The sequence below is a fragment of the Haemorhous mexicanus genome, chromosome 1 (assembly GCF_027477595.1).
Source record: "Haemorhous mexicanus isolate bHaeMex1 chromosome 1, bHaeMex1.pri, whole genome shotgun sequence".
Lineage (NCBI taxonomy): Eukaryota > Metazoa > Chordata > Aves > Passeriformes > Fringillidae > Haemorhous > Haemorhous mexicanus.
The window spans coordinates 24,827,769-25,404,484 of NC_082341.1; the positions used below are offsets into that span (position 1 = coordinate 24,827,769).

The 576,716-nt window shown below is 40.7% G+C and overlaps 5 protein-coding genes across 6 annotated transcripts; 2 read left to right on the forward strand and 3 right to left on the reverse strand.

Annotated features, from left to right (window-relative positions):
• Positions 1–11,499: 11,499 nt before the first annotated feature.
• On the forward strand, positions 11,500–21,159 carry ASB4 (ankyrin repeat and SOCS box containing 4). The gene is made up of 5 exons (XM_059841837.1): positions 11,500–11,775; positions 15,160–15,459; positions 17,610–18,100; positions 19,557–19,670; positions 20,275–21,159. Exons 1-5 carry the CDS (start codon positions 11,562–11,564, stop codon positions 20,461–20,463), a joined length of 1,308 nt encoding a protein of 435 aa, XP_059697820.1. The 5' UTR covers positions 11,500–11,561; the 3' UTR covers positions 20,464–21,159.
• Positions 21,160–34,883: 13,724 nt separating this feature from the next.
• PDK4 (pyruvate dehydrogenase kinase 4) lies at positions 34,884–45,182 on the reverse strand. Its single transcript, XM_059843453.1, has 11 exons — positions 44,940–45,182; positions 43,919–44,060; positions 42,857–42,928; positions 42,107–42,291; positions 41,580–41,669; positions 40,974–41,051; positions 40,275–40,351; positions 39,648–39,746; positions 39,242–39,352; positions 38,424–38,537; positions 34,884–37,478 (listed from the first exon to the last, which is right to left on the reverse strand). The coding sequence occupies exons 1-11, from the start codon at positions 45,076–45,078 to the stop codon at positions 37,335–37,337; spliced, it is 1,251 nt and encodes a 416-aa protein (XP_059699436.1). The 5' UTR covers positions 45,079–45,182; the 3' UTR covers positions 34,884–37,334.
• Positions 45,183–73,047: 27,865 nt separating this feature from the next.
• DYNC1I1 (dynein cytoplasmic 1 intermediate chain 1) lies at positions 73,048–257,300 on the forward strand. 2 transcript variants are annotated; one of them, XM_059843469.1, is made up of 17 exons: positions 73,048–73,294; positions 90,303–90,420; positions 92,553–92,667; positions 95,333–95,423; positions 112,492–112,551; positions 116,543–116,658; positions 175,304–175,393; positions 184,213–184,375; positions 185,520–185,619; positions 190,336–190,461; positions 210,162–210,308; positions 214,482–214,595; positions 217,383–217,516; positions 219,867–220,011; positions 233,566–233,706; positions 239,858–239,983; positions 256,640–257,300. In XM_059843469.1, exons 2-17 carry the CDS (start codon positions 90,313–90,315, stop codon positions 256,748–256,750), a joined length of 1,887 nt encoding a protein of 628 aa, XP_059699452.1. In that variant the 5' UTR covers positions 73,048–73,294; positions 90,303–90,312; the 3' UTR covers positions 256,751–257,300. The 2 variants fall into 2 exon arrangements, with proteins under 2 accessions (XP_059699452.1, XP_059699461.1); XM_059843478.1 differs by having other exon boundaries at positions 95,366–95,423.
• Positions 257,301–262,824: 5,524 nt separating this feature from the next.
• On the reverse strand, positions 262,825–362,160 carry SLC25A13 (solute carrier family 25 member 13). The gene is made up of 18 exons (XM_059843456.1): positions 362,015–362,160; positions 338,390–338,443; positions 333,640–333,782; positions 325,833–325,948; positions 311,992–312,131; positions 305,364–305,510; positions 303,683–303,821; positions 302,764–302,857; positions 302,316–302,400; positions 300,086–300,170; positions 299,476–299,634; positions 292,785–292,837; positions 291,749–291,829; positions 279,332–279,472; positions 268,909–269,047; positions 265,002–265,160; positions 264,831–264,921; positions 262,825–263,963 (listed from the first exon to the last, which is right to left on the reverse strand). Exons 1-18 carry the CDS (start codon positions 362,024–362,026, stop codon positions 263,774–263,776), a joined length of 2,028 nt encoding a protein of 675 aa, XP_059699439.1. The 5' UTR covers positions 362,027–362,160; the 3' UTR covers positions 262,825–263,773.
• A 102,976-nt stretch (positions 362,161–465,136) lies between these two features.
• Positions 465,137–471,257, reverse strand: SEM1 (SEM1 26S proteasome subunit). Its single transcript, XM_059843488.1, has 3 exons — positions 471,069–471,257; positions 467,222–467,315; positions 465,137–465,324 (listed from the first exon to the last, which is right to left on the reverse strand). Exons 1-3 carry the CDS (start codon positions 471,253–471,255, stop codon positions 465,282–465,284), a joined length of 324 nt encoding a protein of 107 aa, XP_059699471.1. The 5' UTR covers positions 471,256–471,257; the 3' UTR covers positions 465,137–465,281.
• Positions 471,258–576,716: the final 105,459 nt, after the last annotated feature.

The window sequence follows — 576,716 nt, forward strand, 5'->3', positions numbered from 1 at the left end:
GAGCAAGGCAAAGTCTCTACTCACATCCTACCACTGCACAGAGTGTCACCAACCAGCTAGAAAACAGGAGTTCATTACTATCACCTAATGAAAAGATTGGTACCTCAAGGCATTCAGGAAGACAAGTGCATAGCACCTTTTACAATGAAAAAGGTGAAAACCTTCCTGCAGTGACACCAAGGTACATTGATTTTCTCAATGCTGGGAAAAATGCCTGTCACAATGACATCAGCAGATGTATGGGTGAGGGTGTTGAAATGGCTTTTGCAGATACAGTCTGACTTCTAGCCCTGTCCTGCTTCAAAGCCAGCAAAAGTCCCTACCTGGCCTTTGCAGAGCTGGGTGAAGATTCCAGCACCGTCAGCCATGAGCAGCCCAGAGGCATTTGCATAAATTTGGGTATCCAAATAAGTTTCTGAGTATATTTTGGTTCTTTCATGGTGATGTGAGGTAATGAAAAGGTTCTTAGTGATGACAAGACGTCAGAACATGTCACTGTCAAAAACAGCCTCAAGCAAGGCTATGTCCTAGCCCAGCTCTTGTTTACTGCCTTTCTGCAGCAGTTTTTGTTGCTGCATCTGGAAGCAGTGGCAAAGCAAGCTGCTTCAATTATTTTATAGGTGGCAGAATTGCTAAACTGGAGAGACGCCAGGCTAGATCGAAAGTCAGAGAGGTCCTCTCAGGCCATCTGCCCTTTGGTGCTGACAGGGTGCTGGGTGTGCAGGATAATACTGGTGGTTTTTCACTGCACTGCCACAGTTTAGCCCTGTCACAAGCATAAAGAAAATAATGCTGGGGTATTTTTTTCAGCCAGAAGCATGCTGAGTCAGTAGTGTGCCTTGGCAGTACAATCCTTCTGTCTTGCAGGTGACATTCTGCTATCAGGGCAGCAAGCTCCTCGAACACTGTGACTGATAATTCAGCTGAGGGAGAGGGCCATGTGGCTTTTGAAAGATTAAAGCTGTGTATAAAAGCAAGGAGGCTCCTGACTTCAAAGACAAGTAAAGGAGAACATGTTCCTGTCATTATCACTCCTCTTTACAGTAGGACTCTCAGGCAATACACAATTTCTTTGACTCTCAACCCACTCTATGTGCACTACTTTCATGCACTTGCAAATAAAAAAAACAAAAATTCAATGTCCTGAATGCTGAGACTTGATCCATTGTCAAATATTATCCACTGCCAAAGACTCTTGCAGTCTTAGGTACACTGGTGTGAGGGTTGGTGTATACATCACATATATGTGTTGGGGCAGAAAGTGAAATACAGTCTGACACAACAATACAAAGATATAATGGAACCATAGGCTATTTAACTTTTGTTTTAAGCATAAACTATGAACAGATAATGTGAAAAAGACTGTAGGACCTAATCCAACATGTACTGAAATCCTTGAGAGCTGCTACATCATAGCTTCTCCTCTGTAAACATGTGCCAAAGAGCAAAGAAGGTGGCCTTGGTAGCACCAGAGCCTTTGTAGCATCCAAAACCAACACCCTGCACCCACACTTCTTCACTCTGTTTTTGTGGAGGAGGTGTCACATGAGTGGCCAGGAGAGAAGGCACCCACGGGATGTTACAGAGCACTGTCAGATGTAGACATCTATCTCACTCTCAACCTAAAGCAGCTCGAGAACAGGTGGTACATGAATCTCAGTAGGCTCTGAGATACCTTCTAGAAGAAGGCAGGCTTTGTGTTTTCTGCCTAATATCATCACAAGGAAAGCAAAGTGGAGCTAGAGGGTACACAGCATGGAGTATTGTACGCTTGGCACCCAGAAACGCTGTATTTCTCCTCATCTCCTTGGAGTTCCTGGGTGACTGCCCCCAGCAGCCCTCCAGCAGGTAGACAGCTTGAGTATGTGGTACCAAACCCACTAGAATTTGGCTGAGAACAGCTTTTAGGAGACACTACACACATTTTTTCTGTGGTTCGCCTTTTGTTCTAATATGAGCAGAACTTTGAAATTTAAAAGTGAACAGATGATTTCTATTGTGTGATAAGAAAGCAGCAATGATTGTATTTTAAACCCTTGATTAGCAACTTTGAGAGAAGCTCAACATTTCTGATCCAAGTGTGGAGGTATCACATAGTGCTAACCATGTTCTTATTTTTGACCGCATTAATTTGACTTATAAATACCAGAATCATGAACAAGAAATAAAGTCATGTACATTCATCTTTCAGCAATCCCACATACAGTGGTCAGAAGGCTGTAGAGCACTTCAGTACCACCTGTTAAAACATTCTTATGATCTATCTCAATATATATACTTTCTGATTTTTTTTTATCTATCTCAATATATAAACTTTCTGATTTTTTCCTGGTTCTACATCCATATAGATGGGTTTGGTGATTAGGTTTAGTGGCTGGGTTTGATGACTGGATTTGGGTTTTTTCCCATTAGCAGCTTCAAAACTTGTTGAATTCATGCTTTCTTATAATGTAGTGGCGCAAGTCTACAATTCAATAATATTTCACATAGTTGAAACTTTCAGCATTTTCCTTTAAAGCCCAGGTGGGGCTTCAACTGTTGTGTAAATTGTCTTCCCTGACACACCTAAGTGCTGTGCAAAGCTCTAAAGAAAATATAGACAGATGAGTCTGCTGACCCCAGGCTGGCCTAGGGGCTTCTCTGCACAGCAGCTCAGATGAAGCCATGGAACTTGAGCATCACCAGAGAGCACAGAAAGGGAGACCTGCTAACCCTGATATCCTCAGCTGGACACACACCGCTGCCTCTGGCTTGCAGCTTCCTCAGAGTTTTGTACCAAGAGTCTAGTCCTAAAATGCCTGAAGTCTCTGGTGTTTTATGGAGCTGGATCAGAGATTGGTCTCCAATTCCTACTCTTTTCCTTCCCCTAGGAGTACACTGGACATTTTAAGGTGCAGATGCCTAGAATACCAACACAGTGCCATGGATGTCTCCCAGGGTGTTGATCACAAGCAGCCTTTGGATGTTGGGAGGGAATGGTTTGGGCAAGAAGTTCATTACTGGGAGCCACAACCTTCCTTCCATCCCTCACATGCCCTGGGGATCACAGCCATCAATGGCCAGACTGGGGAAAAACCAAATGTTTCGACCTCTTCATCCTGGGGCAGTTTTCTCTCTTTGAACAACTCTGCTTTGGATCCCAAACAGCAGTCACAGAACTGCACATCACCACCACACAAATCTTCCTCTGAGTGTTTCCTCAGAGACTCACTGCAAGCACTTCAGATTGCAAGCACTTTGGGTACTTACAGTCACTTTTTGCAGTACCAACTTTCTCTGAGTTTTCATGTGAACAATGCGCATCACTTGTAAGAAAATAAGTCAGAATAAACTAACAATGGTTTGGGGAGATTTGTCTTTTAGTGAGTCACTTTAGGTAAGACCAGAATATCCTTAGAAGGAAAAGCTGGATTTTTTTTCTAGAGGGAATTCTCTGACTTCTTCTGTGGACTCCTCTCCAGGGATCAGCCATATCTGTATGATGATCAGTGCACTTCCCATTGAATCAGAGGTGAGAAATTAGATGGATTAAGAGAAAAAAAAGTAGTTTGCTGAATAGCACAATGGATTTTGTATCACAATTTGATTTCACTGTTAAGTAAGCAAAAATTTTAATTAATAAAAGAAAACCAGTAATGTTCTATTTCTGCATAGTATTTGAAAGCAGTTTCTAACATTACCATGGCACATACCTTATTTGTTATTAACTTTTATTTATGCATACTATTACTCAACATGTTCTAAAAATCAACTCACTTATCTAAATATTGATTAAATTACTGCCTTTGACAAACATCTGTACTTTACTATTAAAAATACTCTCCTACAGAAGGTTATTTGTAGCCCTCTTTTATTTGACTTACTTTACAATTAAATTTATAGCACTGGTTGTATTTGTTTTACTTTACACTTAATGTTTCTGGAGTATGTCTGACCTGGTTTTGATTTCCATCTTCAGACAAGTGAAATTGCACCCTGCAAGTGTTTCCACAGACTCTTGCAGGAGACTATGTGACAAACTCAAGACTCAGATATTTGTGCTGTAGGTATTGATGTTTGGGCACAAGAGGTAAAATATTTTCTCATCTGAGCTGAGCACTGGCATGCTGTAAGAGTCACATAATCCTCCAAACTATGTCACTCTGGCTTGTGTCTGTCTTTCAGTGGTTTTATTTTCTTTCCTGTGCCTACCGAGGAAACAAGTCTTACCTTGAGAAAGGTGGTGGCAAAAGTGGGTAACTACATCCCCTCTCTACACTTATCCTTACTTCAGAAATGTTCTTGTGCCTCTTCCCATGTAAAAGAATCTTCCACCACCCTTAGGTGGAGAGGATACAGCCATGTGAAAGCTCTTTAGCCTATTCTTCTCTTGGAGAAGTTTTATATTTCAACCAGGAACAAAAGCACCACTCCGAGTTACCATTTCTCAGAAGGAAGTACATTCTTGACAAGATTTGTGCTGCAACAGAATGATAAGTGGGTTGATTTTTTTAAAGGTTTAATTATAAAGAATCTTCTTGAAATATCTTGAAATTGAAGAGTTTCCTCCAAGTGCTTTTCGGTTTTAGATGCAATTCACCAGGTCTTTGACACGACTATATTGATACTAAAAGGTGTCAGACTCCTGGGGCTTTTGATATTTCAGGACTTCTTATGTTAGGTCTGGCTAATCTGTTGATGACAAAGAAAGCCCACAGTGCACAGCACTGAAATTTCCTGTTTCTTACATAATGATTTGAAAGGGAGAGACAAGTGGTGATCTTTATTTTAAACTTAGTTGAAATGATTTAATTGAGAATATGGTTGGAAAAGGACAGACTATAAAAAGAGTAAAAAATGAGTTAAATGAGGACTTGGCCCAGAGAATGCAGGAGAAAAAAATTAAATGAAGCAAAAAAAAGCCTACATCCAATGCCTAGACAAAGCTACTGAGAAAGTTGTGATTGGTCACTATGGCAACAGATTTTTAAATGGAAATAAAATGCTTTTAATACTGCAGGCAGATTTTTCTATACAGATCTAGTAAATTAACTCAGACTCATTAAAGTGAACATAATTTTACAATATATATTCTATATAATGTTGGAAACAGCAGTACACAGAAAATCAAAATATAAATAGCTATAAGATGTTGATGCTTTTACCATATTACTGGTTCAGACATTCAGAGGCTCAGGAGGTAAATGGTAACATTGCTTATTTTCTTTCCTCAGGGAACATTTTAATAACTGGTGTAAATCAAGGCTACTGTAAGCTTAAATGAGAAATATTTTCTTTTATTTTCTTGGCTTTTATACTAATGGTCTTGGGGTGGTGAATAAACATATTAAGCTCCATTCCATGATGTAAGAGTTTGCTCATACACCATCTACTTCACACTGATGAAGATAATTCACTTCTCATCCCCTTTGCTCCACATCCCACACAACACCATCAAAGCCAAGCCAGCCTTGCATCACTCATGCTCATTTTGGATGTCTGTCAACAAGAGCTGGAATTCCTGCCCTTGGAGCAGGATTTATCCTGTCCACTACCAATAAAACCAGCATCTAAGATGATGTGCATATCCTATTTAGACTAACACAGCTATATTGTCACTTCTGCATCTTCACACTGGATCTGCTGTGCTCGGGGAAGGTAGAGGTCAATTCCCCAAATGAGCACAATTAACAGCTTACATTGCTTGGAAATGCAGCAAGCAGCCACTGTGTACGAGGGACTGATTTATCAGCAATGGTTGGGAAACACAGGCAACAGCAGAGATTGAAAACATTAATCAAAAACCCTGGCACAATCCTGTGGGCATGGGACGATTATGAAGCCACATCAGACCTGCACTGTCCCTGCCTCTCTGCTGCCTCCAGCCTGTTTCTGGTGCACTGCTTGATCTGTGATACCTCCTCTTCCCTCTCCACACACTCACCCTTTCAGCAGATTCTTCCATGTGATTTATTTCGGCATTGCTTCAGATTCAGTCTTTCTGAGCAAGAATAGTTAGATTCCCAGGCCAGCAAAGAGCCGGCTCTTTGGTGTTTTTTTAAAGAACACCAGTACTGCTTCTGCTGAAAGTGTTTGTATTTTCATATATCAGCATTTTGATCCAAGAAAACTGGCATTATAGAGCAGTTTCAGAGCTGGAGATCCTTTCACACTTCTGCTGTTTGCCTGTTCTAAAACTCCTGTCACTTTATTCAATATAGATTTAATATCAAGGAAATAAAATATAGGAACCATCTCATAAACACCATCTCAGCTCTACACAGGTCTCACTTTGAGAGGCAAGGCAAAAGTTGTTGGGAAGAGCCTGATGATCATCTCTCATCTTCAGCCAGCTGCTGCCACGGTTCAGCCCCAGCAGGGAGCCCGGCCAAGGAACAGCAAACTCACATCAGAGTGGGTAGGGAAGATGCAGCTGCCTGCAAGGCACTTTCTCTGGGCAATTAATTCTTTTTGCCCTGAAGGAATACTTTAAAGAACTGCTTTCCAAAGGCTTCGTTGAAACCATAGTCCATGCCTCACTGCATCAGGAGGAAAGAAGAGGTGAAGATTCACATTCATATTTAAGGTTGATTGCAAAGTCCTACTGTTTTACATACATACTGAGACATCAAACTGCAAAAAATATGAGGAGAACGTTCCACTAAGCATAGATAGGCAAGACTTGTCTTCTTCATGTCTTAGAAATACTATCCACTCGATTTTAAATTCTGTGTACATGCTTCGTGTTTACAACACTCATGCCCTTTGAATCAAAGAGAGCCTTCAAGCATTCTGGCTTGGTATCTATGGTATTTCTTTCAGTGGTTTTGTAGAACAAATGCATTTTGCACATACTTTTTATAGGTCAATAAACTAATAATTATCTTGGTATCAATTTTTGAAGGACTATTCTTTAATGTAAAATACCCTAATTTTAACAGCTAACACCCCAATATCGATAGCTAATCCAACCCTGAGCTTCTGAGCATACTAATAAAATACACTGATAGCAGGAACTGGGACAATGTGCAGGAATAAAGGAAAATGGATCCCTGGGGCTGAAGATGGAAGGAGCAGGCATAAAAGCCAAAACAAAATCCATGGAAGAATGGGCTAAGCTTTGACCATGAAGACAAGAACCTCCATGAGAACAAAATTCTGGATTGTTATCATCAACTTTTGATTTTGTAACATGTGTGTACCTTAAGGCTTAAGCATGTTACTTGCTCCATATTTCTAAATTACTCCTGCTTTATGGAAACAAAGCTCCAAGGCCCAACTCTCCTAGGAGCATAGGTTCCCAGCTCCTAGGAACTGTACTTCACTGACTTGGGAAGTTTATGTCTAAATGCCTTTCAGTATCTGAGACTGTTTCTATCCCTTACAAATGAGAACAAAAGTGAAATAATATAACAAAGAACAAGCAGGAGATTCAAAAACCAATGATACCAAGAAGGTTTCAGGTTAACCAGTCACAGGGATTAATTTAAAGAGATGACTTTTCTCAAAGATGATTTACAGCTGAGCACCTGGAGAAGACAGTTTGTTTACACCTTGAAGAGCTAAATAGCTTTTTTCATAATAAGAAATAAAGCAAGAAGCATGGGGATGATTTATGTAATCTTCAGACTCAGAGTCGGCATCCTGGAAAAAGAAAATCAGATAAAATATAATGATGGCTAAGGCTGGCAGAAAGATGTGCAGCAGTGGAAAAAAATCAATATTAATATTAGCAAAAAAATGTGCAAAACTAATAAGAGAGCCGTGCTTAATCCAGTTTGGGAAGGGAGAGCTAAAATTGCACCCTGCAAGTGTTTCCACAGACTCATGCAGGAAACAATGTGACAAACTCAAGACTCAGATATTTGTGCTGTAGGTATTGATGTTTGGGCACAAGAGAATAAATATTTTCTTGTCTGAGCTGAGCACTGGCATGCTATAAGAGTCACATAATCCTCCAAACTATGTCACTCTGGCTTGTGTCTGTCTTTCAATACTTTTATTTGATTTCCTGTGCCTACTGAGGAAACAAGTCTTACCTTGAGAAAGGTGCAAGAAATGCAAAAGTGGGTAACTTGGAGCAGCCCCACGGCTCTGCTTGCATCACCACCTTTCTTTGGGAGCATTTCTCCTTCTGCTGGCTTCCTGACTGCCCCAGTATAGAGTTCAGGATGTTGGTTTTCACCTCCAAATTCCATTCAAGCTGTTCCCAGCGCTGCTGTGAGTTATGTGTCTGCCAATAGATTACTGCTATATCTCAGCAAGTGCCAAGGAAGGGGCGCTGGCTCCTCAGGAATCACACTCTGCACAGCCTGCCTGAGTATGTCTTTTCTCACTCTCTGCTTAAGTCTGTCTTTGTCTTCCTATGAGCAGTCCCAGCTCTGATTTTCATTCATACCCCTGTGCCACCTATCATCCTTCTCATAACACCACCCCAGTGGTGCTCAAGGGCTCACCTCCAGCCATCTGTCCCCACTCAGCTCAGCTGCTTGGTGCTCAGCCTAATAAAGGACGTAACCCACTGAAAGCAGTGGAAATGCTTCCCTTGGCTTCAGTGGGCTTTAGAATAAGTCTGTGATAATGCTGATGGAGAGGGTCCCCAGCAACCCAACTAAAGCCAGGGACAGAGGTCCCATTGCCTGAACGGGAAAGCAGAGTGCACCTCAAGAGGTTGTCTGCCCTTCTCTTGTTTGTTGTGTAACCTTCACACCTGCTTCTTATGACCTGCTGTGGCCACTTCTGAGGGGCAGACACAGCCTGTCCCCGAGGTGCAGGTGATTGTGTGCCTGTGGTTCGTCCTGTGCTGTGTGGCACTGCGTGGAGCAGAAGGAAGGCTTGGGGGCAGGAGCTGTCTCCCTGGAAAAAACGTGCCTTCTCATTAGCTCTGTCATTTAGACAATTGGTCCTAAATGTGGAAACCACGATTTTTCTTACTGGATATGGTATAGGAATGCACAGAACCCATGACAGTGACATCGAGTTTGACTTACAAATATTGTAAATAATGTAAATGCCATTTATATTAACCAAAGGATGAGCTTTTGTTTCACGCTACAACGTTCAGAATATTTGGCAGACCTGGGGATTGGATGACATCCGTGTTGACTTTCAACATCAAACTGCCACCTTGTGGTACGGTGAAGGAGAGGCCTGCAGGAAATTGTACAGACAACAAAAATACAGATGTATAGTAAAAACTGGTCCCTTTTGTTCCCCCCATGTCTTACAGCATTTATGTATTCTTAAATATGTTTTGACTATACTTCAGGCAAATTAATAAAATTTTCATGTCCTTCTTTACAAAGACTATCTAACTTTTTGGGATTGTTTGTCAGTTCAAAACATAGAAACATTTCCTTATTCTTGTGTGTAATTGCACTGAAACCACACACAGGAGTAGATTTTTTTCAAGATTAGACCCAAGCCCTGCTTACAGGAAAACACTGACTACTAAGGCCATAGGCAATATACCTATCTATAACTGCTTCCTTTCTCTCTTTTAAACTTAATAATAAGAAAAATTTCTGTGAGAGTCAGAGCAAGGTCACACAAACTGATGAAGGTGAGCAAGTCATAATCTGGTCTGAGGTGCTGTTCCTTCCTCACTTGCTCTTGGACCATGACAAATGTAAGGTAATTTTGATCAGCTTTCTCTTTCACTGTGGGCCAAACCAGCAAATTACTTCATCTGGCTTGTCAGCCAAGAGCAAGCACGATGGATCAGCAGATGTGCAGTAATCTGTTACAGCAACATGCTGGTGCATGTCAACCTTTGGGCAGCAGAGAGACAGAGATGTCCCAGCACAAGTCTTTCAGCCAGATTGAACATCCTCATGACATATAATAGCATTTATGAAAGATAAAAGGTTAATCAACTCCAAATCAAAAGTGTAGTTGAGGTGGACAATTGATTGCAGCCCCATATCAGTGCTTTGTGCATCCACAGCATTCCTGGAATATAGTGGTTTAAAAATAAAGTTGCAGGTAACAAGAAGCCTTTAAGATCTGGAGTTCACATCCTGCTCCTCTCCTCACACCAGGGAAGAAACATCAACACTTTTTTAAAGCCTGAAGTCATTCACTACTGAAAGTAACAAAGTAGGCAGGAGGTGGTTCTGTGGGAGGGAATGTAAAGGTATAAAGAACCCAATAGTGACTCTGCTCTTAAAAGACACAAATGAGCTGCTTGGGACCCATAGCACCAGGGCAAGCCATTTTCCTTCCCCTTGTGTTTATTAAAATGTACATTACCTCGGGGAATTTGTTTTTGTAAAGCATTTTTCATTCAAAAGTTCATGGGTAGAAGGAACTCACAAATATGACCTGCTGTCTGGTACCACCTTTGCTGAGCACAGGCTGTAGGAGAGAGCTGGTGAGCAGTCCCATGGACAGGGGTCCTGCAGGTGCTGATGGGGCTGCCTGAGGAATCTCTGGAAACCCTTCAAGCAGAGAGGCTGCTCTGACTTCCACTGTCACCTGGCTCATGTCTCTCCATCAACCCACTTGGCAGCCAAACTCACAGGAAGGAGAAATATGAAGACTTCTTTATAATGGCAGTTGTGGTGATGTCTACTTTGCTGGGCAATTTAAATCAAGGGTAAATTGTGTCCTTCTAGCTATGGTCTCATCCAGCAGCCCAAGTGGGTGCAGGTGTGAGCCACTTCCAAGTGATGCATGGCAGCAGCACATGCTAGCTGCATGTGGGTCCTCATCCTCTAACTGCTGTCAGTACAGGGATGGGGCTGGCAAAGACTGCAGGAAAAAGCAGGGAGGGGGCAGTGTTTAGTGGCTGATGGGCTTGTGAGAGAGAATTTCTGAATTTAGATGAAGGGCAAGCAGGGGAAGGAGAAGAGCCTATGGACCCAAGCAGCCTCCTGTGCATGCAGCTGAGTTAATTCACACACAAACCCATTGTAGTGTATGAGATCCCCCACCCCATAATGTGGCTATACAGCCCTGCAGCCCACTTGTCCCAGCATTTTTCCTTCCAAGGAGCACTGCTTATTGCCCCTGAGCTCAGCACCAGCAAGCAGAATGCTGTCCTGGAGAAGAGTGGGTTACCTCCCACATGAAGAGATTTTTTAGGGTTTTTTGGTTTTTTTCCCTGGAGATTTTTTAGGGTTTTTTTTTTTTCCTGAATTGCAGTAGTTAAAAGGCATCTGTGGGCAGAGCATCTCATCCCATTGCAACCAATAAATCAGCCATGCCCTGTCTGAAAGGAAGTGTGGGTGCTTCTCCAGCTGAGAAACAATGTCCAGGACTAGTTCTTATAATATAAAGCATATGGGCAGCACCAGAAGTTAATCAGTGGTTAATGAAGCTGAATGTGTATGAAGCCCATGAAAGTAACTCTTATTTTGTTTTAATTGCTGGTGTGTCTGTCCCCACTTTCATCAAAAGAGCGTGGTGATATCCAAGAGCGGCATTTCGACGCCCGAAATGCTCCTCATATAAATAGAACAAGCAGATCAGCATGACTGAGTGATAAAATTACCTTCTGGTCTTCAGAAACTTCAGCATGCTACTGTGCTATAGGCACCTCAGCGTGCCCCTCTTCACAGCACAAACAGATCCCTTGGGAAATGGATTTGGAGGAGACATACAAAGAGGGAGAGAACACAGAGGGGAAAATTACTCGAGCTGCAGCTGCAAAGTTGGTGAAAAAAACTTTTCTTGAAGCCCTGAAGTCCAATGACTTTGAAACACTGGAAGAGCTGTTGAGCCAAAAGAAAATAGACGTGGACACAGTGTTTGAAGTGGAGGATGAAAACCTGATTCTGGCATCCTACAAACAAGGTAAATGTGGCAGCATTCACGAAAGAGGAAGTAGAGGGTTTTGTGTGATTTTCAAGGAACTGTGGTCTTTTATCTCTCCTGAAGCTTCAGCATAAGCTGATCCACAGGCAGGACTGTCTCAGCAGGCTCACATGGTCAGGGCCACTGTAGCTGGGGAGCTTATCAGCTGTGTGGGCTTGGTGAAGGGCAGGCCAGAGCCCAGCCTGAGCCTCCATGCTGCAGCTGCAGGAGAATCCAGAAACAGGAGTCCTTTGCCATTTCCTCTCAGAGAACTCGGGTGCAAAGCCCAGAATAGACACATGCAGGTGTATAAATGGGGTATATGCATTTCTTGCATTAACCCATTCACATGTACAGACTATTCAGAAACATAAAATATCCCCTGTCTTCCATTTTGAATGGAAGTAAAGTGGATTCTCCCTAGCTGAGGGGAACTAAGGAAATCCTGTGGGCCTTGGATGTTGCTGGATGGGAGAAGGTTTATTTTTCCGAATGACAGAAAGTGAGGATGTGGTCGTTTATCAAAACAGAAAAATAATCTGGAAAAAACAACCAGAACAATCAACACAACATCTGTTTTAGAGTGTAGAAAACTCAAACAATTTCCCAGCCAGACACTGAAAGAGCTTCCAAAACCTTACAACTTAAAGCAATAAACCAAGTTTGCTCTTTTCTAAAATCAACAGACTTCATGACCTACTTGCTAACAGACTCTACTTGTGTATTTAGAAAGCAGTAATGGTCAGTCTCTGCCAGAAGTAAATAATATGTGGAGATAAACACCTCCAGCAGCAGCAGCAGCAGCACAGCAAATGCACTTTCTCTTCTGTGGCAAAAAGAAGGGACTAGTTCACCTCTTCTCCTTTTCTGTGTTTACCCCTTATTTAATGGTTGGTTCCTGCTCTTTTGATTTCTTAAGGGCGAGGATGGTACAGTCATGATGTACTTCCCCCAGGGACAGTGTATGAACTAAGCCACACTGTGCTGAATTTATCTTAAAATACATCTTCTTCTGTCCTCAGCAGGCTAAAACACAATCTGGTTGTGGTTTGAGACTACAGGATTCATAAATAGCTTTTTAATCACAGATCATTTGTCTGCAATCAGTGACTAGTCTCTTTTGAAGAATTCTCTTTGTTTTCCAAAAAGTAGAGAGAGAGGAAAATGCATCTTTATGGCCTAAATCATGGTATTGTATTCACTTTGTCTGAGAGGCAGGAAGCACTTCTATCAACTCTTATGCAAATTTTACTTTTGTTCTTAATGATAGATAACTGTGATATGAAAGGCAGATTTCCTCAAGGATGAAGAGGGGAGAAAAATTCACCACCCCACCATTCTGGCAGTCTGATCTTTGCCATAGCCCTTAGTGATGAAGTGGAAAAGAGATGTCATGGGTGACAGAGTGACTTTTCTTCCTCTCTTCCAAAGAGGCTGAGAGCTTTCAAAGATGCTGATCTTGTTTGCAGCATGGCTTCTTTATGTTACTAGCCAAAGAAACAGGTGAGCTGAATGAGGTCTCCCATGGAGGCCACATCTGCTTCCTGCTCAGTGTCTGCCCCTGTCCCTCTGAGCTCAGAGATCTTGGCAAGTTTGAGCAGAGGACATGGGAGATGCTCCCTGGGGATGTCTGAGCACAACTCACCTGCAAGCAGCACAGCCAACAGAAATATATTGTGTACTCAGGCAGGAAAATTGTGGTTATAAAAAGTGATAACTTGGCTTTTAAGTATCACTTTCCTGCTGATAATGTACAATTTATGGCTTGTATCTGGCCATAAATGAAAGACCCAGCCCTGTTGGGATAAGCCTGAAGTGTATCACAGTTCACAGTAACAAGGGCACGAGCAGCTGGATAGGGAGGGGATTTAAGAAGTTTGCTCTGCTATATGCAGGGACTTTGGGATATAGGCCACTTTCCCTGTGTCTGGTTTGAGGGGATATGATGAGGAGGTTGCCCTAACAGAGTTGCCAGTGTAACCTGCACAGTCAGCAGGTTGAGTGTCCTCAGGGGAGGCTGTCACCCTGCTTGGGCACTCCAGGGCTGCTGCTCCTGCTTTTTACAGCGTGGGTTCCTTCAGGACTGCATTTGGCAGTCCCAAAAATTTGGTCCTAGAGTAGATGACATGGTCTGCAGTTTCTTGCCCCCTATCTGAAAATATACTTGTAATTTATCTAGGAGGGAAGAAAAATTTTAATCCATTTCTCCTTGCCACCAGCAGTTTGTTTCCTTCCTCCTTGTACCTCATGAACTGCATATATATGACATTAGTGTTGAGAAATTGCATAAAATCAGAGACTAAAAGGGAAGATTCAAATTAATTTGACCTCACTATACATCTCTAATATTTTTTCTGTGTTTTTTACATGATAACATATTTCAGCTAGGCAGTTGTCCAAGGAGAAATAGATAAACCCCAAGAATTTTATAGTCACATTCTAGCTAAGATGCAGGCATTGTGTATATATATATATATATATATATATATATATATATATATATATATATATATATATAAAATTAGACTTCTCTTGCCCTTCTGCACATTATTATGATGCTTTACTTTTCTTAAGCAAGTGATTATAGTAATCACTTCTGAGACTATATCTGTGCACTCATTAAGCATATAGTCCTAATTTGGGAACAAGTATTTATGTGTTATTTGGCCTTACACCTGTTTGTAAATTAAAAAGAAAAAAAATCACTCTGACATTTTCTGAGAAAAATACAAACATTTTGCAGCCAAATTTCATTCTAAAGTGTCACTGCTTCTGTTTGGCTCTTCAGCCTAATTTATATCAGTATCCCATCTCCTCTCTCTGTGCTCCTCAGGGCAGTAGTTGGGGTATATTGCCAGGAGCTCTCTATGTGTAATGCATCCCTGGAGGTCGGGACTCAGCCACTGACATGCAAGATCCTGCAATCTCCCACACAGAAACAGTAGGATGAGCTGTCTGTTGAGTCACAGTCCTAAGTCAATGCTGTCATTTTATTCCAGTGCCACCTTTGTTCAGCTATTGGCAGGCTGGAGATCCCACTTCCCCCATGATTTTTAGCTGTTGACGTTTAAACCCTCAAAGCATTTTTCCTTATTGTTTTGTTTAACCTATACCAGTCACAAAAAAGTCTAACAGCTTCTTTCAGAGTTCATCTACACGGGAATTATCTCTCCAAAAGGCAGGCTATTCAGCACACATAGTAACAGTGCTTAATGAAAATGAAGTTATGCTTGAGAGAACTTTGTGTGTACTATGCTGGTGAAATTACAGTAAATTACATTTAAACTCCAACCCTTTCTTCCCCTTCAATTATTCTCAGTAGGTGGATAGTCCTAGGAAAAGTCTTTGCCAAGGCTGGTAATAACACATTCTCACTCTGTACAGGGTACTGGCTTCCCAGCTACAAATTAAAAATATCCTGGGCAACTGGACTTCATATAGCTGTCATGTACGGCCATCTGGAGAGCCTGTTGGTCCTCCTCAATCACAAAGCTACAATCAACTGCCGGCCCAATGGGAAAGCTGCCATCCACATAGCCTGTGAAATGGCAAATGTTGAGTGTCTCAAGATCCTTTGCAACCACGGGGCTAAGCTGAACTGCTTTTCAATGAGCGGGCAGGCGCCCTTGCACTTCTGTACCACACGAACCTCCATGCCTTGTGCCCAGCAGCTGCTTTGGAGAGGTAAGGTAAAGCTCTGGAGCATCGCTCATGGCATGGGCAAAGGGGGTGAGCATGGTCTGGGCTTCCTGTGAGGAGGCAATTTCCCAAAGTAGATGTGAATTTATCCCTTCTATCCACAGGTGTCTCATGTCTTCATCTCAGGCTCCTTGTCCTCACCTCTTTGATCAGAGGAAGTTTCTCCTATTCTGTTTCCTCACCTCATCCAACTTTCCCTTTCCCTGGCCACTGGTCCTTACTCCAAGATTGTTTCCCATTTCAGTGTCCCCACTCCACCGCCCAGCCACTCCACCAGCAGCAGACCTCCTCTGAATCAGGGAGTTTTCTATATCTTTTGGGGGATTTTCCCTTTTTTTTTTTTCATCTATGTTTACTTTAGAGCTACTTTCATATGCACCCCTCATCTTCTTTCTTTTTCAAATTTTCTGGACCTGAGTAAAATTTTTCAAACTGCTTGATTTTTGAGATCTGGCCTTAAAAATTGGATGCACTTTTTCATACCATCTTTTCATTTGTCATGAATGCAGCCAAACTCATGCCAGGAGGGAAAAAAGGGTATTATATAAGATTTTTGTTTTCCCAAAGTAAGGTACATTATGCTTCTGGTCATCTGCAACAAACGAGGCTAGGAATAGATGTAATTCTTCCATAAATATATTTGTCTCACACTATTTCCTGAACAGAAGGGGACTGACCCAGGACAGAGTGAAAGAAACACAGTTCAAGTCCTTAGTTACAGAGAGACTCCCCTGTTTATCACACTGTGCCATGGCAATACAAATGATTTTGGGTTGGTTTTGTTACATGTATTGTTATTGAAAGCTTTTCCTGAGATGCAGAGCCTGAGTGCAAAGTCCATGCTTTGTGGGCAAGGCAATCTGCAGTCATAAATGAATACCAACATTGCTTTTCTTCTTCTGGAAAGATACATATTATTTTGTTTGGTAGAAAGGAAAATAAATGCTGCCAGTTGTATCCTGCCCAAAGCAAACAGTCCTGACAGCAGGAGTTGAATTTGCTAGCATAGAAAAGCTTAGAAGTCAAATGTGCTCTTATGAAACACAGCAGAGGATGAATGCAAGTGAAAGGATGTATTCTGCAGGCTTTCTCCACCCACCCATCAACAGCATAATCGTACTTTAAAAGCCACCCTTCCTCCCAAAGCACTCTTTAAACTCTGAATTCTGTATGAGCTGAATGCTGAGACTCCAAATAGAATGGGATGGGTCCGGAGCAAACCCTGTAAGGTGTGCACATTCACAGAGCAGCACCCTCCAAGAGCTGAAGCCAGGGTGTCAGTTAATATCCCTGCTCCAAAGTTTCCAAGATGCATCTTTCACCTGCCATCTCCACTCAGTGGTGTCCCTCGGGATCCATCCAGATCATCGCAGTTCATCCCCCTCTGGCTGGGCTGCAGCACAAGCAGCGCTGATCCCATGTTTGGTTACCACCTCCAAACCTGGATTGCCGATGCCGTGTCAGGGACATCGAACACGACTAACACTCGACACGGCTTAACAGCATTAGCGCTCGGGTTTTCCAGCCCAGAGGCAGTTTCTGCCCCCCCGGCCCTGCCCCTCGCTCCCGGCTCTCCGCTCGGCAGATGGTGCTGTTGCTCCAGCTGCGGCCGCCGCTCCGCACGAACGGACCCGCTCCGCAGCACTCTGGAACCGGGATCCGGGCCCCCCGCCAGGGACCCTGGCAATGGGTTCTTTAATAGCATCCAGGGATCTGTCGTAAAATGTCCTTTCATCCAGGCTCGCGTTAACGAGGTGCTGCAGGGAGTGTTTTCAGGGAGCAGAGCAGGGCTGCTCGGAGTAGGAGTAATGATCTCCTTCCTCCACCACTTCTCAATTCATAGGAAAAAGCATTTTACACAGAAATTTGGGCTTGCATGCTGCTCTGAAATAGAATGTTCAGATAAGGTCTGCCTTGGGGCCAGCATAGAAGCTGGATCCAAGAACCTTAAGTTTCTAAGAGTTTCCCTGAAGACTGAAGCAATGCAGGATCAATCCATGCTATTTGCATTTACTTGTTTCTTTCATACCAGCTGCCCACCATGAGCTTTTCCTTGGGAAGAAGGGCCCATATAGAGAGATGATCAAACAAGTGTTTCATTGCCTTCATCTTCCCCCATCATCTTTCTTTGGCAGGAGCAAATGTGAACATAAGAACAAACAACAAAGACGAGGAGACTCCTCTGCATGTGGTTGCACGTTTGGGTGTCCCAGAGCTCGTGGCCTTTTACGTGGAGCAGGGAGCACAGGTAGATGCTCTCAATGCCTACATGGAGACCCCCCTGGCTTGTGCAGCCTACTGGGCCCTTCACTACAAGGATCAGATATACAGCCAGGACCACCACCTCATCTGTCGGATGCTCCTAGACTATAAAGCTGAAGTGAATGCTCGTGATGAGGATTTCAAATCACCACTCCACAAAGCTGCCTGGAACTGTGATCACGTCCTGCTGCACATGCTGCTGGAGGCAGGAGCAGAAGCAAACATCATGGATGTCAATGGCTGTGCACCCTTACAGTATATCATAAAAGTGACATCTGTGCGGCCAGCTGCTCAGCCAGACATCTGCTACCAGCTGCTACTGAACCATGGAGCAGCTAGGATATACCCTCTGCAATTCCACAAGGTTAAGGATGTCTTCGTACAGTAGGGGCTTGGAGAGGGGTGGTGTCTTGAACAGGAATGGGATGAGAGATCCAAACTATCTGGATTTTCTGGAGTCCTGTCAGTCTGGGCCCAGAATGCCCAAAGCATTGTGAGATGACCTACTGTAAGATGGTATCATATAACTGAAGTGAAATTACAGTTGCCTGTACCAGAAACCAGACACAGATCTAATTTTTGCTCTAAATCAACCTGAAATGCCAAACTTTTAATGCTGGTTGAAGCCTAATTTTTCAGAGCAGATTCATTTCTCATTTCAGAGAACCCCCATCCCTTTGTCAAACCTGGCTTCATACAGGTTTCACTGAGTTATATGAAATGCCTACTTCATGGTCTCCACCAAGATTTAAGATGAGACCACTTGATTCAGTTTATTACATCTGACATCTAAAAATCTATTCAAATCTACTAGAAATGAAATGCATCTTAATAAAGCATTGGATTATTCCCAGGAAAGGTGAGAATTAAGAAGTGCTGGGCCTGGGCTCACAGCTGATGACCAAAAAAGAGAAAAAATGTCGTAGGATCTCTCCTGAAAAGTTCTTAAACACCTGCAAAGCCCAAGACACTGACAGAAGTACCTAAGAGTATTGTTATATCAGAAAACTAAGTAAGCTTGCTGAAGTCAGGACTTATTCTCTCTCATCCAGTCCCCTAAGCAACAGTTTGCAGTTGCCTGACTGTATATGTAAAGCAAGGTCTGAAGTCTCCTCTTCCTGCATCCTATTGCATGGAGTGGGTCTCTCTTCCAAACTACCACTTGCCCATCTGTAAAAATGCAGGATATTTATCCCAGACGGATGTTCTGCAGTTTTGTTTGTGAAACCTGGAGACTGCATGGGACAAAATTGGGTGAATGCAATGTTATCCCCCATATATGAGTGACAATAAACTGGGTTTTTTTTCTGTTGAGCTTAAATTACTGGGCAAAACAGTTGTGTTGGGGTCCTCATGTGGCTTGAAAGCCTTACTTTTGAACTGTCTCTTCTTCTGGTCATATTTTAAATTTTTGTCTAACAATGCATTTTTGATTCATATAATGGGAATTTTTTCTGTTCCTGAGCTGCATGTGGTGAAGCAAGAATTTTTTGTGCACGGCTTTGCGTGGTGTTTAGTCACTCAACCCAGCTATGAACAAGCTATCTCTAGATTTGGGTGATAAATCCCACCTCATCTGGACTGCTGTGGAGATCTAAGCCAGCATTTCTGTGTGGTCTTAAACTGGGGATGGGCCTGGGGCTTCTTACTGTGCTTACCAGAGTGGTGTGGAGGGGCCTTGTGTCTTTTGCATCTCCAGCCTGATCCTCTCACCAGTGTTAGGCTGTGTCTGTCCCAGTTTGCTGCTGCGCAGTGCTGAGCACCCAGGCTAGCCCTGGCTTCCTGGTGCTACTCATGTTCTCCATGCATCCTGCCTGCAGGTGCTGCAAGCCTGTCATTCCCACCCCAGAGCTGTGGAGGTAGTTGTCAACTCCTATGAACACATCAAATCGACATCTAAGTGGAAAGCAGCCATACCTGAGGATGTCTTGGAGGTAAGCTCTCAATGAGTTATAACTGAGTAAAATCCAGGCTTATTATTTGAATAACCCATACCAAACCATTAGAAAGAGCACTTTTGAAAGAAAAGAACATCTCAGAGGATGAGGACTTTCCCGCTTAATATCTCTCATATGACAAAAGCATATCACTTGCTGAAAAATACATATTTTTGATATTTTAATTGAAACATTATCCTTTGGAGCACCTCCTGTCAGTGGTACAGCAGGAGCTCAGCTGCCTCTGTACTCAGCCAGTGAAAAGATTCTGGCTGTGATTGGTGTTTCTTCAGATTTTTCAATATGTATATTTATATTTCTTTTAAGTCTGAAAATATATTTAAAGAGCCATATTACATAGGTGTGACTATGTACCTCTAGGTCCTGTTGCATGGGTCAGATTTCTGTGAACAGGATGAGTTCGCTGCAAATGCGAGGGAGAATTTAAATGAAAAGTAAGAGATTAAACAGGAAAATATGTGGTCAAAAGGCAAAACTGTGGGACAAATTACATGCTTTGACACAGTTATCCCTTTAATTCAAAAATCCCTACTCCAAATATTCTGCTTGCCCTAAAACACACTTGTGGTTTATTTTACAGCGGCACCAGGATTTCTATGACTCTTTGTTCACTGTGTGCAGCAATTCCCCACGGTCACTGATGCACTTATGCAGATGTGCTATTCGGGCAGTATTGTCAGAAAAGTGCCATCGAGAAGTCCCCTTGCTCTCCATCCCTCTGTCCATGAAGAAGTACTTGCTGCTGGAACCAGAAGGAATCATCTACTGAGCCACCACAGAGCAGGCACTGGCATCTCCCTTCCCGGATCCGTGAGCCTCTATGGGGTGCCAGAGAGCCAGGCACAATCCTGGATCCTGACACAGCCCTGTGTGTGTGTCCATTGCTGGCCAGCCTGCAAGCTGGGCTGGCATTTACTGGCTCTCCTTGGAGCTGCTCTCTTTCCCTACATTGAGAAACCACGGCTGCAGGCTGCAGTTTGCACTGGGGAGGCAGAGCTGGAAAAGCCCCTGCTCCAAACACACCCAGGACACACACTGCTTTGTTCAGCCTAGCTTAAACAATGCTGCTCTTCCTGCAGTACTTATACCACTGCCTGCCAGATAGCATTAGATTAAATCTGAGCAACCCTTGATATTGTTTCACTATGACTTTCTTCAACTGTCCTTTTGGGAGTAAAAGAAAGGACACTGTCAAAAAATAAGTCACAGAAATGCCTTCCCAGAATGAAATAGGCAAACTGCATTGGTTTGTGACCACAGACAGGCCTTCAGCAGTTTCTGTATTTTCCTGTGCACTGACTCTCAAAACAAGGTTTGTTCACTCTTCATTACCTGTCTGATTCTTATAAAGCTTTGTCATAATGACCTTTTTTAATTGTAAGAGTTTTTTTCCTTTATCAACCACAGTACATAAACTAGATAGAAACATGCAGCCCTGAAATTTTTGTATGTTGATACTGAGCAGCTTTGAGCATATGCTGTCTCTGTTTCTGCTCCCACTGTGACTAATGATAAATTATTATCCCGGTGTCAAGAAAGGAAGGTAAAAAAACTTTCCCCCAAAACCTGCACAGCTGTACTTGTACCCATCCCTAATATCTCTCAGAATGATGTTGGATATGAACTGGGAAGTATAACAACCTTCTCTTCATTGACTATAAAACGAACCTAGCCTGCTAGCATGCATTATTCATCTCACTTTTGGTAGCTAGGTGCAGGTGACAGGAATCCCACATTAACCAAAAGGTGTTTGCAAGATAAAGATGTGTTGCCTGTGCTGTTACAGACCTGCCAGGCTCCCTGATTTGCAGTTCCTGTGCTTTTGGACCTGCTAGCACTGATTTCCTTTACTTGACCAAGCTACTTTCTCCAGTCCAGGAGGATGAAATGCAGAGCAGTGGCAGTTCACACAGCAAGTATCCCACAGAAAGCACAAGTGTGTGATCTGACCTACAGGTAAACCCTAATTTTCTTCCCCTTTTTAGTTTGATGCAACCCATCTGGGCTGCTCCACTTTTTTTAGATTCTGAGCGTTCTGGGCTCTCTGAAGAGAGAGGTAAGCCAGGCCCACCACTGGGAGCCAGTAACTTCTCATTGCATCTCTGACTGTGAAGCTGTCAGTCCCAATCATTATTGTTACCTCTTTGCAAGGCAGCCCACAGCACACTGGGCTCTTCCCAGACAAACCAGAGCAGCCAAGCTGTTCAAGTGTCTCTGCATCTCACACAGTGGCAGCAACAGCATGTGAAGAAACGTGCAGATTATTTAGGGTTACCAATCACTTCCCTTCCCTTTCCTCTCAGTTTTCATCAATTAAATCTTCTACACTGTGTACAAGAATCCAGTTCATGGGTCTGTTTAAGTTTAACCAGACAGCAATGAGGATTGCTATTTAACAGTTTCCCATTCCAATAAGGAATTTCAAAGTGAACACAGACCATGAGTAAATGTTTTCTTATGTGAATGAAGTTTTAATATAGGTCCCTGTAATTCACTAAGTCAATGAGAGATTTCCATACAGCTGTAGAGATGTCTCTATCAGAGATACTACAGTAATTTACTGGGGAGAATAATCAGCATCTGAGACAGATTTTCCATAGAAAAATCTGCTTGAGACATTTCCTGATCAATGGGATCCACTGGATTCTAATCTGCAGAAAAAGAGTGAATTTGGAAAGATGAAAAAGCATAGGTTATCTAAACCCACTGCTTTTCTAGGTGATGCATCTCTAAGTCAGGCATGAGGAAGAAGATTTGCCAGCTGGTCAAGTCAAGAAATATTTGTTGCTTTCTGAACAGTCTGACAATGGGGCAAGGTTGGCAGTCCAGAAGAGACAGATGGAGGTAGCTGATATTATTGGAAACACATCCCCACACTGGCTCCTTCTGAGATTCCACATCTGGAAAAGGGAGGTTTAAGGCAGAACAATAGCAGTGTTTTCTGACCTGTTGTAGCCAGGGCTCTCTTGCTGAGAGAGAAGAATAAAGGCTGTCACCAGTGTTCCTAAATTCCCTCTGATCCTCTCCCTCAGCAGTGAACACGCTTAATTTTTATTCTGTGGGCACCCAGGCTCACTTCCAAGCTTTGTACCGAGCAGGTGCCAGATTATAGCCATTGTGGTATCTGACAGGGAGCACAGTGGGATCAGGCTGATTATAGTCATAGGAATTTGCAAGCTGTTAAAACACTAGAGAACATCACTATCACAGAAAAAAGACCTGATTGATGCGCTTTAATTGCTTTTGTTGTTGAAGTTAGAAAGACCAAGAGTAAGCAAACCTTAGTATTTGTTCCTTTTTAGCACTTTTTTCCTCTATTGCTGTACTCTATTCCCACACACTAGATGGAGTTGATCATGTGAGGCATGGGAATACCTGATAATAAGATCTAGATTTATTAAATTCATGGGATGCACAAAGGAGTCACAGAGCAAGGATCTCTTTTCTGTGGTCACCAGTGACAGGACCCAAGGGAATGGCCTGAAGTGTCGGAGATTTTTTATTAGAAAAATGTTCTTGCCCCAGGGGGTGGTTGGGCACTGGAACAGGCTCCCCAGGGAAGTGGACACAACAGCAAGACTCACAGAGTCCAAGAAGTGTTTGGACAATGCCCTCAGGCTCTTGTTGTGGCTCTTGGAAATGGTCCAGTGAAGGGATAGGAGTTGGACTCAAAGATCCTTGTGGGTCCCTTCCAACTCAGCAGATTCTGTGATTTTGTGATTCTGGGATTCTGTGAGATGCCTTGAAATTTCACACCGCCATATAATTGCTGATCATGCTTCTGTATTTTCAAAGCCGCATCAGATTGGATGACTCCACCTGGAAGGAGACCTCTACAAGTTTGAGCACAGTCATGACCTAAAATGACAGAAAATTGTTTTCAAGGTTGTTTGGTGTCCTCTGGGAAATAAATTGCTTTTTGTCTTTTGGCTTCTTACTAGAGATATAGACATGTTTGAAATATTTCCACTGCATTCCATGGCCTATTAGAATACTTAAAGCACAAATGGGTGCAAAGAATGAACCATCCATTCCCATTCCCATTGGCATCCCTTTCTCAGAGCTCCCTTAATGACTTCTCAATGGATAACAGTGAGATTCTAGGTTTTTTGGATTCTAGGTTTCAGGTCTTTGTGGTTTTGAGAAGCTGTATATAAAGAGATGGTCTTAAGCCACATGCATTGTGGACAAAAGAAGTTACCCATTCTGTGACCATAGGGGCACTCTGCATGTATTTGGGGACCCACACAGCTGTCCATGGAAATATGGGCATCCTCTTTTTAAAGTGCTCTTGCAGTAATTTTAAACTTAGCCCCTGATGAGGGTTGACCCAAAACTCCAATAATTTAACCATGGAGAGTGTGTAGGTGAAACTGAAGTCTAACAGTGTTCAGGACTGTATTTCCCTGCAAAATCTTTATAAGTCTGTTCAAACTTGGTCAGCTTCTAGATACTAGGACAAGGAGTCTAAAAGAACCTGGATGGTTTATCTTTCCAGCATTGCTGCCTGTCCTGATGACATTAGGCCTGTAAGTGTTTTGCCATCAATGACATTTTATTTATTCAAAATCACAACCACTAAACATCTTTAAAAGAAAAATTTCTCATCTTTCTATTGGGCAATATCTTACAGCCTATAAACCAGTTTTGACAGAATAAAATTAACTGCTGTGGTCATGAATTTATTGAAATCTCCCAGGCTGAGCAAGACTGACTATTTTTGTAAAATGTCAGGAATACAAATATTAGGTAGCAGGGGAAAAGGTCTGGTCTGCCATGAAAGGTGGCAGCTTTACTTTTAGCTGCAAGCACTGCTGGATCAATTAGGGTGATCACAGGGGCTCAGCTCATTCATATTTAAGGAACGTCCTTTGAAAAACCACTAATGCTTCTGGCAGCAGATTTTGCTCATGGGACAAATACCTTTAAATTAAACATACAAGAGTTCAGTCTTTGAGATGAAAGGGAAGATTGAAACAGTCTGGGGTGGTCTATGCTCTTATATATCTTTATTAAACTCTCAGAGGACAAAGAGGCATGCCAGGTTTTCAGTGCTGGAAGGTTTTCAGGGGTCTTGAAGGGCTGCTGTTTTTTTCTGTAACACCTTAAGATACACATGGGTCAGACACAGAAATATTTCCATTTACTTTCAGGATATGCCAGTAGAATTTCCCTGTAATTCCTAGGGTTTGCTCTTCTACTAAATGACAGTGCAGAACATACTGTTAGCAGAGATGCCAAAGCCTAGCTAGTGCCTGACATCTTAACCTCCCCAAGACTTATATTAAAGCAGTGGAAAGATCAACCAGTCTCTCTTTGTAGAAAGGCAGGGACATCTGGCACAGCAGATGAGTGGTCAGAAAACATTGCTGTGTGCAGCAGCTGTCAGATGAAATCTGTTGGCTGCTCAGAAAATTGTTTCTAACTCTTTCTCCAAATACATCTTGAGCTTCATGGAACACGAAGTGTAGAAGTGACAATGGACATCATGCATTCCAATGACCTGTTTGATTTTAATACACAGTTAACTTTTTTTTTAACCTGTAACAGCTGTGTGTTGCCCTTCACCTTGCAGAGGCACCCTATGGAGTGCTGCTAAATTACAATTAAGGCATTTGAAATGAGAACAGTGGGCACATGATGATTTTTATACCACTGAAAAACCATCCAGTTCTGCTCTTTCAGGCTGGGGCTGACTGGAGATGCTGGTATCAGCTTTCTGCCTAGTGCCTGAGTCGACCATGCTTAACTTTGTAGCAGTGCAATTGATGTGGCTGCTCAGGCTGCTGGTGCTGCAATCAGCACTGAATTATTTTATGTCGATAGTAACTGTCAGTGGGGAGTTGCATTGCCTCAGTATAGCCATGAGCTTGCTGGCTGTTTGTGGGAAGGAAGGGGGTTGAATCCAGACAGCTCTGGTCAAGGATAGGGATTTTTACTTATTCCTGGTCACTTAACAAAAATTGTTAGTTGGGTATAAAGTTAGGATAAATAACTGCTAAGGTCTGAGGAAGAAAGTGCAGGAAGAAAAGAGCAGGAATACTCAAAGAAATTCTACTTTATAACATGCTATAAAAGAAGGGACAGAGCTGTGTGCCTTATTAATATGTGGCCATTGGTTCATACAGTATGAAAACACAGGCATTGCTGAAGGGCAGTGTCTGAGCTGGCTACGCACACACAGCATGCTGGAAAGTGCAGGCAATGTGACATCACTGCAGTCAGGGCAAAGCCATTTCATGGCAAAAAGTAATGTAGGTATTTTAACATTCATGCAGAGTAAAGCTGGCCCAAAAGTTGCCCAGTGGCAACAGAGTTCCCTGAATTACACCTACCTCCCAATGGCTGAGCCAGCTCTCAGATGAGTCTGTCCTGCTGTTTCCAACTTCCCTTCTGGGGAAAGGTGCATGGCTGTCCTGAACTCAAGGGCATGCTGTCAGCCTGTATCCATGGTGAGCACACCTTGTAGAGGCAGTAGCAGCTCTGAAGTATACCTTGCTGGAAATTCAGATTTCAGTTTGTCATAGCTCTGTCCTTTCCTTCACCATAAATCTACAGAATTTCACTGATCTTCTCTTCCCCTTCCTGGCTATATAGCCTCTGGCATATGACATAGAGCCTGACTCCTACTGCAATTCCTTCGCCACACCATTTCTAACAAGGGCAGCAGAGCCACTGCCCCTCTACACCCCCGTGGTTCTGCAGGTCTGTGCCATCCTCCACCACATCTGGATTTCCTACCCACAGCAACTTACTCATCTCTCAGTCTGCTTGAACAAATCTTTTCTCAAATGCCCCTCCTTCCTGTGGTGGGTGGATGAAACCCAAATGTTGGATGGATTTTGTGGGGCAGGCTATGGGCTTTGCCTTGCTGAGTTGAGCTGTGCTCACACATTTCACCTGCCAGCATAGTAGTAGGTTTCTACTCTGCAATCAGAAACATGGCAGAGACTCCTTATTCTGCCAGTTTTTTCTGAAACCAAATTCTGCATCCTCCAGTGATGTGGGAGGAAATACAGACCACTGACCTTGGCTTCTAGTGACACCAAGATGCTCTAAAGGTCTGAAGTCTATCAGCAAAGCCTCTGTTCACAAAGCCATTTATTTCTGGCAACTTCTTTTTGCGCCGCTCGAGCAGTGGTTGCATCCTTCCCTGGCCAAGACAGCTCAGCCTGGTGGATGGAAATGGGCAGACGTGTCAGGGAGCTGTGCAGAGGAGAGGTAAGAGCTCAGTCTATCCACATGGTGTGGGGGGAAGAACTGAGAAAGGGGAGAACTGGCATTAGAATTAGAACAGATATTGTTGATTTTCACATGGCGAATAGTGAGTGTCTCAATAAACCTGGGAGAGTTGCCATGCACATTTGGAGGTGAAGTTCAACTGCCAATGAGAAAAACAAAATAAGAAATCTAATGTTAAATGAGAGGATTAAACATTGTTTTCTTAACAACTTGAATCTGCATTTCGAGGGCTGTGAACTATGACTCATGGTACTTGAAGCTGACAGTGTTATTTTGAACACAAGACTCCCTTTGGTCACCATGTTCCTGTGTGCTCTTCCCCCTCAGGCACACCCAAAGGCCTGTTCCTGGCACCAAGGACTCACAAGCCACCAGTGTGGGCTGCAGCCCCTCTGTGCAGAGCAGCTTTCCACTGCAGGGACTGCAAGTTCAAGGCAAACCCAAACATTTTCTCCTGCACTTTAGGGAACCTCAACAGTGGGCAAAGAAACGTGTGCCCATCCCCTTCCCAGGCAGACAGGTGGCATTAGCAAGCCTGAATAGAGGCATCCAAGAGACTGTGACACTGCTGCAGAGAGCTGAATGCTGGAGGTCTCCATATCCCAACTCTCTCCTGCTTTAATTTCCAGCTGATTGAAACTCCACCAAGTACTTGACATGCTGTGCTACAGCTGCCACGGTCCCCCCTTGCAGGGCCCTCCACACAGCCCCTCCATGCTTCAGAGATGTACTTCAGTCATGCACTTGGTGTCCCTTTAAGCCTTTGACAGGGGGTGCATCCTGCCTGGGGAAGATCAAGGGGAATGACTCCTTTTTCAGCTGACAAGGACACACTATCTGCTCTTGCCTGGCCGTGCTGTGAGTTTGGAAGGGTTTGATATCAAATGGCACTGAGTTCTGCCCAGTTGCTGGAACTAACTTGAGCACAGGGAGAGCTGCCCTTTCTGCCACAGAGCAGGGAGAAGGGCAGAGAGGCAGCCCTGTCTGCCCTTCACTTTCAGGTGACGTGGGTGCATTGGTGAGATGGTGGGTGACTCTGGGCAGGCAGGAGCCAACTGCAAGTAACACCTGGAACAGACTTAAATGTGGGCTTGGACTTTGACACAGCTCCTTTCAGCAGCCTGGAAAGGGAGAGAGAGCACTGGCATGACCAATCTGGGCGGTTCTTGCTGACTTGACATAAACATGTTTTGAAGCTTCCAGCGCAGCCAGCAGGGAACACGCTGTCCCCGTGGGTTCCCTGCCCCTGGCTCAGGAGGCTGCCAGAACAGCAGCCAGAGGCACCACTGCTTCCCATGGCCTCCAGTCCTGGCTGTAGCAGGCTATGCTGTATATGCAGCCAGGGTTTGTCCTCAAACAAAAAAAAAAGAGGAAATAAAAGGATGAAAATCTGTAAGCGGAACAAAAGATCCAGCAGCTAGCAGCAGACAGCAGCCATTAGTTTCCTGAAGGGTATTTTAAAGGTTTATAATTGTTCATTTCTTATTTACAGTGCTGTTTTGTATCCTTTTATCTGGCACTAGCTACCAGTCTGCCCTCTGCTTAAACCAAGTTATTCATGTCCAAGTGTCTGGAGCTCCTCTAACTATGGGAGGCAAGCTCTGCTTTTTTAGGTGCCTGGCCCCAAACAGCTGGAATAATCTTCCAGGCGTATTGAAGCAGGCCCTCACATTGTTTGGGGTTTGGACACTCTTAATCCTTTTCTAAAAAAGCCTCAGCTGTGTGAAATGAGCACAAGCTGTGGCTAGTCACTGTCATGTGCTGTTACAGAGTTCTGTCCCTCTCTCTCTCCAGGCACAGGCAAAACCCCTTTATCTCAGTGGGGCTCTTGGTGGCTGGGGATGCAAGGACAAACTGCTCACTCTGTAAAACAGGGACACACTTATACCTCAGACACAATGGTGTCTCTGCACCCAGACTTCTGCAGTGTGCATCAGGGCTTTTGGTCTCACCTGGCTTGAACAGAGAGGCTGAGAACTGACCTCCCTCTGCTCAGGGGTGTTTGCATCTCAAGCTTCTCCAGTATAAGGGCTGTACTGCATTAAGTAAGGAGGATGAGCTGAAGCCAGAGCTGTCAGCCTCTTCAGTATATTTAAATTGGCCATATGTGCATACACACATTTATGCTCAACATATCTTGAAGGTCTAAAGGTCAGTCATATACTTATCTTCCTCTCCTAGCTGTGGCTCTTGATTTTAAATTCCTCCTGCACAATGAGTGGCATGTTGCAGATCTCATGGCAGATAACAGAGTGAGGCCAACCTCTTGTCTGCTCTTGCACCCTGAAAGACTTAAAAATTAGTTTGCTTGCTGTTTTTTAGAGACCTTTAAGGATGTGTGTGTCTCTTCTACAGATCAGCAACTCAAACCATTTTGGCTTTGTCCACCATTCACTGGTGTCAACAGGAAGCTTGTCACACATTTCAGTGGATATGGTGTGAAGTCTAAAGGTGGATTATTACTACTACCATATTGTTTAATATATTCATCCCACACTATATCACACTCTTTTATCAATTGAAAAAGAGTTAGAATATGTTAGAAACATCTCAGAAAAGAGCAGGGAATTCAATCAAATTTGATTTACAGTTCTCAGACATGCTTATAGACAACCTATTGGTGCATCATCTATATTTTGTATTCCATACTGACACACTATCAAAATAAGATCAAATGAATAACTGCTTCTGAATCTATTATTCTATTATTTTTTACTAACCTGCAGTAAAAAACTACTTCTATAAGTAAAAGTTTACTGTAATTTACACCAATATACTGTTGTTCTCCTAGAATTGTTTACATTATTTAAAACCCCCAAACTTTCCAGTGTAAATATACTTTAAAGTAATGCTGAAGAACATTTATTTTACTCTTTCATTGTCAACAGCTTTGCAGGAATCTTCTTCTGCTCTTATGAAAAGAAACTGCCCTCTTCTGAAACTGCCCCCTGATAAGGGTAGAGCTTTTCCCTCCAAAACCCTCATTTCCTAAGGAAGTGGATATGTTTATTCCTGGGAATAACTGGGAGGATCCTCAGTTCTTCTCTGCTTTTTTTGTCTACAACAGTTCAGATTAAAAGTCAAGACAGATCCTCTGCCTTAAGATCAATACACAGAGGTGAGGAATATCATTCTGCTGCAAAGGAAAAGGCAAGAACAATCCATTGGAGAAGGATGGTAACATCTCTTTCAGGAAGCCCTGAGTACTGTAATATAATTTCCAAGGTCTGTCTGTATCACTTTTTGGCACTCCAGTGAATAATTCTGCCATTGTTTCAGCAGTTCTTACATAGATGTTGCCATTCAAAACGACATCTATGTAAGATGTTGTTCTTCTTAGCCTGGGAATATGCAGAAGGTGTCACAATTTGATTTTTTTCTTCAAGTGAACTGACCATTCAGTGGCCTTGAAAAAATCATCAAAAGCTTTTGGAAGTGTGACATGTCTCCAAAAGACTGTTCCCATCCTTTGGCTACAGAAGATAGGCTCAGACCGTGCAAAGCCAGGCATCAGTAGGAGGAGTAGGAAGAACACAGGAACAAGAGGGCAAGGCCATGGAGGAGAAGCACATGAACGAATTTGTACCAGCAGAAGACTTCTGGGCATCTCCATTAATAACATGAATAATGACAACTTCAGCTGTCCCTGGCTAGAGCTTGAAAATGAAGCTTTTTTCATTGTGTATTTCTATAAAATCTGAGGTGAAGCTGATTAGAAGCAGGGGAAAGTTGTGAGATCAGAAGGTTTTATAACAGGCCCTAACTAAGCAGAAACAAGTGTCAACACAAACATAGTTTTATGCCTGAGCAAACAGCTTCCTGTGATCTGTGAGGCAATGACACAAGCCTGGTAACACTGAGTGGTCCAAACTATCTGATCCACCCCTGTGTGAAGGTTGAATTCCACCTGTAATGCCCTTCATGAGTAGGGGAGTAACCCTGGGCACCAATAGTCTTTGCAATGCATGTTACCAACTCTGCTGCATGCCACAGTGATTGGAGGAGACAGCAAGTAGCCCTGGCAGGTATTCAAACCTGTTTTCCAGTTAATTTGTTAAAAATCAACCCAGGGTGTTGTGGGCAGTAAAGCTGCTATGAAGAGAAAACCACTCCAAGGAATAAACACTACAAAAAAGAGCTTTCAGTGCATCTGATTTATCTGTATGCCTCATGGCATTCAACTATCAGCATCAGCTACAGTTAGCTCCTAAGTTTCTGTGAAAGGTCTGCTCAGCAACTGATATTTGGTTGTCCCAGAAGTAGTAAGCATGGCTCAGAGCTGTCTGGCAGCACTGCTGCCCTGTGGGGTGCAGAGTGAAGAGCCTCATGCTGTCTCCTGCGATCATGTGGCCCTAGGACCAGTCCCAAACCCAGACAGATCAGCAGTGTCAGTGATGACAAGCTGCACAGAGGCAGCTCCAGGCTGACACAGTTTGTGCCAGCAGCCAGCTCATCTGCAGTGATCCCACTGGCACTTGCTGCAGAATAAATATTGTCTGGGATTTTCCATTATATATCCACCCTGGCCAGCAATGACACAGCAGCAGTGTCACTGATCAATTTTGAGCTCTGTATTTCCAGTTTCCCACAACCACACTGAACTAGGAAGAGGACTTGAGTCATTTACCTAAACATAAATATTCACTGATACTTTAGAAAGCCAGGATTGCCCATATAAAGTATTTGCATGGGACTAGCAGGCATGACAAAGGACTTGTGGAAGACCTCTGTCTTCCAGAGTGACAGATGAGAGACAGGAAGAGTACTCCAGCCTGCCTCATATAGGACTGGGTGTCTATTTTTAGGTAACTGAATGAGCTGGGAGCCAGCTCACAGCTGAAGCCATCTAAATACAGGTGTATAGAGGTGCCCCCGTGTCTGGGGTTCCATTACAGTCAGTTGAACTCTGCCACTGCAGACAGGATCACTATTCAGGCATCAGAAGTAGGTGTCTGCTTCAGAAGAGCTTTCTGGAGTTTTCTGGGTACACTGACACTGGTCATGAGAGGCAGCTGAGATATCCAGCTCACACCTCAGCACACACAGGGACATGTACACAGTGCCATGATAAGGTGTCGTACTTGCTGTGCCCAATCCCATGCCAAGGTTCTCAGCTTTCAGGCCCAGTCCAGTGATGTGACAAAGTACAGAAAGCCCAGACTATAACAGCAATGTAAACAAGTGTCTTTTTTTTTTTTTTTTTTTTTTGATTTTCTTATTTGAGGCTTGCAGACAGGGCTGTATCACATTAATGTAACTCAAAGCATACCTGTTCTAAACTAGAAACTCTCTGTCACATTCCAGGAGAATGTCCAGCAGCTCAGAATAGTGGGATTGGTGGTCACTCCTCTTGCTGTGTTTCCTGCATCACAGTTCTGTCTGCATTTTCAATTGGCCATGACTCCCAGGAAGGCAGTGAGACTCATTCCTCAAGGCTGTGCCCCTCACACAGCAGGAAATCAGACAGAAGCTTTCCTTTCTTTCCTCTTCCCGTTAGGAACTGCAAAGCAAATGTGACACAGGGAAGTTGTGCTAATTTTACACAGGCCAATTTGTTGCACTCTGCATTGATTTTCTTTCATAGCTGCTGAAGGAATATTGAAAATTGAGGACAGCTGATGAGGAGCAGCTCCTGATCATACATATACATACGTACCTCCCATACATATTTTTCTGTTTATATAAAAATCTTACATTATTAAGAGCCCTCAGGATCTTCCAAAGACCCAGGACTGTGTTCCAGCTACTTGCTTTGACACCCAACATTTGAGATTGCGAGGAAGAATTAAGACTGCCTGGGGGTATTTCTGCCCATTCTTCCCTGTCAGGTGGGTGGAGAGAAGCAGGACTGACTGAAGGTGCCTACCAACAGGTCCTTTCTCCTTGCTGACTGTGAGGAGTAGCAGCATCTAGCCAGGTACTGAGTCAGCATTCTGTCCAAACGTGTACAACAGCACAGATGTGCAAAGCTGCCTTAGGGCCTGTAATACAGGGTCAGGACGTAGGCATGTAAAACCGTGTTGTCAGTTTTTGGGAAATACAAACCCAAGGATGTTAATGCAGAAGTGTGCCCCTTGTTCTTCACCATCCCCACCTCCAAAAATTAGCTGAGCTGAGGGATCACAAACTACCATGTTCTACCTCCTGTTTGCCAAAAGAACTGAAAGAACTTAAAGGCAGAAAATTCCTTGGTGTTATACCTGATCCTCTAAAGTCACCATTGTTGCCATGAGGAGGGAAAAGACCCAACTATTTTTCCAGTCCAGTAGTGTAACTCATCAAAGGTAGCAAAGCTTGTTTTGTAATACTTCTTTGAGAAGGACATTATTGCATGTAAAGGGCAAAGTCTGGTGGATTTAAAATCTTGGTTAAGTGATAGGGAAATGAATGATAATGAACAACTGTGTATCAAGGCTCCAGGGAGATTAATCTGGATTTGTGCCCAAGGCACCAGTAACACTAACCAGCAATCAGTGTACACTTTTTAGCTAATGATCTGGAAGAGAAAACACAGGGTGCTTTGGCGTGGTTTCTGTTGACATCAGGAACCTGGCTGTGCAAGGTCCCAGTCAGAGAGCAAAGGGTGAAAGTGCAACACCTGCTTATCTCCTGTGAAACCAGAACACCCTTCAGCTGTGGGTAAATGTGCTGATGTCAGTGCCCCCCTGACATGGCAGCAACAAGCCAGACCCACATGGTGACCAAGAGCTGGTGCATGGCCTCTTACCCACTGGACTTGTGCAGGGGACGGAAAAAAACACATTTTGCCTTCTAGACTGCAGGAGCTTGGCTGGGACAGATGGTCTGTGCACAGTGTGCTGCAGAGAGTCCTGGGTCTGCTGGGGCCATGTGCTCAACAGGGAGTTGCACAGACAGCAGCTTGGGTCCATCCTGCTGCACTTGGGCACCCCTGCTCCCAAGCCATAGGCAAGGTATAGAAAGCATATGTTTGTATTTCTGCTTTGAAAAACCTGACAGGAAATATGCAAGTCCTGTCTATAGAGACTGCAGCATGGTAAAAATGATGGGAAAACACAATGGGATTTTTTTTTTTGTTGGTTTCCTTTTGTTTGCTGTAGTAGTTTATTGAAGTCCCTGGTGTATTTTAGTTTGGGGTTGTTTCTCCCAACACACCTGGCATGCTGGTACAAGTCAGAGTAGTACATTTCTGTAACTGTAAAATGCAAAAACGGGATACCATGTAATCTGCTTCCCTGGTATTGCAAGTCAAAACCCGTAAGAAGGTGAAACCCTTGTTAAGGAGGGTAAACTCAGTACACAAGGCTGTCACTTTTAGACTTGCTCCTCGACACCTGGAGTCAGGCTGGTTTCCACCTCTCCTCTTTCACGTGAAGCATCTACACATATTTTTACTCTATCTTTTTAAAAATGAGGGAGATGCAAGATGGCCCCAGGCCAACAGAAGTCTGCTAAAGCACAAGTTGTACAGGACTTTTGGGTCATGACACCATCTGATCACTACCATTTTCTTATACACCAGCTATGAAAAGCCAGCTGCCCCATTCCATCAGAGCTGAAAGACAGCCATCCCTTTAGTCTGTGGGAAAACTTTTTTGTTAGATGTAAACCTGGTGATGGATATCTTTTTTCTTAGTCATTTTTCACACTCTTTAAAACTGAACAAAAGACAACTATTTTAGAGCATAGAACACACACTGATGGAAGATTCCTAATTTTTGTCTCAAAATGAATACCCTTCTAATTAAAAAGAGTAAGGAAATGGCTAAGGTGATGCACTGATTTTAGGTACTGTGTAACCTCTCAACCACTGCAACATTAAGCATAAGCAGATCATGCTTCCAGTGTTTCTCCCTCCTGCTGAACCTAACATGGTATGAATGTTGTTTTTCTCAACTCCATTTCTTAAAATTTAAAATAAAAAGCCCTTTCTTGCATCAGACTTCTTAAAAAACAAAGACACAGACAAGTATTTAAAACATTTTATTATAAAACTATTTCAACCTCTACGTCCAAGTAAAAGACATAAAACTACAGCTCTGCTTTCATAATAAAAAGTCAGTGAATGCTGGAAAAGGTGCTGTATTTTCTAGGTAGATAGCCTAGACACTACACAGATTTCATGTGTGTTCCTTAAGTGCTTCACAACCTCTGCCTGCACCATGAATGTTCCACAGCTTTGCTCTGCAAGCAGCATCACAAACATTTTTGCAGCACATATGTGCCTCTGCTGCTTTGAAACAAAAATTGCTAACTGAAGCAGCTGCAGCTCTGTTACAAGTGTACCATCAGATCATAACTCAGGTTCAAGCATTACTGGATGCAGACAGAAAGGTATAAATTGTGTGTACTTGACAACAATGACTATTTTGGTATGTGTTTATGACCTTGTATTCCATTCAAAAATCAACAAATACTCAATTACTTTATGATGGCAAAAGCAGCTTTTTTACACCTGTATATTCTAGACAAAGGTATTTCCTTTTCATTAGCCATATCATTTACTGAGCTGAGCTCAGATGCATGATCTGGTGACTTTTGGTGACTGCAGCTTATTCACCAGGATAAAAACAGCCTCGATGCAGTACTAAGATCATAATGCTCAGCAGTTATCATTAATATATCTAACATTAATTTTTTAAATAAATGAGGCATATCAAAATATATTTTATTTTCAATGAGAAATATATCTCAACAGGACTTCAAAAATGCAAAGGTAGTTTCCTATTAAAAACCATTTTAGATTCACAGTGGAATATGGAGTCATTTTCTGCCCTACAAATAAAAATCTCTAATAGACAACTGTCATACTGAGCAGGATGTTTTACTGTATTTGTAATTTTTTGCAAAGGATCACATAGGCAGAAGATAATATGATAATTAGTAAAAAAGAAAAATTCAAGTAATATTCTACAGCCCTGATGAACTTTTGACTGGCCAGCTGGGCAACATCCAATAGTTTAGCATCTGTTAAAGTCTACCTTGCTTACAAAAGTGAAAATACAAAGAAGATGGGCAAGGAAGCAGCTTACTGAGAATAAAACCTTTTCTGAACAACTCTCTCCCACTGGCAGTTTTCCTGCAGGAATTCCCCCTATTTTCCTCTTCATAAAAGCTTTCCTGTAGTTTTCAAGTGCTGTTTACATTTTGAAACATTTCCTAAGCCCTTTCCATTGCAATGAACAGTTCTTAGAATAAATTTTTACAGCTCCAACACCACTCCTGAAAACCTTTCTACAGACCTTCAGTACTAAGCCACAGCTTTCGGGGTACAGATTTCCCATGGACATCTTTAAGCTGACATGGTCCAATATAAATTTGAAAAAGACAATGGGCAAGTTTGACAAATTGAAGTGGTGTTGTGACAGTTTGAAATTGACAATTTGACAATCTGAAAAATACAATTTTGGCTTAGCGTATTGAGCCACTAATCTACCAGCACAACAGAAACAAACCACAAGACTGTGTTTTAAACATGCTGTTCTTCACAACATGCTTATACAACACATATCACCAAAAACTTTCTGTTGAACTTGCAATGTCGGACTTCAGCTCTTGGAAAATCCTAACTGACTTGGCACACAATCTCCAGAATACAGGGACAGAGGCCAGATGCACCCTAACATTACAGCTATTACAACCAAGTAGCTTTCCATTTATTTCCAGTAGTTCTTAAAAATATCCTGATTTTCTTCTTCATTACCTTATGCATAGAAGCCCTATTTGGCTGATTTCCCATGAACAGTTTAACATAAAATATCTAGCAGTGTGACTCACAGAGCAAGGCATCACTTAAGATGAAGATCACTTAAGAATTATTCCTGAAATAGCTTTTTTTTTTTTAAATGGGACTTCCTTATATATGGCAAACACTTTCTCCCTACCTCCCAGGCTCCCTCTCTTCCAGTCAGGTTGTACTTGAATGCTGTTTGTATCTTGCTACAAGACTGCCATGTTAAGTAGATATTTTCCAAATATTATAAATACAACTTAAAAGTATGGATGTTTTCTATCTACCTGAGAAGTTCTGTAATAAGATAAACTGCTGATAACTATTCTAACAGAAAAATATGCATCAGCATAACTCGTTTATCAGTCAGTATTAAGAATTCAAGCATTAAACAGGATTTCAAAATTGCACACCCCTACCACACCAAGTCTTTGATCATAGTAAAAAAATAGCTTGATTTTTCTCTATACACAGCTCGTCTTTAAAGACATATGTGCTTCTATTTTCCTCATCCTGAAGTCCACAGCAAGGTTTCAGATTCAGTGCATACAGCCTAGATTTATGATACTCTTATCTTCTTTTTCTTCTGCTAGTCCTGAAACTTGCTTGTTTGAAGGTAGATGAATACTTCCAAATGCTGTTGTTGAAGCCAGCTTGATCCCCTGGGATGTCTCGATATCAACTTCTCTTCAGGAAGCTGCACTCTGCTTTGCCATATTCTTTGGGCCTTTACTTGGGACACACCAGTCATCCGCCTCTGAGCTAGCCTGGTAATGCTTGGAAGCTGATTTGTTAAAAACTGGGAGTTTTTCTATTGATTCTGTTGATAAGGCCTAAAAGTCAAGAAGGAACAGGTTAATATCTCTCAATAATGTCACTCAGCAAAAATTCATTCAGCATGCCTAAAGTGTTAAGCCAGTGACACTACAAAATGAAGTTATTCGCACAGATGTTTCTGCAATAGATGTGGTAGTTTATGTGCTTCAGTATCTATGATTGGTTTGGGTAATTTGGTAGGACAACTGGAGTAACAACTCATCCTATTTATGCATTTTTCATAAGCCTTAAGCATTAGCCTCTAACATGTTTTCAAGACAGTCCAGGAAGGTGTGGAAAAGGAATTTGATTTGCAAAATTCAAGTGAAGATTTTCAATAGAAGTGTTACATATATATATATAGCTGAACTGTCTCTTACTTTCCTACCTCTGCTCTGATTGTGCTTCAGTGTTTTCAGTTTAGCAAGAGGAATTCAAAGCAAGTTTTTCCCATGATTAGGCACAGAAAATAGAAAAGAATATGTAGTGTTGTTTGCAGGTTTCTTATAGAAACAGCAGTGCACGTTATATGCCTGGTGTTCAAAATGACTGGTATGTGAATCCCACAGAGGGGCTATGTGGCAGATGTTGAGTAGCACCTTGACTCCTTAAGGATTTCATTTATACAGACTTTCTGGTTTTCAGAGTAAACAAACCAGATCTGTTGCTCACACCTTTACTTCACTCTCTTCGAGTACTTGGTATTTCATGAACAAGCAGATAACACCTTAACACAATCTGAAACCCAACAGGGCTCTCACTAGTAGTTGTTCAAGTAGACTGGTCAAAGCCAAGTGACTTTTTTGATACCAGTAAAAACCAGCTACTAAATCTGTCATTTCTCAAGAAAAAACAAGAGCTACTCATGAGCAGAGAATCTGTTTACCTTAAAATGGTAGCAAGTAGTTATCCCACTGCATTAATGGTAGTAATCTTTCATTTAACTAAATTTAAATACATACCTTCAAGTAGATGATAGCATCCGTTCCATAGCCACATATGGAGTAAAGATTTAGATCTCCTTGAAAGTACTTAGCATACAGACGAGAAATTGGCAAGCCATACCCAAAGCCAGCCTAAAAATAAAGTGCAATATAAAATGAATTATTTTTTACTAGCACTAATAGCTTCAAGTTAAATAGCTGGAAAGTCTTTAGAGATTTTTAAACTGTTAAAAAAATCTTTGAATTTCCTCTTCTCTTAGAAGAAAACCTAAATCTCTAATCAGTTTCACAGAGAATGCCGAAGCTGACCATTAAAAACCCAAAGTCACAAGAAAAAAGGATCTCCATGGAAGAGGGAGGGTCTATATATATGTCTCACTTTTGCACATTAAATTTCAGTATTTTTCTCTCCCTTGTTATTGCTAGCACAGCTTGATTAGTAAAAGAAACTTTCTACTGGGAGATAAACATAATAATCTAAAAGACTGTTCCAGTTGTGCTTCCCTCCAGAAAGACTCCATGATCTACTGCAAATTTGAGGACTGACTGGAGAGTGAAGACGAAGTAAATAAGTGTCATTGGAATGCAGGAAGAAAAAAAAAAAAAGAGGGGGTTAGATACAGGTTGTAATGTTCTTCCATATGCCTTTAAAAGTATGTTTTTGTCCACTAAGCTAAATACTAAAATTCTATTTCAGAAAGTGTAAATTCATACTTATGGGGCACAGTAAATCTTTGAATACCCCACAGAACAGCAGGATGGACACAGTGCTTCATTATTAACCCACCAAAACTTGCAACAACAAAATTGCAACATGAGTATTGAAAGTAGCTTACAAGAGGGGTATTTCGAGAATCATCCACATTTGGCCTTGGTGCAGTGGAATACATGTAGCTAAACAGCCGCTCAATTTTCCTCACAGGAACACCACCGCCTCGGTCTGAGATCTGATTTGAGAGAGAACAAAGTTAATAACAAGCATGCACTAAGAATGGTATTTAAAATGCTGTTATTTGAACACACCTTTCCAACAGTCATAAATGCAAAGACTAGTTTTGCAGCACATTATTTTCCAACTAGATAATTGTGCTACATGGAGGCTCATATCATAAAGAGAATGCTCTTGTGCTCATGCACAGTGTCTTCCACCCATTCTCAGAGGCCAGATCTTTTAACAGAACAGCTATGCATGTATAATAACAAACATTACAGTAAGTCCATTGTAGTAGGCCAACAAAATACCTTGATTGCCAGGTCTTCTTTCCCTAGAACAACTATCACTTCAACTGGAGAAAGGGTAGGACTGTTTTCTTGGAATTCAACAGTTGCTCTCATTGAATTCTAAGGAAAAGAAGGTTACCATGATCAGAGGTTGTTGAATCCATGCACTTCAAACCATATCCTTTTTACACAGAGGCAAAATTATCCTCTACTCCTATCAATGCCTGGTTTCCAAGGGACACACTTAGCATTTTGGCATAATGGGAGCAGATTTATCATCACTTAAGGTACGAGACAAGGTCTCACAATTTAAAGCATCTAAGCATAGCTGAGACTCTTCTGAGTGAAAGATTACAACATTCTTGCCCAACATTAACTCAGGCACTGTAAATTAAATAATATAACTCCCTTAAAGTCAACAGGTTTCTGGAGAAGAGCAAAGTTCACCAGTTGCTAAAGGTTGCCAGATTTCTGTATGTCATGTTGGCAGCACTGAAGTTCAGCTGCACTCACTACTCCTTAAACACCTTGTCCACTCCACAGAAAAGGCAGCAGGGCAAACCTGCAGATGTAATCTCTAAAAGCAGAAGGCTACTGGTGGCCACAATCCCACATCCCACTTTACTCTCTCAGTCTATACTAACATACCTTAAAGAGCTCAAAAAGCATGTGAAAAAGATGAGATGGAACATATACAATGCTAATTGGTTCTCCTGGAGCTTTTCCTAAAGGAAAGGAAAAATAAAAAACACTTAAAAAGGTGATGACATTTTTCTATATGGTACCCAAATTTTACAATGAGCAAGTTGCCAAAACAAACAAAAAACAAATCAAGTTTCATTTTTGGTCTTCCCCTCTCCAAAATTGGCAAACAGCTTTATGCATTCATAACAGTGTTTACATTACAATTGCGACTTGTTTAATAAGTTTCTTTTCAAATAAACAAATTAAAAAATCAAGTATTTATTCCCCTTTATAAATAAAGGATTTCAAACATTAAGCAGACTGCTGTCATCAGACACATGCAGGCAGCTCAGACCAGACCCAGCATTTCAGTCAGCAGCCCCAGTTCTTCACTCCAGATATGGAGGTCCTCTCTAGCAACTTCTCATATTACTTTAGGTACAGGTTTGTCTGACTTTTCTCAAATTTATAAATAGTACCTCAACAATGTTGTGATTAAGATAGACCAACATTTGAATTCTAACATGGGAGGTTAAATGAGGTGCCTATAATAGAAAATGGAAGAGGAACTAGCCCAAGCCAGATCAACTGGTATGTGCACTAAGGTTAAAGAATTAGGAGACTTTTTACTCAGTTTGGGATACCGACAGGCTCTTATCTTACCGTTCACTTGAGTAAGTTTCAGTTCTGGAGATGTCAAGTAATACTGGTCACACAACATCTTGGCACTTTCATAAGCATCTGAAATAATTATTTAAATAAATTATATAAAGCAGAATATCAAAAAATGTAAAAATTCATTCTAATGCATGGTAGAATACAGCTTTTAATCACCTTAGCTGCTAAGGTGTTAGACAGTCTAAGACTGGAACGTGTCTCAAGGGAATGATAAAATTGCATCCACTGTGTACAGTAAAAATTGAGAACAATGGGCAATTACAGAAGCATGAACAAATCTTTGTACAGTTTAATAATTGCATGGAACTCATACATCTGTTATCTACCAATTGGTAAAGCCATTCTCAACACCTCAGACAACTTCTACTTCATCTGGCACTTGCTAGGACTTACTCCTACATGTTTTTTTCCCGCTACTTTGTATTTTAAGTTCTATCCTCTAAAAGCTCATGCTTTGATAAGACTGCTTTCAGCTATTTCAATTAAAGCCAGTCAGCATCCTCTACAACTGAAGCTGGTTATCCAAATCTCTTGCAATCAGACACAGATACTGATCAGGAAAAGAAACATTAAAGCTCTGAGAATACGCACCATTCACTACTTCAACCACATCACAGCAAGGATCAATACTTCCAATGTGCCTTGGGTGCCCCGAGCCAGATTTATCATCAAAAAGAAGAGCTGTTTGACATGAGAACAATACAACATTTAATCCCAAATACTGTGTTATTAAAAAAAAAAGCCCCAAAATTGAGACTAATGCAGTGTGATCACAACATATTATTACATAAGATACTGAATGCTGCTTATGCCTCTTATAAGTTAAAATGCTATCTACTGTCAGCAAACTATGGTGGCTTTTCTGTAGCTCACATCTAAAGGTTTTTCAGACATAAAGAACAATATCCCTACATATTCCACAAATGAGTTAATTCAATTGTTCTGTAGTCTAGAAAACAAGTTTTCCCATTACTTTCTTAAGTGATAGATTCAGTTTCTAACTTTTCAGTGTCACACAAAATCATGTAAAGCAGTTCCCCAGCAGTTTTAAGAAGTGTTTACATTAACACATTACTCATTAGGTTGAAGTTTCTTCTCAGGTAAAAATTTCTACTTACTGTGCTGGTTCATTAGCATCCGAGTGGAAATACGGCTCATGTAAAAACGATCCAAAAAATACTGGATGTTTTGATTGGTGACAGGATCTACTTTAAAAGTGTCTTTGTATTCAATTACTCCTTGTGCCATTGTAGGAACCACATCATGATGTCTGTTTCGGACTCTAATTAGAGTATCTATAAAGCTAGGTTAAAAAAAAAATCTTTTTAGAACATTATTCTCAGACTACATAGAAGCAAGCTTTGTATAATGTAATTATCTAATCTAGCACCAGCACAGATAAGTGCTTAACAGCCTTAATACTAAAATACTGTGTGTTTTTTTTTACTCTTTCAAAAGTAATTCCTCCTTGACCTAACACAGAAGTATTTGGCATTTTTAAAACAAAAGGTATAATGTGCCATATCAAATTCACCCCATTTACTCATTTATTTGAGCAGAGGAAAATGCAAGGGAAGGAAAAAGATCCCAAGCTGACATCTTGGAAGAGAGCAGAGATATGACTGCACAGATAATGTTTTTCTGTATTTCTCTGTCATGACAGTACAAGGGGCAATATGACCTTGAAATTAGGCAGTGATAGGTCATATTTATTTGCAGTACTGCTAGACGTGGTCAGCATGTTCTATGTTCAGCTCTTCCCGCTAGATTATCAAATTCAGCTCATCATGGCTGTTAGTCTAAAGTGAATATACTGTGAAGAGTAGAATGTGAACTAAAAAGTTCAAAGAAAAACATGAAAAGCTTACTCAGATAAGACTTTTTGGTCATCTGGGCTTTTCTGATGGAATTCAATCAACTCCTTTAGGCTTTGGATGTACCTATTGAAAAAGAAGAAAAATATATGCTATTGATTTGATTTTTATTAATCTAGCAATATCAAAAATACTTTGTTTTGTGCACATCATTAGTCCTAACAAGTCATCAAGGAGCTTTAAGTGCCTTTGAAATATTCAAGTTACAACCAACAATGAAATGACAGATGGACATTTCTTGGCTGCCTGAACTCCAGAAGTTTTCAGTCCTTTCTTGTGCCTGCCACCAGAAAGGAATCTAAGCCCTCACTTAAGGTACATAGGATCCCCTTGTAATTCTTTAGAAGAGATGTATTTCAGAAGAAGATCCAGATGACAATGCCATTTAGGAATCCACTTAAGCAAAATTTTTCCAAATCTGATCAGCTTTGGCAGAAGCTAAGTAGCTGAGCCGCTTGCACTAACATCTGACAGCCTTGACGCATACAGCAAAGGCACAACAGTTTGCTATATTAAGAAGAGTTTCTAGATCTGACTCTAATATTTCTGCTCTTTATGTCAGCCATCCTGGCAAATGCTGCAACTGTGCCAGTAAGCAAGGTTAAATCAGATTTAACCACTGTGTCAACTGCAGAGATTATGTTAATTGAATTTCAAACACTTGCTGCACAGGTCAAGACAACAGACTTTGGCATAGAAGCTCTGATAATAACTCTCTCAAAACAAGTACATAGCCTGCTTTCCCCTTTCGTGTGGGTCTCAAGGTCTGTAATACTGTGCGGAAACAGAACATGTTTTCTTTTCTCCCTTCTCTATTAGCTATTTCAAACTGTCAACACCCCACCCCCCACACCTATTTAAAGGCAACAATATAATCATATGGGTTTTCAATTAATTTTAGTATGCTGGAAAAGGAAAGTGTGTAACAGCTTGCAACTCAGATTTCATGAAGGACCTGTATTTCGTTATACTTTCTACTATTCAAGAAAGTTTGTAACAACAAAACTCTGAAAGCTGTGTGACTTTGCATGCTGAATTCAAGCAGTTCATACTTACCAGCTTCTTACTAATTTTACTGATGGAGTGCTTAGTAATTTATCAGGAAGAAGATCAATTTCTTTCAAGATGTTTGCAAACCTCACAGGAAGTTCTTGTCGCAAAAATGCAAAAGAAGTTCTCTCACATCCATTAGTCGAGCCTATGAATTAATCCAAAACACAGTTTTTGTTTAAGGAAGTTTCAAGACACAAATACAGATTGCTGACTTCCCATAAACTTCAGGACTCTATTTCTCTGCAATCATTAGGCTTATACTGGCCGGCTCACCTAAGTGTTAGGCGTTATATGTTTATACAGAACGCTGTTTACATGACAGTAAGACACAGCGTGTTCCAGGACGGAATACTTGTACAGCTCCCATTTAGACATGAGACTTAATTGTAATCCCCTGAGAAGCACTCGGGTCTCTGTAAACAGGAGGTTGTTCGGGGTGACGTCGTGTAGTATCGTGTGCGCGCAGCCGCCAGCGCTGCCAGAGCGATAATGGAATCTGGGAACTGCGCGTTCGCTCCGCCTGACGGCTCCTCCCGCTCCGTGTGCGCGGAGCGCCAACACGCCCCGCAGCCCATGTCCCTCTCAGCGCCCGCACCCTAAACACCGCCGAATTAGGGTTGTAGCGCATCTTCAGCTCTGATGGCGGCACCCACAGGTCTCCAGCCCCTGGCACCTGGCCGGCGAGTAACTGCGGCCGGGGGTTCCCCCCCGAGACGACCTCTCCGTTGCCGCCACCACCCCGGGGCTGGGAATAGCCGGCGGGCCCGCCCCCATCCTCCGCCCGGTGCTTGGCAGCCGAGCCGGGGGCTGGCAGCGACTTCAGCGCTGGCTGAGCGCGGATCCCTCCGGGCGGGGATCGCCGCCTCCTCTGTCCCGCAGAACGCCGCTCCCGCACCCACCCCCCCCCCCCCCCCCCCCCGCGGCAGCCCCCGGGCTCGCTCCTCCATGCGGAAACGAGCCTCCGAGCCTCGGACCTGGGCTACCCCCCCAGCCCCAACCTTCTCCCGCTGCTCCCGGCTCTCACCGAAGTCCAACAACTGCTTGATGGAGAGCGGGGAGGGGGAGAAACGGGAAAACTGCTCCACCTCCTGTGGCAACCGGCTGCCGGCGCTGGCCCCTGCCAGCGGGGCGGCGCTGCGGAGGGCGATCCGGGCGGCCTTCATCGCTGCCGGGCCGGCGGGTGCGCGGCAGGTAAGCGATCGCGGAGAGAGCGAGTGATCCGCGGGCTCCGGGACTGTCACCGTCCCCTCGCCACTGGCGGGCGGCCTCACGTGGCGCCTCTATTTACAATCGCGGGGAGGCGGGGCTCCGGCAGGCCGCGCCCCCTCCCCGGGCCCCGCGTGACAGCGCTGGCGGCGTTCCCCGCGCCCGGCCCGGCCCGGTGGGCGCCTCGCCAGCGGCACGGGAAGCGCCAGGGGTGCTGGGCCGGGGGGCAGCCTCGGGGGCAGGGCACACGGAGCGGCGGGTGTTGCTGCTGCGCCGCCCGCGGTGACCTTGTGCACCGGGCAGGGGCCGGGCGAGGCTGGCAGGGTGCCTTGCCCAGCTGCGGGGGCGCCGTGCTGCTGCCGCCCCTCAGGGGCCGCGGGGGCTCCGGCCCTGTGCGGGCTGTACACAGGCACCCGGTGGGCAAGCGGGGGCAAGCGGTGGCAAGCGGTGCACGGCGCCATGGCCCGGCCTGAGGGGCGCAGTGGTGCCCGGGTCAGTTGTGTGTTCGGACTCATACGGGGGATGCTGGCAGGGCTGACACTGACGGGGTAGCTCCAGGGTCGGCGCAGAGGCTGGCCGACTGCGTGAAAGGCAAAGGGAGCAAAATCAGATCCCAGCCGCAGGCTGTCGACATGTAGGTCATGGCTGTGACCTGGTTAATAGTGACCAAATAGCCGAGGACAGCTGTGCTGGTGACGCACTGGCCCCAGATCAGCGTGTGGCCTCTATTTACTGTCACTAGAGCTGACCTAAGGAGGGGCTGACGCAGGGCCCTCGGGGACCGCTCATCTCCCAGGCTCACAGTCGAGCTGGGAAAAGCCCCCGCACCTTTCCTCTTTGCTGGGGCAGGAGCTTGGATCTCCAGTGCTGCCTGGCCTTTTCCCAGCACGCCCAGTCCACTTCACCTAGGGCAGGGTTTGCATAAGGCATTGAAGAATGGAATTAATGTCAGCGGAGGGCTCTCTGACATGCAAAAACCTTGTCTGTGACAGCAGGAGCATGTGGCAGTAAAATAATACAAAATAATTGTGCACTAATATTTGCATATAACTCTCCAGTCGAATTTTATATGCATATATTTACACACACAAACATGTAAACTCTTTTTTGAAGGGAAGGAAGATCAAATTCCTCACAAGAAAGCTGTGCACATAGTTTAATTGACAGAGGAAAATACTTTAGCTTGTCATTAGACTGTTTTTTTTAACCTTATCTCATTTTTGTCTTCCTAGTGTATCTGTTTTCCCTACTTATGGTTCTACTCCTGCTGTACTTTATGTTTTATTATTTTATTGCTCCCTGTTTTATTATTTTATTGGGAGAGTTATTCTGTTATTTTTCCATGAGATATATATTCTAGTTTACCACAGTGATCGAATGTTGGCTTATGAAATGTGAAATGAAGCAAAATTTAGACATCAAATAGCAGCAAATGTAATGACTTTGATTTTTCCTGTTCTTTCCAGAAGTTAAAAATTCAAGAATTTGAGATTTGCTTTTGACTGTTTAAACTTGGTTTGACTGCAAGTTGCAGATGAGTCACAGAAATGAAAATATCATACAAATTTGTTTAAACCATGAAACACGTAGGATAACTTTTGTTTAGTTCCACTTTCTTCCTTGAGCCAAAGATCGGTGACAAGCAGGAACCTCAAAATTAACTCTTTGCAATAAAATCTGGATCAGGAAGTTCTCCGTAGTAGGCAAATATTGCAGTTTATAAAGTCATTATTTCTATTCCTATGAGATGCTTTATTTAATCTGTTGGTGTGCTGAGCCTGCTTAATATAAGTAACTCGAGTATCCTTTGTGAGCATTCTGAATAGGGAAATAGTCTACTAAGAACAATTTCTGTTGTTTGCATTAATTTTCTTTACAGCAACTTGCTTTCTTATTGTTTTCCTGGTAGTTATATGCAGTAAGGTATGAACAAATATCTTACGTACTCAATTTAGCTGTGAACAAAGGTAAAATTGTAGCTGCAGGAAATACAGGAAATGTGCTGCCTTCCCCATTTGTTAAAAGCACAAGGCTCCAGTAACTCAAAATCTCGGTGTTTTTCAAATCAAAACAAGTGTCTACAAGAATTTTACACACCAGCAGCACAACAACTGAGGGTTTTTTTTACTCAGATGATCTTCTAAAAGAAGCAGCTCTCCTTCATAATTCTGATTTGCTTCTGTCTCCTTCATAATTCAGATTTGCTTCTCGTTCTTTGTATGATAGTTATATATTACAGGAGGTTCTGAACAACATATATTTCTATTCTTGCATATATAAACTATATATCTGTCATGTAACTGTTGTAGATGTCCTGAATGTTGAGCAAGACAGCTAAGTTTTAGGCACACAAATGCAACAATATATGAGGATTCATCATCAGCCAAGATGCAGGTGAACTAGGCTGTGAAAATTGTAACCACTTCATATAATGCCTCCACCTCTCCTATCTTTAGCAGTATTCTCACTTTATTTCCTCTTCAACCACCACTTCACCCTCCTTCTGAAACACGAGACAGTTTTACGTGCAGGTGTCAGAGAACAATGGCTATGAAGGACAGTGCCAAATTCTGATCTGGAGTATTCATCAGAGGGGGGTCTCATTTCTGCTGATTAGATACTTTAACTTTCCTCTTCTGAACTGCCCTGGGGCAAGTTTTGAAAAGGCAGTAACAACACTTGCAGTTGCTTGGTCACAGTAATGTTTTGCTGACTATGCTTAAGAAAATGGAGCTGCATTAACATTCTGCTTTTTTCCACAACAGATGGGTCCAGAAGAGTGGAATGAATGAAGCCTGGATTCCTGTCCATTTGTGTGCTAATAGCTCTCCATTGCAATCAGCTGTCTCTCACCTCCTGTTTCTTATGTTGCTGCCCCTGCCAGAGACACAGCGTGCTGTACTGAGGTCAGAGCTGTGTTCCTGGTCAGGCAGCCTGTGTAATAACTGACCATGTTGCTGATGTCTAATAGAAAGTATCATGGTTGCTTTTGCCCTTCCTTTTTCTCTGTGGGGACAGACAAAAATGTAAAGATCTTTTCCTAACACAGAAAGTGCTGGAGACATAATAGGATGTGCTGGGATGAGTGCCCTCTCCTGACCAGCCAGAATATGTGGGTTGACTACTGATGTGGTTGCTACTGTCTAGTAGAATGAGTCTGGTTGACTTTCCCCTCCCTTTTATCTAGTGTGTAGCAAAATTCTAATCTCTCCTCCCTAAACCACCTGCTAGTTTGTACACAGTTTGTAGGGAGTTGATTATCTATTCAAATTTGGTTAAAATGCTTAGGAGGGACGGTTTGGCAAACAGGTGGACAGGCAATATCATCATTTTTTTCTCTTATGGAACCAGACTAAGGCAACTTCTAATTCAGCTTCTGTAAGGAAGGGTAAATGATAACCCAGGAGGAGTAGTGGAAATTAATGGTAGCACTAGGAAGTTTTGAAAGTAAGTGGAGCAGTCTGGTGACAAGTGTGTGTCATATTTACAGCACCTAATGAAATTTCCAGCAGTACCAAGGGCAAATCTCTCACCCTCTGCCTGCAGATGGATCTGCATTTATGGAATTGGATTCATACTTTGACCTACTAATACATTTGTTTTCTAAATATTTATGTGGCCCTTTACATGGAAAAAAGGACAGAAATAGCATTAAAAACAAAGGTCATATCTTTCCGGTTTCATCTTTCTGTCACCCGACGCTGTGGCTGCAGAAGCTGTCAAGTTGCTGGGGGCTCCCAGTAGGGCCAAAACAGCCAAAGTAGGTGAAAGGTTGTGGAGGAGCACACAAACAAGCTGGCATGCCTCCTCAGTAGTTCAGTGAGGGAAAGGTTCTGCAGCTGCTCCAGCACTTACACAATCTCCTGTGGCTTCTCATAACTTGCAAAAGTCAAGAGTACAGTAGCTGGATCATTTTACAGATGGGGCTGTGGCTGGTCAGCAGCCTACTTGGAGCTGTAAACATGGCAACTCCGCAGCCCTGAACAGGAGACACCCTTTTTCCTCATTCTCTGCCTTTGTTACCCATGTCTGAAATTATCTGTTACCTCCTTTAAAATCATGGAAAATGAGACTGGATTGCTGGTTTGAAAATTGCTTTTCCAAAAAATAGCTGGAGGCTTGCACGAGATTACCTGTGGGTGTTTAAACTAGGAGTGTAGAGATAGCTGAGGGGAAAAAACTGTTTTGGAGTATAGCTGTATCATTCAGGAAATAAAGCTAGGACTCAAACTGTGATAAAAGTAGGACTCAAAACCATTTATCTTGAAATGCTTGTCACAATTCAGGAGGTTGCTTACTAAGTAGGGGAATAGTAGTCTTCAGCCAAATACACCATTGCAGAGGAAATAAAGGTACGCTTTCAGAGGAGGCTGGCACTGACCTAAAGTACATAGCTAGACAAAAAATAATGTCCTTTTCCAGCCTCAGCTGACTACCATCGCAGTTCTTGTGGAAGACCATGTGGCATCATCCATGAGAGCTGCAGATGCAGAGGAAAATAAAGAGGAAAGGTATCATCAGGACAGCTGCTACTTTGGGCCATGGCTGCCTTTGCTGTGAACAGCCCTGCTCTGGAGAAAATCACCTGGGAAAAAGTGGACACCTTGTGAAAAGTCAGGGAAAAAGTTCATGTTACCAAAAGAATATATCTTTTAAGGTCTGAATATGTTTCATCTCAACAGCTATGTTTTTCCTTTAGGAATATGGAAATGGGGTTAGTGGAACAGGATATTTCAAATTAAACGCTTTGGATTAGATATCTTAGGAGACACCCACCTCACCCTGAGAATAAGGAGTTCTAGCTTCAACCATAACCCTTACATGGGTCAGGGGCTTTGAACGGGTACACATAGCAAGTTTTTTTCAGATTAGATCACACCGGGTGAAGAGGAGATGTTTTTGCTAAGTTTTCTATCAGATGCACTTGATACTGTTGACTGTAGCAGGACAGTTGGTAAAGCGGATGTGGTGGCTTGAGTTTCGGCTCTGAACTGGAGCCTGAAACTTACTCCAGGTTGTGTTGTCTGAGGCTGATGTTAGAAAGCATTACCGGTTGTTCCCTCTCAGCATTTCCTTCATCAGATTTGAAAGAGCTGATTTTTTTTCTAGAGTCCACATCATATGAACTTGAATGAGAAGTTTAGTCTAGGAAATAGTAAGCCAAGATATCTAGAAAAGGGCTCTCTGTGGTGTTATCTGGCCACTCTTTCAAAGGGCTCAGGGTATATCTGGAATGCCACCTCTCCTTAGTGCTTAAGATTACCCAAGGGAAGTTTGTTTTTTGTTTGCAACATCCTGACTATTATCCCTGAAGTGTGAATTCACAGATACTAATCAGTTGTTCTCTAAAGACTGAGTTTCCATAACATACTCTACAGGACTTGTCAACACAGTAGGTCTATGGGAGTTTTCTTACTTGATTAAATCCATAGCCACAGGCTAGGGTGTGATAACTGCAATTAAATATGGAAATGTAGCTTGTGTATTGAAATATTCCTGATAAAGAGCCAGTACAATAAAAATGTTGCACTGTTCAATTAAAATGCTTTGCCTTTGGGTCTGAGGAAGTGGAAGATATTTTTGTGTCGTGACTAACAGATAATGGGTAAATTGTCAATACAACATTGCTGGAACATTTACAACAGTTTAAACAAGGGAGCTCTCCCTTTCTCCATTTATTGTGGCAAAATCTTGTTGTATATTGGACAAAATCTGCAGTTCTGCTATGCAGCATTAAGTATGTTTTCTTATTACTGTAGTTCTTTTAATATTATTTATTACTCTATCCACTTTGGTATTTTCAAACTCAGTTTTCAATTTAGTTCTTATCTAATAGTCATTGAAATGAAAAAACAAAATCATCAGAGCTATGGTGGTACTTGATTTCCAAGATTTCTGTCTACCTAGAGTGACATGAAACCCCACACTAGTTTAATATTTCTTCGTTTCATTTACTGAAATGACACCAATATTCTAAATTTACTGTGGTGGTTATATTTATATGCAGGCATTCATGAACATACATTTTATTTGGTTTCTATATGGGTAAAGACCCCTAGACATCAAAAAATACTGAAGGAAGAAATTACTTAAATATTTACCTATTTAAAAGTTAAGAATATGTGCAAATACAAGTCTTGATTCCCTGTTATCTGGGGCATAATATCTGGATACAAATAAGCAGCAATAAGTTTGCAGGCATTGGGTTCAAAAGCCCCCTTTGAAAGAAAATGTTTTAACATACTCACAGGAGGATACAGTCTGAAACAGGGATGAAAAATATCTTTGTCTGTTGTGAGACTAATTGAATTAAAAATTAAGTTTGAAAAAAATAGATGAAGAAAAAAAAATTTAAAAAATAAATGATTTTCACTGCTGAAAACCAGATCCACCAAGATGTGTAAGATCCCTTACACCATCTAAGAAGCAGTGTAATTTCTTACACACTCACACAACTACTGTTGAAGTGAGAGTTGTTAAGCCTTCTGTTTTGTGGATATTCATCATGAATATGTATTTGAGTAAAGTTGAATATTTAGGCATTTCCTCAATCCCAGAAAGAAATACAAGCTTCTTATTCTCTGTTTCAACAGTACTGGAGAAATGTTTTGAAATTTCAATATTCAGATCAAAAAATAAATCCAAGGTGAACAACCTTGAAGATACTCTAGACTATACAAAGCTTGGTAATCCAGCACAAGAGCCCTTGCTAGCTTTCAGCAGGTGCTTAGAGGGAGGACAGTGCTTTCCCCTGGGTTGGGTGTTGGACAACCAGTTTTCCTTCTGCTTTTTGTTCCAGATATGCTACATGGAATCCTGAAAAACAGTTCCTTATTTGCAACTGCCTATATGCTGAAGCTTAGGAAAGAGAGATAAGAATATTGTTAAAGAAGCAATGTGGGATTTAATTGGTGTAAGATACTGCAACGGATATTGCATAGGAGTGATGCCATGCTGAAGTAAACAAGTGTATCTGTGTTTATTGGTATTTTATGCTTACAGCATGCACATCAAATGATGTACATGCTTATCACCTCTCATGTATGGAAATAGTTTTTAAATTCTAAGCATTTCAGTTAAAAGAAGTCAAATCAAATCAATGCCAATAATCCTAGGTAGGATGTAATTTTTGCTGAGAATTACCTTCTTCAAGGTCTTGGAGGAAAAAACAGCAATTTAGTAAAATTGAACAAATAAAGACATTTCTTAGTCAAACCTTCATTGCATTTCCCCTCTTTTTGTGAAATACAGTAAGTGGATATGGTATTATTTGCCCTTTCCATGAGAAAGACTCAAAAAAGTGTTGGACTGCATTTTGAGAAGCAGTCTGTAGTTTTGTGTGAGCACTTCTGGCTGCTTAATAAAGGCTGCAAAACCTTGCAGGTTTGAGGGATTTCAGTCAGAGTTAGAAACCCATAGCACCTTGAGAACTTAGGTGCCAGGTCTGACCAACATGCTGAATTAAACTGCACTGTTGAAAATATGGGATAAATTTCCATCTGAAGTCACTCAAAGAGCATTTTGACTCCAAGAATTTTCTCTTTCAAATAAAAAGGGTGTCTCTATTTAACCATTCCTGGAGGAAAATATCTAATATTGTACTTTTGAAGCATCCAGATAATTCCGGTCCTTTACAATCAGTTCATGTTTCAAATCTTGTGCCAAATGCTCAAATCCTTGGACTAGAGAAGACCCAGGGGGAACTCATAAAATTATATAGGAAAGGCACCAATTCACTCTCGCTGAGAAGTAATTTGGTTTGGTTTAGTAACCTGTGAAATAGTTCCGTAAAATTATGAACTTTAAGGAAACTGTAAAGAGTGTGATTATTGACATCTGCTGTAGGTGACCTTTATGTGCTGAAAAGATCACAAGGTAGTAAAGACAAAAAAATTACAACCTCCTTTCCTTCTTCTCTCTAATGGTCTGAAATTGAAAAATTGGATCTATTGAACCCCAGTTAAAGTCAGGACAGCCAAATAAAACAAGGCTACAACCTGCAACTTGTAGTTTCCCAAGTATGTAATTTATATTCTTTAGAGACTAAATGCTGCTGCTCGAGGGAGTTGTGAGTTGCCACTCTCACCTGAACATAAATCACTTCATGTTATTTCCATCCATTCACTGTCTCTTCCATTAACTTCCCCCTCTATGGTAAAGAAACATATCACAGCATTTCAAAGGAATAGATGTACACGTGCAGATCATTCAAAGCTGTTTGTCCTGATTCTTTTCTCAGGGCTGTCATAAGGGCCATGTGACTTGCTATCTTTCCTACTTCTCAGTATCTTTTCTAGCTGTTCTTTCTTTGCTGTTTGTGTTAATGTAATCTAAGCTCCTGTCAGCTTTATGAAATTTGTACTGGTATTGATCAGCTTGCAGGATATGGCGAATGCCTTAACATCACAGTTGCTGGCATTACAGCACTACCAGCACTACATAGCAGCTAACATTTCTAGTGCATGAGCTGTGCAAATGACCTTTTAGCTCTCCTTAAGAGCAGCTCACAGTTGTTCTGACTCAGCGTGCCAGTTACCACAGTAGTCTGAGGGTGGTATTTTAAGTGCCCCTTGTCATCTTGATAAGGGACCAAAAAGGCAGTAGCATGACACTGGGTATGCCCTATGACACAGATATTTTTCCTGAGTGTGCTGGATGCTAAGAAATGCTGAAGGGGGCCCAGACCAGAGCCAGAATAGCATTACTTTCCTCAATGTAAATATCCCCTAACAATTTCCCTGTAATCATGTCAGCTGAATTATTTTATCCATAGCTCCCTTTAGAAAGGGACCCTGTCTGGTCCTGTCCTGTCTCACTCTTTTCATTTTAATGAACATGTTTTCCAGAAGTGCATTGAGCAACACAACTAGCATTGAGATATGCAATTGCATTATTCTTCCTTTTTTTTCACTAAGAAAGTTATTAACATTTGCATTTTTTAGAATCTAATTTTATGTCTGATACACTGTTTACTGTTTGCATGGTCAAAAAGATGTATTTCCCTGTTCTAGTAGAAGAGGATGGACTGTCTGATCCCAAGTGCTGTGTGTATTTGTACATAACCTTGATTTGTCCTAAGAGAAAGCCTTTATGCTTGCAGAACAGGTTTGTTCTGTGTCATGACTGGGAATCTGGGCTGTCTCCAGTAGGGTGCAACCCAGATTTTCAAATGCTTTTTAAAGTATTTGGGCATGGGACAGCTGTGTCTGAAAATACATTAAGGAGAAGTTGTTTACAAAAAAGGACAGGCTTGTTACGCTCACTAACTACTGCACTGCTGAGGAGCTGGCTGTAGCTTTCTGTACTCAGAGTTCAGATAGTAACTCATGAGTTGTTGCATGAGTTAAATGGATAATTTTCAGCAGGATGGTGGGAAATCTTATTGCCAGCTGCACATATTAAGTACTATGCATCACTACTGCAGTGTGAGATACTAGAGGGGATTGCTGGGACATCCTTGAAGTGATGGGTTAACTTCTCAGCCAGAGGGAAGTTGTACATGTGTTATTTCCGGTTACTGGATAGTGTGTGAATTACTGTGAATGAAGTCCTAATCTAATGCTCACTGCATTCAGTTAAATGTTTCCAGTCATTTCAGCTGTAGTTTTAAGTGGCAACTGGATCAAACCTCTCTCTGTAAGACTGGAGATAACAAAAGGCACACTGAAAAGAAAAAGTCAGGTTTAGGGTTCCTATTTTAATTTTTCAATAATTTCTAAAGACTTCTAGGGAAGTATTTTTTAAAGTCTGGTTTGCCCTTTGTTCAGTTTCCTACATTAATCATAGGTTAATTCTATGAGTTGAATTTTTTTTCTTATGACTGTCTAACTTGAGGAAGTCAGTGACCAGGACACCTTTTTAGCAAGAAAAAAGAAACCAGACATTCATATTCTTGTTTTGAAATACTTTTCTCTGTGTGCTTTGTTCTTTCTGGATAAAATAAGCAATACTGCTGTTTTAAAAGTGCTCTGCCAATGTCATGTCCATCATTGCTCATGGACTGTTAGAGGAAACAGGTGAGAGGCAGGATCGTAGCAAAGGCAAAGAAAGACTTTATTCAAAAGAACGGCACAGTTTTTGTAGAATGATACGATAGATTCTGTTCTATTGGCTAACTAACACAAGCATCTTTCTCACACACTGTCCTTGAGAGGAACAGAAAAACAAAGTAGAAAAACAAAGTAGAAGAACAGCACCTGCAAATTGTTTATAGTCAACAGGTTATCACATCTTTCCAGCTCCCTAAAATTTCTCACAAGCCGCTGTGAGAAACACTTGAAGTTTCTCTCTCCCTGTCCCATGGCATCCACAGATGAACAGTGTTTTGGGTTTTTCCATGACTCAGTGACATATATATGTTTAGAAACTCCCTAGGTGTTTTACATGTGTTTTACATGTGTAACTGTGTTATCTACATTAGCCTAAATTCTGAAACTGGGTACTCAGCAGTGAGTCAGATACAGGCCACTGCTTCAATCCAGACAGTAAAACTTCATGAAACATGGAAACCATCCCTAAGGCCCTTCAAGGAATTGCATAAATTATGTGTTCTGTGGCAAGTCTCTAGCTCTCAGCTAAACAAAATTATTAGAAAGGTTTTCACACCCCACCCTGGCTTTTGTGTTAGCTCCCAGATCAAGACTGTCAGCTTTCTGCCCATTTAGTAAGCATCTGGAGGGAGCAGTACACAGATACTCTTTGCTGCTGACTGGAGACATCAAGTCTGAAGATCCAAGTCAGTGAAGGCATCTCTCGCTGTAAAGTTGTATCCAAAATAAGCAGAAGCTGAAAATTTTTTAGAAGAAAAAGTAGTAGAGCAAATAATCACAAAGGAATGAGTCTAAGATGGCTTTACTGCCTCTTTGAAACGATTAGTGGAGAGGACCCAGGCATAGCTGACGTCCCTCTTTGCACTAACTTAGGAATGGTCCCTGGGATACTGTGAGGCATCCATGCAGGCCAACACCCACACCCTGAGTTTGAGGTTTGGCACCTCTCTGCACTCCTGAGAAGAGTATGGAAGAGGGTTGATTTGGGGAAGAGGTTGATGGTATCTGAATGGAAGGCCTTGTGCCCTATCCTTTAGGAAAGTCATTTTTCAGTCAGCTGCACAGAAGCTTCCCATTTGGCACAGGAGTTACTATTGAGGGATGGGAGAGCTCTGCCCAGCTGTGAAGAGACAACAGTAGACATAGCTGGAGTAAGGGCTGGACTTGGAAGGCACTGAAGGCATGCTTTTGTGTGAACCCCTGTGTCAAGGGCTTTACAGATTGGAATGGGGTTGGATTGAGTGTGGAAGGCTGGTGGGTCTCAGGTGGGCACTAAATTCTCAGTCCCAGCTCTCATGGCTCTTGGGCAATGTTCAGCACTGGGTTGAGAAGCAATATCCTATGCTTTATATTAGGATGGATAGTGGTGTTAGAATTAGGGTAAGAGTTACAGTTCAGGAGAGGAACAAGAAAATTGAAAGAAGCGAAATACCATCATGTCCTGTGGGATCTGTTTGGTCATGGGCAGTCTGCTGTTGACAGTGCACTTAGAAAACATTTCCATCAATGTACTCAGGTCATGCATTTTCTTGTGGCCACTAGTCACTTTGCTATTTTTACTTCAAGGATTATTTCAGATTTATGTGTAGAGACAGAAAGAAATTGAGGGGTTTTATACTACATATATAATTTAGAGTTCAAATGAGGTTTGATATCCATACAGGGCAATGGTTTGGTAATGATTTCTGTGAAAACTTTAGTCCCTAAGTGAACAGTAAGATTTTTGAGGATATCAATTTTCCATAAGTATATGCCTCACATGCCTTTTTTTCCCTGGCAAGATACTGGTGATAAATGATCCTAGTTCTGCAAGAAACTTCAGTACAATTCTGCACTAAAGACACAAAATGTGTAGAACAATGAACAAGATAGTATATTGGTATATTATTGTAATCTATTTCCAAGGAAACAGGTTGTGAGCATTTGAACTAAGTCTAGACATAATTAGAGCCTGGATTACATCTGCTGCATGACATAAAGTCAAAGCTACTAGCTCACATAAATAGAAATTTGTTAGTTTAAGGAAGATATGAAAGAGATATAAACATAGCTAGGGCAACTTAGTTTCTGGGAGAACCATGGCAGTTGTAGTTATGGTACTTTAGAAACAGCTTGTTTATGAAAGCTAGGCAGCCATGCAACAGCATGACATTCCCCTTTTACTCTGTACTTAAATATCATCTCGCAACTTAGCACAATAAAATGAGAAATATTTACTATTGCATAGACCTTTTCTCCTCTTTATAACTGAATTCATTGAAGACATTATTTTTCTCATTTGGGAAGTGTCAATGTTTCCGTAACGCATAATTTTCCCCCCATTGTGGAAAGAAGCAATTCCTCATTCACTGGCATTTGTCTGAGAGGTTGGCATGCCAACATGTGACCAAGTATCCACATGCAGCAGGGTTTGTATTTTGTTTCTGAGCAGAGATGGTAAGGGAAAACATGATATAGGTGTACAGAAATAGACTGGGTATTTAGGGTTGTAATCAAGTTGTCAGATCTAATCTCAGCCTCTGGTAGGGCTAAACCTATTTTCTCTTTCAACAAAGCATTCTGTGATATTCTGGAGGCAAATGCTACAGAGTTGAAAGTTAAAATTTTCATTGGAATTGAAAAGAATTCTTCTGATATTATTCTATAGATTCAAGTTTTCTGGGAAATTATTTTAGAGCTGAAAAATGCCTTTTACATGCCCAGGTTTCTGGTAGTTGAGCTCAAAACATCTTAAATATACAACTAGTTGTTCTTTCAGAAAGTTGACTTCCAGACTGACATTAAACAGACAAACACTACTGTATCCCATCTTTGGTATTGTGAAAATAAAATATCTGCTAGGAAAGCTGTTGCAAAACAGAAAGGCTTGTTCTTACTGGCCCCAAAAAAGTAAGTTTCTGCTAAGTGCTTTTAACTAGAGTTTGCTCCTGAAATCTTGCTGTGCAAACATAATGCATGTAGCTGTTAAAATAAATGTGTGTTGAAGAAAGCAAAATTTTGTAAAACCAGAGTTATTTTGTCTAGGAAGCAAACGGTTTTGAAATGGGCAGTAGACATTATTGGCTGATCAATTCTGTCTGTGTTCCTTGAGACATTGCACCCCAGCAGATTTCTGTGGCAATGCAGGATGTCATGACAGCTAACCCAGCGTAGGTTAGATTTGCCTGTGTGGCACTGTCTAAGCTCAAGGATGTTGCCTGCTGAGATCCTGAAATGTTTTCTTCTTTTAATGCTGATCCTTTCTTTTGCCTGGTTGTAAACTCCTACTTAAGACTCTTATTTATTTCTATTAATTTTTATTTTTATTTGTTTTCAGTGTGTGTAGTTGGGAATTTGAATGTATTTGGAGTTAGCTAAAGAGTTATTTGAATCATAATTGAAGATTTTTGAGAAAAAATAACAATTTTCCAAGAAAAGTCTTCAGGCTTCTACTACCAAAACCAGCCTGTCACAGTATTATTATATATATCCAACAGAAAGTTCTACAGGGTGTAGTAAATCTGTAAGTATTTGGCAGTTACCTTATTGCAGATTCCAGAAAAATAATCTTTCTTTTTTCCTGAACATTTTCCCCACTGTTTTCTGTATTATTTGCAGGCTATCTCATGTTTCTGATGGTTAAAAATGAATCAGGAATCTTATCTACAGCACACATAATAAAACATAATAGAAAGGGTCCAGTCCCAAGTTCAGTCCCTACACACAAAGAGATTCTCAGATGGCATGACAAAGGGAATCTTGGGTAGTTGTGTGGATCCTGCACAAAGGACTGCCAAAGCCATGGAAGTCAGTTCATGTCATTAGAGTTGAATGTATTGCATAACAAGTTCAATACACAGGACAGATTTAGATAGTATTACCTGCAGAACAACGGTGATAACAACACTGTAGAACTTGCCAAGCCAGGAAGTTCCTGGAAGGCATTTATGATAACTTCTTCCTCCAAGCCTCCAAGTGATAGAGAAGCCAGTTAGGAGAAATGCATCGCTGGACCACATCCTCGCCAATGAGGGGCTTGTTGGGAATGGGAAGATCAAAGACATCCTTGTGTGCAGGTCAGCCTGCAGTGGCCATGAGGTGGTGGAATTCAGGATCCCAAGGGCAGGGAGGGTGGAAAAACAAGTTCAGAACCCTGGACGTCAGGAAAGCAGACTTTGGCCTCTTCAGAGCTCTTGGAAAAAATGCTGTGTGATGAGGCCCTGGAGGAAAGGTGGAGCTAAGAAAGATGATTTATATTAAAATCTTACCTCCTACACACTGAAGATTGTTCCATCCCAATGAGTAAAAACTCAGACAAAAATTTCAAGAGGGCCATGTGAATAAACAAGTTGTTCCTGGCCATACTCAAACACAAAAAGGATGCAAGGATGGGTAACCCGTGAGGAATACCTGTGAGAATCATTGTCTGAACATTGAGAGATGAAGTTTGGAAACCTAAAACCCAGCTGGATTTGAATCAGAACAAGGGCTGATGGAGACAACAAGAAGAGCTTCTATAAGTACATAGGTGATAAAAGGAAGACTAAGGAAAATGTGGGTACCTTGGGGCATCTGGCTACACAGGGCATGGAAAAGGTTGAGATACTGAATGCCTTCTTTGCTTCCATCTTTACTAGCCTTCAGGAGTCCCAGATCCCGGAGACCAGGAGGAAAGACTGGATCAAGGAACATGTACCCTTGGTGAAAGAGGGTCAGATCACGTAATACTTAAGTAAACTGACATACATAAGTTCATGGGTCCTGACAGGATGCTGAGGGAGCTGGCAGATGTCATTGTGAGGCCCCTTTCAATAATCATTCAATGATCTTTGTTTGTTCATGGTGGCTGGGAGAAGTACCTAATGACTGGAGGAAGGTAAATGTCACTTCTATCATTCAGAAGAGCAAGAAGGAAGACCCAGGGAACTATAGGCTGGTCAGCCTCGCCCTGATCCCTGGGAGGGTGATGGAACAGCTAATCCTGGAAACCAGTCCCATGAACAATCAAAAAAAAAAAAAAAAAAAAAAAAAAAATCACCAGGAGTAATCAGCATGGCTCGCCTAAGGGGAAGGTCTTGAGCAACTTGAGAAACATGTGATGAAGTGACTGGCCTGGTAGATGAGGGGAGAGCTTTGAATATTGTTTACCTGGACTTCAGTAAGGACTTTGGCACTGTCTCCCATAAGATCCTTATAAACAAGCTGTTGGTATATGAGCTGGATGAGCAGTAAGGTGGGTTGAAAAACAGCTGAATGGCTGACCCAGGGGTTGGTGATCAGACATATGAAACCTTTGCTAGACTTCCTTCAGTATGTCCATGTCTGTCTTCTACTGGGCCTCAGAACTGGACATAGTACTCCAGGTGTGGCCTCAGCAGTGGTGAGTAGAGTGAAAGGATTACTTGACCTCATGGCACCACTCCTCCTAATGCAGCCCAGGATCCCTTCAGCCTTCCTTGCTACACAGGCACATCACTGGCCTATGTTCAATTCTGCATCTACCAGGACTCAGATCTACTGTGAAGACGCTTATATGCTGGGTGTCCCCTGGCATATACTGGTGAATAGGGCTGTTCCTCCCTGGACTCAGGACTTGCCCTTTCCTTTACTGAACCTCATAAGCTTCCTGCTCACCCATTCCTGTCATGGTCCCTCTGGATGGCAGCACAACCCTCTGGTATACCAGCCACTCTGTCCAGCTCCCAGATTTGTGTCAGCTGCACAGTGGCAGGGGGTACATGCTGCCCTGTCATCCAGGCCATTTATGAAGACTTTGAACAGAATTAGACCCAGCCCTGACCCCTGAGGTACATTGCTGGCTCCTGGCCTCCGGCTAGACTCTGTGCCTCAGATGTTCAGACAGTTTTCAGTGTACCTCACTGTGTATGTCTGTCCAGGCCATGCTTCATTGGGTTCTCTGTGAGTTTCTTATGAGAGACAGTGTCAAAGGCCTCACAGCAGTCCAGGCAGACAATGTCTGCCACTCCGCCCTTGTCTTGTACTTTCTTTATACTTTGCCTCTAATTTATATTTGTGACTCCCTTACTATGGCTACCGGGGTGGCAGAGCTAAGTGCACCAGTACACAGAGTTTTCACAACAGTGATCTTCTCAAAGAGAGGACCAGCTCCACTGCCGTTTTAAAGCCTTTAACTGAGAGTTGTAAGAGCGTAGACAAATTTATTCCTCAATCCTTGGGGGACGTGAGCCATAGCTAAGCAAGCCTGCGGTTCTGCTGCCCGAGCAGAGTGAATTGTGTCCCTGACACCTAGTGGCAACATGGTGCTGTGTAGCAGTAGTTGAGTCTCATACTCGCTTTGTTATGATGCTCACACTTTAAGGAGGTGCTTTATTTTCCTTTCCTATGTATTAACCCCCTTTGTACTAATGGAAGATCAAGCATCAATCAATGTTTAAAGTCTTAATGGAAGTTCTGATATATAATGAGAAGCCTGAATTAATAGGAAGATTGAACAAATTCAAAATACAGGGTTGAGTAAGGAAACAAAAGTGGTGTTCTTGTAATAATTAATGACTTATTAGGGCTGATTTTCTTATCTCCTATAATTTAGACACAAAACTTAGTTATTAAATAAAAATTTAAATGGGAAAAAATTAAAAATGAATGGTGGCTGTACCAAATACTCTGTTATATCATGTATATGTTCTGCCATGGAATATACCCATACCCTTTCATTCACCCATCAAATCTTCCTGAAAACTTGATGGTTAATAAAGCAGTGTATTATGTGAAATTATTTTTGCAATAAGAAATAAAGGGATGGTTTCATGGACTAAGGACATAATCTTAAGTATACAGGAGCAGAGTCTGTGGTTTGTGTGATGGAGAGCAGAATCATCAAGTGGATGAGATGCTGGCTTTTCAGGCACTGGTGCTGTAGAGCAGCTCACTCTTCTGAAATACCTCAGCCACTTCATCTGGAGACTGAACATCCAAGTGCTTCCTATCAACCAGCTTGATTGACCCTGACTTATCGAAAATGAATATGAAAATGTACTATTTAAACAGAGTTCTATTTAAACAGAGGTAGGAAAAGCACTTACAGTGGGAGACTTAGCACCTCTGTGGGGAGAGATCACAAAACATGAAAGAGGCTGCAGTTTTGAGTAGCAGAACATGGGACTGATATCAATGGCACAAACCTAAGGATCCGTTTATGAGGTTCCCAAATGCAGGCCTCTCTCACTGTGTCAATGGCCAGGACAGACTGATCTCATACCTCAAGAGTGACTTTGTATATAACTCAACTTGTTTTGAAGGAGGATGGTGATCTGAAATAATTGCAGGGGCATGGCAGTGGTATGTAATGCAAAAGTTTCTCCTTCAACATGACACCAGATGGTGATTCTGCGTATCTGTTCAGTGTTAAGTTTTGCACAGTGCACGTTACATGTACTCTGAGCAAGGGGGATTTTGGCAATGACTTCCATGTAGTCATCATTGGCTCCTGTGAAAAGACAGAAGCCTGGGGCTTGTCACTGGAATGTTGCATACTTACATGTTTCATACAGCTCACTGAAACTTTTTGCACAATTTGTTTCACAGCTGATGTGCATGTCAGAGGTTTGGGAATGAGGATAGAATATTCCCAAATATTAATAAGACCCACAAAACCCAAAATACATAGAATTAAATAATAGAACTATCTCAGCATGCAATGAAATTCATTGAAATGAACTGTTCTGTTATACACAGGAAAACATTATTCAGATGAAATGGGAAGATAAAATCTTTATTAAAAAGTAGAATATTAGCTGTGTTTAGGATAGTAATTTTTAAAAAGTGTCTATATAGGATGATCAGTGGAAAGTGGAGTATCTGGTCATGCTGCAAAAAAATATTTTTGTGTACTGGAGAGAGTAGTGTGTATATTGTTTAGACACAAACACAGAACTATTTTTATTTTTATTATAGTCCTGGTGAGAAAACCATGCTGAGGTGAGGATACATTCATTTTCCTAGTGTAGAGTGTGACATAGGTAATGATTCCTCTGGTTCAGTTTGACATTTTTCACAGATACTTACTTTTCTATTAACTCTGTAACATCTTTATAGTAATACCACAAGGGTTGTGTTTTAGGGGATGTGTTGAAAAGCAGTATGCCTTTATAAATTCACCCACTCTGATTAGTGGTTACAAACACAAAACTCCATCATCATACTAATGTAGTGTAAAGTTTGCAGTGCCCTTTTAGATCTTTATGAGATCTGCAGTGTTTTCTTTTCCTGTGTAACCCTGGAACAGGATTTTTAGGATGTGTAATACAGTGGGGGGACAATTGCAGCACCTCTGTAAACTTTTTACTCCTAAGCTGCTTATAATGCTTTCAACAAAATTTAATGTAATCATCCTTTTGCCTTGCTACAGTTGTATTTATAGCACATTTATAAAAGCTGCTAGTGGCGAGGAGGATTTTACATCTGTACTGTACTGCAAAGCCTGACAGTTAATTTTCAAAAACTAAATCCTGCTAATGTGTTACTACTCCTGGATGGTTTTGGAGAGGCATTAGCAATATGTGCCAGACCTGACAGCTGTGCTGCTGGGAAATGGTGAGATGCAGGAAGCAAATATAGACTGCAGGCAGTTGTCAGGCAATTATGTGAAGGAAGGTATTAACGAAAACACTGCACAGCAGGTGCAGCCCAGAGAAAAAGGACCAGCCTGGCCACTGACATAGAAATGGGAAGGGTGGCTGAAATACAAGCTGGTGGCACACCATGTGAAATACACAGTCCCAAGGCTGCAGCAAAGCCTCTGCCTTGCCATTAGCTGTGACTGTGCAGGAGCAGGCTGTGACAAAAACTGAATCTCTCACAACGTGCACTTACATGATATTTTACAATGGATGGCTACACTTGATGTGTAGTTCATCTGACTAAAAGGTGTCACCCCCATTTAGGCTACAGGCATCTCCCAAAGCTGTGGCCTGCGTTCAGTCATGTAGCAAGTCCCTCCCTCCCCTGCTCATTCAGAGGGAAGCCTGGAGGCATTGAAGGCTGCAGGTGGAGCTGTTCAGTGCTCCAGCATCTCTGAGCTGCTTGCCAAGGTGGCTTCAGGGCAGCTGCTGAGAGACTCCTCTCCCACGTAGCATACATTGCTCTCCTGAAGCAAAAAGACCTTGGAAGCCCGTGTTCTTTCCCAACAGTGAGACCCTCCCTTGTAACACAAGGTCCCAGAAATGCCAGCTGGGGCTAGGGGGCAGCAGCACTACTAGGGACAGCGGATCTCCAGCCTCAAGTGGAGGATGCCCACACCTCAGCCAATCACTACCTTCTGCCAATTCCACAAATTTCAAGAAGAAATACCTTATTTCAGGAATAGCTGGGGTAGGACAGACTTGCAGCAAGGCATGAGTTGCACTGCTTGTGCAATTTTTTGCCCAAGCAGTTCCTTGGGCAAATCCTGCACAAGAGTCAAGACAACACTGACAGATTTGTCTGATGAAAGACAAGTTTTCACGGGAAAAATGTGATCTTAAGTTTGTGTTGAGGTCCTTCTTTCATGCTTTCCTCAGACCCTTGGCACCATACAGCCAATTAGACTCATGGCAGCTCTACATCAGCCCTGATGGATGATGTTAAACAGCCCTGCTGTAAGCAGGTCAAACAGTGTGCATGTATGAAATCAGTGCCTGTCTTAGCTACTGCAAAGCATGGCTTCTGCCTCCACCACAAGGAAACAACTCTTTCCAGGGGGCCAGCAGTGTCAAGTGAGGCCTCTGAGATGACATAACTCTGGCAAGAGCTCCCTTTTCTCCTTCACACCGGGCATCATGAACAAACAGACGGTTTGAGGACTGTCACATGCCCTGCACTGTGCTCAGATGGTCCCATAGGGAATGTGAGTCCATGGGTTTTCAGGTGGCATCTGACTGATGCCTCGCTCTGCAGCTGCCTGCACACAGATGAATCTAGGATATGACACTGTTGCTGCAGGGAGGGAGTAAGTTCATAGGGCAAGAAACAAATCGCTTAACACAACTCTTTGCATCCAGCTTGACAGGCAGTAAGATATCAATGCAGACACAAGGTATCTACTAATGACACTACTGATCACTCTTCACTGAGACACCACCAAGCCAATGCACAGTAATTATCTTCTGACCAGATTATAGGTTTTTCCTTTCTTTCTGCAGACCATTGCCAGATGCCTCACAGGCAACGTGGGATATAGTCTGTGGATGAGCATTTAGATGATCTGGCCGCCACTGTGTCTGACTACTTTTAACAACCCAGGAGGTAAGAGAGACTTAGGAACACCACCTCTTACCTCCCTTTGACACTGCATACTCTCCCTAGTCTCCCCTATAGCTCATCACTTCCAGCATACAGCTTTCCAGAAAAATAAGTGTTCTCCTAGCATGACCTTGATCTTATCTTCTCAATCAAATGTTTCATATTTTGGGCTGTTTTCTAAAGATGTCCAGTGTACTCCAGAAAACAGAGGGCAGCAACTATTCCACAGTAAAATGCTGAGGCTCTTTGTCACTGCAGAGCACTGTTGTAACTGTGTAATTCATCATGGATATATTTCCCACTGTTAGTTACTATCCCAGCCCTCCAAATAATGAGCTCTGTCAAGGTGATGTGCAGAAGGAAAGCCAGCACTCAAGTGAGGCCCTGCTGTATTTGATGATCACATCCCAGAGGCAACACAGGTTGCCACTGCTTGGGACCATGAATTTCAGGCAGATACCTTCTTTTTTTGGGTGGAAGTACAGACATAGCATTTTTTTCTCCTTCCATTCCTGTCTCAGAATCATCTGGGCTGTACTAGATTGACATCTAAATTTGACAGCACAACTGCAACATCTTTGACCTTCACAATCTCTCCCTTTACCACTCTGGGAATGACTGTGCTGTGACTGCTCTCATTTATTCACAGAGAACCAACCCTGGAGCTACTGTCACCTTAGCCTCTGCAGCAGCTGCCAGGCCTTTCCTCCTCAAAAGGCTTAGGGGTAAGTTCCTCTACTACAATCCAAGTAAACAAGGCAGGTGCCACAATCACTTTCACAGACCCTCCCAGTTCTTCAGGCCTATAGCTTTTGGACCCTTGCCTATATCTTGCAGAGCTGCTTGTTCTGACCCTGTCCAGACCTAAGGTTTATCCCAGGCCCTACTTCTCCCTAATCCCTGTTCATTCTAATTGTCATTGGCTTTATAACCATCTAGTATACAATTTCCTAACTGAGCCTTCTGTCTCCATCTCTTCTGCAGTCTTCACTAACCTCCAAGTTAAGAAGAGTGGGGCAGAAGATTTTATTCTCGGTGGATAAGATTCAGTCTTATCCCCGGCACATCATTCTAGAGATGCCTTTTGGTGCAGACATAGTTCTGTCACACCTTGAGAGAGCAGGCAGGCAGTCCTTGAGAATGGCACAGGGCATGAAAAGTCCACATAACAAGGTTTACTGGAGATGTGTTATCTGTATGTACATGAGAGTGACAAAAGCATCCCTCAAAGCAAAATGTTGGAATTGTGTTGCCTACCAAGCACAGACATTCCATTCAGGACATGAGTGTGTTAAAAATTGTGGGCAAGTCAAGGTGAATCGTTGTCATGCACCACAATGCCTAAACTGACACTGGATGCTTGCCTACTCTGAGTTCCAAGTCGTAATCTCAGTGTCCTGTGAGCTGAGGGATTCCAAATCACCTTACCTGCTATGTGCCACACATGCAGCACTCTGTTCCACTGTGGAGTGAGGACAGATAGCTCTGTTCATGTCATGCTAAGCAGTCCTATTCATTTTGTCTGTGTGGAAGCAGCCTCCTTCCTCTGGACTGAAATATATAATTGATTTGACTTTCTAAAAGCCTGGGTATGAAGGCCACTTGTCTGCTGAATTTTAATTTGCCTTGTCTTGCTGGAACAATCTGTGCTGCCATATCTTTTCCCTTAGGCTTCCGTGATACGATGGTTGCCATGTCTGAAAGCTCATAGCATTCAGTAGAAATTTTCCCCAACTCCTCTAATATTTATTTTTAGATTTCAATGAGAAAAATACATACCCATCTATGACTCTAGGTAATGATAGCTATTTGGGATCAGAAGCAATGCTGAAATGATCATGCTCACACAGTGCAACAATAAATTCCCTTAACCAAACAGCACTTTGAAGCAGTGGAACAAGCCCACCCCAGAACTGCTTTATCAGCTATCCACTTTTAAGAAGATTAAACTGTTTTATTTCTCTGCTGCTGCTTTCATCTTCCCTCTGTGAGTGTCATCCAGGCCTCCAGGCAAGCATAACTTCTTATCCTCATCTGGAGACTCTAAGTCAGGAAAAATGAGGGTGAGAGAAAAGAAAAATTACAGACATATTTGTCAATAAGCAGTGGATATGTATGAGAAAAGCATGGTTAAAAAATGGAAGCCAAGGCAAGGGCTGGATGCCTCAGGCCCCAGGTGAATGGCTTGCTAACACTGCAACATAAACTCAGAGCTGGGACGCTGCTTGAAAACTTTCATTATGCACTGACACATTGATAGCCACTTCCACAAAGATCCAGATCATTACTGTAATTAGCACCTACTGTTGTTGTGTCTGTAGATGGGACATTAAAGCCAGAATTTTTTATTAATTCACACCAATTATTCCATCCAGTTCATGGTTAAGGCATAATGAAAAGGCAAGCAAAGATGACTGTCTTGGGCAGAACAAAGTATGAAAAATAAGGGACATTTCAAAGAGACATTTTAGATAAATCTTCTCTACATAATGCACTTCTGCTTTCAATTGTATTAATAGTTTGCCATAAGGTTCAATTTGTTGTCAAAAATAGCACTTATCTGCTTTCATACACTAATACATTTTCATGATGTATTAAATTCATGCATCACCTTGTATGTACCACTGATTTTAATTTCAGTAAAACTAAGCTTCAAGTTAATATTTGGGAGGTCTCAGGAATCCTATAAAGGAGTAGCATCCTTTGGTGTTTGCAAAAATGCAAATTGTTGTTGTTTTAAATCAAACAAAAAAGTGTGGACATCAACCCAAAGGTGGTGTGGAGAAATGAGACAACCTTTTATGAAAAGAGCACAATAATTGTAAAGACAGCTGGGTGCTGCTGGTAATTCTGTAAACTCAGACATTTCTTTTGTTCCCTTCAACAAAACTATTGAGTTCTCAGGAACTCAAAACAGAGCTGGGTGGAGACAACTGTGTAGTTTGGTTTTTAGGAGAGCTTTTCAGAGTCTATGTTCCCTAAACTGTCCAGTTCTGCCTGAAGCCCATTTCACTTCCAGGCACTGCCACTCAAGCTGTGGAGGTCTCCTTTTGCAGCTTCCTCAGTAATTCAGAACATGAGCACAGTAAAACCCTTCAAGCCTGAAGTCCTCTTCATGCTGCTGAGTCTGCATGACCATTGCCAGGAAGTGTCTCCCAGAATGTTCCACTTCCTTCCCAAGCCAGCTACTTTGCTGACATGTTTCCAAACCCTTCCCAGTATCTTTTCAAATAAAAGGAATTGCTTGCATTACATGGCAAGCCCCTGCTATTTACAAAGGCAGTAACAAAATTTCTATAGTCTTTCTTTCTTGCAGCCCATTTCTGTGCCTTGGTTACAAGCACAACATCCGAAGCCTGGGCAATTACATGTTTTAACAGACAGAGTCTCAGATGTGAAGTCAAGTTAATGATTCCTGCTTCAGATGTACAGAACTGTTGAATTTTAGAACAACAACTTTTTGGTGACAATGTTGTAGGAAAATGAGGAACAAAGCAAGAAAAGAGGCTTAGAAAAGAGCCTGTCACTAGAATAATTGTTTCTAGGAGCACACAGTTGGAACATGTTTGGAGAGTAACCCAAATCCAGAACAGCACGGAACTCACCCACCTGCCACAGATCTCCCTTTACCTTCTACTTGTATACATCATCTCTTATTACTGAGGTTTTTTCTGAGAAAGAATTTATCCTTTTTAAGACTTGAGAGTTTTTTGGCTTTGTACATGTTTTGGCAAAGATCATGGAGATGGCAATCTACCAATAGGAAATCAGTTGATGGAGGAATTATTAGTGACTGTGCACCAGATAAATTTAAAATCTTCCTTTTTAGTCTTGAGCGTATTGTGGATATTCAGACTTGCAGAAATTTCAGCTCAGTGATTGGCTTGGAGACCTAACTGATTTCAGCAAACAGTAAAGCAAGCTCTCCAATATTTTCCTATTAACTTCTTTCCTTTTTAACTGAGCAACCACCCATTCATTTCCTTCATGAGTAACTAACTAGTTCACTTGTGAAGGAAAGATTTCTGAAGCCATGCGGAATGGTGCCCTGTAGTGACTTTATTGCTGTAGCAGTAAACCTGACTTCAGAAGTGATATTCCTCACTTTCCCTAAAACTTTCATTCTGCCTTTTTGATCCTTTGTTTAAATCATTGATTTTGAAAAGCTGGAAGGCATTTTGTAACATCCTCTGTTATTTGCCAAGCTTAGGTTATGCCTACCATGCAAAGCGTCTGAAATGTGCTGCCATTTCCACTAAGCCTTAGAAATGTCTGCTTTGAAATTAATTTTTAACGTTCAAGTGGCAAAAACTTCCTAGAGGGTTTGCTCATTTATTAACGCCCGCTGTGATGTAAGAGTTGCTGGTGCCTGAGGCAGGGAAAGGCAATGTACTACTAATTATTACTAATTATTTGTCTTGTGCTGCATCATAAACAGTTATTCGTTTGCCAGAGGAACTTATACCCATCTTCATTAATAACTTAAATGTGAGCAACTTTATATAAAGTAACTTCAAAAGAAAACATGTCAAATTATTTTCCCTTGAACTTTTCTAATCTAGCAATTAGCCACACATTGCACTTTTTAATGTGCAAGGAAACCTCTACATTTTACATGTGTGTTAGCTAGAAGAGGGGAGACAGGCAAACAATGAGTTTTTTTTTTTTTTGTAATTTTAACAATAGCCTTTATCTACACAATCCATAGTCTGTGATGTACCTCAAACTTTCCCTTAATCTTTGATTTATCCTCAGATGACAGCGCGGTGGCTGTGTGTCCATGTACAACTGACCTCTGCTGCAGGGAAGGCAGCTTGTCAGGCGTCTGTAATTGCTGACCAGTTTGCCCTCTGTTGTTCTCATAAAGCAATCTGAGGCTACAATAACCATCTTCTGATCTCACAGAATGAGAGCGCATGAGTTTTGAAAATGCTCTTAACTCTGTGCTCCTGCACTTTCACCTGATGACTAAGAATACGTAATCAGAAAATGCTACTAGCAGAATATATTGAGTTTGATAATATTATGGATTTGTGTTTAATGGAAAAATATAAAATTAGTGGGGTATACTGAAATGACTGGATGTTTTTCATTAAAAGGAGTTATAAATACATTATTGATCATAACTATTTTGTTTCGAAAAGGGAACATAATCATATCTTCTTGGTGTATGAAGATTTTATCCCTGCCTTGTAAAATTAGTGACAACAGAACTTGCATGCCTAGAGGAAGAAATCCACAAAAATGGTAAGACCTTTTGCTGTGGATGATTAGAGAAGATAATGGTGAGATTGAGGTCAAAGAGGACAGAGCACCACTTCTAGGGAAATTTGTTATTCCTTTAGAGAGCTCCTTAACTGGGCTGCTCATAAATTTTTCTTGAGTTCCTGGAGGTTGTTACTTGTAGGAACACCTAGCCTATACTATCGAGGATTGCTTCTCTCCAAATTTCCTTACAACAGTTTATTTTGAGGAGAAATTCGTGGGTTTGATAGTATACTACCCTGGCCGCTGAAGTTATTTTTGAACTCCTCTGTATACAATTCCCCATTTTTATATAATAATTTTACTAAATCTCTCATTATCTTTGAAGAGGATTTTTAAACAATTTTTCCTTGACACATACATTGCCATCCTTTATTTTTATACTTTCAAAAGACTGAATCACCTCTGGCAAATGTGAATATAACAGATATCAAAATTGTGTCCCATTGAACTTGGGTTTACAGGATTTTTTAAAGAAATATCTCATGTAGTCATTACTAGAACACAAAATGCCATTACTCTGTAATAAAAAAATCTAGAGCTTAACAAGCTCTGGAAACCCATTTATGACATACATTAGTATGCCTGATATCACCATACAATCTGATGTCATGATATGTGTGTGATACCATGGCATCATGGTTATATGGATAGGACAGCATCTTAACAATAGCAGGGTCTCATCAGGCCCCATGGACAACCAGTCTCATCTGTCATTTCAGGAATATGAAATGACTCCAAGGCTCTCTTAAGTCAGGAATAATTTAAAGCAATCCACTAAGTTTGCAGGGAATTTTCAAGTGACATGCAATTAAAAAGAACCTAAACAAACCCCTATGGCATTTATATTAAAGCTAAGGCAAACACTCCAACACTTTCAAAAGCAAAAATCACTTTCTGAAGTTCAATTTTGGGTGTCTGATATTGAAAGGGCCCTTTTTAAATAAAGAGCTGCAAACCAAATGCGCCAAACTCAAAACTTTTCAAAATGTGCATTTAAAACCACAGGGTTTTTTTCCCACATGCTCCAACCTGCAGAAGCAGAAGATGTTGCTCTTTAAGTCCTTCACAGGAAAGAAAAATATGAATCGTTCCTGATTCAACTCCAATTAAATTGAGAAACTGTTATTTCATTACTGTATCTGCACCAGCAATGGAGGCTCTTGCTCCTCTTCAGGATTCTTTGTCTCCTGGCCAGGTGCAGTCTGTCTAGGTCTGGCAGGAGCTGGAGGTGATGTGAATCCTTCATGGCTTTTCAGTGGGCTGAGTAGACCTCACTCTTCCTAGGACAGGCCCTGGACCTCGAATGACAGTAGCTGCAATTAGTGTTTCCCACCAAAAGAAAACAAGAGATGAGGCTCCAGGGACAGGGTTCTGGAAGGCACCTCTTGGACCAGAGGGATGAACAACAGTATGTCCAGGACATCAGGTTTTAAAGAACAAACCATGGTACCAAAAGGTACATGTTTTCGTGTTTTCCTCATGTGTGGGGCAACATACCTGTGTGCAATAAGGGAGTGGGAAGCTGGGTTATCTACACTGGAGATGGGTGCTATTTTGCAGCAACATGGACTATCCCCAACAGCTCTGCTTGGCACCTCTCCCCTAGGAGATGGATATGTCAGTGTGTGGAGAGAAGCAGGGGCAATACTAGAAGTCTGGCCCTCCTGTCTGGTACCTGTCCCCACAAATGGTATGAGGAAACACGGGCAAAACAAAACCCCTGCCTTTGGGCAGTCTTGTCCTTATTTAACCATGAAAGCATCTGTTCTGGAGCTCTCCCTGTTCTTCCAGAAAGGGACAGGACTAAGCAGGAGCCTGGCACCATGAGAGTTGACGAGGCTGCTACGGGGCTGATGGCCAGGCTGCCGTAGGTGTGGTGCTGAGGCTGGCCTGGGAGGATATCCTAGGCAGCTTACAGGGTGATGGCTAAGCCTGTGTGGGGGCTGCCAGCTGCTGCCGTGAGGATGGTGGTGGGGATGCTGCCTCGGCTGTGGTGGGGCTGACGGCTGCTGCCATGCGATGGTGTCAGGATGCTGTGGAGATGGCGGTGGATGCTGCCTGGGCTGTCGTGGGGCTGGCGATGAAGCCGGTGTTGTGATGACAGCCGGGCAGCCGCGCAGCTGCCGGCTCGGCTGCTCCTGGAGCGAAGCCTGCGCCACTGTGGGGGTGACATCGCGGATCCGAGCGAGCGCACTTCAGGCCGGAGTTGCTGGGGGGCCGGGCGGGGACACTGAGCCAGCCCCTCCGCCGCCACCTGCCCCGCGCTCCCCGCGGCCCCGCCCCGGTCCCACGGGCGGCGGCGGGGGTGTCTCTATCGGGGGCGCGCGGGCGGAGGAGGAGGAGGAGGAGGAGGGAGGAGGAAAGCGGCAGCAGCAGCTCTCGGGAGGAGCCTGTCCACCGTGAGACAGCATATTCAGCCGGCGGCGGCGGTCCTGCCGCAGCGGCGGGCGGCACGGCTCAGCTCGGCTCGGCTCGGCTCGGCTTAGCTCGGCAGGGCGCAGCTACTGGCAGCAGCCCTTCAGTCAGCGAAGCATCCCTCTGCTCCCCCGGCGGCGAGGGCTCGGTGAGGGCTGCAAGGCGCCGGGAGCCTCTCCGCATCTCCCGGGCGCCGGCGGAGGTGAGGCACCCGCGGGGCGGCGGGCCCGGAGGGGCGGATGGGGGCTGCCCTTGGGCCCGGCGCTGGCGGCGGAGGAGCGGGGCGGGAGTCACTCCGCGGGATGCGCAGCGGCCGCGGAGCCTGGGGCTGCCGCCGGAGGCGCTCCCCGGGCAGGCGGTCCGGCCGGGCGAGCGGGCATCCCCGGCTGCCCGCGGGAGCCGGCCGGCCCTCGCCGCCGGTGGGCTCTGGCGGCTCGTCGGCGGGAGGGCTGCGGTGAGCGAGCCTCGCCGGCTTCGGCACCTGCTCCCGTCCCTGGGGCGCCTCTCGGCCCCGGCTGCGAGTGGCGGCCGCAGGCTCCCAGCTGGTGCCTGAGCGCCGAACAGCTTAAAGCAAAAGGGGGTGGTAAAAGTTTTTCATCTCTAATTCTTCACACTGCGTAAGCGGTAGCGGATTTGCTCAAGTCCAGGACGACAGCGGACAGTAAATAGGTCTTTCCCTAAAAGGGTGAGAGAAGGAGGGAGTCAGCCAGAGGCCTTTTTTCACTGGTAGTCCAGTGAAATAGATTTTCAAAAGGATGTTATCGCAGTTACATCATCCTGGGAATCCCCCACGGTCAGCAGAGAACATAAAGCACCAGATTTCATAGACAAAGCCCCTGTTTTATGGACTGAAACAAAGTTTGTTTTTCTGTCAATTGCCATTGACAGACAGTACAGATTGGAACTATAAATGCATATAACATAAGAGTTCTTGGCAGATCAAGCAATCTAGCCTGCTAATATAGAGGGTGTGAGATGGAAGGACCTGACATGAAGTTGGCACGTGACTTTGGTACCTGAAAATTTATCTTGACATACTGGTTTTTGTCAGGGCTTTGCTTCTGCATGAGGACTTTAAGTAACATTGGAAATTGCACTAAATATCATGAAGCACGGGACTGCAAAACCTGTTTCAGAATGGAAATCCCAGGTCCTAGGGCTGCCTGTCTCCTGATAGATAGTGTTATCAGAGCAATCAGGGAATTTAATTTCTGGTACTACCAATGGGCTTTGTTGAAGTGCCTCATTTGTTCTTGCCAAGTTAATGGGGAAAAGTTACGTGTTTACTATTCTGACTCTTTTAAGGTCGTTTTTTGTTTGTTTGTTTTTATTTTCATTTGAGGTGGCATCTCTAGTAACATTCTCCATATTTAGTGAGAGCAGACAAAATTCCTTTTATAATTTCTCTGCAGCATTTTTCTGCAAGAATGGGTTTCTTCAATACAAACCTTGGGGCTGCATCTGGATCTTGTCCCAATGGGAGTGCTCACTGTGACACCAGTGCATCCTCTGCTTTGTTTTCTTTTCCCAAAATCATCCATTTATAGTTCGTAAAAATACAAAATGTGTTGTCCCTTCTGTACCTTCTCTGTGAACAGACTGTTTTGAAGTTTGGGTCTTACCATCATCCTCCCTGTTGAGCAGGACTTCTGAGGGCCAGGTATGTGAAGATCCAAAAGACGGTTTAGAGTTAGATTGGCTAGATTTCTCTCAGCTCTAAGCACTTTTGCCTCTAAGTAATCTACCATAAAAATTCACTAACTGTAGTGCCGCCTTATCCACAGTTTAAGAGAGGAATATTTAAAGGAGTAGCAATAAACCACACCTTACACATGCAGTGATTACTGGAAGTTTGTACCCAGCAGATCTTAAATTAAGAATCTGACCTTCTAGCTCTTTCTGTAGAAGGAAGGGCAGTGAGCTGCCCTCCTTTGTGATGCCTTTCAGTGGCTTATTTTCATTATTGAAATGTGTTTGTATTTCAGTGTATTTTTCCAACTTCAGGTTTCTGGTTCCTGTTATGCCTCCCATAGATAAAAGCCTTGCTTTAGCAGCTGTCTTCAGGGTAGGTACTCTAAACTATGCCACAAGTTGCCTTACCTGCCTTATTATCAAATAAATTAACATATTCAGTCCCTTGGTCTTCTTTTTTTTTTTGTAAGACAGGTTTCAAAAAGCATTCCTTGCTGCCCTCTGTTTTCCAGCATGCAAGAAGAGAGAGGGGGAATACTAAATAGAGCTGGTTGCTCCATCTGATGGGCTGTGTTAGAGGCACCACCATTGCAGGATATTGGACAATGATGTGAAATGGGCTGGAAGGGAAAAAGATAAGGGATTGAAATAGAAAAAACATAAGGGTATAGAAAGGCAGTATTGTTCTTGAAAGCTTTATTTACTCCTGCTGGTGAATCAGTTAATCATGTGGTATCTTTCAGCTCCTCAAACTTAACTTATTGCAGAGATTTTAAACATATTTTTGGTCGCTCTCTTGGACTACTCAGGCTTATTAACCAGGGCTATGCCTCAAGTGTCCTGTTGAGCTTCTTTGGCTTGGTTTGACCAGCAGCAGGAGTAGTAATTTGGAATCTTTCAGAGTTACCAACACCTAGTGCCAAAATGAGTTGCTGCTTGGAGTTGGTGGTGGGATGTTAACAGAATGATCCTCCTTATCGTTTCCCTGGGCTTTAATTTTCAGAGAAGTTGAGGAAAGTAACACTGAAATCCTCACTGAGGTGCTCAGGATAATTCATATGAGCAGAGATAAAGTCTCAGGCCTTCTGCAGCCATAGTCAGACATAATGACCTCTCAGTGCAATACTCATCTGATACTTCCCTATTTTATTTTAAAAACCTTAAATGAAACAAACCATAATGATTCTAGATGTAATCTGTGTTCAAAAGGGACATTTTCCAGCCAAAATACTGATGGCAAAATGCCCTTAGTACAGATGCAACATGTGTTAGTAAAACTGTGCTTTTGCCAGTGCAGCTTTATTTCTGTTCCTCAGAGCAACACAAGTCCTGCAGGTGAGTACACATTTATGTGTCCATATGGGGGCTTGCATATCAGATGAGGGCTCGAATGGTCTTCCCCTCAGCTGTTTGTAAGCAGGCAGAAATGGTAATGCAGGAAGGATGCTGCTTAACAAAAAGACACCGACTCCGTCTAAATCTTAGATTGATGCAATATGTCCCTTTGCTAGTTGCTAATAATCCATCTAAAAGTGTGCTAGCTCTTTTTAGTTAGAGATGACACTGGGAGCTGTTGTTCACTTGGCCATCTGCAAGCCTCAAAATAAGACAGTATACATGAGCTTGCTCCCCCAATACTGTTCATTTTACGTGGCGTCATCTTGCCAACTTTTCTGGGAAAATGGCTACTTCCAGGCAGATGGCAGGAGCTGCAGGAGGCTGTGAAGCAGACTAATGTGTGAGCCACTAGATCTTACAGATACAAGACACCTCTGATAATCTGTGACAGGTGACGTACCAACTCCACTGAGCTTAAAACTATACCCCTTCTTTTTTTTACTGTGCGTTTTCAGCCCTTTTTGTTGTACCTTTTGAGGCAAAAGCGTGCTGATGAGTGTCTGGGAGTGCAGTGCAGCATGGAGAAGGCACGGGGCAGGAGTGATGGTTTCTTGAAGCCTTTTGTGGGCAGCACACTCTAACTCCATGCTCAGTTTAAGGACTCCCATTACTGCTGACAGTAATAGGAGTTTCTCTCCGACTTCTCTGGTGGTGAACTGAGCCTATAGAGTGATGGCAGAAGTCAGCTGCCCTCATTGTTTGAAAGCCATGATACTTCTCCAAACACTATTGAAGGAAATGAGAGCTTTGCATTGACTTAACAGAGTTTTTATGAGTCCCTGTCTAACTGCTGCATTGACCTGTGTGCAGATGTCTGTGTTACCTGATGAATAATAGCTGCTTAGATGTCTCTTGTGATCCTTGGCTTTTAATTGAACCTGTATAAGTACATGGTTTATATTTAACACAGCTCCCATGCATGTGAATCAGCTGATCTGGAGAGACAAGTTACATCAACCCGAGGAACAGGCCTCTGGGAGTCCTTCTGGAGCAGTGCAGTTCTACCCTGTGTGTTCCCCAGATGATGGCTGACTGTCCCTGCTTGGCCCTACAATAATTAATCAATAATTTGATTAAAGGAGAAGGCTCATTTATTGCCTCTCAGCAGAAAACCATTACGGAAGGAATCTTTTAAGGACCTAACTTTTTGTTTGTGAAGTGATATCTTTTCTTCACATTTCCTTTCCCTCTTGCTGTCATTCTTTGAGGCTTATGCTTTTCTCTTTTACTCAATACTTGTCTTAACGTCATATTCCCTTCTTGCTGGCCTTCCCTTCCCCTGCCCTTTGTTTTCTCTCCCTAGCATAGAAATTATATTAGTTCCTTGGTCTTTTCTCCCTCCAGCCATGAAGTGGTACAAATAATTCCAAATCCTGCTCCTAAGTTATTAATTTTTCACCTCAGCCCAGCAGAAAGATGCTGTGTGTTTTGTGTTCAAACAATGGGGAGTTGTAGTAAGGCGAAGACTCAAGACTGCCTAGTATGATTAAATATAAATAAGTATAATAGAGGATCTATTTCTTATCTATTTATATCACTTTATATCAAGCCTTCCTTGATTCTAATATTTTCAGGCTGAATTTGAGAGAAAAAGCTATGCTATGTTAGTACTGACACTATGCCGTGTTAGTATTGAAAGTTAATCATTGTAGGTCTCAGACCACATGCTGGGAAAATATGGATTTATCTTGCCTTAAACTATTCACCCCTTCCATTTTGTACCCATTAAAACAGATCTTAGGTTTTAAAGGGCATAGGGAGTCCTATTAAATCCTTACTATTCAAGGCATGCCCTTGTTTCATGTTTTGCACATTAGGCAACCACTGTTAGGATCAGAGTGGTTACCAGGTCACTTGGTAATTGGGGCAAAGACATTTCAAATGATTGCTATTATATATTTCCAGAAATTAAAATATGTAATAAAGCGGGGTTACAGGGAAAAAAAACAACCAAACAAAAAACAACAAAACAACCAACCAACCCAGGCTGTCTCTAATATTTTCTTATATTTGAACCTGTCTGTCCTGCTTAAAGACTATTCCACTGACACTGAGCTTTTAAAAGAATTTCTTCTCAGATTCTCACAGCAAAAGTTGGGGGACGATCTAAACTCATGTGACTTATTTCTTAATACGTGTTTATCTTCTCTTTAAGTAATATAAAAGATTTGCTATTTTCGTTAATCTCACTACTCAAAGTCATATGACATTGTTGTTTCTTTCATCCGTTTGTTTCCAGTAACATTTTAAGCAATTGATGAACCAGAAGGTGGTTTGTATCATAATTCTGATTTATTTCAGATCTTAGCTTGCCCCTAAATGAATTAATTCTTTGTCCTTTTTCACTCAAACTGCTCATAGAGCAGTTTGTCACATGCTTATAGCACTTTGTTACAGACTGTCAACTTCTGCCAGTCTTCATTGCCTAGGAAGACAAATTACTTCTGCAAAAAACTGTGAAAAGATAGTTCAGGTTATATGTGCTTCATATTGTAAACTGTGTTGTGCATTAAACAATGAATGGCTTAAAAATCTATAACTTTTTGGAATGAAACAAGAAATTTGACCTAAATCATACCCCCTAGTGTGCAGTTAGCTATTCATGTACATAATCTGCTGCACTTGGCAAAGCCTGTGAATGTTGTATTCTTGCCTTTCACTATCTCCACAGTAGTAATAATAATACAAGAAAAATTGTGCTGATGGGATAGGAGGGTATTGTACTGGAGACAAAATAAAAAAAACAGTGATGCCATTCTCTCTTTGTACTGAAAGAGCCCGTGGGAAAACTGTCCCTTTATTTCTCACAATATTTTCTTTTTCACAGAGAGCTCAATAGCAAGAAAATGCAGGAAAGCCTATTTTCTCAGCCTTTAAAGGCCTCTGAAAATATTTTAAAAACACCTTGTGTAAATTCAGTACTTTGATAATTATAAATTAAAGAGCCTTAAGATTTTTCCCATATGCCTAAAGCATAGAATTCAAAAGATGACAGTAAATTATACTCTCTGTTAGGGGCTAAGATGGAAAAAATTCTGTTTCAACCTTACTGCTGGTGCTGTCCACACCTTTTACAGCAGCCATTATATACATTACACTTATTGGATTTTATTGTTCACTTATCAGCGACTATGGGGACAGGGAAATAAAAAACTCTAGACTTCCACATTGACAAACATATCAGTCTTTTTGAACAAAATTATAATAAAATGTAGCAGTAATATTAGTTAATACTAGTGCGGATTTTGAAGTCTTTAAATAGAGCTCATGCCTCCTCAGTGTTCATTCAATAAAGTTTAATTAATTTTAATTTTTTCCCAAGAAAGTTTCTGATCTTACTAAATCAAGTGATGAATTAGGAGTACGTATAATGAAAGTTGGTTGCCTCCATTTTTTGTGTTATTTTTCTTGAGGTACTGTGTATGTGTGTATATGTCAATAAGACTTCTGTGCTTTCTCGTATCATGTAATGTCCACTTTTGCTAAAGGATTAACTTTAACTATTACCCAATTACTCCTTGGTTCTCTCTGGATCTCCCTTCTGACACTGCGATGATATGTAGTTTAACAGTTTGATGTGACTGAAAACCAGACATGGATCATTTCTAGTTGCCTTGTGGACCTTCAGTGGTCCAGTATTTTGACAGCCACTAGTAAATGTTGATATATTTTCCAAAACTGTCTATATCACCTTCCCCATTCAAAGAGAACTAGTGGTCTCTAACTGCTGTCTTGGTCTCAAGTTCTGGAGCCAAGGTCCGGGTGTAATGGGCCATGCACTAAGGCTTGCTTCTGGAGGTGTCCTGCAGTGTGCTCCAGGGATGTGATTGCCCCACAATTTAGGACAGGGATTTGTTTGCTTTTGCTCTCAGTCAGACCATTTTGCAAAGCTTCTTCTCAGTGGAAGCCCGGGCATTTGAGAGATATGTGTGGGGGAGGGGAGAGAGAGCTCATGTGCAGCCAGCATTGCCTTTGTAGGAGGCTGTGCCTAAAGTGCAGAGCAGGTCCACATCTTAAACCTGGGATGCATACTTGAATTCCCCAAACTGGAAGTTCTTATGGTGCCTGGGAAGCTCAGCTGCATCTAAACTGACAAAATGGTATGGAAACAGAAACTAATATTGTGGTCCTCAAAGTCAGCTTGGCTCTCACCTGGCTCCCGAAGCACAGGAAGTCTCTAAAAACTCAATTTTTTGCCTTTTTCTGATGTGTTCTTACCCTTAAGACCCCAGACTCAACAGCCAGTGTGTTCACTCTGTCTCTCTGAGGCTGCTCTATCTAGTTCATCTCTAGTTCCTCAAGCCCATCTGCAGACTGTGCACTCCATGCCAAGCTGCAGCTGACAGCACCTGCTCCTGGTTTTAATGGGAGGGACTCACCTAAAGTAAAGGAGTCTCAGGTAATTTTTAATTTTGCTTTGAGTTATTTGCCTTCCTCTGTGCTCTGACCAGCAACCTCTATGTCTTCTGCAGTAAGTACCTTTCCAGTCGTTCCTGCTGAAGCTGCTTCACATAAGTCTAAAGTTTCTTTGAGAAATAGAAAGGACTCTTCATCACCTTGCTTCAAATGCTTGGGAAGAAACAGGAATCTTTGGCTCCAGATACTAAATACTGCATTGTATTGTAAACTAAACAGTCACTGTGTATAATATAAACTAACCCTGAAACAAAGACTAGAACCCAGGGGCCTCTGTTAGGGATTAATGTTCGCTCTCCTGCATCTGCTTCTTCTGGTCCAGTGAATCTTTGCAGAAAAGAAATTAATAGAAAATAGCTTCAATGATTAAGAATGCAATCTCCATTCCTCCAGTCCTTCTCACTCATTAGCCAATAGTCACCCTAGGAATGTGGGTTTCAGTCTTCTCAAGACAAAAGAAGTCCAACCCCCCCAAAACAAACCACAAACAAACAAACAAACGAACAACCCCCAAAACATGTTTCTCCTATGTGGGTGGAACACTTTCACCACAGAAAAGGTAAATGGAAGGCATAGATTTCTTGATTCTTAATCCTCTCTCATATTCAAATTCTTTGCATACGTCCTTTACATTATGCTGTTAGACATCTGCATTTATCATCTTGCCTTGTCATCTGGACATACCTTTTTTCTCTTCTGTCACTCAACAGGGATATTTGGCTAATGCAGACTCTCAGCATTCATCTTGCTTTGTTAGTACCACCAGATAAGCCCTGGGAAGTACAAAGAGAATGATAGTGTTGTTTATTCTATTTTGAGAACTTTCTGTATATTTCTTACAGCCAGGGCTCTTCCTTGCTTTCTAAATCTTAAGCTGTCTTGACTTCAGAGCTGAAATCAATATGTAATATTTTTAACCTAGTTACATCCTTACAGACATCAGCAGCAAAGCAAAGCATATTTTGTTATAAGAAAGAAATGGTATCTGGGTAAGTCTTCCAGCAAAACCTGTGTGTTGGCGGCACAGTTTGTTCTTTGATGTCTCTCTGGCAGTTTTCATAACTGGGTTAAGATGCAGACACTAGAGCATGCATTTTTCATGTTTGGGTAAATGGCTTTAAGTATCACTTTGCAGCCATGTAGCACTAGGGTTATCTCAGGAGGAGGGTGGAAAAGTCAGAAGGGTCAGTTTTACCCCCAGTGTGGAATGAAAGTACATGTTTTAATGGCTGAAATATTTTCAGGATAGAGAAAATGAGTCTTTGGTCCACTTCAGGAGAGACTAGCAGACAACGTGAAGCAAAATTCCATGTTAGGTTTTAGTAAATCATTAAATTTACCCCTGGGAGGCATTTTGGTACTGTTATGATGAACAAGATATTTTATATAGCTTTTGAAGAAGTGGTCATATCAATGATAGAAGCAGATATCATTGACATGTGATCATTGCATAAGAAATACATACAAAAGAAATTGAAATCAAAGACATGAAGTACAAGGCTCTTATTTTTCTAGATAAGTGACCTGCAGCTTGAGGTTTAGATTGTTACCTCTCTCACATTATCCATCTCTCAAATCTTACCAATTTACAGCTTGCATTTGGGTGTCTTTTAATGTCAGAAAACACCTTTAATTTATCCTGTTAGGTCACAGAATCATAGAATGGCTGGGGTTGAAAGGGACCTTTGAGATCTTCTAATTCAAAGGCCCCTTCAGTAGATAGAGACACCTTTCACTCAGAGCTCCATCCAATGTGGCATTCAAACACTTCCAGGGATGGTGCATCCACGGCTTCTCTGGGCAACCTGTTCCAGTGCCTCATCACTCTCACAGTAAAAGCTTTTTTCCTAATAGCCAATCTAAACCTACTCTTTTTCAGTTTGAATCTCTTTCCCCTCATCCTGTCGCTTCCAGCTGTTATAAAAAGTCTCTCTGTCTTTCTTGTAGGCTCCTTTCAGGTACTGGAAAACTTCAATTAGGTCACCCCAAAGTCCACTCTTTTCCAGGCTGAACAAATCCAAATCTCTCAGCCTTTCCTAACAGGATGTACTTCATCTCTCTAATCAACTTGGTGGCCTCCTCTGGACTCACTTCAGCAGGTCCATGTCCTTCTTAATAGCCAATCTACTGGGGCCCAGAGCTGGGTGCAGCACTGCAGATGGGGTCTCACTGGAGCACAGTAGAGGGGCAGAATCCCCTCCCTCACCCTGCTAGCCACACTGCTTTTGGTGCAGCCCGGTTTGGTTTGGCTTTCGGGGCTGTGAGTGCTCATTGCTGGGTCATGTCCAGCCTCTCATCCACCAGCACCACTAGGTCCTTCTCAGAAGGGCTGCTCTTGATCTGTTCATCCTGCAGTTCCTCTCTGGAGCAAGCTGGGAAATTCACAGAAAATAACATGGTGCAACAAGAGAGACCAGTTAATATGTAGGGAATGTAGAGTCACAGAAATTGGAATTTTGTTATGTCCATTCCCAGCCATATACAGAGCTACATATGAAATCCTGGGTATCATTGCAGCCAAACAGGAAAAGAGAAGAGAGACAGAAGCTGATAGAGAGGGCAGTGACCAAGAATGCTTACGAATCTTCTGTTCTACAAGATCTAAATGTTATCAAGTATGCTCTGTTAAAGTGTTTGCTCTGTTAAAAACATCAACTCTTTGTAACTGGGGCTCAGTCCTCAGTCACGTCCCCAGGAAGTACGAATCAGTATTGGCTTCTGCATCATTGAGGAACGTCTCACAGAAGCACATCTGAGATCATTGTGCAGTTTATAACTGTGCTCATTAATGCTTATTGAGAGAAAATCCAAGACATTTGAACGACCTATTTAAAATTCAGTTTTCTTTGAGGTGATATATGCAGTTAGTTCTGTGGAATTCAGTATAAAGGGAGCATATTTGGAGCAAGATGCGCAGCAGTTTTGCTAGAGTGACATGGTTAGAATGAGTCCTAGAGTTCATTCTGCTCCTTGCTGGAATGTTGTGTGTTTCTTGCTCATCTCCAGCGAGTTGTTGCCAGCACCTTCTTCCCTTCAACCTTGATGGCTCTTCCATGGCACTGGGTTTCTTTCATGCCTCGTGAAGGCTGACCTAGAACAGAGTCTAGATGGAGCTAAAGAATAAAGTAGGTATTTATTAGGAGGCCTCAATAGATCCACCTTGGGCAGTACAAGAGCCCAGCCAGGGCTACACTCAAGATGAACCCAAAATGGTCACAAAATGGACGACAGGTCACGGGGGAAGTGTGTGTGTGGGGGGGGTGTCTCACACTTATATAAGTTCTGGTGCATTAGCATATTGGAGTTAATTGTCTAATTACAGCTTTAGTTGGTGAAGTCCCATCCTTCTTGTTTTTCTCTCTTCATTCTGTTGTTGTTTATGCTCTTGGGCCTGAGATTTGGATCATTTTTCCTTGGTCCCCAGCTAGAGAAGGAATTGTTTTGTTTACCAACTCTGTGAAGAAAGCTTACCATCCCCTAATATGAAGCTCAGAACTACACACTAAAGCAGCACAGAATCAAAAAAAGTGAAAGCTAAAACATGAGGCATCATGTTGGAATTGAAAAGATCATGGTAAATTTAGGAGACTAGAGGGGTATGAGAGAAAGGGATGACATGAAGGTATTGCTCCATTGGCACTACTCCTGGTGTTGGAAGAATGGGCAGTAGCAGAGTTCTGCTCACGTGCTGCTTCATGAAAACCCTACAATTCTTCTGAAACTGAGTTTTTGTATGGGCCATTGTGGAAGAACAAGAGTGAAAAGATAAAATGGTAATAGATTGTAAGGGGTGTGCAACTGAGCAGTTGTGGGTACATCTCTTATACCTTGTCAGCATCAAAATAAATAGGCTAGAGATGTGCTGACCTGTTGCATAGCAACCAGAAGGAAGGACAGAACAAAATCTCTGGATGCTTGTGATTTGTAAACCTTTACAGAACAAAGTACAAGACCTTTGCCCATCTGCTAGAAATGTTCAGAAGCTGAAGGATAAAAATGGTACATTCCCTGAAATGTAACACTTGACAACCATTTTTATTTATAGATAAATACACAGATGCAGTGTAAAAAGCCTGACTATTTTGCCTCAAGGTTATGTAGAAAAAATACTTAGTCTCTCCAATTTTACTTAGTGTTTTCCTGAATTCATCACACACAGGAGATTCCTTTAAATACTGCAAATGCTGAGTTTTTGCAGCTGCAAATATTTGTTCATTGTTGTGATTTCATAAACATTGATATGCCCATTTAGCAAAATTATTTATGTTATTCAACTGAAGTCAAGTACAAATTCTGATGCATGATGAAAAGAGGCACTCATGTTTATTTAAAAATTGCCATTGAGATGCTTCTAGCCCCTCTTGCCCATTTGAAGTGTGTTTCAAACATTATTTTCAAATGAATGTGATGCATTAGAATACATTTATACTAGGGTAGCAACTCCCTCTGGTTTCTTGCAGACCAAAGCTGTTTATCTGCTTTGTACAGTTTCATACTTTGCATGCACACTTCACGGTTGTAGAAGTCATAGGTAGATCTCATGGGAATTTTTTTCTGTTGTAAAAATATATGATATTTCTAGCTGTAAGAAAGATGTTAATTTGCACCAAGTAGAGATAAATAGGTATGTTATAGAAATGAATCATTTTTTTCCAGTGGAACGCTTCATATGTCAGAGTTTCAATAGTAATAGTACTCCCACTCTATAAACTCTTTCTTTCAAACCAAAACCACTGAGTAATATACTTTATTGTGCAACATCCTTTGCATTTCACGCAAATATGTTTTGCAGTTTTGGACTCAAGTAACTGGCTATTTATGAAGGCATATGAATAATACATGTACAGCATCTCTAAATGATAGATGCTGCCTATTTATTTCAGAGAAGTTCATTAATAAATCAATTATTTATAATTACTTATATAGGATGACTAACGCCATATGTAGCAGTATTTAATGAACCCCCTTGGTAATTGCAACAGAGATAATAACAAAAAAGACAATACAGGAAGTCACAAACCAGGAAAGGCTCAAGGCTCATGAAGGATAAAATTTCTACTCCTTTTGGAACATTTCTACTCTAGTGCAGCCTACTGAGTGAACACCATGTAAAAATCCTGCAGACACCAAAAAGCAGTAAAATCTGTAGGCTTTTTTATGTGCTACCAGATTTGGAAACTAAGGTTCCTTTTTAGATGAGCTTGGCAAAAGCATGCAGGCAAAAAGCTATCCCAGCAAATACAAAGAACAGGCTGGAAGAGAAGGGAGATCTTATATGCTGTTTACTTTTTCTGCTTAGTAAGTGCACTGTTGTAATTGTCTTTTTTATTTTATTTGATATACATTGGGCATTTTGGGGTTATTTTTTCCTATATTTAGTCTACATACACATGTACAAGAGCTTGCAACTCTTTGTACCTGTTCTTCTGGTTTTATTACTTCAACAAGTATCAACTTACTGGTACTGAAATTCAAGTAAAACTTATTACATACCTGTGACTGTTTCTGCTGTTAAGTGTTCATAGAAATGCTTTGAAAAAATATGTGCTCAAATACTGTGCTATTGATCATTGATAAAGACCTTGTAGCTTATAAAGCTGTGGTAAAACTGGCTTGCACCTCTAAAAGTAATTGCATGGGATTTAGTCCAGACAAGGATAAAATGCTGTTGTTTGCACATTTACATTCTTACTGCTACCACAAATGAGATGGTTGTGAGATGTTACTGCATGTGGGATGAGCTTAGTGGAGTAGTTTGGCATATGTTGTGTGCAGCAGAGAAGTTTGTGCAAACATCATTATTATTTTAAGATTAATGTAAATTGTCTTTCAAATACCTTGTTTCATACAATGACAAACGAAAAGGAACTGCTGGGAGCACTGTAAGGACAGAATTATTCTTACCCTGTCTGAGACATTTACAATGGAGATTTCTAGAATTTAATGTAGATCACCCAGGACCCTTTATTATCATTAAAGAGGAATTGGTGACTTTGGGGCATGCTTGATCTTAGCTGCTTTTAAACATCTGCTTTAGGAAAAGTGGAATCACGTCCTAGGATACCCAGACTCTTTTGATGTTACCTGTACTGATGGTAGGGATAGCTCTGCATATACTCTGTGGGCATCCAGGGTGCTGTGAGCTAAGCCAGAAGATGGTGAAGTCCCAGAAAGCAGTCCCTGGAAGCCAGTGCTGCATGTGCACAGGCCTGGGTAGCTGCCATCACGCTGGCTCTGATGTGTAAATGGAATTAACTGTGTTTCCAAGCCTGAGAGGGGACTCTGAGGCATCTTTAATGCACATGAGGAAAACTGAGATCTTGAAATGGAGCACTCCATTTCATCAAAAGGCATGCCATGAGGAGCCAATTCCTTTCTTCAGTATCTCAAAGGAAGGAGAATTTTCTCCAAGTATTGGGAGTTCAGGCAGGGGCTCTCTGTGCAAGGTCCTGATAACAAGAACCTGTGCTAGCATGTGTGGTAAGCTCTTCTGCAGTGGGAGGACTCTCTCCACTTTTAAAACCATGACAATAAACTGGGCCAAACAAATAAAAATTGATCTAAGATTATGCATCTCCCTTGAAGAGGGGAGCCCCAGGCTGTTGCCCTGCTATGATAATTATTTCTACACTTACTCAGCATTCGGTGTCTTTATTCCTCTGTGGTCCTTCTCCCACACAGGGGATTTAATTGCTTCAGTACAAAATGTGCTCCTTAGGGATTCCTCTGACCAGTGCATTCTCCCAGGCTAGGAGATGAGGTTGTGCATAAGCCTTGGGCTGTCATTCTGCACCACAGAGAATGTTAAAAGTAAATCTCTTTTACTGTTTGCCTTTATCTCTCTTGGTGTGGTGTGCCTTTTGGCATTCAGAATAGCACTTATTAGAAATTTGCTCCCAGGAATGAATAGTGTTAACTCCAAGGTTAATGCCAAGCAGAGTGGTAAGTACATTTGCCTCCTTGCTTTCTACCAGCTTGCTGGCATCTAAGAAAGGTGGTTACATACCCTTGGTGTTCAATTTGTGCTAAAATTGTAAATAGCCAGTCTGCAGGTTGGTAAGCTGTCTGGGGGGCTCAGGCAAGACTATAATGTATTCAGGATGAAAGTCTATAACTGAGCTCTGGCAACATTCTTTGAAGGAAATTTAATACATCCTCTTTGTTGTATGTAAGATCTATTTTGTTAAAAATAGAGCTATGTTATAATAGGATTTGATCACCCTGACTGGAGCATTGTAAAAGAGGGGCCAGGCACTAAACCATTGATGCTCAAATCAGGGGAAAAGCTAGTTAGCTTCCCTGACATTAAGGGAATGAATTTTTAGGAAGCCATTCATTGATATCTGACAAACAGCTTGAAAGGGATGCCAAACCCTCAGGGTTTCTGTCAGTAGCCTTAAAATGCATTTGCATATTTTTTGCATGGAAACAGGAGCTCTCTCTCTGTTGCCAAACTGCAGAACTAAAAGGATGCAAAAACTCTGTCTAATCCAAAGGGCTCTGAGGGGTAACTTCATAATCAGAATTCAAATGTGTGCAACAGATTAGGAAAATGACTTCAAATGGGATTTCAGCCATATCTGAAAGAGACAGAAACCCTGAACAGGTTGGTAAGCAAAACATTATCTGCACTGACATTAAAATGCTTGGGTTTTTTCTCTGGGCATTTCTCATGTAAAAAATAACTCACTGATGTCGGCTGATCACACAGATTAGTGTTGTTTAGTGTGCTACTGCTTACTTTTCCTGATAGCAAATGTAATTTTTCTTCTGACAGTTTTGATTTTCTCCAATTGATAGCCGTCCCATTATGGATGAGAGTGATAGAGGAATAAAGAAGTGGTGGTCTTCCACATGCAGCCGGGGTATCCAGTGGTCCCATTGGCTGGCAGCTGTCCTTCCATTACCATTTGTCCTTCCTATACCATTTGCTGGCAGCTGTTGTGGATGGAACCAGAGTCCCCTGGCCTTGAAAGGGTGCCTTGCCAGCATGGGCACTCTGATGAAGTGCAGAATCCGTGACAGTGTGAGCTGGAGTTTGAGCTGCTCTTATGCCTGTCCTTTTCATTAAATGGTTTCCTTGTCTGATTCCAAATGTGATTCTGTTCTTTCCTTTAAGGGAAATGCTTGCAAAGACAGCAAAGCATTTGGGGCCAAGATTGTGCTTAATGTGCAGGTGGTGTTTTGTTGGCAACATCCTCCATGTCACAGGCTAACTATCAGGCTTTTATCATTTTGAGGAGGAAGCTGATGTCTGCAGTGAAATTCATAATGGGTGAAAATGCCATGTAATTTTTAGCAGATAATTTTACTCTCTGGTCATCCACCCATCCAGGCAGTAATTATGCTAAGGGAGAGTTGACATTCACATTGCCCATGCATCAAGTGAACAATAGACTTCCATTGAGTGTACATGGCACTGCCATTGATCTGATTGATCCAGAGTTGCAGCAGAGGATATGATTGGTGATGCGTGAACAGGAAAAGCACAGTTAACTCTTTTCATGAATGTCTATATTTGTCAGAACTGTCCTTGAAACAACGGGCTAATAAGAAAATCAGTATTGATACAGTTAGATTACAGTTCATAATGATTATGATGTTAGAAAATCAATAAATAATCCCTGATTTAAGTTATGGATTTGTGCAACATTGGTGGGGTTTTATGACTGTAGAAAAAATGGGTATCTTTTCTTTAAAGATCTGGCTCTATATCTGTGTAGAATGACTTTTTATTTCCTTACCCTTCATTTTCAAGGCTTATGTACATCAGTATAGGCTGACAAAGATTTAAAATACAAAGAGTATTTGTGGCTTCACATCACTATTCTAAAGAAAAGTGGGTTTAAATGGTGGAAGAGGTCTTCCAGTATTTCAGAAGAAATGTTTTTGCCAAGTTTGTGTGGTTGGCGTCAAATCAGGAGTGTTAGGCATGTCTCCTGCCTCTTGGAAAGATGACCTGAGCACAAGACTGTTGGCAGAGCAATGTGCTGCTTCATTAAAGAGAAATGTTGATTTGCTGGGATTTTGAGCCTTGTCTGCAGCTTCTTGGGGGAATGGCCCAGCTTTCCCTGGAAAGGGCAGAGGAGATTCCTGGGCAGGATAGCTCAGAGCTTGGTGAGAGTGCTCGCTGGAGGGGTGAATGTGAGAAGGATACTGAGACTGAACTGATGGTCTGTGTGGGACAGGGGGTCCTGCTTGGCAGCTGTACAAAGCACCTGCATAAGCAAAAGCTCTCCTGTTTCCATTTATTGCAAGTAAAATTATTACTTGTCTAAGAAGCATGGGGCTGTTTGGGGCAGCTCTGAATCTGGTACTTGCAATCTATTTGTAGATCTGAGTTCTACACTCTGGCAGAGCTACTGAAGATCATGGAAATCAAAAGATTTTAGCTTCACTTTGAAAGCATTAAAGCATTATTTTGAGCAACAATAGGCTTGCTTCACAAAGGTAATTTTGTAGTAGAGGCAGTCTGAAAATGTATTCCACATTTGGTGATATTCTGGTCTAGTTTCTTGAAATGAAAATTGTGAAGAAAATATTCCACTTCCTAAATGTCAGTATAGTCTAAGGACCAGTGTTTATATAGAAATATATTTGTTCCAATTTTAGAAGCCGTCATTTGATATAATTAACTATCTTTTTTTTCAGTAAATAGGGTAATCATTCAATTTTCACCTTGATTTCCATATTTTTGTTTCCAGAAGAGTCAAAATGTCAGACAAAAGTGATTTAAAAGCAGAACTTGAGCGCAAAAAACAACGTTTGGCTCAGATAAGAGAAGAAAAGAAACGGAAGGAGGAAGAAAGGAAGAAAAAAGAGGTAAGTTTGCAAAACCACCTTTTAGGCAGCTTATGCTTGCACCAGAGGCTTGCTGAGGTTTTGACATCTCAGTATTATATGCCCCAAGGGTATCTGTCATGTGGAATGAAATACTCAAACCCACGTCAGACTAACCTGAAAATCAAAAAGCTTATTTTTAGTCAAGAATATTGGGGTGAGGGAATTGCTTTTAAAACCACGGCACTGTCAAATGACAACAGTTTAGACAACATGATGTGCATGTGTATGGAGAAAGAAAAATTGATTTGCCACAATGCTTTTTCCTGGGCTCTCCTTCAATGGAAAGGGAGTGGAGAGTGGGGAAATGTAGAAAGAGGACTCACTTTTTTTCAAGCCATTACAATCTAAATATGTATTTTTGTACTCTGAAGACTAGTTTGATTACTAGCTAAGGTAACAGGTTTGCAATTATTATTCTCCAGTAAAGTAAAACATAATTGCAATTGCATTTTCATCTTCTGGCATGGGTGCATCTTTCAGTTCTGTTAAAGTTTGATTGACATATTAGTTTATTTGTCCTTGACAATATGCATTAGGTTTATCATTAAGGGATTTGTACTTCTTTTTATTCAGTCACTTAGTGGAATAGAGGTGAGAATTGACAGGTAGTGGATATTCATTTTCATGCAAAGTCAGAGAAGCATTAAGTGATTATGCTTCCTTTCCTTCAAATGTCAACACTTACTATAGTTTAAAGCACCTGTTATCCTTTACTAATAGCTGGTTTCCTTTTAAACTGACACTTTAATATTGTACATGAATTTCATGGAATTACCGTGGAAATGTGATGTGATCCAAGAAATCAGCATTCCAGTTTTGGCTGTCTTTTTAATCTTTTTTCATTTGAGCCACATTTGTGCAGTTACAGTGCACGCCCCAGTGAGGCTCCCCGACTCACTGGGGAAGTCCTCCATGAGCAGATCTTTAAATGATTACGCTTTCAGTGCTCATTACTAAAGAACTAGAGGGAGAGAGGCCAAGCTAATGGCTCAAGGGAGCTATTAGGTCCTTTCTCTTTGTCCCCTGACTCTGACTTTATGCCTCATGGAGAACTTGTGGTGATTGAAACTTTCCATTGGCCCTGAGAGCCACGTCTGCAGATAATGCTGTCGTGCATAATTGTGTAAATGGGCAGTGCTGTAGTGCCAGATGGGTCCAGGAGCGAAGGCTGACACTCACAAAGTTGCTTGGCCATTCACACTGGTGCAGGGGAGCTGTCTACAAACCTACATGCTGTGAGATAGCTCATGGCAAGAGCTGAGCACAGGAATATGCCTGGGCCTTGACTATAAAATCAATGTTTCCTGTCTCTGAGCTGGAGAACATGAACATTCTGAATTTCCAGGTTTTCTGTTGTGCATGAACCAAGATCAACACCAGTCTGAGGACCTGTACAAGTCCTCTTTTCCAACACTCTGGTTTCAGCAGAAAGGGCAACCTCATTGTGGGATTCTGGCTAATGCAGGTGCTCCTACGGTTTTTAGATGCCCACAGATCAGAGTGGGAAAAGGCTAATGTGTGGAAACTCCAAGGAGATAGAGATAGCTAAGCAGAGAGGGAAGGGTCTTGTGGACCTTTAGTGAGCCCAGGGCTGCCAAAGTCCTGGTTTAGAAATGTCAGTTCTTTCCTTTGCACCTCTTGGATATTGAAGTTAATGAGTCAGTATTTCTTTTCCCAGCAGGAGCTTAGGACCAAATGTAGGACCTTAAGCTACATCACCGAAATGCAATGAAATTTTTTTCTTGATCCTGAAGTAAATAGGAAAGGGATGGTTTTTATTCAGGGTAATGATACCTATTGTTCTGTGTTCAGCTTTTATGTTAGTTGAATAAGTTGTACCTTCTGAGTGAGAGGCAGAAAATTTCCATCATTGTCCTGTAAAAATTCTTGCAAATATCCTTGAAAAAACCAGTTTTACCATCCATTTAGGGAAGAATGCTGTTACCGATATATACAGTATAAATTATCTAAGTTATAAATTACCTAAAAGTATCAAAATAAATTTCAAATTGTACCTAATCAGTAGTGCATACAAATATTTCCACACACATAATTGCTAGAGCTGATTATATAAGAAATAAACTTATCTGTTTTCTTCTGGTTTGACTCAGGCTGATCTACAGCAGAAGAAGGAGCCAGCTCAGGAAGATTCTGACCTAGACCGTAAAAGAAGAGAGACAGAAGCTTTGTTACAGAGCATTGGTATATCCCCAGAACCACCTCTAGGTATTTAAGAGAAGCACACTGTAAAGCATTCAGCTCTGCCACAACTAATGCTTTCTTTCTACTAAAGCATGCTTGGCTTTTTTGATTTTTGGCTGTGTTAGTGAAGTGAACTCTTCTGTTTGAATGCCTGCCATACCATTCACGTATACAAGCTCATGGCATTTTGAGTACTTGTCATTGCCAAAAACATCTGTTTCATTTCTTCAAGAATTTTTTATGAACAAATTGCAGGTTGGTTTTGCATACCAGCAGTGATTTCTTTTCTGATGGACTGTTTTTTCTTCTCACTCAAAAATATAAGTGCAAACTTCATTAGCCCTAAGTTTTGTTTCAAAAATTCAAATTCAGCATTTGTAAGGAAGGAGGAGCATAGTTATGTGGGAACTCCCACTGTGTTTCTTTTAAAATTAAGAAAAACTGGAGAAGCAAAATTAAAAAAACCCAAATCAGAAATAGAAAAACACTTATCAACAGACACTATTGTAGATTTTTGGTCTGGTTTCATCTGCTTGACATCTTTTTTGGTTTTGATGTTTTAGTTTTAGAACCTGAAGGCTTCAGTTTAAAAGCACATACAAAATCTGATTATGGATTACCTTGGTTAAGATCTGCCTCATTTATTGAATGGTCCTAAAGTGAGAAATTTCCTTCCATTTCTCCATCCCCTTCCCCTTCCCCTTCCCCTTCCCCTCTCCCTCAAATTTGGGATCACTCTCACTGTTTTAGATGAAACCTTGGCCTCTCTGGAGCTATCAAGCCTTTTCATTAAATTCATTGTGACTGAATCTAGGATTTTACCCCTGGTTATTCGTGCCAGTAATATGTAGGAGAAACTTCAAATTTGACAAAATCCTGGAGTTTTGGTTTAGGAAAGCACCTTATACAGATGCCTGGGTGCATATGCAAGTAGGTAGTGACATTCTGAATTGGAATTTGAATTCATTACTTGCATCAACCAACATTTATTGAGAAAAGTTACTATTTTTATAAGTTATGGTAGAGTGACTGAAGCTTTTAAACACCACTTCTCAGAAGAATTGTCTGACATATAATGGTTTGGCTATTTTTATGTATAATAAAATATGTTTTTAAAATTATATCATGATACAAAAGTAAGGTCCAAGATAAAATCAGATATATTTTTAATGCATAGCATTAAAAAGACTCCTTTTTGTGTAAGAATGAGTATATATGTCCTTATCATTTTATTAACCAAACACATTTGTTCATGTTGCAAGTTATCAGTTTTTATCATAGGTAATTTTTTTTAAGTTTGATACTGTCAAAAGAACACATAAATTCACATGAAAGATGATTCCTTTTAGTTAAAAATAGTATTTTGTTCCCTTTTGTTCCCTTTACATACGCTCACAATTAATATAAAAAGGAGGATTTAATTCCACCTTCACATGATGCCAGGTCTCTCTGTGAATATGGAATATGTAAACAACCAGACATACCTGTAACCTGCCAAAGGGCTGTCACAAAGATGAATTCACTTTTCATGCTGCAGTCATTTCTGTGACAGTCTCTAGGGAGAATCTGCATTAAATGCTTGACCATATGGAAAATCTGAATCTCTTGACAGGTCAGTCATTATACATTGTAAAGCATAACAAGTATTTTAAAGTTTTACTCTCTTAAATCTATAAAAGGAAATGCACATGATTTGAACCAAATCGAAGCATTGCTTTTGAATTAAACCCTCTTTTTGTGTTTTATTCAATGTGACTGCTTTGAAGAATACTTGCTTTAAATCTTGACTCGAGCCATCCCTAATTTTCAATATTTTTGAGAAACCATTTTAAAAGAAATCAGGATATTTTTACTCTTTTATTTATTATTTCTTTGCTGAAGAGCTTTAACTCGGGCTGACCTTGAGCTATGAACTTCCTTTCCTGTTTCAGGAAACAAAACTGCCTTTGCATGAAATATGCTTCAAAAGCCCTGGCAAGGCAAAGAGAAAATCATTTCAAGAGCTTGGGCAAATAGTGCCTAAACCAAGGGAAACTTTTCCTTGAGTGTTGAAATCATGTCCCACCCAAAATGGAAATTTTGTATGACCTACATTACTTAAGAAAACAATCGCCAAGTAAACTGTGTATTCTCAGCATCTTTGGGAAATGATTTTAACTTAGCTGATTTCCTTATTTAGCTTTTATTTTTGATGTCATTTCCACACTGCAGCCTTAGAGCATATCTAATGGACACTGGCATTTGATTTAAATCCAGAATTTGAAAAGTATGCTTGTTTTGTTGTGTACATGACTTTACCAGAAGAGTTCACTTAGATTTTGACAAGCCCCTGATACTTCTTCATATATTTTAAATATTTTGCAAGTCAACTTCAAACCAGACTCAAGCAAACAAGTACTATTTTATTTCCACAGGTATCTTCTCCATTGATTAGCTGTAGATTCCCATTGGGCTTTCAGTCCTGTCTAGATACATGTCAGTTTTAACACTTCCAAAAGACTTAAAATTCACTTGACTCTCTTCCTTTTCTTTTTCTTTCCTTCCTTATTTGCTTTCACCATTTCAAACTCTCCTACTCATTCATCCACTATCATTTTGGTCCATTGGTTTTGATTTGTCTGACACTGCTCTTCATCAGTGCAGTCGCTGCATGTGTTAACATGGGATACCTGTTATTTTCATTATTTAGTCCCAACCCCTATGTCTCCCTCTTCGAAATCAGTGAGCACACCCAGTGACGCAGGCAGCCAGGACTCAGGGGATCTGGGACCCATAGGAAGGTAAGACACAGAGTTAACAGACTTGAATAAATATGAGGGTTTTTTTACTTTGCTCTTACTTCCCTATTTTTTCTTTTTCTGCTGTAAATAAGAACATGCTGTATTGAATGTGTACTTTTGTTTCTGCATTGTCCACTGGGTGCTACCATCCAGTAAGAGTGGTCTTAGATGTGAGGCAAATAAATGCATGCAACAAATGGATCTTAAACTCAGAGCCCCAAACCTTATAGTGGAAGCAAGAGCTGAATTCACACTTCTGAAATGGCCTACAGAAAGCTCTCATGCTGTTTGGAAATACACTAAACAAAAGGGAAATGTGCCCAGGGGTAGAACCTGTTATTCCTGCTGAGTTCTCTCTGTTCACCTTGGCATTCCTCCTCATGTAACACCAGGTTGCCTCAGGTTGCTGTGGCTGCTCATTGCAGTGTGTTCCACTGACAGTGGCAGAGAGGAGCTTGGACAGGAACAGGCTGAAACATCCCAGGACTCACTGGCAATTCTGCCTTAGAAATTCTGGATATTGGAGAGTTTCATGCAGAATGGAAGGGAAGCAGCTCCTCTGTTCTTGTTGGAAACTGGAATTTGTGTGAGGGATGGAAAAAAGAGTAATCTTATTTTTGTTTCCATGGGGGAAATAAAAAATGAAGTGGCAATCCCAAAATAATTCCTTCTCTGGAATAGAAAAGAAAAGAGAATCTGAGGATGCTGCTGGTAAAGAAGGGCATGTTCAAATAAGAAGAGGTGCAAGCAGCTATACTGTATGTTTTGAGAAATGTAAAAGACAGATCCTAATAGCTCTTTTTGTATCACACTAATTCAGCATAGGGCTGAGCTGCCAGCTCATCCAAGTCTGTGAGCCAAGACTTTGCTGATGGCTTGAAAGCACAGTGATAGCTTTCTGTAGTTAACAGTGCTCAGCAGACATTGTAGAATGCCTCTCCAGACATAGACTGTAATGTGACAGAGCTTCAGGTCGCCAAATTTCATGCCACACCAGCCTGCTGCTTAGTAAAATCACACTTCAATAGCAGAGATTATGTTATGTCCCCTTCAGCCAGATGCAGACACTCTCCCTTGTGATCTGGATGCTGCACAGCTGCTATTAAATCAGCTCCCAGGTCTACTCTCTAGAAGAAGTGGAGGTTGCTAAGTGAAAAGCCCTAGCTCGTAAGATGTAGCAGTTTAAAACACAGAAAATAGTGCAATTCTGCCTTCATAAGTAAATGCAGTAGATTTCAGCAAGTCAAAGTGCTTTGAGTAGAACAAAAATCCTTTTTAAGCAGGGTACAGCCTGCTGTTCAGGATGAAGCTATTTACCACAGTCCTATGTGAAGCTCTGACAAAACTGGGTGGAAACTTCTGAATTCCTGCTTTTCCTTTGAATCTTAATGCTGTAACTTTTTTACCATTAAGGTTAAAAAAAGGCTTTTGGAAGAATTTATTTGGCTGTTACCCAAGCTAGAACTTTGGCTTTCTGTAAGCAAGGGGCAATGAAAGCACATGACCACGTGTCCTTTCAGAGGAGAATGGAGTTTGTCCCCTTCCTCTGAGCTCATGATGTTCTGCATTGTGGGCTTTCACTTTGGATCCATTTTCTGGCTTCTTGTAGCTGTACTAGGAATTCAGTGGGAATCCTAAGACCTTGCTTGTAGTCTCCCAGTTTGCTTGGCATATTCTCAGGTATTGAAAGGGCTGTGCTGTGTGCCAGGAAGGCTGCTTGCAGGTCTTTGCCTGGAGCAATTGGTTTGTGGTAATGGAAATAATGTCTGGTCTGGGCCCTGGGGAATGTCTGTAACCAGTGGATAGTATTGAGTGGCAATTAGTGGAATTAGTGTCACTGGCTGCAGGTAGATGTGCTCAGTGTTTGTGTGAATGGGCGCACTCAGGCCTGCATGTGTGATAGTGTCAGACTTGGAGAGGAAGATGCTGTAGAACTGATGTCAGTAACTGATTTACCCACTGTGTTGTCATCATAGTGGGTAAATAAGATGAAACCACCCCAGCTGTTTTCTCTGGTAGGTGCCCAGACCATGCATCTAGCTTACTTTAACTACTGCATATATTATTGCCTGTGTATCTGTATAAACAAGGTTATCCTGCTTCATTCTAATTTATTTTTCCATTTCAGTTTCTGTGATAGAGGGGGCACTTCTGCTGGATCCCCTGCAACGCCATCATGCTTATTAGATCTTTCCCTTTTTTATACTAGGCTGAGCTCAGGCTTTAGAGGAGAGCAGATTAGTTTCAAAGCTGCTGATGCCCCAGTCTCAGCGATCACAGCTTGTCCATTGTTGCTGCTGCTAACTGCTGCAGGAATGACAGGCTCACACAGCCTGGCAGGAATCCTGCGGGCAGTCTGGTTACTCAATGCTGAAGTGTTCCCTGGAGGAAGATGATGGATATTAAAAAAAAATATAGAAGGTGTGAAGTCACAGATTTCAGCTTGTTACAGGAGAGAGGCTCTGCTGAAAGCTTTGAGGAATGCAGGAGTTTGTCAAATGTTCCCATAAGAGGGACCAGATTCTGGTACAGAACTAGGTTGAGTTCATACTTCTTTGAGTTTTTGGTACTTCTGGTAGTTTTCAGACTTAATCTGTTGGTCCCATTATCACCAAGTATATTTGAGATACGCTTTGATCAGCAAGCACATGTGATTTCTTATATAAAAGTGAATGTAGTTCAGCCAGAAACACATCTTTATGACATATGCTTTTCAGGAAAGAAAATTTATAAACTGGAGAGTTTGAACACTGTAAAGTAGTTGTAGTCCTAGAACCACAGATCTCAGTCTTACTTTGCAAGATGAAAACTGACTGGTCACTTGCTCAACAAGTGTCATAGCTACCTAGGAGCAAACAGGCCCCTCCAGCTGAAAAGGTGAAAGCAGCAAAGTGTTTGGTATTGAAGTTGGAGAAATATTAAACAGAAAAAAAGTCAATAGTGAGACAAAGTCATTGCTAAAACAGTTTACCAAAAGACTCTGTGGGATCTTCTATCACTGGTTGTTGCTTGTCCAGGATAATGTGTGTGGCAAACAGGCACATAATAGGTCAAACAATAACTCATTCATAAACTTGTACAGCCCTTTTGTTGTGCAGGAGGAAAAGCTGCATGGTCACAGTAGTCACTTCTGCCATGCGACCTACGACTAGTAGTGCTGCTATCCTTCAGGACCATTGTCCATTATCTCCAGCACAACACTGTTGTCTTTTCTCTGATACCATTCACTGTATTAGGAGAAGAGATGGGGTGGATTTTGTAATAGCACTGAATTGTGGAACCATTTCTGTCTTCCTCATCCCAGGTTTCTATGGGGTTTTTTTGCTGCTTAATCTTTACTACCATTTTGCGATTTGTCATTTGGGAAAATATATGTTTAAGCAGCATTCCAGCTTCCCTCTGAGCCATGACAGCAACTGTAAGAATAAGCAGATGTTAGATGGATAACTGTTCTAGAAACTGTTGACTGAATGCTTTCAGCTGGACAGGAGAGCCACATTTCGTATCTATTTTTGTGGTCTTGGGGATCATTTCTGGGTAGGCAGAGGTGTGTTACACTTAGATTCTGGTGCTGCTCTTAGTTACCAGGCTACAATGAACAATTCATTGGAGCCTAGCTGTTGCTCAGAGAGCGACTTACCTGTCTCCACATTGCTTTACACATCCCACTTTGCTTTTTGATGTCTGTCTTGCTTGTGCTACGCAGATAGGATGGAAAAATTACATAGCCTGAGCAGATACCCATCTCTGAATAGATGGGTCATTGCTTCACAGAGCTTTCTTATATGATGTATTCAGACATGACTCATTTTTCATAAGACAGTATTGCAGGATTGAATGGAGATTCTCCTTGGAATAGAATATACTTGTCTCTTTCAGGATATGTTTTGGCTTATTTTGTAAGCATTTTGATGACTCCCTGTGTCCTCTTGCTTATGCTCATCTTATATATGCATGGACATGCACAGCTTCAAGGAGATATGAATGCATGTGAAGAAAAGGGCTGAGGTAAAGGCATTTGCTGATAGGTCCTATGCTGTAGCATAGTGTGAAACACAAATTTGCCTCTCTTAGTATAAAACTCCTTTATAATAACTGTATGCATCTCCCTGGTGGATACTCTGAGCTTTTGCTACCCTAGTGTGCTAGAGAGGGAGCTAACTAATATAATTGAGGCATCGAGAAACATGCCCATGGAGAGGTATGTTCTGCTAGTCAGCATACCTTAGGCATTTGTAAAGCTTGTCTTTGCAGCACTCACAGCCATGAAATTTGGGTTTGAGTTGTCTGAGTAAGTGCACAAGGACAACCCTTGCACAGTGCCTCAGAGGCAGGCAGTGCAGTGTAAGGTGTTGTGGGCTGAGCAGCTCCCTGGAAAGACCTCGTATCCTGGCTCAGGTAGGGTCCATCTGCACTTTGCATGTCAGCCCAACATAAGATGGCAGAAATACCTCTGTGCTGGGAGGAGGTGCTGCTGGGGCTGGGTAGTTTTCAGGTCTCACACCAGCCTGCACTGGTGTGTATGCCCGTGTTACCTACAGGGGGTCCTGTGTTCACCTGGCACGTGGCATGAAGGAAGGAGCTCTTTTTGGGGACCAAGCTGTGATTTATCTCTCTGGCCCATTTTGCCCTGTATCCTTCACTGCTCCTCTGTGTTCCTGGGAACATGTAGGATGTTCCCAGCTAGTTTCACTATCCTACAGTAGTAGGTTTGCACAGTAGCATCTCATTTATTGTGAATTGTGTGTGTGTGTCCAGTGGAGTCCCATGTGCACAGCACTTCCTGCTGTGCCTTGGGGAACATGAGAATCCCATTAGACTGGGTGTAATATTCCCTGCCTTCCATCTGCTCAGTGAACTGCACCAGGCTCAGCTGTCTTGGATGTGTAAAGGTTAATGGTTGCCCTTCTTTCTGCAAGAATTTTATCTGTGCTCATTTGCTTTCTAACTTGTGTATTTTGCTGTGCATAAGTTTAGGTACCTGATTGTTTTGTGGGCTCACATAAAGACAAAGATATTAATCTTCTGGTGGCTTCTTTCAGAGGATGTTTATTTCAAAATGGTGCTTTATCTGCTAAAATAATGTAAGCCGGATTATTTTGTGCTATTTCTCTCATAGCCCATTGGACTGTGCTGTGGATTTGTTTGGCTATAGCTACTCATTCTATAATTATTGTTCTTATTTGAATTAGGGTACAATGTAATACTTGGTTTGAATGGCTCCTACCTGATTTATGTTGTTGTTCCTTTGATATCAAAGGTTTTGAGATAAGTTTTATGCACTGAAATAGATTAACTTCCTTTAGTGTATGAAGCATACTTGCAGTAAAGCAGAGTTAGCCCTTCTTTGGATGAAGCTCTAAATATTTAATGAAAGTTCCTGTGAGAATGAGCTTGAGCATTGCATAAGGTAGCAAAGAAAACAAAAAATAAAGGGAAACTGGATTTCTCAAAGAGATTTTTTAGCAGTAAAATGCTGGAGAAGTTAGATCACTCTGGAATCCTGATTGTCTCATCATCACTAGTTTTCTAATTCTGCATAAAATATGTTAAATGAGCAATCCTAGAAATAGAGCAGCTGTCTTCAATGACGGAGCACTTTTCTCTGAGGAGCACTATCACCTTTGGCTTTGGCTCGTGGCATGATTTTTTTGTCCACTCCATCAGTTCATCTTGCAGTCACTGTGACCTCTGAATGTTCCCAGTTGTATTCCAGAAAATATTGTAGCAGCTGTCACATTAAGTTGGATGTCCTTACTGATAGAGAGTTGAGAGCATGTCTTCTTATCTCTCATTCTGTTTTGAAGTTTGCTGACAGTATTAGTCTGCATTTGTGTATGTTTTCATCAGATGGGATCCTCTGTTCCTTCCATCTACCATGGCTACTTTGAGCCATTTTGTTATAAAAAGAAATACACTAGGATATATTTTCTTTCTATGTGTTGATGTTCACTCCCAGATTGTATTGGTCTGGTGCAGGAAGAAACAGATATGATTCCAGTCCTTTTTCTCTGCAGCATATTGTTTACTCATTTTTATATAAATAATAGGTATTCTGATTTATTTTGCAATATCTAAACACACACACATTACTCTCATGTCTGACTGTCTCATGTTAATCTCACATTACTTCATGTCTGGCTGTCAAACACAAACATTTCATGCTTTTCAGATACACAATCAAAAGGAAAGAGATAGCTCTGGAGCATCTGGGCACCATATGAGTCAAAGCATGTCATTATTTTACAGTTTTGTATTTAATCTTGCTCACTGAAAGTAAAAAAAAAAAAAAGATATCACTACTCCAGTGTGTTCTTACTACATAATATTTAAAATCAGAAAGATACTTTTTGTCCTGTGATCTCTCATGATTACAGCTATATGTCATCAAAGTGTTTGAGCTCTGTCCTTTCTTTCCTGAAAAATCATACTTGGCAACTCAGCTTTAATTTTCAAATAGCTTCTTACTTAGAACACTACATAACACATTAAAAAGCTGAACAAAGGGTATCAGAATGCCATTCTCCCTTTTAAGTGTCTACTTTGCTGTTTAATTAGATAGATAAAGAAAGCAAAAGAAGGTAGATTCTGGTCTCTATTTCATTTGTACAGGAATGTAGGATTATTGTAGTAGATGACCTTTAATAGTCCATACAGCATATTTCCTATCTTCTCTTTAGCTGCAGAAAACATTCTTAGAGACATTAGCAAAACCATGTTTCTAAAAGGTCTGCTAAAACCACTGCCAGCAGAACCATATTGCCTGGGGCTTAGCTACTTTATCATTAAGAAAATGCACTTGACAGGTTCTGTGCAATGATGCTGTTTCATCACTGCCACTCAGCTTTGCATTACCAGCATTTCATTGTGTTCCCACATTCAGAAATGACAGGGATCCTTCTTCACTTGTTCCAGGACAAGTGGGCCTGTGATGTATTGCCTCAGGAGCAGCAGCTGTAACAGTTATTTGTAGGGGATTATTTCCTTTATGGTGCTTTTCTGCAAGATCAATTTATATGTACAAAATGCTTTCTAAATGGCTGCTTTAGTGGCATACTTATTTCATAAACGGGCTGAGCCAAAGGGAAGTACAGAACAATGTGAAGATTCTAAGGGAGCTTCAGGAAAGACTGCGGGAAAATAACTGCTTCATGGCAAACTTTGCTTGCATGGTGTTTTATTCAGACAAAGAAGGATTGTAACCCTAGGGACTGTTGTGCAGTTTTTCACAGTGCAGAGTCAAGAGAAGTTTTCTGCTTGGTGGCTGGAGATTAATGGGATGCCCTCTGGGACACTGTGTTGCCACTCTGTTTTGGTGGCTTTGGGCTTGGTATGGGGTTTGCACCATTACATGGTAGGACAGAAATTAATAGCACACAGCTGTTACATTTTTTTTCCATTTAATTTACCACAACTCCATTGTCAGGATTGCTTGGCACACATTTCATTTTACAGTTTCCAGCAGACTTAGAGGCCAAATCCTGCCTTAAGCCTTCCTGAGCTGAATGGTGATGACTTCTGTGAAGCAGTGACAGTGTCAGCCTCCTCCCCTTGCCTGGGGGAGCCCTGCCTGTCTCTGCTGTCTTTGGCCTGGCATCTCTGCTGCTTTTTAGAGCAATGCTGCAACCTCTCACACTTCCCCACATCAGCCTGTTTGCAGGATAGCAGTGGGTGGCTGTTGGGCTGTTTGCACATCACAGCTTGCCCTGCACAGGTTAGGATGCAAGGCTGAAGGATGGCAGATTTCTTACATTGTTTTCCCTTCTTTTTTCCCTGCAAAAGAACCACAGTCCTTCTCCTTTACATTCAATGAATATTTAGCCCTAGATATCTAAAGCCTTTCCCTGCCAGTTTGGTTATTTTTTTGTTGGGTTTTTTTTTAGCTCATAAACAGCAGCAGACACCTTAGGGACTGATATTTGGCAGTTGCTTTCAAGTGTCTGTATATCTGACCTAGAAAGTAGGGAGTGTTTTTTGGTGTGTGCCAGTTACAAAGTCTGAATGGTCCATATTAATTAGAATCATCTGCAATCCTTTTAGCGTCTGAGCCTCTGGCATCATTAAGGATTTTCATGCTTTCCTTCCAGAAGGATTGATAGAGTTCAGTCCTCTAGATCTTTGATTATTTTTCTCATTAGCAAGCATCTCCATGCTATAAATCAAAGGAGAAGGAAAGATTGCCATTCCCAGGGTGCTTCGTAAAATGCCTTGGAAACCTGAGCACCAGCTGCATCCAGAAGAAAATAATGTTAATGTATAAAGCCCCACTTAACCATTTAGGTTATCAGCCCAGCTGTAGTTACTTCTCTTTAGTTATTTACAGGCATATCATCATATATTTAGTCAGACAATCAGATGATTTTAGGGACTAAAAAACTAATCCTCTTAAAACAAAACAACTTACTTGCTAAGGCCAGCTCAGCTTAAACAGTTCTCTTGCAATGAATTTCATCTTAATTTAATTAAATTGTATAAGATCACCTCCCGTTTTAAACTGTTTAACATAGCTAAACTGGTACAGTTTGTGCATATTAATGTTTTCTCCTTCTCCAGCCTATTAAAAAGAACTTAGGAAATTTCCATTGACAATTTCATGTTTTATCTGGTAAAATAAAAAGATTAAATGAGTAACTAGTTCAGTAATGCAGTTTTTAGGATTTTCCTTCAAATATTTAAAATGGGAATTGCTGGCACTGGTGAGATATTGCTGTTTTTTTTTTTTTTTCCCCCACAGAGTTTTGAAACAGTCTAAGTACGCCATATAAAATTTTCCATGAGCATAACCTATGAAAATAAATGGTTTTCCATTTAAAATTGATTTTCATTCATAAATTTTAGATGTACTTATTTACTTTAATAGTTCAAACTCAGAAAATAATTTCTGAGCTGGTCTATTAAAAGCCAGATCATTGGGTCATGAGAACTTTTGACATTTTGACTGTTTATGTAAAAAATTTTTGATAACTCTCATACAGTGAGTTCTTGTTTCAACCCTAATTGTAGCAAAAATCTCATCTTTTTTGTAACAATTTTGCTTTTTCTTCCACAAAATAAATCGCATAAAGGAAGGGAAGCACTGGCTCTTCTTCCAGCTAGTAGTTACTGGATTTTAATATCAAAACAAAATGGAAAATTTGCTGAAATCTTTCACCTTCTTCTTCGGCTGAATAATACCAGACTAAAAGTTGTAGGTTCCAACCTTTCTGTTACCTCTTTGAGTCCTCTGAAAGGTTTTGGATTGCCTTTCCTAGATTTGGCTGTTTAATATGATTTTGTCTTTTGTGCAATTGTACTAAAAGTCCCTTGAAGATTACTAGAAAGCTTTCCTTATATGCATATCCATGGAGTCTGGATCAAAGACTCCTAATGTGAGTACTGAAGTTCCTTTCAAGCATTTGCATGAGCTGATAGCACATAAAACTTCTCCTGCCAAATTCTTTCTTTACATTTGTGATCATTTGAGTTCTGTTTCGCTACTAAGATTTGTATAAAAACCAAGACAAAAATAGTGTTTGAAAAAAGAATTTTCAAGGTTTGCTAAGGGAATAAAACAACTTGTGCCTTGCCCCTGAACCTGTTTTTTATTACTGCACTTTCAGAATGACCATTTTGGTATCTGGCACTCAGAGTAAATCTGTGTCAGTTCTAACTATTTGACCTTCTGTCCTCACAGATCCAGCCTGCTGCCCACAGTGACCCTCCTGGTAAACCAGCATAAATTTGCAGACTAAGATTTCTTTAGCTATAGAATATAAATTGTGAGTATGATATTGCCAGGAGATCTGTAATGCAGACCTGAACCAAAGGACAGACTTCAAGCACAGCAGATAAATTCAGCAGATTGGATGAATTAAATTTCTGATTTAATTAGTGGAATTCTGTGAAATGGGAATCAATTGGTCCTGTGATATGTCCTTATGATTGCGGGCTTGCCAGAATTGTTCATCCTGATTTAAAAGTCAAATGGTTTTTCAAAACTATTAAATCCATTCTTTAGCATTGCCTCGATTCAAGAAGAATTTTGGAATACACATGTGTTTTAAATATTATTTGTCTGTGATTTTTTTCATAAATATATCTTAAAAAAAAATGTTTTAAACTCATGCCATTCTGAAAAGAGCTCTTATGGTTGCCAGGCAGCTAAAAGATAGTGGTGTGCTCTCAGGGAGGTCAGAGTTGCTCTTTTGATTGGTGAAGACTGGAAGTCAGAGGTGTCAGCCTGCTTGGAAGTGTAAATGCAAACCCAAGCAAAACCTTCTGGCTGTGCTCCAGCAGTGGTGCCAAGCTCCTTGTTCTCTGAATGCATTAAGGCATTTTATTTTATGATTAGCAGTCGCAGCCCAGCTCTGAACACAGGAGTGCACAGTGAAGTCAGAGCAGACTTCCGCTCCACGAGCCCAAGTGAGCGTGGCGTTGAGAGGCACAAATCCTCCCCAACTGCTGATAGCCATCTTGCTTATAGTGTGCTTCAGAAAGCAAGCAGCACAAGGAAGGTATTTTCTTTTTGACAATCCTTTCAAAGTGGAACAGATCTGCAAAACAGAGCACAGATGGCGGCAGAATAGTGGCTTAGATGCAAACCATCCATTGAGGCAAGTGGTACTTTTCCATCTCTGACTAGTAGCTTTGAATCTCCTGGTTTTTCATATAGTTTGTTTTGGAGACACACTTCAAATGTACAAAAATACCAGAAAGTGAAAATCACAGTGGAGAGAATTAAAATTATAAAAATGTAGAGTGAAATTAATAAAACCAAATAGCTTATCTGCACATACATATGTTTAAACATCTGCAATAATTTTTCATCAACAGTTTCTTAGTTCAGATTTTCTATTTAATCAGCAGCAAGTTAGTAGTTTTGGAGAAAGTGACACAAGAAACTAGGTAGAACTCTTTAAAGTAGCTAAATAATTATGCGGCCTTAAATTCATTCTAGCAATATTCAGACATTGAAAAAAAAAATTGGTCCAAATACATGATAAATCACACATTGAAACTATAAATACTACTGGATTGCAATTTGCTGACAATATTTGGTATCATATCGAAGAAATGCATTCATACACATCTTAGCATTTTATTCTGTTGGTGATTTTAAAAGAGGTCTCTTATCTCACAGATGTTGTGACCAGTATTTTTTAAGGTTGTATGACTTGGGTGTAACGCATTTCCCAACATGCCATCAATACAAAGGTGCAGAGTTCCTAATGTAAGCAATTCTGAATCTTTTGGAAATTGTTATCCAGGGTTAAAATTGTCATTTTAAACATAAGGCACCTCCTTACATCAAAGTCAGAAGCCAGAATTATGTTCTCTGCAGTTTTGGGCTTGTTGTTTAGCTCATTTTTCCTAATTCACTTCTTTTGCTAGTTGCATTTGAAGTTAGAAGAAAAGAAAGCATGAAGCAGACTGAAGCCTTCAGGCTGTCAAGGAGCAGCTGATTGCTTCCTTATCTATTTCTCAGCAGATCAAAGTGAGAGTCACAGTAAAGATACAAACCAGCTTGAATACCTATTCACAATTGGAATCTAAGCTGGGTGTTTGGAACTGCTGCACGGAGCAATCTCCTGCCTTTCTGTTTGTATGGAAAGAGTCCATGGTAATGTTTCACTGGTGGAACCCTTCATTCAGGTGCCTGAAGATGGTATAAACACCCCCTGCAGCATCAAGACCCCCTCCTACCACAGGCAGGGAGAATGAGGCTAGTCACATTCACATCCTTTTAGAAATATTACTCTGGAAAGCAAAGGTGCCTTGAGACTTCCTACAGGGTAGGTGAGTCCATATGCTCTGGGGGAGTCCCACCTTCATTTCTGGTCTCTTTGCTTCAGTTTAGTAACAGTCTGTGCTCTGCTTAGTGGATTGGCCTTTGATTGCTGAAAAACTGTAGCACAGCCTAATCTGTGGAGTCATGACACAGTCTGCCGCTGAATTTTAGGGTTAGGAGGGCATTGCTATTTCCCATGTGAAGGGTCATTCTAGGACACTGCTGTTGCTGCGGGGGCAGATACTGGGTTTGGGGCCTTTCAGATCTAATGGTGTTTCATTAGGGACACATATGGCTATCTCAGCTCAGGAGATACCTCGGGTCTCCGTACACTGTCAGTGCAGTTTTCTCCTGGTCTGGAGAGCACAACAGCTCTTGGTGACAGGAGATGCCAGAATATGGTGTTTGCTTTCCTCCATTCTGCTTGAAGGTGTGATTTGCAATGCTGCAAAGAGGATTCTGCCCTGCAAGAAGCCCCTGGGAAAGCAGACTTTGCTGGTTTTCCTGTGAGGAGCCTTTTTTTCAAAAGCGTGGATTTTCAGGCCTGGCTGCTCTTGACCTGGGAAAGGGGAGTTGGGAGAGGAAAGAAATCATGCAGAACACATGTTCTGCAGCATCAGCAACAGATGAGACAGGATTTGATCTTGGCTGCAGGGAAGCAGAGTCACAACTAAGCTGTCAGTATGTTGCACATGAAAATTGTTGGATTGGGGCACGTATCCAGAGCCAAGTTCTGTTGTGATATGATGGTGATTACAGATACTAAATATCATTTTTTGATGGCAGATTACTTAGGATACATATTGGAACTGATGATGAACGTGTTTCATACACTGCTGCTAAGGCAAGCCACAAAGCTGCTTAAATCAGCTGAAGAGTTCTCATGGATTCCAGACAGTTTTGGATGTCAGAAACTATGCTTCATTAATGCATTCTGATGTTGGGAATTTTCCAAAAGGTTTCAAGTCTTTTGTTTTATTTTATTTGTAGTTTATTTTAGTCTTTTCCACATTTTTAATCTACATAATTGACATTATGCAATCAGAATAAAATCTTCTGGAGGTAAGGTTGCACAGAGCATTGTAACATATGGCAGTGCCTGTTTTTCCATGATAATAATAATAATGCTACAGAAAAGGGAATGCTTCTGTTCAAATTCCTCCCACCTTAAATTTTGTAACAGTTCTCTGTCCTTTTAGAACTGTGCTCTGAATATCTTCCTAATGCTTTGGACTTGAATTCAGAAGAAATAGGTGTTGTTTTACCAGATGACCTTTAGTATATATATATATATATGATATTTACCTTTAGTAAATATATGACATCTGGGCCTCTTCCTCTTGTTGGTTTCTTTCTTCAGGTTATTAAAAGATGATGTGTCAAAAATATCTGTTACTTCTTCAGCAGTTAGAGCTGAAACAGTATCAGCATTAGTATTGTCCTAAATTTGAGAAAAGATAGGTTATTGAGGTGCCTCTCTAAAGGAAGAGAGTGAAAGCAGATCAGTTGAAAGAGAGCTAATAACATTTGTACCTTGTCTTCTTAGTGCAACATCTAACAGCCCTCATTCCCTTTGTGCTGCTTTAGAACAATCTGTTATTTAGTAATACAGCTTTTTATCCTTCAGTGAGACAGGGTCAGCTGCTGTGTATTGAACATGTCCAAGGGGAATGGACCATGACACAGGGCTATTGTTTGCCACAATGTGGGAGACTGATACAGCACCCAGCTCTGAAACAATGTTGGGTAGTTCTGATTAAAATAGTGTCAGTGCTGTCTGGGTGGGGGAAACGGATGGATCTGGCTTAGCCCTGATTGTGCTTTTCAGTGAGTTTCCCAGGATCCTTGCCATGCCTCTGTCACTCCCTTCACCCATGGGAGGAGTCTGCAGGACTGGAGACTGCTAGGGAGAACTACTTTTACCTGCTTGGTCTGATGCTCCTCTCTTTTCCCCATAAAAATGTTCGACTAAAATGTTTGTCATCTCTTCTACATACACCTGTGCCAAAATCCTTTGAATCATTTAGGGGAACCTTGAGCAATTTGTGCTCTCTGAAAAGTCCAGACTGGGAGCACCTCAGCCTGACTGCTGACTCCTAGGCCATGCACTTGTTCTCAGGGTCTGTGACATTACTTTCTCTGTCTCTGGGTGAGTTGAAGTCAAGCCAGTTTGCAGTTTGCTTTTTTTGAAGTCAATCCAGTTTGCAGTTTGCTTTTATGAAGAAGAAAGAAAAATGAAGAGCAACAGCACCTAATCCTTTTTGTCATGAAGAAGGGTCTGGAGAAGGAACTCGTGTTCTAGCTGGAAAAATATTGTCAGGTGCTTTTTTGCTGAGATGCAGTGGCATTTCAAAATCCCCACTGAGGAGTGTCCACAGGAGAACAAGCACAACTACGGTGCTCATCCATATGATCAAGGAATGTCGTATGCAATGGCTGTTCATCACAAACAGATTAGCTCTAATTTTCTAGTCAGGATGACAGCACAGGCTATTCAACATCATTTTAGGGTTGCTAAACCTCAAAGAATCTGTTTCTTTCTTTTTTGATGTTATTGCCATGGAAACTGGCTAAATTGCAGGTCCAGATTACATCTTTACTGTTCACTCACTTTCATTTTGATCTGATGACATTCTTCAGGTGCCAGGAAGAGACAAAGAACAAATCAATAGTGTTCCTTGAAACAGAGTCACTCCCTGTGCTCTGCAGCCTTTAATACCTGAGTGTAGTCACTCATGTTCTGTCTCCCAGGGCAAGAGACTTGAAACCTGAAGATTTGTTACCTGCAGCCTCATTTTCTGTGATAGCATTGCTCAGCCGAGCTGGAGAGGACAACTCAGCAGATTGCTTCCTCATCTCTTCCTCTCACCTGTGCAGGTGGTAACAGTGATTCACCAGGGAGCACAAATCTGGGAAATGTTTTGCATTAAAAATTGTTGAAAACAGGTATAAATTAGGAGTCAAGGAGGATTGCTATTAAAAGTAGGTATCAGTGTGCAGAGTGGTGAAGGCTGTGTGTGAGAATCCAGGTAGTAAGTACTTAAGGGAGGATTGTCTCTATACATGTCAGCCTGCGATGGCCCGAACCATAAGTGTTGCTCCCACAGTTTTGGGATTTGAGTGCTGTCTTGAGTGTGTGAGATCTCTAAATTTTTTTTTTTTTTTTGCATTTTTATTGAGGTACCAGGTAAAGATGCCCTCTCATGTGACCTGGCCTGGATTCTTGGAGGTGAAACATAGGGAGTGTACTTCTAGAGACCTGATTAAAGCAAGATCTTGCTTTAATCAAATGATAATAGTGTTCTTTCTGATGAAGTAGCCTTTATCCCCTTACAAATCCTGTAGGTTTGAAAGTGAATGTTGGGGGGAGGAAACTGAAATGAGTTAGGTGTATTTTCTTCTAAGAGTTTGGAAAACCTGGACATGAATGTATGAGTAGCCCCCAAGCAGCAGTAAAATTAGAAACTGGCACTTATATAGCAAGTCCTAATATTTGCAACTGACCTTGCTGACATTACAAGAGCAATCTTCACACAGATAGAATTTTTTATCAAGTATCTATAATGCATTAGTCATTGATACCTTTGCCTTGCATCAGGCATTCAGATCTTATGTCCATTTTCCACTGTACTTAGGCTGCAGTCATGTTACAAGGGAAAAATCTGTTATTTCTTCCTGTATTATTTTATCTCTGACCTTTTGTAATACAGTTTAGTTTTGGAGAGGCCTTTCTTTATCAGTATAAAGTCTTTTATTCTGATAAATAGTACTGTGGATCATAAGTTCAGGGAAATGAGTGCCCTTATGTTGCATGAGAAAGTTGCTTTGCATTACAATTTTTCACTATTTTTGTATGCACAGAGTGTTGAGATTGATTTTTTTTCATTCTGAAAGGACAAGAGTGCAGCATATGCCCGTGTCTGTCTGTCCAGAGAGTGAGTTAACATTGGTAATAGAATGGGTGAGTTTACTAAGGAGCAGGTAGAATAATTATTTAGCTTTAACAGATCTATTTCTGAACTAATGCAGTAACTTGTTGATTTATATGAGTGATTCATTGGCAGAGGTTGCTATTGTTGCAGAAGGACTTGTGTATATTGACCACAGCTGATTATATGGCTAGTTTTGGCTTAACTTGGTAATATTATCATCTCTATATCCTCAAAATTTGTATTCAGAAGAAAGTTGGGGGGGGTTAATTTTGACAACTATCATTTTCCAGCATGTCTTCATGAAGACTTGCTTGCTTAGGGAAGGAGCACTTTTCTTTGCTCTAGCCTCTGCTAGTGAGGGCAGTGCATAATCTAGTATTCATACAATGGGAAAAGGTGCTGAGGAGCCACTTGTGTGTTCCTGATTCTGTCACGGATTCCAGCAGTTTTCTTGCATATAAGATGTGGCTTCCTGAGTGTGGGAAAATAAAGTAAAATTAAGAGACAGGAAGGAGCAGGCATTTTTGAAAATGTTGGCCTTGATATGTCAGTTTTTGTGTTTCTAAACTGAAGGATTCTGAATATTTCACAAAACTCTTTAAAGGCTCTGTGAGTGTTTTCAAGGTGTTTTAGAGCTGGTTGCATGGGAAACTGCACTGCAGTGCAAGGAGCAGCGTTTTCACTTCAGACCACACCTCTGGAATGTTTGTGCATTTGGTGATAGCCTCATCTGAGAGACTGACATAGATCTGATTTTCTCAGATGTATTATTAGCCTCTTCCTCAGGAATTTTATTGGGAGGAAAAGAAAAAGGATTTGTTTGTATGTCCCAGATGCCCTCAGAGTATGTCAGAGCTGGTGAGCCATTTGTTGTCATATGCACTACATGATGTTCCTGCCCAGAGCAGTGTTGTACAGGATGGGTTACTGTCTGTCTCAGGAGTGTGTGAAGGGATAAACTCTTCAGTGGAGTTCATGGCAAGTGCTCAGTCTACCTTATAATAAAAACATAAATAAATTGTGCCTGAAGATTCTACAAATTGTTGTGAATCCATCAACCTAAGTTAAAGAGTTAGAATTTCTCTGGAAAAGGAAAAAAACCCCAACCCCATGTTTAGTTAATCAATATGTGACAGAAAATCCAGCTTCTTTCCTCTGTTTATCAATGGTTTTATTAAATTGCCTGCTCTGTCTCAGTTTGACATATAAACCTTGTTTGACATACGGTGGCTGTTGCTTGCACCTGGAGGTTGACTGTACTACATAGAGCATGTAACTAAGGAGATGGGGTTTTGTCCATCCTTTCAGTTAATTCTGTGTGTTCTTTTTTTCCCTCCCCTTCGTGCTGCACGGCTGATTACCACCCTAGGACCTTGCAATGGGACACAGACCCCTCAGTGCTGCAACTCCAGTCTGACTCTGAACTTGGGTATATGTCAGCTCTTTTTGTTACCATTTCTTTGCAAGAATTATGTTGAAAATGCTTCCTAGTTGAGCTGGTTGTATGTGATTTTCATTTGCTTTTTTGACTCAAAAAGACCATAATTTAAGTTTCCTTTTTTAGTTTAATAAATAAGAAGCTTCAGCAAAGTCATATTTTTGGGAAAAAAACCACAGCTATTTAAATTTAAACAAGTTTATGAAAAGATAAATTGCTATTTCTGTTGCCTGAAACACAACAAAAATAACTATTTCATTTCAGATGAAATGTTATTATTGTGTCCTACGTGTGCATGTATAGTTACATTGATCTTGTTTGTACCTGTTGATTCAGACTGTTCTCTGAATCATTTGCAAGATACTTTTCCCCCTCCTTTCTGCTGGCTATAGTTATGCTGTTTCCACATGCAGAACCAATGTCCCCTTTTCCCTTAGGAGCTGTGTTTGTGTTTAAAATTGTACACTTAGGTATGATCATAGTCCAAGAGTAAGTACCATCTTAGTTGAGTTCAGGCCTATGAAGCTTTTTAAAAATTTTAATAGGCCTAAAATTATTTTTTTTTAGTTTGGGATGGAACTCCTTTACCCCAACAAGTGAAAAAAAAAATAGTAAATTTAAATTATGTAGAAGTGCTTGCCTGCAGAGGTATTTGGGATAACCTGTTCCTCTAAAAGGGTGGGTAGCAGTACCTCAAGCTCTTCAGAGCACGAGTCATAGGTAAAACCAAATCACTACTCTGAAAAATTTGTTCTACCAATGAACTTACAGGGTTGTCTGTTTTGAGTCTCCGGGCAACTCTCTCGTGCTTTTACTTGTTCATGTGCCACTTCATTCACCATTCTGTAAGAAAAACAACAGCTTCCCTTCAGCTGCTGATTGACAGTGCTCCCAGCTGCAGTTAGGTGTGTTAGGTCTATTCACCAGGAAAGATCCAGAAAGAAAGAAACTCCAGAGAGTTTTCTAAACAGAAGTATTTCTCCATATCTAGAACTCCTAGGAATGTTTGTAGTTTACACGAGTGTGACTTCAAATAGGTCACACATCTACAACTTTACCTGGGCTGTACCAAAAAGGTAGTGGTTTTTTGAGCTATTTTAACCTACAGAAACTTTATAGAAATCCCAGCTCCTTTTTTTTACAGAAGTTTGAATTGAAAGAGGAGGACTCCTAGGAGCAAGGTTTCTCAAAGAGCTGTGCAAAGCAAGTTCCTTTATCAGACTCATGAAAAGATAACTCCGTGTGTAGGGACTTCAATCAATTACTAGGAGCCAGTGCAAAGACAGAAAAGAAGCATGCCAAAGAGCAAATCCACAGGTATACATTTTAATGGAAGTCCTGTCCCTTTTGAAAGAAAACTGTCTTCAAACCCAAGGCAGAGTTAAACTCTCTTCTAGTATCCTGAGACTAGAGGAAAAAAACCCTCAACAAAACCAATGCAAAAGAAATCCTGCAGTCAGCAATTAAATGATGTGTATCTCAAAATACTTCTAGCAGATACATCTTTCTTATGATACCTAAGGACAGAAGAATCAGTTTTCATGCATGGGTTTTATTCACAATCCTCCTACTGACATCCCGTTAGCGGTTTGGAAAGGAATCCTTCAAAGCTTCTGTGTTCTCTAACATGAATATTTGTTGAATTTATGAGAATTATGAGCACCTCAGATGAAAAATTGGAATGGGAAAACAATAGACCATTTAGTATTGCCCTGAAAAGAACTAAAAACTAGAACATTACTGCACATATTTGGTAAAGTCCAGATACTGAAAGGATGCTCCTGTTGTCCCTGAGTGTTTGGGACCAAAGCCTAGGCCAACTTTTAATAATGTGAGAACAATTAGAGGTGGCTTGACACAGGCAAACAGCAATCAATAGATCACATTCCTTCAGATGAGGAAGGACCTCCCAGTCTTCACCAGTAATTAGAGGATATGAGTGGCACAAGGCATTTGTGGAGGCACCAGCAGTTACTGAATTGGAAGGGTTTCAGATGAGGAATTCCATGCATTGTCTCAGCACAGTGCCGTGGGAAGTAGCTCACTTCTGGGACACAGTGGGCAGAGGTTCAATTCACCCAGCTAGCAGGTAAATCCAGCTCTCTGCTAGGGTCATGTTCTCCATCCTCAGGCAGTCCAGGAGATATGGAGTGACCTCATGTGAAACTGTTTTAGAATTAGGTGAGGTTCTAATTAGGTCCAGATTAGACACATAATTAATTAGGGATTATACTTAACCAAGACCACTGTCAAGAGACTCTTTGGATGCAAAGAAAACCTCAGTAAATGGAAGGAGTAGCCTGGGGCAGCAGGGGACTGGTTGCATAGGGAAATCAAGCTGACCAAGAAGGCAACAGAGATTGCACATCTGGTGCTGAGGGAGGGAAAAGCACATGAGAGTTTGCTGGGGTGAGATATTTATTAAAGACTGAATTCACACAGACCATAAGTTAAAGCAACTACAAAATGTAAAACTACTAAAATTTTTGCCAGCTGGAGAAACTTTTCTGCCCCCAGTAATGAGGTAAAAGTTTTTCTGTAGAGTTTTTAGACAATTGTAGATTTTGTTCATATTGGCAAAGTCAGAGATGGTTATAAGGAGGGAGACTTGTTAATTTTTCTTCTTTGAAAAGAGAAAAGACTCAGCCTACAACAACTGTTTCTGCTCTAGTGGTCTGTTACACAATACAGCTGATTTGTACCTATTACCTGCTGAATCTAATTGCAGTTAGCTTAATAACAACCCAGGCAGTAAAATAGATTTGAAAAAAAAATATGGCTGATGCAGCTGAAACGTTCAGTAGGTGTTATCCAATGATGACAGTTTCCTTTTTAGACTCTCATTTCCTTTCAGACAAGAATCTTAATTGAATACCTAAACCACTGTAAATTAATTAGGTCAAAACCCCTATGACTTCTATTCTTCTGACAATCTGGAAAATGAAGAGGATATGGATAATGTGTAAAAATTTTCTGTTTTTCCAAATTGTTCTCCTCAGTAATGTGGCAAGTTGAGAAACATTGTGTCCAGGAATTTATTTCCCCTTAAATGCACAAGAGTGCTCACACTTGTTGATTTAGGAAACAGGCCTTACTTAATTAATATGTTTATTGTGTTTGCATTATTTCTCTGCTAAAAGTTGCCTTTTTTCCAGTAAAACACTACCAAGTAACCATTTTAAATTCTTCACTTCCTGCAAACAGTCAGCTAATGTTCAGGACATAAACTGATTTTTTCCCCCACTGCTGAGTGAACTGTGCACAGCTAAAAGTGTTCATGACCATGCTCAGCTGCCTCTCTTCTTTTTCTCTTACCCACTTACAGTTAGTTTGCTTCACTGGTTTATTTCATATGGTTTATTTAAAGCAAGGGAAGTAGACTAAATAGAAGGCTATAGTTGCCCTGCTCCAGTTGTGTTGTAGCTTTCCTGCAGCCCTTGCATTAGGACTCCACTAATCATAAGCCTACTTCAAGGCCACTATTAATGGCTCCCGTGAAAGGCAGAATCTCCTTCTTTATGGAAATTACACATCTTGCCAGTCAAAAACTTTGTTACTGCTCCCAGCTGAACATTTGGCAGTCTAATTCATCTTGGTTTAAACCCACTGTACCCTTTCCACAGCTGTGTATCCCAGGCTGAGGATGAGCTCCTTTGAGCAGACAGAACATCATAGTAATGATGGTATGAAAGAAAATTTTGTTGCATGTTGAGAGGGACCCAAGCAGGCTATTTCCCTCTCCCATTTGCAGTCCCTCTCAGCAGCATGATCTAGAGGTTCAACAACTGGACTTTATTATGGCAAATGGTTCCCAGGTTAATTTTCTTCACTGCAGTGAGGCACTTCTCATGCATACTGTGTTGTGTTTCACCTTTACTAACACTGAGGTATTTTTATCCTGATCATAACAGCAAACATTTGTTCCTGCTGCTGATTTACATTTACCATGACTGACCTTTTGATGTTGTGTATTTCACCTTAGACGCAGACTGCACAAACTAGGGGTGTCAAAGATTACCCAGGTGGATTTCTTACCTCGGGAGGTGGTATCATACTCCAAGGAGACACAGACACCTCTGGCCACACATCAATCTGAAGGTAAGACTTATGGTTTTCTAAAAAACCATTTTAATAGAAAATTTGCATCCAAGTCAAAGAATGTAATAAAAATAATAGTAAGTCATAACATAGCTGCTTATCATGTGTTTTCTGCCAGCCAGCTATTGCTTATGTGATTAATGGCTGTTCTGATGAGAATAATTATAAAAATCACTGTAAATGCAGGTGGAACCAAACTACTTCTGACTTACAATGGATTGTGCTTAGATAGCAGTTTAATGGGAACATTTTTAAAAATAAATCATTATGAATACAATTAAAATTGTGCTTTATTCATTTTTTTATGCTTTCTCAAGGAAGTTATAAATTCTGTGCTTTGTAAAGAGGCAGTGTTGGAAAGTTGCCCTCAGTTGTTTGGTCAGGGTAATTGTGTCCCCCTGCTGTAGGTGAGGCTTAGGGAGAAGTTGCAGCTTAGGTCCATGTACTGAAAAAGGAGGTTTGCATACTGTGATGTGAACAGTCTTTCTTTCTGTCTCTCTGCTGACATCTTGCTGGCATCTGTACTCATGGTGCTGTTTGTTGGCTGTTCGTCTCTCTTGTTGATAAGTAAATACACAGAGTGGCAGAAGTTTGCTGATCTGCCATTGTTGTACTGTAGAATGCTGATTGCAGGTCAGTGGAACCATTTAAATTGATTGCAAAACAGTACATTAGCCTGATGTTTTGTTGCAGTGAGGGAGGTTCGGCTCATCTCAATATGAGAGTTCAGTAAGTTTCATTTATTGATTAGAGCATTAGACATTTAAGTACAACACATAATAAGTTCATGCATATTCTGTAAGCTAAGTAATTTATTGGTTATTCTTACTTCTTCATTCTTTACAACTTACATTTTTTTTTCTCATGCTCTGCTCTCGGCTACATCATTTTGCTATTAGACTACAGCTATACCCAAGGCCACTGCGGCCTTGCAGGTGCAGGGATTCAGATTAGTTGGGTTCAGTACTTTTCCAATTCTTGGTTAATTAACTAGAGCATGTCTACGTGACTTTTTTCATGTAACTAGTTTCTAACAATGTTTTCTGTGCACTAAAACAAAGCAGATAGAAGAGGAAAAACTCATAGCAGCATTTTGCTGTTTACAATGAAGGGTCAAGAATAGTTCAACGACTGAGTAATTTTCTGGAGAAGACAGTGTAGAACTTTACCAGGCCTCATTCAGAGAAGAAAAATACACAAGTGGGTTCAGAAGGTGGTGGTGGTGGTGGTACATCTGTCTAAATATAAGGTACTGTCAGGGAAAATAGAGTGATAAATGTAGCCAGTTGTTTTCGGGGTTTTTTTCTAACTGGGTGACCAGGTCTGCCTTAGGAAGCAGAAATAGAACCTGCTGAGCTGGATGCTCAGATTCTGATTTTCGGGAGCACAAGTTTACCTTGGTTGTCTGTGGTCTGAAATAGTGCCTTCAAACACAGACAGCTCTTTTGCTTGGATGATGCTCCTTGAGCAGTGTGTCCAGAGAGCTTTGCCAGCTCATAGGGAGAAGCTGTCTCAGAAGCCTCCCTGGGTCAGTCCAGCTCATCTCTGCTTGTTTCTCTGTGGGCTGCTGAAGCCTTGAGAAAATGGGTTTTGACCTGGAGTCTTTGTCTTCTTTGCTTAGGACCAGTTGATGCTCAACCTCATAGTATTATCACGAGTTCTTGTTAGATCAGATGGAGAGGGTGTCCTTCCCCTCTGACACCTGGCATTTATCCAATGCAAGACCTATGGATATGTGGAATTTAAGACATGGCTTTGTGTTTGCCTCCCTCAAACCTATGACTCCAGCACTCATGAGCTGATTTGCCTTTCTGAAAAGCACAGGCTCACTTAAGAAGGCGTCTTCGTTCAGTAAGATCTTGCTTTTTTCCCAAGGAGCTCTCCAACCTCTACAAAATCCTCTTCTTGCTAGACAAGAAGAGGACTATCTCCAACCCTTCGAGATAAAAAACCCAAACAACAGTGTGATGCCATGGAGCCTGGCAGTCAGGACAATGAGGCAGTGTGGTTTGAATTGGTCCTCCCAACACAGAGGAAAGTCACTTGTTCCTCATTTGTGTGAAAGATAAGTGCAAATATAAAACATCATGCATTTAAACTGCCTGGGCCAAAACTGTGATGGAAGAGGTCAAGTATGTGGGTTTGGTGACTGGATTTTTTATATTTTCTATTCTCTGTCATCACAGCCAAGGAAAAAACATCAACAGTAGTGGTGTTTTATATATTAAAGCACAGAGGAAATATCACCCAATCTCTTCAGATGTGTGAGGGAGAGAAAGTGTAACTTACATTTCCTTTCCAATCTGCTGCTGGGGAACTCTCTGCATATAACTTGGATATGATTATGGCTGTGCATCAGTAAAGGAGATTCAGGAAAGTTTGGTTATTCTGTTGAGAGGCTGTTTAACTGGAAATTCTCTAGGGGGTAAATAAGAACTGTGATTTTGGTCTCCCCGATCTGATGGAAATGCATTCTCAGGTTTTTAATCTCCCAAGCCTCTTTATGAATGCCAAGCCCTTCATACTGTCAGTCTAAACATGAACAGAAGAGAGAGATTCCTCGGGAGAGCAGCTTAGAGAATTCTCTACACTGTTTCTATGCATTCATGTGATAAAATATGACCATTATCTTTTCAAGATAAATTGTTCAGCCATTACTATGGTTATGGGCTCAGTTATTTAGCCTCTGAAGCCTTAGAGTTTGAGAATAGAAAACAAGCTTCCTTACCTGGATGAATCTGACTTCAGTGTTTGGAAATCACTTTTCACTGACTGCCTTAAATACTGGAAATGTCAAAATGAAGAATTTTAGGATGAGGTTGTCCCATGCTTGCTTCTTGTTTGGAAGACAACTAATGAAGGGTACAGTTGATTAAAAAATGAGTAAAAAGAGGACTTTGACTCCATTCAAACTTCTTGAGTTTTTTCCAAATATCCTCATCAGGTTTTCTGCATTTGCCTCTCTAGAGAGCAAGAAAGAAACTCTGAGGTACTTTAAACCTACTGCTGTTCTGGAGCTCAGTGCATGTTCTTTGTGGTAATGGCTATTGCCCACCAAACCTAATAAAACTGGAAAAGGAAGGGCTCACTCTGGTAAGTCCAAGTGGTGCCAGAGAGCCAGATGCTATGTGCACTGAAGTCTCAGCTTGTCAGCTGCTAATTTTAGAAGAAATAGTGTGGCATTATTCTTCATTGTATAAAAAACAGATTAACTCCTCTTTTCAGAGCAGGTAATTTGCCTTATTTCAGAGGAATAATGACTTGTCATTTCTCCTACCAACTCTATTATTTAGGGAGATGTGTATATGCATCATTCAATCCTTTGATCACAAGTGCCTAATTCTTTTGCTTTATTTAGGTCACAGTCAGCTTCAGCCTTTCCTTTTTTTCCTTGCAGGATGACTTCAAAAACACTCAGATCTTGGCTCTGGAGCCTGAGAAAAAAACATGCCTTTATTTCCCCCTTCCTCCTGCTATAATTGAACTTGAATTCAGGTATTTGTAGGCATTGAGAGACATTTTACTAGTGCTGTTTTTTCCATTCTGGAGTTGATTAAGGCCTAGGCCATGCCAAATATTTTTTGAGAGTTCTCTGAGACACTTCCTTCATAGTGCAGAGGCTCTCACATCCCTTCAGGAGTGGCAGCCCCATGTAGCCTTCAATGGTTGGACTCTCAAAAGAACTGCAGACCTACTGTTTGCTAAAGGTGCACCTAGGAGAGACCAGAACAGCCATGGCCTGGCCTCTCTCTGCCCAGGATGGGTCCCTCACTGCTGTGCAGCAGTGGACTGAGCTCTGTATGACTGCCTGCAATCCGCCTTTTCAGACAGGAAAACAGTCTGCACATTCAGGCTCTGCTTGATGCTCATCATCTCCAGCTTGATGCTCTTCATCTCCAGCTTACTGTTCTGCTCTTGACTGGGCCAGGAGGTAAAATCTCAGAGAAAGGAGGTACTCCTCTGCTCTGGGTCCTCTCGGAAACTGAGGGCTGCAAGAAGGAGAAATTCTGTGATCTTTCTGGCTTTGCTGTCCAGTGTCAAGAGCATTGCCATTCCTCTTTTGCAAAGTACTACTTCATCAATAAAATGAGATGTTCTCACATTCTGCCTTGACAGACTGTCACTGCAAATAGGATAGTCAGAAATGCATTCCTGAAAGAGTAGGTCCTGTGTACAGGAGAAGATCTGACTTTCTAAAACAATGGAAGTCATGTGCACTTCATCAGTTTATCATCTTAAACAGATATTTGCTCATGTGGGGAAAACAAATGATCTACCATACTCACCTCCTGAGCAGGGTAACCTCATCCTATGTCACAAATGTAGCCCAGTTCTGGCAAAGAGCACAAGGAGACCTGTGATCCATCTGTTTATCTAGCTTTTCAAACACTAAGGGTAATTTGGCTATTAGAGAAAAAAGGAAAACAACCTCTCTCCTCCATCTGGAAGTAGGCTGGAATGAAGTGGCAAAATGGAGGTGGAGCTCCAGAGGCTGGGTTGGGTTCTGCCTGTGACTGACAGTGTGATTCTCTGAACTAAGGTTCCTGAAAGTTACCCTTTTTAAAGCAGTGAGGGAAGAGAGGGGAATTCTCTAACAGGCTCATGAGGCACATGAGCCTGTCTGTGTGTGATACCAAATATTAAGTGTCCACTGTAGGGTGAACCAAAATTCCCTCGGTGCCACTGATTGCATTGACTAGTTCTTCACTGGCAAACTTGGTAAGAGAGCACTTTATATTGCCATATTGATTTAGGTTTGTCATTATGGAGTAGAATGGGAATGTCTTGCAGAGTGATACATTGGCATCGTGTGAGGCCTGTGGCCCACTTTGAGTTTTGTTAATTGGATGGGAAGTTATCTATGACTAGGAGTGACAAGCTCCAATGCTGTGAAAGCAAGTCACACCTCTGGGATTTTATCTTTTCCATGATAAAATCTGTGGATATTATGGAATTTATTTATACTTTGATTCTATTTATACTTTTACTGTCAAGATCCAAGATTTCCAGGTTTAATCAGTGAGATCTGTCTCTGTACATGCTTTAGGATGCTGTGCAGAAGTCCTCTAGCCCAGCGAACTCTGCCCCAGTCCTGCTGTGCCTTGCTGTGCCTGACTGTAGCTCAGCTCCAGCTTTGTGGAGGCACGCTGTACTTTGGAAAAGCCAGTCCCAGAACTAAGTGAAATCATACTTGAGCTTTCCCATGGCCAATCTGGCTAGAGCTTGTGGATCAGAAGCTGGGGTTTAAGTTAAAGAGCTTACTTTGGCTTTCCTCTTCCAGAGAATTGTAAACTCAGCTCCAGCCTCAAAAGGAGAAGTCTGGACCCAAGAATAGCTTTGAACACCTCATTTAATGGGAAATGCAGATGCACATTTTTGCATTGCCATGCATGCAACATATGTGTCAGGATCCATGATAATGTGTGATGGAAATTGGACATAACTAGGGGGAAAGCAAAGACCTTCTGTTGTAAACAAAAGGAGGTGCTGAAAAGCAAAACTAGAAAAGAAATCACTATTAAAAAGAGAATATAACCTAAGGATGAATCAGTGTTAAAGCAGAGAAACTTTTTTAAAGAAGCAGAGCCTTAGGATATGTACTAATGGGCACTAATTTTGTAATAATGTTTTGCAACTTTTTAAAATACTATGCTCCATCCTGAGCAGTACCATTGTGTTCTTAGGTGTTAGGTGTTCTTAGTTAGCTACAAAATTCCAGTTTGCCTTTTCTTCTCAGACTGCAGTCCATCAGATTTGTGCTGTTGATCTCAATAGCTGGCATAAGATCTCTGATTCAAGATGGCTTTGTTTGATTAAACCAACAAAACTTAATTTGTACTGTTGTACCAGACTGTTCAAGATTGAGACTAGAATGAAGCGGTGCAAAGATTTGAGGCATTGCATTGTATAGCAGTCTTTTAATAATTCCTCTTTCTTCCTGTCACAAGTGCATCACCTTTTCTAAATAATAAGGTTTTCAAGGCGGATTTTTTTTTTTTTTTAATTTATTTTTGACATGAAAATCTTTCAAAGGCATTCAGGCAGCGCCCTCTGGCGGTGCAGCGGTGAAGCGCCGCGCCTGAGGAAGGCCGGCAGGGAGGGATTCGGGAATGCTGGAAGGACCTGCGGGAAAACGCTGCCCTGATCTTTTGCCTGAGGCAAGAATCATATTTAACAGAAGGTGCTTGAGTTATATGGCTGAAATTTATGAATGCAAGTGCTGGTGAAAGAAGTGTGAGAAGAGACCAAGGCATTACACAGAAACTGGGAGGAAAAAACATATTATTTAGAAATGTTAAAAAGCCCTGAAAAATCAGCCATAGGTATTCAGAGAATAATACACTGGTGAAATCAGGTGCAAACCCTTGTTATTGTCAATCCCCTTTGAAGTACAATTAGTAAAGTACAATTTGTTCAGGTACACGTATTCCAGAACAGCCACAACAGGCAGCTACCAGGTGTGGCGGGTCTGTATTCCACTCCTTGCAGGCTACAGACATTGGATGTATGCCTCTGAAGGCTTTCTTCACCACCTCGATCATGGGAATTTTATGTGGTACAGAATTAGAATAAGGAATTGGCTTTAGAAATTACTTTCTCTGCTTTCTATTCTGCAGAAAAATATATTTGACACTTGTAAGGATTTCTTCAAGGAAGAAGAACGAAAAGGGCACAGTCTGCTCATGGATACTTTGGTGTTTGAGTGCAGAAAGGGACATCAAATGTCTGTTTTCCTAAAATGTGTAACAGACTTGGGCTCAAACAGGATTTCTGCAAGACAGTCCCAGTCCATTTCTAAAAGGTGGCCTGACAGTATATTAATCAGCAGTCATTGCTTCAGTATTTGCTCCCTTCCCTGTTTCTCCTTCCATGTTTTCACTAAAGACTTCTGGAAAAGGGCTTTTCTCAAGATGCTTCTCAGATAGTCTTATGCAGAGAGCCCTTTTAATGCTAAACTGTTTTGAACAAGCAGATCTGACAATTTATTAAGCATCAGTAATTCTCAGGGAATTATCTACTAAGAACTGGTTTAACAGAGAAGATTGCCTCTAGTCACACACAGTTGGAGGTCTGAAGAAGGAAAGCTCTTTAGAGATCTAAGACTTTTTCTTGATCATTTTCTTGATCATCCATACACAGGGATCAAGTAACTTGACTCTTCGCAACTCCTCCACAATCTTAACAAAATTTTGGGCGGGTCTCCTGAAAACCGGGCACACACACATAAGAGTTTCCTGCTCCAAAGTGTCCCTGACCTTCTGCAGACTCTGGTTTCTTTTGCACAAGGTACCTCTGCATTAAATGCAAGCCAAGAAAGCATATCTGGTAATTCTTTATGAGGGTGGGGAGAGAACAACAGATGCTGTCACAGCTGAGCCATGCCTTCTCTAAACCATTCAGGCAACAAAAGATGAGGAAGAAACCAAAGCTTAACTGCCTTCTTGATGAAACAAGGAACCAGTTTTTGGCCTGTGCTGCCTGGGAGGGGACTGTTGTGCAATTTTGTTCTGTGCATGGAAACAATACTGCTTCAGGGCCTTTGCAGCCATCGTGGAGAGGGACCATGCTGGACCACCCTTCCTTGCACCTCCTTGATCCTAATGGGTCTTTGCTCTGTGCTGTTAACCAGGTGAATCCCATCCTCCACCCAAGAGATGGGAAGCTGTTCTCTCCTAGAATAATCCAAAAAGCATTGTTGTCAGTCTCCTTGTGTGGAAACCAATCTGCTCCTTTAGCTGCAGTGGGAAATAATGTGATTGAATGAGATCCTGGTACATCTGGTGTTGCTTGATGGAAAACAAGAGAGCTGATGTTAAGAGCCCTGACCTCAGACTGCTTTAACTAGCTGCAAGTCATCTCACAGTGCCTTTGACCCATCTCTGTGTCCTGACATCTGAAACCAGCAGTGATCCATGAATTCAGAGAGAAGCCCTGTAACACCTGTATGCAAATTGAATTCTTTGTTGGCTGGAAATGAAAACCTTCCTCTAAGTCTTTCTTCTCTGCAAAAGATCACAGCCATGTTTTACACATGAACAACGGCTGTATTGAGCTGATTTGTTAAATGTTCTCCTCAAGCAACAAAATATTTCCAAACTTATTTGCAAATATATGACTATTAGTATGTTGCAACTTAGCTTTAGCATGAGGTCAAGGAAATAGTCCCGCTAATGAACAGCACCCTGATTTCCCCAGCCAACAGACAGTGGAGTGACAGTGGCCAGTTTTTCTCTATTTGCTGTTTTCACGTGTTCCTAGTTATCACTTTATGTATAATTTCAGCAGTGTTTGAATATTCTTTGAATTAGCAAAGTGTATCCATATTACAATGCTCAAATGAGAAGGTTCAGACCTGAAAATGTAAAAAGGGTGAAATTTGGGTTAGCAGTGCTTCCAGCAGAACAATGAAGACGTGCCTTTTTGTTTTCTTCAGAAGCAAAGCACGCTTTTTCCTGCCATTCCTGTAATTCCTTCTTTAGACTAATGGGTGATGCCTATTCAGTATATACAGGAATAATACCCAGCACCTTCTATTATGCCTTTAGTAACCTTTGGCAAAATCTGGCTTTGTAACGTGGACCAATCTCCGCTAGAATTTAAGACAAGATTAAGAAAAATGTGCATTGTAGAAGTAGCGGTTATTAATCCTCAGTGCTCTAATTAGCACTTAATCTTTCTAATCCTGTAAGTAGATACAAAATCAGGGCTGAAATAGACACAGGCCATAATGTGGAAAGGCCTTCATTAGTGGTGTTAAAAAGATGTACAGAAAACTGCTTGGTTACTTCACACTTCTCAATTTGATCCTTGGCACTTGGACTCTGAGAGATGAAAAAGATTCACGTGCCAAAATCCCCTCCTCTGTTTTAACCCACAGTACTAATGCACTGGGTCAAAAATTACACAGCTGAAAGTTCTCCTGTTCAGCACCTCTCTATCTTCAATTCTATAGCTGAGCCTCAGCCTAAGGAGCTGGCTAATTGTGCCCCTCTATAGTCTCCTTTAATTGGCTCATTTCCATAGGAGAGGCCACCTGCCTTGGGTAGAGCAGTGTCAGCTGCTTGCCCTCAGACTAACTGGAGAGGGAGCCAAGTGCCTGGGCTGGCTAGAGTGAAGAATTTGGCACACCCCACATGGCTGCCTGCCTTGAAGATGAACGGGAATGCACCCCAAGCTGGGTCTTTGTTCACCAGGTGTGTCCCCAGACTGTGGCCTGAGCACCTGGGCAGAGCCCTCCAGTGGCACCCCAGGGCCCCCTTCTCCCTCCCAAGAGCTGCTCCAGGGTCATGTAAAGCCATGCTGTATTTAGTATAAAGGCAAACTGTGGATCTATCTGTATGTAATACTTGAGAATCCCTGCTCAAAATCAGTAGTAGCTGGATCCTTTCCAGAGAATCCTTTTGCTCGCTCACTCACAAGAGTTACTCTGAAAACTGAAGAAAGGCTTTGGGTGAAGAAACCTTTAATGAAATGGATATGTCAGTAAAGTAAAAGTCTCAGCATGAATTCCCACTGGCCACTATTAATAGAAGATGGAATTCTCTTTTGCTGCAATACAATAGACTGTCTCCACAAATAATGTCACTTTTCAACCAGATCCTGGCTGTCACTTGCCCATCTATCTTATTTAAAATAAACTTAGCATGTATTCACTCTGAGCCACAATTACTTCAGATGTATGTCGTAGCCATAAACCTCCAAACAGACCTCTTCTCTCTTTCTGCAAGCTAATACCCTGCTTAAAGAACACAGGAAGTGAAAACATAATCATTATTTTTCTGAAATGTGTTGGGCTTGAGCCACGAAGCTTCACACTTATTTTAAGTCTATAATTGCATGTTGTTGCTGTGGATACTCCTTTTTTTTCCTCACCCCAATTGTGCTGTGAAGTTTGCTACATCCAAGCTCAGTGTGGGTTCAGCTCCTCTGTGATTGGCACAAACAGATCCCTGCACTTATGAATAGACTCACTGATCTCAGTAGCAGCTGCTGGGTTTTGAGGACTCTCAGAATTGACTGCTTGGTTTGGAGCTGAACTTCTTTGAAGGTCTTGCCCCAGCTGCACAACTGGAGAATTTTTGAAATTTTAACCTTTAATCATGGTTGCTTCATATTTTCGTTCTTGTCATCTCCACTCAGATGTTCTCTCTTCCTCTCCTAGGCACGAGTTACTCAGCAACAGCACTCCCAAAACAGCCCTCATCTGGTGTGAAACACAGAAAGCACTAAAGATCTCACTTGTGACTGCTGAAGAATTCTCTGTGTGCTGGTATTGCACCACAGATAATGTGCAGGTTGAAAACAGAGCATCTTACACAATGAGACAGCACAAACTCCTCCTGCATGTGTTTCACTGACTTCTTACCTGTGACATGAGACATGCTGGCATTCACATGGGGGGATAATTGAGGCCAAAAGAGCTGAACCCAGCACAATCTTGTCAGGGGGATATGGACCCTAGCCCAGACTGTCCTTCAGTCTGTGCCCAAGTTTCCAGAGCAGTGGACCTAGTTAATTCGGTCCAGATGTCAACTGGGCATGCTGTAACATGCTCCCAGTTCGTACTGATCAGGAATAAGCATCTCTTATAATCTGCCTTTTCCCCTTTGCTAGTTTGGGTACTGCAGAAAGATTGAATTCAGGATTTCAGTGTAGGCAGGGTTCCTAAGAGTTTAGCATGTTTACATACATTTTAGGGATGTAAGAGCTGCTGTTTAAGCAAAGATATAACAAATTTACATCTGGTTCTCATTTTTGCAGTCATGAAAAGGTGTCTAGTGAACAGTGAGCTTCCATTTTCAAGCATGCCTTGGACTGATTTAGGGTGGAGTGTGCAGGCACAAGTGCACCATGACACTGTGCTTGGGAAACATCTCTTCTGCCATTCCTAGGTTGCAACAGGATGGAGGCAGAGAGTGAACAGGAGATGAATCTGGTCTCTCTTTCCTCTTATTGTCTCTAGTCTATGTACAGAACTGTGTTTAAATGCTGCAGATACATTTATATAGTTATTTAAGTATTTAGTTATAGGTACAGCTAAAGATACAATGTTTACAGAATGTATTACCTATCTGTATTATATCTGTAGATTTACAGATACTTGTAGATACACCCATAAAGCTGACCACTGCAAGATCTCACTGCCTGCCAAGTGATACCCTTGGGCTCAGAGCAATGGTGTAAGTCTCAGGAGTCTTATCTTTATTACAATCTGCATGTGTAAATCAGAGCAAGTCACAAACTGAGTTGCAAACAGCACAGAGACATAAACCCATCTCTTCATTTCCCCATAGCACAGACCACTAAAAGCTTAAACAGGAGCTAAGTGAGTTCACAACAGCCTAATTTACTAGGATTTTTAGCTGTCCCAGAGCTGTCTGATCTGGCAGCATGACCAGTACCCAAGCTAGCTAGCTGCATCCTTGTTGAGATGCTTCAGCAGTTCAGTGCAGTCACAGGCAACAGCTCTACCTTGAGGGGCCAGGCCTGCTTGTGTAAATTTCCATACTCAAAAGAGTGAGACAGAACCTTCCAGAAGGCAATTTACCTTATCCACTGTATTTTTCATAACACTGGAAAAAAATTATCTTCTATTTGTGCCTTTCTTCATTGCTTACAGGACTTAACCAATACATTCAAATGATAACCTTAATTTTTAGATGATTGAATTTAGGTAATTCCCACCACTTTGTGATGGGAATATGGGCAAGTGCATTAAGTATTTTACTGTCATCCCCTGAAACAATTTTGGAACTGCTGTTATTGCTATTTCTTTTTTTGAGCTCCTTCATCTCTTACTTATATCCCCTTGAAGCTGCTTCTTGGGCCTCTGTGAACAAAAAGTGAAAAAGCAGGCACCTTATTTTCCCCTGTAACCTATCTAATTGAGGGCAGCTCTTTCCCAGCTGATAAAGGCAATAATATAGAGAAAAAATAGAAAAATTACTTTGCTCCTTTGTATCTTCAATTAAGTAGTTTTTTCATACTATTCAGAGGACTTTATTATGTGGACTCAATACTACACTTTATGTACAAACATTTTTTTGATGCAGCAGTCTGGTTTGCATATTGTGTAGTTCCTCAAATGCATGTTTCTGTCCCATTTTGCTCAAGGGTTTTCTGTACAGTAAAGCCCATCAAATTCCTTCCCCCAAAGAGTGTTGAGCATCAAGTGGATATATATCTGGGTCTAGAAATTATAGCACTGCGACTGTGACATGGACAATGCCACAGCTTTGTTTACTGAGATGTAGGATGGGGAATATATGCTTTCATCTCTTCTTTCATCACTTTCAACAGTGTCACATAGCTTGTTGGACTGTTTGCTTGACCTGTGATATTTCTTGCATTAGAGTGTCCTGATGAAGTATAAAAAAGGAATACCCAACCCTTAGGTATTAGCTATGCAGTGAGGATGTTTTCAGATCTAATTACTGAATTAGTACTAGTTAGTGATTATCCTTAATGAGTCTGGATGAGAAAAGGTTAGTAAAAGTACCTTTTCTGTTTCACAGTTCATCAGCTTGAGATAATTTAGTAACAAAGGCTCATGTTGCAATCAGGGAAGAGACTCCCGCTGACTAAAATGGGACCTGGACTGGGACCAAATTAAGTGCTTGCCATGAGCCTAAATTGCTGACATTGTCACTGACTCATCATGTGAAGTCCTTCAGTACATTGTAGAATCATTTTATTTGTATTTGATTAAATGTGAAAGTATTTTGCTAGTCTTTCCAGCTTTGAAAAACAAAGTATTTACATAAGGGCCAGGCAACCAAACAGCTATCCTCTTTTACCCTGGGTAGCAGGCTTAATCCTGCAAATGTTTATGCATGTTCTGTGCTCATCCTTAGTCCTCTGACACATTTGATTGTCTGATATCAGGCATGTATGTGTTTGCAGGAGGGGATCTGGTGCTGTAACTTTCATTTGTTGTATCCCGTTTTGCTGATGGACTGCAAGCTCTGAAAGGCAGGAAATGTGTTTATTTTTCATACTTATCAGTACAGAATATAGAAAACAGGCTGTAAAGAAATACTGATCATGAAAATGTGTTGATATATAATAGAATAGTTTGGCTTGAAAGGGACCTTTAAATGTAATTTAATCCAATCCCTTTGCAATGGGATATTTTCAATTAGATCAGGGTGCTTAGAACCCTGTGCAACCTGACCTTGAATGGCTGGGGATGGGGCATCTGCCACCTCTCTGGACAACCTGCACCAGTGTTTTACCACTCTCATTGAGGCAAAACTTTTCCTTATATCTTTTAGTTTAAAGCTATTGCACCTTTTTTGTTGCAACAGGTTTTACTAAATATATGTATTACATATATACATATGTATATGCATTTTCAGGGGAAAATATGCTTTTTCCCTGTATTCCAGGTTGATTCACTTTGGCAACTGCTAAAAATGTGCATTTTATTACCAACACCTTTTATCAATCCAATGAACAATAGAAACAGCAACTCTGCTCCAATACTGGCCACATCTTGCAATAATTTATAAATGTCCCATATTAAAAATAATACAGTTACTCAAACTTTTTCAAAATGTCCCAGGGTAAGCAAATGCTTTTGTTTTATTATTAGTTTTGACAAACCTGATTGTATGCTGGCCATTGTTAAAGGGTTCTATCTGCCTCCAAACACAGTGAGAGACAAAGAATTTTTAATGAATTTAATTAAAACTTTATGTGTTTTATGGTGTTCACCTCCAGCTGGTGTGCCATTCTTCTCTGTTGAATGAAGTTTCCTCTAATGCATAATGATGTGTTTTATAAGAGGGATGTTTGAACCCCCTTCCTAGTAGCCCTGAGGTAGTTTCCATGGTATGACACAGTGGTGAAGTTTTTAAAAGCAGGTCTCTTACACTTAAGCGAATTCTTTATATGGTTAAATGCACAGGCATGAATGCATAGATATGAATCTTAAAATAAATTTAAGAATCTTTTTTTTTTTCCCTTGAAACAGTCCTTGTGGGCTAGCTTTTATGACCCATGCTGCTGAGCATTTGTCTGTACAAATGGCACCCTGACATGAAAGGGTCTTGTTATTTGACTGCTTCTGTTGGGGGTAGAAAGTTGAATGATGTGTTCTCCTTTGGTTAACACACTGACATCTGTACCAGGCACAAGGTCCTGATATTGATGGGCACTCCTAGTGCTGCTGTAATAAAAATGAACAATAACATGCAGATAGCCTCGTTAGCAAATGTTTCAGTGCATTTTATGAGACATGCTGAGACACTGCAACAAGCTGGGTCATTCCCATGGCTGGTTAGAGTTAGTGGAATTTTAGTCTTCTGAATCTCTTGTGCGTTAGGGCTTTCACTCAGGGTCTCTAAAAAGGGCAGTGACCTGTGTCCTTTTCCTGTAAGCTGTCAATCAGTATTTCTTCTCTCCAGAAGTAAGCTCTTGCTAAAAGAGGTAGACTCTTCATTTTAAAAAGCACTTTCTTTTCAAAATCTTCAGTCTGGGTGTGGCCAGACTGGAACACAGAGCTGTATTTTTGTGGTTCTTTGGATGGTGAGGTCTCAGTTGTGCAAGAATCTTGAACAAGTTCCTCAGGGAAGGAACGAGTGAAGCAAGATGTCTTGGACCAGAGGAATAGGACTTAGGAACAACTCACATCTCTACAGGGAGTAGCATGATCCCTGAGAAGTGTCTGCAATGGAGGCTACAGACTTCCAGTGGTTTTGCAGGGACATGAAAACTGAGATGAATGTTGAAAGGCATCTTCATAAATAATGTGTCTTGTTCTAATAGTTGTGAGGAATTGGATAGGAAACTGGTTACAAAATCACCCTCTACCAGCATCACCCTTTTATATGATTGATCAACTCTCTGAGGTTGGGAGAGCCTTTTATACACTCTCATTGGAAAGTGACCAAGAAGAAGAGGCTTTCCAGGAGTATCAGTGTATCAGCTGGAAAACAAATAGTCAGTGGTTACCTGGAGATGAGACTGCTCTCTTGGGAGGGAGATCTCAGAGTTCAATCCACCTGTGATCTTTAACACAGTTTTCTAAGGTTTAGCCATTAGTAACAACAACAGTTAATCGCCATATCTGTTTTTCCCACCTGATGAAGAAACAAAATGATAGTGGAGAGGACCAGTCAGAAACTAAATCAGAAGAAGTCTTTAGAGAAAATGCAAAAAAAAATGGTATGTTTGGCATTGGGTGGAATGACAAAGAGCTGAAGAGATGAAGGAGCATCAGAAGCTGAAGAATAATTCCTGGTCATAGGCATGAAAAAGAAAGCATGATGAACAGAAAAAGAAGGTGTATAAATATGAGATTGTAAAGAATGAAGGAATGAAAAGGAATTAAATGAAAAAATAATTGTAAGAAAGTGGAGGAAATCCTGAAAACCACAAAGACATATTGGATTTTCCTCAGAAATTAACAGGATGCTCCTGGAGGTAACAGAAGGAAAGGATATGAGGAGCTGACTGTCCTACATGGGAAAAAATCTGACCACAGACTAATGAGTCATCTTACTGCATTGCTGCTGATTCCAGATGCTCTGACTGCAGTCTCCAGTGAAGCTTTGCTCGTTAGAGCAAATCAAATAAACTTCTTCTGGTAAGCTGCAATGTACCCTTCAGGAAAGGTAGAGCTTCTGTCAGTTAACACCGGGAGCTCTGGGATTAAATATACCAGCAGCTGAGTGTCGTGTTCTGTCCCTGGGGGTCTGTTGTCTGCTGGTGGACTAGATTCTGTGCAGTGTAAACCAGAACAACTTATACTTAGTGTGAGCATGAAGGTGACAGTCTCAGAACTGCCATCCTGTGCATTGTGGTGTGGAAGTTTCTCTGGACATAAGGCAGGGCCACATGAAGGGAAGATCACACAGCAGTAAAAATTAATAATTTCGTCATATATCATGGGGGTCTGCACTTCAGACCCCCATGCAGTATCAGACGGGACATCACAAGCCCTGCAACTCACCTCCTGGTTGATCAGTGCTGCTCTTTGCCTTTGGTTAATGTTGTCAAGTGGTCAAGCTGTTAGGCATCAGTCTATATTCCTGTGGTCTCCGCTCAAAACAACATTATGTTTAACTAGTACCCTTTATTCCTGCAGTTACTTTTGATAAGCACTTTTGGGAACAAAGTAGAAGAAACCTGAGAAGGATTAGAGTTTGTGATTACAAGGGCTGAGTTGTGTACACTTGTGACATGCTGTTGGTGTTTCATCGGCCTATGAACTCTGACAGTCTGACAGAGAACCAGTGGGTCCTTTGAAGCAGAAAGGCAGGGCCCTAAGAAAGTGTAGGAGTCCATGTGCTGGTTGTAGTCTTACTGTTAAAAACAGAGAAGAAATCAAGGAGGAAAGAAGTCAAGTGACTGAAACCAAAGATTTTTTTTTCCCATGGTTTGTAGGTATGTTGCACAAAGTGGCCAATTGACGAAGGACAAAGATGCACGAGGATCTGATTTATAGCAGGTTTTATTATCTGATTTATAGCATGTGAAACGTGCTATAAACAGAGGCTTGAAGAATGATCTCAGGGTGGGAAAGAGGCCTTTCTCAGCTCAGCTGAAGTGCAACTCTGCCTGCTCCAACCCTAATGCAGAAGAGGAGCGTTGCGGAAAGTTGTGCTGCTAAGAACATTTTGATAAGAAGTCAGAGTAGCCAAGCACACATCCAAGGGTGTGCCTTAGGACTCTTGCCTTTCAAGGTACACTTCTAGGTGACCTAGGTGGGAAGCTTCTGGGTGATTAAGGCCATTGCTGGATTTTGGAAGCAGGTCTGTACACGTACATTCCTAACTGTTGGCAGGACAATAGTGGAGAACCGAAACAGGAAACCTGTGCCAGTTACTCTTTTGCCTATTTAAGGCAGTTATTGAAGCACAAAGGGATTTTGAGCCAAAGTGGTCATTAGCAGGTATTGTACATACCTGTCTGTATATACAAATCATAGAATCATGGAATTTTTAAGGTTGGAAAATTCTCTAGGATCATCAAGTCTCACCATCCACCCTGTAGCATCACCATGTTCACCATTAATCTGTGTGTGCATAGACTGGTGTCATTTTAGGGTGAAATAGGGTCATTTTGATGAAAAATGTGGACAATTAGTAAGATACACTATGGATATCCCTAAGGGTTCTTTGGATTGGAAACACTGATTCTGTCAGAGTATAAAGAGAATCTTACAAAGATAAAAAATAATAGAAACAGACATACAAAAATAATGGACATTTAATAGGTCTGCCTGTATTTTTCCTTGTCCCTGGCTTCAGGCCAGATTGTCCGTGCATGGAACATCTTTAAAATCATACGAAAATGATACCATATTTTCTTCAGAATAAATACAAGATTTGGCTCCTCTATTTCCCTTAAATGCTTCAAAATCCCTGGATCAAAGCCCACAGAATCTCTCCTGAGGAGAAATCTGAATGTGGATAATTATGCAGGAAGCTATGAGCACTTTCATGTTTTAGCTTCTTTTACTATTTAAGTAGAAGTTAAAATGAAATAAAAAGATATATCATGTCTTATCTTGACAGGTTTTTTTTCCTTTGTTTTGGAATCCAGTATTCACACTGTTTCCAAAGGCATAATGAAAAATTTTATGTAGAGTTAAAGTCTTTCCTCCAGTAGTCTTTACTCTGAAAAGTATTCTCTTTGAAAAGCAAAACTTTATACAAAGCTTGCCAGTATTGTTAAAATGACACACTTTTTGGTGACCTTTGCTAAATCTGCATAAATATTTCTGTCACTTTTGATTATTTCTTTCTGCATTTTAGAAGGTGCTCTAGAAAGTTTTGTGCTATCTGTGTCCATGTGAATAGCAAAACTCATGAACATTTCCTTTTCCGAGGGCCAACTTTTCTGTCTTGTCCACCCTGAAACAGTCTTCAGCTCTGAACCCTTTGACCCTCTTGGTGATTTCAGTGAAGGGACAGCAGGAGTTATTTGAGCCAGTAAGCTGCACAACACAGGATATAATTCACTTGTGAGGGATATAAATCAGTTATCCATGTAGGATATGGGTCAATCGATGTTTGTCTGCTCAACACACTTTTTTGGTCACTTTACCTTGAATGGCACTTGCCACATCCTCCTAACCTCCTGTAGATGTGTGCCATGAAGGCAGCAATAACAGTTCCCTTCTTGGACTCTAGCAGAGAAATACTTGCTGAAGCCAATTACAAAATACCTGTTGATAAAACAGGGTTCAAGATATTATTTGAGTGTTGTGTCCTCTGTATAGCCGGGCTGCTTTATGGCATCGTGCTGGACTATAAATCACATTTACATCAGCTTTAATGCCCTTTTCCATCCCAGTGTTGTATAAGACAGCTTCAGTGTACATGAAAGGGAGGCCAGAACAATTTGCATCCATTTGAATGACTTTCCCTGAAGTGAAGCCATTTGAAGCAAGCTCCCTCTGAGATCTTTGCCTGCTGTCCACCCAAGTCCCACCATTCCATTCCCAGGCCAGCTTAGTTAGGTTCTGCCTGGCTGCATTCCTGTGTAACCTGCTCTAGGTGTCCCTGCCTTGCCAGTGGAGTTGACTGGATGATCATCTCCAGAGGTGCCTTCAAACCCTTGGTATTCTGGGACTGTGATTCTGTGATGAGAAATCTAGCCTAGAATTGGTTCATTTGTTCGATGCGTTACATGGTACTGCTCAGGGAACATGGAAAAGCGCCCATGTAACTGAAGGAATGTGTTTGGTGCACTGGGCCTGCAACATACAGTAGGAACATCAACAAATGTCAGGCTTGGTAGCAAACTTCAGGCTTGCTCTCAGTGCACCACTGATTCATTGCAGTGGTCACTGTTTACAACATGGATTAATGAAAAAAGGCAGTGCATGTAAAATGATTAAAGTGCTGATCGTTCTGCAGCCTGAGGCTGACTCAGGAAAGGATGGGCTCTGCCTTGCTGCTGGGATTGCCTGCTTTACTGAGGTAGATGTGCCTGTGGTCCATATCATTTCTGGTGGTGTGTTCTGGAGTTGTTATAAATATGCTCAGTTTGGGTCAGGATTTTAAAAAAAAAAAAAAGTGGTCTCTCTGATTTGTTGTAATGATGGTGTGCTGTCTGCACTATGTCATTTTCCTTACCCTTGTAGTGGGATAACATGCAATTAGAGACTGATGTCAGCCTGTAAAACTTTGGTGTAAAATTTTGGTCGCACCAAAATACCATACTTCTTAACAAAGCTGGCAGACATGTCCTTTGGCAGCAGCTGCTTGCCATGTGATTTAAAACTTCCTGTCACTATAATTGATGTGTTTTTATTCTTTCCACTTCCTGAAGCCTGATCAGAATTAAAATTGCTGTTGGAATTTCCTGTCAAAGCAACTCATTTATTCGCCGAGCGCTGCACTGACAGTACTTTGATTGGACATTGCCTTCAGCTATTCTCGGGCAGAGAGATTGCTGTGAATTATGCTCCTTGCCCAGGTTTGACTTCCCTGCATGCCACATCTGCAAATATATACAGATTGTCCATCATGTGGTAACCTTGTCCTAATGAAAACTCCACATGTAAAATGTTAGATTTGAATATCAAACTTGGCCACCTGCTGGGGCCCTGGCTTTTGTGTTTATTTAGGAAACCCCTGAATTCTTCAACTGATTGTCTCACTGTAACTTTCCTGTTACCTACCAAAAAGAGCTCTGCTGTATTTCTACACTGAGTATTTATGCTCCTTTTCATATTTCCTTTAGAAAAAGCTAATGCTCGTGTGGATTTTTTCTTTAATTTTCTGCTTCAGTATGCTGCTTGCATTCCTTCCCAGAGGTGGCTGTGTTGTGCTGCCATGTGGCTGTTTTCAGATGTTGCTGCAGAATTTGTGCAGGGCTCTGCGAACATCCAAGGTGAAAGATTCTGTGTCGATACAAGTTGTCATTGTTTGCAGTGTGAATGCCATGAGGTGGTAGCTCTGTCCATTAGGAGAATAAACTGTTAAGTTTACTGTTGGGTGAATCATTCAGTTGCCCCTTTTGTAACTTCATTTTCCTGTTAGAGCTGCTTAGAGAATTGCAGGTTATTTTGGGAAGCTGAATAATGGGCAAGTATTGGATTGTTCCTCAGTTATAGCTGACACAAAGTCATTGTCACGTCAGAGTAGAGCAGATATAATGATACTTACTTAACTGCCTTTGTAAAGTGTTTTGATAACCTAGGCTGAAAGGTACTTGCAATCCTGTGAACTGTTACTATTATTATTAGAGGCAATATATTATTTTTAAAGTTCTAACCTACATTATTTTGAGGATACAGAATGGGCATTAAATATTCATGTGCAGGCTCTTTCCCTTGACCAAACTAAATGCCAAGTACTCTCCCACTGTTTTAAGGAAATGCCCATGACTGCTTTGGCTGGTCATTGTTGTGTGAGGCCATAAGCGGCTGTCTTTGATTTGCTCTCTACCTGCAGCTGGTGGAAACAGCTCCCACCAGATCCTGGTTGTGGTGTAAGGGACTGTTGATAATTTATTAAATCTACTGTTTCTCCTACATGAAAACAAATAAATAACGTCAACCACAACAAACTCAAACAAAACTTTTTTTTTTTTTTTTTTATTCACCATGGGGTTTTTTGTGTTCAGGAACTTGGACTTTTTACTTAACACACAGACAAGTAAACAACATGCCCTCATGCAGTGCCTGTAGGAAGAGAACAGAGTCCCTGGCCTTTCCAGCTGAAGAAATGGGAATGCAGATACAGGTGTTTTACAGCGATGGAGAGGACAGTTAAAAGGGAGGAGCTGTGAAAGAGAGGGAGGTATTGAGGAACAGAGGTTCAAGGATGGATGGTGGGGGAGCAAAGGAAGGGCCTTGCTTTAAAGGCTGGTGCCTAATTCCACCTCACAGGCAAAATGTCAGGTCTTCTTTGTATTCAGGGTTACTCTGCATTTAGATAAATATGCTATGTCAGAGAAAATACTGAATACTGGTTTTGAAAGAAGATGAAAAAAAAAAAAGGTAAAAGGTCTGTAAGGGAAACTGTGGTAGCCAGGACTATGAAGTTTCACTGACCAAGTGATATAATCAGAAAACTGGAAAAATGGTAATTTTGTGAAGGAAAGCAAAAGTGGACTCCTACTTGGAGAATAAAATTGGCTCTTACTCTGAAGGTCAGGATAAGGGTATGCTAAGGATATTCTGCTCTGCTGATAATTCATTTCAGTGCAGAATTTAAGGAAGACTCAAGCTGTTCAAGGTTGGTCCTCTGGACAGGGCTGGCTGGATGAAACCTCTCAGTAAAGGGAGGATGACAGGGATCTACATACATGGATCGTAGGACATGGCAGCAGGAGCTTCACTGGCCAGTCCTTAACAGCAGAGGTAAAGCCAGGACAACTGATCAAGGTGGAGGGAAATGTCACATTTAAAGAGTCTCCCCAGGTCACTTACCCCAAGTAGATGCAAATTTCTCTTTGGGAAGTTACAGAGATGAGGCTGCCCATTGCAATATGTCCAACAAAAGAGGCTCAAAGTGAGTCCCTGGCTCTGGGCTGGACTCCTGCCTGCAGTGCACAGCAAGGGGGGAGCATGGACAGACTTCTGAAAGGGAAGGGAAAGGATAGTCAAAGTGGGTTCAGTTCTCCTGATGTGGGTTGTGTTTGTTTTTTTTTCAGGAGAGAGGCCAGGACAAAGAGAGAAGTATAATAAAAAAACACAAACAAATACACTCAGTGTGCTGCCTCTTCAGCTGCCACGTCAGCCCAGCTGTACATGCCCAGTGTAGGAAGAAGCCAAACCAACAGTGCCGAAGGCTCCAGGAAAGACATAATGCTGACACAACAGTATCTGAGTTCCCAACTGATTTCAATCACTAGATAAATATCAGTTTCAACCCTAAATGATATTCTCAAGTAATTGTCCAATGCCCAGTTGGGCTGGATCGGTGTTCCTCTGGAACTAGTTCAGGCCAACTTTAACTGCTTGGGAGTGCGTGGCCAAGAGCAGACTTATGTGCTGGAGCCTGAGATGCCATTAAACAGGCTGTAGTCGAGAGGACAAAATGCCTGGTGTGTTTAGTCTAATACACCATGGGACTTGTTTGCTACAGTTACAGTATTAAAGCTGTAATTATAGCCAGTGAACCGCAGATGTACTGTAGCCACAGGGTTTAAATGGGGTGTTACTGCAGTAGAAACCACCCCCAGTAGGTTATAAGTTCAAAGGGTCATTTTTCCCTCTCTGTTTAATCAGATACTCAAGCTTACAGACTTCTTAGTGATCATCATCAGGCATTGAACATCTCAACCTGTTTTATGTAGATCCCTTTGATTTGTTTTTGTTTTTTGTTTCTGTTTCAGAAGAAAGATGATAGCTTGATGCTTGCATATGACCGTGCAGTCAGTATTTAGTGCATGGTGCAAACAGAATAGCATTTTCATGATGTGCTGGTTAGATAGAAGTATGCCACCCTGCAGCAATATTGGGCTGCAGTTCTCAGTAAATAATGATGTTGATGCTTTGTACTTGAGTCGAGACTGAAAATAACAACAGAAAACATGGATTTTGGCACGGGAGAGAACAGAGAATAACCCCTTTGAGACAATGCAAATACAATACATTTGAAGATGGTATTAAAACATGCTTTTTTATTAATTATTAACACACAGGTTAAGGGTTTCTGACCTTGTTAGCCATTGCATGCTGGCAGTCTTTATGGCACTGGTCTGAAAATGAACACACACCTTTTACTGACACAAAATGTGTCAAGTCTCGATTCGAAGTGACTGAAGAAAAATGTCAAAAGTCATATACTTTTTCCTCCCTGTGCTTGACAGACAAAATTTCATATTGAACGTAAAAGAGATGATAGCTGAATATTGACTTTCCATTTTAGCAGTGAGCATAACAATTTTTTTTTCTGATTAAGCAGGACTGTAATGGTTACCATGTAGGAAAATATAGGTAATATTAAACTGAAATATGTCTGTCTAGGGATCCATTCATTTCCCCAAAATAGCTAGTTTCTATTTATATATGAATGTCTGTATGTTTATATATATTTAAATGCCCCATTTGCTACACTGGTTTTAGCTTCTTGTTAGCATCACTTCTTGTTAGCATGATGTTCTACAGCACAAGGCAGCTGGAAAAGTGAAACATGTGTTCAAGAATTTATGCAGTGTCTTTCTTTCATTAAGAGAACTAACAATTATAGGTGCATATTATAAGTTAGCAGTGCTAAGCAGTATGTTATAGCCATGTCTGACAGACATGTTGTTTACATTCATATTTTATATTGGTGAAACTGTAGCTTTTTTATCAACATGACATTTTTCAAATGCAATATTTATACCTCTTCTTCCATACAGAGGAAACGTAGTCATCTAAAAACACGATACGTTTTAAATCCACTTGTCTCCTTTTCAATTAGAAAATATTTCCAGTTCTTTCCCCAGCAAAATACATAATTCAGCATATTCTGTATTCCAGGCCTTCTATTAGTTGATGAGGGGAAATTTTCTCACCTCGTACTAACAGTAATCCATCTGATTTTAATATGGCTGAAACCTCTGTGGGTATGTGCAACCCTCCCTGGTTGCCCTTTACATTTTCTTTGGGCTGCACGTACCATCATTTTGCATGTACTGTCTCTGACAGTGTCAGTGGGAATTGTTCACAGCCTACCATTTTTCCCAGAGGAATATCCTTGCCTAAACTGCTTGAACTGTGATCTCTGTGATCCTCAGGGACAGCTAAAAATACAAAATCTTTTCTTACATACATATACCCCAGGGAGATGGTGTGATTATGAGCTCCAAAGTCTAATTGCACTTCTTGTGAAATGGATATGTATGTGACTTTAAAAGACATCTCTGACACTAAAGTAAACAAATAAACAAGTAGTTAGTTAATCCATCTGAATATTCTGTCCTTAAAGAAAGCTATCTTGCATACAGTGCAGTCTATTGTAGTATACAATCAACAGTGCAATATACAGGAGATATTTGGTAACATAAATACCAGCCTGGATCAAATCTGAGATCCATCCAATATAGTACTTTTATTTTCAACAACATCCAGAATGAGGTATTTCAGAGAAATGTTTCAGCAGCTCAGAGCAGGCAGAGGTGGATAATTCCTCCTCTTTTCATCACACTCAGAAAAGATCTCTCTTAGTAAATTGAGATTGCTTTAAATCCTGAAGCATAAGGTTTCATTTTTGTTCCCATACTCTTCCTTTAAGCATTAACTATTACAAGCCTGGATATTACTACTGTTTCAGTACATGCCTACGCTCTCTTAAGACCATAACCCCAGTAACATCCTGTCATAATGAGCTCCAAGGTCCAATTACACCTAGTCTGAAAAAAGTATTTCCTCCTTTCAAGTTTGAATTTGCTGCTGTTCAGTTGTACAGGCTATTCTCTTGTTCTTGTACAGTGCAACAGGAATTTCAAGCTACAGCTTAGCATTTTTGTGTTGTAGATGCACTAGCACCTGAAACGTCCTGATCATAAGCTGTCTCTTCAAATATTAAAAGGTTTTCTCTTATTCACCAGTGGATCAAATCCATGTAGATAAAAGTAGGAAGTGACAAAACCCTCCACTTTGAAGGATAGAGTAAGAGTGCTAATGCCCAGCAGGGACTATTCTCCAGCCCAGTGGTTATTTAGGGAGACTCTCTTAAGGTCCCGAAGCACCTAGCAAAGACATCAATGGATGCTGTGTTTATTGCTGTCTGAGCCAGACCCTTCTGAGACCCCAACTGCAGCCTGATCCCTGAACACAGCCTCTGTCTTACCCAGCTTGCTATGGAGATCCTTGTTTCTGTTGGTTGCTGGAGTTGCCTGTGTAGTCAGGGACATTTCCAGAGAGCAGCAACATAAGAATCTGAGGTGGGATGAGCTGCCTTTAGGAGATGCCTATTTCAGCCAGTTGACCACATGGAAAGCCCAGATAGCTTTCTTAAACTGGGCTGAGCTCAGGTAGGAGCAAACCCACCCCTGTCAGCAGGCAGCAGCCGTGGAGAGCGCAGTGGGTCACTGGCCCACGAGCACAGTCACGTCTGACACATTGTCTGGCAGGCTCTGCAGCAGGCAAAGTGTTTGAAAGCTGCTTTGGGAAAAAGAACACATCCATGCAGCTGGCTATGTGCTTAGTAATCACTTCCCAGTGGTCAAAGTTGTCTTCCACATTTAGATGGTGCAGCTAAAACTAGGCAGACCCCTGATTACTTCCTATTTCGTGCAATTGCAGGTTGTAGCAACATTTCTCTTTTGCTGTGCTTATGTTTCATCAAGCTTTCAAAAAATACTAGGTCGCAAGATAGAAATAACTCCACACAGCTTAGATGTTTATTAGTGTGTAATTCAGAGTCTATTTTAGAAGGATATGTTTGTGTCTGTTGATGATGAGCTGATGTGATCATTAGATTTCTTCTCTACATTGGCATGCTTTCTAAAATCCTGGAGAGGAATTTTTGGACTGCGTGCATTCTGGAATTTCTGTCAGTGATTACATAAAATATTTTTTTGAACAAATTTAGTTAAGAAATAGTAAAAAGTACAAACAGTACAGAGTGAACGTAGCTTGTAGTTTTTGTGGGGTTAAGACAATTCAATAATTCAAATGGAGAAGTTATGAACATGCAAAGAGGTTGGTAGACTGTCACATTATCTTAAAGGAGGTAACTAAATAAAATGGACCCATTAAATATTATTATTGCACTTAAATGACAGGATGAAAACTAGTGAGCAGGAACTAGCAAAAAAAAGGCAATGGCTTTGGTGGTTGTATAGCTTTGTAGATTGATTTTCTGTGTAATACACTTTTGCTTCTGCTGTGGAGAGTGATATATTTGTATATTATATTCTCTGCAGTAAAATTTGCATTTCTCTAGATGTAAAATCTGCATTTCAGCTGTTCTGCACTTCTTGTTTTACCAGAAAATTACAAACTTCTGGATTTGAAAATGACATAATTTTATTAAAGATGTTAATTTTTACCTAGATGTACAAACTTAACACAATTGATTCGTATCCCATTATCCCACTTCTCGATAAACTTTTTCCTCTACTTTATCCTGGTTTTGCTGTTGTTAGACTCTCAATCATAATTGCACTGGCTGCATTTTTATGGAGTTCAGCAGTCAGGTCCTTTGTGTTGCTCATTTAGACCAATGGAACATACCTTAATTTCAGTAACAGTGAGATAAAATGGTATTTCAGGAAATGCTTGTGTGGTCAAATGGCTTTGACACATGTACTTGACAGTGGGAGAGCTGTTTCTGGCAAGTGGCTCTGCCAACAGTCCATACCACCTGACCGTTACACTGGGCCTGATAACAATGAAATATAATTCTCTCTGATGAGAATATGGAGGGAAAAAGGACCCACAAATGTCACTCACACTACTCAGTGCTCTTCTGAATAATGCATGGCTGCCTCGAATACCATGGAGATGGAGATTATAGAGGAAAAATGAGAAATGCAGCACCTCTCCAAGAGGAACCCAGGGTTCTGGATGGCATCCTGCTAGGACTCAGCTAGATTTAGAGACACTTAAACATATAATGGCCACTGTGAATGCTACCTTTATAAATTTAGACTGATTGTAATGGCCATAAAAAAGGAGAGTTCTTGTGCATCCGACCCTTACTATTGTGTCTGTTCTGTTAATTGGTGCTATTGGCTTGTGGAGGGCCTTATGCCATGCACTCCCCTGCAGTGAAGGGCTCCCAGAGCCCAGCTCTGAGTAGGTCCTCTTTGCTGGGAAGGAATGCAGGGCTGGGAGAAGGTTTTTTTCTGAGATGAATTGTAGTTGTTTCCAGCCAGAATCTGGCATTATTTTCTGCCATTAAAATAAAAACAGCTGAATTAGTTTCTGGATATGAATTCTTTTGGTGTGCTAAAAATCTCAGCTGTCTCAAGCCAACCATTCTTCTGAGGTCATTATGGAGATACAGCAGAGAAGAAGGTACAATAGATTGATGTTGTATTCTCCCCCCCCAGTTAGTTCTTTGGGAGATAATATTAGCTAAAGTAATTTAGAGCAGCCCTGAGGCTGCACACTGGTTCCAAGGCTTGGGAGGGTGTGAAGGCATAAGGGCGAGCGAAAGGTATGGAAGCATGGCTTAGGACCTGAGCCAAAGTTACTGCAGTCAGGGGAAGTCTTTCTATTGACTTCAAAAGGTTTTGAATCAAGCCCTTAGGATGAAGGAATTGAAGTCTGACTGGTTGAATTATAATACCAGAAGGATTTAGCTTCTCTTACAGGGTTAAATTTCATCCCTCCCTAGCTGTGAGACAGAAAGAAGTGTGTGAAAAGTGCCAGTTGCTCCATTTCTCTGAAAGAAAATTTATCTGAAAACCAATTTACCTATTTTCCTGGGATGCTGTTCATGATCATATATTCTTTTGTACACAGTGGAGTAGTTTCATGTAACAAGCTCTTGTCCAGTTTTTCAGATAAAAATGCTGGATACTCTTTTCATAGGTGTGATTGGTTGAATGTAATCTCTTTTAAACCTAGAAAAATAAACTTGAAATTCTGCTGAGAATTTGATAAAGGGGAGTTCAGCTTGGTGCTATTAGAAATAGTCAGAGTTTTGTGGACATGATATTGATTTGTTTTCATATAAACTAAAAATTGAAGCTGCACATAAGAGCCAGTTTGACTTTCAGTGACCCTCAGGGAATTGTTTCTTTCTCTGTAGAATAAAAGGATGCAAGTCTCTGGCAATCATGTTGTCTTTTTTTGTAGAATCTGTAAGAGTTTGGTTGTATTTCTTTATCTGCAATCAGAAAAAGGCAAAATCATTTTTTCTTCTGTCTTAATTCTCTGTCTTCAGTTTGGAAGTTTCTTTAAATAGTATTCTAAGTAGTTTGTACATATGCAAAGGTGTAGTTGAGGAATGAAACTTTGTGCTTTTGAATTACAAAGAAGTTTGTGTAATCTGTCATAAGGCAGAAAAGTCATCAGTAGCAGTGATGTTCTACAAACAGTTGCGGAAATTTAAAGTTAGGTATTTGTTTCAAACTTTTGCAGTACACTAATGACGACTGATAGTTGTTCATGAAATCAATGTTTTTGCTTTACAGCTGAGATTTTTTTTTTAGTAGGGTAGTTTATTTCATTCTGAAAGAAGAGATAGTTCTCTGTATATGACATTGAGGGATGTTTAAGTATGCAAGCCTTTTTTTAACAGTAACATTTTGGGAACGTACTGAATTGGTATATTTTGAAGGGAATAACACTTTAAACCCCTCAGATACTTGAAACTGGATTCTGTGTACTGGGTGCTAACAGCAGAAACCTCACACAACACTGGAGCACCAGTTTAACTGTTTCTTGTGGTCTGACACACAACTTGGCATGTAGGGTACGTGCCTTTGAGACGGACTTTTCCTGAGAGTGAATGACATCTCTTTGTAATATACTCCATGCAAAATCAGCAAAATAGCAGTCTTCAGTTTCATCAGTTATAGACTTCCCAGGCAAAATGGTGTATTTGCACAGAGATGCAAAATGAAAGAACAGAGGAAGTTTAACCACAAACATCTTGATAAGTATACAGACATCATTCTCCTGAGACTGTGCTGTGCTACAGCGTTGAAGAATCTTGAGCTACTGAGCTGGTATGAAAGATGAAACATAAACCTCTACCATTGTGTTTTCATTGTGAATACTGGAACAACAGCACTAATTCTCTCAGTCTGTGCTTTTAGACTGTGAAGGTCAGTGTGCTTTGCAGTGGTTGGTTTCATTCTCCTTGCTCTATTAACATGGAAACTGCAGTGCTGCAAGTCGAGTCATTTCCCCCTAGCAACATGAACCAGTGACAGAAGCAGAACTTGCTGTCTTCTACCCTTTGGTTTTTCTTTTTTCCCAGCTACACCATATTTTCTCTGATAGTATCAGTGGAACTGTAAAAGATCCTGATTTACAGTAATGTGTAGGGCTTTATCTAGAAAACTGCAAGGAAACAACCAGTAGAGTGTGCTGCTCTCTCATGATGGAACAGAAGAAAATTCTCAGTTTGTTTGCTAAAAACTTCCAGAATATATTTTCTTTTTATTTATTATTCCTTAAAGTAAAATTATTCTTATCAGGTTAGTCTTTCAATCCCTTTACCATTGCCTTTTCTGGACTGGCACTCAAAAAATCAGCAGGTAAAACAAATTTGAGTTGTGTAGAAGACACTGACAACCCCAAACCAATACAGTATAGGAGAGCAGTGGAATCACATTATCTCACTTTTCTTCCACCCTGAATTTCCTATTTTGAGAGTCCCATTCATGAAGGTCCAAAAAGAGTGTTTACATTCCCCCTTTTCTAGCTGACCTTACCAGTTATCCTCTGACCCTGTGTTATGATCTCAAAACATCTGTGCTACCCTGGTAACTTCAGTGTTTGAGGGAGGGATAGGGAGGGGGAATTGAAGTTGTACAGGATCTTTCATCGCCTTTTGCTTTGCTTATACAGACTTTGCAGTATTTTTTGTGCCAGAGCATGCATAAGAATATTTGAATATTTATATTTAAATAAGGATATTTAAATATGTATAAGTTATAAATACTTATATTCTAATGAATTGTTTCTGAAAGACTCTGTGTCACTGCTCTATTATCTTTTACAATTTTGTCATAAGGCATTTTTTTTTGTTTGCTTTTTTACAAATAACTTATTAGAAACAGCATTGCTCAATGTGTCCAAACTTTTTCCTCCATGGCATTTTCTCACCAACTGGGAATGGAGGTGATGAACATCCTTTGCAGCTGGTGGGTGCCACTCTTGGCTGGCAGATTAGCTGGCACAAGATGTGTTGTGACAGCATGAAAAATGTCATGCGTTGGCAAATGAACCCATGCCTTCTACCACGCATGCTGCTTTTGGACTGGGAGTTCAAAAGAAGAAAACATGAGTCATGCCTCAGAGTGCATGGGTTTTGCTGCTCACTATAATTTGAATAAGCCTCTATCTTCAATGCAAAGATTAGGAGAAAACATTGTAATAGTTCTTAATCTTTATTTCTGGTAAAAATCAATAAACAGCAAGATTGCCCCTTATTTTTGTAAGTTCCACAGTGTACACTTCAAAATCTGACTTGTTTTCAGGCTTAATGAGACAGGATTTCTCCAGATTATTATTTTGGCTTTGTATCAAAAAATATTATCTGTCATTATAATAAGCCTGTGCCATTAGTACAATCTTAATTATTTAATTAGAATCATGAAACTGGAAACATTATTTTTTTCTGTATTTATTGCCACCAAAAAAAAAATCAGTCTATCAGAAGAAATTTTATTTTAACATAAATGATCTGAGATTTCTGGAAATGATGGGAAAAGTGGCCACAGTTTAAAAAACGGCCTCAATAGGTAAAACTGTAAGTGTCTGTGAGATCAAAAGAGAACAGTACTCTGATGTAGACAGCTCTTCATGGCTTGTATAAACAAGTGCTCCTGTTGTTACTACCTCTGTTGGAGCTGCAGGCATCAAAATGATCACAGAAAACACCATGGAAAAAGGCAGATTTAGCAAATGCCTGAGATGACTGAGGGAAGATCACAGCTTTCCTAATGACATTTATTTAACTTCTGCAACCATATATTTAGCAGGATAGGAGTGGACTGACTTAAGTCATAATGAGCCTTTGAGGACCTAAATGCATCAATGCCAGAGGATGTAGCAAAATGAACATGAGGGATTTTACTGCCTAATACAGGTGCCATTTCTATTAACATGTAGGGGAAATACTTCTGGTGTGGTTTCCTGAAAATACTCTAGCCATGGCTACACACTCAGAAAGTAGACAAGTCAGGCTTTTCCTATATGCTCTGTAGCTGGGAAAGCAATGCAAAGAAAGTGTGGGACTTCTCTGAAACCATGCTGGCTACACCTATGCTGTGTGCATGGGGCTGATTCATAGAGCACAGCCCTCTTCCCTACCTGTGCTCCCACTCTTCCTAATGTGCACTGTGAGACATATCCAGGGACACTCTGTTACAGGATTAAGGGAGTTCAGGCTTCACTTCTTCCACGTTCAGGGTCATACACAAGCACATTCTGCAGCATGGATGATGCGCGGGCATCGGGCTGCACGGGGAATTTTGGCACGTGCGGGAACTCTTGATCCCCTTCCTGCTCTTAGTGATATATCATAGAGGCACGCTGTGATCAGCACCTTGCCAGAGACAGAGTTTATACATCCGTGTTCTGATCCCAGTCTTGCACTGAATCTTTGCCACAGCACCTCCTTCAGATTTCGGGGCTGGGAAACTAGTCCAATTCTTTCTGCAAGTATTCATGCAAAATGTTTTTCTTTGTTGCCCATCCTGAACTCCCTCTCCCACCCCCATACCAAAAAAAACCCAAAAAAACCCAAACTAAACAAAGGCAAAAAATAACCCAATACCAAACCAAAAAACCCTGGATGTTCATACCACATTTACTATGATCCATGGGAGCTGCACAACTGACATACTTAGATGAAGATAGGATTTCGTGCATTTTTCATATGGGGTACTGTAAGAAATTGCTTTATAAAGCTCTTGCAGATTGCTGTATCTAAGTATGGCTAGAGTTTATACACTAGACAGTAGTGCTCAGGAGCTGTGCCTGACATAAAATATTGTGGTTAAGTAAAATTCCATTGTGCAAATGATTCCTAAAAGAAGGTAGAATTTAGTACTGTAAGATTCAGTCAGAGATCAACTCAAATGCTGGCATTTTTGCAGTGAGGAAGAAAATGGAAGGAGAGTGTGCTTTGTGTGCTTGTCCTTTCCCTGTGAGCCTTTGTAATATAATTACTAGGTAAAAATGTAACAGCATAAAAAAAATGGCGTGCCTGAATTAAGTACAGCCTTCTGCATGCATGCATGTGAGCAGAGGCTTCCGTTAGATTCCTTGTGTCCCTGTGCAGCTTGTGAAGGAGGTGTAAGGTTTTTGTTCAGCAGCAAAATCCAGTACTTGGGGTGCATTTACACTGAGACTCAGATTCTGCAATAACATGCTTTAGCCATTGCTGTATTTCTTATAGACTTTGTGAGAGCAAATACTCCTGTGGTACATGCTTCCAGTAACACCCACTGTATTTTTTCCTTGGCACTTCAACTTTCCCTTTCAAATGGCTTGCTCTTGTTTGAAAGAACAGTATATATTTAGTTTGTTGACAGCTATGCTTGAGTAACACTGTCTGGGGTAACAGACTCGAGTTCCCAGAATATAATCTGAACACCAGCCTCATTATCCCAGATATTGACACAGCAGTCACCTATGCCAGATAGAGGAAACATATCAGATGAAGTGCATGACTGCTACAGCATCATTACGGTAAGACTAAACAATCTGGAGCACTTCAAATTTTAGAGAGAGAAGGGCTGTGGCATGCATCTTACACAAGGAAAAAGTAGTTGAACAGTGCTTGTACAGTGAGAGCTCTGATGTCCTAAGGTGGAAACTCTGCTCTCCCCAGCAGGCTCTTGCCTTGAGGTGGTCAAGGTACAACACACAAAAGAACCTGTGGTTAAATGCGGGTGGCTTTCGGCATGGGTCCAGGAGAGCTCAAACCCTGTGTGTCTGTATGCATAGCAAAACACCTCAACCACAAAGCTCTGTGTGTTCTTGTAAACATCTCTCTTATTTATACCCATGATATTTGCACACTCCCAGTGTATAGGTTTTGTCCGTGTGAATCCCAGTGCTTGCATGCCTGAGGGCCAGTGCGTAAAAACTGCACCCACAAAATTACCTGTACCTAAACCAGGCTATCTTGGTCTTTGAAAATGTGACATTTGCTGTTTCAGAAAGGCGTTTTATCCTTATTATATAAGTGCAAAATTATGCAACTGCAGTGTATTCTAGGTTTTCTAGTAAGAGACACGTGATACATTTTTTGACCCTTAGGATACTGTAGAATGGTAATTTTTTGAGAAGTTTATCAAGCTAGGTATAACTAGAGCTCTGACAACTTTCTGAATGGGTTTTTACCTAGGTTTCCCAGCACAGACAATTTACATTTTAACTAGCATGTGGTTACATTTTCTTTCCCAGGTTTAATCACTAAACACTGGAAATCTTAATTTCATCAAATGCAATCAAAGAATTTTCTATAGTAGCAATTAAAAGTGTAAAACTAGCATTCGAGCTATAGCAAATTAAACAGCTGCATTGGAGTATTTTTAGCAGTCATTCCAATCAAAATGCACAAAAGCCTTTTCTTTTTTCGAGGAGTATCTGCCGGGTGTAGCTCTGGTTTCCATAATTCAACAACCCTACTAAATATACACACATACTTTTAAAAATTCAGTTACAGAGCAGCAAGAAACTATATTTTTTCTACCAGGCAAGTCGGGTGAAAAAGTTCAGAAGGCTTGTGCTGACTGAGTTGCTTTTGCAGAAGGGGAGCTTCCAGCTGTAGTTGAAGTGTTTAAATAAGGAAACCAAGAACTACTTTGTTGTTTCTGTTACTTTTACTGTACTTCATGTGTGGCATTGAGTTTTCCATATTGTAAATGCCACACATGAAGCCAGAGGACCTTGTTTCTCATCATTCCTAGCTCCTGCCACGTTGTGGCAGTAGGTCTTTCTATTTATTTTACTTTTTTTACTTTTTTTTTTTAACTGGAATGCCCTAGCTTTCATGTGTGTCAGCCAACAGAGTCCTACATAATCAACTATATAATTAACCAAGAGGTAGTTCTAAGCTTCAAGTATCTACATGTTCCACATCCCTACTACTCTGTTTGGAGACTGAATGAAGAAATTTGGAGGAATTTTAGAAGCCTCTGCAATTCTGAGTTGCTCAGCTGTGGGAATTTGCCTGCATTCCCCAAGTCTGTGAGATTTAAGAGACCTCAGTCTTGGTGTGCAATGACACCTAGAGATATGGAGAGGGTCACAAGTTTTGTTTTGGTCCAGACCACATGGGAGTCTTTTGACCAAGCATTTGAGTTCAGGATGTAGATGAGATAGAGTGATACGTAGATGATAAAAAGGGACAAAGTGGGTCCAAGGCATGAGTAGAGAAAGCAGTTTTGGAGTAGGGATTGGGTGGGAAAGGCAAACTAATTCCATTAGTGTATGAGCTCATGGAAAAACAAATACAGCCATGGAGTTTGATGACTGTGTAACTGTGAGGTGAGGTCCCAGCTTCTCTTCAGGCTAAGCAGAAACTTGATCACTCAAGTTGTCTTGAAACCGCTGGTGACCAAAAAGATCATGGAAGTATGTGAAATAAACTGACATGGTTTCATATCCAGGTCTCCCCTCAGCTTCTTTGTATATTTTTTTCTGAAAAGGAATAAAATAGATGAACACCCTGGCACCCATTGGGACTGACTTCCTACCTAATCTAATATGTGCTTAAGGAGCCTAGCTCTTGGAGGTTTTGTGTCGCCAGCCCTGTGCTGAGAGACAGTATTCTCTTCAGTTCTTCTAACTTCTCCATCTTCCTCTGTTTCACTCTTTGTTCCATCTGGCTTTTGGTCATTCCTGCTGTTTAACAGATCCTCTCCTGTATTAATAAGAGAAAAAAAGCTGTTCTCCCTCCCCCAGAGATTCAGTTGTTTGTTTATCATGAAATGCATTAGCTTAAAGTTAATGAACTTCCACTAGAGCTCTTTCCTTTTATTTGCTGCTATGAAGCATCAATCAGTATCACAACAGTAAGTGCTAGTTCAGTGTGGATGACATCTTTAGAAGTAGGGATGCAGCTGAGGAGGTGAAGGGAAGTGGCTATTTAGAGCTCAAGTCATCCATTAAATTACTCAGTGATAAAGTCACTGTCTTGTTCTTCAGTGATATTCATGTCATGTTGCTGTGTGGGGAGGTGGTGATGCATCATTACACTCTGGTGCTTGGTGATGTCTTATCAGCGCTGGAGATATTTTGGAATAGTGCCAATATTCTGCAAGCTTTGCAGGCATGAGATGCTATAATGGGCAAGAGAAATAATTACTAAATCACCACTCCCCTTACACTATGTGCCAGGAGTGGAACTCAGCTTTCTTTTAAACACGTTTCCCAGAGTGACAGATGCGGCTTCCTCGCTGCTACCAAAACCTCATTCTCTGGCTGGCTGGAGAACATGTTTTTCATATGTCTTTATGCCTGCTTCAGGAAGTGACATGTTTTTCACAGCACTTTTGAAACCTTTCAGACAATCCTATAAATAAAAAAAACTTATGTTGCTTCTTGTTGTGTGCTACTGCTAGCACACTGCAGGTCCTCCAGACCTTGGCAATACTGTCTTAGTCCCTGGTCTCTGCCTAAAGATTTACTCCAGCTTGAAGGGATGTGATGTTGACCATTCCCCTGAGAAGGTTCTGCAAAGGAAGTGTGAATTGGAAAAATATGGACATTTAAAGTGGGGAATAACCATTTGAAGAAGGGAGGCACTCAAGATCTTCCAAATTATTTCATTAACTGACTTGCTCCCTAAACTCCCTCTAGCATAGAAAGCCTAGAAATGCTCTTAGACACCTAGCTAGGACAAAATGTTTGTGCACTGTCACCCAGTCCTTGCTGTAGCAGTGTACGATGTGTAGTGTTCACCTAAATTCCCACGATTAAACATTTCTCTTGCCCAAGTTTTGTAGACTGCTACTGTGTTTTGTAGACTCATGCTTTTGGGAACTGTAGCATGCACTGAAAACCATTTTGCTGTTAACAATCTGCATGAAAATACCATCGTAGGTATATGGAACACATGATTATAGTGGCATTAATTAAAAATAATGATTAGTCTGCCATATTCTCAGTGCATGAAGAGCTTTCTGAGGGATTTTACCAGCAGCACTGGAAATTATTTGTCGATGAATGATGAAAATATTGGGTTGTTTATACTTCAAGGATATCCTCTTAATAAGCAACTGCCTCCCTGCTGCCCTCCCTAAATTTTTTCCCCATTCAGAAAGGTGTTGAAGGTAGGGTTCCACTGTGGGAGTTAAGATACCCTGTTTATATTTCAAAAAGCAAGCTGAAGCCCTTAGAGTTTGTCTCCAGCTGAGAGAAGCACACATTTAGAAATTACAACATTGGTATTGGCTATTTGGAGCTTTAGGAAGTGGCTGAGAGCTGGCAGTCAATTAAAACTGGGCTGGAGTTCAATATCAGAGTTATGCTGCCTGTTTTTGTAGGATGTGTTTGAATCCCAGGCTGTGCTGCAATATGGTTTTGATGTAGAAGTATGTAAAAAGGAAATGTAACCCTTAAGAAGCTGTCTGCATTTTTTGGTACAGGCAGGTTGTTCTACATAACTCCAGGACCATATTTGGTCTGGAAAGTTGCACCCCATGTACTGTGGTGCTGTTCCTGATCCCATTTTTTGTGGTGTAAACATGGGGTAAAGCTGATAACTTTGTTCCTTTGAGAGAAGAGCTGTGATACATAAATTTTGGCGTATGTCTTTCTGTCTGCAGCACAATGCTGGCTTTTAAGTGTGCTGTGCAGCAGCAGAAATAAGAAATAGTGCTTCTTCTTGACAAGGAAAGATATAATCTATGAATTCTGTGCATTAATGTGGATGTCTAGTGGTGTGATCCCCAAAATTCCCACCTGTGATATGGAAGATTTTCCTGACTGTAGCAAATCTCTCTGCCTGGCATTTTTAAACTGGTTTCTGCAGCTGAATTCACAATTGCTTTCATATAAGGACCCTGAATTTTTCTTTTTACTTTTTTTGATTATATATCTGTGGCCCCTTTCAGTGGTTAGTGTTAGTAATTTCCACATTGGCTCACGGTGAGTGTGGTGTCCAGCTCTTTTATCACATTCACTGTTCACTGGAATAATATTGCTCTTATCAGACAAAGCAGATCAGACTTGTAATCCAGAGACCTCTGGGGTTTTTTTTTCCCTTCTTTTCCCGGTATGGTTTGGGGCTTGTAATAAGAGCACTTTGGGAGCATTTGCCGCACTGTTGTGTATGCATGAAAAATACCACCTCCCAGCCCCACGAGTTGGAGAACAAGTTTCAAAAAGGAATATTTGCCCTAAGGGTTTTCCCCAAAGACACTGAAACTAATTAAAAGGCTCCCATTAACTTCAAGAAGTTTTGGATCCGATCACTGGTGTTTTTTGTTTTCAGAGGGCTGCCTGTAGCAGAGGTTTTTGAGCCGTGCTGCGAGGCAGCCTCACTCCAGTGGCACTTCTGTTCCCAGCAGAACAGGCCACAAATGTGTAAAACAGATTCACCTCTTCGTAAAGCCACTCTCAGATGAAACCATTTAAACTTGCTTTAAAAAGAAAGGAAATAATTATTCCATTTGCTTTAAGGGTTAATTACACTGGCTAACTAGACTGTGCAATACAGAAATGATCCAGGGATCTTCAACCTAGGAGTGAAGTCATGCCCCTTACCAGTAGAGAAAAGAATGGTAATTGCCTGCTGTGAGCATGAACGTATTTTGCTGGCTAGCAAAGAAATGGCATTGACAACTGGCAAACCCACTCTGCTGAGGAAAAAATGTATTTTTGAGGCAGGCGCACAGCCAGCATTTTCATTTGGGAAGTCTCATAAGTGGAATCAAAACTCTTGCGGAGGTAACATGAAACTACGCTTTAGAAGGTTGGTTTTTTTAATCCCACATTTAATTCTGTCAACATTTCATGCTGGAATAAGAAAAATATTCCTTAGGTTGGTTTTAGTCAATCCCCCTCATCTTGGTTTCTCCCCCCACCCCAGTTACTTTCTCCACCCCTCTCCTCAAGACTTCTTTCAGCAACGCGTTTGTTTAGAAAGCAGTGGTCCTTAGAAATATGGTGCTATGGTCTCCTCTGAGAAAAGCTGTGTGAGCAGCATCCTGTATTTTGAACCTGGCCCTGATCTGGGGGTGTGTTGAAGACCGTGGCTTCATGTAAGAAGAGTGGTCTGGTGGACAGCTGACAGGTCTGGGGAGGAGCAACCCATCCAGGTCACCTCTGGCACACCCGTGTCTTCTGCAGCCCTTTCGACTCTCACATAGCAATGGCAGATTTGAGATGAAGTAAGAGTTGTAAAACCACCATATGATAGGGAAATTCAGTTGAGATGGAAGGGCAGAGCTGAGACCCTTAAGATGGAGCAAGTCTTAAACAGCCCATCTAAAAGTAGTAGGCACAGAAATTACCTTTTTAGTGCATTTAGGGAGAGAGTCCTAGGGTCATGGCTGTAAATACATTTAGGTCTTATTTAGGTCCAAGATAAGTAGACACTGTAATTGATTCTCTACAAGCCTCAAGGTGGCCATACTTGGACTTGTTTGGTGTGGAGGTCTTCTGAAAATCTTCTCTACAATGGAGATTTGCACCTAATCTTTTTTCCTGTAATTAAGACATGAGAACTTGTGAAATATTAACCCTCTGCCATTGTGCTTAAGGATTTATAAAGAGCTGAAACTTTGACTCATAAATCTGTATACAGGCACTTAAACAAATAGCCTGGTTACCCAAAGTGCTGAGCACGCAGCCTTTCCGGTTGATTTTCTAGGGTTTGGCCTAAAAAAGGCTTATAGAGCTGAGCTCCCATTCTTTCCTTTCCTCCCACTCTTTTTAGTGGTTTAAACTGTGTTCCTCTCTATAGGGCTTCACTTTGCAGTGATGTCTGCTGCATTTGTTCTATGTCACTTGCAGAGGGAATCGTTAAAATATGTTGTACGGAGAGTTTTAAAATTGCAGGTATCCTGCAATTGCCTTAAGACGATGCCCTTTCTGTACCAGAAGCTGCATTTCACCGAAGTTCTTTGACAAACCAGTTTTTACCTAAATGGCTGGTACTCTTTATGTCTATGCTGGCTCACCGTGCTTCAATGTACAGCATGTTATTGAAGCATGCTGTTGGTGTTTGTCTATTAGAAATTAGATTAAAGTCATCTTTGTACTTTGTATACTCTGATGAACAGCTTTCAGGTAGCAAATGTTTCTCTCCATCAGACAGAATTTGATTCATAGAAGTGCTCAAGACCATTTCTTGGTATCATTTATTTCTCCAGTCATTACTCTTCCTAAAAACTTGAACACTGCAATAAATATGCCATTGTTTATGATTTAGCTTGGAAAGTCCATTGTGTTCAGTCTTCTGATCTTCATTGGTACGTTTGGTGTGTTTCTTTATCACAAAGAACTGTAACTTAGGGGAAATAGAATAACTGTGTGATGCCATACATTTCTAATATGGCATCTTTCCCCCCCTCCCCACCAGCACCCTATTTTTAAAAGAATTCATAAATGAACAAACTTGTTGCCAGAAAATTGGTTTGTTGGGGCTTTTCTATTTGTTACAGAACAAGTAGCATAACAAAGTACGAATGTGCAACAAAAAGCTGTATAAGAATAGAAGAACCTTTGGAACAGGAGATAGAGAAGGCATTAACATGAGCTTTAAAAAACTGTTTGGAGGCAGGAAATAAATGTTGGGGATTTTTTTTCGCTGTTGTGCTAAAGTTTTCTGTTCTGGTAATTTTGTGATGACACTGCCGTGGCAAAACAGAAAACAAAACAAAAATTTTTCAAACTCTTAAAAGAGTAAAAAAATTTCAGAAGATTTTTCACACCAGGAAGAAAGAAAAAAATAACAAAAAAAGAGGATATTTTAGTAGTCTGTCTGGATTTCCTCTAAACAAAGATGAAAGCAATTTTGCAGGGATTTCTACTTAGAATGGATTGAGATTTTTTTTGCCCTGTGTTGTTTTATAATACTGCCAAAAATGTAATTGATAGAGTTAAATACTAAACATAAAATACATTTGTGGTTAACTCTGGGAAATATTTTTTGTCTTTTTACAAAAGCACGTATAATAACTTTAATGGGATTGAAAAGTGAGGGGCAGACAGAAGTTCTCTATGGATTCAGGGATACTCTGCACCTGCCTACCATTTTGTTTGGCCTGGGTATAAATAGAGGTCTTTGGACCAGGTTGTCATTAATCTCTCATCTTTCATTATTATTCAGTAATTTAATCCACAAAATACTTTAAGTGGTATATTATGACCCTTTGATTTCTAAATTATTTTCCTCGTAGATCTTTTTCTCCTTGTGTGTTTATTGCATTCCTGTGCGCTTGGAGGAAAGTCTGGATCTACTGGAGAGGACAGAGCAGTTTCCAAACTTAAAACAGTTCACTCTGACTTTGGAATTGTAAAGTACTTCTGAAGGGAGGCTTTTAAATATCAGAGCAGAACTGAGCATGAGCAGACATTGCAGGACTGAGTCCTTCAGAAGCAGGCCTGCTTTGTGCCTGGATGTGCACTCACTGAAATTATGAGAGGTGTGAAGGAGAGCTGTGCTTGGGGTATGTAAAATAGGCCTCTGAATGAAAATGAAAACTTGAAGGAGGTTCTAGATGTGTTTCGTTACTGTAGGCTCTGGAAGAATTACAGAAGTAAAAGAACAGCCCTTTCCACTCTCCTACTAGATACAGGTTCCTGCAGCTGCAGGGAGAGCACTTTGGTCTCAGGCTATCAAAAAGAACTGAACAGAGGCCTCAGCTGCAAACACTGTGACAGTGCTTGTTTGTTCAGAAATGCATTTACTAATAAAATGAATTTAGAATTTTATTAGTAAATGCTGACAATAGGAAAGTTCAAATAAGAAACCTCATCTATCCAAAATTTAAACAACCCTTGTGTTTGAAGACCCAGTTAAAGTATTTTTTAGTCAGTTTTCACTGAACCAAGTAATGCTTGAGGTCAGAAGGGACCTCAGGAGATTGTCTACTCATAATTTCCCTTTAATATCCTTTGCACTTGAGCAAACTCATGAAAAAAATGTGAGCATGCTGCTAAATACTGCCCTAAGTGAAACCTACAAGACATAGAGATTTGAGAACAGAAATATTTTCTTGTATTTCCAATATAGTTTCAGAAAAAAATAGACGTTGAAATGAAGTCCTCCAAACTTTGGGGAAATATCTGAATTCTGGGACAGTCACCAAAACAAGACTTGGGAAAAAAAATTAAGAAGAGTATTAATATGCAATGTATGTTTATTAAAGAGGTGAAATTGACATCTGTGAATAGTAAACATCTCTGGTTAAGAACAGAGCTGTTGGCAGCATGAGTTCAGTCCAAGCTGGGCTGAGGAGTAATTTTCCTCACGTGAACTGTATGCCATGTGTCCATAACCTTTTAAATCTTTCATTCTGCTGAAGGATCTCTCAAAAAGAGTTTCACTGTTCCTTGTTTAGACTGTTAGAAATTTCTACCTGGTGAATTTTGGCATTTACAGAACTGGAAACTGTGGTTTTGTTATCAATTTCCATTCCCCTTTACTCATGTCATTCCCAAGGTAGGCGATCAAGTATTTGGTGTTACTCCTCCCAAAAGTCAACTAGTACACGTGTGATGACTGAGTGAGCTCTTTTCTCAGCCTAATCTCTTGTGATCCTGCAGTCTCCTCCTCATGTATATGAGTGGCTCTTGGAACTGCCTACCCCAAAATCACAATTCCTACCACCCAAAACACGCCTTAACTTAGAGAAAGTACACCTTAACTTAGAGAAAATACACTTTAATGTAGAGAAAGCTTGCTCCTAAAAATAAAAAGTTCACTCAAGATCTTGTTCTCTTTTCGAGACAGCCACCCGATGTGTTGGTACTGGAAACACCTGTCCCTTAGGCCTGGAGAGACTCAGCTCTTCACCCCCTGTCAATGAATCCTGTACTAGAAATAGACTACAGACCACTGTAATAATTGCTTTCTTTTGTTTGTTTCCTTTTAGTTAATAGGAAAAACAGAAACATTTTAAACCAAGTTCAAAAGGAACTTGGTCATCTCTATTTCCCCATCCAGGAGAAAAGGGGTAAAATCTGTTTTGAGTTTAGCTATCAATCTAGTGGTAAATTGAATTAAATAAGAAAATGTTTGAAAGCCGAGTTGTATTTCATCCCAACTGCATTGCTGATTTAAATAGGGTGGTGGGAGGGGAATAGGGCTTAAATATTCAGCATTTCATGATAAAGTATCCCTTGTGCTTCCACCACACCTCCTCTGGAGATAAAACACAAAGCATGTTTGGAACAGCTCGTTGCTGCCACGCTGCAAGGCTCGGTGCCTGCTGTATCAAAGCACAGCCCCAAGCAGGGTGAGGTGCTGAGCTGCCCTGGTGCTGCCGGCTCCGTGTGGGAGCTCGCGTGCGCATGTCCAACCTTGTGCAAGTGTCACAAAGAGCCAGAGCCCCTGCTCTGGCTGTGCTGCAGTGGACGTCCAAGGCAGGTGAAGGAAAGGAAAAAAGGGTTTCCCAAACTGAAAAACATCCCAGTGAAGGAAAATGCCATTGAAGAATCAGGGGGCAGGAGGGGAATAATGCTAGTTTGTGTTTTCTAAAGGCAGGGAAAGAAAGCAAGTCTGGCCTTTAATTCTGAATTCCATGCACAGGATAGGGGGCAGGGGGAAGTGTACTCTGGTATTTATTTAATGTAAGGATTTTGTACAAGTGTCTGTGGCACTAATTTGTAGAGGATGTTCTCTGGTTCTTACAGTAGTAGGCAGGCTCTGCAGAGTGACAGATACACCAGCTGAAATGAGAAAAATTGCATGCACAGAAATGGAGGCAGGTATTCACCAACATATAACAAAATGTAATAGTGTGAGTAAGCATGTTAATTTCCAGCACATTTGGGAAGTCAGGCTTTAATGGCAAAGCCCATCTTCCTGGTGTGGTCTTCAGGCAGTGGTCCTAGTTCAAAAGCCAGCAGATCTTACCCACCTGCTGGGTGCTAAAGACTTTGATTTGGTCACTCAGACCAAATCAAAGGTCTTTTGTGTAAGGCATCAGACCCAAACACAGAACCCTGGTTTCAATTCTCATCTCTGACACTTGGACAATTTCTTTCTGTTGTCATAAGGGTTCCCATTTTGAGCCTCTGCTCAAGGCTGAATGCCTTGGTGTTCCATATTGCCTGGCAGTTGGCTTGCAGTCTGGTACACCTGGAAGCCAGCTCTGATCCCCACATGGAGAAACTCAGCTGGGTGGGAGCACATCAAGACACTGATCTGAGCTCCAGTGTCACCACCACCAGCAGGTTGGGTGTAGTTGGTTGAAACCACATGGCACAGGAGATAAGAGCAGACATCCAGACATGGCTAAATAGGAAAGGGTCAACACATCCCAAACTGGGAGTCTGGGAGCTGAGAAACGATGAACAGGCAGTGCAGTGCAGACAAAACATTTGGCCAAATGCTGAAGCATGGACTGACTTATATCAAGGTCCAGCCATGGACTGTGAGTCTTGCTTCAGGAAGACTTCTTGCTACAGAGGGAAGCTGGAGTGGTAGCAGTACTAATGTGCTGTTGATGAAGCTTGACTTCTTACCATTTGTAAAGAGCTCTGGAGTGCACTATCTGCTAGATTAACCTGCACTGATTTCACATCCATTTATATGGGAAGACATGTATTTTTAACATTAGTTCTGCTGCATGCTTAAATGAGACATGCTTTACAATGTAATTAAGAAACTCTTTGCACAGTTGTCAGCTCACACTTTTCCCACTTTGCTAATGCCTTCAATGCACAAAAGCCATGAAGAAAATCTTTCCGTGACATGATGGCATAACCAGCTCTTTTCAAGTGGGAGGACTGTACTCCTACACAGCAGATTTTCCCTGTGTTGTGGTATTCATGCAGCAAAGAGCTGTACTTCTGAAGGGTTTCTTGTTTAAGCTCTTTCATGCTTCTTGCCTTGGAGACTTCTTTTAGATTTGTAGCCAAGAGGAGGTCAGGAAGTGCTCCGTGCTGCAGCTTCTTTTTCTGTATATGTTTCTATGTGGTTCTCCACAGATCCATGGAACACATTCCCTTCCATCTCTCTCCCTTTCAGAGTAGTTTATGTTTCATTATTTGCAGATGGAAAAATGACAACTTGACAAACAGGGGAGGATCTTTTTATTTAAATCATCATCTTCTTTCAAGCTCTCATGAAGTGGAATGGGGTAATACTAGGAATGCAAAAATCAATTGGATTTTATTTGCCCAGTGCATGAAAAATAAACTGCCGCGCACATTTCCATGCAAGATTATTTTTAGCTGTCATTTTGCTGATGGAATTTGCCCATCTTTGTAACTTTCTGATCTGGCCAAATTACTGATGCATTTACTGATGCCATTTACTTACTGCCCTTGGTTTTAGGGGGTTGAGTATGGCTTTATAAAGTCTGTATTTTCAACTCTTCTGTACTTCTTTCTTCATTCCTAAGCACACAGAATAACAACCAGGGGTAGATTCAATCTTGAAAAAGCCACTAGGAATTTTTAGCAGCCTGAACCATCCCAACTAACCCAAGACACACAAGCTCTGTTCCCCAGTTTTGTTTATTCTTTTCCTACCATGATTTACAGCCAAAACACACTAGCTGTGCTTGCTCCTCACATCCCAGTTGCAAAACCAGAAAAGACTTTGTTGAACTGAGCAACACTGTTAAGCCCTTGTCTAACAGTTTCAGATTCACATACCCATGAGCACAAAGTTAATCAGGTTTCACAAAGGTCTGTGTGGGATCTCAGTCATGTTGATAGGAGCTCTGAAAAGTGGTGGAGTTTGAGGGCAGCATCCTGCCTGCTGCTTGTGCCAAGCTGCTTCTCTTGTGCTACTTTCCCTGCTATTAAATTTCAGTTCTGTGGAGGAAAGCACTGAGACAATGAAGTGGGAACTTACTCAAACTCTTTCAGCAGCAAATGGAGTGGTGGGGAAGAAGTGGAGCAATCAGCTCATGGAAGCAATGATGGGCATTAGCTGGCATTGCCTGGCCACCCACCTCCACCTTCCACCTTTGCTGAGCTGCCCATGTGAGAGAGCAGTGCCTCCACTTTCCTCCCTGTGAGCACAGGGTATTGACCAGAGGCTTTCCCCCAGAGCTGATCTCCCAGTGCCCAAAGCCAGCCTGTTCTGGAGCAGCAAGGCTGTCTCTCAGCCCAGGACTGGGGTCAGCAGAGCTGGGCACAGCAGGTGTTCATAGAAGAGGACATTCTGCCTTTCTGCATCACAGGTCCTTGAGCACAACGAGTAGTCTGACCACTGCATTTGATATTTTTTTCGCATTTGTGTCCACAGTAAGATTTTTAGTACATCCAGAAGTCTCTTCCAGCATCCCAGTTTTCTAGCGCAGCAATAGAGCTTGTGTTCATAAAAGGAAGCAATTCTTTTGTAGCAGTGTGTACTGTTCTAAGAGCTAGGAGCAAACCCCTAAACTTTCCTATGTCCTGGGTAATTGGAATAGGTTTTTACAGAAATTGATGTTATAGAATGAAAACAAAATGCTTTTTTGTCTCTGATTTGCTCTGAATCATGGTTGTTACTGCAGTGTAAGACAGTTCTGCTGTTATCGTCAACCTTTTCTCCCCAAAAATCAAGCTATAAAAAAACCTGTCTAGATTTTAGCCACCTGGTTATAGTTAGTTTTTTATTTTAAAATAGCTTTCAAAATAGATCAGACATTACACTGTTAAAAACAATTTTCCCTGTAGGTATTGAATATCAGACAGGGCTTGTAGTAATAACTGATAGGTATCTAGAATAATCTTCAGTATGAACTGGGACTACAAAGATCTGTCAATCACTGTATTTAACTTTAAACACAGATGATTTGAATTCATGTTAGCAGCATGAGGAAGTCAAAAAGATGGAATGGAGCTGTTGGAGAAAAGATGATAGGATTACCTCTGCTGTTAGCCTTTCCTGCTACTTGTTTGAAATACTAAATCAAGGTGAAGTTTATGAAAAAGGCTACAACGGGGGTTTGTAACTCTTCATTCCTGCTGGGATTTTCCTATTATAAATCTGCTGTCAGAAATAAGTGCTTTACTTGTGGCTTAATTTTATGCAGGCACAAACACCTTGGTTCAACACATTTTGCCAGAGACAATCTTGACTATCTTAATGCAACAGAGTCCTCATTAACAGGGACCTGTGAAAAAGAAAAATGCACACATGCTCTTTTGTCATTGGTCATTCATAAGCAGCCTGATGAAAACTGAAATAAAACATAAATCCCAAGCTGGTGTGGGGCTGGTGTGGAGACATGAGTGTTTGAATCACACAGCTTATGTGAATTATCCATCTTGGAAGAACATTACACTCCACCTTTTGAATGAAGTTTCATTAATGTAGTGGAAAGCTCACAATTTCTATTTGTTCTGCTGTGGCTGCTGAATTTAGCACTATTCCCAGTACCTACCCCCAAAACAAACACCTCTGTTGAGGTGATTTTTCCTATTTTATCCAACCATGTAACTATAGAGGCAACTAGGACAATGGATTCCAAGATGCTGGTCAGACTTGGCTTGTGCAATTTTTGTCCATGCAAGAGCCATCAAGACAAATTGGTAGCACTTTTCTGACTTTATAATCCATTTGTCCTGTTCATTTTGAATTCTGCATGCAAGTATAAAGAGTGAGGATCAGGCTTCAAAAGCAATAAATACCTGTTTACTAATTTCCTGTTTGATGTACTGGGCTGTGTTTCAGGTGTGCATCAAGTTTGTTGCTACTATCTGTTATCTTGTTCTCAGGACAACGGATGTGAAATTTGCCTTCAGGCACTCAGAACTGAAAGCAGGACTTGGAGTTTGCTCCATCTAAAAGAAATCCTTAACCTGAAGTCTTAAGAGAGGGAATCTCAGATCACAGGAATAGACATCTTGTCATTATATTGATGAAAGACATCCTTATCCCCAATCGAGTGTGTGCTTCTATGTTGCTTTAATATCAGATTTGAAAATTGCCACTCTGGTATGACTGCATCCCTTAGGCAGTGGCCCAGAGAGAATCTCTCCTTCATGCAGTGCTGTGAAATTTCTTATTTCAAAATATAATTTTGTACCAGCTTGAAAGAGTGCTCCAATGTACTGACACTCCACCTTAAGTAAAATTTTGCCTTATTTTCCAGTCTGGTTACTGGAAACATCTATGTTTTAACAAAATTGAAAACTTTTAATTTTACTTTGCTTTACCTTATATTTTAAAGTAGTCTAAAGAAGTGCTTTTTAATGGAAGGCTCCAAAAAAATCCATTCAGAAAATGTGAGAACAAGCCATCTTAATGTTTCTGGGACTGCCTCTCCATCTTGGTTTCTTTTTATAATTTTCCCACTTCCACACAGAAAGTGGCATCATTTTGCAAAAGAAAAAGATTTGATGGAGCTGCACCTTTTTTGACAGAATATGACTCCAGCATTGCTGGCTTTTGTGATCTGGCTATAGATGGAAGAGTCAACTGATGAAACATTATCTGCTTTGAATTATCGCAGCAAAACCCTTCACTTGCAGTAAATTCACTGGCGTGTATGCGCGTTGTGTTTCCTCAGATCAGGATGACAACCTCATTGCTGCCTGGTTTGTGGCATCCCAAGTTAACACATGTAAATTCGCAGCTGTGAGCTGTGTTACAGTCAAAAGACACAGGGGCAGAAGCCAACAACTTCTTTATTTTATTTTCCAACTAAAAAAGCAAAAAGCAACAACAAAAAAAAAATGCAGCGGTGCTTCTTCAAGTACAGGATCATGAGGTGGCCTAACCCAGCATTTTTTATCTGCTTTCGTATGGTTCTCCTGACTTAAAGCTCCTGCCTGTAGCTGAGAGCTTCCAAGAGCTTGCAGGAGAGGGTCTTGGCAGTGTTTTGGGAGAAAAGGAAGGGTTTTAATTCACAGGCAGGCATTGTATGGCACTTCATAGCATCCATTTTCCAAAGAGGGACAGATATAAACTAGCCACAGAAATGATTTTCCTTAGGAGTCTGAACTGTGAAGAGGGAAAAAGGCAGCATATTCCAGTGGGTGGTTGTGGTGCAGTTAAATCTTCCCATGTACCCCAACTGTAGGTGCAGTCTGCCTGTTCAGACGTCTGAACCTACTGAAGTGTGTTGAGCTTAAACACAGAAAAACATACCTGAGCCTCCAAGTTGCAACAGATAAATGGGATTTTAACCATAGCAATTGTGAACTTGGGTGATGGGGGTTGTTTTTCTCTTCTTTTTTTTTTTTTTTTAATTAATGTCTTACAACCCAAGTTCTCAGAAAAACCTAGAAGTTCATCTGAGAATCCAAATCAGAGGGCATGTCTGTGTCAAACAGGTATCTGCAGGTGGGTAGGGCTCCTGGTGTGCAGAAAGCCCCAGATTGCAAGTAGGGGATTTTTGATATCTGCTTTGGGAAGACCAAATGCCAGGGAGGCTGGAGAGGGGCCAGGAGGAAGGAAGAGGCCTTCCCGGGGGCACGGGAGACTTTGAAGTGTGACCCCGAGCAGAAGAGGGGTGGGCGGGGTGGGAGCGGAGGCGAGAGGCAGCCGGGGTGGGCAGAGGGGTGCGGGAGCTGCGGAGGCAGGAGGTGAAGGCTGGGGTCAGGGTGGAGGGCGTGGGCTGGGGGTTCCCAGCCCTGGGGACAGCAGTGCTGGGAGCTGGGTGCTCTCCCAACAGGCTGCAACAAGCATCTGGGGGAAACTGGCTGGGTTTTTTAACAGCTGGTTTAACATAATGAGGGCTGAGCAGCCTCCAAAGCAGCCCTGATCACGTGCCTCAGGAAAAGCAGTGGGTGAAATATCAGTTTAGGAATTGGGAGACCAGGATTTTATTCTGTCATCTACAGCTGTTTCAGGAGTGACTTTGGGCAAGAAGCTGATGTGCTTGTGCCCTGGCTTCTCTACCACAAAAAGGTGTTGCTCGCCTGGATACCCCTCAACAGAGTGTCTAGAAGTGGAAGCTTCTCCTCTTCCAGTGTGGTAGAACAAAAACATTAAATTGAAAATTAAATTAAAATATGGCAAGTTCAAAACTGTCAGAAGGAATTCCTTTTTCACATAGGCTGATGCAAATCATGGCTAACACCAGTGACTAAGGTGAAGTGGCGTCAGTGGGAAACAGAATTAAGTGGGGTCCGTTTAGTGCCTATAAAAGTAATAAGCACACACTCATCGAGCCCTGACCCAGCATTTCTTTTGTAGTTTAAAAATTTTTAATAAAGTATTTTTTGCCTGCCTTTTCCTAAGAAAAATGTTGAAATTAATCTTTGCTCATGTAAAATACAGTTGCCACATGACTAATGGTTATTTTTAAAGTGTTGAGAGAAATGTATGCGTGTGTATGTCAAGGAGACAAAGAGAGGGAGTTTTTGTCTATTTGCTGTGGTAATTGTTTATGAATATAGTTGTTTTTTCCAATTATCCCTTCCAGTTTTAATATATTAGCAGCCTTGTCTCCATTTCTGTCAGTTGAGGTTTGTGTGTAAATGTAGAAATTCATGCTGTCAGATATTTCAGTTACAAAAACATATGCTACATGTTAAGCATTGGGTTTTATTCATAAAATGCCATAGAACTGGGATGGGGAGATTTGTGGAAAAGATGGCACTAAAAGTTAAACAATGGTCGTACAAAAAACTGTGTGGCCATTCAGATGATTTCTGGGCGTTGAACTGAACATTTATTTTATGTTCAGAAACAAAGGAAAAACTCTGAAAGGCCAGAACTCATGCTAATACCTGAAGGAGAAGTTAAATCCAGAGTCAGGGCTGGAGAATTTGTCCTAAGGCATATTAGTGTGACTGCATGAGCAGACATACAGTATGGAAGTGGAGAATTAATTTCTTCTACAACAGCTACATTTTGTAATCTTGCTTGTGCAAAAACCCAGGGGAAAATAGACGAGGTGCCCAGTGGAGTCTAAAGTAATTTGCACTTGGAATAAATGAGTCTATGAGTGAAGTCCTAGTCCCCTATATGTCAGAAGTAACAATCCCACAGAATTCACTTGGTCTACATTGTACATAAAGTTTTAAGTACCTAGTGCCCAGCTGAGGCAACCACGATTGACCTCTGTATCAGGGGCAGTGCAAGTGCCAGATACTTCATCTGTGTGTGTGTTTAATGTGAAAGCAGCTTTTGTTTTACAATTGCTGCTCATGCCATTGCTTGTGGGGACTGGTTTTCATTAACATACTTAAGTTTTTGTGATTTAACACTATTGCATGATCTGAGTGTTTCAAAATGTCTTGAGCAGGCCCTATCCAGAAGTTTGCCACGTGTCTCAGTGCCCTTTCCCAGGGCAGGAGTCATTTCACACTGCTGGCATGACATGATTTCCTCCAGCAGCACAGCAGGAACAAATCCTCACGGGTTTCAGAGGCTGTGAGAATCAGCATGGTTTAATAATCCCCTTCTTCATCCACAGAAATAAAGGGTCTCCATCTTTTTCTTCCTCAAGGTTGACTGCAGTTATACTGGAGCAGGGTATTTTAAATTTATACTGTTTGGTTTTGGAGCTGGAGGTCTGTAAATGCTACTGTAAGGCTTCTGGTGTTCAAACATTATTTCATGTTGGCATTTTTATTTGAAGGCCCAACCATGGCCAAGGAAAGGAAACTTCTGTACTTTTCTTTTTGTGTTACATCTTCCAGCTGGAATATTTTCAAACACAATAGAATTGAACATGAGATTTGGAGAGGGAAAGAGAGGAGAAAAGGGAGTCAGCTAGAAGAGGTGATGACTCCAGTGGGGTACTTTGCAGTTTAGTTCTCTGGGGACTGAAAAATGCTTTCAACCAGTGTGATGTTGCAACAGCCCAAAAGAGGAGAGAAAAATCCACGTCTGATCTAGACCAACCAGAAACTAAAAACAAGGGACACTTTGAATTCTTAGACTCTCACCACAACTGAAAACTGTGTTCAGGCCAAGGAACTGGAAAATCAGTTTCTTGGGTTAGAGAAATGCTTCCCTGAAGAGTCAGAAGCAGCTTTCCATTTTAATTGGTACAGAAACGATTGTATTCTGAAGCAGTAATCCTAACATTTGAACCAGTGCAAAGGTTTGCAGTCAGGGCTACAAAAAGTTTCGTGAAATGCTACAGTAAAACAAAATTTTCTGTGACATTTTCTTTCCATTTGGCTCTGTTAGTCTATCATTTTTCACAAAATAGAAAAATAAGATCTGTCTTCATAATGTACCAAAAAGAAATCTGACTGCAAACACAAGTCAGGAAGAGGCATAGGGACGGGAGCTGAGTGGTGTAACCCTAGATCAAGAGATGGTTATGAGAAATCATATACTGGGGACCTCAGAATCCCCTGACCAGGAGTAATTGAATGTGGTAATTGTTAAGGAGAGCTTTGAGAAGAAATCTTGAGTAAAAATTACTTATGGTGTGCTTGTTTTAAGAGGGAAGTGTAGTAAATTTCAGGACAAATTTTTAAGTGGCAATAGCACAGGCACGGCCTATGCTGTAGGCAAAATAAATTTTCTGAACTAAATGACTTCTCTCAGTCAGCCAGGCTAAGTGTTTGTTTTTGGGGTGAAATACGTATTTCCTTCATTGTGCTTGTACAAGGATAGCTGAAGCCTGAGAGGAGGACTCTGGGGATCTGGTTGTAATGGCTGGTAATAACACCTGCCCTTTATGGGATGAGGGGTGAAGTCGTGCAAATTTGCATTGCAGAATAAGGGATGAGATCAGGAAGCCCTTCTTAGATGTGTCAGAGATATGGGAGATGTACTTAGTTTTACAAGAATCAAGAAAAATGGGATTTTTCTGTTAGCCTTGCACTTTTAAAGCTGATATATCATTACTAGTCTATTTACGGTGGAAGACATTAGGCTAAATAAATTAATCTCACAGAGAGCTGCCCTGGAGTCTTCTGGATTAAAATGATGTATGTGTCAAGCATTATATTATTTTATGCATAAATTTTAGAACAATATTCTTTAAAATTACTCAGTCAATATACTTGACTCTGGTAAAAGTAGCATGACTCCTACAGCCTGTATTTTACCGATTTTCAAAGCTTCTCTTTTGCATAAGAGCACCACCGCACTTTGATTACAACACATGACAAAAGACAACAAAATGAAGGGAGTTTGAAGATGCTAGGCAGTCTGTTCTTGTAGCACCGTGATTTTTTTCTTGCTCTTGCAGCACTGCAGTCAAGTAACAGGCAGATCATTTTTTTTCAGGATTAAAATAATGTATGTGGAAAATGAAGGAAGAACATCATATACTTCTGTTCAAGTTTTATAGGTGCTATGGCCATAAGATTGTTCCAGAAATTCATTCATTAGTTCTGTCCTTTCTTTTTCTAATGTTCTTTTTTCATCTGATGGCCATTGGAAAGCACAACTCCCTGTGTTAGTTCATAAGGATAAGATGGTTTGTTGGGAGTGCTCTGTAACAGGGATGGGGAACTTCACAGGGATGAGCCAGAGCTTTTCTATGTTCCTCCAATGCACATTTAAGTATTTTTCTGGGTAGTGAGCACTAGTACCTTGCATACATATGACTGTTGAGTGAAAATATACTTGCAAGCTCCAGCTCACAGGAAATTCTCATTTGAAATTTGTTTCCTGTTTCATGGAGCTTAGGGCTAGTTCTGTTCACCTCTGGATTTTTTTCTCAGTATTGAGGTCTGAGTAGTGTTCCTTGCTTTGGCTAAATGAAATACATTTTAGAAGGCAGCTACCTATTGCCAAGAAGAGCCCTAATGCAAGAATATTTCCATCTGGGATGACTAACATGTCCCCAGTGTACGTCCAGTCTCACATCCCACTCTGCAAACAAGAACCACTGATGAATTAATTATCTTCTTGCTTCAAAGGGCAGTCAAAAGATGAAAGTGAAAAACTGGACATATTTCAAAAAATGACATTATATGAAAAATAGGTCATTCAGACAGATGGCAGATCATAGATTTGCAAAAATGTGGAATGTCAGGCAGTCCTATTTGAAAAAAATATGGCTTCTCTTGCTCGTTGCATATTTTGCTAGTGATGGAAAGAACATATTCATAAAGGAAAGACAGTCATTTAACTCCTACTTAGGATAATGCCAACAGTATTCAACTTGTTTGGTCCAGGCTTATGCCAATATAAATACAATGCATTTGTCCTTGTTCAGTTTGTAGTTCTTTTGTAACAGTAGCAGCAAAGTTATTTTGAGCAGTTGTAAATATAAAACTTATACAGTGGTTTCTGGTATTTCATAGTTGCAAATATGGAGTCTGCTTTTTGTGAAGACACTTGATTTTATTGAAAGTGTCGTATGCATGGCTGATGATATAAAACCCCATATAATAACCCACTGGCTTCTCATATATCACTGACTCAGTCAATAAAATATATAATTGTGATGCTAATTAAATTGCGATTTTAAAGCTGTGTCTTTAACAAAGGGATTGTTTGTACCTACCCAGAATTAAAACCAGAGCTATCAGTCTAATTCAGTATAGCTGTCAATTCTAAAAACAATACACAGAAGCTGCAACTTCTTAGCTTCAGAGCCACAGGCCTCAGGAGGTGTAAATCCTCCACTGAAGAAGAATGCACAACATACTGCCTGCTGTTTAGTGTGTTAGCAGATCAGAGACCATAACTACATAAATCCCCCCAAAAATCAGCTATTTAGTAATCTATTTGAGCAGTACCAGTGCTGATTTCCTAAAACTGGCAATCCAAAAAAGGCAATACAGTATTCATCTCAAGAATTAAAACCCTAAGCTAATGTCATGTGTAGTCCTCTCAGATGCAAGTATTTATTCTAGTATTCTAGTTTGTCTTGAATGTGCCTGGTATGTTTTTATATGCTGTAAAAATAAATAAAGTGGTTTAAAGCCCTGGAAAGTCCAAGCAGGTATTAAATACTCCAGCACTGCAGAAATGCAGGGTTTGATTTTCTGAGATCATCTGTGCTCTCTGTGAATATCTGATCCAATTCAGCACATCTGGGCATTTCTTCTGCAGTTGCCCGGGAGTTGGCCATGTATTCACAGAGCTTTCCTCTGTACCACCTATTGCAAGTGGTTGTGGTGTTCAAGGCAAAGACTAGGCATAGAGCAGGCTCATTGGAGCTAGTAGTTGTATAACATTTGAATATTAGTATTTACACCCAGATGAAAAAAAAAAAAAAACCCAGGTTTGTAGGGAGGGGTCATACTCTTATTAGGGCAACTTCTGTCATTAGGAAAAACAGACAAGCTTTTAGACAGACCAGACCACTTCTGGTCTGGAACAGAAGCAGGAGTGTTCAAGCTAAGACCAAAATGAAAACAATTGCTCTACTTTTACTTTGTCAAGCACTGTTCAGACTGATTGGCCACCTCCTAGAGCCTGGAGAGTCATCAAGCTCTGAGTTATGAAGAAAACGTTTTTGATCCAGTTATCTCAGTCTATATTAATCCCACATATGGCTCCACCAGCTTCAGCAGACAAACATCATTACCAAGCATTTAATGATCATGTCCATTGAGGATTTGTTTATTTATGGAAAGCAGGGTGGCCTTAGTGGGCAGGACTCTAGGCTGAAACTCTGAAGCCCACTCAGTGTTCCCTGGGCTGCTGGTCTACTGTGTGATCTGCAGCGTGTGGGTCTGTCTGTCAGCTTCTGTGTGGTAAATAGACATACCAAAACTGGCCTCCTTGCAAAGTCCTTTTATATCTACAAAGGAGAAGAGCTGCATGGCAGTTATACACTTCTTCATTACTGGCTCTTTTTCATGTGGTTCCTTTAATAGACATTTGAGTTCTGATAGTGTTACACCCTGTTCTCTTCTGAACAGGGTGTAACACTACTACTGGTGCTGGTAGCATCTCTGCTTGCCAAATGTGACTAGAAGACTCCTACTAGTGTGATGTGAGCAGCTAAAAAGTTATTTCTCTAAACTTCCTAATATTAGATATGCTCTTAAAAGGGGAAGGCTATGTATGTTCAGGAAATACACAAGTTTCTTCATCTCCCTGGAAAATTATTGCAATCTGAGCAGACACATGTGGAAATTAATAACCATGTAGATGTTCACAGATTCTCCAGTAAATGTACAGTAAATGCTAACTTTGTCACCTTTAAATAAAACACAGGAAAATTAATGCTGAAGCATTTCCAATTATTCCTAAGGTACGTGTACGTGTAGCCAAATGTACAAATGCATAACCATACTTAACAAAAGCAAATGTATGTACTGTGAACATGTGTGAGGATGCATACATTGGTATTAAACACTGTGCAATATATATATATATATTAATTATGTCAAATAAAAATTTAGGTTGCAAAGCCAAGCAACATTGGGTAGTCCAGAATGGAGATTTCTTGGGCATTCTTAATTAGCCCTCTTCAGGATGTAGGATGATACAGTTTTAATTGCATAATAACATATAGGGCTTTTTTCCATAACAGATTCTTGCTTCAACCAGTCAATAGGGGGACAGGTTTTTAACCTTTCTGCTTTTTATCTTATTCCATTGAGTGCTCTGGCCTCAGATCTCATATTACTGCACATGATCAAAGTATTACACTGAACTCAGAAAAAACATTAATCCACTTTCAAGGTTTAGTTTTGCTGTTGCTTTCCCAACAGCATCTTAATATGCCACAAATCCTGATGAACATGTTTCTGCAAAACATCTATGCAGGGTGAGAATTCTATTTTTTTTTTACAATATTATTGCCATCTTGCATAAGCACCTAAGTACAGGGGGAGAAAGGACAAAAATGTCAGAATGACAACTTTCAGTGAAAGCTGAAATAGGGAGCTGTGGGAGCCTTTGCATGTGAAGAATTTCCCTAAGACTTTCTCCACTCAAAGCACAGTGCCAGTTGACTTCAGCTTTCAGCACTTCTGCATTTCAGGCCCCAGGTGTCTCTTGCTGAGCACCCAGAAAATGAAGCCAACCACTCAAGAGGGAGGAAATTCCAGAATTATGTCATCATGCCTACACGTGGGGAGGGGAAAGGAGCTAATCGTGCCCAGACAACCCAAATTCTGGCATTTGCTAAGATTTTAGCATTTGACTCACAACCCTATCATTCTTTTAGCTGAGTTTCTCTGTGTATGTGCATACATTTCTCTGTAAATAAATAAGGACATCTAAACTGTGTCTAATATGCTAAAAACTCTTGCACTGCTTTCTCAGTAAAACTATTTTGATGTTTTTGCCCTTGGAAACAGGCGTGATGTGTTTTAATAACCTTTACTTACTTCCATTAATCCCTACTCTGCATTAGAAGCAGGAAAGGGCTATAGGCAAGCAAATAATTTGATGCCCAAAATCAGAGGGATCAAGGACTTCTAGAAACAGGGATAAATTTGCTTCACTTCAACCTGAAAACCTGCTACTAAATCACAAGTTCTAAATTTGCTGCATCATCTCTATCCATTACCAAATTGCAAGTGAAGCATTATAAAGCATTGCAAGAAGCCTTAAAAATCCCAAATATTTCAGATGAATATTGATGTAGTTTTTGTTTGCTGCCTGAAAATTTTCTCAAGCCCTTCACCTTCTGAAACTTCCCTGTATAAGCTGGCAGGTTAGAAAGAGGTTAAAAATGGAAGCAGAAATCCCCATTTAAACCACTAGTTCCAAAAGTTGGTGCTTTAGGGAATGAAAACCTTTAATGCAAGACTCACAAAACTTTAGTAGGAGCTGTTTTTATTAGTATCTGCCATAATTCTGTGTTTGTATATATGTACAGCATTGTGATCCTATCTGTGTGTGCATGGTTCTTGAGGTTAGCAGAATATTCACTCCCTGCTGCACCAGGCTTCTCACCTGTTCTTTGAAACTGGGAGTGCCTCTCTCTCCTGTGCCTCCCCATCTCCCCTAGCACCACAGACCAATGGCAGAAGGACCTTTTTTTTACCCCTCCTGTGTGTGTTCAGCAGGAGAGCTCTTCTCACCAACTCTCTGCTGACTGTGCTAGATGTTATCTGTCTTTCAGCCAGTGGACAGAGCAATGTGTTTACCCTGCCAAACTGAACCACCCTGGCTTGCTCTCCAAAAGTTTGTCCTTAGTCCCCCTGTGTAGGGTACCTAGGGAAAAGTAGGCACCAAAGGGAGGCATTGTGTGTACTCTACCTTTTTTCCACCTCAGGTTCCATGGTCTGACAAATCCCTGATAAAGGAATGGCATTCATTAGTAGTGCTTTTAATTCTGGAAATGCCTCTTCATCTATGCTGGATTCCTCCTCCCTTTCCAGCTTGGGAAGCACATGGTTATCCCTCCTCCCTGGTGGCTGGGGAGATGAGCTTTCCCTTTCTCCCCACTGCAGTCACTAGCAGTAAGGGGAGTGATGGCAGATTTTAAGCCAAGATTTCCTCGTTTTAGCAATAGGAAAAAGCACATCTGTCCATGCTGAGACACCTCCTTACAGCATGTGGCTAAGCCATGATCTCCAGCCAAGAGACTGCAGAATCAGAGTCACAGAATATTCTGAGTTGGAAGGGACCCACAAATATCATCGAGTCCAACTCTTAAGTTAATGGCCCATATGGCAGCTAGCAGCATGTCCCCTCTGGGCTTCTGGGAGAAGTCCTAGGGTAGGCAGTGTGGTGGGAATAGTGCGGTGCCTGTTACGTTATTGAAAACAAAATACAGCTGCATGTTCCTGTTGGTTGAATGCAACCTGTCAGCACCAGCATCTCGCAAGAAGCCAGGGCTGATTACAGCCAGCCTTCACAGCAGAAGGTGCCAGTAAGGAACCAGCTGGAGAAGCATGATATGTTTTCCCCATTAACATGGCAGGATAGAACAGGAAGTGTGCCTGGAGAAACACCATGACACAAGGAACTGTATGGTGACAGCAGGTTGTTCAGAAAGCCCCAGAGGAACTGCAGTGTTTTGCTGATAGCTGAATGCCCCAAGGCCAGGACAACATGTGGTCTCTCGTGCCCTGGACCAATACAGGGCACCGGTGATGCTTGCTATGCCTTGGTGGTACGTCAAGCTCCAAAATAACTGCAAAATAATTCCTCCATAGCCCGTGGACTTACACATCCTAATTGTTAAATACTTTTAGGACCAACTCTTTTTTCATTCCTCATAGCTGACAAAATCTAGAAAGCTGTGTGTCTTTATCCTCTCAAGAATATGAGTGGGTTGGGTGCCAACCCTGGGCACAGGGAAAATGGATCACGTTGTTGTAACAAGCTGGTAACAAGTAATGAGAGCTAGGTAGACTCTGAGCCATTTTGGTGCATCACTGTCTTTTCAGCTCTGCTTGTATTGTGTTCTGGTCTGGACAATCAGAACCCTTGCAACTTCAGAGAAACATCGAGGAATGTATGGTTTGCCCTCCTGAATAAAATGAGAACATGTGAGTGTGGGGAGAGAGGGGGAGGGAGAGATGCATTTGCATAGGTCAGGAAAGGTCATTAAAACATCTGGCAGTAGTAACTGACATGTGTCAAATTTTAGTGTTCATTAAATTTGTATTAATGCAAGAATGGTTCCTAAGCTCCAAATGCCACTTTTGGTTGCTATATTCCCCCAGCTGACGGTGATGACTTTTCAGAACTGTGCCATGCTTGTTTCCTTGCTAGTGGCATCTGACCTGAGGTCAGTTTTCTGTTTAACCTATTCCTGTAGGTCAAAAGACAAATTAATCTGGTGAGAATTGAATTGGAAATGAGGTATCTGGATAGCAGGTGTCCCAGCTGTGGAATAGCTGCCAGGCTGAAACGTATTTGTATCTGTCCTCATGCCATCCAAGAAGTCATATCCGAGGTCAGGGAGATATTCAGTTGACATCTGAGAGGGGAGGTTGTGGGGAGCAGAAGTGGCAGGTGCCCTGTGTGAGCAAATTATCTTGCAGTCAGGGGGAAATGTCTGAGAGTGTCACTCTGAGCATAAATGTACTTGTTCCATGTATTGGGTACTTTGCCTTACCATTTTGTAATTGTAAAGAAGTCAGACAATTTCCAGGCCCCTTAAGGAGGAGAATCTAACAAATATTTTTCTTCCCTTTTTTCTTTTTTTTTAGAGGATGAAGATGATGAAGAGATGGTTGAGCCAAAAACACAGGATGACTTAGAGACAGAAAATCAAGACCAGAAGCAGGAAGTGAAAGAAGGTACTTTAAAAAATTAAAAGGATGATGTTAAATGTTTAAAGGACAGGATTCTGCCAGTAGCTACTCTCATAAGTAGTTTCCACTGTAGAAAACACTGAAATTGAAACAGTCACCAGTTTTAATGATTCAAAACCATATGAGTAGCATAAAAGCAGAAAATTGTATCCCAGAGACCCTGCTGGTAGGCCTGAGAAGATTGTGAAAGGCATGAGGCTTGAGCTGTTTAGCAGAATGTCCTACATGTCCTTATAATTTGAAAATGAAGTAGGGATTCTTGGATCCCAGTACTGGTACTAATTTGTCCTCTGGCTCAAATACCCTGCTTACGTGAAAGATTTAAAATGGGAATGCCAGGCATTCCAGCAGCTCTATAAAGTTTGTTGGTCTTCAAAGACACTTGGAGCCCATAACTGTCTGCCTGCTTGAGAGGAACAAACTTAAACCTAGTGGTAGTCAGGAATCTTCCAGCAGAAAATGATTTCACTTGAAAAATGTCTTCTGTCAAAATTATAACATTTTGTGGACACTGTCTCAAGGAACTTAACCCCCCCCCACCCCCCCGAAGCCAGACTGTCCAGCCCTTCTGTCCATTACTCTGTATTGAGGTTTTCTGCACTGTTACATGAGACAGAAATTCAGGTTTACTTGCTTCTGGTGCAGACAAGAGACACTTGCTTAAGTCATGCATGTCAGCACTGATGTGGTAGATATGCTTGGTACCTCTTTTCCTTTCCTTGACCTGTCCTAACTTTCAAATTGGAAGAAGGATGTGAAATTTGGTCTTCCTCATCTAGAAATTTACTAGGTATTGACTAGTATGTCAATGCCTTCACAGTCAATGCTCTCTCCTATGTTGAGAAAAGAACTGAAATAGCAGCAGCTGCAGGATGGAAGGAAATGGGTTTCTTTTCCAGCATTTCTTACTTTTGTATTGCCAGGACACAAAATCGTTCAAAATTCTGTTTAGCCTATTGAAAGGTTGTTTACTTCTTCGGGTAGAGCCTATGTTATTTCTTGCTGTGATGATCATTACCAGGATAATTCTTGAGCTTGGTTCTTCCCAAGATAATCTCACTAGGGGAATGGGAAAAATATGGAGCCATTTTACATGGAAGCTCATGAAATCTTCATCTGGGAATACAGGAGCCAATGCTTTTTTCTCATCCAGGGAGACTGGTATCTTTTCACCTGTATCCAAAAAAGATTACTCTAGTACACAGTGTCCACATTTACTATCTTCACCCACTGAAGTGGGTTACAGTACCAGCCGTTTCATTTTGATTATAAATTGATCTTTCTTCCCGCTTTAGAGCATCACAGAAATCACCCATGCCATAAATCCTCTAGTGTTCATTGCTCATTTAGGTCCTCGCGGAAGTGTGGAGACATAAAAGTCCTCCTGCTCCTCATCATTCTGCTTCTTCCACTGGCCCCAGCCACTGATCCCATGGGCAGAGGGGACCAGTGCAGACAGCAGGAACAAGAGTTAGGCAAGTCTGCAAAGGCAGGACTGAGGACATGAGCAAGAAATGTGGCAACACAGAAAAACTTCATCCTTCATGAAAATTACAATTCTTTTCAAAACTGTGAGATCAACTTGCATATGGACTTTTGCAGTCACTGGACCTAACATGGTATCTCTTTTAGTGATGGCAACAGAAAGCCTCAAAAACCTCTACTACTGCACACCATGCATAAGCACTGTCCTGGGTTGCTGAATGTCCCTGTAGTAGTCAACTTAAAGCTTCTCCCACACCCATTTATTCCCACAGAAAATTGATGCTAATGCTTATACATGGGGAGAAAGCACAAACTCCTGCAAGAAGAGAAGAAGAAAAAAATCAAAATAGAACCCTGAACTGATTTCTTTTACTTTTTTAATGGGCTTTCAAGTTATCCTTTTATGTACTTTGCTCACCAGGCAGCACTGCCAACATGTTTTATTTCTTTGCAGTGCTTTAGTCAGAGGGCAGTGCTCCCCTTCCCTGCCTAGCAGACCCCCAGGAGCAGTAGATCCTCTGGGTATATCAGAGGATCCTGGGTTTATCACTGGTGTCAGGCACAGAAATTGCAGGATGTAAAAGCAAGGCACAGCTTGTTTCAGCAGAACTGACTTTGTGAGGTGCTAACATCTGACGGGGTTCAAGGAAGAAGAAAACATGCTCATTGCCTGATAGAAAGTGAACTTGACCTGTAGTATGTGTTGTGATAGATAAAATAGTGGAGTGCTGCTGACAGGCATTAAATGCTGTGAATCAAATGAAGCCATCATCCCCAAACTGACAAGGAACGGAGGCCCATATTTTAGTGTTTGGTGTCATTCTCTCCCTGTTGGCTTTAGCCCTTTTGCCTACAAAATCCCATTTTCCTCTCTGTTGTAATCACCCTTCTCATGTTCTGAGCAACGTTCAGAGTTTGAAGCCATCGTTTGTGTTTCATGGAAGTGATTAAAACCATGTTACAAGTCAAACAGGAGTTTAGAAGAACATTTCCTGTCGGTGCTGCACTCTGTGTGCCTACTCAGAATTAATAGCTTTTCTGCAAATTAGCACATAATGGGTTAAAAGCATGTTTATGTTGGCATTAAGTACTCTGGCTTCTTTTTCTCTGCAAGGCAAGACAATATTTTGCAAACTTTTTAAAGAATCTCTAATAGACATTATAGTGGCGCCATTCACACTGCTATATAGTAGTTAAGGCTGTGTCAGCACTTCCATTATGAATCCTGTTTTTCAGGGATTTATAACCCAGCCGTAAAAATTTGCTCTGGGCTGAAATTTGGTTTCAGCTCAGGGAGCACATTTTTTAACAGATTAAAAAAAATCAGCATAGCCTTTTTTGAGTTATAGGAGTGTTAAGAAAAAATCCATGGGAGAGAGAAGTGCAAGGAGAGAAAGGCAGACCATTTTTTCATGAATATAACTCCAAAATTGGCCAGGATAAAAAATAAAGTTTGGACGCAGTCTGTTAAGTCTCCTTTTCTCCAAGCCAACAGGACAAGAGTGCTCTATTTTTATAATGGTCTTTTAAGAGGAAACGGGATTTTTTTTTTCTATGTGGTTTATAGGTAGTTCAGTTTAATTCTTCAGACATTTATTGCATGCTTAATTTCCTCATCTTCCCCCCGCACACCCCAGAGCTACTCTATGGGGTTTGGTGGGATTATTCAGCAGCCAGGGGTGTTTGTAGGGTCTGACCTTGGTTCTGGACATGTCCCAGCATCACTGTCTGACATGGCACCTCTTGCAGAACTTCACTGCCATGGAGGCGTGAAGGGCAGAGGAACAGCTCGAGCCCCCCGAAGAGGAGTGGGAGATGAAGAACTGACTCATTGAGCACTTGAAGTGTATGAAGCCTTGGGACCACCTTGTGTTCCTTCTGTGGGGCTGCCTGTTCCCACCCATGTCTTGAGGGCATGTTCTCCCCATTGTTTTTGGAAGAACCGAGTGGGGGATACCTGACGGTGACCTGGGCTGGGCTCTCCTGTTCCCAGCCTCTCCTGAACACATAAACAAGAGACTGGTTCCAAACTGTGGCATCAAGTGGCATGGGGTTTTCCACCACCAGAGAGCTCTGGAGCTCCACCTAAGGCTCCTCTTTGTGTCAGTAGAAACCACAAGAACAACGGGGCGGGCTAGGTCTCAAAAGTGGGCCTCAACCTGCATTTATCTGAAGCCATGGGCATATCCACAGAAACTTGCACCAAAGACTGTGATGGGAAGGGCTGGGATCTGGAGCTCCAAAGACCTGCTGTGCCTTGCTCTTGCCCTGGCTCTGTGCATGGGGCTCATGTGTCCACAGAGCAGGCTGGGCTGGTGGGGATGGTTTCGCTCTCAACAGCTCAGGCATCAGTATTGGAAAAGCAAGACAGGTTGTGGTGAGGTTTGTCATGGCCAGAAATGCCACAGTTTCACTGCCACCAACACCACAGTGAGCTCAGGTGTGCCGACCCATCCTTACAGCCAGCTCAGGCATGCTCAGGGATGGTGTCCAGCACGGACCCTGGAGAAGCACAGGCAGTGGAAACAGCCCTGCCTGGCACAGTATCAAATTTAAGGCTCTGCAGCTTGCTACTCCAGAATAGAAAAATCCCTCAATAAAGCCTGAAATCTGCCTTTTTATGTTCAGTGGTTATGCCATGAAGGGGCTTGCCAGCACAACAAAGACATGACATACATCAAACCATGGTATGGGACACAGAAAAGCAGGATATGGCATTTGTCAAGACTGACATGAAAGTGCAAAGCACAAGAAAAACAGGAGGATCACAGGATCAGCAGGCAAGGACTGAAAGCTGCTGAGAGCCACTTCACACCTTGCAGTTATCACCCTGTGCCTTTCAGCCATCCTCCATCGTCAGCACATCTAAAGTTTACATGGATTTAAATAGATGCTGAAAGAAATAATACAGCTTTTAAAGGGGTTTTAATAATCTCCTTCTGTCTCTCATTATATCTCTGGGTTGATAACAAGGCTGCTTCCTGATTTACTGTTTTTATTAGTTGGCCCTTTCTTTCATTCACTTACTCCTTTTGGTCTTTCTCTTTTGGTTTGGTTTTTTTGTATTTTTTTTCCTTTATTGGACTTAATTTTCATTTCTCTTGTCGGGTTTTTAGAATTGCTGACATTCCAGGAGAATCTTTGTTATATTTATTTACACATGGCATGGGTTTTTTGTTTTGTTTTATTTCTTTATGTTTTTTATCTCCCTTGAGAGAAGACTCAAATTCTGGTACTTGAATATTTCTAAATTTGAACTGTTATCCCAACTATTTATGTTGTGTTTACTACAAACATGCTTCTCCTGAATAAGAACAAGTCTGCAACAATTTTATCTTCATTCCTAAAGATGCAAGTAGATATTTTAATATCATTTTTTGGTTTTTTTCTGTTTTTTTTCTGTTTTGCCCAAAGAAATTTATGGACAAAGGATCTGATGTGAAATATGGTATTTCTGAGGATTATGTTAAGTCACATGAAATGATGAAATGTTCCTATTTTTGTAAATAAGTCTTGAACAAATTGGGTTTTTTTCACATCACATTCAACTATTGTTTCGTATTCTAGACCTTCCTGTTCAAGCACAAGTATATAATATTTTTCATTACAGATACACCTCACAATTTCTTTCCCTGTGGTGTCCTCTGTGCATATATTACTCTGCACGGCAATTTAATTTTAAATGTAAATTCCATTTGGTTTTGTACCGTATTACACATTAGCATGAGCACAGGGCTTCTCTGGTACGTGTTGCTGACATCCCAGCCCCTTGCAGAGCAGGCTGCTGCTGGCTGTGGGGTCCCGTCCATGGTTCCCTGGGTTCAGGGACAGACGGGACACCCAGTGCTCCTGTCAGGCAGGACTTGGGGGCTGCACCCCAGATCCTCCTGCCACGAGCTGTGCAGGGCCACAGATGGGCTCAGCTCCTCCGGGTGGGATCACAGCACAGGCACAGCAGTTCATTGGGAAGCTATGGTGTCGAAGCAAAAGCTGACTGTGGAGCTTTCTTTGCAGGAGTTTTCATGGCACTCCAGGCAATAAGCACGTAGATTTAGCAGTGGTAAACTACACACTGCACTGGGCTTTGTTCAGCACAGAAGGTTAGATGTGGTTGGTTTGGGTTTTATGCCAGGGAGAGCAGATACTTGAAGACAAATACTGTATTCTTACAGGGAATTTCTGGAGATACTGTCACATCACACAGGTCTCTGTGACAAAACAAAACAAAACACACTTTGATCAGCTACTTATGTTTCTCAGTTTTCCTTAAAGAGAGCCTGTGTTTCTTGAAAGCTGAGATCAAAGTCACTGTAAGCTCCCAGATCGGAAGAAAAATTTCAGAAAATTACATAGGTTCTTTTTATTTTATTTGAGGTAATGGACAGACAGGGAGAAGGAACAAGGAGAAAATGGAAATGCCTCTGAAAGATAAATGGTTAGAAAGACTCCATATTTGAAAGAACAACCCTGTCTGTTTGGGTTTTTTTTTGCTTATACTTCATGTATTTACAGTAGTTATAGCAATGTTTTACACTGGAAAAAGTAATGATAACATTCTTGTAAGAAGAGATTGCCTCAAATAAAACTTCAGAGGCAGCCGAATGAAAGAAGAAAATAAGGCTAAAATATGAAGCTTAATATTGCCAGGGGGCATCTGGTGTGTCAGTCAGATGAATGAGGTAAGCTGATTTATGCCCTAAAAACTTTAGCCAAGGTGTTCCTGATGGTTTAATAGACTGCTGGCCTCCCACAGATCATTGCTAACTGCAAGGGTGATTTTGCTGAGGTAGAGCTACAATCATGTGTTTCTCCACTGCTTGTGAGCACTGCACAGCTCCAGAGTTGTTTATTTTTTGCCTTTTCCCTTTCTATTGATTTTGGGTTGCATTTTCTTTGCAGTTATATTCAGCAAATGGCCGAGTAATAAATTTATATTTCCAAGCTGTAGAGAGGATTTGATTTAGCAAATAATTTTTACCATTTGCAGCAGTTTAACACGAGTTTTCCAGTTGCCTTTGCAGTTATTTTCCCCCTCTTTATGCCATTTTGCTGCATTGTCATGCTTGTTGTCTTTGATTCTCGGAAAGCAATGCTTTAGTGGTGACGATGGGATATTGCCTCATTACAGGCTTCCTTGCCAGATGAGTTCCCCCAGTGCCAATTACTGTTCAGCAGTGGATGCTGCAATAGGTCGGGCTGTACTTCTTGCTAGTCTTTTCTTTCACATGCATTGCTTCTGTGTAAAGCACTCAGGGGCAAATTGTGCTCCTGCCTTGCCAATTGTCACTCTGCTGCTCAGGGGGACCATGTGAGGGGATGCAAATATCCTCTGGATGTGTGGAGCTCCACAGGGACCACTAACCTGCTGGTAGGAGACATAGAGCTGAAGCCATAGGAGATCATCAAAGGCTGAAGTTTGTAACTTTTTAGCTGCTCTGTCTCCTGAGGGCCAAATTGCTCCTCCACCTTTGGCATTTCTCCTGCCCTCTCTGTTTAGCTCGGGTGTAGTGCAGGGATTTTGTCTTTCAGAGCTAACGCTTTGACCACTTGAGGCAAATTTGAGGCAAAGCATGGTGATAGCAGCCTCTCCCAACCACAGCAGCTCTGAGAGCAGGTCTGCTGAAAACAGGGGGAGCTGAGTACTACAGGAGTGATGACCAAGTCACTCCTCCTGCCTGCTACTGTGCCATTCCATCCATTCCTGCCCTGAGGGCTGGTGGTGGCATCGTGCCCCATCCAGTTGGGCACTGGAGTGCATGACTCCAATGAAGCACAGGAAAATCAGATGGAGAGCAAGGGCCACATCTGCCTGATCACTGAAAGAAGCTGTGTGGCACGGCACAAAAACTAGAAAATCTTTTTGAGCTGTAGCTTGAAAGTGTGTCACTCATTGTTTAATTAAACATTGAGATATGTATGACAGGGCTGGGAGTTAAACTTTGCTGTATGGTGGGTGTTCTCTCAATTCCCTTTTTTGGCTGCCAGTGTTTTAACCCAATATGGCCTATGGAGACTGCAAGGTCATTTTCACAGGTAAACACCTCAAATCTGTAGTCTAAAGCTAAATGCAGGAGACCTTTGATCTCCTGTTAAACTCTTACATAGGAGACTCTGCAGTTTTGCAGTAAATCTGTTTATGATATGTTGTTTGTGTTCCTAATTATAAATTTGGAACAAAATTCTCTGTCAACAGAGCTTTTAATGCTGGGAATTTAGGCTAGTTGCAAGGCTGGTTTGGGGTAACTGTAAAGATACTAATGTTATTTCTTGAAATACAAGTAGTTCTGAAATAGAACCATAAGGACGATTCAAAAGCACTTGTGGGCAAATATATAATCAATATACAATAGTGCCAGAATACCAATATGACCCTCATAGTGCAATTGAGAACAGAGTTTTTTACTGCAGTAACAGCACCATCCCAACTTTCTTTCCCTCTGATACTCACATTTGAGTTGGAATTCACCAACAGGTCGTTAAACTGATGGAGACGTTGCACTGCTGTGTCCTTTAAAGACAGTATTTTTCAAATGAAGGACCAAACTGGAAATATTGGAAGTAAAGGTTTAGCAACTCTTTGTACATACAAAGAAGCAACTTCATCTAGGGAGAGACATCCTATTCTTACTGCTGCCCAAGACAGCCCCTACCCCTCCCAGGGCAGCTTTGCCCATGGCTTGGTGACATTTGCTGCTCTGGGTCTTAGGATTCCTCTGCAGGGTGCCTTAAAGAAACTGCTGTTTGGCTGGTTGCTTTCAATTTTGCTGCCTCAGAGAATATCTTTGGTTATTCACTTCATTACTTCCCAAAAGCTCTGAAGCAAAGACAGAATTTGTCAGTGACACCAAGTAGAAATTGGAAGAATTGAAGGGAGAGATTATGTGAGACCTTTTAATATAAAGAACTGTGGTATAAGTTAAGAAGATTATTTTATCTTCAGCTCCTCTGACAGGTCCTCTGTTACATAAGTGTTCTGCTTTTTCCAGTTAGGTATTGACTAAACGTCAGTCACGGCCATTTCCTGAAATAGGAGCACTGAGTTTATTTCATTTGGGGGGTTTAAGTATTTTCCATTTCAGAATAATAAATACATAAGATACAAGATCTCTTCTATGTAAAGGCTACATTCTGGTAATATACAGGAGTGTGTTTAGACATATTAAAAACTTCTTAGTCATGATTTTAAGAGTAAAGCTTTGATTTTTCTCCTGACATGGCTATAGCAAGCTTTCATGTCAAAAGAAATCCACTGAAGATGTTGATTCATTGGGAAAGTGGTGAAATGTCATACTCCTAACTACATCTTTTCATTTTCCAAGCTCCTCCTAGAGAACTGACAGAAGAAGAAAAGCAACAAGTTCTCCATTCAGAAGAATTCCTGATATTTTTTGACCGCACAATACGTGTAATTGAGCGAGCTTTGGCTGAAGATTCTGACATCTTCTTTGACTATAGTGGTGGAGATGTAGAAGAGAAAGATGGGTCAGTCTGGGGTTTTTTTGCTTCTGTAAAATAAGTTTTATAAAGATAATTCCAATAACAGGAAGCCTTAATTTTTTTTTTTTAATTTTATTGTTAAGAAAAGCTTAAAATCTCTCCGTGAAGGCCTGGGTCACTTTGTCATCTGAAATGATATTTTAAAATAGCTTTGTGATTTACTGATCTGGGTTTTGACAGGTTCTTTCAATTTGATGTATTATTCAGCTGATTTAATTTTTTGTTTCATTTTTGGGATGAAATTCAAAATTCTGGGAAAATAACTGAAAGAGATAAATACACATGTACATGTAAATGTATACATTCCAGTGGTGTACGTGTGTGTGCTTATGATATTTTCACAAATTCAAACTAGTGTTGTTTATGTTCTACTACTGCCTCAGGTCTGTAATGGATACCACTTTATTACCCATGCATTGTGGGGATGAAAATGATCTCCCAAAGTGTTTGCAATCTTAACAGCTAAGACGAGAAGTGACAAGTTTTGTTTTCAGCATTTGATATGGGAGCAAAGCAGTAAAACTTGTTAGTTGGAGAAGAAATATTTAGGTTGCAACAGCTATGTACCTGTTGAAGCCTCATGGCAAATCAGTAGCTGTATTGCATGGAAGTTACTGGAGGTTAACCCAGAACAGCATCCCTATGGACCAGCTGAGTGCATCAGGGTAGCAGTGTTGGACCAGTACTGAGCTTCAGCCTGTCCTTAGGGTGTCACACAGCATCTGCTGTCTCTGTCTCTGGGAGAAGGTGCTGTACCTTTAACATTTTAGGAGTCAAAAGTAAGAGAGGTTTGGGTATAGCTTGGAGGTGTAAGCTCATGAAAGTGGGAGCTGAATGCCAGGGCCAGGTTCATCCTGGGAGAAAAAGAGAGCAGAGATGGCCCAGGGTGATCCAGAAGACTCAGGCAGGCAGTGAGAAATTAAAAAGTGTGGTTTTGTGAAACAGGCCTTAAATTTGTTCCTTGTTGCATCATTTTGAGCCAGACAGTCAGTGAGAGCAATTAAATCAAGGTGGCAGACTTACCCAGGCTGAGCAGAGATCTGAGAAGTAGTCAAAAACTTTTGCACTGCTTTTCACAGCATTTGAATCCTGGTACCTGAAAATTGTCACTTTGTTTGAATTCACACAGAGATGTTCAGGCAGGAGCCAACCTTTCCTTTAACCGGCAATTTTATGATGAGCACTGGTCAAAGCATCGCGTTGTCACCTGCATGGATTGGTCTCTTCAGGTAAGATGTGGAGTTGGGAGATGTGTTTCCATATCACTTCCACTTCTCCCTATAAAACAGATTGGCAGCCTCCATTTGCTCTTCTTTGTGCAGAGCAGGATGTTATTTTTGAGAGAACAGCAAGGCCCTGTACGAGTGAAAGCACTTTTCTCTGTGAAGAAGAGTGGTGGATGATAATGAAGCTGTCTTTTTTTTTTTTTTTTTTTTTGGTATATGTTACTTGGTCTTCAAAATCAGGATGTTGTGTTAAAACCCTAGGTTAACAAACCTACCAAGACTAAGTCTTTGCTTTTCCTCCCCCTTTCATTACTTCAGCCAAAAATGGAAAATTTTTTTAGGATGAAAGGTTTAAAATTAATCTAACTAAAATTAATTTACTAAATGTAATATGTATACATAGTAGTAGATGAAATTTTTTAAAATTATGAGAAATGAAATTATTTTTTCTAATAAAAAGCAGCTGAACAATTCTAAAGGATTGAAAAGGTGTCTTTCAAAAACTGCTGGGTCCTCTCTTCAAGTGATGGAAGAGGAGGCTGCAGCTGCTCTGGGTCATGCTAAGGCAGCACTCCTGGAATGTACCCAGTTTCTCTGCACTGCAAAGCATTGTCATTGGAAATTAAAACTGATGATAGACCTGCTTAAGCTCTCCAAAACCAATGCAGTCACATCAGCAAAGTACAGAAACCAGTTTAATTAGTTACTCTGTAGGAGAGCTGGGATGATCAGACATCATCACAGATCCTGTTAAATGAATTTGGTTCCAGTTTTACTCCAGCCCCCCCTTGTCCTGTTTCATCAATGTTAGCCTGTTCCTAGGTTCTGGCCTGGAGCAAAGCATCTGTTTCCTTGGGGAGAGAACCAAGGAGACTCTGCTCCTAAATCCGCCATACACATAGAACAAAACTGCTCCAAGAGGACATTGAGTTCAAAAATGCAAGCACAAGCCAGTCTGGCTATTTGGCCCCAAACCCAGCCTCAGGCATGCCACGGGATAAGAAGCACGGGGACTTTCAATCCATGCTTCTCTCTTTCCCCTTGAAATGGCCACAGAGCTGCTTCCATCCCTCTGGGTACCTCCCAGGCAAGGTGGCAGCTGCCTGCACCAAGGACCTGGAGGCTGCAGAGAGGAGAAGAATCAGGGGGTCCCAGGGAGCACGGCTGCTAGGCTGAGGAGGTCTGGGTGGTGCACGAAAGCCAGTTGCAGAGAGGCTTCTTGTAATAGCCAGCTTGTACTCCATGTGTGAAATGAAGGATTTATACCTTTGCTTTCATACAAAATATCAGCCTAGCAACAGGTATGCACTATTGTGATGTGGGTGGCCTTTAAGCACATATGGATTTCCACAGAAATCAAATATAAGCCTGAGGAAACACTTATCTTAGGTTGTTCACTTGTTCAGGGGCTGGAAATTACATGGAATTCTTATCTGATATTTTCCTAACAGGCAGCTCTTACTGTATTCCCAGGGCAGCAAGAAAAAAAGCCGCCTCAGAAGAGCACTGCCAAATGTAATTGTTCAGCCCCTGGGGCTTGAAGGCATGTTCTGCTTCCCACCTCTTTGTTCCAGGGTGGCCCCTCCTGCCTTCCTCTTTGTTAACTCCTCATGCTCAGCTCCCTGGCACCCCAGCAGGGGCTTCTCTATGTGGGGGGCTTCTGCATGCTGCCCTACGGTAGCTTGGGAGTATGGAGTTGCCTCCTCTCCTTCCTGCTTTGAGTTGTATCCATGAGACAAGAGCTGGAGCCAGACAGAGGTATTTCACCTAACCACTAGCTCTGCTGCTCACACATGCTCCAGGACATGACAGTGTCCACTGTGCCAAAGAATAACTTGAATAATCATGGGAACTGCAGAACACATTGCTCAATTTTCTGCGATAAAACTGCTGCTGCGAAACAGCCTGGAGGCAAATAGAAGCTTAATCAAACAAAGGACATTGATGCATTGATTAAACAAGTTACTCTGTTCCCAGTCACATGTAGAATACAGTCTCAAACATGTGGGATCATTCCTACCGTTCAAGTTAACCCTCTAGCCCCTTGATTCTTTCACAGAGCACCAGGAAAATGGTTTAGGTGCTTATGGATGTTAGGGAAAGGCCCAATTGACTGAGAGTAAACATGAAGAATGATAGCACCTTACTCTGTCCATGGGAGCTAACTTAGATCACCTAAAGCCAAGAAAATCATGGCCTCGGGGATAGTGATGTGTCTTTCTGGAGCCTCAGGCAGCAGCCTTGGAGGAGGTTTTGCACAGCACCATTTCCACGTTGCTTTCAGCCACAGGACATCTGGGCACCTGGTGACACTGACACTGTGTAAATGGAAGTAGATTGAGTGGACTTTGGAGTGTGCAGTGCCAGAAAGGATTTAGGGTAATGCATTCAGCTCTGGTTTTTTAAGAGTCAAAAAGCCTCATAATGGTGTTACCCAGCCAGGTATGAAGCCCAGCATCTGCTTAAACTTTAAACTGCATTTTCAGTCAAATACTGATAAATAATAATAATAAACTGATTGCAAAACCTGCCAATAGACCAGCAAGATTTGAGTCAGTGTCTGTTTATGGCCAGACGTGCTGTCAACCATGCCCACTAAACTTCCCAGGAGCATGAACCAGCCCCAAAGTGCTCCAAAATTGGTACTTTGGACCTGGTCACACCCCCTAGCTGGTTGTATTCATGCTGGCAGGAGGGCTTGTTGCTTCTGCCTGCCCACGTATCTGCCCCTTCGTGACTGCAGGCTCGGGCACTCGCGTGGATGGTCCCCAACCTGTTCAGCCACAACGTGATGCCCTGTCAAGAGCCTGCTGCACACTCTGTTTACTTGGCCATGGGCCAGCGTGGGATGAAAAGGTTCAAAGGAGAAGCTGAGCTTGCTGTTCAGAAGTGGTTGTAAGCTCTGTTGCAGGAGCGAGAGAGGAGAGGAGAGGGGTGAGATGAATGAGAGCAGTTGAGGGCAAGGCTGGCACAATTGTGTCAAGAGAGCTGGCATCCCAGGTGTAGGATTAATTCACCCTCAGGTGCCCCTCGGGTCTTGATGATGGACCAGTTGGCCTACTGCTTCCTTTAAATTCCTTGCAAGTGAATTGGGTGTTAAATTGTCCTTACAAGCTGTGCCAGCAGCCAGGGTCTGGAGGGATGTAGGTACAATCTAGTCAGAGTTTCCTTAAAATGGGAAGGGGGTAGGCTGTGGTGTCCATGTGTTATTGCTGATTCCTCCACACATGGGTCCAGGCTCTCTCAGAGCAATGAGCTTGAGTAGGAAATCATCAGCTCTGTGATACATTATCCATGGAAGGGTACAGAATATGGGAAGCAACAGCTGCTGGTGGCAGAAGTTACAGCTGTGTACATTATTTCCTCCAAATGGATTTTGAGAGCAGAGAGGTTCAGACCCCAATAATAATGATAGGAAGAGTGGTGGTTTGGGGATTTATTAATTGTTAAAGTGCCTTTGGACCAAATTCACAGCTCCCAAATGAGAGTTTCTTTGTCCTGCTTCCTACCAGCTGCACTGTTCTCCTGCAAAGTGGTGGATGGTTTGGCAGGAATTTACCTGGGAAAGACAAACAGCGACAATACTTTGCAGATACTGAGAAATTTTGAGGGAAAGCATTTCTAATTTACAAGAGGAGAGTGTAGGTCTTGCACAACTTGAGCTGCTGACTCATTGGTGTGCAGAAGCCACATGCTTTTCTCTGGACATGCCAAAATCTCCACTGCCTTATCCCTCTAAATAGGTAAATACTTAGAGGGAAGAACAGAGGTTACCAGAGGTGCCTAGTGTCAAACATGTGAGAGTGAACAACTGGGAGTTACTATGTAGACAGAAAGTAATTGATGTTTTGAGGGTAAATTGTTACTTCTTACAGTGTTTTAAAATGATGCAAGATCATTGAGACAGTGTGAAATTCTGATTTTTCACTTATGATATTATGTATATATAGATATGTGTATATAAACATAGCAAATAAATATGGGTGTTGCATATCTACTTCTGCACAACAGTGGATAATGGGTATGCAAAAAAGTGTGGCTCTGTTTTTAGAGTGCTTATTGCATCAACCTTACTGAGTCAGTGGAATTCAAGGTCACCCTGTGCTTTACAAGATGACCTCAGCATCTTGCAAAATTGAGCTTCTGTGAAGAAAATGTTTTGTTTGCCATTTGAATCATCAAGAAGAGCTTTCAAGTTGATTCTGTGCATAAGTGAATAAGAGTGCATAATGAAATAAGAAAGAATAGTTTTCAGGAATGCTGAAAAAAAAGGTGAATTTCAGAATAAAAGCAAGTCAACCCTATGGTCATAATGTTTCATTATCAAAGTCAATTAAGACAGCAGTTTGTCCCTGAGGAGATGTTGAGCAAATATGTTAAAGTGATTCAAGCTTTCAAATTTGTCTTTCTCCTTCCTTTTCATTCGCTTTATAAATATTTTGCTAGTTTTCTTTTCTTAAGAATTACCTGCGGAAAATAAAATTGCCTTTGTGGTATTTTAGTATAACTGATAGAGAGCAAGTATCAGGGGCTTTAAAGATGTTAGGGATGAGTAAAATGTAAAACAAAAATGAAGCAGAATAATATGATTGAACTAGCATGTATTTTAATTAAAACCAGATATTGCACATTTACTGTAGATTATTTCTGTCTGATATGATTTTGTGTAAGTTTTTCATTATCCATGTTTTCTTATTTGCATTTTCTTTTCCTTTCTAGTACCCCGAATTGATGGTTGCATCTTATAACAATAATGAAGATGCTCCACATGAGCCTGATGGGGTAGCCTTGGTGTGGAACATGAAGTTCAAGAAAACTACACCAGAATATGTGTTCCATTGTCAGGTAAGGCTGAGGAAGCCATTGATTTTATGCTTTAGGCAAACCAATTTACTACATGGTACATCTCCCCACTGATTAAATGAAAAGGTTAAGGTTAAAAATAGGCATATTTAGTAAAAGTACAAGTGGCAGTCCAGTGTTTTCAGAAGGCAACCAGCCTTCTCAAACAAAAGCCTGTCAGAGCTGCATGTCATTCTTTGTCTATTTAAAACAGTCCCCAGGAGATTTAGTTCATAAATCCCTCGCACTTATGGAGTAACTGTGGTGTACCACTTCCTCATCCAGGCAGTAACACATGCTTTCCCACCCACGTTAACTTCCTCGCATCCTCTGCACTCAAGCTGCCTACCCTTGCCTTGGTTCTGCTCAATATCATGTTTTGCCTTTAAAATTGGGTAGTAAACTTTGCATTTTTGGACTTGTGTCTGTCTTCCAGCTTAATCAAAATGGTGTTGATTTCAAGAACTACTCCACCAATTCCTTTAGGCCAGTCAGTTTGACTGTCCTTTAAGTCAGCAAAATAGTGTTTCACTACACTCAGTGCTACTTTAAAATTATGCTGGTTTAGAAGTTTATGGACAATTCAAAAATAGTTAAGTGTTTTATTTCTGTATGTCTGTGTGATCTTCTTTTGCCACTGCCTTTATGTGTGAAATGGCACAGCCTCGTATTGACAGAAGTGTTCAGCTCACTGCCTCTATCTCCATCAAACTGTCCAGACTCTAGAACAGGGCTTGGGCCAAATTTCCAGCCTTTTCATTAATATCCCTCTGTGGTAATTAAATACAGGACAGTGGTATTCAAAAAGCCATATGGAAAAGTTTCAGCAAGTAAAACTTAACAATCAGAGATTAGTAAAATGCAGATAATTCTGTGGTAAAAATTGCTTCTCTTGGAAGGATATGTATTACCTGGCTAATTGTGTAAGCTAAGTGTCATTTTACATTTGAGGGCCAAACATCTTTTTGAACTAAGTTTATGTTTGGACTTGGGTACATTATCAGATGTAACATAGTGGGAGGGAGTTGCTGGAATTGGAGTTGCTGCTTCAACCCGATTAAGTAACCTTTAATTCCGGGCATATTTTTCTAATTTGCTATACTGAAAAACAACTTCACAAAGAGTTTAGGCCTGCAAATATACCATACAGATTTATATACATAAATGTGTGTGTGTGTGTGTGTGTGTGTGTGTGTGTGTGTGTGTGTGTGTATTACCCTTGAAAGAGAACTTGTATTTTCCTGGGTATCATATCGGGCAGCAAATGCCGAATTGGCATTGACCTTTCAGACTGCTTGAGGTCTTAGCTCAGATCCCATGTTCTGATTCTTCTGTGATATACACACAGCTTTATGTTTTGAACAAAACTTCCAAGAGAAGAGATGGCATTTCTAGGAAGGATAATCCTTAAACTAGATTTGTTTTTCCAGATAATGACCGGATTCAGGGTATCCCTCCTGTGTAGACAGAGGAAGATTGACTAAAGACATAACAATTTGTTCCATTAAAGTTCTGTCTAGATACACTTAAACAAGAGGTATGACATACTGCATTGAAAGCAATGAGACAGGCTACACTCTCCATTAGAAAAATACACACAGGACGCAGTAAGTGGTGGCCAAGTATTTGGCATGGCTGAGCTTCTGTCTAATCCTCACATTGCTGGATGTGCTCCCTTTTAGAACTGGAACCTTAAAACCTGTGAATTTAAAGACATATATGACACTGTGCTTGCACATGTATCCTGGATTCATTCTCTGTCAGCTAAAGAATATCAGTTCTGCCCATGGGAAATATTTATTTTCCTTTCAAACTGACCATAGGTAATTTGCATTATAAGTCCATTATGAGTTGGATCTGTCTTTGAACCACCATTATAGGGCTTTTGATGTGGAGTATCTTCTGCTTATCTTCAGATCAGATTGGGATACCCACATGGGATTAAATGGGGAAGCAAAAAGTATGCAACTTGGTCTCTTGAACACGGGTTTTGTTGTAACTGACTCAGATGGAAAATAAGAATAGAGTAATATCTTAGCTCATAGTCTGGATTTCAGTTCTACAGATCATCGTGCTATTCTGTTAGTGGTAACTAACTGTATAATTAGTCAGCCCCATATCATTTATATTACCATTTTGCTAGAGAAACTTTCCCTTTATTCAGTCCTGATTCAGTTATTTCTCTAGGCCTTCTGAGAGAAAGGCCCAATTTTGTTTCATCAAATAAACGACCTTACAACAGTCCAGGCAACAGCTACAGATGAACACACACCTTACTGTTATAGCTGTGCTGCCCAGATATGACAAACCCAGTACTTTTTATAGTACTGTGGAGATTTGTTGGGGAAATACAGTGTATTTCCCCAACAGGCCTCTATTTTCCTTCCCAGTGACTTTCTATAAAAAATTGTCTCAATAAGTCCTACAAGATGCTGACTAATATACCTTTTGCCTTTCAATTTTTGGAGCTCAGAGAGCAAGACACAAGAAAGTAGAAACTCATTTCAGGTGTGACTGTCAGTGAGCTTTTTGAGCCACTTCTGAGAAGCCAAATCAATAAATAGGTTTATGAAGGCATTTCTGAGAAACTTCTAAGAAATTTCACCTCAGGAGTTCTGCTAACATCAATAGAGATAGATCTGTGAAGCATCTCTGGACAGCTAAAGAACTGGCTGGAGTTGCAGCCGGGAGAACTTCAGATACCAATTGTGCACATTTGGTAAATTCTTGAAACTAGAACCCTAACCTTTTCCTGTCTTTCCTGATATATTATCTAGATGCAGACCTGGAATTTCTTTATGTTCTTTACCTCTTTCTGAGACTGTTTTTAATCTTAGATAGGAGAATGTAAAATGCTGAAAGTTGCCAGAACCAAGGGGCTTCAACTGAAGTTCAGCCATGACAGACAATGATGTAAAAATCTACTGGCAAGAAGGTTTTTGCCTAACTCCAGTCACCAAAACATTTGATTTCAGTCCTCAAATGTGAGGGGTGGTGTATTGGGTGGTGTATTCTGTAAATTCTTACCCAATTTAAAGTCATTTTGAGTTGTTTTCTCATTAATACAATTTAAGTAGTAGTAAATTTTATAGCTCTACAATGTGTTGTGCTACAAATACTGGGTTCAATTTTAGTTAATACTCATTAAAGGAAAAGTTACAATTAGCCAAGTGGACATCCTTACTCATTAATTCATGTGTACTGCCATGTGCTCTATCAGATGCTTTCTAAAACAGTCCTGATGGCTTCTACTCTTACCTCCCATGGAATTGGTTTTTTTCTTCTGTGTTTTATTTTTGCCCCTCTTTGGGTTTTTATATTTCTGCTTTATGTGCTGACACAGTATTTTAGCTGTGACTCTCAGATTTTTTCCTCTGTAGCTCATCATACATTTCTTTACCACAAGGTTGGAAATAGGAAAACAGGGGAAAATGAGGGATTGGGCAATTTGTTCATTTGTTTTCCTATGCAAGCAAAATTTGTTGTCTCAGATGCAAAACTGGAATGGGAGGATGATATCATTTGCCAAAGGAATGAATGTCCAATGCTTTCATTAGGTAGTGAGAAATAAATTGAGCATGCAGTTAATACTGCAGAGTGCAGACTGGGAATATCTTTGTAGGGAAGAGTCAGGGGATGTCCTCTTCCCCCATGCTGGAGCACCACATACTCTTGGTGTAATCCAGAGCATTCCAAAGGCAAGACACATGCCTGTCAGAAGTACTTTATGAAACCATGCAGATGATTCAACCCTAGTTGGGTTGGTTTGGCAGTATACAGAGATGGAGTGAATTCCAGGAACAACATGGAAATCACATTGACTCTCCCTTGCTTTAGTTGGGAGAATTTTAAGCAGTGGTTCACATTGCTTTTCTCAGCTACTTCTGGTTTGTATTTAGGTGAGGGTCACAAAAACAAAAATAGTATCTCACAGTTATTGATGATCTGACTCCACACGTGCTTAATCCTGTATTGATTTCTGCAATGCACAGGGCTGGCCTTGCATGTGAACATTTCCTCCTGTAGCATTGATTGGTAGAGTAGCACCAACCATGTTTCTCAATATTTGTGTCTTTTTGAAAAAGTGCTTTTATGTTCTTTATGTGTTTTTTCCTTGAACATACAAATAAAAATCTGCATTGCCCATTAATTATGAGGATTATTTGTACTACTCATCATCTCTGCCCCTGATGTTGTTTCTGTTTCATGGTGGTCTGATCTAAGCTTTTTATGTCAGAATGACCTGAAGAAGTATCTGAAACTTTGCAGCAACATATCTGGTCAAGTGAGGAGAATGAGAACTCAGAGTTTGCAGTAGATGGGCCAGCAGATAATGGTCTGAACTTTATACCACATCTTTCAGCAGGGCCTATTAGCATGTGTACAGCACTGGTCTTCTATCAGATCTCATAGCTTTATAGGGTTAGAGCTGATCTGCAGAGACAAAAGTCACAAGGAAAAGAAATCATCAGTGTACCTAAGGGACTTGAGGGTATTACAAACCATTTCCTTTCTTCTGGAACTGAAGAGGGGTTATTAAAGTTGGTTGAGGTATCTGGATCTCAGCCTCAAACATCCATCATTTCAGGAGAGGAGGGGAGGAGGAGGAAGACAGCTAAAGGTATTAGTTTCGTGCAAATAAACCAAATTGAATGTTACTTTCTGTTTTGGAGGACTCTACATTTTTACTGTAAAGAATTCTGCTTTACTGCACACAATCTAATCATAACAGAAACAAAATATTACTGCATTGACAGTCTTGATCTATTCTGGATTATTTCCTGATCTTCTAATTTCCTCTTTGTCAGCTATGTCTTTTCCAAATGTCTCAAAAGGGCAGTGGGAAGTACAGATCTGACACTTAGAAGCAACTACATTCAGTGTATTTTTAAAGCAGGAGAGCACATATGAAGTAGCTTTTGTTTGAGGAAGCAGTAACCATTTGAGAGTTCTTTCAAGGAGTCAGATCAGCTTTTAGGATAATCACAAAAACATTTCAGCAGTATATGACTTTCAATAGCAGCAGTTATTTCTGTCCTTTTCCTAAAATGCTATGCAGTCAGATTTACTTGGTTAGTTCCATCTTTTTTACTAAACTGTCAGGTTTTTTTGTGGCAAAGGGGATTTGTGTTTTCTATTTTAATTTCAAGAAAAGATGTCCATGCTTGGAAAATATTGGTGGATTGGGTACAGAAATCAGCTACTCAGCTGCACCACAAAATGTTTCATTCTCCCCTAGCTTTTTTGTAGTGGCTTCCATACACTGCCATTAAGTTATGTGTTTGACCACTCTTCATTGCTTATCCTGGTGTGGTCTTTCCCTTTTCAACTAAATGGATGGAGTCATAAATGCATATCTTAGAATTAGATGCATTGAGGTAAGTGAAAGGCTATATTTAGTGGCTGATATTGGCCAGAGTTGCCTTATTTTTTTCCTGATCTGGTTTCTTTGTTGTTGTCTGCTCTTTCAAAATCAACATAAATTCCTTCAGATGTGCCTTTTGCTCCAGCAGCCTGCCTTCTAAAGGTGCTGGACACTCAAATCCACAAGACTTGTGTGTGGAACGGGCTGAGGTAAAAGCCTGAATGACTAATATCCTCCTTTTCCTCTTGTCCTTGAGTTTCCTCCTCTGTGGCAGCCAGACTAGAGCTCAGTCCCTCCTTTCTTTAGAGCTTCTAAAGAAAAGAAATGCTACAAGAAGTTTATAAAAGTCCAGAAAGTGTGGTTGGAATACTTTAAAAACTAAGAAAATTTTCTCTTGTCGTTACATTTGTGCTTTTCCACAAAAACTTCCTCAACTTGTAAGCACTAAGTTTCAAGCAAGGATTCAGTTCTTCAGAGATGTACAAGAAATGAAAGACCCAGAACTCTCTCTAAGCTTCACAGACTTTCCTAAGTAAAATCAGTCCAAGGATCCAGCATGTTCAATTCCAAAGCTGACTTACCTAATTCCTTAGTTTCTAGTGAGAGGGGGTACCTGTGATCAGTCTTTAAAGAGCTGTAAATGTCAGAGAAGACATGTGGTTCTGAGCTGACTGCAAATTTTCCCAAAAAAACCCACAAACCCCTTCTTTGGAAGAGAAAGTTTTTTCCAGCCTGAGTTTCCCCATGACCCTATGATCCTAAACATGAATCAGATTCCTCCTTTCTTCATAGTAGTTCACTGGTAAATGGGCCTCTGACTGTCTGCCTGTGAAGATACTGAGACAGCTGTCATAGTGGGAATACTTCAGCATCCAGGCTCCCAAATTTGTTGCTGACTTTTGTAACACATATCCAAATGCTGTCAATCATACCAAGGGGGGCTTCTTCAGAGATAAAGGTGCTGTTTTCTTTTCATTTCAATTTTGTTTCCTGCTGTGCATCATTGGTAGGATGATCTTGGTGGAGCTGTGTAAAGCTCTGCTGTGCCTTTTCTCTGGGACACTCTGTTGTTCTTACATTTGTGTCTATGTGGTTATCTGCACACTGTAATAATTAATGCAGATGCATAGTTGTGCCATTTTGAATTACATTTTGGGGGAAGTTCTAGTTCTAACTATATGACTGGGGGAGAAGAAGTAGTTGTAGTTGTTCAGCTACAACTTGTGAGATAGAAGGACATACTTACTCTGTTCCTCCTTCAAAACTTCTGTTCTCTGCCACGTTTCTGTTTGGAATGTGGAAATACAGAGCACAGTTTGTGCCATGAAGATGTCAGTAAGCAAGAGCCCACGTCTTGTGTCTTAGGCTTTGGTTTTGGATTCTTCCCTCTGTCCTCAGCTGATACCAGTTGTGGTTTTTTGCTCCTCCCATTGGAGGCTACACCACTTCCAGCCTTTGTTAATTAAAAATATCTATTATTTGGCCTAAGATTAGTGCCCCAATGTTTGTGGAGAGATTGTGTGTGAGTCAGTAGAAGTTACACATCTGAAGGCTAAGTGTAGTAGTTGGAAAATGGTTTTTGGTGTCTTAGGTGAGAGGAGAGAACTGCACACAACAGATTTGTAGAGGAGGACAAAGAGGACCCCATGTACAAAGGACAGGGTTTCCTATCTCCTGTCAAAGACATTTAAACTGGGGGAGGACAGAAAAGGCAGTGAAAATGTGAGAATGTATATTCTGGCTCGGGTGCCACAATGTCTTAGCCAGTCCTGAAATCACCAGTCCTGCTTTACTGCTGAAATGTCACAGCTGCTAGCGTGAAATCTGCAAGCATCTGCACTTCAAAACCAAGTATGCCATGTTTTCTACATAGCCCTTCACCTTTCAGTCCTAAAATCTCTTAAACCTGATTTATTTCCACAAAACTCAAATCATTATATTTTTCATAACAAGAGTGGGAGAAGGACACCTTCTTCCAGGCAAGGTCAGAGAGCAAATAAACATCATTATTTAGACTGAAGGGATGTCACGAAGTTGCATACCTTCCCTTGGGTTTCAGCTGTATCTTTACAAACCCTTTGTAAGCTGATTTTTCCATAATGACTTGGATCTCTTGCTGCCTTGTACAGAACCCTGAAGAGTGACACACCCACCAAAGCCAATTTGTATAACAAAATAATTGTAGCCGTGTCAGTCTGTGAAATGACTATTACAAAAGGTGGGTGTAGTTCCCCTATTAGTAGTTAACATTCTGAATTATTTGAGAACTGTGTTTATACATACAGAGTCTGCTAGCAACAGAATGCTCCTTTGCTTAGAGCAAAGCTTAGCACAGATCATCTTCCTCATTTGAAACTGAGATTTCAATTTGGAATCAAATAATTAGGAAGTGACAACTTTGCTTGTCTTGGATAGAAAATTTCAGGCGGTTCTCACATCTGAGCCTTTTTTGGAGGGGGTAGATGTCATATACTTAAATGTTACACTGTCACTACTAGCAATAGCATTGTGCTCTTTGCAGGTGTGAAAATAGAGATTTGTAATGAACCTGTACTTAAAGATGCTCTTTCTCTCCCTTAAGTTCTGTAGTCCTCCTTTCAGACCAAATATAAAGAATATGTTGGCTACTTGATGCAGTGAGCATTCAATTTTTTTTTTTTTTTTTAAGTTTCTTTATTTCACTGATAACTTGCTTTATACCTTTTTGAATCACTGGCATCTAATGTGCAATTCAGAGAAAGCCTAACTTTTGATTTTGCCGAGTTAGACATGCAATATTTTTAAACTTAAGCTAGCTAAGGGAAAAAAAAAAACCCTCAGTAAAAAACTGTATTTCATAGGAGAGAATTATAGTGATATTGATGGTTTGCCAAAACCTCAAGCAGTGACAAAATCCACAGTGTCCTGAAAGAGATGCCTTTGCAAAACCATTCCTTTGCAGATGGCTTAGATTATTGATACTTACAAACACATGACATTATTTGTTCAACTGAGAATTTTGAAAATCTCTGTTGATAAAAAAATGCAGATTTGCCACACTATCCCAAAATTGCAGAGAAAAAAAGTCACCAAATGCTGCAATTGTTCCTGGGGTTGTTTTATAGTTTAAAAGTTGTTGATTTGGTTACATTTCAACATAACCTAGTGTAAAAAGGAAGGAAGGGAAAAAAGAACCCAATTTTCCTTTGTTGATATGAACATTACATTTTTAATATTTTTTGTATATTTGAAACTCCCATTGCTAAAAGGGTTTTAGGTGAACAAGAAATGCAGGATCAGATGTGAAATCAATAAGTCACTGAGATCCTTCCACTGAATTTTTTTCCGTAAAAGATGTAAAATACCATGCAATTCCCTAGCTGCACTGCAAATGATGGATAAACAGCCATAGGCATGACTTTTCTGTTTGGGTTATGTAACTGTTCTCAGTGCAAACTACTTGCAATGAAGAGTACCTTTGGTCCAAATTCAAGAAAATTATTTCACCTCATGACTTTTGTCTCTGTGGGAGCTCTATGTGAGGAGTGAAGCCTCTTTTTGTGTTACCTGGCACAAAATCTAAAACAGTTACTCTTCTAAATTGCTGTAAAAGGCCCCAGAAACCAAGAAATCCATCATTACAGCCCGGGATACAACTGTCCACGGCCTTCAGTCTAAAATCAACAGTTTTCCGCCCTCTGCCCCCATGGCTGAATGACTGACAGGTACTTCCTTAAAAAGAACTTTTGTATATGGACAACATTGATATAATGATAATTAACACTTCTGGCTTCCCACAAAGGGAAAGCAGAAGCACGTGCCACGTGGCTGAGATACTGATATTATCCTTGGAAGATTTTTCCCATGGGGCAAAGAGAAAGAAAAGTTAAAGTACATTTATTTTAGCATAAAATGACAAGCAAATGTCCTAAATACAAGAAGCAATATGCTTTTAACAATTTGTCATATTGGAGAGATCAGAGTGTTTTCATTATCTCTACGACAAAATGTGCCAGAGTGCTTTAGGACCTGTGATTAAATCATTTGATTGCTCTTATAACATTATTCAGTATTTTTGTAGTTAAGAAAAATATCAATCCCACTTTGGTTCCGTATTGTTCATGAACATATACTAAATCACCAGTCATTTCATGGAGAGAAAAACATGCTTAACATTTACTATCTCATGTTTACATCTGTTGGTCTATTAAATAAATTTACTAAGCCGAATTTGGACTGGAGTTGTGCAGAACTACTGACATGAGTTTTCTGGGATAAATCCATTCTTCCTGGCAGGATAAGGATGCATTATGAAACATCCCACCACTGGTGTGTGTGAATGACCCAGGGAGGCTGGTTTTTGAGCTGTGTTTCCACTAGATAGCTGTTTATTTATCAGTCTCTCAGTCTCTCAGTCTCCACATCTATGTGCAATATTAAATTAATTTTCAATTATTTCCAATTACATAGTGACACTGCTTATAAAAGGTACATCAGTGAAAGTGATGGATTTGGGCAAATATAAAAACCTATTAGTCTTCATATGACTGACATCATCTACCTGGACTTGTGCAGAGCATTTCACCTTGTCGTGCCCAACATCCTTGTCTCTGAAGTGGAGAGACATGGAATTGATGGATGGAACACTCAGTGAATAAGGAATTGGCTGGATGGTTGCACTCAAAGAGCTGCAGTCAATGGCTCAATGTCCAAAGGGTGACCAGTGACAAATGGTGTCCCCAGGTGTCAGGGTTGGGACCAGCACTGTTTAACTTCTCTGTCAGACACATGGACAGTGGGATTGAAGCACCCCCAGCATGTTCCCTGACCACACCCAGCTGTGTGGTTCAGCTGGCACAATGGAGGGAAGGGATGCCATCCAGAGGGACTTTCATGGGCTTGAGAGGTGGGTCATGTGAGTCTCATGAAGTTCAGCAAGGCCAAGTGCAAGGTGCTGCATCTGGGGGGAGGCAATAAGCGCAAATACAGGCTGGACTGAAAAGGGATTGAGAGCAGTCCTGAGGGGAAGTGGCTGGGGTGTTGGTTGATGAGAAACTCAACACGAGCTGGTGATGGGGTCTCCATCCATGGAGACAGTCAAAACCCAGCCACACACAGCCAACAACAATCTGCTCCAGCTGATCCTGCTCTGACCAAGGGGTTGGACTAGACAATCTCTAGATGTGCCTCCCAACACTGGAAATTCAGTGAGTCTGTCTCTGACACCTTATACTTGTTTTCCCTTCCCTGTTTGTAATTGATGTGGAAGTCTGCTGGGTTGAGACTGTCTCTAAGTCTATGGAGTCTTCCCAGGAGCATCTGAACATCAGGGTGTCCTTCTTTCCTCACAGAATGAAGGTCATTTTCTTTCAGAAGGCCTGAATTTAAAAATTGCTTGTTTAGGAAAGCACTTACCAATTTGCTTGGCTGGAAGCCGGCTTTTGAGTCATTAAAATAATGGAGAACTTAGAAGAATTAATTACAATTAAGTTCATGGACTTCTGAGAAAAGATGGACTTACTAAGTTCTTTCCTCATCTGGGGCTTTAAAGTGTTCTTGGTTCAATATGTTTGATCTTCTGACTGTGCCTTGGTTCTCATGGCCTTTGCATTTCTCGTGGGGGTTTGGACTCAGTGCTACACTTGAGAATTACCTGTGACTCTTACAAGCAGCTGTGACTACTACACCCAACTTCACAGGCTGAGTTGTAGATAATTGTTCTTGCAGCATCTGTACTGGTTTCTAATTCATCTGGGGCTTCACTTAGTTTGGTTGATCAGACCTATTGGTTTGAGGAACTGCTGCCATAGAAACCACAAAACCATCCCCAGAGCATGAGAATAACTTGTGTTTCTATTCCTGTTCTCCAGATCTGGAATTTGCTATCTCTGTGGGCTCTGAAGTCTGACTCTGGTATTTCCAGGACTTGCCATCAAGTGATTATTGGTTGTGCTTTCACTATGAGGAGGAGAGTCCAGAACACCAAAATCCCAGCCTAAGCTCAGCCTCTGAGGGATCTCTTCTACTTCTGCATAGTGATAGATGGGAATACCTCTGCATAGGGACTCTTAAACCTCACTCCTGAGGCCTGGTCCTGATTCCAGCAGGAAGGAGATTCTGCCTGTACAAGTGTGCAGCATTAAGAAGCTTAAATCTTGAGACAAATGGCTGGGGCACTTTATGAGCATGGGGCTGACTGCTAAGTTTACACCCATGTTCTATATCAGATAATATCAGAGAGATAATATGCAGAAGTAATTCAGGAAGAGTGACCAAAATTCCTGGATTTGTCCCTAACAGCCAGGTTCCCCAGGTAATTGCTATATAGAAGTGGCTTCACCTTCAGAGATGCTTTAGGACTTGGCTAACTGCAGCACCTATAGAAGGCTTTGGTTTTCATGATGTTTTGAGTATGGGCCACTCTAGATCTGATTTCATTTGCAGTGCTTAGAATAAGATGCTTATCTGGCATTTCTAACCATTGCACCAAGTAAATTTTTCAGGTAATGCTATTGTTTGCTCAATTCTAGAGGCCTTCATCAGACTGAGATGGCTTAGTAGGGATTTTGTTACAAACCCATAATAATAATGTAGTCTCTGTGCCACAAAACTTGCAGCTATACCTAGCAGTGGTGGCAGGCAGTGACACCATGACCCTGCATGTATAGCAGCTCTGGTCCAGAAGCCTTTGGCTAACGCTGAGCTGAAACCAGTGAGCCCTGCTGCATGCAGGCTGCATGACAGGCTGCCATGCTCAAGCTGACACTTACCATCTGCTCCAAATTGTGGCCAGCCTGTGGAATGAGCGGGGACGGCAGAAGGTCTCTGTGCTCCACCCAGAGACACATGCCCTCAGGCTCCAGGTCGGAAAGGGTGGTGTAGACCCATCGCTTCAAGCTTGCCAATAATTCAATCAAAACTATTAAGAGTGCTCGTGAATAACTGTAGAGTATCATGACCTAAATAAAATAGACCAACCAAGGAAGTGCTTGCTTCTTCAACATGCAAGCGCACGGACATTAATTGTTTGACCCCGAGATCTGATAAGCAGCCAGGTCCTAATCAGAGAAAACAAACATGTTTGGGTACTTAGCATCTAAGAAGCTGGGGGGGAAAGAAAACTTTATTTTGATGTGCCGTTGTTATGAAATTACTCCTGATTTCTCCAGGCTTTAATCATCTCATCATCAGTCTAACAAAGACAGTATGATGTTCAGCAAAGACTGTATTCTCAGGCTTACATGTGTGTGCAGTAGTTCAGGGTTACTGAATTGACTCCTTGCTGCAGTCATGGATAAAGGCACACAGGATCTCCCCGTATTAAATTTGAGAAGTGTCAGGATTATGTGCACTTGCAATACAGCAAACAGTTTTGCTGTTTTTCCAAGTCGCCATGACCCTGCTGAATTAATAAGAACAGCAAATGCACTTTGCAGGAAGGCTGAAGTGTAGATTCCCATTTACAAAGGCAGCTTGTGAACTTTTCTCCTGATTATTTTTCTCTTGTAGTTACATGGGCTGAACCTGCAGTTACAGAGATGAAAGCAGAAAGCTCCAGCTTTCTGCTCTATTTAAAATGAAGTCATAAGGCTGGATATTGCCTTTCTGCAGACTTGGGCAGAGTGTCTGATTCTGCTGCAATACTCAGATGTCAGCACTGAGGTTAGATGCCAGAGTTACCTACCCTGTAAACTCAGCTAAGAAGGGCTGCATTTCCTGACATACTCTTTTCCTTATTTTTAAGGACTTAGTACTTTTTCAATAAAAATAAATTTAATTTGCGGCTACATTTCAGCTCCATTGGTTTGATGGTATAAGTGGAGCAATACCAGCTTTGGATTTAGAGCAGTCGTGTGGCTGAGTCTCTCTGTACAGCTTTCATGTGGTCTGGTGAGACATTCTTAGAATCCCCAAACATTTTTGAAGATCCTAAACTGGAGACATTCACAATTCTTCCCTCCCTTTCTACCATTAATCCTTCATGTTTTAACAAGCACTGAAGTTAATACAGCCTACACTCTTTCCTGTCACACTGGGCCCCCTCCCTCCTTTCTTTCTCTTGAATAAAGCAATCTGCTCTTTTCCGTCCATACTCTTGTAAATCAAAGGGGTAGATGTCGACACACACTATAACCAAGTATAAACTTCCTTTTTTTAATTAAACAGAGTTCTGACATTTGGTTTGAAGAAGTGTTTGTTTGGTTTTATTTATTTATTTTTTAATATGTGAAGGATGACAACTGCTTTTATTTTATTTTTAGTAGAGACGAATCTTGTATGGTACTGCAAATAATCTCCAGCACAAAATCTTTCAGATGTTGTTTCATAGTTTAATAGGAAGACACTTGGAGGGGAGCAGAAGCTTTGGAATTTGAAGCTTTTAGAATTAAGAGGCTACCTCTTTGGTACAGGTTTTTGTGCACATAAATCATGTTTTAACTTCCTTTTCAAATTTAATTTCCAAACCAGCTGTAATTCTGTTGCTATTCTCTCTGCTGTTTTCTTATTACTACTAATTATACTTAGACAGTTATATGAAACACAGAAATATCCAAACTCACAATAGCAGGTACTAAAAATAAACAGGACTCCTGGAAGGAGCACAGGCTCTATTTCAGTGTACAATACCAGGTATCTCAGTAGCCAGAGCAAAGTCATCTGAAGTTGTCTCTTTCAAGATATCTTGCACCTTTTGTGGTGCAAAACCAGTGAAATGTCCCTAAACCAGAGAAAGTGCTCAGATCTGATACTGCTACCTTCCATGATTATTCTCAGTCCGTGACTGGTCATGAAAAAAGGGCTTTATTTAATAATTTAGTTTCTGTTTTGTTTCTAGATGATGGTTTTAATCCACATTTGCAGTTGAAGTATATCTTCCCTATGATGTAGGGGGCCAGATATATATGTGTATAGCAATGGAGGAATGAAAAGGTCTCCTGATTGCCTGGTCAGAAGAAGGTTGGGCAGCTCTCAGAGGGACTGTGAGTTCTCAGAAACTGTAAATGCTGCTCTTGATGAGCAGGACTGAGAACAAAAGGTTATGAGTAAGTTGCATATGTACTTCTGGCCTTCCTCTTTATTTATTTATTCTTCAGGAGCGCAGACATAAGTGATCAGTGGTTCAGTCCCTGTTCTTCAGTTCCTGTGCATGAAGTACTATAAGTACAGCACCTTTTCATGGTTTTTGCTAAGGAGCACTACCACAGCTTTGTCCCTCTACTCTCAGTCCCTCAAGCACAGAAAAGGATCTGCCACTTCAGCAGGAGGCCCAGCTGTGTCCTGGGGTGCCTCAGGCACAGAATCACCCGCCAGGCAAGGGAGGAGATTGTCCTGCTCTGCTCTGGGGCAGCCTCACCTTGAATAATGTGTGCGCATTTTGGGTGTCACAATATAAAAAGGACACTAAACTATTAAGAGTGTCCAAAGGAAGACCACGAGGATGCTGAAGGGCCCTGACGGGAAGCCATATGAGGAGCAGCTGAGGTCACTTGGTCTGTTCAGCCTGGAGGAGACTGAGGGGAGACCTCACTGCAGTTACAACTTCCTAATGAGGGGTAGAGGAGAGACAGGTCCTGATCTCTTCTCTGTGATAACCAGTGACAGAACTCAGGGAAATGGCATAAAGCTGCATCAGGAGGGATTTATGTTGGATATCAGGAGAAGGTTTTTCACTCAGAAGGCGGTTCAGCACTGGAACAAGCTTCCCCAGGAAAGTGTTACAGCCTGACAGAGTTCAAGAAGTGTTTGGACAAGGCTCTCAGCACATGGTGATTCTTAATTCCTGTGTAGGAATTGGACTCAATGATCCTGGTGGGTCCCTTCCAGCTCAGCATATTCTATGATTCTATGAACTCAGCTGCAGTTGATTTCATTGCCCGCAGTTGTCTGTGTCAGAGTGACCCACAGCAGCATGCCACTGATGGTAGTGCTTTTTCACATGCATGTGCTCAGCTAGAAAATCCACCCAGGAGCTTCCTGAGAGCCTGCTGCAATATAACCTGGTCTTCTGGAGCCTAGAAATCCCTGTGAACTCCTCGGATTGCTTCTTCCCACTGACAAAGTATTGTTTTGAGATACATCTGGTGTCAGGCGTAGGCATATGGCACCAGTATGGCAATGCTGGCTCCGGGGGTGGTTTCCTGCAGAAGAGGTCTGGCTGAAGGCAGTAGTCACTGCCTATTGAGAGTTATTATTATTTAGCACCCAGGTCTTTGTGAACTTGTTTGACTGGTGGCTGGGCAGAGTGCCATCGGAGCGTATGGACATGAGCAGAGACAGCTGAGTCTCCAGGGCCTTACACACATCACATGTGGGTACTGAGGTCAGGCTTCTCAGCAGGGAGAAGCTAAATGACTGTCTGTCCCAAGCACGTGTACCTGTGGTTGACGGGATATGCCATCATTAATCCAAATCTGGGCCGTATTAAGCTCCTAAAATAAAAAACAGCTTTGCCAGCCACTTGAAGAGGGCTGGGGGCCTGTTTGGATCAGTGCATTAGTGGGGAAGGAGGGAGGGAAAGAGCAGGGAAGCAGAGCAGGACTGATGAACAAAAGGTTATGATGTGGAGCCGTGCTCCACAGTCCTCCTCCCCACGGGCTGAGATGACCTGACCCCCCCACCAAGGCAGGGGGCACAGGGTGCTGCCTTCCTCCCCCCAACTGCAGACCTCTCCAAGGCCTGGGCAGCACTTCTGTTTGAGGGGCCCTGCCCTCTCTTTGCTGTAACAAGAGCACAGACATCTCATGTTTTGTTTCTCAATTATGTTTTCAGCACGGTTCTTGCCGCAGCTGGGAGGAGAAGCTTTAGCATTTGAGAATCAGGATTGCCTGTTTGCCGGGCAAAATCCCCAGGTTTAGCAGCCTGAGCTCTCTCTTGTGCTTGGGCAGTGCTCCTACGTGGAACTAACTCAGGTTTCCCCCTCTGGCCCTTGAAGATCTGCTTGGCTCCACAGAGAGGCAGAGCATGCACAGGGGAGGAGGCAGCAGCACCAGGATTGTGGCCCCACTAAAAGTACAATATCTGGGTGAAAGATCACAATGCCAGAAGCACCAGAAATACTTTAGTAGAGCCACTGAGAAAACTAAGGAGAGACAGAAAAAGTAAAATCCAGTAGGCTGTATTTGCATAGAGGGAGAAAACACCTGAGCATTAGGCTGAAATAAATACTGAAATGATTGCACAGTGCAATTCAGAGGAATGCAGATGACCAGACACGGTGATTTTGCTGTCTCCTGTGGGTCCTGACAGTTGCTTAGACTGATGCTTTGTGACATCCATAAAAAGATAATGCTGGGAATCTCCTAGCCTTAAATGCTGCTTTTCTACTGTGAATGCTAATCTCCCTGTGGAATTCCTTCTGACATGATTGCTCCTACATTTATTTATGTGCTGTTGCCATATGCTGTTAAACGAGCTGCTTCTGTCCTCTGCAACAGGTAACTAAGCACCTACAGTATAAAATATCCCGAACTGAAAAACTGGGAAGCTTTACCACTGCTATTGGAAAGTGCCATGAGATTTCCCTAGAAGGGCGTGGCAGAAGTGCAACCAAGGATATGCTGTTGTTTTAAAAACCTGACCATGTGCTGGTTCCTCCTCCTTTGAAGTCAGTGGCAAAGCTGTTTCAGAGCAGCAAGACTACTTGAACAGGCAAACAAGAGGCAGCCTGGGGGCAGAAGAGGCTTACAGGGAATGGTTTCTGCTGCTGTCCTTAAGCACAGAGCTGTTCAGACAGACTGGAGACCTGTCAGCCACTCTCTCCCATTAAGACTAAGAAATGAATGCTTTTCAAGTTGTTAAATGAATGGGCTTAATCTTACAGCCCTTACTCATCTGAGCGCTGCCATTAATTTTAAGAAAATAATCACTGTATTAAGTGCTATGGAATGGAGTCCTTAAATTGTTAAATTCTAATATTTGACAGAATTTTTTATTGGATAGAAAAATAATACTGACATAATTAAAAAGATGTGAACATTTCACCTTTTGAAGCCTGCAAGCTGCTTTGGAGGGAGATGTAAAACTAGAAGCAGTGCAGAGAGCTCAAGCCCGTGTCATGTCTGTAGGTTATTTTTGAACTTTATGAAAAACACACTTTCACAGTTTATATCCTGACCATTCAACTGTATTCTGGCATTCTAAATGCAAAAACATGCTAACCATGAAAGCAGAACGTTTAAAAATACACTGTCCACTTGGCTTCTTTGCCCTGCTTCAGAGTCTCCCAAGTTTGTTTGGGACAAACTTGGGAACTTTGTTGTGGAATGACTGTTTGAATTGGGGTTTCTTAAAATACATGTGGAGCCTTGTAGCTGCTGTGGGGTGTACCCAGTGGTGGAGCTGTACTATTTTAAAATCATCTGGCTATTTCACTTCATGTAAGAATATCTGTCAGCTTAGTCATAAGGAATGAGAGGGGTTGATTAAAACAACTCACGAAGCCATTAAACAAAGAGATAAAATGTAGAACATGTGCTGTAGGGTCATTTTAATTATAGTGTGGGGGGAAGCTGTGGAAACTGGATGGCAGCTGCAGTGTAGCTGAATCTTAAACCCCTCTTAACAGTATCAACATCCTGTTCCTTAGGGGTGGAGTTTCTTTTCTGTAAAGCTAGGTCCTTTGGAAATGCTGTTTGGAAGCTACCTCTCATTGCTATGACTGACCACAATGGAATTGCTGTGCTCAAGCACTTAGATACCGACCAAAATAGGCATTTATGCATGTTATTCATCTAGTCATTAGGTGCTAGACTATAAAACTAAAGAGAAATGTATGCAGAAGCGTTAGTCAAGAGGGGAAAGTATAAAGATGTCCAGTGAAAAGCCAGGACGATCCAGAGAGAGTGGGAAGAAAAAAGGTAATGGCAGCTTTTTTCATTGTCTTGATTATCTTATTAGGTCAAAAAACCCAGTAATGAACATACTGCTGAATGCTCTAAGTATGTCTATTAAGTTCACTTAGCATATAATATGGCTTTAAACAATTGATATCAGGCAGCCACATGAATTCAGTAAAAACTGTTTGAACTTCCCATTTTACTTTAATCTTAATAACCTAGTTATAGGCATCAAGAGTTAGCATAATTAATTCTAGCCCTATCAGGAGGGGTTTCAAGCCTCTCAGGAGTTCAAATCAGTCTCTAGCCACTAGAAATCATCATGAGGAGCAGTAGGAGAAGGAGGCAATACATCTGCCCGTGTCAAAGGTTTTACAACCCCATCCACTTCTCCCAAAGACAGGGCCATTACCTAGGTAGACACTGGGTCTAGTTCAGTTTGGCAGCTCCAGTGTTCCTGATTCAACAAAGTTTACTGAAATGTCTGCCATGATTTTTATGCAAATGAAATAAGGTAATTTAGTCATTGAGTAAAGTGTGTTCCCAGATAGGAATACCCACACTTTACAATATCCAGTCATTAAAATATAAAAAAAGATTTGCATAAAATAAAGATGTAACATCCAGGACCAGTTATATAAAAATGGGAATTATTTAAGAATAGCATGGAAGAGTTGAAGGAGTTACTGCTTCTAGGCTTGTTGGCACATGAAGGTCTGGGGACTGTTCCCTTGAGGACTCCAGCTGTTGTGTTATTTTAAGGACATTGAAAAGTGGTAGTTGGCATAGATAACAGTCTCCATACTGGCTTGTGGGGCACTCTGCCAGGGAGCCAGGGTACCCATCACACCAGTCTGGCTCCTAAGCATCCCCAGCTAAAGAAAATACACAAAGATAACTCAGCTGCTGTTAGGATGAGGAAAAACTCAGTTCTGCTTGAACAGTGTGAAGTAAAGTGTAGTTCCCTTTGCTCTTAGAAGACCTTGGTAGCAGAGGAATCAGTCATTGATCCAACAATGACACACAGCTTGTCAGCTGATGCTCTCAAAACAGCACACCCTGAGGTGAACTTTTGAGGTTTTTCTCACAGGCTTGCCTCAAGCTGTCTGAGTTAAAACTTAGAGGAGAAAGAGGGGAAGAGCTCTCCCTGATGGGATGTCATGGGCCAGGATGCCATTCTCTGTTTGGCTGGCATCTGGTTAGTTGAAGTTCTCACATCTGGAAAAGAAATTAAGCACTTTACCATCACTGTCATGGAGAGGTTATTTCAGGTTATTAGCATCATGCTCAGACTCATCCTGTATTTTCCATGGGACCAATGGGACAACACATTTTAGGGTCAAAGTTAGTTCTTTGCATGTGTCCTGTTGCTTTAGTAGAATTACTAGTGTGCAAGGAGTATGAATAAAGTTCATACAATCATTCCTAAAATTCAAGGTGCTAATTACAGTATGCTTCACTAGGGAGAGAACTGAAGACAGCTGACCATGTAACCCGTCTCTTCTCTACCTCTTTTCCTCCAGTCCTCCGTGATGTCAGTCTGTTTTGCCCGCTTTCACCCAAACCTGGTGGTCGGTGGAACATACTCTGGCCAGATTGTCCTGTGGGATAACCGCAGTCACAGGCGCACTCCAGTCCAGAGAACTCCCCTGTCTGCTGCTGCTCACACGGTAAGGATAAAAAATCACCTCCTCTTTCCTTAGAGGAGATGATCAGCAGGGAAAGGCAGCTGCCTAGTTGTGTCTGCAATGCTAGTTGCCACACAGATGAAAACAGAACTGTGGCCCTTGAAGGGAAAAAAGTAGATCTGAGACATGAACAACCACCTCTTGTAAGTGTTTGATCATCACACGCTGTACAATCAAGTCAGGACGTTATTCTCCTTTCCAAGGAAGAAGGCAGGATTGAGTACAACACTTGAATGAGGCACCTATGTGCCAGCACACTGGCACTGTAATTCTTGTCCCCATTGTCTGTAAAGAGAGCCAGACCACTGTGGAGGCTGTATGTCTCTCAGTCCAACATGGCAGGCAACACGAGTCATTATTGCTGTTTTGGTGTACACAAATTTCTCCTTTGAACCCCAGATTAGGCACCCATGAGGGTCTCATAGTGGATTCCTATAAGTAGACACTGGTGATCTCAGAAAAAGTCGGGCAGTTTGCTTCTGTTTTGTAACAGAGCAATGCATAAATCCCTGCCGTGGTCTTCTGCTCCAGACAGGGCCACAGGGCAGAGTTTGCACACTGAGGGAGAGTTTGTTTCAGTGGAATGATGCAGGAGCTGACACACACAGGTACTTCCAGATAATTATTGATGGTGGCAATGGGCTCTAGTGATGTCTGGGAGATAAATGGGCAGAGCAGTAACACAAAATGCCTGAGAAAGAAGAGACTTCATCTGTGATAAAAGGGTGATACATGTCTGTGATAGGAGAGTCTCTTACACTGCAAAGTACTCATACTGTGCTGGAGGAAGAGACAAGCCTGGGTTGCCTGCTAAAGTGTCCTCACTCTGCTATGGCACTGACATCCAGCCATCCTGCACAAACACCTTGTGCATTCTCCTCCTCCAGTGTCTGGGCATGGGCAGACTCTTCAGGAGAGATGAAAGGTGGAGTAGCTCATCCTGGGAGTGAGCGTAGGGCAATTCCTGAGTGGAAAGTAGAAAGGAGGAGAAAAATGCAAAAGTATGATATAAAAAAACCACAAATTTTCTGTAACATAAGGAACTGAACTCAAAAAACACTCAGAGAGATCAGATAATAATCTTGTTCTAGCAGATTGAAGGTTCAGACAAAGTGATAGTACTTTTGCAGCTCCAGCTTTTACAATTCTGTGATTCTAATGTTTGGAATTTGCAGATCAAGGTTTAGCTTTCAGTTGACTGTGACAACATAATCCCTGGAGTTAAAAGACAACTCCAGAAGCCATGCCATGTGAATTACTGCTAAAGATTCAGTATGGGGCCAGTATTATGATTGCAAGTCTCTTCTATTAAAAATTACAGGTGTGCACAGACATGCTTAGTGGGCCAAGTAATACAAATATTGTTCCCTAAATTTCCACTATCATGAATGTTGATGTAATTATCTAATGATCTGTGCCATGGGTTGCAACTTCAACATTGCTTTTCATTTCCCTAATGTTTTTGCTCATTTTGTTGCCAGTAATGTTGTTCAATCTGCATGAAAAGAAACAGTCTCTCCTGGAAGTGCAATTTAGAGATGTAGCAGACCAGAAAACTAGTGGCAAGAATCTGACTGTCACTGAAAATTGAACAACTGGGACTCAAAATCTAGTGGAAAAGCAAAGATTAATGGGAAGTAATTTGTTTACACTCAAAAATCATTTAAGGCAAAATTGTACCTCCTGGAATTATATATTAAAACAGTTTTATTATTGCAGTAGAACAATATGTAATGTTTTCCTTTTGAATAATATAAATAAATTACTTTCAGTCGTGGATGGGCACTTTATGTGCTGTCATGGATTGGTATAAGTAAGTGTTTACACAGTCTAACATGATGAAGTATGATGTTTTAAGGAGTGCTCAGATTTTACAATAAGAGTTGCTTACTTTATATTCATACATAGGAATTATTTACATAAACTGTAAATGAGGTCTTGGTTGCAAAAGGCTGGCTTCAATCCTCGCTGCCAAGAAAACAGAATTAAATTAAGACAATGCTACATTAGCAGTGTTACTTTTTGTACTGCTAGATACGTGAGCTGAATAGTCTTGTTTTAATTTGAACTCATGCTGTATGTGAAAAAAAGATTTTTCTCTTTTCTTTCTCTTGCTTTGTTTATTTGAAACAGATAGATCGTGTTGTTTTCCCTGACTTAAACCTTCCTGAAATTTAGTATCACTGATTACTGCCTGGATTCACCAGGAAAGAGAATTCTACCCGCAGCTTACTCACTAATTTCCTTTCACACCCACCACACATCTGCACTTGGGACAACAGGAAATTTTAATTAAGACAAAACCTTTTTGCATGATGATTTCATTTCCAAGATAAATAAAAGCAAGCTGGCAGCAGCCCTTTGAAAGGAAGGAGCCTGTTTAGACTTTCTGTTACATACAGTTGGTTGTCTTTTTCATCCGCTTTCCTTACATCTTTTCATTTCTGCCATGAGTTTTATTGTGCATGAAATTGATGGCTGGTAGCCCTGATTAAAGCCAGGCCTGACACACTGAGATGCTGCTGGAAAGACATGGCTCACTCTTTCTCCCCCACTAAATATTTTAGATATTCCACTGCTTGCTGTAGCTTCCTCCCACCCACTCTGTCTGTTTGGTCTACTGGAGGTCAAAAGCCCATGAAAAAAAATAGGTCTATGCTTATTTCACACATCAGTATGCAGTAATCATGTTTAGCACTGGGGTCATTAGCTTACCCTAAGCAGCAAGAAGGTCCATGATATGAGGACAATGGTGTGGGACACATGTGAGGGACCAGCTGGGGTGCATTTGATGATCTGAGAGAAACCAGGTGCCTGACAATCTTGAGAGAAAGAAAAAAAAAAATGACATCAAATGGACCTTGTGACTTATTGGTGTGTACAGGTTGCCTCCAAGCACAAGGTACTATTTCAGCAGCATCCATCTCAGTGTGGGCACAAACACTGTTTGTACAGGTGCTGCACCTCCTGCTCTTGGAGAAGGGACATTTACTGGGCCCCCTCAGGTATCAGACCTGAGAGTGAGCCAGAGCTCTTGAGGATTTCTGCCATTTCCCACGGACTGGGTAGGTGACCTGCAGCTGGATCTTGACGTAAGTGGCAGTTCTGCCATTCCTTTCAGCAGGACCAAATGCTACATTCCTAACACTACATGGAGTTGGCTTAGAAGCTCCCTAGGGATCTCTTGCAAATTGGTCCTACTTTTCTTTAATTAAGAAAAGTATTAGAGAAAATTTGGGGGTTTTTTTCTGGAGATGCAGGTCTTCTATTTATTGGTAAACACAGCAGAAAAATTAAATTTTTCTTTGCTTGACTTTTGTATATTTCTAACCCTTAATTTAGCAGTACCACTTGTACTGGTCAAAGGAAATTAAATCTTATTGTTCAGTCTGACTGATTTTTCACTCTGGAGATTGCAGAACTTGACCCATCCCTCATATGTCACCATCAGATATCAGATGACATTTCAGGCTCAAAGTGTTACCAGGTTTCTTGGAAAAGGAACAGGCCAAGTTTCATTATGCATGCTAACTGGAATTCAGCCTCCATGGAATGACTGCACCATGGTGAACCAGGTGTAACACCCTAAATCTAGTCACTCCCCACTTAAAATGACAGATTTTAAAAGGTGTATTGGCCAGTGCTGAAGAACATTGATGGGCTTGTTCATCTCCTTCAACTGAAGTACATTTGCAAATATTTAGCATGCAAGCCAAATTCTGACAGAGTTCAAGTTTTATGCAGCTGTTTTCTTGAATAAAGTTTTCATTTTTATTCCGTTTGGACAGTTTTCCTCTTTCTGCTGGTTATTTTCAGTGTCAAAAGCCATCAGTAGAATGATACAAGTCCCCGTGGGTGAAATCTCATCCACATCATTCTGTATTTTCACAAGCATTACTCAGCTGGGCTGTTTTATTATGAGGAAAATGAAACTCTGAAGACATTTCCACCTCCATAATGTACTTCTTAAAATTTAAATGAAAAAGAAACACAAAAACCCAACCAAAACAATTCCTATCTTGCAAAAGCTAGGTCTTATATTTTCCAGGCATTGTTTGACTACTTAATCATTCTTTAAAATAATATATGAGACATTAGAATTTTTTGTGAAAACGTAAGAATGGCTCTCTGACTTTCAGTGTTCTGTGTTTTCAGCATCCTGTGTATTGTGTGAATGTAGTTGGAACACAGAATGCACACAATCTTATTACTGTCTCTACGGATGGCAAAATGTGCTCCTGGAGCCTGGACATGCTCTCAACTCCACAGGTGGGTTTGTTTTCACCAGCATGGGGGGGAAAGTGTTTTTGGTAGAGCAGGATACCTGCCTAGTGGAACATAGCTCCTAAAAGCCAAAATCTCGCATCCTATACAAACTAAAACCAATGGATGCACTTGAAAAGAGTACAGCTTGCTTCCAGCAGTCTCTGCTAAGAGCCAAACCCCATTTCCTTTACCACAAATCATGTAATTATTGTAATACGTTAATACATAGGTCAGTTTCAAGTGAAAATGAAATAGTCCGTTTTAAAGCATGGTAATTACAGAAGTCGCCTGTGGTATAAATTGCACTTATTCTGCAGCATTGTTTAACAAATATGGACTAGATTGCACTGCTGCTGAACACACCCTAGGCACTGCAGGTTTCCAAGGCACAGTCAGAAACTCAGAAACTTACTTAGCTGGCAGCCTTCAGTAGCCAAAGGAACAAACAATGCAAATCAAAAGTTTTAGAACTAATTCTCCCCCACTGGAATGTTTGCTACTATTGTCTGTTCCCCCCCTCCTCTCCTTTGTATCAGAAATGAAAGGAAACACAGGAAAATTGCCCAAACCACTAGTGATTATAATAATGGAAACTAAACAAAGAATCCAATGCTGAAAAAGGTGTACAGAAAGCGTCTTTTAAGTGCTATCTTCTGAAGAAGTACATTTTCTATTCCAACACATCACTCATTTTCATACACAATTTCTTAGAAATAATTAATATAATTTTTACTAAGCATCATGGGATCTGATCTTGTTTCAAAATGCTGCATAGAAACTCCCTATAATGATTCCATTAATCATGCACTAATGTGCAATTACTATTGAATTATTTGCTTTTCAGTGTTGACACAAGAGGGGGGACTCCTCTATCCTAACCTCAGCCGTCTAAAAGTTGATGTGTCAAGTCTAAGTTAGAAATTCAAGTTTTTTGTACCGCTGAGGTAGAGAGAGGCTGGTACTTCTGGAGGGTGATTCATCCCATCCAAGAGTGAAAAGCCATTTCAGATACCCACCCTGGGACATGGAACTGTCCTATCTTAGGGTGGAGGGGGATTCTGGAAGTCATCACATCTACTCCTTTACTCAAAGTGAGACCAACTTCAAATTTTGACCACACTGCTCATGTAAAGCAACAGTGTGGGGCTGGTAGGTGTGCCCCAGGACTGTAAGAAACCAATACTCTTCTGCAGTAGAAGAGGCATCTGAAATGGTCCAGGCATCTATGTTCAGACACCCTAATTCCTCACCTAAACATCAAGAAGATAAATCCCACCCCTGCATATTCATTTAGTGGAATACTAAAGTCTGAAGCACAGATCTGTGGACATCTGAGTTCCAGTATCTCATCACTCAAATGGAATTTCCTTGCTCCAAATCTGGCTCTCAACAAGGATGGGAACACACCCCACATTACACTGAAGTCTGGCACATGGCTTATGGTGATCTAGAAAAGAGAGGCACAGGGCTTGGCGTCAAGCTGCATGCCATAGCTTTAAACTGGGAGGAGTAAAGTGTTGCAGATGTGTGTCAGTCTGAAACTTTCCAAAGACACAGCTCCAGAGCACTTGTGTCATGGTGTGGGCGCTGGGAGCAGAGTGTCCGCCACAGTCTATGGCCATGTCTCTGCAGAGACACTAAATGATGATCTCACCCCAGAAGGTTTTAACAAAAATATATGGTCTCTCTCGCATATTAAGAGAATTTCTCTCTCTCACTCACATGTTTACAGAAATATGGAGTCGTCTCCCAATGCATTTTCCATGCCTTGTTTTGCCTTTATAATAGAACCAAATTTATTTCAAAGAAAAGCATAAACCAAGCAGAAGTATTTCTCTGTGGGTTTGCATTGCTCTCCTTTCACAGGGTTACCCATTTTCTTTACAGCAAAAAAGCCCTTTTGAGAAAAACCGTACAGGCTTTGGCCCTAGAAGAGCAGCGGCATAGACCTTTTAAACATAGAGAGCATAACCACTTAAATAGCTAAAAATGAAAATGGTGACATCATTCAGGCCTTTTGTGGATTCTTGGGTTACACCATTTAGGCTGAAAAACTAAAAAGTTGTGCAAAATCTTCTCAAAGCGTACACATCTTGCAAGAGCCACAAACTTGCATGGTTATTTTATTTGCAGTTGCAAAAATGGGCATGCTGATTTACTTTAAAATATAGCTACCAAATGAAAACAGAAAACATTCCTGCTGGTTTGTAGCTTGATGGTGGAGTCTAGAGGGAGTGTTTATAGTTATCTCAGAAAATCCCTGAAAAGTAGTGCTTAGAATGGTGGTAGTGACAGGACCCCAACTTTTAAATTTTGTTCTGCGAAGGGACAGATGACACAGTGAAATAAATGCCTCGCATGCACACGATGTTGCAAGTGCTTCCTGACAACTGATTCCCTGAATGCAAATAGAAGGGTATTGTATGATCTATTAAAGCCTGAGGCTGGCAAATGTAACCATTAAGGTATTATCTTTAGTTTCTGCACCATTAGATTTTAAATTCTCACCTGTCATGTCTGGCTGATTTAAGATGATGCAGAAAAGACCAGTGCCTTCCTGCCAGTCTCGTATGTGTGACAGACAGCACTGGGGATGGCAGGAGCATCCTGGTTTGTGACACTGTGTCTTCTTACAACATCTTATGTAGAAACCAAATCTGACTGGGTCAAATGATTTCATCTTCCTCTCCTGCTACTCCATGTAATATTTAGAAATCACTTTTTAAAAAACCCCAACCCAGACTAACAAGAGGAGGATCCCAGCATAATAACAAAAACCTGTTTTGGTAGGAGAGCATGGAGCTGGTATACAACAAGTCCAAACCAGTGGCGGTCACAGGAATGGCTTTCCCAACTGGAGATGTCAATAACTTTGTCGTGGGCAGTGAAGAGGGAACAGTCTACACAGCCTGTCGTCATGGAAGGTGAAGTTCAGCATGTTGTACTTCTAAAACATTGTGTACCTGTGTCGATGAGAGACAGCCAAGTGTGTGTGGAGAGTGTTCAATGTTCCCTTCTCTTGGATAAACAATGTCTGTACTGTTCCTGTGACCAGCACAGGAGCTCCTCAACTCTGACCATCTTTGCTACAGCCTGTTATACTGGGGCAGTTACCCCAGGCTCTCTGTGTAGTTGGTGGGGAGCAATGATTACCCTTAGCCTTTACCTTCTCAGTCATGTGCCTGAAGAGAAGATGGCTGGGCCCTCAGAAAAACTGCTTTCTCACCGATGAGATGAGATGAGATGAGATGAGATGAGATGAGATGAGATGAGATGAGATGAGATGGAGGTTTACACAGCTGTGTACAGGTTTATACACCTAGCTGAGATGCAGGTGTCTATGTCTGCACAGGTCAAGTAAAGCCTAGGAGACACCTCTGTTGCAGAGTAATCAGACCTAAACCAATATCAGATGGTAATCTGTTTTATTTTTTGTCATTCTCAGCTCCATCTTCAGTCTCCACAGGGATAAATCAGAGAAAAGCCACCATGGGCCTGGTTCCTTTAATAACATGGATGCAGCCACAGTGTGCCACATGGGTTCTAGACAATCCTGTGCTCTCTCACACTGTGGTCACACATAATATAACCCAGGCTGTAGTTTGATCCTGCAAGTTCCTCGTTTGGCACCCTGCAAACCTGCAGGATGCAAATGTGCACTGTTAGCTTCCAGTAGTAGCTTTATCTCTGGGAAACTTGAAAGGCTTTTGTAAAGAACAAAATCTTGGTTTTCCACTGACAGACTTGGAGCTCATCCCCACCAGTAGTACACAGTGTTCTCTGAATTCATATTTTATCATATTCTGAGTTTATGTTGGCCAAAAAGACATTGATACAGTGATTTAAGATTGTAAGGCTTCTATTACACATCCCCGATGTTTTATAAATACTGTTTTGCATATGGGTTTTTTTCAATTTTTTTTTATTTTAAAATATTTTTATTTCAGCCTGACCACTGACAGTGTTGCAAAATTGTGTCTATTTAGACATATACTGATAGGCCGTGTAGCAGCTCATGGTTTGAATGAGCCTTAGGCTGCTAGGATGAATGAAGCATGCCCAAGGGCATTTCTCACTTCTGAACTTTCAGACTTGCCTGTTTTGTTCCTCACAAGAGGAGGAAGGTGCCAGATCCTCTTTTAGCACACCTTTTTAGAAACCTTCTACTGACCATTGACAAAAGCTCTTCTGCTCCTGCCAGTCTTTCCTGGAGCTTTTTGCTATCATCCCTGGTTTACTTCCAGAGGCTCCTGTGTCCTTCAGCCCAGCACAGTGAAGAGCCATATGTCATTCTGGAAAAAGGTGTGTCAAAGCACAGCAGACACCCAGTGCTCCAGGACTCCCCTTACCCCACTGACTACGTGGCAGATAGCTGGGATAAAATAAGAGATGTCCTTTGCATCCAGCACTGCAGGACTCAGCCCCTGCTCCAGCACAAGCTGCGAGGTCTGGCAGGGGAACATAAGTGAGGTCACCCTGTCCACACAGGAGAGGTGAGGGGACACTGCACCAGCTGGATGAGGGGCCAGTTTCCTCTGGCAGAGCTCCAAATCTCCTTTCAGTACACTGTACTCAAAATGGGACCGGGCGATTTTTCTATAATCTAGCTAAAAGGGTAATTTATGATTCCCTTTTCTGTGTACACTGTGAGACAGCACTGACAACTGATCTGGCATCATTTGCTTCCAGGAAGAAGAAAACTGTGCCTGTTGTCACTTACACAGCATTGTACCTTTCCCTCCTAATAGCTATTCCAGCCTTTGGCTGATGAAATGCACATCTCCCCTTGTTCAAAGTAATGACTGTATGATACCTGATCACAGGATCAATTACTTCACTTTTTGTGAAAAAGCATTTGCTTCCTTGATTGACTGCTATGAAAAGTTATCTTAGATATTTAAGAGAAAAAGAATTGCCCATGAAAAGTCATTAACATATCTGCATTTTTATTTTAATGGTTATTCCTTGTGATAATGGCTTATTCAGAGTCATAAGCTATAGTATAATTACAATTTTGAATTTTATAATTATACAGAAATGTTATTTCAATCTACAGGAGTAGACAGTGTATGTAGAAGTGAGAAAGGTAAGTCTTCAGAAGTTAGAGAAATTCTCCCTGTGCTCAATTCTGAGCATTAATTTTCCCCACTGGAGTAAACCTCTGCAGGCAAAGTCCTTAGCAGAAGGAGAAAGATTTGGAGGTTAAATAGAACTTTAAAAGGAAACAGTTAATGTGGTGAATCAAGTGCATGTAAATCCTTCTTCTCCCTGCAGTAAAGCTGGCATTGGTGAAATTTTTGAAGGCCACCAAGGACCTGTCACAGGAATCAATTGTCACATGGCAGTGGGTCCAATAGACTTTTCCCATCTCTTTGTCACATCATCATTTGACTGGACAGTGAAATTGTGGACCACAAAGGTAAGAAATCCAAATTGGGCTGGGACAAGTAATTCTACTCGTGAAAATGCTGTTGTCAGAAATATTTTAATATTGTCTATAAAATCCTAAGAACCAATTAATTGAAAGGCTGTTTGAAAGGTTAGAATGAGAATGAATAGTGATAGAATTGTAAGTAAAATATACAGCTAGTGTAATAACCCTCAATCATATTTGCTCTGGAGCATACCCTGCCCTTTAGCAGGCCTTCATTTCAGTATTAACCCTAGTGCTGAGCACTTTCACTAGGCAAGGAGATGAGAATGTCTTGAACTCCAAGCCATCAAACAATCCATTCAGCACTCCCTGTGCAGGCTAAATTGCAAGGCTAATACTATGCACTGTGGTGGTGCAGGAGCAGGAACATTTTCCTCTGATGAAGCAACAGGGGACGTGCACATACAACTTAGTGCAATCAATATCACTTGTGAAATTCACTGCTGGAGGAGGCTGTGATAGCCAAAAGGTATAAAATGTCCCAATGACATTAGACACTGGAAGCAGGGAGGAAGTACATGCTGGAACTTACATATATGACCACCAGGGATCTGCTGCTGACTGCTCTGTGGCCATCTGTCCTTGACCTCTTTCAGAGAGAGCAGCAGAACAGCAGAAATGGCACAGTCCTATGAAACTTTGAAACCCCAGCACTCCATGGGACAGGCTAAACAGACCAACCTGATGGATCGTGCAGGCAGAGTAAAACAGGACAATGAGATGTAAAATCCTAATTGTATAAGTCATCTCATTTATTTTTTCTTTTATATACACCAGAGTAGAGAACAGCCTTCGAAATGTCAGGTTCTTGCCTTAACCGAGTCGGTTTTATGCCTGCATTTGGTTCACATCTTGAGCTGCACCCAGCAGAGTTCCCGTACTGAAAGCTGACCACAGTCAGGAAGTATCTCATCATGTGTTCCTAAGACATCAGGGCTTGGAGATGCTAGAACAGATGCACAGCAAATGTAAATATGAAAGTGATCAGAAGGGCTCATGGGACAGCCTTGTGCTGGAAAAAGAAGCAGTTACCTAAATGGTAACTTGAATCAGTTTCCAGAGTAGCTCCTCAATGCTTTTGTTAATGGCCTGATCCAATGTGTGTGCTAATTAACTTATCTTTTTATAACTAAATTTTCTTTTCCTAATCAGCAATGACCACAGCTGTTGGTTTTGTCTTGAGCATTACACTTCAGGAAACTCATCATGAGAAAGGTGCATGATTTACCCAATTCACATGTAACTATATATATCACTAGACCCAGCCTGAACCAGTGCAAAAGTAATCCAGAGCAGTGGGCATGGGCAGGCTGGAATGGGTCTGGGATGATTCCTAGGTGGTAAACATTAGAAAAGGCTGCAGAATAGCCAAGGCATGGACAGCTTAAAATTTGGCTCACTGGGGCTAGATAGGCTGTTTGGTGTGTGAGACAAGGGAGTTCTGGGCAGTGGTGACTTCCCTTGGGAGCAAGGGAATAGTGGAGTGTTGTAGCTGAAGCTGAGTAAGGGGAGAAGAATTTGCAGGGAAGATGAAAGGCAAATATTGAATTCCAATCACACATGTACAGAAAAGTCTTGGATTGGTATTTAGCTGTCAGCTTGAGGCTGAATATGGCAATAAGGGTCTCATTCATCTGCAGCTTAAATGAAATTGCATTAAGGGATAAAAAAGCCTGATTTTTATTTTAAACTCTTGGGATTTTAGAAGCTAGTAGTAACACTAACACAGCACATTTTGGGCACAAAGACACTGCAGATAGTAATACACAGTTATCCTTGTGGAATATTTCAGTGCCAGAACGGTTGGGTCTGATTTTGTTCAAGACAATCAGTTTTCAAAGAACCAAACCATTTAAATATCTGATATCCATCAAGCTGTGGCTTGTCTGGCAAGAGAGGCTTCCTGAGAAAGCTGTTTGACTGCACTGGGCGAGCTGTGATGTGCATGTGACACACCACAGCTCCGCTCAGACCTGGAAGCTGCATTGCTGTTTTGGATCACTCACTTTCTTCTGGAGCAGGTTTAAGCAGCAGCAACAGCCCCAGGCTGCTGCTCTGCCAGCCACTGCCCTGTGAAAACATCCTCTGAGACACTAGACAAGTTTTTGAATTGTGATGAATGTTTTCTTTTTCTCCCCATTCAACTGCATCAGGAGTTTATTTCCATATTGTCTGAATAATTTTCTTGGCTGGAGCTACTACATATTTAAGGCTCTCTTTGTTCAGTTCTCATAGTCAAGGCTCAGTCAATCAGTGGTCTCTGAAAAAAATATTGGATTGATATAAAGTATTAAGTGCTTCTGCTAGCTAACGAGATTTTAGTCGGAATTGGTTTATTCCTTTCATTTCTTATTTGTAAATTTAATCTCCCTATCAGCATCCAAAGCCATATTGCTTTCCTGCTTCTACCAGTGTTGTCTACTTAATCCTGTGCACATTTTCCTCTTCGGTCATGAAATTCAATTCCTTTCTGTTTCACAGGTTCAGAGTCAATGTCCAATTGTAAAGTGAACCATAAAAGCTTTGTGTTTATATTGTCTATTGATGTTGTGTAGCATCCTGGGGTGCTTACAAGAAAGGCACTTTCATAGCAGGCATTTGACTGATGGATTGAAAGCACCATCTTCCTTAAAAACTCTCACTTTACATTTTATAATGTTTTTGTGGTTAACACATTTTCTAGCTAAAGGCAGTTCAACCAGGTGACTGAGAATAAGATTTTCACTAGCGGATGAATGAGCGTTTTGTAGATAGCACTAACACAAGGTTCATATTATCATCCATCACATTAGCCAAAAATTAGATCCCTGTGTGAATAGCAAGCAACCAGAAGCAACAGGAAAAGAAACAAAATTTACAAAGATAGTTGCTTGATAACCACGGCATTACCTGGTTCCTGATGAAGTGAATAGGGCTTTCACCTTGAATTCCTACTGCACCATGTGAGCAAGTCTGGGATTTAGAACTGTCAAAGGGAAGTCCCGATGTGAAGTGTCTGTGGAGCTCTGCCCTTAATTAGGTAGTGTCGGTACGATGCTTTGAAGAGGTAAAGTGCTAAGTGGAAATGCTAAGTGTTGGTAATTAATTAAACACTAATCCTCATGAATGAATAGCATGAGGTTAAATAATGAAATGTAAGTATTGTTATTATTACAGCAATTGCTGTTTGGAGAGCAAATTTTTTGATATTGTGTCAAGAGACGGAAGCTGTCTTGGAATTGTTAAAACATAGCAAAACATAAGCTGGTTTCAGCTAAAGCCTAGAAGCTGGCTTGTTTGCTGCTAAGGCAGTTAATAAGGGTCTGGACAGAGAGCTGGATTTTGTTAGCCTTTACATCCTTCACGTGCCTTCTTTAGCTCTTATCCTTCCACTGAGGGGAGGGGCTAATGACTAATTTTCTGCTCTTGCACCTATGCCTAAGACGTGCTCAGACGGGCAGAGATTGGTGTAACTGTAACAATGCTGCTGAATCCCCATCCACGCTTGTCTCCCTCTGCCTAATGTTTAAGTAATGGTGGTAATGCCAAAATCAGGAGGCTCAGAGGTGAGCAGACTGGTAGCTGGGCCACCACATCCCCATTAGCAGGGTCTAATGGAGCCAGAGGTCATGTGCCCTCAGTGACAGACCACCTATTGTGTGTCCATGCTGTTTTGCTTTACTAGTACGTGCATCAATGGTAGTGCCACCTTCCTCGTCCCTCTCCTTTGTCTTTTCTTTTTTCTTATGCTCTTCACATGCTGCTCTTCTCTTCTGGTATGCTCTGCTGTTCCAGTCTGTTGAGCTTTTTTGAGAAACCACATTTTAAACAGCAAACATTCCCATTTCCATGCCATGTGCCTTCACATACATCTCTGTACCTTGAATATCTTACGCCCCTGTGCTTGTCGACAACCTGGGTATGACCCAATCCTTCTGCCTCTTGGAGCAAATTACTTTACCTGTCATACTTTACCTATCATCATGTAACTTCAGAGTCCACTGGTTTTCATTTGGTCTAGAGTTGAACACCATCTCCTCCAAGGACCAGCTGAAGGCCTACCTTTAGAAAAATGCAAAGAAGCATGTGGTGGTGGTGTTGCTATAGACAGGTACCTCTGCCCTTCCCCAGAAGCCTTGCTGATAGGATCTGATCAGATCCACTTAATAGACCAAATTTATAGTGATGGAAAAAGGTGTTGCAGAATGAACCAGAGCACTACTTGATGGTCACCTTTGGGCCAAATCTTCTCATATTATCATGTAAGGCATTTTAGATGACTCTTCATATGAAGTTGGATCTTCCTGGATCTTTTATGATGTAGAGCTTTCACTGGTTTCTTGTGCAGCCACTGGAAAGAAGTAGCTGTTCAGCATGCATTAGACACCTCTGGGAGAGACCATTCCTGCCCACCACTGTCTGTGCATGAGCCCAAGTCTGGCAGATGATCAGCTGCTGTAGCTTTTGGTGGCTTTCTTGCATCTGGGCAGCCTCAGGCCATATCTAAACTGGCAGACTTGTCAGCACTTTTGAGCTCCCAAGTCTGTCTTCTTATCCTGGCTTTTCCCAAACCACTACCAGGAAGGAATCAGCCTCTTTATCCCATAGCAAATGCACATATGCATATGCACCTTGATTTGCAGCCAGAATCCTGTGGAATCCTTTACTACTCCTCCCTCTGACTGATTTTGGTGGGGCTCAAATGCCTATCTCAAGGGACAATTTCACTCCTCTAATTTTGGATACCTGACTAGAATGGTCTCCCTCACTAATGCATTACCACACTAAGCTCCTTCTTTTCTCTTTGATAAAAGCAATTAAAATTACTGATATGATTAATCACTGCCCAAATGTTAATTTTATCTGATTATAGGGAACGACAAAGGGTGATAAAATAGCATGCTGGGATTTCATGGAAATGGTCTCTCTGTGGTGTGAGTTCAGAATTTTGAGTTTGATCCAAAAACAAGGCAATGAATGAATTTGCTTCAGAGCACACTTTCTGTCAGCAGGCCAAGCTGACTTGGGGAAGAGGGTGGAGTTGCCTGTTCAGACAGGATTTTTTTAGGTTTTGCCCTTTACCTCTGGAGCCAGAGGTCTGGCTCTCATCCAGCTATTAAAAAAAAAAAAAAAAGGTATTTTCTAGGTAATTTTAAAAACCAAAACCAAAGTGAAGTCAGGTGGCTTGAAATCAGTCCCATGTTCTCCACTTGAAATACTTCTCATGATTTCAGTTGCCTGTGTTGCCATATTTGATAAGTGTTAGAAAAATATTAATCAGCTGGCCAATATACTTAATTTACTGACATGAAACATGGGGCTTCTTTGTGATACGTTTAATGAACAACGGCACACCCACAAATAAAACAGTCATCTGAAATACTGAGTTCTAAAAACTCAGTGGGCTAAACTGTATTTCAGAAAAACCCTAATATAAATCCAGATATAGCAGTGAAAGCTCTATTTGCACATGGAAAGCAGAACTGGATTTCAGGAGCTTATATAATCTGTGCAAAACAAAGTCATCATTCCTTTTTTTCCCTGAAATCAAAATGCAAACCTCCCACTGACAGTTCTGTTGCAGAATTACACTGGAGGATCAAGCTCGCATGGAATAGTGAAGCATTTCAGGACAATTATCAGTATATAAAGCCCAGGACGTCTTCCCTAATGGAAATTTTCTCCCACCTGCTTTAGGCAGCCATCCTTTCTCTGCCATGTGAGAGACTTTTGTAATCAGTTAAAAAAAAAAAGAGAAGGAACTGTGCTCAAAGTCCTACAAGATGGAGTCGTCTTCAATAATAATTAGCCTCAAAATCATTGCTTGCTGACCCATGAAAGCTCTGCGGGCATCCTGGTGGCAGCAGCTACAAATACTAATCTTGACTGTTTAGCAGACAGTGCTGTAACATCAGGCTGTGTCAGCCATCCTGCAATGCTCCTCGTGCTCCTGCTGCCTGGCAGCTGAACTGCAGCAGCAGGGTCACTTGAAAGCCTGGCAATTCACTGAGTACACATGCAAGGCTGGGCCAGGTACCCTGCAATGAAGCACCATTTTCCATTAAAAAGACAAATTGAATTTTCAGGGGCCTCATACTGAATGTTCCCGTCAGAATCGCAGGGGTGGGACCCAACCAAACCACAGCTACATTATCCCGCTACTCCTCTCACCTTGCAATTTGAGCTAAACTACCTCTCTTTAACAACTTGAGGCCCTAAGCAGGGAGACCAGTGCCACTGACCCCAGAAGAGGTACATGCAGGACCTCAGTGCGTGCTGCTGCCTCTCCTGCACGGCAGGAAAGCACTAGTGCACCGATCCAGCTTCTCCCAAATCATCTCAGCCACTCTCCAGCTCTGCTTCCTTGTCCCACCTGTGTGGAATGCAAACAAGGAGTGACAACTGAAGGTAGAAGATCAAATCTGCCCTTCAGTGTTTCACTCTGTGTTTCCTCTGACCAGGACTTGGTGCTACTTCCATCAACATGCCTTGCTTATCATTTTCGGCAAGTCCCTCAAGAGCTTCTCTGAAAAATAATCCAGGAATATAGTAATATAAAGACTGGAGTATGAACTACAGAAACTATGAATCACTTTGCTAGGCAAGGACAGCAGGACTTTCTGTAGTGGTTTGAACTTCTTATTTAGAAGCAGTTAGAAATTCCAAAAAAACCAATACTATTTCTAAAAAGGCTTTTGACACAAATGCATAGTTAGTAGTTTAGGAAGAAGTACTGTCCTGCTTAGAGCATATTTTAGATAAAAGGTGGAAAACTTGATTACCATTTAGTGATGAAGTCAGCAGTCTGAGGAAATACTGAACAAATGGCAGGTACCTGTATAGGCTTTTCCAGTGTTGCTGTCTGCACTTGCCTCCAGTTTGATGTGGGTGAATGAAGCAGAGAATATTAAACCTCACAGAGTGGAAACCCATAGGCACAACTCTTGTAATTGTGGAGTTACAGGGGCTCCAGATTAGGAATTAAACTGGATCATCTAAAATGCAGAAACAAGAATACACCAGCCTGGCCAGAGGAACTAGGTATAAAAGTGAGCTGGGGAACACCGTAAGCTAGTCTGCCTTACATACATTCTGATGTTTTTAAAGTTCATCAATTGCAAGTAAATCTTCTAAATCATTTAAATTTACAATAGGCATCAAGTAATGCACATTTATATCTAACTCACTGAAAATAGTTCCTCAGCTAATATGCAGTGGTAAAGAAGAGTGGTATTCTTTCTGCTTTTTTTTTTTCTTTAGAAAATAAAAAGGTATTTTTCCACTGGGTGAGTGGAAAGGCATGGTAGAAGAGTACTTTGGAAGTAGAGCAGCACAGCCAGAATGTGTTGCACCTCTGCTGGGTACTGAAAGAGTTAAGAAGGATTAACCATATAAGGAGTTTACCTGTCAGTAAAACTAGCTTCTAGGCTATATCCACAGATTTCAAAAGCTCTGCTGTTTGAATTTCTGATGCTCTTAAAAGACAAGTGCTGTCTGACTTTCCAAGTTCTTTTATTTTTTTCTTCATACCATAGTATTAGACATTAAGATCAGTTCTCATTAAAACCGCCTGTGCCAATCATCAAACCTTTTTTCCTTTGCTTCCTTCTTTTATACTCACTTGTGGCACTTTGACTCTGAAGGAAACCACAAAAAATGTAATCATCAGGTTATCTCCAGACTTGGTCTGCTCTCATAGCCCCTTTCCTTTTGGTCTTACCCTTGTCCCCTCCTCTATCCATAATAATTCCCACATGTTTATGCAAAAATATGGGACTTTCTTTTATTATTGACAATTAAGAAAGGCAACAGTTTTGGCATCTCTTCAAGAACAATAATTTGTAAAAGTGAACAGTTTTCTGCTTTGTCTGTCTGCAACTTTTAGAATGCCAAAGCCCAATCAGTGTAATACTACTACAGCACTTAAACAAAAGGGTTGTGAAGAGCATAGGGATCATTTCCACACTCATTTCCTTCCCCCTGTTGCTTCTGAGTCTAAAACTTAAGCCTGTTATCTTGCCAATCAAGCCAGTTTAGACTTGATTCAGTGACCTAGCAGTTATCTGACAGTGAGGTCACACAGCATACAGATAGGTCACAGCCCAGGGAAATGTTCTTTGAGTCCCAGAGGCTCATCTGCAATTCAGCACTGAAACTGACAGCCAGAAGGAATTTTAAGGCAGGTAAAGGAGTTTTTACTCGTGTGACTCAGTTCAGGTACCTCAGTTAGCCAGTGACATTGGGTGCCTAAAGCTGAACATCACCCTTTTGCTTTCCCACTGCTGTCCTTTGAAGGTCTGATTAGTCCTGGAAAAGGTGGAGCAGGCTACAGGTTGTGAGTTGTATAGTACTGGGGTCTGCAGGATAATGATAACCTTTGTGGAGAATGCAGACAGGCTTTGCTGAGCCATCAGGGATTTACCTGTAACTACTGCCTCTGATTTATGACATCTAGCAACAGTTGCTGGGAATGCTGTAACTTTTAAAAAATGAGCATAAACTGAACTAAGTCAAGGCCCACAAGTATAGTATCCAAGCAATAGCTATTGGATAATCCTAGATCACTTAACTATTAGAAAACAGATTTGGGAGAAACATGATAGTCCAGAACTGGCAAAATTCCTGTGGAGATCAGTCAGTCTGAATGAAAACCAGGGCCTCTTTGACTCCATACAAACAGAGAGAGAACATGAAGGCTTACAAGAGCAGTAGAGCCTTATACAGAGCAGAGGACTGAACTCCTCACAACAAGAGATAGGCACAACTACCCCTAAACAGCTAGCAGCTGGTGTCCCAAGAAGGACACCATTGAAAGGGGAAAGGTCAGACCAGAGTAAAGCTGATTTGATGAGTATTTCACTCAACATTCCCTGCAGCTTTTCATTTCTGCTATGCTGTCTGCATGTTTTGAGTTGGCCTGGTTAAGTGGCACCCTCAGAAGGGAAACAATGAGCCTGGATTCAGCAAAATATTGAGGTCTTTTCCAAGATGGAGAAGACTGGGCCTATAAAACACTGAACAAGTTCAGATGCTATCCTGAGCAGAAGTTCCACCAGCTGTGCCCTGTCCCAGTTTTTTTCACATCATCTAGTTGGTGTGACTCTGCAGCACTCACTTTAAGGAAAGACAGAAGATTGTACTTTCCCTATATGGTATCCCTGCTGAAAGAAATGTTTTTCTTTGACACCATTTTGCCTGTTATGGTTTTGGTTTTTTTTTTTTAATCAATAAAGACTATTTATAGACAACTTGGTCTCACAGGGACCGAGTTCATAGAATCATAGAATGGTTTGGGTTGAAGGGTCTGTAAAGATCATCTCATTCCCAACTCCTATTCCCTGCTTTTTTCAAGGGCCAAACAGAGGAACAGACACTGCTCAGGACCACTCTGGCTCTGCTCTTTCCAAGTGCCTGAAAGCCTGAGCTTGAGCCTAAACAACATTAACTTGTTCAGAAAGTTTCTATGCCAAGGACTAATGAATTTATCATATTTTCTGCGCACCTAGAGAAACAAAATGAGCTTGAATCAACTTGCAAGTAATGCACAATACTGATGGCTGTTGTTAATATGGTGAGAGCCAGAAGTAGGGTGTTTGGCTTATCATCTTTAGAAGACAATTGAGTAGAAAGAAAGAACTGGAGACAGCAGAGTGTGTGGTGTCACCACTCATCTGCACTGCTGAAGGTACAGCCAAGGAAAGTACCTTTAAGTGGAGCTGACACCCACAGAAATTGTGGCAACGTGTAAAATAGTGCTTGTTTCATGGAATGGGCAAAGCCAATAGTTTTCTCCATGGCTTTTTAGAAGTCAGATGCTAGTTAAAACCTGTGTATATGTATACATTCCTTTATGTGGATAATTAGCTACTTCATGTGTGGCACCTCATGGATTAAAGAAAATCCTTCTATGCAAATAAGTGGAATAGACTGGTCAAATTTATATGTGTAAAAACCCCCTCTTTTATATAAATGTGTAGAATTTATTTAGGTGAGCTTCTTATTTCACAGACAAGGCTTACTTCCTAGACAGCCAATGTTCACTCTTCATTGTCCTCTTAAACAATGCCTCTATACAAACACTGAGGATAAATGATTGATAACATATTTAAATAAATGAGAAAAAACCCACATGTCTTGGAACTGGCTTTTTGCTTTTTCCACTAAATGCTCAAATCATGTCCTTTTGGAACCAATGGCAAAACTCCATTGATTTTTAGGGCCATATTTTCACCCTACATTCTTCTTTTTCAGTAATAAGTAGATTTGGCCCATTTTTTTCTGAATTTACTGCTTTAAACTGTTTCTTCTGTTCTATAGAATAACAGAGTGGGTTGATATTTAAGAATGAAAGCTCATCAAGTTTAAATTTCAGTTGTTTTATAATAATAGCCATATGTTAGTTATGAATTGTGTAGGTCTGAAGTTTTGGTAATTTAAAACTGCTTTAAAGTGACCTTTACATGGTTCCACATTTCAGCATTTTCTAAAAGCAGTCAGTAGAGGTTCTTACTCATAAATTGTTGCATTACAGGATCTGCAGGCCTGGGCCCATAGTAGGGAAGCAGGCTCACAGTAAGGAAGTCCTGTGAACATTTATACACACACCTAAACTCAGAAATGGAGTCTTCACAATGAAACCAACAAAACTGCTCTCAGACCAGGATGAAATGTCAACTTTAATAAAGGCCAATTGCTGTTAGTATTGGAGTCAGGACATGAAGCAAGAGGGACCATATGCAGTTCTCTGGTTAAACAGTGCAAGAAGACAAGACAGCATGGGAAATACTTTCTCTTTTTTTCACTGGCAGCTAGTCAAGCTGGGAGGACAGTGATATTGGGGGCAGTATGAAGGTGTAGCTCAGCTCCACTACCACTGCCTGATTTCTGCCATATGATTTCTCCCTGGTTTCCCAAGCGCACTGCAGCTCATCTTGCCTTTTGGTAGGGCTGCTCACAATTCTGCAATTTCTTATTTCTTTTGGTTGGGGTGCTCACAATCCTGCAATTGCTTCATGCCCTATTCTGCTCCATTAATTTGTGTGTCATTCCTTGCATGTCTGAGATCTTTCTCAAAAGCCATATTATTCCTGTTGTCCACACTTTCCCTCTGACTTTCCATCTGACTGAATATTTCCACTGTTATGGTAAAGGCATTTCATTTTTGGTATTTGAGGCTTTTCACCTCAAATCCCAGCACCTTGAAAGTGTTTTTATTTTGATAGCAGGTAAACAGAGGCACATCAGCTAAACCTACTTCCCAGAGACTACACAACAGCAAGATATAGACTAGCATCAGATCTCCTGACCCTTCCTTCTAATGGTCTTTAGGCATGAAGTGGAAAATAATGCAGCAGAACTAAAAAAGCCGTTAAAAAAGTGCCACACTTAATATCAAAACAAGTTTTGATATGCTGACAAAAAGGAAATGCTGGTTGAAATCTGCCCTGGATTGATTGATATCTTAATAGGCCCTTAACTTCTGTGGAATTTTGTTACTTCTCTCATGATATTAAATGTTAAAGCGCTGTATGTGCAGCACTTTTCCCATGAATAAGAAAAATATCATCCTCTAGCAGTTGACCAGATTTCTTTTTCTTTCAGTGTACTGCTATCTCCAATGCCCACCAGAATTTAGACACTTGATATATTTGAACCTAATTTTTTTAGATGTTTTTAGTGAAAACCCAGAGTTCAGCACTGGGAATCCATGTAGCTTTCTCTAAATACTATTTCCTAGCTCACAGTCATGAAGATTCACTTTGAAATTTCCTATGAAATATCTCTGCCTCTTCAAAAGTTTGGTGCTCATTTGGCCCTAAACCCTGGAAAAGCTTTAGCACAGACATGTAAGTAATTCCATTAACACATGTAAGTAAGTCCACTGATAATATAGTAGGGAGACATATATGTGTTTGGAGAAAAATACCTTCTTCAGGAATGAAAATATTTTTTGTAACTTTTTCATTTTCTTTTGCAAAACTCCATCCTGGGAAAAGAAATTTAAATGGCGTACAAATTGGAGATAATGAGGTCAGGCTCTGATTTCATTTCATTGTTACACAAAATATTTTCTAGTCTTAAGAAATGGACAAAAACCATTAGGCCAGTTATGAAAATTTGAGACCCGATCCTGTAATCAAAGCATCTTTCAATAATTCAAGCAGAGGAAAACCCAGCCTCTGGAATAAATCCCTGTGTATGTTTGCAAATGACAAAGTCATGTAATTAAACCTCTGAATACTTCCAGTAATTTCTTGTGATACCTGTGGTGGTCAGAAATATTGCAGAACTGTTTACAATACAGTGCTGCAACAGCAACACACCACAACAACAGTCAGGGACATGGCAGCATAGAGATGGACCCACACCTGTCCCACACGCTGACCCTGCAGTGCTTCCACCATGGGATGCAAGAGGACCAAAAACAAAACTAGCAAAGACCTGTCTGTAAATAGATGTCAAACCGACTGCATTATTGCTTTAAATTAATAATATAGGAGAGGAAAGCTATATAACACTTGCAATTGGTCACCCCATTTTTTGGAAAATTAATGCACGGCTATGCATTGAAGCACTCCGGACAGCGTTTGCTTTGTAAAGTGCACGAGGGTGCATTCCGGAGGAACCTGACCGAGATGTTCTAGGGGTGCGGCTTGGACAATTACACGGCCCGCTCAGTGATGCTGCATTTCGCGGGGTCGGGGGACCGCGGGTGCCCGTCCCGCCGGGCCGCGCTCGCCAGGGAGGCGGCAGGGAACGGTAGGAAGAAAGAGGCACTCAGGGAGACCCTCGGAGAAGTCCCATTGTTTAGATTTCTGTCATAAGCCATGAGAATACTTAATTTCTTTCATCTCTGGAGTTTTCATTATCATTCAAATTTCATTTTCCATTAATTGATCGGGGATTAGCGAAGCCATTATGCAAAAATTAAAGACAAGCCAGATGCGATGAATAATTCATGAGGAACAATTACACTTTATTCCTGGTGTACTTCCTAACTTCCCCCCGACTCCCCGCCTGCTGCAGATGACAGCCTTCCCTCCCTCCGGAGCTGCCTCCCTCCCTCCCTCCCTCCGGAGCGCGCCGGGCGCGGGGCGGCGCGGGGCCAGTGCGCTGCCGCCGCCCGCCGCTAGGTGTCAGGCACCGCCCGCGGTGCGCGGGGGGCCGCGGAGGCGCCGCGCTGCTCCCGCCGCTCTCACGATCCTTATCGGAGCCTCCGCCGGCGCGCCCGGCTCGGGCGGGAGCGGTGGTCCGTGCCCGCTGCCTCCCGCACCGCCCCCCGCACCCCCTCCCGCCGCCAGGGTGCCGGCCGGGAGCGGGCGCGGGCGCTCTCCCCGCCCCGTCATCCGCGCGTCCCACACCCCTCACACCGGGCATCTCATTTATCCCACCGGACAGTTGTTGCCCCATTAAAGCGCAGTCCCGCCCTTCGCGGAGGACCTTTCATCTGGGGAAGTTTTATGACACTTTGTAAATGTGCAAAGTTTTTAATTAGACTCGCCAGACAGCCCCAGGCAGCACTAGCGCCACGAAGTCTTCATGCCGCTCTCTGCTTTACAGCACAACAAGCCGCTCTACTCCTTTGAAGACAATGCCGACTATGTCTACGATGTCATGTGGTCGCCAGTGCATCCCGCGCTCTTCGCCTGCGTGGACGGGATGGGGCGCCTGGATCTGTGGAACCTGAATAACGACACCGAGGTGAGGCGGCTCGGCGGCGGTGGGAAGGCGCGGGCGGGCGGGCAGCGGGGCGCCGGGCGAGACCTTAACCCTGTGAGAGCCGGCACTGCCGGGCACCCCTCGCCATCCTCCCCGCCGGGGCTCCAAGGGGCGCCGCGCTCCCTCGGGGCGGGGACAACCCGGCGTCGGCCGCCGCCCGCGCCCCGGGGCGCGGCGGGGAGGGGAGGGAGAGGGAGGGCAGCTCCCGCTGCCGGGGGCGCCCGCCCGTCCCCCTCTCCCGCCTGCCGTCCCTCCCTCCCTCCCTCCCGCCTCCCTCGCTGCTTCCCCTGCGGCGGGGCTGGTGCGCTCGGTACCTGTCAGGGGCGGGAGGGCCGACTCCGGCACCCCCGGCAGAAAGCCAGCGCAATTAAATGCCGCGGTGCCGGCTCGGGGAGGAGGCTCCTTCCCCCTCTGTTATTTTAAGGTGCACTTTTAAACCGCGCCCGTTCTGCAGGTTTCTTTTTATCCCCTCACCCCGTTTCTTACGCTCCGAGAGCCAGGTTTGCGATTCCGGCCCAAACCCAGGGGTCTCACCTTGGCAGCCGCCACTGACTGCCAGCGGGGACCGGACTCGTGTTGGACTGCGAGACTTGCTCTCCCTCTGAATTTTTTATCCTCTGCGCCACAGTCTCTAGGGACCGTAACTTGGAAGCCCCGTGCCAGTGCCTGAAGCGTATCAGAATCCAAGCGTGTGCCCATGCATCTCCCCTCACATCCTGCCTTTGAGTCGCTTGGTACCCTGCTTCAGTCTTTTAAAGCACAGGGCATCTCTCTCACACGTTGTTTGGGGCTTTACTCCCTCACCCTTTTTTTAGCTTTTAACTTTGCTGTAGAACTTAAAGGTACAAATGCAAATAACTACCTTTTCTTTTTATTGCTATTAGCTAAATAGTGGGGACCATTGGAAAGGATAGGTCTCACGTTTGAATTTCACTGGTGAGAAAGGATTGATCAGAGCACTTTTAGCAAAGATTGAGACTGATAAACACTGTTTTTTAAAAAATATCTTTCTAAATGTGTTAAACCTTGGGTTTTTCCTCTTTATTATTTCAAATTTTTAAAAACACCAGAGGCTTAAATTGATACTGGTTTTTTTGGATTTGAGTTTCCCCCAAAAATGATTTTCAGAAACCTGTTATCACCTGAGGTCAATCTTAGATGGCCAATAATCAGTTTCCAGCACAAAAATTGAAGTATTTTTCCATGCACTAAGTCTTCCTTGTTTGTACTTAATGCAATGTAAAACTAACAACAAACAGCCTGTAAAAAAAATAAAAGGCCACATATTAGCTGGTGACTTTCTTTTTATGTCCCAAAAAAAGAGAAGATGGAAGAGCAAGCGGCAGTATTTTCCTCCTTACACCCTCTTTTAATTTTTTTTTTTTTTTAGATTAGTTGGATCATTAATATACCTTTCACATAAACCTGCTATGCATTTCAGTCAGAGTAAAATACGGGCGCAGTTTATGGCTTCCAGTGAGGGGTGCTTGCCATAAATAAGCACGGACAGGTAAGAGGAACCAGCACCGGGCACTGCACTGTCAAGGGGAGCAGTGAGGCCTTTTGAAGTGCTCTGAGCAGGAAGCAGTGCAGCCTTTTTAATTAGAGCACATACAGCTGGAGGATATTCAAGAGGAGTCTCCTAAGAATTTATTTTGGAAAGGGAGGGACATATCCTTCAGGTGTTCTCATTAATGCAGGCTTAAACACAGAGCATAAAACCCAACATTTTGAGAAGAAAAAAAAAACCTTTCCCCCCAAGTTCCAGGCCTGAAATTGAAATCAACTGATGTTTTGCCATTTTACTCAAGGAGACCATAATTTCTTTCCAAAAAATTAGTCTGGACTGCTTGATCCCATTCCCATCAATAATAAGGCTGTACGTAGCAAACCGCTGCTGCTTTCAGTGTGTTTACATATAAATATATAGGAACATCAAAAAAAAGAATTAATTTCAAGCTTCATCCTGCTTTTATTCTGCATGCAAGGCCACCCCCTGATTTCACAAATTATTTCCGTTCTCAGAGGTCAAAATCAGCTCTCATGTAGGATCAGACTGGAACTATGTCCATGGTATCCGAGCTTTGCGTTTTTATGAGAATCAAATTTGGGTCTCTGGACACAGAAATATAATTTGCTTTCCTTTTATTTCCAAAATAAAAAAAATCAGTATAAATTATAAACTGGTAGAGTCTGAATAGATGTGAAGTTTTTTTACGCAGGAAAAGCAACAAAAGTATCTCTGAAAGAGAGAACTGCAAACAGTTCTTCTAAGCATCGTAACTGAAAGTGAGATCGTTGTTTGCTTTTATTCTCTATCTGGTAGGTCACAATTAGCTAATAATTTTCCAGATTTCTGTAATTGATTATGCTGTTACAGTCTGCACAGCTATTTGCTAAGAAAAACTCCTTGTCAGCACTTCTGCCTTGGTAATAAGAGATCTTGAAACACCTATTTTTTAGATCGTTATTACTTTTAGATGTCAGATATGTGATGTCAAAGTATTTGTGAAGACAGTAGAAAATGACAGGTCTATTACTGTGTTTAACTGCTAGCTATTGATAAAGATCTCTGTGTAAGAACTAGATGTGATTGTTATTAAGGAGTCCTGGCTTTGTTTAATTTGGGGAATAAGCCACATTAATATTTAGGTATCATTTTGAAAATCAATTAAGAAAACACCTGGGTTTAGTTACAATATGCTACCTTCAAATTTTTGACTCGCAGCAGAGTTTCCACTAGTGTTGCTCTCGGTATTTATTGGAAACATTTTTCCTGAAGGCTGGATGATTTCTGACAAAATAACTTAGATCATTGGACTGTACCAAGGATTTAATCAGTGTAATAATTACTTTCAAAATCTCATTGCAAAGTTGCAGGGCTGTTGGTGTACTTCATGTTTATTTCTGCATATCAGAAAATATTATTGTAATAGCAAGGAAGTACATCACGTATTATTTTATATATGATAAATGCATATAAAGAAAAGTCAAAAAGAAAAAAATCCTTACCCACTTCATCATTCTTTTGCAAACTGAATATTATTTTTATGAATCAGTGTAGTGAGGTTTGCAAAAAGCTTCAGGATAGCAAATGCTGATTTCTTACCAATGTATCTGTAACATTTATTTTTTGATCAAGATTGGAGAGGATCTCTTGGTGCTTGATGAGTCTTATTTAGGTATGAGCTGGTACGAAACTGACTTACAAAGTCGCTTATTTCTTCTGTGTTATCCTGTCAGATGTTTCTCAGGAATTTTGTATGTTGTACCTTAGCTTTTACAGTGTGAGGATGGTGTCTATAGCTAGAAACAGGTAACAGATGTATTTGCAAGCAGGTTTTGACACTACACAGGCAATGAAAATAATAATAAAAAGCTGTATTCTTATCATGCAGGTTTTTCTGACTGCATCTTTCTTAATCTGTTATCTGTTAAAATTTCATTTCAAAATTGTTTAAAATCTGACAAGCACCAACTTCAGAGAATTTATAAGGTATTTCAAATGTGATTTTAAAAACATAATGCTACCATTATAAATAAACTCTTACCTTGAAATCTAAAATAGGTGTGTGCAATTTAAACTATCACTACTGAGAACAGACAAATCTATTTTAAGATACTATGGTTTGACTTTATTTCTCTCCATATCACTGGAGAAAACGTTTTTTCTTTGGATTTTTAAAGATTTTTTGAGTATTCTTTTTATTTTGTTAGATAGCTTTGTGGATTAGTAACAGGATTTTTCAAAACCATTAGGTTTTGAAAAAAGCATGGGTTGTGTCTGTGGCATTCGTGTTTATTTTTATGTGGAACACTGAAAGAATGCTGAATTAACAACAACAAAAATCTAAACCAAACCCCAGCTCTAGAGTTATGTATTACAGCCTCCTGAAAGATTTTGTGAAAATTCAATGTCTTAAATATACGCTGTATATTTGCACATGAAACAGATATCTGTGATCTACAGTTTTCTGAGCAACGTAGCTGGTTAGTGGCTTAGTCCTCTAAAATGTGGCATTTAGCTGTTTGAAACAACCCATTCCCAAATGTTATGAAATTAACTTTGTCTGGATTTTTTTTTTTTCTCAGAAATCCATGATCACAGCACTAAAACTTGCTTGTTTTCTACTGTGATTTTTATCATGGATCAATGACTCCATGTCAGCTTACAGCCATTGACTCTTCTTAGGTAACAGACCCGGGACAAGGAGGCAGTGCATGCCAGCTTTTTTGGGTAATACTGCTTTGGACAGGACCTCGGCCTTGCACAATAGGGAGATGAGTCCTGTAGTTATTTGCATTTGAATTACTTCCTAAAGGGGGGGAGGATGGTATCTGCTTTCTGACTGGTATCCAGCATTATTTCTACATCATTCATCATTCTGCAAACAAAATCCTCCTGCATTTCTCTTGTGGGGCTCAGGACACTACTGTGAAGCCCTTTGCCGAGGTGATGCTTTAGCTGTGGCAGAATCCTTGTGCTTGAGGTGCCAGTTGGTTTGGCAGCCTGGTGTCAGGGTTGGTGAGGGGGAGCAGGAACCTCCAGGGAGAGAGTCAAGGGGATCAACCCAGATTCCCGGTCCTTGTCCAGCTGCTGCCGTGGCAGTGCACGCGCTGCGGCTGCAACAAGAGTGTCAGCAAGTCTGCAGAGGTTTGGCTTCCTGCTGTCACTCATCTGGTGTGGCACAAGGAAGGCATTTGGAGACTGGCATTGGAGCTGTACAATGTTCATTTTAAAATTATTTTTGTCCAGGATCTTTAGACCTGTCTCAGTTCTCACAGTCAGAGAACTGAGATGAAGTCAGCAAAGTACTGGCTTTGTTAATCTTGCCGGTTTGTCAGTGTTCAGAGCAGAGTTTAGTGTGACCTTCAAACTGCTTTCTTCCGGCTCCAGCTGCACTGTACTGCCAATGAGGACAGAAGCAGTACCTGTCACTCCTCCCAGGGAAGCCAGGACTCCAGTTCTTGTCCAGCTACCTCTTTTTAACCTGGACTGCTCTCCATTCCATGCCCATTTATAGATCCTGGGACACTCCTTTGTCATCTCACAACATTACCGAAACCTTTTCCCACCAGATGGATGCCATGGAGGAGTTGGTTTTGCAGCTGTCCTATCCCATTTGCCTTGACCTAAAAGGCACTGAAACTAAAAATCCTTGTTTGGAAGACGGTTACGCCAAGCTACAGGCTCCTTGCTCAGGCAGGTTCTCTCCTATTAAAGGCAGCTGGGTGGAGCATTAGTAGGCTTGCAGGTTACTGTCATTTGTCATATGAGGTGACCTAAATCAACTGAGTGATCCACATATCTGGGACAAACACCCACACAGTTCCTTCCTCCTGCAGCATCTTTGATGCCCTCATTCCAGTGTAGATGACAAATATTTCTCTCGAGATCATGTTCATTTCTTTATTCATCCCACGCATTAACCAGAATCCTTATGTGTTCTTGTGGATCACCTGTTAAGTTGGTTGACTTGGGGCAGGGAGGGGGTTTAGAAATTACACAGCATCCAGGTGTATTTAAAGCAGAAGTAATGTCCTGGGGATGTAAAAGAGAATTGTGGGAATATATTGTAGGAGTTTCAAAATGTCAGCTCAGCTGTTCTCACTTCTGCCACGTCCTCACTCTAAAGTGATTAGCTCAGGACTTTTCTGATAGAATACCTAAGTTTAAACCTCTGCATCTAGCCACAGAGGTGAGTATGGATTCAAAGGATGTGTCAGCATGAATACAGAGATGTGTCTGCTGACTGTCAGGTTATCTGGGCTTGAGTCAGAAACCAGGCCAGGACGGAAGCCAAATCCTGCTCTCAGTTGATTCTTTGCCATGTTAGTGACTTTTGAGAAAAGAATGTTTGCTTTTGCATGTTTCCAGGACTGAGGGGGGAAACATGGTTTCACTTACTGCCCCTTACCGTTCATTCCAAGCAATCTCTTACTCTTCTCTCTTTTTAGCACATCATCAAAGAAACAATGAATCCTTTTGCTTTTTTTTTCTCACCCCAATGAGAGTTGTTTGCTTCTTCCAGCAATGCCAGAGACTTTGACTCATCCGGGACATTCAAAACTGACCCCTGGGTTTGTAGGCAGTGTGATTTTATTGTCCTTCCTGTTCCTATTGTTTCAACAGGTTCCCACAGCCAGTGTCACCATAGAAGGAGCATCTGCCCTCAACCGTGTGCGCTGGGCCCAGGCTGGGAAGGAGGTCGCAGTTGGTGACTCAGAGGGCCGCATTTGGGTCTATGATGTTGGAGAGGTATCTTCTGTTGGGATTCTTTTGTGGTTTGTTTGTTTTGTTGGAGTTTTGTGTTTTGCTTCTAAGCTCAACTCCTGGAGACTGCCACATCCAAGCTGAAGAAAGAAATCTGTCTTACTCTTTCAGTGGGGTCCTCATTGAATTTCGGTTGCCAACAGTGTGTTAATCATAAAGCTACCTTGCAAGAGAGTTAACTTGTTGAAGTCTCATGAGAGAAGTCTATTTTAAAAGTTTCCAGTGTTTTTCAAGCTGTTTTTTTAATAATGATCCTGTGGGTACATTTGGAAAAAGTTAAAAGAACATAAAGAAAAAATTGGGGTGCAAAAAGAGGCAGTGCTGTTCTAAAATTGGTCCTAAAGGGTTCACCTTTTATACTCCAGTATCTCTTATTTTATGACTGGCTTATTGCTGTAGGCTTTTGTCAGCATGACATGCATAGAATGCATCTGTTCTTTTGATACTGCTTCATATGTCTGAATATGTGCAAAAGAACTAACAGGAGGAAATGAGAGGTGTCATTTTGAAGGATAGTAGGGGCATGCATGATAGACTATAGCAGGATGTTAGCACATATTCTGTGTCTAAGGCTGCTCTCAATTCACCCTGCTACATCTTATAGCAAGCATCTAAACTGTAGTGTGTTTGGCAGTGATGAATCTAACTCTTTGTTGATTAATGCAGTATTAAAGTGTTCCATTGGCATTACAATCCCTTGGAACAGGTAAGAGTGAATCTCTGAGCAATCAGCTTTTATGTAGAGAATTTGTTTTCCATCATTATCTGTGATAGGATATGGAGATACCCATCTCTACACAGTAGGGAAACATTATAGAATGCATACAGAATTATCTGTAACTCTTGTAAAGTGATTTTATGGCCCATAGCAAAATTGCTTTTGCATGACTCATATTTTTGGATTTCATTCGCTAGTGCAGGAGTTGCCCTTCCTCACAAATGTTTGCTGAAACTTCTTGCCATGTTGTTAGCATAATCTCTAAATTGTCTAAGGTTACTGTGCTCAGATTTCCACTGTGATACTGGCAGGTCAGCTGTTTTTATTTATTTTTCATTTTGCATGATTGTTCTGTCTTTCAAGTGATACGACAGGCTGTGGAAATGTCTTTGATGACAGCACAGTCTGATCTTGTCTGAGAGTCTAGACAGGCTGTAGAAATGTCTCTTTTTGCATATCATCCACCAAATCATTCATAGGACTATTTACTCCTGCAAGCTCACCCAGAAGAAAATAGTGTTCTATGCAGAAGTAGCAATATTGAAGTTTTTGACCTTTCCTGTGTATAATAAGACGTCATCTTGCAAAATGAGTCATAGTGATACACTCAAATAAAAAAGAAAGACATGCTTCTATTACTTGAGAAAGAAAACAGAGTCGTTCAACAGTATTGATTTGTGTGAGTCCAGTTCAGTGTTACATAAAGAGTTCTGCTTCAGGGATGTTGCCTGCCCTGGCCCTGCAGAGCCTCAGTGTCTCCAGCTCAGCTCCCTGTGTGCTTAAGTAAAGCGATGGATGTCTGTCCACAAGGCTGCTGAGAGACCAGAGCCAATCCTGCTCTGCTGTAATGAATGAAGGAGCTCATTAATTTGTCGCCTGGTTCGGTCAGGCAGTATCAGTCTCTGCAGTAATTCCTGCATGAAACTCAGGCGAGGTCATCTGGGCTGCAGCACTGCTGGGGCTGCTGTGTTGTTAGTGCCTTTTTCTGGTTTAAAAGAGAAGGGTGCTCATATGATTCTCTAGCCCAAATGTTCTCACTATAAAGCCTCAAGTGAGATACAGAAATACTTTGCAGATCAAGAGCCTGGAACCAAGGGCATGGACAGTGAGTAGCAGCCTCTTGGGTCATTAAGCCTGTCTGTAAAGAGCTCTTTGATGAGAGATTCTGTCATTAGCTGTCCTCAGGCATGACGCACAGGGGATTCACAGCGCACGTACACTCTTGGAAGTGCCTGGTACAGAAATATGGCAGCATTTAAGGATTTTGCTTTTCTTCACTGTGCAGACACTGGCCGGTTTTTGGCTCAGCTGGGGTCCTCCTTTGACTGTCTTTTTTGTAGGGGTTTGATTCTGGGATCTGATGGGGCTGGTCTGACAGTTTAAAAAGTTCTTCTCCTGCCAGCCATCCTTAGCCACATCGCTTGCTGCCCAGTTTTTGTGCAGGTAGAAGGGCTTGTCACCACTCCTATTGTGCAGAGAAAGACTGATCAGTAGAGAAGTATTTATTTATTTGTTTGTTTTGTTTTCTTTGGGCTGCTTTTCTCCATGGCTTGTGGGAGTAGATGAGTGAGCACGTAGCTGGGGTCAGCTGGGGTCATGGGGCTGGGAGCTGGACTATACAGCACCCAGCAGCAGCTAACTGTCCTATTTGACCCAGCACTACTGCAAATCCTGACACTAAGCTGTGAAAGTGGACCTTTCAGCAGCAGCACTCTCCTCGTCTCCTACAACATCAACTTCTGAAAAAGGCCTCATCACTGGAAGAACTCATCTCTGCCTGACTGATAAGTCAGTAGCATCCCCTTGTTTGAAGGTGCATCTCCCTGATTTGGGAAGATGGGTGTGATTACCTGCATTAGAAAGTCAGCAGGCCGCTTTACAAAGACCCTAAATACACTCGCCAAAATCATTAATGCTCCACTTATACTGCACCCTTTTAAAAACCTTTGTTTACTTGTGGCTGTTCCAAATGTCACATTATAAACTCATAAAGCACTGGTTCCAGCATAAGAAAAAAATACTATATTTGTATTTTAATACAACATCTTATCTTTGAATTTCACCTTACTAGATAAACAGTTTTTCTTACCTGTTCCTTAGGCAGAATTGATTCTGTGAATTGTAATCAGAGCAGAAAACATCAGGCTATCAACTATTAAGGAAAAAATTAAATGGTAGGAATTTTTACTTTGATAGATTCATCACAGTTTTAAGGAACTATCCTAGAGAGCAGTAAAGTTTACTGCTGCTATTAACCCATATGGTATAAAAAGAGAACGTATTACCTAAGTGAAAAACATAAGACATAAGGACTTACTTTGCATCCTTTGTGAAGGTATGGAGTGTGGAATCGAGGCTGTTTTCACTTGTGTAAGAATTCAGGATTTGACCCATGTTGATATGTTATCCAGTCATGGTCTTTATGACAACAAGAAATGTCAGACACATGAGGAACACGGCAGGGTCTATGACCAGGGAGTTAAAAAGAATGGTGACACTTTCAGTTAGGCTATATAGTGTTATCTCCTTTGACTATGTACTTTTAGTTGTTTGATTTTGGCATCACATCTGAAAATAACTGAACACATTTATTTTCACAGTGAGGGGTCTATTTTCTCCTCTATGCATGTGCTTTATGCCCATTAGCATTAATGGGAGTTACACACACACAATTCCAGCAGAGAGGAGACTTAAACAGTCCATATAGATGTGCTCTTGTGGATCCATAAGCACTGTTTTAAAGAATGTGAATTATTAAATGAACTAAAAACCCAAACATGCAAAAATCGGATTGTTTCAGTGTGATGGGATCTTAAACTAGTACATACAACTGACCATTGTATATACACTTTAGTTTCTGTAAGATCTAAATATTCAAACTTCAGCTGGCATAGTAGTTGTGATATTATCATTGTGCTAACTTGTATAATATATTTTAGCTCCTGTGGCCTTACGGCTTCTTTACTGGTGAGCTAGTTTTCTGTATGGTAGAAGCTGATTTTAACAGAGCATGGACCGCTGCCTGTAGATTTATTCACATGTTCAGGTGATTGATAGTTAGACCTAACTGCCTGTCTGTTTTGCAGATCTGTTTTCTAGAAAGCTTGCTCCCATTGTGCACGCTTCAGTGATGTTACACAGTGCCTGCTGTCATAAATATTCTCTAACAACCATGTTTGTTGCTTACCGTGCTTATTGCAAATGCTCTTTGCACCTTTGCTTGTAAAAGAAGCAGTTTCTCATCCACCTTTCTATTATTTCTTTTTTTTTTTTTTTTTCCTCCATTTATCTCTTCCAGGTCATATTCTGCTTGCACTGTGAGTACGTAGATAGAAACTGTGAGTGACTTATTATTTCATTCTAATAAAATATAAAACAAATTTGCAGCATAGGATCACAGAATTTGAAATCTGTAATCACAAGGAGCATAATGCAGTACATTATTTTGCTAAAGTGGTTACAGGACAAACTATTGCATCTGTTTGGCAGTCCTTCAGTTAGTTCTAGTCATGGTTTTAAAAGGCAACTAGTGTGACAGGTGGACTGGAGAGAAGTAAGAAAATGTCTTTCTCAAAACCATCCAGGAAGACTGGCTCTGCCAACAAAGCAGTTTCCTGGGATTCTTTGTACAGTTGTTTCCTCTGTCCTTGTTTCCTTGCAGTGAAATCAGAATCCTATGAATGTTTATGTGACTTTGTTAGGTTTCAGAGTTAATACTGCCTTAAGCCTTTTTAGGGCTGCTGTGTTAGGTTGGTTGTGTACTTCCCCATTTGCTCCATCATAGGTGTTAATCCCATATCTCATTTTCAAGTACATGACCAGCGAGGGAGGAGCTGGTAACTGCCCTGAAGTACATGGATGAAGTGGTACAGTCAGGATATCCCGCTGGTGCCTATAAAATAATTTCCTTTGATTCCACCAACCTTTAACAGCTGCTCTGAGATTCTTAGGGTTCTAGACAGAAACAAAAGTATATTTGTGGCCAGCTCTCACATTTTGGTATGACTACTGAGTCACTTTTTTTTTTCTGGCTAGTGTGGGGAAGCATTTGTACTTTGTACTTCTGCCTTTGTGATCCCTGTGTTTCACTGTAGATTTCATATGGAAAACACATATCCAGCATCTCTTCCATGCAGTTAAAAGCTGCTGTAGCCCAGAGAGAGAGATACGAAGCTAGGTTTTGTGTCATGTAGTTATTCAGGTAGATTTTCCAGTAGGTTTGCTTTTGCCATCATAAAGCTTCTGTAGAGCATATATTGGGTTGGGAAATGTTTTTTGCCACAAAAGCGGAGTTAAGATTCACCATAAAACCTTTTATTTTAAAATCTGTGTTGAGTTACAAGTATTCTTGGAACACAGATAAATGGCTCACGCACATTTCATGAAGGCAAATTTGAACAATAATAAGGGGTTGTGCTTACAACCAGGTTTTATTCAAAAACATTCAAAGATTAAGTAAGACACAGTCGTTACAACAACATGCAGAATCCAGGCATAAAGGATAATTAAATTTCACCGTTGATATTTCTGCTAGGGAGGTTGGAACCCTGGCCTCAGAGAATTTTAAAAACATGTTTTAACAAAGCAGAATCTCTTAAGAATTGTTGGAAAATGTAAAGAACTGTGGTTTTGATTTGCTTCCTCTTTCTCCCCAGTTTTATAAGTTGAAAGATTTCAAAACTGGAAGCATTTAAAAATAACAAAAAAAAAAATACCAGGAACTTCAGCTTTTTACTTGAATAATGTCTGAAATATTGAGCAGAACAAGCTCCTCGTCCCTGATCATTTCAATTTTGACTGATATAGTGTATTCACAAAGGGATTTTTGAAGTAGGTTAAATAAGAACTCCCTAATGAAAAAAATGCACTAGTTTGAAATCAGTCAATTTAATTACTGTGTTTTATGAAGGCCATTACCCATTGCTGATTACTAGGGTGATAAAATCTTTAAGCTTTGGTAGCCTCCATAGGGGGTGAGCTGATCTAAGTAGAGCAAAGTCCAGTCATTATCACCCCAAATACTTGTGTTTCTCATTACAATATTCATTACTTTAGGTTACTGTGAATGCTTTGAGGTCTTTATGTAAGCACTGGTTTATTCCTCTGTAGAAAAACAATGTCATGTTGATAAGTTAAAACCAAGTGTTTATATACTTCTACAGTTTAAAATGAGGCTTGGCTACATCCATACATACAAATGTGTAAGTTTATACCTCTGAGTATAAATTTCCCTATACACACCTATTGATGGCTGTTGGCTTGTCAGTGAGGTTGTAGTAGTCTGATAAGAAATGGAAAGGGATATGAGTTACCTTGTTATTTCAGTCTGTTTGGGTACTTAAAGAAGCTGGAATGGAAGCTTATGTTCCTAATAACAATCTTTATTAGGGAAGTACTTTTCAAGAGGGAAAACTGAGCCGTGATCTAATTAATCTGAGTTACCTAAGGCTGGTTACTGAGGGTTGGAGATCTTTATCTCCAGTGCCAGCCTGGGCCCTTGTGCTTCCCTTTCTCTGCCACCTCTTCCGTATCATGTGGCATCACTGGCTCTCTGCCCTTCTCAGTGTCCCTCATCGTGGGTTTCAGACTTACAAAGCAGCTTCATAAAACTGGTGTTGTTTAAAAGGTCAAAACTTTGCAAATGCTCTTTGCACTTTTGGTTATAAAGGAAGCAGCCTCTCATTCACTTTCTATTATTTATTTTTTCTTTTTTTTTTCCCATTTATCTCTTCCAGGTCATATTCTACTTTGCACTGTGAGTGCAAAATCCCTTATTCTTATGTTTTAAAAAGTATTTTATTTTAAAAAAGAACTCTTGAAATGTGTCAGAGAGGGATGTGGATGTGGGTTATGGGAAGAGGAGAGTAGCCTGTAGAAAGGGACAGAAGAACTTGGGTGTGACTAAGCCAGGGAAGCATGAGCCTGGTGGCAAGATAGATGTTCCATGTTCTTGCAGAGAGCTTGGAGCCAGAGGAGAAGACCTAGTGGAGCTGAGGACATGCTGCCACCAGCGCATGTGGCTGCAAGCTGGCTGTGTATTCGAGTCAAAAATTAGAAGAATATTTTTAACTATCAGAAGGTTGAAGTCCCAGAGCAGGTGCAGACAGTGGGACAAACATCCTCTAAAAGTGGAGCCTGTCCCCAGGATTTTGTGATGTGCTTGTGTGTGATGCAGACATGGGTCACACCTGGTAGACAGGGTCAGTCTCCTTCCCATGCCCAGATGTTTGCTTGTTCCTGGCAACAGCAGTTTCTTCTGTTTCTCTCCCTAGATAAATGAACATGAAATTCTACTTCCTTTTTACTGTCTGAATGTTACTTGCTAGAATTAAAGGAGGAAGTGTCAGATTTTTAATGAAAGTGCCTCTTTTTCTCATTTGTTAATTAGATAGTGAAATTAAATGGGTATTAGTGAAAACAGACAGAAAGGGTGGGAGTTTTAAATGGTCATCTTAAAATTTCATTTGATTCTTTATTCTTAGCTTCCACTTGCTTATGATGAAATATTTCAGCAGTTCTCCAGAGACAGCTTAGTACCTCCCCATTGAATTTCATGGGGTAAAAAGACATGAGTTTCCAATATGATACAAATATCTTTTAGAAGAATTATTCAACTTCTCATCATATGAAATAAAAACTTTAAGAAACCTAGTCAACCAACAAAACTCTAGGCCTACTGCTTTTTATTCATTTGCACACTACTTTTAAAGCTGACTTATGTTTCCTTTTCCTTTGCAAAGGCCCAGATCCTCCCCCTGCAGAGAGGATCAGAGAGAACAAGCCACGTGTGACAGGAGTTAATCATGTAGCTTAATACACTATTGGAAGGCACTCAGATAACGAAGTGATGAGAGCAGCAGAAGAGAATCTGTAAGAGATCATTCCCTTTCTGCAGCCTGCAGCCACAGTGCAGCCTGCAGGAGGGGGAGAAGGGAGAGCTCTGTGTGACAGTCTTCCTGCTGGTATTTTCCTGCTGAGCAGGGAAGTACTGTAAAGGGCAAGAAGCAAAGAGCAAAGGGAAGCCCAGATGGGACATACTCGTCTGTGCACATGGACTCTACTCAGGCTTCACTTCTAGTTCCTGAGCTACTGCCTCTCCTGAAAATTTGTCAAGAGACTTAGTGGAAAAGAGAATCTGGGTGCAGGCTTTCCATGGTAGCTGAGACAGCTTTAGCTGGTCTGCCCCTATCCTAACTCTGTATTGTGGAACACTATGGGAACCACAGCTGTAGTCAGTGCATGTTAGCTGTGTCACAGACTATGTATTTTAAATATCTAGTTAGTCTCTTGGGCGGCATTTTCTCTGAAATTTTTTGCCCCCTTTCTGATGTAAAAAGAAATGATACTGAAAAATGTCCATAGCTTTAAGTAACAGAGAGTATGGAAGAGCAGAATTGCCAAGTATGAAATTTAGTTTTAGCTCAGTTTGTGCGCAGCAATTTGCAAATTTCATAGAAATCCATGACTTATCATTGTGGTGTTAAAACACTTCTGAGACAAGAGCTGTTTTGTATAATTAATTTTTTTCAGGGGACTTCTGTGGTTTCAACCCGTCACATCCAGTAGCAGTTTTCATTTTGAGAATCCTTAACTATGTTTTCAATCTTTATGGGTTGCAGAATGGTTTGTATTTTGAACATATAAAAAAATACTTAATTCCTGACTTGGAAAGGAACAGTTAAAGTATCAGCTGAGGATAACTCTAGGTCTTAATACATCCTATTTTGCAGCTAAAATTGTATATTCTGTGTTTAATTTAAATGTGAAATCTATACTGCAGTGCCTAAAGTGATGGAAGAATCTGTGTCTGAAATGGAAAAAATAAAAAGAAATAACAAATTAAAACCCTCTGCTATTTCATGATGGATGAGCTCTTGCAGATAACAGGATGAGTACAAAATCTCAGAGAAGGCAGCAACTCTCCTGCTGACTAAAATCTTTGAGCAGTTTATAAGCTGCTGTGGTGAGAGTAAATTTGGCAGCTGAGAGCCAGAAAGCTGTGGCAGAAGTCCTTTACAGTTTCTTTTCTGACAGGTTTCCTGACGTGAATCATGGCATGGACATGGCCAGCTTGGTCTGGAGGGGAAGCAAGCTGAGCTGAATATGATTTATTTCTTCCCTGAGGCAATAGTTCTTCATGCAGCTGAACTTCCAGGGAGGCACCTTAGCCAGTGCAGCCACCCCACAAGCTGAAGCTCTGGTATTTCAAGTGAGAATGATGGGCCCATTCTTCCAATCAATGGAGTTGTCAGTGAAAAAAAAACAAACAATAGTAGGTATTGGAAAGAACAGGTCAAGGGCTCCTTACCTTCTAGTTTAGTTCATTTAATATTTTTAGGCTTTCTTATGTAATGATGACAACTGATAACATAATTGATAGAGGAGGAATCCTGATGCCTTAGCTCCAAATGTTAAAATGTCCTGAAACGCATGTAAAAAATTCCAGGACTTTTCAGTGACTTTCAGTGACAGCTGGAGCAGGGCTGAGATCCCCATGGGAGGTGAACGGCAGGCAGCATGCCTCACTGTTTTTCTCAATGCACCTGTAAGTTGGTGGCCATTACAGAAGAAATGGAATGGCAGGAACTGCAAGAAGTTTGTTGCTTAGGGCACCCACCTCTGTTGAAGCAAAATTGTGAGCTTTCCTCAAGCATGGCAGATGGTCTTTCTGCTGATTACCTCTTTTGTTTCTAAGGTCTTACAGGCCAGCACTCTCTGCCACTGAAAATATCCCTTGAGGGAGATGCGTAAGAGAGGCTCCTCCCAATATGATTGGTGAAAGCAGTGGGCCTAAGAACAAGCTATAAACTTGTAGTCAGCCATAGTATTTTAAAAATAGGAGGTGATTTAAGGAAATAAAGACTTTTGAAATTTCAGTTTGAAGTCAGCTCTTTCAGGATGACTGATGATTACTGAATGTTTTATCCTCTGTAGTCGATATCAAGTGCAGCATTTTGATACCTTAGTTGAGAGAGGTATAATCTGGATGCCCGGACATCATTCCTTCTGGTTAATTCAGGAGAGCCTAAGCCAACTCTGGTTTTAGAGGTGGAACTGTAGCATTGTCTACCATCAAAAATACTTCCCACTTCCTTGTTTTCTTTTCTATATGCCCTATCAAGTTGTAATCCTTCAGGCTGAAGTTTTCCATAATTGGTGTTTGCTTCTAGCGCAGATTTTGTTGTTTCTTACTTCTTTTTTTTTCTTTTTGTTTTAAGATTAAAGACAGTACCATAACACAAAATTAATAACATGCTCAAATTGAGGGAGTTAGTCTTAGCTCTGACATTTCCTATCTTTGAAGTGTTACAGTCTGCAGTCTTAATGTTCTGTTAACACGCATTTAAGTGTCACGTATGTATAATTTACGGGCTATGTTTTATTTTGTTCTCCTCTTAGACTGGCATCAAGATGACTGATGCAGACAAAGAGCACGAAGTTTGGAAAAGAATTAATGAGCACTTAAATGTTCAGTTCCTATGCAGGCCCTTTGTACAGCATATCTTTGCACATTACATATAAATTATTAATATAACACTATTGTTAGCTTGGTATTCAAAACATAATTTAGCATCAACTGTGTAACAATTCAGAAGTTACTGTTCTTCTTAGAAGAAAAAAGAGTATGGTGAAAATTGATTCAGTTTTTGTTTAGCTGGGGGGGTTTTGATATAAGCTAATATTTTGTCTTTTTTTTTTTTTTTTTACTGAGGCAGCACTAGTTAAATCAGACCCTGCTGGTGAATTGCAAAGAAATAAATCACAACAGACATTAATCTAGATGAGGGCTAAGTAATTAACTTCATAGAAGGGTGGTGTATATTGTGTCTGTGACACTAGACTGACTGCTGTGCATAGAATAAATGCAGGATTTAGGTTGCCTATGGTATTCCACCCCTTCAATTAAGTAAACAAATATATATAGAGCTACTCTTGAGTGTATCCTTTGTGGTCTAAACACTGTATCTTATTAAAATCATCTGCATGCAGTATGTGGGGTTTGAGTTCCTGCCAGTGGTTTCATCCATTGTTAACAGTGATGCTCGGCTCTCCCAAGAGTTAAATACAGTGGTACTTTAGTTATGTGGAGAGGGTGCTCTTGGTTACTTTGGTGGCCATTTCACTGCATATTACCTCCCACTTTGTTTCCATCCATGTGTGTGGCATAGGGTGTTGCCTGAAAAAATATAGGCTTTTTCAGGAAATAAAATATCCATATAGGTTGAGAAAAATATCAAAGGCAGCCTGTAATTGATTCTGGGGGGCAAGACCAGGGCCAGAATAGGTGTGTTCCTGCCTGCTCTATGTGTGTATTTGGATATTTAGTATTTACATTTTCTTATCTGTTTTCACCTCAACAATAGTGACAAACATCTATTGAACTCCAGAAGATAGGATCAGTTCTGAAAGTGGAACTATAATTGTTCATTATTGTTTGTATTGCGATCCTCATTCTGCAAGTGATTGTTTTACTTTTCAGAAATCATCAAGTTCAAGTAGTCATAGTTTATCATCATGAAACACATTTTTACCTGCAATGTCATAACTGCATTCAGATGTTAATCCATTGCTGGAAATATTTGCAGCAGATTTCTTTTCAGCACTTAGAGATATGGACAATATAGGTTGACAGAAATTTTGCTCAGATAAAATACAGCTAAAACTACATTTGTCTGAAGCTATGTTTATTTGATGATGCTGTTAAATTGAATTGAAGGAATATTAAAATGGTGATAAGCCACATACACAAATAACTTAGCGTGAAGTCTGAGGTTTTAGTCACTAGTTCACCAGACTTGCCACAAACTCAGATTAATCTGAGTATTTTTAAGTTTTAATTAGCTATCTCTTCAAAGAGAGTTTAACTTGCCCTTCTAAAAAATTGTAATAGCAACAGGCTATTTTAGAGCATCAATTTTTATATAGTTTTTATTTTCCCTGCTAGATATGAGATTTTATGGCATATACAGCTCTGTGGAAGCAGAGACAAGTAAACAGAATTGTCTAAAATAAGATCACCCTTTGCCTCCAAACAGCAACAAACCCGAATGTAACTAACAAAAGATGCGTGTTAATCAGAACGTGTCTGACCTTTTGGAGCACAGTGATTAGCTTTAAGAAAGCCATCAATTTAGATCAGAACAAGCTTGTTCTTAGCACAAAAATAAGAAAGCATTGTGCTTCCACAAAATATTTTGAATGGGTCACAGATTTTTGAACTGGGAACCGCTATCACCCTTGGAGTGTAGCTTGGACCACCATGCCGGCTCGTCTGCACACTGGTAATTGGAAACAGTGGGTGGCACCGGGGCGGCGCGGGCCGGCTGCAACCACAGGCTCTGGCAGATCCTGCAAGCCCTGGTGTGGCTGCTCCTTGTCAGATTCTCCACTTACACCTGTGTCCACGGCCCAGTGTGTCAGGAGCGTTACAGACCGTGCTGGTTGGAGAACTCTGCCCCTTCACAGCAACCTCGCGGTCACTGACAATGCTGAGGAGGTTCTTCCCACGGCTGTTTTTGCTGTGAGGCTTCTGAGCTCTAGGTGAAGCCAAAAAAAGAATGACTGCTAAACTGGTGACTGGGATCACACAATAATTTCCCCAGTGATCAGTGCTGCAGGTTATGAGCTCGTGTCCCAGTGACAGGTAAATACGCCCATGAGGTACAGTCATTAAAAGGAAATGGAACAGGTTCAACATAGACAGCTGTGCTCCCTTTGAGCTTACAGGACTCTGGTTCCTCTGAAGTGGAGGTGGCTGCTGCTGCTGAAATTGCACTTTGATTCCTTCTCAGGAGAGTCCACTGCCCTCAAAGGAGAGCTGTGATGGACAAGAGTTTAGAGGGATGAAGACAGGAAGAGTTTGTCCACTCTCATCCCAAAGATTTAGAGGCTTCAGGGAAGGCAAGGAGCCAGAAATAAAGTGAAATATCCTCAATGAATAATTCATTGGCTGGAAAGTGTTTTTTTAGGGAAACTGAAGCTATACAGGGATTTGGACAAATTCAGCTGAAACACTCTCAGCCATAAAAAAGATGGATAGGAGGGAAATATACAAAAGCCTTGAAATACGTTGTAATATCTTGTTTCAACCATCTGGATAGATTTCTTTAAAAGGTACATTCAAAGATTTGGGAGTTTTGTCTCAAAATCTCTCCTTCTCTTCTCTCCTTCTCTGCTTCTTTCCTTTTCTCCTTTTCCTTTTCCTTTTCTTTCCTTTTCCCTAACTTTAAAGAGCAAATGTACTAGAAGGTGTTAATTTATCTGAAAGTGAAATTGATGCTGATTTGTATCTTCAGGCACTGTTTTTTTGATCCTTTCCTGCTTGCTGGGATTGACTCGGAGCTCTGACAGTATCAAGAGATGTCTGGTCAGAGGATCTCCTTTTCCTGAGTCCTGTCACACTTTTCAGAGTTGTAGTGTTCAGTGAAGTTGCTAATTGCACAGTTTCTAGGAAAACACAGAAATACAGCCTGTGTTTGTCAAATCTCTGCTGTATGGATTGGAAGATCTGCACACAGAAGAAGTCTCTGGCTCCAGGAGGAGGTGGAGGAGGCTGGTTTTCATGAAGTTCACATGCCTGGTGCTGCCTGTGCTCCCTGGTGAGCCTCAGGGGTGGGGCACTCTGCCGCATGCCTACCGGATGCACATAAAGCATCCTCTTGGTCAGTCCTACCAGGGAGCGGGGCCCGATTTTGGGCAGGAAAGCTGACAGGTTAGTGACGTGCTTGGCTAGAGTGATCTCCCAAGGCACAGAAGCTTCAGAAGGTACAAGACCTCTGTGAGACAGAGTTTGGTTGTGTATGGATAAATCATGTAGAATGGTGACACATCAGCAAGGCAAGGACGGGTGCTTGTCAGGAAGATCCTGGCAGCCATTTTTCATAGATAATACTGGTGTTTCTCATTAGAATTACTCTCTGATGCAACCTAAACACACCATGCTGTTAAAGCTGAAGCAGTGTGAGTAATTAAGTCAATTAATTAGGTGTGGGTAGCATTCGCCTTTCACTGTAAAGGGATCAGAGGAAAACACTTAATAGCTTTTATGTTCTTGTTCTGCTCCATACCTTAGCATCAGTTCATTCAAATAACCTGACCCAAATAAGTTACCATATTTTTATGCTTTGGTGAACATTTCTACCCTGCATCAACATCATAATGTGAAAGTTAACACATGCTGCTTTGTAGTAACTGGAAGAGGACAGAAAAACTGTCACACAAGTGAGGAACACCCAGGTAGCTCTAAACCTCTGCCCTTCCTCCATGGAGTAACTTCTCATTTCTTCTACCTCTGCCCTGGTATTTGCAGGAAAAACATGTACAGAAAACCTGAGAGGGAGATCCCACAGATAGACTCAGGTCTCCAGCACTTGTGGGTGACAATGTGCCCAGATGAAAGAGCTTGAATGGAAAATTACTGGAAGGGGAGCATTAATCCAGAGAAGAATTTGAATTGGAGTCTGTGGATACTTTTGTTTTTGTTTGTGGTCTTTTCCTGTATAACCCTTATTGTTTAGTATTGGGGCCTTTGCAGAAGGAATGGGTTTGTAGGATAAAAGACGATTTTTCCTGTGACTTTATTATTGCCAAGGTTTCCCTCTGTATCCCTGAGGAATTTATATTAGAGAGGTTTATTCTACTAACAGTCTGTTAGCAGGATTGGCCCCTTGTTGAAAGCATGATGCAGTGCATGAGATTAAATAAGGTAAAATAAGATGAAGTTGTAAGGAATTAGGTGGCATGTGGGCATGACTTTGGTCATTAATTGCTTTGTGAACTGAGTCGCTAGAAATGTCCCAGACATTGCTAATACTGTCAGCTAAAAGCAACACATGTAATGCATACATTCCTGGGGAGACGCTTCAAGTTTGAGATACCAAGTTGTTTTAATAGCCTGGACTTTGATTTTATTTGTCTGTGGCCATGCTGTGGAGTAAAGGCAATTAAGTAATCTCAATGACATAAATAGATTTAATTTTTTTTCTTTAGAATGACAAATTTTCTTTTTCAGCCACTTAATACAATGTAATGCTGTTAAAGACTAGAAGACAAGGAGCAGTGATGCTTTATTAAATTCAGAAAGTCCTTTGCCTAGGATATTGCTCCACTTAAAAGATTTTTCTACTTGAGATCAGTGAGACTCATTTCATTCAAGAGTTTGACAAATGGTAGTGCTGTACACATCAGAAGAAATGAAATATTTTAGGACATGTAGTAATAACGGGGAGATGGTTGCTCAGCTGGTTTTGGTTCCATCTCTGATAGCAGGATCTCTGCACTGCCCTTACTACAACACAGAAGCCAGTCCAGGTGTGTGCCTGTGGCCAAATGTGTGCCACAGGTACTTGTGAGCTCGTGCACTGACCTCTCTTCTGGTGCTACAGTTCCTTCTGCTGAAGGATTTTGAAAGAACAGTGTGGTCTTTTTAAATACAGGTCACTGCTGATCCACATCTGTGTATGTGAGTGTGAGAGACAGCTGTCTAAAATGATTTACTCTTGTAACTCTGGTCTCCATTCCTGGGAGAAGTAAAGGACAAAAATGCCAGAAGTGGAAGACAAAGAATGGAAACCCAGAGACTGCAACAGTGCCTATATTAACTGGGCTGACATGGTTTTTCAGAGGTTGCATTTCTCAGTCCATAGCATCTATTATCTACCAGTGCCACGTGGACACAGTTAGCTGACCATCTGCTTGACACTTCTAGTGGTGTATTAAAATATTTAAGTCAGTTCAGATTGAATACTGGATTAGCTATGGTTATACCCATTCTTCAGTCCAAAGGCACCCATTTGCTAAGGTGGACAGCAGTTTATTATAGTTTCCTGTAGTTTCCAAAACATTTGCCTTCTTCAGTATCAAGCAGTGCATTATGTCTTGAAACAGTTATTCTTTCGTCTTATATGCAGGACGTGATCACAGCGCTTCAGGAGGGCAGTAAAAACTTGCATGGATCATGTGGATGCTTGTTGCTGTTTTCTGGAATTCGGCTTAATGAAAACAAAGTTGAGAAAAGTGCTTGTTTTGTTTTGGTGTTTCGTTTTTTTTTTTTTTTCTTTTTTCTTTTTAATTATCTCAGTCCCAGCTTGCATTATCTTCCAGAAATTGCAGTATTGGATCCAGCTGGAAGTGACTGCAGTATTATTTTGCCATAGCACTAAAGCATTTTGTCTGAAAGTTCAGCTATTTAGATTACATGTCTCTCTTGAAACCTAATGTTCAAGAGCTCTTCATTAGAAACATCAATGGTATTAAATGGAAATGGATTTTGCATGATGATAAAAAAAAAATCAGACTAGTAATGCAGTAACCAGTTGGTATAACATTTCCATTGTAATGCATTTCCTGTAACTGTGAATTCCTTAACATAGGGGAGGGTAACTAAAATAACACAATATATTTATTTTACTACTTAGAGCTTTAATGAACTTCAGGAAAATAGTTTCAACAGAATGTTTTAAAACCTTGTGCACACTGACCTGGGTCCTGCAAACAATTACACTTGGGCACAGGCTTGCTGACTGCCAGTGGCCAGCTTGTGTGTGTGAAGTGAACACACACATATGTGTGTGTACATGTAGAGATCAAGGCCTTGCTCTAGTTGGGAAAATCTGAAATATTTTAACCAAGGGGCAGATTTTGCAGCAAGACCACAAAATCAAGCAGATAAAGCCTTTTGCTCTACCACTGTCTAAAGGCTCCTTCTGGCTGATACTTGAATAGGAAATTGCCAGGTGTGCCATGTGAACTTGGCCACACTTCCCAGGTGTCAGCCCCCAGCAGGTTGGTGAGGCGCATGGTGCACAGCCCTGCTGATTGCAGTCGGAGCTCTCCTCAAAGGAAGTGCCTCAGTTTTGGGCCAGGGCGAGAACCAGTCCTGCAGCACCAGTGTCTGAATTCATTCTCGCTGCTTTGTCCTGCAGCTGGCTGTTCCACACAACGACGAGTGGACGCGCTTTGCCCGGACCCTGGTGGAGATCCGCGCCAACCGAGCCGACAGCGAAGAAGAGGGGGCGGTGGAGCTCTCGGCATAGAGGGAGAGGAGCAGCGCCCGCCAGAACAGCAGCTTCCCCCACGGAGTGCTCCAGTGTTCAGTGTCAGAGTCAGTCCTGCTGTGGCTTTTGATGCCAGTGTACATGCCAGTATTGCTCAAAGCATTCCATATTAATCACACTGCTTTACACAAGGCTGAAAATATCCAGAGCGTTTTCATACTTTATATTTCTGTCTGAAAAGTAAGAAAGAAAAGACAAATCAACCCTTTATGGGTTTAGTTGTTGCCTTTTAACTACTTAGTAGCTGTATTTAATAGCTAGGAACCCCTGGTTAAACTTGTGCTCACATTGCCCTTCTGGCATAGTCCTATTAAATCCATATGAAGCCAGATATGATTGTGTGCAGATGTGGTGTGCTTCACTGTATGGGACTGGGCCAAAGACTTTAGATGTGGTGTATCACATGGTGACTTACATTATGAATGGATGTACTATACGAAAGTTGCTGCTCCTTATTTATTGCGGTGTGCTGCATGGAACATATTTATTTGAAAGCATTAAAATAAACGATCCTAAAGCATGTGCATAATGAGAGAACTGCATTGTCTGTGTGCTGCTGTAGAGGTTACATTAAAGTCCACGTAACAATTACAGTACATCAGCTGTGCTTAAGATGTAAGATCTATAAAGGTTGGCTTGAGTGGATGGAATAAGCTCCCTTTCCTTTTTATTTTTAAGATGCCTATTATTTCTAGGCACTTTAACTATATTTCAGATACACTTGGTCACTGATACTTGTCATGCAAGTTAACACTAATAGTCTGACAAAGGGTTGTGGTTCCCAAGTATGACACCAGTATTGCCAATAAAATGTATCAGGCCTGTTCTGTTGCAGTGTGGTTGATCTTTCTTTGCCAGCAGTGCTCAGCATATTCATTACCAGTCACTGGTGAGGCACCAGGTAAATGTGACTGCCCTGATGCACAGAAAACTCATGCAGCTGCTCTGTAAATAGATACCTTCAGCATTGGGACTGCCCAGTAATGGACCTGCGTGGATCAGAGCCTGTTACTGATTTTCCATGGGCAAGCACTAAGCCTTGCATGTCAGCTTCTGGGCTAATTTTTATTTTCCCTCCATGCTTACCTGCACATACATGCACACACAAAGCAGCAGCATGCTGCCATATGTGCTGAAAGGAAAGGAATAGGAGAGACAAGGCCTTCTTAGACTGTCTTGAGAGACAGGTTGGGACAGGGGACAGAGGAACAAGCTCCTTTATGACAATCTCTTGTGGCTTGAGCAAAGAAATAAGAGTGCAGACTGGTCTCATTGAGTGCTGTGGCCCACAGGGATGTTGGTGGTGAGGCTGCTTGATACATCCATGTCACAACACTCTGCTGAACCAGAGGACAGCTCTGACATCTGGGTTTAGCAGCGGTTCACATTTAGCGGCATGGAGGTAAACCATTTTAGCAAAAAACACTGCGAGTTTGACAAGAAAGATCTTGTACATTAAGTTTTTTGTCTCGTTGCCACATCTCAACTTTGGGCAGCCATACTGAGGAATTAACACATCATCTGATCATGTTTGGGGCTATGGCTCAATCCAGAAGCACTGGGAATTCTGCACTGCTAAAGCCAGAGTAGACTGAGAAAATGGATCCTTTGGAAAAACTGCATTTCCCGTATCTTCTTGGTGGTTAGAGGCACTTCCCTGTGAGAGTGCATGAGCTACTTTCAGCTTCATGGTGGAAACTGCAACTATCTCCCAGTGCCCATGAAAATGTCCTGCCACTGGGCTGTGGGAAGCATCTTCTCCCAGAAGGCCTAGTACATAGCAGAGATATATCAGTCATTTTTGGGTGGCACCCTGAGATTGGAGCCATGTGTTAGAGAACTTTCTGTTCTGGCTGGGTGCTTTGGGAGTTGTCCTGAAGAACCAGTGTAGCACTTGCAGCACTTCTGTAGCTTAAAGGTGAATGCTAACAAACAGCCAGGTGAAATGACTGTAAAGGAGCAGTTTAGAAATCTTCTCTGGGGTTTTTTCCCCAGTTTTGCCCTGTTTTCTTTTCAGAAACCATAAGTGTTGTCTGTAAACATGGATGAGGCAGATGTGGTGCAGAGTGGAAGCGGGAGAGGCACACTTGGTCCTCAGTGGGTCACAAGACCAGGAACATATTCACAGGTGGATGCACAGCAAAGTACTGCCATCATGGGAGGCACAGGTGGGAACCCACCACCCTTCCACCCAGTGGAGTAGCTGCACATTTCAAAATGTGAGGACACCATCTGACAGTGCCTGTGCTGTAACGGGAAGGGCATGCAGCCAGTGTTGTCTCCCATTCATCATAATCAGTGCAGTGGGAACAGTTGGCAAATTTGCTTCTACTTTTTCCATATTACTGTTCAACTTTTGGAACCTAAGGGGGAGTCTGCATGTTCATGTCCAAGTTCTCCCTACTTTATAGCATTAAGAGCTTCTGAAATGGTTTTAAGAGTAGCCTCATAGGACCTTCAGCAGTTGCTGCTTTGTGCAAATCAGTATGACCAAAGTCTGTTTTTAAAATTTTTCTTTCCTTTTTTTTCTTTTTTTGTGGTATGTGGTCCAAGTGGATCTTTGAAAGGTGGAAGTGAAATAGGCTACTTCTCAAGTCTGGGAACAGCACAAACATCTCCATGGAAAGGCTGTCAGAGCAAGTCTTTGCTGCTGAGAGTAGACTCCACAGAATTACCTGCAGCTTATTTCTTCAAAGAGAAAAAGCAGGCGGGACAAATGGTGCTGAATTGCAACGATTCAAGACCTGCAGCTTTTTCCACAAGGTACTCAGTAAGTGCTCCATAAGAAATTTTTCAAGTTGCAAGGTGTTTCCTCCTGAGTCTCAAAACCAATGCCCCAAACATTTGCTACTTCTGAAAACATCAGAGCCCCTACCACACCCTGGAATATCATCATCTCACACTACAAATGACAGCCTGCATCTCTAGGGCTATGGAAACAACTAGGAATGCTCTGAAAAGCTCTGAAGAGTTTTAGCAACTGTTGATAAAAAGCATGCATGGCAGAAGACTGGAAACCCCTCACAGGGCAAAATAGCATCCCACATGGAGTGGGTTGGTCTCCATTGGCCAGTGACAAAGGACACTTTCCAAAGGCAGAACTCAGTGCCCAAGGGTGCTATAGAGCAGCCACCTGTTCTTGGGAGGCTTACAGGACCAGTTCTCCTTCAAAGTCATAAGCAAAGATACTTCTGAAGTAACACCACCATGTCTGGTACACAGTGTCTGCACAGCCTGGGGTGTGAGGAAGGCCAAGCAATGTAACTACAGCAGCTGAAATGAATCTTGCAAGCAATAGTACTGCTTCCTGGTGCGATGAGGAACAGTGCAAGGAGAAGTTAAAATTATTACTACACTTGAAATGTCATCTCTCTGAAGGACAACAGACACTTTGATGGCATCCCCAGGTTCAGCACTAGGCGAGGCTGCCCAGTCTCACAGCCTGAGTTATCTGCTGCCCACCATGCAGAAAGCAGAATCACCGCATGGCACGTGGCATTAAAGAAACCACCTCATCTCAGGCTGCTTCTGTGTTATTTGATGTATTTGAAGGTCTCTGGAGACACTTAAAATACAAACATCTTGAGATTTGTATATTCTCAACCATTAAATAATTCACAAATTATCACTATCTCTGGAAATCACCTCCTAGCTTATGCAAAAAATGATAAATTTATTTAAACTAAAACAGAGTCTGAGTTTCACAGCAGTGTTTAAACAGCAAAGCTAGAGGATTCCTGATTGTCCTTGTGCCACTGGAGAGGATCTCAGCAGCAGGCAGTGTGACATGTATGCACACACAGCAGCTAAGCCAAGGTCATTCCAAGCAGGCTGTCCCCTCCTAAGATGATGCCGAGCTGCTTGTCAGGTTTTGTATTTTTAGCAGGTTTAGCCCAATTTATTTTTGAAGCCTGTGGTATGTTTGCTTACAAAAGCATCCCTGCAAAGTGTCAATATTAAGTCAGCTTAAACCCAACCCATTCCCCAGGGACCAGGCAGAAAAGCATCTCCCGGCTTCTGCTGGACTGAGAAACACAAACATGGGGTACCTGCTGCAGGGACACTCCTTCCCCACTCTCAGCCTGACAGGTAACATCACCAGTATTAGGCCTTTTCTTTTTTCTAGAAGCGCTGTCACAGGGAGTTAGCTGGAGTGCAGGAAGCAAGTGAGGTTACTTTTTTATCCATTTGCATAACTCACCCAGAAACCAAGAGAGGACAAACATTGTCCTCAGGGCGTTTTGTTTGTTTGCAAGGCAATCTGACAATCCTTGGGCTGCAAGCTTTTCAGAGCAGGAATGCATCCTTTTGTGTCTGGAGGAAGCCGACTTCGGCACAGATCTTCCCCAAGATCTCTGGGCAGAGCTGCAGCACGATTTGGAAGGTTTTGAACTCGGCTTCCTGTTAACAAAGCAGCCACCGGCTCTTCAACACTTCTGCCCTCCCTCTGCTGTCTACTGACCCTGAAGAGATGGGCAGAAGGAGAGAACAATCCTCCAGGAAAGTTAATGGCAAAGGGAAAGGCCACCATGGGTGGGGTGGGGGTGTCAGTCCAGCCCTGCTCAGAGAAGATGAAGGCTGTGGCCTTCTGAGATAGATCTGACATACAAGAGCTGTGCCTGAGCTTTGTTCCTGGGATGGGAGCTTTGCCCTTCATCCCAGAATAAAGAACAAGTCATAAATATACTGCCAGGCCTGGGAATGAGAGGTCACCAGGAGGCAGAGAAATTGGTTTTGTGGAACACTAGCAACGAATGATCCTTATCACACTAGCCAAGAAGTTATGCAAGCCCTACAATAACTCAGCACTAATTCCTCTTCCGTGCCTGGCTGCAAAGCCTTGGCAGCACTGGGCTTCAGTGTCAGGCAGCAAAGGAACGTGCTCTGGTGGGTGCAGCCTGGGTGTCCCTCTCCAGAATGAGCCCGGAAGAAGCAGCTGCCAACCAAGCCCATCCAGTGGCCAGGCATTTCCTCTCCTGGATAAGGGAGAAGGTGCAGCTCTGCACTCAGACATCTTCCCAGAGCTGCTGACTTTCCACAGAAACCCCTGATACTGAATATCAGGCAAATCTGAGGGATGAAGTATAAAAGCAGCTCTTCAACAGCCTAAAATCTCATGTGTGAAGCACAGGCAGCGCCCAGTGAGAATGTTTTACTTCTGTGACATTCTTTAACCGAAAATCCTGATGGTTAATTTTGAAGGGTTAATACAAGGGAGAGTTTTTTTCCCCTTATTTTTGAAATGAAAGAGCTGTCGTTCACTGGGAGGAAGCAGCTGCTGTCTGTCAGAGCCCAGTGGTTTAGCCAGACTCCAAGATGCAGCTGCAGGTAAATGTCATCTGCTCCCCCCACCTTCACACACAAGTGTTGTTACTCATACCCCTGAGCTCCATTTCACTAAGTAACTTCAAAGTACAAATTAGTCCAAGAGAATAACTTTCATGATGACCCAAATAAAAATACAAAATCAGAGTGATTTCCATTTCAGTATTTCCACAAATTACTGCACAGTATGATATTGCACAGCAAACTCATTCTTCTGCAGAGACACTGCATCTGTGCACTCCCTCAGTTTACAGCCAAGCTTGAAGGCACCCGCCCCTCACCCCCCACTCCAAGGAGACAAAGCCAAATTCCTCATTTTAGAGGTTGTCATAGAAGACACCCAACAGGAACTTCAAGTGACTAGGTGATCAGGCTGTTCAGAGCTACTAACCTTCCCCCAATAGTAAAGATCAAAATATCAAAGCTTCAATCCTTGCTTCTGACTGAGGAAAAAGTTTCTCTTTTTTCCTGAGTGACATCTCCACCAACAGACATCTTTTCTGGGCAGTGAAATGGTAGCAATTTGTTCTCAAGCTGCAGGTGTTTTCATAGCCTACAAGTGCAAACATTAGCTTCATCTTAACCTGACTTTATCACTGAAGCTGCACAAGACATTCAATGTACTACACTATTTCCATAACAGAATACCATGTGTGCATCTGTTTGAAAGGTTTATTTCTATCTTCATAAATACAGAATTTTCTAAACACTGTGCAAGGCACCAAAAATTAAGTAAAATCTTTTATTTTAGACTATTTTAATCTCTTTTGACTCAATGAAGTAAATAATCTGAAACCACCTATTTGCCAATTACAAGCCAGCAGTTAAGGCAGGTACCATTGATACAGTGCATGAATTTTCTATTGCAGTTATTTAAACAAGCAGCGTTTTACTATAGAAGTGCATATACAAACTGAATTCCAAACACCAGCAACCCAAGGTAGGCACCCAGTTATGAAATTTCCTTGTATGTGTAGTAGAATGCCAAAAGTTCTGCCATAAAGTGCAAAGACTATGGACAATAACACTTTCTTTTGAGCATTTTGATACCAGTAACATAATACAACGGCTAAACATTTATAAACGTGGTTTCCATTACAAAAACATGTTCCACATAAAAGCTCCATAATAGAATCCAGAAACAGAACTTGTGCGTGATTTCGAAAGCTGAAGCTGTACCGGCATACTTAGGTACCGGGTATAGATTTGCTGACCTCTACAGACACGCAGCAAGTTTCAAACCAATTTCCACGCACAGTTCCAAATCATTCTGCTTTGAGCACCGTGATATCCACTGAGTTTTCCATCTGAGTGACGATGTGTGACATCTGCCCTGGCAATCTGCAACTGAGCATTGCCTGTAAAATGATCTGGTTCACAGCTCTCACCCAGCCCTCCCCAATAAACAGAACCTAAAATTAGTGTCTTCCCAACACAAGCACATGTCAGATGTGGACTAATACATTCATGGTCCCAAACTTAAAACAACTGGTAAGAATTTCACAGTGATCTGGTTACGGAAGCACAAAGACAAATGATTCCATTTAAGATGAAAATTACCCTAAAACTCAAATGAAGCTAATCTTTTATATGATGAGAAGCTAAAGGAACAAAGTATTAACCAATTAGAAAAGTGGCTCTTTCCCAACTAATAACAAAAACCCTACAGCAATAAACTTAGGGTCCTACTGCTGCAGCAGCCTTTGAGGTAGGTGGCGATGGCTTAAACCGAGGTAGGTAAAGTCCAAACTTGTTTTCAATCCCTGCAAAAGTGGCAACTGCCAATTTATAACCACCAACATGATCGGGGTTAGGAGCAGGGAGCGTGATCCTAGATTTAGGAACTGTCTCTGATCCAGCTGGTTTTCTGCAAAATAATAAAAAGAATAAATTAACTTCCATAGAGTAAAATCAGTATTCACGAAAATCTCCGTAAATTTAATGAGACATCTGAGTGTACTTCCCTGCAAATAACTAAAAGGCTGAAATGTAAGGAGAAATGTCCAGTTTTAAAACCTTCCAGAACAGTTAGGCACCTTCATGTTGATTGAGTACGGTCAAATCCAGGTAAAATTTGCAGTGCATTAATCAAAACTAGTGTGAGGTAGCAGGGGTTCATAAGTCTTTGCTATAGCACACAACCAATCCAGGAACATAGCAGAGTTTAAGTAATTTTTCTGGTGGCTTTCAAACCACTGTCCCCAAAGATCCATAGAATCTGCAGGTGCTCTGGGATCAAATTAAACAGCTACATGTACATCCACCTGTATTGTCAACAAAGGCAGGAGGCACAGCTGAAATGCCAACAAATTGGTTTTGACCTTGGTGACCACTATATATTTTTTTGGATGTCAAATGCCTGTCTAATCAGGGATGCAGCTCCTGCACCAAACAATGAGGGCTAATGCAGAGTGTATCCTGACCTGGCAGGAATCACATTTTTCCTGCATTTACATCCCCAGCCCATTATTTAGCCTCCCACTGTCTCTGTTTACACTAACATAGGTCCCCTGCTAGAAACTGTGACATAAAATATGGTAATATCTTGCTATGAAACAGCTACTGGAATATCATCCCAACCTCCACCAGTAAAGTGTAGTTGAAATAATATTTACAAAGCCTTTACAACATGTCCTAGCAAGCCACTGCCTCTGATGTTCCAAGGAGGACCAAGACCCAACAGAACCAAGGGTAACTTCTGGATCCCTGCTATATTCAGACATCACATACTTACACTCCTCCAAAGTCCACATAAAACCATCTCTGCAGGAGCTCGTAAGTCACCAGAGTTACACCAAACTGAGGAGAAGATCGAAATACACGAGCTTGAAAGAAAAGAAGAGAGTTCCTAAGTGACAGTTGCCACAATCAGAAATCACTTGGCAATCAAAGCTCTTTTACACACCTCCTGCTCCTTTCCAGAGAGCCTTCGGGCCTTCTTCCCGCAGGATCTTGACAAAACAGTCCACAACGCCACTGTAGGTGGTCTGTCCTGCTCGGGCTGCCACCTGGAGCCTTGTTTTGATCACATCTGCAGGGGTGACCAGAGAGGCTGCAGGCATACCTGAACAACACAAAAGTCATCAGGTGAGTACCACTGCCTTGGCACATATACTACACACCTAGTTTATCCAGAGGGAAGGAGGTCTTTCCTCCTTACATCAGGAGAATCCAGCCACATTTGATTTAAACAGAACCTGGGAAGGAGAACAAGCAACAAGCAGCAAGAGGTTGCTGTTGTGGACATGGCTTAACCCAGAGAGAGCTTCTCCCAGAGGAACAACCATATCACGTGCCTCCTGCCACGCTGGGAGGCACAGATTGGAGTTTCCAGTGCTAATCAGAAACTTGCATAGTTAATAAGCACAAAGCTTTTGAAGGGAAGGTTGATATTTCCCTTTCCTTTTCATTCCTTTCTGTGGTTCCTGGCATCCTCGTGTACACTGTGCTAGAATAGGCAGTACACAGACACAAACACAGACACACAAACACCTCTCACACAGAAATCTCATTGAGAACCAGATAATGCCATGCATGCTCAGCATCACTTGAGAGCTAAGGCTTACAAAAAGGGTCATTCTTCTCATTAGGAATGGCAGACTGCTCAGCTGCAAAGCCACAGCTGACATCCTCAGCAGAATATGTGGAAGAAGATTTAAATTTTTCCTGGCAGATAATCAACTAAAAGTAAAAAATACCAAATTACCAATGGGTGGTATTTCTAAAATCATTCCTATCCAAACTTGAGGCATGCTTAGAATTGGGAAAAAAAAGACAAAAAAAGGCAAAGAAAAGCACCAAGACTGTACCCAGAAGACATTGTCTCTTATGGTTTTATTACTTTTCCATTCTGCATCTGTTCCAAACCAACTTGGTTAGATGTAGATGCATAAATCTTCTTTCCTTTTTTTTTCCCCAGCTCAATAATTCTGTAACAAATTTTATCCAAACCAGCATAGTCTGGCCTCAAGCTCCAGAGCACCCTTCCTGCAGACTGCTCCAAGAGATCAAATCATGAGAATATCATTGAAAGAAGATTTCCTCCTCCTCTTCTTGTCCCCTCAAAATAACTCATACACTGAGCATGCATTCAATGCAAGCATGGGCTGTCTGGCAGGCAAGCATTAAAACCTGGTCAAGGTTTCTGAACTCCAAAAACACTGAATTTCCTCTTTGCTTAGCTTTACCCACACCAGGGCATTGCTTGAGTCTTCAATTTAAAACCAGACTTTTGTCCTTCAAAAGCCAACCAGTGTTTTCACGAAAACCAAAGAACTAACTTAGAAACAATTCTGCTTACTACACACTGACTTCCATCTCCTTATCACTCACTCCATATTATTGAGGATATTTTGCACTTGAGGTACTTAAAATCCTTTCTTTAGGAACTATGTGTACAGGACAAAAGCATTTACAGACTAATCGAAGTTACAGATTGCTGCCAAGAGAAGCTTACAGCCAGAATGTGACAAATAGCCCAGCAGGAGTTGACAAGAATCAAAAGGAGCTGGGGAGGAGAAGGAACTTCACGGAGGCAGTAAGCAAACAGAGCAAATTAGGGAGAGATCCTGCAGATGATATTAGAATCATCTCAGAATATGCTACAGCACAACAGGTTGAGACATCTGAAAACCAGAAGCAGATCAAGCTAGACGACACGTGTTGCCTGTGACCCCAACCACAATGGAAAGGAAGATGATGTAAGCAGTACAAGCAACACCCACTGGCAAAGGAGGCAGATGCACATCTGAGTATGGCTAGTTTGAATATCCCAGCACCATGGGCTGTGTGTGGGAAGGGGGAGTTTCCCATATGCAGCCAGAGCTCATGCACACATCTGAAGTCTGATGACCAGGTGAGATCCCTGGCCAGAGAAGAGACATTGCCCAGAGACTGAAGCCAGCTTTTCAGAAGTGGTGGGTGTTTTGTTCTGTCTTTCCCTTGATGTTCTTTTGGCAAAACAGTGGACACATGCACCCCCATCACACTTTACATGTACCCAATAAAACAAATTTCTTGGTTTTATCAACAGTATGATGAGCGTTGTATCTCTAACCCTGTAATTTGCTCATGAGAGTTAACCTAGGATGGGATTCACAGGAAGCACTGGATAAAATTCACTTTATAACTAGATTGGTGAGCCATATCAGCAACAATAAAGACTGCTTCTGTGCCTGAACTTCAAAGGGACGGTTATCTCAGTCTGCAATCACCTGACAATGGCTAGAAAGAGAAAAATAGGAAAACCTAAGAAATTACTTGGCTTAAAAATGCCATCTTATGTTTCAAGTCTGTAAATATGATCTAAAGTTCAAAAATTGTTTTGTTCCATTAAAATGGGTAAGAAATAAGCTGGCTGTAAAAGCTCCTGTTGGAGGGTTTGGAGCCTGGCTTTGGAATGGGGTGGGGGAGGGGAGAGGACAAGGGGGTTTTGAGCAGCAGTCATTGGAGCACAGCTGGCTTTGCTAGTGCCAGCTCAATTCCTCTGGGCTATGAGCTACTGAATACAGATCAATATGCTTCAACATAACAAACCAACTGATCTGAGCTGCTCTCCAAGACCAGATGCTGGCCATAAAAGTGCCTTGTTCTCAAAGACACAGCCCTGTGTACAATTTTGACCAGGAAGTTTTCTCAGAGAGGAGAAAGCTTAAAATTAAATGAGAAAACATTGCTAAACCACCTGTCTGTACTGGATTCATGCCATTCCATAATTTTTCTCACCTGGCAGGTCACAGCAGTTTGCCAGGGAGGGTCCATGCTGGAGAAGGAAGCTGCTGGCTGCAGCTTGGAGAGACCAAGCAGCCCCCATCAAGCATGGTGGAAATACCAGCTGATTTGAGCCCTCCTGCTTGCTACACACTCCCCTAAAGGTCCTGCTGCACAAATTTGCAAGCCTGTTTGTTTCCTAGGTGGGAAACCATGGACACTGCAGGAGCAGGACTCTCAAGCTGCCCCCTCCGGCAGACAGCTACCAAGTGGTGGCCCCCTGTGGGTGTAGAAGCTGTGGAGGGACCAGCCATGCAGCAGACAAGGGCAAGCTCAGGCTTACAAAGCCTCTGACTTCTCCCTTAGGCTCTGGCACACTCAAGCTAAATTCATCTGTGAGAAGTTAAGCATGTTTGGGCTCTTCTGTCTGCTGTGCAGCAGACTAAAACCCAGTGCTCAAGACCACACTCTGCACCTCTGTCATATCTGGGTGTATCACGGGAATTAGCAACCTGTGGCCCTGCAGCAATGTTTTCAAGATCTTCTCCTTTATTTAATATTTAAAAAAATGATAAAGGTAAAATCCTCAAGAAGCCAAGTAACTTCAACGGGATACTGAAGGTAGCAAATGCTGTCATCATTTTGTCACCTGTTATATCATTGTGTTTGGAGCGCTGTACTTCCAGTGTGGCTTCTGGACTACATATACCAACATTCAAGATTCACTTGATCATAAAGAATTTTATGAATGCCATGGTTTTGTTTATAAATAATTACAGCAAAACATTACCTGACACTGAAACATAGCTAAAACCAGCACAGAAACTTCACAAGGAATGATGATAAATGAGAAAAAAAGAATCAGCAAAAAACTTTATTATCCATTTCTTTTGCTTTCTGAATGTTATGATTATACCAGGATCTCACAGTATCTTCAACTTGCTCTACAGCACAGTAACTTTGCTGTTTCTGCAATAAGGCTGCAAAACACAGTATTGTTGCATACAGTCCTTTTGAGCATTTTTGGTTACTGCTGTCACTGCCATAACTATTGTGCTGCCACAGCAGTATAGAGCCACCAAAAAAGAAATTTGGACACTTACCAGCTATTGATCCAGCCAAGAGCAGATTTCCAGGGCTGACCCTCCCATCTTCATTTGTAAATGAAGCTTTCAGATGAGCGTAACAGGGGAAGTAAATGGCAGAGAAGGGGATGTCACGCAAAAAACATGCCTTAGCACCCTGTTTGAAAAAGAGAACAAGTTTTGAGAATGAGCAAATTTACCATGATGAACCATGAATATCAGAGAACAGACAGAGCAACATTGTATTTTTTCAGTTTGCTGCAAAGGGCTTACAGAAAAAGCAATTTCTCCCTCAAAATTTTGAGAGATTCGTGTATTTCACCCTGCTGAGGAGTGTCTCTGTGGTTTTTCTTGGTTCAGTAATTTCTGTCATTGTATGTATCTCATCTACTTCTTCTCCCTCACTCTGAGGTACTGTAGTTATGTGCTGGTAATGGAGACAATACCACGTGTTTGAGTAAACTCTGAAAACACCTTTGGAGAGCTTAAAATTGTTGACCTTGTAGCCATGAACCTGTAGTGGGAGTTTAAAACTTTTGAAACAGAGCCCCAGGATAGGTCTGACACCTCTCATTCCCACTTTAGATTAATACTCCAGGGGAAACAGTGCCCAGTACATACCTCTATACAGGCACTAGAATTGATAATGCAACATATATTGAGGGAATAGGGGAATTAACAGCAAGTCTTTTTGCAGAACAGTAACAGCATAATTTCCTTGTGAATTTTAAAGTACAAGTTATCTGGGATTCAGTTTGTTTCAATAACTTTCATCTCTTACTGCTAAATTTGCCTTGCTATCAATTTGTGGGAGCAGCACAACCAGCCAATAAAGTTACCAGCAATACAGCTGGTTTCAAACCTAAGAGGGAAGCGAACAGAAGAGGAAATTTTTGGGGTAGTGGCAAGCAATCAAATGTTTTTCAAGCAGGGGGAAAAGCAAACAGGCCCCTAGGGAAGGTCAACCAAAATAAAATATCAAATAGCATCCATGCTTCATCAGCAAAGGGATTTGTAGTCTGCCTTTCCTCAGAATGCAGATCCAGAGGACAGCAGAGCCTGCCAGGACTAAGACCAGGAGGAAAGCACAAACAAGAGGTGGCTTGGGAAAATGGGTAAAATCTTTCAAGCTTGAGAAAGAAATGGTTCATGGATGAGCCTAAGCCTCTTCTCTTTGAAGCAAGGGTGGAGACCTGGTGAAACTGCTTGAGGTTCATCCACAAACCCTCGGGAGGTGCCCTTGTTACTGTACTTCTCTTGTTCACAGGTTTAGGAGCACATGGCTCAGTGCCAGACATTTCACAGGGGACATGTTAATATCCACATAATTTAATTAAATCTAATGATATGCCTGGACACATCTGTAAGCTTAGCTTGTATTATAAATATAGCACTTATCCAAGTTAGATGCTGGTTATCAAAGACAGAAGACCTGCAAGGTGTCAGAAAAATCATGAGGTTGCCCTTCCACGAGGCAAGGCAGGGGAAGGCAGCAGGATGTGTGACAAGATAACCAGGTCCTGCAAGCTACTTCTCAGGAGACTCTAATAAGTGCAGCTTGCAGTCAGAGACTGCCTCAGAAAAAATAAGATTTATCTAAAAAAGCCATTAGATCTTGTAGTCAGACTTTCTGTGTGTCACAGACTCAGCAACTGAACACAGGGAGCACAACAGGTTCTGCTCCAGCCCTCAGTGCTTTCCCCCACATTTTCTCAGCTTATCTCTTGATGTTTTCAGACTTAGTACTGACCACTTCTCCTGGCACTCCCTTTAGAGGTCAATGACTTCTGCAGTTCAGACCCTCTGGCCTCTCACTCAGCTGGATGTCTGATTTATGCTGCCCATTGCTGGTTCTTGTTACACCATTCCAGAGACACCAAGCCAAATGCCACAAAGGAACTCAAAAAGCACTGGTGTTGGTCCTGCTCTGCCCCTTATGCCCTGCCTTGAGGACACAGAGAAGGTGAATTTTTTGTACTCAACAGAGACAAGGATTCTGGACTGTCTTGCGCAACAGAAGCCTGTTGAACAATTTACCTTTAATCTTCATGTAGACAAGACTAGGGGTTTTACCAACTTCTGCATGAAAAATCCCAACATTTTAAGGATCAAATGTCTGCACTGTATTTACTTCATAGAAAAATTATGGGACTCCCTACTGAAGCACTCACAGACTGACATAGTTTCTTCAAAGATTTATTTTTAGAGCATGTGTTTCCTCAGAGCAAATCTCCTCACTGCCTTTGCCCTCAGGGCACATTACTTTTATTTTCTTTGCAATGTCATTAAACACCACACACATTTTTTTTCCTCTGCATTTTTTGCATACCCTGAAATATACTGATATAGAAAGTCCAAATGCAAGCAACTCTCAGTTCAACCTGAGCTGCTAATATTCTTCCCCCTTGATTAAAAGGCTCTTTTTCACGGGGCAGAAGTGGCATCTTGTTAATATCACTAATAATATACATTCAGGTATGCAGAGAGGGAAGGATGTCCATCAACTTAGCTGGCTCAGTGTAAACAAAACCTGGATCAAAACTTGGATCCACTTTAATAATAACCAGGCTTGGCTCTGGTCCAGCATTGCAACAGTCTAAAGTTTCCCCCCATCGTTCCGTTTAAAGTCTGGGAAAGCATGTTTAAAAGCAGGCCCCATTTAACTTCAAGTTAATCATCCGCAACCAGCCTCGGCCAATTAGGAAGGCTTAGGGAGATTGGCCACAGTATCTTGAAAAGCAAAAGAAACATTTATTTTACTTCTCGCACCTTTTTGATGTGGACAACGTGCTGAAAGCCAAAGGGAGTTTTAATCAATCCCCAGAAAGCAGTAAGGAGCATCCACCCGAGTTTATTCTGGCAGCCAAGGTGCAGACCTGCCAGGCATGAAATTGCTGGGAGATCCTACCCACCAGGACATGTGCCTTCCTCGCACAACAGCCACTTGGCTCCCATCCTCAATCTCTTTAATAACCTTAAAGCTCTTAATCTCGGATAGTATCTCACTGAATAAACCAACGGAGAAAAAAAAACCCTGATTGTCAAAGATTTGGATAAATAAACCCAAGTCAGTGCTGGGGCAGGTTCTTTAGCATGCTAATTCCTGCTTATACCAGCTCTACCTGCAAATAAGGCTCTAAACAAACTATTTCTACTACAAGGGGAAGGTAATTACACTGACAAAGGCACCTCTGTGTCGGGTTGGGCAGAAGGAGCCGGCAGGTCTGGGAGACGCAGGCTTAGCCTAGTCTCCTGCAGTGAATGCACATTGTCTAGTGCAGGGGGAAAAATGCCAGACTGGGGGAACCTAGCAGCATTCAAGACAACAGTGGTGCACCTTGTCTGCGAGAGTTATTTAATGCTTCTGGCACCTGTACTTACAGCCACCCCCTCTTTTTCTCTTTTACAGGTTTAGAATTTATTTGGCATGTATAATTGTTATTTTGATCCTATAGCTACAAACAATAGGCAGCATGTCATTTCTTGATCATTTTGCATTCTTCTTGGGTTTTACTACAGATTTAACCCTTTGGAATCGGGGCCCTAACAGCACCTAACAGGTTTTGTAACAGTCAGTCAAATATTACTGGTATTTGCTTTCAGGGGCTGCATTTTTTTTTTTCCCACTGTAAAATGGCATTGCCTTAAAAGCTACTATAGGTTTTTATTCACATACATTTATACCAACCAAACTATGAAACTCATGTTAGAGGAATAAAATGCCAATTTCAAATGCTCTACCAGCAATTTCAATTCAGTTTGCAGGAAAAAAATATAGCTGTTTTAGTTGGAAGGGCATTTTTTTTGTTAGTTTAAAAGGAAATTTCTGAAAAGCAGGTTCTTATATATGAGAACAGTCACAAATAGGCATGGTGGATGCAAAATGTAACTCAAAACTTTTACTACAGTCTTTCATATGTTTAACATCCTGCTGTAAACCCTCATCTTCAGAACATGAAATAGCTCAGCTGTTATCAAAGGAACCAGGTGAGAGCTTGGTACACAGCCTGTCGCTTGAGATTACACTTTCCAGGTCAACACACCAGAAGCTTTTTTATGAAGCATTTGGGGGGAAGGGAGTGGAGGGGGGAAAGGAGACTTTTGGAAGCTTTTCTGACTAGTTTTGGAAATGAAAACTGTGTTGGCAGTGTCAGCCAAAGCACAAATTTGAGCTAAATACCTTGTAGCAATTATAAAAATAAACATTACCACAACCAACATACCCTTTCCTTGAAGACTCATTTACCACTCTATTATTTACTGTCTTCCTGGGATACAGAATAACTTTGTTGTGCAAAATTATGAAGTGGCACTGTCTGTCATGCTGTAAAGCACAATTCAGAATGATTATATATAAGAGGAGTAATATTTCATTAAACATTTTATGGCAGATATTATACGGATATGAGTTTTTGTGATATACAAAATAAGTAGGTATACTTACAGTGTTTATTTACATGGACACTTTAAATATGTCTTTCAAACCCAAGAGAATATAAATTCAACTGACTTTAACGGGACTTTATTCATATTAAGTTGAAAGACAGGTAGGAGACAGAAAATGTATTATCTAATCTTGGATGATTACTTCAATACTCAGTTCTGACTCGGAATTAAATAAAATCTGTTAAAAATACTGAAAAACAGAAACGTATCCTTTCCCACTTCTGCCAACACAAATGACATTTTGCATTAGTTCAAGTGATATTTTCCCTGACTGCGATATGTTGTCTCTATATTTTTAAGAATAGTTGTCACCTACAGAGTATCTATAGCTAAGGAATTCATTAGTCACAAGCTTCAATGTCCTGGTGCTTTCACAGTAAAGATTACTGGGAAAAGAACACAAATCAAGGAAATAAATTCCCTCTGCAAAACTGCTGTTATGTGCCTCCCCAAAGCAGCATCTGGATTTTGAGAAGTACAGTGTTTTAAAATACTTATTTACACAAGTAGTTCAGAATTTTAGACTAAGACAGAAAAAAATATTTGCTTTCTAGCTTTAAGGAACTACAGGGGTTCAACCCAGCCGTCAGCTTAACAAGCTGTATGTGTCAAATCTTTTTATTGCTGGAATTAACATGCATTTTATTTCTAAGCTGCATATCATTACAGAATGGCTAATATCTGACCACCCAGTGAAGGCACAAGGAGTCTAGGAGGAAGCACTGATGGTAAATTGTTGCACTTATTATGATCCCAGACCTACTGTTCTTTAGTTCTTTGGTAAGGAAAGAAGAGAAAGGGACGCAGAGGTGGGTATGGGCTACCCAGGATATACAGAACCACTGCTTGGGTGTGCAGCAATTGAGACAGAAAAGCTAAGGATCAGCTGGAGATCGATCTAGTAAGGGATGTGAAGGGGGAGTAAAAAAGCTTTCTATAAGCACATCAGCAGCAAAAAGGCAACTAAATAAATTGTGAGGCTGTTGCACAATGGGGGCAGGAAACCTAGTGACAAAGTACATGGAAAAAGCAGAGAAATTACCTTTGTCTTGCTTTTTACCAGTAAAATCTGTCCCCAGGCCCTTCAGCTCCACAAGTTTACCAGAAAAGTCTGCATTACGTGCAGACAGGGCACTTGGAGCACGTACACAATCCTGAGACCAGAACAGAAACCTCCAGTGGTGCTGAGACAGCTGGCTGATGACATTGTGAGGTTGTTACTACCTTCAAAAGGTCAAGTCAGACAAGGGGGTTCTGGTAACTAAAACAGATAAATAACACACCCATCTTGAAGAGTAAGAAGGAAGATCTGGGAAACTACAAGATGTCTGGGCACACCTCTGTTCCTGGGAGGTTTATGATGCAAATGTCCCTGGAAGCCAATTCCAAGCATATGAAGAGCAAAGGAGATACTGGGAACAACTAATTCAGATTTACCAAATCACAGCTGACCAACCAGTTTGCCAGACCTGTGGATAAGGGGACAGCAATGGATGTTGTACACCTTGACTAAAAGCCTGGCTTTTGAAATGATCTGTCATCATATCCCACAGCTAAACCAACGGAACATGAGCCACACTCTCATCAGATGATGCTGAACTGGGGAAATAGTGCACTATAGTGAGAGGCTGCTATTCAGAGATAACTTCATAGGATGGAGATACATGCTGGAAGCATCTTTGGAGAAAAAGGCTGGAGGATGCTGTGCCCAAGTTGAGTATGGGTCAGCAGTGCCTCTTTGCAGTGAAGTCAGCCAGTCCCACTCTGGGCTATAGCAGCATGAGTGCAAGGGAAGTGATTACTGCCCTCCATTCAGCACTGCTGAGACCACATCTGGAGCCCTGTGTCCAGTTCTGGTCTCTCCCATACAAGAAAGATGTTTTCATGCTGGAGTGAGCCCAGTGTGGGGCCATCAAGTGACACAGTTGTGTAGTCCGTGGCACATAAAAGAGGAACTCGGTGTGCTCACCTCTGAGGAGAGCAGGCTAGGGAGAGACCTTATTGCTCACTTAAAGGAGAGCCCAGGGAAAGAAAACTACTCTTGGAGGTGCACAGTGGAAGGATCAGAAGCTTGAACATGGCCCATTCAATTAGTCATAAGAAAATAGGTGGGGGATTTTTTCTTTTCTATGTTTCCTTTTAAACTGTAAAGGTGGTCAAATACCTGGTCAGGTTGCCCAGGTGATCTCCAGGACTGGCTCTCAACAAAAATTACTCTAACATCAAGTCTGCCAGTAGAGAAAGCACAGAGCAGAGATCACAGCACAGTACTACTGTGAATAGTTTCTGTCGGTAGCACAGTTAAGTGGCACATTAACATGCCAATGAGTGACCCAAAAGAATATTACTCTCACTTGTACAGAGGGGCTCCAAAACTATGCAATCCAGCTTTTTCTCAGTGATCCTCAAAGGATATGCATTTGGACTAGAATGCAGGGATAATTATGATCATAATCAATACAAGATTCACTCAGCTGGATGCAAAAAGGGTTTACATTTCCTTTGTTAATTTGTTGACATGAGACATAAGATTTATCTGTCTGTGCCTTGGTTTTCTCTGTTAATGCAAGACAGGAGCACTGAAATTAACTATATCAGGGGGGTGTGTGCATTTTATTTTAAAATCCACGGGAAGTGCTTCATAGGTAAAAAATAATACAAAATATAAGAATTCAAATAACAAGCATGACATCTTGTTAAGACATGCAGGAATTTGCCTCATGAAGCTAAGACTAACTTCACATCTTCTGGCTGCACTTATAATTAATACATTCTTCCTTGCTGACTACTATATGGGACTCTTACAGATTTTCACCTGAATTTCAGGATAAACGACTCACAGAAACTAAGCAGAACATGGCAGATGGATCTGTAGTGGTAAGAATAGCTTTCAGGGATGACTTTTCTCTGAACTAGGAAAGGAGAATTTTCAGTGCAAACCCTGCCATGTGGTAAATAAAACTTAAAACCAAAAAAGACATTAATTTATTTAAAATTAAAATTCTTGAAATTAAAAGTCCAAAACTCTGCTTTCAACACTTGCAGAAGGAAGTCATTTCATTAAAGTCATGGCTAAGATAGACAAATGTTTAAACAGCTGGAATACTTACATGAAGGCTCATTGAGCCTACAAAGGAACTTCAAGATTCCCAAATAAAATTATTTTCTAGAATAAATATCTATTCTTGTTCCTCCATGGCAGTATCTATGGAGTCTCAACTAGGTCCACTAAAGTAGGTACATTAAGGGCTTGAGATACAAGCCTTGTGTCTGGAGACAGGAAAGACAAAGCTAAAGCAAAGACTTCAGATGCAAATGAAAGAGCTGCTGGAGCAACAACATGAGAAGTACGGAGATAGTCATAAAATCCTCATTCCTATTTCATAGTTTAAAGCTAATTTGACTTGTTAAGAGTATAAACATTCCAAACATACCAAGATATTTCAGTTCTCATTAGCAGAAGATTCATTATTATTTGATGTCCACTTGGTCACTATACTTACTAAATTAATTTAGAAGCACCACCAAAGAAGGCAGCACCTACCAAACCGAGTCTCACCTGAAATTCATTTAAAACCATTGATGTCTCTGGGTAACATTTACTGGGGCTGATGACTGATGCAATGAGTTGTTAATATCTGCCTGCCTTCACCAACACTGCCAACTCCAGCCCAAGCATTCAGGAGAGGGTCGGTATTGCCTCCAGCACTGCAGCTCCACCAGCACCTCAAGGCAGTTTAAAACTATTCTGAGTCAGACTGGGTCCCCATGCCACAGCCATTCCTCCCTTCAACTGGGCACAACATCCTGGGGAGCCACAGAGTGAGCTGGTCTGGGTTCAGAACAAGCTAAGCCCTAAGGAGGAGGAGGCTTTAATGACTTTCTTGTTCCAGATCATTATGTGGGTGCACAAATGCTGTGACAGGAAAGGGGGCAGATAGGATTGCCATTTTCTTTTGGCTGCAGTCCCAAATGTTTGGTAGAAAACAGCACAAAGCTGCCCAATTACAGACCCAGCTGTGACTAAGGGCACCCTTGGACACAAGCCTTGTGGCATGGTCTGTGCTCAGTGGGTGCCTGTCATTGCCAGGCTAAATTCTCTAGTTTTGTCAAATCACTCAAGTTTTTGTAGGCAATGAATCCTAAGGACATACAAAAGGACATGAACACAGGAAGTGGGGTGGAGGGGTTGAGAGAGATAGAAACAGTAACAACAACTGAGTAAAAACAAATCCAAACTCTTCCGTGGCATTTTTTTGTGGAGGTAAATTTTCATAACATAAATGGACTCAATAAATGAAGACTGAAACTGTGTCTTGTGATTAAATAACTGTCTGTTTCAACACAACATAGTGCTGGAAGTAGCTCCTCTTCATGTGTAGTCCTGACTAATGTCCACCAGTATTTACTCTAGTGGATAGAAATAATTCATGATACAACCCAAGACATGAATTCCATTAAAAATGGAAAAATGTAGCAAATTCTCCTCAACCACCAGGAGCAGGTATTCAGGAATAAAAAAAAAAAATTGCTACTTTAGTAAACTAGTTCATCACTAGTTTCATTTAGTGTTTTCTTTTTGCTAGTCCAAGTAAAAGTCAGTAGCTGACCTCCATTCCTGCACAGCCTCAGGGAAGCAGACTCTTTACAAAATCCCTGTTTTCAGTTGTAAATGTTAATCTGATCAACACCGTAATGCCATTTACTAGGAGTTTACACAATAGCCTCAGCTTCAGTAAAACACCTAAAAAATTAGCAAGTCAATTTAAAGGGAAAAACAACTCCCCATTAAACCCTATTCAGACCTGCAACTTCTCTCCAGGCCAAAACATACAGACACGTTCTCATGGGCAGGCTCCCTCTTTGTAATGTTAACAGAAAAATTTAAAATGACTGGACACTTAAAAAAGCAGATGGAATTTAAATACTGGGGAGGAGGGGGATGGGGCTCATTTGGTGTCTTTTGAAGCATCTTCAATTTAAGGCTAGACTGCTGTAAATAAGAAACAGAGGAATACTGCCTGCTTCACTGGAAATCCTGGGACAAATTGGAAGTATGCAAGCTTTCTCCCGAGTCGTAGGCTGCAGAATCTGAAGCAACACCACACAGTGCTCTGCAGGATATGGTATCCATTACAACTTTTGTTTCAATACTGGAGTATAGAGACCTTTCATATTCCCCCATATCTAATCTCCTTAATCTAAAAGTAGAAGACATCCTAAAAATATGTTAATCCTTTAAATTATTTGTAGCATGTATCCTATTAGATTCAACATTCAGAAGATGTTTTCATTCCTGCTGCCAACATTAAACCTAACGACTTCTACGTATTTATGTATCTATGTGAAAACAGCAATACAGCAAGCAGAACTGTAGGGTCCGTAGCATATGCTCACAAAGGCAGCTTTTTGTGGCATTATTTGGGAAAATATTCTTCTAAAGAAGCAAGGGGAAGCTTGCTTTAGGAGTTTATTTTTATGCTGGGCTCCCACTGTCTGTATTTCTTCACGATTATTGTGCTGCAATTAATTCCCATCACCAAATGAACGATGACATCTGGGAAAGTTGCTGAATCAACCACAGCAGAGCAAAATCAAGTTCCAAAACTGTAAGCTCTATACCATGTAGCAGATGAAAATAAGCTTATTTTTACAGCAGGCAGAATATCAGAAATCACAAACTAATATTCAATGAACCTTAAACCTGCTGAAGTGAGAAGAAATCTCAGTAAGGTTTACAAAAACCATACGCTCAAAAAGACGAGACAGTTTCTTCCCTTAATCAAAACTGAAAAAATGAAGATATAATATCACATAATATTTTTTCTTTTAGAAAGTAAAATTGTGTCCACCTCTGAAAATTTGTGAGAACAATGAAATTATATGTTGATTTGAAAATTTATAATAGGCTTTTTTTTAACATTTTTTAAAAACATACCTTGTAGAGACCAAAGAAACCTAATAGGCTTATTTTTAACATTTTTTAAAAACATACCTTGTAGAGACCAAAGAAACCTAAGTCCCTTAATACACTGAGGGCACTAACTCGTGGACCAGTAGTAATTTCTCCAGCCACCTGCAGTCGAATCTTGACAATTTCCAGTGGATTGGTAAAGATTACTTGAGAACCTCCAGCCTGAAATTAAAAGCAGAAATCAATATATTAACCTGCTACATTATTTGCAGTGTGCATCCTGTTACATTCAAGATCAGACATTTTCAATCTTGCTGCACTCGGTTAGGCTATTAGCAGTCAAGAGTTTTAGTATTAGTGCACCTCACAAAGTGAGAAACCTACTCCCCCACGAGATGAGTTGTCAGGAAAAACAGAGAGGAAGCAGGTCAGCCACTGCAGGACACTGCAGTACATCAGACAGACACTAGCTCAATTATTTTTGCAAGAACACATTCTCCAACACCAAGTTATGCAATACTGACAAACCAAGAACACTGTAACATAAGTAATGAAGTAAAAATGAGTAACTAGTAAAGCAGCTGTGATGTGCAGTATATAGAAAGTGAAAACATACTGCTGAAGAGTAGAAATCTGGCAGAAACGTTTTCCAATTTTGACACGAGTTCATATAACAAAGAACACATGGATTCCAATGAACAGAATTGCAAGTATTTCGTGCTTTTTAAAAAACCCCTCTGAACTACCAGTTACAGTGCCATTAAATGCTGTTTGATTCAAGAGTCTGAGCTCTACATCATTATTTAGGTACTAGGCATTAAAGAAAAGAAGGTCTAGAGACTGAAGGATTCTATTAATCAAGAACCACTAAATGTTTTCAATGTGTCAGTCTCCATTCATTGGGAAGACACCACTCAATCGATTCTGAAAGTCTGCTTTAAAACACAATGGTGGCAAGCATTTTGGACTCCCTCTGGTTCTCGTAAAGTTCATCTCATTCATCATATGTAACTTAGGGCATAATCTTTCAGCTACACTGACAGATCCTGAGCTAAAAATCCGCAATGAGAAAAAGAGGTAATGTGAAGGTTACCTAAGTGTATTAGAAAAATATTCATTCAAACTCCTTCTGGCTCAAATTCAACAGAATGTCATTCTAACTTCTGTTAAGTATGTAATTCTGTGGCATGACAGCTCTGCTCTTCTCTACGTTCTCAAATCACACGAATTATGCAAAGGGCAACCCTCGCCCTCCCTACAACAAAACAGCTATTTTGTTCTAGAAGGTAATGACTAAAATAAAATAACCATTTAAAAGTACTTTCATGTAGTGATGTCTAGTAGGCAAACACCATGTGCACGTGTTTTTAAAATTACCCCAGTGTTAAAAGAATTAATTGTAGCTCAGATTAACTATCATTCAAGATAAAAAATACGCACAGTAATATGGTTCAAATAATGTGCTGAAGAAATGGCAAATCACACGAACAACTATTCTTGCCTACCACTTGGAGTGAGCATATACAATGTGGTTACAAATTAAAGTCTTTACATAACCCCCAAAATATCCCAAGTGTTTCCTATTTTGACCAGGAAAAGCATACTCTTGTGTAACTCAACTGGTTTTGACTTTCAAATTGGCATAATTTAATTTAACTGCTTTTACCAAACCAGAATCCTGGTATATATAAAACTGCTATTCTTGTTGCCATCAAAAATTAGACTGATAAATTATTTTGCAGATATGCTGATTTAAGTTTTGCACTTAAACTAGAATATGTTAAACAAGTAAGCATTCAAAATTAAAAAAAAATGTTTCTTTTACTTGCCTACTCATCCTGCTAAGTTTCAAAATAAATAAAAAAGAATCGTGGGAAGGTTCTTCGATAAATTGCATATCCTTATATAATAAAATTTTTGGTGTAGATATTACAGTTATTAGGCATTCCCCCATACCAATATATTTTTTTTCTTAAAAATGATAAAATCTGAATTGCAGATGATAATGTTCATTTGCAAGTTTCTTATATAAGAGCCATTCTCTAAAACACATTACTTAAAAACTCATATCAATTGATCTACTAGCAGAATTAAACTACATTCCCTCAGTATGATATTCCTGCAGTTCATTGTGCCATAACTCCATGAGAAATGTTCCTTTAATTTTCCCTACAGGAAAACTGTATTAAATTTTAAAAGATTACAACAAAATTAAGTATTAGTACAAAATTAGTATTATTATTACTATTAGTGCACCAAAACATGGAACAATTTAAAATTCTATAAAAATGTTTATAAGTGAATGCCATTATAAAGAAAGGAAGTAGAAAGATATCTCTAATTTTAAAGGAAAATAAAGGCAAATTATTTCAATACAATATAATTCCAATGCAAACAGATGGGAAGTACTTCAGGTGCTAGGAGGTGCATATAAATGCCTATGTTTGCATGTCCAACCTGACTGTGTAGACACTTCCAGCATTAGACATTTGCTGCTCTGGTTAAATCACATAGGACTTCCTCTGCTTCAGCTTGCTATTTAAAAACAAGATAGTATTATTTACCCACTTCATACAACCAAGCTTGCTACATTCAAAGTTTTAAAAACAGAGACCTGCATGCACCACACAGTACAAAATGGACTATCAGTTTTGCTGCCCACACAGCAGGTTTGAAGTGAGACACTGGTCATTTCCAGTGAAGTGTTTCCAGACTGTCCAGCTACTACCCCAGAGCTCCCTGAACAACCTCTGCCATGCTCTGAATTTGATCTAAGACATACTCCAAAAATCAAACGGTGAATAACTGCAAGCGATGAGCCAGACAATACCTGACAGAGGTCTCAATAGGAGGGTTTCTACCACCTGCCTGCCTCGTGATGCAGAGGAAGGCTGGTTTATCAGCCTGTGCAGAGGCAGTTCCAGTGGTAACAAGTACAGTGTCTCGGTGGGGAGCTTTGATCATTCTGTTATTTGAGCATCTGCGCTGGTAACTGCAGCTCCTTGCTCTCAAAATGGGGGGGAAGCAAACCGGAGATGGCTACTGTACTCTCTAATGAAATGATTTCTTGCTTATCTAGTTCTGGTAACTCCTATTGTGTTATTCATCATCACAGTAATGCAAGCGTCTCATAAATATTAATTTATTTCCTCCCAGTGCTTCTGTGAGGAAAGTACAATGAATCTGGTTTTACAAGAAGGGGTTTTGAGGCAGACAGCTTAACTGTATGACCAGTGTGTGCATTTCCTCCCTGCTCAAACATTCACAACTTGAAAGAGTCTCCAGATATCCTCATCTCCAAATCAGTAGCTGGAATCACAATAGTACAGCCTCTGTCTTCTTTCTCAATTTTTGCATAGTGAATGCAATGAAAGAAATCTTATCAATCTGGTTTTTTCCAGTCTTTTCAAGGTACTGGAATGAACTGGTATGGAAAAAAAAAGACAAAACATCCTCAGCACATTTTATCACCCTGTTAATTCATTTTGTTTGGCCAAAAGTTGAAGAATACTGCCTTCTGGTTTGCTAGCTTTTGCAGTCAAAAATGTATTTAATTATAAGATTTTTAAATATGCTCCCAAAGGGAAGAATTTGAAAAATACTTTTTTTTCTTTGTCCTGAATAAACACCATTTAAGCTTAGGTTGCTCAAGCTTAATGATTTCTCCACTGAGTGTCAGAAAAATCAAATACATCAATGTTTAATACAGATGGTTCCCACTAACACAAATTTTTCTGTACTGGAGTTACAAACCTGAATACCCTCAACTCTGAATTCCTTATCACATCTTCCAATCATTTTTAAACAAATGATCTGACTGTATAAGTAAATCTATTACTTTTCAGTTATTATCATGTGATTAAAGTAAAAACAGTAATTTTGAGTTATTTATAGGCGTAGATAACCAGAGGTACTGCATAGATAATTATCTCAAAGGGCCCATATTATTCTGAAAGAATTTAACATTTGACCTAATCACAAGCACTTATGGTCTTGTTTGATTTAGAGCAAGAAAATAAAAGGGAAATATCACTGTCATCCAAGAACAATTCATACATGCATAACTAGAAATATGCATGACTTCAAATGTGCTTTAGCAAAGTCAGCTAGCTATGCACGCAAACACATGTGAATTTTTAAAAACAAGCTGGGTTTTTCCCATTTTTGCGGTTCTTCAACTCTGCAATTGGTATGATATCACCCAACACCTCTCGATGGCAGTATAGTCTTGCACAGTAATACAGTACTGTCTATCATGTCTCCTGCTACTTTCCTACTTTACTGAACAGAAGGAAGACGAAGAAATAGTTGAGGATTGGTTGGGGTTTTTTTGTCCATGGAGAAATAAAGCCCACTCTGTAATTAAAAAAAATTAGTTTAGTAACAAGCACTTAACAATATTTCAGTTTAAGAAGTCAAAACGTTTTCTATTTCTTCGTGTTCAAATCACTCTGCAATAAACTTGCTGGAAAATAAACTTGCAGGTTTTCCACACACCACCCCCCCCATTACACTGGGAGAAGAAATTCCTGTTCTCTTTAATATAACTGCTTTTTGTGTCCTTATGAGATTAACTAAGAAATGAGCACACCAGACAAAACTCTCCTCGGGCTTTCACATCTCCATTTGAAAGCTTTGGTGAATGTTCTGAAGAGAACACAGCTTGCAATTAAAGAAGGAAATTCTGTGTTTTCCATTCCAGAAGAAAGTACTAGATTCTTTTCCTTTCAGTGCTACTAACCATCAAATATTCTTGCTCCTCTAATTAACCTTATTATCTATTTCAAATTAGCCCCTTTCCTGCTCTCAGTAACAGCTTTTAGGGTCAGCCTATACCTTTCTTCTGCATCCCATCCAACTTATCACATATCCCCTTTTATGGTTTCATGGATGAAGGAAGGATTATTACTGAGTGTTAGAGTGTTAATGTTTTTCAACAATATCACCCAGGGATAGCAATTATAGCAATTAATGGCAATCATAAAAATACATAAGCAACATATTATACAATTACCAAAAATCAACCTCTGCAAAAGAAATTGTCCACAATATCTTGGTTACTTGTTTAATCTACAAAAGAGAAGCAGGTGCAAATTTCAAGATTTTTTGCCAACTGCTTATCATATTCAGTCCTACTGCATATCATTCTCTGTCACAAGCCCTTACTCCTTTTAAGATTCCAGATGCAGCTTGTTTTCCTGTGCATTTCATAGCATCCATTAATCCTAATTAAAGTCAAGGTACTGACTGAATTTTTGAAAGCAAGAGATCTAAAGGTACAGACACTAAATAAAGATTGCTCATTGTCATAAAAAAATTAAATTAAAAATGTACCAATGATTTCAAGAATGGAAAAATTACCATCTTCATTGTATAATAAAGGGCAACTAAGGCACAGAACTATTCAATGATTTACCACAAAACCACATACCAACTCTACAACAGAACAAAGCTCAGAAGCCAGATTTACAGAGTGCCACTGCAGTGCTTCGAACTACCTCTAAAAGTCTTGGTGTTTGTATGGCAGCAGGTCCCAAGAGCATTAGATAATTATGCCAAACTGCTGCAGAAGGGATTTCACTATGGACTCTCCTGTTACCAGAAAAGCTCCCAAGTAGCAGACAGCAGTCCAAAATGACTGTTTTTCTTACAGTCTCAAAGGTGACCACCTTAATTTCTTACAGAACTCAAAAGTGACCACCTTAATTTCGTGGTACTGCATGTCAAGAGCAAAGCATACTGGGTTCTCAAAAGCTTGGTTCTATGCTACCTTTTCATTCCATAAAGGCAGGCCTCAAAAATCTAGACAAGCCCTCTCATGCTATTTTGTGTTCTCTCATCTGTGGTCCTATCTACACAGCATTCTGATAATGCTCTTTAGCAATGGGAGTTCATATAGTAAATACCTTTTCTTCAGATCACAAGATTTCCTGAGCCCTCAATCATCTGCTTTTCACTGCCCTGATCAGCCTATCACAGAAACAGCTTTCATGCTGCTCAGGCAGAATTCTGTTTTTCTCTAGCTAATCTTTCTTGTCTTCTGAGGGCAGCCTACCCTTGGTCTTGCTAAGGTTTTACTTTGTGCAGCTCAGACAGCGAACACTGCTAGAATCACAGTCTTGTTTATGTCCAAATGTTCATAAAATGTAAAGCAAATACAAATCCTCACATAAAAGTGCTCATAAATAGAATTGCAATTACTCTGAACAGAAGTACATTCCTGCTACTGCATGAGATTTCCAGGGCTCAGATACAAGTTGTGAGGAGTGTCCTACAATAGAATATTAATGGCCTGGCTAAACAGAAACAAACAGAAGTACGGTTTGTTTATAAGCACCGACCAAGTCTGCAACTGGAAAAAAAATTAAAATTGTGGGTATTTTCCACGTTATAGGTAATTCACTTCTCAGAAGCCTAGCCAAAAAATCAAAGTGGAGCCTACTTGATTGGCATTATAAAAGCAATTAACTTACAGACCTGTCAAATCTGTTAATGTTTGGCTCTGTCTGCTCTACTTGTCTATTTTGACTAGCTGTAGAATCATTTAATGATTTACAGACCTTTCAAGTCCTAAGGCATGGTAGCTGTATTAAAATTGTGACCCATTATTTCTTGGTCACATCATAAATTACTGTGACATCATAAATATCTTCCTTTTTCTCACAGAAAGCTAGATTTTAATTCCTGATTTGAGTTCGAGCCTTTCTTTTTGGATTTGGGGTTTTTTTGAACCTTCACTGGTAAACACTGTAATATTTTACTGCCAGTAAAAGAAGAAGTAAAAGGAGAAAGGGACATGTAATAAAATATAATTGTCAAAACAAATCCATGTGTTAAACTGCAGTGTGCATTCATGTAAAACTTTGCAGTCATTATTTCTAATATAACAGGAGAAAAAAAGAATAAGATTCATGTTGAATTAATATTAAGTAAGTTTGTTGGAAAAAATGGACTTTTTAAGCATTCAGATTGTTTGGTTCTGAAATCAGAAAATTATCAACCTAAACCTAGGCATCCCTCCATTGTTTTACAGTTTGAAAAAAAGTTTGAAAAATTTTCTTTCTCTCACTTTTTCAGGCGGAAAGGAAATTAAAAGAAAGAAGAGAGGGAAAGCAAAATGGGAAAGTATCTCTTATTTGTTATGGAAAAATACTTTTTGTGAAAAAAAGTTTAAATTCGATTAACTAATGCAAAAGGAAAATTCAAAATGAAATGAAATCAAGTTCCTCAAAATTTATTATTGATTTAGGGAAAGACCAGTTTAAGTAGGTATGACAGGATGAAAATTTCAGCAAACTGTTGTTTTAAAAACATCCAAACCTGCAAGGAAATATGGGGTGAGGCCAAAGAGAAGCAGGAACTTTACACCGGTAACTTTCCCAGCCTCTGGTACAACTTCTTGGAAAGGACTATCATGTTACTGTGTGTTGCCTTCCCAAACCTCATCATAAGGTTTAAGTCTAAAATTAGATGAAAATTTATCAGAATCAATTAAAACAGAGCAGTGATGAAATAGAGTGAGTTTACAAATGTGAAGTAAAATTTAAGTCCAGATCTAGCTGGGGTTTTTTTACCAAAAATTTACGATTAGTTTAAATTATTTTCAGCATGCTGAAAATAACTACAATTACAGAGGTTCAGAGAACAGTACCAGACTTTAAAAATACCTAATTAATTATAGTATATTCAGTTACATTATATTAATTATGTTAAACAGAATTTAGATCTAAATAATTTATTGAACAACATCAATTTTATGCACAAAAACCAGCTTTAAATTTAATCAAGGGAAAAAAGCATGTATTAGGAGATTCTGAAGTTTTCCTTAAAGCAGATGTGAAATTTGGATATACCCAAGCAGGTAGAAATGCCCTTGAAAGTAATCGATCTCCAGCCACAGGGAGAACAGACCTCTGAGAACAAATCTGCTAAGCATTCAAGTGACATATGCCTTTTGCTGTCAAAGGTCATAAGAGCAATCATCAAGATGACCATCTTCATTTATCTAGCTCAATAAACTAGACCAAAGCTTTTCTGTGTGACAGCAATTGTTTGCTTCTTTTTTTTTTTTTTTTTTTTCCCCAGATACACATGAAGGTATTTTTTTCCCCTGGCATATATACTGTGCAGTTTAATTTTACCCATAGCTCAGCTTCCCTTGCCAAATATAGTTGAATGTTAACATATTTAGGTTTCATAATAATGAAATCAAGAATGGCACCTTCAGTCTCCTTTAGTCCACAACTTCCAAATGGCTGAATTTTTGAAAGCAAGAGATCTAAACGTGGGAATTGCAGTTTATACACTCTCTGTTTCCACTGCAATGTCACAAAGAAAATGTAGCTCAGATGTGGACTTATCTTTATCACTCTCTGAAACATAAAATAAATGTTTTAAGTAGCTTAATAAAACTATTTGCACTGGATCTGTTATTTGGCACAATTCATGTGGAATTTCACTTCACATTCCTGTATAAAAATTAATTCTGGGCAGGATTTTGCACTCGATGTTAACCATATCTAATTTTTGTGTTCCATAGCAGAGCTGAGGCTGCCCAAGCAGGTTCGATGCATTTTAACTTTATTATGATTGCTATAGAGTCTCTCGAAATATGCCTAAAATTGCCTTGACAATTTAAACAAAAGCAGATCTGTATGGGATCTGTAATTGTACTGTGCTACATGATTTAAGCTGGCTAATAGTGAGCACATACTGAGCAGCTGGGAAGGAAAAGACTGTGTGCTCAAAAGGAGAAGGGAGAGCAGAAGGGAAGGTTTATAAAGCAAAACGTAGTTCTCTTTTCTTGCAGAAAATTATGCCTCCTATTTACTGATATCATTGTGTTAATATATGCAGACAATGTAACATACATTATATAGTGATTCCTTTAGTCATGCTATAATCCTTCTTCTGTTTTTCTTAGTATTCATTTACGGTTTATATCCCTCTTTATTTTGCATATTTGCATCTCCTCCCCAGTTACAAAAACGTACATTTTTCATTAAATGTTGAACAGCTTTATTTAAGGTACTAAGCAAAATGACTGTCTCCCCTAAAAAGTTAGAATTAAAGGTAATGTCTCAAAACCCCAAATACAGTATTTATTACACTTTTACAAAGAGAGTTTTCCATGTGTTAATATAACTCAAAAAATTAGAATAATATATAATGCTATATAAAAAAAAATCAGTTTACTTTCAACAGATGCCTGTAAGTGAATTAAGATTAAAAAAAGCAAGCAGCTAAACTTGATATGACTTAAAATTATTTATTTAAAATATAAAACCAAGTAAAAGACCATGAAATAAAGCTTCCAGAAATTTCAATGTTATTGCCACTGTAAAAAAAAAATCCAAGTTGTACTTACAGCTTACACATCCTTTTATTAACGAATTCCGAAGGGAAGTTATAGCATTAGGAGAAATCAAACCCAGCATATATGTGTCCATTTTAATTCAATAAGGTTAAGTCAGCTTTGTGGTTTAGATGCTAAGCAGATATTAGCTCTACAGCATCATTACACCATGCCTTTAAACTAAGGATTTTTACTAGCCTCATACTGATGAGGACTATATAGGATTTGCAAGAGTGATGAGAGTCCAAAATGCGCAGCAGAGATCAGAGCTCATGGTGGGTGTCAGGCATTGTGCAAATCTGAAAGCTACATGCATTTTTATGGGTAACAAATACTATAGTCATTAGGAAAATTTCTTACAAACAAAGGAGATGGAAATCTTGTGTTAGTAATTTACATAACAGCCTTCCTTAAGTATAAAGGTTATACTTCTAATTGTATTCTTGGGGGTCTCAAAAAAAAAAAATCTCAACCAACATATCGCTTTCATCTTCACGTAATAAAAAGCTATGAAACAGGCTGTTAACTGAATTAAGTGTCACAAGGTCATGAAATAAAAGATCTATTTTCTTCTTTTCTTCTTTCTTTTTTTTTTAGGAGAGAAAACAGTTTACAAAACAGAAAAAGACTTGTTCAATGAAACAATCAGCTTTAGTTACAAGTGCAAAAGTCAGCCATGTGTACTAATTCACAGTAATTATGATGCAAAGTGAACTCCTTGGAGACTTAAAAGTCAACGCCTGGCAATGGTTGGGCAAACAGCAGAGTGGAGCTACTCAGGTGATACTGACCCCTTCAAAGCCCTTTGTGTTACTGAACAACCCAACCTATCCAAGTATCTGCTTGTCCTCCCTTTCCTAGGTATTATTACTATACCATATTCACAGGGCTGCTATTTAAGACATTACAAACTAGCATGCATCCCAGCACTCAGCTCTTGCATAAGCAATGAATACACTCCAAGGAAACAGAAGCACTGAAGAAGAAAAATTTAAATCTGTGTTTGTAACACAATCCCAGCAGAGAATTAGACGTAGAACGTGGAAAGGTGATAGGGCAGGAGTCTTAGAAAATTAATCTTAGTTGTCTTTCCCTTTTTAGACTTTAACACATCATGCCCTCCTGTCTTCTTGCCTCCCACATAAGCAATTACTACATTGTGAAATGAGGTAAAAATCCAAGACTGACAATTTTCAAGCATTCAACACTGTCCGTGCTGCTTCCACAATGAAATCACAGGTTTCATGACGGCTTAAACAGGGACTAAAAGTTGGACCAATACAATGCTGAAAGCTAGAGGGAAAAGCATGTTTTTGCCATCTCATATTTAACACATATATTTACACCATGACAGAAAAATTCACCCCAAAAAACCTAAGAACCGCTGATAATGAGAGTCTCTGTTGCTAGTCTGAATTGGGTTTAAAATTACAAAAGAACCCAAAGACCACCTGCAGAAGAGACAAGTTGCAACCTATCTACCTGGCACCAAACTATGCCCTTAAGTGGAGCACTACAGTTAAAAGAAAACTCAGGGCATTCTGCCACTGCACGTCTACTGCTACAACTTCATCCAGCATCTCACTGTTAATATAAATTTAGGACAAGCCAACATTGACAGCACATTTAAAATACATCTCAAACCACCTATCTCTTAAAGCATATCCTTAGTTTACAAATGAACTGCTGGCAAAAAGCTTGCTGCAGCATTCTCATGAATGACAGGTCTCTGTAAAGAGTGCTTTTTGTACTGCATTAAAAAATTCACAGCAGTCTGTAAAATAAAAACTGTAGATCAAATGACATTTTAAATGAAAATTTTGCAGAATTCTCTATGGTTGCTATGTTCATGAGACTTTTTATTAGTGTAAGGGGCAAATACTTTTTACTCTGCAAGCGCTTTATTGCATTTTTCTTTCATTTACAGCATGCTTTTTATTTAGGGCTTTAGAGACCCACATTCTTCTCTCCCTCCCCTTCTTTTTTTCTTCTCTGAATGCTCCTAAAGTTACAGAACAAGGGGATCCTACCTGGCAGTCTACAACAGGTCAGTGATCAAACAGAAGGAGCAGTGAGACAGCAGCCAAATCCTGCCCCATCTCCTGAGAATTACAGAAAGCCAGGGCTTCTCAGCCTGCAATGCAACTGAGCCACTGCACCCTGAGGCTCAGATAATCGTAGTTCACTTTCTGCAAGCACACACAGCACAAATCTCTGCACCTACTGAGGTTAAGACGCAAGCATTTTTATTTAAGTTGCTGCTCACTGTAGTTTTCGACACAGGTAGAAGCTGCTTGAAAATGTGACCTCATCTGTCTTATGACAGCAGAAACAAAGATAGATTAAAAACACACCAACATTGCTCTGCCCCAGTGATCAAAGCTGTTTTAAATAAACAGTGCTCTTTATCTGCAAAATGCACTGGTCTTTGAACAACTATTCGTTTTACCTGAAGTATTTACGTTTGCTTGAACAAATCAATACACCAGATACAAGTAAGCTGTAATATGAACAGACAGAACTAGACCAAGTAGTGAACTATTATCATTTACCCAGTAATGCGCCAGTTGTTCATTAAGATACTACTTTGTGCAAGGAAAACACTCTTAAAACCTTAGTGGGTTTTAAATACAGCCTACATTCAGGAATGCATTATGCACTGAGTTAACATTACACAGCCTACGTCTGCTACGAACTCAAAGAAGCATGAGCAGTCTTTGCCATTTCAAAAAGCCAGTATCACTGCAAAAAGTGAAAATTAGTGGGTGCAATAACACATCAGGAAAGAAGTGACGTGGCAGAGTGGGTGCCACAAAGTAGTAACTAATTATTAACTTCTGGAAAGGTTAGCATGAATCCTCTTTAGGCCATAAGCTACAGCCAACATGAATAAAGACACACTCTTGATGAAGGAAACAAACTCTAAGCTGTGAGAATTAGAGAGCGCAGTTAAAAGGCACGATGCACAGAAACATTTACCCTTTCATCAAGAACGGCTGGCCTATCTAGGAAAGAACTGAGATGCTCTAGGAGAGTCTGCTCTTGAACCGGATCTGTGGTTAAACAGAAGCCTTAGTCCACACAATTAATCTTATGAACTGCACTTTCATGAATGTCATATGAAGGAAATTAAAGATACTTACACAGCCACCAGCAAGAATTTCTGCAGCCAGTGGGACAGATCCATCTTTAGTCCTGAACTTATCTCTCACAAAATCATTAACCTTAAAAGACAAACATTTATGAAAGCTGATAAATTAAAAGGTCAGAGAAAACACTCATCAGCTGCAAATTCTGTGCAAATGAAAATGCAAATACATCCACTAAGCTACCAAACTGCAAGATATCAAAGAAATCAAAGTCTTAGATTTTATATCAAATATTCTAAAGCTATGTTCTTCCTTCTAACATGAATTTGCAGTATTATTCAAATACTTATTATTCCAAAAAAATCATCACTAATAATGTAATTTTTAAAATCAGAAAATTATAAAATACATTAATATTTTAGAAGTGTCAAATTAATAAAAAATAAAATTGACACATTAAAATGCCAAATATTATCAGAATGTTCAATACTAAGATTTAACACAATGGCAATGCAATTAGTAGCATTACATGCCTTTTTTTTTAAATGCATTTTTAACATCTAGCTTTGATGAATACTGCCTTATCAGTGAATAAACAATATATTATCATTGGATTATAATAAGAAATTCCTAATTGCCTTACAAACACTTAAGAAATAACAAAATTACAGAAGTAAAATATTTAGAAAAAAACATCACGCAAACAAGTTCCTTTCGTACCAACACTTCACTACATGCTCATATTATCTATCTCCTATTGACTGGAAACATACATACAGTAATCACATGGAGATACAAAAACCAAAGCCCTCCAATAAGTAACAATTCTGCGTTGCTAAGAAGTGAAACCAAAAGCCAATGCTACTTACAAACAAGCAGATGAGCTGAACAAGTTGAATGAGCTTGTTCTACTTTGGAGTGAGTCCAAAAATAAGTTTTAGTAAGATTCTTAAAATTTACATGTACACCTCTGGATGAGACTTGTATGCCACCTGTACTGTTCACAAGTCAGATATTAATAGTTGCTAATTTTAATTTGCTTCATTTTACAATGTGGAGAAATGTGAAAGAAATCCATTTACAAACTTACTGTAAGTTTTATGGCCTTCTCTGGTGCTACTCCTAATAGCTGCGGTAACAGACCTGTAACATGGAAATAGAGAATTCAAGGCATTGAGTAACTTGGCTTAAATAAACAAATCAACAAATGTATGCAGAGACCAGCACCTAGAAACAGGTGATTTTTTTACAGCAATTTTGTGTTATTATACATAATGAGAGTACTTAAAATATTCAGTTTTGAGAACAAACTTTGTGCTACCACTTCAAGTGCTACCACCGTCTATATGCATTTGTTTCTTTTTAATTCATACTAGCTCATTTTATGTTTAAACACTAATATAGATTTGCCAAATATGTTTCAGTACTGTCCTAAGCTGACTTTTATTTTCTGCATGTTCACACAAAAATCAAGACCTTCTCATTAATTTTGTGAGATACACAATGAATCCACTTCAAAAGTCAAAGCCTCAGTACCTTTTCCTAGCAAAAACAATGGCATTAGATGGCAGAACCGAAGGGGATAGGAATCAAAATAATGCAAAACATTCAAACATGTATGACGGCATTCTTGAGCTCTTTGCCCAGCTAAATCATCAGCTCTTAAAACAAAGGAAGTTATGTTGCTTTCTACCCAGATATGGAATTTTCTATTTTATTTTGTTAGAAGTAACGTGTTACAGAACTGCAAGTGTGAATTTCTGACTGTCAGCTTCACTCGTTTGAAGTGACTGGTCGATATTTTGTAAACATTTGAATGTCACAGCCTAAAAATAGGCAAAGCTTACCAACAAAGCCTGAAGTGAGAATAGTGTTGCAAGCATTCATCAGCATAATGAAATTAGGACACCATTCAAATATGTGAGAAAATCACCGCAGCTAGAGCTCCTGGTGCAGAACCCTTTGTTTTAGCAGCTCAGGTAGCACATTTGGGTACTTTCTACAAAGCCTGATATTTTCACCTCTCCATGGTTTTATTTTGTTGGAAAGAAACCCGCAAAACAATTAAGTTTCCACCTCTAAAAGTTAACCCGCTGAAAAGCATTTTCTGAAAGAACTAAATGTCAGAATAACATAGAGAAAAATGCACATGGTCTGATTTAGCATATTCTTCAATCCTGCTACCATCCATCAGCTTTACTAGTTCCTACTGATGATCTTAATAGGAAATTGACATTGAAGAAAAGCATCTCCTGGTAGCAGGAGACCCAATATATATATTCATATACTGATGTCTTTATACAGCTGATGTACATATACATGAAACATTTACCCAAGATAACTGTGCTGCATTGTGATCATATGACTGAATATTCAAATTTAAAAATACAGTAGCACTAAGTTCATATACAGTTGCTCAAAACCAAAAGAGATTCTGCAGAGTAAGTCAAATTTTAGAATCTGAGTTTCTTAAAAAGTGTTACTTGTACGGCTGATGTGAAACCAGACCTCAATGTAAAACCATTAAGCCGTTCAGAATTATGGAATTAAATATTACATTATCTGCAGCACTATGAGGGAAACACAATAATATAAAATGAACAGGATTTTTTAATTACAAAATTATATTTGTAATTGCTATAGGTTTACAACTTGCTATAGGACATGTGTGGCTTTATATAAACATAATGGCAAATAACTTTATGTCTTCAGAGATTAAAAAAATGTTCCATATACTATAAAAGCATATCTTAAGCCAAACCCAGCAAAATTAAGCAGGTCTGATATAGCAGATACAATTCCAAACACAAAGGTCATTAATTTTAAAATCACATATACATATATTATTACATCCAAGCTATATATACCATGACTTTCAAGTCATGTTTTATCGAATAAATCACAGAAAAAACATTCTAAAATATCAAGATATGAAAAGTATAAAAGTAGTCCAGTTGATGATTTGCATAAACGTCCAATCTTAGAACAAACATTAGCAGTACATATCAGATCCATTTTCACTGAACTGATCTAAAGATGGCCTTTTAACCATTTTTCAGTTCCCAAAATCTTGCATTTGTAAAAACACTTGCAAAATCATAAGAAAAAGATGTTTATCTTGGCACAAGTTATTTCTTTTCCATCTGGTTTATTCCTTTTGTACTCAAATCTGAATGGGACTGTTACAACTCAAATCTTTCCATAAAACTTCGAGGTAGAGAAGAGAAAGATTAAATAGAATAGGCAGCAGTTTAAAAAAAACCCAACACCAGAAAAACCCAGCTGAACAACCAAAACCTAGAACATTTTTCTCTTTTCCTGCCTCTACTTCACGCATGATTTTATAGTATAAAAGTGCCTTGTAAGTTTGATTACAGATAATGCTGTAGATATCTACTGCAATATAGCAGACAGTTTTCTATAAAAGGTAGCATGAATTTTAAGACCAGGTTTTATAGCCTTACCAGGTACCAGCTAGGCCTACCGTCTCCAGCCTCTTAGGAAAGCAGAGGGACCCTTCATTTGATCTCATGCCTATCTCAAAGTAGTACCTGTGCATTCTATATGCTATGATCATCAAAATTAAATTTTCTTTTCTTTATTGTTTTGATGAGAGCTCTGAAGCACTGTCGAAAAATTTCTAAACATGATAAAGATGCTAAGTTTTGAAAGAAACAAAGCACATCAAAGGCCCCATACGAAAATGTCATATTTCTGTTGGGGTTATCTTGACACGGTGGGAATTTCTTAGTGTTACTATGCATTAGCAGATCAGCAGTATGACATATACACAGATGGAGAACAGGCTTAGAAATGTCTGACAGTGCCTGAAAAATGCATGCCTTTTATAACATCAGAACATAATATCTTGCACATAGGCAGCCTGCTAGTATAGTACATAGTAAACACATTATTCAGTGCCTTTCTATATCCGAGGCTTTTTAGCAGCAATTACAATGTACCACTTTGTATCTGACACACTGTCATAGTAGGACTCTCAGGGAAGGGGAAGGTGTGTGCAAGACAGAGCACCAAAAGCTGCATTCATTTTGTGACACCCTACAAGTTATTTTCTGAAAGCAGCCTAAATACATTGTGAATACACACACAACAGCTCGTCCAGCCCAGCTGTACTGATAGCACTGAGAAACAAAAATCTTACTGGGCCAAAGTATTTTTTTTGGATGTCTAACAGGGAAGTTTCAGTTTCACACTGTGTAACAGATGTGATTTTCTCTTCATATTAGGAAAAAACAGTGACTGCAGGTTTTGTTGCTCAGTCTAGATAAAATATTTGAAACCATTAGGGCATCTCATAGGAAGGCAGTAATGGAATATTGCCACATTTTTCTATTACAGGATTCACACAATAAACTAGACAATTAATCACCAGTTGCCATTCAAATATAGCTCCCTCAAACTGGAAATGGGTTATTTCCTGAAAATTTTGTGCTTTGACAGAACTTGGGGTACAAGTAGGCTTGTAGTTGAAGTCTATATACATGGTATTCCACTGCACAATTTGGAAGGAAAGCTTCTGCCACAGTCTTTTTGCACCATTAGCATGGGAGTCCATCAGTAATAATGAAGCTGGATGATGAACAAATCATTAAAATCTAAATTAGATGGCATTTGGAGTCACTGCAGGGCTAGAAGCACCATCAACAGAAATAAAACTAACAAACAAGGTCCTGAACAGCTAATGATCACAGATGACAGTGTTTTCAATAGCATTCCCTGTCTTTTCCATCCTCCAGGCAAAGTGGCATTAACAGCATGGCTACTAAACATTTTCCTAAACTACATTTTATCTCTGGTACTTTAATTTCCCATGAAACTCTGATCAAGTATGTGTGAAATGATCTCTACTAGATGCTCTGCTTAGAGTCTGTGAAGCATTCTGTGACTCATCAGGTGGACTTCTGATTAAAATTCTATTATGACATGTAGGTGACCTCATCAGTTGGAAGAGACTTAGACAAATCACAGCTTTCAAAATTTTCTTAAATTTGCATGTATAAAAATACCTGTGAGTTTCTAAATATGCATTTCAGGTATAAATGTAGACACAACAGTAAATTACAGGTATATGAGATGAGCTTGCTTTTCAGCCATGCTGAGAGACAGATGAAAAATTTATCTCAGATATAAAGTCTTTAAAAAATGCTAACTACACAGCATTCATATAATGCATATTATAAAGACTCTACAGAGGTTTATATCATGTTTGTTTTTGTTGGTTTGTTGGGTTTTTTTTAATCCAAGTGTCTTCTCAGTGGAAACATTGATTACACTTAGAACCAAACTGACATCAAACCAAATTTAGTGCTCTCTATATATCCACAAGATGGTGTAATTTATCCTTATCTGAGATGGTGGTTTAAAACCAAGTTTGGAAAAAAAACAGTGGTACAAAAAAGAAAAATCAGTTCACTTTGTTGGATGGAAATATAAGCCTTTTATTAAAAATATCTGAAATGTCTGAGTTCAGAGTGGGACTTATAATTTCTGCTTGCTTTCTTGAAGTGCATCATGACACAGAGACCACTGTTCTAAATGTTTCTAGTACAATTTTTAAAAAGCTTTTGAATCTATTCAGCTAAGGAGAAGTCTCCCAATGATTACTCCCTCCTTCAGTGGGGACACCCACATCGACTAAACCCTGAAGAAATCAGCTGAAGAAAGAATTGCAGTGACCGATGAGCAGTAAAAAGTAATGTACTCTGTAATCTGTCCTACCTAGGGTAGAACTCAAGACTAGAATGAGATGACTCTTGCAAAATGTTTACTGCATTACATTGGGTAATTACACTAATCTATAAAATGCTCCTTTCAAATATTCCTTCATCTCAAGCTTAACTGGAAACTTCCTTCTGCACTTAGCTCCTTAACTTCTTCAACATCTTCTGAGAGAGTGAGCAATAGTCTGAATTTACACAACTGCACAGAAGGAGCTCCAGTTTTTTAAGCAGTTTTCTCTATTTGCCTCTTTAAAAAGAGCTAAGTCAGGGTGCTCTCTAAGGAGAGAATTTGTAAACAGCAGGTGGTATTTGACTACATAATCCAGAAATTACATTATTGGCCTGGTCTTAGAAGTTCAGCTCCACCAAACTGAGATTTCACTATTCAGTACTCCTTGGAAAACTGGAAAGTAGTAAAGATGATGGGGAATGGAAGGACAATGAATACTGATGAAGTTTCCTAGGGTTCCCTAAACCTGGCAATGAAAAAAATCATTCCAAACTCAGGACAAGCAAATGGAGTTAAGAACATGCATTTATGACATTTCTGAGTTTTTATCTGGTTTTGGTTTTTTTCCCCAGGTGAAAAAAATCACTCTCCTTCAGAATTTCAATAAGACAGAAGGAGGCAATAGTAGAATTCTGTATATTTATTCTTTCAGGATGCTAGACAAAAAATGTGCAAGGAACGCATTTGGTTCTTTAGGTAATAACTGTGACTTTTGAAAGATTCTGATCGCTATAAATCCTTACAAAATAGAGATCATGTCAGTACTCTTTATTAAATTATTATGTCTACTCCAAAAATGGCCTCAAACTCAGTCAGTAATAAGAGAGCCTTCCCATCTCCAATTGTGCTGAAATAATTACAGAGTCTGTATTTTGCAGAGGAGCTACTCAGCCACTCATGTCATATGTTATAGTGTGCACACCTATCACACCACCTAGTTTTAATGTTGTTTCCCACTTGTTTATGAACTGTTACTTTTTTTTAAGGTGCGCACAGCCTTGCCAGTTCATAACAATATGTTGCTAAAATCCTCTGTTCTTCATTCCTTACTCAACTGCCTTTAACAATTAATTTCTTTCATTACAATATTCTTATTTCACAAGTGAAAAGAAGTTTCTAAGCAAGCTAACTAAAAATTAGTTGGTAATGCAAGTTTCAAATTCTCCCCTATGAATATGGCAGAGGGGCATAAAAGTTTTCAATAATCGTGACACCAGAAATATAATTTACTTTAACTCTGTGACAGAGAAGAAGTGGAATCTCATGCTGAGGTTCCTGATTCTTTATGACTCCTCCTGAATTACCTGAACTGACACCACTGATGCCACAACTGGGACAAGGACAGAACAACAAAAAAAAAAAGCCACCATTTAACTTCAGGTACTTATCTAACATATCCAAAGTGAGTAAGATTTACATCCTGAACAGGGTCAATGGATTTTGGAGCTTTCTCCACTGACTGTAAAGGCAGGTTGGAATGAGTACCTTTGTAACTTAAGTGTATTGGGTACGTATATAAAGCTAAGTGGGTTGAAACCCAATGAATCACTTTGGCTGACTCCACAGTGACAACCTAAGAAAAGGCATACATAAAACTTGACAAAGATTACTATTTCCAATGATTACTGAAGCAAATGCAACTGGTTCCCAAAGACCTTTTTGTCTCAAAAAAACCACAACAAAAAGTACTGCAAAGAACAAAAACACACAGATGATCTACCTTCTTACCAAACAGGACAAAACACTCTGGGCACTAAGCACTGCTAAGGAAATGAGAACTTTACTAACAATATTTTTTTGCTGTAGGAAATTGCTAATGTTCCCCTATGGCAGATGAGGAGAGAAAGGACAGACAGGTCCCACAGCAATGTTCTCATTACAGTGAAGTTTTAATTATCGAGAAGTTTGCAAATCCTTCCCCTGTAACAAAGAAGCAAAACTGAAGTCTGAACTAAAAAGACTTAAAAATCCAGTCACACAAAACTCTTAATAGTATCTTATCATTAGTATATAACACCTTTTAAACTTACCTCGATAAAGCCCAAAGAAACCTTCGTAACGCAGCACTTTCTTGAAGCAATCAAAGCTGTTTTTATACATAAGTTCTCCCACAAAAGAGCCTGTAGAACGCTGGTTTTGCATGCGAGTTTTCACTAAATCAATTGGGTAGACTGCAGTGGCTCCAACAGCTGCAAATAAAATTCAAGATATAAGAAAACATGATTTTGCATTTGCTCTGTTTGACTGCAACTGTCATCTTTCACATTTACATCTAACATAACAGTGATATCTTTCTTCTTCATGATATATACTGGATACATTAAACTACCTCCCACAGTTTTAACCAAATACACTTTCATTATTAATTTTATTTTCCTGAATTTTTGGGGGGGACAAATTAGATAGCAACACCACCTGGAAACTGCAACAATTCATAAATTCCAAAAATCTTGTAGACCAGATGATCCTTCCTTTCCCCTTCAATCTTACAGTCATCCCACCCCTTAGACACAGCTCCAAGGGAAAGTCTGAGAAGCCTTCCACACTTAAATGAGAGGTAGAATGAGAAGAAGGGCAAAAGAAAAGAAGAAAAAACCCAAACAGTGAAGATGAATATTCTTTTTCTCAGCCATGACTAACCTCCAGCAACTGAACCAAGGGCAAACCTGTACGCTGATTCTGCAATCTGGATGAGAACAGGTCGAGACACATCACCTGAAGCTTTCTGTCAAGGCAGGATTTAAAACAAAAAGAAAGACAAGAAAAATAATCAAAACACCTCATTTCCCAAGAGAACATTTCGTGATCAGACAGATACAAGTATATGGATACCTGGAAAAAATTCCACAATACACTAGAGATTTTGTTCTCAATTATTACTTCTTTTCCACTGATTTCTAAGTGTCATATAAGGCAGCCTCTTCAGATTGGAATAGGAAAGAAAATAGATTCTACAATAAAATTACATAACTTTAAAATCAATGGTCTAAATGTGGTCTAAATGAAGGCTTACTTATTGCCTCTTCAGTCACTAATCTTCTACAGCTAAAAGCATCGCCAGCTTGGAATTTCTTTCTACTGTTGCCAAAACCAGGTACACCTATGACTTCCCAGGCTACCAAAACAAGCATGCTAGCATTCACACAGATTAGCTGAAGGAAAATAAGGTTCCATAAAGCACCCCCATTACTTCATTTTGTTCACAGTCTATGAGTGCAAGATTCAACCCAATGAAAAATAAATTTCAGGAGTGTTTCAGATTTGAAATTGCTATCTAATGAAAGAAAATAATAAAGAAAACGAAAGTTCTGCAGGGGCATTAAATCTTTCATACTTACTAGCACTTTTTGCAATATGTTCTTTTTAGGATACTACAAGTAAAGCAACAAAATAAAAAATATGTATACATTTTCCTCTGTTTACGCTTTAGTTAATTCCAATATAGGTGGAGATGACCAGAAATAAATTAAAGATATCAATGTAGCTGAGAATCTTTTCAATCTCAGCATCAAGCAGCTGACATTAGAAAGGAATTGGGTGGAAAAAAAAATGAAGAGGTGGGATGCATACACAGAAGAAGTAGAAAGATTTAAGGATAATTGTTCATTGTCCTCGCCTCTTAGAACAATGTAAATCATGGCAGCAGAGACAGTGGCCCCAGAGCAAAAGGGAAGAAGCTGCTACTTTCATCACACATTTTTCTCTACCTTTTACTGCCACCTATTGTAACTTAGGTTACTTGATATTCAGCCCAATGCAAATGCTTTTAACTCCTTTAGGAGTCTTCTAGGAATAGATGGTGAGCTTTTGGGAGCCAGCTCACTTGGATTCAGCCCAGCATCATCACCATTTAGTCAGTGCTTGAACAAACAGAAAACCACCACCCCAGATACTGTCTTGGAGTGGTGGTGGGGGTGCTCACATGAAGGGGAGGCAGGAGAAGAAAAAAGAGAAGAAAAAGAGACGCATGTGTACACACACACACACAGAGGCCTGGCTTATGGCCTGGTAGTCCTAAAAATGTAGCCTGGATCAACTCATTGTGGTCAAACTGGCGTCTCTGCATAGACCCAAAGCAGAAAAAAAGAAAACCAACAAAAAACCCTTAGTCTCACAAGACACAAAGTTAAGACTGCCTTAAAATAGAGACAAACAGGAGGGCTAGTTTAAAATCTATCTGTATAGAAACTTGTGTAAATGAAAATACAAAATACGATAAGATAATACGAAAACTAAAAGATCAACAGGTTTGACATTTAAAGAACACTCCTATTTCCTTTTGCCTCAAAATCAAAAAAAAGTCCATTTGTGGTTATACCACTGAAAGTAAATATCCTTTAGGTTTTGGACATACTTTTACTGAAACTGTGATGTTAGTCTATACATAAGCTCTCCTATTTTGATATTCAACAGAGCATAAAGCAAAGCAGAGAACACTGCAAAGCCAGGAACATGCATATGTGTTCAGAATAAGGGCTGCCATTTCATAGGCTAGATGCTGAATTTTAATTTTTTTCTCTTTTCCTCATTAAAAGAACACACAGCAACAGAACCACAAAACATAAACACCTTAATTAGGCATGTATCTAATATTTACTGACTGGCTAGATGAAACTGCAATACATACTATCTTTCCAAAGTAAATTACATTTGACCTGTTAAAATGGAATCCAAGAGGAAGGGGCACAAAGAAGACATGGAGAGAACATGACACCGGTTAAAAAATAAATTCTAACAAAATGTCACTCCTCACAGTTACTACAGAACTCAAGAGAAAAGCAACTTAGGTGACAACAACAGGAAGAGGTTGGCTGTCTATTTAACTGGCACTGGAAACAAATAACAGCATCATGCTGGCTTCTGTTCTCACCTGCCTCTGAGCCTCAGCCAGGTTGTAGGGCAACGTCCCTTCCTCCAGAGGAGCAATTCTCTCAATATCAGCTAACGTCATGCGTCTGAGGAAATTAATTCACATTAGTGTTTACTTAGAGGGTGGTTTCCTGATCACTAAAAGTTACCTGCACATGGGCCTCTACACCCTCCTGTTCTCCAACACCACCTCCCACTCCTTCCAAGAAGAGAAAGAAGAGAAGAGAAGAGAAGAGAAGAGAAGAGAAGAGAAGAGAAGAGAAGAGAAGAGAAGAGAAGAGAAGAGAAGAGAAGAGAAGAGAAGAGAAGAGAAGAGAAGAGAAGAGAAGAGAAGAGAAGAGAAGAGAAGAGAAGAGAAGAGAAGAGAAGAGAAGAGAAGAGAAGAGAAGAGAAGAGAAGAGAAGAGAAGAGAAGAGAAGAGAAAGGAGGATAGACAATTCTCCACTTACCCCCGTGGCTCATAAAGATCTGCTAACTGAAACAAGATGTCAACTTCCATGGGTGTAACCTGACCAAATTTCTGGGCTGCCAGAACAAACTCCTCTGCAACAAAATAAAAATACAGAAAATTAAATGAAATCAAATCAGGAGAAATAATCCAGAGCACTCCAAAGTTGCATTATATTGTAGTATAAAGTAGAAGACTCTGGTTGGGGAGGGTGAAAGGGGAGTAAGTTACCCAACATAGAAGTTTTCCTGTCACTACTTAAATGTGTGCTTTAAATGGTCTGTCCTTCATGCAAGTACAACTCTCTGGTCTTAAAGCTTAGTACTACCAGCAGGATTTAGGATATTTGACATACGGTATCAATCAGCTGCAGGTCAGAGGGAAAAATATAAAATAAAAAGCAAACAAAGAAAAACCCCCAAAACAGGAGTCAAGAGATGTGGAACTTTTCATGCATAGTCCCAGGAGGCCACATTAATGAAACTCTGGTGTTGCACAGGGAATTCTCTATAAAAGTGGTTAGATATAGCAGATAACATCTTGTTCCAAGCTTGTAGATCAGCTTACTGTGCCGCCAATACAAGTTTATGGAATTCTTCAACTACCCTTGAAGGTCACTTTAATAGGCTGCCAATTTGGCAGGAGTCCTAGGAAGTTTTTTAAACTTTTAAATATCTTTACATACTTTCCTCACCCTGCCCCCACCACCAGTTTACTAGGACCTTTTTCTGATTGAAACAAAATGAAAAAGCTGGAGGGTGCACTCTGACAGGACTGTACAAAACAGAGTGGCAAACCAAGGAATGGTAACGAGGTAGGCTTTCCCCCCTGCCCCCACTGATTTAAAAGCATACAGATGAGGTCTTTCCCTCCATTCAAATACCCAAGGAAACTTCCAGACTGCAACTATTTCTACCAACCTTTAGTGACTTCCACATCTTTTCTATTTCCAGCCAGAGTACTGTAGATCTTTCTAATGAGCTCCATGTTGTTAAGGAGAGAATTAAATCCATTAAAATAGGAAAAGCTGACCTGATGGGAAGTGGTACCTCCAGCAGCCTAGAGACAGTAAAAGAGGAAAAGAGAACAGAGATTGTTACAAGACTAAAAAAACTTTGAAATAAAAGTTTTCAAACAGTGTTCTTTTACAAGAGTGACAGCAGCACAGGCCTGCTTTTTCAAAAAACCTTCAAAATAAAGAACTTTAAACTATGAAAGATTCTTATGTTACTGAAACTAATCATGACCAGAATATAAAACTCTCCCCACCCTACAAACCTAAACAAATACATATGCAGGATTATAGCAACATAACCAGTAGTAATTTACAAAGTTCAAGTTTCAGTCCTGCTTCAGTTGGAAATGTTTCATAAGTTGGCTTATTTCTAGTAATGAGGAAATCTACTTCTACATGTAAAGCATATTACTATATAGAAAATTTCAACAAAACCAAAACATATTCTGAAAAAGGTCAATTGAAACCTTTAAATTCACAGGCATTTCAAGTCATGGAAAACCAGCAGTAAGCTCTCAGGCTTATATCAGGCAGTCAAACATAATGGGAACAATAAGGTTCGAACAGTTACTCATTTTCAAATGAGAACTGAGACTAAACCTTTGTCTTAAAGTGGTGATGGGTCTGCACACAGAAAAAATATTGGATCAATTCACTATTTAAATTAGAAGATCAGTGAAAAAAATCAGTCTGAAAAAAATACACATAAGCTTGCCAAATTTTAACTGACCTTGAGGGATAATCAAAAATCATACCTGATGTTTTATGACAGAGCATATGACACAGGAAGGCTGGTAACAAGATTGTGAGGGAGCCATGGAAGAAAGTACCAGGTCTCACTGTCAGTTCCTAAATCTTCTGGCTATGCTTTTTGCTGAATGCATCTTCTAATATTGGTCAGAGTCTGCACTACTCATCACTTCAAATTGCAAGCGAAGTGATGAAATCTCTTCCTTGCAAGTCAAAGCAGAAAGGACCTTTAAGCAGATCTTCAAACCTGAATATGACCAAGCTTTGGATTACTTGGAATGTGCTTCTACAAGTTCCCAAAATTATAAACTGTGGTCAAAACCAAATGTACCTCTTTTCTTTGTGCACTCTAAACTGAGACAAAATATACAGTCAAGTGGAACAACTATCGGGCATTCACTATCAGTGAATGTCCTTGGCTGATGTTCCACCTCATACATTGTCCCAGGTACTTGGAAAACACACTCAGGAGCTTAGAATTTACATTACAAAGCAAGTTCTTTGAGAATGATATCCTAAGTGGGATGTAATGGCATTCAAAAATATTTGACACAGTCTACTATGATGGAATGGCTGGAAAAAGGCAAACTCAACATTTGTAGGCCATTACTAAGGTCCATCTCCATACTTTGTCTTTTGTCTCTGGAAACCAAGACCATCGAGGATACATATTCAGCAATCAGGGTTGATTTTCATATGTGTAGATAATAACTGCTAGACTTCAAAACACGCATCCTCAGGCTGGATTACGTGTTGTATAGTAGTCAAGGTACATAAGAAAAGGAATTCCACATCTGTATCCCAGGTCTGCCAGCTGGGATACCAGAACTACTCACAGCTACTAGACATTCTTCTACAAATGGTGTCAGCATGTGTGGCCGGATAGTGACCATAATGTCCCTGAAGTCCATAGCTGTGACTCTTCCAGACTGAGCATTGTCTCTCTGTACAAAGGCTTGTTTTGCATGCTCTAATTGTATCTCCTGAAAATATATGGGGGAAAAAAAAAGCAGTTAGGTTCTAAATAATCACCTTAACAGTTACATTTCATATAAGTAATGCAATCCTACATGACTCTCATACCTAACACAACACAACTACATGTAACCAAATTTTAATTGGCTGTTATATGTATGTTTTATGTAAATTTCAGCCTTTTCTATTCAGCCTTTCCTATGGTCTCTATCACTGACCTCAGCACCTAGGACAACATCATGATTTCTTTGCTGTCTGGACATTATGTCATGCAATTCCTTTAACTGAGAAATAGGGAACACATACCAGCACACCAGTGCAAGTAATCTCCCACTCATGAACATTAAAGTTTTCCATGATGTGCATTACCCAGTTTATTGCATGTGTCACAGCAGGTCAAAATACTTTCTGTAAAAGCACTCACTACTCCCTGAACAAGGACAATGAAATCATCAGAGATTTCCATGTAGACACCTACTAATCTGGAAAGGATTCCCTCAAAAAGCATCCTCACTTAAAACATAAAGTTATTTGTCTGCAAAAGACACCAGCAGTTTAATTTAGAACTCCTTGTCTCATGACTGATTAAAGATCAGTTCTCATTATTTCAGTAGTAGTAACAGGCATAAATATTATCTGATACAACCACTTGATAATCTCATTTTGTGATTCAAATGTACTTCTGAAAGAAAAGGAAAAAAGTATATCATTTCTCAAAGTTATATCTTCCCCTAATATGGCCTTCACCCTTTCTTCTTAAATTACTGTTAGACTACTTAATTTTGTCATTTAAAAGGAACAATCCTGCACAGATAGTAACTGGATATCACTTATGAATTTTTGTTCAGTTCTAAAGGTTTGTAAAAAAACCCCAAAAAACTCCAGTGATGTAATTAGACTTCCCAACCTGTATTTTTCAGCTAAGTGGAGAAACACAAATCATTGTCATGTATTCCCTTTCAGTTTCAAGGATTATAAAAACTTCTTCACTGGAAAAAACAGTTCTTATTCGGAATATATATTCATAGTCAGTTATTAAGAAAATGGAGTCAGAGCAAAACTGATTAGTCAGCAATACTGAGCAAGTCTTGCAGTGGACCATGACTCTATCCAACTATTTCCATTATCTTTGCAAACATGTGCCTTAAAATGCATATTAATAAAGGACTCGAGCTAGTCAAGAATCACCATCATGAAGTATCCACAGTAAATATGATCTCCTACAAGTTGATATTTGTCTCACAGCAGCACTCAAGGAAATAAAGAGTGAAAGGTGAAAGGCAAATTCAGATGGAGTAGAATCAGACCTGGCAGAGGCCTGCAGATGCCATCCTTCCCTCCTTCTATTCACTCAGTTCACACTGCCACTCAAACCATGCTTATCTTTTTATTTCAGCCTTCTGACTTTGCCAATTTTGGTCTTAGTTACTAATTACAGCACTGCAGCCTGTATGATGAAAACCTCCTAATAGATAAGGCAGAAGGGGGAAAGGAGTGGGGGGAAAAGACTGCTCAATGTTTCACTCCAGAATTAATCAGAAATTTCTTCTTCTGATGGGAAACGCTTGTGGGGGTTATAATTTGAATTGGTACAATTTCAGTTCACCCACATTTTCTTTGCATTACAGACCCCTATGCTGCAGTATAACAATTCAGCAATAATACTCACTCTGGCCGGATGCAACCATGCAAGTTCTTACTGCACTCCAATTGAGACTACAATTTCCACAGAAATTTGGAAGGAAGCAATTTTGGAAGATTTATGGTGAGATGAGCACAAAAACATAAAAAGACTTCATCAGTTTTGAGGCAGACAACTACTTGGAGGCAGAGAGCTCTGTAGAGGAGTTAAGTATAATAAAGCCTGTATCCTAAACACTCATCACCAAGCAGGTAGAAACAAACAAAAATGTTTGTCATTAAATGGAAGCACCACCATAGAAAAAAATCAATTGCATTTAGCAGAAGGATTACATGGGAAACAGTGCATGTTGCTTTCTTCTCCTTCCCTCATTCAATTTGTTTTAACCACTGAAACTGTTGGCAGAGTTTCATTGGCAGAGTGCAGCACTAAAATGCAGTATTTTTAAAAACCTGGACATCACTTGCAGAAGTCCAGTCTGTTCCTGTCCCTGTACACCCATCAGTGAGTCTGGAGGTATTGCACCATTGGTGTGACCTGAGCTGACAATGATGTCTTAGCCACAGAACAAAGCAGGGCCCATGCTCCAAAGAGGTGCATCAAGTGTGTGTTTCTGTCACCCAGCTGACTGCAAAAAGGCTGCTGGTACTACAGTTGAAAACAAGCCAAAGCACCCCATCCTCTCCTTGCTAATGTGAGTTTCCAATTTTCTTGGTAAACTGGAACCCACTGGAGAGAATTATCCCACTTGTTTAAACACATTGTCAAGGTCTGGGTGCTGCCATTTAACCATCTTCTTGTCAGCCAGAAAAGAGTCATTTAGCTGTAGACAGACAGCAAGACAAAACTGTGAACAGGATGATGTCAGTCTTCTGATACTCCTTATTCACACCTCCTCCCTAGTTCAGAAACTAAGTTCCAGTTCAAAATGGTTTACATATACTGCACATAGATAAAGAAGACTGACCTCAGGAAGCTAGAGACTTTTTAGGCTATGGTTATTTTGAGCAGTGCTACACATTTTCCAGTTACACCAAGAAGAAAGAAGCACAGGGATCTTTAGCCACATGACATTTCCAAACCATGACCATGGATGGCAGCAGTATGGCACACAAGAACTTGCGGACAATCACATGATAACAAACAATCTCTGCTGTCACAAACAAACCAGACATTTCTAATCACTGCACAGTGCATATCAATGCAATAAACTCCTTGAAGTGTTTACCTCAAAAGACTATCCATTCCCTCAGCCTCCATGCCTGAAAGCTGAGACAACTCACAGCATAACTATGTTTCAAAATGAGCTCACTAACTACTGGCAATTTATCAGGAAATTCTTTATCAGATGTTTTTAACATATGTTGTGTATATGCAGCTAATACAAAAAAAATCACCTTAAAAATAAACTGAAAAACAAAAAAGCAAAGCTGTAGTCTTCAGAGATGCTATCTGACTTGCAATAATTTTATTATTTTATTTATATTTATAAAATTTATTTCTGTCCCATATTATTTTACCTAGACAGACTCAGGTTTAAAGAATTACAATCCTCATTACTTTGCAATACAAATTACACATCCTAAAGAACCTTCTCTAATTAGGCTTTCTGTAAACTTAGATATACATCGAAAACAAGCATCTTCCTTGAGGCTGGAAGTCCAGAATTCCCCCAGGTAGCATAAGACTTTGTGAAAAATTAATTCATACATCATGGCAGGCATGCTGGCACCAGAATTCTAATGAAATTATTTCCTATCTAGAGATTTTACCTCAGCTTTCACTTACAGCTCATTAAAAGCTTCTTTACCTTCCACTTAGATAGAAATTTATGTTTGCATTCCATCCCAATGGATCTACAAGTCATCAGATGCAACACTATCTTTGCCACTGGAGTAGATCTCAAAGTTCAATTATAGAGAGTACTACTTCAAGTAATATTCTGGGTGTAAATAAATTCCCAGACAATGCAGAAATGATTTTACCAGGCCCACATATAAGCATATGTTAAAATTCATTGTGTGGAATAGATTTTACATGCTGAGAAAGGGGCTGATGCTGCTCTTCATAAGGCAGACTTGCCACTTAAGTGATGATGGAACTTGACCATATCCAAACAGATACATATGATGGCTATATAGTATAGATAGATGAGCTTATTTTAAGCTAGCAAATGAGCAGGGTAAAACAACACACCTTGAGCTCTAGGTTGATGCAAATAGATTGTTAACTGCATTAGAGCCAAGGAGTTTGGAGGCTATACTTCCAGGCATCTCTCTTATTGCAGACAGAAGAAGTGCTGGAAGAATATAAATATTCAGAATCCCATATAAAGACTTCATATTTAAAGCCACAAGAGATCCATCTTGTGCATGGATAAAACATACTAATGTTGCTTTCCAGCTACCTTGAGCTTTGCCAGAAGTGATGATTAGTCCAAATGCTTCAACAGATAATGATCATGGAAGAAGTTTATGTGACATAATAAGACCCAATGTAAAGGAATGAATCTAGATACATTATTCCATTAAAAGTTGCAAATTGCATTGTACTTACAAAGCAGTACCTGAAGCGCCTTACAGAACCATCTGGTCCATGTTAAGTGCAATGTAAAGTGCATTCACACATCAGGAATGCAGAAAGGTAATTTGGCATTCACTGTGGTCTCCTGCTGTCTAAGGTCCAAGGTCTAGACACCAGACTAAAAAGACTGACTCATGCACAGGCAGAATGTCAAAAGGAAAAGCTGAGTACCAAAGGTTACAAAGCTTAAAGGAAGATCTCCACGCCTGTGAACAGAAACTCTCCACTTTGTGCCGAGAGCTATTTCTGTGCCCAAACTTCAGTATCTGTAATACAATGCTGCAAGGCAAGAATCAGCAGGGAGACTTGTGATTCAAGGATTTACAGTTCTAGAAAGTGGGCAAACAGATGTGCCCAGTTACTGTGACAGACTGAGCATCCTAGTAGATCCTACTGGTAATAGGCAGCTTCAGCAGTCTTAGGACAATTAATTTATTTGAAAATCCTTGCTGCCTGCACCAATGTCACCAATGTTGAGAGCATCTTTATTAGCAGCATTAGCAGCATTAGAACTTTTCCTGAGTGCATCTCACCTCTCTGGAGACACCCAGAACTGTCATCCTTGTTCTCCTGGTTTATGCTCTGACCTATATGGATCATCACCAAAAGGGCTGGCTGGTTCATTAGGACCACTGACACCTTCCATCACAACCAATTATCCCCACAGTATCATTCCATCCAAGAAAAGTCCTTTCAAGTAAGAGAAACATCCCTCCACAAGATGAGAAAGCCAAATAGTTGGGACTAATCCCCAAAATTAGAAAACTCCTCCCTCAGTGCTTGCTTTTCCTAATTAAAGTTTAAAACATAAAAGAACCCAAAGAAAGAACCCAAATATTCCAAATTCCCAGCCTTACCATTACAAGCTCTTTTAGGTCTGTGACTTTAAACTCTCTTAACCTCTCTCAACAACCCTTGCACACACATCCTTTTGTGGTTTTTTTTAATAGTTAGCAAGTGTCATATTTTTATTCTGAGTTTTTCTACAGGTTTTCCTCATATCTCTAAAAAAATAGATGAGGCAAACAGGACTGGTACTTTTTTAAAACTGTGACTTTAAATCACCAAAATCAGGATACATTTCCGAGGCTTATTCTGTAGTTGGAAGGAGATACCAGAACACATTGCTCGAGGCATTTTTTCCTAATCAAGTAGCACATTTGCTTTTTCATTCAAAAGAGGTTCTGATTCTTATTTCTGTCACAAAACTGGTTTATGTCTTAGCTACTTAGGAGTTACAATAGTCAATACAAAGCCTAAGGGAATATGATTTAATCATGTGATACCTGACGTCCTCTTCATACAAAGTTAATTAGGCTCTGTTCTACAAAGTCAATTTGAAACATTTGTCTCAATAGCATTATCTTAATTATTCCTCATCAAAATGATACCACCTCCTACTGTGAACTAACATACTTGTGTAAACAAGAAAAAAAGAAACCTGGCAGTCTTGAAGCAGGTTCCCATTTTAAAATTCTCTAGTGTAAATACTAATACAGGCATTAAGTATTCAGGAGGAATACAAATAAGAAACTCACGTGTTTCACCTCTTTTCCTACTGAAGACTATTTTTAACAGTACTGCTGAAATACAAATAATCGGGGGTTTTTTTTATTAGCATAATATTTTACTTCTTGTAACAAAGTACCCAAAAGTACAAATAGCCAAGAATTCCTTGCAAAAAGTAGTATTTTATTCTTTATATGCTGCAAGCAAATTTTCCCTCTCTAAGATAAGCTTGATTCAAAAAAGATCAAAAGTAAAGTGGATGGAAATGGCTTTTAACAAATATTACTGGATATCAGCTCTGAATTAAATATATGTTTGGCAAACATGCTGTTTACACACAGAAGTACTTCTTAATATGAGTCTGGCAAATTGAGTCCAAAATGTTCAACACTGTTATTTAACAGTGTTGAACATTTGACTTTGACTTCTAGATTTAAAAAAACAGGAGATTTTCACTCATTGAAGTCTATGTTTTTAATTTCATGTCTATGTCTACACAACAGTGTAGAAAAAAATCACCTTCTGCATACAGGTGCAAAAACAAAGGAAAAAAAAAAAACAGCCTGAATCAGAAGTTTTACCAATAGCATATCCTATTTATCAACGTCCAGCACTCTGATTGTAAGAGCCTACACTTGGTAGTTATTTCAGCTTTGCTGCCAGCATGGTACTTAGCAAGTGTGCAAATACTTTGACTCTTGCTTCCTTCCTATTACTCTTGACAAGCCTACCAGTAAAACCTGTATTAGACCTACCAGTAAAAACTGAGTGAACTCTGGGTAGGTGAGGTGTCTTTTTCTATCCTTTCCAAAATGCAGCTGTACGAACTCTGAATTCCAGTTAAAAGGAATGTGCTGATGGATCGTGGTCTGGCCAAAAACTTGTTTAGCATCCTCTGGGAAGAAAAGAAAAGCGCTCATTTAGTAATAAAATAAAATAACAGTAGAGACAAACATATAAACAAATACGATATTTTATAACAGGAAAGCAATACTGTTCATATTAACACATTGTAAAGCAAACCTAATGTTTTTTGTTTACCTAAATCATCACCGTCACAAATAGTTCCTGAATAATATTTGTATTTGTGAAGTTTTCTATGCACAACATTTCTTCAAAAGGAGCTCAGATATTTCAAGTTTCAAATTCAAGCAAGGGAAGATTAAAATTAAAAGACAATTTATAAAAAGATGACTAAAGCTAACTGATTTTTAGCATTTTGTATCACTATAATTCATGCTTTTGAATTTTTCCCAGAGGTCTCCACATTCAAACAAATCAACTACAAAAATACCATTATTCCAAGATCCAGTTTTCCAGAGTTACTTATGGAGCACTGAGAAGCAGGACAGGGGATGGGGGGAGACATGGCAAGCAGGAAAAAAAAACTTATGCCAGCACTATGCAGATTTTAAACCTAAATCTCTCTACATGGAGGGGGGCATCGTGACAAGTATGATCACACCTAAATACAAGCTTCATATTTAGTTGTCACAACTGGGCAACAGTTTACTACATCCTTGGCAGACTGGTACTACACAGCAGTTTCTGTGAAAAAGCAACTATTTGATACACAACCAGTAGTAACGACCGTACGTTCCTGCAACTAGACAGCGTACACTGTGAGTAATGAAAACAGCAATGAGATCTGAGCAAGTACTTGTCTCAAAGGACAGAGCCCACTTCAGTGTGATAGTTCTGTCTCAGCCAAAAAAATAGGGCAAAGATATCCTCTGAAGACAAGCTCAAGGCCAGTGGTTCCCAGCTGCTGTGCCCTCCTAATTGCTGTAAGACTCTTCCAGCAATGCAAGCCAAGAGCCAGTTCTTGTCTCCCGCGAGCTCCTTTGGGCGTGGAGAGATGGTTCCCAGGAGTCACTCCCTACCCACAGGCTGGGCCAGGAGCTGGTCTGCTCCCTTCACGCTTTGTTGAAGAAAGACCAGGAGTCCAAACCACGAGCTCCTGTCTGTCTCTGCAAGCAGCAGAGCTCTAAGCCAGTTCCCAAGGATGGCTGGTGCCTGGGGTTGAGGAAATCAGCACAGCTTAGTGCTTGCCTGTGTTCAGAACAAGCTGGGAATCACCCCACTGGAGCCAGTCTCTGCCTGCCAGGCAGGACTGGGAGCCACCTTCCACTTCATTCCAGTGCCACAAGCAAAGGTGGGAGCTGACTCCTTGGGGCGATGAGGTCGTGTCTCCTGTGCATGTTGAGTTCTGGCTTCTGGTTCAGTCCATGCCAGGTAGGCACAGCAGCTCTGTTGACTTTGGGAAATACAGCCAGGGTGGAATCCCCTCTTTTAGGCAAGGAAGCAGGAAAAAGTGAGAGTGAAGTGGCACAGCTGAGAGCCAGGAAGATGTCAGGAAGACCCCAAGTAAATGAAGAATAAAGACACAGAAAAAACCAGTCACAAAGAGATGAAAGGGGCATGTGTCTTGCTGCACTGACCCAAAAGCCCTACACATGGTATTACCCACAAGAACAGCTTGTTCTAAAGCAAGAAAGTTTCACAGAGAGCAGAAATCAAACTCCAGACCTCTTCCCATCTCACAAACTAGTCTGTAGTTTCAGCTTTTAAAACACAGCACTCACTGATCCCATAAAATCAGTGGTGAAAGAGCAAGCTGGATTTAACCTACAAATAGAAAGACTAACCCCAGCTAACCTCAAATTCATAAAATTCAAAACTCCAAGTCCTAATGTCCTATGAGAATTTTCTCCAAGCAAAGTCAATGCCCCCAGGACAGCCCCATTGTTCATTCATGTCTTAAGCTCCATCACAGCCAGCTTGGATCTTGTCTGCCAGCATTCTCCCAGAGCAAAATTCTGCTCTCAAGACGGTGGGAGAGAAAGTCTGTTGGTTCAGGGTGAGGTTCAATCCCCCTACTTGAAGTCTTTCATTTAGGGTGCTTCCTACTGACACAGCTCAAGGCACCTTGCCACATGTCACTGGAGATCACATTTATAAAGTTCCTGCTTTCTGCCAGACTTTCTTCAAAGAAGGCAACCAGCATAAAAAAGACAGCTTGTCTTGCCTGCATACAAGAGGAAATAAAGGTTGTCTCTTTCTGGCAGTGACCACTGCTTTTCCAGAGAAATAAAGACATTCACCGAGAAATCAGATGTTCACCTGCTTCCTCTCTCTCTCTCTCTCATCCCATCTCTAGAATTTCCCCAGAGTAAGACACTGATACTGTGTGGATGAGATTAGAAATAAATCATCATTTACCAAAAGCTATGGCAGGACTCCAGACTTGCCTTTGTCAGAGAAAAAAGGTGCCTTCTGACCTGATGCAAGGTAAGAGATAGCAGAAACTTAGCTAGCATAAAATGAGACTCAAATTTGTTTTGATGGGGCAAGGCTCCATACAATTCTTACTTCAAATTGTTAATGTAAGAAAGTTGCACAGTCTCCTTTGAATATGCCCCTGTAATTCTATTTTAATTTATTATCATGCATAAGCCATCTTTAAGGGACAATGTATCCTGCTCCCCCAGCTCTGTGTCCTGTAAACCCTCCTTGGCTGGAGCCCAAAATTAAAATTCCATCTCAAGAAAATGAAACATAGAATCATAGAATGGTTTGGGTCGAAAGGGACCTTAAAGATCATCTAGCTTCAACTGCCCTGCCATGGGCAGGGACACCCTTCACTAGACCATGTTTCTCAAAGCCTCATCCAACCTGGCCTTGAACAACTCCAGGGATGGGGCATCCACAGCTTCTCTGGGCAAACTGTTCCAGTGTCTCACCACCTTCACAGTAAAGAATTTCTTCCATATAACTAACCCAAACCTACTCTCTTTAAGATTAAAACCATTCTCCCTTTTCCTATCTTGTAGGCTCCCTTTGGGTACCAGAAGGCTGCAATTAAGTTACCCCAAAACCTTCTCTTCTTCAGGCTGAACAACCCCAATTCTCTCCACTTTCCATCAGAGGAGACATGCTCTATCCCTTTAATCATAGGCTTCCTGCTCTGGACTTGCTCCAACAGGTCCATGTCCTTCCTGTGCTGGGGACCCCGGAGCTGGATGCAGTGTTCTAGGTGGGGTCTTGCCAGAGGGGCAGAACCTCCCCCCTCACCCTGGCGGGCATGCTGATTTTGATGCAGCCCAGGACACATCTGTGGCATCTGTGGCTGGGCTGCAAGGGCACATGACCAAAACAAGCCCAAACATCAGGAAGTGAAAAGAATGGTAACTTCAGACTAAATACAATATTTAATTATTGGCATTACAAAAGGTAAAGGAACGCACAGCAATGAAAGTGAAAACCTCATCAAGCCAATTTGGAATATAATAAGGTCTCTATCCAGACCATTTGCATTCCCTTGGCTGTTTTAGAGATTAAAGGCCACGAGGATGTCTCAGAAGTTCATGTAAGTACAAGCATCACTCTAAACATTCCAAGTTAAAGATGTGCACTTAATTTTTCCTATGACCTGGAAAACACAGACTACCACATCAGTGAAGATACAGTAAGAGAATCCACACAACTTGATCTTTTCACAATCGTACTGTATATTGTTGTCAATATGACTTGGCAACTACTACCAGATGCTTTTCTGACAGAATGCATGTTGGATTACACAGTGCAGGCAGCTGATTGGAAAATTGCCTACTGTGCTTCTACTGATTCTTTGATGGCATGAGACGTGGTATACTCTTTGCCACTGCTTTTTCACTCATAGCCCATACTTCCTTTTTGCAATCATTAATGGTGCACAGACTCCTATGCCCGGAGAACAGTCTTCTTCCTCTTCCCTGGCTAGGGCTCATTACCCATTCATGGACCACATCACTGACTCAAGTCTCATCTGTAGGCAGATTGCCCAACTCAGACATTAAAAACCATTCTACATTTTTTACTACACAAAAAAATTGAAGTGTTTTAGCTTCTGATTTAACCATCAAAAGGTATCCAATTATGTCCCAGAGCTCACCCCAAGTTACTGTTCAGTTCTAACAGTGTCATCTCCTAATCATCTAATCATCTAAGTCCAGTATTAAAATAAAAAAATGGAGAATGAAAAAAATGTAGTTTTGCATTAAACCTGCAGTTGGAAGTTCCACAGCTATCCACAAGTCACTTAACTAAACACAGCAAAACACAGAGAAACTGAGGTGTGCCTCAGTAGCCAGGAGTTATGATGTCTGTTTAGACCTTTTTTTTTGAAGAAAACTGTTTCAGAGCTAGACAATAATGTGTAATGGAGAGGACATCTGGATTTTATGGAGTCCAGCCACCAGTCAAAGAAAGTCCAACCAGAAGAGGTTGCTCAGGGCCATGGCCAGATGAGGTTTGAATACCCCCCAATGAATTTCTGACTCAGGGTAAGGGAGTGCTGAAATCCCAGACAGTCATTATCAGTGGCACAGGGACTAGTTGGAGGTCTGTCACTCGGGGCATTCCCCAAGGGACAACACTGGCCCCAGTATTGTTTATCAGCAAGTTCCACCTGAACATGAGGAAGAACTTCTTTACTGTGTGGGTGTCTGAGCACTGAAGCAGACTGCCCAGAGAGGCTGTGGAGTCTCCCTCCCAGGAATTACTCAAGAACCATCTGGACACAATCCCGTGCCATGTGCTCTGGGATGACCCTGCTTGAGCAGGAAGGTTGGACCAGATGACCTACTGTGGTGCCTTCCAACCTGACCCAATCTGTCATTCTGCAAATAACTCCAACAACAGAGATTCCACAACTTCTCTGGGCAACCGTGCTTTGATCCTAAACAAGTATTTAATCAAAATATCTGATAAATGGAAGCTTTACAATCCAGTTCAGAACACTGTTTAATTGCTTTAGTTCTAAAAAAAAGCAAAATGTTAATGCTTCAATGTCAAGAGCCGTAACAGCACAAAATCAATCTAGAGCTAGCAAAAGATACAACCATTTGTGTGTATGCATTGCTTGAACCAAAAGCAAAACAAGCAACAGGCTGAAGATTTTAAACACTCATTTTCAGAAATCCAAGCTGTCATTTTTATCAATCTTTTAAAAAATTCAACTTTGAAACTCAATTTTAAAATAAATTGCCAAATTCTAAAACAAATAATTGTTTGTCCCTCCACAGTCTCTAACTAAAAAATAGCAGCCTTGCCATTCATTTCTGATCCCTGCATGAAAGAGTTGTTTGATTTTCCCTCCAGGTGATCTGCCTGCTGATTTACGGTGGGGGTTTTAAGTCCTGGGAACCTTCTTCTCTGCAGTGTACTGATGTGTATGTTTAAACACTTATTGCACAAACAAGCACGCTGCATTCACATTTCCATTCCTGTGATTCCGTTCCGTTTTCATTCCTATGACATTCCATTTCCTGTGATTAAGAAGTAAAATAGAAATAAAGCAGGCTTTGGAATAATGCAGATGCACTTGACACAGCAAGGACCACCAATATTCTCCAAGTGAAATTTGGACTTACAAATTTTAGATTTTAAAAGGAAAACTCTGAAAGTCATTATTCCACTGTATTTTATGTCTAAGGAAAGTCACTTAACAGAACAAGCTACTAAAATATTTACTGGGTATAGTCCATAAGTATCTGAATATCTGACATATTAAATCTGAAATTCTTTCAAACTATTTATTTTACAAGTATATTTCTCAAATGTAGACAGAATCAACACCTTTTTATTTTTACACCTGCAGGGACTAATTTCACTGTAGCTGCCCAACAATAAAAAATTTACTTCAGAATTCACATCTTTGTTTCCTACAGCAATTTGATATATGAACCAAAGTGATAAAAGCAAACTCTTGGCTCAAAGAAATACCCATGAACTTTACACTTTACTTTCCAGCATAGACTTGAAAGCTTTATATCTTTAACAGCTATTTTGCTTAGATAGATGATATTAAAGAAAAAAAATCACTTTCTTGCAAAGCATTAACACACATTTTCCCTCACTTAAATACTTCAATTTCAAACACACCACAAAATGTACTCCCACAACAGTACTGTATTAGTATAAAACTATTTTAGTTCAATTAAAATGTCTAACTATCTTCCTTCAAACCTATCTAAACTGTAATTTTCACTTTGAGCACTTCCAGCATATTCTCAGTTTTGTTTTCTTTTATCAGCTTCTTAAATCAGGTCCTGAATTCCAAATGTTAGGAAAAAATAGTCATTAACTGCTAGGTAACAGCAGATTTTCCAATTTAGAAAACTAAATTACACATGCCACAAAAATATGTGTATTTTGCTATCTGAAATTTCACATTAAAATCTGTAATAACAAAACACTTTTCTGGCTCCTAGAACTCGCTGAAGTTTCTACTTTCTAATCTGCAATTCCAGGCCAGTTTGAAAATGGGATGGGGAAAAATCTTAATAAAAAACAAGTTTAAAGTGATATACGGCTCCTGACATGGTTTAAAATATGCTCTGGTGTAGAAGCTTTCGGTGCCTCCCCAAGTGCTGCCCAGAAATCATGTTGGGTTTTTTTTTCCAACAGGATATACAGATGGCTGACCCTCAGCTTACCAAAGAGTTACTCTGTTAACTAAAGAGTGACCTCATACACTTGAAACTGACTCTCAAATTGGCATGTTCCCACCTTTCCCACAGCAATTTTTTTTCTTTTTAAGTAGCATGAAGTAGCAGCAGAAAGCACAATATTTTAGCCACCTGAGCATGTAGTATTCTTGAGCTATCCCACCAATTGGAAGTGCTCTCTGTTACCTCTATCTTTTAAAATTGGAGCTATTATAGTCAATTGTGCAAATCTACAGTTGATCTTCCATAAAAAGAGGATTTTTAACCCACTGAACTGGAACATCTTCCAAGCAGTTCTTCAGATCTCTGACAAGATACCATACAATACACTCATGCCAGTCTGATATTCCCATGCATCTACATTCAGTTATTCAGAAAACACTCATATATCACTTAAAAAGTTTCAAAAATCAGGGTAGTTCTTTTTGTAATAAAATCTCATCATTAAAGACATGCAATAAAGGTCCACATATATAAAAAAATGGATGTTTTTTCACCTCCAATAACATACCAACATCTGGAGCCCATCAGTGAGAAGCAAAATTTTATGATACTTTTTGAGCTGCTCTTAGAAAATGCATTGATTAACTTGGCACACCCTCAGGCATTAAAAAAGACTGTACTGTGACAGCCCCACTGGAGTGCCAGCATCCTCAGAGGCAGCTACAGCAGGGTGGACAAGAAGGAGCCTGGAGCCTCCCACTAAAATTGGTCACTTCTGTTCCGAGGGGAACCACAACCATTTTGTGGGTGGAAGAAGCAACAAAGGCTGTACAGCACCTGTTGTACACAGAGGTGAGATGAAGACCAGTATTGGTAAATAAATGTCTATCAGATGCTGCAAGTAGACTTAAAAGAATATAGCAAACAAACAGATCCCTCAAAATGCCTCCAGCAAACCATAAAGACCAATACCAATTCTAAAATATGTTCAGCATGCATTCTCTTTCAGAAGGGAGACACTAGCTATGGAACATAATTCATTGTCCTAGCCAAACTTTTCAACAAGGACAGAGCAGTCTTACAGATTAATTTCACATTAATGAAAACATTATCATACAGAACATGCTCATGCCTTCATGGTTTTTCCCAATCAAAAAAATCCATAATAACCTTCAACTTCACAAATCTGCTGAAATTGTTGTCTTTTTTATCCTCTTACCTTCCCCCTGCTCTGGTTGTTTGTGCCCTTGTCACTTCTGAAAACTACTAATTCACTTTCTCAGGACATATTCATACAGCATCCTCTTCAACTTGGCCCTAATTTTTGACTGAGATACTTCTGTTACCTGTGTTAAATACTTAAAATACTGCCAAAAAAAAAAAAAAAAAAAGAAAGAAAGCAAAAAGCAAAAAATCAGGCTCTTTTCAAAACTACCATCCCCCTCAGCGAGTAAAACTCTGGATTCAAGCTTGTCTGCTTCTTCTGCCTCCACTGTAAAGGGGAGTAATATAAATTTACACATGGAATATTACATAATCTGCTTACTTAAAATGTCTTCAGAAATTTTCCAGAATGCAATCCCTTAAAAATATTTCTACTTCAACTGTGGCTTTCCATAATTTCAGTTCACTAGCACCAGCCTTACATTTTTTTATTACCTTCCCTGGCCTCATTAGAAGTTAGCAACAAACTGCCAGCACCCTAAGACCTCAAGTTTGAAAAGCACTAGGCCCCCTGTGAGCAAAAAAATTAATCTAGTCCTCTTGCCCTGAGTAATAATAACAATTAAAAAAAAACCACACACAACAAAAAAACAGATCACTTTCACCAAGGTAAACAGCACAACCTGCTAACAAAAACAGAACATCACTTCTATTTTCTCCATACAAGGCAGCTGGGGGATGATGCATGTGACATGCACAGAGAGGCTGATGGAATGGGGTTTTCTTAGGCTGGAGATGGGAGCTGTAAAGGAGGAGCTCATTGCTGTCTACAGCTACCCAACAGATGAAGGGAGGACAAAGATGCACAGTGGAAGGACAAGAGGCAATGGATGCGAGCTGGAACATTGGCAATCAGGAATTTAGTTTTCCACTATAAAAGTGAACAAACTCTGGGAAAATGCATAGAGGCTGCAGAGTCTCCAGCCTCAGAGATTATTTAAAACATTGATTAGATATTTCCCTTTGAGCAACTGCTCTTGATGGAGGTGCTTCAGGGGTTTGAACCATAAGGCTGCGACAGTCACTTCCAGTCTGAATTATGTGACGGTTCTCTTACCATCCCCAACAAAACAACTAAACAAAACCAACAGCAAAGAACAAATTGAAACGCTGAATTTCAGTTCTGCATGATGTAGAAAACTCAATTGCATTTTCTAGACCAAATGAAACCAACAGTGTAATAGGACAAAGCTTTTCCTAATATTTAGAATGACAGATTCACTTTGTATCCTAACAGGCTCTCTTTTACTTAAGATGCTTGCATCCAAGTCTGCCTGGTTATATAGAATTTTAGTTAAAAGAGTAAAACAAAACAAAAACTTGCCAAACTGACATATGTCTAGAAATCAAATTCTCAAAAAATAGTCTGAGAAGATGTCAAAAATTGTTTTGAAGAAAATAAATATACTAACAAGTCTAATTCACATCCTTTTGTAATTAAAACTGGCAATTATTTAAGCAAAATCCAACACTGTACAAACAACAAAAAACATCAGAGACTGAGCAGATTTCACGTCTGCAATGTTGCCACTGGATCCATGGTATCTAGGCAGCTGTCATTTATACATCAGCAAATGCTCGCTGTAGAGGTGAAGCTGTGATGTGTAAGCTAACAAATCACTAGCTACAACTGATTTCAGGGCAATTTGAACTAGCAATGGAAGTATCACTGATAAATACTAAATACTGCAGTTTATCAAGAGATCAAAGCTTACAGCTACAGTAATTTATTTTGTTGGTTCAGATTTAGCTTTTCATTGCTTTACATGGTGTTCAGTGCACCAGGCTGGGCATCACTAAGCTAGGTGTTGTGCAAGAGATAAAAAGAATTACAGATTCCATAAAAACAACCAAGTCATACCAGCAATTGCAGTGCAAAGCATAAAACAAGTAATCCTCTGGAATGAAAGCAAGGGCTACGTCCCACAATCAGAAGTTAATTCTTTGGTCATGAAAGCAATCGTGAAACTCTGGTAATAATTTTTTGTATATTAAAAAAATATCAGAGATCATAGAGGAAAAAATAGCAGTATCATAGAGGAAAAATCTCTGAAGCTCATCACAATAGCTGTGGAGCTATTTAAACTTCTCTTAAGAGCTATGTCCTTTTAGAAAGTTTACAAACAAGTATTCAGGTTTCAGCTAACAGAAGCACCTGGTAAGACGTATCCTTAATTAATGTGTTTATCTAACAAATGTACTGATATAATTAATAACAGAAGTAGAGACCCACAACAGCTGCCAATACAATTTTGTTTAGAGACAAAAGCAAAATCCAGTGCTTGAATCTGCAGCTCCTACACTTAACAAACAAAAATTGGGGGATTGGGTTCCCAGTTTCCTTCATGTTTTTGCTGGCTTTGGGGGAGGTTGTTGTTTCATTGTTTGGTTTTTTTTAATAAAGGACTGACATTTTACAGCATACTCATATTTCTCAAAGCAGTACAACACAGGATCCATTTTGAAACAGCTTCAGATTGAACTAGAGGACGGCTAGAAAAGAAAACCAAAACCATAAAACCACACACTATACCACAGCTCCATTTCATTAAGTACAAGAGCAAGAATTTCTGTCTGGTAGGTAATTCTAGTTTAATACAAATCAGAGTTAAAATCTTTAAAGCAGGTTCAATAATGGTTGGCAGCACAGACTCAGGCAACCACAGCTCTTACTGTGCCTTTCCTTACTCTCACAGCAAAATCAACATGGACAACACTTATTTTGCCCTACACTAGGGCTAGTGAGAACTGGTATCAGAAAATGTAAGTTCCAGTTCCTGGGTATCTCTGCTGTATTATTCACAGCTCAGAACTGTTAGGTACCATCATTTATCTTACCCATTCAAAATTAAAGATGAAAGTTACAATGACTTCATTTTTGAACACTTTTTTATGCAACCATCTCACCTTTTTTTAAATGCCATCTAGTAAAGAATTTCAAAGGGCTCTGCTTCTTTAATGAGGCATTAAAATACAGTCACACGACAAAAAAGCAACTCTACTAAGTCTCTTAAACCCCTGGACTTACATTATCAGCTTTTATGTGCCTGTCAACACTCAACAGTAAGAAGCAATGGTTTGCTCTTTGCCTCGAATTTAAACTTTCCTGCTGAGAGCTTTAACTCCTTACAAACTGTCAAAGCTTTGACACTTCAGCAGAAAGTAAATCTACAACATGATGCAATGGCCAGGTGTAATCTCAACCAGCCACTAGCCACTAATTTACTAGTGGCCATTTAATTCACCTCAAAAAGCAATAAACTAGAAATACTTCCCACCCTCCCAAGTACCCACACTGCTTGCACATCAGCCCTTTTAAATAGGTAACAGTTCTGTCAAAGAACCAGGTACAGTTAACTCGCCACTTTGAAGAAATGAAACATTTAAAATTGCAGAGATGTCAACATACAGCTAAAATGCAAATCCATTTCCAACCCAGAAGTTAAAGTAAGAGTGCAGCATTTTTCAAGAAACTAAGTGCAAAGTGTTAAATTGGAACTTCTTTGCCCAGAACATTTCTCTGAGTATCTACAGCCTGGATCTCACATTCAGTGTAAAAGTTCATTGGCATAAAGCTCATTATTAATTTCTTTAACAAAGATGCCAAGCCAAGTGCACCTGTGAAAGAGTAAGAGTTGGATAGATTTGCACGGTAGAAAATGTGAAATCCACTGCTATGGACTATTCTGCTTGGTATAAGCTAAAATATTTATATCATTATTTTAGTGTACAGAAAAAAAAATGACTGCATGCTCTTTCTTTACAACAATAAAATGAGACAGAGACTTAAAATGAGAGCCTTGAGATACTACACCTAACAGCAGTATACTGAAAAATTATCCTTTCCCTATTCTTCTGTTCCTTTCACACTGTAATTCCACAGTATACAAAACCCCTATTTAAGTCTCCTAACCTTGATAAGGACTTGATACTACTCTCATTCAAGTGAATGGAAAAAGATCTCATAGTTGGCCTCAAAGACGTATGACTGAGGCATTGAGTGGCAAAGTTACAGGATAGTATTTTAATAATGTATTTATGAAAATATTAGAGTTTTTTTCATAATAGCAGGAAAATAAAGTTCCTTTTTTCTCCTCGTGATACAAAATAAGGAACTAGCCTTGTCTAAAGGTCAACCATTTCTGCTGAGAATGCACAACATGGAGACAGCTCTTTCATCTTCCTCAGTCCAGGCATTCACTGGGGTGGTAGCCACAAGGTACTACACAGCAGTTACAAATACATCTACAAAAGGTTTCAAAAGGGGAGATGAAGGAATCAAACAAAAGCTACCTGAGGTTCTGCCAATGTTGGCATGTCTCCTCTTTCAAATACCTTAAATACAGTCTGGCATGGGATTTTCTCTCGTCACTAGAAGGACTTCAGTGGACTTCAAATGCCAAACAAATCCTTTGACTCACTGTGTGAAACCCCAAGGGAAGCATTTGACAGCAGGAAAAATAGGAACAAGAATGCCAAGAGTTAAAAAGTTAAGTTGGACTGATTCAGCATTCAGATCAAACGAATACAGTTCTTCCTAGATTATTAATGAGTGCTCCAAGCAACCAGGGGCTCTGACGCAGACAAGAAACTGCACATCACAGGCATTCCAGGAACTCTGGTCTGCCTTCACTGAAACAAAACCATAGTAAAATATGCATTCCCTCCTGTTTTAAAAGCATGGCACCTCTCACTGCTTCTCTGCCCATATACATACACAAAAATGTTAGGCACAAAATACTTCCTTCATCAAGGTTATGATCTGCAGATTTTTTTTCTGAAAATCCTTTAGCATCTGCAGTAACTTCTGAAATACTGAAAACAAAAAGCACATCTTTCACACCCTCAACACACTGCCAAAATAATAAAAAACAAAAGAGACACAAGAAGAGACAGCAAGTTTTCTCACCAGCCACAACTTCAAATACAGATTTTTTGAGATGGTACAAAGAATACAATGATGTGTCAAGCAATGGTTACAGAATCTTGTTAGTTCAAATGGAAAGAGAAGGGCTTTTTTAACTGAGCATAAGACATGTGTGGGAAATACTAGGAAAATGCAATGGATGTGTGAACCATATATTTCGGAAAGACAAAAGAGTCAATATCATTACATTTCCCACTTACTTAGAACTGTTTAACAACCAAACAATAAAGCTTGATATATAGGAATAACCATGTCCAAATGTAGCAGATTAGAAACAGCAATTTTAGCCAGTGTAGGTACCCAGCAAAAAAATTCCCCATACTTTTTCAAGTGCAAGCTCAGTATCAGAATTTAGCCCAAACTGCTAAATTCCGAATCCTTCTTTCAGAGTGAATGGCCCTTATCATTAGGCAGGTGGGAGACAGTCCTGCAGATATCAAAGGCTATCTCTAGGATATCTAGAAAGAAACAGTCCTCGTAATCAAGTTTTAAACTGGCCTGAGTGCATCTCATTACCAGTGCAAACATCACGCTTCCAATGCACAGCTGAGTTTTACAGGGGGAGGGAATGGCAGAGGGCATGTAATAATGAATTAATTCCTCTAAAATCTCAGAGAATACAGTTTTAAGCCTTAGAAGTCAACCAGCTTGAAATATAACCAACTTAAACAAAAAGTAATTCAGGGTAATGATTTCAAACCCAACATTCACTCAGGTCTTCTGACAACTTCCTTGCAGTTTTACAATCATTTCCTATGGTCACCTATCAGGTCTGGACCTGCACAAGCATGTTGGGGAAGAGAAAAAGAGAAGTGACCAGTCCTCCAGAGAAAACAATGATGAAGACCTTGGCTTCCTACTGTACATACATAAATGATGTGCAGGCATGAAGTTGCTTGGCATTAGTGTAGTTCCACTACTTGTCACTGCCTTCTACAGTTAACAGGAGGTGAAACAGTTTGGCATAGGTATGGATTTCTACATCAAGAGTGCACATTTAAGAATGTCTTACCAAAAGTAACTTCTCCTTTGCCAGTCTTGTCAAACAGCTGAAAGGCTACTATGAACAACGCGTCTGGAGCACACAGGACTGATTCAAATGCCACAAACTCTTGAAAGGATATCAACCTAAGGGATGAAGGAAAAAACAACAGCTAGGAAACCAACTTGCAAAAAATGAAATACAATATAATATTGATTGTACAAAAGAAATTAGACCATAACCAAATATGTTCAAAATGTATTCAGTAGGGATTAAAATTTATCCTAAAATGCCCTATCCCCAATGCTGTCAGGAAGCCTTTATATCACAAAAAGGAAATGTCTGTTGAACAAGGCATTATTCCTCTCAGCAAGTCACAACAGAACATAAAATAAGCAAAAACTCAGCATGGCTACTCACGTCAGCTTTAATGTCTAACTGAACTGCCCTCTGGGGGAGCCTACCTCCTTCCACTGGCAAGACAGAGCCAATAAAGACATGAGTAACTTCCCTCAAGACTCAGTACTTAGCACTTTTGGAAAGCAAATCCATTCAAGACCTACATGCTGCCACTCACTTCAGAAGGAACCGATCAGAATGTGTTATCTGTTTGCTAGCAACTTATTAGTCATCCATCACAGCCCTCCAGTCCTGCGTGTTGAGTCACAAATTTCAATCAGTAGTCGGCGTGTTCTTCCTCAGCCCAAGAGCAGTTTATTCAAATTCATCATTACAGCTCGGTTCCTAATGTGCTAGCACAGTAGTAGGGCATAGATAAAAGCAGGGTTGTCCTTCCAGAAGTTAGTTCATAAGCAGAAATACATAATTAGACAACATGGCACTGTTTCCAGCAGTAGGTTTGATAACAGCAAAGACCTTGAACATTATAATTTCTCTGCGTCACATCCAAGAGTTCAAATGGAGATCAAACTCCTGTTCCTAAAGAGGCAAAGGACAACTACTCTTCTTTATCCTGCTTCTTTAATGTCTAGGCTGTAGAGTTTAAAATCATCTCCGAATATGTGGTGGCAGGGCCTGCTAGCAGTCTGGGATAGTTAAGATTGCTGTCTCAGGCTGCCTTATTTCAGTGTAGCAGGCACGTAGCTTTAATGGGTTCTTGTGGCAGCAGCTGGGGAAAAAGGATTATTTCTGAAAAGCACAAAATTCAGTGTATCCAATGTCAAGAAACACACACAAACCCAGGGGATTTTTAATGGAAACTAACTATATTCTTAGGACTTTGGTTCAAAGTGACAATGCGGTGAGTTCAATGAAAACTTCTACTCAGTATGTAATAACAGTGAAGAACTAACAGTTTGAATAAGTTGGAAAAGATATTGTTTCCATCAAGTTATGATGACCCATGACTATACAGCAATTTCGAGCCACCTGTTTTATGGGAATTCAGAGAAGATGCTGAGTTGGAAGGGGCCCATCAGGATCATGGAGTCCAACTCCTGGCCCTGCAGGACCATCCCCAAAAGTCACACGGTGAACCGGAGAGGACTGTCCTTCCTGAACTCAGACAGGCTTGGTGCTGTGACCATTTCTCTGGGAAGCCTTTTCCAGAACCCAACCACACTCTGAGTGAAAAACCTTTTCTTAATATCTAACCTAAACCTCCCTGAAGTCAGCTTCATGCTGTTTGCTTGAATTCTGACTCTGGTCACAAGAGTGAAGGGTTTGGTACTTGCCCCTCCTCTTCCCTTGTTAGGAAGTTGAAACTACAAAGAGGTCTCCTCCAGACTGAACAGATCAAGTGACCTCAGCCACTCCTGATATGGCTTCCCCTCAAGGCCCTTCACCATCTTTTCAGCCCTCCTTTGGACTCCCTCTAACAGCCTAAAGTCTTTTTTATATTGTGGCACCCAAAGCTGCACACATTATTCAAGGTGAGGCCACCCCAGTGCAGAGCAGAGCAGAGCAGGACAATCACCTCCCTTGCCCGGCTGGCCATGCTGTGCCTGATGTCCCCAGGACAAGGGTGTCCCTCCTGGCTGCCAGGGCAATGCTGGCTCATATTTAACTTTCTGTCAACCAGGACTCCCAAGTCCCTTTCCACAGTGCTGTTTTCCAGCCTCTCATTCCCCAGTCTGTCCTTATATCCAGGATTGCCCCATCCCAGGTGCAGAATCTGGCACTTTCCCTTGTTAAACTTCATAATGGTAGGTGATTGCCCATGTCCCTAGTTTGTTGAGGTGTCTCTGCAGGGCCTCTCTGCCCTTGAGGATGTCAGCAGTTGGCAAACTTACTTAGTATCCTTTTGAGTCCTGCATCAAGGTGACTTATGAAGATGTTGAAGAGCACAGGGCCAAGGATGGACCCTGCAGAGCCCCCCTAGTGACAGGCTGCCAGCCTGATGTCACCCCGTGCACTGTAACCCTTTGTGCCTGACCTGCAAGCCAGTCACTCGCCCAACATGGAACCGGGCTATTCAGCTGTGTGCTGGACATTTTGTCCAGAAGGACACTATGAGAGACAGTACCATAAGCTTTGCTGAAGTCTTAAAAGATTACATCCACTGGCTTTCCTAGATCAACACTTGAAATGTGCTTGCTGCACATCAGCAGCCAAACATCCACAGGGTAACAAGCCGACTTCCATGAGGAACATAAAAACATGAGAAGAGTAATAAAAGAGGACATTTTTTTTAAAAAGCACAGCACAGAGAAGGCCTAAAAGATGTTCTACACTACCTCCCTCAATATAGCTGTAATAAATAAAAGAAATGCAGAGTATGAAATGATCTAACAAATAATTAACTCTGGGAGCTTGCCACCACAAATTATAACATAGTGCAAGAAGTAAATAAAAAGAAAACTCCTTAGGTATTCTTAAGATTAAACTCAAAATTAATGATGACAGCACACATACAGGAATGCCTTAAGCTCTCCTGGCAAAGAAGTCTGTGCCTTGTTACATATGCACACGTTAGCACACGAGCAATCCATCAGTCCTTTAAACACCTTGGGAGCTCTCAGTACTCCCCACTGTTAGACACAGACTACACAGATATTCAGTCTTTCAAAGGCAGAAAACTTCCATCCCTTCTAAGCCAAAGAAATTTTTTCAAAAGTAGCACTTCCTTCAATTTTGAACCAATCTATCACAACCTAGTCAGTTTTGTATTTATGCATATTTACTGTAACAATGTGACTTACTGGCTATAAAAAGCTATTATTATTTATTATTATTGGCTACATACCTGACAGAACAGTAAACAGATCCAAAGCACCGGGTTCTGCTCCAAAGATTATAATACATGCACACAGGAAAAACAAAACGGACAGCAGGTGACAAGACTCTAGAATAGGATTGTTTGGAATTATAAATGTAAAATCTCTGCCAACATCACTTTGGTAAAGCTGCTTTTTGTGTGAAACAACCTGCACATGTCCTTACCAACAGTTCACAACACAGTGATTAGAGCACAGAAAAGAAATACAGCACCTATCCCAGCAGAATCCCAGCACCACGTTAAGAACATATGCTATGTGACTAGGCCTGGGTTTGATTAAAACTCCATGTATTAACATTGTTACAAGATTTTATACTAGTAGAAGTGTTTTTTTCAGCACTTGGAAGCAATAACCCTCCTAATAAATCACAGGTAAATGCTTAAAATAACCCTATATCCATTTTTTAAAACAATTACTCATAGAACTAGGAAGAATAAAAAGTGTACGAATTGTGTAGTTCTAGCCAGACTGTTAAAGAAGAGACATTAATATCTGCTGTGCCAGCTGAATTCAAATTAACCCAATTTTTACATGTTAATTAAACCAGCTATTTTCTTCTTATTGTATTTTTGCTCCCTAAGTAGACTAGCCTGCTAGTGATTCCCAACAGATCTATTCTAACAACGACGTATTCATTTACTTCTATTATGACCATACAATACAGTAACTGAGCAGTAATTTTTCAGTCAATTACACGTGTGATTCTTAATGCTTAAAGAAGCTGAAAAAATGTGTACTACATAGCCATATGCTCACTTCTCTATACTGCACAAGGGTAGTTGCCTGGGTAACATGTTTTCTCTCTGGTTTGGCATCACCCTTTTGGGTTTAGCATAACCCTTCAGTGAATATCATTAGGTGTCATTAAACAGCACATGTTAACATGGACTTCAATATACTACTTAGGAGTTATTTCGTATACCTAAACAAGTAGTCATTTATGTTACAAAAGCAGAGGAAAACCTGGTGATTTTAACAGCACAACGAGAGGAAGCTGAAATGTTTACGAAATTTTATTTCAGTTTTGAAGATATTCCACCCAAGTAAGTCAAAGTCTTCCTTCACCTTCACGTCCTCATCACCAGTGCCAATACTACATAGTTTATTCAGGAAGGTTCAAACCTTGATATTTTAAAAGCATCCACATCCAAGAGCACCAGCCTAAACATAACACCAGAGTATGGTGCAGCAAAACCACTATTTACTACCCTCTCCTGTCTTCCATGCTCACACCCATGGCATCTGGACACCCCATAGACACAACACATTCCCACCAGAGAAAGTCTGCAAGTAGACACACAAAGAAAAAGCCCCACCTGCTTTTTAATACCTGCTGTAATAATGCATACAAATGCAATGATGAAGAGGTTTTCTGCAGAAATCAATGCAGATGTTTTCACTGCATCAGCAATTTAAACATGGTAACATAATGGGACACAAATTGAAGCTACATCTATTATTTTACACTGCAAGCTAGGTAAACTAAGTATAGTGTAAATTGGTGCATTAGAGGATAAATTTATATCCAATAATAATGGAAAATGCTGGTATTTCCAAGTGTTATTTTTGAATACTATGTCCTTTCTAAAAGTAAAGAATATGGTATTTCTTAGTAAAGTGTTAGTTACTACAGTCCAAACAGAGACATGCAGTAAATACTTATTTTGTTAGGCAGATGTTTAAAAGTACCAACTGAAATCTGAAAAATTATATTGCAGTAGGCAGGATGGAAAATGCCTGGCCTATTGCTGATAGGCCTTTAGAAAACTCCTGTATTTTGGGGAAATTTCTGATCTAACTGAGGCCAAATGAAGCCTTCTTTTTTTTTTTTTTAACTAAGATTAGGAGCGAGAGGCTTAAGGCCAGGAACCAGGCTCCTCAATCTACGTCATACAAATAACAACCACACAATATAACACTGATTAAAATCTTTGTTATTTCCACTCGACTGGTAATACTTTGAAAGGTTTGTCTGGCAAGGAAAAGTATTTCCTTTTCTTAGAGGAAACCTTAAAAACATGCCTCCATAAGAGAATAGCAGAAAAGCCCACCATAAAATAAACCTCTGCCCTGGCTTAAGATGGAGGCAAAACTTGCTCCCATGGCAACGGATATTTACTGAACAACAGAGTATGCCTCAAGAGGTCTTGTACCTTTGTCACAACAACAGGAGCTCATGCAGACCCTCAAATCCTCAATCTTTGGCCATGCAGGAACTGGGCTAGACTTACATGAGATTTTGTCTATAGTAACCACTGCGAGATTGTATGCTAGAGCCATGGATCTTTTCATGTCACACTCAGAACTTCTTCAGCTCTTGGGTAAGAAACTCTTTGCCCATCTATACGCCCTGCTCATGAGTCTGAAGTCTTTGTGCTGTCTGCCTTTCACCTGTGTACTTACCCAGATAAGTATTGCACACTGATTACACTTGGTACACATACCTAACTTGTCACCAAAATCAGAAAGAATTAAAAAGCTTTCTAAAGAGTGCTAGGAACAGCCCTAGTGGAGGCTCAGGCCCTTTTAATGACAAGTGGTCATGCTCAACAGTCATGAACAGCTGCTTCTTCAGAGCAAAAGAGGGATCCAAGACAGTGGATAAATGCTTCTGGAAATAGCCTAGCAGTATTTTCAGAACTGCACTACTTTAAGTCACTAACACTGTAACAATATTAACTTGTCATTGCTCTTGCAAGATACCTTCTATTTTATAATAGAAATAATGCTAAATTACTGAACATACTCTCTTGACCTTAACCACATGTAAGTCGCTAAACACTGACAAGCCTATTAAAAATGAACACCAACAAAAGCCGGTTTGTGCTTCACTGTAAAACTGGGAGCTCTGGACTGCCAAGCTGGCAATGTTCAATCAGAGAAGATCAATAGTCCGGTTGCTGTCTTGAGGAGATTTCATGGCAGGAACCAAAAAGCAGCTGACCCCTGCCTCAGATGATTACTCTGCAAATTATTTTAAACACCAAGAGAACAAGGTACAAACACTAAGCAACATGGCAAAAAATGCTGCAATGCCATGTTAGGGAGATGGATGCTAATCACTTCCCAAACTTTCTCCATTCTTTCACATATTAGCTAAACAGGAAGACAAACTGAATACCGGAAGAGACTCTCCAAAGACACGTTACAAACTGTCACTGCACAGTGTGGATTACAGAAACAACCCTTACCCACGGCAGAAAGCAGCAATTAGAAGCCTCAATACTACACCGCAAAACTCTTACAAGATCACGCTAAGTTATGAAATCCCAACTTGTCAACAAACTCACATAGGCTACAGTTTTACATTTTGTTCTTCCTGACACCAGCTTCTGTGAGGGAGATCCAAATCACAAGGTATGGATTATGTTCTCAATCTTCTTATTACAAAACGGATTTGAAGCCATGTAATTTGGAAAATGCTGTTTTTGCAGGCATCAAACCAAGGGAAGAAATCTGAGAAATGTTTAACGTTTTCAGTCAAACACTGTCTGAAGACATGGCTTTCTTGATGCCATCAATGTTACCAACACAACCTTTTACAGAATTCTTTTCCTGGGGCAGCAATCATCACATAACTCATCTGCAAGGCTTAAGGTATCCAGCTGCCAAATACATGAGACTAGCTGAGCCGAAAAGAGAGCACAGAAAGGACTGCAAAATTTCTCAGTTATGCCTGCATCTGTTCCCTAGGAAGACTGCATTCTCTAGTCATGCTTTGTTTATCTCACATTTTGCTCTCTGCAACCACTGATATGAGTCATGCCTGAGGTTTTCTGGTTTCTAAAAATGCCACAACTACACACTTTAAGTCCATAGCTAATTATTTTTAAGTTTCTCTAAAGATACTTTAAAGGGAGGGTTCAACAACTCATATGGGTGAAGAGACAGCTTGCCTGGGCATGTACCAAAAGCAAATGTTAGGATTTCATTAAAGTAGGGGGAAGGAAGATGGAAGGGTAGCTAATCTTGCCTATTGGCAAAGTCAGCCTTTCAAATGCAAACCAGGCGCAACCAACTTCACTGCTGTCTTCCCAAGATTGCAGAGTAGCTCCCTAAATACGTTAGGTGCTCCTCCTCCCTCTTGAAGGAAAAACACAGCGGCAAAAACCTTTAACAGTGCCACGGCAAAACAAAGCAGGGGCACTTTTTTCTAGGATCTCTTCCTACACCATCTAAACTTATTTTGGATTTCTATTTGAATGTGTTTGTGACAGATACACAAAGTAAACAGAGACAGAAAGACTCAGGGAAGGAAAGAAAAGCAGGAGCTAGGGGAGGCAGCCAACAAACATGAAAGGTTCCACAAATTAAAAATACATAGTAGACAGAAAATTATTTGCACCACTAAATGGTAAGTGCAGTTGAAAACAATGTTTCTACTCTTTTCACTATAAATATTCTGTATTTCTTCATGGATCTGCAGGGGAAAACAAAACAACCCCCCCTTCAAGGATCACACTGTTTGAAAAAATGATTTTGTATTTTTTAAATGGACAACAGAAAAAGAAAAAAAATAAACCAATCAACTACAAATTCCCCCCACCCCCAAACCAAAACCCACTTAAAAAAAAAAAAAAACACAAAAACCCACTTACCCATCTTTTGTCTGATCCACCACACCTGCGAGGAGCTGTACAGTGCTTGCATTAGGCAAACCATCTCCAATTATCTTCAAGTACCGTGTGACAAAGTCATTAGGAGACATGAAGAATTCTCCATTCTTCTCCACACTTGCATACTGTTAAGTGAATACAATATTTAGTGCCTCAACACATACTTCTCCAGGCATTTATTACCACCACCCACAGCCTCCAATCACGAGCAGGCCTCTGTTACAGCAGATGACAGTTCTGCTCCAGTGAACCTACAGCCTAGACCCAAACAGGAAAGAGTAAGGGGCGAGTACTGAAGCAGCTGCAGGCTCAGATTCCCAGACTATGAATGGCAGACATAGCATTTTTGGATTATCGTGTCAACAATTTCTCCACAGTAGTCTAGAAATGCTCCATGGCACCGAATATGTTTCTGAAGTAGAAGCACAAGCCCATTTGCACAGCCCACACCCTGAGATGCAGGTATGAGGCATCTCAGGCCCACTGAAACTCTGACAGCAGTAGGGTACTGCAGCATATCTCATTTATGTGAAATGACTCCTTCTTTAGCCATTCTGCTTCAGGATGAGAAGGCAGGACTGGTGACACCCGCAAATGCCAGGGGAGCAAATGATCCCACAGGAATGTCCACCTGGAGGTGCTGTTTTGAAGAACTCTACTGCATCACCTCCAGCCATGGAGGTTTCTCCTTAAGGAAAGGAGAACCTACAGATACTTCTCCTTGGCTGAAGTGCTGAAAGGAGGCCAAAGAATAGCATTTGCAGAAAAATGTAACAGCAAAACACCAACTTTGACAGTTCAGCACACTGCAGAAATGAGAATTCTGACACCTGCCAAACATTATTCCTGCTTTACACACAGTTACTAGCATACTACTCCAGAAAGCAGCTATTGACAGACCCAAGCATATTTGCTTCCAGGGGTAGCTTCCAGTAATACGTTACAAATCAAAGTAATATTAACATCTTTGAAGATAATATCTAAATAAAAAAATAAAATTCCCTTTGTTACCACCTCTACCCTCATTGCTAGGTCATCTCTCAAATTTTAAAGTCCTCATTTTCTGAAGAAGTTTGAATTTGAAATCAACCCTAAAGAATGTATTTCAAAAAAAGAAAAAGGATAATAACAATCATTAGAAGGAAAAGAAATCCCAGGCAAGATTTGTAGAACCATGTGTTAGCTTTAAGGGAAACAGGTCTATCTTGGGATAACAAATATGCACTGAGAACAGGAAAGAAACCATTAATTTCTCTTTTTAAATTTTTTAAGACAAGGCAGGATGATAAACTATCATTGCATGTCCCCACAGAGCATTATCCACACTAAAGTAACAAATAAATTAGATGCCTATCACTGTTTTGTAGAGTACTTCAAACACACGTTTTATTTCACGTTACTGTGGCTCTGCTAAGGGACAAAAACTGCCAGTTTTCATTTCATATTGGTGCCTGCAGAGTACTGTTATACCTGCTGTAGGCATATAACTCTCAGAGGGATGCCAAAGTGTTACAGTAAGTAAATTATTTTCTTCTAGTGCTATAGAAATATCATTTTCAGGTACAACAATGTCTTCAAGAAACAAGGCTTCAGAGAAGCAAGCCCAACAAAACATAACTCACTTTGGCATCTATATATTGGATAGTGCTAAAGGATTCCTGTTTCAATAACACATGTTTGCTAGCTGCTACACTGCAAGGAATTTTGAATTGAATTGTATACTTTTATAAGAACTAACAGATCAATTGATTTCAATGTAATCATTTGCAGAAAGACAGAATCCTTCAAAATCTCAGTCTCAGAAACTTTTAACACAGCTGCTATTGAGAAACAAATCAAATAAGTCAGACAGCCTAGGCTTCTACATTTCTTTTTTTTCATCCAGGCTAACCCCCTGCTAGGGCACTCAATAACAGAAAACAGCACAAGGTTTCAGTGTCCCCCTGTTTCTTGTCATTGTGATTTACTCGAGTGTATTTGAAATCCAATCACGTACTCTATACTACATATAGAAAATGACCTTGAAAAATGTCAGCTTGATCACTTTGACTAAAATCTAATCTCTTAGAGGTTTTGTTAGAAGACTTTGAAGAAGTACTCTTGGAAATGATCATAACAAAAATAAAAAACCATCAATTCTATTTGTTTTGGAGGAGCAGCATTTAAAAATTGGTTCTTTACAATTTTATTTCCCTCCACTTTGACAATTATACCCACAGAGAATTTGATGTTATGCATAGTACTTAATGGTTTTTTGATAACTTATTTACCCACATTTTATATAGTCAAGTAATAACAAGTTTAACCCCATTTTAAGTAAGATTTGCAAACATTCTATTGGGGATTTGACATACTAAATATGCTAAAAAATTGACTGTAATCTACTGCATTTAAATGGATAATTTCACATTTATTTCTACACTATGGGTACCATTCCTAAATGGCAATCACATTTTTTAATTCTTAATTGAAGTAGGAAAGAATAGTTGTCAAATTATTTTGTAAGCAAACATTCCACAATCTGCAGAAGCAACTGTATTGGCTTCTCCACTTAAAATAGTCTGGAGAAGCCTAATTAACACTCTGGGCATCACTCATCTGTAGACCATGAAACAACATAACACATTTACTCATCATTTTTCCTTCTTGGGAGTAAGCAGCATGATCATCCTGCATTATACTGAACAAAACATTTAGCTCATATTTCATTACTTCTTTACTGGGATTCCTTCTTTTTAGTGGAAGGGAAAGCAAATGAGGAAGAAAAAGAAGTCAGAGGTGGCATTTAGTGTGCTTAACTACAACCCATTCAATCCACCAAATCAGAAGGCTGAGGGAGATACAATCTTCAGAAATGTAAGAGAGATGAATATCCACGGGCAGGTAGGAAACAATTTTCCCACTATTCTCAGCAAACCAACTAACCAACTTCCCCATTCTCCAACTGAGGATCACCTCATAGCTCAGAAGGGACTGGGCTTCTCTCTAGTGTGTTTATTTCCTTCCTCAATGCTACTGTCTTCTCAGGTCAATGGTCTACTCCCTGCCTGCGTTTTCTGCTGCTGTGCTCCTGCTCTTCAAGTATGTTCCTCTGTCAACCACATAATCCCTTCTTTTGCAAGAGTCTTTTTGCTCTCCTGACAGATACAAGTTCCAGGACTTAAGAAGTTAAATCTTGACTTTCTCAACTGAAAATCTCATTTCAGAGCTATAAATACTGACAGTATATAATAAAACTATAAATACAGGCAATATACATTGTGACACCTACACATATTGTTAATAATAGCTCACAAGGGACAATGGAAAAAATACCAAGAACTACATGGAGAGTGGAGCATGATGCTGGAGAGCAAAGATGGAGGGAAGAAACTGGAAAGGTATGAGCTGTCTCAGGCTCTCAGCACCTCCACAGAAATATTCAGATACAACAGTTCCCTAATAGCACTGTGCCATCTACCTCATTCTTTAGAACCACAAATTTTTCTACTCTTTTTTTTTATACCAGAATATCAAACTTACCCAGATAGTGGACTAATGAATCTTAGGAAGGCTAGACATAGTTATTTAAATTTAGGAAATGGATCAGAGAAAGCCAGTTTCACAAAATCACTGAATAGTTTGGGCTGGAAAAGACTTTAAAGATCATCTGTTCTCAACCTCCCTGCCACAGGCACATACATGTCCCATTAGACTAGGTTCCTCAAAGCCCCATCCAATCTGGCCTTGATCACTTCCAGGGATGGGGCATTCACAGCTTCTCTGGGCAAGCTATTCTGGGGATTTACCAACCTCACAGTAAGAGTTTCTTCCTTACTTCTTTAACCTAAACCTACTCTCTTTCATTTTAAGGTCATTCCCCCTTGTCCTATCACTACACGTTCTTGTAAAATGTCCCTATACTTGTTAAATGTCCCTCTCCAGATTATTTGCAGGCTCCCTTGAGGTATTGAAAGGCTGCAGCAAAATCTCCCTGGAGCCATCTCTTCTCCAGGCTGAACAATCTCAGTTCTCAGTCTGTCTTTATAGCAAAGGTGCTCCAGCACTCCGATCATCTTTGCGACCCTCCTGTGGACCAGCTCAAACAGGTTCACATCCTTCTTATCTTGAGAGTCCCAGAGCTGGATGCAGCACTGCAGGTGGGGTCTCACAAGAACAGAGCAGGGTTGGAGAACCACCTCCCAGTTTTCAGCAAAACACTAAAGCACATTTCTCTCAAGTACATAAGCAAGCACGTGAGTCTTTACTTGCATGCTTTCCACAGCAGGCCAACAAAGAAGCAGTTTCAGTTAAATAATAAATATGGCCAGCACTTCACATGGTGATCTTCCCAACAGTACAAATAACAGAAGCAGAGATAACCCTAAGGAAGAAAGGATGGCAAGGATGGAAGAAGAAAGTTTACCAAATCATTTAACAGTAAGGTATCTACATGAACATATTACCAGATGTAAGAACAATAGTGAAACTCCTACCACATTCTCTGAACAATGTGGGTTTTTTCTAAGATAGCAATACTTCTTCTGAGTCAATACAATAATCACTCAGGATATATCTGACTTCTTGGTGAGCATTGTTCAATTCTGATAATGGTATTTAAGTCTAACATGGTAATAATACGGTGAATGATTAACGGTTGGAAAAAAACTATCAAGAGTTGTATGCTGAAATAATGGAGCAAAAGATATGAAAAATTTAAGCAGAGAGAGTAAAATATTTACTTTACACATACCTTCAAAAATATTGCTTTCAACTCAGCTGGATCAGCTCTTTTGGTTAGAGCCACCTACAAGTAAATACAATTACATTAATATGCATAGCTTACACAAAAGATGTCAAAGTGTCATTTAACAACAAGAACACAAACAACAGAATGAGTGATGAAAATAAATGTTCACCTTGGATAAATTAGGCACAGCTTTAGTTGGCCACGCTCATTTTATCCATTTCACACTTACATAAGGTTATTCAATATTTTTGTTCTGCTTTCATTATGCAACCCTGCAACTCTTAAACAAGCACACATTAACAAGTCATAAAGACATTCAAGAATCACATCTCTATAGCACACCTCTCTGCTGGGATTCAGCATTATACTATCTTTACCACAGATTTTTACACTTCCAGCACCTTTCACCTAAAGATTTCAGAGTACCATCCACAGTCCATAAGTGATAAATGGCAAGAATGAAATACTCAGACTCACAAACTCGTTCAAGAAAGCAGCTCCATAAAAAACTGAATTTCATTGTAACTACTTGGTTTATTACACCATTATAAACTTACAGCGTAGATCTTTTTAATGAGATTAATTCAGAAAGCAGTATCTAGAGTACCTAGATTTTTCTGCAGATCAAATTAGCAAGTTCAAACTAAAATCTAAGATATATTTAGCACCGCAAGCCTAAAATAGATTTTTTTTTCAAAACACTGAATCAAAAAAATAGTCAACCCACTATGGAGTAAGTCTATCAGTATTATCCTAGTTGATATACCATACAATCCTTTTGCTGCTTTTGGCAGTAAATGGATGTGTCCCCTCAGTCTGTGCCTACTATAGTTTCCCTTTCCTTCTTCAAGATACCTTGATAAAATCTTGCTTGCTAACATAATAACCATCATCTAACAAGTCAATTCAGAACATCCATCGATTCCAAATTAAAAAAACAAATACTTGGCAAACAAACACAGATTTTCAAAAAAAATTGTAACAGGGAATAAACAGCCAAAGGACAAGACACACAATCTTACCCTCACTTAAGAATTAAACATCAGAAATGTTATCAACAAAACACTACTTTGCTTTCCTAACTCTTTATAGCAATGGTAGACTGTAAAGGCAAATGCAACCCCAAGTGAATTTCCAGAAGCATACTGACCTAATGCAGAAAATAGAAGGAATCTGTGTAAGTCTGTACAACAGCATTATATCCTCACACACACACTTAATGACGAATCTTCAGTAAGTTTGTCCTCACCCTAGATGGTTCATTTAAAAACTAAACAACTCAACAAAAAACCCACAAAAACAAGCAAAAAAAAACCCAAAAAACCAACCCAAAACCCAGAATATTTTAAGAAAAGTGTATTATTACGGTTTCTTATAAAATTGTATACGTTTTTTAAAAGGCATAAACCACACCTATGCTCAACTGACAAACTCCCCAGCTGGAGTCCCAATTCTGTGTCTACATCGAAATCTGTGTGAAAGAATGACAAAGAATCAAAGTGTAATTGTGAAGCTAAAAATATAAAAATATGTGTTTTCTAGAATGTCAGCTGTCCTAAATATAATCACTGTGAGCAGAGATTTAATTTAACCTGTTTGTAAAAATCTGATAGTCTAGAGCAGTTGGGAACTCTGTGGAAAGAAAAAAAAAAGCAGTATTTCCATGCTGCTTCAATCCAGAACCTTTCCACTGTACAAGGAAAGGAAAGACACTTCAAACACCTTTAGCCAGTAAATATAAATCAGTATCATATTTTATCTGTCTTAAAGTTCAAATTTTATACTGTCAGAGAAAGCTAAGCCTAAAGAAACCACAGGAGGAAAAAAAGGAAAAGATACATGAGCTTACACTATTTTCCTTTAATTTCACTGATATTAACAATTCTGAGAAACTTGGGAGATGTGCTCACAGGCCAGCTACTCCTTTTCAGCCCCCTTTTGATTACAGGGGAATTTGAGTGGTTTTTTACTGTCAATACTGAAAGATAGGTAGAAGCTGGTTAGGTCAATGAATGCACAGAAGAACTGCAGACCAGCAGCCCAAGCAGAGGCTGCATACCACAGCTTTTCTCCATTTCCCACAGTCTACTTCCTCATTTTTCCATTCCCCAGCAAACAGAAGAGGAAAGACATGGTTAACACCATGTTATTTGGTGCATCTACCAATGTGCTTTCTGAAAGGTGTATCTGATCCCAATTGAAGAAAAGAGCTTCTATTACATTACATGAGAATTTCAGGAAGACTAATGCTAATGCAGCCATACCAGTGGCTAAGAGAAGCATTTAATTCAGCTTTTCATCCATACCCAGCTATAGGCAAGGCTGAAGCTGCACACACAGCCATAAAAAACTGATCCTGATGACAGGTGTTACTAGAAGATTCCCGCTCTAGAAAAGGTCAAAATATTACTTTCCATACCGTTCTGTAAGTTGTTATGTCAACAGTTGAAAGGCTAAGTAACCTGATGCCAACAAGACTGCAAGCTGACAGGCAGCATTCTTGATGAAAAGTGACCCACAGATGAAAGCTGCTTCTCCATCAGTCAGCTCAGGTGATATTTACTGACTCTCACATAACTGGGTTCGGGTAATGTGTTTTGTTACTGGAAAGACTTCCCCATTTTACTTCCCTCTTTTCTCCATAAAGATAAAACCAGCCATGAGCCTCCAGGCCTAACACCTCTCTAGTGGCACAAGAAGGCATTTGATAAAGGAGATCTGAGTGAAATAATGTTGCTATTGCTCTTTACAAAGAAATACTATGTAACAGATACACTTAAAATAAAACAGCAACTTCTATTAAGAAAGGTTCCACAAAGAACGCCCTCCAACAAACAACATTTGTTATTAAAAAACCCAGGAGACAACAGAGTACATCAACTGAAGTGAAGGACTATAATCAAGTTAGAACACTCTACAGGGAAGACTGGGATAATACATAGAAAATATCAGCAGGGATTTTCATTCCTAAGGTAGACACCTGAGAGTCTTTAGCAACATACTGCGTGTACACGTGTGTTATAATATATATATGAAGAATGAAACAGAATAGGCAGTATAAGAACTGCCTGTATATATAACTTAAAAATGCTTAGTCCCTCCCATTAGCAATAACACTTAATAAAGGGTGCACAGAGGAAGGGAAAGCTCTGTGAGAGACAGTAACACAGATTGATTTGCATGCTGAAACTCATCATATCTTTAGACTCCCTTGCACCCTGACCATAATTTCAGCCCATTTTCTCCAGCAGACCTCTTTTCTCCTTATTGACTTACGCTCAATTTACAGAGACATGCATTTTCAGTCTCACTTCCATACTCAAAATTAAATGTAAAGTCTTTCCATAAAAATATAACTGTACAACACAAGAAAACAGAATCCACTGAGTGTCAAAGAAGACTATATTACATTTCCAACCAATTCTATTAATATATTTGTCATATACAAGGTAGAAGAAACAGGTTGTGAAAAATTGCATGGTATCAAAAGACACAAAAAGACTAATAACATAATCCAGTAAAGAACAACAACATGGGTGGGCAAGAAAGAAAAAGGGCAGTTGGAAAGTCATAATTAATGTCAATAAAACATTAATCTAATGGCAAAAACATAGTATCTGATCTTCTCTCGTTTACAGCAAAGATCATTTTGGTAGCTACAGTCTGAAGAGAGTAGAAAGGTGATTATGATCCAGGAATACTTAGAAATTGCTGCAATATTTCAGAAAGTTTATTGCAACAACAGCAAGGCCTAAAGATAAAGAGAAAAATGTTCTTTCTTTCTTTTGGTTTAGTCAGAATACAATTCAGATGTGAAGGAAAAACAGAGGTAAGGTTGCCTCCCCCCCACCTCAGTATCTTCAAAACCTCCTGACACCAAGCAGGTAAGATGCTGGACAGCTGTCCTTCTCCAAGCAGAGAGGCAGAGCTGTGGCAGAGCTGCCAGGGGTGAGCTCAGTCTGTTCAGTTCTAGAGAACACCATCTCCAGACACATACAGGGAAAAGATGTTTGATGAAAGGCTCAACAAGTGATCACATGCTCTTGTAACTTGTGTTGAAATTAAGATTATTTTTCAGAAGTTCATCCATTCTTAAACACAACTAAAGCATGCAATGTATTTCATACCACTACAAGACCTCAAACTAAAATTGAAACCTTATGTCTTGTAGGGGTATTCTTTTATTTCATCACAAGTTATTGAGTCCACCTGTAAGACTCAAACACATGTGGCCCAGTTTATGCAAGAGGTCAGATTAGATCATCGTAATGTTTCCTTCTGGCTAAAAGTATACATATACACTTCAAATGTGCAACTCCAAAGGAGATCAAACTGGGGTTTGACCTTACATTCTTGTTTAAATGAGTGACTCAAATATCGGAAACCAGTAAAAGCACAGTTACTGGCCAAGTCTGAATTCAGACCAGAAACCCATTATTACTGTTTAAGTGTTATGCCAAGACAATATTCCAGTTTTTATTTTAATACAACTAACCTGTTCATGTAGATGAGAATCATCTTTCTTCCCTATTTAGACTAATACTACCATAAACATATATAATCATTCTTCTAACCTAGCAACTCTCCTTGGTCACTTACTGTCATCACACCCATATCCTAAGCTACAATTGTTCTGCAACAGCATCTGTGCAGGGCACTGTCTCTTGTTTCAGCTGCCTCAAAAAGCACTTTCTGTTAGTCCAACAGGCATATTGTCACCTCAGCAAAAGAACTGCCATTCCTTCTACAGTAAAAAAACTTGACTGTGATCTACAGTGGTAAGTGAGCTACGTACGCAGAACTTGACATTACAAGGAAGACTTCAAGCAAGAGGTGCACCAGATCACCAAGCAGAGAACCAGACAACTGCAAGGAGAGCTGGCACTGAACACAGATCAAAAACCTTCTCAACACACCTCCTTAACAGTAAACCAAGTACTTCTCCTCAGAAAATACAGTTCAGATAGCATTTGGCATATCTGCCCAAAGGCTTAGGCTAAGAAGAACTGCAAGAGAAGTTGGTAGCTACCAAGCAGGTAGGTACACCGATCAGGACCAGTCTGAGCACAGTCAGCCTTGAGACAAAAACCTTCGTTTTCTAAAAACAGTTCTGATCCTCACAGTCAAACATTTCAACTACTCTTTGCAAAAGTCTAACCCTAGACTAAGCATTCCTTTGTCTAATAACACCTAGTGAAGCTAAGATAAATGAATGCTATTAACAATAATCAAAGATCTTCTGCAGGATCTTTCCATATCCTACAGACTGGTTGAGCATGAAGAGATGCAGAATAAGCACTACTGAAACTAGACAGTTGTGCTGAGTCTACCCCACACACTGGTGAAGCAAAACGAATTTGTTAGCTAACAAAAACAGCGTATCTCAAGCAAAGCTATTCACATCCATCTTCACTTCATCATAATTATAAATCTCTGGGCAATTCCCAGTCTTCTGCACCATGGGAGGTGGAAGCCTGACTTCCCCCAAGTGCATCAAAGCTAACAAACCTACTTTATTGTGTAATTACTTTCTAGCTTTGATCCTACTTTCAAAGTCCCAGAGCAAATGCAGATGGCTTGTTCATAAGGTGGTTCTCGCACACAAGGAGATTCCCAATGAACCTTGGTATTTTTGCACACAAACTCATCAGGGACCAACACACAGTTACCAATTACACACACACAAGAATATCCTTGTCCAGTTCGTCCAACACTTCCAAGTAGGTACAGAAACCAAGGTGGGAGTAGTACTTATCTTAAGAAAAACTACCACAAGAATTTCCAAGACTAGCTAATCAATGCTATGTAAAAATGCCTTTAGAGTGTGTACTCCTACAATTTTTGTACTTAAAGGCCTGGAAAACAGAAGGACAGTAAAACTACCCCAATACAAAGGTAAAAATAGCTAGGCATCACCATTGGTGTGTGAAATCATTTAAGTAAAGGAAAAAGCACCATACTGTGTCCAACATAAACCACTCCAAACTTTAAGCACTTACCAGAAAATGGAGTTAGGAACAAACTGGACTATTTGTAGTCAGCCTCCAGACTAGGACAAGAATACAACAGCTATCGTTCCTGCAACAAAAATTGATGCACTACACCACAGTAAGAAACCGAATCTGAAAACCTAAACTTTGTTAAAAACAGAAACTTCTTTCACTTTTCAGGCTACTATCAGAAAAAGCCCAGTTCTCCAATCACTCTATCTATCCATCATGAAGTGCTACCATACTGTATAACTTCTCCCTCAAAGTAATATTCCCTATTGTCTCATAGCTCTTCTGCAACACATTTTTACTCGGGACAGTGATCCAAAGATACACAAGTGAGCCACATTGTGATGGACATTATGCAACGTTAACATGCTCCTGTGTATCTCAGCAAACCAGAACTCACCACTCACCTGAAGAATGTAATAATTCTACATAAGATATGTAGGGGTCCTTCAATCAAAAAGTTTATTTTCAAAGGAGTTGCTGAGAATGGTCAAGTGACATTATTTATCCAGTCATGGGTATATTTCAAAAATACCCGCTCCTGCTCATCATAGATAGATGAAATTATGTATGTTAATGCTGCTATTTACTTCCTTACACTTTTCAGAAACAGTCATATCTAAGAATTATGAACCTGATAAAACATATTTGGTGGCTATCTCAGTCCAGATTAGACTTTCCCTTTTGATTCTCCCAGGATATGTTTTGTTACAATAATAACGCTAATCTACAACCAGTGCGCTGATCATAAGCTCAAGACATCAACTGCCTCATGTTCATCTTTCAAAAGCAGTCATCCCAGTTCCAGCAATTTGTCTTCTAGAGGCTCACATCTAGCAGAAAAACACTCATCTCACCCAAAGAAGCAAAGGATAGGCAAATTCTCCAGTGTAACAACTGCAAGATTGAAAGCAGTTTCTGAAGAAAGCAGGCAGTGAAGATACTGAATGACTCCGTTATCACTCAAAAATTGTCAGAGAGAACTGGCAGACTGTTAGGGCAGCATGAATCTTACCGGGCATTCAACGTTATTAACATAAAATATGTAGTTTAACCAGGATGAAGCAATGGGTAGGTGACAAGACAAAAGGCCATTTAACACCATGGTTCTCAGGAGGTGGCACCTTCAGAAAACATCATCTCACAGCTGTGCAGGGCAACAGTGAGCTCTGAGAGATCCATCTCTGAATGCAACATACAAGTTGGTAACAAGCCTCTCCAAAGTACCCACACTCATGGTGCTCAAGGTTCCCAACAGTTCACAGCTTAATGGAGGCAATCACTCCTGGTTTCAGCTGGCTTCAGACTTCAAACCCCAACCTCCACCCAAACACTCACTTTGCCCTGCCATAGCACAAAGCAACTATAACAGCCTTAAGAGGTTCTTCCACCAAGAAAAGTCACAATCCAAAGATTCAAAACAATGGCATGATGCTGCACTCCCAGGGAATGTCTTCAGAGTCCTCAACTGCACCTGACATCATACAGGACACACAGAGACCTAAAAGGAGGCATCCCATGCTTTATCTGACACCTTCATGAATTAAAGAACCAACAATGGCAAGGACACCCTGAACAATGTTAAAAAAGGTTTCAGCATAATTTTCTCTCCCAGATGTCAACATGAGGTCCCAGTGAGTGAGCAAGATTGTTTGCAGCAATAAACAAAAACCTGCTGCCTTTTGAAGAAAGGAGACATGGAGTAGCGCCATAGAAGAGTATCATAACCAGAATGACCTGCTCTTAAATAACTACTAATTACAAAAAAAAAAAAAAAAACCAAAATAATAATAATAATAAAACAAAAATTGTATCATTTAGTTATGTGCAATCAGTCTCCATAAACTTGTGGAAAGTTTATAGGCAGCATCTTTAGTCGTTGCTAGAGTAATCTGTAATTTGTGACTGTGCTTGTGAATGAGCAGGTAAAGAAATGTGCTGGAGAAAAGTTCCTATATATTACATGTCTTGACCAATTATTGCACAGCAGGAATTATGTAGGAATAACTGACAGGTAAAAGTGTTTTGTTTCAGTGTTGTGTTTTCTTCTTTGAAGACAGAAGTTCACTTTCCAAGATCCTCTTTATAATCAATTCCATCTATTCAGCTCTATTCAAAATGCTACACCTCAGCAGCTCAGAGAACTGGGAAGGGTGTGGGAGTGGACATGAATCCTTATGGATGTACAATCTTAAAAAGAACAGATGACACCTGCACAAGGGAAACAACATCACACACATCAAGTTATTAAAAGGCTATAAATGGTGAGACTCAAAGAAAAGCTAAAGTCCTGTGGTCAGGAACCCTTCTCCATAGCTAACAAAAATAACAGGAGCATTCCAGAACATACTTGGTCAAAAGGTAACACTTTCTTACTTGAAACACAAAAAGTATACTATTTATTTTTCTTTTTTATATCCCTACAGCACTCAACACAGTGGCATACTGGGTCATAGGAAGCATGGCCATGGTCTGTGAAAGCTGAGCTACAGTAACTATCCACCTTTCCCACATAAATATGTTAATAAGCCTCTGACTATGGAAAATATGGACTTTCACATGAACAAAGTATCTCTCTCCCTTAAAGATTTTTACCTGTCATCTCAAAATATATATGCCAAAATATGTGTTTGCAAACATACTCTCTTTTGCTTGAAAACAAGGGTATCACTGTTTGTCCAACTAGCACCACATGGGTTTTCGTTTAAACTTATTAGATAATCTCCCTGCAGACAGGGAGTACAAAGTAAAGGCAGTTTAACATTTTATTTCACAATTCTTACCTTCAATATTAACAACAAACAACTGCTTGATGTTTAAATATTAGCAGATTACACAGCTGCCACAGGACACTCTGGTTGTGTGACCTTTGTTCCTGCTAAAGATCGGAACAAAAAGTGAAGCTATCAAAGGGGGTACTTGGAAATAATTTACAGTTTCATGCAGGAATATAAAATAAACCAGTGAAGACCTATATTTTTTATGCAATGCTGTCACTGTAATCCTAGAAGTTTATCTGCCACTGACTTGCCACACCTCAGTCAAAACTGTTAGAGTTCACAACATTCCATAATTCACTTAAGTTGTAAGATACCTGACAACAATAATTAAAATCTTCTCATCTCCTTAAGAAACTGTGGAAACATTTTCAGCATTTTAATTACAAACTATCCTGATTTTAGCTTGAATGATTTTGGCTTCTCACCTGTGAATCTATTTTATCATAGATATTTGCATAAAGCAATAACTGTTTCATTAAAACATTGAATTTACTTCTGCTGCATTGCCCTCCATTTTTGTGGGATCACTTGGTTGCAGTGGAAATGATGATGATGATGTCAAACTGAACATTTTGATTGAAAGATGGGAATTTAAAGATGGGAATTTAAAGATAAAATCCTTAAAATCACTTTCAGGAAAGCATTTTTAGCAGAGGGGTAAACAATACAGAACCATTTTTTCCCAAGAAATGGACTTCCATTTGCTTTGAGGGCTCTGCAGTCAAACTAAACTCTAAAAATACCAGATTAACAAACATAGAGCAGTGTTTAAAACACTAGAGAAGACCTAGCACTTTTCTTTTAATGTCTCAGTAACCAGGAGCTCTTCCATTTCATTCCTTGGACATTTGGGTTAATGCCAGCACCCTGACATCAACAAATGAATTCAGAACAGCATGTCTGCCATTCCACAGTATCCTACATTTTAGCCCAAACTGTCAAAACTGTAGCAGAATTCCAAAAAAACTCTTTCTGACCAGTTGATCCAGCACTTTGAAAAACAAAAAATTAATGCTTTACCTCAAAAAAAAAAAAAAAAAAAAGGCAAAAAATCCCCCAGAATGCTGGGTGATCAATCAGTGATTACACCTCACAGGTTTCACAACCTGCACTACCCCAGAAAATCAGCAGTGAACAGAAAAGCTAGGAGATCTCACATTAGTTTTCATTATATACACCTTTGTTTGATCAAATTGTGGGTCATACACAAGACAAAGCCCCAGGTTTTCAAAGATACAAAAGAATTGTAGGCACACATTCTGTATAAAACTTCCTAAAAACACTGGAGGAAAACAAGTGTATTTGGCAGTCTTTCTGTGCATATTTTGCTAAGCTATTTTTCAAGAGTTCAGTGCTCTCTTTACTTCCTTCTCTCGCCACACATCCACAGAAAAGGGGGAAATATCTGATTTATTATCAACTTGTCAAAGGCACACAGAATAAGGAACTATTAAGTGCTATTTCAACTATACAGGATTTGAATGCTTGCACACTTAAGAATTAAATATTCTGGTCTGGGCTACTCTCCTACCTGAGATACTGAATCTATAGGTTACATGTAATGGAAAACCAAAAGCAAACTGCAAAGTTTTGCAGTCATAAAGAGTTTTACACCACTATTTTCTTTATGGAGACAAAAGAGGCTCAAAACTACTGTAGCATAATCTTCACCATGCAGAAAAGACTGAACCTGCTGCTTCACACCAGTTAGTCTTGATAGAAAAGATTCAGACCAAGTTACTGATCTAGGTCTGTGAACAGAGTAAAAGCAGTTGTACAAAGTTTGTTGTTGCCATGTTTTTCTTCCTTTTGAACAGCATCAACATGGGACTAATTCATGATCTTTAGAAAGTAGTTTCCAGTTAGACTGACACACAATGGCAAGCAGTCTTAGACAGGTGAAGTGACAGGAAGGAGGAAGGCTGACTTGATGTCAGTGACAAAAACTATTTTAATGGAAATGTGAAATTATTCAAAAATTTCTTCTCCCAAACACGTGAAGATTTCTCTAGTCAGATTCAGACTGCACAATGGGCTGAGAGAAGGAATCAGGCAGACGCAGTATTTTTACATACCGTGTTTTTCTAATGGCTTTTCATACTCAGCGCCTCACTTAAAGGTTTCTTCTGTCAAAGATCTGTTAAATCAGCGATGTTTCATCAAATAGTAGTTGTCAAACATGATAAAGAGCTACAATAATAAAATACGTGACCAAGAGGTTTTAGCAGCCAAGGATTCAGGGAAGACTGGAAATAGGTTGTATTTTCAAGGCAGAGAAAAATGTCAACAGTAATGAAGTCTGCTGTTTGTATTCAGTAGTACTAATTTTCAGACCTCTTCTATCCTAAATTAAGACCTACACATCAGGTCATGCAATGGACAGATATGACAGGAAAGCCACACAACAAAGGACAGATGATAGCACAACTGCTATTGCAGGACATATCTTTCAATTAAGTCTCTTAAGTAAGGAGACTCCTGCCCTGCTACTGATATGAGGCAACATCTCAGTCTCTCCCACACTAAGAGCCCACACCAGACCCCAGACTTGCCTAAGCAGATGTAGAGGGCACCTGATATAAAAGAACTGGAAAAAGAAAAAAAAAAAAAAAAGCAAAGCCACACCATAAAATACACCACACACTACCAAGAGGCATTAGACAGGAGGTTTTATTTCTCAGTATAGGAAACCACATGTCTACACATTTGAACACAGGCCTTCAAACCAGAGTTGCATGTACAGACATAGAATCTTTGTGTCATGATCCTGCTGACGGCCTTTCATGTTTTGGAGATGTTACCTGCATTTTGATTAACACCCATCAACCTTTGACGGAAGATGTAGTCAGATGCCGCTCAAGCTACTCCAACATTGAATAATTTGCTCTAATTTATTTCTTTAAAACTACTCTAATTTACTGCTCTACTTTGATGAAGTGGGCACTTTCAATAACTTCCCAGAATTATATATCTGTTGGCTGAAGCAAAAACCCAAAACCCCTCAGAATGATGATTCTACTGGCTGAGAGAGTTCAGGGAAGTTGGGAAAAGAAACAACAACTAAAATATAAAGACAAATTCTATATAAAATATAGAATTTCTTCCTCCTACTAGGTGGATGATTGGCATTTGGTTTAAGATCATCCTTGTGAAAGCCTCCTCCCCTTGCATTTTTAAGTAGTGGGCAAAAAAATTATGTTCTGAAATTTACAGGCATTTTTCCCTCTACACAATGTCAGAATGAAAAACAAAGCACAGCGAGTGCTAGTTAATTTTTTCTCTTCATCTCCTTGCAAAGCCAGCTCTAAAAAAAGACTCCAACCTGACAAAGAACCTTCTTTGAACCTTCCATTTCCTATTAAGTTTAAACTTATCTTCTCAGATAGAAATGCAGCTTGGCTCCAGGAAAGAACATTTTTAAATCCTCGGAGAATAAAGATCAGGTAGTATTCACCTACAGAAACCGAAAAATGTGAAAAGGTAAATACAAAACAGTGCATGGAGCTGGAAAAATCTCTGATCAATGGCACTTTACATAACAATCTGAATTCCAGTAAATCAAATTTCAATTACAAAGGAAGTACCAACAAGATCACTGTCACAAACAGACAAATAATAAACTCAACTGGGGAAACAACAAGTGAAATTCAACTATATCAGATCTCTACTCTCATCTTTTTCTTGAAGTTTTCAGTAGAAGAAATCTGTTCAACTCTATAGGAAATACTCAGACTTTGATTCCCCACACTTCCTTCCCTGTGCAGTTCCACAACTGCTCAGGAATGATATATTTTAGATTTGCTCAACAGCTGTTTAGCTCAACAGCCATGGTTTTGATACTTCAGAATACTAATTACACAAAAACATCTGAATCACGGAATCACAGAATATGCTGAGTTGGAAGGGACCCACAAGGATCATCAAGTCCAATCTCTGTCCCTGCACAGGACCATCCCCAAGGTGACCGGACAATGCCCTCCCCACCATGAGCCTGAGGGCATTGTCCAAACACTTCTTGAACTCTGTCAGGCCTGGTGCTGTGACACACTTCCCTGGGGAGCCTGTTCCAGTGCCCAACCACCCTCTGGGTGAAGAACCTTTTTCTAATATTCAACCTAAACCTCCCCTGACACAACTTCAGGTTCTTCCCTTGGGTTCTGTCATTGGTCACCAGAGTAAAGAGATCAGTGTCTGCCCCTCCCCTTCCCATCATAAGGAAGTTCTGGACTGTGATGAGGTCTCCTCTCAGTCTCCTCTTCTGTAGGAGGAGGGAAAACAAACTCTGCTTCTATGTATTTATAAGGTTGGCTAATAACTATGGTCATCTAACTACACAACATCTTCTGTATTCTAGCTTTGAAACTAAGTTTACTCTTTCAGTCCTTCAATTACCTTAATCATCAAGGCCATAACAATCATAGTTGAAAAAAACACATGTATTACTCTTCTGATAGGTCCCAATAATTGCAAAAATTACCTTTAAAAGCCCTGAAATTTTTAAACTGATGGATTTTTTTAAAAAAACTAGACATTAAGAGTTACAGTGTACATTATCTTCACATGGGATTGATTCGCAGTGGGACCTGAAGACTGGAAAATAATTTAAAGACACTGCAACCTTTAAGTGTAATGCTAATACCCTTCAAGTAAAATTACTCTTTGATATTTCTGTTTTGAAAAGAAGACACAATCAAGTTCCAGCTATATTATTTGTGGCTAATCTCAATATAATCTAGCAACAGTTTTATAGATAACTACAGCTCTAGGACTATTATTGCCAGCTCACCAAAACTTGGACCTTAGCAGGTGAATTTAATTCTGTATTCTGGCAGCTTCTATCAGATAATATATATTGGTCAAAAAGCATTTAATGAGCTTTAAAATGCTGTTTCTAAAGGATTCTTCTTCAAATTACAACATAACATTAACTATTTGCCTCCTTGATCAGTCTGTTTTGCAGCCAGACAATCTTGCTCTAGAAACCCAAAAGAGGTGCTGAAGTACATTCATTACTAGCTTTCTGCAAAGCACTGGACTTGACAAAAAGGTAATCTTACAGGTCAGAATAAATATTTGACTGCGTTTCTCTCCACATAAGATTAAATTTAATTAACCAGTGGTGTGCGATAAGATGCGGAGTTAACATCCTTTTCCATCATTTGCACCTGATTTTCATCAAAAAGAACTGGCAATAATGCAAACAGCACTAAAAGGGCTGGGAAGGGTTCACCTGTCATAAGGAGAGTTTGTGGAGCAAGAACTAACAGTCTCAAGAGAGGTTACCTGTTCTATTCATTGCAATCACAGTCACCTAAAATATTAACAGTATGAATGTCAAAAATGAGAAAAGAATACAGAGATGTGCGGAGTAAAGAAAATTTGTCACTTAAGAATGGAAACACTAAAACAATCACCAGTTATGGTAGTACTATTTATTAAAATAAACTTAGATTGCCTAAGTTTTCCAAATATGATATCTGGGTTAAAAAAAAAAACAACAACAAATCAAATGAAAACAAAACAAAAAACATAACAGCAAAAAAACCAACACAAATACAAATCCCAGAAAAGGTCTCAGGTGTCTGTGCTCAGAGTACCCTGCCTCCAGCTCTTGTCCAGAGCCTTTGAGATCGGGTCTTCTACCGAAGGGATAAACTAATATTATTGATGCTAACATGGACTCGCTGGCAGGGAGCAAGACCAAGGGCATGTGGAGGTCATAAGCCATAAAGGCAACAGCAACCTAAACCACAAATGCATAAACCTGTCTGTAGCTTTGCTTTTCATTTTGACCTTTATACATTTTAATATGGATAATTCACAAAATGACAGAGTGCTTAACAATTCACATCTGTATCAATCATTCAAAAGCTACCAATCAAAGGAAAATAAAACACAGATTATCACATGGTTCTCAAAGTTCCTTCATCTTCAGCATCCGTCATCAAAGTCATCCTCCTTTAATTTCCCAGATTTCTGGAGAGTTAGGGTTTCATTTCTCAGAGTTAGAATTTCACCAGCTGCCTGACTCCCACAGACTAAGGTTGCAGTCATCTGCTGTGTGTTGTGTCGAGCTAAGGCTGATCAGCACTGTTAGAAAAACATGTAGGGACCAGCTAGGCTCATCAAGGCAAAACCAACCACAAACATGCTTAAAGCAAGTGGCAGTTACTCCTTCTACAGCAAAGTCGGGTCACTTTTGAATACATAAATAAGCCAATCAGAGACATATCTTTAATTTTAAAAAAAGGCAACACAATAGTAGAAGCCATTTGCAAGGGAAGTCTGACTTTTAACTTCTGCTTACTCAGAAAACTCCTTTTAAAAACATTCCTATCAGTCCAGGTATTAGGCTATACAGAGAAAATGGGACAAAATACTTTAAAAGAGTATAAATATTTAAAAGAAAAATTTTGACAAAGCTTTCTTGGTGCTTCAGTTCCATTTTTTACTTTCCTTCTTTCAATTTAAATGTTTGCCTACTGGCATGTAAATAACTTGTGAGTAATTAGTTGACCAATTAGTTCTATGACAATCTCACAATTTTGCCTACGCAATATCACAGTTACATCCGCATGGCTACATTCTTGCACCACACCTCCTACCTTCAGGAAAAATCCCTACAACCTCTATGGCTATCTATGGCTAACAAGAGACAAACCACTTACCAAATGTAAAAAACCCTGCCTTCTTACTTCTCTGCCAAGCAGTGGAAAATGTAAAAGTATCTATAAATGAACAGCAGTAAATATTCCTATAGCAGTCACACTAAACAACCCTTTGCAGGTTTCCAGCTTAAGGTATTTCTGTGCTCAGTGCCATCCACATAACTCTTTAAACTGCTTTGCTGTGAACGGTACTAGGGAACTGATCTGATGCAAACAAAACCAATTTATATACACTAAAAAACTAAAAAAAAAAGTGTCACTTTTTTCCCAGTCAGTTATCCACTCCAATTCACCCCTGCACCATTACACTACCCTAGGATTGCCACTGAATCGTTATTTAGTGAAATCACAACTTCATGGCTACTGCCAGCTTTTAAAAACTGCAGTGACCTGGCCGTTCAGGAAACAAACAGGTACCTCTCCACAACAACCCAACCAACAGAAGCAAGTTCAGCCCTGGCATCAGAGGAGAAAACAATCAGCCCAGCACCAGGAAGGCAAAAAACCAGTCCTAGAGACCCGGTCTAGCCTAGCTTTGGCTTTCAAAGAAGAAACAGTAAGATCCTAAAGATATGGAGTAATGATGATACTAAGATTTTAGAAGTATTTTTAAAAGGTCTGGCTTTGTGGGCATAAGTCCGCCCATCTCAGAGCACTCTCTACAAATAAAACTGTGTTTGTGTATTTGCAAACTTCACTTTGCTCAGCCTCTGAGGGTCTGATCCATTAGCACACTCCACTACCTCTAGTCACAGCATGATGCAAAAACCATTCCATTTGTACAAGCAGAAAGTCACATGCAATTTAAGGTGTTAGGATTCCAGAAGTTTTCCCAAGGTGCACATCCAGAGCTGCTGCAGCCCTGATTTGAGCATGTACAGACACTTCAGACACTGACCAGGCACCCAGCAACCACACATGCAACACGTCCAATGCACACTGGCAGTGAGCACCAGGCAGCAGCCCTCGGAAGCTGCGGCAGCGGGAGGCATCGCTCATGCAAAGTGCATCAACACTGCTGGCAACAAAGAATCCAAATCTTCCCCCCTCTCAGCAGGGTAGAACAATCGCTAGAAACTGAATCAGGTTCTGGCCCACACCTCTTGCCCCCGTCCTTGTGTTACATGATAATAACACAGTGCAATGACCCTGCCTGCAACAGAGGTGCAAACCTCGCTCTGTAAAGATCCTCCAGGGACTTTCCTTTTCTTCATCCTTATTCTTTCATATCCCACTGGCTGCCTTGGATGCTCCCTAATGAGCACACTGGCTGTTTTGGCACCGATTCCTGACAGCTCTGGTAGGTTTCTTAATTCCAAAGTCAAGTGGGTAAAAAAGTTAGGCATGGAGATGTCAGCCTAAAGAACAGCAAAAAAAATAATCTTTTTCTAAATTAGTTTTCACATGGCCAGAGTGTAAGGCAGATCTCCAAGGAGACTGAAAGAGTGACCATATCAGTCAGCACAAAAACACTTCTGGCAGGCTGCCTAGGCACGCAACACATCATAAATATATAAATCCAGCAGCTGATGTTTAGGGATCTCACATGTATCCAACAAGAGGAATGGGATTAGTCCTGCGACAAGCTGTATTTCTTCTGTTTCTTCTCTAAATGCACATAGTTTGGTGCACATGCAGTCACTTTGCCACTCTCTCTCTCAAATGTTTATTTTTTTCCCTCTTCAGAGGAAAAGAAAAATGCCAACAACCCATTCCTTGTGAGCAATTTCATCCTTTAACACACTGGATTTTGTTCAGGTCAAGTAACATTTTTGGTAAAGAATATAATTGCAATTGCCTGTTTCTAAGATCTTGTAAATAGCATGACATTATTTTTAAAACTGCATTTACAGTGCTCCTTTAAGTGTTTTAACACAGCTTCAGCTGAAATTGCTTTATTCCAAAGCAATTGAATATAGAGTATTTTTATAAGGACCTCTTTGTCTCTCTGCAAATGACTGAGATACAGATACTTTCCAGAAAGAGAATGCATCAGAAAACATGCAACCTTACATTTTACTAGCCATAGTTATCTAGCACCACAAAACATCCATTCCTGAAGATGATGTTGTAGCTAAAGCAAAACAGCATGATTAGCACAGTAAAGTAATGGCTAGAGGCCTTACACAAGTTTAGGTTTGGCACCATACGAACACACAGGCTCTATTCAGTATGGTAAAGCCATTCTACAGCCAAAGCAGAGGCAATTCCATAGATCAAAAGCAAAAATTAAGCTAAAATTCAGCAGCACGTTCATTCCATCTTCCAGGAAATACAATATCACATACCTCCTTGTCATACTCCTTGGACAACATAGACAAATAAAATAGATATTGGCCTAAACAAGCTGGTCAGAAGACACACATTGTTATCATTCAGGGCTGTAAGCTTGTCTACATTACAGCTCCAGGAGTGCCTTTAACATGTGGTTTGAGGCACACTTCGAAGAGCTCCTCTAACCTCCTGTGATACAAAGCTGCATAGAAAGAGCAGATTATTTCCCAGTGCAATAAAATCCAGATAACTTTAAATACTTTTCAGCAGGCATCACAAAAGACAAGGTATACACATAACTGTGTCCAGAAGCCCTCTCCTAGGCTATACATGAAGCCAAGTCATCCTGCAATTCCATAATGGAAAGGAGCAAGTTCCAAAAACTTGCCAGAAGCACTGGCAGTTGCAACATGCGATGCCATCAGTACCTAACACATTGAAGACATAAAGCAACCTCTTCCACCACCTCCTCTTGCCGCCACCTTGCTCTGATAAGGAAAGGTGGGGTCAGAGAGGAAACAGTAATACAAAGACACAGGTAAACTCAATTGAGAAAAAACCCCCACTGTAATAAAGCTTCTTTTCAGGGTAACTCAGCATCCACTGCAGCAGAGAACTGTATGGAATTTTTCCACAGCAGAATTGCTCCATGACTGTCTTTCCTGGGATTATTCTTGCCAGTGGGCCCTGTTGCATGCTGTGAGTCTTGTGAGACTGGGACTCAACCAGGTCTCCTGAAGGTACACATCATAAGCAAAGATCTACGCAGTAAAAAAAACCAAATGAAACCAAACACATAAACTATGACAGGCAGGACAGTGGAGGAAATGACTTGGTTTCTCCTCTGCTTCAGCTGCACTCATCAGTCATGCTACTTTGTACTTAGAAAAGGTCTGAAGTTATCAGCACTCATACAAATTCAATGTCCCTCTATCAAGCAAATTCTGGTCTCTTAAGAAATCAAGATGCAGTAATAAGTCATTAGCAGCATAAATACATGGTTTTTTTCTGAGGGGAAAGTGGAAAGAAGAGTCTTATGATGCATATATGAATTTACATATTTCTGCACAGATCCAAAATATAACTATGCATGAGCAAGCACTGCTGGACCTGTACAGACTAGCAGCAGGACTTTCCATGTGGATATTGCACAGTGCTTTCACATCCAAAAAATTACCACGGTATCATTAAGTGCCATAACACTATTAAATCTATAGTACCTAAACTCAGAGGTGCTTCAGGGAAACAGATTGCTCTCTCCTTACTCACCAACCACTTTTCTCTCCACAACTGATCTCACTGAGTGGCTGGAGCCTGTCCACAATGGACTCCACTCCTTTCATGGACACAGGAGCCCATCATGATGCCAGAATCCCTCACCTCTTCTTTTCTGAGGGCCCAACAAATCCATGTCCAATGCAATGCAATTCTCCTCTTCCATTTTGCTGGAGGAAGGGAAGAATGGCACGATTGAGGGCAAGAAGAGCGAATTTAATCTGTTCCCAGGCACACTGCATGCTATTGCTAGCACAGGAAAACGAGCACAGAAGAAGGAGCTGAACAAAGAGGCAAAATGGAGCTGTATGTTGCACAAAAGGAGACACTGGCTGTGCATGGCAGCAAAATAATCAAAGTGGCATGGTTGTGTCAGCATCTAATAGTTTTGGCGTTGTTTGCAATCGTGTTTATTTAGAACTGCACTGCCACTGTGCCTGCATTTCAGTCGCTGCTTACCCAAACCTCACTAATTCACATCATCCAGGGCAGGCACTGGATTGCTTCTGCACACAAAAAGGTTTGTAGAGGCAGGGCCAGTGGTATCAATCCCTCTCAGAACTCCAGTTAATACAGCTGAGGTGATGCATCTTGCAGGACTGGGGTGTTCAGTGTGAGAAGTCTGACTGTAGTAACACCAAGACATACAAGGAGCTTGTGCCTGGGGGTCTAACTATTTTTGGTGTGACAAGGTTTAGGATTTTAAAGGTAGATGTGGCAGTAACCAGAAACAACATTTATCTCCACTGATACAGCTTCCATAACAAACAGTTCCAGAAAAACACAAGAGAAAAGAGAATTAAAAAAAAGTTAAATACATGAAAATTGCATAACTAATTTTCTTTACCTTGCATTAGAACTATCCCAAATATTGTCACATAAGTCAGCAACAAATCTCTTTCTGTTAGATTATTGATGTGGTTCTGACAGTCTTAAAAAGATTTATACATGCACTTAAAACTAAGCATGCAAGCAAGTCCCATCGGGTACTGATGTAAGGTTCATGCCTTCACTTGAACAGTCATTTCACAGCTTTTTCAGCATGCGATCTCTGTGCTCACTTTGTTCATAAGACAATAATTTTAAAGTAACTTTTATATTCTGAGTAGTACAGGCAACCAGTACGTGCCCAATGGATCAAAGTTCACACACAACACACAAAAAACAATTACACTAGAAACAGAGATATTCCACAGTATTTTAAAATCAACTTCTGTATCATTAGTACGCAGTTCATACAATTACCAAAGTTTATTCACATGCTAACCACAGCAGAGATAAAGTTTAATGGTGTTCACGTGTTTCCATGCTAAGCCTCTGTTTTTACAGTTTACTAGGCTTTATCTATCAAAATTATTTGAGTTTGGAATTTTCATTAATGCAATTTTTAACTGTTTTGAATGTAGCTTAGTGGTTATGAAATATAAAGATTAAAAATATTATATATACTAGCTTCCATTATGAATGTCAATTTCTGACCTTAAGTTGAACAGACAAAGTAGCATAGTAGCAAAGGCAGAATCAACTACAGAAAGAAGTCTCGTCGAGACATACCTTAGGATCTCCCACTGAAAATATGTTTATATTTTACCAAGCAGTAGAACTTTAAAGACAGCAAGTCACACTTTGCACATGCATGAGACAACAGCTATGCCCAGAACTTGTAGCAGACAGAATAGGGATCAAGGGTAACTGACATTCACTCAACACAAACATTTAATTTTGCTGTAAAATACACACCAGGTGAACAGCAAGGGGTATTAGCTAGACTACGTAAATTCTCTTTAGAACTATCTGGCTAAAGGGCAGAAAAACAACATTGTGATTGCATCGTTAAACACTCAAAATGAAGAAATAAGCAGGACACACTACATAAAGCATTAGTGCTTTGTACCTGCATTACCATAAAGATGTTCCACATCGCCTCTTTTTTTGCACACTGCAGAAAAAGAAGCCAGTACCTAGGATGGTAATTTAATTACCAATGGCATAAAAATCTGCTAGAAAATCTTACCTCTGTTTTTTACTGGAAATTTGTGTGAATATAATTTATAGCAGAGTTTTACCAAAACAGTTTCAGAAAATGTTTTCAAAGTTTAAGAAAAGACACTTATGTGTAACACACATTGTTTAAAATGCTGTGCAAGTTGGAAACATTAAGCTATATACAATGAAGGAAATTAAATTGGGCTATAGTGCCCATTTCTTGATACCTGAGTGCTTAACTATGCAGCCTTAACAGTATCCCATTTGGGTTTTCCTTTTGAGAGACTGAATTCCTAGAGTTTGCTTAATATGTCAACATCTGAAATCTTGCAAGCAAAGACCAACTACATTCAATCCCAAAGACTCATATGCCTAAAAGGGTATAATTAAAAAATTAAAGGAAGCGGTCATGCAGGATACTGGCAAGGAAAAAGTACTAAAGAAATTTTAGAAAAAGCATTTAACTCACCAGTCCATTGTTTGGCTGAGGTGAAAAAGGCAAACATTACTGAGATGCATCAGTGAGGAAGTTAGAACACAAATCAAGGCGCGTGCCTGCAAGCACATGTGAATAACTTCAGGCCCAGAAGCTCTTTCTGTGGTGAAGTTATTCACACGTGTGCTTGCAGAACCTAAGCTTGGATGTTACCCTCAAAGTACAAAATGTTACTTACATTTTGCTACTGACCTCAATATAAAAATTTACCTGTATTTAACTGTTTCAGCTGAAGAAGACAAAACCCCATTGAAGTCCCACAAGGTAATGTAATTAATCCATTCTAGCTGCTCCCAGTTCTAGTTTGTTTGTTTGTTTTTAACATAAGTCTCTCAGGATGTGTTTAGGCTTACAAACCAGAAGCCTTCCTTGGAAGTTATGTGAAGACTGTATGCCCTGGGGTACAAAGAACTGTATCTCTGCCTTGCAATACACCAAGAATGCTTATGACATGACAATTAAGCCATTATTCTTTTTATTGGGTATCTCTCTGACAAGCCTGATGTAATCTGACATATACAATATTCAATTAAGTGTCTCTTAAAGTGCTGAGTCTTTCCAACATATGCTTGTGTAGATTTTAGGGATCTGAACTGTGCAAGAAATCCAGCTTAAGGAAAAAGGGCACCATGCAAATGTGTAGCATGGAGCACACATGTCTACCTGATTAGACAAACACTAACTACACATAAAGTATTTTTAAGTATGTGACTAGCATAGGTTAAAATGGATTGCAGATTACAAACTACTCTTTGGAAAAGAGAAAATTAGTAAAAGGTTCAAAAAGCCAGAGAACAGAAGACTTTTAAGTCTTTAAACACCAATAGTTTGGTAAGATGCAACCGACATGTGTGTATGGACCAGTGGGCAATCAAAAATTTTTAAAAAGTCTAGATAGGTCAGCTGAGATTCACAAATAGTGAATACAAGATTTGGGGATGACTGCTTAATATGCACCAGCAATGAGGAATCAAATATTGCTCAATCCACTAAAAGAGCATGCAGTAACCTATGTTCTTACTGAGAAAGGTGCTGACCAAAGCAGCTCTATCATATCCTAGCTAAAATAAAGGAGCACACAACTCTGGCCACACTGAGCCATGCTTTGAGTTGTTTGGGGAAGATCTGTTTCCTGATTTTTCCTCAATGTAAGTTTCATCAGTCAGTTCAATAAAAGGACATGGAGTAATTTCTTTTTGAAGTGTCAGTATTCAAATATGAAACCTAATGAAATTAGTAAGTTTTGAAAAACCAACACATCTAATTTTTTCTCCCTTTAGCCTTGATCCAGCTAACGGCTTTTTTTTTTTTTTTTTCTGGGATAGGAGTATATTACTAGGTGATTCAATTTGTTTATCCATCTGATCAGCAAAAAAAGCCTAAAGAGCAGGTATCCACCTGACAGGCCAACACTGAGGAATAAAAATTGTTGGAAATGATAACCAGATGTGAAAACAGAAGGTAAAAAAAGGTACATGGAGAAAATGGGAGAAAAAGCAGAAAGGGACAATCACGGTAAGGCCTGCAAGCAGGTCAGGGCCAACATCCGTGCCCACTGCGGGACCTGCCAGCCGCCGTCCCGAGAACCCGCTGCATCCTGCCGTCCGCATGCACAACACGTGTGCTCGTGTATCTGGATGTATCTGTACACTGCGTAACGAGGTGCTCGGCGGGGCTCTCGCTGAGGCACTACCGGGCCCAAATGCGCTTGGCAGAGCCGCGGCCGGGCCAGAGCACGGCTGCCCGGCGGGGCAGTGCGGGGCTTCGCCGGGGAGAGCGAGGTCGGCTCCGACATCGGCACCGACACCGGCGCTGACACCAGCACCGGTACCGGCACCGGCACCGGCCGCGGGAGGCGCCGTGCAGTGTCACGCACGCCGATGATGCACTGCAAGGGGAGCTCAGGCCCGCTGCTCCCGGCGCGGGCAGCTGCGGATGCTCGCCGCGCTGGCACACAGCCCCAGCGGCCGGGGGCCGCCCGCTGCCCACCCCCCGCTCCCCGGGGCCGGCGGCGAGCGGCCGCCGAGCCGCGAGGAGGAGGAGGCGCCACCTCGGGTTTCGTCAAGGACAGGCCCGAGGTCAAGCCCGGCAAGCGCCCCGCCGCGGCCCCTTCCCCGCCGCCCGCCCGCCCGCCGGCGGCGGTGCCTTACCTTGGCAGCCATGCTGTGCCCGGCGCGGCCACCCCTTCCCGTCCCTTCCCTTCCTCCGCTCCCCTCCCTTCCGACCGCGGCACGCAGCTTCCCCGCCTGCGCACCAGCCCGCCAGCGCCGGCCGTCACCGCTCGCTCGCACAGGCAGGGATGGGGCGCCGCCCCCGCCCGGCCCCGCCGCGGCCCCGTGATCGCCCGGCACGGGCCGGACCGGCCCTGCGGGCTCCGCGCTGGGCGCCGGGCGAGGCGGCGGGAGACGGGCCTCGGGCACCGGCGGAACGCCGGCGTTGCGGGGCGAGCACAGCCTCATCCCTGTGAAGGGCCCAGTTGCCCTCCTGGTTGCTCCGCGGTTACAGCTGGTGGCCCAGTGGGGGCACAGGGACTCGGAGCTCTTGGGGGCCCTGCAGCCTCTCCGCCCGCTGGAGAGGTGACCATGTCACCAGCTGGTGACTCGCGCTGCTGACCTCGGGGAATGCCCCCGGCGCGTTCGGAGGACGCCGGGGCGAGCAGCGGAAGGATGCCAACACCTTCACAGCAAATCCTGATGTCCTGCCCAGCGCTGTTTTCTTCCCCTCAAGACAAGCTGCTGTCTGAGGGATGTTTCATCCAGTTGCAGCATCCCCAGCCATCATTCTGGGATGTCCCAAGAAAGAGCTGTGCCTTCAAACCAAATTTGGTCAATGCTGTGCTAGTTTCTAAGTCAGCATGAAGGTGACACACACAGGCAGCCCCGCCGCAGTCCAGGGCTGTACCCAAGACGACCACAAGTGTGTGGCACGCTGAGCCTCCCAGGCAGCTCGCACACTTCCTAGCACAGCCTGCCCGGGCATGTTCGGCAATGCACTACTGGGGATGCGGGCCTGTGGCTGCCTCCGGGGCGATCGTCTGGCTGCCAGTGCCCGCTCTGGCTCGTCTGGGGCTTCTGGGGGGATTTTAGGATAGACTGGGATTGGCAGTGGAGGCAGGGAGCTTGCCACGTGCATGTAACTAAAAGGTTGCTTACAAGAACGGCTCCAGGGCAAGTTTTCAAGTTAATAATGATGTATCAAGTTAGTCATAGCTTTGAGGTAGATATTTCAGCACTTTCTCTTAAACTGAGTTATGTAAAGATGCTAAAAACAAAAAGGATCTCGGAGACAACTACTGCATTATAAACCAAAAACAATTAACTCTTTGATTGCTATTAGTTGTCCTAGAGAGAGAAAGAAGAGGAATGATAAGGATTCCTTAATGCACACTCATCTTAGAGAAGGTGAAGGTGATTTCTCTTCATCTTAGAGAAATTGTAAGGATTCATAAACATATCTGTACTTGCCCACTATAAATCTGTGAAGAATATCTCTTTTTATATTTTCAGTCCAATGAGTTAAGTACTCCAGTGTTTGAACAAATTCTAGTTTCCCCTGTGCCCTCCCATCATCTGTGAGGCCCTACAGCAGATATACCCCCTTCTCAGCAGTCTCCCACTCTCAGTTTCTTGTGAAAACCTCCACCTGCTGGATTCTCTTCTGCTCCACGTGTGTGTGCCCATTGCATGTGCTCAGTTGTTCTGTCTCAGCACAACATTTCTCTTCTTGCTGCATCTCCCTGACCTAGAAAATAGCAATTAGATCAAAGCAGACTTGAAGCTTTCCTCCAGCCCCACTTTTTCAAACAAACACAAAAAACAGACTATGTAGTGCTTATCTGCAAACTAGATAAGTAAATACTGTTACCTTGTCAGAAATGAATAGATAATAGCAGTCCATTTATAAACAATAGAAAACAATCTTCGATTATTTTAATGATACCACTAAGAGAAAAATTATGTAGAGAAAATAGCATAACAATTGTCTTATAATACAAATACTATGTTCTGTGTATATTCATAAGTCAGGATATTTAAATGTGAGCTTGAAAGTCAGTCCTATTATGGAAACAGGTTTCAATAGCATTTTTTTTCAATTTAAGAATGCGAAGAAAATTACTAGAATTCTCATGTTATACTGACACATGGTCTTGAGCTAATTGGCAAGGAAAAACACAACTCAAAAAAAACTGCCTATGTTTCAGGTAGACTGGTGGTGAAATTCAGAGAGGTGAGTGAAGAAGGATGATCCTGGAAAGCCTTTTTCCACTGCTCCCTAAATGAAACAGCACCTGACCTCTTTTAACACTTAGAGTCATAGAATCATGGAATGGTTTGCTTTGGAAGGGATCTCTTAAGGTCATCTAATCCCAGTCCTCTTCAGTGAATAGGGATATCTTCAATTAGACCAGTTTACTCAGTTTATTCGAGACCAGGTTGGATGACAAACCTACTCATCTACCCATCTACCCATCTACTGGTCTTGAATATTCCCAGGGATGGGGCATCTACCACCTCTCTGGGCAACCTGTTCCAATGTTTCAAAAAATGTCCTTTATCTAGTCTAAATCTGCTTCATTTCCTGTCCTTCAAGAGCTCCAGGCACCTCAAGATCTGAGCACACCTTCAGCACTGCCTTGGTCCTGACAAGACTTGGAAGCTCACTGCCTCGCTTGCAGGAAAACCTGAGTTTGGCCTCGCAGGTCTCTGATGGTGACCAACAAGACATACAGGCCCAAGTTCCTTATCTTCATAGAAAAGGCAGTGAAGGCTAAGAATGTTCATGTTTTAGATGATAAGCAATATGACTGTAGTGGACTACAGCAGTCTCCTTGGCCCCATAATCAACTTGTTTTCAAAGACCTCTCTTGATTGAGGTAAGATTCAAGCCCATGTGTCATGTTCATTTCTGTATGTTTTAACCACAAAGCCTTAGACTGCTCTGGGAAAGAGCAATTTTTCATTCTTTCTAGTGAAGACATGTCATTGTGAGAGGAGAATCCAAGATCAGCTGGACTGGAGAGAAGCATGACTCTTTTATATGGTAGAGTGCAATAAGATGAGGGTGAAGTTGTGAGTCAGTTTTCATTACAAAGCATACAAATATTATTTAGAGAAGTCAGGACATTGTGTGTCTGCAGCCATTGTTTATTTCTCTGTATTTTACATGTAATACAAAACAGAGCACACAGTGATTTTAAGGCTTCCTTCTACAATGAGAAACAGCCTAGAGTTAGCTCCTTCTTGTGCTCTCTTCTGATAGGGCATCTTGAATTTTTTTGGATACATGGGGATGGGTTTTGCAGGAAGGACTGCAGCTTGTTTCCAGGAGAAGTCACAACCAAGTACCTGGACACTGTCCTTGAGGTGAAAAATTAGGCTTTGATAGTTTGATAGTAGCTGATTCACTACTTGATGTTTTAACTACGAGAGTATTGTACAGGAGGGAACGTATCTGGACAGACACATCCCATCTTTGCTGAGCTTATTAATGATTACCCTGGAGAGACCAACAGCCTGGGGCTCATGGTTTTTCAGACTTGCTAAAAGACTGATAAAGGACTAACATTTACCTACTGACAGTGTAAGGCAAAGCTCAGTGTGCTGACTGTTTTGGATCTTATTCATTACTCTTTCTACTACTACTTTGCAGGTTCAGCAAACTGTTTCTATGATTTCTCTTAAAATGTTCTGGATTTTGTATGGGCAGACATATGCCCTAAAATGTAGGCATTGTAGTATGTAGCTTAAGGCAAATAAATATCTTTTTGGATCTAGAAAGGTCTGAGAGCATCTGGGAAGGTCTGGAGAGGACTGGATCTGGAAAAATCAGACTGTGCAGACCTGGATTACTGACTCTCTTGGTGCATAGGTGAGATAAAGCAGACTGACCCAAGGCCCTCAAGATCTGTGTTGCTATCCAAATTACTGAGCTGTTTTCCTCAGTATACTTTCTCTCTGCCTCACAACATAGAAGCTGTCTTCCAAATGGCTCCTTCTGTGTTATATTGTATGTTCAGCAGCATGGATATTTTACCACAAAACTGCACCAAGTACATCTTCCTACAAGTACAGCTGATAGTAAAAAAAACCAAGGGGCCTCAATCATAGTGGGAAAGAGCTGGATGTTAAAAGGAAATGAACACAAGGTTTTCCTGAGCACATCTTGTTTCCTCAAACTCTTTATTGACCTCTCTCCTTCAGTGAAGTCTTAAGGAAAGGCACGAAGTAGTATTCCCTTCCTTAGGTCAAGGGTTTGGTGTGGATTTTTGTTCTTTCTGTGGGTTTTTTATTTTGTTTTGTTCTTAATAAAGGATGTTTGGCTGATGTGAGTTAGCACATCAGTTTTAGTGGCTCTTTGCCAAGAATTTGTGCTTGCACAGGAGGCCTAACCCTGAGAATTTCTCTAATAAAATATGACTCACTCTGAATGAATCATTCACAATTCTTCTGTTTGAAGGATATTCACTGCAGATCACGATTTCCTCAAATGTATTTGCTGTTTTTCTGGTTATTTTATAACATTGTCTAATGATCGTCAGTGTTTCTTTTTTTGATGTTGTACTTTTAAGTCACACATATTCTTAATTTAAACCCTGTTGTTTATTTGTGATTTTTGAGAAGGTCAGTCAAACATGGTATTATTCCCTTTCCTAAACCAAGATTTTCAAGTACTTTCTCATACATGTCTAGATCAGTGTTTCTGCCAATGAAAAAAACAAACTGATCATTTAAATAGTTCAAGGAAAAGTGAATGTAAAGGCAGCATATTGAAGTATGAATAATTAATTTAAAAATCCATACAAATGGTACTATACTTTTACAGCTTTCCCATCTCAAAATGCAACACTGTCTCCCAGTGTGTGTGTGTCACATCTACCAGGAGAGTGGCATTCACAAAGTTGGAAGGAGAAGCTATAATTCTGTCTTACAGCTGATAATGGCATTTACACATGCATTGCTGTGAAAACAAAACAGCTGAAAGTGCTTTATCAAAGCTATGGTTTAGAAATGCATCTGAAATAACTAAAGAAACATTGCTGCTGATGATGAGTAAGGGGTTAATTCTTCTGTTGGTGTAAATCAGCATAGGTGGTAGATTTGTGCTGATTTACATTGGTTAAGCCCAAAAGATAGAGGGGATACAGGACAAATGAAAGATGCTATATTTATTTCATATGTGAAAAATACTTCATAACTCAGGCACATCACTGGCATGAATAAGTTATGAAAAATCTTCACAGCCAAAAGAACATAATCATCCTTCATGTATAACAGATTTGTTTATTCTGTAAAGATTCATTTCAGTTGATTAATTATCAGTATCTGCTGATGGTGGAGGTAACAAGCCATCTCTGATGAGAGAATCATTTTAGGACATGCTCAGAATATTTTACCACCTAGTGCAAGTTGTGTATGCTTAGAATATTTATCATACTGTGTACTAATAGTATCACATTTTATAAGCTAAGTACTGAATGTAAATTTTATTACATATATAGGAGTAATCTATATCTTTCTTGTTTTTTTTTTTTTAGAGTGGCATAAAAAAAATAAAGCCCAGTAATAGTTGTGTTTGCATGTCAAGTGCTGAACTATTCTGCTGCATTCAATCATTTTAATTCTAGACCAGTAAAAATTTGCATAAGTGCAGATGGCAGCTCCTAACAATACCATCAGAATTGTTTCACCATACACCAAATACAACCAGTACCATGCACATTGCACACTCACTAGCCATTATTCACAGATGGAAGCTAACAAGGTGGAGGTTTATCAAGGAGTAAATTACCTTCTTTTTTCTGCAATTTTATTTATTACCTAAACTAAATTGCAACTCCAAGTTAAAATACCAAAAGAGGAATTAGATCATCTCAATACTGAAGCATTTATGAAGTGGGAAAAATTATAATATATCTGTCAATCACTGCAAAATAAAAAGCAAAAGTAGATCAGATTTTTAATACATTATAATAATTTGCTATTTATGAAGCTAACCTTAGTCACCAAAATACCTAAAATACAAAGTATTATCCCTAACAAGATAGATTGAAATCTGTTAATAAATCCATTGAATACACACACTACTTCAGTCAGACTTTACTCACAGAATAGACTAGGCATCTTTTAACAACATTTGTGGGTCTTTAAAGTGTATGCACACACATCTACGTATGCTGAACTTGCATTTTGTGCAAGAGATCAGCTGGATTTTGATTAGCCAAGACTTTGCAGAAAGTAATAGAACCTCTGCAGAGTTTTGTATGAAGCACTGAGTTTCTCTTAGCTTCAACAAACTTACGTGCTTGAAAATATAAACTTTTGGTCATCTTGAAACTCAATGTTTTCTTTCATTCTCCAGGCAAACCCCATAACTTTTTCTTTTCCATGGAGATAAAACATATATTAAGTGTTAATACACATTTCCAAAGGACCCACTGTGAGCTATTCTTTTTCCACAAGCTGAAGAAAGATGGTCTGGCTCAAAGTCCTTTAAAGCCAAGTGGAGCTTTTTTGTTAGTTTCAGTGCTTTGCTAAAAGTTGAAGACTATCACCTACCTTGGTATTTACAGCTCTCTGTTATCAGTGTGTGCCAGCTTTTGGTATTTGTTTTGCTAAAATGAGATGGATTGAGGCAAAAGTTCAAAAGGTTTTTAATTACTTACAAGATTGGAACTGCTGATAGCAAGTGTGTTTACCTAGGAAAGATGGTAACTTCTAATTATTTGGAGTACTTGTTTTTAATTTCATTACCAAGAAATGCAGTTCACAGTGCTTTTGTATGCATCTGGTCAAAAGTCAGCTGGCATCCAGTTTCAACCAGGCCTAAGAAAACAGTAGCACTCTCAGAGGAGTTATATTCCTCCACATCAGCCTGATAAAGAATAAAGATTTCTTATTGCTTCCTTTGAAAACTGACTGCACTGTAGGTTCATCTCTTTAATTTCAAAGAATCCCTACCAAAAGAGGCACTAGGAAAGCCTAACTGCAGGGGAAGACATCAGCTCAGCTACTTATCTCTTCAAGATTCTTCTTCCAGAAGAATCCACAGGAGATCAGACTTTCTAGGTTGCTCTGCTCACATAGCTGCTTTCTTGGTAGATTGTTTCTGTCCTCTTTTCTCTTTTAATTTTGTTTGCTGTTGTTTTCAGTTTGGTTGGAGCCAGCCTTGGTGAGGTGGGAAGAAACCATCTGGATCTGCGGTTCCATGAAGTGGGCAAGGTATTTCTCAGGATGAGTTGTATGATCAGTGGTGACTCAGTAAAAAGGAGTTGTGCAGCTTTTGTGGTTTTGTGCCTCAGAGCTTTTCTACACAGATGTCCACACTTTACATATCAGAAGGAGATTTTCAGGGCTTTCAAATAAGTACCTAGAAGTTTAACTGAGGCAGATGTTTTAGTTGTTTAGTCCACTATTTCTGTAGTTAGCAAGATTTAAACAACAGATACAGAAAATCCCCTGATATGCTTGCTGCAATCAGTAGGAAAATTCCCATCTGGGATCAGGATTTATCCTCTGTTAGCTTTTGTGGGTGGATAGAGGTGTATGAGGCAGAAAAGGATTCATCTTTTTTCTCTTTTTCCACTGCTTCTACTACAGAAACAGAGCTAACCACATGTGAGTCAGCAAAGTGTCCTTTTCTAGGGAGAGAAAGGAAAACCTGCAAAGGGGAAAAAATTGTTCATCTCTGCTGTGGTGAGGAGAAACACTTTGTCATGAGCTGCTTTCTTGTTTATATTAATAGAGAGTGACTTAAAGTGCACATCATTGAAATGTTCATCACCTGGTGAGGGAATCCATTACCTTAGCCTTCTGCAGGAGCATCAGAAAAATAGTCATAAAATGCACTCAAGGCCTATATATTTTCCTCTTTTTCTAGAATATTCCTGTCAGTGCAGAGCATGTGCAATTACTGGGAGATTCATTACTAGATTCAGCCAGATAAGTCAAATAAGTAAGGTGTATTTATTGAGAGAATACAAGCACCTTTTACTCCCAAGATTTGATTACCCTTCTTGAATCCTCAGCCACAAATCAAACACTAAGATGATAACCAGCACTGAAGATGTACAGGTTGGCTGTTCTTCCATTAGGGACTGGCACTTTTTTTTAGTGAGAATCCACTCACTTTCCTTTTGCCTGTTTGAAAGCCTGGGCTTTATGAGATCCACACAGAAGTTCAATCTAAAAAGCATTTGGAACTTCTGAAGAGTTTTGGTGACTACTTAATATTATGGCTTATTGGGGGAATTGTATCTCTAAGAGATGCCTAAAGGAGCCCATTAGTATTGTTATATTGTTTGGAAACTGATATAGAATAGCATTTTGCAGCAGCAACTCTTATAGTGGATGAGATACATCTGTCAGACTTCTTGACTCTGGGTGATTGCAAAATGCAATATTTATCTCCCACTCTGTCAGTCTTGTTCCCAAGTATGTCCCTAGGTATATAGTGGAGAGTTTGGTCTTGGTTTATTTGCTCTTAAAAGCTAAGCAAACTAACGACAGCCTTCTCTGTATTTTCTTGTTGTACTTGATATCAAGTAGGAGATCCATATCCTGCAAAACTTGGGAATGAGTAGAAGTGACTTTCAGCTCCAGAGCATGTGTCCTTATAATTCTGGAAGGCCTGAGTTTGCTGACCTGCAGAGTTTGCTGACCTGCCTGTTGCAGAGCCTGTTGTTAAGTGCATTTTTGAACGGGAGCTGAGGAGATGAGTTCTGATCTGTTTTTGTGGAAGTGTCTACGTAACTTTGCATTGGCACATTTTTAGTGAAACTTAGCAAATCATACCTTTTGAGTCTTGTTAGTCCCAGTCAGAGCTTTTTCTCTGGAGGAAAAAAAGTATTCCGTGAGTGATTATGTAGAAATAAGCTCAGCCTAAGCATCTAAGATACCACTTTCTGTTGCAGGGAGGAACTTTAGATGCTTAGGTCAAGTATGACTGTAGCTGAGCTTTCAGATTCCTTTCAGGCAGATCTTCTATATTTTTGCTACTAAAATCAAAGATACTGACTTTGGTGCCAGGGAGTTTGAAATACTTGTGTAAATCATTAACATGAACCATTTATTCTGACCACAGCTACACGGTCTAAAGTTGATATATGGAATCTGTTAATCATTACTCGTCAGCTACTTGCTGCATATCAGAAGATGGTTCCAAAAGCTCCTGCCAACTTTTTAGAGGTCAGTACCTCGGGCTCTCTTTGCTTATCAAGCCTGTATTCAGCTTTTGTAAGTGATCCTGGAATGCCTAGTCAGGTTTTTTTTTATAACCTGTGACACCTGAAGAGAAATCCTAACTTCTCTCTGTCAGATACATGAAAAATGGTGAAACAGTTTGAATGTTATTCCAAAGCTGGTTTTTTTTTTATTTTTTCCCTCAGTAGAGTCAGGAGGTACTGTAACCCTAGAGAAGCCACCCTGTGTAGTTCTGCAAGTTTCAGGGGCAGGAATTCCTTAGATGACTTGATCCAGCAGGGACTTTGAACAAATTTTCAGACAGTGTGACTTGCACTTGGGTACATGACAGACAGTGAAAGCATCAGAAATATCTGCAGAAATGTTGGTGCATCTCAGTTGCTTGGTGTCTGCTGATTTTATTTATTCCTAACTCATTATGCTGTGGTGCAGAAAATATCCTGGTCTTTCCCCAACAGCTACTCTTCATGAACCTCCTTATCTGGCCAATTGCCTTTCTCTTCATGGTCCCCCTTTCATTCTTTCTACCACCGAGCAGCCTTGCTCAGTCTGACTTTTTTTCTAATCTGGGTACTTGCAGCCTCATTCCTCTCCAGTTTATCAGTTTTCCTTTCCTAGCCCAGTGCTTGAAGTCCTTTGCAATTGTGTCTAAGACTTTCCAATGGCTTCTCTTTCTCTGCCTGAGTTTTCTTACCTCAAACTCTGCTTCTGTAACCCAGCACATAATTTCTGACTTGTTTCTCTTGTGCCTTAATTGAGCCATTTTATCCTCTCTTGTGCAGTGAAGCAGAAAAGAAATTCCCTAATTGTAGTTTGGATCTAAAGTGTTGCATTATCCAACAACATCAAAGGGCAGCCTTTCTATGGAAATGTGGACAACCAATATCCTTCAGTTGCTGACTCAATGTAAAACAAATATTTAAAGAATTTCAGTACCAGCCCTGAGCAAACTGCGGATCTGCAGACTTTTCCAATTTTTCCAAAGTTTTTATTTTCTCCAAATAATTGTATTTTGTCCAGATCATTTTACTGGCATGCAATAATAAAAAGGCACATCCCTAATACAAGTATTAGCTCTCTAATAGTTTTCATCCACCTGTTCCAGGATAGGCTGAATGCCACAGCCAACTATCTGAAAAGAGGTTCAGCACTGAAAACACATTCTTTGCATCTTGCTCTTCAGAATGACTGCATCAGTTTTGCTCAGACTTTCAAAAAGGTTACTGTGAGCCAACCAGCTCCATGGAATATTATGGCCCAGTGTGATGGGTTATCTGTAGGCAAATGAAAAACCGTATAATAGAAAATGCTGCAAAAACTTCATCTTTTTTTTTTTTTCTAATTGTATGATGAATAAGCTATTTGTGTAATCTCATTTTTTTCTTTATTGCATTCTTTTCTTTTTTGAGACATAGAATGTAAGTAAGTATAGTTAGAAATAGTAGAACAGCAGAAAAATAACCTTGATTGCTTGTTGTATTGAAGTGCTAGATGAGAGATTCCACTTGCTTTGAAGAAAATGGCAGGTTATAAAAAAATAGCTCAGATTAAATGCACTATTTTTTGTCAGAATTAAAATTTTTTCCATGTTCAGTCCTTTAGAAAGGTAAATGACTGTATAGAATATATATAGAAAGTCTTGACATTCCTTGAAGCAATCATTGATCAGACACTGTAAAATCTCAAACAGAGGTATGTTGGTCCTTAGAGAATGACAGAAAATTACAACAGATTAAGAATATTTACTTTGGCAAGACAGAACTAAATTTTCTGGAGGAAAATGCTTTTTGACACTGTTGTAGAAATAATTGTGTAACAGTAGAAAGCATTCCAACTAGAAATGGGATTTATATAAACCACTGATTTCTTTGTTGTCTTTTGCTTCAGCTAGAACCCAGTTTTATTCCTGTAACTATTCTTTAATTTGGAAGTAATTGCAAATGTAAGGTGAAAATGGGTTACAAATTTATATTTACAAATGCAAAAGAAATATCAGTTCTTCACTACTGAAGAAAATAAAGACATTTACTTAAATACAACTTTTGATTTTAAAGTTAGGATTGCCAGGTTTAAAAAGAAAATCTTACAAATTGCAGATATTATTTCAATACTCATGTTTTGGCAGTGTTCTGTAGAAATACATTGTTTCTTAATAATTTTTTGATCATCATGAGGCATGAAATAAGGGATTTTGTGCCTCCTGATGATCAGTACCCTTAAACATAATGTTTCATGGAAGAGTGTGGTCCACTCCTGAATTCGGAAGTTAGTGTTAATAAAGATCACAGATCCCACCTTTAGGTTTGCACAGTTCTTTTGTTGAATAAGTAAAAAATAATAGATTGCATTGACTATATGCACCATTCATTTTTAGTGGAAAGTGGAGTTTTTATGTACTGTAGTGTATTCTTACAGCTCTTCAGAGTGGATGCTACATACATATGATTGCTTTCATCTGATGCCTGGAAGAAATTCTGACTTCAGGCTGCAGTAGTCATGCTGATTTAGCTGGAAGTTGAGGGAAAAAAAAATTAATAGATGCACAATAAAAAACTGGTTAAAGGCTACTGCTGTTGAAGAGCAAAGTTGGGCTAAGAATAAACTAAAGGCTGAACTGAAAGGTTTTATTTTTTAATTACAGATTAATTAATTCTTAATTCTTAATGTTCATTACTTCTCAAGAAACAAACCATAACAATGCTCTAGTTTTATTCTAAAGTTGTCATTAACTGTAAATCCTATTTCTCATTGAAGCAAAGCAAATACAAAAAATAATCTTCCATTACAGAGATGTATTGGTAGTTCTGAAAAATTCAGTTTATCTTCAGTGTATCCCAGTAAAGGACCACTTTTCAAGCTGAAGAATATTCCTGAAAACTAGTCATTTTCTTATTAATGTTTTTTGCAATCCTTTCTGCCCTGCTATGACATTTTTAAGCTTCAGTGTTGTTTTTCAAGGGAAGTTATTTCCATTGCCTGAGCAAGTGAACTGTGCAAAACAGGCCACGAAGCAGGAAAAGGAGAACGAGTGTCTGAAGGAAAACAACCACAACTATGAGCAACGATTGCAATGAATGAACCAGGGGAGTCTGAGGTTTTGCAGCCCTCTCAAACTAGCCTTTAGAAAGCAAAAGTAGATTCAGGTCACAAACATGTTTACTCATTGGGACAGTTTTGTGATGTGTATTTTCCTTAAGGCCCCAGGCAGAAAATTTCTGCCAAGGGTGTATGACAGCATAAACCATGGCTAAGAATTCAGATTTCAACTAAGGAAACCCAGAGCAAGACTTAGTTAAAGAAACTAATCACATTCTCCAGAGTAGAGCTAATGGCCTTGAATCATATGGATGAAAATCCTTCTGAGATCAACAACATTATTTGCTGGAGTGGAGAAGACTCTTAAGGAAAAATGATCCATTGATCCGAACTCTGTGTATAGTCTATAGCTTTAGGTAAAGCTGGTATTTGCCCACACTGTATGTTCTGGCAATTATACTAGTTGACCACTGTCGATGGAATGCAGTGACAGAGGTGTCCTCTTCTTCATTTACATCTTTAGTCATTCCCTCAAAGTCATAGCTGATTCAGGAAGCAATCTGCAAAAGTTGTCTCCTCAATTGAACAGCCATGAACTCTAGCATCTCTCTGATTATTTGCTGTGAGCTTTGCTTGGACAAATCCACATTCATACATAGGATCATGTCTGCTTGTCTAAAAACTGTCTTTTGCAAATCCTAGAATGCAAACCTCCAAAGGATATTTAAGGTGTTTCACCCTGCTCAGTTTTTCACTGTTTTCTCAAGTCCAGCTAGAATGGATTCAGGTGGTACAAATGTCAACATTTGCCTTGGAAACTGATAATAATTTGTGCATACAGGGAATGGTGAGGAAATCCCTTCAGAAGTTTAGGTACTTAACTCTTAGTGTCTGCTGGACAAAGTAGTGAGGGTAAGCAGGAGGAATGTATTTCAAAGTGCTGATACTTCCACTCTCTCCATACTTTGTCACTTAAATGGCTCACACTTTGTCAGCTTAAAAGAAAAGCACAAAATTGTTGTGAAAGGGTACCTGCTCCTCTAAGCCCATACCGCTCAGGCAGTCTTTAGACTGCTTTCAGTATCCTACAACACACATCGGTCACCAGGGAGAAAACAGAAAGCAGAAGCAAACAGCATTGTATGTTATTAAGAATAAAAGCAGCTAATAGTGTTATTATGTAATGGAATTATAGCACTAAACAATGGTGGCATTTCTGACACAGTTGCATTTAGTGGGTATCTGACAGTGGATATCATATTTGATTTCCATCAAGTTAATCTCAAAGCATTGATCAAGCAAAAGCAAGCAAAAGTTAAAGGGCTGAAGGGCAGAAAGCAGAAGAATCTGAGGGGACAATGAAAACAAATGAAGCTATTTGCTTCATGAAGAAGATGGTATTTGTATTGTAAGAAATGGATTGTGTCAGAAAAAAAATTAGCTCAGTAGTCTTGGCTCTCTCAAAAATTCAAAAGCACACTGACTTTCAAAGAAATTGAAAGGCAATAAGTTTAAAACTACAAAAAGAGATGTCCTTTTCCACTGCACATAATTACATTTTTGAAGACACCACTACAAAATGCTGCTGCATTAAGGTACTAGACACCCAAGAGATTATTATTTTTTGTTATGAATACTAAGAATCCCATTCTACTGCGTTTACTAGAATAAAACTATATTGAGTCCACAAATTGTGTTTGAATTTTAGAAAATGCTGCTGGAGTCAAGGAAAGATAACTTGCCTTTTTTTTTTTTTTTTTTTAAGTTTTGGGGTTTTTGTAACTTAGAATTGTGTTCTGTGGGTAATTTTTATTATGCTTTGAAAGAATGACTACTTTTGAGTAATAAGAATGCTATATTGCCTGAGATGGAAATACTGTATTGCTGTGCATGCATCCTGAAATAAGAAGCTCCCTTTTTACCCTGCTTCATCGTTTTCCCCTTCTTTTGAATGCTTTCTTCATCAGATACTTGCCTCTTTAGTTTTGAGTTTGATTACAAACATTTGTATTACTTCAAAAGAGCTTTTTTCTTTCTGTTTTCTTTGGTTCCACTTTTTCCTAAAGCCCATGGTTTTCTAGCATTTGGGAACTCCAATCTAGGTTTTCAGCCATTCTTTGTTATTGGTGTTATCATTTATTCATTTTATGTTAGAATCAGTGACTACGGAGATTGGCTGTGATAAATGTGTTATAATCCATCAGTAGGATTTAAAACATGTATTTATTGGTTTCTATTGAAGCAAAATTAGAAATTGAATTTAGAAATTGAAATTTTGACCTAGCAAAAAAATACTAGAGATCTGCTTGTTGTTTTCTTTGTCTTTCAAATCACTCCAAAATAATTCCTATGGAGTGTCTGGCCCTTTGGTCACAGTTTTTATTCAGCCCATGTTGGGTTTGACCATGCTGATGAGACAGGGATGTTGTACTGCTACAGCCTCAGCATTGGAAAATACGGTTGTATTTCTTCTCATGTGAGAGCTGGCTTGTTTGAAACAAGCAGAGAACTCTCTGCTAAGAATAACCTTTGCAGCGATATAAAAGAGGCTTAATTCCATGAAATTATGAATAGGTGGCTAATAGCTGCCTTCAGCAATGAGTAACTGTTATGATGTGCCCTTTTCAGGGACACTTTTGACCCTTCTATCATCACACCAGATGATTGCCTGTAGCCATATATCTGTGCAGCCCCAGTTTGGCTCATTGCCTCCCTGGCCTCAAGAAGCCTCAGCTTCTGCTTTCTGCTATTTATAAGGAGCACTCTGTTTTCAAAGGTGCTCAGCTCTGTGAAATGTCAGACTGATTTTATAGCTGGTCCAGCTAGCCAGACCCAAAATATTCTTTTCTTCCAACATCAAATCTTGAAGGCAGTGACAAAATGGTCTCCACTGTGGCCAGAAGAACCCATGTATGTAGTTCACTGAGGTCACAGAGGTCATTCAGGATTGGATCTCTCTATAGAAATGACAGAGCTTTTTATAAACTTCAAAAGAAAGAATGAAGGTTTCCACAAAAGCGCAGAAGCCACTTCCACTGGAAACTAACAAAAGGTATATTATATAGCTGTCATCTTAATGGGTTTACTATTTTGGACATGAGGATGAAAATTATGCACTTCTCCCATTTTGCCTTTTTCTAGACTTGCATTGGTTACACTGTGGTAAGCAGTAGACCAGAGCCTTTTCTGTGTAAAGTGCTGAACATTCAAAGACCTACCACACGAAGTCCCAGTCCTGCAATCAGACACAGAGAGAGCTTCCCATGCATCCAGAGGCCCACTACCAGCCAACAGAAACATCAAAGATCACTTTTGAAGGTGTAAGCACAGAAACTGAGACAGATTTGCTTTGATATTTTCCTCCCATTGAAATATAGACATATTTTATAATTCTTTTTTTTTAATTAATCTCTTTAATTGTTAATATTGTTAATTTTCTAAAACCTGCAAAAGCTCCTAAAGGGTAACATAAGAGAAGTGATATGAAAATGTATTTTAATTCCTAATATAGAGTATTATAATTATGTGATTCTGTGATATTTTTTTTTCCTTCCCTGATGTTTTCCAGAATGTGCTATAAAAATAAAAACTTACCACTGTCTCCTGGCATGTGGTAACATGGTACTGGCTTTCTTTATTTTTCTTTTCCGGCCAATTCAAAGTCACTATTTTGAAAAATCAAAGTCTTTTTATTTATCTTCCTCTGGATCACTTTGTCCAGAATAAGTGTCCAATATCAACAAAGAAGGAACGTGGTAACTTAGCGTGTCCCTTTGTTCCCTCTGTGAAAAATGGCAATGCTATTCATCTTTGCTCCCACTGGCTGCATGGCTGTCAGGCACCAGCATTTTGGGAGTAACTTTCTCAAACTTTGTATTTATACAGACTAATTTATGTGTAACAGAGGATTCTTCTGGTAAAGAAAGTAGAGCTCCTGGAGAAACCAGCATCTCCTTTCCTATAGAAAGCTGGAAACAGGAGCTAGTGGAGACCTTTTTGATCAGTGTTAGCTTATAGAAAACAACATAAAACTTAATCCAACTGCTTGTTTTTGTTGATATCTTCCTGCTGGCAAGGTGTGGGAAATCCTGTCATTTCAGAACTAGGTCATTTCAGACAGTTAGAAAATACTCATATATTATGATAAATAACTACAAAAAAATGAAAGTTATATTCTGACAAATGAAGGAAAGATGATGTGGTAAAAATGTCATATCTTGCCATATGTGTCACAGAAAGATTTTACATACCATGTGGCCCCTTATGAGACATTTTTCTTCATCTCAAATGCCTGAGAGGTCTAATCCTTGTCTTAATAGCTGTTCACATTACTGAGATACCCTCAGACCAGAATTTTGGGAGGGCTAATGCGATGCGGTATACGTGCCCTTTCTCAGATATAGGTGCCTGCCCCAAAGAATTTCCTGTTTCAAAAGGTCTTAATTTGCTGTCATGGAGAGGACTTGAAATTCAAACACTTGATTAAGTCATTAGCAATTATACAGTAAGAGGTTTAGTAGTAATCGTAACATACAAATAAGCCTTTAGGCTTTAAGTATATGTTGTTTTTATTATTCTGTAACTAGTTTACCATTATTTTTCCTTGTGACAGATTGTTTTCTTCCCTGTGGAACACAGCCATTGCTAATATTTCCATTATGCTAATATTCTAAGGGCCAATTATTGATATTTACATCACAACCTTTTCGAAAAAAGTACCATTCATGAGTCCATGCCATTCATTTTCCTAGAATGAGTTAATTTTTTATTTTTTTTTTTACCATTAGCATGCCAATTACTTGAGTCTCCATAGATTACCCAGTTCCTGTGGATACTGCTGTCTGTCATTGCTGCTGAACACTGATTGCTATTCAAGAGCCTGTCATACCAGAGAATATTTTTGTAAAACCAAACTGGTTCACTCCAGACACACAAGACCTAGGAATTCAGATGGCCAACCCCAGTCTCCAAGAACTAAACAAACCACACAGCTGAGCTCAGATATGGAAAACCCTGCAAACCAAACATCCAACTCAGTATACACAGCAAGCCAAAAAGTCTCCCAGATACAGAGCCAGGACTGCCAGCTGAGAGTGGCTACTGCTAAACAGGAGAACATGCAGGCAGGAGTTGCTAAAGTGAGCAAGTTAGGCAAGAATATTTAAACTGAGGCAGGGTTTAGCACAGCAGTGATGTAATCTGAATGACTGGCTCTGAAAAGGATTGCATATTGTCAGGACAATGTTTCTTTTCCCTCAGTGATCATGGAGCAGGAGTTCTGCAGAAGGTGTGCAGAGAAGTTGGGGTGGGGGCAGCGAGGTGGGGACATCCCCAGGGGTATGGCAGCGTGCTCACAAAGAGCTTCTCCTGGCTGCAGCACTAACAATTCACAGGGACAAGGTAAGTTTACCAGTGTCCTCACCTGCCTGGCCTGAAGCTGAGCTCCAGATTCATCTCACAGTGTTTTCTGGTTTTGATGGTCACTTGGGGCTGGAAATCCTCGGGAGCAAATGAAGAATGAGATGTGTGAGTGGCTGCAGAGGGAGGAGGGGAGAGAGCTGCTTTAATCTCTGCTGTTACCTTGAAAAGCCTTTGAAGGGAATGGTGGCAAGGATTAAAAGCTAGAGTGATTATTTTAACAAATTACATTTTTGAAAAGAATAAAATGAGTAAGTTTCAAGCAGAAATATCTATGAGACTGTGAAACAATTTCCAAAGAAAAATACTTCCCAAAACTTCCTTGTTAAGAGTTATTTTAAACTAAATTGGACAAGTAAAAAGGGAGGAAATTATGCACAAAATAATGAAAGAAGTTTCTTACTTAGTAAAAAACTACCCTGAAAACAAAACAAACCAAACATTAAGTACATAGGAGTAGAGAGGAATATTCCAGTTTCAAGAACTTGTTTATGTCAGAGGTCTGTGTCCCTTTACATAAGGATGATGTGTGCAACATTTTGATTCCTATTCTTCCTGCAGATTCTGCAGACCATCAGTGAGATATTTTGCAAAATACAGTAATTTCTTTAAAACTATGTTATGCATCTTTCCTTGTGACCAGCACATAACTTTGCACAAATAACTGTCACATAGCACAAAAAATGCACTATATTGTCAGATGTTGGAATTCTCTTGAGGAGCCTTTTTTTGACATATAGCATGTTTACTGTACTTTTTTGACAAATTTGTTTTAATAGCTTAAGAAAAAAGGCAATAATAATGTCCAAATTCCTTTAGAATTTCAGAGAAGGACCAGAATATTAAGGTATCTGGTTTATGGTAATTCCAGCACTTCCCATTGTGTAATTTTGATTCCTAACACATCTTGGGCCTGTTCTGCATTTAAAATTATTTATGTTATTATATACAGCATAAAATTAACTGAATAGAATTCAACTGAAACTAATCTAGTATAGATTTCTATTAGTACCTAGGAGCTGTGTGTTTTTAAATACACTCACCTAGCATATCAGCTTGATTAGCAGGGAAGCACCCCTGAGCCCCTTTCACCAATGAAAAACTGAAATCCAGAGATACCACAAGTAACAACACCAAAATATGTAAGTCCTATCTTCAAAAGCAGGTTATGCATCCAAAGAACAAACCTGGGAATTTTATGGGCTGTCAGCTCCTACTAAAATAATTGGAAATTAGGCCTGGGAATATCTGAACACCACAGCCTTGTTAATTGAACATCACTAATATTATCACTTACAAGCCCAGAGGGAGAAGGAAAACAGGTACCCCATTCCTGCAATCAAACCACTGGGCCTTTCATTGGCATTTATTTTCCATATACATTTCTAAAGGGCAATGGTGTACTTCAGGATGGCTTCATGTGTTTTGCTAAAGCATTTTAACAAAAAAGAAAAATTCAGGCCCATCTGTTCCTTCAGTGCCTCTGAGGTTAAGCTGTAGTTGAGCAGGAATTGGCAGGATTTCAGTCTTGGTCACAGGTACTTAAAACCTCCCTAAGTTCCATTTTAATCACATAAGCCCTTTTCTAGATCAAGACTTAATGTACAAATCCGTCTCAGAAATTTTATCCTAAGAGAATGTCCTGGGGTCATGTAGAAAGCCTGTAAGAGAAGGAACTGAAATTAGGTGATATCCTCAGATAATGTTCCCTGAATACCCTCCCCAAAAATTTTATTTATGTTGTAATAAGCTAATGGTGATTTTTGCTGCTCTGAAATATATCAGAAAATCATTAGGAAGCTACCTATCTTCAGAGCAAATGAAAGATGCCTTTCATAAAGGGGTAGATATTTACATACAAAGGCTTTTTTTGTTTCCCTGTTGAGGCAGGGAAATGCATTATTCCTGATCATATAGGCTGCATTTGCTCTGCATGAAAATCATGGTTAGAAGGTCAGAGGGCCTCAAGGGTGGAATTAGGATGTCTCAGCATGAGATACAACTGTGGGAACTGTGAATGAAAGGGGAGGTGAGAGGGCTATCTGGATCTGACAGCAGGATTGAAATAGGTGGGGACTTCCATGATGCACATAGCAAAGGGAGTACAGAGCATCATTGCCCCTGACTAGGAGTCATGGCTGAACACAGAGAATTAACAAAGTCACTTGCCATAATTACAAAATATATTAAATGGGGTTTGTGTCTCCTTTCAACTAAACTAATACAGCATTCTTAATGTATATGTTATGAATACATGGATTATGCAATCCTTCTTTCACTGTGGAGAGTATAGAGATGGCACTTCAGGATTTTGTGGGTAAGCAAGTTGACAGGGAAAACCTGTGACACTGCTGATATAAGTTGTTCTTGCCTTAGTAAGACCAATGAAAAGTGTCAGTTACAATGCTTGAAGATTTCCCCTTTCTTTCTAAATAATCTGTGTTTATGAAAATAGCCACACCATCAGTGTGGTTTGTTGTCCCATTTAACACAAAAAAAATAGAATCAGTTGATTGCAATGTTCTCTGCATAAAGCTGGTTAATCTTCCAGTTGAAATTGTTTCTAAAACTGATCATATGATGCTGTATATTCACGTAATACAGGATATGTTGCTACTGTATTTAGGCTTTGCCAAGCCTTTATTAGGTTCAGATAAGAAATGATACCAAGTAATAAAATCATCTAAGTGCAAAAATAGAAGAAAAAAAGGAGGTTGCAATGGTTTGGTTTAAACAGAGAGGGAAAATAATTTCTTCTCATATACGACATTAAATAGAGCTTCTCAAATTTACTTTTAAATGTAGCCTGTGGATTTTATACCTTTAATCTTTGATAGTCACATCCTTTTCTTTCCAGTCCTGTGTTAGGCGTCATAAACACTCTTTTATTAGAGGGGAATAAAGTAAAAATTGTGCAGTTAAAGAGGCCTTTGAATGCTCGTTTACTCTCAGACCTCTGGAAAGCAGCTTTTAAAATAAAGCAGAAAAGATGGCTGTCTGACATGCAAGGAAGATTTATCTTTCTTCAAATACATTTTAATGAACATGAAGGGTTTTAAACTCTCTGTGTCTGAGTGTACAGCTTGCTATTCCCTTTGAAAGCAGTTTAATTTCTGTTAGCATGCAGATACTGCTGAGACTCTGAGACTGCTAAAACAACAACAACAAAAAGCCTAATTTTATAAGAAAATCTGTTCCAGTATCTTAATTTTGCTTTTATTAATTGCTTTTTGCTTGAGATCACAGGTCAATAGACTCAGGGACCAAAGCAAAGGCACTTTGCTCCACGCTTCGCCTGCTACACTATTTGAAACTTCAAAAAGTTGCATGCTGAACACATCAAAGATTGGTTGGGGTTTTTTAATACAGTAAAGGTATATAATAGAGCTTTTGTGTTTTCTCCCAGAAGCTAATAAGCATCCTGAACTTTTAACATAAAATCCTGACATTAATTCAATGGGGCAAATTGAGTAAATCCCATGTTTTGACATGAAACATTCTCTTGTTCTCATCAGATGGAAGTGAATATCCTGCTATTTTAGGTCTAGGAGTCTGATAATGTCAGAGCAGTTTATGCCTGTGAAAAGATATCCAGTGAGGAAATATCATCAATAAAGAAAAACAGTGGATTAATTCTGTGATATACTTGTTTTATCATCCCACCTTAGTTTCAGATATCCAGTAGTTCATGCAACATGCATCGCCATCAGCGCGCATTTCTACCTGCAGCATCAGGCAGGGCAGGTGGGAATGACAGAGACTATCCTGTTGCCCGGTCTCATGTTTGGTTGTGGCACTTTATTATCCAGCTGGCATGACACATTGCCACGATGCAGCATGTACGTGGTGTCTCTGAGCAAACGTGAAGAGTCTGTCCCGAGGGACTGAGGAAACGCCGCAGCTCTGCCGCTCCGCCGCTCCTCCTCCCGGCCACTGCCGGCGTGGGTACTTGAAAGCTTGAAAGATGGTGAAAGCTGGGGCTCGTGTGGACAGGTTGCAATGGAAAGGGGACAGAGGACATCATCAGAACTAGCAATGTAAGCACTAGCAATGCAGCAGACGTGGTGTCTCTGCTTCAGCTTTTGCAAGCCTTTTAGTTTGAGGGGGAAAATTAACAAATTCCTCATGCTAAAGTTCACAGATGCTGTGCACCTGATCTTCCCATACTTTCTTGGCAGTGCTAGAGCTGCAAGAAACTCAGAATTGCTGACCCTTTATGTGCCATCTCATGAGCCATCCTCAACAAGCCAAAACGAGAGAGAAGCTTTACACTGTAAAAGCTTATTGCAAGGATTTGTGCATCTTCCTTTGAGCAGCTGCTACTGATCACTGCTGCAGAGCAAACCAGCTGATCCCATGTGGCCATTCTACAGTTACCAGCTGCTGTACATGCTGGGATTGCAAATGTTGTACAACATGTGCCCGTGTGCTAGAAATTTTCCAAGTGTACATTCAAATATTCACCTCTCCAGTACTGCTGGGATTAAGTATGTCTAAAAGCTAACATTAAGAGAAACTGAACTGCAAATTTGGCAAGAAAAGCAGCTGCCAAAAGTGAGATTGCGTCCTTTTTCTCCCTGTAAACAGAAATGTGGTCCTCCACAAATGCCTTGTCAACTCACCTCTCAGTTACATCCCAAAAGCTCATTTGTGCTTCTCACCTTCATCAGTTTTGATCCTCAGAAGATTTCTCTTGCAGCAGGTAGAAATGTATTTTTATGATCCCAAGAAGAACTCTGTGGGACATACACAGATATTCAAAGGGAATTTGACTGACATTGTTGGCAGATTTTACAGAAGTTTGTGTTTCATGACACTGCTACCACAAATATTCACTGCTTCCTTGTAGCCTCCATATGTAGATTTTCCTCTGAGCTATTTCATGAAAATAATTCCCAACTATCAAAACAGAGGGGAAAAGGAAGCAAAAAAAAAAAAAAAGAAAAGATAATATATGGTATAGTGATAAAAGACAAATGAAGCATGGGCTTGGGCAGTGAAATGGTTAATTAGGAAACAGTTACAAAAAAAATATCTCTGAGGTTATTGTGAGCTCAAGAATGACTTCTTTCTGAAGGATGAAATTAAGTTGTGTTAGACCATCACTTTGATTTTACCGATCTAACTAAGGAAGATGTATTATTATTTTCATAGTAGGGGTTGGTCCACTGAATTACACATTGCTGATCTGTCACTCAAAATGACAACACTGACAGGGGATCTTCTTTGATCTTGAGACAGTTGAGGTTTCAGAGAGGAGTCCACCAGGAAGATAGAGTTAATTTTTCAGACCTTGAACCTCAGAACATCTATGACTAAGGGAGGAGGATATTAGAGAGTGTATTTTTAAGCCATCAGTGAAGACCATTGATTTGCCTTCTAACAGCAATTATGATAAGAATCTGGTAAAGCTTAGAAGCCAATTGCCAACTGCATTATTACCATTGCATCTCAGTTAAACTTAATTTACCAACAGTTTAAAAATAAAGCACTTAATTCTTCATATAGGTGAGGCTGACCTGAGGTCTTCAGCTCATTTATACTAAGTTCTCTCCTTTAAGTTCACTATAGTTATTCTGCTTTACAACATTTGTGACGCAGTCCTCTAAGTACACAATATTGCAGAAGACATTTGAAAATATAGGGGCTTATTCAAAATTAGAAGTAAACAATTTTGCCACAAATATTTGGAGGAAAAAGAGTAAATGAGATCGTCTGGAAATGAGGCAGCAGATTTACCAAAGCAGGCTATAAAAACAGTTGGCCAATTTAGGCTTAGATCCTCATTCAAAGCATCAGGACTCTCTATGTAGTTTTCTGTTCTGGTGGCATTCTCAAGCAAATATTTATATGAGAACCTCTTGAAGTGTGAATGTACTACTGACAGCATGTTTAAAAAAAAATAGAAACTACCTGAACTCTTGACAGTTGGGTTTTTTCAGCCAAGTTTGCAGAACATTTTTAACTTCTGGCATCTTAACTGTCAATTAGATTTTCATAATGTAAATAGCAAACAATGGAAGAAGGGTGCAGCTCCAGGTTTCCACACAGGATGTGTAAACCTGTTTGTTCCCTGACCACGGATATCTCTGTTTACTTACTGCGACAAATTAGTAATTACAAGTGTGTACAATCACTCGCATTTTCATGTAAGCCTTTACAATTGCAATATGCAAACAGGTTTTCCTTAGCCCAGTACTTACTCATGGAGACCTCCAGCCACAGTCTGACTCCCAAACCTGAGCAGCTGGGAGCTCAGTCAACAAAAAAAAAAAAAAAAAAAAAAAAAAAAAAAAAAAAAAAAAAAAAAAAATCAGTGTTTCTATTCAATTCATCTAAATGGTAGGACATCAGTGCTTGGAGAAAAGGGGCATCTCCAAAACAAAGAGGAGCATCTGTAGCTGGTGCAAGAGGTGTGGAAGAGGAAAGGGCAGCAGAGGTGTGTGCATCGTGCGTGGGGCTCTCACACCAGCCGTGGCTCTTAGCAACATCCCTGCCCAGTCCACCTTTTTCTCCAGCACTAATGGCTGCTGTGAAGCAAAGGAGATTGTACCCAAACGTCACTTTTCAGAAACAAGGAAGAGAGAAAATGTGTGCCGAAAATCCATGCAAGAAAAACTAAATAATATTAAAATGAGATTTAAAAGGAAAATAGTAGAATGATGGTGCATTTATCTGTGCTCTTATTGTTTCCTGTCACTCTTCTACCCCAAGAATAGAAGGATATTGTATTTTCAACCAGAGTTACCAGTGCTTGAGCAAATCAATGAATACATTCTTTTAATTCCAACATATACATTGCTAGGGCATTACTGCTGAAATTCAGCCTGAGGAAGCAAAAGCTCTGCAAGAGCCCAGAAGTAGCTTTTTCATGCCAACCATGCCTTGGCTATCCCAAAGTGTGGAGACCTTCCAAACAGACAAATGCTGAGTTCTTTAAGTTCCACTCATTTTCTGTTAAATTTTTATATGCTTTTAGTCACTCTTGTCTTGAAATGAGTATCGGTCTGAGCCCTACACTTTGCAGTCCTGATCTCATACCTGGTCAGCCTAAACTTCTCCTGCCCAGCCTCCTCGTCCCTCAATGGACATAATTCTCCACTCCATCTTCTCTCATCTCTTGTACTTCCAGCAGCTGAACCCAAATCCTTTACCTGAATTCTTACTCATCCCATTAAAAGTGACTTAAATATAGTGCAGATGCAGAAATTTCCATTCTTGGGGAGATTACCAGACATCACTTCTGTTGCTCTGAGCCAGCCAGAGGGTATGAGCACTGCACATCTGCAGGGCTATGGACCACAGACCTTGTCCTTTTCATATTTCTATAAAGAGCCCTTCATACACATTGGAGAAAATTTAATTAATGGAGGCAAAACATGTTTTGTATTCCTCTCAAAGGAGTTCAGTCTTGAATGTACTAAGACAACATTCCCATTTCTTCGGAGTTTTAAGAGGGATAAAAGGCAGTATTTACAGCTTTTGTCATGGGGCCAGTACAAGACATGAAATAAATAAAGTTTCTGGTGGGTGATGATGCCTGGATGGATCCAGTCCATGGATGGGGCCAAGCAACCAAAGGGCTTATTTACCACTGCCCTGTTTGCTGGAAGCCAAAAGCCACCATCCAGGTGGGAGGTCATGTCCCACAGTGAGCAAGGGCAGACAGGCAGAGTATGAGGACAAGGTGTAGCATCCCTGGGAAGGTGTCCTGGCTGCACACCTCCAACAGCATCCCTGCCAGCTCACTCACAGAGTAGCCTTGGCAGCAGACTCACAGGGGTTATTTAGGTGCATTTCTGTCTGGGGTAAAGATGTTATGGTGACAAAATAAACAAACTTTGCTTTGGTAATGATGTAAAGAGGAAATAGGAAAAAGCAGAACAAAATAGTAAATGTTGCTTTAGCAGAAGGACAGAAAAGAGGGCAGAGCGTTCCACCTTGTATGGCAAATGTCCTTCATCATCCCAAAAAGTAAATAATCTCCCCTTTTCAGTTTTTTGTCCCACACTCTGAGCAAAGAAAGATGTTTGTGCCTAACATATTACATGATAGTGCACAACTCACCAATAAAATTGAGTCTAATTGGAAAATACTAATACTGGGATTTTCAAAACCACTCAGTTTTTTGCCAATGGAGTTCCCTTTTGATGCCAATGAGAATTGTAATTGTAATGAGAAGGACTCCCCATTACTTCTGCAGAAGAACCATTAAACCAGGAGAGAATACATGGGCAGATCCCAGCTGCTGGTACTCCATCCCCATTAATTCTTTTTTTAATAGGGAAAACACATAAATCCCGCTGCTGAAACCACTTAATCATTTTCCCCTGATCATTTGGATGATTTTTTTTGGAAAACTACCTGGATTTATGTTGGGAGTTAAGGGAGACTATTGTGTCCTTTGCACTCAAGCAGAGACAAGGCTTAGAGCCCATGAAACGACTCCCATTACTACATTAAAGAAAGAAAAACATTGCAATAAATGGGATCTAAAATAGTACAGTAAGTGACATCTAAAACTCTCTACATCTTGATTCATGTCCAGAAGGATGATGTTTTACCTCTGTATCTACACCTGATGTCTTTCATAAGAAAAGCAGCTGTGTGCATAGTTGGGATATCCTGTTTTAATTCACTATGGCCAAGAAGAATTGATTGAGTTAAATCCTCAAACGACATGAGATTTTTTTATTTTCTGTCCTGTTTAGCTTTATCTTAAAGATGAATTTTTAACAGCTATGTTATAATTAGATTTTTTTACGTGCTTAAAGTCCATGATAAAATTACGAGAATTAGCAGCATCATTAACCCTCTTTTAAGGTGAAGACTTCCATGCTAATATATTGAAAATTTGTGCTGCTACAAAGAAGGTAAGCTTTTAGTTCTCCCATTTTTGCATTTTGCATTTCTGAACACTTTGAAGTTTGATCTTAAATTTACTACTTTTTACAATTCTTTTCCTAATACTTTACACCAAGCTTGAGTTAAATTACTTTTGGTGTTTAGATACATTTTGGATATATTCTGGGATTTATTGGTGGGGTTTGAGGAAAGACGTGTAACAAATGGTGCGATGCAGCAGTCCCATCTTCTTGCTTCACCTGCCATGCCTTCTCAGGACTTGTAATGAAATCTGATGAGATGCTTCCTTTGATTCTGCACATCAGTGCAGTGTTGATCATCTATTTATTGACTGTCCTACAATTCACCTTTTTTCTAGACACCCAGCCCTGAGGTTCTCCTGTTGCTCTTCCATCTCCTCCTGAGTACTCCTGAACTTTAGAGCACATTACAAGTATATGTGGTTTGTTCAACAGTTATTTGAGTTTGTAGCTTGCTGATTAATAAGATTTTTGTATAGGTTGTAGCAGTGCAAAAAGATCTCATACAAACAGAGAGACTAATTCCGCTTTTCTTCCTTTCCTTTTCCTTATTTCTAGTGCAGGAAGACTCAGCAGTACAAATCAGCACCTCAAAGGCCTGCTAACAAAACAAGAGACAGAACAATAATACTGCAGAGGCCGAGCTGGTGGAGAGGCTGAGAGGAACAGATGAAGAAAGAGAGGACAAGAGGTTCTGCATTGTGGTGGGCAGCAGAGTTCTCCAGCAAGGACCCTGCTCAGGGTTACAGGAAGCCGTGGTCATCCTCCAGCAAGAGGCCTCTAGCACTGGCAGGGCTCCTGGAGGGAAGAGAGATGAGAACAGGGGCAGAGCTGAGTGGCCTCTGTGTGCATCAGGTTACCATGGCTGGTTCAGGCAACTGGCTGAGCAGGAGGAGGCTGCACTTTTCAAGGACATCAAGGCAGGTCAGACATCATCACACTAAGTCTGTAAAACTATTCAGCTCATGGGAAGTGGTGCAATGATGGGGCACTTCCCTACAGGAATGTTCCTTCTAAATGGCACTGGCATGTGGCCCCAGCTGTGACAGGGTGTGTGTTCCCAAGCCAAGCACTATTTTCCCCATGCAAGTCCCTGGTGCATAACCTCTGCATTCACACACAGTGAGATGTCATCTTCTGAGGGCCCCTTGGGAGGCTGCTTAGTGAGCCCAGAAATTTGGAGTGGGGTTTGAGCCAGTGCTATTCACTTATTCCAGGAGGAGCCTCTAGACTTTTGAATAACACATTTGTTGATTCCTACAATGGCTGGCAGTGGGGTACAACTGAATACATGAATAGAATTATATTTAATGAAATATGATATGACTTCTCATCTCTGAATTGATATACTGTCCTTCTGAGTGGGTCTCTGCATTTTTATATTCCCAGAACACTGTTCAGATATTACACTGACACACACTTTTGAAATATTTCTTGCTAAATCACAGTTGGGAGTCATGGCACTGTGGCTGTCCTTAATGAAGTGGGTGTTTTTATTCATGAGAGCCTATTGTTGAGATTTGCAAATTTTTAAAAACTTTTCTGCCACAAGATCTACTGACCAAAAATTTTGTTCTGAAAAATCTCGTGACTCTCAGACATCACCTTAAAAGGATCCTATTTACTCTGGAAAATCTTGTATCTTCTATTTGTATGCCCAGATGATGGCATTGGAAGTGGCAATAGGACTTCAAAAAGTCCTTTCTCAAAGACACCTCCTATGGTCCTTCAAGACAGTGGCATGGCCCTGCTCTGAGAGGTGGGAGCTGGAGAATCAAGGCTGCTCTGGAAATTATCAAATTTAGGATGCTACAGCCAAGCATTTTATTCCAGTAGCAGGCTGAAGAAGACAACCTAATACCAAGATCCTTTGGATGTCCTGCCAGAAACTTCTTGAGGAGCAATGTCTGCATCCACTTTGAAATAAAGTTTTTTCAGTTGCATTTCTGGCTAATAATAACAGGAATAAACAGCACGTGCTTTCATCTGGAGTAGTCCTGAAAAGACTTGTTCAAACACTGGTGAAATATAACCATGCATACCACTTAAATATAGCTGACAGTTTTTCACCAGCAGCCCTGTATGAGACTCTGTAGGAGAGGAAAAGAGATGACCTCCCATTTTGGAAGCAAAGGGTGAATCATTTGAGGTAGGAAGGGTGTCATTAACGAGTTTGGAAAATGTCCAGGGCTGCACGGAGCAAGTCACCACGCAGAGGCAAACGGTGGCAAACTAGGAGGAGGAGGAGGAAGAAAGAGGAAGTAAAAAGAAACTGCTGGCTGAAATAAGGACTCAAATTATTGTTTTCAAAATAATAAACCAGTGATCAATTCAGTACACAGGAGATGGAAGGGCTTGGCACAGAGACAAGAACAAATACTGACTTGTAGACAAAAAGCCAACTCCCAAGCTTGCATTCTGAGAAAAATCTTATGTAAGCTGAGCTCAGCACCTACAGGACTTCGAGCTGTTCCAGGGAAAACCAATCTCTCCATGCACATACAAACCCTTTCTTTTCTCAAACACTCAAAAATGCAGTCACGGTGCTCTTGTCAAGAAAATGTGGTGCTGCTACTGTGGTACCTAGCAAAACCTTCATCCCCTGTGACACATCGGCTGCATGTTCACTGTCTTTGTAGTCTCATACATCTGAGTCAAATTCGTTAAATCATGCAGTCATTGAGACTGTGTGTGAGCTATTCCTGTTGAACAGATCCCACAGTGAGGCAGCTGTGCGCATGGGCAAGGGCAGAATGCCACTGCATTCCCACAAAGGGAAGAGCAGCTATTTTTAAAATGCGTGAGATTAAAAACTCTGAATTGTAATTTTTGGTAGCATTGTTATTTATAAGCTTTTCAAGTACAATGAGTGCAACTGTAAAATAATAATCCATATTGAAAAAATACCTGATGAAATAATTTGAAATCCTTCTAAAATTATTATCTTCGTATTTGTATACACAGACATGCTAACACATGTATAATATAAATGTATAAGTAAAAGTGTAGCTACATCTCACATTAAAGGCATCTGTGGCAAAGACTCTGGCTTCTTCTGAAGTCCTTAGTCACTTGGTAAAATATTTTTCAGGTATCTAAAGTGTAATAAAGGTGTTTTCTAAACAGAAGGAATATCTTTACAAAGTCCAAAAGGGCACAGCAAATAGGCAACTCATCCAAGTATGTTGAATAGCCAAAAAAGTAATATCTCTGACACTAAGAAGTTCAGTTCACCGTCTGTAAATCCCCTCACTGAGTTAGAGAGGTAGAATGTTTTTTAAGGCCACCATTTCTCTTTCAGAGTCAATACAGCTGCGGTGAAGCATGTAACTCAAAGGTGCTCCTGAAATATCCCGGAATGCAAAAACAGGAGGCTGGATGAGTGGCTGCAGTGTTTACTCGGAGCACTGCTGTACCAGCACTAGCCCAAGTCATGAGTGTACCAGTGTGTGCTGTTTGCAGCTGAGTGTACAGGCACCTTCAGCCCTGAATGGGGCAGTGTCAGGCAGAGAGGGCTCTCTGTCAACGAGTAGCTCATACAATTGTGTTCTACAGAAGATAACTAGCAAGAAATATCTTAATATGCCTTGAAAAATAGGCTCTGGCTGACTATGAGTAGAAATACTGAGCTCTTCCATTTTGGGGTGCCTACAAGCTACAGCTGGCCGTGCAGCATTAATGAGCTTTCATTCTCATGTGCTCAGTTTAATGCAGGCTTAGGTAATGCTGCAGGGCCATGTCCAAGGAAGGGCACCCACCGGACACAAGGGCTCTGCATCTCTCGTTGTCCTACTACTGCCATCTAGGGCAGGATTCAGGTGCTTTAACCTGGTGCCAGAGAAATGCCTCGAGGTAACCAAGAGATTTGCCTAAGACGTGCAGGAAATCTGCAGCAGGTTTCTAGTAGTAATGGCTGTCTCCACTGGGCCAAAGCCACTGTTTGAGACTGAGGGGAGGGGAAACTTGGGGCAGAAGCCTAATTTTGGAGAGAGCTTGCAGCTAGTTTTCTCCCATCCCTCGCAATGCCACTGCCTGACTGCTTTCTGCTCTGCAGGACTCTGCAGCCAGTACACGCTGCTGTGTCCCTTGGCAGCCCCCAGTTCAGGGCCTCAGGCACTTCCTTCTGGTGGAGCCAAGGGATCTGGCCAGAGAACATGCCATCAACTATTTGGGAAAAGAAGGGAAGTAATTTCTGGGGTTTATCGAGGGAAGGTGAGCCCTTCTGCAGATGAAACACATACTATCTTGCAGCAGATGATTACTGGAGAGAGCCAAAACAAATATATTTTTTCAAACGTAAAAGCTCTTGGGGCACTGGGATTCCAGTATGGGATTGATGCCCTGTGGTGGCAGAATGCCCTCTTCCTGGTGGTGGCAGAGGGGGTGGCACATCTGTGTGGCACATCCAGTGGGTGGGAGGCCTGAGTTCCCTGACCATACCACAGAAAGAGAAGAAAAATGCCATGTCTGGGAGCAAAGACTCAGTGTGAGGGCATGGAGGTGTGTGCTGCCCCAGGAGATGTGTGCTGGTGGGTGGAGGTGGCTCTAGCAGGGAAGCCTGGAGCCATAGGATCAGGGAGCTTTTGGAGGCACTGCAGACTCGGGGAGTGTGCAAGGGTGACAGCAGCATTAATCGCTGAGGGTATCTCTGCCCCCTGTACCTCTGTCTGTGTGGGGCTGATTTTATGGTCTCTGCTGTGGATATATAGCTGGGGAATATGTCCTTGACTGTGCTCTGGGAATCCAGATCAGATACAAGCCTCCCTCCCTTGTAGTCAGTGCTGCAACCAGTTTTGGGTTGCATGGAGGTTGAGACTAAGCTCCTACTTAAGTTTAATCTAACAAAGTGCTGTTACCTCATGCTAGCTGGGAAAGATTGCCAGTTTGGATGGAAGTAGTGAATTCCCTGATAATCATTTTCTAAGAAAAGAAAACCAAAGTCAAGTGCAGCAGCTGTTCCCAGAGCAATGAGAACTGAGATGCTAGCAGGTATCTGCCAAGAACAAATTCAGAATAATAATTAGTGAGTAGAGAGAATGCTCATCAGAGTAATATATTTGAGATGCAGATGAAATATGCTCTTCATGTAATGTTTCTGCATAAAGAAAATTTTTAGGAAAATCAAAATTTGTAAGTGGGAAAATACTACAACACTTTCACAAATTATGGGAATTAAGTTATTCTCTTGGCAAACCAGTGGATACATAATTTTCTATAAGGCTGCATCTTAATTGGAAATAGCAACCTCCAAGTCCACTGGCTGCAGCAATGCTGTGAGCTATGTGTGGTGCACTTCATGACACAAAACACTTCTCTGTGTGGGAAGGACTAGTTAAAACACTCTGTTCTATATTCCGCCAGAGCTGTGACTGAGATATCCATGTTGACATGCAGAAACTTCTTTCCCAGGCAAGTGTGCTCCCATGTGCTTTCTATCAGCAGCCAAAACATGGAGCACCGAAGCAGCAGTAGCTCACGAGGGCGAGGTTCAGTAAGCAATCCCAAGAGCATTGAGTGGGGTGAGTCAGTATGCCTGGGAAATGTGGCTATCTCTGATGCTGCCTCTACTGCCTCTGCTCCACTGCCTCTGATACTGACTCTAACCCAGAAGCACCTCATTCCCAAAACTGCAGCTTGGGAAGCTCACAGAAGGATTGCTATGGACTAAAAATAGAAAAGTAGGACTGATGCTCCATGCTGCCTTTCAGCTTCAACAGGTGCTGCAGCCAATGCTGGAGGGAAGCATGGTCAGAAGGTACTGTGATGCAGAAGAATGTACTTTTGGTAGGATGTCCTTTTTAAAGAGGTCAGCACAAGTTACCTTATTTGGATAAAAGTCTTTTTTCTGAATGAAGCTTTTGACAGCCTTCTTGGCCTGGAGTAATGGTAAAGAAATTCCAGAAAAGATTTTTCACTAGAAGCAAAATTTCATCTCATTCAAAGGCAGGGATTCACAAGAAGGAAGATGTGCCCCAGAAGATTATATAATCCATACCAGATCATAGCCATTGTTCTGAATTGTTTAACACTAAAGGGGCAGCCAGGTTTAAGCCCTGTATGAAAGTGCAGGAAATAACGTAACCAATATAAATAAAATTAACATAAATTTATTTATAAATAATGTTGTTTTTGTGGTGCTTTAACATGTGCACAGTAGTTACCAGAAAAATAAAACTGATTTGGTTTCAGCCTGGAGTTGTTTCTACTAGACAGAGCACACAGCATTAAAATACGAGTCAGTAGGGGGCTGGGAGAGACAGAGATTTCAACAGACTCAGGGAGCAGTGGAGCATTATTCCTCCTATCTAACACAATCTGTGCCCTCCAAAATAATAATCAAGGAAATTTGTCAGGCTATAGGACATCTAAGGCTGTCTGCATAACTTCCATTTCAGAGAAAATAAAATAGCCAAGTGTCCTTATGGCTGCAAAGCTGGTATGTCAAACTGATGGGGTATAGCAAACAGAGGATTTTAAAATGAAGAGGAGATAACACCTTGGGGTAAAAAATCAAAAACATAAGCAATTTATTTTCTTCTTTTCCTATTAAGCAGAATCCCATTGAAACAAAATTTTTCAATAAGTAAACCAGTTTCCATTTTCCCAAAAAACACACCTCTCAATGTTTTTTATTGCCTAAAATCTCATAGAACCCTTTACAATTAAGAACACATTATTGTCCAAATGAAGGCTGAAGAAAAAAGTTCTTTTATTTTAAAAGAAAAGAAAAAACTTACAAATTGATTTAACATTCTGGGCATTATAGAGAGTCTGAATAGATGGGGCTTTTGTCTGGGGGGAAAAAAATCTACATGTAAATCCAGAAAGAAAAGGTTTTCTAAGGTTTTCTAAGAAAGTGATTTGTGAAAAATACATGTCAAGTAAATATTTTCAAAAAGATACTTAGATGCTCTCATTTGCTTCTTGGAATCTGGTTTTAGTACTGTGTTTTTTTCTGCACAGTGCTTTCACACATAGATGCAATATGCATATATGCATATTGCTAGCTATACCAAAATACAAATACATTGAAATGGCTGCAAGGGTAAAAATATATGCCAGGGACAAAGGGGTAAATAAAGAAATTGCAGCCATATCAACATTATCTGAAGTTCAAGTATTGTGCATACAAAAATTTCCTAAACAAAATCATGCTTAAAAAAAATTTGAGCAACTCAAGGTTAAAAAAAGCAGCTCAGGTAAATGTCTGAAGAACCTAAATTGTCCTTACAGACATTCCATGCAATCAGCATACTATTAAAACATTTTAGTACCAATCACTCCTGCTTCAGTGACTTTGTTTTTTAAAGATATTGTCCTTTAGTAAAATGATTCACCTTCCTGGTGCACTTACTGTGACAAAAGTGTTATTTTCCCTTCATGTTTAGCAATATAGGATTGTAAACAAGTAACAAATCCATCTTTCTTTATTCCTCAAATAAAACCTGCCCAGGAACTGGTTTTACGAAGCCCTTCACAACAAACATGACAATTAAATTTTACTACAAAATAGCCTCTTTGAAATCTAATGGTATCTTAATAGTTTGGGAAGGGAAGTAACAGAAGCTCAATTGTTTTAGGAGAAAAACCCACCCACAATGTCTTATTTTTAGTGAACCTATTTTTAGCATTCTAAAATTAGCATTAGAATAACAAAGTAGTAAACCAAGGTCCTAGACTACTTCATTATCTCAGTTATTAGCCTGACAGCCTAAGTGACTCGATTAAACATCAATGACAGAAGAGATGAAGAGTTTAAAGGTCAATAAATATGGTGATAGGAATCCTTCAAAGTAACCTTTTGCTACAGACTTCTAGGGTTTAAATGTTGACAAGCTAATTATTCCTCTTCCCTAATTTAGCAAGCAGCTCTTGATCAGCTGGTCAGTGAACAGCTGATCGCAATTGCACATTTCTAACTTTGCAGAGGTCTAACCCAACATAAATTGAACTTGTAAACACCAGAAATGAAAGCCAGATCCCAAGTAGTTGTTGTTCTAAATTGCACTGTTGTTGGAGTATTTCCAAGTTTTAAAATGATTTATGTCATTGAGCCAAATTCTTGTTCACAGTCACATGGGAATGAGCCACCTCAGTCACATCCATCCAGGTAGATGAGTCTTGAGAGTAGGAAGCTTGAACAGGGGACATATCAAAAGAATCAGACTATAACGTTTTTGGTTGCCTTCTCAACCTCTAAATCTCTCATGACCTCTCAGTTTTCCCCATTGAGTGAGAATCTCAACAATTACCCTGAAAGATATAATCTAATTCCTCTATGAATTCAGAGGACTGCAGGTAGAGGAGGGCAGATAAAGGCAGCTCCACTGCCACCACGGTCAATGTATAACATATTCATGGGCCAGGTAGGAAACACTTATCCTCACGGCATCCTGCTTTGGCTGTGGTGTGCCAAAGAAACAGCCAGGGTGGAAGAAATCTCCCAGTCCTCTCGTTCCTTTCCTGTCAGGGAAGGATTTGGAGAAAATCCTAAAAGGTTTCATAGGAAGCATGAAGCTCCTTCAGTTCCTCACTAGCCTGTTATTAACACTGTTTGTCTCCTATTCCTGCCATTAATGACCTTGCAACTACCAGTATCAAAATGCAGTGTATTCTCTCATATAGACACATGTCCTGTGGTGGCTTTTCAATAGCTCTGCTGGCCATTTGTGCTAGCTGCCCCTCTTTTATATAAAGGGAATTTGAGATTATGTTTACATACAAATACAGATAAGAAGTAGAAAATGCTGCAATCATAAAAAGAACATGAGCCACATGCAACAAAAAAAGCATTTTACATCAATTTCTCTAAAGCTTTAAGGCTATGTGAGGGTTGGTAAGCACAAGGGAAATAGAAAAGCAAAGAATATACTGAGCAGAGCAGGACAGGACATTGAAGCATTGACAGAAGGAAAGGGAACACAGGGATGCAAGGATAAAGCAGTGCAGGGGATAGCATAAAAAATAGAGCAAACACTGGACAAAAAGGCTCAGAAAGGAAAGAGATAGCAAAACTTTCACCCCAGTTTCAGCCAGTAATATTCTTTTGCTCTTAGCAGTTTGTTTTTAAATGCCTCAGTGTTTTGTCTGATCCTGGCTGCTTTGTGGCCCACTTCCACCATGCCTGTAGGTAGTGGCTTACATGGAAGAGCTTCCAGCTGAGCTCTTCAAGGGAGAATCAGGCTAGAAAATGGCATCTGTGCATGATAAGAAGACTCCAAGGAAGCAACCAGCCCAAATAAAATTGGGTGTTAGTTTCACTAAAAAGGCTGGAGGGCTTCACTGGGACTGCTGAAAAATTACATCTGAGTGGAGAAAGAACTATATTAGGCTTTGATCTCTTTGTGATAAAAAAATTGTTGATAAACTGCACTGCATCATCATGAATTCTTCCTTCTATTAGTTAAAACATATATCAATCAGATTTGCATGCAGTAAAATTAATATATGGCTGGAGATTTGTGAGTTTACCACATTTTTCTACCTACTTTGAAACTAAAAATCTCTCTGATATCACATGTGTTTGTTCTAAAATCTTTACAGCAATAACCTAGTGCTTGGAGGTGTGTATGTGTCTAAGCAGTTTCTTAGATATTGTAGGCTCAATCTCTATCCTATGGAAGGAACACAGAGAAGTCTGAGTGCTCACAGGTGGCAATATTTCTCCACTCAACCAGCGAGTCTCAAAGGACAAGAAAGGAAAATTTGCCTGGTATAAGGGACATCAAACACAGAAGAACAGAAATGTGGTAGTAAATTGGAGCAATACTTCTGATCTCCCCACCCTTGCCTCCTGGCTATGGACAGCTGATGAGGCTTCTTCTACACAGCTGGACTGCAGCTCCTTGTCTGGACTTGGTTGTTAGTTCACATTGACTCTGTCCATACTAATAAATTAAATAGCCCTGAAGAATGTTTCCAGGCACTCGAAATCAATCATTCAGCCCTTTAGATTGTCTGGGGGGTACTGACAGTTTAATAGCACGGACACAAGCCATCCCATGCCAGTCAGCCTCAGAAGCAGAAGAGCCCTGGGCACATTGACACTGCCCCTTGCCCCCCAGTGTCAGGCTAAAGCCAAACTTGTCATAGTCCTGGTCTGGAGTCTGAGGACAGAGGTTGTCCCAGCCCTTCATGTTGAACTGTGCCTTTGCAGATCAAGCCCGTGCTGTCTGGAGTTATTTGAGCCATTACAGTGGTGTCTTGTTTACCCAAATTGGGACATTAAGGGTCAAAACTGGTGCCACGAGATCACAGAAGACCCCCAGCTTCTCAGTAACAGGTACCAGCTCCCCAGCCTCTTAATCCCTCACAGCACTTGCAGCCCCATTCCCACATGTGTTTACTACCACATCAGTGTGAAGAGAGTGCTCTGCACCTGGAATGTCTCAGTGGGATGTTCTTGGCATTCATCTAGCCGGGAATGAGGAGCCATGGCTGGAATGGCTGCACTCCACCACCTGCAGCTGCTCCCTGCGTCCCGCTTCATCTCTAAGCCTCAGACCCAACTTTTTAGGAAACTGAAATGATCCTGTAGTAGAGTAAGAGAATTATAATGTCTCATGCAAAATGTAAGGAAAAGGGCATACACTGGTGGAATTACCAGTTTTCAAAGGAGTATTTCATAGGGGTCCTCTTTCGTTCTCATTAGAAGAAAATTCTGCTTTGTTGACTGTACTAAACCCCAGTGAAACTCTGGTCAACAAACCTACCTAAGCAGATGAAAACATATTAGCAAGAAGACCTCCCTGAACACAGAGGTCATTTTACTCATTTTTTGCAGTGTTCAGACACACAGATGTGCAAATCTACTTTATCAGAAATAATTTTTGCCCACATTTAGCTGCCCCATGGAGAGGGAAGTAAGACAGTGACCCTCTCTATCAGGGCTGCCTCTTCTTTCCATGTAACCTGGTGCACTTGTGCTCAGATCAGAGCCCAGCTCACTCTCACCTACATCCCTACATTCTGACCCCTGTATCGCAGCTTCTTAGGTACAGGATATGAGTCAGAAATCTGTAGCAACATCATTTTAGTGCTGTTTATTTGTTTGGCTCAAAGATCAACAGCTGTTTTATTTCTTTCCTCTCTTTGGCCATTCAACCATTGCTGTGATTCCTGTAAGAGCATTATCATAACTTTTACAGCAAGCTGGAGCAACAGATTTACTCCAACTGATGTCTCCTTCCACCTGGATGTACATTAAATACATAGCCAGAGGGGACTGCCCCCAGCAAAAAGATATTTCTGATCTCCATTTCTAATCTAGAGGCCTAAATCTTGTCCCCAGACACTTTATAAAGTGATTTGGTTAAACTGAAAATTGAGATGGCAGCAGCAGCCCTGGCAGAAGCTTAGCTCCTGTTGATGCTGTAATTACTTTTACTGATCATTTCCTTCACACGTGGTCTGCCCTCAAGGACAATAGTGCTAGTTACCTGGCAAAGATGGGAAAAGGGGAGCAGATATCAGCATCATTTTCAGAAAGAAGCTGTATGAGAAAAATCCCAGCTGATTCAACTGCATTTAGTAAGCCTGATAAACACGGTGAGTAAAACTACTCACTGATAGTCATTTCTGTCAGTTTGGCAAGAGAAAAGAATACTCTTTTGCTGACATAACCACTCAGCATCATAAATAACAAGTCTTTAAGAGTTCAAAAAATAATTTAAAAGGGACCTCCCCACAGATGGATTTTTTTCAGAAATAATATCATTTGTGGAATCACAGGTCAAGTTTAAAAAGAATCTGGTCCATTGTAAAAGAGTAGTACACCATTTTTTATTTCTGTAATGTTTTTGGAAGTTGGTATTTTGTAGGCAACAAACTCCATTCTTGTTTTGACAACATATGGACATTTAAAGTGTAGGCACCATTGCATTATTTAAAATAGTAAATTGACTTTTTGGTTTGAAGGGTAATTGCCAGCCAAACTCTTATTGAGGGCTCACTGAGAATCAGTTAATCAGACTCTGTGTTTTGCCTGCTGGAAAGGCATGGAAACTTTCAAGCAAAATATTGCCTCAGTCTCAAGCCTGGATGTAAAAAAAATATTCAGTTTAGCTGTCTTTAATAAAACAAAAACTCTGTCCATTTTCTTCAAGAGGAGCATATGCAGCTGTACTAAGAGTGACTAAAATTTTATTTGACAACCAATAGGGTAATTAGTAAATTAAAGCTTATTTGTTTTGATGTCTGATTTATTTGAGTGACATCAGGATTTTCACTCCAAACTCCTTTTTTTTTTTTTAATTCATCACCCAGTGGATTTTACTCTTTTAAGTTTGTTCCTCTGGAACACAGCTCTGCTTCCGCCTGCTGTAGAAGAACAGCAGATGTTAATCAGATCTCAGTGTTTTTTATAATTTCTTAAAGAAATCTTGTATTGTCAGTTTGCTTAACACTAAAGACTTCAATGCAAACCCTGACTACAATATGTCAAGGGAAAGTCTACTTATGGAGGAAGTAAAGTTACATAATCTTATTTTCAATTACTTTTCATTTAGGGCATATTCTCATCATCACCCACTATTAAATACAAAGATTCTTGACAAGGAACTCCTTGAGGAAAACATGTCATGTTTAAGGATATATAGCACGCATGCTTTGTAAAGGACCAGAAACCTTGTTTAAAAAACCCTAACAGCTCAATGCTGCAATTATTCTGGGAGGAACCTCTGCAAATCTGACCCATCTAGCTCCCATTAGGGAAAGTCTGGGACAATCCCCTTGTCAGTGCTCCATGCTGTCATGTCATGTGTTAGTGGCCTCTTTAGGGTGGACATTCACAAGAAAAATTCCCTGCTAGGAGATGGACATGTTATATTCAAGGTTAAAGGAAAGTAAAGAACTCTTCAGAAAATCCATGGTTTTGATGTTTAAATGTTATTGGGCAGGGAGCTGTTGCTAGAATGAACTTTATATGGTTTATTTTTCTTAACAGAAATGCACCCTTGCACATGGGGCAGTGCAAAACTGTGCTAAATGGACCTATGTGAGAGCTGTCACCTTGTTAAAAAAAAGAAATGCAGCTTCTTTGAAGGAAGTGTGATCTCAGAAAATGCCTGCCAAAAACTGGGAACACGTGTGACTGCTGGATGGGTCACATTGTTATCATGGGCAGGCTGGTGTCACACTTTCTGCAGAGCAGGAGCCTTGAGGAAGAATGTCTGGGAATGGAAATAGCTTTCAGCCATCTCCCTCTGTGCTCTGCTGAGGGAGCCAGCACAGGGGCACCTGGTCCTGGGGGAAGGTGGTGGAAACCAATGGCTTTAAAGCCAAGCTGAAACATGTATGAATTAAGATTTTAAAGCACTTTGGATTAAACTATTCTCTAGTAGAAGTTTGTTGGTTTTTGTGGTGTTATGCCCTGGATGAATCGGGTTCTCTAGCATGAGAAATGAATACTGCCTGACTTTAAATTGAGCATGAGCTGTTTGCAGTTGAGCCAGGCTTGTTTCCTCATGGAAGAAAATTTCCTTGCAATCTTTGTACCCCATGATTTTGTGTCCTTATAAATGGGCTGACTGAATAAAACAAAAAGTAGCAGGGTACCATGCTGTGTGTGCATGTCAGGCAGACTTATTTAAAAGTCCTAACTTATGAGCTGGTTCTTTCCAAGGCAATAGATTTTCATTAGCTATTTGCTGTGTTAATAAGAGACAACGACAGCAACAAGTGGTACAAATGTTAGCTTTGAAAAACAGAGCACCTCTTAAACCAACAGAACTGGCAATAAATGGTGTGTGTATATTCGCTCATTTGGCAAAGGTAGAAGCTCAAATTATGTCTCACGGCCAGTTGACATATGCCTGACCAAATTCATCCCTAGGGTGACTCCACCAGCTTCAGAGGGGCTACTCAGGGAATGAATTTGCAATTTTTCTTTTAACACCACTTCATTACAAACATATTTATTTTTCTTGGGCTAGTCAATATGGCCCAGCTGACACTCCAGAGAAACACGACTGCAAAGACCTGTGTATTGTTTCTGGTCCTTCCTTTGTGCCTCTGTCACAACTAATTATTTCTAATGTGTGACTATTAGATCCACACACTTTTTGTGAAGCAGGAACTGATTTTCTTTTAACTCCACCAAAAAAAAAAAAAAAAATCAGGTTTTTACTTCCTTAAAGACTTCTAAAAAGGTCAAATAAAAATGCAAGACATCAACACTGTAAGAATAATAAGTTAGCCTGAGGAATGGTCAGCAGAATTAATCCAATCTGCTCTCCTTTTGGATTTTGCTCAGAGTGAGGGAGCTGGCACTTCTCCTCATCTACATGGCGTCAGAGGATACAGATGAGACTGGTAGGTAATTCCCCAAGGCTTTTGCCTTCTTGCTTCAAAAAGCTGGACACATCTCAGCAAGCATGGCAAAGTCCCATCTGGATAAATCCTCCCTCATTCATGTTTTCATGTTGGCTCAGACAGAAAATGCACACATATAAACCTGAATACACAAATATAACCTTACTGTGAAGTCACAGGAGGACATTTAGTTATGTGGTAGCATTTTCCTTGACCATATTTTGCTGGGAGTCAGTACATAACACAGCTGCTTATGAGCAATGAGCAATTTGGTGAGCTGAGGCTGTTAGGAGATGGCTACTGAGAGTCCAGACATGGGAGGAGAGGGCTCTCTGCACCTCTGCAGATGTGGTGAGATCGTTGGATCTCCCCATCAACCAGAGTGGTAAAGGAGAAGCTGGATGTTGTCTCTTGTTCACCAGTCCTGCAGAACATGTCAAGGAGGTATGCTGGTGACCCAGCCAGAAGTATAGACCTGCCTGTGAAACCATTGTCACCAGCTGCAGATGTCACCTGAAACTGGAAAATCTGATACCTAATCAGCACAAACACAAAGATAATAAAATTTTGAGCAAGAAACACCCTCCTTTTCTGGGAAGAGCTGCAGCACTTCTTTATCTGTTCTTTATCTGTAGGGGGCTTTATCTGCTGGGATATTAAAAGGCTAAAACATTACAATTTTAAAATTTGCTATTGAAATTGTATCATTTATTCAATTGCTATTACAATTTAATGCATAAAAGCAAGAAGAAAAATTAAATTCTCATTCTGTTATATATTCAATTCTGTATGTTCAGTAAATGTGATCTGCATGGTCCTTCTTTCATCCTTGTGTCATGCTGCTCAGTCCAGCATGCTGTGAATCCACTTGGATTTTTTTCCTGGGATTTTCTAGTTTTGTATCTTCAGAACTAACTTAGTCTTGCTGAATTGCTGCCTATTTCCCATCCTTGTGGGACTGCAGAGTTCAAGCCCTCCCATCCCTCCCTGTTCTGCAGATCAAGGGGAGTCCCCCAGCCGTGTCAAAGCTTATTTGCCCCTGCTGAACTGCCAGAGAGGCGAGGGACTGGGGCAGCACGCCTGCTCAGGCTGATACACTCAGGGTAATAAGGAGAGGAAATGCAAGGCTTGAAGCTGTCTGCTGGCCATATCCTATGTGAGTTCTCCCTTCAAAAATTATTATGCTCCTTTTTAAAATTAATTCCAAATAAAACACGTTGGCGGATGCCGTTTCTGAAACACTGGTAGCTGAGTTTTCGCGTTAGTCATGTGGATATGCTACTGGCAACGGAGACTTTTGCATAACCTGCTGCAAATATATGACAGACAGCTTGTCAGGAAATGCTCAGTATAGGCAATGATTTGGGACTAATTTCATGGATGTTTTCCAGTTTCTATTTTCTCCCCCTGATCCTCCTTTCTCTTTCTCTGAACAAGAGGGCTCCTGAAATTTCCTGCTTAACATCTTTCACTTTGAATAAAAGATATGCTAAACATACCCCCTGCAGCTGGTCCTGCTGAAATTACTCCTCTGGAGGGACCAGCAGATGATGTTGGTGGATTTGAGAAGGTCCAGGCGGGAGGGTTTAGCCCCCAGCACAGCCCACACTGAAGCCTGCAACCTGAAACACCCCCTGCACCTCTGCTCCCCACCTTCCCCTGGCACAGCCGTGTGCGTGCGCACATGCAGAGGCAGCCGGGGGCTTTAAGTGAACGCAGATGGCTGGCACACAGGGAGTAGGCATCCTGGAAAAGTGCCCCGGGGCACTCTGCTTGCTGTCATCTTATTCTGCAAACCAAGTGCCTTCAAGATGTCTGTGTTGTTTCTTAATCAGAGATCACTCCCGTTTGGGCTCTTAGCCCCTTCCTGTTGGGAAATGTCAGTGAGGCATCAGAGAGATACACAAAGATTGATTTGACTCAAATCAACCATTCCCTTAACTCAGAGGTTGTAGATTATTATCCTTAATAAAGACCACATTGTAATAAAACCCAAATCAGATCCCAATTGAGAGACTATACTTTCCCTTCTCCCGTGTGTGTACTGTTGTTTGATTGAGTGATGTGATTCTTGTGCAAAAGTTAATTGTCTAAGAGTAATATGAAATGTTGATGAAGAGTGTGAATGTGATGAATGCTGATAACCAGTTTCAATTACTTTTTTCTTCTTTGTTTTTTTCTGTTTCGGTCATACTGAACACATGTTTCTTTATTTCTCTATAAAAATATGCAAACAATTACCTGGCTTTGGACATAATTACAAAGAGGTTCATCTCTAAAAGGTTATTATTGATTTATAGAGTTCTTTAGTTTAATGGAAGACAGACAGGAATAAAAAGAAACTCTACCTTCCCCACAAATAATAGATGAGCTAGAAGGGTAATGTAAGATTAAGAAGTAATTTTTATAAGATACACAAGCCGCTTGTTTTGGAGGGGTGTTTCTTGTACATGCACAGAGTCATTCAGAAACCATAACGTAGGGAGGCTAGTACAGGCATCTTCTCCTGTGAGTGATTCAGCTTGAGGCCTTCTGGCAGGCAGTGATAGCCATCTATCACAGGGCTGGATGACAGTGTTATCTGCAGATAACTCTAAAGACAAAGTGTGTGGGATAATTGGTAACACCAGACCTGGTGCTGGATTTTGAAGGAGAGGTACATAAGCAGAAGTGCCTCTAAGAGAAAAATCAGTCAATTTGTGATTAGCAACTACCAGCCAGCAACTTTGGGGTGGTTTGTTGTTTGTTTTTTTTTTAAATAGGTGCTAATATATAAATAAATGTGTGTAGGATAGAGCCCAGTTTCCATACACCTGACCTTCCTCCATCTCACCTTGGACTCTCACGGAAACATCTCAGTGGCACAAATGGGAATGGGACCATGCCCTTGCAGAGGACACTGCCTCCAACAGTCGAGGGTTTGGACTCTTTTTCATGCAATTTTTTTGTGTGACTTGCATCTGCTTTCTGATGCCTTGAGCCCTCCAGGGAAAGGACTGCCACTTTGTCTAGCATGCACCCATGGCCAGTAGACTATGGTGGGACACTGGTGGCATTACCTAGCGGCTTGATGGAGGGAGCTGGATGTTGCTTCAGCACTGCAGCCTGTTTTCTGACTGGGCTTTTGTACTCATTAAGCAGCAATTCTGCTAAGAGAGAGATATAGGTGTTACTGCCATAGGCAACAGCAGAGTTGATTCCCTCTTTTCTGTAAGTATTGAGACAAAACAAAGCCTGATTTGTCTTATTTACCTGTGCGCAGCAACTTAGATTTGCTTTTAAACCCACAACCTGCAACAAATGTTATATTTATGGTATTGCAGAATTATTCACCGTTGGCAGCTGTTTATGCTGTATACAATTAATCCATTTGGATTTAAGCAAACATCTCTGCTTCTCATTCATATAGCATCCTGTGCTTTCCCCTTCCTGCTTCCAGCTCTCAGGTATGCATCCCACCAAGGCTTTGGGGCTTTTGGGTGGGAGTTTTCTCGTGCCCTGAGAGCCCCTGTGGAGACCACACTTCTGTTGGCTCTGCTTTATAATTAACTTTACCTGAATCTGATAAAACTGCTTGTAAACAAACACTGTCTGAAGTAGTTTTAATGGAGAAACAGATAAAATCAATAGCGCATCTTATGCCGTGTGGTATTAATTGCTCTTGATGGCCATTCAGCTTGCCTCATTGCTGTTTTTCTGTCTACAACATGGAAATTTTCAGAATAATGGTCTTTTGTCTGGCAGCATTGCAGAGGGAGTCAAGAGCTCCCATCTAGCTGCTCTGGGCAGCTCCAATACAGCCCCATTGTGGCCACGTGAGCTCTGCTGGCACCCAAAAGCAGCAGGATGGGGCTAGATGGACAAACTCTATTTGATTTTATTAAATCATTTCTATTGTGGGTTTGGGTTGCCCATTGGAAAGGTTTTCTGTGACTGCTCTAGATGAACACCTTCCAGCATTCTGTACAAACATAGGTGCACAGACCTTTTATGCTGTCCTTTTCTCCTAGTGCACATGTTTAAGGTCCCTGGGTTTAACTCCCTATATAGATATAATTTGTTATATTGTTCTCAGCAGAATACAAACCTTTCTGCTTCATGCCTTTTGACAACAGTAAGCAACTTCTGCTGCTGAACGTTGTCATAGTTTAACTTTGGGCCTTGTAATGTAGAAAATAAGAAGCACAGGATTATGTTTCATTTTACATATAATCTTATAATAAGCCATAATATTCTCTTGGAGATTTTTCCATATGAGAAAATAAGACAAGCTGAAGAATTCTTTTCCCTTATGCGTCTATATTGAATTACTGCTTCACACCTGATTATACTAATTTAGTTCCAATTCTCAAAAGTATTGGGATTCCAGATCTTTTTCATAAACTAGAAACCAATGGAAGTAATGGCCCATGAATAGTATTTAAGAACCTGGAAAACGTAGAGAATCCAACTTATTGTCACTGAAATAGATAGTCAATTTTGTGTCCTGTAGTTCATAAGATTCAGCTGCAAGAAAGCAAATTTAGAAAACTTAATTGTCCTCAGTAGTTCCTAAGATTTTTATTTTTGCCAGGTGTACCCTCAGCAGCGGCAAAAGCATCACTTATACTATCCAGGAGCAGAAATGGCAGCAGTTACTTTCTGTTTAGAGCAACCAGAAAGCCTCTGGTGGTATCTATACCTCAGTACCATGACACACTTCCTGAGATGTATGACTCTACCTTACTACTGTATCTCCAGCTCAGCCTAGGCAAGCCAGCCATATCTCCCTGTCCCCTCAATATCCAAAGCAGGCAGGCAGACCTGGCACATCTTGGTCTGTGAGCTCAGCCACATCATATGTCCGTAAAAAAGTCCTGGTTTTTACTGTCATGTAAACAGGGAAAACACAGCTGATGGAATGAATGCCTACAGAATCCCTCAGAGAGAAAAGTTACTCACCTCCGAGTGGCCCACAGGGTCCTATTTTCTCCAACTAGAGCTGAGCTGTGTTTCCTTTTATTGCACAGCCTTAATAGTGATCATTGATCAGCACAGCCAATGCTATTTAATTTTGTTTAGGGCTCATTTTCAAATGTGATTGCAGTTACCATTTTGCAACTTACTCATTTTGCATCTCATGATAATAGAGAAAAGTGACACAAAGGATGTGAGTGGGGACACTGTGCAGCTGATGCAGCAAAGTGAATTAACAGCTAATAGCTGGCAGATAGCAGCAGATCAGTTGATTAAACAGATGGCAGAAACCTTGACATTTGCCATCCACAAACTCAGAATATTGCTCTCATCTGTTCTCTAGGAAATACTTCAGGAAACAAAAGTTCTCTTTATGGCTTCAATCTGCTAAAAAAGCAAACATGAGGAGAAGGTGACCTGCTTGACTCCAGAGAATTGAAGAGTTGGTGCTTAGGAAGAGAACAGGAGAAAAAGCCATATTCCCAGGATGATATTTCTGTCAATAAATGGAGAACCTGCAGGATCAGCCCCAACATTCAGAGGAGGCAGCTTCTCCCTGATCCTTCCTCAAGCCTCTGGGTGCTCTAAACTGCAGGGGGAATAAAATAGCTGAAGAGAATGACTCAACTATTTAACTCCTTCCTTAAATGGAAACCGTTCAAATGCTTCCTTCATTTGTCTGTCCCAGTGGTGTATGAGAAAAATGGCTTGTGGGCTCTGCCTGGTGCCACAGAGATGAGAGGACGCACATGGCTCGCTGCTCCTCTCTAAGGATCTCTTTGTTCTTCCCAGTCCCTGGGGCACATGTTCCATGTGAGGCAATGACAGTTTTTGTTATCACACAGACGTATCGGTTTCAGTGACAATCAGTCCCTTTTCAAAAAAACATTATTTCTCCTGATTGTCTCCCTCTTGGAAAATGTGGCCTTTAAAGCCAAAGAGGGGGGAAAGAAGAATGAAGGGGAGACAACAAATGTCCTGGCGACACAGAAGTTAAATGGTGTGTTATGGGACAATCAGTCAATCGGCTTGAAAGGGCATAAATCAATATATGTGTAGGCAGAAGAGAAACACTGGACCTTGCATTGTGAAAGAAAGAGGGACCGTTTTGTCCTGCCCGTGCAGGTTTAGCGGATACTGCGAAGGAAACTGCTCCTACAAGAGGCATAAAGAGAGGAAGGAGGCGGAGGAGAGGGGGGAAGGGAGAAGGGGGGAAGAAGGTGAGGGGCTTGCTAATAACGACATGTTTTTTGCTTCCTTCCTACCTCAATGGTACATGTGACCTCATGAAGCCAATAAGTTATGAGCATCTGATGTAAAAGTTCCCCCCCAAAATGCTCCTTTAGCAAAGACCACTGGGTAAACCGTGTCATGACTAATTTCTGCAAATGCCTTGATTTAAGGCAGGCACAGGACCTGAAATTCACACCAGCTCTTTGTGTGCTGGAGTCACGCAGATACCAGGCTTGGTGAGAAGAAACTGCATACTTCCTATTTTATTTCACCACTGCTCGACCTGCTTTTCCTCAGACTTAAAATCATTTGCCAGGTCAAAATAAACTCTTCAGAATCCCAATGTGAAAAATGTACCTAACAATTCAGCCCTTGTAAGTTGGGAATTGGAAGAGAAAGTGCAGTGGAGTCTAATTAAATTATATAATAAGCAGCTTAACTTGTGGTTTCACTTTGGTTTCTGTTATTCTTATTATCATAAGCACTGTAGCTGGCAAAGAGCTATTGAAATATGCATAGCAGAAATGACCAAACTGGAGATGTTTGGGTTTCACAAGAGCTTGTCTGTCAGAGGTTGGTTTTGCAAAGTTGAATCCAGAAGGGAGGTCAGGCTAATTCCAATTTAGTTCAAAATTTTCCTCAGAGGTAGCAACGAGTTCTACATTTGACCTATCTTTATTAAAGAAAAAAAATCAAAGGAGATCTGGATTTGCAAATCCTCACCTGTCAAGTCCTCGTTTGCACAATGAAAAGCAGTGCTGGCTCAGATTTGGGTGAAGCTGAATATATAATCCTGGCTTTAGCCTTTTCTCATTACCAAGTTAGTTGATGTCGCCCAGAAGATGGCACTTCAAAGACAGGATGGTGCTCCTGGCACCCCGGCAGTATTGTAGAGGGGGCACCCACCCCACCACTCTGAGCTACCAAAGCTGACCTTTGTTTCAGCCTGCTCTAGTGCCAGGCATACAGCTACAGGAGCCCGATAAGCAAAGCTGCTGATGAAGTGGGTGAGGGAGCACCCAGATAAGCTGCCACCAGGGAGGGTGACAATTTACAGAGGTCAGCAGCTGCTGGCAGGGGACACTCCAACATCTTAAGCCAGTATCATTTTTTGAGTAATAATTTATGGTCTGTCTAGAATATATATGTTGGCTGAGATTTACACCATGCTTTGCCTTAATTGTCAGTAAAGCTGTCTAGTATTTACATAGCAGTGGGCTCATTCATAAGTGAATGCTCGTAAATTTGGCTAATCATAACAGAGATCTTTCCAAAAGTTTGCTATACATCTCATCCTGCTATGGAAACAGGTTGCACTGCCCACTGAAATCTGAATCTGGATCTAGGGCTTTGGTTTGGCAACATTTCTAGTTTTGAAGACTGTCTCATGCAAGAGTCAAGTAAGAATAATTTCAGTCTGTTTAGTGGTCTATAAATCCAAGTGCCCCAAGTACCAATGAATCACTCTGTTCTCTGCCCCAGGGGTTTGACTATTACAAACAATGACTGAAGTCATCAGCAAAAGACGAGGTCACAGGCTGAAAGAGGAAAATATGCTTTTTCATTTCTAGAATAAAAAAATTGAGTGCATTGTCTGAAAATGTCAGTGCATGAACTAGGCTAAATGGAAGCAGACTAAGTTGGGCTCTGACATCTAAAGCTTCCTCCTCCACTCCTATTTTGTTTAATTTGACAGCTACTTACCAAGATACACAAGCTCAAAAATTCAGAATAAGTTGTTAAGGAAGAAGTTTACCACATTATCCATCTTCTTTCTTGGCATTGGAAAGTCTGAGGACTGAAGGTAGGGGTGAGAAGAGAGAGCTCTGGGCTCCAACTTGGACATTGCCCCTGTTTGCCACTGCAAACAAGGCTCTTCAACCCTCTGCCAAGGCCTTTCTGTAGCAGTTATCTGCCTTGCAGTGGCGAGGTGTTGCCTAATGAAGAATTACTGCCTGGAGAGCACTGTGAGAGCCACAGAGCCAGCACTGAGCATGGGGTGAGCTGCCAAACAGTGCAGGGGTTCACCAGAGGTTGATGATCTCCAGATCATGCTGAGGAAAAACTATTTACCATACACAGAATTGGTGATTCTCAGTCTCAGGCAACCCCACAGTTTCTCAGGGTTAGTTAAGAGAAAATAGTTTTTGTCTTATTTACTTTTGTATTCTCATATATATATATATATATATATATATATATATATATATATATATATATATATATATATTCAGTTACACATATACATACAAGTATTATATATATGTGTATATATATATAATCCATATATATATATATATATGTATATATACAATCAATCTAGCCAAGACAAACCACTTTGAAAGACTTTTCACATACCATCAAGTAAAAGTATGAGCATTGCAGGCACTACAGAGCAGGACTGACTTTAAGTAACTTTCAATAGCCACAGGATTTTTTTTCTCCATCTGGCAAATCCAATGTGACCCTTGGATCTTAAATCCCCAGAGAATACAAAAAATGCCATCTTCTATGTAAATGCACTGTTTTCCTAAACTTTCTATTATGGTTTAAGGCCAAAAGATTCTAAAAAAACCTCCCTTGTGTTTAATATATAATTTCCCAATGCTATGTGCATTAAGTGCTTTTACTTTAGGCTTTATCCTATAAACAGAAAAAATACAGCCTTACTTGTCAAGCTGCCACAGAAGATGTAGTGGTAGAGATCAGTCTGAACCAAACTTCAGATGAAACTTTGGTTCCAGTGAAGTGACTGTGTGTTTTCTCAGTGGCTTTAGTGGAGCCTGCCCCTCCATTTTCTTGCTCAATCCTAAACTTTAAAATGGTCAATTCGTATCACTGGCTGGCAGGATTATTGTTACCTCCTGTAAATCCAAAGGCATAAAAAAGAAGCGCTAATCAAACACATCCTAGATCTAATTTTCATCAGGAAAACCGCCCCTAACATACTTTCAAATTATGACAATTTCCACTTCAATGCCAAGAGTGTGAATTTTTTCTCCGTTATACAATTTTTGTCACATACAGCAGTAAATGTAGGTGTCAAAGCAAAATTCAGATTTACAAAGAAAGTAAATCTGATATTCTCTGTCTAACAATGTAAAGCACAAACAAACAGCCAGTAGTGCCAAGGTGGCTTGTTTCATCTGTGTTTAGCACTGAGAATTTTCCTTTGTCTCCTTTAGATAGAAAATCCTACCATCACATTCTTGTTGCTGAAATTTTGGTACACACTTTCAAAAACTGTAAAGGTACATTTCTCATTTCTTGCTAAAATGATGCAATTGGGGTAGAACAACTGCTGCTTTGTCCAGGAATAGCAATCCTCAGCCTTAAATTCCTTAACAAGAAAGAATCCAAATACAGAGCCATGACATTTGCCTTTGAAAGGAGAAAGAGATGTTTTTCACTTCCTCTCCATATTTTACTTTAATATCCAGCAATATTTGAAATCTGGCAGAGAGGGAGGTAAAGGGAAGAAGAGCATTTCTGCACAGAATAGAAATTCCATCAATAAGTCAAAATACCTGCAGGCACAATTTCACTCAAATACCCACCCTCTGTGTGCATGCAGGCAATTAGCTTGTGTACTCCTGATAACACTCTGCTTGCTAAAGCTAGTGGCAACATTTTACACAAACTGTTTCCCTGACTAAAACTGTCAAAGGCAAAAATATTTTGCAGAAATGTCTGACCTTTGATGAGAATCTGTTTCCAAATGTAAGAGAGAAAAATAAATCTTTCTATCCTCTAAGAACAGAGCACTTCTATTTCCCAGAAAGATGGCTTTTTATAAAAGTTTTCATTTCGTGTTGTAACAAAATAGGTTTAATGATATTAAAATAAAACCTACCTATATATTATTAAGTTTAAAACCTGAAATACTGGAACATGTATATCAATCAACTATTTCCCTTTCTGAGAAATGCTTTGGGTTTTTCTTTATTCTAGAATGATTACTTTTTACACTTTGACATTTCACCTCAAAATGAAAAATCTTGTTTTCCTGCTGCCTCTCCCCCCCAGCCCTCAAAAAACCCAACCCACAAACCCCTTTGTATCTCTGGCTGTTTGTCCTGTGCCTTCAGGACCTAGATAGGCAGCTTTAAAAGGTACATCAGCAGGTGAAGTGATTGAAGAATTTAGCCACAATTTCTTTGGGCAACCAGCTGTGTCGGCAGTAGAAAAGTCAGCCTTTGGGAACACTAATCTTTCTTTAGGTTTACCACGTAGATGGAAACATGAGCAAGAGAGCGTTTAGTTTGTCCCAGGCTTCTTCAATGTTCTGTGCTGAAAGGTTCTGAAAAACAAAACAAAACAAAACAAAACAAGAGCCAAAATGTTCCCTTTTGTCGCTCCACTGAGCCACCACCCTTTCATCAGAGGTGAATTGGCCCATTCTCCCCAGTTGCTGTAACTCTTTAACCTTTAGTGCATATACTAAACCTCAGACTGATTTAGTATTTAAATGATATACAGTAACCATCCTGTTAAATGTAAATTAAATGCACACTTATTCTTTAAGACAATTTAAAGTGTCACCTTTATAGCTATAAGGCTGTGACATTTCATGAACTCACAGCCACATCTTCCCACTGATAATGCCAAGCTGAACTGACTGGGCTAAATTCAGCTGTGGGGTAACCAATGCAACATTCTTGCTGTCAAAGGAGCTTTACCCTTTTACACCGAGGCTGATTCCAGGCTTTCATTATCTACACTTAAACCTAGCATAATTTATTTGAAAAAGTAGCTGAGAATAGTAACATTTCAGCTGTTATTCACAATATAGGCATGATGTTCCCTAGAAATGTATGTTGGCTTAGCTCCTTCAACTTCTTCATTTTTGCTGGGTGAGGATCCAGCCCTTGCTGGAAAGCAAAGACAAAAAAAACTTCACCTGAACTAAATTGTTCTTGGAGAAGTAAGTGAAATCATAGAGACTGATGAAACAATTAATAGCAATTAATATATTCCAGTATGAGCTAAAATCACAAAGCAAGAAGTTGAGCAAGAAGACATTTTTGACAATAGATTACTGTCCTTCAGGATGCTTCTGAGGAAGACTGAGCATGAAGCATTGAGAGGATGTTGGGAATCTGGGCACAAGAGCCAGATTTGCAGATATTTAGGTGTTCCAAAACATCTAACTAACACAGTACTTAGAGCTGTTACCTTTGTTGGTATGTCTGAACTGGAGAGGTACCTATGAACATTATTTGGCCACAGCATGCCTGGGGAAATCTGAATGGACTGAATGGTAATTTGGGTAAACACAAAACCGACATTGAAATCGACTGCGATGTGAATAAAATAGTACCATGAGCAGTCTGTTCTCTCTGGAGGTTATCCTGTGCTATGCACAGCCCTCTCCCCCAGCAGCTCTCCCTGCACAGCTTCCTCTCTGCCACATCTTCCTTGCTCACAGCACCTCCTTAGAGTAATCAGAAGCTCTCCTTATGTTGTTCTCCAGTAATCCTTCCATTTCAAAATTGATGGCATAATTGGCCTTCTTAATTAGTACAGAGTACATAGAATTTATCTGAAATACTTTCTGTACCAGCATTTTTAGAAGTCAGAACACATTACGAAGTTTTATTGAATGTTTTTCCCTACACCTTGGACTCCTTAGACTGAGGAAAAAAACTGCTTTTCAATGTTGAGTGTTTTAAATAAAATGCATTCTTTGTTGTTAACATGTAGAGCTGGTAAATTGTCAAATTCATCATCCTATTATAACCCCTGCACCTGTTCCAGTTTGCAGTCTGCGGTGTGTTTTAGCTCATGTATGGTGAGTGCATCTGCTTAACAAGGACAGTTAACTGGCAGAATTTGTTTATAAACCAGTGAAGAGCTAAATGAGGTAAACTGCATTATCTTACATGTTAATTGTATTTCATTGCAGACAAACATTTATTAAAGATGCAGACAGCACACCATACATTCTAATTGCGTTTGCATCCATTTCTGGTTTTATCCTGGTTTCCAGAATTTCTGTTTCAACATCATATTTCAGGGGTTCAAGATGCAGCCTGAGATATCCCTAAAAAAAGACACTCATAACAGTGCCCAATATGTGTGCACACAGGCACACATGGAGGAGCTGGGCAACTAATTTGCAGGAACAGTTTATTAGAAGGATGCTGCCATGTTCTCCTGTCTGGCAAATGTCTCTGAAGAGAAGCAAATTTATGAGAATCTGGCCATCACTTTGAAATGACATTACAAAAATCATCTGGCAGCAGTTTGCAGCTTCCTTGGTGGCAGATATAGAGCTCCTTGAGGCCCCTGGCTCTCCATCCTCACTCCCATCCCCCTACCATACTTCAACATTATGGCAGGAGCGGGGATCACACAATACTGTCAAAGACAGTCCTGCAGATCCCAACTCACAAACAAAATTTGGCACACTGATTCTGCCCAAAACATTTTTTTTTTTCTCAAACTTGTTATGATTTGAATAGACAAGGTGGCACAAGGGCTCAGGAGGTGGAGGAGCAGTGTTGCTTGGCAATTTGGGAGCTGAGGTAGAGCTACTCATGTCGTAGCCAAATCAGTGGAAAGGGTCAGTACAAAATGGAAAAAACCCGAAACAGCTCCCAGGCAGCCCTAGGTCTGGTGATGAGCTAAAGCCAGACCTTGTCCAGCAACATATCCAAAAGAACCTCCTCCTCCCCTCCTCCCCTTGCCCTGTCTTTCTGCATGGTATGCTATTATCTGACCCTGAGCTGGCTTTTATGGGTTCTTCAGCACGGGGAAAATCCCTCCTCCCATGTTCTCACTACCTGAAACCTTTCTAGAGTCAAACTGACTTGTAACAGAGGAGAGAATGGCTGGTCCAGCAGCTGTACCAAAATATTAAAATATTAATTGTCTGAAGACAACTGCTCAGTTTGGAGGTTGTACAGGCAGGATGGGCTTGCTGCAGAGGTGCCACAGGAAAACAAAGGGGACTTGGGGGTGGTAGTAGTGTCCTTCAGATGTACAGTTGTTGCAAAACATCATTCACTGGTTTCCTACTGTGCTTCTGAGGTCTGAGGGACTGAAAGTCAGAGACAGGAAAAAGGTTCACCTTTTAAACTAAGCAAATGTGAGAAGGAGAGGTAAAAAAATGTGGACCTCCTAGTGCCACAGCTCCTGAGACAGTTTCCTAAGGAGCCACCACTCTGCTGTTCCTGCCAGGATAGTGCTGGATCCCACCACCACGCCCTGCATTCCTGGGTGCTGCCCCATTGTAAGACAATTAAAAACATGGCAGTTTCAGAACTTGGGCAGCTCCCCAGCACTGCCAGAGAAGATACATCTGGTCTCAGTTTGCTGCCTTTCCTTGGGAATGCTTCCAAATTAAAAGGAGATGGGGAAATCTTTGAAAGATGGAGTTCCCTGTGCTAGGCAGTGTGCTTTGTAGGCACGCAAATGTCTCTTCACAGCAAAGCAGACTCTGTATCCTCATTCAAGGTGCACCCAGGACTCACCTGCTGGTGACCGAGCACTCAGATCATTTCTGAAGATGAGGCCAAGTCCTGGCACCCGAAGTCAAGCATAGGAACAAAGGTCAGACCTCTGCAAATGCTTAAATACAGGTCTGGATTTACAACAACCCCAGGGAAATTAGAGGAAAACAACTTTACTGGAGAAAGAAGGGTGCAGAGAAGGAAACAGAAGTTCTGGCCAGGGAGAAGAGGAATAAAAAATAAATCTACCAGACTGAGGATCTACATAGCATGTGGGTCTCATCCACTCTGCTTCTTGCTTCATATGCAAAGAGGCTGCAGAATTAAATTCCCTAATCCAAATGCTTTAGGACTGATTCTCTAATTTCCCTTGGAAATTCATTAGAATTTTTTTTAAATGAGTGGTAATGATGCTTGCATTTTTTGGTTATGGGAAGATTAAATGAAGGAAATCTTTGCCTAGAATAATCATCATTACTTAACCTAAATTTATTCCGTTCCTCTGAAAATTTGAAAAAGTGCAGCTCTTTGGTTGCTGAAGTTACACTGAAGTAAAACTCAACAACTTGTTAAAATATTGCCATATGAGTAGAAATATTCAGCTCTGAGGAACTGATGTGGTGGAGGAATAAAAGGTTGTTTGTTAGTGCTGGCTGGCACTGGGTTTTAAGCAATATCAACACGCCTGCCAACAAGAAGCCGATAACAAGGCTTTCTGAACATCTTCCAAAGCTTCACAGTAATACTTGTTTGCATAATGTTTTACACTTAAGCTCTTAAAAGTTCACCAGAGAAAAGTGGCTTTAAATCTGCCTGAGCGCCCCACACAGAGACGTATGCACACAAGGCAGGAAGAAAACTGACTTTGAGCGAGAAATTTTTCGAGTTTAAGATGTGCAGATTGAATGTACACAATAAGATAAATGTGCCTGCTCTGCATTCTAACTTCTCCCCTGCAGTACACAAATGGCTTAACATCTTGGCTGGATTTAGGCTCCTGGCTGACCTTCACTTATGCTTTAGCTATTTCTCAGCATCTCAAACCAAGGGAGAACTTGAAGCATGAAGTTGAAGCACTCTTTCCTTTCCCTTCCCTTCCATTTTTTGTTTTCCTTCCTGGTAGTATGGTTTTAACTCAGATCTAAGAAAATTTTTGTTCCAGTGTGTGAGACTTCTGCTCCTTGCCAGCATAAAACTTGAGACAGGCAGTTCTCTCTACAGTTCTCCTGATGTCTTTCAGTCTTGAACTGTAAAATCTCTTCTTGCTCTAATCTGAACTCTCCAGGGCAGGACTTTGTCCCTGAAAATTATGTGTATGGAAGTTAAAAGCCACTTTAGGGAGGTGGGACCAGAGCAAGAGCAATAGTCTTACAACATAAATTTGAACCTGGATTTCCAAAAGTAAAAAGCTACTGTAGGCAGCATTCCTTCAAATTAAACTATCATGGGCAAAATCCTATTTCCTAAAATGTTATATCAAAATGTGGAGTGAAGTCCTGGCTCTGTTTGTCAGTAATAGGTCTCCCATTGTTCTAATCAGCTGCTTTATTCCATGCAAGAATAATCCATCTTATCCATGTATGGCATTTCCAGACTGCATACAGGTCAGCACATGCAGAAGAAATGTGATTCAGTGTTGCTGCCAGTTGATAACATTCCCAGATGCCTGGAAATCCCAGATAAACATGGACAACTTCAGAATTTAGAAACTCTAAAATTCTGCCAAGACAAAATTTCTGGATGGAAGGGGGAGAAAAGCTTGGGAAGCCCTGGTATATAATGATGTACCTTTATGCAGGTCAGCATTGTCTCATGGAAGACTCAGAGTCCTTGACTTTATACCTGCTTTTGATTTGTACACAACTGAAACAGATTAATTTCTTTTTTAAGTCATGGCAGAAATGTGGTGTACTGCAAAATGTCCTGTGCCCTGTCAAGCAATGAAACTCCCTGATTCCAGATGGTCCTCGAGCCTGTGAAGCAGTGCCAACCATGTCCAGCTTAAAGGGCACCCCACCCACACCTTCTGCTGCTCTCCATAAGGAATGTGGTAAGAGGTGAGGGAAGGAGATGCAGAGTGAGTGCCTTGTTTGGAGACCCAGAGCCCAGCAGCCATGTGGGGTTGCTCTTACTGCTCCTGCTAACAGTCAAATGTTTCAGCTGGAGCACACACTATTCTGCAGGCACAGGAAAATCTCCTCCTTTTTTCTACTAAAGGGAATAACTTTGAAATAGTGAAGATTTTTGTCTGCTCATGGAAAAGTTTCAAGTGCTCATGGGAGAGGAAAACAGAATAATACAGGTTAGTTTGAGGCAGGGATGCTGTATCAGACTGCTGAAAGCAGGGAGAGTTGTTTCTTCAAGGTATCCAAATAAAATTTTTCCTCTCCATGTGAGGCTAGTCCTGCTAACTGCTCATCAAGTGACTTGAGACATCAAATTACCTGATCACAGCCACGCTACTCTGGAGTCTGAAGTGGCGCAGGACAGAGATTCCAGCGCCTCTGAAAGCTGAGCTGTAGGACAGAAACTATTTCTGTGAGCTACATGTACAAGCACTAGTGAAAATGCAAAATTAATTTTAGATGTCTGATTTCTTTTTCAGTAATAGCTGCTGCCCTGGAGGTGAGGCAAGAAATGTTAATGTGCCTGTTCTAAAGCTGTTCCCGCATTATATCCAGAGACAGGTGTAAAAACAGACTTTGAAAGAAGCAGTTGGAGCATTGCAATGTCTTTTGTCTGATAAAGATGGAGGAAAACCTAAGATTTTCCACCTATGCTCTGCAGAAATCAGTGAGGAAGTAATTTCATAGGAGAGAGGCAAAGCGGGACCTAAACATTTCAATGCCCATCAAAATCACTGATCAAACTGGGAGTCACTGCTGAGTCTGGAGTAGTGCCCAGGTACTGCCATCCTCAGAGCCTGAACAGAGGTTTATCTTTGGCAGCCAGCACCAGCTCCGAGGTCTGCAGTGGGGAGAACTTGCCCCACACACCTCACACACCCCATACACCTCACACACCTCACTCCCTGTTCCCTGGGCCTGATTTCCACCTTTCACACAGAGCTGTGGGCAACACAGTCCCAAAACCCTCCAGAGAGGGGAGAAAGGGACCATAAGCAGAAGAAACAGATGAAGTTCACTTTCTACATCTGTTTTTTATTGAGGGAGCTGTTACTGTGAGTAAAGTCAGCTGAGACATCCCAAGTGATTGCAGCTTGAATTTTTAAGCCAGGCTATAAATATCTGGGGTTTTTAAACAGTGATTATTGTTTATGTTTTCTTCCTATTTACTCTGCTTTGATTTAGTAGCACAGGGAGGTTTGTATCACTTCACATGTCAGTTGGAAGCAGCCATCAGCTAGGTTACAGATAAGCCCTCCTGCATTACACGGTGCAGGACTGTGCTGTCTGTCTCCTCTCTGCCTTGTGACCCCAGGTGGCTCAGAAGTACTTTGGGTCAAACTTATTATATACTATTCACTATCCCAATAAACAAGTAGCGTGTTGTCACATTTGGAGTGCTGCGTATTTTTCTAGTAATTATGCCTTATTATATATTTACTATTCAGAAAATGCAGGTGTGGGCTGTTGAACTGGGGCCAATGAGAATTCACCGAACTGGCAGCAATTGCTTGGTGAGTCATGTTTCACTGTCTGTTGGTTTTATAACTGTTTTCACTACTAATTTAGCTCTGCGATGCAATATGCAATTAGTCCTATTATGGAAGCAGCTGTATTCAGTTTTACAATGGCACTTTCCCCTTTGGCTTGTACCAGAGCCTGTTGTGGTTCTGCTGATTTGATGACTGAAGTTGTAAAGTGGTATCTGGATGAGCCACAGCAAGCCATGAGCCTCATACAAATATGATTCTTCTCATACGCCACTGCTCTAATGTTATTTTGTACAGCCCAATTAGAAATGCGGTCACAGAGAAAAGCTGTTTCTTGCTACAGTAAGTAGTACTGTCATCCAGAGATTTGTTGCCTCGCCGGTATCACCTCTGTAGTCTTGCAGCTTATTATAAATAACATTTGGTAGCCAGAACCTGAAAAAAAAAAAAAAAAAAAGAAGCTTCTGTTTGGAAGTAAGCATCTGCTTGGGAATGAGCATTTTCAGACTTCAAAAATTAGTTTTCAAGTTGTAGCCCCTGGACGGTGGCCACAGGAATGAAGCAGGACCATGTGGGGATGGAGGCTGGGGTGGACAATGGGAGATTTGGAGCTTGAATCCATGAAGCCCGGCTTCTCACAATAGTGACAGTGACAAACCAAGGCTTTGCAGACTCACTGAATCCTCCTGGGGTCCATGCCCAGCCCTAAAACACCAAATGCCACTGTAATGGTTGGTCCCTACACCCAGCACTTGGGTAACAAGCATGAGCAGCCATTCTCCAAAATTACACAAGAGAACAGCCGAGTAAATACAAATATCAATTACACTAATTAGCTGCCTTTGCTGTCAGCAAGGACATTATGGAAATCAAATACATATTGCTTATTAGTTTAATGTGTACTAGAGCTACTCTGTTAAAAAGAGCAGGGTCTTGAAAAATTGCTGAGAACATTCGCTACATTTTTTCGGCTGTGTTATTACCCATTTTCACACCCATACATATGTTCTGGTTTTGTTGTGTGTCACACAAAATGGTAATTTGGTGGTGAAAAAATGAGAAATCATGACATTTCACATGTGTTTTTAGTAAAACAACAATTTTCTTCCTAAAGGGCCCCAGTTTTCTTCCTCAGAAATAGGGCTATTTACAATGAAAATGTTCCTGTTGTGGTGGAATAATGACACAAAGAAAGGCACCAGGCTGAATACTGCAAAGAGAAGTTAAAACACCTCTATTTCCAGTGCTTTGAATGCCAGGTGAGGTGAATTGAAGCCTCTAGACCACCACCTGGGAAACCAGTGCTCGCCAGCAGCAGAGCTGGCCCCAGCAAGAGCCCATTCGCACCAGGATTGTTTCTGGCCACTGTTGCCCACAGTTATCATTCTGGTCAGACTATTACAGCAGAAACTATTTTGCAGGAACTTTTCGCTATGAGAAACAAATCAAGTCTCTGCCCTGCAGAGAATAACCACTTGGGAGAGCTGGACTGATGGAGAGTTGGTAGTTTGCCCAGAGCTTATCATTTTCTATCCAGAGGCTGGCTTTATGCTAGAGCAAACAGCTGGAGTTGTGCACTGTATTTCATTGCAAGCATGTAAAACAATAATGAACTTTATGGTTCTATAAAGATTTGCAAAATTATTCCCAGGTCTAAAGTTTAATTGTTTAATGTCACCAAATGACTTTGCAATAACTGAGCACTGTGGAGTGGCAGAAGTTAATCACTCGACTGAAGTGAATTAAGATTTTCTAAAGCTACATTTATCACTGTAATTTCTGGCTAATTTCATTTTCCATTCATAAAATATGATTTCAGTTTCTGTATCTCTGTGAGCCGTGGAGAAGGAAGGTGCCTGTTTTAGAAGACATGTTTTTGTCAAGCAATGTCAAAGGTGATGTGCATACTGATAACAGGAATATGCTAAGCTCATCTCAGCAATGCATTCCACATGCCTCTGCACTTGAGTCCACTAGCTCTTCAAGACTTCTAGTTCTTTTAAAGCTCAGTGGGCCAAATATTCAGGGCTCACTTTGCCTTACATATTCTGGCCTGGCATCAGGAAGTGAATACAACAGCCTCACTTGAAACAAGTGTTAGTCAGGATAGGCTTATTTGCTTAAAGCAAATGCTGCAAGCCAAAAAAGCCTATTTCTATTGGCCACTTAACTCCTAGAATAGGTGATGGATACCTCAGTACCTCCCTTCTTTACTTTTTGCTTTCAGATGAGGATACAGTTGCTTTAATACCCAGAAGAGGATACAGTTGCTTTAATTTTAGCCATCTAGAAGTAACCAGAAGTCACATATCATTGAACAGAAGTTCAAACGTCCCTGGGAAATATGCATAATCCATTCTGCAGATTCCTGGTGGCAAACTGTAGGACCTAAAATGTATCTCATCTTACCAGGTCAAGAGACTCAGACAGGAACCTCTGCTGCCCAAGGACTCTGCAGAGTTTTCTCACTGTCCTGAGTCAGGCAATTGTCCTAGGGAGGGATTGGAGTGTCACACACACCCTTCTCTCTAGTGGTCACTCGCCTACCAAGTGCAGCTCCCAATTCATTGGTCTGGATGTCCCCATCACTGCAGGGAGATATCCCACTGTTCTTGTGCCAAAAATGCTCATGGTAAAGGCAAAAGGGACTGGTATCCCTGAACCCAGAGTCCCAGCAACCAACACACACTTTGTAAAGGATGGCTTTTGACATTTTCCCCTTGAAGTGAATGCATTAAGAAATTTGTCAGGAAAGAACTGCATCACCAGCAGTTCAGTCCAACCTCAAAACAAAGCACTGAGCCTTCTTCTCAGCTTCAGAAGTGGGTGGATATCCATAACTCAACTCTTTTTCTTCTAATGGCATCGATGGACAAAGATGAGAAAACACTTATTCCAAAGTCTAGCATCTCTGTAAAGTTTCCTGCATGTTGAGTAAGTTAAAATGCACTCAAGATAAGGTAGCTTTTTTTAAAAAAACTTTTTTTTTTGGAAGTAGCTTTTCTTTTTTTTTAAGATTTGTTTTATTTTTAATTTTTGAAACGACAACATCTCTCACCACCCTCTTGCATGATTCCCTTTACTATGAGGGAGGTAAAAGGTACAACTTGCTGGTTTTCATTAGTAGTGAGTATGAGTGTGGTTAGGCATATTATGGTTCACATATAGACAACAATTTACACTCCTCCTCCACACAGAGCATGCACTCAGATGTTGTACACACATGTAACAATGCTGTCCTGGCCCCAAATTGCTTCCAGGTTAGGTCGTCACTTCAAGCCCATTTTCTCTGTGTTTTTCTCTCTGTTGCATTTTATTGGCCTGGTAGACATTAGCCACTAATCCAGCCTGATTTTAGCATCTTCTGCACTTGTTTGTTCCAATTTTTGTACCCCCTGAACTCTTCCTCCCACATACAATTTATTCCCACACATGGCAGGCATGCTTTCTCATGAATTATTTATATAGCTTTGGAAACTTCTGCTTTTCAAATAATGAGAGAAGAAAATGTTTCCAGTGTAGGAGTCATAATAAGGGAGAAATCCAGGCAGGTTGGTGTTCAAGAAGATGGTAAAATGCCCCAAGTTAAAAATAATACATTGCTTTTGAAAGGCTGAGGAAACATCACAATAGCCTTTCAAAGCAATCATCTACCCTCAGAAACACTGCTGAGTGGCTAAAATTAGGAGTTGATATCAGGCAATGACTACAGAGGCTTTCATTTCCCCAGTTTTTCCCAAAGGTTGGGTGGGATAAACTCCTCCATTGTCTAATAAAGCAATGGCAGCTTTGCCACCTACTTGCATGGAGGGAGAAGCTATCCCTTCCTCTCCAGAGCCAAAATGACATAGCTTTGCTAACAAAAACAAAATTAATAACATATACTGCAAGAAAATACACTATGTGACATGGCTTCTGTGATGCTTTGATCTTTTATTTTACTGACAAACAGAGGTAGGCTGTGCTTTCACTTCCAAAACACAGCCAAGTACACAAAGCAGGGAATACAATATCTAATAAAGATACCTCATTTAGACAGAAACTTGGTAAGAGTTTAAAAAAATAATTCAATTTCAGATGTGTTTTGAAAACAGGAAAGACACTGATGGTAACACTGAGGAGGAAAGAATACACTAGCCCAGGGAAGGAGCAAGGAATAAAAGGAAATACTCATTTGACATAGGCTTCATTCCAAGATGGGATAGGGAGGGAGGATTAGATAGGGAGAGCAGGAAACATAACCTCATGATGACATTTTATGGTCTGCAGTCAGGAGCACCAGGAGCCAGCTCCTGCATCTGTGATGCTCTAGCAGGCTGGCTTTGGGCGGGGATGCGTGTCACTGCCCTAGCACGGGGGAGCAGGACACCATGGCCAGCACACACTGTCCCAGCCAAAGGCTCCTGGGACACACACCTCCTGCCACTGGCTCTGTCATAGCTGATGATGTCTCCCGTGATGGAGTTTCTGGTGGGTTGTCATAGCAACGAGGAAACAGGCAGATGAAAACCAGCAGCACCGGCCTGCCTCTGCCTGCCCCCCTGCCTGGGGGGGATGGAGGGAAGCAGGGCACGGGGCCTGGTGGATGAGGACTGGGAGGTGACCCCACCTCGAGGGGCATGGCATGCTCTGCATGAGGGGCTCTGAATCCTGTTGCTCACAGACCCACTGACCGCTCTGTCCTATCCTTCAGGGAGGATTAAACTGGATGTTTCTCCACTTAGTGGCCGATGCATAAGAAGAAACACTGAAATATCATGACAAAATTGATTCTTCTGAACTTCCAGATCAAATTCAGCATTAATTAGTTGATTGGCAACCTGGTGATTGCAGTAAACTAAATAATTGTTCTAAAAGTATAATCCAGTGAGTATTTGCTTTATTCACCAGACTACACAAGAAAAATCCATCAAAAATGAAGATTCCTAGTTAAAGATTTTCTTTTTACCCTTAAAATGCTTTTGCATTTTATTTCTACCACTCTGCATTAGAGTTGAGACTTGGTTTGGCATCCCAAGAAAGTGAGGACTACCAAGCTTAGTTTTTTCCCGGAGCCAGCATTTCTTCTGCAGCATTTCCCTATCAGGAGATATTGCCCAAATACTGACAGTTTTTAAATGGTCCATGTTGATTTGCCTGTCCCAACCTACTCTTTTCAACTTTTACAGAAGACAATACTATGATGAACAGGTTACTTTTCCATTTAAAAAAGCACATTTTTTCACAGAAGGCTGTCCCTCCTGTATTTTAAGATCTCCTTGCCAAAAAATGCCACCCAAATATCTTAACATAATTTTTCTTCCAATTTTTGATTTTGGAAACTGTTGGATCCTTCAGCTTAAGTTCTGTACTCTCAAAGAAATCACTTGGATGCAGGAAAGTACCAGCCTAAAAAGTTTAAGCTCAGCAGAATGACAAAAGAGTGAAAACAGCCCCATAAAAATTGAGGAACCCACTGATTCACTGATTCCAAACTAGACCTACTCATCAAAGGTGAAAATTGACAAGCATTCTGAGAAGAAACATTTTGTGCTGCTGAAGTTAAAAAAAAGGAAAGGGGCTGGAGGCCTAACTCCAAAGAAAGAAAGGGTCAGTTTTAGGGGATTACAGGAGAAGGGAATTGGTGCTGGAATCAAGCCTTCAGTCCTGGAGTTGCATCAGTTTTGAGGTGTTCAAAACAAGGCTTGTACAAAAGGTTAGCATAACTGTTCCTTGCTGGGGTTTGGACTAAGTGACCTGTAAGGTCTTTGCCAAAGCTATTATCAGTGGTACTGTGATACCTTAATAAGGCAGCTTTTGTACTCCAATATCTCAGAAAAGATTGTTCTTTTTTAGAATGACATTTCACAGCCTGCAAATTCTAAAATGGACTAATGGCTTTGACTTTTGGGGGTAGAAAGATTGGTCTGAAAAGTAAAGGTCTAGCTGGTGCTTGAAACTTTTGAACCTTTATTTGTTGGGAGAGAAATGACTCACACACTTCCCCTCTCAATAATGATGGTTCAGAAGATGTCATTAAATTCGATAAGGTCAACGATTTATGAACAACAATTTAAGTAAATGGGCTTTGAGAGAAAGCCTTTGAGCCAGCCCACACCATGGGTGGGCTGACATTAGATAGGTAGATGCAGCTCTTTGGAGACTCGAGGAATACTCAGATATTCTCTTACACACAGATCTGAACTCAGAGGTGCATCTCTTTATGGATGAGGGTATTTCTATGTGCATTTTTTAATGGAGGCAAAGATACAGATACAATTTGTTGGCTTGGAAGGGGATACTTCTCTGTGCACAGAGAGGATGAAAAAAGAGGAAGAATGATGAAACTTAATATGATTGTGACATCTTTACTCTAGTACCATAGGGTTTGGGTTTGGCTGCGTTTAAGTTCAACCTGAGGGCTTCTCTAATATACACCACTTGAGATGACTCCTTAGTCTTTTATTCTCAGCAAATCTCAGTGCACTGCCACAGCACTAAATCTTGAGAACTTCCCTGAAAATACAAAATTGCTCAGTCTCAGCCATCACTATGATAATTTTTTTCTCCCATCCATAAAGACAAATTTTATGTGCTACCAGTTTGCATAAAAGTTGTAAAAAATAAGAGAGACTAATGAACAAGCAGGTGTGGGTCTAGTAAGGGAGTTCAAAAGGTGCTAAGCTCTATGGTTCTCTAGCACTGCACAGTGCAGTGTGCTTATACCACTTCAGCAGCAGTTAAACACAGCCCCAATGAGCTTGTGGTGGCATCTGGCCCAGAACAAATAGCAGCTGTACAAAATTTGTGTGTATTTTTTGTCCAGTTCTTTTGACCTGAATATATGTCTCAGGGAATTTCAGACTGAATCAAAAGCTGTTTTTGCTGTCAGGTAGGCATACCACACATAGCCTATGTACCTCATCCTGCATTCCTCCTGCATTCCATGCACCCACAAAGTCAATGAGAATTTGAGATGCAGAGTGAACACAGGACCAGGTACAGCATTTGAATATTTTAAGGAATGTTCTTGGATTTTTACAGTTGATGTCATGTTTTCTAGCCCATCAATATGGATTAACAATGGTCCAGAGCAGCAGGAACTCATTTCCTATTCATATATGCTAATTGCATGGTGCTGGATAGCAGGGATTTCTTCTTAAACGCAAAGTTTCTTTTTTTTTTTTTTTTTTTTTTTTTTTAGCAAATGGAAAATAGAAAGACTGTGGCTATGAAATAAAGAAGTGAAGAGGATTTTACACAAACACTGAAATATTTGGTACTTCTAAATATGTCCTCCGTACTTAAAGGAAGCAAGACCTGAAGTCCTTTCATATATACTTCCCCTAGATTAAATCCATCCTTCCTCAATTTGAGCCCCAGCTGACTTTGAGGTAAGTCATGTGGTGGGGTGGAACCTAGTTGGACACCCACTGCCCACCAAAGCCACTCTATCTGGAGGAGAGAAAAAATAACAAAAGGCTGGTGAGTCAAGATAGGGGCAGGGAGAGATCACTCAGCACTTATCAGTCATAGGCTTGGTTTGGGGAAATAAATTTAATTTATTACCAATCAAATCAGAGTAGGATAATGAGAAATAAAATCAAATCTTAACACACTTTCCTTCAGCTGTCCCTTCTTCCCAGTCTTCACTTTACTCCTGAATTCTTTACCTTGTCCTCCCCAGTGGCACAGGGGAGATAAAGAATGGAGGTTGAGGTCAGTTCACCACACACTTGTCTCTACCACTCCTTTCTCCTCACACTTCTCCCTTGCTCCAACATGGGAGCCCTCCCATAAGAGACAGTCCTCCATGACCTTCTTCAACATGACCCCTTCCCAAGCATTTTAGTTCTTCGTGAACTACTCCAGCACAGGGTCCCTCCCACTGGGTGCCGTTCCATCAGGAACAGAACCAGAGTGGGTCCCTGCAGGGTCACAGCTCAGGCCAGCATAGCACAGCACAGCACAGCACCTGCTCCAGCACAGACTTCTCTCTCCTTGGGGCCAGAGGTCCTGCCAGGAACCTGCACCAACATGGGCTTCCCACAAGGTCACAACCTCCTTTGGCCATCCACCTGCTCTGGCATGGTGACTCCACAGTCTGCAGGTGGATCTCCATGGGCTGCAGGGGAACAGCAGCCTCACCAGGGGCTGCACCATGGGCTGCAGGGGAATCTGAGCTCCAGTTTCGGGAGCAGCTCCAGCCTCTCCTGCACTGACCTGGATGTCTGCAGGACTGTTCTTCTCACATAGTCTCACTCCTCTCTTCAGCTGCTGTGGTCCAGCTGTTTTCCCCCTTTTTAAACACATTATCTCTGAGGCATCACCACAGTGGTGAGCCTATCTTGGAGCTGGCTGGCTTTGGCTCCATCAGACACAGGGGAAGCTTCTGGCAGCCTCTCACAGAAGCCACCCCTATCAACCCCTGCTACTGAAACCTTACCACACAAGCCCAATACAGTCTGTCAGTCCCAGAATTTATTTTTCTTTTTTGTTTCAATATGCTACTGCATTTTAAAAAATTTCTCTGGAGGCAATTTTTTAATAGTTTCCCACTTACATATCACTGTAGCATCTCGCATCTTGAAGCAATGCATGAAGTAGTACAAAACCCACATGCTGTATGAGACAGAAGTGTATACAAAGTCTGTTTTGTCTGTAAATCTTTGAGATTTAAAACATATTTATTTTGCAGAATACTTTGTCAAAAGGTATCCTGTCTTTGAAAAGAAAGATTATGATATGCCTTTATTTTGCCAGTCTTAGCTTGCTTCTCATGTGCTAGGCAGAATTGATTTCTGCTGGATATGGTACAAAGTTTTTTGCTGATACTGTCTGTTACTGAGAAAATAGATGGGAGATGAGTTGTTTCTGCTGGCATAGGCTTTCAGCAATGGTGTTTTAAAGGCTTTGGAAAAAAGGCAGTCAAATGCTGGAAAAGGCATTCTAGAAAAATGATCGATGGCTCAAGCCTGTTAGCACTAAAGAGGCATTTGGATAATGACCTTAATAACATGTTTTAAGGTTTGATCAACCCTGAAGGGGTCAGGTAGTTGAAACAGATGATCATCATAGATCCCTTCCTACTGAAATATTCTATTCTATTCTATTCTATTCTATTCTATTCTATTCTATTCTATTCTATTCTACTCTATTCTATTCCATATTATAATGCCTTTTCATTTCCTGTTTTAAATATCTCCATCCAACCAATCTGCAGACCTAAGAACTGGAACTCCAGGGTTCTGTGGACAGATCACTGTCTAATTAAAGAATTTACATTTTCAATAATGCAAACAAGAAACCTGGTTTTCTCTCCTAGTTACCAATGTTAGCTAGGAACATCTATCATAATTTTATAGGTCATCACATCATCATATGGATATAGAATCTGTTTTTCACAAGGTCTTTAATTTGATTACTAGTATTAGATTATGGGAGCTTTGCTGATGCTAAAAGCCTATTTACTTACAATTATGAAAACAGTGCCAGCTAACTACTACCACTCTTCACATTTTCTCTGCATGCTCTGAATTCAGGGCACATTCTAGTTATCTTTTCTTTCATGTGTCATCTATCACTTTGGTGTCATTCACAGAATACACTGGAAATTTGGCAGTGGCTCTGACTTGTGTGCATCCCCCATGTAAAACAGAGTTTACAGGGACGGCATTCAGCTTCAGAATTCTCAATATATTTAAGGGCAGGCAGAAGGCTTTGTTTGAAAGGCCTGTTGAAACCAGGGGGTCTGGAGAGAACCCTGGCCTCCTGCTTCCCCACAGCTCCAGCGAGCTGCAGCTCACCCAGGCTGTGGCTGGGACATGCTGGCCCCTCTGCCACATCCTGCTCCCGTGGTGGTGGCAGCAGGGACAGTGCGATGGGCACTGGTCAGGTTCCTTCTGCATACTCAGAAAATCTGCCACGCTGGAAAAATTCCCAACAGGAGGCTGCCATGTATTTTCTTTTTGTGCAGTGTATGAAGTGATGTTGGCATAGATATCAAATCAGAATAGAAGGTCTGCCACAACCCATGATTTTTAAACTAGAAGAATAGGGGGACAAACACCTTTCTAATATACGTTTTGGCTTATAGACAAAGTGAAGAGGAGAAGACAGAGTTTAAAAGGAAGGAAAGGTGTTTATCTCCTGCATGAAAAACATCTCTCAGTACAGCGACATGGAGAACAATATTACTCTTGTGCTCTGATAAATAATCAGAACAACAATTGTGAGGACAACTGGACTTTGAAGCAAGAATGTAATAAGAATGTCAAATATACCACATCAGCTCAATAGCACCAGAGCCCAGGCACGGCTCTGTCTGTTTGCAAATGAGCATTTGTGTCTCTCTATCTGCATGTACGTGTTTATATCTAATCCTGACAATTTCTGTTGCACTGCATTTCCCTAGATTTAAAATAACTTCACTTGCAACTTCTGAGAGGTTATTAGGTGTGATTTTCAAAAAACATCAAACTTTTACAGTGAAGTTCACTAGACTGAGAGTAATACTAGTTGGGTATCAGGCACATCAGAAAATCATATCCAGAAATAACAAAACATTTTTGAAGATGCAAAGTGTATTTTTTTTATTGACATAATAGTGCCTCTCAGTCTAATTTCTTCATGAACAATTGGTAGAAAAGTTTCATATCATGCCTAAGACATACATATTTATCATATTCAAGCTGCAGAGTGGTAATCCAGAGAAAACCACATGTTTTTTTACTTCTCTAACTTCTTGTTTTTCTTTGCCTTTAATCTTTTCAATCAGGTCTAATCTTACAGCAAATGACCTGTCCTGCCTAAAATATCTGCTACTTCCACTCCCTCTTTAGCAACTATTTAACTTGTTTTGATATCACCAGACCCATCTATTAAAAGTCTTGTCCACAGCCCTGTTTTCCTTTGGCTCTCCATCTTTTCAGTCCCTGTTGGTCTTTCAGGGTTTCATTCAGACCATGCACCTTCCCCCTCTCTCCACCCCAGCAGAATTTGCAGTCCTCTTTCTCTATCCAAACTGAAATAGTGTTCTTACCCTCCAGATCCATTCCAGTTAATGCAGTGCTCCCTAAACATGGCATTGTTAAATGCTTGTGTTTCTGGAGTGTAAATCTTCCAGCTTTGAGTTATCTAAAGCCTGCACAAATTGTTGGGGTAAGGGTACAAATTGCATTGCTTATTTTAGTTGCAAACGCTTCAAATAAAAACATTGACATATAAAATATTATCATCATTTTGTTCTTTTAAATTCAAAGGCACCTAAATCTTCCTGGAAGTCTGGGAGTCTCAGAGATATATATGTCCTTTCCATTCCTTGCCTAGATCACTCTAAGTCTTTTAGAGATTGCAGGAAATAAAATACATTCCCAGGTCTACTATTAAGAACATTGTGGCAGAAGATTTTTGTTTTTGTTTTTCTCATGGACTTTTTAAGCTGGTGAGGTGTGTGTGTGCAAGATTATATTTAAGATTTAGCTGGTCTTTTTACTACTAAAACTTTTAGCTGCACACGTTCCTTGGGGTGGATCCCACAGTCTTGTCTGGTATCACACTTTGGGTCAAGAGGTTCCTCTGGACCCAGCCCTGAGCAGTCCTCTGCTCTTCCATTTAGGGGACAGAGACTTTTCTCTCACTTGTGGCAGGAGAGCAGCATTGCTGTACTTTTGGGTCACCACAGATCTTTGTAAGGCTAGTGAAAGGCTTTTGTTTTTGCTGCACGGGCTTGAAAGTCTTGCCCTCTGGCCATAATGAAAAGCATGGCCTTGCAAGAGACTTCTGTTCCTGTGCTATCTGGAGGAAAACCTTCTTTTACTGCAATCTCTTGTGAATCCAAAGCCTGGAGGATATTTTATAAGAGGAGAAAACTGAAAATTAAATGTACTACAGACAAATTCCCATTTCTGACTCTGTACATTGTGTAAAGCCAGTGGCTGCAAATCATATTAACAACTACTGAATAATGATTGGGATGGGCTGGAATGCTCCTTATTGCTCCTTCTGGAGAAATTTTTTTTGGGTCTTCAAAGTGGTGGGTATATCAAACCATTATTGAAAAGTGTACCCTCCTCCTTAGACCAATGCAATGTCCATGAGAGAAGTGGTTTGTCTTCTCTTCTCAGGTAGGATGGGAAAACAAGGAATGTGACTGATTCCTACAGTGGAGGCCAATGCACCTGAGGCACTTCAGCTCTGTGCTATTCTTGCATCAGCCTTTTCCATTCAGTATTTGGTATCTTGGACAAAAATGCCTCTCAGTGACCTCCTGAATTACAGCAAACTGTGACCTTTAGAAAGTAAAACAGTTTCATGAGGAGTTTGGAATCTCCAGCTTCACAGGTTGAACTCTGGCAAGGTGAAACAACCAGCCCATGGTGGAGGCAATGGACATGATGTGTCCCTCTGCAGCTACTCATGCAGGTAGGCTGTCTATCACTTTCCTTTGGAAAAAAGTGCTCCACTCAACCATTTAAGAGAAAATTAGAAATTCTTTTTTGAGAGAGAAATGCTTGCTTGACTCTTCCTTCTGTTAAAGAAAGAGTTATCAATATCCTAGATGATGAGAACAGTATCAGGAGAAGCTTCTGCTGGGTTAAGCTTTCTTTCATTTTACCAGACAACAAAAATCCTAGACTTTCAGTAGAAATAGCTTTTCTCATAAAAATGTTTGATTTTCCCAAGAGGATATTTACATTCATAGTCAGCCAGTCCAGAATATAATTTTTGCAAATCATTACACCTCTTTTTAGATGCAAATACTTTGCTGATGCCAGTGGAGTTTTACATGATGGAAAGGGCTCGTTCATGGGAGACTAATTGTAAAAAAGGAGCAATTAAGTAAAAATGCTACACTTGCCATTCAATTATAGAGTTGAGTAGTCGATAAAGTTTTCAAAGCAGGTTTTTTGGAACATTAGGGCTAGATTTTCATGTAATGGTTGTCCATCTCTATTGGCAGCTGGAATTGTTTGTTCTTGGGACTTCTGAAAAGTAGGGCTTTCATAGCTTGTTTTATACCTCACACATTTAAGAATTGTTTTCTGTGGAAGCTGCATGTTTTCCAGAAAATTGAAAAAGCTCTAAAGCAATTTTAATTTTACTTCAATATCTGTCAAAAAAAAAAAAGCTGTGTTAAGTCTTTCTTCTCCAAATAACCAAATTAACGTTTGCAACTGAAGTTTGGCATCTGAAGTTTAATGCAAAGTGTACAAGAAAAGTTGCACATCATTTAGAAGCCTAGTGCATTTGTTTAAAAAGGAAGAGAAGGTTTAATTGAGCATATAACCATGTCAACTTGTCATTCCCATTGAAGGCAGTGTCTGCAGACTGGGGTTGCTAAATGTTGCTGTAGCTGTCTGAATAAATCCTGAATTTTCAGGGGAAAAGGACTGATCCAGTATTTTTCTGACACCTAAAGGTTCAATGGACAATGGAGGACATTCAGGATGTGCAATGGGTTCAAGCCTGGAGAGGTGTGGGGGGAAATAATAAACATTTATACCTTAGACGTCTTGATACTGAAAGTCATTGGCTTATAAGAATATAGGTAAGAGGAAAGACATCAGTCCAACTTGGCTTATAAGAATATAGGTAAGAGGAAAGACATCAGTCCAACTTGGTGTCTCAGCTTTGGCCCAGATGATGCAATTGGCTTTCTGCAGGTTGACGCCTGGTGGGGTCATAGTTAACCTGAGAGCAATAGTTTCCACAGGGCTGCAGAAATCCAACCAAGCAAGACTGGTTGCAAAAAGCCTCAGCTGTTAAACACTGAGGATCAGGAGCACTCGTTAGACAAAGCACAGCATTTGGGGGAAAAAAGAGGGGGTACTGGATTTGGTGATGATGCCCAATATCTAAATCGCTGTATTATACTTGTCAGCATAATTGCAGTTGTTTGTCGGATGATCCTATTAAGTATTACAATTTCTTTCTTCCAGTTTTTGTTTGTTTATTTGTTTTAGGTAATTGGAGTCTGTTTTTTAGGTAGTTATATGTGAATTATAAAGGAAATGGGTAAGAGATTATTATCTAAGTTCTATTTTGAAGTGGCCTTTTAGAGTGTAAACAGCTATGATGACAGCCTTATACCTTCTTCCTACCTGTTTATAAGCTCCAAGAGTTCATGCTGGTAATTGCAAAGGGAAGAGAGGTACACAGTCTCAGGAAAGCAACGCACATTTCTCAGAAAATTATGTAATAGAGATTGCTGTCCACAGCACAATAGCTGTTCAATCTAACAACCTGGCCCTGTGGTCTACCTGGAGTGAAAGACTAGCTAGACAAAATCAGCAGGGGAAAGGGGCATGAGGAGTCTTGAGGAGGTAAGGTTGTTTCCTGAGGTTGCTCAGTATAAGTCGGTAGCAGAGAAGGAAAGAGAATGGAATATTTCAGCAGCAGGATCTCGTGTGCTGTCCTCCCTGTCTGCTTCCTTGTTGGCATATTTCTAGTTTGTTTTAGAACATGGTGCTCCAGTGTCAAGCACAAACTAAACATCTGGGGTACCCAGGAGATGATCTAATGTCCAGCTCTATGGCATCAGCACACACTCACCAGATATCCTGAGCTCCAGAATCCCTGAGGACAGCAGCAGACTTAGAGGTGGGGGGTTCAAAGGCAGTTCCATGGACCTATCTCTTATTTCTGACTCCAGAAGGTTGGGAGCTAAACTCCTGGGGGTGCAAAGGGAGCAGGAGCAAGAGTTCAGGCTGCACTCTGCAAGATCCTCCCTGAGAGAGCTGGGAGGGAGCATCTTTCTGCCACTGTGGAGATCCAAGGTGCTCAGCATCTGGCAGTGTTCAGAAGGATCTGACATTATCACCAAACAGCAAATAATTAGGAGATTTGTGTGGCAGATTAAAGGTTCAAATGCTGTATTGCAAATACACACGATATTACACATCATCAGCAAAAATCAGTCAACTTGCAAGTCCCATCTACACTGGGATTTTTTGTCTCTGTTCAGGCATTTGCATATTTTTAAATACAATCACAAAATAGCACACCAGTAGATTTACTGTCAAATAAATACCTTTAAAGTATAAGGATTTCTTTCTCCCCACCATCACCACTTCATTTATCTTTTGCTTAAATCCTTCCTCTCCAGAAATAATACAAATCAAGCCTCTGGGGCCTGTTTATATAATGGGGATTTATGTCATTTCAAGACAAATGGCATTTGCAAAGTTTCAGGGAAGCACCTGTATTAATTGTATTTCCTGCTCATGCGTTGCTTTTGTTTGCAATAAAAGAATTCATCTCAGGTGAGTTAACCTTGCTTTTAGAGAGGGCACCTGCAGTTATCTTAGTGCTTATTGTAAATGAAAACATGTTGAGCCTTTAAAGCAGTGAAATAAAGAGGTGCTGACAAGAGGGTATGCCAATAGGATTAGAAGCTTTTCTCACCACTTGTATTATCAGGATGGAGAATTGAGTCACGTTAAATTACAGGGAGAAGAGATATTCCCAGAAGTTCCACAGACCAGAGATTGACTTGCTCCTTTAGTAAACCTGTGGATAGGAGGGGCATCCTGTTCTTGGTGAGATTAGGGAGGGGGGAAAAACGAAGAAGAGAAAAAGACCTTTTAGCCCTTTTAGCCTTAGGCATCTATAATTGACCAAGATTTTTCTGCTTGTGATTTGATCCATCCAAACCCTGTTAGAGGCACTTGCCCCCAACTGAGACCAAGGCTGAGGTGAATAAGAATTAGGTGACTCACTCATATGTACTATACATGTATTCACATCTATTAGGATAAATGACATGTCATTCAATTTAAGAACAGGCAACTGGAGATTGTCATATTTTGAAAATGACAACTGTTATTTATTTATTGAGAATATTTATACAGGTTCTTTCTAGGTACAGAGAATGCATTTTTCAGCAGCTCCTGTGACGCCAGTGAATCAGAGCAGAAAGGCTATTCCACAAAGTGAGAAACAAAGCCAGCGGGCTACTGACCAACAGGTCTGGTCAACAGAATCAATATCTGGCAAGATCATCAGTCATTTTCTGTGGTCATTTTTAAAAATGCTCATCATGATGCTCTGATCCCTGCCATACTAACAAGGTGCCAAAGAAAACACTGTTAGAGAGCAGCAGAAAATGGGATTTAGCCCAATTTTTAAAATGGAAAAAATTAAGAACAAACCAGTCAGATACTGGTTTGCTGGATTCAAGGGCAGGAGGACTGGGGAAGGAGAGGCTTGTCTTCCCCTGTCTTCATACCCCTGTATGCTTCTTCCTCCAGCAAGGCTAACATGGTGCATCCCAGGTCACATGCTGAAAACTGGGGTGTTTGTACTTCTTATCCCTGTTTAGATCAGGGCTTTCTGTACTCTCAGGCTGTGACCTGCTTGTTAAAAGAAATCATTGTTAGTGCTGTTCAAATAAACACAGATTGAAATTATTTCAATCAACATCCTATCTTTTTGTTAAGTACAGATTTGTTTATTTAATAGGTAGGTACATAGGTAGCCAGGTAGGTGGGTAAATAGATAAAAAAGAAGAATCCACATGATCATAAAAAGACAACATTTACAAGGTGGTTATGAGTTTCCTTATTCTTCCATCTGTGCAAAAAAAGGACTACCTTTTTTATGCAAATGTCCAATCTTCAGGCTGGACTCAGCTGTAAATAATCAAACTGCAGCTTGATGGAACTCCCTGCAAAGTAGACACAGTATTGCTTTCTTTTTTTGTTTTGTTTCTAGATATCTGTATTGTCTTCATTTTCTGACACATTCAACTTTCTTCAGAAAATCTAACCAGTAAAAAGAAGTTTCTGAATCCTTGTCTTCTCCACTGTATATTATTTGGAAATCTTTCATTTCTTTCCATAATTCTGGATTCTTCCCTGTGCATTTTAAAGGGAAGCTAGGGCTCACCACATCTTGATAGGTACAGCTGCTATGCAGTTTTATATCTTATGGTCCAGTTACACAGTGATATGTTTTCTTCCACCTTAAAAATTCAGTTTCAGCACAACTTTTGTCTTGTTTGGCCTTTTTTGGATTATGCACTTCAGAGAAAGACATTGCAGTGGTGTGAATCACCAAGGGCACTCAAATGGCAGCTCAGATCCATGAGCTGTTTGGAGGAGAAATAGAGCTTTTATCTTGTAGCATAGAACTTCTCTACACTGAAAAGGTGCCATCAAAGCACAGAGGCCAATGTCCTTGGTTGGGTGTTGGCTGAAGTTTGCAACCTAAATAAATATCCTATACTTCATAGAGGCATAGAAAAATCTGGTTTGGAAGAGACCTTGAAGATCATCTAGCTCCAACCTCCCCTGCCATGGGCAGGGATGCCACCCACTAGAAAAGGTTGCTCAAAGCCTCATCCAACCTGACCTCAAACACTTACATGCTTCTGCAACTCAAAATCAAAATTGCAACCCCTCTGAAAATTAGTTATGAGTTGGAACAAATGTAACCAAAGCCCCTCTCACACTGCCCAGCTTTGAAACATCGGTCTTAGTGTTTACTCATTTTCCTGAGGATGTACTTCATAGGGACTGGCAGCCAAAACATAAGAAGAGCAAACTGAAGAGACAGGACTGAATGAGCATTAGCTGAACCAGTCTGTTTTCCCATGTGCTCTTACAGTCAAGGACCTGTGAGAAGGATCAAAGGAAGGATGAGAGAACAAGACACTGGATGACTGAATTACATTTATGTACAGGAGAAAGACTTAGGTACTGACAAGGCAAGCCTGCTCCAGCTTGCCAGACACAGGAAGAGGCTCATGAAGAGTTTTGGCCATGCAGTTTGACCATGTTGTGAGGAGGACAGGGCTGTGGATTGGTGCAGAGTCTCCCATGCCAGGTCCCACAACATGCACTCCATGTGACGTGGTACAAAACATGTCTCTCCTGTCACCCACACACCAGAATGCACAAGCAACCTGCTCTGCCAGCTACAAACAGGATTTGCAGAATTTTTAAAATTCTTTTCTTTTTTCAAAGTCACCTTGTAATGATGTAATGCAAATGTAATTGGGATCCAGAGAGTTTCAATCTGCTCAAAGCGAGGTGTTTCTGGAGCCATGGGCAGGTATTTTTATCCATATGAAAAAAATAATGAGTGGCATTAATTAAACATTCAAAGGTACATTTTATTTCAGAAAGACAAATGATTTTATAGAGAGAAAAGCCTGCCCAGGCTTGCCTTTCCTGAATTTTTGCCTCCCAATATTATGGCCACGGGGGTGCTGAAATTTTCCCTTGAATTTATTTGAAAGTTACAGACATTCCTTTGCCTAACACTGTGTTTGTCAGGGCATATTTTAAACACCTAAAAGATCTCATTAGTTACCTCCGCAAAAGGGGCAGTTGGAAGCTGATGTAGGGATACATGTCCCTTTTTTCCTCTTTTGTTCCTCAGTCAAATTCTTTGTGACCCCACCCAGGGGTGACGTTCTCTCATGCTATGCCTTTGCCTGATAGCCCACGAGAAGCAAGAGCAGAGAAATCACAGGGGTGACTTTTCTCTCCCATCCGTTTCCATGGACCTTGGCAGTGCACAGATGTCGCCCTGATTTTCTAGGATTTTCTAAGCTTTCTGATGTTTACCTCCTTGTGGAGAACTTTATCACACACTGTCTGGAGATAACACATTGTTTTGCATTCCTTTATGGAGGAGGAGAGACTTGATAGATTGTTGGTTTGCCCAGTGGCATTGGAGAGGTGGCACTGTCACCCTCCAATCCACTGTCACTTTTAGAAAACTATAAATGTTGGAGTCAGAAAATAAACTTCCTTTTTTTGTTCTTCACCTTGGAGCAGCGGTGTGCGTCTGGTTCTTTTGTGTTCGATAGCGACGCACAAGCCATCTACGTGAGGAGTTACAGGGTACATTTAAAATGCATTCATTGCTCAGACCCACAGCTGATGTGCCTTCCTCGAAACAGACCATGAGGGACCAAGTTGCAGCAGCAGAGAATATGCCCTGATAAATGTGGTCCTTGATGGATGTAGGAAGAGAGCAACCTCAGGCAAAAAACTAAGCAAAAATGGGAGAGGAGTAGAATAAAACCAATTATCTGTGCCCCTTTTGGTATGCCAGAGACATTCAGGGAAACCAGTCAGGGAAGCTGCAGCAGAAAACAGCTTTTCTTGCTTTTTCCAAGGTTGCAGCAAGGATACTGCAATTTATTAACAGTTAATATGAAAATGTTAGAAACGAACCAACAAACGCTCCCACAGAGGTGCTTCTAAATAGCCCACTTAATTGTGGAGATGGTAGAAGTTATGCTGACAGTTAGAGAGTTCAATTACTCACAATGTTTACTGAAGATCACTAGCCCTAAATTACAAATAATCAGCTCACTCAGAAATACCAACTGCAACAACAAAGGTGTCTCAGCTGATGCAGGAGGCTCATCCAGTGTGTATATGTAAGCCACTTACTTATGCAAATTGAACTGCAGTTCCCTGCCCCATCCTCCATATTTTGCTCATTTATGACATCTGATCATTGCTTTTTTGGGGATGTGTTCTCTGCTGGCAGAGGAATGGATCCCATTTCACTTTTTTCCATAAGTGCATACATCATTTATAGGGTCCAAAATGATGGGCAGTGTCTGTCTCAGATCTCATGCTTCAGGAATAGTTACACTTGTGGAAGCTTTTGCAAGATTGGGAGTTTAAATCTTCTGTACAGCTCTTGGACAAAATAACCTTTAAAAAAGAGGGAATGCTTCAGGAGGAAGTTCAAATTTAGCATCCTTTCAGGATATCCTTTCAGGAAGTACTTTTTCTACCAGGAGGTTTTGAGGAATATGTATTTCTTACTGTCTTGGCAACATTCCTCTTTATTCTATTAGGAGCAATACTTCAGCAAAAATATACTTTTTAATATTGTTAGTTTCTCAGTAATTCACAACATCTGCTCTCTGGGTCCCAAATAAACCCATGGAATCCTTGCAAATCAGTCATCCCCTTAGGATTGGCATAGTTGTCTGGGAATAAATTGTGCCCTTCCTACTTGTGGCTCCATGATGTGATTACCTTAGTATCACCCAATTATGATAATATCATGTGTCAATGATGTTTGATTATCAGAGAAGGGAAGATAGACAAATTTTTGCTTTTATGCACATCATCCATGTAAATTAAAAGGTGGAGCAACCAGGAAAAGCTAATATTAAAATACACGTAGAAAAGCATTTCTTAACAGAAGATTATTTGTGTGAGGTTCAGATGTTCTTTTAGTGAGTCTTGCTGTGGTCTTTCTGTAGATTCTGTAGTAAAATCTGTAACCCAGTTAATTAAAGAGTTTATCATAAGCAACATAGCTGGGAGTCCTTCAAAGTGTGGCTGATCTTAAAAACTCCTGTTTGGCACCAAGCAACCATCTGTCAATATTTCAATTACCACCCTCTCTGCCTGATCACACTTCAATTGTTTTCCAATAATTATTATAATCATCCACCACAAGGGCAACTTGTTGTTTCAGGGTTTTAGGTGAGAGGCTGAAAAGAACTGGGAAAAAAAAAAAAAAAAGAAGAAAAAACCAAAACCCAACCCCAAAACCTGCCCAGCCATTTGTACAGATCTTTCCTCGGGGCAGCTCCTTATTTGAACAGCTGCTGCTTAAACACAAATCAGCCTCAGAGCTAAGCCAAGCCTGGATGGTGTTATGCATCCTGATTTCTGGGGGTGGGGGTGTTGTTGTTGGTCCTAATTTGAGTCCTGCACATGACCAGCCACTTTCCCTACTGGAAATAATTTCTCTAAATTAAAGGTTGCTGCAGTGTTTCAAGCCTGTCAAAGATCTCTAGCTGGACAGGCTCCTTCAAAAAAAAAAAAAAAAAAAAAAAAAGAGTCAGTGTCTCAAATCCAGCATCAAGATATAGGTTTCACTTGATGAAAGGACTGAAAAATCTTTTGCCAATCATGGCAATTTTTCTCTGTTAGATTTCCTGGGAAGAAAAGGTTTCAGCTTCAGTTTTATTTTACAGGAATAAATGGCTTGGATCTATTGTTATTTATGTGGCTTTATTCCCAGAGAAAAAAGAAAAACAGAACCAAAGTTGTGACCCACTCTGTTAACTCTGCAAAACTTAGAAATGTTTAAGATGTGATGGGATCTAGTGCAAGGTAACCAAGAAATGCTGAATATCTCTGACACGGTCTCTCACTATTTAGCACTGATTTCATGCCAATCTTAGTTCATTTGAATGACTGGAATTTCACTAAATCTATTTCTTTGAGCTGCTGTGAGTTTGGAAGTGATGTTATAAATATTACAAGGAACAAAATTCTGAAAATATGTTCAAATCTATTAGGACTTCAGTGGAGCTGGGAATTCACATCTGAGGATGACAATCCTGTTGGGCAATGTGTTGGATATTATATGTCACTGAACCCTGGCAATAATAATATTTTTTTATGCACAGGGAAGACAAGCGAGATTGTAATGCTAGTACTAAAAAATATTGTTTTACAACAGAGAGGCAAAATGTCACACACTGGGGTGGGAGGAAGGCAGACACAGTGACTCTTAGATCCTACAGCCTTTACACTAAATCTAGCAGCTGGAGAGAGGGAGATGGACACCATCACTGGCAGCGTGGGGAAGGATCCAGCCAAGAGCCCCAAAGCAAACCAGTGCTTTTCGGTGCAGGGAACAGCACACTCAGTCATACAGAGCCTCTGTTAAAAGCAGCAGAGGAGCCCCACTTGCAAAGCTGGACAGAGCTCTTCTGCCTTCCAGCTCAGAAGAGAAGGGGAACCTGCCAGCCAAGGGACAGCTGAGGAGCCAGGCTGTCAAAACTCTCCTCTGAAGAGAGAATGGAAAAATGGGGTCAGTTTTCAATAAGAGACAAAAAGAGGAGCCACAAGAAAAGGAGGTAATAGAAGAATGTATGTATGAGAGAAATTACAGTGGGAAAGTCTCTTGTCTCTGATAATAAGCCAAAAAAAGAAAATTTTACATTTTTTAATAAGGGGGGCTACTGAACCAGAGAACACAGAAATGCTTGTTCTATGCAGTGTGCAGTCTGCAGAGCTCCCTGCCATCACCAGAGCCCTGGGATGTTATGATACCCACATTTGTATGGATATAAAACACATCCAGAATAGCCAGAAGGGAGGATGAAAAAAATAAAGGGAGAGCAGATCTCTTGGAGGAGGAATCAGGTCAATAGTTAATTAGCAGAGCAGAGCAGAGGAGGAGTCTTAATGCAACGGAGTTCTTCCCAGAAGCCTGTGGAAGGCAATCCCTGCCTGGCAGAGGAGCAGCTCTGCTGCCTGGGAAGTGCTACCAGTCTGCTCGGGCTGGGGGATGCTCAGGGACAGGGCCAGCAGCAACACCCCTCTTGCCACTAGCCTCTCCTCCAGTTCCTGAATCCCACCATCTTCCTCTTAGCTGTCAGGAGCATTTCCGCACTGAAATACAGGTGATGTTTCCATCATCTCTTCCTGCTTCCAATCTCTGCTGTCCCAGCAAAAAGAGCACCTTCACTATTGGTGAGATTTAGAATAAGTTTGGTGCTTTGGCTGATGCTGTCTTCTATGAAAACCTTTTCCCCTGGCAACACATACTTTTCCCTGAGACACGGTAGTAGAACTTCTCACCTGGTCTTTGTCATCCTTACTCAGAGCTCAGCCTACTTCTTTGACTTGAATGTTGGCAACATAGATGCCTTTCTCCACTTTTTCTCTTCCACAACTTCTATCCCATCCTCCAGCAGCCCATAAAGTGATTGTGTTTTGTTGACTGACTCCTGCCTTTTAGTGAGTTACAGGTATTTGAAATCTGTTGCTCTCTCTTTGCTATTTGGGAGATCAGTTCTGAGGCCTGATTGTTAGATGTGTGTGAATACATCTCCAGGTCAGAGGAGAAATGGTAGTCACAGTTTTCTGAGAGCTCTGAGCCAAAACCAATGAATCCACTAACCACAAACAGCACTTTTTGGAAACTTGTAGCCTGTGTAGAGGACAGCTGGGATCAGACCACCGCTGCCAGTATTTTTCAAATACAACACCAGCCCTGTGCATGTCAACTGCTGGTGTATGACAGTCTCCTGGCTTTTACCAAATGCTCTTCTTTGTGCCTTTCTGTGAGATTGGGCATAAAATACAGGCACTAGTGGCAGGATATTTTTGAAAGAAAGTATACATAAAGACCTATCTAGAAACAAATGTAACTGTTGAAGTCAGCTTCATGGTGGTAAATCTTTGCAAATCTGACTACAGGCAAAACACTTTTAATCCAGGTCCTGTTGGCAGTGCATAAATAACACACCTTTATAGCCTAAAGTCTATAAACTTTTCATTTGCTCAAATTTTGTGTGTGTTTTTTTTAAAAAAATTCATATATTTGAAAAAATACAATTATATAAATATTGTATTTATATTACTTGACATTTGAAATTCAGGTTTCCTTACCCAAATTGTGTAATTTTGTGAAGTGGTGCATTTAGCAGAAGTTGTTTAGGGTTGTATCATTAATTTTTGAAGATAAAGTGCATCTCGTGGTAAATAGGTTCCAACCCTTGTTGATTTGCAGCCTACAAATAGGCCATCAAGATGATTTACCATAATCCATTTGTCATTTATCATAATAGCTTATAATTCACTCCTATTGCTGCTACTTTCCTCCTCTGTCGTGCTGCACTCCTTCACCTGACCTCTGCTCACCCACTTGTTGCCTAGTCTGAGCCATTTTAAAGTGTGCCTCTGCTTTTCTTCTGCTCATTTGAGTTCCTGTTAAGCGACACTGCTCTGTTGATCCATCCTTAGGTTATTCCCTCTATGATCCCTCCAAATTGGCTCGTACTTTGTGCTAGTTATGGTTTAAAATTAGGGAGCCACTCAAGTGCTTTGCTGAACTTGGGCATCCTTGATGTAATTTGGTTTAATCTTTTCCCTTCCTCGCAGCCTCCCCTCACTGCTCTGCAGTGATTAGTACTGCTCTCCTCTGATACAGGCTCTGCCAGCAATGTCAAATTCGCAGTTACATTTCCTGTTGAACTGGTGAGAAAAGGTCATTAACTTGTTGTCTGCGGTCTATTCCTGGCTGCCAACGAACTGTTCCCCACAAACCAAGGGTCAAGAGCTGCCCTAATATAGAGCTGATAAGCCCCTGCTCCAGCAGCTGCAATCTCTGCACTTGGACCACACCATCAGGAACAAATGTACCCCTGGCAGCAGGATAATGACACTGAGCCACCACCGCAGTTTTCATCAGATGAGGTTTCAAGGACTGAAACTAATAGCTATTGCAAAAGCTATCAAAATTATATTAAAAGACACAGTATTGCTCTTTCTACTTAGGTCTTTTATCCTAGCATCCCCGTGCACATTACAAATACCAAGCTGGGCACTTTCCACTAATGCTGCTTCACTCCCCAAGGTTTTCACCTTTAATGCCACCCATCTCTCCTACAGCTTTGATTTCTTTTCTCATCTTTTCCTCCACTCAATTTCTTCCAGAGCTTACATACACTTTTTCTATTCCTGAACCCTTTGCAATAAGGATCCAGATTCCTGCCCCTATCTCTTGGCTTCTTCTCATCGTCCCTGTCCACTGCAGACCCTCCACTGCTGTCCATAGACCTCAGCAGCACTCTGAGCACCACCACTGCTGTTTGCAGATGCAGAGAGATCATCACTCTTTCCATGTCCTGTTCCATCAAACAATGGAGCCCCTTCCCCTGCTGCAAATGCTGGTGGTCCCTGCTGCCCTGGCCAAGGAGATCCTGTCCTGCTGGGGGTCAGCAGGGGCCAAATGTCTTTGCCTATGGGTAAATCTCTTAGCCCACTATTAAGGACAAGCAAATTTTCCTGAGTAGTGGAGGCACCGAGATGCTCCGTAAATGGTTCCTATAGCAACTGTATCCAGGTGAAAACTCCTTCAAGCGCTCCCCTTCCCCCTTCCCTCTCCCCACCTCTCCTTTCTTTGCAGTGGTTTTTCAAGGCAGGGGGTGAGTGGAAGGGATGATAACCAGGATGATTGAACTGCCTACGTTGCTCACATGGCACACACACTAAGTGATGGTGCTGTGAGCGTGTGCCCACAGGATCTCCTGGGCAGTTCTCTGGCCAGTAGGGGAGTCAGTGACCACGAGTGATCAATAAGTATGGACTGAGAAAACACCCTCATTTAGTGGAAGGAGGGTATCAGATAATTCTTAAGGCATTGCAAAGGAGTTTATCTGACACCACCATTTTATTGTACTTATCCTCCAGATCCTGTTCTGTGCCCAGCAGCCCTGACATAAAAATTGCCACCTCCTTCCACAGCAAAATTATAATGGAGTGCTAAGCTAGGGAATTAAAAAGGTCTCCTGAGTGCAAGAAAGGAAATTTTACAGAATAAGTTGCTACAGCATCCGAAAGGGGAAAATACAGACATCACCTCCCTGCTGTGAAGGAAGGATGAGGCTATGCCTGTGTGGAGAGCTTTTCCCAGGACTTCCATTCAGCCCTGATGATGGGGGAATGGCCACACACTGAGGTCCCTTTTCAGGTCTGCTGCGCCCATCCTTCCATGTGTGGGTGGAAAGGAGTTACCCTGATTTCAACCAGCAAAGCTGACTGAGTAAGTGCAGATCAGCATCCTCAGCCCTTTATCCAAGCTAGCTGGCATTGCCAAAGAGACAATTCAGGTGTGCCCAAGCCCCTTCTTTGGCAGCAGAGTTGTAGGACAACATTCAGCAATGTGTTATGATAACAAAGGGCTCTTGGGATACTAGCACCATCAACAGAAAAACAGTTTCCTAAGCCATGTTCAACAGCTGGAGGAAATCATGAAGGTGATGAAATCATGAAGGTGATAACATAGTTTAGGCAGTACTGAGTTCAGCTGGGACAAAATCAGAAGCAAGAAGGAGATAATGCACAGGTTATCACCCATCTGCTTTGCTAGTGTCTTTGCACAAGTTATTGGACCTCAAGGTTTTGTGTCCAGCAGTAAGAACTAAAAATGTACACTTAATTCAAACAAAAAGTTATCATTCTGAAACAGCTAGAGTATTTCAGAGCTGTAAGTAGAAAAATTTCTTTTCACAGTCACAACAAATATATAAAAATTAGCAACACTGAATTTGGTTACATATCTGATCACTTTCTGATAGTGACAGTGAAAAACATCCTACTGGTATCAGAGTTTCCACCAGTCCAGAAAGTGCAATTTCTGCTAGCAATCATAACAGCTATGTGGTAGTTGCAATATAGGAGCAAAAAATCAGGAAGCTACACAAACCACCAATTTCAGTGTCATGTCCCATATTCAGATCTGAAGCTTCTCAGGGCTTAGATCTCTGTCATCCTTAGCCCATGCTGCTCAGAGGAGCAATTTGATGTTGGCAAATTACTGACATGGTCATGTCCTTTGAGAAATTGCTGAAAACTCTGAACAGCCCCACAGCCAATGTTGAGGGCTAGGTGTCCCTTTCCTTGGCCCACCAGCCTCTGTTAGGATCCAAGCCCAGCTGTATCCTCTATTCTGTGTCCTGCAGGGCTTCATCCTGACCCACCCACTGCAGAGACCTGAGTTTCTCATCCCTCGCTGCCAGGCTGCAGCTGGAGGCACACAGGATGCCCAAAGTGTGGCTGTGCCCAAGCTGCTACAAGAAAGGTGCCAGCAGATATCCAGCACAAGGGTGAATTACCCTAGAAGGGCTCTGTATCTTCTGCAGTGCCACTCAGTGGGATAACCCTTACAGCCAGGGAAGGGTCTTCCAAAACTCTGTGCCAGTGCTGTGTGCTCAAACCATAACAGCCAGACTATGGATTAGCTTACTGTTCCAGGATGGACATGGAGACACTCTGTGTCTACACATTTATCACTTACCTCTCACAGGGAGAGGGATGGATTTTTTCTGGTTTTCTACTCAGGGTTCTTTCTTAGGTGCCAGTGAAGAACCACTTCTAACTTTTTGTAACTCTAAGTAGACCATCCTATACTGATCTGACCCATTCTATGGGACCACCAGAAAATTTAGGATGAGAGGGATCTCAGCAGGTCTTGATCCAGCCTCCAGTTCACAGCAGGGTCAGCTTGAGATGAGATGAGATGAGATGAGATGAGATGAGATGAGATGAGGTGAGATTGCTCAGAGCTTTACCCAGCCAGAATTTTAACCTCCCCCAGGATGGAGACTGAACAGACACCCTGAGAAACCTGTTCCAAGGCTTGATTGAACCTCCTTGTCAAGGACTGAGAAGAATCAATCCACTGACATTTTAGTGGAGTAGGTCTGGTGAGAGGAAATGTCTTATGGAAGGAGACCAGGAAGAGGCCAAGGAAAGGATACCTAAAAGTAGCTCAAAATAAATGGCAGTGGGCCTTATCTCTTTGAATCTGAAAAAAAGACCAGATATGCTTCCTTTGGACTACCACTTCTAAGGCCTGGTGCCCTAAATTCAGAATTTGCCATTGCATCACTGAAATGAAGAGTCCTCTTGCTCCTGTCTGTAAGAGAAAATAAGGGTTGATTTTTGCTCTTGACTTAAAAAAAATTGCAAGAGGAAAAATCTTGATCTGAATCTGTAGAATATATAAGGGAATTACTGGATGATCTTTAAGACTGTCTGAAAATAACTCAAAAGTCTCTGCTGATCTGAACTGCACTGTCAGGTCTCCCCAGGGACTGCCACCCTTGGGGTAATTGTGATATTTCATGCACTGCTTGACACGTCACACGTCGTGGAACGGGAGGAGCAGCACAGCCTCCAGAGACTGGGAAACAGAAGCTCCAGACAAGCAAAAAGCTTTTTTTTTAAGGAACCCAAAAATAAAAGCCAGAAGAATTATTCTGACAATACCTGAAGAGCTGAGAAGAGCTGGCATCTCCAGTCTTTCTTCTGTCACACTCACCTCTCTGCTCTGCTTCATTGTACCCACTGACAATGTGCCTGCTGCCTGCCTCATTGCTCCAAAATAATTTTTAGTGCAAAAGATGTTGCAGCAATGGAGACACTGTGATGAACCTGTTGCTGTCACAAAATTAAGGACAGCTCTCCAGCTAAGCATGTTATCACAAGCTGTGAAGATTTTATTTAGAAGACTCATACTATGGCTGAGTGGTAGAGTTAGCAAAGCCATTCTATGGCTGCAGAATCCTGACACCAGTTACAACCTGAGTAAAACCAAGAAACAATCTCCAGGTGCAGCAAGAAAAATGGGACAGCACTAAATGGATGGTCTGGGAATCTCACTTTGTTGTAACATTGAATATCCCAGACACGGGCTGTCCTTCATGAGAGCCAAAAGCCCTACTGACTGGGGGTGTGCCCCAAAAGGAGCCAGCACAACATTGTCCTCCATGTCACCAGACTCTGCCCTGTGACTCTTGCCAAGGCTGAGGCTTTGAGAAGGCAAAGCAAGAGGGAAGCTCTGGTTAGAGCACGGTGCCAATAACACCAAGGCCACAGTCTCAATGCCTGTATGGGCCATTCACTTAAGAACTAGACTTCATTATCTCTGTGAGTCTCTTTCAACTCAGAATAATCTGTGATCTGTGACTTTTGTGTGCAGGTTTATGGCTAAGACAGGAAATAGAGGCAGCAATTCATATGCCCTTAGGAAGAAATGCCCTTCTGGCAATGATGCATCTATCTAGATTCCCATGGCTGCACATGGGAATTGTCAGGGGGGAAGGTTACAAGCTTTCTGCATAGTAAAATATGCTGACCCCATTTTCTATTTACATGGGACTAGCAAAGGGAGGACTGGTGAGAGGGGTGAAGGGGGCTCTCGGGAAATAGAAAACAGCAGGAGAGCTGGATTTTCTTTGCTCCGCTATGCAAATAAAGCAAGCGAACATGACTCTGAAACTGAGCTGATAAATCTGATTCTGATTTCTCAAGAAGGCTCCTCTTTCCAACCTGACAATACATATGTGTATTACAGGGGAGACAAATTACTTTCTACAAATGAAAATCTTGCCAATTCATTTTTATAGTTTACCTGACTTCTCACCACCAACATGATTGCTTGAAAATTGAATAATGCTTAGAGATGTGCAAATAAATGCAAATAAAACATGTCAAAACTCCGAAAACTGAGGGATCAGAATTTTTTTTCACATGCAGCAGCCAAGCTGGTGCCACCAGGTTCGTTCCATACAGCAGTGGTCAGTAAGAAACACTGCATTGCAAGGAGAAGGAATAACCTTAGTCTTGGCAACCTGTGTGCCTGTAAGAGGAGCAATATTTGGATTCAGCCATGCTGGAAGCTTGCCACAGCTCAGGGAAAATGTGTGTGAAATGGCTGGAATCAAAAAAAAGCCTTTAATGAACCTCGGCTTTTCAACACATGTTTTTGGCTTTGGAGCTGAGTAACTTCATCGACTCTGAAGAATATACATAATCATTTTGACACAGAGGGAGCAGACAGAGAAATTGCCATAACTGCAGGCAAATATTTGCTATTTCTGAGCAGTTGGCTGTGAACTTTTCCAGAGATGCTGGAAACTGATCTGGGAGATGTTGTCTGCATGTTGCAGACCCTGTATTGCTGCTTGCTCAGTACGCTGGGAACAAAAGCCCTGTTGACTTTCCAGCCACAGTGCTGGAGATTCCTGCATTGCCACGAAACATCCTCACATTCACAAAGAGCACATCATCATCATCATTGTTTCTCACTGAGCTGGTGCATTTGCTGCCAGTACTGGTAGATCAGTAATGTTTTTTTAATTTCCAGGTGTCTTTTAATGTCATGGAAATATTCCTTATTCAGTTCAGCACTATTCCTTAGTCCTTCCATCTAATCTACCTCCCCTGGGTTGAAGGTTTTTAATCTGCTGCACACCTGTGCAGCAACACCTTCTGACACTGCAGCTCTCCTGATTGACAGGACAGCACTGAGCAGGTGACTCAAAGCTCCTCTTTGACTTCCCTTCCGACCAGGGGACACCGCTGCTGCCCCAGCTGCAGATGTCAGTTTTCCATCAGTTCTGACTCTCTCAGTGGCATCACAGCCACTGCCCCCGGGGAACAATGGCTCGAATGCCTGGGGATGCTGGCAGTCACACCCTGGACTCCCGTGGCAGCAGCTCCTCCTCGGAGGGGTGGGCTCAGCAGCACAGGAGGTGCTGGGACATGCAGATGGTGACGTGCATGTCTCAGTGCAAGATGAGTTGTTTTGCTGCCAAATGTTCTGACTGTGACCATGCCAGCTCAGAGCTTGAGGTGATTCACATCGTCTCTGAGCACACTTCACTCTAAAGGTGTTTGTGTGATTTTGGTTGTTTTGGCAAATACCACAGACACTTACCCTCATACATAGCTGTTGTATATTTGAGATCATATTAGAGAGATGTGAAGAACTAAAATAAAAGACATCTAAAGTTTAATCTTAGTTTTTGATTCTCATGTGGCAAGCTTTTAATTTCCACTTGCCTTTTCTCTCCTTAGTTTACTCTGGCATCAACAGCAGAAATGCCAAACATCACAAGACAAATTGTTCTCCTGGTAGCTCAAGCCCAGAGGGCAGGACAAAGTGCTGGAAATATGGCAAGGAAGTCTGCACTATGTCATATCCACAAATTAGGCATCCCCCATTCAAAAGAGTTCTTTCTTTCTAGCATAAAAATTTTCCTATTTTTTAGCATCTGTTGTTGCTGACTACAAGTTTTGACCTGGTTCCAACACATCAAGTCTACAGAAAAACCACATGATCCTTTATATCCAGCTCCAAGGTATTCTGCATCACATACAAATCAACTGCAAATTAGAAAAAGATTGGTGTGGAACCATTAATTATTTTGTGGAAAATTTTGTTTGATTTGAACAATTTAAAGGGCATAGGAATAATTTAGATGTTTTTAGGAATCATTGGTATTTAGGAACATTACCTAATGCAAAGTAGCCCCAGGTTTCTGAGTTCTTAATCATGATGAGAAAACATGGCTCTTTCTCAGAAAAGTTATAAGCGCAATTGTTAACAAAAACCAATGATTAAGCATCAATATTCTTTGGAAGAATGCAGTATAAAATAAAATGGTGTATATGCTCTGCAGTCACCCATATTCATGGGCTAGGTTTCTGCAAACTGTAAGGGCAGCCCTTGGCTCAAATATCAAAAATAAATAATTGTACAGTTTCAGCCCCCCACTGAGCCTAGATTCTCTTGCACAAGGCATATTGGGCTTTTCTTCACTCTCCTCTGTAGTTAGGTTTCATTTGTGTAAATCAGGTTTTCTGTGTGAAAACGTGACTATTGTGCAGACAAATAGACTTTATAGGGAGTTGCCCTTCACCTGTCAGATTAAATAGCAGTTCTGTTCTAAGAAGTACACTCCATAAATGTCTTCACATGTGTAAAAACAATCTCCTGTGTCTATAAAAAACTCTAATGTGACAGAAGACCCAGAGTAAAGAAGGCAGTACCAGTCTTAAGATTAGGAATAATTAAATAGATATTCAGCTTTTTTGTTGAATGATACCCAAAGCACCTTATGGCTGCAATTGTATTTAGCAAGCAGACTAGATAAAGCTTTAGTCTTTCAAAATAATTTCAATGGAAATTATTTCAGTTCTTCAAGTAATTAAAAGCAACAAGAAATTGAATTTTTCCCCACTGAGCTTCCGACTTATAAAAAAGTACATGGTTTTGGTTTTGATAAATAATCATACTAACACAGAATGTTATAGTGTCTTTGAAACTACATGGAATAGACAATATTGTAAGTACTTAGTAAGTACAGCACAGAGGACATATTCTCTGCTCTTCATCGAAATATGAAAGCTATTTAGTACTTTGTAAAACATGTTAAATGGAGTTTTCTCTCTCTTGGAAACAGCTATTTTTTCTTCACTCTATGCAGGTGGAATGTTTGAAAATTGCACAAGACAGGCAATTTTGGAACTTCAGCTTGGAGGACCAAATGTTAGCAAATCATTCTGAATGGATCTGAAGTTTAAGGCTGCAATGCTATTCTTTGTGATGGTGGATACATTTTCTTTTTCACCTATTTACATATTCAGAGTCAGAAATGCATGGTAGTTATTGTCTAAAAGGGGTCTATTTAGGAAGAAAAGGCAGATTCCATTTTTGAAAGCTGTTAGTCCAAGAGTATATATGCACCACCACCAGCTTTATAATGAAGTTTTAGCCAAGGGTGTTTGTAGTGGAAAGCAGAGCTAGACAACTGCACAGAGCCAAAACAGAAAACAAACAAACAAAAAAAAAAAAAAAAAAAAAAAAGAGTTCCTGTGAGTCATGATGCAGTAGGAAACCATTTGTCATGTAGAAGTTGAAGTAGTTCAGCTCTGTTTCTCAACAGAGAAAATCCACATTACACTTACTCAGGAAAGCAATAGCCCATTTTGGTGAGCATGAAACTTCTCATCCAGGGGTCTCTTTCTGTCCCTTCTCCATTTCTGTGAAGATCTTAGGCCAGGGAAGGAGTTACAGTTGTGGTGACACTACAGTTTGTGCAACTGAGGTTCTATTTTAGGTGGAGGGTTGTGACTGTCATTACTTCATTCTCACTGGCATTTCTACTCCTAGCTTCCCTACACAACCAGCTCTGCTGCTTTTGGGAAACTCCCTGGTGCTCCTCTGAGTGAAATGTCCATGTATTGCCACGGGAGTGTGAGAAGGGTTGGTCTCCACAGCTTGGAGGATCAAGCATGAAACTGTGGATTGTGACTATAAAGTGACAGGACAGGATAAAATTTATTTAGCTATATGGTTGTTTGGGTTTTTAATAGGAGGGGTTTTTTGCTACCAGCAAATTATAGTAATGATGTTAGAAACTGCTTAACCACCCAAGAGCTCTACATTAGCTCTACAGCTCACTGGAGTGTGCTATGGATCCAGCCACCACCTGGGGACCTCTCCTGTAGACACCACGATGGCTCAGGATCACACCAGGTACTCAGGTATGACAGAAACAGCAATGAAAAGGGTACCTGAACTTTGGGGTCAACATCTAATCTTAAAAGAGTCAAGAAGTACTTTTGATGGAGGTAGATGTTGTGTTTTCCCATTACCAGCAGCTTAGATTTTTAACAAAATGTTAAGGATTACTGCCAGATACAAATATGGATATCCGTGTGTAGAATTATCTATGTTTTCTCTAGCAGTGTTGCTTGTCTACCTCAGCTTCTTCTTTCCATCCTGACTTGAAGCCACAGACTGCTCACTCTTCTAGTTCAATAGTCCCAACCACTCTCTGCAATGACTATATTTAATATCCAGAGCTTATTAAAAGAATTGGTCCACATGAGCTTCGGAAGAAAAGGAATTTGAGTTTGAATGGAAAGCTCAGTCCTGGATAAACCTGGGGTCTCCACTCATACAGAGCCACATCCGTGATAATCGGGGCTGAAAGGGAGGATTTAACCTCTGAGGCTGATGGAGAGCAAAATGATGAAAGGATTTTTTTAGTTGCAAAAAGACGGATCAAGAGTTTTACTAAATCCTGGGTCAGAGGAAAAGTTGAAAATTGCCTCTGCTCTGAATCTGAGACATTTCAGACTGAAGCAGGTGTGCCTCACATCTTGAACATTTCATGTGTGCTCATTTCATTCCCTCTATTTTCAATTCCCAATCCCTTAAATTTTATTTACGTGTTTCTTCCAACAATATGATAGCACGAAACAGCCTAGTTACAAAGCTTCTCTCTAAATGCCTGATTTAAATAAAGCATCCATTAATTTCTGAACCAATAGTGATACAACATAAAGCAGTACATTATTTTTCAGAATCTGGTTCTGCAAACAGTAGACCATTTGACTAAAATATTGCTAATGTACAAATAAAGTCACTCTTGTGCATTAGTGTTTTCAGGCTCAAAGCTTTAATGTGTTATTTCAGAGCACAAATATTTTTCAAGGTGAAAAATATAAATGCTACTATATTTAAGTCCTCACTAAAATGAAGCACAAAAAAAAATAGTGATGAAGGCTTTTCTTCTTGCTAAAGGACTTTTACCAATTTTAACAGAACATCCTTAATATCCACCTAGAATATTATGTGTAGAGTAGGTTGCTACTCTGTAATTGGTTTGGCTGATTACAATGATTACAGTAAGTTGGCACAATAGTAGAGCTACCTGGAGAAAGTACTTCTGCAGAGTGCACAGAAATCTGCTCACTGAAGACCATATTACATGTTTGGAGGTCAGAAATCCTGATTTACAAGAATGACAGCTTTTAAACTTTGCTTACATTTCTTTCAAAAATAAAACTATCTTCCAAGTGCTTCTTAAAATAAAATTACAAAACCTTTTCCTATGGACTGAGATATTAATTTTGCCAAACTTTAAAAGATAGTGTCATCTCTTTTGTGGGCTAATCCAAGAAAGGGAATTTCAAAACACATTAAAGAAGTAATGATTAGCTCTCTGTGTGTGAAATGGGAGGTGTTTAACACCACTGGATTTGCCTGTGATCTGGATAGCACATTTGCAGAGGTGATCCCCTTTGCTGGAGCTGCACTCTTCCAAAGAAAATGTTGGCTGCACTTTGGCAAGCCTTACTGGAAGGAAGGAGCTCACAAGAGCTCACACCAGCCGCGCCTGCCACCTGTGTGAGGGGCAAACCTGGGCACCTCTGCACTCGGACTTCTTTTTAACACATAGATGCAGCGAAGAAGAAAGTAACATCACACAACATCACTTCCCAAACACGTCCCCCTCTGGCACCAAGGGCAGCTTGCTAATGGATGGTGAAGCAGTCATGAAAGCCCCAGCATCCTCCCAGCAGGGATCCCTCTGTGTGTGAGTGCATTGCACCCCTCTTTAAGGACTGAATGGCTGCCCACAGTGCCCCCTGGATGCAGGTCACCCATGGCTTTCTGTAGGCAAGAGGGAGAAACACCCTCACTATGGGGAGTATTAAGTTGTTTTTAGCAAGCAATGACTACCCTTCATGTTTTCCAAGAGAGGAAATGAACTTCCAATTAATTATGACACTTGATTAGGGTACTTAAATTGCTGAATTTCTAGCAAAATCAGCAGTGCCAGCTCCCCAACACCATATATGTGATTTGATGGCCCTTACAGCAATGCAGCTCTGCACACCTCCTGCTTTATGGACATTCTCTTCGCTGTTACTCAACTTCCACCTCATCGCTGGGTGTGTGAATTTCCCCCTTGTGACTTCACAATCTTTCTGAGCATTGCTCTGGTGAGCGCCCAGTGATTTTTGGGCAGATTTTATTTCCTTGAAATGCTAATGCATTCCCGATGGAAATAAACAGAGGCCTGTGACTATAATATTGCCTTTGGTCAGTTTTGTGTCAATTGAAACAGAAATGCAACTTCAAAGCTCTTGAAGCAATGGGTGACTATGCAAGGGAACATTGGCCTCCAATAAGATAAAAGACCACTTTAATGGGAAAGTCTTATAGGAATTTCTTCTGATCATTAATAGCATGCAATTTCCTTATTTTTAAATCATAAGAGTGACAGTGGCAGTAGGAAAGTGGAATACTGAAAGTGCTGTACTGTGTTTTCACTGTGCTAACCCTGCTGAGAAGCCAATGTCTGTTCTTCTCTCCACCTCAATGCCTTCACCAGCTCTGAGGTGGGAGCTGAGGGGAGCCTGCAGTTCCCTTTACTCCTTGCTGTCCTGGAACTCTGTGCACCTTCCTCCAACACCCCTTCCCATAATTTCCCCCAGGTTTCTGACCAGGGGATAGTTTTCATTCTGCACACTAGAAATGAAAAGTCTGTGGGCAATTTCATGTACCATATTCCCTGACGGAAGTGGAAGGGCAGATTGGAAGATGTGGGGTCTGTGCGAGGTGTAACAATATATGGACCCACCTGGATTGCACTGAGATCAAAGCTCTCCTGAGGTCTGAAACCCTATTAAAAGACAGTTATGGCAACCTGGGCAAGACTGTTTGGTCAGAAGAGAACAGAAAATGAGGCATCTTTTATGAGAAGGTACATATTTCAGATAGTTAAGTGTTGAGTGATTGAAAAACATGAGAACAATGCTGCTACAAATTCAGCAAAATTTACCTCATAAAAATGACCAACAGAGTCCTAGACTATGAATTCCTTAAAATAGCAGAAATAGGTGAATAGGTGGTGTGAGATTTAAAAAGAAATGGGGGGGGGGGGGGTGGGGTGAGATTCCATTTATTACCATTTCCTCAGCATAAACCCAGGAACTCATGAAACTCTGCATGACAAGTGACAAAAGACCTTTCCTGGCAAATCAGTGGCGGCTCTGGCTGCCACTCCTACACCCAGAGCACAGAGCCTCCACCAGTGGGTGGCTGGCAGGGCTGTGGAAGGGGACCTCCGCCCACTCAGCTGCTCCCCGCCTTTGGATGAGGAGTTGTCGGTGTCCCTGTAGTCTCCTGCTCTCCTCTGTGTTTATCCTGATCTCAGATCTGAATGTAGCCCAAGAAGTTACATTCCTGCACACACTCTTGGCTTCAGGAACTAAGGATTTTCTGAAAACCAGTCATTTCTGTACACAGACATCGTGGCTAACACCACAGGGCGTGCCCAGGTGGGACATGCAGCAGCTTGCACAACACGGTGTCCTTGGAAAACCAGCAACTATTTCCAACATTTCAAAGCAAGCAAAACCAGAACACCCTCCTGAAGGAGGAGTATCTACCCATGGGAAGGTTTCTCCACACAGGACGTCCAGCTGGGAGCTTGCCATCACTTTCTAAAACAGGTATGTTGACATAGAGAGGCACAGCCCAGGCCCTGGTGCTGCTCTGCATACCAGGCACTGGCAAAACACAGCACTCAGGCATGGGGAGGGGGCACAAGTGCTCATCCTGATGCAACGTGTACCTCCCTGGGAACACTGGGTCCCTTGCCTCTGAGGTGGTCACAGCCTGGATTCAATCTTTCCTACCCTCTTCAGTTCAGTGGCTGTTCAGGGTTTTACCTCTTCTGCATTTTCACATCTCTCTTGCTGTCTCTACAATTATATTTTTCGTTTTTCAAACTCATTAAAACAATATTTGACTTACCCCATCCCCTCCCAAACAAATCAATATATTTGTTTTCAAGATTTTCCAGAGGTAGAGTATAGAGTTTCAACTTCTTTCATGAACATTGGGCAGTTTCTCCAATCACTTGAAGCTTCAGTAAGAGCAATCAGTGGTGAGGATTAATGGTGCTCACTACAGAGCTGATGCTGAAGTGCCTCAAAAGATCACTGGTGCTTGTCACTCATCGTAGCTATAGAAGTCACCAGCTTGCACCATGGAGATATCCACACATGAAGGCAAAAACACTTCTCCACAACCATTTTCCCACTCAAAACAGGACCCCTGTGTCTACCTGCAGCAGCACTAGTGGCATGTCTCTGAGGGGCAGCTGTGGCTGTAGGGATACTCTCCCAGCCAGCCTCCTTGCAGCTGACACCTCTGGGCACAGAGTCTCTGCTCTGACCTCTCACAGTTGCTCTTCAGGCAACTACACTATATTAAGATGGTTTTGTTCTGTGACAGTTTTGTGCTATGTTGGCAATATGCACAATAGTCTTACCGTGGGGAATTTCTCTTGAGTTAGCTCCGTGGTTCTTCCTTGACTCCTTTCCTTGCCATCAAAATCTTTGTGGCAATGGCAAAGCTGAGCGCAGCATGACACTCTTCCACCTATTGGCTTCAGCAAAAGTGAGGAGGAAGTTCCCTGAGTGCTCTTGCTAATATGACTTCCTAGAGGAAAAATCACTTCTATGTTCTCAGTTCACAGAACTGAAGCCAAGAATATGGTTCCTCCAGGATGGACTCCAACCACTGGACTCCAGCTACTTGGAAATATTGAATATTTGAGAATTTGTGCTCCTTGCTCAGTTTTGAAACTTTAGAAGGAATTTGAATCTAGTTAAGACCTTGCATTTACATCTTGGTCTCTGCAGCCTTCTGAAGGAGGAGGTAAAGGAAACCCATAGCCCCCCTGCACAGAAACACCCAGCAGCCCAGTGAGGCCTGGGGAACAGCTCCAAATACACCACAAACAGCCCTGTGGGGATTCCTTGGGTCCATGGCTGCGAGGTAATTTTAGCCCTATGTTCTCAGGCTCCAGGTTCTGATCCCACATCAATGTGAAATTGACAAACACCTTGGGACATCAAGGAAGAAAAACCAGGATGAGACAAAGACCTAGGAGGCAAACTGCCTGATTTAGTGCCTTCTGTCATGGAAGAGGTTAGAGATAGCACAGCATGAACTCATGTCACACACCATTAACACACAGCAAAAATCACTGCAGTGCTGAGAAGAAGGAAAACAGGGAAGCTGTGGTGAGGAAATAGTGAAACACTCATCTGTCCTTATCCCCTTTAACATATTCATATTTCCTGCCATTCCTGCGTTGCATCTCTACCATCTCTCTCTCAGCCATCACAAAGCCTCAAGAAGAATCTTGATTACCAGTTCCATGGTGGGCATACCACTAAACCTGAGAGTGGTTCAGTTCAGAACCTGCTGCAAAAACATACAACATTGATTTGTCTAACTTGAGCCTCCAGTTTCTCAGCCTTGCTCTACCTTTATAGTGAGGTTAAAAACCCCATCTCCTTATGGGACAATTTTCTTCAAACAGGAGCTTGAGAGCTGTGATTAAATCACCATTCAACTGTCTCCTAGATGAAACAAACTGACTGAGTTCCCTATTCCCATACCTTTCAGGTGTGCTGTTCTTCAGGCTAGGAAGAGAGCTCATTTCACATCAGCCTTTTCAATTCAGATGCAACCTGGATCCAGTCTGTTTTGTCCACAAAGCAGAACCAGTGTCCCTTGCTTCCTCCTAAGCTCTTTACTCAGGAGACTCCTCTTTACTTCCTTCTGCCTGGCCCCAAACATCCACTGTTTGTGGTCTTTTACCAATGGCCATCACAACCCAGTCCATTCTCTCCTGCAGAGTATCCCGGGTGTTGTTTCAGTCTTGCTGACAGTTTCAGGGCAGGAAGGCCATGCTTGATGCTGTGCTTGTAAAAGCACCACGTATGCCTGTTCTGGCAGAAGGCTACTGCTAAAGGGTGTGCTTTCTCACCAAACAACACAACCTGCAAGCCCTGGATAGCTGTAAAACATCAAAGTTATTTTTAAAAAGAACAGCAATTGCTAAATATTCCACAGGAACCACAAAAATAAAGAAGCCTATTTAAAAATGTCATACATATATATATTCTTTTTAAGATGAGTCATGCAGTTTCTGCAGCTCCATCAAGTTCCAATCAAATCTCTACTCTTTGGTTTTATCTCTCTTGATTACTTTTTTAACTGCTATAATTCCTCTAAGGCTGGCTTACCCTGTGCCAGACCCTCTTTGTGGTACAGACAGCAAGCACCTACAAAGGGAGCAGACATGCTCTAATGAGGCAAACTTCAGCCTAGAAATGCCTAGAAATGACATCCTGGGAGGGATGTACAGTACCAGGGTAATCTTACTCATGCTCACAGGCAGTGAAACACCATTGTGCTCTCTCTTTTAATGGACATTGATCATAGAGTAGCAGAGCAAGGAACAGAACCCAGCACACATTTTAGTGAAATCCCTTAAATTTCTTAGCAGTTAATACTTCATCTATGAAATAGATGAAATCATGTCAGAGGCTGGGAGATCACATTCCTAGGCTGAAGTTGAGGCTCCCACTGGGCAACACACATTTGCTTCCAGCTCTGCAAAGCCCATTTCTTGTCTGAGGTGCCAGGGATCAGCTGCAGCTGGAACCTGGCTCTGAAAAGCCACATCTGGTTGCAGCACTGAGCTCTCAGGAGCTGGGCCCTGCAGATGAGACCCAGAGAACTAAGGTCATACCTGTTGGATAAAGTCTGCTTTGCACAGCAACCTCTGAAATTTTAATATGCCCCAGGGAAAAAAAGAGAAAATAATCAACCCTAAAAAGCCACTGAAGCAATAGTCTTGAAACGGAGACATTAGAGGTCTTGCCATTTCACACATACAATTTAAAGTAAATTGCCCTTTACAGTGATTCAGCCTGTGATGTGCTCACATACCCTTTCAGTCGCTGCTTTCTGTTTAGGAGGGATTTTTACCCTTTCCCATTTTAACCTTCAGAGCAAAAACAGGTGGTTTTTTTATCTTGCTGCCATGGTTTCCTCTTTCCCTCATGTTCTTCTGGTATCCTCCTCCATGGCTAACTGCCAGCCAAAAAGAAAATGTGCTTGGGTCTCAGCTCTGCCAGTTCATGCTCACCTGCACAGAGAGCACAACAGGCAGCTTGGGAAGGGAGAAGGAAAACTAACATCTTAAACTCTTCAGAGTCAGATTGATCAAACTCTTCTTCCAGAGCTTACACTTTGTACATTTCTGGCCCGAACTGGGTATCTTTGGTGTAAGAAAGCAGTATCGAGCTGAGCGCAGACAGAATCATTGCACCTTTGTTTTCTGGATGTGCTGTTACCACCCAGCCACCCCACTACTTTTCCTGAGGGAGAAGTGGTTGATAGCATCAGTTTGTTACCCAAGTCTTGAAAAACAGGGTTGAAACATTACTGCCAGCTGGACAGTATCACTCAACAGCCTGGTGACTGGGACAATTCCTTATGTTATAGGAATCTTTGTTAGAGGCTTGCATTGTACAGCTCCACCACATCCCATTTGGACGCTGCAAAGCAATACTGTGAGGAAGGGAAACACAGCCCATCGCTCACTCTCCCCAGCTGCCCTGTCTTGCCGTTTACACCTCTCACACTACCAGCTCCCTCGTGAAGGAAGGGCTTTTATTTTGCCCTTTTAGGAGGGACCCAAGGCAGGTGAGGTGGCTGGAGCATTGGCAGGGCTGGTTTCGCCTCCCGGGTGAGTCACCGAGCTGCCTTGCCTCCATCAGGTGCAGTGTAAATCCAGACCAGTGCCTGTTCCTTTTCATTAAGAGCCCTGAGCTCACTGCAGGAAAGATGAAAAGGGCTGGTCATTATCCATTACATGTGACCCATTCACTTGCTGATGGGCTGGTTTTCATCTCCCTGACCTGCCTGTAGGCAAGCATCCTCCAATACCCTAATCTGCTTTTTTTGTTCTCCACCATTTATTTTCCTAGGAGCCTTGTCAATAGTGGCTCCATTCCCTTCCCATGCCTCCCAGCGCTGTGGATTCAGAAGCCTTAAAGGGTTCCAGCTCACGGTAACACATTCCAGAAAGTCTGACCGCTTATTATAAAGCCAGTGGAGGAAGGGTTTGAGAAAAGCACCATATAACGAGAGAGCTGGGTAAATGCAGAGCACACGCAGCCTGGAAACGCTCGAAGGTGAACGGGAAGGGGAGGTGGGGGCATTTGGAAGCCCATTAAATGAGAACTTATCATCCGATTTATGTAAATCACTTCAAATGCCTTCATTTATTAAAAGTATTAAGCTGCATTACTGTTTGCCTTTGGTCCCCTAATTTGGTTGCTAATGTCTAAAGCAACTGTTGAAATTAATTTGAAATTAATGTTCCTATATAATTACTTAATGAATCTCACATTCACTGCCCTTAGCTCGCAGTTGACAAAGGATCTCACCCGCCGCATGTAAGAGGTTGGAATACCGACTGTGATTTTAAAACGGTTGCTAAATTATAGTTTGCAAATATTTTACATTTATATCACACACTTCATCTTGAAGGATCTCACTGTGTTTGAAATGTTACATAACATTTATTCTTTAGTAAAATTCCACCACAAAAACTTTCTGGGCATCAATCTTCTTATTTCCCTGCATGCCTTGAAATTAAATCAAATTTAGCTGTATCATTATGCAAACAAAAAATCATACCCGCATTAAAAGATTATTATTAGTGCTGTAAAGTCAGACAGTTAAAAGATAGGAAATGCTGGAACTGAGACTCTGAGCAATATAAGTTCCTTTTCCCATACATATGTCTTCTCATAGTCTTTAATTTTATGATCACGTGTTTTCTTATATGTACCCCCTCCCTCGGGGGACTTATTAGTCCTTGTTAGTGTTCAAGAAAAAACAGGGTAAGAAAAAATAAGGTTCAAGAAAATGCCAGCAGGGAAAGGTAGCCATTTGTGGAGTCCTTGCCTCATTCCTTACAAAAGCTGCAAAGGTTGTAATGCATGTGCCTCCTTTTCTGGGTGGCTGACTTGGTACCCCATAAATCCTGATTGGCAGACATGCTGAATATGCACAGCAGTAACTGAAGCTAAAGAAACATTTGAACGTGCAGAGCATTTTACATACTACCAAACCCAGTGAAAGATGAGGTCCTGGGGTCTCACACTTAAAATAATCGTACACTTCAAAGGGGGGAAAACACTTCTCCCTCACCCAGGGACAGTGGAAAATGTATTTGTGCAATTGCAAACCAGCCAGACTGCTGTGTTATGGAGACCCACATTTACTCGTTCTCTACAGCACCAGGTGGGCACAGTGCAGCAGGAGGGGAACAGGACACACTGTGACCCAGCAGCAGAAAATACCAGGTGCTGCTGGTGCTGTTGCACAAGCTAGTAGAGGGAGGCAGACTCCAAAGGGGGAAACAGCAAAGGCAATTCTGAAACAAAAGAGCAGAATTTAAGGCCTCCCAAACAGCCTTCCTTTGGTCTGCTCACCATTCTGTGTGCTTACCTATGACTTTGCATTTGTTAGGTGTGTATGGTTTCTTAAGGATCAAGGCAAAGCACGAGTGCCAAAGCTTGGCAATCAGGAATGTTCCAGAGCTTTCCTCCAAATTAGCTGAACAGTGCTTTGCCTTGAGACATCCTCAGCATCTAGGTCACAGTGAGTCCACCCTCCCCACACTGCAAAACACCCCCTCCTTCGTCATGTAGAGAGAGCTGTAGATGTGTGCCACATAGCCTGGCAGGGCTCAGAGTAAGGATACTGGGCAAGAGTTCCACAGCTTGGCTGAGGGATGGGCTAGTGAAGAGGATAGGTCCCCGAACACAGGACAACATCAACCTAAATCTCCTTCCTACAAAAGGGAACAGAGACTACCCAGCAGCCCACACCCAGCCATTGCCACGCACACACCTCCACGTGCTGTCCTACTTTCTCAAGCAGAAAGTCCAGCCTCTCCTCCGCTCAGATCTTTGCCAAACCTCCCTCTCTTCAACACATTCCCACCCTTGACAGGCTGCAGATCTTCCTTCCGAAATCTTTGTCTTCTCTCAGTGGGTCCTCCCTCACAAGCCCAAAGTATTCCTGTCTCCCACACTTCATGCATTCCTCCGCTAACAGGGATCATTACAACACCTCCAGGAACAACCGCCAAAGGAAACCTCTCCCAGCAAGGCCAATCTAAAAGGCTCAAGTCTACAACCACACAGGAGTATTAGTTCCTTTTAAAGGTGAATGGCAGGTACAGTAGGGTGAATTATACTGAGACATCCTGGCCAACTGCCTCAACATTCTTCTTGAACACCAAAGCTGTCAAAAGTGAACCAAAATGGGCAAAAAGTCCCTAGTTTGTCTCGAAAGACAACTCAAAGATAGCATTATAAGACCATACCATGAAACTAAATCTGATTGCTCTCCTTTTTTTCCAGCTGGGGGTTTCATACCACAACCCAGCAGCTGAAGGTTGATACTGTGAGAGTGCAGAGCCACTATCTCAGCCTAGGCTTCCATTCCAATTCTGCTTTTGTGAAAAAGAGGGAAAGATAAAGATACTAATACAACTGAGGCTCAGCAAAAACAAAGCCTTCTTGAGGCAAAGATGCTTTTCCATCTCCATGGCTTCTTCCTGCTCCTTGCAATCACTGGGACAAGGCTGCTTTAGTCAGGTTTCCAGAATCCTGTAATGGAAAGCAGCTGTCCCTATCCAGATTGCACCAGACATTTCCACAGTTATTTTGTCATCTTCTTTTGGTCAGTTGAGTTACTCAACTTCCCAGTACTGCCGTGATAATCACACCAGCAATCCCAGGACTGTAAACATACTTTTTTCCTAAATTCCCAACACTAACGTGAGGATGTTTGTATTGTTATTTGCCACTCAAAATACAGACCTTACATTTGTTATGTGTCAAAATATGAACTCCAGGACTTGTATTGTACTGAAGTGGGTTGCATGACCCACATATCTCAATGTGAACAATTTAAGTGACAATTTAAGGGCAAGCCTACTTGAAAAGCCTTCCCTTTCTTTTCCCAAGCCACACAGAGCTGGACAAACTGCCAACATTCAACACCATCTGAGACATTTAGCTTTGCAGAACCATTCAGATGGCAATGAAATTCTCAGTCTTTACATAGCTATCTTCAGAAAGCAGCAAGAGTCACAGTGAATCTTGCCTCCACCATAATAATAGCACTACCCAATAATTTTGGGGACGGGAAACTTCCTCACATTTTGCATTAATCAATGTCATTATAACATAAGATACTCAGTTATTTAGTTAACAAGGTTAAACAACTGCATGTCCATCAACTATACCTTTATTCTGAAAGCTAACCTTAATTAACAATTAAGTCTCCGTTTCTTTAAGTGAACAGCTAAAAAGCAAGTAGCTCATTCAAATTCCATGAGTATGTAACTACAATTGCCCCTTTATTAAAACAACCCTAATTTAATTTGGAGCCATGGCTGCCATCTCCCTCTGTCTTTGCATACAGCAGCTTTAACAGGTCCTTTGGGGAGGTTTCATGGAAGTGGTAATAGGTGTGGTAATTTCCACTTTCTGTTTTCTAGTTCAGAGAGTAATTGAATCCAGTCACTACTGCGATATCTTTCTGGCAAATCTTTGTTGGCCTCCATGAAATAAGTTGGAAGTTTGATTTCTGTTCTCCGCAGGCCTGTTTGCGTGATACAGATGAACTGTTGTAACTGGCAAATTGGAGGCAATTTCAGCAGAGATTCCTAGGCTCAAATAAGTGCAAGAACAGAACTTTCACCTCCAGAGAAGTCTCATCTTTAACAGTCCTGAGAAATGACAGGACCAGACTGGAGAGTCTGGCTTTCTGCTGTTGCAAGATGCTTTGAACTCTCTTTTATTAAAAAAGCACTCACATTAAATGACTTAAAAGAAACCCCAAGTCATTATGAAATAAAATGCTGAGACAAAACAAGCTTTATCTCTCCCTAATACTGCTTTCAATCTCTGCTGCACTTTAATTGGAATACATAAGTATTTTATTTCACGTGACAGCAACATTCATTCTTCATTCTAGTTACACATGTTTAGCCCCCCAGGACAGCAGCCAGTGCAAGAGCATCAGCCACTGACAGAAAACTAGTGGCATTCCAGGTAGGTCTGTGAATTCCACCACACAAGCCAATTCAGAACCAAAATACAATGTACCAGGTGAGTAGAGGCTAAATGTATGACCAGGCTAAGATTAAAAACTTTATTTTTTATACAAAACAATAATAAATCCAAGCAGATAATGAACTAAGTGTGTCTTCTCAATTTCCATCTTCTTTTCTCAATAAAGTCTATCCACAGTTCAGTGTTAAACCACTCCATATTCTGCAAAAGCTATGACGTTTCCATCTTGTATCCATGTTTTTCTAATTCAGCTCTGTATAGAAGAGAGACAGATATATTGAAACACATACACAATACTGTTAGATGTGCGGTTTTTTTAAAAATTAAATATACTACACAATATACAATCATTTTAAATAGCAATGTCATACTGCTTTTTTATTCATGCCAATTACCTTAACCTTACTTACTCTGTAATTCTTGAACTCCAGTTTTTTATCTTAAATCACTATAAGTAACTTCTCAGTGAAAAATTCAAATATTTGTTTTAATCACAGTTATTGCCCTCTGACCCACCATATGACACAAAGTAGCACCAATGCACCTGCAACATCTCCAAATTCATTAGAATAACAAAAATATTATCTTATACAAATTCTCAAGAATCTTATACACTATTCTCAATATTTCCTTAACTTAAGCAAGCTCACTATTCTATTTGACTTAACTGCATGTGCTTCCAAAACAATTTTAAGTTGTTTTTTTTTTTCTTTTAGAATAGTGCACTCTGGAATTTTTATTTATGTCTTGGTGGAATACACCTTGCAATGAACAATTCTGAGGGAAACTATTGCTTTGCTGTCCTTAGTTGTGGCTAGGACAGCAACTCAGGAACTACAACTGTTATCACTCCTGCCCTGCCACCACTTTGCTTCTCACCTGCCCCTGAGCACACCAGCCAGGATGCTTCCTGTTTTATCCCGTTTTATCTTAGCACATGTGTATCTAGACACAAAAGTAGAAGTCTCTAAAAATATTTTGGGTTAGTTTGCACATTTAGTAGTAGGACTTTAAAAGTGGAGGACTGCAGCATTTGCTTTCTAGAGATGGAAGAAACACGCTACAACCAGGCAACACTGCAAACCACTATACAGTCACCAATACTGCAGGCTGCAACTAAGGCCAGCTGCACAAAGTTTGTCTGGATCAACTGTGTCTATCAAGAGTTCTACCATTTCTTGAAAGTCTGTTCCATTACATGCTTTCCAATATTACCATTTAACTGCCTTTGAACCATATATGAAATAACCATGCCAACAATTTTTTATGCAGAAGACACAAAAATAATTGCTTTCCCCAGAGTACAAGGGAGATCAACCCAGGAAGTGTTTAAGCAGGCTGTATTACAGACAGTTTGCTCCTCATGCAACATACTGAGGGATTAATTATAAAATCTGGCTTTGTTCTGAATGCTTGAAACAATTTAAGTTATAATTATGCATCAGTAAAGGATTACTGAAACTACAAGTGACAAAGAGGATTAAGCAACTGGTTTAGAGGTACACAAATTGCTATCACTTTTTTTTAAAGCATGTAATTAACAATTACTTTGCTGTTGTTGCTCATAAACAGTACTTTCATCACATAGGCAAGAACCTTAATGTTAATACAGATCACTAATCTCCAGAAAATTTGCCCATTTGGACAAAGAACAGCAGTGCTGTTTTAAAGTACAGACATAAAAACTGTAACATACTTTGCACACCACATAGCACAAAGGGATAATCTTGGATGCCTTGCCATTAATCTTGGCAGTACAGAACTTTCACACACACACACAGAGAAAAGTCATTAGAAAAGGATCCACTCATGTTAAATTGACAAAGTGTCAACTACATCTCAACTTTCCATGATCTTTGCATTGTTTGCGTAACAGAGCAAAATTCTGTCACCACAATGTCCCAAGGCATTTTCAGTAGAATGATTAAAAGATGAAATGCTGATCAGTACTTCAGAGTCTTGTAATCCCTAAGTCTGGTTCTAAAAGGCTTTAAATAGAAAAGCAAAAAGTAGAGCTGTCATTTATTTCCATTTTCAGATCGTTATTTTTTTTTAAAGTAAGCAGATTTCAAACTTTCAGATATTAACTAATCAACCCCATTTAAAGTATTTTACCCGTCTTCTAGAACAGAAAGTTTAAATAAAATTACCTTAACTGATTGGAAAAATCATCTTCTACATTGTCATCATCCCAGTTGTCTTCCCAGACATGTGCATCTTCATCTTCATCTAAACCAGTCCAATCTAAAGACAGAAAAGCAGGTCTAAATACTGTATGCTGCACTGCTTTGGCACCATGTCTTACTGACCGATTAGCTCAGCCACAGGGAAAGGCAGACTTCTGGTAAATTTAACAGAGAAGCCTGGATCACATTCAAGTGTTTATGAGTCCGATCTAAAACACATCTCAAAATTTCTGTAATTACAACAAAAATGAAACTTGGTGAAAAAAAATCATTACACACACATCATGGCTTGCAAGATTAAACATTAAGAGATGTTTTGCATACTTATGGATAAACTATAGCATCATCCTTCCAGATTTGCATTTAAACACCTTTTTCAGATTAAAAAAGTAAATATGTATCAGATGCTTTTGCCAAAACACAGACACATTCTCTGTTCCCTCAAATCAGATGCAGTCAGTCTATGGACAAATGACAAAAAACTATCTGTGATACAGAAGCAAAGGCAAATTGAGATAAGCATCTGCAAACAGCACTTGATACCTCTAAATCAGCTATTTCTGGGTTCCCAAGACAGCAAAAGCTGTCTTGCCTTTATAAACAGGGAAACACTTTTATGTCCATTTACTAACTTTATTTATATTTTTCCTATAATAATCTGGCACATCACCCTTGAAAAATTACTCATCACATTCTCAATACTTCATTATTAGAAAAAAATCAAAATCAAAGAAATTACTTCAGAAAAATAACGAAAATTAAAGGCTCAGAATCACTATAAAAACGTAAGTTGGCTTACTTGATTTTTTTTTTTTTTTTAGTTTCTCAGTTTATTCCTACTGAAAGACACACAGTTTTTCAAATGTTTAAAAAAAAACAACCACTCTAATTTTGACAGTTGCAACTTTTTATTTCTCAAAGTCTATTATTGTATTTAAAGAGAAAACGCTGTTCTTCCCCTTTCATTCTAGCAAACCATGTGCTGCCCATGCACAGAAAGCTTTGAGGACCAAGGCCTAAAGTAACATTAAACACTGATGGAGGTATGGGGGGAGCAGGGGAGAAAGTCACTGGGGTAAAATATCAAAAACTAATTCACTGTGAACAGCTAACTTTCTAAGAATGAAGCCTGGTCTTTGCATTTTCTCCTCCTTTTTCTAACACTGACAGGCAACAAAATTAATATTTGAGATTCAGCAGGACAGGAAAATCCATTTGTCACTGATTAAAGACACACGTGTGGAAGGCATTATAATTAAATTTCCCTACTCAAATAAATTATATAATGGGAAAAGATGAAGGAGCATAGAAATTGTGCTGTGAGAGCAAAAGAAAAAAACTGGGAAGAAAAGCTGAAGAAAAAATGTTGTATATAAAAATGGATTATTTGGATTTAGTTGTATTGCTAGGTCCTCAAAGGGAAGGGCTTATTCTTTACAACTACCTGCAATAAGCTTTGCCCTTGCCAATTTATATTCCACTGATTTTTTTCTGTCAAAAAAGAAACAACTTTACTGATTAACTGGATTTTGAAGAGAGAAAATACAAAGCTCAAACAACTTAAAATTAACACAAAGTCAAACTTTTCTATCTACAAACATGTAAGTAGCTCAGACAGAACTACAAACTTGAAAAAAAAAAAATCTCCCAGTAACTCATATCCAGCACAACAAACAGCAGCTTCAGTCATAGAAGATCAGTAGGGCAGACTGCAAAAAGATGCTCTAAATCACAGTGAGTAAAGAGGAGTCAGAAAGGCCCATCTCATCTTCCTTGCTGGGGTGGAGAGAGAAAGTAAAGCCTAAATTACATTCTCATCCCCCCAGGACAAGATTCTGCAGCATCTGTATATTGAAACTATTACCCCAGAATTGTATAATACACAGTTATTACTCCCTGCTACATTATATGCCTGTGACTAAACAAAAGAGGTAGAGCATTATCTGGGATTGAAAGTATTAAGATCACTTAAGAGTCCGCTACCATTAAGTGTTACTAATATACACCAAAATTATAAACTTGTCATGGCTGAACTCCTTAAAAATATATTTTTATCTGCTGATCACTGATTGTTTTATTTTGTACTTGGGAAACAAAAAACAATTTTTAAGATTTTAAGGTTTTTTATCCCCTGCTCTATTCCTTTACACTTTTATATTGTGAAATGCACTGTACAAAAGATTCTTAAGTGACTCATTGACATGTATTTTCATCTACTGTAGTATACTTATGCTATACTTCAAAGTATCCTATAAATATTGGGCACGTCTGGTTTTGATACATAACTTGATTTCATAAATTGTTTAAGTAAATTTTTAGGTTGGAATAAACCCCAAAAGTCTGTGTTTTCATCCCTTAACAAAGATTTGCATTATCTAATTTCCTTTGGATAAAAACTGGGTAATAGAACACAAAGTTCTTCTATTGCTAGAAAGTGGTGTTTTAATTTGAAAGAACAACAATTTGGAATGGGTTTGAGCCCAGTTATCACAATTTTTACCTAAATACTGGAGATAACAGACAAAATGGTCTGAACACTCAACATCTCAAAACTATGACCTCACTTGAGGATTCAAATGGACCCTTTTAGACATTCTTATTTTCTGCAAGAAACAACATCTAGAAGCCTGATGATGGTCACTTTTTAATAAGTCTCTGTTCCACCCAGAAAGCCTACACAGTACTTTGCTTTAGCACTACAGCTAGAGCCAAGCAAAACTAATTTCACCTTCTGTAACAGCAAGTCAGGGCTCTGCCCAATCCAAGGTCCAGAAGCTCTAGAGACTTCCCCTACTGTGAATACTTAATTTAGATTAAATAAATTCTTTTTTTCTTTTTAGGAAACACTTAGGAGAAAGAAAGTATGGTCTTGTAAATTTATTTTAGCTAATATCCTAACTATGTCATGAACTTTATCAGTACTCACAAAAACATCAATTTTAGCAGAACTAAAGGGCTCAGAACACCTAAGGCTTGTAAGGCCATAGAAAAACCACATCAATAAAGACATTAGAGAAAAAAAATCCTGACATTACATTCATCATGGTATACATAATTTCTCATAATTCACAACCTGAGACAAAATTAAGGACATAAAAAGTAAACGTGCCCTAATAGGGATGTTTCCAAGACTATCTCTGTGAAGGGACTCACAGAGTTAATTGAATTTAACCTCCTTATTAAGTATATCTGTACCTATTAAAAGCCAACCAGCATATACATAGCTGTGTTTCAATAGGTAAAGAAACTAAGAGTAACTACAGAGCGCAGTATTTCAATTTCACATATTTTTCCACCTTACGCTCAGTTTCCCGCCCTCGTCCCTCCTCTGCCTTGCGATTCTCATCTCCAGTGTCAAAAAGCAGTAAACTTCTCCGGCACTTGTTCCCAGCCCTCTCGCACAATGACACAGCACTTGCAGCGCGATGTGCCCAGCGCCGCGACACCGCCACGGAGCCGGGCACGGGCACCACGATCGCGCTCGATCGCGGTCTGACGGCGCTGCAGCCCCTGCCCGGGCGGGGGCTGCGCAGGGACCCGCGGAGCACCGGGGGAGCTTCCGCGGGGCTCAGCCGGGCCCTGCGGAGCGGCAGCACGGCGCTGCCCCGCGGAGCGGCCGCGGGGACCCGCGGGCAGGGCCGGTGCACACGGCGCTAGCCAGTCCCACTGCCAGCCCCACCGCCGCTCCCGCCGCCGCTCCCTGCCCGCCGCGTCCTGCCCGCCCCGGCCGGCCCAGGCCGCGGCGGTCCCGCCGGCAGGCCGCGGCCTGTCGCATCCTGGCGTCCCGTCCCGTGCCGCCCCCGCCCGGCACCTTCAGCCGGGAACTCCTCAAACTCGTCGTCCTCCTCCAGGAGCCCCAGGTCCACCGGCTGCTTCTTCTCCGACATGCTGGGCCCGCACCGCGCCCCGCCGCACCGAGCCTGCTGGGATCCCGCGGCCACCGCCGCGCCTGCGCCGCTGCCGGGCCCGGCTCCGGCCCGCGCCTGCGCCCTGCGCATCGCGGCTCTGCCGGCCCCGCCCGCCGCTCCGGCCTGGCACGGCCCGAGCCGGGGCTGAGGTAGCGCCGCGGGAGCTGCTCATGCTGCTCCTACTGCTGTTCCTGCTGCTCCCTGCAGTGCTGTGGGGAGAACAAGCTCGTTCCCTGCCACGGCAGACCAAACTACACAGGCTGCTGCCGCTACTGAGCGCCTCTCTTTTCTACATTCTTTCATTATTTGTTTGAATGCAGACAAAACCTATCGAGTATCAGCCTTCAGTCCTTAATCTCCAAGTCATGGTGTTGGGGTTTTTTCCCTTCTGGTTTTTAAATGCAGTGTTTCAAACCGCCAGGAGAGGTTTGGGTTGCACATTAGGAAGGATTCATTCGCAGAAGGAATGATGAGAGGTTGGAGCGGGCTACTTTCCATGGAGGTGTTTAAGGAAAGCCTGGCCGTGGCACTCAGTGTCTGGTTGACAAGGTGGTGTTTGGCCATAGTTTGGACTCGATGATCCCAGAAGTCTTTTCCGACCGAATTGCTTCTGTGATTCAGTGAAAACTTAAAATTAATTTGCTATGTTCTAAATTCCTTGTCCATTGCATCAGAGAAACAAGCAAACAGAGAGTTTTACTAAGCTACTCACTAAGAGGCTATTACGTGTAAAGTAGAAATGCTATGTGTTTTTATTATTCCCAAGTGTATTCATTTCATTTAAACCTAAATTCTGTTGATGATTTCAACAAAGGCAAAGTTCAGCACTTACTAGCCTGAACAAGTTTGTGTGCATGGCAGCCCCAGTGCCATCTCTCCCAGCAATCACCTTGGAACAATACTGCCAGTTTGGTGGAGGAGCTGGGATGTTTTCCCTTGCTCTGTGAGAACCTGATTCACAAGGCAGTGACTTTCACGGCTGGGTTATACTGTATCCTAGATTTAAAGTCAGGGAAACAGCAAAACACTGGTGTGGGAATTCATGTATCATTGAGTTCCAACCCAGCATAAGCGTGTTCTGGCATGCAGCCACAGGTAAGGAGGGGTGGGAAATGAGCCCTTCTGCCAGGTGAAAGGTCTAATCAAGTGGTCACGTTTTAGTTTTTTGTGACAGAAGGACTGACTGACAGTGATGACTGTGAAATTATGAAAACTCTGGTTTAATAAATCAGTATGTGAAATCTAGTTGTTATTTAGCTGGGATTTTCAGCAAGCCATGCATTTTGGAATAATAGATATATTGCTGTAGGAGAGTACAAGATAAAAGTCATAAAGTGGATAGGGGTCTGTCATATCAAAAGCTTGCACTGATCCATGATCGTTCAGTTACTAAGGTTCATATTCAAACCCTCTAGTTTTTGACTAACCTAGAACTTGATTTAACTATGAAGTCTGGATTACACCTGGGAATAACAAGATACTCAGTTGCACTTAGGTTATCCAAGAAAGAATGTAACTTGGAAACTCCTATGGACAAGTAGCTTCAGGTATCCCTGAAGCAGGAAGCAGCCTGAACTTGTTTCATAGACTTTCCTGACATATCTGCTGTAGAGAAAAGATGCAAGAGTCCTTTCCACCCCTTCTGTGCCAAGCTGCTTGTTAGGAAATGCCCATGAAAAGAAGAATCTGTACTTCCCAAGAGAATATGGCCAGCCACTGCACAGTGAGACAAGGAAAATCAAGGACTCCTGAACCAGTGTCTTACTGATGTAGAGTCTGACCAGAATCAGTCTCAGATTTGAGGACTCCTGTGCATTTCTCACCTGTGGAACTGAGTATTCCTGTATCACCAGTTAGCCAAACTTAATCTTCTGTTGCCACAAAAATCTGTAATGTCAAATTCTCTTCCTTTTATTATAAATTTCAAAATTTCAAAATTTTCATGATTTTCTAAAAGAAAATTTTCTTTTAGATTTGTGGGTTTTGGAGTTCTGTCATTAAATAAGGAGCTTGGCTCTTGTTTCACCTATTTTACTTTTAAGATTGCTGTCAGATCATGATTTCAAAAATAAAAACTCTAAATCCCTTGGTTTAAATCCAATACCCCAAGTTTTGTAAGCCTGCAATTTCCCTAGCTTGTCCAGCCTTTTTAGGAGATGAATGCATGAATGCAGCCCTCACTGTAATTCCCCAAACCCTTGAACTCTCTGCTAGTAGGGTCTCCAAGGGCATAGATATCTGCCCTGTTGTGGTTCTCTCATCAAGGTAAGCATGGGAAGCCTTCTGTTGCCTGAGGGACCTGATCTGTGAAGCATTCTCCAAACCAGCCTGCTAGACCTTGCAGGAACAAATTCCCAGAGGGCAAAGCAACGAGGCTTACCTTCAGATTTCCACTGTGTCCAAGCTGGATTTGAGCTGGTGTGAATGCCAAGTGTCACAACCAACAGGCTGTTTGCTGGTTATTTGGGGATCAAACTCCTCCAAAGTGTAATCAGGTATTTTCACTCATGGTGGAGCAGATTTGACAAGCAGGCAACTCAGTCTGCAACAGAAAATAACTGACTGGGCTCAACTGACTGAGCAAGTCAGTCTGCAGTAGCCTACCAAGGAGAATGTCCTGGCAGGTGGTGGATGGGTATGACACACCATATCCCAGATGTGTGTTCCTAACAGCCAGACTGTAGAGTAAGCAAATAGAAAAAAATTTTTCTCCTGCAAGTAGCTGTTATAAAACACTGGTTTTAGTGCCAGTCTTGTGGCTGGCATTTCTTAGCAGAGGCATGGGATTAAATCATATTTTCTTAAGGTTTCTTCCTGGCTTTCTTATGTAGCTTCCAGTCTGTAGGCTTTGTATATCCCACACTTCATTGCCTCCAGGAAGCACGTGTGAAACTCACATTTCTGCACCAAGAAAAGATATCTTCAAATTCTACAAAGCATCGCAGCATGTAAAAATGTGGTGATGCAGTTTATAATATTCAAGTTTTTTGGGGGACCCCACCCCATGGAATAGTTTTAATTCTTTAGGGAAAATAGCATAAGGATTCAGCTGTCCAGAACAGATTTTCCAATGTGGAAAATTCTCAGAAGGATGTTGAAGCTCCAAGTATGATCAGAGTTTGATAATTTCTGGATGGACCATAAAAAATAAGAGTTGCATTTTAGTATCTACCCTATGCAGTCAGAGTGGGGAAAGGCCATGGATACCTCTAAAGAACATACTGGCAGTGATTTTCATTTGATCCTTCTCGTGTAGCAGTCTCAAGACTGGCAGCAACCTTTCCAGTCACCGAGCCTATATTTCACATGGACACAGGACACAAGGACCAAAGATTAAGTTTTGGTCAAATTAGGGAAGGCACTCCCTACATTCCCAAAATAGTATAAGAGATCTGCTTTCTTGGAGCTGCAGCCCCTGCACAGCACATCAGCTACATGCTGGATAGGTTGTTTTCCAAGACCAACAGCCTGACAGTATTGGGTGCTTCAGCAGAGAGATCTACATACCTGTTGCATGGAAATTAAAGGGAAAAAATTCCTATAGATTTCAGTGGTTTGGGATATGACTGTCTCTATTAAAACCTTTACTTAAATATACCCTTAACTGGTAACATGTGAGAAATAATTGAACAAGACAATCCTGAGTAATTCATCAGTGCCTCTATTATTCTTCCTAGAGTTGCACATCAGCTATTTACACAATATGATTTGTTTTAATTTTTTTATTCAGCATGTTTTATGCATTAGTATCAGAAAATCCTGTCTTTCTCTTGGCAAATGTTGCTGCAAGTTGTCTAGCAGGGAGGTGGATTATGTAGATTTATTTATTCAGAGTGTAATTTGCATAAATGAAAAATGGAAATAAATCCTCTTTTCAGAATTAAAGCCTTTTTTTTTTCCTTCAAGGTGAAATAAAAAGTGTGTGTAATATACTCATTAAGATTTCCAGATTTTTTTTTAGGTGGTCTATTAGTCATTTCAATGCCTGGGCCCATTTTCTTTGATTTGGATGCTTTAATGTCTGAAAGCATATTTTGAGGATAAGATTAAAAGAGACAATAGAACAGATTGGAAATTAATTTCCTTATAAGCAGTCAAACACTTTTCCTGTTGAAAAAAAATCTCAAAGCCATATTAAGCATTTTAGATATAGTGTGTAAAATGTTGTTTTTGAGGCCTGCATGGTTCCAGGCTACCATACAGTGCCTATTCAGAAAAACCCTGTGCTTCAAAGGAAATTGGCATTGTATGTATTTGATCCAGCTGTGGATCAATATGACATGAAATCTGGGCAGAGACCTACATCTAGTGGCCCACCAGCCCAGATATATCTGTCTCAAATCAGTGGTGCCTGCAAAGCTTATCTGGGTGGGAAATGGACTGTCTTATGGTCCAGGGTGTTAGATATCCAGAAGTGCACCTAATTCCTGGTGGGAAAAAAACCAAAAAACAAAAAACAAAGCAAAACAAACCCACAAGAAAGCTTATTAGCATTGTTACCATTTAAAATGTGTGAATTGCTGTGCAGTGCAGAATGTCTGTCCTGTAGCAAATTGTCCAGTCCAAGCACTGATTAATGCATCCCAGGAATCCCTTAAGAGATAGAGTTCTGTGTCTCTGGATAGTGCTGCATTCCAAGCTGCAGGTTTTTTTGGATTAAATTGAAGGAACAAAACATATCCTACGTTCAGTGCATCTGAAAGTGAGGAACAGATTGTCCTGCTTCTTTCAATAGCTGCACAGCTCTGGACCCATGGCATTATTCCTGAGGTCAGTGCCTTTGGTTTGCCACTATTTATTTATTCATGGCTGCAGAGGTCCTCTTTTTCTCTCCATATGCTCCATCATTCCCCAGCACCTCTTGGTAGCCCACCCTGCTCCCACAGCCCATCCGTTCTCAGAGCTGACCCTGACTGGGGTCAGGATGCGATTAGGTGGCTGCAGATCATAAGGAATATTAATCACAAGGAACACTTAGATGTTGCTTTACAGACTTCCTTATGTGAAATATGCTGTGGCAAGCTATCAGGTTACCAGTGGCTGAAATAGAAACAGTTCTCTCTTTGCCCTTGACAGTCAAAAGAGGGTTTGATTTATTTTCTCATTTTCACTCGGTCTAAAGGCAGCTGGGCAGTATTGCTGCAAAGCTCTAGCTGTGTGTCATTGTAATAAGGGCAATATGTTTGTTCACTTCTGCTCTCTTCCTCTGTCTAATTGTTCCATTGTCTTTCTGTTTTCTCTCCACATTGGGGCTGACAAAATGTCTCCTTGGGTTTAGCCCTCTAGCCAAAACTTAACGGGCTCCTAATCAAGAGCTAACACCACCAGCAGGCTATTTCCTGCCTTTGTTTACCATTTCTGGTATCATCTTTCTTCTCCTCTCAGTCCATCATTACAAATTTTCACTATTATTTTTCTTTGACTCTTCCTCTGTATAGGGTGCAGGAAGCTTCCTAAATATTGTTCCACTTTTGTTTTCTGGTCACTTGATTTCTGGCCTCTCAACTCTACACCCTGGAAGAGTACCAGATACATCCAGAACCTGATTTTACAAAGCCAAGTAGCCCTGGGATAACTGTATATTCCATGTAGCTGTATCAGCAGAATATTTATTGCAGAACCTCGATGCAAATTGTAAGGATGTTTTGAACATAAAAGGGGTAACCACAATGTAAATAATCCCTAGGTACCTTTCACCATAACTTAAATTTCCATGCAGATATCAGGATTGTCAGGGTAGAATTCAGTTGCCTAAACAACTTGTTTCTAAGGTCAGTTGAGATGCCCTAAAACACAGGGCCGCCTGATGTAACCTGGGAAACCCTGGCCCTCTCCAACTGCAGCTGGAGATGGAGCAAAATACCCCAGGGTTTCCAAAATAGCATCAGTTGCCTATGCTTAAGGGACTGAATTCCTATCATACATTGAAATAACTGTGTTTTGTGCTCCAGTGTCTTTTTCGTGTTACTGCACAACTGACGTCATTTATTCTGCCATGGCTGCCCTGAGAATAGGACACTGTGGCAGCCTCAGCAGGAGGGGTTAGTATGCAATGCTGCATAGGTTCTATGACCTGTTGGAATCAGGTGAACAGAGTAGGCCTTTTTTTCCCACCTCAAATATGCTTCTACCCTTACATATCATAAGGTGGGTCCAGAATGAAGTTCAACCCAAATAAAATCAAATGTTGTAGCCTGGGAACAATTATTAAGCATTATTTCTGATGTTCAGATAGGTAAGCAGGGCTATTCATTAGCAATCCTGGCAAGCTGTGGGACTTGTGATACCTAGACTATTTCTAGAGCAAGAGTAAGGCCAGCAAACTGTGGCCAATGTCACCTAAGGGGACTTCCTCAGACAGCCCCTCTGTACTTTCAGTTCAGAAAAGACATAAATGGGCTGTTTAGGGTGGAGATTCAGAGCACCTGGGTTTAAATATCAGCCCTGAAGTATAATTTGACAGGACCTATCTCATCTCTGACTATATTAGGAGGACTTGCCCATAATTATGTATGAAAAGTCAGGAGATTAAAATAGCATCCTACAAGTTCAAGTAAGAGCAGCAGTCCTTGTTGGCCACATTTCTCTGGCAAAATTCCTCCAGGGCTTTTTTAGCCCTAAATGTATCTGTTTAGCTCACTTAGCAATCCCCCCAGGAGCTTCTCGAGTGTATGTGGTGGGCGCTGGCACTAGCAGTGTGTGTCACTCAGAGTGTGCTGCTGGTGTTGGCTTTGTGTGTTGGCAGGCAAGAGTGTACTCGCTGCCTTCCAGCCCCTTGGGGCCTGCTTGTCACCAGCCCTGGCTGTCATTCAGCTGTTCTGCAGTGTCACAGGCAGCACAGCCTTAATGCAGGGAATTTCACTTAATTTAATTTATCGCAAATTAACACAGCCTTTTAATTACTGACTTGTGTTCTGAGGGTAATAAAGAAGATACATACAATTGAACAGACATTTAGGGAATTACCTTTCCTTGCCTTTCTTCAGGCTCTCCTTCAGTCAGACACCTCCTTCCTTTCTCACCTCAGCTCCCTTTGTTTTCACTGCTGGTTCCCACTTTCCCTCCCTCCCAGTCCCTTCAGTGAGGCGAGGGGCAATTGGGGTCCAGGTATGTTGGTTTCTGCCCCTGCAATTCACTTCCTGCCCTCCAGTCTCCTCATTCTTCCTGCTCCTGTGCCCCAGTGTGGCTCATCCATGGCCTGTGAAAAAGTGTTGCGCAGTTGGATGACTTCCCACGCTTGTGGAAACATCTACATTGCAAGCATGTCAGGAAAACAAGATGGATGTATTTTACCACACAGACTTATGCAGTCAATGAAAGTCAGGTGTCTGAGGTGTGCTTTAATCCTGAAGCCCTGGATGTAGCTCCCAGAGATGCAACACAGGGGCCAGCAGTGCAGGGCCAGTGCGATGCATGAGTGGGACCAGCATGCAGGGCCCCCCAGCTCCCGTGCTGCCAGCTGCTGCCCAGGCACGGGGACAGCAAGGTCACCCCAGCTGGAAAAGCAGCTGGAAAAGCAGACAGTGGTGCCCATGGCATGGAGAAACCCACAGAGCCCCAAAATAGAGGATACCTTCTTCCTCAGAGCTCCTGTTAACTTGTCATGTCTTTTTCAGCAAGCATAGAGGTTTTGATGAATCATCTAGTGGTTTTCCTCAGAAATGAATGAAGAAACAGTGTGCCACTAGCAGAGGCGTCATTTAATTTCTTTCTAAACAGGGACACTCTTGAGACCTTTTTTATCTTCGTCTTCTTTTTATCTTAGGTTACCAAGTGCAGTTGATGCAGTACATCAAATCAAAGCCACAAGGAGCAATTTGGGCAAGTCCTGATCTTAATTCGGCTGATCCAACCAGCTCTCATGAGTGCAGCAGTTGGCCCAGCCAGCTCTGGGCTGCTGTATGTACAACTGTGAAAAACTGATAGTTCTTTTTGTTTCTGTTAGATAGGAACTTATTCTGAATTACATTTTAGAGAAAACCCTTGAAATCACACTCTCATTGTCCCACTCTGCCTTCCAAAGCACATAAAGCTTCTGTAACTATAATTCTTTGCCCCATCACAAACACAGTAGCATCAGTGACACGTGGAATCCTTACAAAAACAACATCAGAGTAAATGGTGAGCATGTGTCAAATGAATCCACAAACCCAAAGATTTTATTGAGAATATATATACTAAATCCTTTTGTCTACATTGTATACACACACATGAGTTAAATACTTACTTGTACAGATTTATTGTACAGATAAATTATACAATTAAGCAGGCTAATTTGATAGCACAGGGATGATAATTATTATTCTAACATACAAAGTAAATTAAAAACAGGTAGGATCACCTACAGCAGTATATTACAGCAAAGAAGTTAGATTTGAGTACATGGTTATTGAGGGCTGAGAAAGAAAGTAGAAGATCTAAACTGATTGTCATGTGAAGGAGTGCATTAGGAAACAGTACTCTCAGTTTTACTGTTTCTGGCTTGTATCTTTTGTAATACACAATAGGGGAGTCTTTTCTCTGATTTGCTTTTAAGCCTTTAGCACAATCAAAAGCTGGAAGTATTGTAAAGAAAATCTGAAAATATCATGAAAATGTCTTGTGGTGACATTCTTATTCAGGCTCTGGGCCTGATTTTGAACGATCTGAAACACCCAGAGATGAAAATGCCAAGCTCTTCTGCAGGTCAGATATTTGGGAGGTTGTTTTATAATCTTGTTTTCATGTCCTTGAAAATTTTCATAATTTTTTTTTTAACTTTGTACTAACTCAGATTTTATTAAAACCATTCAGAACAGATATTGATGTTCTAAGTCAACACTTCTTGTTTTCCAGTAAGATACATAGCTTTGGTCAGCAGAACAATTTCCAATCTTCCAGGAAACTGAGAATATATTTAAAGTTAAGACAACAGCAATTATTTAAAAAACAAAGTTTCAGAAATGCTGGGACTTTTAGATCTTCTCCATTGCATCATTCTGCCTGACTATGGCATCATCTTCACAAAAGTTCTTGCCCATTCATGGCAGAAGATTCATGGGCCGTATAAAAAGTCAGTGCTTCAAAAAATTAGATTTTTCATCTTTGTATTTCATTGCCTTGTCATCTAGAGGGAAAAGTCCATTTTTGCCATTGTGTTTTCACTCTGAAGTGGTTTGAGGTGGCTGCAGTCTGATGTATAACCAAAGCAAAACAATAAGGTTTGAAATTGTATGTTCAGTGTTTATGCAGGCTGTATGGAAGCCACAAGGGAAAATAAATTTAAACAATCACATGTAGATCTGAGAGGCAACTGAAGCAATGGCTCCTCAATTCCCAAAAATACGACTAAATTTAGAATTATATATCCCAACCAGTTATCACATGCATGGTTTATTGGCACAGTGTAACCAAATGCATCCAAATGCCTGGCTCTCCAGTTGTAAGAGTTTAAACCATAACCTTAACAGAGAATTGAAAAAAAATGTATATTATTTTTAATGCTGAAAGAAAAAGAAAGAAGTTGACAGATGTCCCCTGTGCTGTCAGAGATTAAGAATTCCTAAGTTACACAAGACTATTTAGAAACATCATATCTCTTCATACTGCTAATGACCCTAAGGGGCTCCAGATATTCACCAAGGACTCGTGACAGCTGCATTTTGGGTGTAATGGAAAACCATCTCCTCTTAAAAGCACAAAGCAAGTAGCAGTTGGTATTTAGTTCTGCGGGCAGCCAAACCTAGTGTCTGAAGTACAAACCTAGTACTGAAGTCCTGATTCTTTGAGGTGTTACAATGTGGGTTTTAACCACCTGGTTTTCACAGAACAACTCCATGTTCCTCAAAATTTGACCCACATTCTTGACAATCCCTTAACAGTACTGATTTTACACCTCTTCTCAAGGCAATTCCATCTACTCTGCTTTTCAGTGACTTTCAGGAATGTCCCTATAATATAGTCATATTTTTTTCACCATATAAAATTCTGACTCTACAGACAGAATCATATGACCTACCTTATTTATTTTAAACAAAATGAAAATCCAATCTATTTGAAGCATACATAAGAGCAAGCAAAAACTATGAATACAGATTTGCTAAAATAATGTGGGTGATCACCTTTATAATTAAATTTAGTAACCTTTTAATATTAATTTTTATATTATTAATTTATTAAAAGGTGTTATATTTTTGTATGTTATACACATATATACATATATATTATATACATGGTGTAGCTTGTCTTTTTCAGATTTGCATAAACTTATTGAACAAGTGCATCCGAAACACTTATTGCATAGCAAACTTGAATTGTGCATTTTAAATAATGACTTTCAAAGGATAAATTGTAATCTTCTTTTATGGTACAAATTTATATTGAAGCTTCACTGAAATGTACAATTTTTCAATAGAGTTTACTTAATGTTAATCTATTCATTTGGGGGTAAATGTAGAATTTAATGGTTAAGTGATGTAACTAGAATATAGTCTCAAGTGGTGTGTTAGGTTTATCAATCAGTGAAAATTGTGCACTTGAGTGTAAGAGCACATGTCTATCCATAAGATTCTTGCAACCTCAGTTAATTGAAACCCTTTTTCCACCCTATTATCAATACTTGAAAAATAGCTCCAACCACATCTATTAACCAGTGCCTTAATAGAAGCTTTATCAGCTCTATATAAATTGCACGTATTTTGCTAAAAAGCAATTTCCCTAATACAAGGGTCAGTTCTATGGTTCACTGGAGATGTTTGCTCAGGAGGTGTTGGGGCACAACTGGATGGATGGATAGAGATGGATAGAGCTGTGAGCTTGGTCTTCAATCCACTGAAACACTGGCAAGGATGGAGGTCCAATGTGATTAACACTCTCAGTCCTCATTAATTTTAACAAAAGCAAGGTGTGCTTATGATGAAAATTAGTTGGGCTTGACCACTTGTACAGGGAAATCTAAATCAGACTAGAAATATGTGGGTTTAAATTTCCTATTTACAAAAAAAACCCCAAACTTTAGAATCAGGACAGCAGAATTGTACACTAATACTGATATGTCCTAAACAACTCTGAAATGAAAAGTTCTTTCCAAAGCAATTTCTCCCAATTTTTAACTAATATTTATAATTTCCTTTCTCCCATAGATACTTGATTCAAATGAAGAATAAATATAGGGTTTCTGCGCAGCTTGGCTCAGTGTCTCCTGAGATCATGGACAATTCAGCTGTCAATTCAATTTAGCCAGTTGTCAACATCATGAATCAACAGTAGAAGAAAAATGAAAGCATCTATGAAATAAGAAAAAGAGGGATATGAGATACTCAGCAGCATCTAATCTAGTGCTACCTAAAGCTCTCCAAAGGCTTCTCTAATCCCTAAAGGCATTTTGGAGCTTTGAATCCAGAGGGTTTCACCTCTGCTGAGAGATTACCCACATAGAACAGATTTTGCTTTTGTTTTTGTGATCAAGTTGTTTAATCAGTTGCATCAGATGTGAAGTTACAGGTAAAGGGCAATTATGCTGGGTAATGCTTCATTTTGGGGGACATTCTTTTTCATGGGTAATTGGACTCCCTGTTCCTCAGGGAAACTTGTTGCCATCATACAGAACAGAGCTTTGCAGTGTTGGAGGGGTCCACAGGACAGCATGAATATTTTTTTGGTTACTGTTAATTCTTTGTGTAGATCTGTCCCTATGACATTTGTCTATGATCAGTGGGCAAACCAGTGGAGCTTTGAGAATTAACATAGTAAGGGTCTTTACACAGTTGTATGCAGAAGTAATATACTGGAAGCATTTGCATTACAAGTGAGCAAATAGCTTTCCTTTTAGTCTTAAAGTGCAGTTTTATGGGACCATATATTATGTGGGAAGGCAGAGCTGAAACTGGTACTTCATTTATCAAGGCATGCATAGTTTAGTGGTTGTGGCACAGCTATTCATAGGCAGGAAAAAAGAGCCCCCTTCACAGCCATCAGAGCAGAGCTACAGATCTGCAAACTGACCCAGGCCAGGTTAGAGCTCAGAAAGGTGCTAAGAAACCTGGCTTGTAGAAAGGAAATTAGGGCTCACAAAGTTACAAGAAGGGTACAAAAAACATCTGTGCTTCACCATATTTACAAACATATTGTTTTCATTTTCAAGACTTTATAAATTATACTGCAGTGGGCAGACAGGGGACAAAACCATAGCTGAAAGGTATCAGAAATCTTTTTATGCAATGAAGAACTTCCTTTTACAGTGGGGTATTTCTTCACTGAGAGAAGATCATTGCTATAAAGAGTAGGTATTTATCAATTTTCAAAGGTCTTGGCCCATGAAAGCTAGTGTTAGATTTGGAATTTCTCTTTTGTTGCCAAGGTGACAAACACTTATAAATATACCACATCTTCTAATGTGCTTTTAACTTAGTATTTTTATGGCTTTTAAATCAGATACCATTAGCAAATATATTAGGTAATTTAGCTGAAAGACCATTTTCTACTAACACTTTTTGTTACATTTCCCCAGGTACTTCAGTAAATGTCTGTTGTGACATTGCAGTCCTGCCAGGCTTCTAGCATATAAGGATACATACAGTACATCTGGTAAGAATTAACATATTACCTTAGGGCTTTCTATTTTTTTGTATTGATGATTACAAATTGTATAAAAGAAGACAAATACTAAGGATTGGATCCTACAGTCCATTGACTTCAGAGGGAGCTCTGTGGAGATAATGACTCTGGGATTGGCCAGAGGCCATACCGTGTGTTGTTTTTCTTGGCTCCTATCTCCCCTCTCTATAACCCAGTAACGAGGCTGAAAACACAGGGGAGACCATAATGGCTCCATAGCTGGGCACTTCCCTCTGCAAAGGAGAAGCAAACAAACCAACAAAACCTACCTGGGTGTTTTCTTCTTTTGCATAGAGCTGAGGCCCAGAGGAGACCTTTGCCATCATCTGAGGTGATGCCCTTCAGGACACCAAGCCAAGGAGCTTTCCTGCCAGGAAACCGTCTGGCAACCATACAGGCCAGGTCTTGGACAGAGCATGGCTTGAAGGCAACTAGCATGGAAACTGGTGCTGGCAGATGAGGTAGCAACATCTGCAGGAGCTGCTTGTCCCCAGGAGGCAGCTGCACCTCAGGAGTCTCTTGGGGCCACAGGAGAGTGACCTCCCTGTGGGCAGGTGCTGCAGGCACCAGTGGTGGAGCCATGAGAGAGCTCAGCAGCAGGACTGGGGCTGGCTCCACAAGCAAAGATGTGCAGGGTCCCTCGGTCCCTCTGACTGCACAGAACCTTGCCCTGTGCTTTTCCTGCTACAAAACCACATCTGGGGGCAGGGCCTGGGCTGGAATCTACTCCCAGGACCTCCATCTCATGCCAGAAGTCCCATTCTGCACCGAGGAGCATCCTGGTTGGGAATGCAACCATATGAGCAGGCAGGGCTGGAGAGGTGGGGTGCTGACAGAAAGGAGCAGTGATTTCAAAGTACAATTTTTAAAAAATTGTGACAAAGCCTCTGCAACACTGAGGATTAAGCACAGTTCATGAACCAGTGAATAAGCTTCCTACAATAGCAGTGTGTTAGATTGGGTGGAAAAGTCCAATGGAGAAGCATCCAGGAAACATCTTTCATGCCTGCACATTAAATTTAATCTTCCACCCCCGTCTTTTAAGACTTGGCATTCATCTACTAAAAAAAGATGTTGATCTGAAAGAAAAAGAGAGGGGAAAAAACTCCAGTCTGCTATAACAGTTTGCTTGGCAAAATCAGAGAGACTTGAGGAATGAATTGTGTGTGAGTTACAAAGAGCCATCCCACGCTGTAGACACTGGGCCTGTATTTGTCACTCTCGCTCCCAGCCCAGCACTGTCCCATTGGCCTCTTCATTCAGCACAGCTATCTGTCATGAAGAATTTAAGTTTCATATTTTCATCTGTCAGTTGTGAAAAGGCCTGTCAGCTGAAGCTTACACTACCATTTGCTAAAAGGCCTGTAGCCCATGCTGACAATACACTCTTATATTTGTGCTTCCAGGCTCCAGATAATCCCCTCACTTTCCTCCTCAGCAGTCCAGTTATGATGAGGCTTAAATTGCATATTTTGGGGGGTTTAAAATCCAGATTTTGCTGATAAATGCTATCAGCGGGAATGAAATGAAATACAGCACGGTTTAGCTCTTATTACCAGCATTTTGTGAGACAGTATTCATATTAAACAGGTAAATATCTATAATGTCTACAGTCACAGGAACTAAATGTAGGAATGCTAATATCAGCTTTTATCTGCTTTGTCTCTGAACCATCCCTAAAAAAATTCACCCATCCTTCAAATAGGGCATTTCCCAGGTTGTTTCTTTAATTTGATTTGCAGAGGGAAATAAGATAACCAGCTCATTAGAAATTCTCAGCCAATTGCTTTGTGCTACCCATAAAATGCCACAGAAGGAAGAAAGTGTCTAAATCCCCAAAGCGCACTTCAAACCCCAACACTTTTCCTGTAAGACTGTTAACAAAATTACCAAAATAAAAAGCTGGTCACCAACACATCTCAATATGATGCATTTTTATGAGGGTAAGGAAGGATACAAGGAGTTGATCTTCATACCTGTAACTTTAGGACTGCACAACTTTGATTCTCACATCTAAAGAACAACACAGCAAAAAGTAAAATTGTTACAGAAACTCAATCTCACCTGAGGATTGTCAGGGAACACAGCACAGTAACCCAGGTTAAGCATTTGCTGTCTTGTCTCTTAAGAAATTGATTTTCCAACCATTATGTAACCACAAAGAAATCATATCTTTAATTCATTACAGGCTTCTAAATTGCTTAATTGATTAGGACACAATTACACTTTCTGAAAAAATAGGAGGTTATGTCCCTATGAAACAACTTTATCTTTTCCTACTTAGATGAAACACCCTTTTTCCCTGTAGTTCTAAAATATTCTAATATAGTACAGTAGTACCAGAGGGATTTCTGTTTCATTGCTTTATGTTGTCATTTGGAAACTTCAGAGCAATATTTTTCAACCCGTGGTCTGAGACAGTCTGGAAGGAGGAGACAGAGGGACGCTGCAAAAAATCCTGTGAAAAGCAGCCTTACTGTTAACAGGTTTCAGCCTGATCCTTTTTTCCCTGGAAAGGGTTTTCGGGTTTTCACATGCAAAAAAAAAAAAAAGATTGAGACTTACTACCTTGGAATATCTTTTTCATGACAAGCAGGATGGGAAGGTTTTTACCCTCAGCTGGATTCTGTTCAGAAAATGAGAGCAGCTACAAGGCAGTGTATAAAGTGACTCTATGGAACCCTTCCTGCACATGCTTCACATGCTACTCCTGTGATTAAAACAACTTGTGAGTGCAGATGTGAGCCCATAAATATCCTGCAGGTCAGAAAGTAACACCATAACACTACTGAAAGTTTGAAATACAGGAGTTCCTTGAATATCCTAACTGTTTGGGTTCAGATGTTTTCTACTACAGCCAGCTGTGGCAAAGAATTCTCTCAATGGGGAAGGATTTTCCCACCTCAGAAATATTTTTTGCCACTGCCATATCCTTTGGCTGTGTCCCTCCAGTAAGTAAAGAGCAACCAGGAGAAAGGAAGCTGAAAGGGAGTGCTGTATAACAGTATGCATTTTTGCTTCATTAATTTACACGTTAAGATTTAATTAAGATAAATATAGTATAAATAAGTATAAATAACAACAGCTAATGGCTTATAATAAAAATACATTAATAGTATTATTAACAGCAGCAACGATTATTAGACATCCAATAAACCTATTTTTTCTTTAATGATAGTGAGATATTGCCAAGACAATAGCAATGGGGCATTGTCTGTTCAATATCTGGTTCCAAGTAGGAAGTATATCCTGCCCCAGAATATTCCCACGAAATGACTTTTAGAAAAGACATGTAGGAATTAAGATAAATAGGGATCACCCTGAAAGACATGAAATAAGGAAACAACAAAAGCTGGTGCAGTGCATAGATGGATTCCTGGTGCATGGAGTTTTGGAGGTCTCTGAGAAGGTAATCAGTGAGTTAAAGCATAATGATTTCTGTAAGCTCTTTCTCTGTCCAAAAGATTGAAATATCTGAGAAACAGAGGTTTTGTTTACCTGTGTGCTACCACGTGGAGTATTTTGGCTCTCACTATGTTCTTACTGTTGTTACAAACAAGAATTCCCTTAGCATGGCATGTGTGTTGAGTACCTTAGGTTTTTTTTTTAATGGAAAAGATGTTTTGGGAAATTACTACAGGAGCTGTAGCAAGTGATTTGATTCCCTAAGCAATACAGACTTTTAATGAATGAGTTGCTCTATCTTGGGGTAAAAATTCAAAAAATAGTATCACCTCAATGAAAAGCAGGATTTTGCTCCTGAATTCCTGGGAATTTCCCACCTAAACTAAGAGCCCTCCTTTTGTCTCTCAGGTTACTCATTAAAAGCAGGCTCATGCCTCATTTAAAGAACAACAAATGGAGGAGACAGATCAACATTTCTTTCTGCATTTCTTTTCATCTGCAGTTTGGGAACAGCTTTGATTAAATCCAGGTTAGTGTTCTCCACAGGCACATTCAAATCAATAGAAGGGTGTCCAGTATATTTGTAGATGAAGAAAAGAGTGAGAATTGCTCTGATAGAATTTGTTCTCTTTACAAGTTAGAAATACTGGCATTTTACTACTTTAGGTTGGGCAGTTCTCTCCTCCAGCTGGTGGCTTTTAGGACTTTATTCCCAGGGGCTGAGCAGATACTTTTAACTGCTTTAATTTTTCTGAGCAACTAAGGCCCTACCCTCTGTGAAGATCCTCAGTACTTAACTCAGGGTAATAAACCCATGCAGGCAGCCAGATATTTAACTACCAAGCACAGCAAATACTCACCTCACCAGTCCTTTTTAGAGCTCAGCTAAACCTTTCTTCCCTTTTCTGTTATTTGTATTGCAATTATTCCCTCTTCCTTCCCTCCAGTCTCTTTGAAAGGATTTGTTTGATTATTAGCTACATTTTTCTACTTTAAGTTTGCAGATGGGTTTGACTCAACACACAGGCAGAGACCAGGAAAAATCACTTCAGTCAGGAGCAGAGCTCAAGGTAGTGACAGGAGATCTCATCCTTGCTCAGCACGGCAATCCACTGGGACCGGCAAAGCAGCCGCTGACATGAAGGACCTGATGCCCACATCTGTGAGAGCAGTGGCCATGTTCCAGTCCTCTTGGTGGCAAGCACTGGGTGCAGCTCTCTGGAGCTTCTTGGAGGAAGCTGGTGGGACTCCTAGTCCTTGCTTGATTGGTCCTAGGAAAAAAACAATTACATCTTGTCCTTCCCCTCTGCAGACACAGCTGCTACCACCAGAGCTGGTAGTAAAATTCCTAACTTTTTCTGTACCTTCTTCATGCAAGGTTTATCTTTGGTTCTATGAATATTTTATTGGCATACCCACATTCCCCAGAAACATCAGGCTCCTTTACTTTTGTTTTCTAGTTTGCTTCAGCAGGGAGTAAGAGGGCCAGACAGCAAGCATTTAAATTAGGATTATACTGTTCAATGCTTCTGCAGTGTGATGAAGTTATCATGGCCAGCTCTGTGGAGTTATCACCACTCTGACCTTAAGGATCTGTATTGGTTTTGGTCTGACACTGCAGCAATCAACTTTCTTTGTTTCCTTTATGGGCAGGATGGCATGTGCCTCCAGAGACAGAATGACCCCGAAGGAGAGACGCAGTAGGACCTGTGTGGGAAGCACAGGTGGCAAGAACATTTGCCATCCACGTTTTATCCCACTGCTTGGCCTCACACTGTTGCCAGCAGCTGTGTGGCTCAGGTCAGGCCAGACTGCAGGAAAATAGTAAGAAAAAACCACAGTAGTATTTCCTTTTTGACTTACAGAACAGTAAAATCAGCAGCATGCAGCTACTTTTCCTGCTCTTTGAAACAAATAAATGGACTAAGGACAAATAAACAGTCCCCAATTTTCCATCATCAATTGATCCTGGATATTAAATGGGATGGAAGGTTAAACTGGGTATTTCTTTGTGTTGTGTGCAGCTGACAGAGCCTTGCAGATGAAAGTACATAAGTGCTGTGGAGCCAGAAGATTTCCCTCTTGCTGTACTGTACATCCACACATCATCTACTCCAAATTACTCACTTCATGAGATGTACCAAGGTGGGGGAATTCAGAGACTCCAGCTGACAAGAGATGAAGAAAAGGCTAATTTCTCCCCCAGACAGAATGTTTATTGTGTTTCTCTCACTTTGTTCTTTGAATCAGTGTTTCTTCAGTTTTAAACTACACATCTTTGTAAAAATCATGGCTTCCCACAATGTTATTAATTTCAGTTTGAGAGGATTGAAAGAGCAAGGGCACAATTAATTACACAGTATGAAATAGTTAGATTTAACAGGAAACTGTAAAGCTTTATTTTTCTAAATGTTTCTCAACTCCAGCACTAAGTGAAAGTGTAAAGCAAAAGGGGCTGGACTTTTTAAATGTCAGAGTAATTTTGGCCTCTCCCCGGCCCTTCCATTTGCCACATTAAAGCAGACCTGTTATTCTGTAAACCTCATAGTCTCAGTTGGAATACAGCACAGCATTTGTCAGGGTCAGCTTTAAGGGTAGACAAAGTAGGTAGCTGCCTACCCTAACAAGGAGCTAGATGCAGAAAAACAAAACACAAAAAAAAAGGGCAAATTTGCAAGTATGAAACATTACTATTTGCCAGCAGTGTTTCCTAATCAAATTGTCGAGAAAGTGTAATATAATTCTTCAGGTATTTTTTCAGACAGTGAAGAAACCCATGGGTGAGCACATGAAAATATCTTTCTGACATAAAAGGGGTGAGGTGTATCACCACCTTCTGCTGCTGTGCTATTTGAGGTGGCCTTTGGCAGCTCGTGGGCAGGGGGGCTGGTGGGAGCAGATCTGCTAACCCTGCAGAGCAGAGGGCAACACACCTCCACATGCCTGCTGCTATAGAAAAGCCTTGCCTCTACAAGCAAGTAGGTTTGGAATAGCTTTAGAGGGTTTTTGCTCAAAATAAACTGCCTTAGAGCCATATGTAAAAGTTAGGGGTTTTTTTGTTCTCACTTTTAGTTTTAAACAGGCTGCTGTTTTATCCCACATCAACTGCAAATTGGACTAAAACGACTGTTCTGGGTTTTTTAACTGATTTCTTTTATCTTTGCAGTTACTACACTGTAGAGAAGAGTTGCCATTTTAGGTTTCTAGTACCTGAAAACTGCATTCTTGCAAGCTGGAATCTTTTAAATGGAAAGCAAGACAGAAATTACTTTGGTACACAATGAAAGAATAACTTCTGGGACTAGATATTCCAGTCTCTTAGTTCTGGATCAAGCAAGCAAATTAAGGTAAAACCCAGAGGGACAAATATACTGCACAGATCAGCTTGGAAAGCATCCTTTTATAGAAACAAACGGGCAAGTAAAACAGTGCTTTAAAAGTGCATTAAGTATACTTTATTCTTCAGCTCAGAGTTAATTCAAGCAATAAACTCACAGATTTCACACAAGCTAAAGCTTCCAACAAATCTCTCAACTGAGTTCCCTACTGAACCTCAGGGGAAGCTTTTATAAATGATAAGTCCCTTCCCCCACCTCCAGGATGACCTGGAAATGCTTAAAGAAATGTGCTCCTAAGACTTTTTTTTATTATTGTTATTACCTGTGTTTTTCTCAGAACCAGGTATATAAAAGAGAGGGGATTTCCCCTTGCATCAATTAAAACTCAAATCTCACCTCTCCTTTCTTCCCCCACAACAAGAAGTTAACCCCTGCTGAGCTTTTTTTCCCCCAAGGCATCTATAAAGCCTCACAGGTGAGCTTGCTGCAGTAAATAGAATGAATCAGCCCCAGATCTTCTAACAGATAAACACCAATCTTTTATTCTAGCCACCTGGCTTTGGACTTATCAGACAAGAAAATGGCTGTGGTTCGAGTTAGGTGGATTTTCTTCTCTTTTGCAATATTTTTCCTTTTGTATTTTCTTTCCTTTAGCAAGCACTCTTGGGAGAAAATGTGCTTTGGAACATCTTCAAGCTGGGAATTTTCTTTCTGAAAAGCCACATTGTGATGCTTTTTGTTGGAGGAAGTTACCTTGTTTTCTGTAGGCTCAGTTTCTTAAAGTCTTTCAATTGTCTCAGAAGTCTTATTTTACCAAGTCCTTGAAATACAGATGAGTTTGTCACACCTGGGCAGAAGTAGTAAGAAAATATTTTCATGAAAGTAAAGATTTAGTTGCAGTTACATCTAGTTCTTTTAACTTAGGGAAAATGAAAAGCTTTGTGTGGTTTTATAGGTAAATTTGTCCTGTCTCCCTGTGGTTTTGACCATAAGAATGTAGAGTTAAGAACTATAGTAGTTCACTAAAATATTTTCTGTCCTAGATGTGCATGAATCATATAATTGTTTTTCTAATGAAGCACTTAAAGGATAACTAGAACAAATGAAACACATTAAGGAGTATAACAGGAGAACGGGCCATTGCACCAAATTGCTTCACATTTTTATGATTGTTTTCAAGGAGGGAGTAAAGTGAGAGGATGAGAAGTCAATTCTCCTGTTCAATTTCTACCTCTTCACTGATTTCATGTTGTAAGTAAGTGTTTTATAGCGCTGCTTTCAATTTATTTTCTGGTCCTGGCAAAGGGTACTGTCCTGTTGCCCGTATATTTCACCTTTCTCTCTTACCTTATATGCTTTCAGAAGAACACCAATAATACCAAGTCCTCTTTTTTTGAGTACTTCTAAGAAGTATTTCTGAGCAAAACCACTTAAAATTTTTATTGAGAATTTTGAGCACTGCTGCTACCCACAATTTTTTCTAAGCCTATCACTGGGGAAATAAAGAGCCCATGTTTTGAAGCTTTAAAATTTGTACCTTTTGTCTGCTGCTATTTTACTTTCTTCGCTCTAAAGGGATTGGTCTTTCTGCAAAAAAACCCTTACAGAAACATTCATCATCAGTCTCATGTGCAGTGTGGGTACCAGATAGCAGCATAGATGTACTAGCTAGAGTTCATCTTGGGTTAAATTCTGGGAAAGCCACAGAAGAACAGGCCTCTATTTAATTGGCTTTTTGTATCTATGAGGGAGGTTGTGTTGCTGAAATCCAGGTTGGGTAAATGTGTTCAGAGGACTGTGATATTAACTGATCCACTGCAGAATTTATAATGGCTATCAGTGGTTTATTTGGTTTGTTGTGTTTCTTAACCATTATGATATATTTAGGGGCACTGCTATTTGTATTTGTCGAAATCTTTTTTCTCAAGAGCTGCATTTTGTATTCAGTCACTGCTTGTGAATTATTCTCTGGAAAAGGAATGTTAATTGTGTTTGGGACAATAGATGCCAATATGTATTTACATAAATAAACATTATTATTTTATGCATAAAGCATTTTTAAAGCAATTTTCTTTCTCATGGAATTGAAGAGAAATATTATCTCATTTTCTTACTTGGTAACTTAGAGTAAATAATTTTTCTACATTGCATTTTGTGCAGAAAGAAAGATGGGCAGAGAAATAGCTATGTTATTTGTAATAAATGAGAATTAAAAGTAATTAGTGAAACAGGACAACTTAGAGGATTGGTAATAGAATCCAGAGCCTTTTCTCTTCCAGGTGTTCAGGCTCTGGGTAATGAACATGTCATAAATACCTCTCTGGCGAGGTCAGCAGTTTCAATGAGGTTGTGTCAAGAGTGGCAGGAAGGCGTTCATGCATGAGCACTGGTCACTGGGAGAATGCACACCCCTTGTCTGTCACAGAGAGCTAAAGACCAGGCTGTGTTATTTAGGTCAACTCCAGCCCCGTTGCCATGGGACCCTCTGCCAGGGCAGGCTGTCACCCTGTGCCCTGCCATGGGCTGCAGCTCTATGAGGTGGCTGTCCTGAGAGAGGACCTCCTGGCCATAGCACTCGCTGTGTTTGTGGTGTGACTTCTGCTGGGTGTTCATTGCCTCCTGTGGCTGTGTATAAAATGCAACAGCAAAGGGTCCCTACCAGGCCTACATGCTGAAAGAAGCAAATTGTGGCCTGTTTTATGCAGGAGATGTATTTGCACTAGATTGCTAAATCTGGCATCACAGTGTAATTTTCACAGTCTGCTTCCATGTAAAAATCATTACACCACACTTGCTAAGCTCAATCCAAACCCTCCCTGACTGAAGGGGAGCAGAATTGGATCTTGGACGTGCCTTTTCTGTTTGAGGGCAAAGATGCTCACAGACTTGCTTAGAAAAAAAGACATAATCTTTGTTTAACTGAGAGTTTGTATTAACATCATTAGAAGTTTATTTCTTGTTTAGTTTAATTTTTGTTTTGAGCCTTTTGAAACAAAAAATTTGGTCAGCAGGCCATGTCCAGCACTAAATAGAATTAATTCCTCTTTTTATTTATACAGGAAATATGGTCTGTGCAGTTTCTTAGCACTCCTCAGAGCTGTGAAGGGAAGCTAATGCTTGAAGCTTAGCTGCATATGCCTTTAAGTATTTCTAATTGAAAAACACAAAGCATTGTTTTCTCTTCGAGAATCAGTTCCCACTTTGGATTTAGGAAAGAATGCAACACTGAGATAATCTCACTTTTCTCATCACCATCCTTTCATTCTTCTCTACTCCCCTCCCCAGACACAAGGTGACATATCCAAGTACTTGTCCTTTAACAGATTCTTCAGCAAGCAACAGAGCAGAAAGCCCTAATATCTATTCACTTGGAATCTGTCATTCTTAAAGTATTAAGGACAATTGACGTCACATGTCTCAGGTAATTAGAATAGTCAGCCTTTGCTCCACATTTTTAAACTGTCTCAAACTCTTAATCAGTACATTTATTGATGTCTTTCAACATATCTGCTTCTTGTCAAGTGTGTGTTAGATTTTTAACAAATCTTGCATACTGAATTGTGCAGGAGAATTATATTAAAACCCTCTTTCTATTGCTTTTGTAATTAAATAATATATATTAGTGACAACATGGTATTTTCGACATTCAGAGTAATCAATCTCTTTTTTAATACAGAAAACTGCTCAAAAGCAAATTAATAAACATAAATGTCAGGAGTTACATTTACACTAATGTTTTAGTAGTTGTTTTCCCAAGTTTATATTTCCACATCAAGCAATATTAACTATGATAATAGCTAATACCATTTTACAAGCTCTAAGGGGCTCATAAAAAAAGGTTGTTGGATTTCTTCAGCTGTTAGTGATCTTAGCAAGAAAAAGCAGCCATTCTTCACCCCAGAAACCTAAGTCCTAACTTTTGTCACTAACACTGGTTTATGCAATTTTTGTTAGTTACAGGTTCATTTTCTAGCTTTGGGAGACCTCTAGGACAGGTACACCAAAGTTCAGTGCCCTCTTGCAGCACAAGCAGTCTCAGCAGGAGTGCTCTCTTGGCACAGCAGATTTGTATTTGTGAGAAGGTCAGTCTTTAAGGACTGCCAGGGTGTTGCCATTATTCTGTGGCTATAGGGGCTTATCCACAAATAGATTTCTGAGTCTCCCTGTGACATTGCTCATTTCAGCTGTTCTGTTCCAGACATTGTTCCCTGGCACCCCTTTAGCAAAGAAAAGGCATCTCTCAACAGCTGTACTGTTTTGGTCCCTCTATGCTTTAGAGCAGTGGTTACTCAAACCATTCTGCAAATGAATCTCAGTTTGACTTAATGTACAGGACAGAAGGAATAAAAAACAATTTGGAGTGGATTTGGATGGGAAAACAGAGTGGGAAAGCATGTTGGGCAGTAGGAGATAAATGTCTTTTATTGCCACACTTTTCTTCTGTTAACCACAGCACACCAAAAGCAGAAGAATCTTTCCACAGCAGGGATTTTGCATGAGGAACTGGAAAAATGAAGTTAGAACAGTGCAAAGAGTAAAGGTGGTCCCTCAATCAGTGTTTGCCCTTGTGCACACCATTCTCCAAGAATTTCCTGCCTTAGGATGTGGTATATTTCAGTCCCATTGAGGGACTAGTTTGAACTCAAACTGAGAATCTTGTCTTTTGGTTCAGGTTTTTCTTTTTTTTTTCCAAATTTGGCAATAAATTAATAACAAATGATGGAGAGGAATATACTGTGATAAAAAAAATAAATAGGGATAGACTGGTGTTGCCACCATCTCCTAGATATCTCTCAGCCACAGGATCTTACCCTGTGAAATAGGCATTGTGGACAGACTGAGAACAACATGGAGACATATACACTCCTTAAACTGATACGGTGCAGATCTTTTGCAAATCCAGCTGGTTGGAAGAAAAAGGGGTTACCTCCAGTAGCTCTTCCTTTCATTGGCACTCTCACTCCTGTACATCATCTTCTTCTGTTGTGCAGGCTGTAGCAATAACAAAAACAGGAGAGAAATTTGAGTGGGTGGGGTGCAATCCAACCTGAGCCTTAGTGGAGCCTCCACTCCTGTGGGAAAGAAGCTTGCTTATCATAAGAGAGCTGTTTATATGTCAGGGCTGCATACCTGATTCACTGCAGGAGATACAAAGAAATATGTCTGAGGTATGCTTATCAGGAGCTCCCTTTCTGGTGAATTTGTCCTCTCTTTCCTCTGTCTAATTTCTCTTTAGGACTTGGGTTAAGTTAGAACAGAACTGTGAGGATGCAGAAGGAAAGAACTCTGTACTGAGGAACCTGTGCATGCTGTACATGCAAGTCTATGACAGAATACGCTGCAGGCATCAAATGAAACCCCAGGTTCATCAAAGAGTGGACAACCCATGGGGTGTAAGGCAGCTGGAAGCTTGGTAAGTACTGTGAGCATTTGCTCTTTCAAAACACATGTTTGTGTCTCTCTTTGCTGAGCAGAATAGCTTGATTACAGACAGGCCATAAGCTCTGCCCAAGCAGCGCAGCGTTGCGGTTGTTTTGTGGTAATGACAGCTCTGCAGATCCAAAAAGCAAAACAAAGTCTTCCTGTAGATGGTTATCTCCATCAGCCAAGGAGATATAACTCAATGCCACAGTTTGTTGGGTACCAAGTGATTCTGAACTGTAAACTTCAATGGCCATTTGTTCATAATGGAGGGATTCTCTGATTTACCTAACTTCTCCTTTCCTTAGAAAACACTTGCTTGGAGATGAGACAGACCACTTTCCTTAAGAAATTAATTGGATCTGCAAATACATAATAGTTTCTCCTTTTTGTAACATATTACTCAACATGGAATAATTAGGAATGGAAAGGTTGCACTGAGCAGCAGAAGGGCAATACTTGCCTCCCACAGAATCATTTCTGCCTCTTCAAAGGATTCATTTCCCAATTACTAAATTTTGAACATAATATGTAACCTTCACATTCTTTAGTTTGCAGGGACTTTAAATATGTCTGATAATTAGGGACTGTTGCTCCATTTTGAAAGTACAGGGCCCCGTTCTGGAAACCATTACCATCACAAATTATCTCAGTGGAATGATGTAAAAATAACCATGATTTTAATATACCGACTATTTGATTTAGAGTGTTACTTTCATTCATTTCATTAGAAAGTACCTACCTGCATTCCTCTGACTTCTCTGAAATTATTTTATGTAGGTATCTAAACATGCACGCACTGATGTATTGCTATGTTTATTACTCTCTTAGTTTGCCAAGAGCCACTTCAGCTGAGCTGCAAATTCAAAATCTTGCCACAGGAGAGGAAAATTGGCTTGTGCTTTTGTGTTTTATGGTGTCACCAAACCCTTTGACACAATTCCAGCTCTCTGTTGAATGGATGTTGATCTGTCATTAATCTAACTGTTGATTTCGTGTTGAGATCACAACTATCTATACTTCTTTTTCCCAAGAAGACACTTTAAAATTCAGTTATGATAATAAATACTGTTTCAACTTGAGACTTTGTGACTCCATGGAAAGGAACATCTTAGTGATTTTTAATAGATTTTGGCTTTCTAAAACATATCATTTTTTTTACCAAGAGGAAAAATATTGATACTGGATCTTTTCAAACTTTTATTTCAGGACTGGGACAAAAGAAACTTGATTTCATAAAAATGTCCAGTGCAATTTTATCATCTATTAAAATCCATTAACTACATCTGGATTATAAAGGTTAAAATAATGTATATAATTTATATATAATCTATAATAATTTATATCTAAATTATTAACCTATATCTCGGTTACACTTTTTCAAAACTGAGAGTGCATAGACTGGGTCTCTTCTCCTTCAGTTACGTAGCCACAGATATGAGTTATTACATGCACTACATCTTTGAGCTCAGAATGATATTGCCATGAATCCCAGAACTACAAAGTGGCCAAAATGGAAGCCAGAGGGAGTCAGGCCTTAGTTTTATCCCAGTATGGCTCTATTGGCTTAACAGCTCAAAGCTTTAGAGTATGGACTCCCCCTCAGGTAGGAGCTTTTCCACATGGAACTAAGGAAGGAGGTAGGATGGGAGTTTGGAACCTTCCCTCTTGGTTACAGAACTGGCAGTGCTTGATGTGAAAAAAGAGAGTGTTCACTCCTGGTCTAGAGGGCTCCTGAGTGGAGCAACCAGGTGTAAGACTTTTAACTCAAAGTGGCATAAAGCCAGCAGGAGCAATTGCTATCCTGACTTAACTCCTCATCCTCTCTCAACTGGTGAGTATCTCTGGAACAGAGATTGGAAGAATTTAAAGTGCCAGGTCTGAATCTGAGCTTTACTTGGCCCAGAAATAGATTTTAGACTAAAATATAGTACTGTCCCTTTGACCAACTAAAGATGGTGTGGCAAAAATGAGCAGCTTTATGATATATTACAATTCATGTTCTTGCTGGGGCAGATCCAGCTTGGATGTCTAGAAAGCACAAAGCACAGTGGAGATGTAGCCACAACAAATAATGAGTGGGTTGGTGTGAACATTTTTATCTGCAGTATGTATTAATTGTTCTTTACTTCCTGACATAAGAAGATGAGCACAGCTGAAAAGAGAGAGAGAGGAATGTTAGGTTATGCCTGGGGAAATGTGGAAAGCTGAAAAGCAAGGCCTTGTGCTCTTAATAACCATTATAATAAATTAGCATATTCTACAAATAATGCATCAGAAAAAGGAAAAAAAAAAAGAAGCTGTCTTGTAAAGCAGGACATAATTCTGTGACATGTCTACTCTCTCTAGATAAAGGTTTGAATGGTTTACCCAAGAAGAAGCTTTATGTAAATGCATACTGTCATGTGAATCAGATTAAGGGAAGAAAGACTATTTATGCATGAAATCCAAACATGCTTCTGGGGAAAGGAGAAGAGAAATAAACCCTTTCTTTCACCACAAATACAATATATGTGCAATGACTAAAAAGAAATGAATGTGTCATCTCTATTACTGACACTAAGTGATTTCCCACTAACAATTAGCATGAATCATAGTGATAAAAAACTGAGATGGAAAAGATCTATTAGAACACCCAGTCCACCTCCCTGTAAGTATAGGAATCTCCCTGACAATTTCTATATGAGGCAGTTCTTTGCTCAATACTTCATGTTTTCATCAGTGCTGCTTCACATAGGCATTTGCTAAGATGACTTTACAATAAACACCACATCTGTTCTTCACATGCAAAAATAATTATATCAATTCTGCTCTTCCAGAGCAACATCTTCTGAAGAGACTTGTGGTCCTGGAACTTTAAATATAATGGGTTATCTTTGCTTTCATGAACCACAGAAGATGTACAAATTGTTCCTGTATTCAACAGCAAGCATAGAAAGTAAGCAAAAGAAGATACTTGGCTACAGTGAAATAAAATAATGTAGCCAAAGAATTTTGGGTAACCCAAACTGGACTCTACTCAGTGGGAAAGGAGCACATGGAGGTGTTTGTGGTTGCCGGGTTTTGAGGATTGTTCTATGCCACTTCTACCCAAAGGGCAGATACAACAACCCTAGGGTTCCTCACATTGCCCCCATTAGGGAATCACCCCCAAAATAATTTGTTCCTGCTCCCTTTTCTCCCCCTGGCTGTCCCTTCTGCTGGTCTGTGTGGAACTCAGTGACACATGTCTGACTGTGCTGGCTCTGCTCCCATGAAGGCTCTCTCAAGCAGAGGGCATCTCTCAGTCAGCAGCAAGACACTAGGGCTATAGACCACAATCCAGCTCTTTCTAACCAGTGGACCAAGCTTCACTATGAATTTAGGATCAAGTTTGGCACTGATTTCTTTTTTAATAGTGTAGTAGAGATATACCATTAGAAACAGAATTGTCTGAGAGTGCCTTTGAAGACAGACAGTGACTGAAGCAAGCCTGGAAATTAACACACATGCAGCTTGGCTTGAAAGTCCAGGCAACAGGTTCATTTCTCTGTAATCTTGGTGTTCCCAGACTAATTGTTTTTTTATCTAAATCTCTTGGTGTCTACACCAGTGGGGTTCCGTAGGCATATTCCATGCACTTGGAAACTGCCTGACCAGATTCTTAACTGATGTAAATTAATTTTCCCCCACTAATTTTAATAGACAATAATTCCTCATCCTGAGCATTTTGCATGAACCTGAGATGCTAGGCTGGACGATTTGCTGGCAATCCTCAGGCATGTCATTAAGGTATGATTCAATTCCTATCAAAGTCAACTGGAAAACTGTCTGCTGATCCCAGGGGCTGCTGAATATACCCTGTGGAAGTAAAGGCTGCAAGCAAGTGTGGACATAGAGAGACAAATGCTTTTGTGGGAGAGTTTTGTCTTTAAAAGGGTGTGTTTCAGACGTGTGGTGATTCTGTGTTTGTGGCATCCTTCCACATCCTTGCAGAGACAGCAGCTCCTGTGCAGGAGCTCTTTATGTCCTGGGAAAGGCGGAATGAAACAAGCCCCCTGCATGGGTAACATCATCTACAAGTTTTGCTTTGATGCCTGTGGCTGAACAGAATTCATATGTATGTAGCCTAGAACAAATGCGAAGGCTGATCAGACGATCCCAGGTAGATAGATTTTTAAAGGATATTGTTCCTCTAAAATGTGTCAATTTGACCCATGTGAGCTAAAATCATTTAGATAAAATTGATCTGCTCATGGCTTTTTTGATTGCTTGTAACGATTTTTCTGGATTACAATGACCTTTAAGTGTAACTTGTAATAGCAGCTCTTACAAAATTTTCGGGCAGAAATCTGATTTACTTTTTATTTAAAATAGGTAATGGGCATTTAAAAATAAGAGTTCCTCAGTCCTGGCACAGACCCAACCATGAATGTCCTGATATGTAATTCAGCACAGATCATTTTAAAAACAAGAAGTTTGCTGAACAAATATAAGCTTCCTTTAGCCCAGCATGTCTGTCCCCATGGACCAATGAACTTGCCTGTGACTCAAGATATTTTTAATTCTGGTCTGGACTTTCTCCAGGAAATCAGTAATAATTACTAATTGTATTTTTGTAAGCTAAATGAAAGGATGCATTCTTTCTTGAAATTCTCCCTTAGCTTTTGCAATTAATTATGTTGCTCTTTTGTGTGATTAATCCTTGTCTTTGTATTACAACTTCACTTAATCAAATAGTACTGTGTAGCATGCCAAGGGTTCTTAAGTGTAAAATATTTTCTCCTATTTTAGCGTCATTTCTTTATTTTCTCTGCTACTCACATCTCTGCTAAACTTTTATCAAAGTGATGCTTTATTAAAGAACTAAGGAATTCTAAAATCATCAGGGGAAATTTGCATGAGATTATTGTGTCTTGGCAAAGACCCCCTACCATGTGTGGAGCTACAAACAGATTTTTACCAGCTGAAGATGTGTCCTTACATCACCAACACATATTAAGGCAGTTTTCTGATAAAACTATTTCAACAGAAGGTCAGTCAAAACCCCTAAATGACCTCAGGGCTTTTTAAAAACCTTTGCTATATGACATATAGTAAAAGAGACTTACCTGGCCGCCTTAATTATATATTAAAATTATCCTCTTGCAAAATGCCCACACTGGAAATGTCAGACAGACAGGAGATGGTTTTGAGTGGTTTAGAGAAAGTCTTAAACACTTAGATTGCTGTGCAATTTTGTGGCAAATCTTACTTCTTCCTTTCCAATCACGGAAAGTTTTTCCCATGGTAAAAGTGGAGCATGTCTGTCATTCCAGCCTTGCGTGACTGCAATATGGCCAGCATTAAAAGTCAGGAGGCTGGTTTGCACAGATCAAGGTTCTTACTTTAAATTAAATCATTTTCTCTTCCAGTTTTTTGGGGTTTTTTTAGGGCGCCACGGGGTCATATTTCCAAGGGCTCCCATGTATTAAAATGAATAAAAAAGCAGACAAAATCAACTTCAGAAAAGGTGGCAACCTCTTTGCTCCAGGACCTGGGGATTTAGAATAAGTTCTTACCAGCCTTGCAGTGGAAAAAGCCAAATCAGTTGAAATTGCAGGGGAAATGTTGTCCTTTTATCACCACAGTAGTGTCAGTGGATCAAGGATGATCTGAATGTCTATTCCTATGGAAACCCTCCCTGCCTTGAGCATAGCAGATGATGGGCATTGCCCATTTAAGCTCCAGCAACACGAACTGGGCTGGAGTGCAGGACAGCATCGGCTGTTCATTGGGAAAGCACTGAAGAGGTTCCTTACCTTTTGTGATGGGATTACTCTCACAGCTCAATAAAGAAATAAGGGAAGGCAGTAACTGAAATGTTCTGTGCCAGTGCAACTATAAGTGGTTAGTGAATAGATAAGATGCTAAAAGACTCAGTGCCATCACTGTAGGATGAGTCAAATATCTTGCTGGTGAGAGCTGCAGTGGATTCCTTTGTGAAGCTTTTTACACCGAGTGTCTAATTGCAAGGAGAATAAGCAGGCAGAAGAAAAGAGAAAAAAAATAGTGTCTTTCATTAAGCACTTAATAAGAGCTGAAAAGGAGCTTTGAATATTCAGATGACTGACCTGCATCAACAGAGCATGGAGGTGCATACTCACCTTGAGCATAGATGTAATCTCATGGAAATACAATAAAGTACAATCCAATACAGTACAATACAATATAAGACAATAAAATAAAATAAATAAAAGGTAGTGAGGACTTGTAGAGCCCTACTTGCATGACTAATGTCAGAGATCTGCTTCTTGAACTGGGTCCTTTATGCAAATAATAAGTCACAAATGTGGTAAAGATTTATTTTATGTTCCTTCAAATGAAGATGGGTTGGCTGTATTCAGTATATTAAATCCTTCCTGCTGTTAAGCTTAGAGAAACTGATTCTCTTGTAACATATTTTGATTTGACTACTGTAGTTTCCAAGTGCTATAAAGCACTAGAGTAGTTTGCCTTGGCCTCACACCTAGTTACAGTAGTGCTAACTTTAAAATTGCCGAAGAAACCCACATCTGGAGTCAATTGAGTGAATTTTGACCAGCTTTGGTGGTAATATGCAAGTAATATTTCATCCTCGTGTGTATTTCACTCATCTTATAAAAAAGATGCCTCATTCCAAGACTCCTAGACATATTTCTTTGCTGTCTCATATATCAAGAGTATCAGACTAAGCAGACCTCTTAAAACTGGATATGTCCAAACACTCTCTTATCCTAAACAACGGCAAATATTTTTGCCAACACTTCCATTTCCTGCAGTGGAAAAAAAAATATATAACCCCAAAGCCTTGGCCAGGTTCTGCTTTCCTTGAAATGCATGGCAAATTTGTCAACAAAACACTCTCTGGCTCAGTAGTGGGGGGAGAAGTTTAACAGCTGGAATTAACCAGCAGGAATAATGTGAAGCAGGCTGAAGTTTCATATTAGGTTTAGCCTAATGCTGGGGTTCAAGGCTGAGCTTGCATTCTGATTCGCCTGTGCCAAAATCATGGAAGCGACATCCAAAACCAGAACCAGAGAACAGCCGCTTTCAGCTCTGGATTTGGCCCAAAGCCAGACCAGGGCTGCAGGCATTAGTCCAAGAATCCAGCACTGAGACACCCACAGGCCCCTGATACAACGTCTTGAAACTCCAGTTCTCTACCATCAAAAATATTAGCCTGGTGCACAGAAAATTCTTCTATTTACAAAGATGTTGTAAACATAATTAATTCTCCTTTGCACAGACTCTGCTTCCCTGACTGGTTGCAGGGAGATGACCAGCCATATGGGAGACAGGCATTGAACTAAACAAGATACCAGATTGGATTTATACTTCTTTTTTCTTTTTTCTTTTTCTTTTTCTTTTTCTTTTTTTTTTAATCTGAAGGGACCACCACTGGTGCAAGGCTCATTTCTTGTAGTGCCTTGAATAGCTATTAAAGGCAATTGTCATGTTGGACAGGCTGTGAGTTGAAATCCAGGAGTACCATGCTATTGGTGCTCCCAATGTTTGCCTCCTCCACCCCTCTCTGACATGAATTTAATGCAGGTGCAGACACAAGCCTAACATAAGGGAGCAATTTTCTGATTCATTCATGTAAGACCCTGAGGGAGAGCAGGAACAAGATGTACAAAGGTAATGTGGCATTGTTAAAAAATTAACTTTGCTTCCATTTTATGGAGCCACAGTGCTGTGTTGCTTAGTTACATGGATCAGGAATTTAACTGTAAACAAGATATTTCACTCTTCAGTCCCTAGGGTTTTCAGCTCCATTTGAAAAGCAGTTAGAAATGAGCATTTTTTGCCAAATCCTTGGGTTGCTTCTTGCCATTACTTGCACCCTTTGTGTCTGCTGCTGCTGTTCTAGCAGTGCTGGAAGATGGAGGTGGTGGCATCCATGCTAGTGTGACTGCTCTCAGGCTAAAGCCACACTCCCCTCTGAATGCTGCACTTGTTCAGAAATGAGACAGAATGCTTACGACTTCTGTTTTGGCTTTTGTTTGCACAAATGCTGGCCGCACAAGTTCCAGGCATCGGGAGTTTGCCAGCTGGACTATGCAGTTGTTCAAGCCATTGGAAGTGGAAAAGGGGTTAATTATGTCAGTATATTGTTACATCACTAATGGAAATTCTGGTTTTGCCCTCAGGATCTCCACTGCTGTGTCTGCTCAGAACTGTTAAATATGACAAGGTCACTCACCCTGCTTTAGTAACAACGAGTGCTAACAAATTTGGTTGTTGCATGCATTGTCACTGCTCAACAGCGTCATCCCTGTAAGCACAAGCATTGACTATGCCTTGCATCCAGCAGACCTCACAGCAGCTCAGATGTCAGGTTACACTGTGTTATGCTGGAATCTGTTTATAAAAAAAAGAGTGATACAAAACTTCTCTACTTACATTCTAAACCAGATTAGGTAACTAACTAATACAGGAAGGATGGGGAGACAGAAAGTAGTGAAGAGAGGTTAAAAAGAGGTGCTGAAGATATGAACAAAATATTTTAATTGATAAGGCAAACTTTCAAAACATTTTTCTTTTCCCTTTTCCTTCAGGCTCTGCAGATGGCTGGGGTGAATCTGTCTTTTACAACACCATGTATTGAAGCAACATGTTCTTCTGAAGTTTAGTCACCCACTAATTACTAGTCTTTCATTAACAGCACAGGCATAAATGATGCAGCACTTGCTTATATCCAGTAGTCTCTATTGTTGAGGATTAAAAAATTAAATCATTAGCTACATGCTTGTTAAACATGCTAAGACTGTTTATGTAAACTCCCTTGCTCTTATTTTGGCTCACACAGATGGTTAATATATGTCAGCTAATATTTCTTATTTTAAAGAGAAGGCTAATTGCCTAAATGTCAGACGTGCTGAGTATTACTTTTCTCGATGAGAACAGGAATGTAATGTGTGCACAGTTCATCCTAAATGGGGTTCCTGCTAGTGATTTCTTGTCTGGCTACTGCTTTGTACAAACAGCATTGTCACAGTTGAGAAAAACCTCTGTGGTGGCAATGGCCAAGCAGATCTCTCCAATGTTATGTTGTTTCGAAACAGTTTTGTGTTTCTCCACCAAGGGTGCTCTTCAAGGGACTATCTGAAGACTGAGGCAAACATCAATAAGCAATGCACTTGTTTGGTTAAGGTTTCAGCCTTGACCTCCATCTTTAAACTCTTGTTTGTTATTAATCACGTGCTTCCTGAATCAAAGAGAATATTTTTGGAGAGGGAAAATTGTTCTGGGACTGGAGCGTTATGCGCCAAACAGACTTGCCCAGATGACAAATAGCCTTCACATGATAGCCAAGGTTCATCCAGCTGCTCGGCCCCGTACCAAGTGATTGATGGTGTTGATGTTCTAAATAGGCTTAAGATATGCCAAATATCAGGGCTGTAACAAAGTCCTTCAGCTATATACTGTAAATAGGCAAGAAGGCATGTTCCCAGCATATGGCAAATCTGAGAGCGGTGTCAGGATTATAAGTAACCTCGCAGGGTTTGTCTGGTTTCTTTCGAAATGAGACAAAAACAGTTTTCTGTGCGGGAATGAGCAGGGTCATGCGAGGTCTGCACGAAGCTTCCGATTACCACCGATTTTCTCTGTAACTGGACACCCTTCAGAGTTATAACAACATTTGATTTCTTAGCAGAAATCAATAAACTGTTTTTCTACCACAGTTCTGAGGGGGAAAGAAGAATAGGATGTGCTCAGAAGTTGCTGTCAGGAGTTTTTTATATCTTAACAGAACGATAAATTCACACCTGAATAGTTTTATCTTGATAACAACAGTGCTGGTTCTTTCTACTAATCCACAAAGGGCTGTTCATCGATATCCCACAGGATCCAGCAGCTGCACCACAGGAGCAACAGTTTCATTGATCATTCCTTTTCCCTGGAGAAACTTCCTTTATTTTGTATTTTGTATTTTCCATCTTCTTCACAGTAAATGCTGTATGCCTTCTAGGCAGGAAACAAAAGCAGTCTTGGAAATGCCAGGATACTGGAGTACAAGCTGCCCCCTGCTCTGGCTTTGGGACTGGCAGAGGTTAGAGTGCAGGGTGGTGAGGTTTCTCTCTGCTTGGTCATTTGCAGGGGACAGTTAGCCTGTGCTAAACTAACCCCTCCCTGACAGCTGGCAGGATTTCAGACCCCTCGCTATGGGACACTCTCTGTTGCAATTCCCTGCTTGGCTTTTCACGTCTTCATGTCCAGCTTGGTAGCTCTACTGGAAAATGTGTGTTCCTGGGCCTGCAAGCTCTCAGTGCAATGACATAATCTTACTTTCTAAGAGTAAATTAACCCATCTTGCCTTAAGAGTGTGTTTGAATGATTTTCTATGAATGATCCTGAGAAAGAATCTTTTGTGAAAAAGGCCTTGATGATGTAGGTTATTTCCTGGATAAAACCATTTCCTCAGTAATTGGAAGATGAGTCAGGCTCACATGTGTGAAGCCAACTTCTGTACTGACTCACTCCAGTTTGGGGCCAGCAGTCCTCTACTGAATACTGCCATGAGAAGTGGCCAAGACAGCCTTTGCACTGTACCAGATCCATAGGGCAAATTGGCCAGGAACTAGAATCAAGCTACTCCAGGGCATTCAGATTTATCCAAACCACACCAGTAAACTCAGAATCAGTCATGCCCTGAAACACCAGCTGAACAACAGTGAATGGGGTTTCACAATAACCTGCTCAGTTTGGGGCCACAACATGGAGCAATTGGGCCATGTCCCTTTTCCATTAGGTATGGCTATAACCACCTTCTTAAATGATCAGAGGTTCCAAAGTTCTCTCTTCTGTCATCTCCACAAACTGGCTGGAATTAGCTGATATCCCAGAACCATGTATCTTTATTTATTTCCGACTCACTTCTTGTTGGCAGTTACAGCATAGCCTATGGAGCCAACAGGACGTCAGGGGGAATTAGCAATTAAAATGTATACTGTTCAGGGTTCTGTGGTGCCTCAAGTGATTTTGTTTGCATTCATCCTGGAAGCAGAACAACAAGCCAGATTTTAATTCACATTGTAATTTAAGTGTGAGCCTGTGTGCTGATGTTCTTATCTCTGCATGCTCCATTTCAATAGAGCTCAAGCTCATTCAAAGTTATTCAAGTTAAATCAATAGTGAGAGTCCAGAGAATGAATGGAAAACAAATAACCATACAATTATCTTCAACTAATTCAATATATACATGAAACCAGAGTTAGCTTTTCCGGTGAAGTCCTGTACATAGGAAGCCTTCAGTGTGACACATCAAATGCAATGCTAAGAGTAAAGCTGGTCATGGTCATACTCTTGATTTTCATGTCATCTGCTCTTGGGAGTGTTAAGGCCCTAATGGAACACCAGGGGTACGTAATCTAAGCTTCACAGCACAATTCATCAAACCTGGATGGATTACCCAATAATTTGGGCATGGGGCCTTTAACTTCTGCTTAAGTTAAAACCTGCATTTCAGAAAGACAATCATGACTTGAAGGCTAGAAGTCACTGAGACTACCCCATCCCTATCTGACCTGCTTTGAGGGTTAATTACCCTTCTTAAAAGAACTCTTTCTGTTCTGTAGCCTTTTCTCTAAGTTGCATGTATAACTTGTAATGATAATGAACAGTGATATTCCTTACTTTTTGCTGATTTTCCATTATTGAGCAAAATAAATTAGCATCCCTGACTTTGGCTGGACTGATTCTACTAGCTAATTCCAGCTGGATAGTTCTGCTCAATGAACAATTTCAGTAAAATGACATTTGGGAGCAGGAAAGTTAGCTTTGCCAGACAGCCTTAATACAGGGGAATGATCTTGTTCTCCTTTTAGTCAACAGCCAGCACACTCTTCTGAGCTGAAATGAACTCAGGTTCATATCTGCCTGAGAGGGTAACACCATTCCAGTCCCTGGCACATCTCTGACATAGTTGTGTTTCCAAGTACGGGCTCTGGCACGTCTTTCTGCTGACTCTGCTTTTTGCATGGGATGCTGCCACACCATGTAGCCAGGAGTGGCAGGTGGACACATGTCCTAAGGCTGGTGGGGAAAACACTGATTCCAAAGGTGTAACACCTTACCCCAAGCAAAAAATCTAAATACAAACATAAAAAGTGGAATTGTGCCAGTAATAAAAATTGGCATCTTCCTTGTCTTGGGATGCTGGAGCCTTGCAGATAAGGAGTCCCACAGCTAAAAATTTGGCTCCTCCCTCCCTGCAACCTTACTCTCATGAACTTCTTTTAGAAGTGACCAAAAGGAATATTACATAATGAACAAAGCAAAATATTTTTTCTTTCATATAGAAGAATTGAAATATTTTAGAACATCATTTAAACTGTTCCTTAGTTTTGGCTGCTAAGTCAGAGAACCAAAAGTGATCTAATAATCCTGGATAATTCTGTCTTTCTAGGAATGACGTCTGAATAGTTTCTACACAAGAAGTGGTTTATCTGATAATGTGCCTTTCTTATATGGCCTTTACTGTAAAGAAATAACAAGGTTTTTTGTAGCTGTGGTTATATGGGTATAAAATTGATTTTGACCTAAACTCAATCTCTATTTCTATTAAGTCTTGCATACATCAATACTAACTCATTGATCCTCCCGGAACCTCCTTCAGTTATGAAAGAACTGAAGATATGATTGAAATCTACAGCAGAGCTAAAAAATAAATCAAGCCCTTTGCACTTTGGTCCCATGCCCTTTGCACTTTGGTCCCATGCCTGACAACATTTTCTCCTCTTAGTCTTTGTAACAGAATATGATTTGCATACTATAGTAACACTTGTAATTCAAACTCTATTACTTATTCTTCAGGACATGTAGATTAATGAGATTAATTGGTCCCTCCCTTCCTTTCTACATCTAGATATATTTTCTTACTTCCCTCAACTCTTCACCAGCCTGAACTTCCCTAGTCCCTTAGGCTTTTCCCACATGGCAGGCTGCACAGATATCTCATTCTTGCTGCTCTCCTGAGCTCTCCCCTGGTCTCACTGTTTCAGGAAGTTTAGCGCAAACCTCATCCTCCCTTGCTATGCTGGAAAAGTGTTTGGACCCACTCTCACTATAGAGCAGACTCAAATTAGACTTCCAGAATTTACCAGCTGCATTGGGCGATTGATAGGACAAAACTGGCTCTAGTTTGCAAATTTACAGAGTTTTAAATGCACCTAATGAAAGTTTGGCTTTGGTTATCCCCTGTCTGTGAGCAGTTAATCTGCTCCACAGCTTTGAGTCTCCCAGTTACTTACAACTAGCTATTTGTACATTCAATGGACTTCACTGTATGAGCAAACTGTTTAAAAATACATTTTAAAGAGATGTTTTCACTTCATGTGGTTTTTTGCCCGCAGCGTGGTTTTTAAAAATGTTTTTAAAACCTGTGTAGCGCACAACTGTGAAGCTCTACCTCAAAAGGTAAAGCAGAGCCCTTCACTTGCTGAGAGTGCTCAAGGGATCTGCTGTTGCAGCACATTAAAAGCCCTGTGCACTGCTTGAAGGCCTGGTAGGAGTTTTGCTTTCTTGTGTTGGAAAAACAGTGATAAGGTTGTGCAGAAGCAGGTGGGAAAGGTTACTTAAAAATTGCTTCAATATGGCCCTTGCTATAACATTATCTGAATTGGCCTGGATATTTAGAAGAGAATTAGCCATAATGATCTCACTCTGTCGCTTGTCCTTTTGTTTCCACTTTTCCAAGAAAAAAAATTTGATTTTGTTGCAAAGTTCAGTTGAGGTTTCTGCCTGGATCTCCTGTGTCCAACCCATCTCTCTGCCATGCCCACATCTGCCCCGGGAAAGAGTGCTAAGGGCACTTCCAGAGATGGAAAGCCACATCAACAAAATTGCTCCCATCTAATCCTGCTGTCTTGATTAATGTCTGCTACACCAAAAGAGGTAGCAGGTCAGCTTCAAGGGGAGCTGAGTGTGCCAGCTTTGCCTCTTACTCAGTTACTTCTCTGTGACTGCAAAGCAGCCTGCATGGAGATCCTATGGGTTGGAAAAGGGGTGATGGTTTCTCAGCTGGGTGGGAGCAGTCTCACAAAGAACATTTGCCTGCTGCAGACAAAATAGCTGCTCAGAGAGGCTGAAAATTATCAGACTTCAGACAACCATCAAGCCCTGAAAATGCGTTCACTCGCTCAATCGCCAAAGTAGCAAATGTATCACATTCTTAAAACAACAGTAAAATCTCATTTTACAAAATTTACTTTTGAGCCATGACAGACTCAAGATTGTTTTAATAAAAGAACAGAGTTCACTCCCCCATCCTATAAATTAAAAGAAATTTTCAACTTGGAGCAATATTTTTGGTCAAGTTATGAAACAAAAGTAAGCAGAGAAAAATGTGGAATATTTATGGAAATTAAGACAGCAGTTTCTAAAATTCTCAACAGCAAACCAGTATCTGTAAGTTTTATCCATATGTACTTTGCATGTAACTGCAAGGGTAATTGGTGGCAGAGCCCCTTGTTTTCAAATGACATGCTAAAAGCAGGTTTCTGGCCACATTTCAAGAATAGTTTCAGTTATTCAAATTAAATTTGCAAGGAACCTTTCTACTCTGTCATAAATTCTCTTTGCAAAATGCTGTGACAATGAATTCCTTAAAAGCAAGTACAAGTGGAGTAAGGTTTCCAGGGAGAGTTAATATCTGTTATTTGACCAGCTGATTTATCCAAAGGCACGTTTGGTTTTTACAGTCAGATTTCTTGGTTCACATTTGATTTGTATAAAATCTTGAAACAACATATCTATTCAAAACATTCATGATTAATTCAAAGGTTTTCAAATATTCTTCTCCAGCTTGTAGAAATTTTAAAAAATTATAACCCTCAGTTGCTCCTGCTGAATTTTGCATGCCTCACGTTGAGCAAATTTAGATTTGCTCTTTTTTGCCATTGGCTCTATTCAAACAAAATCCTCCAGTTTTGCATTTGCTGTCCAAAAATCCTTTTAGCCTCCTTTTTCTCTCCCTTAAAATTTCACAAGTGTTAAATCCCATGCTGAAAAAATGTCTTAATAGAATTCTGTACAATTTAATGCCAAAGATGTTTGGAAGGCTAAAATGCTAATAATCATCCAAAAGGGGACAACTGATTGAAGTAGGGAGAGCTTAATTCCCCCCCCCCCACCAAGAAAGAAGTATATATATTAAAAAATTTAAATCCCCAAACTCTTCTTAAACAAAAAAAAAAAAAAAAAAAAAAAAAAAAAAAAACAAAAAAAAACCCACAAAAAAAAAAAAAAAAAAAACAACAAGAAAGTGACTGGGAAAAGATCTTCTGATCTGAGGAATGATTTTTTTTCCCCCCACTAGCAAAATAGGTATGGAAAATGTAAGTATGCACAGCTGTGTTTATTCCAATGATTAGACATTCTATTTCTCTGTGACCTCTCTGCAGTGAGCTGGCAAGACACCTGGGTATGCTTAGAATTGTCTCATTCATACATTTACATTTATTCAACTTAGACCTTTCTTTCTCCCCCTCCTTGCCCTTTTCTTCTCTAAAAAGTCTACAGGAAAAAAAATCTGTTGAATCTGGTCCATTCCTTCTTCTCTCTGGTTTTATTGTGTTGGCAAGGTGTTGGTTAAGAATCTACCAATGCCTTTGCACATTTTAAATTACATCATTGACACTATTTTAACACTGAGAATAACATTTTCTATTTCAGGGCTTTTTTAGGCACAATGAGAGTGAAGAGGTGGCTGCAGAGGATCATGTAGTATGACTGCACACATGCTGTACTAGGAAGGCAATAGAATCTGTGTCCCAATGTTTGCATCTGCCATGCTCTACACCTGCACTTGCATTTTCTCTATGCAAAGTATGTGTGCATGCAAAATCTGAGCTATCCTTGCACTAGTACCTGGCAACTCTGTTTGATATTGATGGATGTTTAGTGGACATGGAGAAGTTTCTCTTACAAAAGAAGGACACCACAGAAATTTTGCAGTCCAGACTGTGTTACTGATGCAGAAGTGAAACAGAGTGGGGTTAAATGGTTTCCTCACTGTTGACAAAGTTTGGTACAGACCTGAAATTCCCTCCTAGGTCTTCTGAGTCTTAATCCAATGCTCTACCTGCTCCTTCAACCTTGCTCTGCAAGGTTGCATCAGGCTGGGAAGCAGGGCTTCCATATTTGTTTGTCTTCTAGTGCTATTGAAATCAAAAGGACTTCCAGAAATTGAAAGTTGCCAGATAAATTCCAGGCTATTTCCTTGAAACTTATTATAGTTTGTTCCCCTGCTTCTTTGGATATCTAGATATTTCAGAACACTAAATACTGACTGCAAACTGTAGATCCAGTTCTTTTAATAACTGCATCTTAACCTATTGTCATTTTCCTTAGAGTTACTCTAAGTTTGAACTGCAGAAATATGACAGTATATACACAGAATTACAGTAAATGAAATAACAATGAGAAGCATCTGTATACAAGGCACTTATTTTCCTTTCCTTTCAGGCTACCTGAATTCATTACCCGGCCTTCACACTGTGTGCTGTACACAACACAATGTCTCGTTTCTCCTCCATTCTGTAAAATCAGCTTTCTATTTTTTCTACTTCAAAACCAAAGTTCAAAAGCTCTGAATTGCTATTAGATGTTAGTCAAAGGTGCATTTGATTTGGTGTTTCCCTCACATATAATACTTTTTACTTTACATGTGATTAGGATGTGTCCTGTGCAGGTTTGAGTATGCAGAGCATTCCGCTGGGATCAGCAGTAATGGTTTATACTTATCATCCAGCTGGAGTACCCTCCACATACAGAATTAATCTTTATGTTTATTATTTAATGTATTATTGTGTTTAATTTTTTATTATTGTTTATTTTTTAATTTATTATTGTATTTGAACACAATCTAAAGAGATAATTACTGGGAGATTTCTTGCACCCTACTCCACAGCAAGGCTGAAAAGTGTTGAAACTCAAATACAAGAAACTCAACATGATAACCCACCTCTTCATGTGCCCCCCAACATCATGCTTCAGAGCTGGGGAAATGCAGGCACATTTAAAATATTTCATAACAAAGCAGTCCTATAAGTGCATGCAGAGGGAAGTGTAAGCAAAAAAACTCTGAGATGACTGGGTTTCTGTGTGTTGGTTTGCCTGCCTTTGGCTAGCCCATTAATACATTGGAATCCATAGGGCCGAGTCTTCATAGTTTTCTGTGGAAAAGGGAGGTAAGTAACTTTGGCAACAAACAGGGTGGAAGAAAATGAGAGGAGCAAACGAGAGTTAAAGTGAGGAACAGAAGCAGCTAGGCTGGAAGCAGAGGGAAAGGAAGCACTGATGGGGATGCAATATGAAATCTTTTATTTGTACGTGACTGGAAGACTCTTCAGGTGAAACATTTAATACCAAGTCAAAGGGCTTGCTTATACAGTCGTGTTACAAACCTTGTGTTTCACAGGAACAAGCTCTACTGGAAGAGGTAGCTGCATGGAGGTGGAACATTTAATACCAAGTCAAAGGGCTTGCTTATACAGTCATGTTACAAACCTTGTGTTTCACAGGAACAAGCTCTACTGGAAGAGGTAGCTGCATGGAGTAGTTTCCTCTCATGGCAGGTTTCCACCACCTTCATTTATCTACTTGAGTTAACAGTATAGACAAATTTTTTTTCAACCCCTAATATTTTTAAAACTTGGATATCTCACTTGCCCAGTTTAAACATTGCTATGAAGAACTTGTTCTGGTGAGCATAAACTGGAGCAGCCCAGCAGAGTGGGGGTGCTGCAGGTGATGGTGATAGGGGATATAACTTGTACCATCAGAGACACCATGTGCCTTAAGTACCATCAGGAGCATTATAGATATTCCCCTCTCCTCAGAGGAAGGAGAGGGGTTTGCTGTCCAGAAGTACCCAATCTCTCAGTGAAATGTAATGGCAGTAGGTGAGAGAATCCTTCAGACCCCACAGGTTTGAGGAACCCGACGAGAGCATCCCCCTGGGATGGAAGGAGGTGGGAGCCCGGCTGCTTTGCAGGGCCGGTGTGGCTGAAGCCACGTCAACGTGGGGACACCCGGGGAGCACCAGGGAAACAAGTTTATGAGATTCTTTTGAGCTCAAAGCCTTTTGCAAGGGTTGGGGAAGGGCTGCCTCCCCAGAGCCAGGTTGAAAGGAGGGCTGGAGGGAAAGAGTAGGAACCAGCAGCCATCCGTGCCCTGGCCCCGAGCGAAAAGGTGGTGTGTTTGCCGCCTTCAGCCCTCCCACCTTCCAGCCACATTAAAGCCCAATTATTCACGCTTGATGTCAGCAAGGCTGGGCCCCGCTACCCGCTGCTCCCAGATCCTTTCCCCGAGGGGCCGGATTACCCCGGCGTGCACCACCGGGTGGGGTTCGTGGGGCGCCCAGGCTGGCGGGAGCCCAGGGCCCGCACCCATGGCGCCTGCTTCATCCGTGCCCTGTGCCTGGGAGACACAGCTCCTTTGGCCTCTGAGGTGGGACAGTGGCTGTGGAGAAGCCCTGGGTGCTGCAGCAGCACGGGCACCACGGGCTCCTCAGGCACACCAGGCCGGCTGCTCCCAGTGCAGTCTGCCTTGGACGAGGAGACAAGAGGGAACACCCAGCCGGCCCACAGAGCGGCCACAGGCACCGGGGATGAGCTGAGAATTCAACGGGAAGGCAATAGCGAAGGGAGAGAACTGAGCTGACCCTTTTTTCCCCTCACCATTCACATGCTCAAAGATTTTTATCAGGCTCTCTAGCTGCAGGGCAAAGTGTTTCTTTATAGTTCCTTCCAAAGCAAAGCTGCCGCCAGATCCAGGCTGCGGCTTCGGCAGCTGTATCCCATCCCCCAGGCCTGCACAGCCCTGCTCGGGAGGGCCTGGCAGGGCTCTGGAAGCCGGGAAGGGCTCTGCGCACAGGGCTGTGGGCATTTCGTGAGGGCCGTTGCCAGCTTTCGCCAAATGCCAAAGCGTTTACCGAAATGCACGTGTCGTGCCAAAACCCTGCTGCACGGACGGGGATGTGGGGCTGTGCGGCACAGCCAGGGACACCGCGGGCTCCCCTGGGTGCAGGATGCAGGATGTAGGGTGCAGGATGCAGGGTGTAGGATGCAGGGTGTAGGATGCAGGATGTAGGGCGCAGGATGCAGGATGCAGGGTATAGAGTGCAGGGTGCAGGGTCCTCTCTTCCCCGGGCCACCCGGTAGGAACCGCTGATGCTCGCGCGGTGCCGAGAGGCAGCAGAGGAGGGCTGGGTGTGAAATCCACGGCAGTGGGAACCAGTACTGCTCCCTCCTCTCACCAAGCCCAAGTGTCACATTGGTGGCATCCAAGGACAGGGGCTGTGCAGCACCCACAGACAGGGAGGGGCATAGGCAAGCTGGCACGGAGCAGCTCTGTCCTCTCCCAGGGCTGACGACAAGCTGGTCACTTTCTTGAAGCCAGAATAAGACAATTTTACAGCCTGTCCGTGTTAGTTTTCTCTCTCTCTCTCTCTCTCTTTTTTTTTTTTTTCCCTTTACCCAGTGGAAACTTACTCGTTTGTAATAGGAAGGTTCATTGTTTTCCCGTCTGATATTTCTTTGATTACTTAAAAAGAAATCCCAGAGGCTTGTTTTCACAAAATAGTGATTGCATAATTGATGTGATTATGATGTATTTTGCTGTGTCACTGCAGCTCAGTTGATTATTTTGAGAAGCTCTGAGCGCCGTTAGTGCTGCCATGTGTTGTGCATGCGTGGCCTGGGCTTTCATCCCCCTCCACGTGTGTACAAGAGCCTTTCAAACAATGCTTCCTCCTGCAGGGACTGCATGGGACCTTCCTCTGTACGAGGAAAATTATGCAGACCCACAAAGAACTAATGTGGGGATATGACAAACACCGTGGGGTGAGGGACAAAGCTTTTCCTGCATAATGGCCGTCTGGTGTGAATAATCTCCCTAGAATCAAGTTTGCCATGTGGATGAGCACACAAGTGAAATAGGCCAAATTCTAGGCTCTTTCCCTGGCTAAAAATGTACAGATAAAGAAAATGCAGAACAGTCAAGTGGTCTGGAATGAAAACAAAAGCATGAAGCAGATTATTCGTGATAATAATTAGTTAGAGCCTGAAAAATGCATCAGCTACATGCAGGTAGAAATGTTTAAGAGCTCACCACAGAAGCCTTGGGAGAGCAGATTGCTTTCCCTTAACTTGGCTAGAACTTTTTAATTATTTTCAGCTTGAGGCTAGAGAGCCCTTTCTTTCTCCTGATAACAGTATTTTCATCTCTTTGCTGTATTCTTCTTTCTTTTCTGTTTAATTCAGGGATGAAACGTTGCCCCCATTAAGGCTTCTTGGCCAAATTTCCAGATTTCTGAACCTTTTGTTTTTCTCTACATGTGTGCAATTTTCACTATTTTTGTCCAGCAGTGACCTCTGGAATTCCAGAACAATTTTCCCTCCCCTTCCTGGTGCCCTCACGTGACCCAGGAACACAAACATCTGAGAGACCTCTGGGCATCTTCACATCTGCTGGTAGGTAAGATCAGAGCCATTGTGTGATGTATTTTTAACAGCAGGTGTTGGGCTTGGAGAAGGGTGTGTTGGGTTTTGAGGGGTTGGGCAGAATCTGCACTTAATTCTTAGTTCCCAGGCTATTTAGGAACAGCTTAAAAAACACACTTAATCTGTTTGTACAAATTTAACATTGTAAAACCACAATAAGGAATTGCTAATGAAGTGCCAGCCTGGATTTAGTTTCAGCTTTGCACCACTGCTGTCCTAAGAAAAACAAAAAACCCACCCAAACAAAAAAAAGCCCCACCAACCAACTTTAAATCTGAGTCCAAGACTCTAGTTTACAACTTATTTTCATGAAATACTATTGATTGATTACTTGAAGCCTGTTAATTATTATTTAGTCACGGTTTTCAACACAAATTCCTTACAGCAGCAAAACAAACAGTGTGGATGTTTTATCTTTTGCCAATTAACACAGTTTGAACATGAATTAAAATGCGCTGTTAGCTCAGGGTCTGATTCATGACCGCATCTCTCCTGGTTGTGCTGCTGCAATCCTGTTGATTTCTGTGGCAATGTGGGAACCTTGGTGTAAAATGAGAGAAAAGGTTTCTTTAATTGATACCCCTCCCCCAGCCATGTTTAAAGGATCTTACAGGAAAGCCTCACACATGACTCTTTCATGGTCTGTTAGTAGAAATTTATCCTCTAAATTAGAGAAACAGTATAAGGAGAGTGTTTCTCCCAAAATATCATTGAAATCCTATTTTCACAGAAACCGCTCTCAAATTTTTTATCAGACAAATCTAAAATGGTGCTTAGTGTTCAGTTATCTGCCAGGTATAAATGGCATAAATGGATGATTACTTTAAATACATCTTCTCTGAGAAGGGACTTATGGGACCTCACAAAAGCATCAAGCTGTGACTACTTTCAGGAAATCACCTGGAAATAAATGATGAAGGTTGCTTGCATGTCCTTACATTCTCATTGCCTTTTTAGCCAGATAATTGAATTCAGTGTGAGCTGCAATTCATTTCTGGTATCACTAAGGAATAAATTATTTAATATTTGAGAGAAGAGTCTGAATGACCTTTCAGTCACAGCATCTATGATTATAAGTTCTCATGGCCCCTGACACATGGTTGTATCCATACCAAAATAAAGAGGGAGATTTTAGCCTTGTTGAAATTGGAAAAATTTTGATAGTAGTTTCACCAGTAAGATGGTTTCATCTGTTCACTTTTCTAGGCTACACTTGTATTTTACCATGTGACCTGTTGGGTTGTCTCTGACCAAAGTCAGAATAGCTATTTTTGAGTAGATATTTTTAATATTTCTAATAATATTTTTTTTATGTTCTAAGGAGAATAATATTTTTTCCATTCACTTCAGTGTAGATAGAATTGCAAACAAAGTAGAGATTTCTACTACAGTAGAGGTGCTACTGATTGTGGTAATGGATGGGTTTGGAAAAATCTTGGTTAATGTGGTCAGGATGACACAGTTTATGCAGGCTGTGGCTGCCCTCTTGTTCTTCTCCATATGGGGCTGTGGAGTGCTTACTGTGGCTCAGGTCCTACATCCTGTAATGAGGTACAGCAATGGACATCTTCCCCAAGCACATCAGATGCAAATGCCATTATCTTTAATGTGGTTGGAAGTAATTTTCAAACATTTCTATTCCCAGTTAGTTGAGTCCAGAGAGCATTATGTAATCTGTCCTGATTGTGCAAATTTGTTTTACACTGACTGGTTCCATAACTGATCTGAACTGTCTTGGAATTTTGGAATAGTTTTTAATAAATATTAAAATAGTTATTACTTGAATTCCAGAGATCAATTCTTGTACTGCTTGGTCTCTGCACCTTTCACAGCACAACAAATCTTACAAATAAAACAGAGAATCTGTGGGACAGTTATCCAGTCAAAGTAGTGGGGAAGTCACAACACACATACAAGGCTCTTTCATCTGCCCTATGATGTTTTTAAGCTTCTGGAAACTTGCTTCATCCCACTTGGAATACAATTTGAGTTAGAGTTCAGACACTGAGGATGCTTTCAGACAGTACTCTGCGACCTACATAGCTGTTATGAAGTGACAGAGAAAACTTTTTTTCCCCTTTTCACCATTCCCAAGAGAATGAAGGCCAACCATCTCCTTTGCCAGACTTCTGCAGTTGCTAAGCATCGTCTCTCACGCCTCTCCCCTCAGAGCAAAACAGCCAGAGAAATAGGGTAGCTCTCACTTCAGTTCAGTAAATCCACTGCTGGAGTTTTCATCCATGCTGATTGCACTTGATTTCTCTCCTACTTTTCTCCCCACTTGACCCCATGATTACCTCCTGACTGGCTCTTCCACTGGGGCATCTTTAAGAGCAGGAGTACCTTCAACCACAGAAATTGCTTGAGACCATAGCCTGTAAAACAGACAGGCTCCCCTTGCTCAAAAGGGAGGAACCTCATTCCATATATGCTGCGTGGATACTCGGAAACACAGATTCGCCATCGTTTTTCTTACTGAGCTTTGTACTTTGTGTGATGCCTGATCTGAAAGGTGTTCTCTGAAAATGCATGTCAGGTCAGGCCTGGAAGCAGGGGGTAACACTTTGTTTGCAAATCTCAAAAAAGCTTAGATGTGATTTTGGTGCTTGGAGGCTCACACTGTTATGACCTTGGCAAGTTCAGGGGCAATATTTAGAAATTTTTCTGGCAGGGAAATAGGCACCTCCAGGCATATGCAGCAGCTCAATGCAAATGGAATGCATTGAGGTGGTGGTGGGGGCAAATGGTGGTTCTGAGAAATATAGTGGCAGGTAAGTGGTGCTAGGTGAGTAAACTTTTTGTGAATCTTGTCCAAATCCACTGCATGTAAGTAAGGATAATATCTGAAATGCTGGAACAGTAATCTGAAGGAAGTGCAGACTTGAAAAGAAAGAGGCTGATAAACCCAGGGGAGATCCAACTGAAGAAAAAAAATCTGTTTATTGAGCTTGTCCAATGAAGATTATGCAGCAATATTTAATCCTTTGTTAAAAATCAGACCCTCTGTCCTTGTAGACTACTTTCGGTTACAGAGAAGAGTGGCTAGAATGTGGCTGTCAGATTAGATTGTGTCCTGAGGGTGAGCTGAACTCTTACACTGTGTTTATATAAAAACACAAGTGGTTCTTTTCCTCCCTCTGTACCTTGATGCATAGAATTGCTGCAAGCAGGGTAATTAATCTGGTCTGTGCCTGCTCATCAAATCTTTCTTGTGGTAAGAACATCTCTAGTCTTTTTAAGTGAAAATTATTTTCATTTTGGAGAAAATTGTCTTGTGTTTCAGATTTGGGGTTATCCTACAGGATAGGGTAGAGGTACCCTGCTGCAGACTGCTGCCCCTTTGAGGGCCAGAAGCAGTGCCTCCTGCACTCTCTTGGCCCTGGGCATGCAGATGGACATGGGCAGCCAGAGCCCCTCATGGGAGCTCAGCCCTGCTCAGCTCATCTCTCACAGGTTCCGTGCTGACAACACTCCATGGGCTACCACAGCCTGGCTGCCCTGAGAGCTCAGTGTGTGCCTGTGACTTGCCTTCCCTCCTTCCCCCTTGCTGAGGCTTGGGGCAGTCCAGCTGGCACCCTTCTCAAAAGTCCTTTGAGTTTTGATTCATGCAGCCAGCATCTATTATAAGTCCCATGGTAGGAATGTTTTGAGTTAGCTGAATCTGGGCAAAATACTGTATCTTATCCATTACTAGAAGCTAAGCTGCCTTTATTGTTGTTAGCAAAACATGTTTTTCTTCTTGGCCTGTCTTTTGTTTTGTGTGGCATGTACATTTTGATGTGGAGATCTTTTACCATGCAAAGACATCAATCTTCATCAGAATGGTTCATGTTGGATGTAGTATGTTTGTGCCTTGATGTTTTGGAAGAAAGCAGATTTTCTCCAGGATATATAGTTGGATTCACCTTAACCTCAACAATGGATCCTCCTGTTGTTGCTTTTCTCTGCACACTCTAGAAGAATCACAGGGGAAGAGCAGACATAAACCAGATTTTTCAAACAAAGTCTTGACAGAACAATGGATGAAATGAGCCTCTTCAAGGTTTCTGTGTCATCAAATGTTACTGTTGACACTCTGAATGTAGCAATAGTTGTTAGGCTAATTAGAGTGGTGTAGTTCTGGAAACAGGAACTGTGAAAAGACTATGTCTAGAAGGTACTAATAATCTTTTGATACCTGTATTTTTGCCATTCTTTATTATTATAATGAGTGTTAATGTGTGAGGGAGAAATCATGTGTGTCCTTAATAAAGAATGAAGCTGCACAGTTGTTATCATCTTAAGTACCATATTCATTTAAAATCAAGTAGGCAACTCAAAGGTTAAGAGGTTTAATGTTCCTGAACTGTACAACTGAAGTACTATAGTCCAGGTTATTGTTAGCAATTATTCAAAGTGCTTGGTGTTTTTTAATAGAAACTTCATTTTACAGAAGAAAGTCCCCCTTAACTTTAGCCAGCATTGCAGTGTGACCATTTAACTGCACAAAGTACATCACAAGATGCTGTCATGACATAATTTTCTCCCAACAGCTATTTATATGCTGTTCAATAACCACCCTCAAGCATTCTTCAGTCTCTCTTAAGTTTTCATGCCACATATATTTCCAGTTAATATGGGAAACTTGAGAAGTTCTGTACTTAGTGATTAATGTAATATTCCACATTCATTCTTCCCAACATAAGAAATATGCCAGTTGTTTGCAGCTTTTCCAAGCACAAGAAACAGGCTTTACTAAAACAGAAAGTGTACCATAAGCCTATTAGACTGTGTGAGAAGAAAACAACAAGCACAGAATAAATGTTATGGAGAAGGAAATTGTGGGAAAAGCTTAGAGAGGAATTGCAGATAGTTTAGGAGTGTGTTAAATGCAAAGCTCAACTCCACATATTAAGCACAGGCACCATAAAAGCTAATTGATATAGATGCAGATGATTATAATGTGGCATTCACAATTAACCTTTCAAACTGGGCCCCCATAGTGAACCAAGGGAGTGGCCTACTGCTGGAAAAAAATGTGTATGAGCCTGAATCTGCCCAAAGAACTTGAGAAAATGTTTTCAGGAATACTGCAAAACCTAGGAATTGCACCAGCAGAAGGGTGACTGTTTACCAAAAGGCAAGATTCAGACTCTCTTGCCTGCTTTTCACACCTTGAATCCCTCCAGGATATTCTAGGAGCAACAAAACTGGTGGGTGTTTTGTATTACTTCTCTTCCACTAGATCAGTCATGGCTGTGTTGTTTTCTTTGGTCCCTTAATGGAGGTTTATTGCCAAATACATGTAATATGGGATGGGTGTTCCCAGTCAGGTTCTTAAATTCACAGCCCTCTACTTCAGTAGCTAATTTACAGTCTGGTGCCTACAAATCAAGACCTTTCAATTGTAACTTTAATCTGCTAACATGATTTATGGAAGCTACAGCTTAGATTCAATTTAAGCAGCATCGGTCTGGGTCAGCCCTAGCTGAATTTCTTTTTAAACTCTAAGAAAACCCAGCTAGAGAGTGAATTCATTCCTGTTTAAAGATTCACACAGAAAGACCACTAAGCCAAGCCATATGGGCATGGTTTCTTGCCTTTATTGATATGCACATCATTCCAGTTTTACTTTATTAGTTCAGAAGTTTGACGTTTCTTTAAACTTTGCTGTGATACATGTTTGTGTTCAAAGCAGTCTCTTCATGTCAGTATGCAACAGTCTTTCCAGATCCTTTCAAACCCATCTAAGAGAGGAAGTCACCAGTACTTGCACATTGTGCCCCTTAGGGAGAATCAACAGGCTTCATGAAATCATTTGCTGGTGAACAAATCATGGAGATTAGTGAACTGAGACAACAATTTATCTGCATAATACAGTTCCCTCACTTTTCAACAGAACACTGTGTCTCAAAGTCAGCACTTGAAGCCTCCTTGCTATTACACAAGGGCACTATCTGATGGGGCTGAGGCACTGTTCCTTCAGGAACAGATAAAATAAAGGGCAAAGAAGAAAATGGGGCAGAGCCAGAATATGGAATGACAGACATCAGCTTTATCAACGTTTTCCCTGATTTTCAATTGCTTCAGTAATGGAGCCATGTAAGAATCCTTTAAAATGAGGTCCTGGCCTGTCTGCTCAAGTAACCTAGGAAACCAGAGTGGCTCCCCAGGCTTTGACAGTCTCTTGCAAAGAGATCTTTCAGGTCCTCACATTAGCCCTGCTGAAGATGAGAATTGGAGGTACTGGACCCCAGCAGCATCACTCCAAGTAATAGGGGTCCATGATGATGAAGACCTTGCTGGGGGCACTTTCTTCATTCAGTGTCACAAATCACCAGCATTAAAATAAGCAAACCTGAAGGAGAAAATAGCTGCCTGTGCTTCTGTAACTAGCTGGTTCCTCTGACCTCTGGCATGATCCCATCCTAGTCAGATTGACTCACAACTAGTCCTGCTCATCCAAGCCACAGCTGCGTCAAGGCACGGTGAGAGCCAATCAACCCCACCAACTTCATCTCTGTTTCATGACAGTTTAATCACTGAAGACTGTCTCTTTGTTGAAATATTTTCCCTTGGGGTTTTGGATAGCAGAATTATGTCAAGGCAAACAGAACCAAAAAGTGAAGAAGGCACTTGCTTTCACCCAAATTCTTTGGAGTTGATACAAAAACACCTCTTCTGTAGTGTTTGCAGCAAGCATGCATACATTTCATGAGCCCTTAACCTCATGCAGTCATAGCTCACAATTCAGCTGAAATGGCTGTATTTTACATTCTTAATTTTACTGCTGTCAGTGATGACATAAGTCAGAGGATACAGCCTAGAAAATAGTCAGTCTCATACACGTCAGCTGAAGTAAAGAAAAGGTAACTGATGTGAACTGATGGCAAATATATTATTACCTGGGCCATATTCACTCTGGTGAAAATCAGGAATTACTACTGAGGTATTCAGAGTTAAATTGCTCTGCAACCAGGCTGAGTGGGAACGGGATCAGAGGAACAATTTCTATTCCATTGGTGCCTTTTTCAGGTTATAATTCTGAGTGCACACTGTCATATTTTCGTCATCATCATATTTTTGTACCATTTGATAGTATATTACTGATGTGGCTCTGGTTGCTCTGTTGAGATTCACATAAAAAAACAATATGGTGAGATAATAGAATCAAGTACAGAACACTGCTAATGTGGCACCTGAGTGTTTTCACCCTTCACTGAAAAAAAAATCTAGAGATGCTTGTTCACAATTCACAGTTTTGTTAAAAAAAGCTAATCAAACCAATATTATTAATATATACAAAAAAACTATCCTGTACACAATTAACACTACTGTAAGGAAAACACTTTTTTCAATGGTGTTACAAAAATTATAGGTCGTTTTGCCCACCAAAGTTATTTTAGCAGAGAGATGTTGTTAGCACTGGAACTAAGCCATGTTTTCATAGTCAAATGATAGGCCTTTTCTAAGGTCATGCCCACGCAGTACAAAGCCCACTAAGTGCTTCTTTGTAAAGGCTAAATGGAATTCACACTTCTGCAGGCAATCATTTTATTATGATCATATGAGTATTCACAATGTAATTTTTAACATCTTGTAAATAAAACAGGCCAATATCTAAGGGCAATCATTACGTGTCAAATTGAAAAGCTTCTGATTTCTGGCTTTCATTTACAACATGTAATATACCATACAAGAAAATTAACATTTGTTACCTTACTCTGGCCTTTCAATCATGTTTCTGGCTTACAGTTTTGCAGAAAAGAAAAATCCACTTAAACATAATAGAAATCAAGGTATCACCTTTTCACAGCAAGAAGCACCAACTTGCACATAACATTATGCATTATATAAGTGATGTCCCTTTAAAGAAGGGACAGCAAAATGTCAGTGCCTGAATTGAGGATACTGCTCAGACTTCACTGGGTATTTTAGTTTTCAGCACCTGTCTTAGACAAATCTAGACCAAAGGATGGCCACTTTCATTATCTGCCACAAGTGGATATTAACCCAAGTAATAGATGACCCATTAAAATGTATCTTTAGGTAATGCTAGGCACAGTCTCTGCTCTACCGCTCAGCCTCTAGCCATCACCAGGATCTCTCTGCAGCAGGTGGCTTTCAAGGCATTATGAACAGCCACCAACATCCTCCAAGAGTTTGTCTACACCTCTCCCAAGTCATGAGTGCCTCAGACCTCTGTGGCAGCCTGGGTGATGCCTTCCCCGCTGTAGCCACACAGGTATGACAAAGGGCAGAGAACTGCCAGCAAGCTGGTCTGTTTATATGGTCTTGCAGAACTGTCCACCTTGACCTCAGTGACTTTTTTGTCCTCTCCTTGTAAGGAACCTTCCTATGGAGAGGGTTCCTTACAAGTATTTCTTGTAAGGAAAATTCCTTACAGATTTCTCTATGGAGAAACACCGTAAGATAGGTGCCTAACTAAGGGTTCAGTGCTTCAACATTAGAATCCAAAGATATCTCAAATACAAAACTCACTCCTGACAGGTTCTGTCTTATACACATTGAGGTTTTTTTTTTCCCATTTATTGACCTGGGTGATGAAATATAAAATATGCTTACTACAGCTACAGATTCTATGACACTGCAGAGATTGCTTTCAAATTGGAGGACAGGCTGGAATCCAGATTGAACTGACAGAAGAAATTGGCTGAAAAAAAAGAAAAAGAGAAGATTTAATAGATTAATATGCAAAATATTAAATTTAGGTAACCATGATCAAACAAAAGCACAAGATGGAATAAAATTGGGTAGGGAGCAGTTCAAAAGACAAGGCAGGCATTAAAATGGAGCACAGGCTGAGTGAGTCAACCATGTCACACAGTGGCAAAAAAGTCTGACTTTGTGTTGGGTATCTGAAGAATGCCACTCTTGGGTAGCACAGCTTGCTGGGCATCTGCAGGCATCCTTCTGCTTTACAAAGCACTAGTCCAGCTTCAGGTGCAACAATGCACTTAAGTTTGGCTGCTGCACATCAAGGAAAGTGAGGACCTCTCAGAGACATCCCAGAGGTAAACAATCCAAAGAATCCTTTGAGGAGCAAAGAAATATCAAAAGGTGGGCTAGAGACTCCAAAAGGGAAACGCCATCAAATATGTAAAAGGCTTTGCCAAGAAGTGAGACATCTGATTACTGTTTTTGTGGTGACAAAAAACAGCAACACATTCTAATTGTAGCCAGAAAGACTCCGGCTAAGCACTTTAGGAAAAATCTTTCTAACACTGCAGGTAGTGGAGCACTGAGGTTTGTGGGTAAAGTAGTGAAGCAGCTGTTGCAATAAATCTCATGGACCAATTGGACAAATGTGTCTCAAGGACAGCATGGAAATGTTGAGTTGGCCTTCTGGACTTAGAAGCCTTTTCTTTTGATTAAAAAAAAGGCTTCCAGCCTTTTCTTTTGATTTACTTGGATGTGAATCTTGTCCATGGGGGCTTACTGATATAGAACCTCTGCAGGACAGCTTCTCAAACTATCCTGGGAAAGCATATCCAACAAATAGGCAGCAGGGTTATTTCCAATATGTCTAACAGGGATGAAAAGCAGCTCAGAAGGACAGGAGCCTTGTCCTTAAATGGGCCCCTGGATTGGTTCATTTTTCGGGTTTAGCCCATCACTGGAATTAAAGGCCAGCTTTTTTAAGGAATTTTGTGGTATCACAAATGAGAAAAAAAAACCCTTTGCTTTCCTTTTTTTTTTTTTCTGAACATTGTAATTCATTAATCCTCCTACCACAATCCACTGGCTCAATTCACATTGCATATATTAGTGCCATCTTCACATTAAAATTTTTATTATTTTGTGACACAAAATAGCATGACACAATCATTCCTGTTTGTATCAGAGCATGCCAGGGAAAGTGGTGTAATTTGTAGTGTCTCCACCACTGTTTTTACAAATCTCATGTTTCATGGCTGGGAAATACAGAATATATACAGATAAATGGCAATGAACCATAACTAAAAGATGAAAACATAGGTCCAGAGCAGAGTCCCCAGCACCATGCATTAAGTGTCAATAGTACATTAAGTCTGACCCAGGAAGAGAAAAGTATGTCCTGCCTTCTCAAAAGGGCTTACTGTTTCAAAATAATCTCTTCTCTAAAAGGGATCTTCACAGCTAAATATGCCATTATTCATTTTTGTGCACATACTGATCAAGGGAAGGCTGTGAGTCCATGACTTATAAATACTTCTTAATCTCATTTTCTTTAGGAAGTGCTAAGATCTGGTCTCCTTTACTTCTCCTTCAGTTATTTATTTTTGAATCCAAAGTCTCAGTTCTTTAGAAGATGGGAAATGTTGCTTTGAAGTTAATTTTATATGTAGAAGCAAATCCTGACCATAAAAATGCTTTCAGAGGGTCACATCACTGTCAGGAGATTGAGTTGTGCTGCCATTTCCTAATACTGGGGATAAGGCAAACTCCTTCCACCTTGATGTGAGATATTAAACTTACTCAGGTTTTATGGGTTGTATAATGCAAATTAAAATTTGGGAGGACTTTTTCCTTTGCTATTATCAGCATTCCTGTACCCAAATTCTCCAAGGGTGCCTCTGAACTTGTATTTTCCATGAGTATGGCTTTGCATTTGTGGTGTTACAGCTTAGACATCACACAGATGGTTTTATCACAACATCCTGTATCTCTTTCCCAAGTGATTACCTGAGCACCAGATCCAATGCAGTCTGAACTCTGTTTTCTCACAAACCTCTCCCTTTTGCTGTGCTCTCCCTGCAGCAATGACCTCCAGGAACACTTTGGTTGTGCCAGAGCAGTGACAGTATCTCTGCCCCGACACTGCCAGCAGGAAAGCTGGATGCAGCCAGGAGCTGTCTGGTTTCCTGAGCAAAAGAGAACACTTCCAGAAAAAAGAAAGCTGAAAGCAAAAGCAGGCAGAGGGGGACATGTGAGCCCTTGCAACCATCACAGCAGGCATGCTCTGGCCCTGGAGGAAGGGCAGGTGAGAAAAGCAAATGGGCCCTGCTGTCTGGATGATGCCACACAAACCATGGAGGATATACTCTTCAAAATTGACAAAAGTAGCACCCAGAATCAGAGCAATGGTTCAGAAAGTTAAAAATATGCTAACATGCTAATACTTAGGCAATATGATCAAAATAGGCCAGTGTGTGGCTGGCATATCTAGTTCTATCACAGCTAGAACATGTGTGGATATATAGGTGGATATATGATACTACACTCCAAAAGTGAGCAATACTTGCACAAGTATTGATGTCTTTTCATTTCAGGTGACAAATGCCCTTGCAGAATCAGACACCCAAAAGCACTCATAGCTGCTTCTATGAGGCTTGATCACTATGACTTATTATTATCTATTTTTTTTATTTTAAAAATGTACACTGTCTGCTTTGCGATGCATTTTTCACCATTTCAAATTCCACCTTTTTCAGACATCCTTAATGGATCAGTAGAGATGCCACAAAAATTTAACTGAGTCATATTTCTTAGCACAGTTTATAAAGAAAAATGTTTAATCTTACATGGCCCACCTCAGAGCCTAACTGAAGAACAGCCTCAAACATTGGTCTTTTGGTAAAGTACAAGTTCTAAAACCAGTAATTTAACACAGTTACAATGCAAACACATTTCTTAAATCTCTGTAATTTTCTGCCATTTCTCTGAGTTCAGTGAATACACATAAACTGCTTGCACCCAGATCAGTGGCATGCCAGAAGTGAAGCATCTCCAGTCCTATCTGGGCCAAGTCCCCTGTCCACCTTTCCTTGGGAGTGCCAGTCTGAAGGTATTTCCTTAAAACTCTTGCTTCTGCTTTCAAGTTGCCTTTTTCAACTAACCTAATACAGTGAGGAGAAGAGAAGGTTTCTCTTCCTTATAAAGAAAGAAAACCTCTCAAAGCTCTCCTAAATAATGTTCATAGCTTCCAAAGATCATCTTCACATTTTACCACCAAATAAGTGGCTATGAAAAAGCTATGCTATTCACACACTCTATTCCCCCACAGCTCCCTACATGCATCTCCCTGTTGGCTGGGTATACCCATGCTCAGCCACACCACAACCTCTTCTCCAAAGGTATGGTCCAGAACATTTATCCCTAAATGTGTCATTCATTCCAAGCTTTTTGATTTCTTGTCATGCTCCCACAAAGTTAAAAGGATATTTGGCTGTATGCAATGGATGAGGTGAAAAAGGACATCCAAGGTGGCTCAGACCATTGGAGACAGGGAAGATATTGGCACATTCCCAATTTAAAGAGTCTCTTACAGGGATAAGAGACTCTCTCTTCCTCCTGAGACTGTCTAGGTGCTCGATCAGTGATGCAGCCAAAAAAGCATCACAATTTAAATTCAACCAGTAAGTGAGAGTAGCAAGACCATGGCAAGGTGAGGGGATTGACACCTACTTTGGGTTGAGAAATGCCATGTGGTGTGTCTGTGTGCACATAGAGAAGAGCTGTGGTTTCTGAAGCTTCAGGTGGGCACGAGAGGTAGTATGACTTGCACTAGAAAATACTTTGATGTGTTGTAATTTGGTTGCCTTCAGCATGGAAATCCTTGTTATGATGGTTCTGTATTTTCATTTGAAGGTGCATTAAACCATTTTATTTTTAAGATCTATCAGATAAATGGTAGAACATACCTTTAAGCAAGCAGGTAATGCATGCTTTAGGTTACTTTATCTCTGGGAATGGGCCAAAGTGGTTTCTGTCTGTGTGCGTGTGCCTGTGTAATTAGCCCGCAAAATCAGACTCAGATAAAAATAACCAGGCAATGAATGTAAATAATCAGGGCCATGATACACATCACTCCCAAAACGTGATTCCCATGCACTGAGAAAACAGGGACTGTAAAAAGTTAGAGAAATCTCAACTTTCATTTCAATCCCTGGAAAACACTCTGGGGGAACATAGATACTCCCTCACTTTAGTACCTTTCTAAAAAGGTCAGCAAGCAGAAAAGCTGGACCAATTTCCATGCACTAGGAAGTGCCTAGGACACTAAAGCCAGTGGCAGAGTCTAAGCAGATGTTGAGAAAGGAGGCCATGTGTTGCGGAAGTTGCAGGTTTAGAAGCAGTTTGCTGCCATGGAGGACCCCAGAGGGCATGTGGCAGCTCACACCTCCTATCCTAGGCTCACCAGCAAAGAGCCCAAGTAAAGCCAACCTCGGGTCCTCTGCTGACAAAGAAAACTTTTACATCTGACCTGTCTGGACTGCACAGCTGAGTCTGAGCACACTCAGGCATTTGGCCATCCCTCCCAAGCACTTGAGGAACATCTTTGCCCCATGGGCAGCGTCAGGGCTCACACCTCAGGTAGTGCCTACAACACTGACATTCCTCCCTGCAACCAGGCAGTCTTGCGCATGCAGAGCAGCCTCTAGGAGCCTCCACCCAACATTTTTTTTCCTTCCCTGCAACATGGCATGGCTGTGGCCAGAGGTGCCTCCACAGTGCTGATAGAAGGCTTGTGAAAACAGGTCTTCAGCCATCCTGCTCTTTTGTCACCTGACAGGATCCAGGACACACTGGGGCAGTGCAGACTCCTGCTGCCACCGTAGCTCCTGCTGCCACTGGAGTTGTACTGCCATTTGTAATGATGGAAAAATTCAAGGGCAAACTCTGGAGGACAGTCTCCCAAGATACTTTCTGCAGATACTTTCCTGGGATGAGGTCAGAGGAGCTGTAAGCCGCCACTGTTGGCACACCTGGGCAATGTCACATGCTGTAGGAAGATGCAAGGGAATGGAAATACATGGAAATATATGCTATCAGAAAGAACTATAGTTGTAAAATTTAATAGTGTGATTTGTGAAGCTGACAACACCCGCCATAAGTCACAAAATAAAACAGAAATGTGTGGAAACTGTAAATCTTTCTGAGCACAATTAGTGTAAACCCTTGTTAAGTTTTATCACAAAGAAGGACAAACATCATAGAAATTCCAAATATTGTTTTACTGTTCCTAACCTTGTCTCTTCTCCAAACAGTAGTCTGGAGCCCACCACGGAAAGGACACTTTATATTTCCTCACCGCTTCCCACTCCACAATTTTTATCATCTGCACCTTGTTTTGCACAGGGAGGTAACCCTTCTCTTTGAATCCCAAGAGGAAAGGCACAAACACTTTCAAGACAAATAACTGTTAATACAGTAAGAGGTAGGAGACATGGAGTTATAAAACCCAATGCCTTATCCCCTGATAGGGAACCTACAATGGTGAGATGGGCTCCGGTGAGAGTGTGCATCTCTCCGTTTCCATGTACTTTGACACTGCTCAGCTCATGGTACAGGTTCATTTGCCTCTCATGGGAAGGGAGGCTGAGTTCCAGACCAGCTGGGTGAATCCCTGACCAAGCTGGTTTTCCACTCATCCTGTTTTTCTGCAGCAGAGTGATTGCTGACATCAGGAACATCAGAGAAGGCGCAGCAGAGCAGTCCTGTTCTGCTGACTGGAGAAAGTGCCAAGTACAGAGAGGCTGACCTGGCCTTTCCAAGGCAAACCTCTCCATTACCTCCTGTAGGTCACAACCCATGTGACACTGGCTAGCAGGGTACAGCAGATCTTTTAGGAGGATGGGACTGTGCATGACTTATGGGCTATTAAAGGGTTGCTTCAGCCCCAGAGAGTGGATGGGAATAGTGCTGAAATCCTTTTGCATCATTTGGCTTGTAACAGCCCAGCTATATATCATTTTCCTATAGGAGAAGAATAAATAGATGGCACTACTCAAAAGCATCCCAGAATTTTGAAAGACATTTAGTTCCAGACTTTGAAACACAATCCACTAAATCAACCATTTTCCACTGGAATGACCCTGGGTCAGTCCAGTATTTCTTGATATTTACACTCAGCTCTAGTTTTGCTTGGAATGTGAACATCACTAATAATAGAATGGACATCCCCAGCTAATTTTTGAAAGGGAGAAAATTGCTTGGTTTTTCCTCTAATGAATACCTCTGAGCTCCTGCGCTGAAGGGGAAGGCAGGCTGTAAAAAAAAAATTAGTTCTCTTCCTCCTTTTCTTTCTGCCATCTCCAACATTCTCAGTCCCCAGTGCCAACAGCATGCCACAGCATTTTTATATTCAGTCACCTGCTTCAGGAAAGAAGCAGGTGTATGAGTATGATTTGAAGCAGCCACTGCACGTCCCACTGCTCAGCTATGTATACCTTCATTTATGAGGTGTGACGTGGGATGTGGATTTGTATCCTGACACAAACGTGTTGAGGGTCTCCATGTGTACTGAACACTTACCATTCACTTACCACTCATTCAGGTGAGCAGGGTATGGAGGAATTTGATTGCCAGTATGACCAGCACTGGCAGGCAATGCTGGAGCACTTTTGATCACTTGTTTGCAGAGCCTTGCACAGTGTTCAGGACCCCAGGCAGGGCCATGGAGCAGCAGCCCCCTGTGTGCAGGGTGATGCGGATGTGCTGCATGTGCAATGTTGAGTCCTCTGCACCCAGGCCCTCAGACACAGTGCACCCCAGGCTGTGTGACAGTGGGGCACGGGAGCTGCTGGCCAGGGAGGATCTCTCATGAGTGGGTGCCTGAACAGCACCCCTGGGCTCACACCCCAACACGACTGCCCATGAGAAAGTAGCTTGCCACCTTCTCTCACTATCAGGTGTTCTGCTGGCATGCAACATAGTAATGCTAACTAAGCCAAGGTTTCAGCATGACTGTTTATGGACACACGTTTTATCTCATGTTCCTAGGTTATTATTGGTGTCACTAGCTTTGCTGACTATGGATTGTTCAAGAAGCTTTATTGATTTAATAATTGTTATTGACCATTTTAAATGCTAAATATGACCAAGGCTTAATATCAGAATGATGACAGAAATATGTTATTGTTCAGTGCATTGTAATTTAAGTAACAAGATTTCATCTGCCCATCTTACGAGTACTTTTGAAATAGAAATATTAACAGAAAGCTAAGTATTCTCAAATGCAACAGATTTACCCAAAATATTTATGCACAATTTACACTTAATTTCACAGTAAATTGCAAGATGACTCTAAATCAATGGTCTGACTTTTTTTCTACCTGTGTTTGCAGATGCCATATGAACTAGTGAGTAGAAGAGACAAGGATGTATTAATGACATTTTACAAGTCCCTGGTGAGAATTTATCTCAAATGCTGTGTATCACTTTGATGTTCCCCTTTCATGAAGGAACTTGAATTGGTGCCCACAATCAAGCCGTTAGAATCAGTGACCCTGGAATTATCTTTCCAGTCCTCTTGTCCTGTGTGCCAACTGGCATATGAGAATGAGCTGAATTGATTTATTTTTCACAACTATTCAAATAATTGCAAGACCACAACCTCACTTCAAAGCATACGCTACATTTAGCTGCAACTATAGGGCATCTCATTTCGGTTAAAATTACTGACTGAGATGTAGACAAGGACACAGCTGTGTTTCTGGCATCTTACACACTGGCATTTGAAAGTGCATTGCACTTGGGTCTTGGTGAGGTGATTTCTCAGTTCCACCGAACCACGGGTAGTTTTACCACTATTTTTAATGTGAGATCTTCACTTCTAGAATTAGCTGAATTAGCTGAAATCAGTGCCATTATCCATATTTACAATGACATTGTTGAAATCAGAAACTGGTCCTTGTTTTCCTTTTTGGTGAACTAATATATTTAGAAGCAGAATCTTAAATTCCTCTAAAAGTTTGTAAAATGCACATCTCCAGGCCCTTCCTCAACACCAAATTCTCTGCTTAGCATCCCAGCTCTCCCAATGAAGATTTCACTTCCAAGCCTTCTGCCTGAGGTCCTTCCCTGAAAGGTTTATTCCCATTCCATTCAGGATGGAGTGCATGGACTGACCCAGGGTAGAGCAAGCTGTCCTGTGCTGTCTGTTCTGTGGTAACCTCCATCCCTGCATACCAAAGGTACTGGTTCCTGTCAGTGTGCAGAGGGAGGCAGCAGTTTTTGCAAAGTAGCCACTAAGAGGGCAGCTTGCCAGGAGGGATGCAAGGCATGGAAGACACAGGCTCCTGAGGACAACAGAAAAATAGGACCCAAAATAACCCCCTGGAATTGCTTATGCCTGTGTCTGGCCTTGCTGGTTTTACTCTTTCAAGGGCTCTTGGGCACGAGGGGTATTTGCAGCATATAACCCTAAGCATCACACCTGGTGACCAATGTGTGGTACCAGCTATGGTGGCCATTTTGGCAATGTCTCCCCAGAGCACCTGTGGCAGGCAGCCTTCCCTCCTTGGGCACTGCGCAGCAGAGCCTGCCTGCCTTGCTTCACCCCCGGCACTGCGTGCCTCAGATTGCATTCTGCGCGTACCCACGCACACACACGTCCCTTCTCCCCTTTCACCTCCTCCCCTCGGGTCCAAATGGATCCATGAGTCACTGAGGGAAGTGCACCTGATGACCTCACAGCCATAGAACCAAACATGAAGCAGCAAAAAGCAACCTCATGTGGGAGCTGGGGACCAAGCAAGCTAAAGCCCAACTGGTCATATGTTCATATCTGGGGTTTTATCAACTTTCTCAGCATTTTCTTCGCTGGAAGAGTTTGACAGATATTCAGACTTTGATGAGGTACACAAAAATTTTCATCTGGGACATTATGTGATATGTCTGACTGAAAAAAATGCAAATAACTGAATTATCATAAGAGAGATGGAAAGTTTATTTAAAGCTTAAAGGTTATTTTTTAATCTACAGATGCATCTGGCATTGATTGGAATAAAGAAGTTTAATATGGCCATAAAGCAGAAGCGTAAACTTTTGCTGTTAGTGCTGTTTGTGCATCATTAAAACGGATGGAGAAAGTTATTAGGGAAAAATTAAATTGTCATAAACACCAGCAATATTTCAGTGTCCATGTGAGGATGCATGTTGGTGTATTTAAATTGGTCAAGATTTTCTTCAATGTTTTCTGAGGCAGGAAAAGCATTTCTTTCCATTTATATTCCTTTTTAAGTAATGCTAGAAATTATTTTCAATAACACAAATACTACCCTGAATGGGAGCAGAGCTCTTGTGGTGCATTTGAGGGCAGTAAATCCTATTTTCTACCAAGATTAACAGGTTTTGCAGGCTGAATGTGCCTGAAGGCAGCTGTACTCTACACACCCAATTTTTTACAAAACACAGCAGGACAGGTTCATGTCTGGTATAATACCTTTGCCTCCAGAACATTTCAGTCTTGGCAAATTGGTCTTAGAAGCAAGCATATGCTCCAGGTTTCCAGTCAGAGCCAGTTTTTCTTCTATTCTCCCTAGACCAGCTCCGCTTCCTGGGCTTGGGCCTTTTCTTCACGGGGCAGGACACTACAAGGTCAGGTCTGTGCAGTCCAAGAAAGAAAAATAATACTGATCTTCTTTCATTGGAGAAATGGTGCAAAAATCAGAGATCGGCAGGACATCATGGTACAGACCTCATTCAGAGGCCCTGTATGGAAGTGGTTTGGGCTGGAATCTCACCAAACAATCCTTTTCCTTCCTTGGAAAGTCCTCGGAGATCCAACACCTTTCCACTCGTGCAGGTGATCTCTTGTGCATCACAGGATAGTGTGAGCCAGACCAGGAGCTTCACACTACTTTAATGTGGTGGCCTCAGGTTTGGATTCAGTTTGGGATTTGGAGCAATAGCTATCAGCTCATCCACATGAAAATGTGGCAAAGTTTGCTGCTGTTTCCCTGTGTTGCAGCAGCCATCATTCGTGGCTATGCATCCACTTCACTAATGCTACACCCATGCAAACTGTGCCTCACCACAGGAAACGAGCTGATCCAGTTCAAATTCTCCTCTCTCCCTGTCAACACACAGAAATGAAGATAGAAACTGCTGCCTCCGTGTTGCTCAACACGCCGGGCATTTGAAAGGGCTTCTAGGTGAATGTGGAGCCGAAGTGTCTGTCTCCACCCACTCTCCTTTTGCCAAAGAGGTAAGAGGGAAAAAAACCCCATAAATATAGTTTCTGTCATTGTTCTCTGATTTCAGTGGGTTGCTGGAAGTGTGTGTGTTTAGCAGAGTTTCTGCAATAAAGCACCTCCCTATTTTGGAGAGGAAGAAGTTATTTTCTGTGTATGCAATTGACTCAGAGACTTGTTTGTCCTGCAGGAAGAGTTGAAGGATTAACTTTGAATACTTTGATATTCAGTGATGAAAAAGGACACACCAACATGAGGATTTGGGGAGGCTCAGTATGTCCTTCCTTCTTGCTTTTTACACACCTAGAAGCTGGGCATGAATGACAGATTGCAGCTTCAGTCCTGGAAACTGTCTCTTGAGGCTTAATCCAAAGAGCAACAATGACATCATGAAATCTAGTCCTGCTTCACTGAAAAACCAAGCAGCTGGCTGCAGGTATGACTGCAGTCAGACTCTAATGGCCAAATTCACAGCAGAGAGAGGCTTCAGTGTGGTCAGTTGAAGCTGCCAAAGACAGAAGTACTGTAAAGCTGTGCTCTTCTCCATGGCAGCAGCTCATCCTCCTGTACCAGTGCATGATTCAGAAATGAGGCAGTGACTTGGATAGTGGACATGTCTCTTTTTGGTGACAAGGAAGGAAGAGGAAATGCTGACAGCATCAGTCTAGCATTCTCTCAAGAAAGACCTAAACACCAGAGCTTCCTCAACCTGAGAAGATTTAGAGCTCAAACCCAGTGTAAGCTCTCCAGAGCATCTAAAGTATCTCAGGAGAATATCAGCTGAACACTAATTAAGCTCCATAGTGTGCTAACTCGAATATGATCCCTAATCCCCATTTTGTAACCTATAAGTACCTATTCATTCATTCTGCACACATTCAGAAATCACAGATTAAAGCCATGTTTCTCAGACTGCCCAGCAGCAAACCAAATATTTTTGGGAGGGATGATAAGAGATGGAGTTGTAATGGGGCAAAGGATCCAATGGCACAGGGTGTATTTCTTTCACTCAAGAAGCTGATAAAAACATTTGTCTCTAACTCTTATTCACAATGGCACTTCTGATACAAATAAGTTAGAGTAATTGCAAGAGAAAGTATTTCACAGTGGAACCAGAGAAAGAAACAAATCTGAAAGGCAGCTGTTGCTCTGCAAGAGCAGTGTGATTGCTACAGAATTTCTCCTCTAAACCTTCCAGTAGAACATCCACACCTACACACATGCTTGGCATGAAACACTCCTATGAAAGCATTACCTCTGTAGAGGAGAAGAGGTAGGTATGACTTTCTCTTTCAGAGTCTCAAACAAAGAACAATATATACCAATCACAGAACTCGTAGCTAATTCCATTGGCTTTTGAAGTTAGGTATCTTACACCCCATCCCTTAGGAAGCATCTTTCTGTTCTTCAAGTCACTGGAAGAAGATAATTTTCCACCAGCTACCAAATCTGTAGAAAATATAGAACTCATCCTATCTCAAAATGAGTTTCATTTCAAGGAAAGTAATTCCAGTAATCAGTGTAATTCCAAAAAATTAAAAAGTAAATCCTGAAATATTTTTATAAGTTGCATTAGATGTAGTTAAGAGGCTAATGGTATAATTATGTACAACGAAGTAGGTATGCTGCAGCACCTTACATTTCTTGAGCAGACTGTGCTTCCTAGCCCTCTGCAAGGTCCCCACAGCTCTCACAAGAGAAGGACTGAGTGTCACAAATCTAAGGCTGCAATGCTGTCCTTCCAAGGTCCTGTGGCACCAGCAGGTCTTTATGGGAAATGGGAAACCAAATGTCTTTAGCTAAACTTCGGTGGCATCAGCAGGGTTTACCTGTCTCACTTTGGAATATGAAACATTTTCAATGACCTTGCACTGACAGAAAACTGTCACATTACTTTAGACTCTAGTTTGAGTTGCATCATTCCTGCAGCATCAATGCAATCTCAGTAGCTCACGGTGCAGGATGGCTTGTCCTGGGTTTGGACATATTTAGAGGCCTCTCCTGCTGAGGGCTGTGTTCCTCCTAAGGAGAGCTTTGCATTTTCCTTCAAAAAATAAACTCCATTGGGAAAGGGAAGGAATGACATCTGATTTATGAAACTGTAGACCAATTAGACTGGGCAATATTTTTTCACCAGGACTGCTAGATGAAAAATGCATACTTGTCAACACTAATACTTTCCAGGAATGTCCCATTTCACCAACTTACTTTCATATATAAAAGTGAGGAGAAGTTCCCTCAAAATTAAAATCTTTGTTCTAATATTTTCAAAAATAAAAACTTGATGTTTCTTCACAAAAACAACTTTTTATTTTGAGATGCATTTCAGCTTACTTTGAAATAAAATTGAAAACATTTTTTAAAATCTCAGTTTCAAAATAAAACCGTTCATTTGGGGATCAAACAGAATATTTCATTTAAGTGGTCAGGAAGGCTTTTTATTCTTTGGAGCTGATGATGAATCAGAAAAATTCTTTCTTTCCATGACTCCGATATATGCTGTTTTGAAGCTGCTTTGATATCTGATATTTATTACCTTAATCTCATTTGTGCCTTAGCATTACTGGCTGTAATGACTCCATGCTTGCCTGATGTTAGATGTTTAAATGCTGTGGCCCTGAACAGTGCTGGAATGGAAGACCACTTAGGGATCATGAGTACTGTTGACATAAACCAAGCAATTATGATGGGACTGCTGACCTGGTAGATCCTATTGATCACTGAGAGACAAATAAATAACATGTCCAAGTCACATAAATTTATGTCCAAATAACATGGAAATAAATAGTGGATATAAAACCAGTAAATTTTAATTATAGAAGAATTTGAATGTATAAGAAAAATCAACTCAAAAGAAATTGAGATCTCATGGCATTCAGATTTATTGTGAATCTTTTTGAAAATTGGATCTGAGAGCTGATGAAGAAGTTGCCATGTTTTCAATCACTAATAAAAGTCATCTTGAGACAAAGCTGGTCTGAATATAGGTATTTACTTTTAGAAAATAATGTCTGTTAGTGCTTGAACGCGCTGACTTGTGACTACAGGAAAGCTGCCCGTCATCTGCAATTATGAGTACATCTCTTTCTTTATGCAAACACTAGGGAATGTTGTTTTTTGTGTGGCTGGTTTTCAATATGTTAAGAAAAATACTTTTCTTTGGGAAAGAAAAGGAAATTTTTGCCACCAGAAACCCAGAATTATTGCATTAGGACCACCCTGGCTGGCTTCTCTGTGGAGTTCTCACTTCAAGGAAGTAGTGTGGACACAGAAAGATGTTTAAACTGAGAAGACTATATAGGTTTGTACTGGAGGTTTTGTTTCTCTATTTGGTTTTAATAGAGCAGTCATTACAAATTAATGAAGTATCATAGAGACTTTATTCTTACTGTTTAGAGAACTATTGTCTCCCATTTGCAGAGAGAAAAATTAGAGTGTCCTGAGGATAAAGCAACTTCCCAAGGTCCAAATATTAGGAAAAGTAACCAAGGTCTTTGAGCCACAAGCCTGCTCTTTCTGGCAAGGCCTGAAACAGGCATCAGAGCTGGAAATCTGCCTTTTTCTCCTAATTTTTTATTTCTGTTGGCAGGGCAACCCACAGGAGTGACCAACCATGAAATTCCTAGGCAGTTCTAGGTTTGGATCCTGAGACTACCCTCAACTAAGTTTCACAATTTTGATTAAAGCATTTATTATGGGGTTATTTATACTTCGACAATGAAATCTGAGCATGTACCAGCTGAGCCTTTGAACTGTATCCCTTCTCCTTAGTGGTCTAGTCATCTTTCCACAGTAAATATGTTAGGTACAATGATCACTGATAGAATGGGTTCAGCCAATTCCACATGAAAAATAATTTATGTTGAGATATCGAGAAGAGTAACACTTTTACCTTCAGCAGGACACATCTTTGGAAACAGGCTTTAATCCTAGCTATGATGACAAGATGAGTCTATGTTTCAAGTGGTACAAATAGTGGTTTCAGGTACTCAGGCCAAATTTTCAAGGTCAACTGTCTATACAGGCAGCTGAGCAAATGGTCTCAGAGAAAGCATGCACAGAGGGGACATGTAAGAAGAAAAATTTTCTTCAGTTTACTCCTACTTGTGTTTGTTTTCCCTACTCAAGCAGCTCTAGCAACCTTCTCTCTGTTTCTCCATCTTGTCAGGATATAAGTTTATGCTCTGAAAGTCTGCCAAAATGCTTTGGTGTGCCATTGGGGTCTTACAAGATCGTCAGCTTATTCTGGAAAAGAAGCCATATTTTGGATGCATCTTCATCCCACATCTCCAGACTGCTCCATCCAAATGCAGACCCCACATTGCTCTGTCTGTGCTTGAGCTTTTAGCAGTGCTGCAACATGCCCAGGTGTGTGCTTCAGAATGACCAAATACACAAGGGAAGAAGACTGGAGGGTCATCCAGGTCACCTACTGACAATGCTGGAGTTTTCCCTGATACCTTGTCCCTGTAGATTAGGCAGCACTGATCAGATGCTCTGGGAAACCAGGAGGTCAGACAAAAGACTCACATTTTGGAAATCTTATTGGATTCCTCTGGATTGTTGTGAATACTGCCTGTTTCAAGGTACCTGGTAAATGTTTTTGCCATTGTAAGTAACAACCTGCAAGAAGAAAAGGAAATAGACAAACAAAAGGGAGCCTCATCCAGAGCTAGGTGGCCATGTCCTGCCCTTCCTGTCCTTCACAGGCAAATTGTGATGGCTGTCCTTTGTGCAGAGATTCTTTGAAACTTCACATCCAAAATCAGATGGTTTCCTCACAGTATTGCTCATACAGTGATCAACTGGAAACGCTCTGAAGTTTTAGTTGTGTCCCCCCAAAAAACACCAACTAGGCATTATTCTCAAATGTATCTTTTGATTAAGAAAGCAGCCATTACCACTAGCAGAAAAGCAATTCAGTTAGACGGTAGCTATTTGAAAACACAAATCAGTTTTTCCTGGACAAAATCAGATCATACAAACAGGAATCTCTACACCTGGCACAGCCTTCCCACATAGAGCATTCAAACTCCCTAGAGAGGATACAGCTACTTGACTTGTCCAGGCTGAAAATAAATCCCAGCCCTTCTGTGAGCCAGACCACCAAGCAATCTACTGTCCTTCTTCTGCAAGAGGGAGACGATGGGGAAATAGTAATTTTCCCTCTGTCACATTCAAGAGTTAAGTTTTGCTCTCTCTAATCACTGGACTCATTCATGTCCATGTGGAGTCACTGCTTATCTTGCAGGGCTGTGTGGCTTGGTAGTCCCTTTGGAACAGTCCACCCGTACTATGCTTTTGACACTTATATTTTTTTTAACTTTCTTCTTTTTCCCTCTTAGATTTTGCAGCAATAATTGAGCCCCTTTGGTTTGTCTCTGAGGAGGGGAAACTCAATGGTTCATAATTACCTTGCATGCCATTTAATGAAATTGAAGGAGCACAGGAACATCCATAATCTAACTCTTTGAGCTTGTTAAGCTGTAGTTCTGCATATTTCGAAGTGCTAATATTCAGACATAAATGGAAAAAGGTTAAAAGGATTCAGTGAATTTGTAACAAATGTGGCCTTTGTGTATATGAATTCTGAGTTGTCTCTACTGGACATGGTGTGTTGGTTAATCTTGCTATGAATACCAAAATTATCTCCTTGTTAGCAGGGCTCATTGCTGTTATTACTGTAGCCCAGTGAAAAGGGCATTGACTTAGGTGCTAAGAGACTCAGTTTCTCATCACATTACTGCTACTGTCCTGCCATTTGTCAAAGGACAAATTCCAGCATCTGTTTATTTCTGTTTCTGTTCCCAGCTGGTGCTGTCTTGTGCATCTAGAGTTGAAGCTCTTTGGGACAGAGACCTCCTTACATACTCAGTGTCAGATCTCAGTTAATTTCTTAATGAAGCAGTAACAAATGACAAGCAGGTAAATGTTAAATGAAGAGAAGTTCCATCTAAAATTAATGAACAACTTAAAAATTGAGCATACTTGGTATGAAATTTAAACCAGCTTTATCAACTACAGTTTCAGCAGCCTTAGATTATCTGGTGCAGGAGGTGATGCGTTCTGCAGAAGCTTCTTCTACGTTTTAAAGACAAAGCCTTTTAATAAATAAGTACTGAACAAAAGCAAGACAGCTGATCCCATGCCTTTTCAGCTTTACCTTGCTTCCAGTTGGCCTCTTTTGTCGTGTCACCTTCCACATAGATTTCTGCACTGAAAACAAAGAACTCAAAGGGAGAAGTTATTACAGAGGAAGATTGAGAGGTGATCAGAGATTACCTGGAGTGAAGGTGTATGAGTTCTGCAGCTGAACTGAGAGCAAATGATCAACAAGAAAATAAATAAAAAAGAAATGGAGAGCAGAAGAGAAGAGAGGCAGCACTTTATTTATTAAGTGCCATCAATGTTTAAGGCATGAGGTAGAAATTCCTGAACAAAGTAATTCATAGTTTAAGAGTAAAATTGTACCTTTAAGAGGGGTAAGAAAGCCCACACTGAGGCCAAGAAACCACTTACTGAGATTTCCCAGAATGTTTTCCAGCAACACTGGGGTCTGCTTTCCTCCCACCACTCTGTCAGGAAAGGAGTTTGTCTTCATAAATCACACCTCCCTTACCTTAAATCACACCACTGTCACTGTCATGGATATCCTATGTTTTCCCTGTGGCTGCTGTTCAACCACCAGAGCTGTGTCTCTGCAGCACTACATGCTCAGGAAAGAATAAATAGCAAGAAAAATGTGATGAACAAAACTGCCAACTTAGTGAAGGAGTGTGTTGTTGTTTAACAGCAACTAAGCTCCACACAGTTTTTCATTCTCTCCCCTTCACTTGGGTGGGGAACAGGATCAGAAGAGTAAAAGTGAGAAAACTCATGGGCTGAGATGAAGATAGTTTGATGAGTAAAGTAAAAGCTGCACGTGCAAGCAGAGCAAAACAAGGAATTAATTCACTGTTTCCTATGGACAGGCAGATGTTCAGCTATCCCCAGGAAAGCAGGACTCCATCACATGTAATGGTGACTTGGGAAGACAAACACCATAACTCCAAACATCCCTGTCTTCCGTCTTCTTCCCCCCAGCTTTACATGCTGAGCATGACACCATCTGTTAGGGGATATCCCTTGGGTCAGCCGTTCTGGCCACGTCTCCTCCCAGCTCCTTATGCTTGCTGGTGCAGTGGGGTGAGAAGCAGAAATGGCCTCAACTCTGTGCAAGCCCTGCTCAGCAATAGTTAAAACATCCTTGAATTATTAACACTGTTTTCCAGCACAAATCCAAAACACAGCCCTATACTAGCTACTATGAAGAAAATTAACTCTGTCCCAGCCAAAACCAGCACATTCTCCATCCCTTATTCCATACCATTTACATCATGATCCCACATCTTCCAATACATCCTCACTAACCACCACCCCTTCCCATCCTTTGATGGAATACACAGATATCATTCCCCTAGGCTATGGACAATCCCTGTAATATATGTTCATAAAAACCCCATAAACTGTGCACAGAATGTCTGTTGAGTTAATTTCATCCATGACTTTGTGTTCCACCTGTCATGGGGGTCACTTAGGAGAGAAGCGCAGTGTTTGGTTAACATGTGTCATTGGGCACCAAAACCAGCTCAGGTCAGCTCACTGTTGCACTTGCACTACATCTCCTAAGACTTGTCCTCCACTTCTTTACGTGATTCTCACTATAGTAATTCCTATAACGCATAATTCAAATCATGGGTGACACAGATTTAGAGTATTTCCATTACAACTTTCATCCTTGATTCCTTGGTGTCAGTTTATAGGCTTTAACAGGATGAACTCTTCCCCTTGCTTTCAGCCTGGCTAGTAACCTTAAAAGCTTCCTCAGGAAGAGGACCAAGGCTAGTAAGTAGCCAAGTGTGCAAACATAAGGACTGTTGAAGAACCCACATCATCTCTAGCTAAGCAGTCAGTCCTCTCTCCAGCTGGGTCCCTCATTTTCATCAGAAGATATCTACTGTTTTATACAGTGTTACTTTTGGTTGTCTTGGATTTTTCTTCATGTTTATGTGCCTGTAGCTGATGAAGCTGGGTCATTGCTGACTTCCCCTCAAGTATCTATGGCAAATTAGAACAGGCACCTGTCTTGGTTATGGCAGCACAATTGCCTTTACATCGTTTGAACACTTCATGATCCCATCTTGGCATGCCTCAATACCTAAGGGTTTTTTCTCTGAAGACAAGAATTTATGTGATGGGACAAAGTATAAGAAAGACATTGCATTCCAGCGAGCTGCTCTGTACTAATACCTTGACATCTACAACCAGAAACAACAACAACAGGGTAGCCCTCTCTTGTGGATGTAGGGTGGAAATATGACATGTAAAACTGTCTGAATTCCCAATGTCATTCTTGAGCATGGACCCCATGTGAGGCTACAGAATCCTAGCCTCTCCCTCTCTCCCTCTTCAGCACCTTTGCATGCTCTTTGGTATTTTGCATGTGCTGCTGGTGAAGAACTGATTTTCGTTATCATCTAAAAGCACTATCATGTGTTGGAAACAGGAGGAGGAAATAATAGAAAAGCACAGCTCCATAAGTGAGAAAGCTGCAGAAAGGTAGTGAGCCCTCCAGACAGAGTTCTTGGAAGCCTGTTCTCCTACCACTGAAAGGAGATACAATCTAGCTGAGGACAATCATATTTGGCCTAACATGACCCCTGCTTTTAGAGTAAGAATCAGAAAGAAGTATGTGGCCTTGCAAGCACAGAAAGGTATTAAAGTCATCCACCCTGGAAAAAGCCATTAGGTTAAAAGGCCACTGATTGGAGGTGTTTGTTTCCTGTACCCATAATTTTCATACCAGGAAATGAAAGACTTTTTCTTGCCTTTTCAGAAAATACCAAGGCTCTAATATCTACCATGCCAGAGTAAGAAACAAAAAAGAAAATAAGAATTCACTTCTGGTTTACAGCTGTTGTCCCAATAGTTATATATGCTCCAATAAAATATTACAATGGTCCAGGGAGACTTATTTGCCAAGCCACAAGCACATCAGGCTGCAGAAATAAACAAGGGCCAAGAGAAAAAAGTCAGTCCTGCTGGAAACCAAGTATGCTATTGCCAATCTTGTGATACTTTAAAATGCTACTCTCCCATCTCCAAACCATGAAACTGAACATATATATATACTAGATATTTTTATTTGCCTTCTACAATCCCCAAAGATTCAAATGTACAATCTTCTCCCCACCATCATGAGGGCTTAGCACATTTCTTTTTAAACAAAAGCTGAGATTATCATGCAATTAAGTGGCTCTAGGCACTGAGCCTTAAAAAAAAATACCCTTTAGAGGTTCCCTTTCAAACAATGAAAGATGGTGAGACTGCAGTGAGAGAGCTGACAGAGAAAAGATCATGGCAAAGGCTAAGGTGAGAGTGGCCAAGCAGGGTTAGTGACAGTCTCAGCTAACCCACAAGTGGGGTCTGACCCAGGAGTCCGAGGAAGAAAGCAGCAAATACACAAACCTCCAGCCTTGGTGTTTGGCTGCAGCTCTGCTGCTTTAATCTGCAATTCCTCCGGGAAATCCCACTGAGATTTTTGGCTGGGACTTTGGAACAACTGGAGAGGAAACTTCATCGAGCCCTCTGCCTGTTTGGAGAGCACTTTATAAGTTTATGCTGTGCTGACTGAACACTTCTGCAGTGCAAACACCAGCCTTGAGACTCGTAGCTCATACCCATGGCAGTCAAGGTTCACAGGGGGCTGCCAGAGGAGAACAGTCCGGTGAGCAGGGGCACAAGGCAGCTCCTCCTGGCACAAGCTCCAGCAGATCTTATTCTTTCACTCTGCAGCTGCAAGTTGTCGTAGTTTCCCGATGGGTAAATGGAATCTGTTGTTTTCTCTCAGGAGAGTTACTAATCTTTTCAGCTACATAAATACACTTCTATTATTGTCTGAGTAAATTGCCTTAGAAAACTGTTTCTTCAGGAAAAAAGTTGAAATTTCTTAAAAGGAAAATGTCAGTATATTTTTCATAATTATTCCACTACTTTTTTCTACCATTGTTTATGGTAAAATCTTGATAGTTAGGAATTAGCATATGCACTCACGTTATCATATCTGCTTAAGAATCTGAGTTTACTCAACCCCAAATAAAAAGTGAGACTCATGCATCCCAGTCTCCCTTGCTCCTGTCCAAATCTCACCTAGATTTCTTCCCAAATCATTGCCTGCCTGCATTTGTTTGTTATTATAACAATTCCAATTCTTGGATGGCAAAGAGCTCTGAAAAGAAAAAGATTATACAACCCCAGCATCAGCCTCGCACTTCAGTTCTCACATCCAGCCCTTCCCAGAAAGATTCCAGTTCAGCAGGATATTTTTCCAGATGCTTAATTCTGCACTCAGCAGTCTGCACTCACTCTGCCTGCTCCAGCTTTAAGATGAAGGTGGTGCTATGGGAGTCAGGGAAGAGAGGCAACGTTTAGCAGATTCAGATTTCAGGAGGTCTGAGTCCCTCGAAAATAAGGGCAGTGACAGAGGAAGGATCTCCTCTATTTTATACACCGTGTTAGGTGTTTATAATGATACTACTGAAATTAAGAACTCTCTCAGTATGTAAAACTAGACAGCCTTTTGAATACTTTCTTTTGTAAAAACAAAAGAAACCATGCAACAGACACTATCTAGATGTAATTTCCAAATAAATCTACTCTGTGATTTTACCAGGATGTCTGTAAGTGGAATGCAGGCAAGTCCACAGCAGATTTGTTGAGATGCCTACGAATGCTTGTCAAATCTAACTTTATATTTTAATGAAAGATTCTGTTAGAAAAGAAGCCATGCCTAAGCAGAGTGCACTGGAGAAACTGCAGGCAAATCCGTACCTTATTCATGTAAATAATTTCAGTATCTGATCCTGTAGCTGAGGAGCCCTTTATGAATACAGCGAGCAGATGCAGTTTGGCTGTGTCTTCAGCAGGTATGTTTATTTGTTATCAGAAGGCTAACAATATCCCAATAGCGATTTGCATGGAATGTGCAGTTATTAAAACCAGAACAGTGGAAGAGACTGTAATAATTTTTGAGTCTGGCCCTGAAATTACCTGCTTAACCAGCAATTTTACTGTTGCAGCTACATGTGAATGTTTTGACTGGTCTCTGGGCCTTCTTGTGCTGTAGCTCTGGAGCGCTGTAGCTCTGGAGATTTTGTCACAAATCTTGGAATATTTTGGCCTGCGGAAACCCCAGCTCCTGGCAGAAGCAATCTGGCAGAATATCATCTTTCCTTTGTTTACTTTTTGAAGCCTCAAATCTTCTTGGTTACACAGCAAAGCTCAGCCATGTAATCTTCTAGAGGCTTAAAAATCAAAACTCAGATAAAATAAAGTCCCTGATTCCTAGGCCTAAAAATCTCCTGATTTTTAAACTGAGCTTATTACTCCAGGGATCTCAGCACTGCTTTTTTACAAAACTGGGACTGCAAAACTGATTGAGGGGCTCCAACATCATCAGCAGCAGATCTCTCCTGTCTTTCAGTGGCAGCAGATCTGACCTGATGTGATTTATTAATCACAGAGTTTGTCAAAAATACGTTTCAGCTGGCAGTGTTAGCGAAGAGGTGAGGAGAGGAGAAGCAGGTGCTGTGTTTTAACAAAGAGGACTGTGCCTGTTTACCTCATAATCTAATGTTTTTACTTTATGGTTTTAAATTTTACATAAAGCTATGGCAAAGCCACTTAGTAAACAAGGGAGGGAGCAGCGGCTCTGAGGAGGGGGCAGCTGGTATCGCAACTGCAGCTTCTGACAGAGGCTACTGTGCCCAGCTCCATGTTCCTGCAGCTGCAGGGCCCTGTCAGCTTCAGAGCCACAGCCTAAGGAAACCACTGCTGTCCTGATGAACTAATAAAAAGAAAAGGTTACAAAATAAAAGCAAGTTTACATTGCCCACTCTGCGTTTCATTGCAGTAAAAGCTGTCTGGGAGAGCCAGGGATGTCTGAGCTTTGGTGATCCCATGCATCCCAGGTTTCTCTCCAGGCTATGCTGGGCACCCCAAGAGTAGCTGGAGGGGCCTGACACCTTTTCATTACAAATTCTGCACCCTAGCACTTTGCAGCCTACAGTAGCTGCTGATCCACCATGCCCTTGGGAGCTGTGATCCCTCAGAAACATGGGTTTTGCAGGGGAGGACCCAGTTTTCCAGGAAGTGCAACCCCCAAATAAACATTGTCACAGAAGAATTGCAGGGGGATAGGGACCTTCCCATGGGTATGGTCTCAGCACTTTCTGTGTGTTCCCTCCTGATCCCAAAATGAATATACAACTTCTGCCATGATCATGAGGATTTCTACCTCCTGGGCCAATTATTGCACCTTTTTAGTCAGGGTTTAAGACAACAGAGTGACTCCAAGGTGCGCTGTGAGAGGAGGGGCCCCAGTTCCCTCCATGGGAAGGGCACGGGAGGCAGGACCAGCAAGAGCGGCACACGATTGAGTCCTTCTGACTTTCTTCCAAAAAAAATACTTGCAGAGAAACCTGGAATTATATATAAGTAAAGTTGCCTTTTGATATTACCACGTAATTTCCACTTCTGGCAAAGAGATTTTTGCCCAGGCTAATTTGGAGACATTTCCCTTCACCACATTGGCACCGCTGTGTCATTTTTGATAGAAGCCTCATTCATGGGGAGAGCCAAGGCAAGCCGTTCCCCTCTCGCTTCTGCAAACAGGGCTGTTTGTTGAGTCTCTTGAAAGGCTGTGTGAGCAGATAAACATGCTACACATGAACTACCTTAGGTGGAGGTGAAATACAGATGATTATATTTAAGGGCTTACAATAGTCGTTAAGAGCTTCTAACCACAGGCCCTGGCAGAGCTGGTCCTCAGCTTGCAGTGCATGTCTTGGCTACATCCTCAACTGACTTGCTGTTTGTACCCCTTGAAACAGGGCCAATCTTGTCAGTCTGGTGGCAATGGGAACAAAAAAAAAAAAAAAAAAAAGGAAAGAAAGAAAAAAAAAAAGAAGAAAAAACAGAAAAAAATCCAACTCTGTTAATAGGATTATAAGATTTGGGGAATATAATGTTGCTGCAGATCGTTTATTTTGAAAGCTGATTTCATTTTAGTGGAAACAAGCTCAGCCCTGCACACTGGGGGTTTGCAGCCATGATGCCAAACACAATCATTGCTGGTTTGAAAGATGTGATTGCTTTTTAATGTGGAAATTTCACAAGGTTACAAAAGAGGAAAAAATTAAACTCCTTTCTTATAACAAAGTCACCCTGGGATATGAGCTACAATGCCCTGACAATGTCCAGATACTCTGACTGCATCACACATCAGAAAGGTGGAGGAGTGTGATTTACACCATTTCGCAATTGGGATTTTTTTCACAGAGCTGAAAAAGCTGAAAAGTTTTGAGTAAAAATAAAAACAGCACTTGGTAAAATGCATTTGGAATTGCACAAACACAACCCAAGGGTCAAGGAAGTAGAGGGGGGATGAGTAATGTGTCCAGAGGGATAAATGAGGGGATAATAAGATCTCCCCTTCATTTCTGACAGCTCTAGACCCACAGTGGCAGCCCACTCGATGTATTGAAACCTAAACTCCTCCTCAGGCTAACAGACAACTTTTATATTTTGTTAGACATCAGAATAAAAAAAAAACGATAGCATCCCTGGCCTTTTCAATAGCAAGCTCCCAAAGGGCTTAAATATATTCTAGAAATAATGGCTAAGCCCCATTTTCCTGGGTGTTAGATGATGGTCTGTCACCATCTCAGAAGAACCATTGTTGTGACAAAAGCCTCATGGCACAGCCCGGACAGGGCTGAACAGGGAAACAGGCACTAGCAGGAATGTCCCAGTCAGAGGAATTCATCAGGAGGGACCAAAAGGAAAGAATTTTTCCAATATGCTCTTAAAAGAGTGATGAAGAGGGTAACAAAGCTGCCACTTTCCGGGGGTGGGGGGGTGAGGGAGGCGGGCCAGTAGAGACTCGTGAGCTCTCTCCTTCTTTGTCGTGAAGATGCTGCTTTTGATCTACAGCGCGGGGAGTGCTCTCCCCAAAGGCAGGGGTGAGGGAGGGGCATGGATCTGGAGGGAGACACAAAGGATGGAGCTGAAGCACTGCCTCCGAGCTGGGGATGGAAATGACATGTGCGCTGCGGAACCTTTTTCTTTCCAAAGCAATTTGCTATCATTATATTGCCCGTGCATTTCCAATACATGTCAGCCTGTTCTCTTTTAACTTGGCGGGAGGGGAAGGTGCTTTCATTGCAGGGCTCCTTGCAGAAGCTCACCAGACATTGCTATTATTGCATCTGCCGGGCACAGCACAGAACGATGCACGTTCATTAAAGGAATGGGCTTAGAGTAGAGCAAATTTATTCAGTCCCTGTTAGAGAATGCTTGGGTGGGTTTAGACATTTTCATATGCAGAAATATTCCACATTTTCAAAGCATAACAGTTTTTCTCCCTGTAACTTTAATTCGGCCTATATCTGGCACTATCAAAATAATTTAGTTTTGTTTGCCTGGATCTTGCCAGTGGTGAAAATCCAGAAAACTGCTAGAACAGCGTTTATTAAGGATTTCATAAAGTTGTAAATTACAAGATTCCCATTAACTATTTCAGTTAGGATTCCTACTTAACTATTTCAGTTGGGACTTCTGTTCTGGTCTGACTCACATGCTTCTCTAAATATTGGGGTACAGTGGTTATATATCTTCATGTATGAAAGGAGAGGTGGGGCGAGATTTTAAACAAAAATTCAAATTACTCTTCTTCAACCAGATGTTTTCTCATTCACACACTAAGGGATGGAGCCGAAAATCATTCCATATGGCATTGTGCCTGGGCTGATACACTCCACTGAGGCTTAACATCCATAGGCAACACACAAAATTAATTTGGTCTCTGTTTCTGCATTTTCAATGATTAGTACAAGGAAAGCTGTGCAGAGCAGAACAATGTCATTTCAGTTCCCTCATCTATTTTACCCTGGTGTTGGGTCAACCTCAAACTGCCTGAGTGTGAGGCAAGCCCTTCCACCAAACTTTTTTCTTCTGTTCTTGCTTGGTGGGTTGGTAGCTGAGAAGGGCCTTTTTGGTGGGACAGCAGCCAAACCCAGCCATGTCTAGCTGTGTAGCTTTGGAGTCAGGGTTCCTATGGCTACAGAGAGGCTCTGCAAATTCTTGGTTTCTCCTGCAGAATTTGGAAGATGACATCAGTCAATTCCTCCAAAGACATAGAGGAGAGCAGAAGTTCTGACCACTTAGACCCATGTCCAGCAACCATCACTTATAGATAATGCAAATACTATCCTACAACACATGGTGAAGGAGTTTCAGGAAGAAGCACCAGCAATAGCTTGCCATTGATTTTTGCCTGCCCTTTCCTTTCTTGGAGCCATTGATGGGGCATTTGAAAAAGAAGGTGGTGCTGCTGGGTGGTGGTGATGCCTGCAATGCCTCTCTCCAAAATGACAGTGTAAGAAAGTGCTTTCAGAGGACATGTGCAGCCAAGCCAAGAGATGGGCTTGGGAGACAAGATGCCTAAAATTTGCCTTGTGGTTCTCCGTGGTCTCCTAAAGGAGTGCCGAACTCTAGGGATGCTCTGTCCTGCTGCCTCTCTCTTTTTGTACAGAAGGCTGAGTAACAAAATCAAAAGCACAGCTTGAAGCAAACCAACTGCACACAGGTTTCCTCGTGGCATGACAGGCTATCGCAGGCTAATGGTAGGCTGCTAGACCAGAGGCAGTCTTTCATTGAGTTTGTCTTACTGAGAGGAAAAACTGCTTTGTGTAATAACTTTATGGTAAATGTTGGCAAAAGATTTGCACTGCATACTGAAAGAGAGACATTTCTGACCACAGCTCATGAACCACATTTATTTACTCTGGCATTTGTCCATTATTTGTTCATAGGCTTTCTGTCTCTGCTAAATGTGTTCCAATTTTGGGAGCTAAATCATTGCCAGTAGTTTCCAGGACATTCCGCTAGGCTAAGCAAAATTGCCCTAAGCAGTTGTCAGAAACCACTGGAGTAGTATTTTAAATACGGAGAATTTGAAGGAAAGAAAAGATACCAAGTGTCCTATCTGTCTGGATCCCAGATCCTCTGTGTTGTAAAAAGTTGGGGAACAGAAGCAGAGGGCTTAAAGAACTGCCTGACATTCCTGAACCATTTTCCAGAAGCAGTGGGCTTAAAGCACTGTCTTTCCTGAGCCATTTTCCATCATTTAATGAACCAGTCTGATTTTAAAATGAGGATAGCAATTAAAAATATGCATATGTATTTGTCAGCAGCTCATCAGAGAGAAATCATGCTCAAAATTCCATCTGGAAAACCCTATTTATTTACTTCTTTACAAAAATGAACTACACAGTACAGGAGGAAAGCCATTGTGTAAAAACTGATAATTGCTATCAGATGGCCCAACAAAAATGCATATTTATAGTTTGGACAGGACAATAATAAGAAAATTGCTTTTCTAGACCAACCTGATGCCTCTGCTCACTATCCCATATCTGACAGAGCTCAGAATAACATGATGTATTACCTGCCCTGACAACAGTCCAATGAAGATTGCAAAATAATCCCTAAAATAATGAGTGCTGGCTTCAGCTACAAGTTCCTATATTTTCTCTAATGTTATTTTTCTTGGCATTAATTATTGTAACTGCAGATAGCATCATTGCCCAAAAAGAAGCTCAGCGTTTCTTCAGACTTTGTTGAGTTCCTGTTGTTGAATTCTGGTATCCTCTGACAAAGCCAGAGTCCATGTGAGCCCTCAGGAAGCAGGAAACTTGCCTGCTAGTGATCTGGCCTCAGCTGCCTTTTCTTTTTATCAAGTATCCACTTTTTCCTATGTGTTACAGGGAACACTGATTATTTTCTCTACTTTTATCATGTCCCTTTCTTATTCTCTCCATTTCAAAGAGAAAAAAATCCCAGCTTTCCAATTTCTCCACCAATGAGTCAGAGTAATTTCTGAGTTCATTTCCAAATGCACTCTCTTTCTGCAGACAGAACAGCCAGTCCCACCTATGCAGTGCTGGAGGAAGTGGTGGTAGTGATTTATGTAAGAGCATTTTTCTGCCCTGTTCCTCATCCATACCATTAAATCCCTTCAAGGGTTTTAACCCACAGCTTCATATTAAAAGAGTACCTCAATGAACTGCCAGCTAGGATTCCCCTCTAAATCACTGCTTGAGAATTCTTTGGAAAAAGGTGGATGGTTTTTTCCTTTTTGATTATATAAATATTTTATCAACACTGAATTTTAGCTGCCATTTTATTACTGTCTATTCAATTTGTTAAATTACGGATACATTTGCAACTACATGAACCTCTTCAAAATGCTCCTTTGCACAGCAAAAAAAAAAAAAAAAAAACAACAACTAAGCTATGTCCTAATATTTTTCATCACACTACCCAGCTGTATAGTAAACATAGTAGTAATAGAAATAGTATATTGCTTTACTATGTATAGTAGTAATAGCAATATAGTAATAACAATGTAGTAAGTAATTACATTGATCCTAATAAATGGAGCATCTCAATGGCAAACCTCTTACTTTGGCAAAAGCTAGCCATTTAATCTTTATGTGAGTAATTTTTATTCACTAGCTATAAAGAGTACTTTGCTTCCTATGTTCCAGATGGTTTTGATTGATAGAAATATTCAGCTTAACTTGCATGATGCTGTGGGGTTTTTTTCCCTCAGATTCATGTGTGTATTTTTTAGAGGTTAGTGGAAGTCTAGAGAAATGGATTTCTGGTTCACCTCTGTCTACCCTTCTGTGGACAATAGCAAAGATTCAGAGAGATTAGGGAGGCAAAGTGAGATTTGGAAAATCTGCACCAAACTCACATATTCCTGCTCACTTACTCTTGTTACTATTTGATTTTTACTTGCCATTTGATGAATTTAATGGGTGCAGATAAGATTCCCACTGGCTCACAAATCCCAAATTATCCCTGTATTTTTAAATATTGGTATTCCAAGCACAATCCTAATGCTTTAAATATTATGTCTTCTATCTCATAGAATTTTTCCTATTCCCACCAGTAATAAGGAAATGCAAATCTACTTGGCAGTGGTAGATTTATACTCTATGGTAGTAATTTGCTTTTAATTTATTGCCTTGCTTCAGTGACACCTTTGTTTCACATTCTGTACCATTACTACTACTACAAAAGAGGACAGGAAGAATAGATAACTTTCTAAAACCTTATGCAATAAAGATCTTTCTTAGCTCCCCCTTCAATTCCTGTGAGCCCAAGCAATGCTGTGATTCCCTTGAAGCCTCCAAGTTTGTGATATATTCAAATAAAGCATTCTTATTCTGTTTGAGATATGCAGTTACTTGGGACTGTAAAAAGCTATCTTGACTTCTTAATTTTCCTCTTGCTTGTTCTTTGCCAAAAGGCAGCACCGTTATCACTCACTCATGCATTAAAGTACATTTTTTAACCAAAAAAAAAAAACCAGAAGGACTACAGTGGGAAATCAGCGGCATCTGGAAAAATCAAACAATGTGAATTAATACATTCTTTGTGGGCTGGGGGAAGCAATGGAGTCAAGGAAGGCCTTTGGATGTTATGTTTTACAATACCTCTGGAGGCCCAAGCCCCACTATAGGCTGTTTTCTTCCTGCCTCTGGACAAGCTGAAATTAACTGGTAATAACGCACAATTAAAAGCGCATGTGTGTGTCTGTGAGGGGTGTGTTGCTTTGCTCTAATTCCACTCCTTCTGTGCATTTTAGCTTTCAAACTTAGACAGCGGTGAAGAGGAGACAGACAGGTATACATAGCAGCCACATCAAAATCTTGGTGGGGCAGGGGGAACATTTGACACCTCCTTGTTTCAATGCCCCCTGTCTGTTTTTAATTTCACTAAATCGCTCCCGTCTGGGGATTGTATATTTTCAGTGGCCTCTCCCAGCAATGCAGAGGTGGAGTGTAAGTGTGCCAAACCCCAGCTATGCTCAGGCACAGGGCTGCACATTTACAGGAGGCAAGAAGGGAGTCAGCTCAAGGGACCAGCCATTCTCCCAACTTGGGTCTAAAAGTGATGCCAAGAAATTTCATTTGCCCTTCTGCCTTTATAGTCACCTTATGAGGGAAGAGGTGGATAACTTGAGTTACGAACTGGCTAATAGTCTTCTGACACTGCAGCTTTGAAATATCATGAAAGGTTTGTGTGTGTGAAAAGTCCCCTGTTACGAGAGGATGCTGTACTGCAGTTGCTGCTGCAGATAACAAGGTGATGTTGGCTTCGGTAGGGGGATTTCTTGGTTTTTAAGAGGCAAGCAGGATCTGGTTCTGAGCACTTCCAGGGAAAGGAATGGCTTGTAAGGGCAATTTGAGGGGGATTTCATTGGACATCTGTAGGCACAGTGAAACCTGGGCTCCTGGTTGCCATGAAGGCAAGTGGAGGTTTTGCTCCTAGTTTTGTTGAGAGAAAAGTTCTGGCCCAACACAGAAAGCTTGTGCAATCTTGTGCAATCTGCCCAATAGCAGCAACAAAGCAACACTGAATAGGGAAAAGAAGAAGAGCTCCTTAGTTAGCTGCTCCAAGGCTGGATATCACTGTCATGGGGTACATGGGGTACTCCTCTGCATCCCTCCTCCTGTGAGCATCTCACCAGAGCCATAATCTCACAGGCACTGAATAATGCACATTGCAAATGCTCATGCCTGAGCAGAAGCCCTTCATGTATGAATATGTCAGAATGTAAAGCAAAGACATTCCCTCTAGTATTAGTTTGCACAACTCCCATGCCTTCTTCTGCTTGTCTACAGAGAGGGGCACAGAACAATGTTAGTGTGAAGCTCTGGTCAGACTCCAGGCCAGTGCTGCTGCTGGGAGGGCTGCAGAACTCTGCCTCTAGGAGCCGGGGGTAAAATACCTCTCAAGAGAAGGCTAGCCAAGGCATGCTATGAATTACTTTGGCCCACTGTAGATCGTCCTGGAAGGAGTGGGATTTGGCTTCAATATAATGAGGAAACCGAGGTGGTAATAGGGTGCTTTGAGAAATCCCATTGTGCCATTGGGTGGCCCTGAGGATGCAATGAATGAGTTACACAATAAGCTGGTAAGAGCATGAAAAGACAAGATACCTGAGCCACTCCACTAGAGCTTCATTACATTAAAGCACACTTCTTTGAGATCGAAAGGATTTTTTTCCTCCCCTTCACTCACTGAGTTCTCTGAGAACTGAGCATTACAGTGGCTTTGACTGTAACCATTATAATAATTTTCCAGTGCTAATGTTGTGGTTTTAATGAAAGGAAACAGCAAATGGTGTATCGACTCATATACACAAATCTGCACTTCATTTGCACAAAATAGCTTCTGGATGGCTTTCCTCCATGTTTTTGGTCAAAGCCACTCTTTTTGAGAAATGATCAATGTCTACACTGTTTGCTCTTCCACAGATAAAGCAGATGCTATTCATTACTGCCTTTGCCATGCATATATTGCTACTTTCCCCAAAGCAGCCGCAGTGGGTCATGTGTTTATTTTTCTTTAAATCCTTTTGTTCTTAAATCACTCCGCTTTTGCTTTCAGGATATGATGAATGATTAATGCTGTAGTAGCAGCATTATTGAATTAGGAAAGTCACTGGCAGCTTCCAAAATCATTGAGACAACCAACAAATAAATACAAGCCACTTCTTCAGAGTTAGATGTAGTGAAGCAGTGTGATGGTGTCAAGATAAGAAGAGGCAAGGCTGGCATAAGTACTTTTAAAGCTGCAGGATACACTTATTGTTGCTTCCATGTAAATCATAGCAGCTCTGATAACAGTGCAGATATTTTGAACAATTTGCATTAGAGTAATATAACCACAATAAAGAAAAATGCTAAGGAACACTCAGAACTGCTGTGGGTACTTGGAGGGAATTCTGTTGTATAAGAAGTTACAGGACCAGGAAGAAAGGAACTATTCATGGGTTTATGGTTTAGTCAAAGACTAGAGATTTGGAGTCAGATGCTGAAAGGTAGGTGCTCAGCACGTCACAGGGATTACAGCCAACAGCACCAGCAACTACTCACCAGGAAAGGAGAGAGATTACAGATTTCTGGACTAACCCTTTGCAATCACCACTGGAATAGGCAAGCAGAGTTAGCCCACTGTTTGTAGTGATCCAAGACCATGTAGTATGGTAGTATTCCAGTTAAATGGGTGTTTGTGTGAAACAGGAAAGCAGGATTAAATTCATTTTCTTACATTCATACACAGGTGCTTCTCTACTGGCTTCCTAACAAGGCCCATCAGGTTTTGATGTGACCCTGTCTCCCATGTATTTCATCACACCACCATGGTGGACAGAGCAGCCAGTGTGGTCAGGCAAAAGTTCTGAAGGCCACTGAGCCTTTAGAACTCCTTTACATAGAAGTGAAGGACTGAAAAGACTATGGAATGGTGACAAATAAGCCCTAGCATCTCCAACTGCTTCAGTTTGCAATCTGAAAGGAAGAACCTCTGTGGGTATGGCACTGCATGTTGTTTGACAGCAGCAATTATCATGGCTTTCCTCCCCCGGGGCCGTCCCTGAGCACACTGCAGGCCTGCCTAATTCTTCTCCCTGTAACTCTGTTTAGGATTTCTGTAGATATCAAGAGAGACTAATGCTAGTTACTTCTGTGTAGTCCTGAAAATAAAGGGCCCCTTTATTGAGTGCTACAGTGCTATATACTTTCCTGGCCTTAAAATCTTCTTTATTTTTCATTGAACTGTCCCTTATTAGAGCTAGATAGGAAAAAGGTTTCCCTGCAGAGTGAAAGATCTCACAATTTCAAGTGCTCTCACTGTGGTTTTACTTCAGGATGCTACTAAGTCCTTTCAAATAGGGCCTGCTCTGAGCAGTCAATAGCCAGAGATAAGGACTCTCACTGGAGCTATTTAATTATTGGGTAAAAAACATTTCTATAAAGAAAAACTAGAATAAAATCTGCGTTAGTCCAGGATGAGCTCAGTGTGCTGGAAGAGGGCGGGATGCTTTTGCTCATTTCCCTGGCTGAAGCAGTTTCACTACACACAAGCAATGACATGTCAGCCTGAGAAGAGACCTGGACTTCTATCTGCTCCTCTCAGCATGGTAATGTAATTCCTGGACTGCCAACTCAGGCTTTTTCACTCTTGCCTAATGAAAGCCTTGGCACCTATGCAAATTGGAGCATCTCCAAAAGGAGAAGCTCTCATTTTGAAGCAGACTGCAGCCCAGAACCCACCCAGACTATGGGGTGCTGGCTTCCATGTCCCTGGGTCATCTTAAAGAGATTATAGTCCTACATGTGGTCTGCTATTTTGAATCTGAATATCTAATCCAAAGAGTTCTGGCTGCCCTGAGACAGCAAATCAAAGTCTTTTACTTGGACCAGAAACTCATTGAACTTATAACCACCTTCCCTTTGAAAGTTCTGAGTTTGACAAATCAGTTTTCTGATTTGAGGATTGTATTTCAAAGACCTTCTAGCCATCTGTCTTCCCTGTCACTTTATCTTCAGCAGGTTCCTCTACCAGTGAGTCTTAGTTTTTCTAAGAAATTTTTGTTAACCTTATTCAAGGAAAATTATTTCTAGACTATTTCATCAGCCTTTCCATAGGACAAGCTCTGCCTTTGTTTTCACCAGGCTTTTGGTCAGCTTGTATTTATGCTCACCCAGGTGCAACCCTTGAGAGTTCTCTTGCTTCACCCCTCAACACTGGTAGGAAACAAACTGCTAAAATCCTTGACAGGAGTTATGCATATCTTACATCTCATCAGCCGAGATGTAAGATATGCAGATACTGACCTCCAGTTCAGTATCTTAATACCTCAGGTATTAAGATATTAAACTGGAGGTCACTTCCCATCTGATTAGCTGCATGCAGAGGGTAGGGACCATCATGGACAGGTGAACAGTGGTCCGGCCTCCTTGAAAACCACAAAACCCATAAGAGAATCAATCAAAATTTTACCCTACAACAAACCCATCCACCTTTCCTTTATTTCCTCCCCTGACATGGCAAAACTGGTATTTGAAAGTCTCCACTCCTCCTGTGCTTGTGTTAAAAAGAGAGAGGTCAGGAGCCCTGCTAGAGCTGGCAGAGCTCAGCCTCATTCACCCCCTTCCTGCCCAAGCTCACTGTTGTTTTGATGCTCCATCTAAAGAAAATCTCTACAGATATTTTTTTTTTTTGTCCTCAGAATGAAGCTTCCCACTGCTAACCTTGGGAGACACAGAACATCCCGGCTGGGCAAGAGCTCTTTATGGATATTTCTAGTGCTCTGAGGGAGAAGGGAAAAAAAACAAACTACAGCAAGTTTATGGTAATTGCTTTAATGAGGCAAAGCCCTTTAGAATGCAAACATGCTCAACAATACACAAAGAAACAATCAAAAAAAAGTGGTTTATACAGGCTGTTTTATAAGAAGGTAATAAAAGCAATTGTATGGCATACTCAGTTGAATAAACAGGCTCACCATGGAAGGTGTTTGTGTGAGAGCATGACTATGAATACTTAATTGCTTTCTTATTCTTATTTTCAGTACAAAATACTGCAATCAAAACTTAATCTGTGGCTTGATTTTTAAATAAAAATGTTATATTCCAGTTTCCATTGTTGTAAATATAATGAAGAATGGTCTTTCTGTTAAACAGTATTTTATTTCTTACTCTTTGTAAAGAGGTATAACAGTGATTAATGTCTATGTCCCTAGCAATATCAAAATGTTTTTCAAATGCAGGATCATTGTTCCTCTTCATATGAAAGGCAGAAGACCAAAATGTTTAAAAGGTCTTCATTAATGACACAACTGGAAGTCATGGAAACATTTGGTGAGATCCTTCTATGGCTGCTAATCCTGTTTGAACCAAGCCCCAAAAGCAATGCAAATTTCAGATCTATTTTCATTCACACATGTCTTCTGACAAACACAGTCAGTACAAAAGAAGAGTGTAAGGAAATATGAATTTGGGGACCTCAATAAGTTGCAAAATACAAAAGTGAAAAATTGTCACCCAATTTCCCTTAACTCTCAGGAGAGTAAATTACTCAGACAAAAGGCTTGTATGAATTGGAATACAATCTGGTGGGTCTGGAATGTTGTGTTCTGCATCTGGCAATTTCTTTTTAATATGTAGTAGGACATTTGTGCCTTAGTGACATCTAGACCAGAGTAATTTTCAAATACTTCAGTATAAGAATTCATTTATATTTCCTCTTGACTTTCTGCTTTAGGAAGAGATACAGAACTGTCAAAAACCTGTTGTGCATATAAACTGAGTGATAGGTCTAAAAGATTTAGGGAATAAGACTACAAGAAAATGAATATCTGGATGAAAAAAATACATTCATTAATGGTTTGTACTGTAGAGGCTAAGCACATGGCTGGGAAACAACATAACAGTAATACCAGAAAGGCCAGAGTCACTCCCAATGAAAATGGATGTCTCTAGGAAAGAAGTGACAATTTCTGGTTTCAAACTAACAGCAAAAAATGAGTTTAAATTTGACATATTAATTTACTTTTTTTAAAAAAGAGTCTTCTCCTTTAATATACAGAAAGTAGCACTTTTTCAGTTCACTAGGCATATAAGAATTTCTATCCTTGAAATCAATGGACTCCCTGTTAATGCTACAGGCCATCTGCCAAAATAGAAATGTCATTTTTATTTTTACCTTTCTCATCATTACAGACAGCATAATGCTGTCAGGAATCAAGCAAGTATCATTAAGTGTTTCCTGCTCACAATTTCATGATCATATTTCAATATGTTACATCACTGATGCCCAAAACCTGTTCACATGAAAAAAATTTTAAAAAATTAAAATTAAAAAAAGAGACAAGGCAGAAGTTCTCAACATGTCTTATCCTAGGGAAAGTAATATTCACAATTTCCATTTCACTACAGTAGAACTACTGCCTAGGAGAACAAAGGAATCTTAACTAAATTGGTGAATACTTTAAACTACCTAAGAACAGCAAGAAGAATGTAGACTTTCCTATAACCAAACCCTGATGAACTTGCATGCCAAAATCAGCCTTTCCAGGCACTTATTGGCAGGGTGTCCAAAGGGCCAAGAACTCCCAAACACCGACTGTTGACCTTTCAGCAATGTATCTTACTCCCTGGTTGGACATCAAAATCAAATTGTTCGCTGGTATCTATCCATCTTTGACAATTAAAGGCAAACAGCTTAATGATGGTTCTCATTAGACCAAAGACCAAACCTTTGCTCAGAAAGTAAAGGGTATCTGGGTTTGGATTACATATTACACAGAAAGATCTAGCACACTCATCTGAAATTTTTGGAAGGAATAGAGATCATGCTTTCCTTTTAGTAGCTAATTCTTCATGGATCAGAAAGCAAGTCTACAACCAGAAATCTAAACAAACCAAGAGAATCTGTAATACAGTAGAGAAGTGGAATTGAAAAAACAAGCCATTCAGTCTGATGAGGTAGATGGGTGTCTGGAATCATGCTAAATGTTGTCAGCCTTCAAGGTCAAGGAGCCAAGCAAGGGCAGACAGAAAGTTAGTCACAAGGTAACATCTCCTTACAAGGACATGTGAAGAACAGCCAGGTGTTAGCCATGAGGAACTTTCTAAAGAGATGTGTGGTATTAACCAGCCCCCAAAACTAATCAGAGAGGCTAGGTGAGATGCCACCATATTATTATCTGACTGATCATCGGCTCTAGGATCTGAAAGTAGACTTTATCAATGTATGCATTTTGTCACAGGGGAGTTGTCAAAATTTTCCTCCTCAATGCCTTGACAGAGATGTCTCATTACCGAAATCAGACCACAGTGAAGGTAGCCATAGATAAACCAGATACTGCTCTTTCAACACTCTCCTGCTTTGGTTTCCCCCTTTCTAATAGGAAGCTCTCTGCTCTGGGAGCTCAGGTGGGTTCATCCTCCATCAGGATATCCATCTAAGCCGCCTACTAATGGTCCATGATTACCTTGGAGAGGCCTCCATCTCTGCACCACCCTCACACAATGCCTCCCAGTGGCACCTCCCCCACCACAGCGGCCTTCCCAGTGCTGTGGAGACTGAGGAGAGAGAAATGCAAGTGCCTGCCACGTGTGAGCACACTGAGCAGGGTACTGACTGCAGGCAGCAGCCCACTGCGGAGCTTCATGTTCAGTAGGGGCCTCGAAATAGCAAGAATCAAAATAGAGATGCCAACAGACACAGCTTGGCTTGTTTTGCATTGCTGGTTGGTATGTTAGATAGCAGATGAGATATCACTCTCTGGATGTGAACCTGCAGTCAAACCAGGTTGCCTGGTTTGGCTCTATGTGAGGTAACACATTCATGACCATATCTCAGTCACGTGTAAGCTCTCTCAACCTCACTAACAGAGTCTGCACACTCTGTTCAAACCCATAACAAAGGCTTTATAAAGCATTTTGATTCAAGTCTTTGGGAGGTGTAAATGGGTGCAGCAGCTAAGGCCAAATCCCATTTCCAACAGCTCTTCCTCTTTACCTCTGCTTTTATCACACTTGCATTGGTAAAGTTGCTTACTGAAGGGAAGAAAAAAAAAAAGCTAGTTTCCTTAGAAGAAATGTTGCCCAACAGCAGTTTACATCATATGTTATCTGGAAGCTGTTCTGTGAAACATCGTAATAATTGCTTTTCCTGGACTGAGACACTTATTAGTAGCAGCTAAAGTTAACAGATTGGAAGATTGCCTGAAGATGATGGATGGGTTTTCTCAGATAGTAGATTTCTGGTCATTTTCCATGGCAGCTGTAAATTAAAAAATAATATAAAGTTAAGCAGTGTTAGGATAGAAGTCACAAATACTACACAGCTACTGACTTGATCATTAATCATCCTAAATTAATGTTAAAGTGTTACTATGATGAGCCAAACTTTGCCCTGGGCTGTATGCAGAAGTTACTCATTGATTGCAAACGGGAAACAGCACATGTATGTGAACACTGAATTCAGCCAACTGCTTGTTTGGTTTGCTGGGGTTTTTTAATTACTGCTTGAGGGAGATGGAGATGTTTCTGTTTTAGGAATCTCCTTTCATAACAGTGATCTGGAAGAAAATTATCAAGAGCCATCCTCTGATGTGCAGTCAATACTCCAGGTTATTGCAACAATATCTCTAGGTATTTTTAAAGCTGAAGACCATTAATTCCCTCTAGAATTCAGGAGTCATTTGATCTGTCTGATGTTCACTTTAAGGTTACTGCAGTCAAAAAATAATTTATTTTTAAGCAGAATTAAGATTTTTGTCCACAACTGAAATTCCTTCTAAGCTAAGCAACAATTTTCTGTAGATTTTGTCCTAATTTACCCTGGCATTTTTGACGAAGTCAAGTGTCTTCTTCAGATGATTAACTAGAGAGGAGGTGCCAGGGACACACATGTTGAAAAAAGAACTCAAGCCACAAGAATCAAATCTGATGCAAATGAAGAAGTCTTGCACTCAGAGACACCATAATGATTCCTTACCTCTGCAGAATCTGGAGGTCAGAAAACCTGTAATGGCCATGGCAAGGTCATGGAGATACACAGACCTTTGCCTTGTGAGCATCTAGCTCCTCTCAGCCCCTTTTGCACTGTTATACTAATTGCTTAGGCATGTTTATGTTATACATGCTGTTAGTATTAATGTATATTAGCTATAGGACATTACTTAGTCTCGTATTTAACGTCTTTAAGTACAAATGCTCCACAGCAGTTGCATTGAAAACAATTTAACTTGAATGCCAACCACAGAATACTGTTAGCAGCAAATTTTCTCAGGGCGATTTACTTCTGTTTATCCACAGGGTTTGGTAATAAATACATATATTTTGGGGCCCTAGGTACATTAAACATACTCAATAGTCAGAGCTTGTAGAAGCTAATTTCTCTGTCATTGCATTATAGCTAAATTGGTTGCACACGTCTCATTCAATTATGCAACTTGAAGAATACCAACAACACAGATTCCTGATTTCAATAGTGCCTATGCTTGTTTTAGTGCTTACAATGGATCAGCTTTTAGCACAAGACACTAAAATCATCATGCTTTAAATTTCGGAGTCACAATTTCAAATGTAATACTGTCTTTGTGTGTGTGTCATTAATGGCTTTTTCTGCTTTCTGGATATATACTATAATATTCAGCACAAATCAAAGTGAAGACTGGAAGGTAACTCACAATGGATATTTGCAGTTAAGCTTTCACATCATCAAATTCTTTACTGATATCAGCTTAGTTAAGTAGTCATTCAGCCAGTAAAAAAACGTGCTCAATAGCCAAATAAAGTATTTGCTGTTAAATCCTGATGGAGAAAAAGTACCAGGCCAAGCCTATCAAGACTCTTCAATGGAACTAGTCATTCTCCATGGAAGGCACTTTGCTTGTATAGTAGTACAGAAGGAACAAGAAGAAAGGAAGGGTAAAATTCATATCCACAGCAATGGACATATTATTATGATTCTGGTATTTTATAATAGCAATAAAACATATTAAATGGATTAAAAACTGTCTGACAGATCTCGAAAAAATACGCATCAGCTGGAATTTGCAATGGAATGGATGTTCCCAATGCTCCTTTGAGCTCTGTGCAAGGCTTCATGTTCTTTAATAACTTCACCAATGGCCTTGTAAACATATCCCTAAATACAATCTCTGAATGACATGAGTTTGGCAGATGATGAAAACTGGGCAGTCAACAGAAACCAGCAATGGTATAGGAAAGAACCACAAAGTTATTCAAACAAGAATTCCTTAAAGTAAACAAAAATCAAACTAAAAAATAAGTAATTCCATGTTGATTTTATCAGGAGGAAGATGGGAAGGCATTAGTTGTTCACAGGAGAGATTCACAGCAGGGAAATACCAAGTTTGAAAGGACTCTTCCATCTAGCAGAAGCACCAAGGGCTGGAAACTTAAGCCAGTCTGAAAGTAAGGTGCCTTTCTAAGAATAAAGGTGATTATGAGTTGGAGAAAAAATTACCAGATACATTTTATGAGCTCTTAAGGCCAAGAGGAATATTCCTTTAGCCAAAACTAGATTTTTTTTTTAATTTAACATAAGAAGAAATAGTGGAGATATAAGCAAATTGATCATATTTATAAGTATAAATACATGCAAATTTAACCAGAGCCAACGTTTTCTCATCTGCCTGTGATATGTCTTATTAAGAAAACTGCCTTTTAAGAACTGTCTTCTAAAGAGATGGGTTATCATTGTTTAATCTTAAGAGATATTATTAAATAAAAGGTTTATCAAACATTTTAGTAGAGTTTAGGAAGTTTAATACAGTGTAAAATACAACTTGTCTTGCAACCTTGCAAATTTCTGGAGAGAGCGGCCTTCATTTTTTAGATACAAACCTGAAGTAAAATAGTGTGAAGAAATGGAATTCATCTCAGTTTCACAAATCTTAATAGATTAATCAGAAAAATACTGCCACCATATATGCTTCAAAATACATGTGTGGCCTGGTGCTATTTTTAAAATAATTTGGATCATAATATATCTTCAGATACTTTCTGCTTCTATCAAACAACAATAAATAGCTGTTAGCATCCTTCCTTCTTCCATTTTGTAACATGTTATATCTTCCAGAAACTTGCTAGGCCAATGACATTAATGAAAACAGAGAGTAAATCCATTCAAAACAATGTGAGTAAAAGCAGAATCTGTCTGTTTGCTTTTGCATGGTTAGAACAAAAAGCTCCATTGCTGCTTTTACAGCTAAAGAGCATTTTATAATGAGCTCTGAAATTTTTGGGAAATTCGGATTACAATGTTGGTTTAACATCAGACAGTCCATTGTTTAGATGTAGGATCACTGTGATGTCCGGTCTCTGAAAACTTTAGCTTTCCTTTTGATATTAAAAAGACCACTGAAATAATCCACAAAGAGCTCAGGCCTCAGGAAAGAAGTCTGAAAAACAAACACTGTTAAAGATCCGTAAGACCCGATTATGTGGCTGATAATTACATGTGATAACAATGAAAATTATCTGATTCTAACCACATGGCATCTTAATACAGCAGATCCCCAAGTAAATAACATGTCACATAATAGGTTTTGATTGATGTTGTCAGCAGCCTTTTGAATGTTACAGATACCTTCCCATCACTGCCTTAGAAACCAGTGGAGACTGCTGACCTCAGCCTAACCCAAAATTATTTGCACGTACCTAAATACCCTAGTTCTAACTGCTTGGTAACCTAAAATTCTTCTTTTACTCGATAGATACTTGTACATGGCGTCCATCTCCTTCCTCCCAGCTGTAAATAACTTCACTAATATATGCATTTGTGGTTTTAATGAAAACCCTAGACGCTTTCTGAGAGGCCTTTCAGTTACCTGCCAGTACAGATCTGGGAACATACATCCGATTGCAAGCCAGCTGAAGCACTCCAAACAACTTCTGAAGTCCATGGCTTGGCTGGCATGGGGGACCTAACCAGGGAGAACACGGAGCTGCCAGGGAGCTGCCACTGAGCAGCATGAGGTTACTTTGCTGCCAACTTCAATTTGCGTTAAAAAAAATAGGGATGAGTTAATGATTGCTAAACCAACAAATCATCCTCCTATTGGAGGAGCCCCAGAGGACATCCTGTCTCCAGCAGTGATGTACCCAGTAAGAAAACACATTGTCACATTGCCTAGAATGGGGATACAAAAAGCAGAGGGGATCGGAGCAGGAATTTGGAGTATTTTCATAGTGCCAAGTCTCCACACATGTTCTTGGCTTAGCCTCATGCTCCTTATTTTCCTCTAGACCAGCCCAAGAGCTACTCTTCAGATCTATGATGCAAGTTTTATTGTTTCCTTCTGTATACTGTTAAGTGGGAAGTGAAACAAAATGTCTTAAAAATGAATTGAGGAATAATACCATACATTTGTTAGAAGGACAGTTTTTGCTACCATTGTTGTTTTTAAAAAACAACTTTTTCTACTTTGGCATCTAAATCAGGATTTCAACATCACAGCTGGAAAAGCAGCTGTCTTTTCTAACCAGGGCTGCCACAAACACAGCTCTCCCACTGCAGGATATAGAGTCAGCAGCTTGTTGAGAATGAAGCTTTACTTGAGATATTGCAACTGTTTAGAAGGTGCTGCTGAAGGTGAGCAAGAACCTTATGAGTTATTCATATCACTTTCACTGGTCTGACACAGCATCTTATCCAGCCACAATGCAAGGTCCTGCCTGTGATATAAATATATTGGAGGTTTAACCAAAATGTTGTCATTTTCCCCATTCTTTATACCAGATCACACTAATGAGAAAGAAAAATATGAAGCAACAAAACTCATGATTCAAGTATGACTCAGCAGTCATACTTGACATCTCAGTCATAAACATGTTTCTGTCCTAACTAACAGTTCTGCAGGTCAGGCACAGCTTTCTCTAAATGCCCTTCCCAGTAAGCAACAGTCATTTGACTGCACCATGGATGTCATGTTAATAAAAAGGAAATACATCTGGTTTCCAATAATAAAAAGAGAAGAATTATCTACATGGTCCATGCTAGATTAGAATCATATCTTTCTTCCCTGCAAGGAAAGTTACATTTGCTGTAGGTATCCACCAGAACTGTTAGCACCATGGGAGAGCAGGTTCCCAGAAGAAGAGCGTAGCATCTGCTCATTGAAGTGCATCAAACTTATGTATGAAAACTCTCCATATTCACACACCTCTAAACCTTCAACACTAATCAGGCAGCCACATTCTTTGTCCTGAACTCCAGAGGACACTCCAAAAAATCAAGTCACATGATACTTAGACTTTACAGAGAAAATATCTCAATGTTGTGTAAGAATGCATCGGGCAAAATGGCCAAATCATTAAAGAACCATTGACAGAGCGATGAACAGAGTACAAAACCAAGCCAAACTGTACAAAACCAGATGTAGCCATGCATCTGTAAAGATGTAGCCATAGTCATATTCCCTGAAGAACAGCATGACAGAGGTAGTTCATCTGGTATGTGTTTTCCACCCCGATGTTCAAGACTATACACTCAGAGGCTACTTTACAAGTCTAACATTTGTGCAGCTGAAGCCTGAGCAGAGGTGATTAGCATGGGAGCAGGGCCTCTCATTTTCTTCATGCAGAGCATAATACAAAGGGACTTTGATCTTTAGGGGGATCTCTACCACAGTGCAAACTAATAATGATGTTAACACAACAGTAATAATAGGTACAGATAGCAATGCTGAACCTTAAACATGTATCCATTATAAACACATAAATATTCAGTTGTCTACTGTAAGAGCACAGGTCATATACTCTTTAGCTTCATTTCCCTCCTACACATCCAAAAGCAGGCAGAAAAATATTGAAATATATTTATTTGTTGGTAAACAGTATCTTTTCAAATTGGCATGGCAGAAATTTGGAGAATCAGGCTGCTAATGTGAATCTGAGAATGTATATAATATTAGAACCAAACAGAATATTTGAGCTGTAGAAGAATCTCCAGAAATAACCAAAACAGCAGAGATATTCTTTTAAAGTTGTACAGGACAGGTTGGGAAAAATTTAATTTCCCTGCAATGTTTTGAAAAAGTTAGCATCTACCTACGAATAAGCTGGAGGGCTCAGATTATTATTCTATTCATTCTATATATGACTTTCTGGGTTTTTATGAGATTTTTATTTGTTTGGGTTTTTTCATGTTTGGGGGATTTGATTTGTCTGGTTGGTATTTGTTTTATTGTTGATTTTTTGGAATAAAGGATAAATGACCAACCTATAGCCTCCAGGCCAACTTCCAAAGGCCAGAATAGCTTATCCAATCAATAGCTATATTTTGCTGCCCTGTCCTTTACTGAGGCCTTCAGTCAGAGGCAAAAGATTAATTGCAAGCTGTTAAATTGACCAAAAAAAAGTGCTCAGAAGCTTGGTCTTAGCATCACTTTTGTCCAAGACTCTCTGGCCTCTACACCATTACAAACCAGGAATTACACCCATCCTAACTGGGGCACATCCCCACCACATGATGGACAGGAGATGTGAAAAGCCCTGTGACAAAAGTGTGAGTGAACCTCAGCCTTGTTACAGGCACTACTTGAACTCCTCATCCGTTACCAAAATAAGCATTTCTGAAGAAAGGACTTGCATTTTATTTTTCTAATGGATATGCCTCTCATTGATTTAGAGGTTAGAGCTCATTTTTCTTCCTAAAAAATGACACAATCTTCCAAACCAAAAGGCTGAGATTGACACAAGGAATGTCAACTACATATTTAGGGAGTAAACACAACTATTATTTGTTGCCAGATCTAACGTACCAGAACAAGGCTTTGGATGCACGTATCACCAGTCTAGCATTTTCTTGAAGATGAGCATAGTGCTTTTCTGTCACAATGTTTCATCCACAACCTCCATATTTCAGATGCACACAAAGAAAGAGCATCCCTGACTTGGGAAATAACATGCCAAGAACAGAAGGGCTAAAAAAGGCCCAGGAAGTAGAACATTCAGAGGCTCATCAACAGTGCCATTTGCTGCAGGCATCATAGCAAGAGACTAGGTGGATTGAATGTGGAGAAGGTAGTGGCCTGGTGAAACAATTCAGGGACACTGAATAATACCAGCGGGGCTGCATAGAAGAAGCCAAGTATCTCTGTCATTTTCTGCTAAAAGGGAATCAGTTGAACTCCAAAGTGACTGAAAAGTGATGAGCTAGTGCTTCAGAGAGGGGTTGAAAACAGGGAGGTGGGGCTGTTTGCATAGTTTTGTTTGGCATGGCTTCATTGTTCACAAAAATAAGGGGAAAAAACAATATTCCAAAACTCTTTCTGGGCAGCTAATAAATATTTTTCTCCCTTGGATTACAACACACATAAATATCAACAACCCTTTTGGCTATGTTGGCCTGGAGCCCTGCTCAGGCTTTCCATGTGGAGTTCCTAAGGAGCTGTCCCACTTGATGCATGTTGAAAGCCTCTCCCCTTAGAAATGCATTTGGGCTGGTGCCTTGAAGGGACATTTGAAACCTGCCTATGTTGCTTTGCTTTTTTTTTCCTGTTCTTGTTGTCAGGCTCATCATGCTGAGTCATATCTGCATCTAGATCATAATGATTATCCTGAAATGTCAGCAGCTGCTCTTTTCACCCCCATATGGTGCCAGATTTAGGATGAGGTTTCCCTAATGCATAAACAATGACTATAATTGTGGTTTTTGACAACCAAGGTATCGCAGAGATGTTATTCTGTTGTAAAAAACCTGCATTTCCACAGTGGTAATGAAGGGGTGGGTCACAATGACCCATATGTTTCTTTGTATTTCTCTCCAAAGAAAGCCTATGACATAAGTGAATCCCTGTCAGCATGGCTTTTGGCCGTCAGATGTTGTTTGACACGGGAAACATCTAAAAGCTTTAACAGCTAATAGCTTCCTAACTGTAAGAGCATTATTTTCCTAATTCCAGTGATGGTTGTTTGATAGACAAAAAACTGGCTTTAACCTCTATTCTCTTAATTCAGATGTAATTTCCTTGCAGTCTGCAAGTAGTCTTGTCCCCCTTAGTGTTGCTTTAAGTTACAAGCTCCCTTTAAAAGCCAGCTTAAAAAAAAGCTGAGGTATCAGAGAAATCAAAAAGAGAAAAAACAAACAAACAAAAACCCTAGCAAGATTTGACAAAAGAAATGAAGAAAACAAAGCTCTATCTCTTCTTTCATTTATGGATGTACATCAAAAGTATTTCCACTATCTATTATCTGTGGAGATAGAAGATAGTAGAACTGTCAGTGAGAGGGGAATTTAGTCCCAGCATGTCCATTCTGTATTTTAGTGCCAAATAAAGCAATACAGAGATAAATGAAAGATAAGCAAGTAGAAAATCCTGTGAGGGCAAAGACAGGGTGAACATGATGTACTATTGTTCAAGACTGGGAGAAGAGGCATTGAAGCTGATGGAAGTAACCACCACCCTTCATCTGAGATAACAGAGCCAAGTAGTTCTTTGATGAGGTAATACAGGTTTCTGAGACAAGGCAAAAGTACACCCTAAATCTTGAATAATGTAGGCAGATGGTACTGATGGTTATTGCTTTGGGTAAGGGTGTATTTGTGTGTATGCATGTACAAGAAAACAAGGTAGCTGAAACAGAAAGAGAAAGAAGCTCCAAACATAGCAGCTAAAAGGAAACTATCCAGGCATAAAGCCTAAAGGAAGACTTACTGGGAATACTGAACACACAAAAAAAAGCGATGCTGTAAGCAAAGATACTGTCTTTGGTGGTTTTGATTGCATCTGCAGGCTGAGAAAAGGAAGTTGGCATGTTCTTTGTAAATAGGTAGAACTGAAGCCAAGAAAGGGCCCAACTCCATCAATGGTTTAGTTTCCTAACCAGAACAAGTTCTGATGTGTGACCATCAGTGTCAAAGGAAGAAATATTATAGATAAAAAAGCAGACTAAAGGGAAGACTACAGACAAACCTATGGTGTCCTGAGAAAGCTAAGGATGTTATAATGAATTAAATCTTGTAATGAATCAAAAGTCATATGTACAGAAATTACTGCAAATACAAAATGCTTTACCAGACAGAAACACTGGCATTCCATTTTTAACTAAAAGAAGCTCCCCCAAAGCTTAAACAAGCCCTCAAAAACTAGACTGAGAAGGTGCTACTGTTCTGCAGCCTGAGAGGTTCAGGTTCACTGAGACAAAAGTGGGAGGCAAGCTCCAGGGTAGTGTTTCTCTGTGTGAACAAAGTCCCTCCAGGCTCACTGTATAGGTGCTTCAGCCTCATACCCAAAGCTGGCTTATACAGCTAAGCCCTAATTAGGTGCTTAAGGTCCCATTCACTCCTTCCCCTGAAATAATCAATGAGACCAGATGTCATGTACCAAATGGTACATAAAATGCCAGAGAGGGGTCTACCATTTTGCTGTTTTCAACCCTGCCTGCACCAGCCTTCCTGCTGAAGCCAAGGAGATGAAAATCAGTTGGAGAGATGAGCACAGAAATTACCTCTGCAGTAACCTGAAGTGTACCTGCTCTGTTCTTCCGTGTCACCAAGCAGTACACATCACCCTCCTAAAAAGCAGTTATTCTAGCACTAAAACCATACTGCACTTCCACAGCTGTAACTGAGAAACAAAATTGGTCTGATTGGAAGCTATTCTGATCCTTCACAAACTAGGCACAGAACAAAATTTTTAGGATGGCAAACATCCAGTCACAGTTGAAATTTTTATACATCTTTACTTTCCCTCTGGGCATTGTTTCATCCACTTGTATGATACCTACCTACTTAAGATCTAGCTAAGAATTTGGCATCTAGGATAAAGCAGCTGTCTGTGCCTTCTTTTTAGTTATGGAGGTAGATGTTCACTTCCAGAAACATATCACCATACCCTAACAGAGACTTTAAAGTTAGTCGTCTCTGAAAAATAGTACAAGATGTCTTTTTTCATTGACTGAAGTGGGAACCTAGACAGCCAGTCAGTCTGGACACACTACTGTGGGACAGTAGCAGACAAGACCTACACAAGTTTTTGTGTACTGGGCCATGATATACTTCAAAATCTTTCTAATCTTTCTCAAGGGCATCTGTGGTTACTTGTGTAACCTTTCTTGGGTGTGTCAAAAAAGACACTGTCAAATGCAGTAAACTCATGCGAATAGGAGATCCAAGAAGAGCTCTCAGAGAAGAGAGCCATTAGACAGGCTGCTTGGGTGGGTATGAGGAACAAACCTCACATGGCTTCTGTGCATGAAGGAGCACTACTTGTCATTCAGTATTCCTCTCTCATAAAAAGTTGCGTGAGGTGGGAAGAAACAAGAGCACTGGTGTTGTCTAAAAAGGTGTGGCTTGTTCAGGTTAGACTTCAGAGCCATAGTTGTCTGAATGAGGTGAGATGAGAGCGTTTTGATCTGTCTGCCACTCTGTAAGGGATAATAGGCAGTTGTTTTATTATTCCTTCAGTGTAATGTACAAGGATGATTTGTAATGAGGCAGAATCGAGGATAAATAGCTCTTGCTATAATACTTTGCCTTCAGATATCTCAAGAGCTAATCTGCGGTGGGTATGCTTGCTGTAAATCAGAGGCTATGTCTTTGCATTTGGAAGTCACTATTATTATGTTAAAGGGTGTATCCTTTCATAGTTCAAGTATGGCATTTGGAAAGAAGTAATTTCACCTCAGAGTGGAAGCTTCCCTGGGGCACAGATCTTCAACAGTGAAATTTTGTGTGTGTACTTTGACAAACGCATGCCCAGTGGGCATGTGCCAAATTATGCCTTTGAAGCCTTGGAGGCCTTGCTGTGGGAACCTAGAACTTTGAAGAATTTCTCAAGGGAGAGGAAGCAAAGCCAGCTGGACTCATTTTCTATAGACAGAAATTTAATTGCTAGTTAGCAGTTACTACATTAGAAGAGAAATCATCTCCGAGACCTGGAACATGTTGGTGTGAACCCTTGTAAGAGGAGCTGGGAGACAGCTTGACTGTGACCTATCCAGATCCCTTTCTTTGCACATTCTTTTAAACTTTAGCATTTACTGTCATAGTAAAATGTGATCATAATTATAAGAACCAACACATCATCGTTCTTACTCAGCACCTAAGAACAAACTTTAAATACTCTGCTTTTGACTGCAAACCAGCTGAACAAAGAATAATTTCTTTGAAACTAGTACATATCAAGCAGACTTACAGACATGAAATTACCTTGACACAATAAAATTTATGTACAGCCTTTTCTGCAAGAAGTGGCTTATTTTCACAACCCAATGACTTCATCTTTCCAATTCTCTGAGACATAACCTTGCAGCTCCTGAGAAGCAGGTTCCTCTTTGTGGTAGCAGATACCTGTCCTCCTCTGTGAGGTCTTTTTTGACTTCATCCTTCTTTAGTGCTCTCAAGTTGGTCCTATGTCATCCTTAACTCACACAAATGCACATTATTTTGCCTGACCAACAAAAACCAAAACTGCTGTAAAATACTGCCTCAAGAATGGGAAGCGTGTGTGTGTGTGTGTGTGTGTGTGTGTGTGTGTGATGTAAAATGGTAATTCACATGTTACTGTACTATTAAGATAATGTTTCTATACCAAAATAATTATAAATAAAGCACTTCAGATAGTAATGAAAAATCTTACTGAGGGAAATTGCCTAGTGAAAGGAGGTTCAGGATATACCTTTATCACTACCCTGAGGTTAGTGCTAATTGGCAGACAACAAAGCTTATGAATTCAGAGGTTGATTATTGCCTTCTGCTTCTCTCCACTGACAGGTGAGCACACCTCCCCCTCTGTTAGTCTTGTGATTTATTTGTACTTGTATGCAGACCTCTAATAAGAACAGTCCATCACTACTCTGGACTCTGTACCAACATGGAGTGCGAACATTTCCACTATGCAATTTACAATCTGGACAAAGAAAAAAGAGGGAGGAAAAACCTCCTCCCTTTTTACATGAGGAACAAATACTATGATTCATAGAGGCATTTAGGTGCTTTGCTGATTGGGATCTGATCGGTCAGACTCACAACGACTTTCAAATATCTTCAGCCATCTGATCTGCACTCTTCATGCACATCCTCTTACTCCACAGTAATGGCAAAGTAACCAGACCTGTTCACTACAGGTTAAATCAGCACTGCCACTCTATGCTCAACATTGCTACCAAAAGACCTACCCTCCTCCAGTGACATTCACTGGGGAACTGGTGAAGATTAAAAACAATCTAGAAAAAAAAAGTAAAGCAAAATAAAACAAAAACCTCAAAAATTTTAAACCAGATTAGTTGCCTTCTCAGGGATACGATCTCATGGCAGCAGAGCTGGTTGCACTGATTTAATTATTTGTTCATATAACTACACTTTGGGTCACATCAGCCCGTTTGCTCTGGGTGAAAGTGCACACAAGGACAGTCACTGCTGTTCAACTGAGACACAATAGCTTGTTAAATTGTTATAAACTGATCATAAGTCTGAGTCCCAAATGTCTTACCCGAGGTCACCCAGCAGTTTGAGACACACCCAGCAACAGAACATCCCCAGAGTCCAGCCTAGTGTCAAATACAATGGCACTTTTCCTCTCTAATTGCAACCAATTGTCACTGTCTTCTGGTGGGTGTAACCAGGAGAAAATGGACATGGGAATGAACTAGCACTGTCCAGTGAGCCCTTCCAGTTTCAGCTGAAGCATGTTGGCAAGACTTCATCAGGAGAACTCCATGGTTTCACCAGGTTTTGTTTCTCCATAGGCAACAAGTGATTAGATAGAGTAACTCAGAGAAAAATTCTAGTGATACGTGTAGGTGTTGTGCTGGACAATATGTTTCAGGGACAGTGGGCGTCATCTCCAGAAACAAAAAGCATTTTTGACGCTAGAGAAGCTTGTTCAATTCAATGCCTTCCTTTCCTTTCCTATGCACCAGAGCAGTGTTGTGCTCTGTCAGTGCATAATACATGAGCATATATTGGTCTGAAGAGCAACTAGCACAGAAGATGTAAAAATGAAATAGTGGGGCAGAGGGACCCAGTGCTGGAGGAAGGCTGCTTTCCACAAGGTATGTAAACCCTAATTAATAGACAAAGAGCTCTATTCTTCACCTCTGTTTAACTCCTCCCCTCTTGCTTCTCTTCCCTTTAAGAATACTTCTTTTCCCCCTCCAGTTCACAGCAGCATATACAGGACCTGATGGAAGCCCACACAAACAAATGGCAACACTCCCATTGACTTCAATGGGCTCTGTAAAAAGCAGAGACATAAAAAAATAGGTGATTATTTTTTTTCCTTTCTGAATGACAAGACCCTCCCCTTCCCCCCAGAAAAACAATCCATGTAGTAATCATAAGTGCTTTATATTGCACAGTGCAATGGGCATAATTAATCCAACACTCTAAACCACTAGTACAGTTAGTCTCTCTAATGCCTGGAAAATTATTTTAAATAGACTTCATAGCTACAGAATAGGATTTTTTTAGATTGTAAGTACCCAGAGTCCAATACTAGCAGTTGTTAGCAGCATGTCTGTGCTGACTTTAAAAAGGATAGTCAATTCATACATATAGAAGAATGGGGCCCAAATCAGCATTTGTTGAACAATCAAAATCATTTTGATATCCATGAGCTGTTCTCTCAAACTGTAAATGTAAGATCAACCCTGCTGTTGCTCTTTGGCCAATTATCTAGACATGATCTTGATTAATTACTCACCTGGCTCTTTGGATTCAAGCAGACAAATCTCCATTTATTTTCCCTACTCTACAACCAAACACAAAAAAAATTCCTCTCCCTCTTCCTCTTGATTCACTGAACCGAGGACTTTACTGGTAAGAGCAAAAATCTCAAGTATATTTTAAAAGTTCCTTTTTTTTTTTGCTGCCTGCAAGTTCACCTGCTTAACAAAGGGCTCTGATATTGGGCAGTGGGGAGGGGAGGGAATGCATTGCTAATTTAGTGTCCTAGCATGCTCTGGATATCTGCAATATCTTTGTTCTGAAAAGCTGCACATTTTTTTGGCAACACTTGGACAAAAATGTTCCAACTGTATTGAAGCTTAGGTCATATGCAAATGCTCATATTCAAAATGGTGTGCACAACACCGTCTTTCTAATCCTACCACTAAAATATGATTTGTGGCTGTTCTTCAGAACGTCTGCCTGATTAAACATCCTTGGAAAAAAATGCATGGGATCGTAATAAAGAATCATAAAAACGTTTCTTTTAATCAGTAATTAAGTAGCAATTAAGCATAATTATTACAATTTGTATCTAATTTATAATATCGGTAGAATGAACAGATGTAATTTATCCTCCAGTAGTCAACAGTGCTTGGCTTGAGCAAAGCCAGCTCGCACTTCCTTTCACATTTGCAACACAAAAAGGACACTATGGATGGTGAGCAAATGCGTCTTCCCCAAGGGTGGGAATATTCAGCAGTGGGGTAGGAACTTCTCAGTCATCTGAAAGCCAGTGAAAATACCTATACAGATAACATAAGGTTTTCTTACTGTCTTCAGCAGATGATAAAAATCTTCAGGTTTTTAACCTCATAAGGAGCCCTCGCTTCTGTGTGTACAGTAACTGTTCAGTGCCACAACCAGCCATTGCAAAATGTAACCATAGGTGTGCTTCTTTTTTATATGAAATATTAATAAAATTGGTGACTTTTTTTCATGTGGTGGCTGGGAGAAGTTCTTCACTAGCAGCCTACAAAAAGTTACCTTTTACTGAGTAACTCAGAGAGAGAAAAAAGTTTTTATTACCAACTCTAGGTTAATTTTCCTTAACTCCACAGTTTTTAAATGCTCAAGAAACATGTGTGTGATCTTGGACTGTCTGGAAGCAGCCAATATGACTACTTACTGCCATGGATGCTTTCAAATAAAACTACTATGAATTTTTGTTTGTTGTCTGACCTTGCTTAAGGTTCATCTGAGACATACATGAC

Bases quoted from the DNA above. Each gene is read 5' to 3' on its own strand.
- PDK4 (XM_059843453.1), bottom strand. From the start codon at position 45,078: ATGAAGGCCGCCCGGATCGCCCTCCGCAGCGCCGCCCCGCTGGCAGGG. The intron at 39,353-39,647 runs GTATTTTGTTGG...CTCTCAAATCAG, and splicing joins AAGAAGACCTGGCAATCAAG to ATCTCAGACCGAGGCGGTGG. The intron at 37,479-38,423 runs GTATGTATTTAA...CTTGACTTTTAG, and splicing joins ATGCTATCATCTACTTGAAG to GCCTTATCAACAGAATCAAT.
- SEM1 (XM_059843488.1), bottom strand. From the start codon at position 471,255: ATGCGCAGGGCGCAGGCGCGGGCCGGAGCCGGGCCCGGCAGCGGCGCA. The intron at 467,316-471,068 runs GTGCCGGGCGGG...TTCTGTCTTTAG, and splicing joins TGAGGAGTTCCCGGCTGAAG to ATTGGACTGGTTTAGATGAA. The intron at 465,325-467,221 runs GTAATTTTATTT...TCTTCTATACAG, and splicing joins GATTTTTCCAATCAGTTAAG to AGCTGAATTAGAAAAACATG.
- ASB4 (XM_059841837.1), top strand. From the start codon at position 11,562: ATGGATTTGGAGGAGACATACAAAGAGGGAGAGAACACAGAGGGGAAA. The intron at 18,101-19,556 runs GTTAAGGATGTC...TCCTGCCTGCAG, and splicing joins ACCCTCTGCAATTCCACAAG to GTGCTGCAAGCCTGTCATTC. The intron at 19,671-20,274 runs GTAAGCTCTCAA...TTTATTTTACAG, and splicing joins TACCTGAGGATGTCTTGGAG to CGGCACCAGGATTTCTATGA.
- SLC25A13 (XM_059843456.1), bottom strand. The intron at 333,783-338,389 runs GTATGTGTAAAG...TTCACTTAACAG, and splicing joins TGAAAGCAATATTTTTGAAG to TATGCAAGTGTGGAGAAGAA. The intron at 325,949-333,639 runs GTAAGTGGGTTT...TTCATCCCTTAG, and splicing joins GTGGATCAGACAAAAGATGG to GTTGATATCCTTTCAAGAGT.
- DYNC1I1 (XM_059843469.1), top strand. From the start codon at position 90,313: ATGTCAGACAAAAGTGATTTAAAAGCAGAACTTGAGCGCAAAAAACAA. The intron at 90,421-92,552 runs GTAAGTTTGCAA...GGTTTGACTCAG, and splicing joins AAGAAAGGAAGAAAAAAGAG to GCTGATCTACAGCAGAAGAA. The intron at 95,424-112,491 runs GTAAGACACAGA...TTACCACCCTAG, and splicing joins GATCTGGGACCCATAGGAAG to GACCTTGCAATGGGACACAG.